This window comes from Calypte anna, chromosome 2 (assembly GCF_003957555.1).
Source record: "Calypte anna isolate BGI_N300 chromosome 2, bCalAnn1_v1.p, whole genome shotgun sequence".
In the NCBI taxonomy this organism is placed as follows: Eukaryota; Metazoa; Chordata; class Aves; order Apodiformes; family Trochilidae; genus Calypte; species Calypte anna.
In genome coordinates this window covers 34,216,242-34,654,720 of record NC_044245.1, presented here as the reverse complement: position 1 = coordinate 34,654,720, position 438,479 = coordinate 34,216,242, and the positions used below count along the sequence as shown (strand labels likewise).

The following is a 438,479-nucleotide window of genomic DNA, read 5'->3' as shown; positions in this document are numbered from 1 at the left end:
TAGCAGGAAGAAATAAAAAGCCATAGAGACCCAAGAGTTAGAATATGTTTTTGGTAAGCAAATGACTAAAAGTCACATTAAGTAAAACAAAAATCAGTCTGCATAACCAAACCTCATCTGCTACTGAGAACTTACATAATACACTTCTGACATCATGACTATATAAATTCCATGCTACTTTCACATGTGACACAGAGATTATATTACTAGTGCATGAAAAAACCTTTAGCTTCCGCCTCTTTTAATTTAGGATGAACTACTGCAGAGTGTATTATAAAATTAGACACACAAACCAAAACAATTACAGCAGTTTGACTTTTTATTACTTTTTACCCCAACAGACAAAAAAGGATTCATTTAATCAAAAGCTTATAGATGAACAAAATCATTTCTAGAAAGGGTATAGCTTTGCTTTTGCTCTTGTAACACAGGATGTATCATGAGTTTTATCTAAAGTGTGGCATCAGGCTTGTTGCATTTTGCTGCTGTGAAGCCACGGGTAAAATCCTGGCTTCACTGAAGTCAATACGAAAACTCCCATGGATTCAGTGGGGCCAGCACTTCATCCCATGTCTGCAATCAATCATTAAAATGTAGCAGGGTCCAATGAGTGACTACACTGGAAAAAAATTACAGCAAAATACTTGGAGCAGTTCACAAATATTTTGGAGACTTGAGACTCCAGCATTAATGTCTCTCCTAGTTACTCCTAGAAAACATTTACAAAACTTGTACTTGTATGTAGGTGAGTTCCAGATAGGATTTTTTGAAGCGTGTTCTACGTATTTGACATTTTAAAACATTGGTTTTAACTCTTTCTCAATGATACACTTGCTACTTTTGCAACTTTCTCTGTCACATTTTGGTGTTGTGGTGTTTTTGGTTTTTGGGGGGGGTTTGTTTGTTTTTGGGTTTTTGTGGGGTTTTGGTTGTTTTGTTGTTTGGGGGGTTTTTTTTGGAAAGGAGAAACATTCAAGTATCTTCACTTCCAAAACAGAGACATTCATAAATCTTTGACTATAATGCAAGCAAACAAGACAGAGAAATACTTGCAAGTCATGTATTTTAATTTTTCAATGCAGTAAGTTTGTCTCCAACTTCAGCATAGTAGTATGAAAGAAGAAATGACATGTGAAAGTGACAGAAAATTGAGAAGCAGGACAACGGACAGAGTACATGACATGAACTTTGATTTCCTCTTCTCCTCCCCCTCCTCTCACAAACCCAGCAGCACACTGTATGGTCCAAAGGTAGTTATGTTTGCAATTTAATAATTATGAGAAGCAAATTAAAAAGGCTGTCCAAGGTTTTTAAAACAGAAGGCAGATGAAGTTTGGCTAAAGCTCCAAGGAGAAGTTTTTTCTTACGTATTATACAAAATTACCAGTAAGACACTTATTCAGACATAGGTGAGCTGCAGTAAATATCAACACTAGCAACCAATTAACATTGTGTAAACAAACAAGAAATTCTAATTCAGACTTACCTGATACAGAATGATATGGTGAAATAGTTCTGTCTTTTGAAAGTGATGTATTTTATCTCTAAGAGTAATAATAAAAGTATATTTCCAGTATATTTGTCATCATAAAAGTATCACAGTGTCCTATTAATAAAGTACAAGGAAGCATGGGTGGATGGGGTGCTCTAAATGAGCAAATAACCTCACTAACTGCCATATGAACTTGGCACAGAGTACCCATCATCCCCACTTGTACAGCTGGAATGGACATACCAGACCTTGAAGAGAAATCAGAATGGGGAATAAAACAGTTTTTTATATTTCTCTGCTGCCAGAAAAGATGAATGCACTTAAATATCCAGGATGGATTACCTAGCTCCTTTAAGCAAACAGCACCACTAAAAATCATTCGGCTCTAGCAAGGTTGATTAGAAATGCCTTTAGGAAATGCAGGTGCATTGTGGAGAAAGAAAGAACTTGTTTTTCTGAAGCTGTAATTCTAAACCATTTCAAGTTTTGGTTTAGTAGCGAAGATAAAAAGCTAATGTCAGGAGAGAAAACTGACACAACTTTTGCCAGAAGATCCGATGACACTCAGCACAAGGTAGAAGGAAATAAACAGCTCTGTAAAGATCACAGGGTTAAAATGGAAATTAAATGGCCAGACAGCTATAGAACTGGTGCTCTTTAGGAAAAATACCTGGGAAAACACAGAAATGTAACAGTGTATTTGTGTACAGGACAGAAGAACGCAATTGCAACTGATTCAGACATCTGTTTGTGGGAAGCCCAAAGAGATGGCAAAAAGCCTGCTGGAAATGCAAGGGGAAAAAGACTTAGGCTGAAATCCTAGACTCGGGGATGTTCGCACAAGTTTTACTATTAATTGCTGAGTCAGTGTTTACACCCCAGTTTTTCACCCCTGGGGAGGATATCCAGGACACCCCAGGTAAGACGATCAGAGACGATGAAGCGCTGTGAGTTACTAAAATATACACAGAGATAAATGCTGTGGTCATGGATGACTCAGGAATGAAATTACAAAGAGAAAGTTTGTCTAGAAATCTGTTGCTTTTAAATGTTTCTAGAAGAGAAGGACTCCAGACTTGAGTTATTATAGAAAATGGAGCTGAATATTTCCAAAGGAGTTTAATTTCTTTTAGAAGCATTAGGCTTGAAAAGGGAGCAGAAAATAGCCAGGCAGACCTTGGGATGAGTTACGTGGGGACACTTTCAGGGATTCAGAGAAGAAACACAACTGATCAGAGCTTGTGCATAGATTTTCAGATACTTGGCTGTACCGAAGTCATGCTTGATCAAAGATGGCAAATGCTATCAGCTAACTATATTTTTGTTTACCATATTTAGAATATTTTGTACTTTGGCAGAGTGTGTTTAAAAAGCAGTATAAAACCCAAAATATGCTAAGTTGTCAAATTTGAGAGACATTCCTTGCATTGTAAAGATTACTGTAAGCTGAAGGAAAGGATCCTTAATTTTTTTTATTTAAAACAGCTCTTAAAAATTACTATCTCATCATGCAGATTTTTTTTTTAGTGCAGTAGGTTTTAAAAGTATCTATAGACTGTGCCTGCACAGACATAGCCTGTATGGGGTAATGCAAACTCTGAGCCAAGCCTACTCTTGGAGGTATTAAAACAACTGATTATACTGATGGAGTGAAGCCACCATTTTTATCTTACCTGAGATAAGGCACACAGGATATAAATTGCTGTTCTAAACTCAAGGGATAAAATTAAAAAAAAAAATTAAAAAGAAAAAAAAGGAAATAAATATTTTATTTTAAAGGTATGGCAGCAGTAAAGACTACAAGGGAAGATAAATTGTATTAGACACATTCTCTGTCCCTACAGAGATCTAGAAAGACACAGCAGGAGGGAGACCTCCATCAGGTTTGGGAGCTGCAGAACCAGCTGACACCACACAACTACCCATGGGGGTGCTGATGGCCCAGGGCACCATGGCAGAACCAGCTTCCCTTTTAAAGCAATAAATAAAACCTCTTAATCCCTTTATCCTACAGAGCACTCAAGGCACATTTGCCAAAGACAGCTAATAATAGCCCCCCAGCACCACTCCCACCCCTGTGGCTGGTGCTCCAAAAATTTCAGGTCCTGCACCCTGCAGGGAGGCACCACCAAAGCCTGGCAGCTATAACAGAATTAAAGTTTGGGAGTTTAAATATTTTTGGCCATAAATTGCTTCCCTTTATTTTTGGTGCTATCCCATGTGGCAAACATTAGCTGACATACACATCGGGAAACCAAGAGCCAGATCTGTAGCACTGAACTTTTGTCACAAAGGTTGTGCATAACCTTGACAGATCCTGCATTTCCATGACATGTTTCTCCTCCTGTTACTTCAGAGCTCGTGAGGCTCCAGATCAGAAGCAGTGCATGAGTTTCTCTACCTCTGCCATACCTGGAACTGAAGATGAAAACATGCAGAAGTTTATAAGTGCAGCTCAACATGAAGCTGACAGGAGTTTGCTTGTAGCCCCTGTTATACATGGATTGCTGGGATCCCTTTCAGTAAAATTTCTGGTGATGCATACGGGGGGTAAGATTTCACCCTCGAGTTGGAAGATGGGAATAGTCACTGACCCACCTCAGCTGCTGGCTTCAAGCACACAAGCCTCCAGGTAACAGTCTCATTCTCAGCTACTGATAGAGTGACAAAAGGCAGACTTTTCAGCTATGAAACATTAACTTTATTGTACTCTTTAGAGCAAAGCATAATTCCCAACTTTTTTATTAGCTTTCCTAAAATAATTTCCACAAAAACAGGAAGCAAAAATTAAATAAACAGGAGTCCTGGATATAAATGTCAAAGAAAACCACCTAAAGAAACCTGCTGTGAAGTGTACAGTAACACTGTGATTGGTATGTGGTGGTGGGTTTTACCCAGTACATGTAAATGAGCTCCCCTTTTAAGCCTACTACTTGCAACATCTTTTTATTGATATGTTCAGAAATGTCACTAACCAGCTAGCTAAAAGAACTGCTGTTTATAAACTAAAACGTTAATATTTGTATCAGAACCTCAACTACAGAAGTCAGAGTAGGTCTGTTGATTTCAGCAGTTATAACTACCATTTATGATAAATGGACTGAAGTTATAAAATAGCTTAAATTAGATAGCTTCCCAGAGTAGGTCTTACAGATTTCCCTTCATCTAGGACAGAGAACAATGGTAAAAACTTGAAAATATAAAATGCTCATTTTCCCTGTCATAAAGAAAATCTGCTGTGTTTTCAGCACACACTCCATCCAAGTGTTATTTCACAAATACAAAGTGTTCTAGAAGATCCCCCTCCAGTTTCTTCAATAAAGCTGTACAATGAACATGATTTATCACCAGGTTATTTGGGAATGTCTTTAATAGGTGCATCTTACCATTTTCAAGATACAGGTTAAGACTCAGGCTCTGCTTTATCTCTAGTGGTAACAAGTTCTGTAGCTCCAGGCCTTCTGTTAAGAATGCTTGTGCTGTTCCCCACAAGTTACATCACCCTGTTCATCCCAATTACATATGCTGTAGCTGATGTAGTGCTTTAATAATTTGTTTTATTTGTGCACTGATTAAAAATATCTAGATCAAACATTTAATGAAAAGCTCTCCAACATGACAGGTTTTCTGCTGAATGCAGCCATTTACAGCTCAAACTTTATAATAACCAGAGCAAGTGTTAGAAAAGTTGCTCATGCCAAATGCTCAGCAACTGACACATATAATCTTATATCTTTTCATTTAGACTTTTTAAATTAAAAAAAAAATAAAAATCTGAGCCCTAATTATATTGGCTGCAACTGTTCTGAAATGAATGGTGGCAGGAACTAATACTTGTTTATTTTCTTTCCTGACAAGTGCTCTGAATGAAAACAGTTTCTAGACATGATGGAATGACTTTTCGTATTACTCAGACACATTCAACGAAATAAGGTTTGAAGAAACTGGAGCTTGTTTTCTGCCTAACAATAGTGATTGAAAACACCCAGAGCTTTTCAGTATTTACACCATTTGGAAATGTTGGGCTAAAAAATACACAGGGAGGCTGAAAAGTCTCCAGCAAACAAGCTCTTGCCCCATGCTTTTTCATGTGAGTGAGATATTGCACCCATTCACCCAGGCTTATTCCAGTTTAATGAATTTCTCTTTTCAGTTTGATATTCTATTTCATTTTTAATTTACAGGTGCCACTTAAAGCAAACAGTCATATATCCAATTGGCAACATATTTATGTTCTTCACAACTGCAGGGCAAACTGGAGTTTTAAAATATACTACTCAATAACATAGGAAAGGCACATAAAACTTCATGTTTATTTCCATGTTGTAGAGCACTAACTAGGATCACTTTTTGCAAGCTGCTTAGCTCCCAGTACTTCAGTTAATTCAGCATTTCTAAGAGTAAGCTACCTAGTTTGGCTCTGGATTTATAATGAAGCTGTCCTAAAATTTTGTTATTGCTCTGCAGTAAGTAGTTTTAAAGAAATTAAGTATCAGTAAACATTATTTGAAAACTTGGTGAAGTGTCTGCTGAAAAATTTATCTGGTAATTAAAGTACAGTGATTGCGAATGCATGAAAACATGCTCAGAATACAGCTTTATTTTTAAAAAACTAAGTTATTAAGTACCTTTGTCTATATCCTTCCCTGACCCCTAATAACACAAGCATATTTTCTGATCCCAGGGAAACACTCAGGCTGTCAGTTGTGCTCCTGCTATCACAATAAAAAGCTGCTTGGCCTTTCACCTTACTTCTTATGTTCAAAATCTGCAAGATGCATAAGCTGCTACGCACACCCCCACTGGGTTTCCTTGCCAACGCTACCTATCTGCTCTAGAAATGAAATCCCACAGTCCATGTATCCACACAAATAACACCTCCAAGCAGCCTTTTTGAGAACTAACAACTAAAGTCACGTCCTTAACCCCAGTTTTGGGATGGGTAGGATGCACTGGCAACATTGCTCCTTGGTAAATCCAGGATGGTAACGCCGCGTGGCTGTATAACGAGGTGGGGGCAGGTTTACCACAGGGCTGGGGCACACTAAAGTTTCTTTAAACGAGGAAAAGCCGAGCACATGTGCGTGTGGCTCTGCCCTGCACCCCGAGCCATTCCTCATCGGAGGGCTCCCTCTAGAGGGTCCTGGCCTTGCTGCCGCCCGTCCGCCCAGCTCCGCACCGCACCGCATCGCATCGCTGCTCCCGCACCGTTTCTCGCCGCGTCCCCGCTCTCCTCCCACCCCTGTTCGCCCCGCACCGCCTCTTCCCGCACCCCTGCTCCCCCGCATCCCTCCTCTCCCCACGCCCCCACTCCCCGCAACCCTTCTTCCCCGCACACCTCACCGCCCCAACTCCAATCTGCCGGGTTTGAAGCTTCGGCTGCTGGGTGCTGCCCAGAGGCAAAGAAAAAGGAAGAGCAGATGTGATGGGGAGGAAGAAAGGAGAAGCTGAGGGAAAGCAAATTCCTTCAGTTGCCCACAGCGGTGCCAGCAGCACAGTTGGGCTGTTACGGAATTTACAACTGATACTGGTACAACCCGTGAAGGTGTCCAGATCGTTTGGAGTTCACAGAGTTTCAAAGAGAACAGTTACAGTATGTCGCATCGAGTTATTATAATACAGCTGGGCCCACAGGATGCATTTCAGAATAAGAGGACAAGTGGAAATCTTTAAGAGTGCCTTCCTACTCAGACCAATCTATGCTGCTATGAAAACTGCCCTGGATAAACCAGCCACTGAGGCAGAGTGCAAAAAATCTCATAAAGGTGGTCCAGAGACACACCTTTCTTTACATGTTCAACCCACCATGCTGAAGAAGCCCACTGCCTGTGGACATGCTTCTTCACCACCACCACAGAGATCAGCAGGTGGATTTCCAGAGCATAGAAAACTGAGAGCTGAATCTGGGGGAGCAGCTATTTCACAGTGACTTGTAATCATAGAATTGGCTGGGTTGGAAGGGACCTCAGAGATCATCGAGTCCAACCCTTGAACCACCGTTGCGGTTGCTAGACCATGGCACTGAGTGCCACATCCAGTCTCTTCTGAAATATCTCCAGGGATGGAGAATCCACTACTTCCCTGGGCAGCCCATTCCAATGCTTGATCACTCTCTCAGTAAAAAAATTCTTTCTAATATCTAACCTAAACTTCCCCTGGCACAACTTGAGACCATGCCCTCTTGTCTTGTTGAAAGTCTTCTGGCAAAAGAGACCAACCCCCACCTGGCTACACCCTCCTTTCAGGGAGTTGTAGAGAGCGATGAGGTCTCCCCTGAGCTGCCTCTTAATAAGCCCTTCTGCAGCAGTAATAAGAAATGGTTTAAGCTCAGGCCTTCAAGGATGAATGGCAGCAGCATTCCTGTTCCCTCACTCAGCATCTAGCTGATGAAAAAATTCCCTCATAGGCAATGTCCTGTCTGCTCTACTGGTGCTTGTGCTGTGTTCAGCACCACGGTGCCTCAGCACCTGCCAGGGGGAGCCTCATTCACTTGCTCCGACCTCTACTGCATGCATTTCTCTCATTTGTCCCAAACATACTTCACTTACACAGAACGCGTTTCCTCATCCATCACAAACCACAACACCTCTGTTTCAGATTGTTTCTGTGATTCTGCATTCACACTTAGTATAGTAGTACTTCAAATATTTGTACTAAAGGAACTGAAATATATTAATACTCAATTTCATAAATCATGTTCAAGCAACTGAAAAAATGTTCTGTAATAGCAACAGAACACAGCACAGGTCTCTACTACTTGTGTGGTAATTAATCCTCTGGAAGAGCACTACTCCCTCTACCAACCACCAAGAAGTCTGGATAAATGGCATAGATGAGCTTTGTGTAGGTTTCAGACATACATGATAGTGGAGATGAATCTCACCTGTAGTTTATATAATACTTGCAGTTAACTAATCCGTTTCATAAAATCATAGAATTTCAAGTAAGAAGGCAACATCACTTAGTATACAGCTCCTCTTGCAATGGAAAAGAACAAGGCAGGCAAACCCAGCTAGCATTAACTAAGTTGTATGTCTGCATGGAGGGGTGCAGAATCTGTCAAAGGATCCTAGCTCTGTCTTGGGACCTATTTATGCTGTGAGTTCAGCTTCTTACTAGGACGTACGGGCTTACGTAGAACAGAACACTGACGTGACCATGTGCCCTGTTTTGAACAGTTGTTCTACCACCCTACCCCACCCAAGAAGGGGAGTTGGGGAAAGGAAAGGAGACCTATGGGCTTCAATGAAAACAAATCTAACCAAATAATAATTATTACGAACTAATACCAACCCCAATGCTAACATAAGATGAAGAGTTATATTCATCTCCAGTTGATAGCCAGCTGCAAGCTGTGCATTTCCAGCAGTGGGGGCTGAATGCCCAGCACTGCAAGCACAACAGCTCCAGTGAGAATGTGATGGTCACAGAAAGCAGAGTAAGCCTCAGGTGTGATGCAGCCAACGAGACAGATGGGACCCTCTGGGAAAGGCGTCTATGATAAAAACCTCAAACATCCACACACACTTTCCAGTTTATAGTAAGGGTAAATTTTATGGTATGGAATACTTTGGTCTTGGCCAGCTGCCCTGTGCTACTCCCCTCCTAGCCCACTGCACCTTCGTGGTTCAAAACTGCCCTTGACCTTGGTCACTGCGGAAACCCACATACCAGAGCATCTCACCTCTTCTGTTCTCAGAGAATGGGACTCTGCATTTTTTCTGATTAGAGAAACTGCATTTTCAGACTTCTGTCCCAGCAAAGCTAGGATACTCCCTCCCCCAGAGGGAGCTGGGGCTGTTCAGCCTAAAGAAGAGGCGGCTCAGGGGAGACCTCATCGCTCTCTACAACTACCTGAAAGGAGGGTGTAGCCAGGTGGGGGTTGGTCTCTTTTGCCAGATGACTTTCAACAAGACAAGAGGGCATGGTCTCAAGTTGTGTCAGGGGAGGTTTAGGTTAGATATTAGAAAGAATTTCTTTACGGAGAGGGTGATCAGGCATTGGAATGGGCTGCCCAGGGAAGTAGTGGATTCTCCATCCCTGGAGATATTTAGAAAGAGACTGGATGTGGCACTCAGTGCCATGGTCTAGCAACCGCAACAGTGGTTCAAGGGTTGGACTTGATGATCTCTGAGGTCCCTTCCAACCCAGCCAATTCTATGATACTATGATTCTATGCTGCATCTCAATTTGGTCATCATTAAACCTAGAATCTGCCCTGTAACTGTAGTCTGTCTAGCGCAGACATTGAGATTTGGACCAAAATTGCTTTATTGAGTTTATGAAGCCAACTAACTTGGATCGATACAAAGCTGATCCTATGTGTAAGTACCAACACAGAATGCCACAGATGGTGGCACTCCAAAGACCATTTTAATAGCATTATTTAAAAAACAATCAAACAAACAAAATGACAAAACAAACAAAATCAAAAATAAACAGAAAAGCCTCAAAAATAAGCTTAAGTGGTCCTAACTTATTTTCTTTTCTGTGTTCAATTAAACAAGTGCAGTTATTTTATATTTATATATAAATGACATTTTTGTTATGCCAGAGTCTTATTATACGTTGTCCAGCTTCCAGAGAACAAAGGAGCATGTTTATAGAGCTCTTACCTATAATTAGTGTCACACAGTTAAACAAGGTACCTCTGTTTTATAGCTGCCAAAGCTGTCACAGTTTTTTCAGAATGATTTTCAGTGATGGACTACTTGAGCCACAGTTTCTTTAAAAAGTAGCATAAAAATGTGTTAGTAGTCTAGACCTGCTAGTCTAACCAACCATATCAGATGGCAGGCTCTGCCACAGTGCCAGAGCTCAGAAAATGCTTCCTCTATTATATTTCCACTTAATTATTCTTGTACTTTTCAATAAGTTCGTGTCATAAAATCATGGCATATAGTCGATTTGGATTAGCTTTAGCCTACCAGGTTATGACAGAGTTTCAGCCCAGTCATTAATCTGTCGTCATAAGTTTTGGAATTGTATAGATGTGAGAGCCAGCCATATTTAAATTGGGAAGGCAGGCTATTTTATGAGCCTACGGTTAATTAGAATTCCAATAAAAGTGACACATCCATTTGAGGGAGGTTTAATATGCTGAGTTTAACTTTTCTTTGAAACACCTTTCTCTTAAAGAGGAATGTCTGCAAAGAAAAGTAGTGTTTTCTCCAGACATAACAATCTTCTTGGCTTTTCCCAAGGAAATGTGGCTCCCAGGACAAAGGCCCCAGCTGGAAACTGCAGCTTAAGAGGAGACTGAGGAGGCTGTTGAACTACTTAGCTTGAGTCTGTTGCTTCCTTTTGGCTGCCTACGTACCTATGGATGCATCAGCAGTATAGAAGGTGAATTAAGCATCAGAGATAAATGTGACTAAGGTGCAATAGGTGCTACCAGTACTACTTCTGCTGTGTAAAGGATAGGATCTGGTGGTAGGTTACTCCATGACCCCACACATATTCTCCACTTCACATACCACCCCTTCCTGCCTCCCATGGATCTCAGAGAGCCCCTGGCCAATCCTGCTGCATCACTCATTCCCCAGGATGCTCCTTGTAGATGAAGCAGGGGGTAGAAGGTGCTATGGATGAGTTTGGATGGCAGATGTTCTTCTTCAAATGAAGATGTGGGTTGGTTTCTAACCTAGTCAACCACCCCCAGCCAAGAAGATGGGATTCTGAATCCACTGGGAGACAAAGAAACAGCCTCTGTTTCTCATCACCAGTCTATCAGCTCCCACAACACTTTCTTATTTTCCTGTCTGAGAAGAGACAAGGAAAATCTGGTCTCTGTCCAAGGATATGAATTCAATCAGAACCCATGCTTGAAAGGCCCGCACCAAACTTACCATCTAACTACTGGATCTTTAGTGCCTTGGATGGAAGCACACATTCTATCTGCATCACCAGACTCAGCCAGACTGATAAATTTTAATTCACATGAACCAAAGTTTAATGTTAATTTTATAGGTTACCGAAGTAACCTATAAAATTGATGCATTTTTAAATAATTCTAACAGGATGGATAACATTTGCTGCTTAATAGCAGCCAATATATTTTCCTATTTAAACATATTTTTATTATAAAAAAATAGGCCTGCTTAAAATTACATCTGATTTTATAACACCCTACATTAAGGCCAAGATTTAATATGTGAAAACTGTTTACGTACACTTTAAAAATATTCTGAATCAATGAGCTCTCCTTAAACTCCAATAAGATAAAAGGTGCTATTCTTTAGTTATACGCAGTTAAGGAAACTTTTGAGGTCAGCTCACCTTATAAATATGTTGCAAAGTCATGTACTCCATTAAATATTTACATTATTTTCAGCCTTTGCATTTGAGCAAGTTCTGATATTTACATTTCTCCTGACTGAGAGCACTTTCAGACCCTGGTTGTACATTAAAAAAGAGAAAGAAAAAAAAACATTGCCTGAAATTGCCCTGAGCTTTAGAGTTAGTTCTCAGGAGCGGGAAGAATCTTTATTTCATTTGCACTGCTGAGAAATGCATGAGACAGCTGGGGAAAAAAAAAAGAAGGAAGAAAACCAATTTCTCTGTTGAAATCATTGAGCTGAGTATAACCTTCATCAAAATCAGATCTCAGAGAAGAGGCACCCACTTTTCAAAGGCATGAAAAGACATGGAGGCTCCAGAGGGTGTGATTCCCATTGACTTAATCCCTCACTGATTGCCATGGAAGTGTCTGGGCACTGAGCTGCCTGGGCACTTTCAGAAATCCTTGCGGGCACAGATACTACTTTGCATCATGACACTCATGCACAGTGGTGGTGCCCAGACCTACTCTGTGATATCATAACAGCTTCTTTCACAAAGTCATTAGCTTTATTAATTTTACACACAAACCAATGTTTTCATAAGTTATCTTCTTTAGTCCATACTTTCTGCCAATCACTAAAATCAATAAATAATACGAGCTTTTAACCATTAACAACCAAGTTAAAATTCCCACCTAAATTAAGCTTGATAAAATCCCCAGCAAATAGGTAATGCTTTATTTGCCATCTTTTAAGAGAATCTGGCCAAATACTAAACTATTTAATTGCTTAAATAAATATTTCTAGATGTATTCTGTCCTTTTTGGCTAAAAAAAAGACAGATACCACATTGAGCATGAAGTGTTCATTTGTTTTAGTTGCTTTTCTAACCCATGAAAGTGTTCCTTTTATAGGAAAAAAGGGGGGGGGAAAAAAGCAGTACAAGTTTAAGCATCACTTTTTTAAAAACAGAAGCTTAGTGCTTCTATCATCATTAAAACTGGTGAATCAAGTTACCAAGTCTGGAATTCCTCTGATCAGCTCTGGTATGTATCTACATTTGAGTTTAAAGGGCCCTAACTTTCATTGGAAATAAAGAGGTGCTTTTAGGACACAATTCCTCTTACCTGGAAGTAGACATCTTAAATCATATGAGATGTACAGCATTATATATAGAATAGTGTAGTTCCACAGAAATGGACCTACAGTGATCATCAAGTCCAACTGTCTGACCACTTCAGGGCTGACCAAAATTTAAAGCATGTTATTATGGGCCTTATGCAACCACTTCTTAAACACTCACAGACTTGGGGCACCAACCACTTTTCCAGGAGGCCTATTCCAGTGTTTGACCACCCTCTCCGTAAAAAAATGCTTTCTGATTTCCAGACTGAGCATTAGCTTTGAGCCTTTCCCATGTGTCCTGGTTCTGGACCCCAGGCAGAAGAACCCAGCACCTCCATCTCCACTTGCCCTCCTCAGGAAGCTGTAGAAAGCCATGAGGTCACCCCTTGCAGAACATTCCTTCCAGCCCTTTCACCAGTTTTGTTGTCCTCCTCTGGATGCATTTAAGGACCTTCACATGCTTCTTAAATAGTGGGGCCCAGAACTGCACACAGTACTCCAGCTGAGGACATGCCAGTGCTAAATACAGCAGGATAATAATCTCTTTTAACCCACTGGTCATACAGTGTTTGATGCCCCCTAGGATGCAGTTTGTCCTCTAAGCTTTCAGGGCACAGTGATGCCTCCTTATTGAGCCTGCTGTCAACCAGCACCCCCAGATCCCTTTCTTTATGGCTGCTCTCCAGCCATTCCTCCCCCAGCTTATACTTGTGCCTGGCTTTACTCTGTCCCAGAAACCCACGTTTGTTCTTGTTAAATGTCATGCCATTGATGATTGCTCCAATCTGTCTAGAACCTTCTGCAAGGTCTCTCACTTGAACCCTTCGAGCTCTGCCCTTCAGCCTCGCCTCCTCTCCTCTCCTCTCCTCTCCTCTCCTCTCCTCTCCTCTCCTCTCCTCTCCTCTCCTCTCCTCTCCTCTCCTCTCCTCTCCTCTCCTCTCCTCTCCTCTCCTCTCCTCTCCTCTCCTCTCCTCTCCTCTCCTCTCCTCTCCTCTCTCCTTCCCAGACCAGTTCTGTCCCAGCATCCCTAGGAGGAAGGCCTTTGGGATGCTGGCCCTGAGGATGCTGCAAAGCAGACTGAGGGGGCTGTTCCTGACCTTGGTGGCCATGCAGTGGGTGCAGCTGCTGGGTGTCTCTGGCACATCCTCTGCCATTCACTCCCAAGGACAAAACCAGAGCTGTTGGTTTGCTTTAAGGTCATGACAGAAACTAGCCCTGCACCCTGAGGCTATTCCCATTAGCTGTGTACTCCCTGCATCAGAGCTAACATCCATGAGGCCATGAGGACAAGGGACTTAATCTGTCTGGACGAAACCCTTTTTATGAGGAAGTGGGGGTGATTTCAGCAGCTGCAGCCTAAAGGAAAGCAAAAGTGTAACCAGAGCCACAGGTTGGGATGGACGATGCCAAGAGACTGCCATGGAAATAATACAGACTTTGAAAAACAAGTGAGCAGAGGTTACACTGGTGTGGTGGAAAAGTTGGCTGTTTTCAGACCTAGAAAATTTGGATCGGTGCCCCAAACATAGCCAGGCAACATTGACTTCTAAACTGTAAAAATAGCCCATTGCTACTATCACCATCACACCACCTTGAATGACTAAAACCAAGCTGCACAGCTCCTCTGGGATGCCAGGCCCACAGGCTGTATTTATACAGGATAAGAACAAGTTTCAGCCATGGGGTAAAACTTTCATAGGTCATTGGTGACTTTCTGAGATATATATTGCCCATCTCATTTCTGGAAAGGTGTTCAGACTTTGTCAAAAACACTGCTAAATCTCATGTTTCTTTAGGATTTAGTATTTTTAGTACTGAAGGAGTAAGGAAGGTACTTTTCTTGTAATTTTATATGGTTTAAGCATACTTTTCTGGCCCCAAATGTTCCAAAATTTAGCCAGAATAAAGAAATAAATTTTACAAATATTTTGTTTTTAAACACACACATTCCATAGGTTGTATTTTTCTCCCCTGCACTGAACTGATACCTACCACAGCAACCTCTGCCACAAGTCTCCTAAAGATGCTCTAGCAGACATGCTCATTTTAGGCTGGCCTTCCTCACTTGCAGTAGTTAGTGAGTAACCTTCAGAAGACCACCTGAACCCTGGTTAATCAGCAGCATGCTGGGAAGAAGATTTCTCAAAGCCATCTCCATTAAAGAGTTGCATAGTTACACAGAAGATTGCACAGACTCCATCACCCAACAGATACACAAGTAATGAAAGAAGCAGAGTAAAGTTAGGTAAATACAGCTGTGGAGGAACAGTGGGGAGATAGTGACATGCTTTCAGCATTAAGGAGAGTAGATTTTACCTGCATTATCAGGCAAAAATGTTACAGCCTGAAGCACAACTTGCATTCTGACTTTCACTCCCAAACAAGTAAGAGACCACCACACACTGCAATGAAAACACCCAGGGGTGCCTTAATACTTGACAGGAAGATCCAGAAAACCTTCCTGCTCAGCCCTGCACACAAACATTCACCCTCTGATATTATACTATTCCTATATGTAGCTGTCCCCTTCTGCAGCCTGACCCAATAGCTTTAAATGTACATTTTTTGCTTGGGAAAAGAATGTTGTTCTAACCAGCTCTTTGTGCTGTTTGTCTTATTACTTTGTTACTACAATTGACTTGCTTGCAAAATGTAAGCCTCCTCAACCAGGTATAGGGACTTCTGACGTGTCAGGATACTTCTCCTCTTGTATAAAAACGTCAGGTGAGTTGTTCAGCTCTGCCCAGACCTCCCAGACCACCGCAATGAGGCTCTCTGTCTCTCCAAAAGCTTTACTGAGCATCAGACTCTATAAACTCTTATTAGCCCAGGGCTGTTCACTGAAGGAAATGACTGGTCCAACCTAAATAAACCCCAGCTGAGGAAGACCTACTCAGAGGAGCTTCGACAAGAGGAGGAAAGGGACAAGGGCTATCCACAGCTCATCCACATCATCTCCTCGGCTACCCCACCACGTGGGTGCCTCAGGTCATTACACAGGAGGTTTCGTCCCAAGTGATTAGGCAGCAGTGACACCTAATGCACAACCTGGTAATTCCTTTTAATGCAAAAACACTGCAGGCCCCTCTGCCTGCCCATTTCTAGAATCAGGGTGTACCCTCACTGACAGTTTGCAAGTTTCAGTGAGTTTCCAAGTGGCTGGTGGAGTCAAACCCACTGGCCCACTTCCTGAGCACTTGCTTATTCTTAAAGTCAGCAAAAGTTTTTTTGAAAAAGAGAAAAAATGCTTCTGCTGTATAAATCTGTATTTAGTGCTCTCCTCCTAAAACTTTTAATGCTTAATTTGAAATTGTGGTCACCTATATATGTCTTTTAAATTCAGATTTTAAAAATTACTGTTCAAATAATCATAATAAAGACGTACATACTTGCTGCTAAAGCTTTTTTTTAACAGATACCAAGTATTCAGTTGGAAGAGTTTTTTCCTTACAGCATGGATACAGAATATTTTAAGGGATCGACTCATGACTTACACAGGCTCTTTCACAGCTCCAAAGAGAACATCCTTCTCACTTCTATTTATTCAGATTTGCCAAGTTAATAAACTGATTTGGATTGGAATAGTAGGAAAATTTGTTTCCAGGCTATGAATAAAAAGTATAAGGGGCTTGGACACACTAGTTCTAAAATTCTGAAGCACCAAATGATCATGAACAGTAAGTCGACCATTTACTAGCAAAAATGTTTTTAAAAGATCAGTTTTAAATTAATCATACTTTTCTATTAATACAGCACATTCCACATACTTTTTTTTTTTTTTAGGTTAGATTGTTTTCAGAAAGCTGTTTTACTGCACTGCTACTTTCTATCCAAAGGCATTTCCACCCCATAGTGAATAAGAACAAGTATTCCAATAAATAAGTTATATCATCCACATAATAACATAATAACATTTAGGAATTCTTCTTAATTTTTAAAAGGCAAGTCCTATTTTCACCTATATATAAAAATAAAGCATCCTGCTCTTTAGCCAAAAGAAATATTGGATGAAGCATAAACACCATCTTTAATTGTAAGACAAAATATATTAATATTTACCTATCAAAACCCTAACTTTGTCAGGAAAAGAACTAAATTATACAAAGGCAAAACCAGATGAATGCTGCTTATTAAAATCATGGCCCTCTGAAGGTTAAAATCTTTTCTTTAAAACAATGAGATCTGTTTATTATAGCTGAGCTCCTTGGGAATAAAGATTTCTCTGGGCATTGCTATATCCGTTTCTGTGATTCTTTATACTTTAGTTTGGAATGTTGAAGGCTAGTGGTGATTTTGAAGGTTGATCATGATACAAGGTTTTCCTCCACTAAGAACTATTATGTAAACCTAGCTTGAATAAGCTACATAATTTTGCCAAATTATTCCTGAACATTAGCCAATAATCTGATTAAAGACAGTAAGAACTCACTTTTTACATTTAAAAAGTCTGTTTGGAGAAACTCCACTGGTCATTCAGTTTTCATTAACCTCCAAGTTAATAATTCACGTTCTGTACATTATATTACATTCTGTCTTCAGGCCAAATTCACCCCTGGTTTGTTCAGACTTGGGGAAAAGTCCCTCAGAATTACTATATTTTCTCAGAAACAAGTAAAACTAGAACAAAGAGGAGGAAAGCACTACATTGCAGGTCCTTTCCTTACACTGCTCCAAACCCCTCTGCTGCCGTGAGTCTCCTCTGGAAGGTAACATAGCAGCAGCTCACAGGTGAGGAGAATACTGCAAGAGGGAATTCAAAAACTAAGATGCAGAAGACAGCAGCCCGGAGCAGGAACTGCAGAAAATAGCTATCTTACCTAACGTGTACCCAAAGAATTACCAGCTATGCTGAGCTGAATTCTGCACATTGTTAGAGGCGCGATGATGATTCATAGAAAGATAATGCACTGAGCTATCTCCAGCCGAGTCCATAGCAGATCTTAACAGATGGGACAGATCTCCCAGCGTGCTCCCCTGCCAGCATCCATTACCTCTCTTGTAAATATGGAGCCAAAACATTACTCAGTGCGTGACCTGTCCATTCACAGAAGTCATATGCTCCTTTGAGAAGACCCAGGGAGTAGAAGCAGGAGGGAAGGCAGATTTTACGTAAGTGGGGTTTTTTTTTTAAATGCCGTCTACAGATTCCTCTGCCCTGAATCCCAAAATGTGTTGCTTCTGTGTTCCACTTCTTCACAGTGCAAGAAGTATGTGGCCTTAAAATTATGCTGGGCCTTTGGCAGAGTTAGAGATTCACTTATTCTCAACTACCTGTACAAATAAAACAGAAGCCCAAAGAGCTCCAAGATTATTTTGGAGAAAAATCTAAATATTTATATGTATCTCCAAAGTTTAACACTGGAATATTGTGCCTTATCGCCAAGGTTTCCTTGTACCCATAAGCATTGTCTCTTGCTGAAAAGCATTGAATGAGGGAACAGATCCATTGTCCATTCTAACTCATTTGAGTCAAGAGCAGGCTAATTCTGTCACTCTCTCTCTTTCTCTCTCTGTCTTTGAGCTTCATTAGTGGATACATTTCAGTAGAAAGCAAAAAAATACTGCCCTGATTTTTCTAATACAAGATAACTGACATCTAGGTGATTGATAGATCCTACACACTTCTTTGAAGAACTTTTAGAGACATGGTAGCCCCTCCACATAGAAAAACCCAAACAATTACTTGCTTATTTCTGTTGATGAAATCACAAAACCCCAAGACACAATTTCTGTGAAGAAAAGAAAACAAATAATCTTCAGCCACCATTTCTGAGAGCAGGCTAGATCTGAAAGGGATAACATATAGTTAGAGGCTTGCAGTTCTTTTCACTTGTCCGCTCCCTGACCAAACACTCAAAATCAAATGCATCCTTGTAATCTACTTATAAATGTTTCCAGACTTCCAGACAATCCAAAATTACATTCATACCCCGCTCTGTCAGAGTCATTGCATAGCATGGTCCCAAATGTGCTGATCTGCAGATACTTTTCATATTCAAATCTGAGCAATTTTGCATCGAATATTTCTTGCAGGTTTAATTTTAGAAAAATTACTGAAGCCTAATTGAGTGTAACAAAATCTAAAGTTAATTAATATGACCCAGCAAAGTGAAGTGCAAAAAGCCTGTATTGACATTCAAAGGCCTGGATATTCATTCCTTAGAATCCTTGCTTCCCATCAGCTTTTGCAATGTTTTAAAAAATAAGAGTAAGGCCAACAGACAAAAGTTGGAACTTTGGGGGTTTTCTAATAAGGTAATGTGTGAAACAAATTAATAGATGCTTATACACCTGGATGAAGTATTCATACACATGGTTGCCTTATGTTTCTGTGAAAGTACTGCTCTCCTGGGAGTCTATTTTACGGCCTTTTTGGTATCTGGCTATTGACAGGGGCAAGTCTGATTTACATTTTTAGTGCCAAAGACCTTAAGAAATCATAGATGAAAACAAAGTAGTATGTTTGATATTTACCAGCCATAAGAGATTTTCATCATGCTGCCTTTTTTTCCTAAAAAGGATGTAGTGTAATGCAGCACTCACAAAACTAAACCATCAAGAATAGTGTTCATTGGGAGTTTGTACTAGAAGTTAACTGATTTGGATCTAACAACATGATTATACAAAATACAAAAGGACGATGAGTTGCCAACATCATAAGATCATTGACAGAAATCAGAAAGTCAGTCACGAGCAGTTTTCAAAGATAGTCCCCATTCTTTAATTTAAAATTCCCAACTAAGGTACTAAAAAATTCTTAAAATTCTGTCCAAGTTCATCTTGGTAAACTGTCAAGGTAAACAGACAGTTTTTTTATTGGAAATTATTTTACTGTGGAAAGGTATATATACTTCGCAACAACCTTGTTTTACATACAGCTGAGTACTGGTCCTATCTTCATGAAAGTGAAGGAACAACTGACAGATCTTTTACTATGATAAGTCAGGCAAATATTCCTAAAGAAGACTTCACAAAATATGAGCATCTCTTGAGAAAGGAGCTCCACATCCCTCCAGACTCAGGTAGCTAGCCCAGAATATCTTTTCTCAGAATACACAGATGCAAACCAAAAATAAAACTTAAAAATATTTAAACAGGGACAGCCAATCAAAAACATCAGAGCTGCATAGCAGCTCTGCTGAGTCGGTTCTCACATGCTGAAAGAAGGACCCTATGTGCTACACAAGAACTGGCATGTTACCTGTTAATTAGCTGAGAATTTAGAGTGAAAGTGGATTTGCAGATCAATTCACGATGAGAGTAGGTGCACATCACCAAAGCTGTGGGAGCCCACGTGGCTGGGATTATCAGACCCGGGTGGATTAGCATGAGCAGAGTGGTTATGTGGAACACATGCTGCTTTTGGGCAGAGACTAGAAATGCCAATACATTGTACGCTTGCAGCCCAGAAAGGTCACTGTATCCTTGGCTGCATCAAGAGAAGTGTGGCCAGCAGGTCAAGGGAGGTGATTTTCCCCCTCCTCTCTGATCTTGTGAGACCCCACCTGGAGTATTGCATCCAGTTCTGGAGCCCCTGTTACAAGAAAGACATGGACGTGCTGGAGTGTGTCAAGAGAAGGGCCACGAGGATGATCAGAGGGCTGGAGCACCTCTCCTGTGAGGAAAGACTGAGAGAGTTGGGGTTATTCAGTCTGGTGAGGAGAAGGCTCTGAGGAGACCTTATTGTAGCCTTCCAGTATCACATTCAGAACATGTGTAGCTCTTCCCAGCTTCCTGGTTTTGTACGTTAAACACAAGAATTCTTCAGCTACTTTGCAACATGTGGACTGTCCACCTCTTGAGAAGGATGAGGGGATTTATCTTGGTATGTTGAGACAACTTGTGATTTTAGCTAGCCTCAGAGAAATGATATATCTGTTATGGGAAAAGTGTTCAGATGCAGGGCTGACTGAATAGGTGAAGGACAATAAAACAACAGAAACAGATTATCCCAACAATGAAAGGGGGGAAAAATCAACTCTAAGCTAGAAATGAAAAAAAGCCTTTCATTCACTAGTATGTCCATGTATTATCAAAAACTGTGTACTAACACATTAGCTCTTAGACAGCACATACCCCACAAAAAAACCACATAATAATAAAAAACAAGCTGTAGGAAGGTGGAACCCACTATATCATAAAATTTTTCTAATAACCAACAGAAGATCTGAGAAAGAGTCTGTTAAACCTAGAGAAACATTTTCTTGTGGCAAAAGTCATCTGAAGGCAGCAGTAGATACTCTAACTAGGGGTGAAGATCCAGGAATTCTCTAAAGAACCAGCCTGCTCTGGTTTTTTATCTGCAGGAAGATAAAGGGAAGCAGAAAAATGGGAGAACTGATTAATAAAGAAAAAACATCTAGTTTATAATGAATATTCTAATGATCACTTATTACTCACCTTCTTGCCTCCATGGAGCTATATCAGAAAGGGTCTGTATGAAACAAAAACAGGAAAGAAAGCCATGGATGGATGAGCAATCTTATGTTTAAGAAGAACAACAATGATACTGAAGAACAGCAGGAAAAAAAAACTTATTGGGAATATTCTCTCTCTGTAACATAGTCCTAGAGCAAAGTCCAAATAAAATAAAGTAGAATAAAAAGGCCCAGAGAGAAGAAGTTGTGGGGAAGAAGCAAATAACCACTGAGATAATTCTTGCTAGACAGAGGGAGCTAAGTAGAATTCATCAGCCTTTACAATGAAGTAAGATCTAAAAAGACAAGTGAAATTTATTGAGAAATAGCTGACTTCACCTTCTTTTTTCTGCAGATAGCTATAGATGGGTATATAATCATTTGTTGTGAATAGACAACACATTAACAAATGAGACCATAGACTTCTAAGTAAAGAGGACTTCTGATGCCAAATGCATCTGGGATGGTCATAGTGAGTGGGAAGCAGGAACATTGCTATTCAGTGACCCAGCCCTGCCATAGTGAGATGAAAAGAACATAGAATTCCTCCATCACTTCAGGAGCTGAGCCTGTTACCTGAAAGCTGGATTCCCAATGAAATAAAAGCTTAGTTTATAATTATGGCACGCATCGTGGATCAAGCAGGTGTCCAGATATGACCCACGCACTTTGAAAGCTTTGGTGCAGCTAACACATCACAGCCATTCAATAGCATCTTCAATAGACTGGTTTTCCAGCATAATCCTGTGTTTTCTTAACTTTTTGAAACCTTTGAATTTTGGGCTAATGCCCATCCTAGGGAGTAGTACTGCTAAAATAATAAATTTTAAAAAATGAAGCAGAAAGTCTGTGAAAACTTTCAAAGTGAAAAAAAAAAATAGTTTCATCATTAGACTGTATCGAATGCTCATGTTTTTAAACTCTGGCATTTAGAGTGATTCAGGCACTACTGCATTGCTGGTTTTAAGAAAGGATTAGATTTGCTTTTCATATAATATGATTATTGAATTATTACAAGCCAAACATAAATAAAAAGACTAAAATAAAAGATTCTGTAGGATCACCTAGAAAGGGAGAGGCTGGATAGATACATAGAGCCAGGAAAGCATGCACTGGTCTGTATTGGTATTAGGGGACTTCAAAACATCAGAGGGTGAAATAGCTTCCCTTATCTTAGCTAAGTGTGAATGCAGGCAACTAAATCTATGGCAGAGAAACAGAATGATTCCAGATGAATCTATTACTTCAGTAACAGAAATGAAAATGCATGTAGGCCTGGAGAAGGAACAGTTTTAACATGCTTTCTGTTAGCCCTAATACCTGTAACTGTTTGGAATTTCAGGAATCTCTTGGAATTTGTCTGGTGTCATAGAAAATTATTAACAGATAGACTAAATATGTATATATGCACATGGAGATAACATATTTGTATTTGTATTTGTGTCTGTATATCCATATATAGAAATTGCAGTCTACCTGTCTCATACATATTACACCTCATAAAAGTGTTTCTTGCTTACAATCCAGAGATAATAGAATCACAGAATCATACAAGGGGCAGGTTTGGAATGGACCTTAAAGATAATTTAGTTCCAACCACCCTGCCATGGGCAGGGACACCTCCCACTGGACCAGGCTGCTCCAAGCCCCATTCATCCTGTCCATGAACACAACCAGGGAGGGGGCAGCCACAGCATCCCTGGGCAACCTGCTCCAGTGTCTCACCACCCTCATAGTAAAGACACCTAATATCTAACCTAAATCTATCCTCTTCAACTTCTAAATCATTGCACTTCATCCTCTCACTACACACCCTTGCAAAAAGTCAAAGTCCTACCCCAGCTTTCTTGCAGGCCCCTCTTAGGTATTGGAAAGCTGCTATAAGGTCACCTCAGAGCCTCCTCTTCTCCAGGCTGAACAACCCCAATTTCCTCTCCTTGGCCTATTTTCACAGGGGAGGTGCTCTAGCCCTCCGAGCATTTTTGTGGCTCTCATCTGGACACAACCCAACAGCTAGAATAGGATCTGGGCTAATGGGGAGAAAGGAACTGGAACCTGCAGTTACAATATAGGACACACTGGAGACTGGAGACTGGAGTTTGTAATGCACAGAAACACAAAGGATGATTGCTCAGTATTTATACTCACAAAAAATGGTAACATCCTTTCTCCATTATAGAAATTGGTTGATCAGGACAAGATAAATCAAAGTTCTGTAGATCTGAGTCACTGGGAGCAGCTGGTGTTTAGCAGCCTATGTGTTAGATACCAAGGAAACCTTAAAAACAGGAAATATCAATAGCAACTCAAGAGAGTAGAACTGTTGAGAATTTGTGCTTTTCTGATTCATTCAATGATTTACAGATGTCCTCCAGAACCTATGGCCAAGTTATAAGAAACTAAGCAAGCCTAGTATTCAAATGAAGCTGACCCATCAATCATTAATATCAGATCCAAGCTGAAATGCTGCAGACTTTTTTCTGCCACATAAGAGTTTCTAAGGAGTTGTGTCTAAAACCCCGTTAGTTAAGGAAGTGGTAAAGCATCTGTTATTATTTTTAGAGTTTCACTAACTAATTGCAGTATAGTCAATCATCCAAATTTAGACCTGCAGCTAAAATCTCTTTGGCTGCTTTAGTGAAAATCTGAAATAGCTGACCTGGTCTGGGGGGAACTTGAACTGATTTCACTGTGACCAGAATTTGGCCCCTAAAAGCAGCAAGCACAGCTCCTTATCAGCCCAATTCAATCCCACACTGTTGGAAAGATCAGGCAATTTAATCTTACTTTTCCTTCAACAAATGTACAACAGTATTGAACAATTCAAAGGGCAACACCAAACACGTCCTGTATCAAGAAAAGTCTCACCATTAGCACTGAAGGAGCGTTGTTAATCATTAGATGATCTGAGTAAGTAAATACATACATAACAAAGGAGCTTGTTATTTCCTCCCCCCAAAAAAATGTTGATGACAAAATTCATGCTTAGGAGAGGGAATTGGTGTGTTACTTTAATATTAACCATTGGGAATAGAAATTTGCTCCAGGAATGCAATCTATTTACCAAGCTTTCAGCTGGATATAACTTGCTTCCCCCATATTCCAGGGAAAAAAAATTAAAATACTTTATCTGTTTTATTGTAGTTAGAGATATGTGGACATATGTGAAGATCTGCAAATCCAGGTGTCTTCTCTTCTTTCCCTTCCCCCACTGCAAGCAAATTTAAAAAAAAAAATAAAAAATCATTACTTTGTAATTAACAGCTACATGGGAAAGCAAGAACCTGAACATTTTAGTCTGCAAATGAGTTATTGCTGACCTAAACCAACCTTTATTTTAGTGTCTGAGAGAACAGTACACTGAATTAGAGCCTGCTACAGTACTACCACCCTCATACGTAACAGTGTTAGAAAATTTCTTAACCTACAGAGAATAAAACACTCTTCCTCTCCTGGAGTAAGTTCTTCCCAACAGCTCAGGAGGTTTATTGACTAGTTGTTGGGAGAAACATTAGAACTATTATGAAGCCTCTTAAGCAGTAAATAAAAGAACAATCAAGGAGTTTTGGAAAAGACCCCACCATCTGTGGGTAGACAGATTTAAAAAAAAACAAGTCCCTAAGGACTACTGGGTTCTAAAGTGACAGTTTTATTTAAAGAGAGGGACCCAGACATTGCTCTGGACAGCCAAGTCACTTCAATGCCCAGATAAGGTCAAAAAAAGCAAACAAAAGGTAAGAGGCCACAAAAAAGGAGGGGTGAGAAATGTTGCCACATGAATGATGCCATTATTTATATCAGGAGTTCATGCTCCTCTGCAAATCAGTTGGTATTACAAATGCTATCTCAATAAAGATACTGCAAATTTAGATGCAATTAAGAACTGGAAGTGGAAAAGGACATGAAGAAAGATCTCAAAGAAAAATAACTTGGAAATACTGGAGCTGTCTGCTTCAAAGACAAAACTAACTACAAGCTACCATAAGAAATTTCAGTCCTCTATTAAAAAAACAAAAAGTACAATCATTAATTTAACATTATACATAACTAAGCAGGTAATCAGTGAAAAAAACAAAAGGCTGTAAATGTAAAACTGCTTTAGTGGACTTTCCCTATGCACAATTCATCTGTAGAAGCTTCAGAAGCCAAATAGTCAAAAAAGGAAATGGAAAGACAAATGGAAGGCAAAAACATAGAAATATTTTAAAGCACGAATGCTTCATTGCTACTCAAAAGAACACAGCACAAGTTCCAATTCAAAACATTTTGAAGTCAACAGAATGCTTTTCCATTAGTCTTGAACTCGTATGAGCCTATTCTTATGAATTTCCATTATTTGTGAGAGAAACTATGAATCCCAACTATAAAAGAGTACAAATGTAGTTTATGTGTTTTTAGTACTTCAAAAGTACTTGTCTTGGTTTCTCCCTTGGGATAGGTAATGGAAATGGTATAAAAAGAAAAGTAATGAAAATGAAATTTAGGGATAAAATTTACCAGAAAAAGACGCAATATCAAATATCAGCATTCCCAAAATTGAATGCAGTTATGGAAAGTTGCCATCTGAAGAGCTGACTTGTTCACATCCATTACTCAGAAATCACTTCGAAGATGGCAGATGCCTAAATGTGTGATACTTAGTACTTCATAGAAACCTACAGTAGACGCAGACATGTAAGAAGTATTTCAGCTGTTTAAACAATCTGTTTTGCACAGAAAAGCTTTTGATCTTTTGGCTGGTAGTTTTCATGAAATATGGGGAAAGAACTTAAATTTAATAACACCATTAGTGAAAACAGTACTTGGAGGCACCTGAAACAAAAACATATTGCAAAAATGAATGCATACACACAGAGAAAAACTGGACTAGAAAATAAATGTAATAGTGAAACTCAATTTACATAGCAACTGAACCAAAACTTACACTATTTCAAATCCTTGCAGCGTTGTTTCCCGATGAGTTGGACGTGTGAAAACTCTTTATGAGAACTGGAATCTACAAGAACCTTAGTGACTAATAACAAAATAGATGTTCCTTTGTACTTGTAGTAAGCATCATGTGGGCCTTTACTGCAAGCACTGATAAGCCCAGAGAGCAAGGTGGGGAAAGAGAGCAGGTGGAACAAAAGAGCAAACAGCACAGAAACAGGAAATGGAAGAAAGTGAGAAGAAATGAAGGAGACAGCAACATAAGCAAAAGACATTTAAAAAGAGAAATTGATATAATACCTACAGATGAACAGACATTCTGTCTTGAACTCCATTTTTTTAAACCAGAGAGGAATTTCCATAGGCCATGGACCTTGTGCTGACCTTTACCAAAGGGCTGAGTTTCACCATGCTCTATAGCTACAAGGACTCTGAACTTTGCTTAATAAAATTTTGCAATCACACTAATTACTTTCTAAGTTTTTCACCAAGTATTGAAATATTTTTTGCTACACGAGCTGTTTTACAACCTTCTTTTCCTAACTTATTATTGAGAGGGAAAAAAAATGTAACCAAAGAAAGCAGTTCAAAAATACAAAGAACACACCCTCATTGAAAACTGGGCAAACAGATATAAATTAAGATTATGAGAAGGAAAGAAGTCTTGCACAGCATGTAAAATATGGGAAAAAAAATGCAAAGTGCCATGGAAACTAGGAGAAAACAAAAATATGACACAAGAAAAAACATAAGAAAAAACATTTCATGAGTGTCTAGAAATATGATTAATTCTGAAATCTACCAAAACCTGAGAGAATCCTTAATCTGGCTTCACGGGTTTTCCAGCTTGGTTTAGGAAAATGCTTTACAATGGATTTGTTGGCATTTAAAATACATTTTCAATCAGTGAAAGGCATACAGCCATAATCTTGTAGTTATGGAGGAATAAGAGCAAGCATCCTGAGCTGTAATTGGCAGCAGGTTGGTTACACCCAATGCCACCACCCCAACAAGAAGCAGAGCAGCTGGATGGGCAGGGGGAGCAGCCTCAGCCCTGGGCATGGGACACCTCCTTGGGGATGAGGATGGGCTGAGACTGAACCAGGATGTCCATCCATGGGTGGAGGTCACCATCAGTGGGGTCTGGGGCTCTGCAGGCCTCCTGAGGCTTTTTCAAGCCCCCAACAATGTCTTGAACAACAGTCTTGCTTCCCCTCAGTGTCTTTCCTGTCCTTTTTCCCCACCCCAGAAGAGAAGTGGTTGCCTTCCTAGTGTTTCAGACCAGGTTACCACTTTAGAGGAGAGAAGAGATGGTCCATGATCTTTGCAGAAGATGAACTCACGAGGAAGAGCCTCCAGGCTCATGAAACAAAACTGAAAGGATGTCCCAGAAGTAGAGATAAAAAGAGAAAGCTTTTTGTAAAGCCCCAAATCTGTCATCTCTCTAATGGAGTCCCCACTCAAAACATTACTAACTCCACCCAGTCTGTTCCCTCAGCAAAATCATAACACAAAATTTTGTAGCCCCTCCATGAACTGCCCTATGAAAACCCTAGTAACAGTTCCCAATCCCTGCTTCCCTCCCCCACTCTCCTTTACCTGCTCCAGAATTTCTCAGCCACCACTGCAAGACTGAGTCATTATGCTGCTGAGAAATTTTGAGCCAGCTCTGGGACCAGATCCAGCAGCAGCGCAGCTGCTCTCACACGATGCTGAACCTGAATCATTAAGTTCTGCCAGACATGAGCCACAAGGGTATCTCGGCACACAGATCCCCAGTGCTCCCACACTTGTCAGAGAGTTTATTAGCCCAGGCAAAGTGCCAGACCTTGGCAAACCCATGGGTCTGCAGGATGCAAAGCTTCAAGGTGTGTGAGCACTTCATGCTTTTCCAGGTTTTTTCGCTAATTGAGGTTAAACTGAATTTGCCAAAGGGGTGACTGATCTTGAGCTATTTTTCCCTTTTGGTTATTTTCTCTATCAACAAGTTGACTTAACTCAGCACCTATTATAATTCTTTCCCTAACTTGTTTGATTGCCAAACTCAAGGATTACCACTTAAAAGTTTTGTCTCAGTCTTTCCACCTGCTGCTCTGCTGCCTGGTTCAGTCATGCTGGTAGCCCCACTGACACCACCAGTTCAAACTGCTGCACTTACATGAGCAATCTGGTTGTTCAAAGATGATCTTGAGAGCCCCAAAGCAATCCATGCAATGGATCTAATGCTCCTTCTGTCAGCACAGTGATCATAGGCCACATGTACATTCTCCAACTACACTCCAAAAAAGTGAAGCCTGTGTAAGGTTAATCACTTGTGCAGGCATGATACAGTGAGTGCTTGGGTTACCAAGGTGCTGTGGTCCTCAATCCTTTTGTTCAATTTTTGCATCACCCCAGCCGTGTATTATTTGGAGTAATTTGATTGTAACACGCTTACATCCAAGAGAAAACATTGTAATCATCAGAAAATGAGTTGTCAGCTCGTTTTCAGAGTTTAATAGGAAAGGAGTCTTTAAATTCAGAGGAGAAACACAAAAGACGTTTTGCTTTCTCCCACAGATAGAAAAATTGAGGAAAAACTCAAAGTATGATCTGAAGTAACAAATAATAAATACAACAGAAATTATATACTCCTGTGTTATGAAGGAAGGGTTTACAAGCCATTAACCCGTAGAAAGACTACAAAAAACATGTATCTTTTTATTTTATGGACTAGGCTTAATTAGACAAAATATGGCTTACCTATAGGATTTCACTATGGATTCACAGATTGTATTTACCTTGAGTGTTGGAGGCTAAACTGACACATCTCTGAAGAAAGAGGCAATGAGGCAGCATGTCTACCTGGTGAAAGAATGAAAATGTACTGGATAATGGGGTTCATGTTTTAAAATTACTTTTGCAGTTACAGAACCTACATCCCGTTATCATTTCCAGAGCTTCCCCTTTGTGTTTCCACCAAAAGAATGCAGTAGAAAGTAACTAGCATTTCAGTCATAAAAACAGAATTCCTCTGTTCTCACTGTGGAAATGTTTTAGTAATATTACTTAATCACAATGGTAATTATTGTAATGAAATTCACATTGTAATGAGAGTCAACAGTTTGTCTAGAAATGTGATTTTACCACCCTTGAGTATTGAAATCTTTTGAAATTTCTTCTGTTGGTACCTTAAAAAAAATCCCAAGCCCTAACTGTTAGAAACTTAGTACTCTTTCTCTTACTTTTTATATTACATCTATCACTCTGGCATCCAAATACAAGACTTAAAATCTCTCTGCAGAGAACAGAACAGACACCTCATGAGTAGAGGAAGGGCAAGAACCACATAACCAAAAATGGCACCAGGGAAAGGTAGAATTTAAGGACAGCATGTCAGAAGACAGACCCCTCTTTGTTTTCCACCTGTATAATGAGCTTATAGAGTATTATAGAGTGGTTTAGCTTTACAGAGAAAAATTATTATGGAAACAGAGAAATTATTACCCTACTGATAACGAGACAGTGATAGGGAAAAAGCGTAAGAGCCCTTCTTTGTTAAGCTTGCATTGAATTTCAAGTTTTCATTTTTCTGCTCATGCCGAATATCCTGGAATCTCCTCTCACTTTCTCTCTCATTTTTACTGTTTACATTGAAATAAGCTGCTGCTGGCCATATTTTCAGACAAAACTAACTTTTCTATCTCAGGTTTTTCCTCAGCATTATACTTTGGAAGACTACTGACTATCACATGTGGAACAAAGTCCCAAATGTTTCACTGACCACCTTATATTCTCTGACTCACCCCCTAGCACCTGCCTTCCCTAAAACCAGTCCAATACTTCAAGATAATCCAGAAGGTAGCCTTTCCCAAACATTTCAGGGGAAACATATTAAAAACATTTTGCATGCCAGGGAATAAACAAATGTTAAAAAAGGAGGAAAAGTGACTACTAGAAAATGTGCTGAAAGTTGTATCTCTCAAAGAACCCTTGTGGCATCCTAATGTTTGGTGTTATAATCCAGATATCCACTTTTCAGTAGGACCATGCCATCTTCTGTGCAGTCATAAGAGGGAGCATTTTTTCATCTATATAAATAGTTGGTTCTTGGAACATAGGAGAAAATCACTACATACAATTATCATTAAATAAAATGATCCTTTTTTTTAAGTTAGTGTGTAACATAAATTAACACCCAATATTGTCAGAAAGCTACATAACATAGACTGGTAAAAAAAAGTGATTTCTTTCTGGAAAGGAAGAATGAAGATAAAAATTAGCAGGTAAGAGCATGGGTGCACTTTGTTTATTCTCTCTAGCAGTACTTCCATCTACCTCTGTCTAGTTAGCTGGAGTATTTGAGAAGTTTCTTATTCTCTTACTTAGCAGTCATGAAGACAGATGTATTTTCTTTTCAGCTAGGATTATCTAAGAGACAGCCCTGCTCTGTTTGACTTCCAGACACTGTGTAGAGTCACAAAGCAGCAGCATAGAAGCTTTCTTAACAGCACTCTCCCAAAACTGTTCCACAACAGTGACTTTCAAGAGAAAAAGAGGGTGTAATTCTAGTCTTCTCTCTATACTGAGGCTTGTAAAAGAGCAATTACTGAATGGAACAGCTGCTGGCTGAGAAAAGTAACTACAGAAAACCATATGATATGCTATCCATACAGACAGCAATCATTTTATTCCAGAGATTAATTCAAATTAAGATATGGTTCCCAGGACAGACATGAACTTGTGATCTAAAGGTGAAAAGCTTTGAAGCTTATAGAAATGATGCATGTTTGCTGCACAAGTAAGAAACAATACACTGAAGATGTCTCTGACTTCTGGAGGAAGGACCAAAAGTGTAGGAGCATTTTCTGAACAAATGCAAAATACAGTAAATAGGAATACACAATTCATCTGCTAAGCACATACTCCAGTTGTCTGATATTTTGTTATTAGCAGGTCACAGAGGAGATCCTGAACAAGTAATTGCAAATCCTTGAAACAGATTTATTTTTTAAAATAAGTTCTTTATATTTTATTTGTTGCAACTTGCTAATAAAAACAGTAATTCAAAAATTCCAAATATGTTTTTTTTTCCCTTACACATTCTGCTTTACAGCTAAAATGATGCAACAAATATTATTCCTGTATATAACAATTGTTGCTTTTCAGTCTCTGTCCAGTCTCTGAAATTTTGCAGTTGACTTCCTCCAGGCAATGTCTGCAAAAACCATGTTTCCATAACTCTGCATAAAATCAAAGTCAATGATAAAATGGAAAGTGGAGATGGAGGAGAAAGGAAGGAGAGCAGATCAAGCCTGCTAAACCATTGATTTATTAGCATATAATACTGAAAACCCTCCTTAAAAAACCTGGCCCACAAGGTCTGTTTTTGATAATTTTGCCTAGAAAAGAAAATTGACATATAGGGATACATTTTCAAAGCACCGCCCAAAGTTTTAACAACATGATTCCCATTGACATTAATGAGTCACATGGCTGAAATCCTGCACGGTGCTTTGAAAATATACCCTACAGCCTTTTAAGCCTGCTTTTGGGAAACTGGAGCACTTGGCTCCTAAGTAACCTTTCAGCTGCAAGCCTTGGTTACAACCACGAGCTCTGTTCTTCACCCGCTGAAGGTTTCCTCCCGTGCTGCATGAAGGCGGTGGTAGCAGAAGTGTTTTGTGGGTGTGTGTGGAGCCACTCTAGTGACAACCACACTCCTCTGTGACCAGGAGGGGGTGTGGGTAGGGAGAGGAATGTGGTCTGATGGCAGCTGCCATAATTGGAAACAGCTTCCAAAATGGTTTTAATTATGATGAGATTTGGCCTGGCATTTACGGCAGCCCAACTCAAGATTGCCCACGCCTCTGGCTTGAGCTATGCTCTCACTGCTGTAGTGTAAGAACCTCAGGTATCTCAACAGGTTCAAGAATTCTGATGGGTTTTTTCCTCTTTTCTCTACTAAATGATGCTTCAAGTGGGAAGCTTGCAGGAAAATGTGGTAATTAGATCATACCCCTTCACACAATCTTGCCAGCCTTATATCCTCTCTAGTGAGAAGGAAGTTTTCTCCCCTCCTCCTGAAAAAAAGGACAGATTTCTTTGAAAAGCTTAAAATCTTCAAATTAAGAAATTAAGAAAGTCATTAATAGTGCAAATCTATTTGCAATATGCTTTTGCTGATGATAATTAAACTGAACACTATTTATATCCTCTGAGACATAAGAAGAGGATCTTGCAAACCTTTGAAATGTTAGACCTGGGCAATCTGTAAACACTACAGAGGAATGTGGGTTTTGTTAAGCCTGAAAACATTTGGTTATGCAAAAGCTGTAGGTATTTCAGACATATAACAAAAGATGATGGAGTTAATGACTAAAAGGACGCAGACATTGGCTAAGTTCCATGGGCAAAGAGCATTTTTGGTGAGCTGTTTAGTTAGATGGCTTAGCAAACCAGCTGTGCAGAAAGGCAATATTCACTGTGTTGGACATGGGTGCTCTGAAAGGCACAGGATGGTTTAAGGCAAGAAATACAAATAGAGATTCTGATTTTTGTTGTATCTTCTTTCCAGCAGATGGCTTACCTGTGCTGTTCAGATATTAGAACACATTTTCTTTATTTAAAAATATAACATTAGCTTGCACAATTAATCATAGGGGGAAAAAAAAGCATTATGGAATCAACAGGCAACACTGATGACCTTTCTGTATGTGAACTATAAAATTGATACTTTGAAGATAGATTAATGTTGATATAATTATATAGTTGTGCATAGTTTAAGAATGCAGCATTCATCTTCCCCAGTACACATGAAGAAAGCAAAAAAAAAAGTAATTTATGCTCACTTCTAGTCCACAGGCAATGCAGCATAATGCAATTTAGCTTAGTTCTCTGTAGGCACATTACCTTGCATCTGCTGTGGTCTTGTAGAACAATCACTCCAACTCAGCTGGGGTTTGATAACAGGTTACCTTGGTCATACATTTGAGAAACTGGAGAATAAATTGCAAGGAGAAAATTGGAGAATAAATTGTGTGCACAATCAATCCTACTTCTTCGTCTTTCAGAATAATCTGCACATGTAAAATAATGACATCATTTTCACAGGACACCATCTTTTGCTCCTTGTAGTGCAAGAGTTAGCTCTCCCCATGAGAACTTGTTTCAATAAGTTCAGTATTTTTCCTCTTTTTTTATTTTTTTGGGTGAATCTGGTTTGTTTGTTTAATACATTTAGTGGCATACATCATGACACACAAGAAGATAACTTGAAGGTTATGTCATTACCAGGAGCCTTTTTTTAAAAAAAAAGAAAAAAAAAGACTACACTTTCTTTCTTTTTTTTTAAAAAGATTCTGTAATGCAATAATCAGATGGGTTTTTAGTTTATACATTGGCAACATCATTTTCCTCAACAAGCTGAAGTCAGCAGAATTCAAGGCAGACTAGGAGACCTGTGACATGACTTGGAACAATGTATGAATTTATTCCATTTAGCTGTTAATTACTGCCTTTCAGCAGAAGGCTTTTGCTTCCCAAAACACAGGACCTGACAGCATGAATGCTAAGTCTTCTCAGTGAAGAGTAAAACAGGTTAATTTGGGTCATCACCAGTGGAGAAGACCATCAAATTCCTACAAGTTTTGTTTCTGCTTTGCAGATAAGCTTCATTTTAGGCAACAGGGCCTGTCAGTTTTAATACAAACTTTAGAGCAGCACTGTGTTTAAGAATGACAACGCACAGATACATTTAATAAATAAATGACATTCTAGGATAACATTTTCTTTAAAATTTCTCTGAATTTTTTAATGCTTTGCCAAAACCTGGATGTGAAATATTTCCTTCTACTTTAAGATTTTTTTATTTAGTATTCTAGGGTGAGTTCCAAAAATAAACAAGAGAAAAGGAAAGAAAGAAAAAAAAAACTACTGCTGGCTTCAGTCTTATAAATGTAAGCACAAACAAACAAAAGAATCTGCTACTTTGCTTTACACGGAGGACACCACCACAAAACAGATTTTGCAAATAATTTGTTTTCATATTTTGAGAAGTGTCAAGGACTTCCCCTAAGTCTTAATTCTGTAAAAGTTCTACAGCTTTATGTAATAAGATGTTGCATTTAGATGTTTCAAACACATGCAAGAAAATATTCAGAATTATGGATATTCCTAAGATGGATCCATTCTGCCTATTTTGAAATAGCATAACAAACTTAACAAGCTGTTAAGAGCAACAGGGACATCTCACTACGTACTTGGGAAAGTGGAGAGAACAAGTACAGACTTTATCACCTGAAAGAAGTTGCAATGCATATTCCTGGTGAGCAATCTTTGTGCCCCTTTCCAGCAGTGTTAGCATATTACAGTATATTTTTCTCATTTCTAAAGTTCCCTGAACAACAACTAACCAATAGCAGAGGTGATCAAGAGAACTGGCCACTAAGTAAGGCCTCCCACTCTGGAATTTCATTAAAAATATTATGTCCAAGAATTAATACAAGGGTGGTGTTTACTGGATCTTTCAGCACAAGTCAAGTTACAGAATTAAGAATAGTTGCAAGTAATATCACAAAGCAAATAATGAAAACTCATAAAACTCTAGAGATGGCCAGTCCTGTAGTGAAATGAGGCAACCAGGTGCCACTCATTGCCAGGTAGTGAGCATGAGCTTGTGTCAAGCCCACCTGTGCCTGATTAGGACGGGCCCCCACTGCGCATGAGCAGGACCAAGGGTGCCAATAAAAGGTGAGTCTTGAAGCACAGGCTCAGCTCATTCCTAAGCATGCCTGCAGAGAGGTCAGTTGCTTCTCTCTGCGCTGTATTACCTTCATTGCGCCACCAGCGCTCATCGCCATCAGGGTGAGGCTCTGAGGAGTCTTGAACCCGCAGCCTACAGCATTGCTCAGGTTGTGTCATTATGTGCTTAGCCGGCGGCACCACTCAAGCCTCACCCTGAGGGTGATGAGCTCTAGTGGAGCAATGAAGGTAGCGCAGTGCTGAGAGAAGCAACTGACCTCTCTGTAGGCGTGCTCAGGAATAAGCTGATCCTGTGCTTCAAGACTCACCTTTTATTGGCCCCCTGGTCCTGCTCATGCGCAGTGGGGGCCTGCCCTAATCAGGCACAGGTGGGCTTGACACAAGCTCACGCCCACTACCTGGCAATTAGTGGCACCTGGTTGCCTCATTTCACTACACAGTCCCAAGCTTTATCTTGCTCTTCTAAAATCCTCAGAAAATGAAAATTTGTTGCTACATCTTTCCTGCAAGACACTGGCATTGACTACTCTGCAGTCCAAGCACTGGCTCATAGACCCCTTTACAAATCCTTGGGAAAAGGAAATCCCTGTGACTGCCAAACACCATCTCAGTGCAAAACGAACATCCAGCACATCACATGCTCAGAGCAACTACAGGAAGCCTGTGCAGGCTGACACCAATACAAACAGCTGTTCTGACTTAGATACATCCTTGCACACATCCTAAATCTAAGCATAGGCCTGAGCTTCTTCGTGAAGCTGAAATGTGTCAGACCTGGCAAATTTGCCACTGCTTTGGTTATTAGCTTCATATGAAACATTTCATTAAACATCTGTGCTCACCAGTCCTTCTAACAAAAGGTGCAGCCATGAGTGGACACCAGCTCATTCAGTTTGACCCAAGCCTGTCCAGCTCTGGGTCTGCTCTAAATCATTTGCAATACAAATGGTCTGCTCTAAAGTCAGACTTTTTTGTCATTGCCCATCTACCATAACCTGTGGCCCACCCAGATTTCTGTTCCTACCTAGACAACTGTTTTCAATGCCAAAGTTACAACATTATAAGGTATTAAATAACACATTTTACTTGCCTCAGGTGATGTATGACACTAATACAATTGAATCCCTCTTCTCATAAATAGTGGAAATAGAAACTTGTTACTTTTCTTCCTATGAGAGTTAACAACACATACCAAAGAATATCTGAACTGGTAAATAACCAGAACCTATTCAGAGGAGCATGCATTTTTGGTTCAGACTATAAACTATTTTCTTTCAATTAAAAGAGAAAACAGGCATTTAACTGTGAAGGTCCTGTCCGATTAGATGCAGATATCACTTAATGGGTATGATAAAACAAGAGTTATGTAACAAAACTCTGAGAAGACAGTGGTCATTGTCCACTGAGCATGGTTTCAAGGAAATGCAAACTATTAATTTTTCCTGAAATGCCAAATACAAAAAGAGTAATTTTCTTTGCCACATTAAATGATATCTAAATGCATTTCCCCACACTCCAAAGCACGGCTTCAGAGCTATACAAAAGGAAGGAGACTGAGCAAGAGCACACACGCAACCTGAGACACTTGAGAATGGTTTTCTTTTGGCTGGAATCCATCCCCTTCATGCAGAATGGAGTTCAGCAATATGTGTCATCCAATGCTTCACGCAACAGACTCATGAAACAACCTACTATCAGATGTAGACAAGAGGTGACTCCATAACTTTGACAACTGTTCCAAATCACAAGGAAGATCCAAGCCTCATTTGCTATGTAAGCACAAAATAAAAGACATTTCCTGCCACCAGAAGGTCACCATTTAAGTAGACAAGATAGGCAAAAACTTGGGCAAGGATAATATTTATGTTTCCCTAACACAGTTGGGAACTACAGCACTAAATGATGGAATCTATTGTAGTCCTAAAGTAATATTTGCATTACAATGTACACCAAGTCAAAACGTTGAAGTAGCTTACTTGGGTGGTGGCACATAATACATAATATTATGATGCACAACATTTAAATCACAAATGTTACCTACTGAATGTCTATTCACAGACTCCAAAGGATTATGGCAGTGCACTGAAGTTCATGCTGCCATTCTCAGCAGTTAAGACTGATGGAGGTTATTTAAAGCTACTCCACATAAATAGATCCAATTTGCAATTACACCTCTAGATAGAACTATACCTGTTCTCAGTAACTCCCTCAATAAAGAAAAAAAAAAATAAATATTAAAATAAAGCTAAGATCTGAACAAGGATATCTGAGTCCTGACAGTTTTCACAAGTCTGCCCTTACTCTCTAGGGTCGTCTGGGATCACAGGTTCATCCCAGTAGCTGCAAAACTCAGACTGCACTAATACCTCTGACTGTGGTGTAGGGGATGTAGGAAACACAAGAGCTCAACAGCGGGAGAAACTTTTTTCCTTTCCTCAACACTCAAGATAGAAACAGCTTCACTGCCAAGAAAGTCATACAACACATAAATGAATGCCCATATAATTTAGGCATTTTGTCCTACATTAGACTGACCTCTGGATTTACATGGCATTGAAATGGGAGGAAGGGAAGAACAACACAAATTAGCTTAGGTTGTCAGTGATCGTTCTGGGCTTGAGAACTTGTACTCTTTGGAGTTCAATGTTACTTCTAGATACATTTTTTTTAATACACTCCATAAAAATACATGCCTTTAAAAAATAAGCTTCCTACAAAAGAATCAAATCTCATGGCAGCTTGTTGATTAAACTTTGAGCTCTTTGGAACACCTGAGCAAACAAAGGCAGCAAATTTTCCAACATAAGTATAGGCAATTTTCTCCAGAATAACTGCTTCACTACATCATGTGATAAATTCTGCCTCTCCAGTGGTGGCAATGAAGGCATTTTCCTGTACATTCCAAGGCATGGCACCCAGAAGCAACCCTCTTTTGGACTTGAGGCCCCTGGCCTCCTCCTTGCTGGCACTCGAACAGAAAACATGCATTGTCTGAAACCTTGTTCTAAGGTAGCTTTAACTATTTTGTAGCACAGCCAATAAGTTGCAAGGTTCGGTAGTGACCCAGTCCACACAGGGAGGTTGCAACTAGATCATCTTTAAGGTCCCTTCCTACCCAAACCATTCTATAATTCTATGATTTTTTTCCTAACAGGGAATAAGGGGTCAGTATCCCCTGTCAGTATTTTGACAGCTTCTGAGATGTGACTATAGATGGATGAAACATTAGGATTCTGCAGATCTACATGAAGGGTGGAAATGTTACATTTCACATTCAGAATGCACAGAGATTCACGCTGGTGGCCAAAGGGTTAAAAGACAGATTAAATTTTGGTAAAGAATGAAAATATTTTTCCAGTCTTCCCCTCTCTGGATTTTAGTAAATTCAAATTCTCTCTGTTTTTCTTGCTTTACTTCTCCTAAAGTAAAACATACATTTTAAAAATCATACTTAAAGGATTTCTTAAATCAGATTTTCTTAAAATATGTAAAATAAGCTCTTCAAATATATTCAGTTCTTTAACTTAATTCATTTCTAATACCTATCCCCCTGAGGTAAGCCACTAACAAGCTTTACTTTTTCAGTCACACTTTTGTCAAAATTCCACATTAAGTCAACAGGAGACATCATCTGCTCAACATGTGGTTCAAAGAAGTCAACATGGATATCTCTAGTTATATTAAAAAAAGTTCTCCCAGAGGCAAGAGGCATCTTATTCCTTCTCTCCTTGCCTAAAAAGCTCTGGCAGAGAGCTCTTCAATCACCCTTCTAAAAACAGCTCTCCAAGGATGGGCATCCCTGCATCTGAACTCCTCTCCAGAGCCACTTCTGATCTGCTGTCCAGGTGGGCTGCATATTATCTGCTCGGTTTGCCTGCAAATGGTGCCTTGTGAATATTCTACATGCACACCTCACACCTGTCTCCTATTTGCTCTCACTTCTTATCATGACACCAAGTAGAGCGATGCAGCTTCCACCACAAGAGAGCAAGTGGCTCGGCCACACACATCACATGGGCTCTCCTGTTCACCAAGGGATGGCAAAATTCACCAAGGCCAAATTTTTATTTGTCCTTTACAAGACACTGGGGAATATTCAGTTTAGGTCACAAATGTTCAATGTTTGTGGCTGGAACTGCACATGGACAGCAGGGAGGGCTGCAAGTAGACCCAGAGGCACAGGGGCTGCATTGTGTCCTCCCTCTGTCTTTCCACAGGCACACAAATCATAGCAACAGCTTGTATTGTAGAAGATGTGACCAATTGTAGCAGAAATCTTCTTTCAGACATTTTTACAGAGAGGGAGGAAGGTCTGAGTCTGAGATGAATTCAGGTGGCAGGCTTAGATCATTTAAAATCAAAACTATATTTGATATTCAAGACCGGTCCATGGACTGACTTCATTGAAACAGCATCAGTTCCAGCTAGAGGTATGAGAAAGAGTGATCAGGCCACCGAAGATTTACATGCTTAATTTTGAAGGCTATTATTCTTCAGACATTTTGCACAGTCTGACTCTAATAGGTTGCAGTAAGCATATACAACCAAACAAGACCTCTGCATTGATTTTGCAAAGCTATTAAAAAGCACTAGTTTGTTTTTTCTAGAAATACTATGGTAAAGTGATTTAATAAGCAGTCACTTCAAGTAAATATACTGCTAAGAATCTTAGATCACACTTGCATTCAGCCAGGACCTATGCATACCTTTTTATGTTCTTGTAAATTCTCCTATGAAAAGGGAGTAGTTATTCAACTGTCTATGGTGCAGAAGGACAGAAGATAAATACAGTAAACCCAAAGACTTTCCAGGTAGAATTTCCTCCAATGGTTTTCAAATGGTGGCCAGTGATGCTCTTGTGCTTGGAACATCAGCTTATATTTTAATATTTCTGGGTGTAACTTAAGAAAAAGACCAATTGGGAACTACCCATGTTTAGATATGCAGCTCCAGTGATTTGAAGCTTATGCTGCTTCACCTGTGAGGTAATTCAGTGTCCCTGCTGACACTGAATGAAGCAAGATCTTTGTTTAGATAGGATTCTTTGTGGCCTCTACACAAATCTGTGTATTTTCCAAAATCTGTTCTTTTCTATAAATGAAACAATGCTGTGTGTTGATTCAGCATTTGTGAGTGATGTTGAAAGTTTCACCATGCTTCTTGTGATGGAAGAAAAGCTTTCCTTTATGAGCTGATGAATGAGGTGTGCAACATTGTGCTGGGATGTTTTCTGTTCAACCCCACTGAAGCATACACGAGTGGGTTTCAGAAAGCAGTATGGTGATTTAGTTTAATGGCAATGAGTTGCTGATGTGTTCCTTAAGGAAACTGAGGTGTGTCTACAGAAGCATATGCACTCCCAGCCCAACCTGTCTGAAGTGATCAGGCTGCTCAGGGATCACAGGACTCATGGGCAAAGGCAAAGGGAGGAAGATAATGGCTCTAAGACAGACATAGTGTGAATAGTTGTGTGAGATCATCTCCTTCATCCAAGTTGCTTTTTCTTCTTACTTAGCACTGAATTTAGTCCTTAGATGGCCTTTTCCTGACTGACTGTACTGCTAGGCAAAGACTGGCCAAGGGAGATCCACAAGAAAGAACTCAGGTCTTCTTAGGAAATGTGGAAAATAATTTGGAGTCAACCTAAGTGAAAGAGGTGTATCAGTTTTCCCCTACTGGACATGGTGGCACAAATTCAAACAGAGAAGGGGTGCATGTTTATAAAAATCAGGACATATTTGATGTGGCAATGCAGTTGCTATTACGCTACTTGTCTTTATCTATTCAAAATTGTGGCATTTACAGTGGTAAACATTAAAAATACAATACTCAATAGTGACCAATGTTTGTGGTGGCCCATAGTATTCAGAGAGGACAGAAGCTCCTTCAGAGGATCTGATGATTGGCAGCAATAATGCTTTCATTTATACTGCTTCTTTGTGTGACTGTAGCAGCTGGAGAAAGTCCTTGACTGGTGTTCTTCAGACTACAGACACCACAAGAGAGGAGCACGCTCGTATAAGGAGGGTTTTTTGCTGCATTGCCAATATGGCCCCGTTAAACTGTAAGAATTAAAATTGTTTGTAAAAAAATAAATGCCATTCTCATTCCTTTGCATGAGACAGATGTGTGCTGCTCCTCTTCCTCTCTCTGAAGGCAAGGCTTCCCAGTGATTCCTCTTGCAATAGGACAAGGAAAATTCTCCCTTTTCAATCTACTTTAGTCATGACCTGACCTCAACCTGATGGTGGAAGAACAGTGAAGAACAATCTGTGTTTGATTTCTCTGCTGAAACTGCTAGCATCCATGCTCCTCTTCAGGATGGCTTTTCCAAGGACACACCTGCACTCCAGAATTTACAAGACTAATGTTCTCTGCTATCCTTTAGTTTGCTCTTCCTTGTTTGGTAATTTTAGACTTCTCCTGGGGTCTTATTAACTTAGTCAAGTTAACCCAATGCAGCAAATACTGTATCCGTCTGTAGCTTAGGTGAACTCCAACAATGCTGGAAAGCAAAAGGAACATGGAAGAGGTGATGTTACCTGTGCAGATGAGACATGGATCTTTGAACACTGCTGGCCATGAATTTGCTTTGTGTTTTAAGCCACTAGGACCACAAGTGTTATTGCCAAAGGGTCTGCAACCAGCTTAACCTCTGAGCCTAGGGTATAAGGGGAGGCTTTTCATATCTCTCTTTAATATTCTGACCACCTGAAAAGAACAAACTAGCAACACTGTAACAGCTATGCCTTACTTAGCACTTCTCAATTGGACAAGAAGGATTGATAATACCATTTTAATGGATTGCCCACATTTTTAATGCACTCGTTAGAAGCCCTACTGCTTACCTTTTAAATCTCTGAACAGAAAGGGGAAACCAAATCACTACAGTAGTAGTGAAAAGAGCTACTGCAGAAATACAAACTCACTAACTTTGCAATTACATACTTCTGCATCTTCAAATACTGTTGTTTAAACATTGCCTTGTAAACAGCCTAACTTAACCACTACATTGCCAGTCTTCTGGAATTGTTTCAGAACCATCTGAATAGGTATCACAGAGTTGAGCTGAAAATATTAAATATCCTAATAACTTGATTTACCCATGCAGTGTAGGTCTAGAAGGTCCTGCTTTGTCCCTCCCAGTCTTGGACTGAGGAAGGAATGAGTAATTTAGGAGAACTGAAGTGTTATGAGGAAGTGGGATGGAAGAAGGATTTTTTAAAAAGTGCTGGGAGTTAGGAAATGTTTCAAAGAAATTGAAGCTAAAACAGTGATATATGGAAACCCTTTTGGTTTTCTTAGAGGCCATCCTTTTCATCAGCCTCGGTGCAAGGTAAGCTCAAACCACAAGCAAAAGGCTCAACTGATTGTCACACCAGGTATACAACTTGCTTTTCCTTAGCTACTAGAGTTACTTTTCATACTGTTAGAAATGACACAAAACTCTCAGAAAGCATATAGACTTTGTTCTTAGGCTGCCTGTCTTTTGATCACTTTCTTCAAAGTGTTTTTTATTAATGAGAAAAAAAAAAACTCCAAACAAAACCAAAACTGAAACAAAACAAAACAAAACAAACAAAAAAACCCTCAATCCCCCACAAACTACAGCTCATACTCTCCTGTTAGTAGTTAGCTTTGTTCGTTAGCTAATTAGTTAGCTATTTTTTAAACTTTTTGTTTTTTTATTTCCATCTAGTATTACAGCAATGTATAACACTGCATATGAGCATTGATGCAGTCCAGTTCCTTCTAAAACCAATCAGAGTTTTCAGTATTTGGTTAGCTTACAATTTCACATGAACAGGTATAAAGAACAGTACTTTACACAGATTAGATGCCAGCTAAATTTAAAGGTCTTCTGATGTAAACCACTGCAATCTTGCCAAGGTCAGTTATACTAATTTAGGCTATCAAATGACAGAGGCTTTAATATCATTATTAGTTCAAACAGATTAAAACTGACGTGCACTTCATCTAGTTTCAACTTTGCTGCTCTAGAATCACTCTAGCTTCACTCTGATATGTATAACATAAATGGGGTGGGTCTCCATAGTATCACACTCTGCTGCTTCTTCAAGTACCAACGAACTGCTACTCTTGCTATTGGTCAAGGTACTTGTGGCTTTCTTAACTTAAGGTCAGCTAAACTCCAAGTATTCTGGTTTAGACTGACTTCAAAACCAGGACTGCTTGTTTCCATACATATGCCTTCCTCCTGCTAAAGGCTCCTGCTAGAAGCAGATATCATTTCTGGAACAATCTAATGATTCTGCTCTATCAGTATCTGAAAAACCTAGCAGTGAGTAATGACACATGCCCACTAACTAAACATGACCATTCTGCACATCACAACCATCAGCTGCTTGTACCAGCAGTCAGAGAAGCAGCAGAAACATAAATCTAATCTATCTTAAACTATGACATTATGACACTACAATTGTGACATAATTTATGGCGTAAGGAACACAAGAGAACCATTTGCCACTTGCATTTTCCTAATAAAGATTAAGATTGCAGTTAAAAAACAAACCTGTGTTATGATAGCTCAAAAGCCTTTATTTATTCAATTTAAAAAAATATGTGTTCCGAGCACAATGCAGAACAATAAATTGCCATGCTTTATCATAGCTTTTTCTTTTTTTTTTTCCCCTCAGGTATTACCTAAAAATCCACAGCCTATACCTAGAATCTTGGCTTACTCCTCTGCAGCGCCTTAGGAAAAACTAACCTTTCAATAACTAAACTTAAGTGCTATATAATCTACATAACCAGAGGCCCAATGAACAGACTGCCATAGGACAGATTAAATGTTACTGCAATTCACCTTCACTTAATTAAAAAATTGCTACATTTCACAGAAGCCACATGAAGATTGTTGTCTGGAAAAAAAAAAATCAGGATAGATTTTCATGGTAGTAACTGCTGGCGTGTTTTTCACAGAAGTTACTAGAACTCTGTCCCTTCTACACAGAATTTAGCCCATAATTCTAATTATTACAGCAACATTTGGGTAGCATTACTCTTGCTGACCAAACTTATTCTCCCAAACTCAGCAGGCTACTAATATTCTGGTTAACTGTAAAACCTCTTTAGAAAAAATTTAGAATAACAACTATATCATCATATGGTTGGTATTCTACCAACTATACATCATGTATCATATCAACTATATATATGATGTAATGCCATCATACCAACTATATGTCATATTTTTTAGACATGGGACATAAAACTGGAGTTTTGTCCTAAAATAAACAGAAAAATCTTCTACTTATTTCAAAAGTTAAGTTACACAAGCTTTCAGAACAGATTGAAAACATTAGGTTATTTTCTTTTGGTTCCACCTATCCCCTAACTTCTGAGGAAAACAACTACATTTCAAATAACAATTAACTTCTGAGAGCCTGCTGGATCAGATATGTTTTTGGGTTTGTTTGCTTGTTCCACAGGTAGGACACTTCTTTCCCTACCCCAACACAATTCAAGAATCTGTCTGTAGATAGAATTAGCTGCACTTTACAGCTCACACCAAAGGAGCTCCATTTAGAAGGGTGCATCACCCTGATGCTGTCAGTTTATTTTTGCTTTTCGGGAGAAAGGCAAGAGTAATAATTATGTGCACTCCCTCTGGGTCTCAGCATACAACTCCTCACCCTGAACAATAAACAATCACAGCCAGCAGAAATCTATGATTTACTAAACGAAACTTGAACCATGGCAGTATATGTCTGCTAATGTTCATTCCAGTCCTTGTAAGGTCAGGCATCATATTCCAGGGAATTTTTTTTCACTTGGTTGACAAGAAATTGACTTGATTAATAGAGCAAGGGATACATGCAAATGCTATGAAATTATTTCTTCATTATTTCTCTAGTTTAAGAAGTTCTTCCATGTTAAATTACAAGCCAACACTCAAGTGGCCTGGGGAGTGAAAAAAAATGGTCTAAGTAAACTTTCTATTCCAACAAAGAAGAGATCCTACTCTTCTGTTATCAGACATACCCTTCTGAGATAAGCCTAGTAAAGCCAGAGTGGTTTTTAGTGTGCAACCAGCCTGTAGTGAAAGGTCTTCCAAGACTAATGGTGAAGTTTTAATTTTCAGTGGCTGTGAAAGTAGCAACTCAAACTGAGGACTTCTGAAAGGAAACAATTCTCTCTTCATTCAAGAGCCTGTTGTCCCAGGACTGTGCTAAAATAGCTGTACCTGGCCCTTGGTCACCGCTGGTTTTCATCCAGTAAACTTGAGCATGGGATGAGCACTTTCCTAGTGTTTGCAGCTCTCTATGTCATTTATACTCCAAGGCTTCCTGGAAACAGCTCCCTCAATTTTCAGAGCTCATATAGGCTTAGAAATGCCTGTGGGGTACTTTTATCAATGATATTTAGCTTTCCATGCTAAAGAATATAAAAATGCAGCAGCAGTCCATTCTTATTTCTCTCACTTTCTATGCTCAGTCCTGGGAAGTTATGACAATCCTTTTGCTTATTTCAGAACTGAACCTCCCATGCACACACTGAAAAAGTTGCATGAAGGTTGCTTTACATCCCTGTGGATATCAGAGGAGCTGTAAAGAATGAGAGGGGCTCATAGCACTGTGCCTGTTTTTTGTGGAACAGGGGGTTCAGAAGTCAATCACAATAAAACACTCCTGGAAACCAAAATATGGAACATCAAATTAGTTAACTTTAAGGATATAATTTGGCAGATTTTAGCACACACCTCAGCCATCCCTAGTCGTTTTGAAAAAGCTTGTACAATGAAGTATTTGGAAGAGAACTGCTGAGACCTTGTCCCTTCTGAAGAGCTGAGATCAACCTCTGGCTGCTTCCTGCTAGCCAGCTCCCCCACACATTTCAGCTGTACCATCCAGGGGGACAGAGCTGACAAATCTGAAAAAGATCAAAATAGCATAAAGGAATCAAATCCTTTATTTCTTCTTAGTGATCTGTATTCAGCACCAGATAGCACTACACTGGAAAGCACTTTCTTCCTCAAATACATCCTTTTGTTATGATGGCAGGACTTCAGATTTAGTAATTATTCCTTTAGAAGAAGAAAAGATAATTGGGAAGAAGGCACTTCTTCCCCCTTATCACTAACTGATACAATGAGCATCCCTGCATCACATGATACAAGCACACTCCACAAAGTCCTCCTCAAAGAGTTTGATTTGCAGAGCCACTCTTAAAAGGCATTTTTTAAACAACAGCCCTAAGGACATGAATAATATTAATCAATTGGATAAAGTGGTCATCAGGCTAAGAGTAAGAAAGGCTAAGAGGTCATTACATCTATTTCTTAGCTAAAGGCTCTATTTCAAATAGAAGGTGATAGGACTGCTGTGCATCTGCTGTGCATCTCTCTCTAATTCCCGTTTCACCTCTCTTGGACCTTCACCCCTCAAAACTCATTTGCCATCCCCCAAAAGAGGTTAATCAACTGAGAAACACCTTAAAGATCCACTTGGATTTTCTAGAAATAGGAGAAATTGCTTTCTCCTCAGAACAACTGGGAAAACTCACAAGAACTGACCGTATTGTTCATGACACTGGATGTCTTTCCAGGGCTGCAACTAATTCCCAGCCTCATTTAACATTAAAAATGGATTTCAGAATTACTCAGACTAGGAAAGTATGTCGTGAGGTGAAACCTGACTCATAAGCTCATCCCACTTTAGAGAACAGGAAATATAAAATACTCAAGGAGTCTCTGAAAAATGCAAAGTAAAAAGTGGAGAGATCAAAAAGGAAACCACAAGAGGGCAGATGGACTACATAATGGATGATGAAATTATTAAATACAGAAAGAAAAAAGGAAAGGTGTCCTATCTCTTAGGAGAAACCTCATCTGGGGAAAAAAATATTTTATGCAGCAGATGACAAGTTAGGAACATGAAGGGAATTGTACTTTTTCCAATTAAAAACCAAGGAATTTTTAGTATCTGAATAGTGTTATATCATTATAGAGATTTGGAGGTCCTCCAGTTATCCCTGGGAACAATTGACATATATACCTTTGCTCCCACACACTCTAGCCTCTCTGGAGGGACTGGTGAGCAAAGTGACAATTAAATCCTTGGCCTTGTGACAGACACTTTTAAATACACTCCAGCAATGAAATCAGAGCTCAAATGATAGGCCAAGTCTTTATTCATAGAAAGTCACAGGAACATAACCATTTGGAAGAAGACTATTTAGGAATGGGATTGGTTACTTGCAAGCATACGACATACGTGGCTGGGACCATATGCTTACAAAAACTTTCTTCACTTATGGACAACACCTTACTTCCATGGGGTAGCATTCACCTGTATTTACTTCACTCCTAGAGGGCTAGTCAAACACTGTACAATTTTTAACATCTCTTTTGCTTTTCTTAATGTCATTGATCTCTGTTTTAGGCTCTTTCAGATTTTGAATTCTCTACTAAACACTCAGCTTTGGAGCATGCTGCAGCAGGGATTGCACCAGTTGCTACCAGTACTTTGTTTAGGAAACTACTCTGGATCTGCAGCTTTCCCACTGAGACAATTTGGAAATTCTGAAGATTTCTTAAAATGGATCCAAGCTACGTTGCCAAATTGGGTGATACTGTGATGTGGAGAATAAAAAGTCGACTCTGTAACCAAAAGAGGTAGGTTGGGTGACTGCTTAGCTATTTCCAGGATCCTTTACTAGGAGAGCCTAAAACCATCAGCTTCCACTTCTATGAAATACAGATCGATCATCTTTCATTAAGTGTGGCTATGTTGTCCACATTAAAATATTACAAAAACTTTCCCATCACATTCCCTATCTGCTATGTGGCTTATTGTAAATGTATGAGTAATCTTTAAAACTTTGGATTTCAAAGGTTCTCTTTTTAAACATTCACTCTACTGTCTCTTTTATTCTTACACTTACTCTCCTTTTAATCTTAAAGACATACAATAAAAAAGAAACACATGCCTATGCTAAAGCTTCATTCCAAGTTCTGCTTTTATTCACAAGACTTTTCCGCTGACATCAGAGAGAGGGGATCCAATTCCAAAAGAGAAAGCAATGTTTTAGAAAAAGCCCATTTAGCCAGATTAAACCCTACATTTCATGCCATCAATTCACATTGCTACACAGATGATAATGTGAAGGTCGTGTGCTCTGAACTATACAAACATTCTCTGCATGGTACAGTTTATTGCAGCAACTGTGATAATACCAAATTCTGCAGACCAGTTATTTGGAACAGCTTGTACCTGCTTTAAAAATGGGCAGTATGCTCATCAGGAATGTGTGTTATATGCATATGTCTTTATATGTATATAGATCTAAAAATGAGACTCTAAACACTGTGGAAGCAGAAGGATGAGTTCTTCCCTGGCTTATAATGTTTAAGATCAAGAGTTTTCATTTTATTAGGAATATATTGACTTAATCAAGAGACAGCTTGGACACAGAAAACTTCAGACTATAAAACACCTTAGTCCTTTATAAAAAGATGCTTATACAATGTATTTCTAACATCACACACAAAAGCACAGCAACAGGTTGAATGAAGCCTTTACGGTATGGGTGATGGGACCTAAGAAATTTCAGCTGTCAGCTGCTTGTTCCAATCTAGCCTAGATAAGCATCATCAAACCACTTACTGCCCACAAATTATCTCACAATCCCTGTAAGATGAGCTCATTGTTAGCTCAGCCACTAGCAGGCATCTGACAAAATTACCACCGCACCTTATGTTTCTATTGTGAAGTTTCAGGTTAGCACTTCTAAATGAATTATCTTAGAGACAGTGTAAGATTTGAGATATATGCATGGAGCAATACAGAAAACACTGAACTGTTGGTTTCCACATTGATACAATCCATGCCAGAGGACCTGAAATTTCAGGGACTATCACAGTGGTATGCCTGGTGGAACTGATGAAAAAAAAGGCAGGTTAAATAAGCATATATTTTCTAGGGTAATGGAGGAGCTAGAGAACCTGAGATATGATCAGACTTCTTTCGATGCAGTCCAGAATACAGCTGGCTTTCTGGGCTGCAAGTATATATTGCTTTTCATCAACCAACATCCTGAAGTCTTTCTCCTCATGTCTGGTCTCAGTTCATTCTTCATCCACCCTGCATTTCTGCTTGGGATTGGCCTGACCTTGCAGGGTCCTTGCACTTGACCTTGTTGAACTTCATGCGATTTGCACGAGCCCATTTCTCGAGCCTGTTCATGTCCTTCTGGATGATCTGTGAAGTATCATCATGAAGGTGCTTTTCTGTGTTTTAGTCAAAGCATCGCCTAAGCTTCTTGAAAAAATTCTAGAACCATCTTTTGCAGCACTGCCATGGTTGTTTCATCCCACTTAACAACCAGACACTCGAAGTTTGGTTTGGTCTGCTTGCTTGCCTTGTTGCATGTACAGGAATACAGGTCAATAGTTTTGCAAGCCTCATAGTTCATCAGTAGTTAACAAACCATAGATTAAAAAGCATGGTACTTCAGCATAAACCTAATCCCATTATAGCCTTAATTTTGACTTTTAATGAATGATTTTGAAAGCTTAACATTTTAATGTTTCTTTGTATGTCGTCAGAGGTTTGACTATATAGTTTGTAGATGTCTGGGTTTGACCCCAAAACATCATTTCTTAAGCAACTTCACCTCTGAAGCAATTAGGGCAGCCATTTCCCCCAGATTCTTATTTATAGATAAATTAGTCTAATTTTATGCAATATGGTAGCTATCCACAGAGAGCATCTTCAAAAACAAAAGTACTGCTGCTTTCTTATAGTTTCCTATTGTTCCCTGCATTCATGGAATCATAAAATCATATAATTTCAAGTTCCTATAATTTTCTGTCTTTCTTTCTTTTTTTTTTACTATGGAAGACTTGTTTTCCTCAAGCAGAGGTGAGCTAAGAATGCATCACTATGATTCTGCACTGTCACTGACTTCAAGACTCCTTGAAGTCCTTCATTCATGGGGTTAAGAAATCTATCTCTGAGGGGAAGACTGTATCCCTTGACCCACTGATCAAAGAAAATCCTATGATTATAGGGAATTTCTTAATATGGAGGAAGCACCCATGCAAAATTTGGCTGAGAAAATCATTGTTATGGAATTTGTAGTGCAACTGCTTAGCAACCTACACCTCTTGAGTTCCATACAACTTTCCCACAAAAACCTTCAAGCAATGGTCATGGGACACACCGCCTCCTCCCTCACCATATATTAATATTAATTCTTATACCCTGTAAATTAAAGCCAGTATTTTGCATGTATTCAATCTTATATTTAATACACAAAGCTAGGGCAAATTACTTGTGACTACGACAAGACTAACTCATTTCAAGTTGAAAGTGTAACCCATAACAACCTTGCTCAGTGTTAAAAATGGTCTTTTCCTGCAATGTAACTTATAAATGAAGACTTTCAGGAATTAAAAATACCTTACAAAACATGTCATGCTTCTTTAAAAGTTCATTAATTATTACTTACACTGATTTGTGAAACAAAGTTAAAATTGAAGTGCACAGTCTCTCTTATCAGACAGTTTATATTCTTAATGTGTGAAAAAAAGGAAAAATAAGATGATGCAGATGATTCCTACAATTCTGAAGAAGGTTCAAGAAGAGCTAGAGCTGGACACAATTTAAATTTAACTCTGCTATTACACTGTTTGATTGTACCTAGGTTAGAAATTTTTCTATGGAAATTTTCTGGTTAGATTTCTATATTTATGTAGCCTTTTTTTTTTTTTAAATTACAGTGAGGCATATACTCAATACTTAATATACTATGAAGTGAATACAGAATATACTAGCTATTTGGGCTGGTAGTTTTATTATTTTATAAATTTTTTCATGTCACTGCATATATGCAATCCATCTCGTTAAGAATAACATGGAACACCTGATTATAACAAACCATTTACAGAAGAAAGAATTATTTCACAAGCTCTTGGTTATGTATCCATGGGGAAGATTTTGTAAACACACAAAAAAGGGCAAAGCTTGATTTAATAAACCTGTATGTCAAGAAAGCATAGAGAGAATCAGGTTAGCATTTACTTGTGGGTGTTACATGCTCAGTATTGCAAGTGAGGTACAATTTACTGATTTGAGTCAAGCCAGAACAACAAGATTACTTGACTCATTTGGTGCTTTCTGGTCCATCTAGGAGATATGATAGCTGGAGAAGCCAAAACAGAGACTTAACACCAAGTTTTGAACTCTCTGACATATTCAGCAGAGAGGCTCAAGTTCTGCAGGGATTAAACTATTCCCATAGAAGGTTCAGGCATGCTGTCGAGACAGCCAGTATAGGAAGATTAGTGCAACAGCTGTCCTGTAAACAAATAGAGGATAATATTTTCCAGGGATTTAATATCTTCACCAACACTTGTCAAGATGGACTTAGGCCCACAGAAAAACAGTTCTCTGTAACAACATATTTTTTCATATTTTTTTTTCCTCTGGACCATGCATAGATTTTTTCACCCAGGCAAGTTTGAGTTTGCAGTACCCCCTACTGTCTTTAATAAACCCACTCAATAATGGTTGTTCCTGTATTATCTGCTGTTTCCCCTCCAACACTGACTACGCTCAAGTTGTCTCACATTCATAGATGATATCACTCCATTTGCCTGATCTTTTCCCCTATCTCACAGGAAAAATGGACTATCTTCTCCAGCAGTAAAGCTCAAGGCTTTTTAAAGTGAAGATTAAGTTCGTAATGTGCAGTTTATTTGCAAATCCACAAAAAAGCAATGAAACGTTTCACAGAAAAATATATGGATCAGCAGTTATCTGCAAAACATGAGCCACAGACCTGGGGGCACATTGAAGCCCCAGAAAAAAGAATTAAAAATACCCCCAAACCCAAAACCAAACAAAAAACAGGGGGGAAAAAAAAAAAAAAAAAGAAAAAAGAAAAAACAAAACCAAAACAGAGCAAAGTAAAAAATTTAAGACCCTAAGAATCTCAAAATGTATCCTCACATTGAGGCTAAAACCTCCCATGGGCCTAGAATACTCTGGAAAGTTACATACTTTATTTACAGTAAATTACAGATTTTGCTTCAGTTATATTTTAATTCTGAGATGAAAAAATGAGGGAGGGATATGAAATGTAACATAACCACTTGTCACATGCTGAAGAATAGGGCCTTACTCAATACATTTATAGTCCTGTTTCCATACTACAGAAGCTCATTCAAAGATACTTATGCCACAAGAATCAGTCTTACCTTCTTTAGAAAATCTGCCAGGATTTTAGTTTAAACTGGTACTTGCAGCAAAAATATAAGTGGCAAGAATCTATGACTACAAGATGTTGAAACTGATATTCTTGGGCCATTTGCAACCCAAACTCCCATGGTTTCCAGGGGCTACAAGCATGAACAACACTTAAGGAATGTGAAGTATACTGAATGTACTATTTCAGCAGACATCTCAAATAAAATTCCATAGGCCAGCTTTTCCATTAGAAGGGAAGAAAAAAGATTTTTCTGAAGACAAACAGTACTTTGTGAAAGAATCCTTGCCCAAATAAGTTACAGGATGCCATCACCTGTCTCAGTAATAGACTAATAAAAGTTACTGTAGTAGTTGAAACTCATAATGAGACTTTAAAAATAAAAAACATATTTATAGAAATATTTTATTATTATTTGACATATAATACTGAAATATTATATATGTTGTATTGTTCATAATTTTTCCTGGATCAGCCTTAGTGTACAGAGAAAAATCACAATCTTCTTCATGGTTTCTGAGATTAAAAAAACAAAAAAAAAAAGAGGAGGTAGACATTACTGCCTAGTGATTCAGAATTTAGAATTTGCTTGGAACAGCATCATGAAAACTACAAAATCAAAAGCATAATTTAACTTGGAAGGAATCTCTGCCTCTCCTAATGCCCTCCAGAGAGCAGGTTTCTCCACGCTTTGTCTGGCCAAGTGCAGGCTCTCTCCAAGGACAGAGGTTGACCACCCTCCCTGGGCACCCCACCCTTATGGTGCAAAAGATTTTCCTTACATATAATTAGCATTTAGATTTGTGTCTGTTGTCACTTTTCCTGCACCCCTGTCACTGGAGCAACTCTGTCTTCTCTGCACCTGCACTAATCCACCATTAGGTGGATTGTGAGATCAGGTAGATGCCCTCTAAGCTTTCTCCAGGATGAAGTCTCACCCTGTACATCCTGTGCACCAGTCCCTGATTATCCTGGTGGCCCTCCACTGGATACACTGCAGTATCTCAGGGCCCTTATCCTGGAGAGTCCAAAACTCATAAGTAACAATTAAGGATATTAAATATTCTGTACTGCATATATACCACATAGGCATACATACACAAACATATATACAAAGAGGAAAGGCAATAATACGTTACATTCCAAAAGATCATTGTCTTTCGAATAGACTTTCATTTTTAGGCCCTCATTATTTTTACTGTAAATTTAAATTTAATTACATTTTGTTTTCATTTAAATAATTGAAGGGAAAAAACAGAAAAGTTGGTATCTCTGGGTCTTAAGCTGCAGACACATTTAATTCTGGGTGAAAAATCAGACACACTGTGGTTACTTCTACCTGTTGAAGGAAGCAAGGTAGAGGCCAAACTCTGAAAACCTCCAATTATATAAAAAAGCATTAAGTGTTTGGGAAATTAGCACTAACCACACCATTATTCCAGAACACAGGCAGCGAATGTTCATACAGTCAGCACACATAACAACTGAAACCAAAACACCCACCAATGTTCAGCAATGTGGGCTGGCAGTGACAAACTGGAGCATTCCCCTGAGGAGAGAAGGCCCTTTCTGAAGTTTACTTCCTTCTAAGATAAGATGACTTCTCACCTCTGTAAGCTGCAGATGAGGTCTGCCCAAAGAGTTTGCTTTCAATTTCGTGGTTAATGTACTTTCAGGAATTGCTATCCCAACTAAGAGGAGGAACTATTTTCTTAAATGATATAAATTACTTGGTGCAAAAAGTGGTGAGGACAGACTTTCCCTGGTCCAGGTTGGGCTGATTTCAGCTTGTGTTACATCAACTGCTTAAACCAAATAGAGACCAAGCTATTTCTAAATCTAATAAAAGGCCTTTGTAGAGATTTGCAACTGCATGGCCTAAGCAGTGCAGACTACATTTGTGTAAAAATTTACATAGTAGAATAAAAATAGAAGTTCCCCATTTTGCTCTAATTTTCTGCTTTTTTGTTCTGGTTTTTTTGCTATTGTCATTCAGCTTAGCAGTGAATTGGGATACTCTTAACACTGCCCTTATGGATTGCTCAATAAGCTTCTGGAGATTTTATTTGAGGACACATCTTTGTTCTTCTTTATCATCCGTCTATCCATTCATCCATCCATCCATCCATCCATCCATCCATCCCTTCCAATGATTTAAATGAAGCCAGAATAATATTGCAGGTATTTGCAGAGGTGCTTGAGAGAGTGCTATAGCCATTTTCTATAGGCAGAATTTTGACTTCTGTATGTGTTCATTAATTCACTTCTCTAATGTCTTTCTCTGATCATACTAGTAATCTAGCTTCCATTCACTTCAGCAGGAAAAGACTTCTAAGGAATATTGCACCTTGCCTGGGTACTCATAAATGCCTGTTGTTGTTCAGTGATTATAGAAAGATAGTTTGGACAAAGAAGTTGTACCAGAAGGCTTAAGTTAAATACTTTTTTAATTAAAAAAAAAAATAACAAACCAACAAAAACACCATAATGTACTTAGGTCAGTACAAATGCCTTGTTGAAAAAGAAAAGTTTTAGGTAATCTTAAATCTTTAGCTATATGAACTTTAAACACCAAAACAAACAAACAAACAAACAAAACCCAACACAAAACAAAACCAAACAAAAACCCCACAACAACAACAAAAAAGCAAAGCAAAACAAAAAGTGTCAACAAAAAAGCTTGTGCTAGAATGTTATTTTTAAGAAACCCATTAACATTTCTAAGTATACCAAGCCTGGCCAATTCCCCCCACCTAGTTTTATTTTCTGAGAAGGAAATATATTTGGAAGGAAGCACCTCTTCTCACTACTAAAATCGTACAGCTGTAACCAACTGCTTCATGAGCATGTAACCTGATTGCTTTTCTTTGGTTTGAGATGGTGTTCAAAGGAACAGCTTCAGCTGTAGATGAACTAAATTCCTGTTTGCAGAGATTAAGTAATTTTTTCTTCTTTTTTAAGGGTTTGGGATCTTGCAAAAGAATTTTTTAGGTACTAAAAGAAAAAAAATAGGTTTCCAGAGAGCAATGACTAAGTTGTGTTTTGTCTCAATTAGGCAACATATAAACCTGACTCAACAAAATAAATTTGTCTCATCTCATACAGATTTGTTAAATATTTTGTATTTTATAAGTTTTACCCCTATGCTTTTTGTTATATAGAACCATTGCATCATGGTTCATAGACTTGAAGGGATTCATCTGTGGCTGTTGAAGGAACTGGTGGATGAAGTTGCAAAGGCACTGTCCATCGTATTTGAGAAGCTATGGCAGTCTGGTGAAGTTCCCACTGATTGGAAAAATGAAGACATAATCCCCAATTTCGAAAAGGAAGAGGAGGAAGACCAGGAACTACATGCCAGTCAGTCTCACCTCTGTGCCTGGCAAGATGATGGAGCAGATCCTCCTAAAGGCTCTGCTAAGGCACATGGAAAATAGAGGTGACTGATGACAGTCAACATGGCTTCACCAAGGGCAAATACTGCCTTACACCTGGACTTGTGCAAAGTGCTCAACACTGTCCTGCATGACATTCTGGTAGCTAAAGTGGAACAAGATAGATATGATGGATGGACCACTCAGTGGATAAGTAGCTGGCTGGCAAGTTACACTCAGAGAGTTGTGGTCAATGGCTCAATGTCAAAATGGGCACTGGTCTTCAGAGTGGCATTCCTCAAGGGTTGGTACTTGGTGCTGTTTAACATCTTTGTCAGTGACATGGACAGAGGAATTGAGCACACCCTCAGCAAGTTTGCTGGTGATACTAAACTGTGAGGTGAGGTCAAAACGCAGGAGGGAAGGGATGCCATCCAGAGGAATACTGACAGGCTGGAGTGGTGGGCTTATGCAACCTGCATGAAGTTCAACAAGTGCATGGTTCTGCACCTGGGTGCAGAACTCCTTCTGCAGTGAAGGATATTCAAACAATTTGGATGAGCAACGCTGGACTGGACTTACTTAACCTGTCCAGCAAACTCAGATCTGCCAGTTATGATTATGCAGATGATGAGGTAAGAGTATAAAACTCCCCATTTCTTAAGCATGACAGGTCTGGCCTGATGACTCCAGAAATAGATTTAGAATGGAGCTTTCTATGAAGTAGACCTGTCACCTGAAAAGAGCTTGCAAAAGCACAAGTCTACTTTGTAAAATGAAGAGGGGCATTGGAGACATACTTAAGTAGATAATAATGGCATTTTTTAGGGAGAAATAGTCCCTAGATTCACTAAGGTCCTTCAGACAGGTCCTTAAAACTCACTATCATGTCAACGGCTCCCACTTGAACTTCAATGTGGTGAGTACAATAAAGGCCATTTTCTTCCCCCTGACCAAATTGCCTACATCTATTGTAGATCAATAAACTGCCCTTCATTCTGGTTTTGATTTGTCCTGACCTATAAGGGTGACACATTTACAGCAGTTAAATGCTGTCACCTAAACCAGCCTCCTGTGGTCCTCCAGAAATCATTCCTTTTTCTCTTATTAAAGGCCCACAAGACAGTAATTGTTTACGTTGAAATATGGAGAATTTGCAAGATGCAGGTATAAAAAGCTGGAAATAAGAGGTGAGACACTTCAGCATTCTGACAGAGCTTTACAAATACCTTATTAAAATATGATAAATCTATCCTCACTTATTTCACACCTTCCCTCACTAGGAGATCCTACCATCTAATGTAGAAGTATGTTAGCTTCTTTTGTTTCAAGTGAGATAACTAAATGACAAGGTGTTCTGAAGAGTGAGTAATGTCCAAGTTTGTTTCCAAATACTGCATTATGCATAGGTACTTCTGTTCATTTGTTTTTAAAGCAGAGCCATGACTTTCTAAGACTATGATGAGAAGGTTTTGTTTATGTAAAGCAGGAGCTTCTACAGCTGTTTACAGATCAAATTCTGCAAAATTCTGGATACCTAAAAGCACACTCAAGACAGTGGGTATATGCTAGTCAGGATACATACAAAATGAGTGAGGGTTTCAGATAATTAAGTATCTTGCAGCTTCCAATCCTTACACTTTGTTATGCAAATGAGGGCAAGGATAATTTTTGTGGAAACATGCAGTTTGTTTGTTTTTTTTTTTAAATGTAAGATTTATGATGTAATACACATTGAAAGGTATCAGAATAAAGCTTGAAGCCTTCTCAAGTATACATTCCTCTGCAGGAAATGAGGGAAACCTTTGAGTCTTCTTGGAATTACCTCCAGGGGGATTCATATTTTCTGTGATATGGAGTTGTATCCCTTGCCTAGAATGGCAGACTGCAAACACTTTATCCGTTGGAGTGTTAGATGCAGATTCTTGGTTACCTGTCCTATTCCATGTTTCCCTCAGTTAACAGTTCACGTAGTTTCTCTGCTATTTTTTCTCAGTGCTGTACTATTCATCTGTGATTTTCCTCACCTTGGTATTTTTCACAGAATAGTTTTAATATTCCATTTTAGTATTTCAGAGATTTTGCTCTTTTTATTCCTGTCCTTATCTGCTTCCAGTGATGCAATGTATTTATGCCTTTAACAGGTGATTTTAAGCAAATCATATGTAGCCATCTGTGGAGGGGAGCATCTCCTCAGAGGTCCTCAGCTGCTACTGGAGAACTGCATAAATTTTCACAAGTTGATACTTTTCTGTTCTTTTGTTCAGATTTGCGGAGGCCATATTCAGTCCTCATGATGTGTGTGATGATAACAGGCATGCTATCTGCATCTTCAATTTAAGCTGTTCTGAGAAAAACATGTTTATTTGACAAGCCACCCCTGGTGGTGATTGCAAGTGCTTTGCAATATTATTGCAGCTGAGCTTCTGGTAGTTTGTTCACTAGAAATCATTTGAGAGGTTTACTAAGATGGGGATTTCTTTCATTTGAAAACTGATCTTATTCTCAACTGTGGATCTCCATTCCAGCCAACAACTATCAAGCCTTCTGTTAACAAAGTTACCTGATTTTCTTTTCTTACAGACTGCAAACCATCCCTAGTGCTGTAAGTTAACTTCATGTCAAAGACTTCTTCTCCCTAATGTAGTTCCATAACCTGAGCAAGGCACATCTTTTAAGACAAGAAGAATTCCCTGTGTAATTGCCTGCTTGAACATCAGGGATTCTTCCACTCTATGATTTAGCAAGTGGATTTTTGCTGGATTTTTTCTGCCTCAGTGCAGAATTCTCCCTGACACCAGTATTCTTGGCTCAATGAAGAATTTTTAAACAGGAAAAACTCAGGCTAAACAGAAGATGGTCTGTTCTAATGTTTCGTGCTCTAAAATACACAGCTCCCTGTGACAGGGAGGTCCAGAAACAAAGGACCTGGATATCCCTAGGTAAATTTTGATGTGGGTCAGAGGAACAGGTGAAAAGGAAGGAAAACATGAGATGGCATTAAACTTCGCGGGACTTTTGTCCCTTGTCTTTGCACTCCAGATCACCGATGTAAGTTAGAGCTGCACTAAGATTGCTTTAAATCATCCTGTAACTATAGCATCCGAAGTGATCTTCAGGGTCAGAGGATAAGAGAGCCTGACATTCTGCCAGTCGTGATGACAGTTCAGCTCCAAACAAAGAAAACTAAGAAGTGTTCATAATTTAGAATTCATTTTTGTGAAAATCTCCATACCATCTGGAACAAATTTGCCTTTTTTAATTGACTTAATGAACCATTATGTCACTAGGTGCCATGAAATCTGGGTACAAGTTGGGCACTCTATTTAGGAAGTGAAACTGGAAGAGGAAAAAATTTCAGAATTATAGACTTCTGCATTTTTGAGATGCTGTCCAAACTATTAATCTGAAAGTTTCGCTCTACATGACGTAACTTTTTTAAAGAACAAGTTTACCTTTCACTGAGATAAACTTAAAAAATATGTTCTTTTTCTAGCCAGTTATTTTTAAAAGTATATGTTAATTATCTCCAGTTGTATGAGTGAAATGACATAAAAGGTTTTACTAAAAAGTATTACACTATAAACCATTGTAAGAATAGAGTAGGTTATTCAACACCTATGTAATTGCAGGTTCTTACAAGAGACCATTAAAATAGCTTGTATTTTACAATTCCAAGGCAGACTGGCACTAACAGTGATTTATGCTATAACATCATGTTAGATCCAAATTTCCTGAAGTAGTCAAAACAAGACAAGAAAAATCTTTTTTTCTCTAGGTTAAAGGTAACTGGAAATACTGAGGCAGCTTTGATCTGTTTATCTGAAGCTTTGTCCTCAAAACATGGAAGTCTCTCAGAAAGTTCAACTAAGCAGGATTTCTAGCTATTGTTTTGAGGCATCTGGAACTAGTGGGAAATACAGTACTTTCCCAGCTTAACATTTTGTTTTTCCATTGCACCCTGAAGCTACACAATGCACTGCCAAGAGAAAAGTAATTCAGTGGTATAAATTAAAAATAGGATTCTCGTGACACAAACTGCATAAATATGTTTTACTTGTATAATGATTTTGTGGCAGTGATAGGTCTCTGTTATGAAATCTTCCCAAATTGTGAGACATTTCTTACAAGGGCAGTATACAGAGGCAAGAAATAAAATTATTTGAAAAAAACTTAATTGAAAAATGAATCAATACTTTATTTTTTTTTAGGGTATGGTATTGCCAACTAATCATTTGTAATACTCAATTATCCTTGGTTTATTATTTCTTTAGAACAAACATAAGTATTTTCAAGTATTACTTCAATAAAATAAAAATCTCAACTGTAATAAGACTGTAACTTATTTAAGTTTCACTGATTCACACCATCCTTGTGCAAGAGTCAGAACAATGTTCTCTTTAATGCTCCACTGTTATAAATGTAGCTGAAAACAAGTAATCAAACTATGCTTTAAATAAGAATATTAGCTTTTCCTTACCATTTGATGGGGAAGTGTTGTCTTCTATAAGTCTTTTCACCCTCGAGGGCAGTAGCTACCAAGTTTTTAAAATTCAGACCTCTAGTATGAGTGGATGGTAGTAATCTATCTTCTCATAAGGCCCAGCAGTTACAGCAATTAATTACCACAATAAAATTACTAAGGTATTAGTAAAAATGGTTACTAAAAGGATCAGCAGTTAAAGATAATTGAAAGAGATTGAAGAGCCACACCATCTAAGCAGGTAAGGGATTTTACCAATCCAAGACCATAAACCATCAGTTTAAGGAACAAGTTAACTAAAATTTCCCTCAACTTCCTTTTTACTTTATCAAAATTAACTTAAAATGAGACACAAAGATACGAAGTTAATGAAGAAAAGCTGCACTCCTAATTTATGGATTTATAAGCTGGTAATCAGGTGATCTAGAAATATACTGAGTTAAACAGCCCACAGCCTTGTATAGAAGTGTGAAGAGCAGCACATCCTTCTTCTCACATGAAGTAGTCCAGCTCTCAGGTGTGCCTAAGAGTCTGACTAAGCAGAAATGATTATTGAACTAAGGGTCTTAGGAGCCTTCAAAATAGCTTCTTCAAGAACAAATAAAACAGGGCCTACTGGCCAGTTGAGCTTTTTCTCAGCTTCATTTATTTCAAATATACCTGAAGACAGCTATTATCACCTCTGAAATGAACCTGCTCAGCAATTAGCCCTGGTTTGACAAGTGACTTGGGTCTAATTCCCATTTATTTCTCTCACAGAAGAAAATGACAGGGGCAACTTCTGAGCACTTTCTCTTAGTTTGCCAGTTACATGGATACTGTAGTTCTCTACCTAAGTAAAGCTTGAATAAGAAAATTGCAGTTTGTAATATAGAACTTTTAAATATATTGCATTGGGTAAACTACTGATTTGAAGGAAAAAAAATCAAAGAAATTTGATAAAATTACTGCATCTCACGGATGCTTGAGGAAAGAACAATTACATGAGGAAAAGTACCTGTCTTTCTTCTGCAAATGCTACTTTTTATCAGGACATAATGTATTTTGTCTGTAATGAACCGATGGGAACATGACAACAACGGTGAGCTAGGGATGAGAAGAGTTAAGTTTGGGCACCATTCACTGTGTTTGTTCACAACTGTCTGTCATGAGCCTGGTCCTTTTTCCTGACACCAAAACCAGGGAAACAAGGCCCTTAACTATACTGAAAACCCTCCTGACTCTATGGAAGAAAAAATGTAACACGCAGGGAGCCTGTTCCAAGCGCTTAAATCATAGGGGGAAAAAAAATGAAGTGGTTTAACTATCCTAACTTCTAAGCAAGAGATCAAAGCTGAATCTCTACAAAATCAGGCCCTATACAGTATGAGCAGTAATTTCATAAGATGATACAGACCTGAATCCTTATCCTATATTAACAGGGTGTGTATACAAAAGGATACTAAATAACTCCTGATTTTCCAGCTCTTCTCAACTGCTGCAAGAGTTAAGCACCCTCCCCAGCTCCCAAAAATCCAGAGAATTTAGCAAACAATGAATGAAAAGAGACCTGCAGCTAACTGAACAAGGTCACGCATCAGAAAGCAATCATTACACTGTCTATTGCTAGCAGGTGGTTAAGCGTGAATGTTTATTACTTGACAGCTACAAAACTACTTTCTTAGTAGGTGATCAGTGTCCTTTGTTAATAGCTATTAAAAGTTATTAATACCAACCCAATGTCTGTCACAGTTTTTTTACAACAGCTAAACTGAATCACGGCATCTGCTGATCTTGATAGATCATCCACATGAAATTCTTACATTTAATAATTCAGATTAATCTTGATTTTCTGCCTTTGAGATTGTTTAAATTTGAAAATATTTACACTTTGCTTGTGACCAACACTGAGACACTGCTTGGTCATGTGCAAACAAAACCATAAAATTTATACAGTCCTGATATTGTTATCAGTGCTGAGGATACATGCTTACTGAAACCACTTCAGGTTGAAAAAGGCCTGTGTGTCTGACTGTACAAATAAGTCTCCAAAACTGTAACTTATTAGGGAAGATGCTTAACATTTTACTCCTCCTCCTCACCTGCTATTTTTTGCTTTATATCTTAATCCATATAGGCACTTGCACATACCTGATTTTGGAGCATTATTCACAAAAGCAGCTTGTGTGGCATAAGTTTCCAAGATCATGGGTCTTAAGCAGGAACAACTTTGCTGCATCAGCTCGTTGTGAGCAAATTGCTTCAACAGCATCAGAAAGACACTGGAGAAATGAGAACAGCGACTTGTGAAGAAGCCATGCTTGAAACAGGTGTAATAAATGACAGATGACCCATATCAATCCCCTCTGTATTACTCAAATGGAGTGCACATTTTAATGAAATGTGTAGCAGCAGTTCTCCAACCATCCATACTACAGGTTGTCCACAGTCAACCCTGAAAATGGACTGTGGACTACCATGTGTTACCATTTCTTTTTAAAGCATAAAACCTACAATATGGTTACAGTTCTGTGATACTCAAGACTCTCTCATGACTACACAAACTTCATTTACAAAATATAGCTCTATGTGTTGAAGAGACTGCTTCTTCACATGGTATTTTTCTAGATAGAAGTTTTGCAGTTGCTTTTCTTTCAGTATAAACTAAATGGAGCAGATTTGTACATCAAGAAAAATACCATTTGATGAGGGCAAGGCATCAGAAAAATAAAGTGAATGCATAAGAAAATTACTAAAATAGCCTGCAAAATAAGGGTGTTTTCTCACACTTAACGAGAGGTTCTCTGATATACAGGGACACTTGAAACTAGCTCTAAGATATTTCATGCTTCAAGCAAGTGGGTAAATATTCACCTTTCCATTCACTAACAATCTGATTACATGTTAAGGCTTTGCTATTCTTTGGGTCCCACAGCAATACTAAGAACATCCCCACCTGCTATACAGTTAACAAAACAGGCAACCACTTGCTTGTTCTTACACACACACTTAATTTTACATAGATGAAAAGAGCCTGGGACTGGTACGCAGCCCCAGCAGCGGAATCAGTGGTATCACTCATATCTGTAAAATTAAGAGAGATGTACACAGATTTGGAGGCTTTTTTTTAGTCATACTATTGCTCAAAAATCATCAGTGACATTGTAGAACCATATAAAACATGGAAAAAAAAACCCCAATAAAACAGAAGTGGAGGGGGGGAAGAGCCTGCCTGACAAGCAATTTTTTTTTCTCTTTTTAATTTTAAATAAAGCTGTCTGCGAATTGGAGCCTAGGGAGACCTTCATTAAAATCAATTAATCAGTCAGCCTCTCTGCTGAATAGCTTTCTGGAGACGAAAGGCCAAAACTGGGACTGGGAGCGAGGTGCGTGCGACTTCTGCTCACTTTGCCCTACGGCTGCGGCCTCGCACCCCTTCCACACCTAACCGGGAACGCTGCCGGTCGCCGGGCGAAGGGGAAGGGGAGAAAGGGCTGCAACCGGCAGCTCAGGAGGGACCGGAGCCCACCTGGAGGCCGGGAGACCTCGCTGCCATCGAGGCCTGGGCAGCCGCTGGGCGCGCAGGTGCCCCTGGCCTCCGGCTCCTCATCGGGCAGGTGAGGGCTGGGACTGGCGGCCTCTGCTCTCCTGAGGGAAGGAGCGACCGCCCCTCGGTTTAGCGACCTTGGCGGGGGCTGGTTGCTTCCCGCCGATGCGGCGGAGGGGACGTCCGCGTTAGAAGCCAACTCCCGGCGGCTGGGAGAGCCCCTCGGGGCGGGAGCCGCTTTCCCGGCCTCAGCACCTACCCTAGGAGCAGCTCCCCTCGCCCCAGCGGCCGCCACTGCAGCCCCCGACCCCGCGGCCGCCTGCGGGAGGCTGAAGGGGAAAGTTAGCGGCGGGGCGCGCCCTCCTCCCCTCCCCACCCCTGCCCGGTGCTGGACGGCAGCTTCCTCCGCCCCCGTGGCGTGGAGGCGCGGGTGTCCCTCGGCGGCAGCGGAGGGCGGCCCGGGTGCCCTGCTCCTCCCGCTGCCGGCGGCCGCCGCCGGGGCAGCACAGCTGTTACAGAGCCGCGCTGGTCCCTCCTCCCAGCTGCGGCTGCCTCATCTCCCCCCACCCAGCCCGTCCCTCCCCTCCGCCGCTCCCGACGCTGCTGCTGCTGCCGCCACCTCCTCCTCGTCCCCACCCCCACCCTCTCTCTCGCTCCCCATCTCTCTCCCTCTCCGTCCCGTTCCCCCCTTGCCCCCGCCTCTCCCCGCCCTGCCGCCGCCGGCCCTGGCAGAGCAGGCACCGCAGGGGGATCTCGATGTAACACCATGACAGGCATCGCCGCCGCCTCCTTCTTCTCCAACGCCTGCAGGTTCGGGGGCTGCGGGCTTCACTTCCCAACCCTGGCAGAGCTCATCGAGCACATCGAGGACAACCACATCGGTGAGTGCCCCGGCAGGGCCAGGGCAGGGGCCGCGGCCGGGGCAGGGTAGGGCAGGGCAGGGCGGGCGGCGGGGGCGCCCCGCGGCGGCGGGCGCGGGGGGCGTGGAGGCCGCGTGTGCGGCGGCGGCAGCGGGGCTAGGGGGGGGCACAAGGTGCAGCGGGAGCCGAGGCGCGGCGGCAGCCGCCTGTGGAGAGGGAGGTCGGTGGGCGAGGAGTGGCAGAAGAGGAGGTCCTGCGGGCGACGTGGAGGGCTCCACGGGGAGGCGGCGTGCGGCGCGGCGGCGGCATGGGTGGGTGCGGGGGAGGCGTGCAGCCCGCCGGCCCTGGCGAGGGGGAGTTAGTTTGCATTGGCAGGAGGGAGCGCAGAAGCCCAGAGGAGGCGGTGGAGTAGGGAGGAGGACGGGCACAGCACGCCGCCTGCTGCTTCCGCCCCGGCTCTGGCTGTCAGGGCTCCGGGGAGGGAGGGAGCCGCCGCCGCGGCAGCCATTCCGCTTCCTCCTCCTCCCGCCGCCGCCACTGCGTCCTGTCAGCGCTGTTGCTAGGTGTGGTGGGGAGGACGGGTCGCGCTCTGGCCGCACCGGCCGCCGCAGCGCGGGAGGCGCCTCTCCGCCGAGGGACGGCGTGCGGGAGGCCGGGGCCGGCGGCGCGGTGGGCGTGGAGGGAGGGCCTGGCGGCAGCGACGCGCGGACGAGAGGTCAACCAGCGGCGGCAGAGGGGACGGCCCGCGCCGCCGGTGCAGTCCCCGGGGCCGAGCGGGTGGGCTGCGCTGGGACCCGCTGCCGTTAAGCCACGGAGCCCCAGCCAGGCCGCGGAAGGCGGGCCGGGCAGCGCCGCGCAGGACCATCACCTGTGGGCACCTCCCGCGCCGCGCAACGGCCGCCGCCCCCCGCTCCCCCCGGCCGCCTGTCCCGCCAGGGGCGCGGGGGCGGGGACGCCGCCGGGCCTGCGGGGCGATGACTCGTCAGTGCCTTCCCGGTGAGGGCGCCTCATGGGCGGCGGGCGGGCGGGAGCGTGCGCAGGGGCCGCCGGGGCCGCCCCTCTGCAGGGCGGGCGGTGCCCAGGGGAGGAGGGGGCGGCGCGGCTCCCGGTCGGCCGCGGGCGCCAACTTTCCTTCTGCCCCCCTCCGCCGGGACCGGCCTCCCCGCTCCCGGCCGGGCCTGAGGCGTGTCGGCTCGGAGGGTCTGTCGGCCGTCGCCGCGCTGCCCTCCCCGGCTTCTGGCACAGCATCTCGTCCCTGCTCCGCGTACGGCCCCGCCACCGGGCTGCCGCCTCCACCCGCCTTTGCTCTTCGGCCTCGGCAGGTGTGCTGCCTTGGCTTCCAAGCTACTTCCCCTCTGAAACTTGTCGACTTTTCTCTTTTTCCCAATAAAATACCATGCTCCAACTGTCAAAAATCGACCTAGTTCTTTGAAACAGACCAAGTTTTAAAATGAGGGGGAAAATACCGAGTTTTAAGTGCAGAGGGTCCCGGGGCTCCCTGTGTGACACTGGTAGTATGAGGAAACAACATGCTTCTACAGTACGGTGGAACTAGCATGCATTTCAGTTTATTAAGTTTTAATAGACAGGCCTGAATACCTGAAAAAAAAAAATCACTGAAGCTTAAATTGCGAGAGTAACGTTACATTAATGTAATGTTATAGGTTAGGGAGATGAAAGGTGTGGTTCTCATAATTATCATGATGCTTAGTGTGAGGCAACAAAACCACATACCGCAAAACTCTGTAATTTATGACTTGTCAGGGTGCAAGCACACTGTTATGATATTGCTGGGGTTTTTTGGGGGGTTTGTTTTTTTTTTTTTTTAAATCTCACATTCTGATCTTTTCCTACACAGTATGCTACATTACACTCAGGAGAAACAGTTTCCCAAAATGAAAGTTCCTAGTTTGTGTGTACCACAAGTGGATTATCAGCCCCTGGGTGCTACAGCGCACAGGGTGTCAGGAAAGATACAGTCCAGCCCATGTGGTCTGTGGGCAGCAGGTTAATCCCTGATCAACATCTCTGAGACTTCACTATAGAGAGAGGAGAACTTTTGTCCTGAAATACTGTAATTTCTTAATTTTATATGCAATTCTATAGCCAATATTCATTACTTTTTCTTGTCTCAAAGTATTAGAGATTGAATGCACACAGAGCCAGTAGGTTGAGGGAGATCATCCCCCCCCTTAGAATACTGCATCCAGTTCTGGGCTCCCCAGTTCAAGAGGGACAAGGAACTACTAGGGAGAGTCCAGAGGAGGATGACAAAGATGACTGGGGGATTGGAGCATCTCTCTTATGAGGAAAAGCTGAGAGAGCTGGGACTTGTTAGCCTGGAGGAGAGAAGGCTAAGGGGAGACCTTAATAATGTCTACAATTAGCTAGAGAGTGGGTGCAAGGAACCTGGAGCCAGACTCTGCTTAGTAGTTCCCAGTGACAGGATGAGGGGTAAAGGGCACAAGATAGAACATAGGGAGTTTCATTTAAACATAAGAAAAAGGTTTTTTACTATGAGAGTGAAAAGGCCTTGGAACAGGCTGCCCAGGGAGGTTGTGGTGTCCTCATCTCTGGAGATACTCAAAACCTGCCTGGATACAGTCCTCTGTGATGTTCTTTAGGTGATCCTGCTTTAGTAGGAGGGTTCAACTGGGTGATCTCTAGAGGTCCCCTCCAACTGATAATTCTGTGACATATTTAACTAAGCATGTAATTTGCCAAGACTTGCAGGACACATCTGAAACTGCACATATGATGTCTGACAGTGTAAGGCTGCTCATGCTTCATCAAGTGTTTCACCTCAGTATGACAGCAGGTTAAACTTGACCTTGTGGATACAAGATGTGGGTATGTTATGATGCTCACCTATATCAAACAATGGAAAAATCAGTAGGGAGTTGCATCCCTGACACCGAGTATGAATGCTGGATCTCAGGTGGATGCTCAGCTTTATGGTTTGGTGCATGTGAGGTGCTCCTGGTGCAGTGTGAAGGATGAGAACCTGTGAAAACTCACCAGATAAACACCCAGCCAAAAGGTAATAAAGCTTTCTGAAGGCAGCAGGGAAATAAAGGAGTAAATGTCTGAATAGGAGCTTATGTTGGAGTTACCTTTTCAGTAAGTCTGATGAACAGCATCCATTTTTTTGCTGCCATACAGGTCTAGAAATGTGTGCTGAAATCTCTTGCTTTAAAAATTGACTGCAGTTTTTGGCACATAAAGTGGAGTAGCATGCAAAAACACATTGCTTTGGGCATTCTGTGTGTGGTGCAGAAGTAAAGAAAACTTGATTGAGTTATATGCCATTATTAGTTTAAACTGAAGTGGGCAGACAGTGTTACAGCGCAGATAAGCTGGATGCTGCAAACAGCTCTCTGTGGGAAGGCATTTATGGAATGGGCTCTCATTGGTCTGGCTGCTGCAGTCCTACTGCTCTGCCACATTTCATGGGATGGGTTAATAGTAATTCTCATAATAAGTGAAATGCAGGTAAGAATTTGGTAATTTTTCAGAGCTGTATTGTGTCTCTGAAAAAGTGAAAAAAAAAACCTAATTGAGGGATCTTTTTCTGGTAAACCTTGCAAATAAAGCTCAACTTAGTATAAGGCAAGGATGTTGTGGCATTCAGAGGTCTATATGTATGGCTTCTGAGGTTTCCTTACTTACAACACGAATAATCATGTGGTAATTAAACAATTTAGTGTGCAGTGGTTTGTATTTTTTTTCTCCTACATTTTAGTGGCCACCTGATAGATTACCAGTTACTTGAAAAGAATTCAAATGCAGATAACCTGGCAGAGTTGGATGAAGTATTCAGCTCTGAGGTTGCTACGTGCCCAACAGCAATCAGCTGCTTTCTGTGTTTTTGCATTTATGTATTGAAGACTTCTGAAGAGTTTGGCTAGCTCACAAGCACTACTCTGGGGTCTTTAGTGAGGCCCTACTGGTGCCCTTTGCAACACGACCCTGTTCTGCAGGTGGAAATCTTTAAGTCTGTAGCAGTACTATCAAACTGACTCTGTTCACATTGTCTGTGTCTCACAGCTGAAAATAGATATTGATTTAAAACTGTTGATTAGTGAGCGCTTCTCTGTAAGCCTTTTGTACCAGCATGTTGTCCGAGCAACCTGGAGTGCTGTTACCTTCTCTGCAAATGTGCTGAGGAGGGGGGGCTTCTAATCTATCTTGCTAGGCTGTCTCCCTGCACTTTGGTTTTGTCTGCTCTGATCCCTTGCAGGTAGTTTGGTTGACTTTTTTTGATGTCTTTTGTCTGGGAGTAAAAGGCCTCACTTACAGCTACTTGCCAGATTCACACTGTAGAATGAAATGGACTTAATCCAGTCAATTCCGAGTACTGTCAAGGGAGTATAGAAAAAAACCAACAACTCTGAAATGCTGAGTAGTCAGCTGTGGCAAAACAGCAAATTCTGTTGTGTTTCTGCAGTCCTGGTACTGTCTTCATTGGTGATTAGTGACCCTCTGGTTCTACAGAGCGTTTTTGAAATTATGTGTGAGTCTTAACTTGGTATGAATGTTCTTCTGGGGCATTTTCAGGTGTTCATAAAAGCCTGGAGAGTCACAAACTGGTTCTGGATTTTTCTGAGGGTTCCATCCGCTGTGATTTGATTTTCCATCAATCTGCCCCAATTTGAACTTCATCCTTTGGAGGAGGGGGTCAAGCAGATACCTGAAGCTAGTTTTTAATACAAAGTTTACTTTGATGCTGAAAAGCCAATATGTATGAACTGAATATTTCAATCAGATTTTAACAATGTTAGTGTATTTTGTTTGTTTGTTTGTTTTGCTTTGTATTTATAGTCAAAGACTGTTTTTCATGACATTTGCAGCTGAGGTTGTTGCTTGTATGAGCCTCTATTTTTTCCCTCGGTTTGTAGTAAGTACTGACATGCTGGACACACCTGTGTAGCTGTATAGCTGTTTTTAACAATGCTGCTTCTCCTGAGATCCATTGAGGAAAAAGATGTGAATTAAATGAGTGTTTGGACATACAGTGGTGGGTCTGAAGTGGTGGAAGAGTGGATAGGGAGAGAATGCATTGCACTGAAACTGCAAGAAGAACTTGAAAAGGGGAGGGGGAGGGGGAACGGGGCTGAGGACAAAGGCTGTCTGTATGACAGTCACACAAACCAAGATGATCTACTGTTGCTGAACACTTCATCATAACTTTGTAAGAAGTCCTGGGGTGTTGAATTGCTTCCTGTGAGGTATTTGTGTAGTACTGCAGTTGGAACTGGGAGCTGAGAGCTGTGATGCTTCTCATCAAAGTTGACTGGTGCCCAAATATTGGGATGACTCCTACAACAGAATAGTACTGGCAGTGGGGGTGGAGGCAGCTGCTTTCCCAAGTGATAGGATTACCAGGAAAAAGAAAACTTATTTGATAAAGGAGTAGCTGCAAAAGACAGACCAAAATCTTATATATAAATTACTCCCCATTTGGAAAGTTCAGCTCATATGGAGGGGCAAAGAGAACACTTCTGAAATTGGTGATTTTGGCATCTGCTGCCTTCAGTGGCTTCAATTCTTATTTAATATTAGGCAGTCAAGGGACCACATTTTGCAAGACATTCAGCTAGTTTGATAATCCATTGGCTGAATGCATGCAGTTTGCTTGAAGTTGGCCCTTTCAGTATTTTCTCAAAAATGCTAGTAAAGGTTGGGCTGTCCCCTCACTTTCATAGTAAAAGGTGTTGTGTTACAAGCTGGCTGTGTGAGCACATGCAGAAATAGCATTTGGTATTGCTGAAATGTTTGCATTGCTCCACTCTTGCGTTGCCCAAACTTTCCCCCAGCATACTGGGTAAAGTGCAATATGACATAGATGACAGCTTCTCTATTGGAGTTCAGAGTTTGCCATGTAAAACAAGCATAAGAAGATGCAGCCCTTTTATGTTGCTAGTGATGATGACGAGGGGCTGCACACTTCAGCATGTGTGGAAGGCCTAGCAAGCTTAAGTCTGTATGAAAGCTTTTTGTTCGCTTGAAGCTGAGCTCTTCAGAAGAGCATGAACGTCATCCAAGTGGTTAACTGTCATGTGGCTATTTTTTAGCATTTTGCTCTATGTGTAAATTAATGTTTGGAGTTGAGATGGGCTGTTTTGAAGACCTGGTAGAGCTTAACCCAAAGTTTTTTACACTGAGAGTGATGTAGGAGCCAGGTATGTGGGATGCTCTGTTGAGTGTCAGGAAACTGGAGGGCAGACTTGTGCTCAGTTGCCATGCTATGTAATGTGTGTAGTCTTGTGGCCTTGCAAAGTAAATGAACAATTATGTGTATTTACCTCAGCAGTACTAATTGTTCATAGAAAGTAACTAGAAAAAGCTAATTGTGGCTGTGGTGATTTTAGGTTCATTCTCTGCCCAGTTACTTCTGCAGCTGTAATTTTTGTGATTTATGGAAAATGCATTTCACTGTGATGTGGAAGGATGCATGTTCCAAAAGATTTTGCATATTCGCTTTGCAAGTTTGTGTGGTAAGGAAAGCTTTTCTGCTTCAGGGCGGCATTTCTATCATATAGTCTTTTGACTACCAGTTCTGATCAGCACTTTTTCCCCCACTCATAATCTTTAGCAGAGCAGGGGTTGGGGTTATTTTTCATTTCTAAGTCTAGTTTCCTTTACTCTTTGGGTTTGAATTTAAATAGTGATACAATGTAAGCGCAACTTTTGTAACAAATTCTAGGTTATATGAATCCTATGAAGGCAAATGGAGTTGCCATTAAACTTTTAGTTAAAACATGATTTTTGAAATTTTCACGATGTTCTTGTGTCTGAGGTTACCAGGTATACTGAGGCTAAAGGGTAAAGTGTCTTAAGGGCATAAAGTTTGAAAGATGTATTTTATGGGAGGGAAGGACTGAAAACAAACATCTGTGAACATCCTGCAAATTGATTTTTCCCTTTTAAGACTGAAGACCTCACATAAAGCCAGTAGGGATCTTGCCTTTTTTTTTTTCTGTTGGATTGAGTGGCTTTGGGTGAGGACAGTCAGAGGCAGGGATTGCTCCTCTTGTGCGCCAGCAGATCACAAAAATGCAAATCAGAAAATGAAAAACTGAAGGAACATCAGATAACTTGTAGCACTGGTGCAGGACATACTTACCTTTGGGGGGAAATTGGTGGTGATTATCATGTCTGCTCCTTACAGAGTGAGAGGAGATTTCCATAGCTCACTTGTGATCCTTATGAGAAATGTAAAATAATCAGGTATCTTCCTGTCAAATTCTCTTTTTGTCACTTCATTTCTTAGGGATTTGAAAAAAGCTAGAATAGTCTAATGAAAAATAATTTGAGGGAGAGGTGATACTAGAGGATGAAGAAACATACCTGTTCAATCTGGAGAAAATTGTAATTACCATTCCTTCCTCCTGTGTAATGTAATAAAAATGCAAACAAGTAATGAGAAATATTTTGTGTCAAGCTCCAGAAGACTGACACAAAAGAAATAGGCACTGGAGGCCAGCTGCTTCCAGTGTATTCTTTATGCTGCTCCTGAATGGGCGTTTTTTCCTCGTTATTTATAATTATTTTTCTCAAATAAGATGTGTGTTTCTCCGAGAACTTTATTTGTCTCTAGTAAGCACCACTAATTCAAAATTTAGATGATAAATATATCTAAGTAGCAGCTATGTACACTATGAGAAAAGCAAAGACAAAGACTTATATGTTAATTTGAAATTGAGGTAATCAGAGACTTTATTTGAAAAATTAACTATTTCACAACAACAAAAAGTCCTTAGTTTTTAGGGAATATCTCTATGAATAATTTCATAATTAAAATTAAACATGCCATCCCTGTCATTGTCTAATTCTGGCCTGAGACCTTAGCAAATACTTTGGGCCAGTCCATGTGGTTTATTAAACTTATCTTTAGGTACAAGAGGCTGGAGGAATATTCTGTTCTGTAGAAGAGAAGAATATTCTGGTTTATGGTTTAATGAATTTTTTTACTTTTAATTCTTGTGGGTTTTACCCTGAATTCTTAGGAGGCTGCTTTTCATCTTTGGGCCATGATAAGCAAAGGGAATAGATGTCTTCACCAAAGATCCTGATGACACTGTGGTGCTATTTGTGTCTGTGATGAGTGTCCAGGATGTAATACATTACTACTGTGCAATTTAGGATACTTTAATTAATTAAAGAATTAATTTAATTAAATACATGTGTTGGCAGTTCGGTTTTTTTGTGAAAAGCTGAGTGTTTTCATTCTGAAGTGTTGGCATTACTGAAGTTGCTCCAGCAAAATGTTGGGTTTTTTAAATTTAGGAAATATTTGGACACTTCTGAGACTCCCTTCTCTGTCCCACCCAGGACTACTTTGTCAAACTTCAGTAAGCTCTAAGAGTTTCTCTTCTGGAAATCATTTTTTTACAAACTTACTTTGACAGATAGTAAATAATCAGTGCATAAAAATAGAACTGCTTAATATCCAAGTATGCTGTGGAAAGTAGAAGTAGATGAAAAGTATCACTTCTTCGTCAGTGTGTGCTATAGTCACCATCTGACTTTTCTGGGAATTAACCCCAATGGAAGCAAGTGGAGCTGGAACACAGAAAGTCAGAGATACTAAATACATGAGATACAATTTCACTTGAGATTGGCAGGGGTACATGACTGTGAACTCAGCACCTTATGTAGTAGATAAGAGTGGCATTCAGTGAAGAACAGAACACTATATTGCTATTTTAATAATTAATTTTGATGTAGTCCTGCTGTGTGTTTTCATCAGCGTGTGTATTAGTGTTTATGGAAGTGACTTCAAAATACACTGAAAGGGCTCATGTAGATGTCAGATGCTTGCCTGCTTGCAGGTGAAAGCTGCATACCAACTTACTAGGTCTACCTTTGCTTTGTCTTCAGATCAAAGATTCAAGAGAGATTCAAGTAAGTTTAGTGACAAACTTGTAGGAAAACCCTGAAAGTTTATAGGTCTTCCTAGCAATCTGTTGGATGTGTTGCACCTTCTCTAACTTGATGTCAAGCAGCAGAGTGTCTGTTACCTTGCAAGCATCATTGATGGTTGTACTGGGCTAACTGGGTGATGTGAGAGCTTTTAAGGTCCCAGTTTTGATGCATAAAATAACAATGAACCACTCATATACAGTCTCTCTCTCAATCTGGGCCAGGGAGCTTTTCTTCATGTTTATTCTGTTAAACTCTTGGGATGCCTGCAGAGCCTTCCTACTGAAGCTTCAGGTCTTCATTATCTGATTTTTTTTTTTTTTTTTAATATAGTAGAAGGGAGGGGACAGGTAAGTGAAATTCTAAGGAAAACTCTATGTAACTGCTTTTCCCCATAAATTTATTTGGGCCATATTGTGAGAGTTTCCTGACTCTCTTAATTAAGAGTATGCTAGTATGCAGAAGATGGATTTGTGCAAAAAATCTCCACAGCATTGACAGTAAAGAAAGGGAAGAGGTTCAGGAGAATCTTGTTTTGTGTTCTTGGGCTGAGGTTTATTAATCCAGATGCTAAGTACCCTGGGTGTAGAGTAGCCCGGACAGTTCACAGCTCCATTGACAGTAACAGTCACTAAAAATTCCTTAGAACTACAAAGATACTTGTAGGGAAAAAGAAAGCTAAAAAGGTGTTTAAAATAAATTCCCATAGTTGAGCAGCCTTTCAGGGAGGAACTAGGATAATCTGGGGTCCTCTACTGTAGTTGTAAGTGCTCTATGCCCCTTGGGAAGGCACAGGCCAAGGCAGTGGTGTGATTTTAGAAAGGCAGAAGATAATGTTACTCAGTTGTTTTTTTTTTAATGCGTTTTAATTTCACAAGACTAAGCTAGGCAGTCTTCCTTTTCCCAGGCTCAGTATGAGCACGTGGCTATACTTTAGAAAAATTTTCTAGCCATGCTGACTTCTCACACAGTCCTAGCATAGATAACCATTGCATCTTCCTTACACCTCAGAAAATCTTTTAAATTGACTAACTACTCCTGAACTATCTAAATACTCTTATAAATGGGAGGTGCTGACACTGTAGCTGTATCAGCCCTCATGCTTTATCTTCAGCAGCCATGCTTAACAGTGGTTCCAGATTTTTAACTTGGTCGTAGGGCGGCCTTCCAGAGTTAGCTACCTGTACTTAATATCTTGTTCTTGTTTCAGCTATCCAGATTAACCCCTTTCTTGATGGCAAGTTGGGTTGGGTTTTTTTTGTGAGCTTGTGAAGAGCCTGTCTTCAGAACTGAGTGAAACCCCTATCTTTGTTGACAGTTACCTTGAGGCAATTACTAGGGCTCTCTTTAGACCAGATTCAGAGGGGAGATCGTCTGTGTTGGACACAGTGATCTGGAACATAGTTATATGCCAGGGAGTTTTAGTGGCTTGCTCAACCTGCTTCCACAGCCAGGGTAAATATCAAGAGCTTGTTCAGGTATGCGACAATAATTGGATGCCCAGGATAAGGATAAGGTACTTGTTGTGTTACCTTCTATGGATATTTTTGGCTGCATTCTTGTATTGTAATATTAAGTGCTTGGATTTTAATCTATTAAAAATGTAATTACTTTTGAACAATGCTTACCTAGTGAATTTTAGCTCTGGGGCAATTTTCATATCTCTTGAGTTTGAAATCATTAAGAGATGGGTGAGGAATTCTATCCCTGCTCTAGCTATACCTGAACTGTACATAAAATCTTATATTTTTAAATAGATAGAAGTAGAACATTAATTTATAAACCAGATGAATGTTCTGGAGATATATTGGGTTAATTGAGAGCTGACTTTTCCTTTTTCAAATACAAAAGTGCAGTTGCTGTGGCAGTATCACCCTCATTCTGTGTTATACCACTGACCTTAAACATGGTGGGTGTACAGCTACCGTGACCCCTTTTTTTCTTGCAAACAGCCCAGTGTGGAAGCCACAGGATCCCTTACTAAATGAAGGAATCATTTGCCTGATTCCTTCTTGCCTTCTTGCCTGACCCAGCCTATGTGGAACTCAGCATTTGTATTTGGAAAACAGATGCCCTTGCTCTGCTCCCCAAGCCCCAGCCCCTTAATACTAGAAAGAAGTGGAGTTTTGCTTGCAATTATGTGTCTGCTAGAGATACTTGGTACCTTATGAATTCAAGGTTATATAATAATAGATAATTTTGTAGTTGCTTGTTGGTGTGCATAAATATGGAAGTCATTCACTGACTGCCACTGAACTGCTTCATCCTGTAAAATCTTAGAACCTTCCATTCTTATGAATGCTGATTGTTCCAATTTATTAATTTTTGATGCTCTGTGGGTAGGTGTGGCTTAGGAACAGGATACTTACTCTTACGGATTCATAATCTCTAATAGTGTTGTGTGGCTAGAACTATGGCATAGAATTAAGTATGTAGTTTTCTTAAAAGTATTTTCAATTTCTGTGGTGTAGTAAGTTAATTATGCAGCCATTGTATTTCATTAGACTTGTTATATCTATAATTAGTAACAATAATTTACACTGATCTTTCTGCATGTGTACTTTTAAAATATTAACTGTAATTGAAGACCAATTGAAGAATGTTTCTTTCCAAAGCCTGCAGAGATGCAGGTGGTTAGGATAAAAAGTGAGAAATGAAGAGAGCCCACATACTTAGTTTGCTTTTAGCAAATTGACTCAAGATAGTAAACTGCAGAGGTAAGAGGAAAAACGAAAATTCCAGTACTTATATTTTGGGGGAGGGTAGTGGTATGGGATTAGTCATTCTTTAATGATTGAAAAAACAATATTCAAATCAGAGGAGTGGAATTGAAAGTTTTTTCTTGTGTGTGTTGACCTATGGAACAAAGATGAACCTTCACCTCTTTGTTCCGTTCTCTTGTAGCTTTACTTCCTAAATCAGGAAAAACCAACTCACCTCATCACATGCCACCTATTTCTTATCTGCCAAGCCTGACTGGTGGTAGAAGGAAAGGGATTATAAATTCCATACCTACCTGTCAGTGTCCGTGAAGGAAACTCTGCTCCAGCAGTGTTTAGCTTTTGATAAGCAGTTATGGTCAGCAGAGCGTTCTGATACAGGCACAAAGAGACCACAGGTTTTGGTTCCAAAGTGCCTCAAAGTGGTTTGTGCTTTGCATAGTAAGTACCCATGTAGAAAGGCATCCTGTGGTAGAGCTGGTAGGTACCTGGTTTAGGGTTTTTAGGGAAATCAGAAATCTCCTGCTCTTCTGTTGACTGCTTTAAAAAAAAATAATCTCTAGCCAATGCCTGTGCTCAGCTATTGTTGACCCCCCTGAATTCATTCTGTTCTTCCTCCTGTTGCTCCACAGGTGAGTGGTTTGTTGTCGAGCCTTTCTCTCTTTGTTACTACTGGTGTTCCTCTGTCCTGGAACCACTGAACCACTACATCCTGTAAAATCTCAAAGCCTTCCATTCTTATGAATGCTGATTGTTCTGGTTTATTTATTTTTGATGCTCTGTGGGGTAGGTGTGGTTTAGGAACAGAACACTTACACAGGCATAATAGTATGAGACACTGTTACTTGTATTGTTTAGGCCCCTGTGTTAGTACTTTAACCCTACAAACACAGAAGGTACCTTTCTCACCTGCACCACGTGTGTGATGTTTGTCTGTCTTCCACACTGAAGAACTAATGCTGAAACACCAAGTTTTGAATTTGAGGACACTCTGATCTGTGCATATTGTCTCTATTTTTTACTAATGTCTAATTTATTTTCCCTTATTTTCACTCCCTTCCAGAGAAAACAAGCAGAGTATAGCAAGCACTAAACGTGAACAAATCTGAACTTGAAGCAAAGCAAGGAAGGGAGTTTGTGAAAGACAAAGATTTAGTTTTTTTTAAATGAGCTGTTCAAGGGGAGGTTTTTGTTGATGTTCCTGAATGTTGAAATCTATGCAGAGTTACCTGCCAGAGTAGAAAATGTTATTGTCTTGCTAGTCAAAGACATCTGTAATTCACAAGCAAGTATACAAGTCACTCAACTTTCTCTTGGCTTATTTTGAGTGGTTATTTGGGGTTGTTCATGCAGTCAGCTTGAGTGGGACTCAGTACTCCTAGTAAACGCCAAAAGTATCCTTAGTACACTACCCCCACAGTCCTTATTTAATTTATCTTGAAAGCCCCTCTTGTCTGTGTTACTGAACACCTCATATTGGATCATTATACAGTACTGTAGCTGCCTTTTCAAGCTGTCTGAATTTCTCTTAGTATTTTGAATTTCCCTCCTCTGCAGGTGACCTATCGTTGTGCTGGGTTGTTTCTTTTTAATTTCATTTTCTGTAGCTCACACTTCTTAAGAGCAGCATTAATAATCTGGATATAGATTGTTCCCCTCCATGTTTTGACTTTGAAGCAGAACTTTATATATAGGCTTGAAATTTTTGGTTTGGCTTTGCTGTTCAGGATGCTGAGAAGCAAATGCTCAGTCCAGATGTCAGGTTCAAAGCACTTATTCTCAGCTACTGACTGTGTGCTGAAGCACTTCTGGTGAAGAAATAAGCAGTCTCCTTCTCAGATATGACATATTCTCTTCCTCTCCTTCCAAGAATACAGTAGACTTTCTCTTAAGGTCAATTTTAAAACCATCCTGTTTGGAGACATTGGATTTATTAAATAGGAGACATTGGATTCATTAAATATTGGGCTGGTGGCCTGGCCCTCCTAAACAAACTTTTTTTTTTTTTTTTTTTTTTTTTTTTTTTTTTTTTTAAATTTATGCCCTTTCCCCTTTCAGTCATTCCACAGCAGAACAGATCTCCTTTCAAGATCATAAAGGCCTTTCTTTCCTTCTGGGTGCCCTTTAGTTGCTTTCTATATTGTCGTCATGCGTAAGTGGCTTAGTTGAACTGATTTCTTAATTATAGCTTTTCTGGCAAGCAGTCTGCAGCTAATTTTGAAACTCATTTTGTGGACCTCCTCTCCTGACATGTAGACTAATTTACTTGCCATAAGCCTATTGCAGCTTCCCACATTTGAACCTCTCCAGAGGTTAAGCCATGACACATCTTCCATGATGACAGTTCTTAGAATTCTGTAGGCAGGGCTAGTGACATGCACTCAAGAAAGCAAGGTTGTTGGTTTGTTTTGGGTTTTGGGTATTTCTTTTGACTTCCTACAAAGAGCAGAACATGAGCATGAAGACCTTTACCAGAAGCTTACACTTTTGTGTTTGAGTAGATACAAATCTGATTTGGACTGCTTTTCAAGACAGACTTTTATCTCACAAGCATCTGAGACAGCAGATTGGCTGTCTCCAATTTTAAAGCAATGTACCAAGTGGAACTGCTTTGTGCTGTACATTTTGAGCCCCAAAGTGTCTTACAGCATGGCAAAGACCTGCTTTATCTGTCAGTATCCTTGCTGTGCAGTGGTCTCACAGTCCTCCTGGTTCCTTGCTCACTACTGGTTGATGCTGCAGTGCCATGGCTCCGCAGTAGGATGCAGAAAAGGATTCCTACAAAAAAAATCACCTGGTGTGTAATCATGTCCCAAGCAGTATGATTTTACCTGTGCAGAACTATACTGCCACTTCTAGTTGAGTGTCTGTCCACGTGTGATTGTCAAAACAGGAGCTTGCCTGTGTGGTATCTCTCAGAACTTCATCTGCTGGCTGACACTGAGATATGGGCCTCTTTTTAGGGATACCAAGGGGCAGCGATCGCTGGACTGTTGATCCCAGCACAACTGTGGTACTGCTCTTTGTAACGCTTTTGACTGTCATATATCCATAGGTACCCTCTGAGGTTTTTTTATTTGGAGAGGAGAGAACTAGTGATGTGAGGGATGGCAACGTATCATGGTTTATGCAGAATCCACAAGGTACTTTTCTATAGAGGCTGATACTTAGGAAGTGCTGAGCTCCTCAGTCTCAGAACTGATGGTCATTTGCCATGTCTCCTTTTGCTACAGAGTATGTTTTTAAAATTGGTGTGTTGTTTAGTTAAGTAATGCTCATTGATTGTTACCTGGAAAACCTGTGCTATGTACACTAACTAAACCAGGTTAAACATCTCTTCCTACTGACAGGTTAAGGGAAGAGAAGATGTGGTAGTGAGGGATGTAGAGTCAGCTCTATCCTCCCTTCTTAGATGCTGTTTCTGGAGATGGTGCAGGGGAGAACACAGAGCTCTTTCTGTGCTGTTGTACAGATTTGAGAACATTGCATTTCTAGTGACCTGATGAACCTGTCAATATAGTAGAAACTTGTTTAGCCATATTTTTGTTTCTATTGCTTAGAATGTGTTGTAATTTGAAAGACATCCAGTAACAGTGACATGACCTTATGAGAATGGCTTGAACAACACATTGGTGCAATGGGGACTTCAGCAATTAACTTGATTGGAGAAGGGTAGAGAAAAGCTTGTATGTTTGCCTGCCACAAAAATGTAGTGATAATGAGATATGTTGCTAAGTGTGTGTCTGTCAGTTGTGTTGAAGTACTCAGATAACCACAGTGATGGTCACAGTTTAAAGAATTAGATAAATGTTAGATAAACATGGATTGTGGGAGTTTTCTGAGAAGGAGTGAGTTCTTACATATTTGGTGATATGTGGGTCCTCATGTTCAGTGAATGTGTGCGTGTGGTTGACTGATTTTTATCAGTTCCAGTTATAAGGGAGCATCTTACATAGAGGTCTTCTGATGAGGAAGAAAGATTTTCAGATAAAAAAAGTCTTTTCCTGCTGATGTACACTTGTGGTGTCAACATAATGGTACTACTCTGAACTAGATACAGGAAAATGAAAACAGGGCTCCTTGTTTCCTGGGCGTATGGGGTAAGAGCACTGCACAGCACTCCATAGCTAGCTGTGAATACACGGCATTTGGGATTAGGTTGTCCTAATACCTGCTTTTCCTATAGCTGCTTTTCCCAAAGAACTGAACATATCAAAGATTACTTCAAAAAATCACCAGTGCCTCACCACTAAATAGGGATTTCTACATTGTTTCTGACTTCCAGTGTTTCTTTTGTGCACTCTCCTTTAAAGTTAGTTGATCTGGATCAAGGTTTTGGAGTCCTGTGTTTTTCTCTTTATTTCCTTCTGCTTTAGTTGATCTTAACACTGGTGAAAATCCTAATTCTCAGCTTTCCTGCATCTGACCATGTCACTGTAGCAGTGTGTTCGTTGTTCCCGATCTTACTCTGATTCATGAGCTTTCACCTTGATTTAGGTGAAATTTGGGAGAGGAGGAAGGGAAAATTTTATTATGAAAGAAAATGTTTGAGCTCCTCAGTAACAAAGTAAACGTACCTTGCACTTAAGCAGGAAAAGTGTTGGTGGTTAACAATGGTAGAATTATAGTTCAATTGATTGACTGTAATAACAAACATTAGTGTTTGGCAATGTGTCTTTTTCATTTAGAAGTGACTACAGGGATTACATGGCTCAGCAAACCATGGAGGAGGAGAACTAACCCAGGGAGGTGTAACCAGTTTTGGGCTGGAAGCAGGGCCGGGTCTTCTCCTTAGAGGAATTGTGAGATGTGTGGGCAGGAAGTATTTTGCACCTAGGTCATGAAGAGGTATTTGCATCTCTCAAAAAACAATGCTTTTGGATTATCCTTGATACTTTTAGGTTGCATATGGATGATTTCTCTGCTGAAAAGATCCCAGTGAGCAGCTCCTCAGGAGATGTAAGCTTATAAATGAGGCTTATACATAAATATATATGAAAAAGAACATGCATGTATGAAAGGTGTTTGCACTTCCTTCCTGTGCATGTGAATAGATCCTTTGTTTTGTTTTCAATAGAAAAGGGGATTCCAATTTCCCTTTCAAGGAGTCAAGATCACAGAATTCAAAATGAGTTTTACTCTAGAGAGAAGGTGTAATTTCTTTTTTTTTTTTCGTTTTCTAAACATCTTTACACTCTACTCTTGCAATGTTTTTCCTTGGCGCACAAATTTTTGCAGGTTTGATAACTATCTCCTTTGGTTACAAAGGAGAAAATATTAAGTGGTCCAAATATGTGGGCAGGTGAGGTGAACCATAAATATTTATCCCAGTAGCCACAAATTTTAATTTTTAAGTTTTGTGTTGTGTCTGTAAGCTTTAATTTCAGATCGGTGTCTGTGAGACCATTTCTGAATCTAAGGTTTATTAGGTGCTCCAAGATCTGAACTATTTTTATTAGCTGCTATATTTATATCTTGATGTCTTCTGAAATTTCTATTTTTGTACTTCTTTGCTATTTAATTTTTCTTTTTTTTTTTTTTCATTTTTCTAGTCTAAGTTTGGTTAGATCTTTTGATGTGGCAAATGTTGAACAACTTTACTGAACATCATTGACTACAATAGGGCTTAATGACTCTTAGGTGTTTTTACTCCATGACTTTGGCAATAATTCATTATGGTTTTGACTCTGACAACCAGAAGCTGCTGTAAGATGTGTATTACTAGTACTATAGCCTGGCTTGAAAAAAAAAAATCATACTCTAGAGGAGATGTTGAGTATGAGAGAGAAGTTACACAGCACATCAGTGCTGTGAAGACCCATCCGAGAGTGGTATCTCGTGAGTAAAGCTCCTGAGGCAGAGTAAGGAGGGGTGTGCTAAAGGCCCTGATGCAATTTCAGCAGGAATGGTGGCAAAAATGGCTGTAAGCTGGAGGTCAGTGATGAGAAGCTGTCAAGCTATGGGATCAGGCGTCCATTCTGTGCACTTGGACCAGGAGACCATGCCAAAAATTGCCCTAGGAGGGTGAAGGGGAGATGGAGACCTGAGATGTACAGCAAGGTGGTGTTTCTGACTCTAGTAATAGCGTTGTAGCTGTTGGAGGAGTACTTTATTGCTATTTTAATGATCTGGGTTTATGTTTGATTTTGTATTTAATAACAAGAGTGTGGTGCTGCCAGGTTGCCTTTGCAGAAAGAGAAACTGTAAGAAGAAAAAGAAGTGATGAATAAAATGGGAGCAGTCATTGGACAGAGGCTGTAAAGGAATTGCTCTTTCCTGCAGTTAACAAACCTTCTTCCTCTCTTCTGTTTTGTTATTTTATTTTTCACACCTCAGGTATCCATCCTCTCTGTTCTTTATAAATGTCAAGAATTGAACTAAATGGAGTCTCTGAGGCTGAGGTAAAAGATTTCATTTAGTAGTAAGAACAGATTAAAACAGCTGTGCGGAAGGATTCCCAAATGATCTGGCCTCACTCAGAAAGTAGTGTTAACTTGTGAAGTCACGGAGGATCAGAGTGGGTGCCGATGAGCAGCTTGTCCTTTAATGTCACTTTCCCCATCCCTGTACTCTTTCAGTGTGCTTCTCCTGCATTTACGTTTCTTTGTCGAAGACTGTGCTGTGATTCTTTTTCTCCAAAGGTGTTTGTGTAGCTGTGCTGGTGACAGGGTAGCTGGAAAGGAGTGTGCCTGTGAAATTAGGCTACATTTCAATTACTTACTGAAGTGCCTTACTCTTAAATCAGTTCATTTATAGCAACCACTTGCCATAAAAGATGCTATGGCAGAAACCATGGGCTATGGCCGTTCTGTAGTTTCTCTTTCTGTGACTCAAACCCATATTGTGGTTTGGCCCAAGGCCTCTTTGTGGAGTCTGACACTGTCATGAAGATGGCTCAGATTTATTTTCTCTTCCTCCTGGTTCCCCAGCCCACACCCACACAGCAGTGTGAATGGTGACTGTCTGGTCTTCTCCATCATGAGGCAGGGAAATGTTTCTAGGTCAGCATGCTGTTCTGCAGCAGCACAGACATTCACAGGTGTGTGGTTTTGGTTTGTTTGGGTTTGGTTTTCTTTTTAAATCTGGAGCCACTTGCCTGCAAGATAACAGATGAAAGTGTCTGCAAAGGTAATTTAAAACTGTGTGTGGTTATAACCAAGTTTTTATCTCAATCTGTGTTCATTCTTTTACCTCACAGGTCATGCAAAAGGTAAATTTTGCCCCTGCTATTAGAGGGGCTACAGGGAGAGTGGTGTTACCATGACTGTCCTCACCTCCCAGGTGACAGCAGGGTTTTGATTTGTTCTGTTGGCTGCAGATGCTTACAAGGAACTGCTTTATCTTATAATCATTAGGAGAGTTAGGAACTTGGGTTAGTGTTTTGCGGTCACTTGTTTTATTTTTCCTCCAGTCTTGTTTTTCTCCCTCCTCTGAGTTTGCCGCTCCCCATGCTTAGCCACTCTTGCATTGGTCTATCCTTAATCCTTTTGTGCCTCAGATTGTATTTTACTCTGATCAGGACTGAGTGAGGTCTTCTGGATCATCAAAATGCACAGGCTACAAGTTGTGTCTCATAGTCCTTTTTATAAGCTTTTTGTCTTTTGTTTTAAAACACATTCTGATGTGGCCTCCCATTAAGAACACAAAGTGTTAAAAACTAATTATATGTGATATTTACAAATCTTATTCAGATTTCCTGTCTGAATCTGGGCTAGCTCTTCTTGCTTTTCTTTTTATAATTTTCCACTTTTCTATTTTGGTGTCCATTTTACCACATTTTGTGCTCTTCTCTTTGCATATGAAACTCAGGGAGGAACAATTAACTTGACCAGATCTGGTCTTTTAAGTCTGTGATGAGTGATAATAAAACCTTTTTCAAATTAACTTTGACAACTGTCGTAGTTCTAAGTATACTGAATTGAATGCTGATACTCAATGTATATGAGAGGTGGCTATATGTACAGATATGGAATTCAGGTGTTTTATGAAGAATAAAACTTTTTTTTTTTTTTTTTCTGTGAAAGTTTAGCTGTCATTAATTTAAAAGATTTTCATTATCCTGAAATCAGGTACATCTACTACATCATGCAGTTTGAATAAGTGTGCTCTCAATTTTTAGCAGTGCCTGCAGCACCTCGCCTAAAGCTGAACAATTTCTTTTGAGACTTTCTCTGAGACTTTTTCTTTCTCTTAATCTGTCTGTACAGAAGTAATTGTTGGTTTGTGGTTCCCTGTCTTCATTCAACTAATTTCTGCTGATTTTTAAGTTTCAGTTGTTTAAAATCTTCATGTCTGGAACTTTCTTGGCAGCAATAGTCCATATGGTGTAGAGTAACTTTTTGTGCATGTATTGCTTTTGTTTTGTTTACATAGTTTTGTTCTGTAGCAAATGTTTCTCATGTTACTTACAAATATGCCTTTTCTCTGGGAACTTTCTATGCTGTGTTAGAGTCAATTATTTCAGTTTCCAACTGCAAGAATCCTGCTGGTTCAACTGCTACAGCTTTATCTGTTTCAGTCACTGTTGTGGGTATGTGTTCCTGAACAGTTGTGTCATGGTCTTGAGAGTCCAGTTAGCTGCTACATCTCACATTAATGGTCTTTAATTGCATAGTTGTCATATCTCATACGTGGATGGTATATTTAATAGTAAATCATGCAGTCAATGTAAGTAGTTCAGCTAGGGACCCAGCTAAAAACATTGTTTGGAAAAATCTGGTGGTTCTGTTGTCATCCATTCAGAGAGAGTCATAAGATCAAAGAGTTATTTTGCTGTGTGTTTAATTACAGTCCAATATGGTCAAATGAAGTTACTTTTTCAGTGCAGTGAATTTTTGGAACCCAGGGTGACTGACCTTTGCTTTCAGACTGTAGAAGTCGCTTTAAAAAATATATTAATAAAGAGAGAACAGTATTGGTTATCATGTGTATACATCATACTAAGAGGGTTTCTGGAAGTTTTCCAAATGAGTATAAAATTTAGTATCAGAAGATTTTCCCTGAAGGTTGCAGTACTCTGTATTTCTCCTAGCAGAAGCTGGATTTGGATTGAGCAGCAAAGGTGCAGCAGAAAGGTGAAGAATCAGTGAAAATCCAGAGCTCCTGCTGCTTCAGGCTTTGTTGAAGAAGAGCAGCTCATAGGTCATCAGAATGCATCTCCATGCATGAGCTATGTCTTTGAAACTGGACTTTTGGCTAATTGTTGTCTGGCTTATAGAAGAAGTCTGTGAGCAGTTGTGGAGCAGGCAGGAGTTGGCATGGGAAGGTATTTCTTTCATATGTCATCCTGGGTGTCACTTCCTTCTCAGCTCTTGGCCAAACCCAAAAATCACTTTCAGCTCTGTTCCAGACCCAAGATTTTGAGGTGGGGTTGCCTTTTTGAGAAGGGGATGAGTTGTGCTTAATATGGAGGTAAACATTTTTACTCTTTGTACCTTCTCAATACTCCTTTCTTGTTCTCATCTATTTCTCAGGAAGTCTTCTACTTCAGCTTTTAGGATCTGACATCACTGAAGTTTGCAGCCTAGGGCTACAGAGGGAGGGGATTATTTCCTTTCTGAAATACTTTAAGTAGCAACTCTAATCTGGGATAGAAAAGATAATCCTCAACAGGCTTGTAATAACTATATTAAAAACCGTGCAGTGGAGGAATGAAGTGCTTCTGCTTTTCTTTAAAAACAAAGCTCCACAAAACATCAGAAGATGGCTGATGTATGCTAAATTACCCATTTTTGCACTGATACAGCTGATGCTGTGCAAAGCCTGATCATGTAAATGTGCTGTGTCACAGGGAATTCTCCCTGCCCACTCAGGGGGTGTTGGAACTAGATGGTCTTTTAAGGTCCCTTCCACCCCAAATCATTCTGTGATTCTATCAAGGTACCTTCCTGCATCAGAATGGAAAATAAGATCTCACCCCATTGCCAAACACAAGCCTAATGTCTGCAGATGCAAATCTTTGGTTTAAGCCTAGTGTCCTTGAGAGGATTAAGAAGGAAGGGAGGTGTTTTCTAATAGAAAATATTCTCAGCTGAAGAGGTTAATTCTGAGTACTGGCTTGTCCTGAAGGTGCAGTGCACCTATTCTCAGGTTTGTGTTTCCTTCTGGCTAAGTAGCAGTGAGTCACCTATATAATGCGAATATTGTAAAATAGCGTAGCTTAATGCCCTTATTATGGAATAGTGCAACAAGAAGAAATGTTTTAACATCCCCCTTGAACATCCCTTTTATATCAATTTGAATATTCCCTTTCTATATGTTGTACACAAAAATAATTTGGCTTTGAGTGACTGCATATGCGACTAAGGTGTTTGAATCTCATAGCTGGTTAACTGTGCAAAGAAACTTTTTGACTTCGGTAGTAGTGTATGTTCATTCCCCCCCACACAACTCTTGTTTTATTCATGCAACAATTGCAGCTAAAAGAGGCAAGAAAATTTGCAAGCTGTCGGTGGCTAAACGGTATAAGCTTTGCTGTCTCCCCTGTGCTGTGTATTTTCCTGTAACTGACAAATTCTTTGAGAAATAAAACAGAATTTTTCACTGCATTGTATTTGCCAACAGCAGAAGGTATGGCATTCAGATGCAGCTCATGGGTTGCTCTTTTAAACTGCTGGAATTTTACATGCAGTCCAAAGGGCTTTGTATTTTTGTCTGGTTTGCTCTTAAACAAAGCTGGAGGGAAGGAGATGAAGGCAAAGGTGATTCTCTGTCCCATTTCTATTTCCTTCTGTCTTTACAGGGTTTGTAATAATGTTGCTGTGTACATGCAAATGGTGTTAATCAGGAGATTTTCCTATCAGCTTTGTCAACGTTTACATTCACTTTACACATTAAATTTGCATTTGAAAAGGGCTGTTATAATCAACATTTAAGGGATAACATAGTCAAATTTACATTTGATTGAGTAGAAATGTTAACTAATTTTAGCTGAGCTGTTGCTAGGAAACAAGCAAATGTTTTTAATTTTTTTTTTTCTTAATCCATACCATCTTTCTGTTCAATTGGGAATTCATCTGATAATGTAAGAACACCAGCACTCAAAATAGTGTAACTAATGTCTTTACTACATTTCTAGATGCTTAGTTTTCCTACTCATCAGAACTTAGGGTGAACTTTTGGAGAAATGTTGTTGGAAATTATCTAATAGACAGCCACAGCTACTTTCTGCATGTGTGATCATGGGTAAAATCAGCAGTTTGACTTGTTTAAAAACCACGTGTAAGTTCTAGATATTTTTATGGTAAGCTGTCTTTTTGGAAGTATACTAATGGATTTCCCTTTATCGGGGTTGATGTTTATAATGTCAGTCACCATTCACAGAACATCAAGCAGCTGTGCAAGAATTGAGCTGAGTTTTATGTGTGACTCCTTGGGGTTTGTGTAGTACACTGGTTTTGCCCTTATGCCACATGATCGTGTTGATAATTGCATTATTTTCATTCGTGTGGGCAAAACGAATCATAGCTGCAAAAGGAAATCTTCTGATTTGGGGTATGCTCTGGCCGTCAGTTGTGTGTCTCTTGGAACTTGCAGGACTCCACAGCTTGGCACTTCGCAGCAGTGTTCATCTGGCAAAAATGCTAATTCAAGGGAAGAATAGTTCCTATTCATATCAGTCCCAAAGCATTTCAAGTGCATTATCTGTGTGGCGCATATAAATGTGGCTATCCCCTGAAACTTGTTACAAGGCAATTGGAAGAATGTGGCTCCTTACAAGGCCAAACAGAGACTCTTGCCTCTCCACCCTGTCAAACCAGACAATACAATTTTGCAGTAAGTATCCTGTCCTCGTTTCCTATACCCCAAAGCCTTTTACAAGGCCATCAGACAGAGGCTGGTGGTACAGGGACTCTGTAGATGAAGATAGGAGGAGTGCTGCACAAGTCAGTGGCTATCGAGCATCCTTGGGCATCCAAACTTTTGCAAACCTGGGAAGAGGCTCAGCTTGATGTTATCCCTTTTTAATCCCTTCTGAAATCAGTGATAATGCTTATCTTTCTGCATTTATGGTCAAACGAAGTGCACAGATGGGCTTCTACCCTGTGCACAAACCTAAAAGGATTCTAATCTCGGTGTGAAGTGTAAACCTCACAGCTTTCTGGCTGGGGCTAGAAGCAGTACTGGCTTTAATCATATTGACAGTAGTTTTGGGGCTGCTGTTATTGTAACGCTGCATAAACAGTACAGGCATTCCAGATCCATGCTGCAGGAAAGACCACGGATTCCTTATATTTTTATGGTCTCCCAGTGGTATGGGCTGCATTCCTCAGATTCTGAGTAATCCATGCGTGTGCAAAATATGTATTATAAAATCTGATCAGGCAGGGCCTACTGTCACAGGGGAGCAGATGTGGGCTTTCTTCAGCTCTTGGCACCTGTTGCATTCCTTACTGGAAAATACCAATTAAAATAGCTTTTTTTTACTACTCATTTTATTTGCCTTGAAGAAGAAGAAAAAAAGGTAGCTCCCCCTACCCCCCAAAAAAAACAAGAAAAGAAAAAAAAATTGGTGTCTGTGGTGCAGTGTAGTTGAAAATGAAGCTCTGGCAATTAATTCTCATTTGCATACTCCTAATTTCACATGATGGTAGCTGTGAACACTCAGTTCTTCAGTGGCTTTTGGAGCCTCTGGTTCTGGGAAGAAAGGCATAGGAGCCATGGAGCTTGAGCCCACTACAGAGCAATGAAGAGCTGTATTTATGGAAGCAAATTGGGTTAACCTGGTGGAAGGAGGTACAGAAAGAACAAAGGAAGAGTGTGTCTGCACCTCAGTGTAATAGAAAGAGTTCTTGTTGGTACAACAGGAACAGGAAGAAAAAACCAAAACAAACAACATGCTTACATGCAAGCAAATCCTGGTAACTTTAAGATGCTTTACTCAGCTTTTTAAACAGTCTTGTTACATGCTCAGGCTGAGTACAGAAAAAATGACTGATCAAATTTGAATGGAGTATTGTGGACCTTACTGGGCAGGTTGTGTGTGTCCACAGGTGGGAGCTTGTGTGTCTCACACAATGAGTATCTCATTCATGCCTTCTAGCTCTCCAGGACTTAACTTCATTAGCTTTCTCAGGATGAAATATCTTGGTGGAGACAGTATACAACTTGCAGATGTCAATTAATATTAACACATTTTTAAAAATTTAATTTAATTTTTTTTTTACACTGACACAGCTTTAAGGTATGGAGAGAGTCTGAGGTTGAGTGCATAAGAATAGACAGGGGCTATCACTTAGCTGTGGTTGTTAACCATAACTACCCACTTAGCTGTGGTTAAGTATTACTTTACCTGACTTATTTTCTGAGGAACTTTAGTACCTTCTACTGATCCCATGCTTTGTTTGGAATTTTCAAATAGCACATACCTTTTGGGATACTGCTCATTTATGCTTCATCTACATTATGTAGTGCAGGATCACTGTGTACTGCTAGCTTGTGCTAACTGGATGCTTACTGGTTGCAAATAGTAGATAACTTCTGTAGTCTACTATTTTGTTTTTTTTCCCCTGTAATAGAGACTGCAATACAGAACAGGTGTGGGGCTTTGTTTTTTCCTGGAGAGTATTGTACTAGAGATTTTTAAACACAATTTTACAGGCATGAAGATGCACAAAAAGTTTTTATCTGACTAATTCTATGTAAGAAACTATTATTCTGGGTGTTGGATTGAATTTTTTGTCATTGTTGAGATTGTCCTTTGCTCATCTCGTTTCTGAGAAGAGGAAGATGGATGCACAAATGCAACCTGTGTCATACTCATCTTCTTTGCTAGGTCAGTAAACCTTTCTAGATTCTCTTTAAATAGGTAAACTTACTTGTTCACTTCTTAATTTGTATTATTCATAATAAAGTATCCTTGTTCAATTTATTATTTTTAAAAATTGATCTTTTCCTGGATCTACAAGCAGTCCTTATTCACTCACACATTTATTCAATTTTAACTTCATCTTCAAGAAGGAAGCTCAGGACTTGGTACATGTTTTCAGTTGTGTTGGTCCTCTGGTGGTTTACTGGCTGCATATTATTGCATGTAGAGGCATTCATTTTATTACTTGTTTATTTGTTTTAGCTTTAAAGAACTCCCCTAGTTATTACCCTATCTTAGGAATTAGCTATTATTGCTTATTGTTAAGTGATGCTACTGGATTTGCTTTCTCCCTGTGCTTGCTGTATAATTATTTTCATTGTGTTAAACTTCCAGATGCTTGTATGCACCTTCTTCATGGGAGTTTCGAGTTGATGGTGTTGTTGCTAGCTGCTGGAAGATAGAGGTTTACACCATTTTAGTAAGACTAATTTCTTCATGGGTATCCTTCTGCAGAACGAATAAAAGCACAGCAGCAGTGGATAACTAAAAGGGACTCCTAATACAATTGAAAATAAATTGCCTAGGGTCTTGAATGTTTACTGCAGTAGTCAGGTTTTTAAGAATAGTGACCTACAGGATTTATTACTACAGTACTTTATATGTGAGGGAAACATATATCTATATTTAAAAAATATTTATATCTATCTATATATATATTGTTCCTGACTATGCAATCTTTCTGTCTGATCAGTGCATTCCTTTGTTAGGCCTCTTTGTCGTAGGAAAGCACAACTTGCATAGCCCTAAAAGTAGTTATTCATCCTTGTTGGTGATGGATTAATTAATTGTTAACAGTAATTTAAATATATTGTGGAACTGGAAACAGCTTGAAATATCCAGCATTTTTTTGTTTGAATGGTTGCAACAGAGAAAGCATAGTGTAACAGGAAAGTAAAAGGATTTCCAAACTGCTTCCCCCAGAACCATTGCAGCTTAATGATTATAAAAGGCATAGTCTGCCCTTCCTAACTGCAGCGTGGTGACGTTTCTGTTTGAAATAGAAGTCTGTAAAATTCAACTCCATAGGTACTTCGGGGTACACAGAAGGACAAAAAAAAAAATTAAATCTCCATAAAACCTTAATGTGATTCTTGGTCAGAGCTGATCCTGCTAAAATTCTGATGTTTACTGGTAATACTACACAGAGGTTGTGTTTGGCCAAGGACTGCAATTTACAGAAGAAGAGGAAGGCTGATTATTGAAGGCAGGTATATTGGCTCCATCACAATGAAGAAGTTCCACATGTAGATGAGATGAGAAGAAAAGTTATATCAGTTTAGTGATGTTTAGTTGATAGTTTTTAATAATTTTCTTGGACTTCTTCTGACTGCAGCATATTCCTCAGAAGGCAGCACGAGTTCCTGAAAATGGTTGATAATTTGTAAGTAAAGGCAGAAGAGGGGCTAGGAAGAGGACTTTTTTTTCTCTCTCCTTCCTCTTTTTGTGATGTCACAAAATACTGTTCATTAGGTGATTGCTCTGTTCAAACATTGATGTGTTTTGGTGTTCTAAGGTATTATTTAAAAATTAGTTTTTTCCAGTTTCATTCAAATATATATTTTGCCAGCGTGCATTTTAATGCAGAGATGTGTGTGTTATGACATAACGTTGTGTTAAGTCAGCATTATTGCATTTCTTTCTTTGTAGGAGCTCTAATTATAAGCTGAACTTCTCTTGTTAGAGGAACAAAGAGGTTAGGCTGGTTGCTGAACTTGATTTTGCTAAGTCATTTATGTCATTCTCTTGCTGTATTGCCCGGAGACTGATTTTGGCAACCCTGGTATGAAAATTATTATTTCACAGTACTTTTACATCCAGTTCCTGCATGAGGCTGACTGAGGGCATACTGTAAAGGTGAAACACTCCACAGTGTGTGTGTCGGGGATACAAGAATTGTATTTTCATGCTACATAGCAGCCTTTTCAATTACTTGCTGTTTTGGGAACTCAGGCTGAGGGCTACTGCCTCTGGTCCCTCTGCCCTCAAGTAGCCACAAACTCTTTCCCCTTTGGGTTGGGTTTCAACTGTCTAAGGAGATAATCTGCTAAAGTCCCTGCTGTGCCATGCATATGAACTCTCCCAATGAAACAGAGCTAGCTGGAGCCTCAAGCTTCATAGAGAGTATCAGTCCTTTCAAAATATCCATCTTGTACTTTATGTTGTTACATCTGGACTCAAAACTTTGCATTATCCCTGAAAAAAACCTAGCCCATTAAAGAAGTTTAGCCAGGTCCCCCAAAGCTGGTGGTGGAGCTTGCTGGTCTGTCTCCTCTCTCCTGAGTTCCTGCATCTTCTGTGGGCAGCTGGACCTCTGTAACCTGGAAGTCATTGGCACAGATACCACTTACAGCCCCTTCTGATTAAACTGATGGCATCCAAGGATTCAGAGCTGGGAGATCATCTCCCTAGGTTTCTTAGTGCCTCTGAAAACCAGCTTCTTGCAAGGAAAGGACTTACTAAGCTGGTGCAGCATCCTGACCTGTGCTGTGCCTTGAAAGGGACCCCAAAACCCTAAGGCACTTACAAAATTGTGAACCCATGAAAACTGGCTGTAAGTCTTGTTATCTGGTGTGGGAGAGGTACTCTCAACTCCCTCTCTTTCACACCGAAACCACTGGCTCAACTTCAGGTTGGAAGGGACATGGGGAATACAGGTAGTCTAACCTCCTTTCCAAAGGGAAAGGTCAACACTGGGATCAGCTGAGGTTATTATGGTAGTATCCTGTAGCGGGAGGAGCCTTTCTTGCTCCTGGGGCTCAATGAGCTGCTGACTTCTCCATGCCTCGCACCAGAGTGAGCTTCCTCTCTGTGGGTGTGTGTCCCACCTTTATTGGCCCCCTGGTAATAGGGGGCCTGTCCTAATCAGGCACAGGTGGACTTACACCCACTCTTTGGCAGCTCGAGGCACCTGGTTTATCTTGTTTCTCTACAGTATCCAACTGAGGTTATTATGGTAGTATCGAAAGTCAAGTAGCTGTATAAACTGGCGGAGAGAATATTTTTACTGTATTGGACTTCTTGCCTTAAAGTGTATCCTCCAGTTCTCTCTACATGTGTACCTGGAACTGCCTTTCGCTGTTGATTCTGAATGCAGAAGCAAAATCCAGACCTGAGGAGTTCCTGAACTTTGAAAGCAGCCTTGTCAGCTATTGTCCTAAACTGCACAGTCTTCTTCAGGCTGGTGACAGCCTGGCACAAAATGTACTGACTTTTTGCTCTAGCAAATAAAGTTAATGTAATACAGCAGCACCTGCAGTTTCCTAAGGATTACTTACTTTAACAGGTTTTACATTTAGACTGAGAGGTGGGGTTTTTTGTTTGGTTTTGTTTTTTGTTTTGTTGGGGGGTTTTGTTTGTTGGGTTGGGGTTTTTTGCTTGTTTTTTTGTTTGTTGTTTGTTTGGGGTTTTTTCTGGTAGTATTTCATTCTGGTAGTATTCTCCCATCCTTTGGTGTTGTGTTTTGATTTTTGGGGGTGGGTATCAGTTTTATCAGTGGTTGTCATACCCATTGCAGTCCCAAAAGCAGCCAGGAGTGCAGTACCCTCTCCAGTCCCCATCACACCTGCAGACACTGGGCTGTCAAGGTGATGCTGTCTGTGGTATCTCTTGCTTCCTCCATCAAGCTTCTGAGGCGTTGAGCAACAAATCTTACCCTGCAGCACAAACTTGTCAATAAAACACTGCCCGTTAATGAGGAATCCTCAGTAATTATCACAAATAACAACCAAAGTGTAAAGTTTGTTAATTTTTTGTGACTTTGTTGCTGCTTTTATTCTGATCTTTCTGCACTCATCCAGGCTGTGCTGAGAGGCCACAGCAAACTGCACCTAGAACAATAGAGCTCTGCTTTACAGTCTGACTTCCAACAGCATATAAGCCTTTTTGTTGTTGTGTTTTTTTGTTGGGGGTGATGGTGAAGTTGTTTTGGTTGCCTAGGTTTTTTTGTGGCTTTTTGTATGTGGGTTTTTATTTTTACTCATCAGAATATTGCCAGTAGAAATCTGTTAGAAGAAAGGCAACTATACAAAAGAAAATTCTTAATTTCAAAATCTAGGAGATTCTCTTACTGCTTGCTGTGATTTCCTGGCTGCTGGGACTCATGGTCATACTGTAAATACCCAGTAAACTAAAATTGAATCATCTACTGTAAATCACTTAGTAAGACAGTACTGTCTTGCCCTTTTCTAGGTTTGTGATGGCACTACTGAAAAATGAGGAACTCCTTCAAATTACTGTTGGGATCTGAAACCCAGTCCCAGGCTATTTTCTCCAGTCTCTTCTCATTGTTCTCCATTGTTTTCTTCTGACCCTTCATACCCAGTGGGTAGCATGCAAAGCCGTGAGTCCAGCTGTGCTGGAAATGACATTTCAGTGTATTTGTGATCTCTTTAATTCTAGATGTGAAAAAATTGAGATCCCCTTCACTCTGGGGAGGTCAAGAGTCTGCCTTCCTTCCTGCCTTGATACCTGCCTGCTCGGTCAGTGAGATGTTTCAGGTAGAAAGACAGGTATTTTGCATCTTTTAAGTACAGTATCACACAAACTGTTGTTTTTGCAGCTCACATTGTTTACCCTGGGCTGGTAATAACACTGTTCTCTCCCCACAGCTGCCCCATCAGCAGCATAGGAACTTGAGGTGAGGAAGGGGATGGAAGTTAATCTTCTTACCAGAAAAACATGCTTGAAATAGACAGCTTTATGGGGGAAGAAGTTTGCCTTGCATTGTCTGCTCCTGACAGAAGTGGTGTCATGCCATGACTTGGTAGGGACTGAACTGAAATGTCACGACAGCAACCTGATGTTCTTGTGGCTGAGATCTTCACGTTCAGGTTGTTCTGGAGCTGTGTGAAATGCTCAGTCATCCCTTTGCACCCTGCTTTTGATTACCTGCATTGCTGTGCCTGGCTGTGCTGTGGTGAAGTTCAGAGCTTTTGAACATAAATGCTTAGTTCCTGTCTCTTTGATTTGATGGCATTATTGTTTTTCAACCTGAATATAGGTGAATACACTTGTTTGGTTGGGTTTAATTCTGTGTCGTCAAAGCCTAAATTTTACCTGGTATTTTGAGAAGAGTTGTTAGCTGGCAGTAAAAGCCTCACTTCATAACTTGATCCACATGAGCATTTATTTCCCGGCTGCCCAGGCCGTTTTGCCTTCCGCTGCTCTGCATGGAGACCCAACCTCTAACACCTGAGAAACACCCACCCGCCTGCCTCCTCGGTAAGTGGCCGCACTTCTGAGTAAAGCTCCTTGAAAACTGCATGCCGTGATTATCCGTGTGCCCCTCCACCTTCCCCGCTTCTCTCGCCTCCCATTCCCTTCCACACATCTCCCATCTGGGGGGTTTGGGCTGGGTTGGAGTCCTTCCCCTCTCCCCGAGGTTCGCTCTCCCCTCCCCGGCGCGGCCGGCGGGCGCCCCCCGGTGGCGGTCGAGGGCAGCGCCTCAGCTCCGTCCGCCGCCGCCCGGCCCGGCCCGGCCCGGTCCGGTCCGGTCCACTCCGGCTCCGCACTGGAGGCTCGTCTCCCTCCTGCCCGAGGCAGGTTGTTAAGTCAGCTTTGAACTGTTGTCGGTAATAATAGTTTGGTTTTCGGGTTTTCACGCTTGGCTGCGTAGCTACTGGTGCGGCAGGTGAAGAAAAACGTCTTTAAGGCACTGTGAGATTTATGCCCTTTGCTTTCCAAAAAAGAAAAAAAAAACAACAAAAAACCCTGTTTTTTACAAAGAGGGCACATGTAATTTTTTTGCTTCAGAATGCTTGTTACGTTTTGCTTTTGTCTTGATTTATTGCAGCGCCTGTGCTAGGTATAAATATTAAAACAATTTATCATAAATGGGGTGTTGTGAAGCTCACATCTGGTTTAGATTTTTTTTTTAAGCTAAACTTTCACTGTACAGTTCATAAACTACACACAGGTTTCAAATCCTTTTCTTTAAACTCAGTTCTTCCATTCTTTCATTGAGTGGACCAACTCTTGCAATATTTATTAGAGTATTTGTATGCTCTGTTGTGTCTTTAGTGTATATTTTTGGAGCTGAAATTTTAAGATTCCCCATCTTAAGCATAGGGGTAAAAATACACTTTAAAATGAGATTGCCAGGTCTCTTACAGCTTTCTGTCTGCTGTGGCTGTGATGCTGTTTCATGTGTAATGTTTCCCTGTTGGATACTCGGTCAGGAGGCCAAGTCATCAAGCACTGTGGTAGGGTTTATGTAGCTATGGCACTACCATAAAAACTGGCACTACCACCACACCTTTACCCCCAGATTCTTCAGTTACAATGAGAACATCTTAAGGAGAAAGAAGACATAATGTAGTTTTCCATCTTGCATCTGTTTAGTAGCTTAAAAGAAGTAAAGGCTCTGCTTTCCTTCTTCTCCCTTACAGGAAGAAATAGGCAATTGGATTGACAGTTCAGTGTGTTATAATGGGTTCTTCCTTAGATTTGAACTTCTGTAATAGAACAAGTGTTTCTGTCATGTGCTGTAATCCTGCTCTCTCATGAGAGATCCTGAGAAACCTCAGAAATGGCATATCAAAATTGTAAACCACAAAGCATAACCCCTAATATAGCCCTGGGGCAGACCTCTGTTTTCTGAATTGCATGGCACAACAGAGATCATAGAATAAAAGGGTATTTTGCCTTGGAGGGTTTTTCATTCTTTTTCCAAGCCAGTTCTAGTATTTACAGTATCTCTGTTCTCTGCAGATTTAATTGAGTCAATTAAGATTCTTAGGCTTGATTCCCTCAGGTGTAGGTTAAAATCTCTGATTTTTTATTTTTTTTTTTCTTTTTTTCTTTTTTTCTTTTTTTTTTTTTTTCCCTCCCTACCCCTTCTTTACCAGCTGCTGTTTCTTATTCTTGCCTGGTTATAGAGGAAGCAGATACCTGGGATCGTGGTACAGTTTGAAAAGCTCCCTCAATTGCAATGAGGTGATCTGCTGTATGTGCAAACATGATTAATGCCTGACTTGATTTGCCTTTATTTCTGCTTCCTTTTCTGCCTTTCACAGTGTTTCAGCTCTTTGAACTCTGTCTGTTAAAGTTTCTTTTTGCTATGTAGAAAACAGTTTCTGTGTTTTTCATTAGTCTTATCACCTTAAGTAGTTGCTGATTTCTTATGCCTTGCTGCAAGGACTGGAAGTGGATATACCATTATTTCAGCCTTTCCCATGTGCAGTTTTGTTCTTTATCAACACCATTAACAAAGAATGAAATTGGTAAATTCATGTGACTGTTGACCATTGCTGTTGAAGCAGCACACCTTTCTCAGCTCCCTCTTTTGTAGGCCATATAGGCCCTTTAGATATTTCTGCCCTCTGTTAGCAGTGTGGTGTCTCTCACCTCTTGCTTGGCTTCTCACTTTGCTTTTGGGCTCACCGAAAATACCAAGGTACACCCACAGAATGCATTTTCTTGCACCTTCAGGCATGTGCCAGGCTCCTTTTGGAAGTAAAGCTGTCAAAGATTTCACTTAAGTTACTCTGAGGATGTTTGATTGATGTCTGTGTCTTGGACATCAGCTGGGATGCTGCCAATGAGCATTTCCCTGGAAACTGAGGATAAGAAGTGGCACGGCTGTGGGTACCAGGAGTGTTTTCAGGCTGTGTACTTTCTCTTGTGCACTTTCTCTTCTCTGATGTGTCCTCTTCCTGTGGCACAAAGAACAGTGCTGTTCTTTGAGCTGTATTTTGCACATACCTTGGATTATTATATTTAAACTATTATTGTATGCCAGTCATGATAATTTAAATGTGTTCTCAGAACTCCATAGTTATTTGTTTAAGGAAGAAACAAATTGACATATGGTTTTCAAGAAAGTACTGCTCTAGGTATTAATGCTCATTTGGATTATCTAAGTAGACTGTTGATAACAAATTCACCTGGCAGTAATGTAACAGTGAAAGAATTTTGGTAAGAGTCTATCTCATGGCTTTAATCCCAAGAAGAGTGTCTTAAAGCAAACCTTGGTGGTGGTCTTTGTTTATCCAGTATAGGTCTAGGCAATAAAATAAAAGTCTGTTCTTGGAGCCTTGTTTTAGAGGCCAAGTTAATGCTTTATTTTCTGTTGCTCTGTCTTTGACTAAAGATTTGAGAATGGCTCACTCCTCCTTAATTTCTTGCATAGGCAAGATTAGCAAAGATACTTGGTTTGTTTCTGAATTGGCAAGAGGTGCAGGTGATAACCATTCTCCAAACAGGAAAAGGGAAGAGTCAGTGCTCAGAAGACCCCTGGATGTGGTTGCAGTATGTGTAAAAACTCCACGTTTGCCTTGTTCTGGCTTGGGGTCATCTTCTGTACAAACTTGAGCTAGACCTCAGACTTTGCTCAGGATTAGGTAGTGTTTTGGGACTTCCTTCCTGTCCACAACCTGGTACAGAAATTAGCCAATGTTCCCCCTTCCACTGTTAAATATTATTATAAATTACAGCTGTCAAAATGAGCCAGTATTTGTGGTGGACTTCTCCTTTTTAATAGTTTGGGATTTCCATGTGTCAAAACTGAGCTGCTAGAAATCTTCTTCCCCCACTTTATAATGAAGATTGGCAGAGCTTTACATCATATTTAAAAAACCCAAACAACAAATCCAAACCCATCACTTGATTTTGAGCAAGCAATAGACCTAAGTGTCTTTATGTGTGTGTCAGACAGCAAAGTCAGTACATTTTGTCTAAAGCTTGAATTTCTCTCAAAGGACCAAATTGGAGGGAGATGACTTCTGGGGAAGGAAGACAGCAAACAGCTTGGGTATACATGGGAATGCAAAACAGAAAGAGAAATATTTGCAGTGGGTTTTAATCCCAATAAAGTACTTGTTCTCCTGTGTGCAGACATTCATGTGTCATCAGTGACATGGGAATGGCTCAGGAGAGGTGAGGTTGGGTGGGTTCACCTGTATAGGGAGAGGGAGGAAGAGGTTCATGCCTGTACGATGTGGGTGCTTCTGACTGGTTTTGTTGGGGTGATGTCTCACATTGAGAAAAAAAAATTGCATGTTGCAACTGGTAGACAAGTAATATTGTGCTGTTCAGTGGGATTCTCCAGTCTGTCAGGTTGGTTTGCTTTAACATGACAAAATCTTATTAACTGATTCATTTGGAGTTTCTGTTGCATAAGGGAAGTTTCAGCTCTTTGAGGGCTGACCCCTTGTTCCAGTGAAATGAGTTGTGGAGTGAGAATTTCCTGGGCTTGGTAGTGCATTTGGGAAGCAGCAGTTTTAGCTCTGTTCAACTTGCTTTAGTAGATAATCCTGGCTTAGAGGCATAGATAAAACTGTCTGTATACAACTGTGATTTATGTTTAGGCTTCAGAGCCCAGTATTAGCCAGCTCTCTGTTTTTCCCCTGGGTGCAGTGGCTGTTTCAAGTCTGTAATTCTTATTTTAAAACAAACAAAACAAAACAAAAAATTCCAAGTAAAACCAAAAAAATCACTGCTGTCAAAATTTGCAGTGTGAAGGGGAAACTCCAGTGTGTTGATCTGCTCTGAGTGTCTTGCAAGCACTGATTACAGGACTTCTTAGTCCTAATACTTTTTCTGAAAGCATGTTATCAGCTGATCTTGAGCTTCATTAACATTTCTAGTATCTTGTCATCTTAATATTTAATAAGCTCTTCTAGTGGTATATTTTCACCATTTAAAACGTGCTTTATTAGGAATTTGGACTCTGTGAATAAAAGTTTGAGATCTTTCTATTACAGCCTTCCCACCCTACAGCCCAGTAGCTATCCATCTTGATTCTTTCAGAAACAAATTCTTTCTAGAGAGATATCCCCTGTCCACCATGTTGTTAATATTGCAGATTTTCTTTAGGTGGCATCTGACACGTGGACCAGTTTTGGCTTCCTTTATCCTGATTCCCATCAGCAATGATCTGCAGATTCTCTCAGTATCTCAGGCTCTGTATCCCTAACAAACATCAGCAGTAACTTGTGCAATAAAAACTTTAAAAAATGCATAGTAAGGGTCTAAGAACTAATGTAACAATGATGCTGCTAGGAGTTCATCTGCTTGTGATGATTTCTCAGTTACAAGAAACTTCAGACTTGCAACCTGGTCTTCAGGTTGTTCAGTAAGTGGAGATTTGAGTTTAAAATACTACTTGAGAATTTATATAGCACCGTGGTAAGATGCTAACTGAGGAACCAGCATACCCAAAATGATTTATTTTGGCTGCTGTGATGCTCATTATGTCTGGGCTGGGACAATCTCCTCTTTGCCCAGGCAGAGAGCTGTGGGAGTGTACTCTTGGGAGTTCCTTCTTTACTTTTTGTCCTCTTTCCTCCACTATGGTGTGTACCTGGATATCAGCAGAAGAACCTACTGCAGAGTTTCATTTGTGACTTAAATGCTACTGACTTTATTAACAAGACGTTTAGCTTTGTCAAAGCAATGAGAAATTTTGCTCTTTAGTAGTTGGACTTTGATCTTTCAGTAAGTCTGTAGTGATTGCCATTAATTATATTATTTTCCTTTATATCTTCACATAAAGAATGCTGCTTTAGTCACTGTTGGTGTCAGCTTAATACGATAATTGCATGTATTACCCTCCTTTAAATGTTTTATTTCAAAATTTTCTGAAACTGTTTTCTATGTTGTTTGAGTTGTTAAAAATAGATTTTATGAGCATATATTGAAAAAAAAGCTTGAGATGCCACTGTAGTCTGATTTGTTCCATGCCTCCAATGAATACAGCTGCTGTATTAGCATGTTAAGGTTTATCGGGGTTATTGCTGGGCCAGCAATTAAAAGAATGGCAGATGCTCTCTATTAACCCCTCTCACTTTCCAGAAAGGGAAGGGAATAAGGGATCAAGTCTTATGGGTTGGAAACCAAACTACAGAGCTTTAATGAAACAATAATGATGAAAAAGAAAATAAATATATACAAATATATGCAAAACCAACCTGGTTGGTGCTCCTTCCTCCCAAGAAACGCTGGGGAGGCTGCAGGGTGGCGCTGGGGAAGTCCTGGACTGGACTTCTGGACTCAGTGCCAGATGGGAACTGGATTAAGGAGCACATGGATAGGGATCAAAAGCAGAAGAACAGATGGAGTTCTCCAAGAACACCACCTGTGGATGAAGAGAGCTTCACCTTCATGTTCCCTCGGCTTTATACTGAGTATGTGTATGAGATGGTATGCTTGGCATGGTCAATTTTAAGTCAACTGTCCGGTCTGTTCCTCCCCTCAGGAGGGTTGCAGGTGTGGCCCCTTTTTCCTCCCTTTTGTTCCCAGCACAGAAGTTTAGCTGAACCAAGCAGTGGCCTTGATTTCTATGGGAGAAAGTATAAGCAAGAGCCTTTCTGCATACTCTTCCCCAGTAATAACTGTAAGTGTCAAGCATTATGAGTCCTAGAAGCAGGCACTGCCTGGAAAGCACACTGATAATTTCAGAAAGTGCAGCTACTTAGAAGAGAAAAGTAAATCTTGAGAAAAGTAAATTTTGAAAAGTAAAATTATTATAAGGAAAATTGGTTCTGTCCTGACTCAACCCAAGACACATTAACAAGTAGGATAGTTTCCAAAAGAAATTTCCTGAAGACTGCGTTGGAGAAGAATATTTCTAAAATGAGTTTCAGTAGCTTTTTAGCAGGGTTTCCACCTCACCATCTCTTGGTGATAGCCATGCACATTGATGGGAAAGCTCTCAGTTGGGTCTGGGTCACATGGGGAGTTCACTGTGCTCCCTAACTTCAGGTGTACTCCCTGATGCAGTGTGGTGTCCTGGTTTAAGCAGGAATTGTCAGTCACTCTGCAGTCCATGTGCTTCTGTCTGTGCTCAATACTTTCTTTCTTTCTAAATACTTTCTTTCTACTTCCTCACTTTGTATTAGGGATGGACATGAAAGCTTTGCAGTGTTTCATGTACAGCATTGGAGACCAAAGAGAACTGTTACTGGTTTTGTCAGCTTAAAGAAGCCGTAGTTTTAAAATCTGTTCGTGTTTCTAAATGCAGAATTATGAGGAGCCACGTGTCCTATTGGCAGAATCTTACTGTAGCTGTGGAAATAAAGCAGGTAGTCAAAAAACTTTCTCCTTTACCTGCCAAGAGGAATAAATGTTCTTTACACTGACATAGGTCCCTTCTGTATCTCCAGAAAGATACGTACTTGCAACTGTCTGAAAAGGCTTGAAGATAATTTATATTTCAACTAAATTAGGATAAATGTCTTTTTAATATATTTCTATTAACAGATGTTATATATGCATATTTAATGTATATTTAAGACCTGTGAAATGGCTTGGCTACTTCTAGCATCAGGTTTAAAAAAAGAAACTACAAAAATACTCATGGAATTCTATTACTAACAGCAAGACTGATTTCCTTGTCAGGGTTCAATGTTAAAGCATCCTTTAAAAAAACAACAGGCCTACACCAAACCCAAATAACTTCACCCCAAAAGACCAGCAGTTGTTTCAGTAAAGGGTTTTGGTTTCAGGTTTGCCTTGTTGCAATTTGAAAATTTTAAAATTCTACTACTTTCTTTTAAAGATTCTCTTTGAGGGATTTATAGTTCTCATTAAAAAAGAACAATCCTGTGAAAAGATACTGGGCATGTTCTTTTAAATCAGCAGCAAAATAAAAGAAAGGCTATACGAGTTTAAATATGGCTTTTTTTTGTTTTTTATTAGATTCTGTTTTGTCTAGGTTCAAAACATGGTTAGTTGCTGCTGTTTTGGTAATGATGAAGTATTATGAAAAGCTCATGATAAATTTTAAAGATAAAAGCTAATTTTAATTGCCATACTACCTCTTTACTGCCTTTTCCCATCTCCCTTTCTCCATTTTCTGTGATTTCTTTGGGATTTTTTGTTCCTAAATACTGTCAGAGATGATCAGGTGCTGTGGGTCAGGCAGATACCATACAAACCAGTAGAGGACTTAATATGCTAATGAGTAAATCCAGCCCCTCAACTTACACTTGCAGTTAGGAAAAAAATCCCAGGTTTCACTGGGAGTGTTGATTGCAATGAAAATCCTTTACTTTTCCATTGGCTTAAACTCAGTAGTCTTATCACAGTGGATTCCAAGTTCATCTCAATGCAGTACTTAATTTTTAAGCTGTAGAGCACAGCGAGCTGTGTTCTTCCAGCTTAGGATACGAAGGTCAGGTAGATGATTTTAGAACATGCACCCTGTCTAGGGAGGAGAAGCTCTGCAGGTAGTTAAGGTGTTTAAAGCAGCTGAAGAATTGATGCTCTTTCTTCCTCAGCTTGTGTCTTTACTCTTCAGAGTTGGTGTGTGGGAATGAAAATATCCATTTTCTTCCTAACCACTGAAGAAGTGTCCTAGATAAAATTCTACCATGTTTGTACTTCAGAGTGCCTTCTGTATGCTTCCAGCTAGTCTGTGAACAGCTTCATGTCCAAAGGCAAAATATTTCTCTTTTACAGGGGTGGAGGGGAACAACCCTGCAATATGCAAATACAAAGTTTTTGAGACAGAAATACTGCACAGCTATGTTTTGGGCTGTTTGGTATGAATTAGTGCAGTTTCAAAGACCAATAGAATCAGGAAGTATATAATAGTGTGTGTTAATGTAGCCAAGCAGACTTAGTCCATCCTTTTTTGGTATCAAAACCACCAGTGCTGTGAAGGACATGGCTTCTACGCAGCAAGTCCCCTGGGCACTCATGGGACCTTCCAGGCACGGATGTAGCTGATGCCTCTGTGACTTCATGACTCTTGCTGCCCTGGCTAGCGAGGTCACTGTGCTTGGCCACATCCACCACATACCTTGCAGTGCCTCCTCTGATAGGTGATGTCTTTTTTTTCCTTATTTTTGCTTTTATTCCATTGCACATAGTGCTCTTCATAGCAAAGCTACCTCAACTTTCAGGATAGAGCAGAAAAGGTCTTGGTGGTAAAGCTTTACAGTACAATCACATGGCTATCTTTTGTAATTACTTCTTGTAGGCTGATGTAGAATGAGAAACAATCTTGCCTGCTGTGGGTTTGTTTTGTTTTGTCGAGGCTTTTAAAAATTATTATTTATAAATTTGGGAAGACAGCATCCAGGTTTTTACTTTCTTAAAAGAGAAGAAAAACTGTGACACTCTTCCTCAAATACCTTAACAGTAATTTCTTTGAGGAGAGTAAAACATGTCATAAGAAAATGCTGATGCCAAGGAAGAGATAGTGCTGAAAGTGCAAGAGTTTGCTGGTCTTTCTGGTAGTCATCTTCTGAGCAATTGAGAATAATCTTGTCAGTTCTGAGCTTCTATATTTCGAGCTGCAGTTAAGTCAGTGAGACCTATTCTAATGAAATTCCTGCTCTAATGGTTGTAGGTATCATAGCATTCGCTTTATTTCCTTAAGTTTAAGATCACTGCTTGCAGCTCTGACTTGTGAGGGATTATTCTTTATATGAAATGTTGTACTATCTTCATGTGTAGCTTATAGCCTCAGCTTTTTGAGTGAGAAGAAAAGGAATTACTGTGCAGGGCTGCTTTCCCACGTATATTATTCCCATATATTATGCTGAAAAATCTCTTCCTGCACTTTATAGGAAAATGTGTCTCAATGAAGTATGACCGTGTCTCTTTGATCGTTGTCTTCCTCTTCAGGCTCTTGCACTGCTTAGCCTGGGTTGGTGGCCCCTGGATGTTGTGCCCTGCTGCACAGAAGGGAACCTTTTTGCATAGTGGCATGTTAAAAACATTCATTTTAGTGCCTGATGTGTTAAAACGTATGCACTCTAGTATGTAAATGATGTATTCTTGTATTTTGCTTTTTTTGTGTGTCTTTTAAGTGCCCCAACAAAGTTAACAGCTGTTTTGAAATTCGTTAATGATCACTGTAGAAAGTGATGGGTTTGGGGTTTTTTTCTTTTCCTTTTTCTTTTTCCTTTTTCCTTCCCTTATTAAAGTGCCTGGATGTTTACATTTATAAAATACAAATACAGTGACTGCAATTCATCTGACATTACCAGCAGTTTTATTGTCTGCTTTACAAAGATTTTGTCATGTTTTTGCTGTCTGGAATTCTGAAGAAACACTGAAATAATACAATTGAAAAGAATTACTGTAAGAGGAAGAATCATCATTTGAAAATACTGCATCTTTTCACTGAAAGGCATGAGGTATTTAATAGAAATACTTCTAGCAGTAATTGGAAGGTATGTTTCATGTTTCACCAGATGCACATAGGTTAGGACAGGAAAAGGAAGTACATTTTTGTTCAGTGTAGGAGAGATAACTTAATAAATTCAGTTCAGGTTGGGCAGTTTAATTATTCCCAAAATCTTAAATACCCATGCCCAGCACTTATACTGCTTCAAGTGCATATAATTAGTGATTAGAGAATCTTCAGGCATAACTAAATTTAGAAATATGATTCTTATTTAAATATTTGTTTGAGCCATAAGCTTAGCCTTCTGAAGTAATTTGAAACAACATTTAATAGTAAGTGGCTAATACCCCTGCTCCAGCATCAGTAGCAAAACTTGGCTTTATGTTGAAAAAAACCCAAACAAATGTCCAGGATAGCTGCAGAAAATTTTATATAGACAAGAAGGAAGTTGTGTTAGACCACATTTTTTTGTTTTGTTTTAAATGGTTGCTTTGAATGTTCACAGAATCCTTTAGGTTGGAAAAGACCCTTAACCATCTTAGAGCTGCCAAGCACCACTAAACCACATTCTTAAGCTCCACATCTACATGTCTTGTAAATACCACCAGCACCACTTCCCTGGGCAGCCTGTTTGACAACCTTTTCAGTGAAGAAATTTTTCCTGATACCCCATCTAAACCTTCACTGCTTTAACTTGGTGTTTTTTCCTCTTGTTCCATCACTTGTTACTTGGGAGACCAACACCCACCTCACTACAGCATCCTTTCTAGTAGTTGTAGAGAGTGTTAAGGTCTCCCCTCAGCCTTCTTTCCTCTAGACCAAACAACCCAAGTTCCCTCAGCCACTCCTTGCAAGATTTGTTCTCCAGACCCTTCACTGGCTTAATTGTCCTCCCTTACATGCATTCCTCAATGTCTCAGTGTAGTGAAGGAGCCAAAATATTCCTAACACCCCCTATTTGTTGGAAGGGGGGCAGAGGTTCCCAACAGGAAACTGAGCCCAGGCTTCATCTGTCTGGGTGTGTGTCAGGGGCACTTGGACTGACCTCCATCTGGCCTGCAGGCTCTGGGGACTGCAGGCCTCTGCATCCTCGTGCCCTTGACTTTAAGGATGGAAGTGCTGACATTGGCTTCTCCTGAGTTTCATCGTGGAGGTGCTCATTTTAGCACCACAGTGCTGAACTGATGCCTCCCTCCTGGGGAGCTGGAAGTGCTTCCACTGGGGAAATGGGCACCCAGGGCTGCTGAGCCACATCTGGATTCTTACCTGGAATTTGGCATGGATGTGCCTCTGTAGCTGAAAGGCAAAGCAAACCATAGAGAGCTCCGCTTAACTGAGTCTTCACAAACTATTTCAAAGGGTCTTCAGGAGAAGGAGTTTTGGTGATGTTTGTAATTTGGAGCTCAGGGCAGTTTCTTATTGTCCTTCTGTTTTGTTTCATAGGATTCTCTCATCATTGTGAGATTATTCTGTTGAAAGCATCCATCTGTCTGTATTGCTCAGTTAATTTATTCATTTCTCATTTTTTTTAAACAAAAAAATCTCAGCATGACTAGCACTGAATTAAAGCATTCTTAAATTTCTGTGGTTGAGGTTATGGGTGTTTATCAATCTTCTGGCTGGGAAGCAGTGTGTGTGTGCGTGGGGGGGTATTGCATTCTTTGTAGCTTCCAAAATCTAAAAGAAATATGGGACCTGGAGATTTGTGAACAGGTGGAAATATAATTCTGACCTTCCCTCATTGTATATTTTTATATTCCAGGATAATTTGCTGGATGCTCTTTTTTCAGGGAACAGTTGCGTTGTGGGTTTATATTTCCTTGTGGAATTTTGCTCAAGTGACGCCTCCTGCAGTTCAGCCCCTTTCCCACAGTTACGCTCCTTACATTAAATACGTGCATGTGTGATTATATGGAGGCCGCAGAGTTTTCGACGGGGGGGTTTATGACACCCGTGTTTAATTCCCCTGGCCAGGAGGGGCACGGTAGCTGTGGGTGCCGAGCTCTTCACTTGTGCGGGAGCAGCACCAGAGGGCAGTGCAAGGCAGCGGATCGCCCTGCTGCGGCTCTTCCCGCTCCTCAGCCTGCTTGCCTTTGGCTACCAGCTTTGCCGTCAGCCTTTAAAACGCTGAAAGCGACTCTGTTCCTTCAAGATGTTAATTAACTTTCCCTTGGAAATTGCAAGCCTGTCTGGATGCGGATACTGCCCATATTCCTAGATTTGAAGGAAGCTTCAAAAAATAATCTGTAATTAATTATTTAAAATCCCCTCTATTTACAGTCCGCCTTTCTTTATCACCTCAAAATATCATCCTGAGGCCACCGACAAAAATAGAGCTGGTAGGAAAAGACAGGTAATTACAGGAATACAGTATTGAAAGCCTTGAAAACACTGCCTCCAGTTTTATTTATGAACCAAGAAAATGTGTGGTGTGTTTGTCTGTAATCTTGTTTTCTCAAAGCATCGCAGTCACTTTTGAGAATCTTTACAACTGAGAATCATATTTTTTGCCTGTAATGTTTAAGACAACCTGGCCAAATTGAAGAATTAGTTAAGTAGTTGACAAAAATATCTGGAAACAGGTTCCTTTTATTTATAAAATTATTTCAAACTTTATGTATGAGATTTACCCAGTCTGACTAAGCAGTTAAATTTTAAAATGTGCAGAGTTTGGGTGGGGAGGGAGAGTTTTTTGGGTATATAACCACTTCTGTTACCAAACTGAGTTACCTGAAAACTAAATCTAATTGTTTTAAAATTGGATCCTATTTATAATTAAATATGTTTGCAGATTTTGGTAATTGTTCCTATTTTACTTGTGTGCCCAATACTAGATGACCTGCTTTTTGAATTACTTGATTTAGTTAAGCACGTTCAAAATTAAACTTGCAATGCTTTTGAGTGAAGAAATTCCAAGGTTTTACAGATACTAAGAAATCTGTTCCTGTTAATGCTCATGAAAGCAAAGGCTTTGGCGGTTTTTTTAGTGAGCTTTGGTTTAATATCCTGCTGTCTTTCTACCTACATTTTATGATGATGTTTGACTGTGTGTGGCACTCCAGTAATCCCTTGAAAGGCAAGGCAGTTTTAGGAAAGCGTGTGATTCTGAACAGTTTTCCATGTATTTAACTCCGTGCCTACCTGCTGCCCTTCCCAGGGCACTGCTGGCTTCTGGGAAAGCAGAGCAGGTCATTTTCTTTGAGCTCCCTGTACACCCATAGCTGCCTGCTGCACTGCTGTTTCATTTTGCCTGTAAAGTAATGCCTTCAAAAAAAGTAAAGTTACAATCTGAAATTAAACACAGAATAAAGTCATAGAATTTAAGGGTGGCATTTTTTACTTGGGACCTAGAATTATTCTTTTGTTCTGGTTTCAAAAAAATCATTAAATCCACCTTTCTTCCCCTAGGCTTAAATCTGTGCAAAAGCTACAGGATGAGCAGAAGTTGCAGTTGTGGCTAAATCCTGTCCATTTCAGTGATGCCTTCCCATGAATGATTTTCCATTTTCACAGATTCCCTAGGTTAAATTTGTGGCTTAAAAAGAGTTCAAAATACAAATCTGTTTATCAAAGAGCCTGTTGCTATGAACTTGGGGCAGTGGGAAGGAGAAAAACGTCTTGACAGTCACCTACCCACTGGTGTGATGCGTTCTTGGCATGGCCCCTTTGCTGTCAGTTTTGATGCAGAAATGGCTATAGTCAGTTAAACCTAAAGTTCTTCTTAAGCATCTTTTTGGCACAAGCCTCATTGAAGATGCCTGCCTGGGCAATAGGAATGGGGGAAGCTTGTGTTGATCCTGCTGGAGAATATTCTCCCAGTCACCTGCAAATTGTGGTTTGAAGGCCTTCCTGAGCCAAGGTGGCAACGCTTTATGGTTTACAAGTAGAAAATTAAAATTAACAAATACTGATGTGAGCATCTAAGAGGAACCCAGGTCTCCAGTCTGTCTTTTACAGAAGTAAAGCCTCATGTAAGAGAATGATTTCATAATACAGAGTAGACACTGGGGGCCATACAAGGCCTCAGGACTCATCTGTGAGGAACAGGATAGGCTTTTCTCTCCCTGAGCTCCCTCAGGTTGGTGGCTGTAGTGTTTCCTTCTTTGAAAATTCAACTTCAGCCTGAGTTGGAGTAAGATTCACACATGAAAACATGTTTGAGGGCAAGATGTCATGAACGTATACCTAAGTGTGCACGTGTACACACCTAAAATACTCTTGCAGGCTGACTGCAGTGGTGTCACCTCAGAAAGCCTTCTTCCTATGATCTGCACCAAGGGCAGTGGGAACTCTCTGCATGTTCTACATACACTTCAGTAAATGTACAGCTTTTATAATTTAGTGTCAACAGTGTTATGTCAGCTTGATTAAAAAAACCACAACTTTACAGGTAATTTCAAAAATATTACCAAGTTGTGGAAAATGCATTTAAAGCAGTCTGGACTTTCAGAGGCATGAAGGAGAGAGGATAACATGGCTGCATTTCAGTTCTTGTTCTGCATTTGTGTATAGATAAAGGCTTTGAAAACCAACCCAGATTTTCTGTTTTCAGACAAGTTTCACTTATGCCCAGCTAATCCTGTGACTGCATTGAAAACTCTGCAAGTTGATTTAATAGTTTCTTAGTTTTCCTATTGTACTGCTCTAGCAAGTTGAAAAATAAAGACATTGAGTTCAGTCAGTGAGTATATATGTGTGTGTGTGTCTCTCTCTCTCTCTCTCTCTAAGTAAAATACCCAAAACCTATGCAGGTTATCGGTCAGTAATAGTCAGACCACGGAACAGCTGAAAACATGGAAACAATTTCCTCCCTAATTTGGGCAGATTGGAATGCATCCTCAACATCCAAACGGAAATAGTAAAATTTAAAAACTTTTTATTAGTACCTAACCCAGCTGCACCTGGCTGGCCTAATTGCCTTCAACCTGGTCATTACTCAAAGGCATGAAGTTTAGCCACCAACAGCACTTATTAATGTATAATAGGAATTTACTTGTAAAACAGAATTATTGGAACGGTGTGATATCATAAAGACTGAGGTGCTGACATTTTAGATTGTTTTATATAGGGATGTTGAATTATAATTTAGGAGTTGGATATTCTCTGGGTGATTAATCATTCTTTGGTATAATTTTAGATGCCTGGTGGTTATGCACAGAATTAATGTTTGTAATGATGGGTTCATGAAGCAAACTTAAGTCAATAGGGTCACGTTTGGTTTCTGGATAATCTACTTCTCTTACGTTTTGCAAAAGGCTGGTGCAAAACCTAGAAATGCTGAGGCAGCAGATTAATGAAATGTTTCAGCAAGACAGCCCCTCACTGATTTCTGTAAAGATGTCAAAGCCTAAGCCCATAAAAGTGCCTGCAAATTCCCCTCCTCATATCGATGGTGTGAGAAACTGAATACATTAATTCTCTTGGACCTCAAACTTAGAATCTGTCAATATGATTTCAGTGATTGATGGTTACAGACTTTTACCTACCTCATAAATATAATGTGCCTTGATTACAGAGGCACTGCTAGTGCTGCTATAGTTAGTTATGTCAGCACTTCCATTGTAAACCCTGTTTCTTTAGGGGTTTATAACTCCATCATAAAAATTCACTCTGGGATGAAATTTATACCATCAGCTTCTAGACTGTAAGCAAGTCATTTAGAATACAGACACACTAAAAGAAAAATCAGTTGAACAAAGGGAAAAACCCCAGACTTGCTAATTTTTCATTTGTACGTGTTATTTCTGTAGCTGAGAAATTACTTTGGTTTTGAGATGAAAGGTTGCTACCTTTTGCTCCCTAGTGGAAATGCAGCTCCTTGTGGGTGTCTGTATGTAGCCACATACATACTTGTATATTCTTCTGTCATCAGTATTTTTAAAACATGGTATGTGTGCAGTAACTTTTTTTTTTGGATTATTGTAGTGTTAATACCTTGAACTTCTTATCCACAACATAAACCAACACTAAACACCAATTTATAGAAAAAATATAATTGCTGCAGCAGAGTGTGAAGGTCATGGTGAAAAGCATTAAAACATATTCTGTTAAATACAGGGATTTGGGCATGATTCTCACCTGGGCCAAGTTAACTTCAGTAAACATATATAGACTTCTAGCAAAGTATCACTGACCCCAGCTGTGATTTTTTTTTTAAAGGATTAATTTTTAAAAGCCTATTTTAAACAGGGTTTAATGTGTAATCTTAAAAACATAGAATTATTTTCATATCTTATTACTACCGTCTAGAAGTTTTACTGTAGTGTTTAGTGTTTCATGTCTCTAATGCAATAGAACAGACGTGGACAAGTTTCTATGCTGTCAGTGGTAAACAGCACTGTAAGATGTTAATTTTCTTAAATCACGGTAGAATTTTGAATGCTTTTTAAATTGTCTTTAATTCAATATGAAATGTTTTGGTTATTTGTGGTATAAAGTGCTTTTTATTGCTTTTATCCATTATGAAGCTAGCGTTTGGGTTTCAAAGAAAAATGAAAACAGGAAATGTAACATAACAGGATGGTGCTTCCATATTCAAACCTGATGATAAAGTAAATAATGATTAGACTTAAATATGGGAGACATCTTCCCAACAGGGATATATTTACCAGTACTGTAAATTTGGTCCATTACCATATAATTAGTTAACATGCCTTAAGTTTTATTAATCTTTTCTTACTGTGCATGCAACTGCTTTTCAGAGACTACTGAAAACAAGGAGAGCTTTATTTTCCCCCCCCCCCCATTCTTCCCCATTGCTGGTTAAAAGAAAATGAAGATGTCTAGCTAGCCATAATTTTTACGAATTAAAGGTAGAAATAGCTGAGCAGCAATCCATTAAAAGATATTTCTTTCTCTAAGTATCTTAATACCTTTAAAAAAATTCAGATGAGTCTGAGATGAGGGTAGTTTCTATGACTAAAATGTCCTGCTGCTTTAAAATACCACACCTTTTGATAACAAATTGAGTTCAGCCTTTTTTTGTTTTAAAGATCCGAGTTAACCTCAGCCAGATGCCTTCATTTCTTTTACTGACACTACCTCTCCGATTTGTTCACTGTTGGGTTTTTGGCATAGAATTCCTTGCATGACCATGATTTTTAGAAGTCTACAGGTTTTCCATTTGTAGTATGAATTGAAGCTGTGTAGGTTTGATTTTCTCCTCTCTCTCCATACCCATCTACAGTCTGCAAATAAAAAGACCAATCCTCCCCAAAAGCAGCTTGCATATATCAAAGAAGGAACCTGGAATCTTGAATAACTTTATTTATGAAAGAAGAGGGAGTGAGTGGGTGGTGGGACGCTAGCACTAAACCTTTTGAGGGCAGGCATCCGGCTCTCACAGTTTACTTGGCTGGTTGGATATCTTGAAAGCCTTAATTTAAAAGTCATCTTACAATCCCTTTTAATTGGCTCCAAAGTAAGTAGTTGAGCTTTTGGTCTGATAAGGTGGGTTTTGGCTCTATGTGTGCCATAAAATCAGCAAAAAGAGGGATCTGTTTAATACAACAATGATGCTGGCCTTTTTTGTTTCCAGGGTTTGCCCTAAACAGGATTTACCCCTTAAGGCAGCAGTAGCACACCATAAAAAGGCCATTCTTTTACTCCATAGCAGCCAGGCTTTAACTTTCTGGTTTTCAGTCTTCTTTTTTTAACAGGCAGCAATAACAAGACTTCCATAGGGTGGTTGCTATAAGTACTGTACATGCTGTCTTAAGATCAGAATGCTTCGCCTACAATGTTTTATTGCCTTTGCTTTATAAAGGCCTGGGAAAGAGAATGTAACAAACCTCAAGGTTCAGCTCGTGTTTCTGGAAACTTTTCTGGGTGGGGAAAGCTTGTAGATGGAATAAAGTCAGCCCGTTTTTGCTGACCTACACCTACAATATTGCTTTAAAGGACGTGTGCTTACAAATCCCGATAAATATCTGAAGTACTTTGTGTTGTAAAAAAAAAAAACAGTGAAAGCCAGAAAAATTGAAAACGTGGCATTAAATACTTCCACGCACCATTAACTCTGTTGCTATAGAAATGTCAGCCTTTCTTTGCTCCCACATATCTATTCATTAAATAGATGTGGTTTTTATCTGAGGATTCATTCCTGCTTCCCCAGGAACTCAAAATCCAGCGGAGACTATTTATTTGGAGAAGCTCGTTACTTTGTACCACCCCCTCAGTTGCTTTTATCATCTGTTTTTTACAAGGGTTTTTAAGTCTCCTCCTGACAAAGCTGTAGGTGATCTGCTTTGACAGGTAGCATGTAAAGCAGACACCCGCACACACACACACACAGCTGCATGGTTCATGTGTTCACTGTGTGTGATGTGAAATTTCATGCAAGTCCTATGGTGTTATAATATGCTTGTTTGCATAAAAAGATTGTTTTATGTTGCTCATCCAGCCAGATAGTAACAATTGTTCATTAGCTGTTCATTAAAATTCCATTGGTAAGCTCTTTGTCTAATAGCAAATTAACATGGTGAATTGTGTGGCTCTGAGAAGTCTGACTTGTCTGGAATTTCATATTTTTCTAACACAATAGCAGTGTGACAAGATTTCTGTAATGTTGATAGTTGGATGGACTGTCTTCAAATGCCTCTGAAGCACATTTGAAGGTGCAATCATACTCCTGAGGATAGGGAAACTTCTCCTACCGTGTAACCCCATGGTCGTCAGTACTCATGGTGCACAAGATAATGCTGATAAAAAGACAACAATTTCAAAGGAAAAAGGGATGATGGATTAGAAAGCAGTTCTGATCCAAGGTCACTTACTCTTCTAGTTGCTAAATAATTCTTAGAAATATTTAAGTTTTCTGGAAGTTACTTGGAACTCCTGTTGGTAAAAAATTTTCTTGGCTATCCCTCTGAAGTTTCAGCTGCTTGAGCTCCTGTCTTATGATGCCTGTTGCTCATTCATACGCAGTGTCTCATGGTTTTCATTTGTTCTGATTGATTCAGAAACTGTGTCAGAGAAAGTCTGTTTGACCTGAGAAAACTTATTGTCATGAAGTTCTTTGGAAGGGAAGGACTAGCAAGTCAAAAGTAGGACACTCAGACTGGTGCAGACAAAGCAATGCATCTTTTCCCTTCTCCAACAAAAATCAGTCCCAACTCTCCCTTCTGCCTTCCCTAATCCTCTTGAAGTATCAGTGTGTTTGCTTTCTTTGCACCTAAAAGTAGGAGTGATAATATTCATTCTATCAGTGTGAGCTATCTTGGAGGACTCTCTGGTATTTGCCAGGTTTTTGTGCTTATGTGGTGGAGTGTAAACTGAGCTTGCTCCTCAGAACAGAAGGATTTATTCGGTAGTCATACATGGGGTCTGAGAAAACTATGTAGCAGTCTGCATTTGTTGAAATAGGTCACTCTGAGAAGAGCTGTCTCTGGAGCTTCAGTTCTGTTTGGAACTTTTGGTACTTAAGATGGAGGAACTGCCCTCTAATGTAGCCCATGCTGCCTATTTTCTCCAGCTTGTTTAATGTCTCTAAAATGCCCTATGTAATTGAGGATGCCAGGAGCCTTAGCTACTTGGAGTAGTGGCTTCTCCTTCCTCCATAAGGCTCTTGTGTATATACTGATAACTCTGCAAGATACCAGAGGCAATGGTGCACCCGATTAGGGATCCAGTGCTTTTTCTCTCTTTCAGTCCCTCACCCCAGCATAACATAATTCTGTTGCAGTATCTAGCAACAAAATGGCCTGTCAAAATGTCTTCTGATGACACTTACCTTCAAAAAATTTTAGTGACATTTGGCATGCAGTGTTAACAGTGAGAACCTGAAGAGCATATCTGAAAGGTCATTTAGATATATAAGAACAATGTGTCAGAATCTAATGATCTTTCAGATGATTGTGAGGGCCTCAGAGAGTCTGTAGGAAGGTAATCTGGGTGCTAATGAACTTTACAAACTGTCCAGCTCTGCTGAGGTTGCTTTAATGCCCCAGTTAACTGGTGCATTTCTGTTAACTCTGAAATATGGATGTCACTTGAATGCTGACAAAATACAGGGGAGGGCTTTGGTAGCTTTTGAGGCCTTTATAGTTTTTGTGAAATCAAGGACTTTTTACAGCAGGTAGCTCCTTCATTAGCTTGATGGACTGTTCTGACATTCTTAAGAAAACTGTCCTTTTCCCCTCTCAAAAACTGTTCATATGCAGTAGATTCACCGTGACTTTTCAAGCTAGGTATTTTTTTGGAAGGCCTTGGGGTGTGGAATTCTCAGAGGCAGTAAAAGTATTAAATACTGATCATCTATCTTTTAAAAGGAGTGGGGATGTTTGTGTGAATACATACATGCATGTGTGCATTTTCCACATGAAAACTGACTTTTAGATCTTTCAGAACATGGAAAATATTTCAATGACTCTGAAGTGCACATACAGATTTTGAAGCTTATTTTACAGAAATACAGAATGGCTGAGGTTGGAAGGAACCTTTGGAGGTCATCTGGACCAACTCACCTGTTCAAGCAGGGTCACCTAGAGCAGGCTAACAAGGACCATGTCCAGATGGCTTTTGAATATCTGCAAGGATGGAGACTCCACAGCCTCCCTGGGCAACCTCTGCCAGTGCTGGGTGACCCTCCCAGTGTTTCCTGATTTTTCAGACAGAGCTTCTTGTGTTTTTGATTTTTTGCCTATTGGTCCTGCCACTGGGCACCACTGAAAAGAGCCTGGCTCTGTCCGCTTGGTACCCTCCCTTCAGGTATTTATACACATTGATGAGAGCCATCCTGAACCTTCTTTTCTCCAGGCTGAACAGTTCCAGCTCTTTCAGCCTTTCTGCACAGGAGAGATGTCCCAGTCCCCAAATCATTTCCATGGGCCTGTTAGACTCTCTCCAGTATGTCCATTTCTCTTTTGTACTGGTGAGCCCAGTGCCCCAGGTGTAGCCTCACCAGTGCTGAGCAGAGAGAAAGGACCTCTTCTTAGCACTGCTGGCAATATGTTATCTAATGCAGCTCAAGATATAATTTGCCTTCTTTGATGCTAGAGCACATGGCTGGCTCATGCTCAGCTTGGTTTCCACCAGGACCCTTAGGTTCTTTTCTGCCAAGATGCTTTCCAGCTGAGTGGCCCTCATCTCATATTGGTGCCTGGGGTTGTTCTTCTCCAGGTGCAGGACTTTGCATTTCTTGTTGAACTTCATGAGGTTAAAGATTCTGTGAATGACCTACATAAGTTTCATAATCTGAAAATAATTTCCAGGCGCAGCTATAAAATATGCTCTATTTGGCTTCATTTTAGTGTGTCCAAATGTTAAACCAGTTCAAACTTTTCAGTTTATCAAGGGGGTGAAGGGGAAGGTATGATCTACTTCTGTGTAAACTTTAGTTTTTAGCAAGTCAGAAATGTATGCTGTATTTTTTTTTCATGTGAGCAGTGCATCCAAAAATAAATCCCATAGGATCTGGCCATAAATGTTTGCTTTTAAACTGATATGGCTTAATGTTTTCCAGCAGAGTAGCTACACTATGGTGACTGTTTCCCTCTGGTTTCAGCATTTTTCTCAAAGAGCAGATTGCTGCTGATAAATTAATTTGCCACATTTAGTCACACATAAGTAAATGAAATACAGTTCTTCTCACCTCAAACTGGATTTTTTTGTACCATGGCTCTTTGTGTTTTCAAGTCCCTGAACCTTCTAAAAGCTGTGGCTAGCAACAAATAGTTGGCATAGGTCAGAGTGAGGATCAGAACAGTCTATTTCTTTTGCCCTACTGTTCCTCCTGAAGAAGGACATTCTGTTTGAATTTATTCAGAAGACTGCTAGATGCCACAGTAAAAATCGCTCTGTGTTCCTAAATGAACAGGCAGAGGTCTACAGGTTTTGTGATACTGTGGTGTCAAGGGGGTAGATGTGTCAAACAAGAAAAAATAGATGAAGTTTGATAAGTTTGTTGAAACTCCTCTAGATTTAATTGTTTTATGTTTCAGTCCGCTGTTGTCTTTTATTCTGTCATCATCATCATTCACAGGCTGAGGGCAAGAATGTTGCAGGTAGCTTGTGGTCTAAAGATGTGCTCAAAACCTAGTCTGAAGAAGAGCAGGTGGAAGAGCTGAAGCTGGATGTGAAAATGTGGCACTCGTGCTTTTTTCTAAAAAAGACGAGTGCTTTTTAAAAATTCAGAAGATGGAACACATCATTAAAAACGTATCAAACGAATTGGTATAACACTGCAAGAATTGGTTAATGTGTGTATTCAAGTATTGAGGCCCATAAGAATGTTCCTTGCAATTCTGAAGCGTGTTACTGTTCATGGCACTTTTAAGAGTCAAACATACTAGCTACTTTAATCTGAATAATAATTTAGAGTGTCAAAAGGGTAGTGTACCTTCTCAGCATTTCCATTTGGTATTATTTTACTCATTTAATAGTACTTTATAGTTCCCAACCTTACCTCAATTAGCTGCACTGACAGATGCTAGTTCAGCATTTTACCTCTAGCCAGTAGGGCTTTCTTTAGAATAAATGTCAGTAATTTTATGTTGCTAATTTGAGGTGATATACCTACATGTAAAATTACATTTTAACTTTCTTGTTATACTTGCAGAGAGAGATGGCAGCATAAAGAAATATAAGTGAATGTGCCTGAGAGATAGTTCAGGACTAGAGGTTCATTATGGAACTTTTATAGCTCATTTTGAGCTGAACTGCAGCTTTTGTTAACTCTTTCTTCCACTATCTATCTATTTCCCCTGACATGTCTTTCCTCGTGAGATTTCTTTTATATTAAAAATTATAATTTCATTAGGGTTTTTGAAGATCTTTAAATGCTGTTAAATGAAACTTCTTAATTACAGTCATTGCTCATTTAGTGAAGACTCGTTAGTACACTAAAAATTTTAATCTGAAAAATGTCAATATAAGTGGAAGTAAAATAAGGAAATGTGATGTTTCCTTAAAGTCAAGCTGTTCTTGAGAGGGACCTTAAGGAAGCTTGTCCCTATTAAGAGAAGGCAAGCAGAAGGAAAATATTTCTGATCAAACACAATAGTTATGACAGTACTAATGACTGATACCAGCAGATGCCATCAAGAAAAATATGTGCTTGGGATTGTTTGCTAATTCACCCCACAGCATAGAGGGGAAATTTTACAAGAATGCATAGTTGCAGTTTAAGATTAAAAGAAATTGCACTATTGACTAATACATAAGTTGTTTGGGATTCATTTTTAAAGAAGGTATATTTTTACTTGTACAACTATGTATTTCAGACTTTCTTGAGTGAGGTCTTTTTTTAGTAGTTCAAATTGTACTGCAGATTGTTTCAGTCAGTTAGTAAATTACACTTTTATCTATTTGGTATAGAAAAATACCACATGTGTGCCAGCTAATAACTTCATATGGGGCAGCAAATCTGGCTGTACATACAGATTGGAAAGTAAACCAGTAATTGCCAAGTAAGAGGAAATAGATGCTTTTTGCTGCAGTACAAAAGCCATTATACTGATTTTAAAAAAATCTCTCTTTTTCAACATACTCTTAACACCTAAATTGAAATTTACAAGGCACAAGTTTAGAACTGTTTTTACCATCATTTATAGTTTCTATGCCGTTGTGTAGTTGTTTTTCTGTAGTTTTGCTTTACTGTGTGGATATATGTTGATTATTGTGAAGTTATTTCAGTGTTTCAATTTCCAAAATAAAATAAAGGTAGTTTAATGCACTGTCTTCAGTCATTCTGTACTTGGGAAATCTATAAATTTACATAATGCTATAATTTTTTAATATTAGCCTGTGTGCTCCCCTGCTCCCCTAATTGATTTGATTTTTAACACTGGGGCAAGGGAGGCGGGGGAGACACATGACAAACAAGCGAGACAAGTTAACATAAAAAGTAGACACATTTTCAGTTCCTGTCACTTGTTACTGCTAAAGCTGAAATATGCCACCACTTTTGGGTGGAAAGAGAGGAATTACTAACAGTCATCTAACATAGAATGAAATTAAATGTGTCATTTTTAGTTATACCTAAGCATTTCTTCCAAAAAAAATTGTAGCGTTGTTTTTTAATTCCAAGCGAGTTACACAGATTTCTCCTTTTCTCTGCCTTGAACTTTTGGCCTTGCCCTCAAGAATATGGGTGGTATATGTTTTAAAACTGATATATTAATGTTGAATTTTTATTGTCACCGTTTCTGCTCGTGCGCCTTTCAAATCCTTCATTTGTTTGTTTCTGAACTTTGGATGTATCGTAAAAATGTCACCATTGTGGCTGAACATTAAGCACCTTCCCATTTTGCTTTGGGCCGTTGAAATAAATTTGGACCAGGTGCTCCTCTCATAACACAAGTCCTTGATGTGCCCTGATAGCGAGCTGGAGAGCGGAAGCTGTCAGCCTTCAGCTGGCCTGAAGAATGCAATTAGAGCCGTTTTAATACTGCTGAGGGACCCCATCCAGTCAAAGCTGTCTGAGTTAAGCCAAGTCTAGGATCCTAAACATGTACTCTAGGCACGTCAGCTTTGTCTTTTTAGTCAGAGCAGACCCATATGAGGGTGGTGTTTTGGTTTGGGGGTTTTTATCCTAGGAGATGTACTCCCCTTCCTTACCAACTCACTGTATTTTATCTGTTAGCTTTGTCTTTATGGCATGTTAATACTCCTGGTTCAAAGTATTTATTGTCAAATTAAGGCTTAAAATGCATTTTGAAATTGTCAGAGGTTCCTATGCCTTTACATTAACCACAGATTAGGTAAATTCATAAGCAGCTCATCATTAGGTTTTCCAGATTTGGTTGGTCAGGGAACATCATTCAAAATCAGAACACATGAAGTATGTAGAAAAAAACTTAAAAAGCAGGCACTACTACAATAAGTTACAATGTTTAGTGAAGCTACACTTAATTTCAGAACTGGATGTGATTCATTGTAAGCAAAAGGGCTGGAAAACCGGTGGCTCATCTTTTGGTTTTGTTTTTGCTTTTTTCTTTCTCCTTTGTTTAATTAGGATTTTCAGGTTTAGTTGTTGCTTCCTCGATTGCTCAGCGTTGGGGTTGACTTCACTGGAATTAATGCTTCCCTGAGGGATATTCCCCAGCTGGATGTTTCATTTGGTTCCCTGCTTTTCCTTTGTTGGTAAAGTTGTGGCTCAGTTGCCTGTTTTGAGCCTCACTAGGTTGCAAAGTAGAAAACAAAAGTTGGTAATGAAAACGAGTTTTTTGGTAAGCTCTATATGGGATAGTATTTTCCATGTTTTTGTTTTCAAGATCTACCTAGAAGAACAGAAAAGTAACAAGTGCCCAGTAACATCTCCCCAGTACATTCTAGTTTTTCAGATGAAGTTGGGGAAAGGAGAAGAAAGGGAACTTTTGTGTGGTATTTGACAGATCAAATTGTCCTATATCTTTTCCAAGGCTTGGTTCTTTATGTCATGAGTTGGAAAGGGAAGAACTTTGTGCTAACACATTTCAGAAATTTTTATGTACTTCAATGGAAACTAGAAAAAAGCCCAACTATTGCCTGCCTCTTAAAAGGCTTAAAGGAGGAATTACAGACTGGTTATCCTGATTTTGGTTCCTCAGAAGACACTAGGGCATTTAATTGAATAACAGAGAGAGTAACAATGAATTGTTGTGTTTGCTCTTGTCTAATGTCTGCTGCTTCTCCACAGGGAGCATCCCTTATTCCTTGTCTTGCCTGTGCTAATCCAATTCACACAGCTTCTTACAAGTGTGTTGCAGTGAGGACGGGAGAACTGTTAAGAGGAATGCCAAACTAGAAGGGAAACTCTCTCCAAGCAGTGATGGGCAGACTAGGTTCTGGAGATCTTGGTTCTGATGCTCATTTCTGGTTTCTTTTACAGTGCTGCAGGTGGGAGTTAGTACAGAGATCAGGTCAATAAACTCTTCTCTGCCATTAGTGCCTACTGCTGGTGACTAATTCTTGACCCTTTCAGTGGCATCTGGCCTTCCCCCCTTGGTATGAAATACAGAGCAGAGTCTGTGTTTCGCTGCTGTTAGTGGTGCTGGGAAGGCCAGTGCTGAATTGGTTACCAGTTTTGAGTCAACAAAGGAAGTGGGCCAGCCAAGCTCAGTCCCAGTTCCCAGAATAGCCCTCAGTGGGTCAGACCTGATGCTTTGTAAGAATCAGGTTGTCTTTTTGACAACCCTAAATGCATATTTGGACAAAAACTGACCACCTGAATTTTCAGTAAGAAAGAGTTTGATATGATGGAAATAGTTGGAGCCTGGTATCTTGTTTTTGGAAGTTATTCAAGCAAGTGCTAGTAGCCCTTTGGCAGATGAGTGAACTAGTTATCCACCTGAGATCACCCGTCATCTTCTTTTGTGACATCTTTTGACCAATTGTAACCAAGTTTGCTGTTGGGATGAAGATGCCAGAGAAGTGGTGTACCTATAACATTTTCTGGAGAAACATTCCTTTTATGCCCTCAAGGGATGGAAAGCCTATATGGTGACCTGACATCTTTTTTGTCATCTAGTTTGATGGAGAGGTGATGGGTGCTGTAAGCATAGGTAGGAAATAATGGTTTTAAATATCAAAGAATTAACTTCCCAAGCAGTGTTTCTCTCCATACTGATCCTGTGGTATTCATTTTCATTTCAGTCAAAATTTCTTCTGCCGCAGGAGATGTGTTTGTGGGAGGCTTCACACTGGAGATTGTGAAGCATGGTTTGCTTGTTTTTTGTTGCAGAGAACCTGTCCTTTTGTCCACCAATACAACTCAAGTCCATAGCCCACTTTTGTATCTTCTGGGTAAGGTGTTGACTGGCACAGTACCTAACAGGGGGCTGTCATAGCTGGAGAATTGTTGAAGCCAGCACACTGCCCACAGGCACAGGGCTTACCTAGAAAAAGTGTTATCAATCCTCCCTTAAAAAAATTTTAAAGGGGGAAAAAGTATGTATTAAAAGAATTTGATTAATTTTCAACAAGGATTATATTAAATCAGTTTCATTTCTGTGAAAGAAAATAAATACTTCCTGCATTTGACTTGACTCCAGTAATTACTGAATATTCTAAATATGCAAGAGCTATGTCCCATCTGTAATTAGAATTATTTGCTTTCCTGACACATTCAGGATGGTAAAGCTAATGATTCTACTGCAAATCTAAAGCAGGTTCTGCTCATAAATTATTTTCCTTCTCTGTTGCAAACCTGTCCTGGAAAGCCACCTGCCATTTGAGCATAGTTTTGTTATCACTTGCAAACACTTAAATCAGCCTTAAGTGCTGTCACTGCGAATAAGAATATTTTTAGTACAGGAGGGCACAAAAAGAGGACAGGAATTGCAGGAAAAATATTTGTGAGCAGCAGAGAAGTACAAGTAGCTTTTACAAGTCAAATTAGCAAGTTTTTTTCACACTCCAAAGCAAATAATGTTGGAGCTCTGCAAAGAAATATACTCAGGTTCTGCTGTCGTAACTATTAGCAGAAACTGCGTAACAGAGAAGTGGCTGCCAAACTCTGCTGCTTGTCTGATGCAGATGGGATGCAGTGGAAAGGAGTGAGGGTGTCAGAGGATGAACAAGCTGAGGTTGGAAAGCAGAAAGGCCCTTCCTGCTGAATATGATACGTGGTTTAGGGTAGTTGTTTGCCTAGCAGCAGTCAGGAGATGATGAATGCTGGTACAAGGTTTTACTCTCATACCAGGGATGGTTCCTGTCTGACACGCATGCCTGCATGTGAAATGGTTGACTATCCTCTCTTCAATCCCTTTGCTGAACTTGACAGTAGTTAATACAGTCTAAACAGTAGCTGTATTTTATGGAGGATATATAGGGAATAGCTTTATGTAACACTGAGCATTGCCTTTTCTGCAGTAGCAGAAAATCTGGCTATGCTTTGTGCTTTGTGCACAACAGAGCTTGGTAGTTCTGTGCTCTTGCTGCTGTACAGCTTGACTGACCAATCTGCAGAAGCAGATTGCAGAAGCAGATTGGTGTCTTGAAAATGTGGGGCTTATGAAGTGGTTATTTACCTATGGATGAACATATGCATGCACATATAGATGTATGTAAATATATCTATATATCTTGCCTATATGTGTGTGCATATACATACACAAATATGTGTATATATATCTCAATACACAGAACTTGCTGCCTAGTCAAAAGATAGTATGATACTCAGGCTTTCGTATCTACTGATAGATATGAGGCACTGAGATACAGAATGCAGCCAGCATAGCATTTAAGAACATGTTAATGTGAGATCACACTTGAAGCCTTTTGGCTTGTTGTCTTGATAAACAAGGAGCTTATTTCATTCATCAGGGCAAGTTAAGTGGCACACAGTCCCTTAGGCTTAATTTGGCATCTCAAAAACTAAAATAACCTCCTTCAGCTATGATGTACTGTGCACAACATAACCAAATGAAGCCAAATGAACCAAACGCTGCATTCAGAAAGCCTGGGTATAGATTGTGTCTTTGCGCTGTGAAGGTAGCTGCTGGTGTGTTTAAGGGATGGAATTCTGTAGTGATTTTTTTCCACAATACCTCCAGTAACTAACAGATAGTAACTTGGTAGCCACTGGAACATAGGATGAATTATCATATTCTGCATTTCTGAAGTAACCTCCTCAGAAACCTCTTTAAACAATGTGAATTCAAGAGTCAGAGAGTTCCAGCTTCTTGAAAGTGTCTGAGTCTCGAATTAAAATAATTTAAACTGTGGAGTCATGTCCTCTCTCTGGCAGCAGTTTGAATTTCTCCTGACTTTACCAAGGTATCACTGAACAGGATGGGTTAATAAACCAATTTAAATACTAAAGCTAGAGACATAGAAGCTTAAGTGTATAATGTTTTGCTTTTCACTTGGCATAGGGAGACTGTTAGCAAGAATGTGATTTATTGAATTTTCTATTTTCCTTCTTGTCATGTTCCATGCTAGAGGAGAATTAATGCTTCTCTGGCTAAACTGGGCAGGATCAGATGGAATTGGAGTGTTAGTTTAGAGGATGTCTCAATGGAAACAATATTTGATAGCTTGGATGGGTCAAAGACTTTCTGGAAAATGTTTTTTTTCCTAGTAGCTCTTTTAAGAATTTGAAAAGTAAATCAGATAATAGTATCAAATAATAGCTTTTCTGCAGAAAGGTACTGAAACATCATCAGTCAGTGCCTAGCAGTCTTCTTTGTGAAAGATCAGAGGGTTTAATGGTAAACAAGCTAGAATAAACAATGTAGATACCATAAAAAATTTATAGGAGATGAGTTAAAGAAATATTGGAATATTGACAAAGTGCTTATGTTAAGCTGTGCGGTGTTGAAAGATGTCACTCAAAAATTAAAAGCCATTAATTTTGTGGAAACTGTTGCGAAACCAGTTTGAAAAGTAAGAGTGAGAGAAGTACATTATTCATAACAAAGTTAACTCCAGTTACCAAAAGATAGATGTTAATTAAAGACATGCTCCTTTGTTGTTTGTTATAAAAATCTCTCAACTTCAGAGTCTTCAAAGTTATTTCAAAATATCAGGAAGTAGAAGGCTTGCCAAGATGCATTATACTGATAAAGACACTTGAAAGAAATTCAGAAGGAAAGATAACCTTCAAGGCAATAAAAAGCATGCACATTGGTGTAACTCCAAAAATAGATTGTATGAAGATAAGAACGTATAACGTCTTTCACAGACCTGTGTGGACATGTGGTTTTGTGGGAGAGCATTGGTATGTGATGTACAAGTGAATATTTCAAATTGCTGCAAAATACAATCTACCCTTTGCAAGAATATTTGGTAAACCACCTAGCAGATAATTAAATGGAAAAAGTGGAATTTATAGGTAGCTTTTACTTGGGGAGAAAGTTCTCCAACAGAAATGGAAAAGATGATTTTAAATGGTGAAATCTTTGCTAAAAAGATGGATACTTGCTGTCATAAGTAATCTGTATTGTAAAAGCATTAATTTACATATTAATTTGAAAAATATTCCTGGGAGGATAAATTAGGTCATTAGGAGCTTGGGTTTTCTTCTTTTGAGTGATTACAGCATCCTGAATGTTGCAGTTCCCTTTACTAATAAAGCAAAATCCTGTTGAACTGCTTAATTGTTACTTCACTGCATTGTGTCTCTTAGCTAAAATGAAACTGTGATAGTCAATTTGTTTTGATATTTAAACATTAACAATATGTATGCCAGCTGGCTTTGTCTGCTTCGGAATAGCTGGCTTCCACGGTTTCATCCATCTACTTACACCTCTTCAGATAGGAAGAAAGATACAATGATGGCTATGGACAGGAGATTTCTGCTTCTTTTAAGATGGTGTATTTATCCAGGTGAAGTTACAGGATTGCTTAGAATTTTCTTTTAAATCATGTGTGACTGTGGTGTTTGTTTTAGTATTTTGTAGCTGGTTAGCACTTAAACTTTGCCAGCATTGTACTGCAGTACCTGAATCTGTTGTTCGCCTTGGTAGTGCTACTGAACACACTGTTCCTTTGAAGGAATCACCTTTTACCTTGAAACTATAGCTTAAAATCTCTTGATGTTGCTTTGAAGTCTCCTGTTCATATATTGTCATGGGGGAAGCTGCCACACTGCTTGACAGTGACTGTGGAATAAAGGATTTGGGATTGGAGGGCTGCTTTTTCTTTGGTTTCAGTTTTACCCCCTAAATGAACATTTTTTTCCTGATTACTTTTGAGGCACTTTTTTGAGAACAATTCATAGTAGGCATAAAATTTCAGCACAGGCAATTTAAAATGCTGCATTTATTCTTGCCTGTTAACTCTCACAATTTAAACCCTAAGGAATATTTTAAGTGCTAGTCACAATTTCACAGGTAATAGGATCATAAATAAGCATCTATGTACAGATAAAGACTTCACAGAAGTTCAACCCTTGAAGGAAAGCCTACACTGCAGTTCTAAATTGCTGGATTTATCTCAATAACATGCAAAGTACTACAAAGAATATATACATACCACCTCCCATACAATTAGAGACAACTAACCTGTTGTGGTAGGATTTAGGATTGGAGAGCTGAGGTTAGAGGAATTGATATTATGGGGGAGGGGAATCTTGTAAAAGTGTTCTACTTTGGGTGATTTATTTTTTTTCCCCTTGAAGTGATAAAGACCCACGGTTCCCATGAGTTTCCTTCTAATCACTCTATAATCAAAATAGGATTTGACTTAAACACCTCTCGAAAGAAACGTGGTAAAGCTTTGCATACATTTTAACTCTGGTGTTGTTTGATCGTATACCTGTAAACTTTCACGTTCAACCTATTGGGGAAAGATAACTAAAGGGAGAAATAAATGTATGATGTTTTGGGGTTTTTTTGCCAAGCTTTGCATGATGAAAGTTGGCAAATTTTGGCTTGACTCAGCTTTGAAAGAATGAGCACCATGATTATTGATGCTCTACCTAACCAAAACTGAATCCAGAATTAATCTGAGAAGTACCAATGTGCCAGTTATTTTGTGCAGAAGAAATTAATTGCTCTGAACCAGGGAAAAAAAAAATACTATGAAGGAAGAGTAGGTCAAGGTAGATTTGCCTGACAGTCTAGTTTATACTTAAAGAGAAGGGGACAGAGGGTTGTAGGGTTTTTTTTGATGTTTTGCATAAGAGCTTCAAAAAGATCGTAAGAAACTAAAGAAGGCAAAAGATGCAGGGGAAGAGGTCATAGTTTTTGACTGTTGTCCATTTAACTTCAAAATGCTGTTAATTTTTGTATTTTTATATTAATAATTTATATTAATAATTTTATATTGCTTTCTGTCTATTGAGAAGTGAGTCTGTGTTTGGGGTTTTTTCCCCTTCATGACAAAATCACCATGGTAGAGACTAAATTTTAAACACTGAGTGCATGAGCTGGTAGTGCTGGTGGACTTACTCTAGTGAACTCTCCTAGAGACCAATAATACTTTCAAAATTATGCAAATGGAATGTCAAGGCCACCCTTCTGCTACAGGTATTTCTTACTTAGTGCTTAGTACTTTGTACAGTGCATGGTGGTGTAAATGCTGGAGTAACATAAGAGCAATTAAAAAGAGCTCATTTACTGAAAATAAATCAAATGTAGGTTTAACAAGTGCCACTGAAAGAAAGTTGTGATCTGAATTTGTCAGGCTGCTGTAAAATCTGGTTTTGGTTGTTCACACAAAAGTAATAGCAGAAATCAATGTTGCTCAGACTTTTTTCTAAATATTTAGGAACTGTCTGCAGAGCTGAAATTCCAAGTATATTTTCTTTGATTTTTTAAAAATGTATTTTAGGTGGATAGTATGAAATTAAATATATAGAATGCGTATATGGTTTGGTGAGATTTTTTTCTTTGTTTTGCTGCTAGCTGATAGACAAGCAAAAGGTACAGTTTTCTATATAGAGCCAGCCAACCAGAAGTAAATGTATTTAAGTAGCTAAAACACACAAAAATAAGTAGTTAAAACACACAAAAATAATTCTTCAAGTTTTCCTTGATATTATTTGATGAAGATACTTTTGATATTTTTTTTCTCTCTGGTTGTTTATTCTGTGTCTGTTATTTTATACACCACCCAAACTTAATCCTATTACTATTTTAAGTATGACTCTCTTTCCACTTGCAGTGTACTTCCACATATGCTATCTTGAGAGAAGAAATTTTTTCCTCTTATTCTGTTGGCTTGAGAGTCAAACATTTATAAGCATTTGCAACCATTTTTTAATAAATATTTCTAAATTATTCCTGCATGTATTTTTCATTCCCATTAGCAGAGGTAAATGACATATTTGATGACCTCAGTAATTTCATCGTGCTATTTTAATACTGTTTACAACTCCAATGGCTAAAAAGACCTTTGCAATTTCTAGGGATTTTTTTAATTGTTTTATATTTCACTTTTTTTTTTTTTTTTTTAATTTTACAGCAGCGTGATGGGTTACATATCTAAACCAATTATAATTTCTGTGTACATTAGGTACCTAATGTTCAAACTTGTAATATTTGTTGTAATCTTCAGTACTTCTAATGTTTCTCTGTAACAAATACTTACTTGAAATACTACCTTTAAGTGCAACTGCACCTGAGCCTTGCAAAACAGTACTATTTTATTCTCTCATTTTATTTCTCTCTTGAGCAGAGATGGCCAAATAGTTCAAATTCCTTCTGCATTTGACTGTGTCTGTAAATTCAGTGCAACTGCTCCTAGCTTTCTGCACTTTAGTCCTAGAAGGAAATTCCCTCCCTTCCTGGATACTGTCAGTCTGCAGATAGCTGTAATATCTGAAATTCCAAGCAAATCTGCCCCCTGTTGTGGGCCAGAGTGATGGGAGCTGTCATGTTCTTTCAAGACAGACTATTCCATGCACTTCTTTGATGATCTTTGTTGTAAGAGGAATAAAAAAGTGACCCCTTACACAAATCCTGAGAAGATCTACCTTCAAACTGTAGGTAATTAACAGCTATTTGTGGTCTGTGGACACTAATATTAGTGCTAACATCTACAGTGGGACAGGGTGTGGAACCCCATATTAATAGTACCTCATTAGAAGTTTCTTAGGTGCACTTTAGAGCTTTCTAGAATGCAGCATTGAAGTGGGAAGAAGGGAAGCATTAAACATGTCTACACTTGTGATTTAGGGTGAGTTTTACCCAAAGTAAATAAAGCATGCATGTCTTAGGATAATTCTCCAACTTGCAAGAAGCAGCATATTCCCTTCTTACAGAACACCTCTTTTAGACATGCAATACTATTTTAAACTGTACCCTGTGGGGTGGCTGTTTGGAATCTCCAAACTTTTAATGCTTTGAAGGCAAATTATATCTGGGACCAGAGAAAATAATATTTCACAGTAGAGGTCTCACTGTTGTTCATGTAGGCATTGAGCAAACAAAACTGTTTTTTGCTCTACATGTAAAATAATTATGAATACTTACTGTTTCTGTCTGCGTGTTCTAAATTTGGGCAGGATTTGCAAATTCTGATTTTTGACAGTTATTTTAATTGTTTCAGTAACCCCACCATACCTATTTGCTTTATACCCATACTGCTGAGATTTTCCTGACTTTAAGAGCTCTTCTTCCAGTCTTTCAGAATTGCTTCAGGAAGAAAAAATTGAATTAGAGCTTGAATCAATTTATTTACCTTCAAGTCACAGCATACATTAAGAACATATCTTGAACATACTACAAGTGATACTCCACATTTGGGTTTTATCTATGGTGGAAGACCCAGGGATTTAAACAGAGTAATCTTCTCATATTTTATAATACTCTGTTTTTATACACTGAGGAGTAATTAATTTCTTCTGTTCCACTGCAGTTGTTGGGTCTATTTTGAGGCATCGATACATTGATCAGAGTAAAGAGAAGCAATTAGGAATCTGAGTATCAGAATCACATCACTAGGAGAGTACTAGAATAGTGCCTTGGTTTTCACTTCAGAGTTAACACATGGGGGGTGAATTCCTTGTTCTGCAGAAGTCATTAGCAATCATTACAATGTTTTAATGGTAAGTGTACTTAATATTCAAAGACAAGTGAATGTCTGTTTCTATACAATATTTTATTCTAAAAAGCATGTTTTTAACTGGTGAAATCTCCCTTTTCCCATAGGAACTATAAAACTCTTATAATTTAGATAACTGTCTTACACTGAGTCGTCATTTTATGTTTGACATCAACAACTGTTGGCTATTTTCATATTAGTAGAGCTGCTCCAGATTCAGATGCTGATTTTTTAAAAATTAAAATTAAAAAGCAAATTCATAAAGAAATATGTTGCCTTTTGATTTCAAGTAGTGTCCTTATGTCATAGAATCATCATAGAATCATAGAATTGGCTGGGTTGTAAGGGACCTCAGAGATCATCAAGTCCAACCCTTGAACCACCATTGCGGTTGCTAGACCATGGCACTGAGTGCCACATCCAGTCATCCCACATCCAGGGAAGAGAATCCACTACTTCCCTGGGCAGCCCATTCCAATGCTTGATCACCCTCTCTGTAAAGAAATTCTTTCTAATATCCAACCTAAACTTCCCCTGGCACAACTTAAGACCATGCCCTCTTGTCTTGTTGAAAGTCGTCTGGCAAAAGAGACCAACCTAGTAAGGAGAACGTCCTAGTAAGGAGAACGTGCAGGAACATCCATTTAACTACTGTAGTGTTCTGTATGTCCTCATCTCCTCAGTTCCTTTTTTGTTTAACCTTTGTGTTTTATAGTAACAAAATTGATGCACTTGGATTACAAATTGCACTAAAATCTTCTTTGCTTGTGTTTTTTCAGTATATGGAAAGTCTTTCACAGTGATCAATATATTTAAGTTAAGGCATTTCCATCCAATAATTATTCTGTGAATTTTTTGGTATTGTCTAGCCAAGCTTGCTAAAATGCTTTCTAAAAGCTGTGTTCGATTTTTCACTAGAGATATCTTTTGATTATTTTTTAAAGTATGGTTTGCAGTAAAAGCAATCTCTTAAGAAACCTGTGCAAAATATAAAAATTTGTCTTTCATCATGGAATAAAAATTTAACTTATGGTAAACAATATTTGTGGTTAATTAATGTTGTATTCAATAAGTGATAATACTTTAAGCTACTATCTTTCCCAAGTCGACATTGTGATGGATGTGTAGTTTTGAGATATACATGGTAGCTAACTGTCAATTCCTGTTGATTTTATTGAGTCCTTGGAATTTAATTAGTGTTGTGCCCTTGAAAATGTCAACAAAAACCACTCGTATCCTCTACATGCTTTGCACATGAATATATGGCAGCACTTATACATAATGGTATGGTAATCCTGTGTATAAGAGTGGAGCATGTCTAATACCAGTGTAGTGATTTCTCTTTAAAACCTTTTTCATGATCTACATTTTGCCATAATTGATACTAGAACTGGAATTATTGTCTATGGTCCTGTATTTTTTAGAGTACTGAAAGTGGAAATCTACTTCGTATTAAAATATAACATTTCTGGAAACACAGGACAGGTATTTCTAGGATTACTTGCCAAATGAGGCTTTTATGTTTAATGCAGTGTAGTAAAAAATTCAGTGTGCCTGTATTTGCATACATTTTTATGAATTTAGACTTCCCTGGGGGGGAGATACAAGTGTTACATTCATTCAGCAGTGCCTAACCAGCATAAAGTCTAACCAGCTAGATGCTGCATATAACATCTTTCTCTTTGGATTTACTCCTGGGAAAAAATGGTTATTTTTTGTCAGAGCACACTCCTTCTACAGCTGGCCATGCATCCACCTACGCAAGTAAGGCAGACATCTCCATATGAGAGGAAGAGGTGGTGTAAGATGCCTAGATGCTATAAATTCACAGCTAATGTGATGTGATGTGATGTGATGTGATGGCTTGGGAAAGCTCAAGTCTATATTTTACTGTCATGGGGATGACCACAGATTCTCTTCTTCAGTCTGAATGAAAAAGATCTTAGATTTCCAAACCATTAAGGAGGTGCGTTGTTGAAATCCTACTGGGAGAAGTATCCATAGGACTGTTTTTAAGTGCTGAAGTGGTTGTGGTTAATATTATTTAATTACACAGTTCCTGGTGAGTTTTTCGTTTTGATTGGGTTGGGGTTTTTTGTTTGGTTTGGTTTGGTTTTATATCAGAAGCAATGAAGAGTACAGTATTAGGTGACATTTAAAGGTTTAATGAAACTAACTTGAATGTGGATTTGGAGTAATTTAAATTTCCAAGGCCTGTAATATGTGACCATTAGTAATCTCCCTAACAAGGTAGGTGTCTTACAGTGTTTACATGATTTACAGTATTGGTGTTAACCTTTGCACGATACCAAAAGTAAAGGTGATTTAGCAGCTTCTAGTTAGGTCGTTTCTTGTAAGTATGCATGAAATATTTCATATTCTATGACAGAGACTAGGGGGCTGAATCATATTTATCATTGGCAAATATTTCTCTCTTAAAAGGAGACCAGTAGTACCAGGAAAGAAAGTCTTGGCAAAACAATGTAAGTGGAAAATGAGATTCAAGGGAATATTGGTAATTTAGAAATTGATGTAAATCACCATATCCAAATACAGGTTCCTTACCCATAAACCTTATTGGTGCTCTGAACAAGATTAAAGGAGTCTACTAATTAAATTACCTATTTAGCAAGCGGGTTTTCAATATTAAATTACTCTTCCCTTTCTTTTCACTTTTCCTGGAGGTAAAATTTTAAAAGGTAGAACATTTTCATTTATGAACAGTTAAATTACTGTAGATTACTATTAAGGCTTGTTATTAGGCTAAGATTCATTTTTACTTGATGTTTAGTATTTAAGCACAAGAGATCTCTGATGGGGTACCTACTCTTTCTTGAGTGCCTGCCAAATCTTGTATGTCAGCATTCCTTCTGATCTTTTAATAGGGGTTAAAAGGAGAAAACTGAGGGTTTTATTGCAAGTGGAAAGTAGTTTGCAAGAGAGATACTTAGTTTTCTTTTAGTTATTATAATAATGGTAATGCATCAAATATAATTTTATTTTTATAGGAGTTTTTGTATTTTTTTTCCCACTGAAATATGGTAGAGTCTAGGAAGAGGGAATCCTCTGAATTTTTGTTAGATAATTGAATTCTGTAAAAATATTCTTTTGAAGTATACAAATGAATGTTGGACTGAGCTTCACAGTTCTCTGCGATGGCACGAAAGTAAAGAGTTTGGCACCTTTTAAAAACACCTTTGTTAGTGCTGGGGATGCGTTGTCTGGTATCTGCACCCAGGATGGTCCAGGAGCACCCAGGGCTGTTTGACCCATTTACTGGAATGTGCTGGGAAGCAGCCAGTGAACTGCAATGCAAATCTCCATGGCTTTTTCCTCTGCTTTCTGTTGTGGAAAAGTCCTGGGCAAATTAACAGGGCAAAGATCTATTTACTGAAAAATTATGCTGTCTTTTCTTAGTACTTAATTGCGACTCTAATCCCCTCAAGGATTTGTCATCTTTTTTAATCTATTAATACTATTTTTCCTTTCTATTACATTCTACTTCCAAATAACTTACTGTTTCATCTGCATTAAACCCATCAGGTTTGGGTGGTTTTGGTTGGTCTCCCCCTTCCTACCTATGGGAATTCAGATCAGTCTTCCATTGTACGATCCTGTCTATCTTCACTTCTCTTTATAGCTGCCTCAATGGTAGTACTGTCAGTGCCACCAGGAAGAAAAGCAGACTGCAAGTCTGCAGCTCTTCCTGAGAGTTATGGAAATCCATGATCTCTTTCGATGACCAAATGACCTGAAATGTGAGAGAGCTTAAGTCGTTTCTGCAAGTGCGTTTTTCTGTGAGACATAATAGCTATGCTTTGCCAATTCAAAATTCATCTTTTCAGGCAAAAAATTGGATTATGTTTTTGTAAGACTACCAGTGAATAGGGGATGAGAGTTCACAATGTGCTCTTGGAAAATGGTTACTCACAGCATCAAAATTTATGCAGAGTATGTCAAACATCAGGTTGTTGTCAAAACAGTGATTTAGAAACAAACAAAACCAAACAACCAAACAAAACAAAAAATAAACATATGCTTAACTTAAAGAAAGTGAGATAGTCTCCAATTGCCCACCCTGATGCTTTACATAATTTTTCCTCTTTTCCCTCTCTTTTCAGGTGAGGCAGGAAAAAAATAAACCAGAACTGCTGTTGTTTCCTAGAACTACGTATGTGTATTCCTCATTCTGGCCCATTTGACCTGAGAACAAGCATGTCAGGTTTCTGAGAATTCTCATGAGTATTTTGTTGTACCTTATTGATCAAAGTACTAATGCTGTAGAAAATAGCTCGGATTAAGTGATCCCTGGTTAAGCAGTTCAAGCTATCCATAAGAACTGTGTGTTTAAGAGGGCTGTAGTCTTCATAATAAGCCTGTTCAAAAATCCATTGATAGGATCCATTAATCCTACTAATGGCTGCCGTGAACTTTGCCAGTTCATTAGGTTTTAACACCCATACACTAAAATATTTCTGCATAAATCTCATGACCCCATTATTCCAATGAATATGCAGTTTAACGTGTAATACAAAATAAATTGGAATGTTGCTGTTTGATTTCAAGGGATAGGGGTATATATAGAAGTAGGAAGCAAACACTGAATAAAACCTTGGAAACACCTGTGGGGGGCAGCAGTGGCTCAGTTCATTCTGGAATGGGGCCATACGTAATCCCTTTAAGGACTGCCTTTGTGTCACTTATGAGTCTACAGAATACACTTTAATTTAAAATAAATAAATAAATAAATAAATAGCTGAACATAGAGCAGAGCAACACTGAGGTGTTTTGGCTCATGGGAGACCTTGTGTTTGGGATCCCTGGATGCTGCTTTGTGCTGGCTCAAGCAAGCAGGAATTGGGCATCTTCTGCATTTCACTGCAAGAAGCTGCTGGAATAGCTGCTATGCTGCCCTTCCTGCAGCTCTAGTGATGATCAAGTAATTTTGTTTTCAGTGGCAGCTGGGCTGCTTGAATCTGTGCTTGTATGTCTCCCTTTGTTGGTAGATGTCTAGGGAAGAGTAATTTGTCTGGATGGAGAAAAAGACACAATCTGTATAAAGTGTACAGATGATGTAATGTGGGTCAAACCCCTGCAAAAAGAGGTGTTGGAGATGTAATGTTGATTTTATGTGCCATAGTTGTTTTTTTTTTTTTGTTGGTTTGGGTTGGGTTGGGTTTTTGGGTGCAGTTCTCATTGTACAGAGTTGGAAGGAGGAGATGCCTAATTTTTAATACGAGCAGTTTACAACCCTTCACAGTTAAACAGTTTATAGGATTCTTGGTAACAAAAGGTGGTCTAATTATAGAGGAAAGGAAAACAATATAGTGAGGATATTTACAATGTGTGACCTATTTGAATTATGATCTTGTTAACTATGCAAAAATGACAAAAACCAGAACCATCCCAGTAAATTAAACATTTAGCCTTTCATTAATGAACTTTTAAATACAGAAGATACGGAGGAGGTTAATTTTTTTCCCTTCAACATCAAAAGAAGCTTGCACTTTGGGTGAACCTGTACTTGCTTAAGATTCAGTGTGCTAGACTTCAAACTGAAAAAAAAAATGACAATATTTTTTCTTTACAACTAGCCCACACTAGAGTGTTTAGTTTCTGCCAGTAAATCACATGCCAGGGTTTCTACTGCCCCTTTAAATCAATTGAAGGTGTGATTCTTTTCCCTGTGATTTTTGTTTAACTTCCCTTTTGTAGCTGATCTTAATTGTTCTTATTTGCAGGCTTTAAATGTTGATGGACTGTGTCATTTATAACCTTTTTCATTGCACAGTGACCTTCATGGGGAAATTTCATACATGTTTTCATTAGGCTTTGGTGGTGTTTTTGTTTTATGCATGTAAGTGAAACTGGCAATAAAAATTAGTACGCAGAAGTATGGCTTTCTAATTTGAAGCAACGTTATTATTGCACTATAGATAGAAACATTTCAAAATGTTTTGCAAACCTACACAGAAACTGTGCTAACACAGATTGCCAAATGTCCCCTGTGAAATGAGATTTCAGGGTTTTTTTCTGGACAACAGTAACTGTGAATTTTGCCCCTAGGAGAATGTTTTGCATCGTCTCAGTTGCAGTGTTTCTACCTATTGCATCTTCTCATTGCTGTGCTTGGGGGAAGAGTTGTACCCTGTACAAACTGAGATGCAAAGAAACCTCATGTCACCTCATAGAGGATTTATTCATTACCCTGTGAATATAACTGAGTTTCACCCAAGATACCCTGTCTCTGCCACAAAGCTGTTGCTGAACTAACAAGGTGACCAGGGAATAAAAAAAAGTGATGGAGAAAGGGGAGAAAGTAGAATTTTGCTACAGTGCAGTGTTATTAGTGTGTAATAAAGTTTAGATAGCTTTAGGTGTACTCAGCTGAAGTGTAATGACAGCCTACCTATTTCTTGTGGCCAGGCACAGGCTGCAGAAAGGTAGAACAAAGCAGAGTAAAGTAGATTTAACCCCCAGGGTGCTCACAACCATCTTCACAATAGCTCTTAGATTCAATTAGAAATTAGAGTCCAGAACTAACAGATTGCTCTGATTACTTTCATTAGCAGTGGTCAAAAAGACCATGTTTGTATGGTCTCACTTAGTTGCCTTAGTCAAGGTTGATCTGCCCTTTTCAAAAGGATAGGAGATAGGTAGGCATTGACAGTCCTTCTTTTTTTGTTGGGTTTTTTTTTTTTCTGGTCTCATACACTCCAGGCAATTTTTGAATCCCGGATTTCTGGCCTATGAAGCAGATCATCTGAAAGCTTTAGCACTTGAACTGGGACATTGACTCGTGCAACTTTGCCTGCTTTGCTGAAGGTTGTTAACATCAGCAACTCATCATCAACAAGATGACCGTCTTCCTCTCTTAGAAAGATGGAACTCAACAGATTTAAAGTTAGAAAAACGTGAATTTGGATTTAGTAAATTTATAGCTGTACAAGAACAGAACTTTCTCATCTTAAGTCCTTCCTTGTACTTTCTAGAAGCCTGTTCCATCCTTTTTGCCCCCTGTTTTGGCCAGAATGACATTAGCTGACTGTTCTCTTGGGTTTATCTTTTTTAAGAAGCAAGGCATATCATATGGTTTATTGCTCTTCCTTTTCTCCTTCCACTTTCAACTTTAAAATACATTAGCTGATTTCAACCAACCCTGATTAAAGAACAGAAATATCAGAGATGTATTGTTCCCTTAAACTGCATTTTAAAATTTAAATTTAAAAAAGTTCTACTGCTTAAAGGGATGGCTGCTTTCTTACGTATTAGACCTAATAACCCATGACAGTTATTTGGAAAAATGGATCAGAAAGTGATAGGTGTGTGTTCTTTGGTGGTATGTGAGATAAGTGATGAAAAGGCTGTGGTGTTTCCTGCTGAGTATAAATGCTGTCAGTAGTGCTGAGAGTGCACTTCTTAAAGGCAGCAAAATACTGTTGCATTGCCCATTGTTGCAGCATGACATGCAGAGTTCTTCTATTTTTACTTTGTTAGTAAGCAGACCTTTCTCCTATGGCTGTTGCTTCTAAACTTAATCAGAAGACATCTTTTAGGGCTAGAGGGAAAATAAACGATTTGCATGCTGATGATGCTTAAACTGGTATAATCTCCAACTTTATCTGTGCTTTAAAGGAAAACAGTTACTCTGTTCTGACACAGAGCAGGTTAGAGGGTAATATGAGAAAACTCTATTTGCTCTCTCAGCTCCCCCCATTCTCTCTATTCAGTAGCCCTGCTGTGTCCTGTTCTCCATTTTTCTGAGGGAAAGTGTGAGCATATGAAAATACGATGCTCTGGGGATACAGACAGTAGTACCAGCAGTTCAGCAAAGTTGAACTAACATACTTAGCTCATAATAGCATTTTCTTCTGTAGAAGAAAATGGTTCACTCTATCTGCCCTGTCATAAATTAAGGTAGTTTTGAATGGGATAGCTATAATTTATGAACTTTTTGAGGTTGGACAAATACAAGAAGTTTATCCTAGCTGTTTAGGATGGGCAGATTAAGGCCAAACCATGGTCTTCCACTTTTCATACTAATCCCAACTCACTGAATGGTCTTCTTCTTATCTTCCTTGTATTTTCTTTCATGTACTTTCTTTCAAAAAGTACATGAAACACAGCTTCATGCTGTGTTCTGCATAGAGAAGGTAATGATGAGGACTGCAGTTGCATTATATGACTTGTAAAAGTTAATTTCACTCCAGCTAAGAGACTTTACTATCTGTGGATTGTTGTCTCAAGACTCAGGATAATGACTTCAGTTGACAGACATGGAAATGGCTGTTAGTCGTTGTCCTGAACAGAACTGCCTAGACCCCAGGGCTGGATATTTTATTCACAGTAGCCAAAACCATAAAGGTTTACACCTTTATGGGAGTCAGATTTGTTCTCAATAGTTAATTTTAAAATTACTTAAAACTGTAGTACATACTGTAGATCTTAATGTGTTGCATGTTAAAGAAACAACATAGTTTTAAGTGTTCTCTGTGTTAGATTCCTAATTTAGAACATAAAGGAGTTTGCCTTAAGAGTTAGGTTGAATAATTAGCCTTCCAGGTAGTTTTATTTTAAACAGAATTGCCTTTGCTGTATCATACAGTTCTGGTGGTATGATACTAGCTGGAGTCCTAATGGAGAACCTTCATGGGATTCAAACTTTCATAGTGAGGTCTTGAGCTTAACCCCAAGATCTGAATTCTTGAACCGTTGGCATGACTGCTTTCCCAAAATGTTGATTAGGTATTAGACTTGGAAAGAAGAAAGCAGTGAAATACAACTTAATGATAATTCACTCTGCTGTTTCTTCATATCACAGTTTCATAGTTTCCCTAGTTCCTTGTCACAATAGTCTGCTAGAATAGACAAGAACTGAATTTTAAAACTTGAGTCACAATCCCTCTTCTTCCACAGCTTTCATCATTTATTTAAGTGTATGAAAAAGGGAGTGGTATTTTTCCTTAGTGTATTGCTCCTAAAGCTGAAGTGTGAAGCAAGAGAAGCAAGATGGAAAAAACCTGCTATGGCTTGTAGCATAAATTACCCTATAACCTTTCACTTGCTCTAGGTGTTCAGCTTCCCCCTTTCCCCAAGTCTATTTTGAAATTTTTCTCTTTGGTGTCTCAGCAACAATCTGGAGTCTTCCCATGTCATTCTCTAACCTAACACAGCTGGTAGCATGCCAAGGCTATTAGAAATCATATGCAGCTTCTTGACCTTGGCTGTGTGTCATGAGTGTTTGTCCCCCATCAGCAGTTTCACATTCCAGCTCCAAAAGGCTGAAATTATTACAAATTATTTGCAGCAAGTAGCAGTTTTGTCACTAGACAGTTGTCTTGTAATTACAAGAAGTAGATTGAGTGTATGAGGACAGCAAGAGAAAGTGACTGAAAACATTCAATTGCTGAAACAATTTCTCAAATTTGCTGTTGTTGAACATTCTGTTATGTTTGCCTTTAAAAACAAGAAGAGAGTGCATTTGCTGCATTTGCACCAGGAATGAAATGCCACTGTGTGTGTGTGTCTGTGTGCTTACCAATGGGGGCTTCCACTGTATGGCAGACATACTGAAAAGCATCCCTAGGATGGCAGTCATGCTGCTGCAAAGATGCTTAGGAAGCAAGAGTTGCTGTTTTTAAGGTATTGAATGCTACTCCTTTTGTCTTCATAGTTTTGTTACAGTATCACATCAGGGTCAAGTCTCCATGGATTCTACATTCTCTGCAAAGCTCATAGCTAGAGAAATGGATAAACCATGGAGGTGGCAACATGCTAAGCAATTTTTTTACTGTTTAATTTTTTTTCCCGAAATAAAATGTATTCACACGTTTCATTACAGTATATCTTACCCAGCCCTTCCTGAAAGATTACAGCTGTTGGTTCCTTTCTTAGGTTCACTAGGAACGAAAGTTAAAGACCACTCTATCTCCTTTGAAGTGCTTTTACATGTATTGACAGGTGTAGGCTACAATTCAACCATGGGTTTGAAATCTCAAAGATAATAAGTTTCCAGAAACTTTGTGCAAAATTTGAGAGTGGGGATGGGGATGTTCCTTCCTCTGCAGGGTAAGTGACAGGGAGAACTGCTGAGTTTCACTTTAGTAGTCAGTCGGTATTTATGGAGCTCAAACAGGGCTGATTATACCTGGCTAGTGACAGGCCTAGGGGTGTGTAGTTAAAGTAGTGGGATATCATGGAGGTCTGTGTGGGAACATGAGATTTTGGGGTCCGTGCATTGGAACTGGCAGGGAAGAGTCAGAGGACACTAGAAGTACTATTCTGGAAGGCAGGGTGGTCACTGGAGACAGAAGGTAAAAGTGACATGCAACAAATCCAGTGGAAACTCATTCAGTATTTCTTTGTGTTCATAATACAGTAAATTTTCTAAGCTGAGTTTTGGAATAAAGTTATGCTGGTTCAGGTCAGAGAAGTGTTATTCCAGAAAGATCATTCTAGAAGTAGTTATGGAGGTGCTTTTGAGAGGTGACAAATGAATGCATTATTTGTTCTTTGAAGCAAAAATTGTGGGATAGACTAGTGAATTTAAAGTGATATGAAATTCTTCTATTGAGGGACACAACTATGCTGCTCAGATTTGACAGAGTACTTGGAAACAAATCATTGTGCTCTTCTCACATAGTTGCTGGAGATCTGCAAAATCAGAGTACTGCTTATAGTCTTTCTTAAATCAGTAACAGAATGGCTGCTTTTTGATTTACAGTTCCCTGGTTCAAATTCCTGCAGAATCTCTAGATTACAAGTATCTTGTTGGAGTGATACTGTTTAATTAATGTTGTGTAAGATAATGTGCAAAACCAGTCTCTTGAACTGCTGGAATACAGTTACTGAAGATTTGAACCCATTAGGTTTAGCCCAGGTTTATGAGAGTTCTTGGGGGTAAGGAGCAGTTGTTCATATGAATGCATTTGTCATCTTCATAAAGTTCGTAATTACAACTGGCATTTCTTAGCCTGTTGATATTTGAAAAGAGAGATTATTTGTGACACTTGTAGCTGGAGAGTTCAGGGTAGGGGAATGTAAACCACTTTATTAGAACCTGCTGTGCTAATCGTTTTACTTTTGGGGAAAATACATTAATTTATTTATTTTTTAATATTTCCTTTCAAAATGTTAACTTTCACAGGAATGTTGGATGGCTTTAAACAAATGAATTTTAAAAATTGAGCTGTGATAATTACATCTTGAGCAGTGCAACAGGCTCCCCTGGGAAGCAGTTATGGCACCAAGCCTGCCTGAGTTCAAGAAGCATTTAGATGACGCTCTCAGACACATGGTGTGATTCTTGGGGTGACCTACACAGGGACAGGACTTGGACTTGATGAGCCTCATGGGTCCCTTCTAACTCAGCAGATTCTATGATTCTGTTTGGCTCTTGAGTACATGTATTTCAATTCAAAATGGCTACAAATTCAGTTCTTAACTTAGCTTTGCTTGCGGTAATAACTAAATCTTAGTCCTTCAGAACCTTTGTGCACCTGGTTTAAATACAAGTAGATTTCCTTTACTAGCCTTCCATAGAATTTAAATCTTATTAGACTTTTCTGAGACTTCCAAATGCAAAGTTCCCTTTTACCATCATTAATATAATTGCAACTGGGAATTTTACTGTATTGAGTGCTCCCTACATTGTTTTAATAGGCTTGGAGTATACGTTTGTTCTTCTTGAAATTCCATTTCAATTTCTAACTTCATTGGGCACCCGAAGACAAACTTAATAGCTGTGCAAGTCTCCTGAGCTGTGATCAAGCTGATATAAACATACTTGCTGGCTTTGAGTTTCAAACCAGACTGCTGTTGAAGAGTTTGTTTTTTAGCTGATAGCTTTGCTTCTATTTTTGTGCTTGTCATGGTAACAGGTATGAGACTACTTAGACTGGAAACGGAGACCTTACTCATCTGTTATCATATCTTTACTTCTGTAACATCTTCTCCAGGAAATGTTTGTATTATTCTATCCTGTGTTATGTAATACATCAGAATAAAATATATATATTTACTTAGTAGTGTAATGGTTGTTCTGTTACAACTAAACCTGAAAACACGAAGTGGTGTAATGCTAATGGACAATAGGAGGGGAGTGAGCAAAGTGTTCTGGGAATGAAAGGCATTTTTGTTGTTGCTCTCTCTTTTTGTGGCTTGTACTGCAGATGCCTAATTTGATTGCTCCTTTGACTGTCTTACCTTGAGTCCTCTTAATAATTGCCCTGGTGCACTTGGCAGACTTGAGGCCAATGTTTTGGAGAGAAATACTGGCAGGAAAGTTGCAGATCTTTGAGAATGCTACTGCTTTGGAAATCGAGATAATTTTAACCTTGGGCACCATATCATGAATTTATGTAATGATGTTCTTTTGTCGGAGATGAAAGCATAGTTCCTCTCTACATGTACTGAGACGTATCATGTTGTGTCTGTGATGTGGGTCCTAGCTCCATGAAATTACAACTGTGTGGTTTATAATGTGCATTTCTCTGTAATCTGCATAGAACAGATTATTTGGCGTCCCCTAAGAGTATTTTGTACAGATGGTGTATTATCACTGCATCGTGATTCTTAAAAATGAAGTCTTTTGAGTATCCTAAAAAGATTTTCTCATTCCTAAAAAGGAGGGTGGATGGTTCATAGAGTTGGTTGTGTTTGCACAGTGCTAAATTCTCAAAATCAAAATTTGAGGTATTAGTCTTAAAAAGATGCTCCATATAAAAAAAGACAGACTATTATAAAAAAACCCAGACTATTTCTTGCAGTATTATCTCTAAATTACTTTGGAGATGTGCTAATAAAGCACTTTCATATATAAAACTTAGAAAATATAGATACAAAATCACAACTGCAGATAATTTTTTTCCTCAATAGTCTTTTGCATTACACTGGAATTCAGAGTTTTGAGTGTAATTTTAAGATCTCTATAGGGGCTTAGCATGTGAACTGTAAAAGAAAACCAAATGCTAGGAATGTAAGGAAAGGGGGGGGGAGGAGGGGGAAAACAAAATCCAGGAAAAAAAATTACCAGCTGCATAGATGGTTTTTGTTAACACACCTCAGAATGTTGTCATTTATTCCCAGGAACATTATGCTTTCCTAAAGAAACTAGCATCTAGCTGGAAACTAGCATCCCTAGGTCTGTATCACAGATCTGCCTTTTGAAATGTAACAAAGAAAAGAACAATCTTCATCTCATTTTGCTGTGTTCATTAAAACAATTTTTAGCTCCAAATGGTTCAGCTCCATGTTGTCTCCTGATCTTGATGATGTATTCCCCTTAATCCTTCATCAAAAACACTATGCAGTCATCATGTTTAACACATCTAAAACATGCTGTGCCACCATGAAGATGTCCTTGTGAGTCATCTCCAATAAGTGCTGCTGCTTCGGTGCTTTCCAGTCTCCCAAACAAATGTCCAGTGCAAGCAGAGATTGCTGGAACATACCTATTCACTCTGTGTTCATAAAGGAACCACATAAACTGAAATGAGTTTTACCTATGTAGAAATAAGGCCTGTGTCATGTGGATGTGGAGCAGGACATGCATGGCAAGATGTCTAATGAGAATCTAATTGTGAAAATTCCAGATACGAACATTTCTGAAAAGAACATAAGCAATAGCAGTGAAAACACTTCATTCATCTAGGGTGTGTGCTCTTGTGACTTCCAGAGCTGTTTGTTTTCTGCCACTGGTAAGGCAATGCAAAGTGGGACCACTCCAGATACATTTGTCCTCTGGTTTTATGTGAAACCTGACTGTTGACAGAACGCATTTCCATCTTTGCAATGATTCATGAAACCCTGCAGGTCTCTTGTGAGAGCCTTAAGACAAACCATGTAAATTCAAAAATGGTTTCCTGGAAGACATCATAACCATTATTAAAATGTGTAAGGCCATGGCAGTTTAGGTAGCTGTGGCATGCTATTGTGAACCACACAGAGGGGTTGAATATATGGACTTTCTCACTTCCACAGAAATGGTTCTGTTGCATGGGAAGTGGAAAATGAGTAAAAAGGATGAAAGTGGGACAATACATAACGCTTTGCAAAAATCAAGCTGGTAAGTTCACACATTTTATGGGCATACTTGTGTATCTCAGTGCCTTTATTAGCCCGCTGTTGTCTCCGATTATAATTTCCTTTAGAATATCTTGTTGTGCTGCTTCTTCCTTGTTCCTTAATAATGACACGGTCTCATTTTCTTGCAGGTTCTCATCTCCTCCACCTTTCACGTTGCAGTCACTTAGCACAAATGTAAGCAGACAGAAAAATTTTAACTTTCATCTTAGTTGAAACATGGAGTGAATTCAGTATTAAGCTTGGTCTCAGAGGCACTGCCACTCTTGTCCTCTCTTAGTCACAGTGTGTTATGTATCAGAGGTCCTGTTTTTTGACTCATGAACTTTTCACAGAGCAAATTACCATTTATCTGAGGCTTTGTAGGGTACAGTTCCTGCACGCTTCATTTTATGCTGGCTGATAAACTCAGTAATGACAAATTAATTGCTTCCATTTTTGACTGCTTCACTGGAGAGGTTTGACCCCAGAGTCCTTTTGCATGACAGCAGTAATATTTTCAAAACTAAAATCTCTGCTCTGTTTCTATAGCTGTGGCCCAGTGCAGTCTACCTATTTTCCAGTATGGCAGCCACCTCAAGAGTTGAACTTTTACTACATTATTACCAATATGCTACGTGCTGCCTGGCTTAAAGTTTGTGGAAGGCAGTGCCTGTTTTCATAGAGCAGCCTACATCTGCCTGCCACTACTGCCCTGATTATTTCAGAGAGTGGGAGCATCTGATAAGAGCATTCTCTAACATCATCGTCTGTGTTCTGCTGCCAATGCTGTCACCGTGGCTTGACAGCTCAAAAGATGAATGTAATGTGTCACAAGAATTTTCAAAACAAATGTCTTCAGTCCAATTTATACTTAGGTCTTAACCAGTTAAGATTCAGTTCTGATATTATTTTCACTTTGGTATCTGTCTGTTTGAGTTATTTGATCTCTGGGCCTCCATTGTTTACCCTTTGATCAAGGATGTTATTCCTCAAAGGCAGTAAGATTAAGCTCTGTAAAGAAAGGTTTTAGGTTCAAGCCATTTGTTCTTCTAAGCTTATGCCACAGGCTATATCATATAAAACAAATCCATCTTAACACCTATCTAAAATACCTGGAAAATTGTTTTGTAAATGCCTGATCGTTCTTTTATCTCTTATTTTCATAGTTAATTTTGGGTTTGAATATTATTGCTTACTCTCTCACATCCTAGGAAGGAAACACATCTAAGACAGAAACAGTTTTCCATGCGACATGCAGAAACTTTCACTGTATGTAGCATGCTGTGTTGAACAGTTACATTCTTTCCAAACTTTTAATGGGGGAAGTATTTAAGAACAAAAGGGTTCTCCGTCATTTACTATGCAGTTTTGAGTTCATATGATGTACTCTGTGATTTCCAGAGGTCATGGGAAATGAAGGATAAAATCTTAGGCTTCATATGGCTTACTTTTATGAGTTAAATTTGGCTTTGCAAAATTTTTTAATTCAGAAAGCCTTTTTTCCCTCAGTGTTCATACCCTATGCTCCAGCTCTTGCAAACTGCTGCTGTACTTTTTGTTCCTGTCAAACATTTTGTCTGGTTTCTCTCTTGAGGTCTCAAAAAGACTTTTTGCTCACCTGAACAGGCAAGATGCTCTCTGTTCTTCCAGTATTTAAGAGTTCAAATGTCTGTTTTGTCTTCTGGTGACAGTACGTGTGCATTTGGCAAGTGAAATGCAAAACTGAATTTTGGTGTCGGAGACCATTTTTTGCAGGTATTCAGGTTTCTTCCAAAGATAAAAAAATGTTGCATAGCTTCTATAACGTCGGAGTCAGGAGAGAGACAGAGAAAGAACATATTAGAATGGGTAAAATAAACAGGAGTTATAGCAGTTCTCACACAGAGCAGTATTTTCACGTTCAGCTCAGAGCCAAATGCCAGTAGCTCATCGTGCATGAACCTGCAGGCAATGTGAGAGTGCAGCAATCACACTGAATGTACCAATTCCTGAAACTGGGAGTCCTCCCAGAAACAGTTGTGAGATGAGGCTGGAATGGAATGGGGGGCGGAATGCTGCTGATTATCCAATGGACTGAAAAGTTCCTTATGGCCCACTATTGCTAATAACATGGGAGAAGAGCTTCGTTGTTATTCACCATGGTAAGAGTTCAAGAATTTATCTCCACTGGGAATATGCAAGTCTTCTGGGACTGATGTTTTCAGGAGCTCTGTTTGTTTTAGTAGACTGACATTTTTAGCTTGCATATTTTATGCTTTTGAGGTACTTTTAGAAGTACATGCATTTTTTAGGATTATTTTTTAAATCAAAGTATGTAAATTAACTGTTAAAATACATGACTGAACTGTTAAAAGATTTTTTTTTTTTAAATTGAAGCAATGATTTTTGCAAAAACTGTATTTTTTGCTACTGATGTCTAACTGACTGGTTTAAGTGTGGTATATTAGAGTTAAGCACTTTCCTGAAGAACGTGCCATAATTTTGGAATAGTAGATGTGATCCAGTTGCTAGCTAATTCTCTCCATGCAGCCAAAAATCCTATTAAAATACTCTTTCCATATCATACTGATTTCATTTTTTGCCCCTTTATTTTCTTTTGTTGATTTCATTTTTTCATCCTTCTCCCATATATAGGTGGATAGTTGTAAATTCTGTTCTGTGGAACATTATTTGGGAAGCTTTAAAATCCCAGGGCTTGTATTAAAAGGTGGTCAGTTGATCCTGTTATTGCAGAAGGAGTAGTGCAGCTAATGGTACTGACAAAAATATCAAATGAGGTAAAAAAAAATGTGTTATCTAAGAACTTGGTGTCCTTTTGAAGTGAACTGATTCCTTTTGCCAGTTCTTCAAGGAGTGTTTCAGGTTGTGTGTTTTGTGGTAGCTGAAATTCTGAGTTTTGCAAAAAACAAATTCAGGGAGCAGTCAAAAAGTTAAAGAAAAGTTTGAAAAAGAAAAAAAAATGCTAATGGTGCTAGAGGCTGGCAGAAACTAAGCTGGGAAATTCTGAACTAAAAAGGTTTTAGTTTTCCCTTTCAAAGATTCTGTTAAATAGATAGGATGTAAAGTTATCTGGCAGGTTATTCTCTCCCCTGTTGTTTCAAAGTAAAGGAGAGGGGTTAAAGAAATACTTAACAGAAGAAAGAAAGATAGTACCTCCTTTTCTGTTCACTTTGTCAAAATGCTCATGTTTTCTCAGTAAGATTATTTTTTTATGACAGTTCCTTGTTCTATACATGTTCAACAGATAATTTATTTTAAAATACTAAGCCACCTGAGATCTGTAAAGAAATTGTGGTAAGACCTCAGAAAGAAGGTCTTCCTTCCATTTAAAAACTCTTCCTAATTATGTCCTTTCAATGTCTAAACCATCTGGACTGATGTTCCTGTGTTCCATGTCTGCTTTTGGACATGATTTTTGTTTGTAGTTCTAAACAAAAAAGTTCATTCAGATGATCTGTCTCTCTCTTTTGGAACAAGTTTTAGAATTTAACAGAAAGCAAAGCGTTCTTTCATTAATTACAACTGTTCAAATTTGGTCAGGTTATGGGTCTCTGAAAACTATTAATTGTTTTCATGTAGTAGATGTTTGTTAGAGATTGTAAAGATTCAAGGTTTCTAAAACTTTGAGTTGTCAAAGACTGTTTGTTGAAGAGGTTGAAAGAAGTTTTCTTACTAAAACTAAAATTTACTCTAAAAATAAAATAGCCAAACCACACAACTGCTTTCAGATGTGTATCTCATATTCCCAGGTATCAAGACAAAAATGGATGTAAACTTTTGTCTAATAGTTGGTTCTTCTGGTCCTTGGAATCTTTCTTCTGATCTTTTATACTTTTAAAGGAAAACGTATAGAAAATGACAGTATTTCTAGTTTGTGTGTGCCCCATGTAATAACTGTCAGGTCATCAGTTACAGCTGGTGGTTTTTTAACCTGTACAGCATCAGTCACTAGAAAAACAGCTCTTCACATAAGAGATCAGTTGTACAGAAGAAATACACAAATGAGTTGTGTATCTGTTCTGTCATGAAAACTATTCACATTTAACTGTGTGTACTACATAAGAAATAGTTTATATTCATTGCTTATCAGAGTTCTTAAAACTTTTGAGCAATAAACTAGTTGATTAAAAGAACAATCAGGAGTGCATTTTTCAAAGTCATCTAAATATCATCATACTTGATTCCTCTGGTTTTGCATTAAACTCATTGCTTGAAGGTATTTTTTAGTCACGCAATGTAAGAACATTTCAGGATTCTGTGGCAGACAAATGTTTGTAACATAAACCATGAATCTCTACGAACACACCCACACCACCCAATAAAAAATAAATGAAAACTGAAGGTTAGATGCAGTAACACCCATTACTTATGCAGACGTATCCATAACAACTAGTACTTACCTCAGTGCTTTCTGCTCAAGGATGATGAGCCTATATATACAGTTTTTTCTCACCAAGGCATACTGTATCCCCTGTGTTTTTATAAAGCACTGTAATTGGAAAGAATCTGACAGAAGCCTTCCAAGTCTTCCATCTTGGCAATGAATCTGGCTGCAAAGTGATTCTAGTTCTACAAAGCATTTGAAACTGTTTATCTCTCACTGCTGGTATTCATTGATTTGTTTGTATTTCTTCAGTGTCTCCTCTAGGCCCATAAAATTCTCTGCAGTGCTTCAGCTGACATGATGCCAAGAACATGCCAGTGAACTCAAACTGAGTGCTTCTATTAGATTTTCAGGGTGGTACTGGTGGCCTTGGGCATCATCCTCCCCACCCAGCCTGACCACCATTTTGGTGGCTTCAAGCACTTGTAGATCACTGAATGCTTGCATGCAGTGACTTCTGTTATATATACCTTGATTTGACAGGATAGTCTCTTGCATTTTCTCCTCAGTGTTGTACCTTACAGCTCAAGTTCTTTGTGTCTTTATTTACAGTGGCACACTATAAGGTATGACTGCCGTAATACTGCTGGTAATAATATAAGCAAATGGCATTTTGTTTTTATTGGAACTACAAAAAGAAGTGTATTTATGGCAAGATTTTTAAGTACAGTTACACTCATATCTCACAGTTTGTAAATACTCAGTTGTGCCAGCAAATACAATGTAGCATATGGAATCTCATTTTATTTTATCAAAATAGAAGGGTTGAGGGATAAATGAATAAATAAATAAGAGTAAGTTGAGCAAAGACATAAAGCTTGTCAGTACTGTTAAGTAGTCTGTGCCTGAGATGGAAACTTGTAGCCTTGGATTTTATCCAGTTTGCATAGGTAACACATGAGGGGAACTACAGCTACCACTGTGCTGTAGAAAAAGTAGTCTTCTTTTTGATAAATTAAATTATCAGCTGGAGATTAAGAGCCATATGACATCATATGAGAAAAGAAACTGATTAGCAATGACCTTTTTCATGCCTGTGTGAGGAAGAGCTAGTGTGTGGATTCCCCAGACCTCTAGTTAGCATGCTGATGCTTTTGACAAACAGCTCAAACTGTATCCCCATTCTTAACTTGATATGCATTAATAACTATGGGGAGATGAGATCTGGAGGTGTTTTCAGCCCAGGTCTTTGTCTTAATTTGATTCAAAAACATCACCTAGATTATAAAATGTAATCTTTTTAAGAAACAGAGTTAAAACCTTTTGTTAAAGAGATGCATTTTTTCCTCATGGGTCTTACTGGCTTGATCTGCTAATTAAATAGTTTATACAGGTCTTTTCCATCTCCTGTAATAGAAACTAAATTTGGAGCAGCTATTTTACAGCTGGCTAATGTTCTCAGGAAAGCCTCACTATTGCCTAATGCTGTTCAAAGGTGCATTGAAAAGAATTTATGATCTTAGTTCCTTTGCAGCAGCTGGAGTGCCTTTTAGTATTGCAAAACATACTGATTTATATTCTTAGCTGGTAGCTGCAGAAAGAAGGACATTTATTGCATGGAGGTGGAGAATGGACTATTGTCTTTCCAGCAGACACTACCTCAGGCTGCATCATGGCTGTAGTGCAGTCTGCCTCCTGTCATCCACCTCTGTCCTAGCCGACAGATGATTTAGACTGAGGGATGTTAGAGCCTGGTGTACCTTCCTGTGCCTTCCTTCTGCAGCCTGCTACACCAGATTTCTTTCTAAATCAGACTGCAATGGGTTGTTGGAGTACTTGGATCTCATCCTATATTGGAATGATAGGCCGGTTTGTGCCTTCAGACTTGGAAGCTGAAAAGTTTTTACCCTAATGATATAACAATTAAAAAACTTATATTTTGACTGCTCATTTTGAAATTCTGGTTACCACGGCAATACAGAGGACATTTTTTGAGAGTTTTCAGCTGCATACATTTCAGTGTTACTAAGTCTGGTGTTTTCCAAGTATAGAAAGAGGGTGGGAAGATAGAGCTAATTAGGAAAAGATGTAAACAATGCTAATTACCTCATCAAATTGGCAAGCTTGGCATCTGAGCTGATGCAGTGGAGAGCCTCTGGTAAAGAGCATCGGAAGCTTTTTATGGTTCAGCCAAATTGTAGGACTCTTGATACTCCCTTCAAAATAAAAACAAGAAAGCCTCAACCCCAGCATTTTACATTAGTACTTGGCATGGACAGATTTCAACTAGCAGTAAAAGCAATACTTTTGTTTGTTTGTTTTGATTTCATCTCCCTTCTCCTCCCCAGAAAGAAGAAAAGCAAAAGAAGAGTTATGAATGTTTCTGGCTTCAGGGGTGGTGCTGACATGGGAATCCATGAACAATATGCAGCTTTTTCTTTGTGCAGCTCTTCTAAGCATCATGTCTGCAGTTCATTGGCAGACAGACAGACAATGTCAGACTCCCACTGAGGTGGTTTGTTTAAGGTGTTTTATTTCCATACTTTAATTCATGCCACCTTCCCTGCAGTTTTCTGTCATAGAAGATATTTGTCTTCATTTTGACTAGGCTATTAGGTAGTCTACTGACTGTAGTGAAAAGCTTTAGAGCTAGAATAAATTATGAAGGAGTTACTAGGCATTTCTCTGCTTCTCACTACAAATCAATACCACTCTGTAGAGAAAAAGTGAGCACAATGACACTGCATTAAGGCATTAATATTAAAAGCTGCTAATATCTGACCTGAATAGAGAGGGAGATACTTCACTTAGCCTTAGCAGGTATTAATTATTTATGTTACTTATTCACTCCATGTTAGTCCTGAATACAAGGAGAGTTCAAAGCACCTTTAGCTAAGTATCTCAAATACTGCAAATATTGTCTTGATACAACAGACAAATGTCTGTTGAAGGTGGAGAAAGATTTTGTTGATGATTCTTTTATTAGTTTATTTAGAAAGAGCAACCCAAACAAGCTCTTTCCGCTGAATAAATACATTTTTAATAGGCCACAACCTTTTAACCAGGTGTGCAACTGAAACATTTTAAAGAGTTTGCTTAAACTTTTAAAGCTATTTCTTTGGCAGAAACAGACTACAAATGGGAAGCCAACTGCTGTTGAGTGTAGTAATGTACTTGAAAAAGCAATTTTCGAATGTTATATACAATTATTTATAAAATTATTATTGAATTAAGTTTTGACAGAGAACTATTATCTTTTATGTTGGAAATTTATTTCTATAGACTGGCAGTCTTCTTGGGCCAAATTACTTAAAGCTTTTTAGAGAATTCTTCTAAAGCCTTTTAAAAAAAAAACTCCCACGACAGTAAGTAGCAGCAGAGCTGAATAAACATTGAGCTAAATTAATCAGAATTTAAACTGTCCTTAAACTCTGTATCAGAACCTTTATTTACTAAGTGTCTCTATTTTATCATATCCCTTAAATAATCTTGATAACTGTATGATGTGCTTTTTATTTCATAATCAGCTGTTGATCAGAGGAGAAATGGACTAAAAAGAAAATTTATTACTGTAATAATGGATGCTATCAACTTATAATGGTTAATTGCTGTTTAGTAGCAAAAATAGTAGAATTTAGAAGGTACTAAACCATCACTTCAGGAAGCAATTTTTTTTTGGCAGCAATTGTAAAATTATCAGCTGGATTGTTTAGAAGTGAGATAGAAAGAAAGGTGTGTATATACTGTAGATATTTAAGTATCATGATCCTGAGGACCCCTTACTTAAGTTTTCAGCTTCACTGCTGTCCTTTCTCCCCTTCCAAGTTCTTCTTGATTCTAACTTTTTCAGTACAAATAATCAAAATAACTGATACTTTTGTGATTCTGAAGAATCCGGTTTTCAGATTTCTACAGACTTAAAAATACAGTAAATTTAACAGTTCTGAAACACAGTAGATGACCTTTTGAAGTCGTAGTGAGCTAGAAGTGAGGTATTGCTTGTCTGCATTCTTACAAGACACCAGAAATACACAAATTGAAAGGTCATGAATTTTCATGAGTGGATTTTATTCATACATACTTAAGTATAAGTAGAAATTTTTCTCTTGTAGGAAAACTTGTCTTCTGTATCTTTTCTCTTACCCTAACTTAATTAAAACAGATTTTTGACATATCGGTGCATTTACTAGGTTGCTTGAACCTCTTAGTTGTTCCTGAGCAGAAAATGAGTTTTTTCTGCTGAGAAGCTTTCCTTAGCTTGATTTGTATGAACCTGGAGCACCGCTTCCTCCTGCCAAAAGTGCGTCGCCCTTCTGTTGATTATTACATGAAACATTAAGGAAGTAGAGACACTTCAGCTTACATGAATGTCAGGCAAAACTGACTGTGAAGGCAAAAGAATTGAATGTAATGTTTTGTGAGCTTTTTAAGTGAATAGTCTTAATTGTAAATATGTTTGTGTTTGGGTTTTTTTTGTTGTTGTTATGGTAAAGCTAACTTCCTATGAATTGGTGTGACAGTTTGATTAATATTTCTATACTCAAATTCTATGTGAAAGCAAACGGTTTTAGAATTCTAAAGGAACTGGTGACTGCATTTCCTTTGTGTTCACACTGGGAAATTAATTTTTATTTATTGAACACACTATGGTTTTGATCAGGATAATAAAGTAAAAACAGAATATGTAAGAACATGCTTTGGCCTTCAAACATCTTACATTATTAAACTCATTGATTTACTTAAATCTCTACTTGGTGTCAATATTTTAAGGCTTATCTGAATTTGTTTTTAACTGATCATTCTTCCTCTTAGGTTTTTTTTCAAAGACATTACGACTTAGCTTAATTCAATCTGATTTGTGTTTCCTCCACATCAGAGCTATTGCAAGCAGAACAAGTACCTCAATACCTTTCCGTTTCGAAGAAATTACTGCAAAGAAATAGCTAAAGAGTGGCGATACCCTTTTTATTATTTGAACCAGTGGATATTTTAAGTTGTAACAGAAATGTTTTAACGGTACTGAGTGGCGGTAAGGGCCGAGGCCGAGGCTGCTGAGCACCGCTCTCCTCTGGGAAGCTGAACCCGCGTACCTGTCCCGTTCCTCAGGGAAGCCATTTTGTGATCCCCCTTTCAAAACCGACAGCCCGGGCTCACGGTGCGGGGCCCTTGTGCGGCCTTCGCAGCCTCCCGTCTTTCCGTGGCAGGTTCGCATGCTCAGGTTTCTTCGGTCGCTCCTTCTGACCACCGTTCCCCGACAAGAGCGATTCTTTTTTTCTTTTTTTTTTTTTTTTTCTTTTAATTATTACAACTGGTGTTAAACGTGGTGCTTATCACCCTCCCCATCACCACAAGGCGTAGAGTACCTGAGCGGCCTGCCAGAAGTGACAGGTGAAACACCGCGGTGTCTTACGAGGAGAAAACTCAAACGGTGAGAAGCGGATAGAAAACCCCTCCTCTTGCGGTCGCTGAAGCGACGTCTGTCAGACGGCAGCCGCCGGACTGCTCCGCACCTCAGCGGCGCCCGGGAAGGGAAATGGCGGCGGGCGAGTGGCGCTGCTGGCCCGGGGGCGCGGGGACCACCAGGGGGCGCGGGGAGGCCCCGGCTCTCCTCGGGGTCGCTGCCTCCGCCTTGACGGAGCCCGGGGGGTGGTTGGGTCCTGCCGCTCCGACCCGGTCTCTGCTGGCTGGGCAGGGCGGAGGACACTGTGCTCCGTTTCTGCGTTGAAGCGCACGGGAGGTTTGCAAAGTCTGTGGTAAATCCAGTGGGAAGCGATCCTTTTGTCAGAGCTGAATGCCTCGTTTCTCTCTAATCTTCTTCTAAGGACTCGTACGAGGCGTCCGTCAACCCTGGGAGGAGTGGCAGCCGCTGCCTGCTGCGGGAAGGGTTAGGGGTTAAAGGCGACTTGGTCTCCGAGAGTTACAGCTCTCCCCTGCTCCTGCCCTTGGGGATGGCACACCGGGGTGAGTCAAACCCCTGGAAATCTCCTCAAGGCTTCATTATGAGGAAGAAGTCACTTGGCTGCGTGGAAAACCTGAAGCTTCCTCACTGAAGGGAAGTGGCGCAGCATTCCCCGTGATAAAAGGTGTCCTCCCATCCCTCCACAAGGTTCAGGAACGATTGAGTGAGGGTAGAACCCCCGTTTTATCTTTTTTTGTTTGTTTGTTTGTTTGTTTTTATATCAGTTCAGACAGTAAATTAAGTCAAGGTGTGAGACTTCACATCGTCCCTGCCCTGGCAGCTCTTGGTCTCCAGGAGCTGGGTGTAGGTGTTGCTCTCTTCAGTGGAGGGCACCAATCCCCTTACCACACTTGGCTTCCAGTGGCTGGAAGCACTAAAACTCAGTAGGTGGTGAGTTTAGTGCGTTAAGTAATCTGGTTCACCTTACTCTAGTTCTCAAGATAATTTGAAATGCTCTTTTGAGAGTATGTTTAAGCATTTTCTGTATCAAAGGTACAGAAGTGCAGAAGATCTGCTCCAACGTTGGTACTCAAGGGCAGACAAAACAGTCTTATTGCTGAAGGCTTATGGTTAACGGGACTTTCAGAATTTCTCACGTAACAGTCCTTGGTATCCTAGTGGTTGAATATTAGATTTTTAATACATGGTGTTGTAGAAGAGATATATTAAGCCTTAATGAAAAGAATTGTAAGTTTGTTTGCAGAGAAGTTTATTTTTGCCTCACAGTAGTGCACAAATGTGAACCTAATATTTTCAGCGATGATGTCTTCCTCTTACAGAGATAAACCCTACCCTTCTGCTAGAAATAGACTGGGTATATGGCGTGTCTGAGTGGTGACAAATACGGAGCTATTCGTACTCTTGGATAAGGCACCACTGGTGGTGAAGATATTTCAAGTGAAATAGAGTTGTTTAAGACATAGTATGTCCAAATTGATTTTGGAAAGGACATTTCAGGAAATAAAGGTTATCTGAGCACTTGGTATTCTTATGCAGTCAGTTTCCGTCCTTGCTCCTCTAGCCTCTGGCCCCACCAGCCATGGCTGCCATCTTGAGCAGGGGGCTTCTCTTGAGTAATTCTAAGTAATGAGGCCATTTCCTTCTTCCTTACAAGAAATTGATTAGTTTTTTGCACTCCCTGTTCTTGTCAGCAGGAAGTGAAGGTGAGTACTGTGTGCAGTTTTGGGCAGCACAGTATAGAAAAGACATCAAGCTGTTGGAGAACATCCAAAGGAGAGCAACAAGGATGGTGAAGGGTCTAGAAAGAATGACTTATGAGGAGCAGCTGAGGTCACTTGACTTGTTCAGTTTGGAGAAATGGAGGCTGAGGGGTGACCTCATTGCAGTATGTGGCTTCCTCACAAGGGGAAGAGATGGGACTGGCAGTGATTTCTTTACTCCTGTGACTGAAGACAGGATTTGGCAAAATGGTAGGAAGCTAAATCAGGGGAGGTTTAGGTTAAATATTAAGAAAAGATTTTTCACCCAGAGGGCAGTTGAGCAGTGGAACAAGCTCACCAGGGAGGTGGTCACAGCACCAAGCCTGCCTGAGTTCAATAAACATTTGAATGATGCTGTGAGGCACCTGGTGTGACTCTGTCCCCCACAACAGGGACAGGAGTTGCTCTTGATGATCCTGAGGGCTCCCTTTAAACTTGGCATATTCTGTGATTTTGGTCTGTCTCCTACAAGACTGTTCAAAGTATTAGTCCAGAAGTTAAGCTTCTTACAGCAATTCTAATGACTCATAGGAAAAATATGTGTTGATGCCTTCTAAATACAACTCTGCCTCAAAAAGTAAACCAAAGAACCCAGCAACCACTGTTTGCAGAGGAGTGAAGACAGAGTAAATAGCTCACAGTAACAAGCTTTCCTTTCTGGTTCCTGGTAAAGATGGTGGTTTGATTTGTGAAATACTAGCATTGCTGCCTATAGTGGTTCATTTTAGTGTTTTCAGACAAATTTGGATGTAGCCTGTTTTCAGTGACACTTGAAAATTTACTGCCATGTTGATAGTCAGAAATGGAGATTTTCTGACACTGCAGATGAAATATGTGCCACTGTGGTTTAGCAGGCCATGGAACTGAGATATAATCGTATTATTTTAAGTCCCTGGTATCATTACTACTTTGGGAAATAAAACCTTCAAGCATCCAAACTGTCAAGATACATATTTTGAACTTTTATTTGAAGTAGTACTAGGCTTCATTTATTCTGGAATGTTTAGCCAGGTTTTCATTTATTAAAACTAGATGAGAAGAAGGGCTTGAGTATTTGAAAAGTAATAAGGCACAACACAAACCTGTAGATTTTCCATTTTTTTAAAAGGAAAATCAGCTGTTTTGAAATAACTGCTTGCTTCATGTAAAACTGTTTATCCTAAAATAAGGAGTTAAGTATCTACTCACCTTATGCTTGATTTGAAAAAGTATAGTCGTGACTTACGTAAAGGTGGCTCTTCTACTACTAATTAACCGGGTTTTGCCCAGGAAGTCTGAACCTACCAGTAAATTTGCCCTGGCTCTGCCCCAGTTATCATAGAAACCAACTAAACTCGACCCTCAATCAACCTATTGCCAGCTCCAAAAATTATTTCCTCATAATTTTTGGCAAAATACTGAATGCAGAATGAATGCTTGTCATTTCTCTTGTCAGCTTCCAGATGTAATGGATAATGATGTGTATGACCTCAGGGAGTGGAGAAATGTGGGAATTTTGGAAACAGAGGTTTTTGACTGAAAATCTGCATGCAGGGGCTGGCTCGGCATTGGAAAGCACCCTCCAGCCCTTTTTCTCCATTCTCTCCAGCCTGTCAGTGCTGGGAAGGAAAAACACTTTCCTGGCCTCCTACCCTGCTCACCCCTGGGTTGCATGGGGGGGGGGGTCATAGCTATGGTGGCAGAGTGTTTTTATTGGCCTCGTGTGTCATCTGGGGAGGTGACACAGCAATGTCATCGCGAGTTCTTTCGGTGTACTGGTGCTGTGTCCCCATTAGAGGGCTCTGCCAACATAGCTGTGGTGTTACCACTCTCACAGAGGACCACCGAGCATAGCTGAGACCCTACAAAAGTGCTTAAAAAGAGCATTACGCTGGTCGGTGTGTTTGAGGAGGATGCTGCATGCCAGGATGGTGATTTTGTCATTGTTTCAGAACAGAATAATGCCCCCTACATTACAGACTTAATTTTTCTAAATTAATGTGGAGCTTCTGATTCAGGTGAATTAAAGATGATTGCCTTTTCGCAATATAAGAGTTTTTAAAACTCTCAGACAAAAGTTTTGTAGGGTAATGAGGAATAAAAATATTCATTTCATTATTGAAATGGGTTCATTTTAAGGAGCACTAATAATACATGTTACGCCCTCTGTGCTTGAGTGTTAACTAAGAATGGACCTTTTATTTTATACTCTCCAGTGGCACCTCCTGATATTATTTGACTTGAATTAAATGTTGGAAAATGCAGTGAAAATAGTATTCTAAATTTTCTCTATCTCAAGCTTCATTAGGTATATTTGCACTTAAAAGGTGCACGCAAGATGTTACCATATCAAATCTGTAATACCAGAATATATCTCACAATTAAAAAAGTAAATCAGATTTCCCCCCCTCTAAAGGACCTTTCTAGCATGCTGTTAGTCTCCTGGTGATCTGATTTATTAATATTTTACCTAATAAAAGTAACCATTAACTATTGCATTTAGTTTCGGCAGTAATTGTATGTTTCAAATAAAAAACTAATTTAACATAAGAAGTTGAAAAGCATCACAGCACAAGTGTGCTTGCAGTTCACTACATCTGAAAGATCAGGAGGCACCTTTTTGACATTTGTAGTTCTGCAGCTAGTTACCAGGGATTGAGTTCCATTTGAATAGAAATTAAGAATCTGATTTACACCATTATTTTTTATATGCTTTGACATGAGCTACCAAGAGTCTAATGAGCATGTCTGCCATCACAGTGCACAGTAATATTCTCTTAATGAATTTATGCTTATACTCTCCTGCCCTGCTTCATAGCTGCAGCTGGAGTTTTGGGTGGCTTTTCAGAGGAGGAGGTGCATGGGAGATGTCTTAAAAACTGGTTTGTTGATCAGGTGCCATCCTTTCTACTGGAGGCAACCATAGGCTGAAGTGGATGTAGTTGATAGCATGTTGCTTAGCTGTACCAGAGCTCTGAGAAGGCACATGTGGATGAGGCAGTTCCTCTAATCAGCCTCGCTTCTAGAGGGACCAGGAAAGACCTCAGCTTGAATCTCTGAGCTGAGATAGGTTGCTTGTTGTGCTCCCATGCCAGAGAAAGAGTGTTTGGATGAAGGATGGTATACTGAAAGCTCACTCACCTTGTAGGGATGGGAAGGAAGGTGTGATGTTGTTCTTCTCATGCTGCATAGGACCTTCAAGGTTCCCATTGAGAATGCTTGCAGTATATGTTCCTTTCCTCCCTCCACCCCCCATCTTTTAAATAAAGAATTTCATAAATTCTGCACTTGGTTTATGGTACTGTAAATCGGTGTAAAGCTAAAAAGCAGCTCATAGGGCAGCCTTAGATAAGTTCTGGTCAACTGGGTTGCCTCACTGCAGAACAAAGGAAAAGATCCATTGCTTGGATCTGACCACTACCTTGAAGTGATTATAGTGTGTTTGATACTATCCAACCTCAAATTATTTTGAGGACAGAGAAATAGAAAACTCTTTTTATTTCTGACATGGGAAAGCTCTTAGTAAGATAGTAGATTAACTGTAATAAGGAATAGCAAAGTCATATTGTCAAATAAACACATTAAGGCATGACTTAAGTTGATCAAGTGTTTGGTTTGAGAGTTTCTGTCCTGTTCTTATTTTGTGTGTTGTATTATATTTATATATAATGTGTGGCACTGGGAAGTTACACTCTCATTTTTCACTTTAATTGCCAATTTGAAGACAGCATGACAGATCCAAAGGTTGCTTTCAGCAGCTGAGGAGCACTGTGGTCACTTACTAGTATGCAATAATTAACTTAATTGCAGAAATGAGAATGTTTTAAAGATTCGGGATCCATGATTAGACACCATTTCATATATAAAATACCTTATGTATGGTTATATCACAAGTTTTTTTTAATGAAAGATGCTTTTTTTAGAAGACTTGCAAATGTTTATGTCTACTTGCTTACTTGGTTTTTTAATTAAACCCTGAAAATGTCAAATGATCTACTCAGATGTATTTCCAAGCTACCATTTTAACCTGAAATCCTTTTAATAAGTATGCATTAAATTAGTACATGTGGAGCTCTAATCAGAACTCTATTTGGCTGGGCAAGGGCTTGGCCATTACTTCTAAGAGTTCTCAGTCTGAAATAATGGCAGCTTGCAAGAATGAAATAATAGTATTTAGTAATAGTGCTGCATAAAGAATATTCTCTTCCACTTGCTTATGTACAAATTGTTCTACTCTTCTGTTTGCTGTAAGAACAAAGCACAGATTGGTTTTTGTGTAGGCTATCTGAGATAGCATATGCTACTTTATCATCCATCAAGATACCATTTTCTCGTATAACTAAGCTCAGAATTAGTGTTATGAAGCAGTTTCCTGAGGGCTTGTGCAGCAGTGCAGCAGTGAATTGGATGTTGTTGATTACAGTGTTCTTGGAGGTTTTTGTGCTTGAATTTTCTGCAGACTGCTTTTGAACTTGTGTGACCCTGTCTTGCAGTGATGTTCTCCTGACTCCTTCTTACAGGTTCTGCAGTCTTAATACTCAGTGAAGGTAAAATGATGCAGCAGTGTCCCTGGGATCAGGGTGCATTTGCTGTGAAGATGCTGTTTTTACAACTCCACATTTTCTTCAGGAACCTTCATGAAGGCTGCCTTACTTCCCTGTATGGGTAACCTGTGTGAAGAAGCTAGAGTGTGCTAAACCAGGGTGTTAAGCTTTTTTTCTGAGGCAGCCTTCATTTAAATAAATCTTCTGTTTGGTACTTTCTTTTTGCTTACCAGTTGCCTACATGCCTGATACGTAATTTGCAGTTCTTCAGATAAATTCTAACTTTTGTGCTTGCACAGGCTTTAGAAGAAGTCTGCAGTAGTTTAAACTTTGCACTATGACCTGTAATGCCTCGCAGTGGTTTTGGACTCGGTTTTCCTGCTGCAGTAATGTAGCAATTTCAGTCTATCAGTTACTGAGTGGAAAGCACTGGTTTAAGCCACAGCAGAGTGCCAGTAGAGCCCTGTCACCCTGGTGGAGCTATCTTCAAGCCTGCCAAAGAGTACAGTTTTGTGACCTTCTTGTAATATTTATGTAGCCTGTGTCTTTTGGAGTTGGCTTTTTTCATGGTTTCATGTACTTACAAGCAATTTGACATGGGAAATAATCAGTTTGCAGCTAACTTGAGAATTTTTTGCAGGTTTGGGATAGACTATACAGGGAAAATTTTGTACTAAAAAAATATCCTGAGGCCTCTAGTGTTCACTGAAACTATGTAAGTTCAAATAAATAGTGTTTTCTTGCTTTTACTTGCCTTAATGTGGCTTTCTTAGTTGTCTCTTTAATGAGACCCTAACCTGGAAATGCGGAAGAGTTTGTTAAATAATCAGTTTCACTTGATTCAATAAGTCTATCTCTGTAGCATTTAACACCTTGATCTTGGAAAGAACTTATCATGTGTAAATATTAGTGTTCTTGAAGTCAGATAGGTTTAAACTCTTGCAGAATCATGGTACTTGTTTTCCATCCTTCTCTCTTCGAAGTGTAGAGCATCACGAGAGATGAGGGGAAAAACATTTCTATTAAAGAAACAATCAGTTAATGTCTGTACAGTCATAGTTGTCGGTGATCTTATCCTTTAGATTTATAAGAAGATCTAAACAACACTGCATTTGGAATTGAAATCATAGTGGCTTCCTTGTCATGAATGTTTTGCATGGGTAACTGTTTCCGATAATATTGAATGTATCTGTTTCTGTCTTTTTAAGTTACATCCACGTAAGAACAATGGTGGACCTTTCAGGAAGCCAACAGAAATGTTTACCTTGGCATCATTGGTGAATCAAGCTGGTTTCAAGGGAAGTTTAGGTTGAAATTAATCAGCTGTTCTGACTTCTATCAGGCAGTTTTCAAGGCCAAGTGAAATGCAAGACAGACACTGTGAAACTGGTTGTGAGTGAGCGGAACGTGTGTAGGGATGTTCCAACAAAGCCAGTTGAGAGTCTGGGGGATGTCTGCATTGGCAGTTCAGTCCACTGTGATGTTGCACCAATCTTGCTTAAATAGGTGAGATTAACCATAAACATATCAGAGTGACTTTAAAGATAGATCATACTGCAAGTCCTTGGTCTCTGTAAACGTGAGTTTTAGTGCTTCTAAAATCCTTTGTAGGGGCATTATTTTCATAACATTTGAGGCATTTTGTTAATTTTTTTTAATATTAAAAAGAAACAGAAATAACCATCTTGGGCTGGTGCTGAGGCCACGGGTTCAAGACTCCTCACAGCCTCACCCTAACGGTGATGAGCGCTAGTGGCGCAATGAAGGTAGCACAGTGCTGAGAGAAGCAACTGACCTCTCTGCAGGCATGCTCAGAAATGAGCTGAGCCTGTGAGTTTGAGCCTGTGAGTTTGAGCCTCACCTTTTATTGGCCCCCTGGTCCTGCTCATGCGCAGTGGGGGCCCACCCTAATCAGGCACAGGTGGGCTTAACACAAGCTCACGCCCACTACCTGGCAATTAGTGGCACCTGGTTGCCTCATTTCACTACAGGCTGGCAAGGGAAGTTTGTCTTTTTGCTTTTGTTTTGCAACTGTTTGGCTTAAGTAACAGCAAAGCTGGTAAAACACCTTTTTCAAGTCTACCTCTTTTTAAGATATGGACAACCTCCCTCTCCCCCTGAAATACAGTATTTGCAACATCAGTGGAATCTGTTGGTGGGTCGCAGCTACCAAAAAAGTTACTTCATTTATATGTGAACAGGGCTTCGCATGTCCTTCTTTTGGTACCTGGACTCTTGTCAATCTTGACCTCAGCTTCTTCCTGTTAAGTGGTGGAACAGTAGGGTAAAAGCAGCATTGGCCACTTTACATTCAAGGCAAAGAGTGGTTGAAATTTCCCCTCCTTTAAGTAATTATTTTTTCTTCTGAGACTATCTGTACCAATTTGCTTGTGGTAGGAACCTTTCCTAGTTCCTGTAAGAAAAAAGCTTGTGGTTGTGAAATAATGCCATTGAAATTTGTTAGGACTTTTCTGTGTGCCCCTTATACATTGAAAAGAGATTTTTCACAGTGATTTAAATGCAGGAAGTTCATGAAAGTGAAGTTCTCACATCAAGTTGCTTATGATAATTATCTTGTAGGGCAAAACTTTTTACTCTGCTATATAATAATGAAGATTTGGCTCATGATTGTGTGCAGAAATACTCATGTGCAACGATGCTATATAACTGATGAAGAGGATGCATATGCCTTTTCTATTATTTTCTCTCTTTACAATACTTCACCAAGTTGGGATTTTGCAGCGCCCTCAAGCTGCAAGTTATTTCAGCGTGGAGTAACGTGTTTTAGTGATTGCAACTTGGTTCAGCACTCAGTGATTAATTTTGTTGTAACACACTTCACAGAAATTGCCTGATTTCATCTGAGCAGTTCAAAGATGACACAATGAAATTTATGGTCTTAGCCTTAATTATATATTTATCCTACTTGTCTGGTTGCCTAGTGTTAAACAGGTTGTGGATGTGAGAAATCGGAAGTATCGAATCCTATGGATGAATGGTTGAGTAACTCCATCTCCCATACATTTAAGTCTCTAAGTAGTGATGTGGAGGGGATCTAGAACAAAACCCTGTGATAGTTTATATGAAATTCAAATACAACTTTTAAAATTTAATATTTTTAAATACTGCATTAAAGAAAAAACAAAACAACCAAGGTTTCCAAATAAGTTAAATAAGTGAACATAGAGAAAAAATCCACACAGCATTACAGAAAGTACATAGTGCTTTTTGCTTCCCACTGTGGAATGAAATCAGTGGAACATTATGCTTATGAGAAGAGACAAATAGTGAAGGCGTCTAATGTACAGTGGGTGGCAATTTGTTCTACCAGATTTAAAATGTTACAGCAAAACTAATGAAGTAGAGAGTCGTCCAGGCCATGTTAATTCAAGAAGTGAGGGTAGCTAATTAATACTAATTAACCACTCCCTTCAAAATCTGTAGTTGTTTTTGTGTGTCTGCTGTCTGGATATTTTTCTTACAAAGAGCTCAGATCAGTCCTAGGTTGCGCTGCTTAAATACTTTTCAAGAAAAGGATTTGTCATCTGTGAGTGTTTAATCCATTATAGGTGTCTGTTTGGAAACTATTTCGGCTACTTTTGGCTGACTGACCAGCCTATACATGTTTGAAGAAACATTGACTAAACATTTTACATTGTACAGGGCCATTTTTTGACACTGGCAACAGATTTTTTTTTTCTCCTCTGCTCCTCATTGGCTACTCAGATAGTTGAGGGTGTTGATTGACATATAACATTGTCCTCAGTGGAATAACAGGCACTTGGAGGCTGTGGCTTTAGGCAGCATGTGTGATGTTAGAGAGCAGTACTAATGTATATATAAATGTGTTTAGATGTGAGACAGGGTGCTGATAGTCCAGGCTTGGAGGCTCTGCATCAGGGAATACTAATACTTAATCTTATTGTACTTGTCTTTGCTCTCTTAAAAATATTTTTTTTAAAAGGCTAAGAAAAAAAATCATATTTACTGTCTTTTTATTCTAAACAAGCCTGGGATGGTTTTGGTCTTTTGTAGTTGTTAACCATAATGTTATCCTCTATATTATTATCCTCTATATATTCTCTATTATATCCTCTATATATCCTCTATTATATCCTCTCTATATTATCCTCTATTACTATAATGTAATCCTCTGTTCAAAGGTGTGCTAACATCAAGAAGGTGAATTGAGACTGTCTGATTGGAAGTAAGATACTAGAGTGGGGAGTCAGGGGCCACAGGCAAAGGGCAGTACAGGGTAAGAATTATATATACATTCAGTTCTGTGGTACAAGATTAAGCAAATAAGCATAGCTATCTTAAGGTGATTTTTAACTTGTTCTTTTGTCTGGCCTTTTTGAGGAGAGGAGTGGGCACCAAAGGCAGGAGAGAACATCAGGGTAGAGAGAAAGAGTAGAAAAAAGTGGGGTTAGGGCAGGAGAAAGGAAAGGCACTGACTGAGGTTGAGAAGATGATGATGAGGGAATGGAGGCAGGAAGGAACAGGCCAGTGGCATTTTAAGACTGAGAGAAAAGCTGTCAGTGCTAAGCAAAGTGAACCTGTGCCCTGGATAACAAGGTCTGAGGTGGGCAGGTCTGAGGTGGGTGCGTGAAGGTTACCAGTGCAGCCTTTGTGCCACTCCACCTGGGGCCACATGGATGCTGGCACCTGTGGCATAGCTTGGTCTCTGCTCCTTTCTGCTCTTCTGTGAGAGCCATGTGGTGGCCACAGCACAAGTTTTTCTGCTTTCTTTTTGTCTTCTGTTATTGTAGCTGGGAGAAGAGAAATAATATCCAGCAGTGTTATGTGTAGTTCCCACTAGAGAGCAGAAGTGAATGCAATATTCTCATGACCAGCAACCCAGCAGCTGGTTGCAACATGAATTAAAATGTGTCAAGCATTTTGAGTGCTAAATTCATACAAGGTTTTCTTGACTACTTCTTGCTTCTTTTTTTCTTTTTTTTTTCTTTTTTTTTTTTTTTCTGGAACTGAGACATACAACACAACTTAAAATCATGTCTGATACATGGAGGAGGAAAGGATAGATCCACTTATCAGACTGTGTGCAGTGTATTCCTTGTGTGTCAGACAACCTACCAAGAGACAGGACTCTGCTTTGTGCAGATGCCAGCAAGCAAAATTCTCTGTTTTGGTAATATACCCCTATAGTTGTTACTGGGCTTTTTTCTTTTTTGTCTTGGCATTTTCGTCTTCAGCTGATGTGATATTGAGCTGCTGGTGAGCAGTGGAAGGGTAGTAGACTCAATTCATTAGAGCTTTCCCTTGTCCCCTCTCACACAGATACATGTATCATTGATGTAAAGCAGCCCCAATTTTGTCTCCTTCAGTCACAGAAACTGTTGTTTATAGGTGGAGGTTAATCCCATTTAAGAACTGGATTAGCAGAGACGAAGGAATTTAACCACAGATGCCTAAACTTGAGGTGGGGCAGTTCTCTGATAGTCCTGCTTGGGATTAATGTTCTGCGGACATTCTGGATGGAGACAGTTTTCGTGGCAGGCTGTGCACCACCAAGGTGTAAATCTAATGGATTTTACCATGACAGCAGTTAGCCTGCTAAATGGCTGTGGGTTTTGTAGAAACAAAGGCAAGTAAAAGATCTTTGTGTGTTGCGTGAACCTAACTATGCCTCAGAGAAGTGAGTTGTAAAGATAACACGTTAAGATAGCTGATGCTTTGCTGTCTTTGGTTAGCTTAATACAGAGCAGAGTGTGGTGTGCTGGTAATTACTGCAGAATTTCCCCAGGCACCAGCAAGATCTGTTCCTTTTAAGGATAACAGGCTTGGGGTTACCAGTTGGATTGACACTTGTGCTTTAATCCCTCCACTCTGAACTTCCTTAAAGGTATTTATCTCTTTAGTGACATGTCAATAAAGGCATGTTAGGAAATCCCGGAGCCTGGGATTTTCAGGAGCAAACCTAGGAAGAAAGATTAGGATCAGTCTGAGCTTTGATGGGGTGGGACAGAGGATTCCCTGCTCACTGAATAAAGACATTATCTGCTTCAGGCAGTGGTGTGACATATGCACCTAGCTCAAGCCCAGTGCCCATTCAGTTCAGTTAAAAATCTTTAAGGCATTGCAGCAGAGACAGATTTCAAAAGAAATCTGGTTTTAAAAACAAAACAAAACCCACAAAAAACCACCAGAAAGAACAGATCAAGTCAAACAAAAGTGATTATCAAGATAATGAGCTTTTAAGGATTAACAATGCTGAAAGTAGTAGGAGGAAGCAAGAACAATCCAAATTCGGGGTTTTGCTCATGGTTCCTCTCTCCTCCCTCTCCTCCTACCCCCAATGCAAGAAGAGATGTTTCTCAGAAATAAAAAAATAGCAGCAGTGCTATGGAAGCCCATTTAGTAAACACAGTTTGTATTCTTTATAGTTAAAATAATAAATATAGTTAAAATAAAATGCACCCATAATTGCTTTTAAAGTAATGCATGAAATATTTTGTTAATGACTGTGTAGTAATCTGTACAGACATGATGCATGTTTTCAATTAGGAATTTTTGGATATTTTTTAATGGTCAACTACAAAAGGTGTATTTCTACAATGTACAGAATGGCTGTATTTGAAACCGCAATATGATTTATTTTCTGTACAAGAAAACTTCATAACTATGCACATACTCCTTTTGTTTGTTTGTTTCAGAAATTTAAAACAAGACTACTACTACTTTGTTAGAGGAAAGCAAAACTTAACTGAAAAGGACAATGAGAACAGTGATTGAAAACATTCATTTGAAAGAGAAAGCACTTGAGGGAATTGGTTTGTGTTTGCTTCAGGGTTCTTGGTGGTCAATACTCTGTTTGGCAAGCATTTGGATTCAAGAGCATTTCTGTGTGACTTCTCCGATTTGAGAGCTTCAGAAAATAAACTGCAGAGAAGGGAGAAAGCAAAACTCAGAGTTGCAGAAGAAAAGTATCATGTCCCAGCTGAAGAGATCTTACCACTCTTGAAACATCTCTAAATGTGTTAAACGTATTTCAAAGCAGCTACATAAAAAAAAAAAAAAAAAAAAAAAAAAAAAAAAAAAAAAAAAAGCTTGATCCTTTTAACGTTAAATAATGGAAAGCAGTGAAAACTAATATTTATGAGGGGGATTGTGAAAGCTTGTGTGACAGTTGGAAATTACATCACTGTTGATGTTTTAAATTCTTGTGTAAAGTAATGCAATGGTGTGTTTATGAATGAACAAACAAATGATTGTGCTGTGCTAAGCATGTGCTCTATGGATAAACTGGGTTGAGCTATTTTGTATCTGTTGTCTTCACTTATGTCACTTTGCAGTATACAGCCCCACATGTTTCAGTGTAAATATAGAAAACTCAGTTCAGTGTATGTATTTTTTATTCCAGATACAGACCCACGTGTATTAGAGAAACAAGAACTTCAGCAGCCAACCTATGTTGCTCTAAGTTACATTAACAGGTAAGTGCAGTTATTTTTCAATTATAACTGATCTTGGTTTGCACAAAATCTGTATATATGCATATGCCAAGATGATACACTTATGCATTCTCTCTATTTTGTTTCATGTTATATGACACTACGATAACACCTGATTTGAAAAGACATTTCAATTAAAATGTAACTAAAATTTTAATCACATCTACATAGGGCACAAGCAGCCCTTCAGCTGCATGGCTCTGATACTCTGAAGTTTCGGGCTTTTATGTTTAAGGTGTGTCTTGCACAAAACAAAATTATTTGTCTTTGCTTATTTTTCTGCTTTCTTGCACTCCACACAACTAAGTGGAGAAAGAAATTTGTTTTCGGTCATAAGTTACGTTTAACTGGCAATAGTCCAATATGTAAGAGAATTTTTTACCACAGTGTAAAATCTTTAAAATCTTTTAAAATCTTGCTTACTAGCTCTGTATAACCTAAAACTTGGAAAAATTAAGAAATTAAACCATTTTTTAAAGGATTTATCTAAACAACAAAGCCTTGGCTTTTCCCTTATTGACTGATGGCAGAACAGAAACCTCCAGAGTACACCAGCATGGAGGAATGGAAGAGGTTCTTGTGTTTCAGGCTTTGTTATGGTAAACAGCAGCCTGTGAGAGCTACTCCTTGCTTTCCCTTTCACCTAAAGGCATTACAGAAATCAATGGAGGTAGCTCAGATTGCTTTTCCTCTGGGAGGGAAGTGACCCCTTGAACATGCTGCATGTAAGGGAAAGATGTGAAGGGTTTGTGCAGTTCCAGTTCCCCCTTTTCAGTATGCTTGCCACAGTGTACTGTGGTTGAATGTTAGTTGCATTTTGAAAATGCATTTTTCAATATTCTAAATGGGATTGTGTTTTATAGATGGGACACCTTTTGTGTATTTGCTGGCTAGGGGATGAGATACAAATTTACAATTCTGTAAGATTAACCCAAAATTTAATTAAAGATAGACTGAACTGATTGAAACCCTCATAGGTGATACAAAACATAAAAATTTTCTTTCCAATTCTAGTTCATGTTAAAAAACCAAAAAAACCAAAACCAAACAAAACCAACCAAATAAAAAACCCCAACATTTTTTCAAACACAGAATCTACCGTTTTGCTTTGTATGATATTTGCTGTAGAAAAGGGGTGTCAGGGGAGAAGGGAGAGAGGGCAGGGATGACAACTTTGAGGTATGTTAGTAAGAAGGGGTGTTCACTTGGTGAAATGACTAAACTTTCTCCACTGCATGAGACTACGATGATTAAGAATAGGTGGTACTGACATGATTTCCTACTTGGCAAGTTACTCCTGCTCTTCCTGGAGACAGTTCTACCCTTTAAAACATTTTGAAATTAACCAGGACCCTTTTAAGCACTTATTTCTGTTGATCTCATTTAATGCATAAAAGTGGTTTTCTTTTTTCTTTTTTTTTTCCCCACCATGTAGGGTTGGTATGTTGTTACATATATAGGGATGCTTCTCTCTTTCCATTATGTACTTGGGTGTTTTCTCTTGTTGCTTCTGTGATAATTTTATTTAATGTCAGGGAGAGAGATTTTTTTTTCTTTTTAATTAGGGAAAAGTTATCCTAAGAGTTTTTAAAATAGTTTGGAAGTAACGCTTCATCCAGATTAGATTATTTTGATAATTTTTTAAACTGAGTTCTTAGTGCCTGAGGCAGTCTTAGTTACTCACTACACATTTTGTTGTAACTTTCTTACCCTTTCAATTCTTAGAAGTAATTCTGCAGAAATGAATTGAGTTGTTCTTATAGTAAAACCCAATCTGAATTGACTCTTATTTAAACCAGCTGCTATTTAATTGCTTTTTTAATTGTATTTTAATTTTTTCCAAAGTGCTGATGTCTTTCATTGAACCACCTGCTCTGTGCAGCTCAAGCTCTTGAGGGAGCAGCAATATCCATTACACTACGAGACATGCCTTTTTATTTCCCATTACATATGCCAGAGCTGAGTTCTGCTTTGTTGTCCCAGGCTATGAACTCAGATTTTGTAGCCTAATACATGTCATAAACATGTTGCATACTGTTAGATATCAAACACCAGATACTGCTGCACTTTTTTTAAACCCATGCTTTTATGGCTTCCAAGTGGAACTGAACTTAGCTTGGTTCCTGCTGTGAGTTCCAGACCTTAAAACAATACTTCTCTGTAGGTTTGTATATTCAATATGTTCTATGTGGGCCATACGTTCTCATGGAGCCTGGGAAAATAGAGACTTCTGATTCTCAGGGACTGCCAAAATTATATGATAAGATGTACACTTAATATATGTTGTGGTAGAAAGATTAAGTGGGTGTGCTTTATGCGCTGCTCATTGCTATGGTGTATGGTGGCCACTATAAGCTGAAACCATAAATCTGGGTTGTCTGGTGTGATAGCTGGGAGGGTAAAGCAGATAGTAAAGACAGAAGGGTCCAGGAGTCTTTGTTTGCAATCTAAAACATAGTCTTGTTGCCATTTACCTTCTAGCCCAGGTTTTCTCAGGCATATTAATACATAATATTGTATTATTGTGCCTCTAAGTTCAGAAACAATGTTCAGATTGTCAGCACCTGAATCTATACGGCTCCATCTCTTTCTCTGCTGGAGATTTACTGCCATTACAGCCTTCAGTAACGACACACAGATGCAGTTTCCATAGTGTGTGATCTTCATGTAGACAGATAAGGTGCCTTTGAAAACCAGTGGACAAAATATAAATTTTAAGTTATAATGGTTTAATATTGCCACATCAAACACTTGAACTGGGCACTGACCGAGTTGCTGCAAATCCTTTGCTCAGACAAAGTTTCGTGTAGCCTTAATGCACTCCTCAGTATTGATGATTGTTCCCTACTTAATTTCCATTTGCTTTCTTAGAAGTCAAAATTAGAGTCAGTAAAGCAAAATACTGCCAAAGCAGATGTAGTTCATCTGCTTCCATCATATAAATATGAGAGTGGTTTGTCTGCAAGGAGTTCAATGGTGCCTCTACCTAAATGGGATACTGGCTGTGATCTGTCAGAATAGTTGCAACTAAGCACTTGGTCCAACATCCTCCAGTACTTTCTTAGAGGTATTTCTTTTGTATGTGGGTCAGGACACCTTTGTATTTTGTATCGCATTGAAATGCAGCAGTTAGTTTCAATATTTAGTATTGCTTATACTACTACTTAAATACAGTATTTATAACTTTAAGTTAATTAACATGACTAGATTTTCCTTCGTGTTTACTGGAACATATATAATACTGTTTGTGCCTGAGCCCATTATTCTGGGACTTTGGCACCAATGGTTTTCAAGTTTGCAGTACTTCTGTGGAATGCACAGCCCTAGCATAACTGCATACTGTCAAGGTTTTTAGGTTTGTGCAGCCTAATTTACACATTCTAAAATTTGTTTAATATGGATACTGCTTGTTGCCTGTGAAAGCACCTGTTGTGGGAGCAGGTTTTGTTGATTTTTTTTATTTTTTTTTTTAAGCAAACCAAACATCTCATGATTATTAGGTCAAGTGAGAAGACAACAAAAGCATACAAGTAATTCTTCTGGCTAAGAACCTGATACTAAAATGCTAAAACTAAAAAGCTTTTCTTTCAAGACTAAGTGAATAAAAATCCCTTGCAATTAAGTTTTAAAAGAGGTGTTTCAGCTTTGAGATGGTACACACCAGAAGTAGGAAGAAGGCGTAATTAATTTATTGGAGTAAATTCCTTTTACTTTGAAAACAGGAGCTAGGAGAGTCATAGTAATTTGTACTATTGAAGCATATTTCACGAATAGAACAACTGAATGTGCATTTAATACTGTTTCTATAAGATAAATTGTCCCTAGGTACAGAAATTAAAAACTTTCATGATGTTGGAGGAAAAGGGAAACTAGAATGCACCTTCAATTGAAATTAAGCTGTCTTAATTATACAGTATTTCTACTGCAAATCACATAATAGCTGTATCAGGAAACCTTGAAAGCAAAGACTAGTGTCATCTTGAAATCTCTAATTAGCTACCAAAATAATTTTCACTATATATTACTCGTAGGGGTATTTTTAACAGTGGTTTTCTATCAATAATTGAGATCATACAAGAGAGGTCATGCAATAAAATAGGATTGATCCTGCAAGCAGTTGCAGCACACTGTGGCAATCGTTTCAGTGTTGCCTGTGGGCAATCTGTTGTAATAGGCTGTCAATATAAAGTTTAATCTTGTGTTCAACTGGGAGCATAAATCAAGCCTATGATAAAACTGAACAGCATTTCTGGATAAAGAGTCCAAGATTGCCCTTGCACTTCTCTGAGCCAGGCCTAATATTTTTGTCCCCTCCAGATTTTATTTTTAACAAACAAGATTTTGCTTCACTGTCACCATTATAAATCCCTGTAGGCTGCAGGCTTCTCTTCCCATTTCCTTTTTCTCTCAATGGGCACTGATTTCTTGAGAAGCAATTTCCCAACTTTGTTTCCTTTTTTAACACTACTAGAAGTAAAATCAATCATTTCTGTGAGCATATGCATTTGTGAAAGGAATTAATTACATACAAAGTTCAAGCCACTGCCGACTGCCCTGGTGTCTTGTCCCGCTCACTGGTTCTGGTTATACTGCTATTACCTTTTTTTCCAGGAGTAAAATTAACAGCCAACACCATAGAATTTAATGATAATTTCAAAGTTATTTTTAGAAGTGGTAAATCTTTAGGTAGTAATATATTTAGTATGCACTATTTTACTAATATAAAACCAAGAATAATGTTTTGGATTTGGAGACAATGCCCTTTGAATTAGATCCACATCATTTCTTAGAGTATCCAGGCCACGTGATACTAGTCCTTTGGGTTTTTTGGGTTTATTTGTTTTTTAAAGGTGTTATGCTCAGTGCTGAGTATCACTATAAGCTGCTTCTTACTCCTTTCTATACAGCAGGGTCCCTGCAGCCACTGGCCTCTTCTTACCATATCTATTCTTTATCGCTGAGGCCACCTTCTGTTGTGTGTTTAGTGCGTTTCCTCTTACAATTATAGAATTATAATAATACAGTTGATTCTGTGCGTGCATTTAGTTCTAACAGTTAAATGTGCTTTCAGTAAGTAGAGGCATTTATGTTAAAGCTACCTAGCAGCATCTGCTGCTTTGGCAACAAATTGCACTTTTTCCTGTGGTTCTGCTGTAACACATTTTTAACAGGTTGAGCTAACTGCAGTAGTTAAATAAGAAGCCAATGAAATACTGTAGCCTCTCAGATGTCATACCAAATAACGGGATGTGCCACGGAAAAGATCTATAGAACATTTTCCCAGCAACAGTGCAAGTCCTGTTGCTTTTAATTTATTTATTTTAAGTAACTAAAAGAAAAACAACTTACAAGCAAATAGTGGAGGCAAAAAAAACTTTTCCATTTCAGGAATCTAGTGGAGATCAGTTTTTCTGCACAGGAAAATTGGAGCCAATGAATCCCAGGTTACTCCACCACCTGTTCAAACTTAGTACATTTTATAGTGTCTAGTACTATAGTTCTTGCCCTTTATCTTCAAATCTAACTTTCCCATTCTGTAATATGATACTGTCTTATTTAAATTAGGTTTAATGACTGTAAAGATGCAGTTATTGGACTATTGATTCTCATCCCATTGAAGGTACATGCCTGTGCTTCGAGTAGCTGTTGGATTGAATGCGTGTGGCAGAATAGTGAAACAAAGGGATCAAAGTAACATGTCAATTGCCAGATAATGTTTTTCTATCTGAGCTTGTTTTTAGGTTTGCAGTGACCAAGTAGATCATGGTTTTTTTATTCATGTATCTATATCTTTATGTTCTGCTATTTGACTTGTTCAAGAGATGGAACAAGACAGACTTCAGATTATAATTCAAACAAGATGTGCAGAAATGAATGTTCATTAGCATAAAGAGAATACCTTTTGGTTTGGAAGGATTTGTACAGTTGGCTTTGGTTTCTCTTTCTCTTTTTATCAGCTTCAAGCTAAGTAAAACTGAAGATTTATATAATGTACAGCTCTTTTACTTCATGTCATCAGTAAAGATCAAAAAGCAGACCAGCATTTTAAAGAAAAGACCTAATGCCATGCACTGAAATAAAAATTACACTATTAATTAAAAAGCATAGTACATGGAAAGATTGTATTGTAATTGTGGGGTTGGATTTTGTTTTTAACTGAGAGGCAATTAGGTTTCTTCTGGCAATACTCACATAGAAGACTCAGGGACAGAAAAAATCCATCTTTTGAGTCTCAAGTAAAAGAAGCATTGCCGAGTCAGCATCATTCCTTGCAAGCATGCATATACACACCTCTGTGTCTATAGTTTAGTGAGCAAATACTTGAGCTGTCAGTATAAATCTTCAAAGCTTTCGGGATTCTTGTCTTTATTGGTATTTCTTCCATCTTTCATCAATGTGGCATGCCAGAATTGGTGAAAAAAATAATCTTGGCTTTCTGGCACTGTTTTTTGTCTTGTCTGGTCCAGTTTTAATTCTGCATATATTTTCCATTCACTCTTGCACAGGTCACTTCATTTTGGGGATGGAGGGGAGAAATTCTTCAGTTTCTCTTGTTTTGTAAAGGAGGGTATTTCTTTTCTGTTCAAATTTGACCATAACCAGTAGTGGTGTTTTCAGAAGGACTGTGTGGTTGCTATATGAAAAAAAATCAGATTTTTATTTCATTGTAATCTATGGAGGGTAACAGCTCTCTCAGTATCTGTATCAGTATCAATATCAGTATCTATTGCACGATAGCACAGTGAGGTCCTTATTCTTGTTAGGCGCTGATAATAACATACGTTGATCCTTTGTTACAGTTATTTAACATACTCACAAAGCTATTCAAAAAAGCACACTAATGTTCTAGTTTAATATCCTCCGTAGAAATCAGAATTTGCGGAAACTCCATTATGCTTTGATTCCAGAGTGAAGGATGAGCAAAAATTTTACATTTATGCCTTAGTTTTCTTTCAAGTCCTGTAGCAGAACGTGTAGAGGCATGGCCTGAGCATGCGTCCACAGCCCCATGTTTGAGGCACTCAGGTGCTAATTATGAGGTGGGAGGCGTGAGCTTGTGTCAAGCCCACCTGTGTTAAGACCCTGCCCCCACCCAATTAGTGTTTGCCTCAGCTGTGCATGAGCAGGATTGGGAGGCCAATAAAAGGTGAGCTTCCCAGCACACCCTCAGCTCACTCTGGGGCAGCCAGAGTGGGGCAGCTCAGACCAGCTGAGTCTGGAGCAGAAGCCCCGAGTGAGGCTAGCTGGGTCTGAAGGCAGCAAAACCAGAGCACTGACTGTGCACCTTGGTGAGAACACCTCTTTGACTTTGAAGCGCCGTACCCCAAGAAAGGTTCACCTGTCTGCACCCATCTACATTGTGCAATCTTAGATAAAATGCCTCAAAACAGTGTCTGTTCTTTCTATCTTTACCGCTCAAAGAAACAGCTGCTCTGTGCACCGAATTACTTCCTGTCCTGGTAAGTTTTTTAATGTAAATCACCATCAACAACAGCAACAAAACATTACACGCAGGAGAGAAAATAACAGGCAGAGTAGATGACTTTCTAGGAAAGGTCCTTGCTGTCCATATTTTGCTAAAAGCTTGTTGTGACTATCTTGAATTGCATGTGGTGACTTACATACTGGCAGATTTACCATCCCTGGAATCCAGAGCCAGCCCACCCCAGCTGCTGCTAATATTCACTGTCTGTGGCCTGTTTTTTCTAAAACCTAAGTTTTATTTCTCACCAGTCTTCTGTAAAAAAGTAGTTCTGCTTCGTTTTCTAATGTTACTGATCCTATTTTTTTATAATAATATTTCATGGTAATGCTACCCATTTTGATTTGTTGCTGAAATGCTTGTATAGGATAACCTACAGTGAGAGTAAAAATTAGAGTATCAAATCTATTAGTTCAAAATGCAAGTTATTGCGTTATTTTTTTGCCCCATATTAGCTTTTTCTTATGTTAATACATTGCACGTACTTCATTTCCTCACAGTAATGAATATTTAATTGATTTGTAATTTATTAAAATGTAACTGAAATACATTCTGGAATAATTTCTGAATTGTCTACAAACACTTGATGTTTCCTTCCCTTCTCTCTCACTCTATATATCCAGGTAAGGACTCTAGCACATCATTTGTGAACTCTTGTTAGTATAGTGAGGGGCAAGGACTGTGAGCTTAAAGGCCATTTAACAAAAAAAAGTTGCAACACAGAGTGTCTTTGGATCTTGCTTTTGGCATTTAGAAGTAAGGCTGCAGTTTGGAGGTTGCACACCAAGGCTGTCCAGCCTATATAGCCTAGTCCAGAGACTGAAGTGCAGATGAGAGAATATTCTTAGTGCTGGAGAACTGGGCTTGCCAGGAAAGAATATTGATGTCATCCTGCTATGTAAAGTCTACTGAAATGTGTTAGTCTCAGTCTTAATTTTCATTAAATATTTTTTGCGGTTGAATTGACCTCTCAATTTGACTTTAAGCCAGTGAGAAAGTCTGTATATCCTGCAAGGAGGCATTAATTATCCCACCACTTCCTCTGCAATACTCCAGTGTCCCAAGAAATTGAGGCCAGGTGGAGAGCCAGATGGAGTTGGCTTCTTCCTTTGTGTTCCTAGTGAGGCCAGGGGTGAGTTCAGCAGGTTTTGCAGTCCATCAGCAAAATGCTTTTGGAAGATGGTTCTCCAAGATCTGTGCCTGGAATAACTCAGGTTGTGAGAGTCACCAAGCACTTTCAGTGCAGAGCTGGGAGGAAACCATGTTGAGCACTGGAATCCCTGTTTCCTGCTTGTGCTTCATGCTGTGGAAGAGCAAACCAAAATGAAGGTTAAACCAGAAGTCAAATCAAAGCAACAGGTAGATAAAAATCATGAGAATAACAGAGAATAATGAGGAGGTATATATCATGACAAGCTTTTAGTTTAACTGCCTTGATTGTGAGCAAGTATTATATAGCAAAAAAATGTTTAATATGATCAAGACAGAATAAGCAAAGGTTGCTGTGTAAGTGAATTTTATTTGGGTTTCAGTTTTCCTTTGGAGCTGCTCTTATAAACTTGCAAAGTGTTATTAGTGTTAAGAGGAAGAAGCCCTGGCACGTTGCCTCTGAAAATTATTTTTTCTGGTTATTTTTGCTAAGATAGTATGGTATCATATAATCAGAAAATGATTTTTCAACCGTCTAGAGAGATAAATGCGTAACCATGGCACTGCCTTTTTGGTTGTTTGAATGCAAAAACAGGAGAGATTGCTCTGATCTTGTTCTTGGATTTTTCTGAAACTTCTGTTCACACCTCAGAAAGTGAAGACATTTTACAAAACTGTGGAAGTGAGAATTTGCACAATGAAGTAGAAATAAAACCCTGTAACTGGTGTGTATATATGGGCTACTTCTGACACAAAGCTGCTTGCTTGTGAATACAGATGGACAGTTACATACCTCTGACTTCTGAAAGTCTAATTCTAAAATCTAATCTACAGCTCTGGCACTGCCAGCTGTACCCACATGGAGAGGTATTTCAGTGAGACCTGCCTCATTGTTGTAAATCTGCATGACATCCCATGTTAAACTCATTCTCCTGTAAAAGTGTGAACTTCCATTTTCTGCATACCCTTATTTCTTCAGCATCTGATGCTCTGGTACACTGCAAGGAATAGTGAACATTTTGAGTAATTCTCCTCTGACTTTTTTTTAATGCTGTTAGACTGAGGTTATGGAATCTGGTGGGTTTGATGTGGTTTTTGCTGTTGTTCTTCCAGCTTCTCCATGTAATCTTTCCCAGACCTTTCTTAATGTGTCAGGTGTTAACCCATATTTCTAATTAAGCTTTCATAGTGAGGCCTGCAGCCTCAAGGTTCACTTTGTAGCTTCCTTCTGCTCCTCCTTTCTTTGCTCTTCCTACTGCCCCCAACCTCTTCAGGCTTCTGCCACTGTCTGTTATGTTCCCCTCTGTTGATGGCTGGCAGTGTGTTGGCCTTGAGGAGAGTGCATAATCTTGGTGGATCATTATAAGCTGATGAAGGTGCAGAAGAAACAGATTGTTCCATAGTTGCATATGACTGACATTTCATATTTGCCGCCATCAGTGTTGCAGATTGACTGTGTGCCTTGAATCAGTAACTTTTCTCAAGAACACTTGAGATGGGAATAGGTTTGGTTTATTTATTGTGGATAGGAAGACCATTCCTACTAACATCCAGTTCACACATAGCTCCTGTGGTGGTAGTGGTGTATTCCTTGACAATTTGTGGTAGTAAGTTCCCCTGCTGTTACACACAATATAAAGCAATTTCTACAAAACCAGAGGTGGTTCAACCACCAGAGTGGTTTTGTTCCCTGCACTAACTTCCAAAGTAAAACACTTAATAAAAGGTTAAAAACACCCAACCCAAAACATCTTCAAGGTCAGTCTGTGTATTTATGTGTGACTTCCTTTTCTACTGTGTGTTATTTCATTTGCTCATTTACCATTTCTAAAAGGTCAATATTTACCAAAAGTTGTTTAGCAGTTTAAACCAGGTCAGTTGAGCAATGCCACTTGCAAGAGGTAGCTGAAGATTTTTCTCTATATAGAGAATTATCATGGTTGATGCAGACTTTACAACCACAGAACTTAAATGTAAGAGTCTGTTTTGAGTATTTCCAGTAGTGAAACATTGAGATTACGCTTTTAAGGAGATCTTTGGGATCTGACCAACTACAGAAATACTATGTTACCTCTGTTTAGATCCTAGAAATGCCCTGAATTTGCACCCAGTGCTGTAAAACAACTCTAATAAAAAGAAAACCAAGAATGGTACTGTTTTCAATAATAAAAATACCTCTTGCTAAATGTACTTCTCATATTCTGCTAAATAAACTTTAAAAATGACATTTTTGTGAGGGATTGCATATACATAAAGGGAAGTACTTACATTTCCTGTTCCCATTAATTTTGCCATGAAAAATGTAACCCTTTATTTTTCATAGTTTTTCTACTGAATTCTTTTTCACAGTTCTTGTAATTATGCACCCAGAGGTTGCCCTTTGTTGTTGCTCAATGTAAAAAGCTGGGAAAAGGGTTTGTAGAAACCTGTTGTGCACTTATATAAAATGAATATATTTCTCCTTGTGCTCGTATAAGAAACATACAATCAATAGGTAACAACTCCTCATTTTTCTTTTAATGCTTCCTGTAGTACAACCACATTTATTCATATTGGCACCTAAGGTCCTGTGCACGTAATTGGTCATTTGCAGCATACATTTCAAGGGTCTGAGAAATACTGCTGATTAGTTTTGATTTTGCCCATCTGGTTCAGTTAAAATACTGCTGTTAAAATACAGTTAAAATCAGCAAAGCTAGGCTGGAAATTGTAGATAGTGCCATTGCTCTGCGGTAAAGCAGTGTACATCCCTCACAGTCATAGTGATACCCTGTGGGACTTAGGACCAGTGAGGGCCCTTGACTGAACAGTACATTGATTTCAAGTGTATCCACCTTAAAATCTCTTGTAGAAAACCTCCTGACAGTTTCTAATTGACTTATTTTACAAATCACATCTGCATAAATGAAGACTTAACTTCAGTCATCTCAGCAGCATGTTGCTTGTGAGAGATTAAAGTTGACTATCTTCCTACATGACCTGGACCTTTAATATTATGAAACATACTTTGTCTTTAAAATATTTTTGTACAGTGATTAAATCCTTCCCAGAACTGAATGTAACACAGATTTTGTTTTGTGTCAGACTACAAAATTAACAATATTTTGCTTACATGATACACAATGTGAAATAACAATCCTATGTCCTTTCCCAGAGGTATAGTAACTTGGGATTTTTAAATTTTAATATGATGAAGTAAGGAAACATTGCCAGTAGTACAGGCTTTATAGGAAAAGAAGTCATGTATTTTAATGAGCTAGGCAATTAAGTTTATTTTGGCATTGTATTCATGTGATCCATAAAAGATGTTCAGTTTCCTCATTTTTATTTTCCTTTTCCTTCTGTACCTCCGTGACAGTATATGCAGGCAGAAAATACTGCTTCAGTGGAGTTTCGGCTTAGTTATTTCACATCCTGAACATCTAAAAAGCATGCTGGGGGGGGGTGTGCATGTGTTGTGATGAAAAGGCTTACAGTTTCATAGTAAATGGTTATGATAGGGCAAGAAAAGAACTAAGGCACAGAGGTATTCTATCCACTTTTCTTGAAATGGTTTCTTGGCAAAAACTGTAATGAAGTAGAAGTCCATTAACCATGAACAATTTTTGATTTGTAGCAGCAGTAATTGTATGCATACTGCTTGTTAATGCATGTTCTCACATATGGTATAAAACTAAAACATTACTATCTCAAGAGTTCTTAATTTTTGCTGATGTCCTCATTTTGTTTGAGACATTGTTTATTGGGGCAGCATGTAGGGCACAGGGAAACTTTCACGATGAAACCTGAAACTGGATGAAACAAACCTGAAGGTTGGATCGAGTTCACAAGAACATTTGCTGAGGTTTCTTAAGTCTGGGTTGAATTTGCAGCCAATCTGTGCTCACTTACTGTGCATTGAAAGAACCACAAGAGATGTATTGGTTGCATATGGTTTCAGCCTTCAGTCATTTCACACTACTGGTGACTTCAGTCAAAACTGGACATAGCTTGCTCAGACTCCAGTGGAGTGAACTGAGACCTGTGTAAAGTGATTTAAAAAGTCAGATACAGCAAGTGGTTTGACAGTATCATCAGGTAAAGGAGACAGAATGCAAGTGACTATTGTGCTTCCAAAAAAACAAAGAGGAAAGGCAGGCACAGGCATGATTTCCCATCACACTTAAGAAGCTCCCACTTGGTCATTATTGGATGGGACTCTACATGCAAGATGGGGATTTTGTTGACAGGGAAGAGAGGGCAAGGCAAGGCTGATGAGCAGAGGTGAGGATAGGTTCCCCTTGTGGGTAACAAGCATGGGATTTTTGTGGAGGATTTCTTCCAGAGAGGGCGAAAAGCGAGACAAATTTTAATTGTGGGATATGAGTGTTTGAAGGTGAGTAAAAGACTGAACCAGCTAAGTTACAGGATGATTGAAAAGAGAAGTCAAGGGAGGGATACACAAACTGAGTCCAGGAAGCATCCTTCATTGTGATGGATGGGGGTCAGTGTCTCATCTTGGCAGTTAAGAGAAGGGAGGCACTAAATTTTTCATGAGAGGGTTATTTCTGGGTCCTGATGAAAAGATATGAAAGCTTTCTAATTTGAATCTTCTCTAGTACATATAATCTGGGAGAACCTTGTTTCCTCATCCTCAGAAGATACTTGCCAACACTGGTGCTTGCAGCTCTGCCCTCTGAGCACTGACTCAGAAGTCACATGAAGAATATTAGAATATCTAGGACTTGGTATTGTTCTTTTGAAGTAATGCCGCTGACAAGTAATTCTCTTTTTATCTCTCTGTCAACAATGCCAAAACCAAATTCGCGAGCACTTGAAGCTGCTGCTTTAGTTCCAAAATATGTGGAAATGTATTCAGCAAAAGAAAAAATAATAAATAAGAAGTGATCTTTCAAAACGTATGTAGAAAGCCTGGTTTCTGAACCCACCATACTTGATGCCATTCAGAGTTGTGGAATGTGCTGGCTGTTTTTCACTAAGCTTAACAGTAGAGTGTAAGTCTTAAAAGCTAGATTAATTAATCTAATCTTCATCTAATAAGTTTTTGGCTGGGCAAGAAAGGCCCAAATGAGTGCTCTAGGTACTGATGGAAAGCTACAGCTTTCCGTGCTCTAGGTACTGATGGAAAGCTACAGCTTTCCATGCTCTCTTGAGCAGTGCTCAGCTGCTACATGCTCTCTGGTAGTGCAACCTTGGAGTAGCCTTGGCATGTACAAGTTTAGAGAAAGCAGATTTCCTTTATTTTTGCTGGTCATAAGCAATTTGTTTTCTGTCCGTATAACCTAATGGGAAACTCTCTATGGCCTTGTGTTTGGCTCTCTGACTTGCCTTGCAGTACTTCCCACAACTGCTGGTTCATACTTGGGAAATTCACTAAACACCTATGAGAAATTAAATACCTTGCTATAATGTAGTGGGATCAAAGGAAGTTGTAAAGAACAACATAAGGTAGAACCAATTCTAGGAGGAACCCAGATATCCAATAAACCACCCAAATTAAATCTTAAGTCTTCCAGTTATGTCTCTTCAGCTCCCATCTCCCTGTGGATACTGCGTGCTACTGGCAAAGTCTGTGGAGCTGAAATTGGGATCCTGTGGTAGCTGTGACAGAGAATGATATCTGCAGGGACAAATGGTACCAGTCTTGAACAGTGGGCCTTCAGATGGGTCTGTGTGCTTAATTTGTAACTGAAGTTTTTCTGCTTTTAACAACTAGTCCACAGTATCTGAACTATAACCCCAGTTTTCAAATGACGCTGAGGAGTTGGTTAGACAATTCCATTTGCATTCACTTTTCTATATCAAGCCTTAAAAACTGTATTTGTAGAAAGAAGGCATACTGGCAAGACTTCAATGTGACAGCAGCAGTTCACAGAAAGCAGTGTTTTCATGGTCATATCTGTGACACAGCTTTGAAGAGAAGAAAACTGGATAGTCCCTGAGGAGCAATTCAGCCAAAGCATCTCAGAGTTGTAAGAACTGACCAGCATTAGCCTTGTAGTTCTTGATGCCTCACTGTGTATTTGTTCTCTCCTTTTCCCCCTCCTGATTTCCTGTGAAAACAAAATTACTGCAACTCAGATTGTGCCTGTTGCAGGTAGTCAACAATTTCAAATGAAATTACTGCAACTCAGATCGTTCCTGTGTTGTCTTTTCCCCTGAAAAACTTTGGAGCATTTCTTTGGAGCATTGTTTCTCAGTATCTTGAAGCAATAGGAACAGAGCTGATGACTTAGATTGAATTTTCTGAGATGCTGTGAGATTTAAGAAGTGTCACGTAGGTTAAGAGGTGGTGATAGGATATCAAAGACTCACTGCAGTATAGAGGAGCATAGGATCTCACCAGATAGGAGGGAAGAATGAAAGGAGAACAAAATGGGGTCTACAAGGCGTTCATATTCCCCTTTAACCCCTGTTCATGCCTTATGACTTTGAGACTAAAAATATGTATTTTTCAAACACTGCTAGGGGAGTTGCAGAGGAAGAAAGGTATTTTGGATGAAATGCCTTCTGTTGTACCTCTTTTGTTGAAGACTGTTTTAATTGCTGTTAACAAAGAGAAAATCACTGACAGTAGCCAAGTTAAGATGAATGTACACTTTCAATTTTTCTGTTTATCTCATGTGGGGAGGAAATGGGAAATGTTTTCTGTGGGAATTAAGAGGATGGGAATAATAAATATTTCCAGCATGTAAAATACCTAAATGTGTTTTTCTTTAAATACTGTCCGTGTTAATGTTACTGCTCTTTCCTGGCATTATTTGACTTTTGGGAAAACTGTTAGCAAAGGTATGAAGCTGCAAGTCAAGATGTACAGGTTCTGTTCCCCATCCCATCAGTTATCTGCTTTGCAGTCTGAAGTAAGTCGTTCTGCCCCTATATCACTTCCTCATCTGACTGATGCTTTGGCTGACTGTTGACAGATTCCTTCATGTCTATGATAAAAAGTACTTTATATCAGACAGGTGGTGTTGTCAACTGCATCTCTCCAGTTGGTGTCTGTTCCTGCAGCATATTGAGAATTACTGTTAATAAGCTAATCAAATACAAGTATGTTAATTTAATTTCAATGAAACAGATGTTACTTTAAATTCCACGATACGTAACACACCGATTAGTTTTTTCAAGACTGGACACGATGGGCAACTTAATGTAAATTAAATTCAGAAATTTCCACTAACATAAGTGGAAAGACTGCTCTGATTTAGAAAGGTTTGATTAGTTTTTCTGCCCTCAGTTGTTCATTTTCCTACACATTTTTTCTGCTTTGGTAATCTGGTTTAAACAAGAAATAAAACAATCAAGGTGCTCCATCAAGGGTTGCTTTCCAGTAAGAGCCTGCACAGAAACAAACAGGACTAACAGCTGTGTGAAAATGTATATGCTGGGAGACTTCTTTCAAATTCTTTGTGCTTGGCAGTCATATAATAGCTTAGATCTGTTAGCTCCCTGAATTTGCCATTTGTCAGATAATATGCAAAACAATTTATGAACTTGAATGTGTTGTATGTATAGAATAATACTAAAATTAGGCTCTGTAAGCTTCAAAAATTATATTCCAAGAAAACACCAAAATTAGTTTGCAGTCCCTTCTCATCTTTAAATTTCATGTTTTTAATAGTGATTGGTAAAAAGCCCACACCTCAAAGTATTATTGTCCACACTTAATATATTGTCCTTATTTCTGCGGAATTAGTGAGCTTGAAATCCTACTGACAGGAGAATATTTTAGTCCAGATGGCCTCAGCTTTTTGTAATTTACCTTTTAATGTATGGCTTGCCAGCTGGGACAACTTTGCATTGGGTGAAATTTGCATAGCCATCAGATATTTGTTACATGCCTGGAAAGAAAAGTGGGAGCAAGTTCTGGTTTATGCTAATGCTTTGCTATCACCACATGCTACCACTAAAGCAGCAAAAAAGAATTACACTTTTCATTTGTTTTCAGCAGTTAAATTATGAGTCTCTGCCTTATAAATATTAGATATTTTTCCATGAGCTCTTTAGTACTGATGAAGCAGGCAGTGCTTTAATCATGAAATTGTTTCACCTTGTTAAAATACTGCCATTCTTGTTGAACAAATTGTTATAAAATACTGAATACATGCACCAGGCATTTCCAGACTTCAAATAAATTTTCAGACAAAATAAACTAAAACATTATGGGAATTCACTTTTTAATGCTTGTTTTTACTCTAGTTCTATTTTTGTTACGGTAGTTTTAAAAGATTAAAAATTACTGGTTCTAAAATAGTGCCATACTATTCTTGTAAATGTCCCAATAACAACAATAATTAATATCCTCCCATTTGCATTTTAAGCCACTCCATTTCCCTAGTCATCTATTACTTGGATGTAAAAAATCATTTCTAGTGAAAACTTGGCACAAAATACCCAAATTCCATACTTTTTACCAGATGTAAAAATAAAAGTGAATTAATTCCTCTTTTTTTTTTTTCCACCAATTAAGGGACTCAATAAAGTATGAGTTAAATTTGGTCATTGTTTTGATAAATTGTTTTCAATTTCAGAAGTTCAGAATAGCTCTGGTTTAAAAAGAAGAAAAAATTAAAATAAAAATTGCAGAAGAGAGGTAGAGAGGAAGGGGGAGATTTGCCTCACGATTGTCAATGCCATGTAAGTTGCTGCCTTCCAGTATACTGAGCAACCTCAGCTCCTTGGTGATTTCAGAGGAACACTTGCTTCGGACAAGGCACTGTAAGAAAACAGTCACCATCTCCATTTGGCCACCACTTTGGATGGGTTTGGTCACAGATTGTGGTAGGCCACTAATGAGATCTGTCTCAAAATACTTCCCAGTGGTTAATTCAGCCCAGGGGCCTTGTCAGAGGTGTCATTGCTTCAGTCTTCCCTGAAAAAGATTATAACTGCTTCTCACCTACACTAATTTCTTATAAAGACCCTGCTTTGCCCAACTCAAACTTAATACAAAAGCCTGTAGTTTCCCATTGATCTGTCTAGAAAGAAACTTCTTTGAGCCCGAGGTGAAATTTCTGGATGTTGAGAGACCTAGTGAATGATAGATTGAAAAATTATAGCCGATGAGCTGCAAGTTATATTCTGGCTCTAATTTTAATTTTTGCTGGGTAGGAAGTTGATAAATTTTGAGAATCTTTGGAAGGTAGCAGAAGTGTTTCTTTCTTCGGGTTAGTGGTCACAAAAAGCCCACCAGTGTTCCAGCCAGAGCCCTGTCCTCTAACACTGGGAATGTGTGGGTGGTTGTTTCATACAGAGCTGAGGGGCAGTTGTCGCTGGAATGATCAAAGTCTTTTGTGACTGTCCTTGTTTTATAGCAATGAATCATCTCTAGTTAGAAAAGCATCCTCTTTAAGCCTGACTGGAGTTCATGCAAATGGCTCAACTGCATCTCTTATCAGGGGAATTGCAGTTGTGGCAGATTTCTGTCCACAAGGGCTTGCTTGCCTAAGGCATAGATGTGGAGTACACTGTCTTCTCATCAATGAATGTGCATTGCCACCTCTTGAAGAGGCTAAGACAGAGTGGCACAGTAATGAGCAGACCAGGTTTGAAGCTTACTGCCAGTTCTTTTTTACCAGCATAGATTTTTGTAACACTTTGGCTTTGTTCCAAACCGAGTTGAGGTTTCAGGTATGTCTTTGAAAGTGATATATTTTCAAAGCCATAAATGTGCAGAGAGGTACCCTTGTGCATCTGGAGAAGGATCAGGGAGGGAAGGGAACAGTGTCAATGTGTATAACTGGAAGCACATTCCCCCTGGGAAATAAAAGGTGCTCCTCCATTCAAGTCCCTGTTGCTTGTGCTGACAAAGGAAAAGATGCTTGTCCTCAGTGGCTTGTCTGCTTCATGCCTTGCATGAAGGAGGACACAGGTCTACTAAGACTGTATTACATTGACACAGTTCTGGCAAGCATAAAATACTCATTAGGTGAAGTCATACTGAGCCTGAAGAAGAAGGAAGGAAAAAAGTCAACCTACCCTTATCCTAAATGCGTGTATATTGGCATACAGGAATAGACATTTAAAATTTATCACAGGAGTGAGAGTACTTTGCAAGGCAGTGCCCCTTCAGAATGACAAAAGAACAAGCGTGTTTTGTAACTTGAAACTCAGGATTCCTTCCCATTTCTGTCTCTAGTGGTTAGAGTTCTTCACTGTTGCTAGATTACAAGTCTACAGGGACTTTTAAAACTACTTATTCAGACTTTAATGTTTTGAATATACAAGAGTTAGTTGCATTAAGCTGTAGCTTGGAAAAAAAACTGAAACCAATTTTATAGCATTTTTAAAATAACTTTATTAAAGGATAGCATAAAAGATCACAGTTTCTCTATTTTTACAGCTCTGCTTTCAAACGATAATAAAGCTACTACACAGGACATGTATTAGGCTGGTGATTAATGTGTCTGTGTGTTACAGCTCCGAATGCTCTAAAACATACTTTATATTGGAATGAATGAAAATGTCACATAATGAAACCACAGAGGAGGAGTACAGTGCTAAGAAAATAATGTACACTGGTCTCTCACTAGGTAACATTTTACATGTAGCAGAGTTGGATAAACTTTTTTTTTTTCCTTCCATATGGTAATCCTAAAGTACTTAACATCAAAGAGGAGCTCTGTTTTGATAGTGTAATTGATAGAGCCTGGGTAATCCTATTACCCAGACCTCAGCAGGAAGCTGGGGCTCTTCACTTACAAATACAGTGGAAGTTTTAACATAGTTTTTCTAGGACTATTCTTTAATCACAGATATCTGTATTTCAGGTCATGGAGTTTTATCACTCCTTTGTTGGCACTGCAGAAGTATGGCACTGCACAGACTCTTCCAGATCTGTCCCCACGAGTGCTACAGAGGGGATGGTAATGGCTTCACTGAACCTACTGGCTGCCACCATAATCAATGCAGCACAAACCACAAGCAGCCTTTGTTGCTGCTGTGATGGTTCCTTTTGTGCTTATTGATGGCCAGAATCCCCAGTTGCTTTTCTGAAAAGTTTCTACCTCACCATAGTATTATTCTATCCTGGATAGAAGACTTTGCAGTGGTTTCTGCCACCCAAGAAACCTTCTGGGATCAATGGTGTGGTTGCAAGGGGGCAATATCTTTTAGAAGAAAGTAGACCCTTTAGTGGAAGCCAAGTTTAAAATTGTTTGGGACTGCTTGATACAGATTTTTTAAAAGTACACCAAGCTCTGCTGCTGCTGCAGAGGGACTCCACCAGCTGTGGCTTTTTCCAGATCTCCAGGGAAGTGCTGCAGAGAGCAGAACATTGCGAAAGGAAAGCCTGTGGCTTTAGAAGCAGCGAGTTGGAGAAACTGGATACCTTCCTGTCATTCTCTAGATGATGTCCTGTACTTGGCAGACATGAAGACTGTGTGTGAGAATTGGATCTATCCAGATCTGTCCTCACAAGTGCTACAGAGGGGATAGAAATGGCTTCACTGAACCTGATGGCTGCCATTGTAATAAATGCAGCACAAGCCAGGAGCAGCCTTTGTTGCTGCTGTGATGGTTCCTTTTGTGCTCATTGATCACCAGAATCTCCAGTTGCTTTTCTGGAAAACTGGAGATTGCTGCTTCATGGCTGTGGTTATTTTCTTTGAAAGGAGAAAGTTGATACTTGCAGAGGTCTAAGATCTCTTCCATTATCAGTTCTTCGCTAGCAGGTTATTGTTCCTAAAAACCTTACTGCAGTAATGTGTGTGGTAGCAGTGCTGTGCTTAAAATAAACGAGGGCTTTGGAGTATAGATGCCCAGTTGTCTGTCCCATGTGCCTAGCTGCTAAAACACCACAAGTTACAGTGTTGGCCACCAAGTAGTCAATTGCAAACTAATCCTAGGTTCACTTTTTTTTTTTTGGTAGTGTGCCTCTTGAGAGTTTGCTCTAAGAAACCTTGCCAGCTTATGTCTTCTGTGAAATTTATTTCAATTACAGATACAACCACTAAGTGTTTTAATAAGGATATCACTAATAGTTAAAAAAACCACGAAGGATTAAGGGCCATATGTTCTCCAAGGCATCTGATTTTAACAACTGCAACATTTTGCTATAAAACCTTTCTTCCTTTTTTTTTCTTTTTTTTTCTTTTTTTTTTTTTTTTGTGTGTGTGGTTGTTTTTGGTTGTTGCTTTTGGGTTTGTTTGGGGTTTTTTTTGTTGTTGTTGTTTTGGTTTTTGTTTGGTTTGGGGTTTTTTTGTTTGTTTGTTGGTTTGTTGGTATGGTTTGGTTTTGGGTGTGTAGCCACCCTGTCCCTTGGCAGGAGCATGATCATATGCAGCAGATCTACAGGCAAGGGTGTGTGGTCTTCCAGCAGTATGGGAGGAGCTGGGTCAAAGGCAAACTTTTATATATGCACTGTGCTACCGAGGGAAAAGGAAGCAATAAACCAGAGAGGATTGCCTTCCTTCACTATTGGCTCTTCTGGTTTCCCCTTCTGCAGCTGAGGAATCCCCCTCCCATCTCTGCTTCTCATGTAAGAGCACAGATGCAACACTAGAAAGCCATCGGAGCAGTGCTGATAGGGCTGAAGTCTAAATGAAGGACCTCCAACACTGTAGATTTTGTTGCCTGGAATGTATTCTGTGGAATACAAACCACGTTGGATGTATGCAGTATATTGTGTATGAAAAATAACTCAAGCAGAAAGGGTAACGGCCTAATATTTTCTGGATAGATCTGCACTTCTGGATGCCAAACATGATTACAGTAATCTCATTAAAGGAGTAAAAATTGGAACCTGATTTGAACATAGTCTTACAGTAGGAATATTTTAAGTGATGCAGCTACAGCTTGCTGCACAAATTCTGCTCTTCACGGTGTGTGGATGTGAATTAAGCATTTTCGTTATTCCTTTTGAATGTGTGTAAGCACAAGAAAAATGGGAATCTGTCTAGCCTGATCTTTGGTGCTAAACTTTCAGACTGAAGACTTTCAGCAAGATTGAGAAAGTTGCCTAGATACATGACTTTTGTCAGAAGGCAAAATGATAGGGATCTTTCAATCTGCATTTAGTTTCACCTCTTTCAAGTGGGATGGTTGTGCCAGTGCATATGGAAAACAGCTAGTAGTTCATCGAGGGAGGCCATGAGACAACCATTAAAGAGCCATGAAGAGCATTTTATTTATAGGGAAACAAAGAGTGCTTTTAAAGGATGACCAGATTAAATGCAGCCTGAAAGAAAATCAGACCTTGTGAAGCACTTGATTTCAATATTTGCTGCGCTAATTTGACATACTATTGGCACAAAGATCAGGTTGTTGCACTGAACTCACTTATGAAAGAAGAAATAATGCCGTGCTGAAATACTGTCTTTCAAAGGTTTTTATTATTTCTTTTTCCAAAATCATTTGATTTATTTCAATCCATTTGCAGCTGGAATTGCAATCTCCTTGCTTCATTTCAGAGAACCAGTGCATCTGAACCACATATCCTTTCTGCTGTGAGACTGTTTCAGAGGATATGTTATTGGAAGAATGTTGCACAACTTGGTACAGACATTTGAATTTGTTCCATCTTCTTGATTTAAAAGCTGACACAATCCTCACAAATTTTTTATATCTAGTGAGATATACTAATTTCTCAGCATTTGGAATAACTTAACTGAGTGAAGAACTTAACTTATTAAATAATGAGCAAAATTAGGCAGTGTATTAGTTTTACTTCATGTATGCATGCTGGTTGTCAGTCCATTATGATCTTAAATCCTGCAGTAGCTGGCACTGTGTTTTGTGGGCTTAAAATTGAATAATGAAAGGACAACACAGACTGAGAAGGCAGTTGCATTAATGAGAACTGTTTTGAACATGGAGACAATCACAAAAATGTAGCAAAGGGCTTTACTTGTGTGTCAGGGTCGTTTATTAAGCCCACATTTCAGTTAAAGTATTCAGTGTCCAGCTTCTGGCTTTTTTTTTTTTTTTAATCTCATGTGCTTCATAGTTTTTCTGTCTGTCCTGTAAAATTTCTTTTTCTCATGATTTACTTCTTTCTCATTCATTTGAGTGAGAAAAGAGTCCATCCAAAGAGTTCATCAGTCTTTCATTTTCTTCAAGAAGATACAAATTTTATCCACTTGAGAGTAGCAAATGCATATTGGGAACTGACTGAACCAGAGACATTCTTTTTCCTCTTATTTTTTCTTCTCTGTGATACACACATCTCTTGCAGGAGCTGATGACATGGGAGTGCCGGTTGTCAGAGTCACGTAAGAATATCTTCCCAAAACGCAGCACATTGTCATAGTTTAGCTCTTTCTAGCAGTGTTTAAACATCCATATCCTTGGTAACCAGACTGTAGGAGTTGTAGCTCAGCGTGCATTCTCCAAATCTCAAATTGCATGCAATTGAGAAAATCCTAAGTAGTTTCAGTGGCCAAGTTGTGCTTTCAGAAATAAACTGTATTACGATGTAAATATGCATCAGCTTCTTAAATGACAGGGTTTTGATTGATACTGTGTCCTGCAGAGCCTGATGCTTTTGTCAACTGCAGCCAGCCAGAAGGTAGCTGGAATGAAGTGACTAGTGCCAAAATCAGAGCAGCCTTTTCCAATTTCAAATCTCTAGTGCAACATCTGTGGGTGTGTTGTAAACTTCTTGGATGATATTCTGGTATAGTAGTCCCTGAGAAGCTCAGAGGGAGGAGGAAGATTGAACTATGCTAGACAATTTTCAACTTGTTTCTCTCTTGGCCTTACTTATTAGCCTTATGTATGTATAACATTTTAATGGAGGCACTGCAAGATGTGAGTTTGCAGAGTGGTTCTGTAGAAATACCTGTTTGCATGGGCAGAAGTATGTTGCAGTATCCTAATGCTATTAGATAGTATTTGTGGGTGAAAGGGTTACTTGGTTTTAATTTTTTTTTTGTACTTACCTGTGTTCTTTTTGTCTGCCTCAATAATGTGTCCTGGAGTCTGAATCCAGTTCTCACTTGATGAGTTTCTAAGTTCTCTTTATGGTTTTGAGGATGGTAATGCAATGGGGGGGAGTTCTGTTTGGTTTCTCAGGGGCATCTCAGTTTTGTCAGTTATTCCTTCCTGACACTAGTACTTGAGAGAGAGAGAGAGAGAGATACGTGTGTGTGTATATATATATTTTATATGCATGTTTTAAAAGTATATAAATTGTTTCATGAGTCTTTTTAAAAACAAATGATGGGCATCATACTGAAGAAGAAAAACAAAGGATAGAAACTCTCCTCCTGTGGGTCGAAATTGTGTTCCTATCTCTTTCTGATGTGAAATAAATGCCTAACCCTACCAGTTTGGATGACCTGTAGGGTCCGTTAGCAGGGGAAGTCAATAAAATGCATCACAATTAACACTGTCTTGTTGATCTCCCACGGTCTGGAACTGTAGTGGATAATTGTCTAGTAGTGGGAGTTTTGCCATGACTAGCTTTATCATTTTGTCAGTTTGCTAATAAAAGGTCACCAAGGGTACAGAGCATCTGAGATTTACATATGGCAGATAAGAAAGCGTTCTGGGGAGCCTGCTTCAGAGTGGGGCTTTGGAGTTTGTTGCAATTGACACCCATGCTGTGATTCCTGAATTGACAAGAAGCGCTATTACTAGGTGGATCTGCTGAGATAATTAGGATTCAGGGCTGCATTTTTAATCTGACTTGAGTCAGATAATTTATCACAGCAGTAGCAAGCTGTCAGGGTCACACAATAAATACTGATTATGGAAGAATAAAGATTAAGTGCGACCTTGCAAAAAAATTAGGCCAAGTAATACTTAATAAACATTTTATTTCAATATTTACCATGTAATTTCATGTAATATTGGCAAAAAGATCATGTCTCTAAAATGAGCTTATTTATGGGAAGAGATAATGCTGCACAGGAGTGCTTGTACTCAGTATGTGTTTAAATTTTAAATTTCATTCCTAATTGATTGCAAAGAAATATTAATTTTGAAAAGCTGATTTAGCATGACTGTTCCATTCCTATCACCACCATAGTATTCTGACACATTAAAAAGAGGAATACTCTATCCTGAAGGCAGATCTAATTTGTTAGCATTAGTAAGATACTGGACTTCTAATTTAACACAGCTCTTGTTTTTTAGTCACACATGGACAGTTTATGGCACTTTCATTTAATTAAAGAAACCCATTTATTAAAATATGCAACTTTGAAAATGTTTTTGAAAGCCATTTACAAACCAGTAGATTAAGGATTCAGCATTATCAAATTCACCTAAAGCTTCTTAAGGATACAAAATCAAATTAGAACATAGCATTTATGAACATACTATGTTTTCTTGAAAAAGGCTAGTGCAAAAATTAATAGCTACACATTGTATTCAAAAGGAAATTTCAAGATACGCTGAAATGCAGTAGCTACCTATAAAATATGGAATAATATAAAATCCCCCTTTAACAATACAAAGCACTTTTAGAAGGCATTTTTAGGTGATGTGTGCTATTGCATTCCTTTTCTTCTGTAAGAACTTACTATTTGTCTCTGTAAGAAATCATTAAATAAGTAGTTTGTTATTACTGAAATGTCTGCAACCAAATATTGAAACTCTGCTCGGATGAAAAGGTGTGTTTTGCCTTGCATTTTTGAGTCCTTTTTTATTTAATTTGTGGCATTGACTGTTTAATGTAAAATGGCTGATATTTTCACTTTTTGGCTGGCAATGTTTGTCATTAGCAAATTATTTATTATTAACAATTATAACAACAAAATTATAATTAACAAATTATATTATTATTATTTATTATTATTTCAGTTCTGGAAGTAGAGTTTGTGGTCTTTTTTTTTTTTTTTTTTTTTTTAGTGTTAGGACTTCAGTAATCAGCTGTTTAAGGAGAGCAATAGTTACTCTGAAATTTCCTCAGGTAAGTTTGAGAGAATGAAGCATGGGTGAATATATTATAAAATCTTAGGAATATATACATTTAAGGGTAACTGTAGGAAATGTGTCTTGTAGAAATGTTTCCAGTCTGGAAAGTAAGTAGATAATTTCCAATTACTAAAAGTCTTTAATAAACTTTGAGTATGTATTGTCTTTTAAATGCATATGTGTGGCTATTTTTTCAAGACATATTCTTCCTTTGTCATAGGAGAGAGCAAAGGAGGTGTCTGTATTACTGTGTGAAAACACAGCTTTTGGATAAGGAACTGCAAATTCCTAAGTATCTACTCTAAGGCATAGTTAGAAGTAATGAAACCACTGAATTTTGCTTGATGCATCAATAGCAAAGTATCTTGTGGAGAATAAAAAACTCAAATTTCTCTTTCGTGGTGCAGGTCTCTATTATGGCAGGCACCTCTGTGCCACTGACTCATATCATAGAAAGCTTTAGTATCTAATATTTTAAAACTCCTTTTTATAACCAGTGAACAACTTCACCCTTTTGTGTTATTAGGACTGCCAGGAAGACATTCCCATAATGATGATGACAACAATTGTTATTATTTAAGATTATTTTTTAGCTAATTAACTGGCCTGTTGCCCCACTTGAGTAAAAGGCAGCACAAAGTGTGCACTACTGTAGCATTCAGCTTTTTCTTACGGGAACAACACACTGTGTTTGAGAGAGACTGTAATGCTTGGGCCACAGGATATTAAAGCTAAAACTGAGGCCAAGCAGGAGAGCAGAGCACTGTGTTTACCACAGCATGTAAATGGTTACGATTGCCATCGGGCATTGAGTGCTGAGGACCACTAACCAAAGGCACAGCTTTTATGGACCCAACAGTCTACCCTGCCTGAGTCTGGGGTAGAGTTTTCAAATTAACATTGTTGATGTATTGTTAATTTTGTGTTAATAATGTAAACAAATCCTGGGGAGGTGTGAGCTTAAATTCTGCACAGTGAAAGAGCTGTGTTTGCAGGCAGGTTGGGAATCACATCTGCTCAGAGGGCATTATTTAGGAATTTGGTTTCAAATAGTTCCTTTCATAGTCTAGGTACAAGGGAGAGTGTCTGGAGTTGTGCCTGGAATAAAATAGGAAAAAGAAAGGAGGCCACTCCCTGGAAGCCTGGCAGCTCTGCACCCTGCAAAACCAGGGCTGCTGTTTCCTGGGTGCCTATCTGAAAGGATAAAGGGGGGCAGGCAGAGATGGGTGCTGAGTGCCTGGGGAATGAAGAGAGTGCTTTAGGTTGGGCTTGCTTGGTCTACATGTCTTTCTCTTGGACATCTTTTTAAGTATCCTCTCTCCCCATCCACCCAGCTACTAGAGCTATCATCTGCTCCCCATGGCCCGTAACTTGCATGGTGTTGTGTTCAGTTGCACCTACCTTGGTGTGCCAGTGGTGTAGCCAAATACCCTCAGTGACTTTGCTTTCTGCATTCAGCCATCTCCTCTGCAGGAGCTGTTTCTGACAAGATGAGGTTTTGCATCTGATAAGCTGAGCAACGCGCATAACCTCTCCTGTACAAATACTGTCAGAAGATGTTGTATCAACCTCCCTTTTCATTATGATTATCTGTTAGTAATAATATAACTCTTGCATTAGCAGAACTCTCTGGAACAGGTTTCATCATTTACATGCATGTTTCTCAGAAAGGTTGCTTATTTTTGGTAGTGTCTTGTTAATTTACAAGACAAGGAAAGAAAATGGTCGGAGGAAGAGGTAACATTTGTCTGTCTTTGTTAGTGGTCTCACAATGATCAACTGATGATGTCTTAAACTTACACGATACTATATGCTATGACAAATTAATTCCTCAAAAAATAATCAGAGAAAAAATAAAAGTGACTCAAGCATTCATGTGTTCCTCAGCAGGACTTTAATCGTATTACTGAACAGTTCAGTCATCCTACAGTATAGCAGTTGATGTAAATGTGCAAGTCACAGAAGACCAAATGTAGTGTGTTGGGAGAGCTATTTCCAATGGAAGTAAGGTGAGATCAGTGCTGTTTCAGTGACCATTGGGACTCATTTAGGGTGGGGTGTAAGGCAGCAAGGTATACAGAAGGTAATAAAGTCATGTGTCAGAGAAGATTGGATCTCCTTAAAAACCCAAACAAGGCTAGGAGAGAACAGCTTAGTCTTTGTAAATGTTACATGAAAAATAAACGAGCAGAGAAAGGAACTATTTGAAGTAAATAATAATGTAGTTAGCAGAACAAATGGTTATGAATTTACTAATGGATCTACTGAGGCTGGAAGCCAGAAGAAAGTTCTTCCCTTTTAAGAGCTGTAGTGACCTTGATACTTCAGTTACTTTAGAAAATAGAAATTCTGCATCTGGGGGCATTTGTGTGCTCCAAAAGTGTTACCATCAATAACTAGGCTAGATTATTTGTCACAATATTTCACAAGAGAGTTGAAAAGCTCTCTTGCCCATCTTGTATTTGAAATGCAATATCACTTAATTTTAGAGTGGAAAAAACAGGAGTATAAATGTATTTAGGAGTATAAATGTGTTCAACAGTTGAACCCCACACCCTTTGATTCCTACAGAACTGTGAGCTGTATGCAAATCAAAAATGTGAATAAAAATGTATCAAGGTTAGGTTAGCCAACACTCAAGCTATGAAGAAATACCACGCTACATGTTATAATGCACGTTACAGCTGTATAAATGTGAGTTAGGAATTTGTAACATCTTGGATTACTTTTGCACTGTCTTAAATGGGCCTTAGGTGGTGCTGTTGCATTTTTTGCTTTTGGCTGTTGCTTGTTCAAGAGCTTCAATCATTTTTATTCTGCTTTGCTGATTCCTAGATCATAGTAGAAAACTAGGAGTAGCTGGCTACACCAGTATTTGTAAAATTTACCAAGGTGAAACACTAAAATGTAACCACTGGTAGGGTACACTTAATTTCCTAATTTGAAAAACTTTAGCACCTTTATGTAAGAACTAAGTAATACTGAACTGTGCTCATAGCATAGGGCATAACTTGTTCTACGTGTATTATTTTCTCTAACGGTGTATAAATGTGAGTTTAAAAATAAAGACACAAGAGTGAGTAAAACCTCGCAGAAATTAAGCTCAACATGTGGGATTGATGCTGTAAGTTCACAAGTCTTTCAACTTTCCATATGGCTAATTAAAAAAGAAAAAAGTGGCTGAATTTTAGGAAAGAAATGTGTATGTCACATTGGCAACTTGCAGAGTGCCTCCTCTTTTAAAGGACCTATGCCTGAGTTTTACATCCAATTTCCTGCCCTTATCTTCCTTATGCCAGCTCACAGTGTGGTTCATGGGGAAACAGTTTGCTTTTTTTTCCCTTTTTCTTTTTTTCACAACATAAAAAAAAAATTCCCATGAAGGTTTTTTCCACTACAACTGCTACCCTTTATGTTGTGCAGCCTGCCAAGCTTGCCAGAACTCAGCAGGTAGCCCACATGGTATGCATGTCTGTGTGAGAACGCTCCCCTGATGTGGACAAGATGTTGGTTGTAAAATGAAGCCAACATCTTGTCCACAAGTGTGCAAAAAAATATCCTCAATCTGGACAGACATGTTTTTGTAGGCTGAATGCATTGATTGTACAAATTCAAAGACTAAACCTTTTAAAACAGGGAAAAATAATTACATAGTTACTGTACCAATAATGCTAACAGTGGTAGTAAATTGCAGATGTATTTGTTAATCTGAGACCATTTGGTTAGACTTTTACTGCCCTTCTATTTACAGTAATTCTTTTGGCATCTGTAACTTCAGGGGGGTTGTTGCTCCTATTTCAGTCTCTACAACCTGAGCAACTAATGTCAGTTCTAGATTGTGGGCTAGCAAAGAGCAATACAGGAACTGAGAGGAGAGATGCTGTCAGTTTAGTCTGTTCGGAACTCCCTTCAAGCTGGATTTTTTTTCATTTGTCCTTAAACTCTGCATGAGGAGCAAGTGAAAGAGTGATGTATAGGCAGGGAGGGATAGCAGTGATGGATAAACTTAAACTAGACTCCCTTACTCCAGACTCTGACAGAAATGCCTGAGGCAAAGTTGGTTGCGTAACCAAAACAAACCCAAAAAAATGCTTCAGGGTTATTCACTGGAACTGTGTATGCCTCATATTTTCCAAACTAAAACTGTGAAAATATCCTGATTAGTTTTAAACTTGGTAGTATTAAAGCTAGGGGGGTTTTTATTGGAGCAAACAAAAAAATTGGCACAAAACTTAAACTGTGGTGTTAGTACTTATCATAGTAGAAGTATGAAAAAGGACAGTATTTGGTTTAGTTTTCACTTTGATCTTCTCAGTTTAGGTTTGTGGTTTAAGCTCTTTTAAGGTATCAGATTTTGAGTGCTTATATAAGTTGCAGGTGTTCTGAATTGCCTAGGTCTGTTTAAAACTGTAGGTTTTCTCCAATACATGTTAAGGATTTTTTTTCTCAGCAATTTAAAACATCACACTATTACATTACAACCTAAAGGTGCACATAGTGATTTATCTTCACTTTAGCCCAATACCACAATTCCTGCTGAGCTCTGCTGCTCACTTACTGAGTCCATTAGGGAGGAAAACCAGGGTGCACGCTTTGCTTTCAAGGATGCCTTTCCCTATGACCTGATACTATAAGTTTAGCTTAGCTGCTTCTGTTTCTCTCATCTGCTCTTCCAGAGTCTGTTAGGGGTTGGGACACCTGGAATCCAGAGCGTTTCCTGCTCTAGTTTGGGTGTTCTGCAGAAATAACCTTGGAGCTGCAGTTGCTCACTTTAGACACCCACTTAAAGTTAGTGAAATATTGGGATGCTGAGCATACCTGGTACTTTCCAGTAATATTGATGCATGATATTTCAATTGGGTTGGTTTTGTTTTGATGCCTGTTTTAAATTTATTTTATTTTATTTCAATAAAAGTTCTTCGAATTTTACCTGGCAAAGTGCATATTGCATATTCTCCATTTGCTTCCATTATTGAGTAAAAGCCCATGTAGCTTTAGGCTTTCTACATGCATTTACCTAGCAGGTGCATACATTGGTTGTTCATTTTGGGGTTGTTTTGGCAAAATGGTCAGCAGCTTTGAAAGAATGTCTGGCTGTATCAAATTTGCACATTAATACCTAATGCATGTTTGAGCATGGTGTTCCACACAACGTATCTAGATCATCAAGTTGATGTGTACCTGGCTGAAATAGCTTCTGGTTTGTGATGGTTCATTTGGATTTGAAATTTCAGTTTTCCAATATTTAAAAATTGAATGTTACCATAGCTTTCTAGTGGGAAGACAAGATTAGGTAGAAATTCTATTTTAAACAAAACAACAGCAACAACAACAAAAAAGAAAAGAACCCTTATTTCTAATATATAATTTTTTATATATGTGGGGATTTTCTTATTAATAGTTCATGCTCTGTTTCAGGGAGACTTTTTTTTTCATTCCTCGTAGACATCTTTTTTGATGCATTAATACACATGAGTGTCTTGAAAAATTACTGTGTACTAGTGTTCAGTATGCAAGAAAAAATTGGTGTGTGTAAAACTCCTTCCTGATCATGCATGACATTGCCCAGTTTATGAGGTCTCGTGACCAAAGAGTAATCTTTTTTTAAAGAATGTAATTAGTTTTGGCAGGTAGGTATTTTTAAAATACATCACTTAAACTTTCTTCTGCTCAGATTCTACTGCAGACTGTATTCTATGCCCATTCTCATGGTAGAAAGGACTTTTTCATTTTTCTTCATAAATGTCAATTCTGAAGTTTAATTTCAGTCCATTACAGGTGAACATGGCTCATAATTTATGTGTTACACTGACAGACTACAAATAATAATGTCTCTTGGAAGAATAAGTCAGAAAATTACCCAGCATATTAATTACAATTGTCAAACAATGACTGGTCATAAATTTAATATCAAAGACCTAGACTTCTTACAAAAGTATCTTAAATGCTCCATTAAAATATTTGTCCTTGAAATCGTGTATTAGGTAGTATTTATTGAATCATTTTGAGTTGGTTTTGTTTTTACTTTGAGAACATTCTTTAAATAACAAATTGGTAGAAAAAGTTGGGGAGCTCTTATCATTTAGTTATCTAACCTGCATAAGAATTCTGCACCTACATGTTAATAATACATCATTAAAGGTAGTTGCTGGTTATTTAATAACCTCTTCAGAAGCACCTGAAAAGCTTTACAAGTCAGAGAAAAGGGCAGCATCCTCCATGGTAATGTGTAGATGTGATGTGTGGTGTGGCTAAGCCTCAGCCTTCTGTCTCCTGGTGCTTCCAAATTCTCAAGCTGTAAACTGCACATTTTTGAAGAGCAGCACCATGTGCCCTGCTAGAGGAGCAATGGGTGCTTGGTTATCCTACATACCTGCTTGGCTTCAAGACCATACAAGTTCAGCTTCTGAAAGAAAGATTCCAGTTGGCCTTATCTGTCTAGTGTAGACCCTTTGATTTTGCTCCATCACTGAGAAAGTGCATGGTAGGGGATTCCAGTGTGGTCTTGAACCTCACCCAGGAGTCTTTCCCACCTCACCCATACCTTATAAGTGGAAGTCATGTGGGTTTAAACTTTTCCCTTCTTGCTGTGGGTTGGAATTTGCCTGCTGCTGTATCTGCACTGTTTGCTCCATGTAGTTGGAGTGACAGCCAAAGCCTGGCTTAAGTGCAAACCCCAGCCCATCCTCAGAATGTTTCCTGGGGGTACTGGCTGAGATGAGTGGGAGTTTCAGGCTCAATACCAAGAGTCAGGGGTTTACATGAGGATTTCCAAGTGACTAGCAGTTTGTAGAACCCAAATGTCTTTGCATGGGCCTCATTTTCAGAGAACATTGCAGCTATTGAAAGTCAGTGGGATACAGTGAATATTTAGAGATTTGTCTGAGGTTTCAGTCATGGCTGAAACAGCTACAGGCACTGTGAAAGTGGATCTGGGCCGAAGTGTGGAGGGAAATGGGTCACAGAGGAGAATGAAGACGAGGAGGGGAACGCAGAAGACACAGGAGCTGGTGTTTATTGCAGGAGTAAGTTGAAGGAAGTGGTTTGCGTGTCCTCAGGAAATCCAGCTTCATTAGTTCTTTACATAACTTTTTACTTTAAGCTGGATGGGTCAGGAACTCAGAATTGGGGAATGACGTGGTAACAAACAGCTCTTAGGTTTTTTCACAGTTGAAGTCCTTTCCCTTTTCTCCAGTGTATCTCAGAAATTGCTCCCATGATGTACATCCAGGCCAATGTATGAATTAGTATATGGGAACAGGGAATGGAAAGATTTGTCATGCAAAAAAATTTGAAGGATATTTGGAGAGAGTCTGGGATGAAACAAGTCAGTCTGAAGTTGTCATCGCTTTCGTTTGGCATAAGTCAGTGTTGCTGCAGAAAGGGATGATTGCCTCTCCCTGTTTGGGATGCCTGTTCCCTTTGTGTGCTGTCTGGGTACATCTGATGTGGTTTTGGTTGGGTGAGCTTTCACTTGGACCAGGCCCACGTTCCAACTTGCCCACAAGCACGCAAACACTTCTGCTGTGAAGAGACAGTGATGAGAACAGGCAGGTTGGTGTGGAAAGAAAGGTGGAACCGTGCTCCTTGCCTGAGAGCAGTGGGGAGTTACTCCAGGCAGGGGGGGTGTGAAACCAGCACCTCCACAGAGACAGAGTCAGAGGCTGGGTCCAGGGAGGTCTGGTGAAGAGCAATAATCAGCAATAGTGTTTTCAAGGATTTCTCAGAAGCATTAAAAAAAACATGTTGTGTCGCTGCAATTATTTATTTTTCCATAATTATTTTTCAATAATTATTCAGTAATTACAGTATCATTGGCTTCTGACATTTATTGATAACATAATAATGGGCCTTTGTCCCTCTCTTGCCTTTTTTTTTTTTTTTTCCCCTTGGTTTTTTACTGGGTCCTGTTATCATAGAATCATAGAATACGACAAATTGGAAAGGACCCATCAGGATCAAGTCCAACTCCTGTCCCCAGGTGTAGGGCACCTTCAGAATACACCATGTGTGTGAGAGCATCACCCAAATGCTTCTTGAACTTAGGTAGGCTCGGTGTTGTGACCACTTCCCTAGGGAGCTTGTTCCATTGCTCAACTGCCCTCTGGGTGAAAAACCTTTTCCTAGTATTTAACCTAAACCTCCTCTGATTCAGCTTCCTACAATTTCCTTGACTCCTGTCTTCAGTCACAGGAATGAAGAAATCACTGCCAGTCCCATCTCTTCCCCTCTTGAGGAAGCCACATACTGCAATGAGGTCACCCCTCAGCCTCCTTTTCTCCAAACTGAACAATCCAAGTGACCTCAGCTGCTCCCCATAAGTCATTCTTTCCAGACCCTTCACCATCCTTGTTGCTCTCCTTTGGATGCTCCCCAATAGCTTGATGTCTTTTCTACACTGTGCTGCCCAGAACTGCACACAGTGAGGCTGAAGGTGAGGCTGTACCAGTGCAGGGTAGAGTGGGACCATCACCTCCCTTGACCAACTGTGCCTGATGCACCCCAAGACACGGATGGCCCTCCTGGCTGCCAGGGCACACTGCTGGCTCATGTTCAGTTTGTTATCAACCAGGACCCCCAGGGCCCTCTCTGCCATACTCCTCTTCAGCCACTCATTACCCAGTCTCTACTTGACACCAGGGTTGCCCCATCCTAGGTGCAGAATTCAGCATTTGCCCTTGTTTAAACTTCATGTGGTTGGTGATTGCTCACCTCTCTAACCTGTCAAGGTCTCTCTGCAGTGCCTGCCTGCCCTTGAGGCTGTCCTCCCAGTTTTGTGTCATCCACAAACTTGCTTAAAATTCCTTCCAGTCCTGCATCCAAGTCATTGGTGAAGATGTTGAAGAGGTCTGGGCCAAGGATGGAGCCCTGCAGGACCCCTCTAGTGACTGGTCACCAGCCTGATGTTACCCATTCGCTGTCACTCTTGGTGCTTGACCTGCAAGCCAGTTGCTCACCCATTGTATAGCATGGTTGTCCAGCTGTATGCTGGATGTTTTGTTCAGGAGGATACTACTAGAGACAGTATCAAAAGCTTTCCTGAAATCCAGAAATATTACATCCACTGGCTTCCTTTGATCAGCTGGATGTGTTACCTTTTCATAAAAGTAAATTTGACAAGCAGGACTTTCCCCTCATGAAGTCATGCTGGCTATGACCAATGATTCCACTGTCCCCCAGGTGTTTTTCAATACCTCTCAGCATAATCTTCTCCATAATTTTACCAGGTGCTGAAGTTAGACTGACTGGCCTGTAGTTTCCAGTGTCCTCCTTCTTGAATATTGGAACAACCTTAGCCAGCTTTCAGTCAACTGGGATCTCCAGATTGTCAGGACCTCCCAAAGAGAGAGCACTGCTTTTAGGTTTAGGACCACTACACCTAGGAGTACAAGACAATATTAAAAGACACTCCTTGCTCTGGTAGCTAAGCACCTCATGTAAACCACAGAGCTGAGGGGAGTGTGAGAACTGGATAAAAGGCACTCAAAACATCCATCTAGCATTACCAGCACGTGTTAGACTGAGACCTTTTAGTTTTTACTGAGATCAGGTAGTTTGAAATAGGTTATGTCCAGAAAAAATCTGCAGGTGTTACCTGTTACCTGGATCCAAGGCATACTTGACAATGAGGCTGACTTCAGAAAAGATAAACATATTAAATTCAGTATTAGCTTTGAAATGCGGGCAAATAGACTTAGCTTTGACATATCTGGAATCTCAAAACGCATTATGGAGAAGTGCTTCATGGTTTTTAATGCCACTAACCAAAATACAAAGACTGAATTTCAGTAAAACGATACAAGCAGAATACTTATTTCAATTAATGCTACTCATTTCTAAACCCATATGAGATGCTGGCCATGGTACAGATGTCTGTCTTCTATTCCTGATAACACACCAAGTTACTCAGATATTGGACACCATCCTCATCCAGGAGAGATTTCTTTTGGCCTGGTGCTTTCCAAGGGAACAGCCCCATCTTACAGGACAATGCATCTGCAGGGAACAAGTTGGGACCTCATGTTTAAAAAAATCTCATTAGTGCTGGCTGCTTCATTATGACAAAAAGAGCAGGTCTGTCAGATTGGAGGGAGCAGTGAAGTCCTCGATTTCCACAATTTATCTTTCTATAAAGACAGAGTTACAGTCCAAGAACAGTTTACAAGGTCATGTAATTTTGCAATTTTCTTTCTGAAGAATCATTGGCTTTGGCCAATGATAAAGATGCTGAAGAATGAAAAACAGTTAAAATTAACATTGCATAAAAGCAGCTTGGTTTGATACGTTGTTTTTCAGATTTACCCTTGATGCACAAAAGCTGTTCAGAGAGTTGTGGGGTCAGTACATGTTTTTATTGTGCTCTTGAGAGATGAAAATGAGGATGGCAACAGTCTGAGGCTGTGCTCTTAACCTTTCCTGTGTTGCTCTCCTATGCACGCTGATGAGGGAGTTTACATAAGAAATGTGTAACTTGACCTGTAAACCTGTGTCTTCTTATTTTCTCTAAAAGTACCCTGGGGGGATCTTTAAATATAAACAGTTCTGGTTTTTTAAAATCAGTTTTGGTTTCGCCAGCCCACTTGCTTGGGCAACAGTGAGAGCCCTACCATGTTTTTGGGTAAGTGGGGGACTATGTGAACAAGTGGAGAAGGAACTTGGAATCTGAAAATGTCTATACCACTGCCTACGTCCAGATACAATTTATAACAACGTATCATTAAGTAATCATTAAGTAAGTCCTGAAAGGGTAAAAGTAGAACAGGAGGTCCCTTTGCATTCTTCACAGAAATCTGTTGTTAACTGTGGTCTTCTGCATGGAAATAGCTGAGGAGTTCTAGACAGGAAGCTCAATACTTGAGAGCCACATAAAATTTCTTGTAGATTTCTTGTAGAGGATTAGACAAAATTGTACTAAGAACAGCTTCTGTTAGAATTGGTTTATTTCTCATTAGAATCTAAATTGCAAAGGATTGTCAGCCATCATCTTGAAGTAGGTTTGACAAAAGACATATTCTGCAACCTTTGAAATCTAATAAAATCATTAATATGCCACGATTCAAGATTTCTATAAAGGTTAAGGAAAAAAATGGCTAAACCTAAATAAAATGTTATTGTGTGTTTATTCTAGACTTAAGCCATGTTAGCAATTATATTTTCACTTCATTGTTCAGCAGTTGCAAATGTACCAAAAAATATTGGCAGAAGACTGTTGCTTAAATGGAAACAGATAGCCTTAAACTTAGGAAAGACCTGAAGAAAAGCTATTTAACTGTTAAATATATAAATTATCCCGTTGAGCTTAGATAAATAAAATACTTTCAGATTCTGTTAGAACCTTGCAATGAAATACATTATTTTAAGGACTGCAGAAACTTGTCATACAATGCAAGTTGTGACTTGAAGGCCAAAAAAGGCAGTAAGTTTGTTGCCATTGAAGGTGGTGAGTTGTTTGGTGTAGACTATGTCTTCTTGACTTAGAGGTGAATAGCAGCAGTGGGTTTCTGAGGAGCCGGAGGAAACCTAGAACTGTATAAATAAATGAGGAAAATGTATGTTTTTATGAAGGCAGTGCATAAGTACACAGACATGTATGTTGGACTACACCCAGAAAATCAACGGAATGGGTTATTTCTGAAAATAATTAATAAGATAATATGCAAGTAATTGCAGAGGTTGGTTGGGGTTGCTTGTTTTAATATGGTTTTACCCTGCCATATTTCTACAGCACAGTTGAAGCATTCCCTGGTTGAGCAGACTCCTAAACAAGTAGGAAAGGAGCATTTCAATGCTTTTTTTATGTTGCAGTTTCACCTGTAAGTAAATAAAATAGAAACTGGTTGTGTTTTAAATATCAACAGAGGTTTCTTCCAGCACACATGGAAGTTAGTTGCATCATTCTTTCAATTGGCATCTCTCACACCCTAAGAGATGTGCCCCTGTTTCACTGGTGTATCTGAGAAGACACTCACAATTTCCCAGATTCATCCTAACTTTTATATTGAATTTCAAACTATTCTTTCCTCTTCCCTAACCCCACCCTCCCACTTCACTCATCAGAGTCCAACATGTCCTGGTTTTAATTATTTAATGTTTCTATATATTTATTTTTTTTTTAAAAGGATGGTGAGATAGTATCTTATGAACCCAGAAGTGATGATTACCTCAACAAAGAAACCATTTGTGGGCTCTTTCATCAGTTCCTGGATCATGATGATGATAGAGGAATGGGAAAAGTACATTTTGATTCAGCTGTTTATTCCCACATGTAGTTACTAGTTTCTTAGTGATGTTCGTTTCCTTGACTAAGAATTGAAAAACCAAGAAAAACAATGGTGAAATAGCCAGAATATTTGATAGCACTTTTTTCTAAAGTGAAAATTAATTACATGTAGAGAGCTAAATCTTTATGATTCTTTGTGCAGATTGTCTTGATTATCCCTTTTTTTTTAATTTTTCATTTTTAAAAAGGGGAACAAAACCACAGAAGCAACTATTCTTTATGTTTTTTAAAAGCCTGGGTTTTAGACATCAGAACATCTCTTGTTTAGCTATTACAACATGGTGACATACTCTTGTGATTACATCACTGAACCACCATGTGAAGACAACTCTAGTATTGATGTTATGTATCCTTTATGGTCTGCAATTTAGCATTTTGGAATAAAAAGCTTATACTCTGTCTTCTGTGCAAGAGGAAGCTCTTTCAAATTTTTCCGAAGTGCAAACATGTGGCCTTGTCTTTTACAGTTACATATGTACTTTTTCCTAAGTATGTGATAGCAGGAAAATAGTTTCTACTTCTGACCTCATGGGATAAGCTGTGTTCAAGCAACACATAGCTTAGAGGCCAACTCTTTAGAGTGGTGACACTAGCTGCTTGTCTAATACATACTTCACCTGAAAAATTTACTCGAGAGGTTCAGATTTCTCTTTCCTACCTTACCTCTTCTTTGTAATTTCCCTGGTAAAATGACTCAGTTATCTGGTAGTTTACATTGAAAAGGTGTTTCCAGAAACTAGGGAAGTCTGAACTTACTCTCTCATTAATCAGTGTAGAAGAAAAATGTTTCCTTTCTCTCTGCATCAAGGGCAGTATCAGTGAACTGGAGTAAACCAGCAAGATTAGGTGAGTGAAGTACAGTGGACTGGAAAGGTAGATTAGGAAGTTTATATATATTGCGTGGAAATGAAGGTATTGTTGGGGACTTGGAAAGATCTTGATCTATTTGATCTTTGTATCTAGTGCATGGAAGTTTGTCCCTACCACACAACAGTCATTTCCTGCTCATCTGAGGGAGTAGCAGCTCTCCCAAATGGCTCTAGAGAAACAGTCTCAACTAAAAGCTGTGAACAGGTCTCTGATAGTTACCTGTATCAAGGTTTACAATGTTTTTAATAGCACAAGATGGATCCTTATGGTTATGTAGCCCTACTTCAGGCTTAATATAGGCAAGGGAGTTCCCTCACCACTTCTACAAAGAAGTTATACTTTTCTGCTTCATAAGTGAGTATAGCCCAAATTCAGTAATTTGTGATTTGAAGTAGAACGTAAATTTTAGAAAAACATCCAGTACTGAAGCCAACAGACAAACTTGGTTTCATTTGGTAAATCTTCCCGACTGAAAGCTACACTGTGGGTTGTTTGTTTTTTTTAATTTTGAAGTCAGAGTATTTCCAGCTCCCATCCATTAAATAATATCCTTCTGTTTATTTAAATGTAAGGGCCTTTATATATGCTTATAATTCACAGTGAATGGATCATTAATTTATTCTTGGAAAAGTTAAGAGCTTTTTAAGATGTACATCTAAAATAAATTTTCAGGCTTCATTCTGTGGCTGTTGTGTTTGCGTGCTCTGGAGAAGACTCCTTTTTTTAATGGGTAAAAATTATGAAGAGTTATTTTCCAATATCAAACTTGCTGCGATAGCCAAAGGCTTTAGACAAGTAAACTACTGCATCAACTCTTGGAAAGGAAATCAGCAGAACATGTCTATCTGGTTTAGCACCAGATTTTGGCAGAGAGGCAGCATTCTCAATAGTAAACCAATTAATACAGATAATAATGTTTAGCTTGCATGAATTTTGAGATTGTCACCAGCTAATGGTAGATATTAATCTATTGGTAAAACTGAGTCTTGAGCTCTCTGTTCTGTTTTTTTTTTTAATTTTCTATTTTTATTTTTTTTTTTATTATTTTTGTTTCGTTGACTTGAATGGATTTTTAATGTGATAATGGCCAGATTGTTTTTGATAGCCTGATGTAATGGCTGACTGAACTGTTCTGTTTCTTCCATTAGCTCTCATCTGCTCATCACTGCCAGTATTACTCTGAGTAGCTTCCCTCCTCCATTCCTATATTAGTTGTGTGGATTGAGGGACAGGAGAGTTTAGTGTTCAAGGGTTTGGGTTACTTTCTGTCACAGTTTGCTTTAATTTTATGGTTTTTTTGTGTTCATATTTCTGCCATTAAATCATTACACCGGTGTGGTTTTCTTCTGCTATACTGAAGATACTAACATTTTATTTTTCTTAATACCTGTCCTCTCCCATGTGTGAATGAGGAAAGCATTGGCACTGTTGAAATTACACTCTGGCGCATGAGTGAGCAACAATACCTCTGGGGGATGGGGGAGCAGTCTGTAGATGTTGCTGGGACCCAAACCACATAAACTGTGATAGCTCCTATGCACCTCCCATTCTCTTGGAAGTCTGGGGTGCTGAGGCATGGGGTGCTGAAGTGCTTCTCCAGTTGTGCAATGTCAGATCAGACTAAGCAGGAGTGATGCTCCCCTCCAGTTGGGAAGTTAATGGGGAGAAGCAAATGATCACGATCTAGAGAGAGTTTTCTCAGTGAGTTCAGAGGTATACATGGACACACTGTCATTTTTAAGTAGAGAACTGGGGCAATGTCTCGCTCATCTTGACAATTTAGGGTCAGAGGTATGAGACTGGCTGTTTGGCTATCTATTTATTTCTTAATACAGAGCTTCCATTGTGGTCGTTGAAATTTAACCAATCCTATTTCTCTGTTATCATGAGACTGCTATAAGTGAAACACCCACCTTAACTACTCCTAACTTCTCTACCCTGCCCAATCCTGTACATTTTGTCTTGTCCTGTCAGGTTGCTGCTCGCTGTTTTGAGTCACTGCAGACAAGAATGTGAACACCCTCAGTAACAAGTCCTTCTGTGGTAGCACTCCCATCTTCTGCTACTTACCTTGGCTCCCACTCAAGTGCTGCAGTGATCTTGAGGGTTTCATTGCACTGTGTGCAGAATTGGAGCAGCACTGAAGTTTGCTGGTGTTTGTATTCGATTTTGCAAGTTGCTGAACACTTCATGGCAAACGTTCTCAATCACTCCAGTGTCAGTGAGAGATGAGGATAATCACGGTGCTGAGCAGCTCCATCAAGTTGCTGCTTTGTCACCCCTGAACACAGATCAGCCTAAGGGCAGGACTTAACTTCTGGGGTAGGAAGGTGTTAACATTTGGTGCTAAGTTTCTGTTTTTACCACAAATGCACCTTTTTCGATATTTTTTTACTTTTCATTTTGGTAGACTACAGTGGTTTACAATAATTTACAGCAACAGCAAATCAAAATATTACAACTATTTAGTCTTTTGACATAGGTAGGATAAAGAATACTCCAGCTCAGGACTGTGTTCAGCACTACCCCACTTCATTTAATCTGAAAAATATCAGAGTTATCAAAGTAAGGTCAACTATTTGACAGCTTTACAGTGATTACTCCACAGCTATTGAAAAATTCACTGAGTCTGTTTTTAAGGGGCAAATAGGGCTTTCAGACAATACCTAAATCAATGTTACATTTTTTGTTTGCATTTAAATTAATATCTTCAATTACTCTTATTTTCATAGTAGTCATTGAAATGTATATTTTATTAAATCATATCGTGCTTTTAAAAAATCCAGAACATTTATTAGCATTCCCTTTAAAAAAAGATATGAACCCCACATAATAGGATTTTGTTATTCTCTCAACTGTGCAGAACAACGGACATGTCGGGATAGAGAAGAATTTTAAGTATTGTAGTTGAAAATACGTAAGCATTCAAATACAATCCAAAGACAAAAATACTATAAAGATAATTTCAGAATTCTTCCCTGAACAAATAGAGGCATCAAGGGACAAGCCCACCTGAATGTCCCAGAAAAATCCTGGTAGCTTAAAAAGTTCTTGATTAAAATTTGTTGCAAAGAAATGTTCCTATATTGTTTAGACATGCTGAGAGTTTATTATGAAAGAGTTGCAATTCAAGTAAAAATTTGCTTTTATGAATGAAACACTTATAAAATTAGTTTGGACAGAAAAAAGGACAAAAGCATTGAAGAAAAAAAAATTATTAAAGAAAGACAGTTCAATACACAACGTTTGCATCTGCAAGTGTTAAAACAAAAAAATAATCTTTCCTTCTTTGAAATGTTTCTTTGTCCCCACCTACTTGTAAAAGGCTGATTAGAACTGTCTTTCAGAGTTTCTAGGAAGTCAGCTCCAATCAAAATTGTTAAATATTTATGATCGTTGTATTTTGTAATTTGTAGAAAATAGGTTTTAGAAATCCATTCCAAACCATGATCTGAGTTCTGTCTGATCCCATTAACAGAACAACCTTTAGAATTGTTTTGTTCTATAAATAGACATGGGGAAAAAAAGAAAAAAAATTCAAAGGCCTTGACTTAGGAACAGATAAAATCTATTTGAGGACTTGAATTATATTATTTGTAGATTCAAAGCTCTTGCTAAAAGACTTGCAAGAAACAAAGCATTTTGCTGCTGCACTATACTGAGTGTCTTAAGTTTTTTACCATAGATGTTGATCAATTAATGAAAAGCACTAGGGGAGCTATTACTGACTTAGGCTGACAGCAGTCCATAGGTTGCTTTCCAGGCCTGTTGGTTGTTAAGATGCCTCCTCTGGTTCTTGACAAAGGTTTTGGGGAAAAAAACAAAGGACATGTATCTCTCCAGTCTCTCAGTTTTTAGTGGGTGGTTTATGGGATAGAAATATGCCAAAGCAGACTTTGAGGATGGGCAGGGGAGTCGAGTAGTATAATGTATCTATAGCCTCAGTGAATGCAATTTTTAAAAGTCCTCCTATATCCAAAGACAGTACTATGCCAATATGTCAAGTGAAGTTTGTGAAATACTTGTGACAAAAAAGAAGCTATTTTGTTGTCTGTCTTTCAACTCTCTGTCTACAGAATATTGCTGATGTGAGAGGACTGCTCCTCACCAAGAGGTCCCTTGGCCCAGGTCAGGGTTTTAGGTGAAACGAGATGCTGAGAAATATCCCCATGAAGGTTCATACCTGATTCTTGGGGCAGAAGGAGGAGCAAACCCTGGCCTTGTGCCCTTTGAGCAGAACAGTGGTTCTCCAGTATAGCAGTTCAGCAGACCAGAGTCAACCAACACTCTGTATTTTCTCAGACCATAATGCAAAATTTTACCCTCTGGCTTCTAATGAACTGCTGCTTAATATAATTTTGTAGACCATGAAGGGACCACTAAGCATACGGTTGTGGGAACCACTGTGCTAAGTTAGAAGGCAAGAAGGTTTCATGTCCCTGTAGTTGGTCAGGTCAGCTCAGCTATTAAACATGGCTGCTGTTTGCACAGTTTTGGTGTGGTTTAGGCTCTACATAGGTTGAGCAGAAGTTTGCATTTAAAGCATTTTATTAGCTTTTTGCAAGTAGTTGAAATGAAACAGGAATTTGAATATGCATTGGAAGATACCATAAAGAATGGAGGTAAGTGGTAGTGGTGTTTGGAGGCTGATTCTGAATTTCCCATATTCCCTCTGTTAGCCAGCCTTTCCAGAAGCAGAAAGGGATGCAGGGGAAAGTTTTGCATGCATGGGGATCATGCCTCATTATTGGCAACCTCAGGAATTCAAAAATCATGTCAGACCTGATCACAGTTCATTACGGTATTTCAAAATCTGAGTAAAATTTCTGTTTTCTTGCTTTCTGATTTGTTAGCTTTTAAGGTGTTCTCAAAGTCTGTTTGCAAACTTCTGTAGAGTTTAAGCCACGTTAAAAAATTTAAAACTCTGGCAACTGGAGCGTACTTTGTATAAATAGTGTGGTCCTCTTTTCAAAACATTCTTTCATCAGGGCCTATCTTAGAGGACCATCAGGAATCACACAAACTGATAATTCGTTTATGTCTGCTGAATATTAAATTCAGATGAGTGCATATAATAATTTATATGTGTATATATTTATGAACACATTTACAAACAACAACATAGTGCTACTTAAATTCAGGAAATGGGTTCTTCATCCGGGCAGAAGACCTAAACCAGGCAGAGGTGTGAAACTGAGAAGGCTGAGATCAAAATAACCCTAAGTCAGAAGGGCATTATATTATATATAGTGCACAGAGTATGCACGTCACTTGGGTGTAGCAGAATTATTGGAGAGCAAAGAAGAGATGCAAGTATGGATTGATAATGTATGTAAACACAATTGGAATGAAAAGAGAGAAGGTAGAGCTCTGATCTTGTCCAGAAGAGTTGTAAGTGGAAATTAGGAAGGCGAATGTATTAAACAAAATCTGTGGAGATTCATTAAAGAAAGCTCACTGTTAATTACCTTCCCTTTATGTATTCATACAGCACCAAAACTGAGAAAGATAAAGGAAATGGATAAAATATATCTTTGCACACAAAATTACTTAAAAGTAACACAGAATATTCCAGTCCCTAGATGCCAGCTGGAGTTTGAGTGCTGAGGTAGATACTGCTCTAAGGAGCACCATATGCTCACGTCCTGTAAGCATATGTATTTTATCACTGATAATGTACAAGGATGCATTTTGTATTGTTGAAAGTAAGAAGGGAATACCAGTGCTTCTAGATTCCTCTAGAGGATGGGAGAGGTCGGGTGGTTTTGCTGTTCCTGTTACAACAGGTGCTGCTGGATATGTTTCTGAAGGTGAAGTATGTAAAGATTTTAGTTTCTTTTTTCTCATGACTGTTACAGACAGTTTTATGGAGCTACATGAGGCCAGATTATCTAAAGCACTCTTGAGGTGTCCAAATCTTCGGTGGTATTTTTGTGGCATGCAAGCTAGTAGAGTCTAGGAGCCATGGGGCAAGGGGGCTGTTGGGATTATCCTGGGCCACCATGTACCCTTTCCTTGCCTCACCTGGCTGGCTTTGTAAAGGGAAGGAGCAGCCAAGGGAACTGGGGTTGTTTCATCTGGAGAAAAGGAGACTGAGGGGAGGCCGTATTGCTCTCTGCAACTATCTGAAAGGGGCTTTTGTACCCAGGTGGGATTCGGTCTCATCTCCCAAGTAGCAAGCAACAGAACATAGAAGCATCAGCCCCACGCTGTACTAAGGGAGGTTTAGATTGGTGATTAGGAAAAAATTCTGTACTGAAAGTTGTCAGGCGATAGAACAGACTGCCCAGGGAAGTGGAGTCACCATCTATGGAGGGATTTAAATGACTTGTAGGTGAGGTGCTTAGGGACATGGTTTAGTGGTGGACTTGGCAGTGCTCGGTTAACGACTCAAACTGATGACCTTAAAGGCCTCTTCCAAGACAATTCTGTGATTCCATAAATGACGGCTCAAAAAGGCGTGATCTTCGTGGGGTATCTCGAATTCCGTAGCCCTGTTTCCGCACTGCCTTGACAATACTTTCCCGCCTCACTGTCGCCCTCAGCCCTTCCCGGACTTTTCTGGAAGGGGTGGCTATGGTGTAAATTGGGGAGGGCGGTGAGGGGAGGCCGGGAGATGAGGCGAGGCGGGGCGGGACGATGAAGGAAGGGGCGTTGGGTCGGGTCGGGCCGGGCCGGCCGGGCGGTGTCGGGGCGGCCGCGCTTCGTGTGGCGCCTGCAGAGGGCTCTGTGAGACCGCGTTTCCCCCAGTGCAAAGTGCAGTCGGCGGCGGGAGCTGGGGGGAAGGGAGGTCGGGGTTAATGCTTCCAACAGTCTGGTCTTAGTCTGGTAAACAGGCTAGGAATTGTGGGCTAAGTCCTTTTCCTCAGGCTTTGCACCAAGGCTGAGATCAGATGACTCAGTCCGGACTCATTATTTTAATAGCCTACAGCTAGTTCACATAGCAGCGGGAGTCCACAAAAAAGGCATTTAATTGTTGAAACTCAAACTGGTACATTGTAACTGCAGATTATGGTATTCAGATTTAAGTGATTCAAGTAATTTATAAAGCTTTTGCACAAGCAAAGTGAAAGCTAAAATACTGATATTGTAATAAAAAGTAAATAAAACATACTTTTGTACATTAAGACCCAATTAAGGAGCATGATTTCACTTAACAAACTTAAAAACAGGCAGGTGATATTTGCCAACTTTGCCAACATTCCTACAGCTGTGTTTTACATTAGGAAATTAATTAGTCATTTATACTTTTTTCCACTTGCAAACCTTTCTCTATTACACCATCTATTTTCTCTTCAGTCATTGTGTTACGGTGCGTTTGTAATCTCACTTAGCAGCCTGCATTGCAACCTTGGGTTGTTTTGTTGAGTTTTTTTCCCCCCTTACCTAAATGAAAAAACAACTTTCTGCAATAACGCCGGCGAAGCAGATCAAACAGCGCTGAAGGAACTTCCCTGCTGTCAGCCTGAGAGGCAGCGCATTGTTAGTTATTCAGATGTCAGTCCTTTTCTTCCGCATCCTAGCAGGGTTTCGGTGGTTTCATCAGATCACTCCGAGCTGGAGGTGGGAGGGAGGCTGCCGGCGAGGGGATGGTTTCTGTTAGACCCAGCGAAACCGGGGGGTGTACTGCTATGTGCCTGGGTCTGGTGCAGCAGCACACCCTGAGACTAACGGGGACAAAATCTCCAAGTGCGAATCGGTGTTCTGCTTTTACACCTCACAGATGAACAATGGAACCTTATTCTTGATTCTTAGGTACTTCCCCCCTCCTCCCAAACTACTAATACAGTGATTCGGTAATGAACTGTTAACTTTGTCAGTCATTTGTTCCTCCAGGCAAATCAGTTTGAAGGGTAGGAAGGTGCATTTTTAAAATAGCACGTAATTACAGCAATGAGAGGTTGTTCTTCCTTTTGTATGAAAGAGCAAAAACACAAGTGATGGTTATCTTACTTTTCCACTTTCCCCTGTCTACCTTCACCTGAATTTTCTTGCCTTTTACGGGAGGAATCTTTGGTATCAGCTGGTTTATGGATGTATGAGTCATTGCAGCAGAGTCAGAAGGATTGGGAATGTTCAATTTACCATTTTAGTGAGGCTGGATTGTTTGTAAATTGCTATCGCCCTTCCAAACAACTCAATGATGCCTGAAAATTTAGTTTATTAAGACCAGACATTTCACATTCCTAATGTTAAGATTGCTGCAACTTTGCCATCGTAAATTTTACCCCACCCACTCCTCTGAATACAGATTTATAGATCAGTTTTTAAAAGTGCTTCTCTATCTGAATCTTCAGTTACATTTAAAATTGAGAGAGCATCTTTTTAGCTGAATACTCTTCAGTAATGGGGGGGATCATATTCTGTGTCAGTGTTATCGCAGACATTTAGAATTTCTTTAAAAATAAAATCAGTAAATGCATTGTAATTTACTTCAGTTTTGTGTTTGAAAGAAAAGCAATAGCTGTAAGTTTTAATTTTGTTTATTACGTAGTGTATTACTACAGTTTCTTTTTACTATATTTTTGTTGAATGGGTATTCTGGATTGCTTCTTCTGTCAGTGTTGCTGGAGGAGCCACTGCAGACAGTACGTGATACACTTCCGAGTGACTAAAAAATGTGTTCATTAATGTGTTATGTGTTTTTCTGTGTGAAATACTAAAGATTGGATTATTTCTGCCGATTAGACATTTTAGACATCCTTAATAAGCAATGCTTTGTGATAATATCTATTTTTAAATTTTTGCTTGATTAATCTGTCTTTCGGTGTTGACTTGAATTCTCAGAACTCGGTATGAAATGACACAAGAATACCCGGACTTAAATGGAACATTGCAGGAATAAAATATCTGACATTTCAGCTCCCTGCTTCTTAAAGCTAAAAGTCCTTGAGGCATCAATAAAACCAAGCCAAGTCCAACAGTAAAAGTTCGTGTCATGTGTACACAGATCTGTTTCTATGTAGGGCTGACTGAAGTAAATTGTTTTTACATAAATAGTTATAATAAGCTCTTCAAGACAGAGGGTGGACCAGTAATGGAAAAAAATACGATATTTTAGGTTAAGCACATCTGAAAGTAAAAAGTCCTACTGGAACTAGGCAATTTGACAATACTGGAGCCTGTGCAGGGAGCCAGAGCAGGGCTGGTACACTACTTAGTCACACGTAAGAACTATTTTGAGATTCAAGTCAAACTTGGGAGATACAGACCCCTTATTTTTATTCTATGAGCAGTTTAATTCCATGTTCTCCAAGGAGACTGGAAATTTATTAAAGCTTGCAATTTCTATAAATAAAAAGGCAAATACAATTTAACTCCCTCACACTTTACTCCCACTAAAATAAAAGCTAAATTTTTACTCTGCCTGCAAGACTTTTGCACTTCATTCATGTGATACTACAGAGTATTCTAGTAAATCATAAAATGTGAAGTAACAATATTAAAAATATTTAAATTGAATAATTGATAGGTTAAATTAGTTACTGAAAAAATTCCATCAGTGTTCTTTCATGTGAGACAGTCTATAGTCAGTAATTTCATACCAAAAAAAGTAATTCCGGGGTTTTGGATATGTGGCACAAATTTAAAAACTCTCAATGAGCATTTTTAAATTATGTGTCTTAAAAAATACTTTGAATGTACAAATACTGCTCTGTATTTCATGTTACTGATATCTGCTAAGATTCTTATTTTGGTCTCTGTAATGTTTTATGGGGATGTGACATTACATTATTCTTGTATAGTAACAACGATGTGAACTGAAAGGTAAGGATTCGGGAAGTTATAGTCAGCAATTAATTAAGCAATAATCCACACAGTATCTGGTTTTTTCGTTAATGGCCGAGGCCAAAGCCACGGCTCTGATAAATGTTCTAATAACCCTGTTAGTAAGTGCAGGGAGGATGATTTCTGAGTTGATGACTGCTACGTTACACTAAAGGCAGGAGTTTACTGTGGCAGTAAGTGTGTGTGTTTTCCATGATCTAAATGTTCCTTTTTTGCCAGTGGCAAAACTCTGGAAGTAGTTTGATAAAAAATAAGTTGCTGTCGAGGTAAACCACAGCATAGTGAGTACTTTGGTCAGATGTGCTTGAGAGGGTTATCACAACTTTTTAAACTCTTTTTTATTTGTAATAGAGGTGACAAAACCATTCCAAACACTGGTTGTCTTCCTGATAATTACATCCTCAAAATATCTCTTGCTTAACTGTTGCCTCTTACTCCATGGAAATTACAGAATTTTGAAGTTGCAGATAAGTTATAGCTCCTTTCAAAAGCTCACTTAAATTCTACAAATTATGGTAGAAAAACTGGAGATGGAGTGGAAAGGCAAAGGAAGAGAACTAGCAAAAACTCTGATGCTTTACTCTGATGCTGTTGCTCTCTTAAGTTGATTTCGGTGAGCTCTAATTTTGATCCTTTGAAACACAGAAATGCCATTTGTTTAAAAATGGCAGAAAGATGATGTGGGTTTCTCCTTGAGTCCCCCTCATCAGTCCAGGGGATAAGTAATGAATTTTCATTATCAATAAAATACCTAAATTAAGACTTAATATGTCCTGATTGCATTACTGTTCTATTATTACCTATCCAGTATGCATTTTCCCTGCCAATTAAAAAAAAACCAAACAAAAAAAAAAACCAACCCACTTCTGGATTTTGCATTTGCTGAATGACCTATGCAAATTTGAGAAAGAAAAGGCCAAAATACTATATTGTTTAAAAAAACCAAACAAACAAAAACAAAACCCCAATTAAAACCTAAAACAAAAAAAAATTATTTTCCTCTTTTGAAGATTCAGAGCAGAACATGCATTTCTAAGTAAAAATCTATTTTTGTGGTGGGGGGGAACATACAATACTGATTAAATGTTTCTAGCTTTTCAAAATGTAAATTAAAGATGACTTTGCTCCATGAAAAGTAAATACAGTACAGTAAGTCTAAGCATAGTACTGAGAGAGTGAAGGAGAAGAAAAAAAAAACAACAGAATAAAAAGAACTATTTTCTGTACAGAAAATATTGAAATAAATACATTAAATCCCTTATCAATGTGTAACATACTAAGTAAATGTGAAGCAGGTAGGTATCCAGTGTATAGGATTTGTGTTAATCTAAATATGAAAGATAATTCATGCTGATGTTTTTGTCTGTATGTTCCTGAAATCAAGAGAGATACTCAGTTCATTCCAGTACTTCTAAAACTGCTTGTATTGATCAACAGTGAATAAACATAAATGTTTCACTGTAAGCAAGTTTGTGGTTTGGTAATTGCTGCTTTATTTTTATTCCATTTGACTGATAATAGATTATATGGCATATCACTGTCCGTTTGCTCTATTTACATATGTTTAAATATGAAATTACTCAGTCTTTTGAACCAATTTTCCATGCAAGAAGCACAAAATATCTACTTGGGTGGATATTTTATTGTCTTACTGTATCTTTTAAGAATGTGTGAAGAGCAGGCAATTAAACACACTGAGTTCTTGCTCACATTGAACAGATCTCTTAAGGTTGCAGCCTTGAGTCTACTGATAGCAATGAGCATGACTGCATGTTGTATTTGAGGTTTTTTCAGCAACAAGTCAGAAATGCAATGCAAAAACTTTTAATTTTTTTTTAAGGCACATGTGCATTCTAATAATGTCTGCTATATCCGGTGAAAATGAACATTTTCAGGAAAATGTGGTTCACTGTAGATGAGTTTGTGGTGATAATATTTTTACATCTTGAGAAAACAGGTTCAGTAATGGAAATTAAAGTACTGGCAATAATTTAATCCCAAGACTAATGATAGAGAAATCTGATTCTGCCCTGCGTCTCTAAGGTGCTCATCAGTGTGTTTTAACTACTGTGTTTAGGACATAGGAAAAACTTTCAGTAGATAAATCTGAATGAGACTGATACTTCAAATGAATACTGAATTTCTTTGTAAGGCTTAATCTCGTGAATGAACATGTTGAAGTCCAACTTGGATGAGTGTTGTTTCTACAGAATGTATTGGGCTGAAGCTGTTCTTTCAGAAATTTAAATGCCCTTTAATAATTAGTTTGATTTGGTTAGGACAGGTTTGGGTGAATAATTGAGTGGGGATTATTATTTTTGTGCTGTCTCTTTCCCATTTTTGGTATTTTTTTGTGAAATCAGAAAAGACAAGCAAAAGAGAGTTAAAGCATATATTCTAGCACTATGCAAATACTCTGTAATCTAAATAGTGGGGAGGAACATGTGTGATTATGCACACATTTTATTTGGGCTATTTCACACTGACGTTTCTATTTAGGGTTTGCTAAAATTGTAATGGAAGATCTCTAAAGAAAAAAAAAATGCTTGATAGCTTCTGTGAAGCAAGAGAGGTTTGTACAGAGCTGCAGAATACTTGTTTCCCTCACACTACAAAGAATGGTATGTGAAAGTGCTCAAGGCTGTTCATCAAATAATTTCAGTTAATGGATGGTATGAAACTTGCTCATATATTTCTTTCCTCATTATCACATAAATAGTGTGGCAAGGCATTACTGGGGACGTGGATTGTCTTTGGTTGGCCTAGTTTTGTGAAGTTCAACTGAGAAAAGCCTTTCATCCTTCCCGGGAGACCAGACAGCCTATGGCTGACCTCCCCCCCCATTTAATTTCACCAGATTTCTCCTTAACCCAGTAATATTTCAAATTAACAGTTGCCTCCTTTTCCCAGCAATATCTAAACCAAACTATGTTGCTTTATCTTTACTTTCTAAAACAGCAAAGGGTTTGGAGGGTGGTTCCTGACTAAGAGGTTCACTAGTGTGTTTCAGGGTCCTCAGAGTCCCACCGTACTGAAATGGGATTCTCCCACTCCATCAAAGCAGATGTCTTCTCAAATTTTAAAATACTGTGGATCTGGAGATGCTTTCTGTCCTAGCCTTTTTTTTTTTCCCCCTAACCACTGCTAATGTGATGAGGAAGACCAGGAGTTTAAATTACCATCCCCACCTCCTGTGCTGATTAAGAGCAGCATAAACATCTTGAGACAAAAGTGGGAAAAGATTGAGGGGAAAAGCAGATATAACCAGTACCTTGTTCTGATACATGTAAAGAATAGCAGAATTAATGTGGGGGTTTCAATATGTGGTTAAGCCAGTATGTGCCTCATCTGTCAAGTAAGTTTGACCACTTTTGATAAAGTCTGCTGAAATACAAGTGATGGAAGCACAGAAGCATGATGTCTCATGTTCTGGGAAAGGTGGTTGGCTTTTTCCAGTACAGCTTAACCAAATGAGACAAATGTGAATATAAGCTGAATGTTATTATCAATGTTTTTCCATAATTGTGTGATAACGAGGAGTGGTTAGAACTGATTCTGTTCTGCTACCTTTTCCCATTGTGGCCTTGTCAGCAGTGAGGCATTTGGCCAAGGTATAGGTGTTATTGTCAGTTTTTTTAAGCTGATGTGCAACTGGGGAACGTTGTTGAGCAGTCCTGGGCTTGAACATCTCCACCATGGCAGTCTGCTTGTTTTGCAAGCTCAGGATGATTGTCCTCCCCTCTGTAGTGTTGAGTATGCAGAAGCTGGATAATGAGAGATGTGTGATTGCATCATCACATTTGTTTGCATGTTTTAGATCATGAGGAAACCAAATGTAGCAAAGAGTATTCAGATCCCACAGGGTAGCTCTGATTTACCTTCTTCACTGTCTGTGGACATAAAAACAGGACTAACCTTCCATCTGCAAGCTGTAACAGCGAGGAAGAGGAGGGAAGGGGGTGTGCTATCTTGATGACCATTATGAAGAAGATGATTCTGAAGGGCAAAGGTTTTGGTTTTTTCCTTTTAAGTGAGATCTCAACTAAAAATTATCAGTTTATTTGCAGCTCTCTTATAGCACTACCCTTACCCTCTGTCTGGGTGTATGAGTCCTGACCACTTAAAACTGTCCTAGCATTGTGTGTAGTAAGAGTATTATGATTAACTGTGACATCATCATGTGAGTCATACTGGGATATGATCCTGAAACAGCCAGTACCCACCAACAGCTCACCAGAACTTCTGGGAAATTGTGTTATACTGATGTTCATTCTTGAATCCAAAGCCTTTGGACGCAATAGGACTTCTAAACATTGCAAAGGTTTGATTTGAAAAGGCTTTTTTTTTTTTTTTAAAGTTACATTGCCTTTTGGTTTTTTCTCTGTGATTTTTTATGTTGGTAACAACAGCTAATGCTGTTTGTATTATATTGCCACCTATATGGAATGTTGTGCAACACTTTCCATTATAAGAGTGTTTCAGTTGCTTATTATGTTGCCAACATTTGGCTGTTTAGGCTGAAATTTTCCATGCTGGGTGTCTCCTTCAGGCTGAATTTCTTGGGAAAGTTTCAATAAAAATAGTTGAACCATTCCAGGGAATGAGAGGAGGGGGAAATACTATATTTTGCTCATGTTTATTAAAGTTACTGTAAGCACTTGATTCAGGAATCATTGCACCTACGTGTTTTGGAGCAGGGAGTTGAATTATTAGGAAGGGGAAAAGGCAAGGAAAACAAAAATGAGGCTAGAGTAAAGTTTCTTTCTACTAAGGAATGGGCTCCTCCATGATGTTATGAACTATCTGCAAGAAAGCAAACTCTAGGCTTGTCAAAACAGGGTCAATGAATGACTGAGAACTCAATGATTCTCCTTGTTCCACTGTGCCTACATGGTGCATTGGATTTGGAGAGAGAGGCTTATGAGGTGTAAACACAATCCTGTGTAACAGGCAAGATGACTAAAACCTGTGTGGTGGTAGAACTATGGAAAGGCAGGATTATGGAGTTAAGAATAAGACCTGAAAATAGCAGAGGTGCATTTGCTCGGAAAGGGGATGGAATTGAAGATGGTCAGACAGACTATTAAGCAAGGGGGTGGGGATTTAACCTAAGTGGTCTTACAGCAGCCTTTGTTAGTTCCAGTTCATTTTCTGTTTCCCACACATCTTGTGCATGTCAGTGAGGCAGGGAAATTGTATGCAATCATGTAATTTAGAGACCAGTGTTCAACTTTAATTCCAGTGTGTTTTATTTCTGAGCACTTGATGCTGCAGCCATGATGTAATTTCAACATGAAAATTAAAGCCTTAGTTGGAAATGTCATTCCATACCCATTATTAAAACACTTATATGTAAGCTTTGAAGAACAAACCATGGTTAGGCACAAGTATAATACCACATTCCAATTTAAAATACTGAAAAAGGCTTTACTTTAATGCATTTAGACAAGTTTACTTTTCAAAACCATTGCTCTGCTAGTGCTTCACTGAACATTTATGAGGCTGTTTGGATCTGAAAAGGTTGATTCCATATTTGAGATATTGGGAACTGAACTTCTCAACAGACTCTGCCTTCTATTTCTCTCAGCTTCATGGTGTAGACAACAAATCACGTTTTGGAATATACCCAACACATTTAGCCCAAATGTGAGTGACTTAACAGGACAGGGAGAATTTTCAACTATAACTTCAAATTTTCCTTATTTTTATGGACTTGAACCAGACTGGTTATACCTCCATATTATTTTAACACTGTTATTTGTGGCTGAGTTTATTAAATAGCAGTGTTCACACTGCTGCTTTTAATATCTCGCACTTGAGGTTATCTTCCAAGTTTTTGAGGATTTATAACGTTGCCATAGCATTTTTCTTAAGAAATAAGGATTCCCATCTAGATGCAAGCATACCTTACAGTATGGATTTTTAAAATAGTGACTTAGACGTTTCCTAGTTAGAGGAAAGGAAGTGTCTATTGAATTCCCATTTTATTAAAATCCTTTTACTTGTTTTTTTTTCTTGAATGAAATTTCAATTTCTATTTGCAGATTGTTCTGTCAATAATATCTGCACCCTTGTTTAAACAAAGGAAATTTAAAAGTGAACTGTTACTATGGATATCTGCTCTTAAATATTAAGTCCATAAAAATGTCATATCTGGGTTTGACATGATATATTGTCTCTGTTCAAAGAAGATAAGTTGTAATGTCATATACCTGTTTATTAATGTCTGGATTGTGTGTTGGTGTTACATATCATGGCAAAGATACACTTCGTAATGCCTTCACAATGTGGTTGGACAGGATACATCTTTATTGCTCTAATGGTACTTAAAATCTTATGCCACAAGGTTTTGAGGCTGTGTTAGAGTACACAAATTTCTTTTGAAAAAGAGCTGAGTTTTTATATATCTGGGCCAATTTTTTCTTTCATATTCGGCAAAGATGCCTAAGCCCCCCCCCCCCCTTTTTTTTTTTCATATGATTTCCTAGTGTTCCACAAGAGCTGTTTATTCTCAGAGGTCTCTTCATAAGTTCAGTCAGGTCTAGACTCAGGGCCAGTAGAATCTACCCAGTTTCTACCCAAGCATTCTGTGTGTTTGGAACAGTCACAAAATGTTGGGTTTCTACAGATCCTAAATGAATTTAGTGATTCATGTTAAGTTAAACATAGTTTGAGGCCCCCAGAAGAAACTGGAATGTCCTACAGCACCATGTTGAAGATGCTGTGTCAGACACTATGCATTGCTGTGAGACCCAGCCTGATCTGATGGTCTTGTTCAGTACAGTTGCTATGATACAGTGGTCTGCAGAATCAGCTTGTCCAGCCAGCCTGTGGCCTGATGCTTCGTATGATGGCAGGAATTGTGAACCAGATGACATGTGTGGCAGTATTCACTCTGCTGCTCTTCTTCGGGAGCTAAAGGTGGATCACAGTCCTCTGTTGGATTTTGGATGTATGTCAGGAGCTGTTTCCGTGTCCTCTCACACGCTAAGGAATATCAAGTCACACGACAGGCAGTTTGGTCACTCAGCAAATACAGCTGTCGTGCTACAGGATACTTGGTGGAGTGATGGGTTGACCCCAAATACCAGCCAGATACCCACATGGCTGCTTGCTCTCTCAGCCCCATACCTCCCACCCCCACAGGATGGGGGAGAATATAGGAGGAGCAGAAGCAAGCAGCCTTGTGGGCTGAAATAAAGGGAATTGCTTTGCAAGTATTGTCATGGGAAAAATAGACTCTACCTGGGGAGTTTAACTTGTCTTGTGTCCAGCTAGCATAAATACTTCATTATTGATTTGGGTACTGGCTATTGAGAAACAAAATAAAAACCCCAGACACTTCTGGGGAAGAAGCCACCTTGCCTTCTCCTTGCCCAGGCTCACTTCATTCCAGACTTTTCTCCTGCCCTGCTACTGCTGCAGCCACACAGTCCCTTCAGTGAGACAATGAGGCATGTGGGGGTTGGGTCAGGTTTTCTGTTTCTCCCTGCCACCCGTTTTTGTCACTCTTGGCCTGTGCTCTTATGTTGGTCACCCAAAGACTGTAGTGCCTCTGGGGGTGTACCTGGTCTCCACCATGCAGGGTCTTCTACTCCTCTGACTTGGTTATTCTCCCATTCCCTCTGCTGCTTCCTTACCCTCTTCCCCTCCATTATTTTCTGCCACTCCTCAAATAGTTTTTGTTGAAGTGCCACTGCCATCACTGATGGGCTCAGCTGTGTTATGTCTCAGGTGGGTCCATTTTGGAGCTGTCTGAAGCCATCTGTGTCAGGCACAGCATAGACCCTGACCTCTTCTCAGCCTGCAGCCACCCTCCACTGCCAAACCTTGCCATCCACAACCAGAAGAACAACTCAGAATCGTCACTGTTGCCTTCATGGACTTCTCTGTGGGAGCCTTGAGCAACCTGATCTCTAGTGGTAGGTGTCCCTGCCTACAGCAGGGAGATTGCAGGAACTAAATGATCCTTAAAGTACCTTCCAGCCCAAGCCATTCTATGAATTTATGATCCTGTGGCTGCTTTGGTTACCGAGTCAGTCTCCTTCTCTTTCCTAGGCTCCTCTGAGAAGAGTGCGACTACTGAAACAAAGCCAGGTCACCCTTGCTTAATCCAATACAAACAATTGCTGGTAACTTTTGTCATTCTGTTTCCGTACTGGTTCACAAATACGAGTTTTTGGGTCACAGCTGGCTGTGAGGCAAGAGCAGCATACTGACTTGTGCTGAATTCTCACTTCTCTGAATGTGCCTTTCAAGGTTTGCCAAGGTTGCAAGAGCTCATTATGTAAAGCTTTTGTCCTGGCTAAAACGTGTTTTGCTCTAACCCCTGGTCAGACAAATGTGTAACTTAACTTCATGTTCTATATTGTGTTGTATGGTTCAATGACAGGTGTAGTTTGTACTGTAGCATGAACAGCAGAGAACTATACAGACAAGGCGATTTTCTTGTCTCTTAGGAATCGTGTAAGATAGCACTTTATGCAGTGGAGAGGGAAGACAAAAGATTAAAATACTGCTTGAATGCTAAGTGCATGTGTTCTGGGTAGCAGGAGTCCCACTGGGGGGGAACCCCCATCCTTTCAAGTGAGGGTTAATATGGATGCCAGCAGTGATGCTTTAAATGTCAGCATAATCCAGTATCAGGTGTTCTGGCATAACTCTGTGTAAGCACTTGGAATAAAAGTGTTGGTTTTGGTTTTTTTTTTTTCTCACTTCAATTGTTCTTTTTTTTTGGAAGGAATCCAAATATAAGTGGAAAAAAGCTATTTTTATTCCACATAAGATATCCCACACAAAAGGTTGCACTGTTGGAGTTACAGCAGTACTGGTGCACACCTTGTGTTGTGCTGGTAGAATTCCCTCTCAGCATCCGACAGAGATGAACCTTGAGTTGCCTTAGATCATCAGCAACATGTATCAAAGCTCTACAGAGAAACCTTTTTTAGCTTTCAAGGGTTGGAAGCTCTTGTTTTAGGAATTGCAGTTTAATTGGGTGTCTTTTGTGTTGGGTAATATTGTCTAAAACCTGTAGTAATAGGTGTGATAATCCTGAATTGGAAATTATGTGCATGTTGCAGAGGAACTTGTCATGGCTCAGTTTGAAGATCCATTTGGTCCCTTTGGGTGAGAAATTCTGATTTTATCTTTACCTAGTGTGCTTGTGTTCAGTGTTTTAAGCCTCTCAACTTTGATTGTCATTCTAGATTTATGACTGATGCAGCTCGACGTGAGCAGGAGTCTCTGAAGAAAAAGATTCAGCCAAAGCTTTCTTTGACGTTGTCAAGCACAGTGTCCCGTGGGAATGTATCTACTCCACCTCGCCACAGCAGTGGAAGCCTTACTCCTCCAGTTACCCCTCCAATCACTCCCTCCTCTTCATTTCGCAGTAGTACTCCTACAGGTAAGCACCTGCTGTTTGGTTTATCCCAAATAAATAAGCAGTTTTGCTTTGTGGCATTTGGAGAACAATAGACATACTGAGAAATTGAGAAATAAAACCCCTAAAAAATAAAACAGAAGAGCATTGGGTTCATTTTTATTTGCATTTGGTTTGCAATCTCTAAAATATGTATGGGCATTTGATTCCAAACTCTTTGCTAAAGCTGAGAAGGACATTAATTTTAAAAATCTCAGCTAAAATTATTACACAAAGAAATTAATCTTACCAGAAATACCAAATGTACAAAAGACCACTGATGTATCAGTAGGAGAGCTCTGCATATGGTACAGTGTTAGTTTAAGATACAAGTAAAAGTAAGGAGTTTTCTCCCTGCTCCTTTCCTCTTCCTTTTTTTTCCCTTTTCTTCCTTTTTGTGAGTGAAGGGGGCATGGGGCGGGTTGAATTCCTAGATAAATGAGTGGATAGGGAGTAGTGTTCAGCTGCTGTCATAATGCAGACATGACTGTATTTACGAAAGTCCAAAAAAAGTCATGTTTGAAAAAAGAGATCTGTGGTTTCTTAAAAAACATGTATTCTGGTAGTTTTCCCAGGTATAAAATTCCTGGGAATTTTTTTGCATTAATTAGAAAAACTGAAAATTGCTTTCTGTGCTGAAGTAAGATCCCTTGGCATGTTGGTCTGGTTTACATTAGGTAGAGTTCTTGTCAGATTATTCTAATAATGCTTCAGAAAAAATATCAATATTTCCTTCTAAAAAGCTAAATACATATAATGCATATATTCTGTCTGTAATAAATAGGCTCAACATACTCTTCTTAATAGGAAATCACATGAGCATCCCTGCTTTGTTAAACTGCTATGCTGTGTGTTTTAGATCAGCTATTTAATGTTTTAATATGAATGATTAAATGGAAAAGTTATAGTGGTTCTTGTGACACTCTGTCTGGAAGTTCTGAAATTAATTACTTGTTCAGTGTGTCCCTGGATATATAAAAGCAAAGCATGTTGAGAACATCTAAACTGTGAAGTCCCAATGTAATACAGAAAATTCTAAAAGTAAGAATTTCTTAATTATCTCCTGTTTGAAACAAACTGATTCATTTCCTTGACATCCTACAGATGTCAAGGAATTTCTGCCTTCTTTTGTTTTACTTTTTGTACAGCTCCTCCTGGGAAGGGAAATTCATTATGAGGTCAAGTAGTATAACTTTGCACATCTGTCAGAAACACTGGTTAATGATGTGCTCTTTGAAACCTGTTCCATTGAATACCAAAGGAAAAAACCCATTCTCTGTCTACTGAAACACTTCTATTATTTATACATTTTTTTAAATTTTTAAGTTACTCAGGGTGTTGTTTTACCTGTAGCTAGGAGAATCAGCTTGTTATGGCTAGAAGAGTTCCTGGGAGTCCTGCCTGCCAGGTTATAAATAATACCAGTGTCCACTTTCTGCACGTTCTGTTCCAAGTTACCCTTGGAGCCCTGTTTCAAGGTTAGAGTTTTTAATAGCCTGGGACAAAACCCCCAGTATTCTTTCTTGAAGATGATACTATTATTATTATTATTATTATTACTGCTACTATTATTATTATTATTAACTATCAATTAAGTTGCATTTCAGCAGCCTTGCTCCAAAATTTCTATTTTTGTCACCTTAAAAGTTTTTATGGACCTAATATAAGCACAGAGATTTTTCTGGTAACCACGGGATTTTTCAAGGGGTTTCCTTGATGTGGGATTTTGTTCTCTGTTATTATTATAACTTACAAAGATGAGGTGCTCTTGAGTCCTGCAGCAGCTGGGTTTCTGTTTCTGTCAGTACAGTGCCTGCAGAGGGAGCCTAGGAAGCCAGCAGACTAATTTTAGATAGCCAGCTCACATGTCTGTTATTGGCTGATGTGAATCTTTTTCTCTCAAGTGTATGTATATATGGCAGTTGACAAGCAAGGTGATAAAACCAAGGATAGTTAGGCAAGATCTGTTTCAGGGAAACAATTTAGAGCATGTAAATCGTCCTGCATTTCAGCCTTGCAGTGCCTACACAACTTCCAAGCCCTACAGGCATACCCTCCACTGCATCCAGTGAGAATGAAGACTATTGCTGTATTCCTTCTGTGTGATCCTGTTTGATTTGCACTCCGAGCAAACTCTTGTTAACTCATCTTTGAATACAGGTAAACATGTATGTTGTGATTTTTCCTTAGGTTGCCTGAAAGGGCATCATCTGTGTTGATGTTAAGTACTTGTTATAATCCAAATATAATTGTTGTCCTCATTCTACTTCAGACATACACTTTGTCAAAAATAAAATGGGATTGCTCTGACCCAGCTATTAATGAAGCATTCAGAATGGCAGTTTCTCTTTTATTATCTTCATCTCCATTGTTCAATACGTTGTTTTATGGTACAAAACATCAGCAGTGTGCCTGGCATTACCATTACTGCACAAGGTGTGACTCCAAGATGGTGCCAGTTAAGATGCCAGCAAGAAAGCACACCTTACAGGCTCATGAAATGACATACAGATATGCATGTCTGTCAGCAGAGGTTCTGTCCTTCACAGCTGTTTGCCATTCTTGCTTAAGGTAGAAATCAGGAAGCTCACTGTCTTTTGGGTCCCATTTTCCATGTAGTGTCCTCCCTATAGGTGTGATGCTTGTCTTGGCTTCGCTAGGTGTGGTAGTCTTCTTTAAGATGAAGCCAGCAGCTGCCTGAATCCCAGTCACCTCTGCTGACATCCTTACAGCTAAGTCCTGCCATTTACTGATGGTTGTTAAACTACTGTTGTAATTTTTCAGCAAAGTGTAATTTCATATAATGATCTTTCAGCCATGTATTGATCAAAACTGAACTCACTTAGCTTGTGAAATTTGATAAGAAACAGTTCAAGGTGGTTTGGCTGCAGAGAATGTTTGTTAACTTTTGCAGTAAAAATCTCTGCCAAAAGACTACAGGCCAAATTCACAGAGTTGAGCAGCTTCCAAGCTGACACACATACATGCTGCAAATGTTGCATGCATATGTGTAGCACCTTCTTCTGTGTAAATGACATTATCCCTGTAGAAGCAGAAATATTCATCAAAGAAGTGTGCTCTTTCAGGCTCTTCTCATGTAATGAGGCAGACTTGTATTTATCTGCAGACTCTGTGTCTGTTAATCTCCTGAAATGTCCCACTTGTAGTTCTGGTGGGAAGTAGAAATGCAGCAGTTAATTTTCTATACCTCCCCTCTGTTCCCTCAGGGGTGAGTGGCATGTGCTCTTTGCTTACATTTTTTTTTTCCCCCTCTCCTAACTAGAAAGCTAACAAGTTTTCTCTTCTTCTTAAGACCTGCATCCTCTAATGATTGAAGAAAGTTCACTTTAAAAATTTGTTCCAGTTTTTGTTTTAACAATAGTGTCTCCCAGGAGACTCTGTTTAGTGGGCTTAAATGTTCTTGTTAGAGTTTGCAGGCAGCATTTAGCAAAAGAAATGGCTTCCATCAGCAAACCAAGCTCCTTAGGGTGATGGGTAAATGTAGCTAAGTAGCACCAGCACATAGCTTATTTTGGAAAGACATTAACAATCTGAAAACATTGAAATATCTCTTTATTTAAGGAGCTCTCAATTAAGTCACAAAAACTTATGTTGCTTTTATTTTTAAATGTCAATTTTAAACCCACAAAACTAATGAAGTCTAGTTATGGCTAAAAATGAGGCTGACATTGCATCTTTAACATACGCTGTTAATTTTTTTAATGTTTTTATACATCTGTGTGGCTCACAGATGAAATTTCTACCCATAACTTCCTGACTTTCAAATGTAAGGCAGAGCATTGACTCCTTTGAAAACTATGATATCTCTTCATACTGAAAAGCTTTAAAAAAGATTCAGTGATGGTAACTCACTGGTAATTCATCATCAAAATAACCTGGTCCCAGTTTTAGTTACAAAAATAATCCATAGTAATGAGTTTCAAACTCAATAAATAAGCAAATAAATAAATAAAGCCACTTTTTAATTGAAGGAGTGCCAAAAAGTCATCTGAAATCACTGTTTTGTATTTTTCTTCCATATTTACGACATTTTTTTTCTTTTCCGTTTATTTTTAAATTATTATTATTAAACGATTCCAGGTCTGGGATAGTAAATTTCAGCCTGGAGTGAATTTTTTGCTTTCTTATAAATTCTAAAGCAAGAATTTAATACTACCAACTGGCTTTTTAATGGCTCAACCCTAAGTCTTGTCCACCCCCCCAAAAAAGCTGAAGTATTTTTAAATGTTGTAATTAGCATTGCATTTTGCTCTGAAGAATCTGGCTCTCAGACCTCCTTTCCTGTTTATTTTGACTTTAATAGATTACAAGTTATAACATTTATGCTGTTTCAAGAGGTTTATAGACCTACTTACTGCCTGATGGTGTTGGGCAGCGGATGGCAGCCAGTCCTGGCAGCAAACACTGAGGATGCTGTGGTTGGCTGGAATAGCCGTGGCTGTCTGTCAGTCCCTCCACTTGTGAAGGAGATGAAAGACTCAAGTTTTCATGGGTGGTCATAGCTGACCCCATGAGAGAACTGGCAAGTCCTGTTTTGATTTGCAACTGTCATTTAAGTAGGTGATTAACTATTGGTTTATCTTACTAATTAGGATAAATGCCTTTCTAGGGAGTCATATTTGTGTAGTCATTTTTGATTGACTGCATTTGAAAGATTTTACCTTCCCTTAGCATGGCAAACTTCCTTGAAATTTCCACTAGTCCAATCACAATATTTACAAAAGTCACCCTATATCAATTTTTTTCAATTTCTTTCCAGTAAAACATGAAAGTAATAATTTTAATTTGTAGTAAAAACTACTTCGTAGGACTTGCCTTAACCCTCAAGGAATCTAAGATCTTAACAGTGATACTGTAATCAAATATACCTAAAAATGCAGTACAGCAATATTTTAAGACTTAAAATGATGACTGAGGCTTTCAAGTTAGTACTATTGATGTAGAAACCATTACATTTACCATCTGAGGATACTATTTGAATGATGATTTAGTAGCTTTATAGTAGGGTTTTTTTAGATGTATAGAGCATATTCTTTAACTGAAATCAAGATTGCTTTGTAGCTGTGTCAGTAATCCTAAACGCTGCACTGTTCCAGCCGCTTAGAACATATGTGATATGGGGCACTTTTCCTAAGAAATCATACTAGTGGTGTACCATGATTTTATGTATGTGATTTAAAGACAAAAAGTGAAATTCAGTATATTTTCAATCAAAAAAATGTTCACCTAGTGTGCCTTTTCAGAGCCTGGTGTAATTAAAAATACTTATGTATGACTGCATTCTTAAATACTGACACTAATTTTTAAGATATATTTGTGTTTATTGTAGGTTTAGTTAACAAACTGCATGAAGGAGCATCTTGTCCTACTTACATCATTAGGGAATGTCTTTCACTATAAGAATAGTTTATATATAAACTTATTTTTCAATAAAATAATAGATTCTTACAACTTGGACTATTAATATTATATTCAGCTGGATTTTGTTCACGATTCAAATGTAACAACTAGCAAAACAGTGACTAAGAAATTACAGCTTCCTTCTTGTGTTAATGAGTGTTCTTTCTACTATGAAATAATTTAGGGCTTCATTGTTCCCTCTGTGGGTGACTAATTTACAGGGGAGGAAAGTCTGTGTATTACAACTAAAGCTCTCCTTTCTCTCCCTGCCAAAGGCAGTTGAGACTCAAAAATTAATCCTGAAGGATCCACCTTGCTTCTGGTTCATTAAGGACTAGTCTGGTGTTGGAACAGCTTGAGTTTTTCCCAATAAACCATATTATCTCAAGTAATTTTTTCTCAGTGATATGAGATATCATTTCTAGAATTCTGCAGTTATAGTATTTGCTTTCATGGATAACTCATGAAGGAATCCCAAGGGCTGCTTTTTGAATCTGTTCCCTTTTCCAAGAATGCAGAAGTTGAGAGAAAACCACCCATTGTTTGCTGGTAATAGCAATCAAAAACACAATAGTAACCAGCCATTGGAATTGGACATTGAAATAAAGTAACAGACATGCTGGAAACTAATATGGTTTAGATTCTAAATGTGTGTTTAATTTCTGTTACTTTAAGTTGTTCAAAAAAATGTGTTGTCTTGTTCTAATGCAAAAGCTCATTCCTCTTCGTAGGTATCAAAGCAGCTAACATTTCAGTACAGTTTCCATATGTTACACTTTCAACAATGAAGTAATCATATGGCACGGACAGCTGTTATGCAGAGTGCTATAACAGAACATTAAACAGAATCCAGCAAGAAAAAGAGGCCTGCTCAGCTAACCTACTTCATAAGTTTAAAGTGGACAGTAGAAATGTAAAATAACAGGGGTGAACCCTCCTCCCCCTAAATAATTTGAGGACTGAGAGGAGCATTTAGGTGCTCAACAGTTCTTGGCTTATGAATGTGTTATTAGTATGTAGCCAAATCAATCTGAATCTGTAGCAGAACTGCTGTTTATATCAGGATCTCTTTGTTTTCTGTCAGCAGGTGGCAGTTCTGAACTCCATGTTAGGTTGAATAAGAGTACGCTGTGAACTATATAAATCCACTATTAATTTGATAACCTGCAGCAGCTTTTTCTTTGGGCAGTGCAGTATGGCTAAAGAGAGCTTGCACTGTTGTGATGGTTATCTTTTTTTAAGGATAGAGAACTGCAAAATATTCTTCAACTAAGATTTTTTAAAGTTTTGAAATCAGACTTGGGAGTCAGGACAAGTTAGTGGGAACAAGTACACATTGATGGCTTTTTTGAAAATCATGCTACAAATTCAGGTCATGTGCACTTAAGCCCATGATTGATGTTAAGCACCTCATACTCACTGAGGAGGCGAATGCCTGACTTTTAACACATAACAAGTGTTTTGTCAGACTGAAATGAAGTATTCTGCACTTGAGGAGTTGCAAGCTCAAAAATTTATGTATGCACAAAAGCCTAACTTCAGCCATTCATTTAAAAAACTCTTCACCTGTGTTAGTGTGTTGTAAGTGCTCAGGCTTAATTACACCTTATGTTAATGTAGTGTAGTGTCATGCAGATGCATTTGAAAAAATAATGAAAAGTAGAAATATGAGTTCAAATCCCAGGGTTCTTGTATTAAATCATTGCAGAGAAGTGGACTGAGAGTGCTACATTTTTGTGTGCTTGACTTATGGGGTGTCTAGCATAGTAAAGCACGAATCAACCAAGTTCAACTGCAGCTAGAAAAAACACACTTTCAGATGTCTGAGGAACCATCTCATTAGTTGTTCAGATTCACAGAAGTTTCTGCTTGGTTAATTGCCTGTTCAGAGACTGAAGAATTGTATGCTGTTTTTATTAAAATGAGATATATAGACCCACTCTTGTGTAAACAGTGTGGGCAAATAACTACGCCATACTTCACAAAATGAAGACCAAATTCTGTTCTCCAGCACAATGGAAATTTGTCTGAAGGCATTCAGTGTTTCAGGCCTGCAAGGTTCAATCAAATGTATGATAAAATACCTTGAGGCAGCTGTATTGTGGTCTGCGGCAAAACTTCTCTCTGAGGGAGTTCACTAGTGCCAGGTTTTCACATTTCTGCACAGATGATGAAAGATAACTTTCTTTATAATTACTGGAGCCAGAATGGTTCCATCTAATTGCAGGTTTGGGGGCCTGTATTAATCCTGCACACTAATTAATCTCTACGCATGTTTGCCCAGGATTTAGTAGTCTGAGGCGCCTAGTCTAGCAGAGCCTTATGGGTGTTCTTGTAAAAAATAAATACATAAATAATAATTTGAAAAATAATGAACGGCATTGTGCAAAACAGTTGATCAACATATGACTTAACTATTATATATGTGTGTGCTTAGACAGGGTATGAGATTTTACCATGCACTTCTGGCTTAGGTCGTGACGTGACTGAGCATGAATAATAAGTAAAACCTGTGGTAGTTTCCAGTTTCTGCCTTAAGGAATAAAGCCATAGTAGGAGGTTTCCAATAACAATGAAAAATAATAAGTAAAGGTGCAATTATTTCCTATAGGGTTTTTCGTAGCACAGGTGGGATTAGTTCCCAACAACAGCTAAAAGATGTTGTTTTTTCAGAGCTAGATTCCACATTCCCCTTCTAGGGAGCCAGTTTTAACCTTTTACATATTGAACTTTCTTCCAAAATCGCTGCTCATCACTGTGCTTGGCTAAGAGCCTCAGAAATGGGTATCTTTTTTCTAGCAGTCCTCTGCTGTTAGGTGGCTATCTGGGTTCATTAGAGAGGGAAGGGCATGTATTACATTGAAAAAATGTAATTTTTTCTGAAAAAATTATTACTGAAAAAAAGGTGACCAAAAAAATTACATTTCTTAAATGTTCTGAAACTTAAGCTTGGAGGATCTGTAGAGCAAAGATGATCTGGTATTGCAGGCACAGCAACAGTGCCTCTGTCGCATTGTGGAGCGTGACTGTGTGGCAAGTAATAATAACAAGTAACGTGTAGCTTCAAATTATCATGAGGACAAAGAACATTATCTTAGTCAAACCTGCACGATTTGGTGGCTCAGTGATTTCCAGGTACAGCTAGATTGTATGGGAGTAACTGTATCCTGATAGACCAAAGTGGATGTAGTGTTTTCTAATGAGGGACCTTGGTCAGACTGCTGTTAACTCTTGTTGCACCAGTTTTCTTCTTATATTTTTGTGAAATTCTGATAAACCAATGTCAATAAGTAAAAGTAACTTACACAAACAGATTAATTTCACATATTTAACGTACTGTTATCTGCCGAACCAGATACGCAGCAAGATCCTGTAGGAGCTCAGAGAGGGCAGTAGCACCAAGGTGTTGCTGAGGGTTGAGTCAAGAAGGGGAAGTGGAATAGATATGCAGAAAGAAAAAAGGAGAGAGATTTTTGCCTAAGAAATCTAAAAGGGACAAATGCTTACAGACAGAAGTTTTCTACTTATACTATTTAATTTTAATCTTTGATCTGTCAAAGAATATTGTGATATTTCTCCTTTATATCATTTTTTTACATGCCACTTATTGCAGTCTAGCAATGTGATTTACCAGGGTGCCTGCTCTGCAGTTTGGCTGGATCAAAAAAAAAATGGTGAGAGCTGCCCCAGGTCTGATGGCTGTTTCTTTTTCAAGGAAGGCCATGGTGTCCTTTTTTTCCCTGTCTCCTGGGCAAAACTGTAGTCTTTTAAGGACCCCAGCCCCCACTGGCCTTACAAGAGTTACCTGCCTTGTTTTACATTGGGTTTGAGACTCCTCATAGGCCACCTCTTTCAGTGCAGATGAACCAAGGGAGAGAGGAGAATGCCAAGTATTTGAAAAGAGCATAGGGCCCTAATCCCATGATTTTGGTTCTTTCAAGGTCCTCTAGCTTTGGAGTACTTCTCTAGCACTGTACTAGATAAGACAATACAACCCATCAAAATAGTAATTTTTCAGAGGTTTGGGATTCCCAACTGATCTCACGATGTAAACTTGTAACACTGGAGCAAAACGATGAGGATTCTGTAACTAACCATGATAACCCTCCCTGCTTAGTCCTTTTTTACTCTTAACACTTAAGTATAAAAAGGCCTGTCCTACACTGACAAAATTATTTTAAGTGGTTCTTTTAAAATTGAAATTACTTTTGAAGTTAAAAGGCCATTTGTAAGTATAGGTAGAAGAAAATAAGACAGGTAAAAATAGCTGATTGGAGAAAACAGGGCTCTGCTTTTAGGGGAAAATGCATGAAGGCTTTAAAAAAAAATCACATCTTTTTTTTTAATTTTCCTCTGAACTTCGCTGGTTTTCTTCCTCTTTCTGCTTTATGGGTGCATTTCCCTTATAATCCTGTTAAATTTCTCATTAGCTTTTTTACTTGGCAGTAAGAATGTGTTGAGCCAATTTGCTATAAAAATATGGTCTGAGAAGATTGACTCATTTGTCAGATTTTGTGCTTTTCTGAATCTTATTTATATCATCCCTTGCACAGCATCTAGCTTTACATGTAACCTCCTGTTTCTTGTACTCTGTTGTCCCAGCCTCTTCAGAACATTCTTGTTGATACAGACATAAATTGCACCAGGAACTGTAAAGCTACTGTGCTTCAGAATTGTATTGTAGTTGCACATACCTGTAATTAATTGTATGGGAATTTTCACAGTGCTCTCCCCAAGGAGCAATTTCATTGAAAAGTAACTGAGTTGTCTAGACTATAGCAACTCATAAAATCATCACTAGTTTTGGGGTTTGAGCTACAAAGCAGCAATAGAAACATGACTTGTAGATTTAAAGTACTTCCAAGCACAGGAACTGTTTTATAATCCCCATTGTAGTAGTCTAACCTGACAAACCATTTTTAACAGGGTTAAGAACAGAAAATGTGCATTGAGCTTAAGATCATCTCTCTGTTAATTTGCGACAGGGTTTTTTTGTGTAAAAACGCACCCACTGTACATGGACCCTTCTTCCCCCAAATGTGTTAAAAAAATGCACATTTTGTAGAAAGCACATTGTGCTTGCTTTTCACAGCTTGTGGTGTAACTGGTTTAATGTAGGAATAGCGTGACACTCAAAAAGTAACTTCAGTGGCTCTGGGTAACAGTTGACAGCATTCATGTTTGTGTGTTAATACTGCAAGGGCCAATTGGTGGAAGGTTTTATTTATTTATTCATTTATTTATTTACTGCTTAACTTTATGGGTGAGCATTCTGCTAATTGCCTTGAGAATTACCAACTGAAAGCACAAATGTTTTTCAGAAAGTTGGAAACTGAAGTTAGGCACATGGAACTTTTCCTTGGTTCTTGAAATCATGCCTATGTAGAAGGACATAGATATAGCTAGATATTGATATACAGACATAGATACAAAAGATACTCAAAGGTTGCACGGGATTTAGGTGAACCATCCTGCTACTGAGAACTGAAAAAATTTTTCTAGTACTAATGCTGTGAATGTCTGCATACTGAAAACAGCTGCAGTTTTCAAGAATTTTGTTCAGTGCCTAGCAGAAAAAAAAAAAAAAAACATACTTAGGCCAGCACTTCAGTTTGCTGTAGAAGGTGAAACTTCAGCAAATGTTTGAGTTTTCCTTCCACTGTAGCCAAAGCAAATCCGAAGTAGAAAAAACCCGAGGGCTTTTCATAAACTGTTTCACATTCGATGACTTAAAACACAGAGAGGTTTATTTCACAGGGGAAATGGTGTATTATGAGTCAGTGTTAGGCAGTACATGATCATCAAAATAATGTAAAATTCTAGGAAAACCAGGATGTTTTAGCTCTCATGTATTGCCAGGTGAGCTATGAAACATTTGCTGACCCTTTGAGTACGTACTCGTTTATCTTTTTAGTGCCTTTTTTGTGTCCTGGAAAGTGGAAGACACCTCTCTAATTCCTGCTGAAGATGAAGCCTGGTGCTTTGTCCATGCATAGGCTAGGCATAGGCTCCTTCTTGTAAGGTTTTTCCATATATAGTCAGAGAGCATCACTCATGGCAATTTCTCAGCACTTCTGCCTCTAATGCCAAGTGATACAAGATGCCAAGGAGCAATGGAAAATAACTTGAAAAGTACTTTGTTTCAGCTTCAGCACAGTGATATGTCATCCGAAACAACGCACACCTGCTAACGTGTTTTGGACACCTGATTAAAACAGTGACAGCTGTGAACAAAATTTTGTGACAGCATACCAGGCACAGTGCATATTTTATTTTATCAGAATCTTTGTTTCTAAAGAAAAAGAGACACAATTCAGCACTGAATGTGTTCTTACATTTATGTGTTAAAAATGGAGTTCTTTCTTAGAAACCTGAAACAGGTTATTAGAAACAGGTCATTCTTGTGTATTCTGCGTGTAGGCAGGATGACAAAAGCCTTGATTCTGGCTCGGTAATGAATAAGCATTTTAGTCCATACTGGTAGTTCCAAGTATTGCCATTAGGGCTATCTTTCAAACTACACTGATGGAGTTTCATAGATCTAGATGGTCTGAGCATTTAGATGCAGGTAGAGAGAAGCATTAAGTACATTTCTGTGCAAAATAAATCCTCCCGCCCTGCAGTACATCAAAGTGGCAAATCTGTCATTGCCTCCCTTGTTGCTGGTCAGGGGTCTGGAACCCTCCTGGCGCTCATAAGCATGAAATTCCCTTGGCTGCTGGAAGAACCCTGAGCTGCCCTGGGTGCCTGCAGCTCTGCTGCACCCTGGTGCTCCATGGGCAGCCTGACCCAGGATTTCCTTGGCTTAATTCAGCCCATTCACACGTGAGAGTCTAAGTTCTGGCCCAGGAGCATCTTGGAAAGCCCTGTGGAGCTGAATCTCTTCCTTCTGCCTGTTCAGTGATTGCAATTCCTTGGACTGGAGCCTGGGTGTAGCTCAGAGCATCCTTGCTGGGATTTTGTTCCAAGGAAGGTGAAGTGCACAGCAGCCGGGGTGGGTAAGGACTGTGCAGTTTTATGGTCTGTGCTGCAAGTGCCTGAATAGCTTTTGTACAGCTGTAAAGCATGTTTAACCCAATGTTATAAAACACGTCTCAAATGTATTTTCATAGCTTCATAAACTGTAGTTCACTTATGTAGGTACTTTTTAATGTAATCCTTTATCTTAAACATGAAATTGTTTCCTGATAGTTTGTTCTTTTTCCTTTTTTATGGAAAAAGGGAAAAGAATAGAAAATAAAAACTGCCTTTTTGTTACATGAATCAAGAGAGTCCTTAAGTACAGTAATAGTGCCCTAAACTTGTATTTTTTGAATTTTGAACCTCAGAATACAGGCCTAGCAACTAAAAAGCCAAAATCACATTAATTATGACTGTTCTTCGCTGTGGTTTTTGCAGTATAAGTTTGGAACAGATGTTTGGGGGGAAGGGTAGGGAGAGGAAGGATGGATTGTTTCTTTTTCTCAGCCCCAACTGGTTTTAATTCTTTCTTGAACATTTCGAGAATATCTTTAAACATTTGCCAGAGTTCAATTAACATCCTGTGACTAAAGGTGGAAAATGTCCTTACTTTGTTTTTCCTCAAACATATACCTGCTCTTACTGCTGATGCTAAAGCCAAAGAAAGAAAGGATTCCAGCTGGCATAGGTTTTATTACTGTTACATTAATTTGCAGGTTAAGCCTTCAGTTGGGAGGGGTCTGCTGAATTGATTTATTTATTTACTTTTTTAATTTTCATTATTTTGAAAAAGTGCTGCGTAAAACAGTGCTATTTAATTACAGGAAGGTTATGTCTTTTTTAGTGCTCATTTAACAGCTTATTCTTGTTCACATGAAGTTGTAGAAATCTAGTTTTAAAATATGTTTAAAGCAGAGATTGTGTTCTTGGGTTTATCATGTTTTTCCTGTACTAAGTATAAACAGAAGATTGTACATTATTGAAAGCCCTTTTTTGTGGAAAACAGGATTGGGAAAAAAAGTTTATGTAAGAATGCAAAATAACTTCCCGAGACTACTGGCGCAGTGTGACCATAAAACCTCAACAGCACATTGTGCAGTGACATTGTAACAATTTGCTTTAGCACCTCTGCAGTGTTCTCAAAGTCCTGTTCTACAAAACACATGCTGTGGTATCAGTTGACTGTTTTTTCCAGAATCAGTTCTTTACATGCATGTTTTTGTGATTAGTTGCTGTTTTGCAAGTAATTGGAAGTGGGGAATTTTTTTTTTTCCTGTTTAGCTTATTACATGTATGTTTTATTTGCGTGCATTAATACTTTCAATAAGTTGTAACATATCTGCTTAGTCACTTTATAATCTCTGGATTTTGATTTTCTGTGCTTTAGTTTTAAAGGCTGTTCTTTGAAACAGTTGTATCAAGATACAAAATGGCACATTTTTGCTCCCGGGGCCAGACAGCATCCAGCTGCTCCACCAGCCCCCAGATCAGCTCTGAAGGACTACTGCTTTTTAACCTGAGTGTTATAAATTCTGTTTCTCTCATAATCTAAAATGTTGAGCAGATTTCCTATGTAGGTAGTTCCCAATTTTACTGTCAGTGGATAATATGTAATACTAATGTCATGCTAGTACTTTAGTAAAAACCTTTGTGTTTATTTCGTACCTTTTATCATTTTAGCTTAACTTCCAGGATTTCAGGGTCATTCCTCCTGTAGGCTAGCTCAGCTGAAATAATTCTATAGCAAAATACAGTATATTCGGTTCTGTGTTTTACCTATAAACTTTATTTCCTTTTATGACAGCGTAACCCACCTAGTTGATCAAGGGAAGCCAAGGGACATAATATTTCTGGACTCCAGGAAAACTGTCTCTTGTAATATTCTGGATGAACTGTCCCGTGACACTTTATGTCCTCTCTGTGCGAGGCAGAGAGGGCCCTGGGGGTCCTCGTTGATAACAAACTGAACATGAGCCAGCAGTGTGCCCTGGCAGCCAGGAGGGCCATCCGTGTCCTGGGGTGCATCAGGCACAGTTGGTCAAGGCAGGTGATGGTCCCACTCTACCCTGCACTGGTACAGCCTCACCTTCAGCCTCACTGTGTGCAGTTCTGGGCAGCACAGTGTAGAAAAGACATCAAGCTATTGGGGAGCATCCAAAGGAGAGCAACAAGGATGGTGAAGGGTCTGGAAAGAATGACTTATGGGGAGCAGCTGAGGTCACTTGGATTGTTCAGTTTGGAGAAATGGAGGCTGAGGGGTGACCTCATTGCAGTATGTGGCTTCCTCAAGAGGGGAAGAGATGGGACTGGCAGTGATTTCTTCACTCCTGTGACTGAAGACAGGAGTCAAGGAAATTGTAGGAAGCTGAATCAGGGGAGGTTTAGGCTAAATATTAAGAAAAGATTTTTCACACAGAGGGCAATTGAGCAGTGAGAACAAGCTCCACAGAGAAGTGGTCACAGCACCAAGCCTGAGTTTAAGAAGCATTTGAATGATGCTCTGAGGCACCTGGTGTAACTCTGGGGGTGTCCTACATGGGGACAGGAGTTGGACTTGATCCTGATGGGTCCCTTCCAACTCATCTGATTCTGTGATTCTATATACATATATCCTTGCTTGCATAAATGTTCCCTTTTTCAGTGTGGCTGACTCTGCTAGCTGTAAGCTGCTCTTCAGATGATGTAAACAAACAAGAAATAGATTAATTTTTTTTTTTCTAGCTTATTTTCTCTGCTGCTCTTAAGTTCCTTGTGCATAAGAGTAATGTTAAAAAGTGTTTGAATGCATAGTCACATCATTACAGGAGGTACAGTTTTGAAATTCCTTGGTGCTTATTCTCTGACACTTGCTTCAGCCAGAGACAATAGAAAACTACATCTTCCGAGTAGTAACAGTTCCTGAACAGAACAGCTCATTATTTAGTGCTTGATACTTGATCTGAACTAGGAGAGGACTGGAAGGAATGGTGGTTTCTCCAGAAGGCATTTTTTCTGGCCAAATACTGCTCAGACTAGTGTGATGAGGAAGAGTAGGATGCTGCCAGCAGTGCCAGCTGAAATGCAAGGCAGAGGGACCTGCTTCTGGCACGGGTGTGTGTGAGGAACCCACTGCTGGGCTGCCAGAGGCCAGCAGGACAAATCCTACACTGCTCCCCCTGCTCTGCACAAGGCCAACTAAATAATAACTTGTAAGTGTTACTTTTGTGGCCATGCAGAGGGGTGGAGGTCTCTGCCAGCTTTGGCAAGTGCCCATTTGACACCATAACCATCTCAAGCAGCTCCCTCGAGTGACAGCAGAGCTGCCAAACATGAAGTTGGCTTTGTGAACATATTTGCCTCTCCCAGGAGGCAGGTATTTACTTCTTCACAGGTATTTACTGGGATGAGAGAGAAAACTTCTAACTGCATGTGCTTGCACATGTTGGCTGAAGAAAGGCTCCAGCCTTCACCCTGGTGAACCTAGTGCTCGCTTTTTGTAGGTGCTTAATGCAAACACTGGAATTCCACTTGCAGTCTACAGTAGCTGTGTCTGTAAGAACCACACTGCTTAAACTGCCTGGGTTTTCTCCAGCTGTATTACATACGTGTTTGCATCGTTTGTGGACATGAGTGAGGAAAGTGGTTTTGAAAATACAAGAAATTAATCTGAACAGACTTTTCACAATGGGTGAAAACCACTTTCTGAATTCTGAGTCCCCTTCTCCTTTTACCCCCAAAACAGACAAGCAAGCAAAGGAAAGCCCCTGGCTTACTCTGTCCAGATTCAGTGTCTGAAATTTGTTGTCTGAGTTTGCAGAACAAATGCATTTTGCCACCCACCCCAGCTCACAATTAGAGAGTCCTGCTACAGCGTCTAGTCTAAAAATTTGCATAGCAGTCGTGGCACATGACAAAACAGTCATTTAACTGTTTTGTACTAATTGTTCTATGCATTTATTTCCTGTGCTTTATATAAAGGAAGAATATTTCATTTAAAATTACTTAATATGTCATTGGATCAGCAATGAGTATCAGATGTGGAATGTTCTTCCTGCTGGTGAACTCAGGGGATGGTGTACACCCATGGGCACAGAGAGAAGAAGCTGGACAAATTCATAAATATGCTTTAGTTAGACCAAAATTCACATAATATTAATAAATCACCTCTCTTTTTTTTTTCAAGGAAGCTGTCACAATATATAGGAATGCAAACTTCTTAACATAAGTGCTCTCATAAAACTGCTTCTGTGAAATACAAACTCCAAGTCCCTTATGGGACAAAGTGTAAAGCTGAAATTTTATGAGAGATCATTGGAATTACCATGAACTTTTGGTGACATTAGCAGTGTTGGTTCTCACTGCAGTAAGCTATTTGCTTATAATTATTCATTGTATACTTAAATGTATGCTTTCTGGTCACAAAATTAATTGGCAAGGATGCTTTGGGTTTGTTTTTCTTCATGGGAGGAGAAAGGAAGAAATAGTAATGTTCTTGATCAAAGGTCAAGATAGAGTGTGTTCATTGTAGCAGCACACACAGCTTGTGCTGGTTTTCATCATCTTTTTCTTTTTTATATTTCAAGGCACAGTATCGAGGCCTTTAGATTTGAAAAGTGACATAGCTACAAATGATGTACACGTGCTAGAACCAAGATTCATTCAAAGCTGAGGGGAAAAAATCCCCTGTAAATCTCATGGTGGAATCAATTCACTCACACAAAAGGCAGAATTTATCTTGGTTACAGTGTTGTGAATACCAAATAAACCACAAAAACATAAAAGATAAGGCTCCAGATTTTCAGCAGTGTAGCTGGGATATTGTCTACCGCAGAATGTCAAGTGATTAACTCTTTGCAAAATGTTTGAGCTATTTAGATTACTGACTTTATCTCCTGGAAAAAAAGTAGTAGATTGGCATTCAAAAGGTGACATCTTTGCTGTAGACTTAAGCAATGTTCTTGCTGATTTCAGTAGTAAACTAATTGGAAAAAAAGCAGAGCAAGTCTTTATGGTATAACTTTTTAATCACACGGCAAAGATTTGTAATTATAACTGCTTCTTATGCCTGTGTTTACTTTTGGCATATAAACTGCTGTGATTCAGACAGGCTTCTTGCTTGTGATAAGTTATTTAAATACAGCATAAAAATGAAAAGAGTAGTTATTTGCCAGAATACTTTGTGACCATGTATGTTTTCTGTCCTTTCATAACCAGTGATTTTATGTAATACCTGTCTCTGATAATGTCAATACAATGCCAGCTGTGCCTCCTGGTGTCCACCTCAAGTCCATCTCTACCAGTGATGTCCACCTCCTGTTTGAGGAGCACTGTCTTTGTCTGAACATGGAAAATTCCAGGGGGCAGGGGGAAAGGGAATTCATTCCTTGTGTTTTTGTTTTGTTTCCTTTTGTAATCTGTTGGGGGCAGCACAGATGAAGTGCTCCTTTTGGCAGGGACACTGAAGAGAGGAGAGGGGAAATGACTTTGTGGTCCAAGACTGAGGGGAATATTGCATGTGGGGGCAGGCACAATACTTGGAAGATGTTACTGAGTATCATTTGGATGATAAAACATTGGGTGTAGGTTAGACTGAGAACTGTGTAGGGTCTCTGACTGAAAGCCAGATTATGAAACTGGATATGGCAAAGAGCAAGGAGCTAGCTAGCAAAGAGCCACAGAAGAAGCATTGCCAGAGGTGGAGAAGAAAGTTTTGTTGCTATTGTGGACCTCCTGTTTAGTTACAATAATAATACTGTGTATTTGTACACAACCTCACTGAAAGCACACGGTTCTGTCAACCTTTCCCCTTCATCTTAGGGGGACTCTTTATCTTAGAGAAACGTATGCTGCTGACTTTTGGGGAAGTTTCTTTGCAGTTCAGACTTCTGAAGTCTGATTCAGATGTTTTTCCTTTGAGTGCTGCATGACAAGAAATAGTAAGGGCATTAGCACACGTGCTACAGAAACAGCCCTGCTCCATCCCCCAGAAGGGCAGCGTGCCCCAGCAGAGAGTCCTGTTTTCCACGTGCATGGCAACGTCCAAGGGGGGATCAGCAAGCCAGCTCAGCTCTCTTGGAGCTCTCCTAAGAGTTACTGCAAACACTCATCCAAGTCACGCAGTTGTTACACCCTGGAACAGGCCATAGGTTAGATGCAAAGGTGCTTTTTTTTTTTTTTTTCTCCCTTTTATAAAGTAAATATTTGCAAATATTATTGCGAAACATCAACTGAGTTTAAAAAAAAAAAAAAAAAGCACGGAAGCTGTATCTCAATCAAAGTGCAGTGCTGCACACATCCCCTTCATCACTGCTGGTGCCCTGGCAAGCAGCCCAAAGGTTCATGTTGCAGCCCCTACACCTGATGTGTTGCTGAGAGCCAGGGACTCCTGCTCACCATGGGAACAGCTTTGCAAAGCCACCATACTTGGCCTTACAGTACTTAATTAAAATACCTCATCTAGGGGCTGTTTATTACAGCAACGCCAATCTGTGTGTTTGTGCCTTTTGGTTTCTTCTTTCTTGCTTTCTTTTTTCCCCCCCCCCCTCTCTGATGTTGCCTGTAATCAGTGAGGCACCGTGTGGGTTGCTGCTCTCAAGACAGTGACAACTGAGGAAATTAAATTCTGAGGCAGAATCAGTTAAAAGGCTGACTAAATCAGTATTGTTTTTTCTATGGCAACTGAAACAACATAATTATTTAAAGTATAAATCTTTATTGCTAATTAATTTTTTCAAGACAGTAAGTTTTCTTCCAGTTTGTTTATACCAAGGCTCTCTTAAATATATTTTGGGGGGAGGGGGGGTTTGATTTTTTTTCTTTTTTAAGAGTACAGCAATTGAGTTCTGTAGGACACTGTTAAATAAAAGCAGTGATAGCCTCTGGAGTTCCAGCTTTATATAAAGCAGTATGTCTTTTTAAGGTACTTTGCACTACTGGTATAACTGTTTTGTGCAAGAAGAAATAGCTACTTATATGTTTATTCATATCTGAAAAAGCTTGAGCATTTGCTTATACTATAAAAAACTTTTGACTCTTCTAGACAAAAACACTGCGTGTTTTTCAGGTCAGCTAATTAAGAAAAAACCATAAGGATGGTCTGATCTCACAGATGTTCATGCACAAGTTTTGGTCTCTTCTGTCTTTCTCCTTCAGCAAGTCTGCTTACAAGTGAAGTGCAGGCCAAAGTTGTTACAGAATTGGGTCTTGCTGTACAGTTCTTAGAAAAATTTAAAGGATGCTCCAGTGAAAGGACAGGAAACCCTATGGAAGTGTATAATGGCAATGATTGCTTCTTCTTCCCACTGCTGTATCTTTTCCCTTATATACCATATTGCATATTAAGTTTTATAGAGTTCTGATTGTTTCTTTATAAAAGCATGCTCCTTGTTATCACTAGAAGTAGCAAAATCCTTAGTAGCTGTTGTACAGTCTCAGATTATGTTTCTTTGGGAGGAGAAAATCCTGTTTGGGGGGAAATAGCTCCTTCTTAAGGGGGCTTACAAGGGAAGTGGTTATAATGGCAGGAATTGTTGGTATCAGTGTTCAGAATTGTGTATTTTCTCATCCTAAGAGTGGATGTGTGTATTTACAATAGAGTTTTCTGTTGCATTTGCTTTTTTTAAAAAAAACAAAACAAAACAAAAAACCAAACCAAACACTGAGCTTAAAAGTTTGAAAGGAACAGCTTGAGGAATTTTTTCCATCAAGATACAATCAAGGGCAGGAAATCGTAGAAGCAGAGTTGTGGTTTTGCCTCCATTTTTTTTATTAGTTAATTAAACTATAACAACTCTTAACTTCATTTTAGGTTAACTGTTGCTGGAGTTCAGGAATATTTTAAGAGGTCAATAATGCTTTCTTTGGCGTTGGCTCATTCAGTGTGGGATAAGGAGTTGCAGTCAGCAGGGCAGAGTTTTCCAGATGTGCTGCAGAGCGTGTGTGCATGTGCTCATGTCCACGGTTGGTGGTGGTGGGAAACCATCCATCTTTCCTCATCTGCCCACCACCCTCTATGGATGAAAACCACGGAAAGATACATGGACAGCCTGACATCTGTAAAGGAGCTTACAGTACCTGGTTAAAGCTCAGGAGTTTTTTTTTTTACTTGCAGCTACCATGCGACATGCATTTTAACTCATGCTGAGTCGGAGTGAGAGCATGGGGGGGAAATCCAAAAGGCAAAATTTGGGACCATAGGTGTGGTTTTAGTTTCACCAGAAGAAAAGCAAACAAACCCAAAGACCCTATTGTATCTTAGAACATGGGTTTTCTCTGTGAGGTCGGACTGTTTCTTTTTTAAAGTGCCGTGAGGCATCTGTCTGCGTTTTCTTCTTGGAGTGTAGAGCTGCTTAAGAGGCGTGCACTTACAGGGCACATGAGGGAAGCAAATAGAGCCATGCAAGTGTCACATAACTGTCTTTAATAACGGGAGCTATTCCAGCACTCGGAGCCAAATCGTCTTTCAGCAGAAAGGATAAAATTTAGCAGAGCTGGGAAAGGGAAAGAAGAAAGGGGAGGGGAAACACAGCACCACCTCCTGCTGACACCACAGAAGTTTCCCTCAGCTTTCCCTCTCGCTCCCTCTGAGCATATATTTTCTTTTTAATCAGCTGGGGCTCTTTCCTCCCCTGCTTTTTTCGTTTTTTCTTTTTTTAATAGTTGGAATTCTACTTTCCTTATTTCTCTTGTTTCACATTTAACTTCTTCAGAGAATTTCATTAATAGTTACTGCAATTAAAAATAATAAATAAACTCAGCACCAGCTGCTCAGATGGCTGTCATACCATATCTGGAACATAATGCGGTCTGTTCAGAGCAGCCACACAATGCAATTTATCCCCACACCTGAGGGAATGAATTTCACAACTATAATTGCTACAATATAATTCTTATTAATGTTGTGCTATAATTCCTATTAATTCCAAAGGGCTAGTAAATGCATTAGGACTTGTCAACATATTATTTTACACTGTTTATGATCTGTAGAATTACGCTCTTCAGTATTGTATTGCATAAAGAAAAGCCTTAAAATTAGCTTTAATTGCAGAGGGGAAAAAAAACCACATATTCCGTTCAGGCACTGGGAAAGACGGAAGAATCCTGGTGTTTGAGAAGTAATGAAACTGCATTTTAAAAGCAGTCCTTTGAACTTTCTGTGCCACACAGTTAACAGTTTATGAAGATGTATTAATAATTCCTGTCCTGGTTATTAGAAAAAGAACCAGTGGTGTCTTTATGAAGGAATAAATATCTGTAAGAAAGATAGATTTAGAAAATTAAAAATAACTGTCTTCCACCAAAGACAAAAGTAGGGAAATTACAAGTCACTGTAACTGATGTAATAAATGCTGAATGCGTTATCTTGCTGTGCGCTTATTTATTCTTGTTTTATCTCACTACCCTGCTTTTCTAGGTAGTGAATATGATGAGGAGGAAGTAGACTATGAAGAATCAGACAGTGATGAGTCCTGGACTACAGAAAGTGCTATCAGCTCTGAAGCTATCCTTAGTTCAATGTGCATGAATGGAGGGGATGAGAAACCTTTTGCCTGTCCTGTTCCTGGATGTAAAAAAAGATATAAGGTAAGCAGTAGTGCAGACCTACTGTGTTCCCCTCTGGTATAGTGGAGGAGGGGAAGCCTCTAAAATCAGTTTGCACTTTGCTCATTTAGTAGACACTTACCACATTTATTTTTGTGGTATTTTAGCAGAGTATGTATTTTATTCACTGACTAGCAGCCAAGTTACCAGTTCTACAAAGGATGTGGGCTTTTGCATCCCTGTCTGTCAAGAGACACTACAAATAGGGACTCTTGCTTTTCACATTTTAACTAGCTTTCTAGTATTTAGACAAATCAACTGTAGAATGCAGAAGGTACTACCACCAAAATAATTTCTTGGGTTCCTTTCAGAGACATTAAATAGAAGCTTCTGCCCATCAGTGCCAGAAGGAATTTCCTCTGTGCAACTGCTAGAAATACTGCTTCTCCTTTAGTGACACTGTGCCCAGTGCACTTTTCTTGGTAAGGTTGATGTGCAAAAGGTGGTGGTTAATGTTTTGCAAGTCAGGGGTCACCTCAGCCTCAGAGAAATTCTGGTGTCGCTCTGTCCTGGGTCCAAGTCCCCATCACCTGTCTGCGCAGCGGTCGGTGTGCCTGGCCCCTAGTGCAAGGCTGACATCCCTCTCTGTGACATGCTGGGAAACAATTCCTCCACCATCACCCTTTTTAATTACTCTCCACCATGAGAATTTTTTGTCTGTGTATAAGAGTGAAACACCTCTAACTGAACCTTGAGCTGACTGGTACAGAACATGCTGTGATGTTGTGAGGACAGTTGCTTCACATGAACTGGAGAGACAGATAAAATTGTATTGAACAGCTTAGACTTTACTATACCAGACCATTTCAGTGTGATATTCTGCATTCACTGACACTTAGGAACATAAATAGCATATTGGCACAGTTCCTTTAAATCACTTTTTGAAGTTTTTTCATGAATTACTGAAAATTCAGTCACTGACCTATACTCTAGAAAAAAGCAGTGGTGGTTGGGTTAGTTTTTTTCTAGTTTTATTTTATGGCTTCTCTTTTACATAACTGAAAAATAGGTTCTTCAAAGAGAACAGAATTATGAAAGAGAAATACATGAAGACCAGTAACATTTAAAGATAAAACAGTTGTGACAAGAATGAATAAACTGAGCATGAAACCACAGTGTGGACAAAAAGGTGTTTCAGTGATGCTGCAGCTGTTGTGGACTTCAGCAGCTCCCAGAGCAGCAAATCACAAGACTCAGATCCACATACAGGTCAGTTAATGCAGACAATACTGAAAACATGAGCAAGAAAACAGTGTGCTCATTTCCTTGTGACATACAAACCTTCTTTTGCAAAGATTACCCTGGACTATGTAATGGTTATTGTCCTCTTCAGTTACAGGAAAAACTGAATGTCATCTCCAGGGGCAGTGCAGAAGGAAAGATGTTTTCAGACTATTTGCAAGTGTTACTTTGCAAATGTACGCACATTATCCAGATTAATACTTTTCTTGTGTGTGTAGAAGCTGTGCCAGATGCAGGGCATAGTATAAAAGCTAAATCCCCAGCTCAGGAAGCAAACAAGCCATGGTGATTGTTAGAAGTCACTGTGCCCACAGGGCATCTATGCATTGCAGAAAACACTCACTTAATGGCAAAGGCTGGAAGGAGAACCCTGTAATTTGCTATATCCTGTCTGTTCTCTGTTTGACTGCCAGCCCTCTGTCTTTTTATTGCCCAAATAAGCAAGCTGTTTCTGCCTGCTTCTGCTATCTCACTACCTTCATCTCAAATGCGTGAGGACTGTCTAAGGGATATCTTGTATACCATTAATGTTAGAACAGTCAGACAGGGAACAAGTTAATGACCCTCAGAGAGGCTGACAGGGGGAGAGCAGCAGCAAATAAAAAGTACCATATTTTCCTTAGAAACTCACCTCTGCTTAGTCCTGATAGGAAAATGCATTTCCTTCAACTCTGCCTCACCTCATTTCTCTTTTCTGTGGGCTCTGTTTCCTCCCTTTTTTCTTCTCAGCCTACATTTTTTTCTTTTTACATTTTTATCTTTATTTCCTTCCTTTTAGCTTTGTGTCAGCTGTGTTTCTTATTTCCTCTTCATCTTCCTTCTGTTTAAACCACCACCACCACCCCCCCTCTGATGAATTATTTGTGGAGTCTGGGTAGGGAGTCCTGTGATCAAAGCACTGGGATTTTCTGGTGGGTACTGGATAATCACAGTCAGGGTTGTAAAACAATTATAGTGCTCCAAACAGGAACAGGGACATGCACATACAGTAATTGCCAGGCTCACTTTACGGCTGAGAAAGGATGCATTCCTTTAGGGAGCAAGGAGGAAAAGAGGATATACACAGCTTTCTTTTGTCTGGCCATAGGTGACGTACGTTTGAGAAGCAGAAATGTTATTTTTAGATGTGTTATTTGTGTTACAGTACTGCTTAAAGGACCCAGTAGGGATGGGGCTCCTTTTTGCAAACAATGTACAAGGATAAAAGATGGCCTCTGCACTGAAAAGTCATTATGGAAAGGTAAATAAGATCAGAATGAGTACAACAAATACTCCCAAGGAATGGGCTGGAGGGAACAATGGAAACTGTAAGAGAACATGTTTATACACAAGCCCAGATGAGTATCAGAAGACCCGACTGGCCTCCTGCCTGGCTGCTATCTCTTGGCAGTTTCCCAGGGGCAGTGCAGTAGAAGTGAGTCATAAACACTTATTTGTTCTTCAGGAGCTTTATTTTTTTAAGAAATAAATCTGCTTGCTGATATGTGTTGGTACTCTATATAGTATGGCACAGATTTTCTTGAGGAGACAAAAACTGGGGGGGAAAGAACTTTTTTTTTTAATGTTACCTAGATTTTTCTGTGGGATAGGCAGAAACAGCTGCATGAACCTGGAGCACACTGACTTCAAGATGCTTAAAACACAAGCTTGAGCTCAAATTCTTCTCTAGTCATGGTTACTGACCTAAAGAACAAGTTACAAGCATTTTATAGTTTGTCATTTAGGGATTTTTTTTTTCTTTATATGGTTTGTATTTGATGCCTTAAGTTAGATTTTTAGAAAATACTTTGCATGATTCAATGAACCCGAAGATCTTTGCCTTGTTTCTATGGAGTTCTCCCTCACCAGAGTTTGGGTTTATGTCCACATTTAGATGCCCTATCTAGAAGTGTGTTTGTATTCAATAGTTAATGTGCTTTGCAAAATGCCACCTGTAGGAGCTGAAGTGTGGGTTTATGAAGGTGGCTGGATTTATTCAGTACTGCTGAATGTGCCAGTTACTTGATCTCTAGCTCTGGAGAAGGACATTCAAAATGTGTGTATGATGTAGATAAACTTATTCAGGCAACTTGCAGAGATCAAATGAAATTGGACACAGAAGTAGATTGGAAAAAAAGCACCACAAATAATGGGTATGTACCATTATTGAGAAAACCCTAGAATATTTGTCATAATTTTTCTAGTAGATGCAGAACTGATAATAAAAGAATAATATATTTCTGCATACAGACATTTATGCACAATGGCTTTTTGGCCTTGGGCAAGAGGAGAAGTGGTACCTTCCAAGGATTTGGGTTTCTCTTTCTGCTGGGTAATGAATGGGATGAGGGTCTTAGGCCTGTTGAGTGGGAGGAATTCCCAGAAAGGCTGGTCTGAGAGCAGTGAGACTGAGTAAGCTTCAGGAGGGAAAATAATGAAGTGATAGAGGGAAAGAAAGGAATTACCATGAAAGGAAGGAGCAAGCCAGAACTTGCAAGTTGAGAAAAGAGGAACTGGATCCACAAAGAAAGCTTCTGGAGGAACAGCCAGGAGATAAAAGACCAGATACACAACTGCCCAAGTCTGAAACAAGAAATCCTCCCAAACCATCTTTGACAATTCTTTTTCTCCTTGAAGGAGGTGAGAAGCTCTCTGCAGTGCAGTGGCTTCACGAGTTCTGCCATGCAAGGGGCCCTTCCCAGCAAGTGTCCTTGTGTCCATGTGAACCAGGTGCCAGCCTAAACTGCTCTATCTCCTCCTCATCTGGTCCCAAGTTAATAATTGTTTCCTCCCATTTAAGATTTGAGAGTGTCCTTCTACACTGCCATCTTCTTCCTCAATCATTTGTGAGAGTAAATAATGAGCAACCTAAGTAACCAGAGCAATAAAAGTGAAGTATGAGTTTGGCAATGGGTTTAGCTGTACCTCAACAAACAGCCTAGACACACAACAAAGTGTTTACATTACAGCAGTAGAAAAAAAGTGCTGGGAGTCGACTGCAATTCTAACAACAGTATTCTTTTAAATGGGAGTAGAGGTCAAATTGTGTGTTACACTACCTCTGCGTGGTTTACCATTTTCCAAAACTTCCACAGCTCAATTCATTCCACGTAGCTTTCTGGTTTAGCATTTCCTTAAATTTTTCTGCCTGAAAGTATTTTTTCCCTTTCATCAAAGCACACCATATACTAGAAGCTGAGTTGATCAATAAATCTGTGTCAAGAGAAGAGCACCATTGGCATGGAACGCTGAGGATACCTGTGGGTGCAGAGTTATGGCATCTGTAGCAATTTATTCTAGAATTTTTAGAAGTGATTTCTTGCAGAAATTAAAATTCTAAAAAACTTTCTCTAGTTTCTAAAATACATATGGGGTTTGGGGATAGCTTTCTTTTTAAAAATTTCACTGTAGTAGCCACAGTTTAGCAGATCACCCCCAGATTTTCTCTTCTTGGAAGGCTCAGAGAGTACTTAGGTGTTGAAAGATGCCTCATGACAGTCTTCATGCCATCCTTTGACATTCCTGGCCCCTCATTCCAGTGGTCCTGCTGGTGCTGAAGGCCGTAACTATGTGCAAAACCATCTAAAAGATGCCTCAGGATCTCAGATAACTTGCAGGGAATTCACTTGACTGCTCTTGAGGATGATTTGTAGCTTTGATGTGCTCTTGTCTGTCTGGGCAGTAAAGCATTCTGTCTCCTCTGAATAATTTTCACCCAGAAGTAACCTGCAGTAAAGGCTCTTACTGGTATGTCTGGTTTGTACTGGAGACAGAAGGTTCTTATCTCCCATGTGACAGCTCTGCAAGAACTGTCCAGTATTCTGAAGAACACAAAGGACAATCTGGGGCTGGACTTGCATCTTCAAGTGGGGGTTCAGTGCCTAGGTGCCTCTAGAGGAGTAAAGCATGAATTTATGGGCAGAGCAGTTTCTTGGAGCCTTGCACCATACACTTTTTCCAGGGTGGATATTTTAGGCTGTGTAAGTTTTTCTTTCTAAAAGATTTCCACGAATGAATCTCTGCAGACACCCAGGCTGCCCTAGAACACTTCTTGAGCAGCAGAGGCTCCACGGGGTGTGACAAGTTCTGACCAGAACAGTATCACGCTCGACTTTACGACTGAAATCAGAGAACTGTTTTTGCTTAAAGATTAAAAATACATTTCTGCCGTGGCACAGTTAACATGTCATAAATAAGGACCAGCATTTCATGTTGTAAGGTGAGAACACTGGAGCTATCTGGGGGACTGGGCAGTTTCCATTGCAATTCCACTCCTCCCTGCTTCCCCGAGGGGAGCTCTCTAAGTTCCCTGTGCTTCTCTTGCTGCTGTCAGCTGAGGATGGAGGAGGGCAGCACACAGGACTCTGTCTGTCTGTCTCTCTGTCTGTTTCAGGAGCAGGACTTAACACTTGAGATTCTGACTCAGAAGAGGTTGGGGGAGGAGGAAGAGAGCAGGAAGTGTTGGCAAGGAAGTGGTATTAAAGATGTTGCTAACCTTGTGCCTTTTTGGGGTTTGCCTTCTGCTGTATCTGAAGTTTTAAGAGTTGTAGTTCTCTTCTGTTTACTGAAGGCTTTTTCTTTTTCCTTTGTATTTTTTGTTTTGTTGTTGGTTTTTTTTAAAGAAATTGACTTTATCTAATTGCTGTGAGTTCCAGACTGGAGCTTCCACTTACGGTAAACTATGTCTTTATAACACTGAACTTGCTGCTTTGAAAAGAGCCAGGGGGACTTTTGTAATTCCAGGCAGTGGTTCAGCGAAGACAAAATTCCTGAAACTTCTAATTTAGTGGGTTATTTAACATCCAGGCTGTCAATTGATTTGGGCTTTTTGAAAATATTTTTTTAAAACCCTGAGAATAGGTATCAGGAAACTAATTTAGAGACAACACAGTAAAGCCTTGGAGCTGTACCTGTATTGTAAATTGTCTTGGTGTCTTGCTTCCTCCTAGGGGAAGCTCTAATGAAAGACAATTTGCCTTTCCTTGTTTATCCAGAATCCCAGCTCTTCTAGTGGAAGCAGATAAAGACACTCCAAAAAGATGAATCCTAGGTAAAGCTAAGTACATGCTAGCCAAGACCTCAAGACCTTCTCCCACTTTTGCTGGAAGGGTGTGAGAAGGAGAGGGGTATGATTTTGGTTTAGGTTTAGTAAGGTTCTTGATTAATCTATCAGAAGTCTTGGTTGTTCCCTGACTTTGCCAGTGTAAGGGGAAGTTTGTTGTGGTGCTGGTTTTTGTTTTTCCTCCCCAAACTACAGTGGAAATCAGTTTTCTAGTTTTAGTTCGTAGAATATTCCCAAACAATAGCTATTGAGAAGATGGCTTCTTTGGATTATTTTCTAACTGCCCTTGTGTAACTCTTTAAGTTAAGTGTTCCCTGCAGTTAATTCTTTGGAGACAATGTGTAAACTATCAGAATTTGCTGGTGCCTAAAGACATATCTAGAAACAATGACACCAAACGGAACAAACACGCCATGGGGGGGAGCTTCATTTTTTTGAAAAAGTGTGACTTAAGTCTTCATGCCAATTCTTTGTTTGCTTGTAAGTGAACCTCTGAATAAAATTTGTCAATGCCATAGGAAAAAAATGTCAGGAAGCAAAGAACATCAGTGTGTGAGCCCACGAAATGGGATTTTTTTTTATAGTGCCATACGTTGGGAGATGATAGATAAAAATAAGAATTACCCAAGCAGGTAAGTTTCACACATTAGAACTGAAGATTATTCCTCTTGCCCCACCTCTGATCATGAAAGCCCAACACTCGCACAACACCTGGTGGGAGTTCCTGGCTCTTAATGTGATTTGGCCTGTAACCTTTATCACTTCCCAGTTTTTGACAGGAACCCAAGCCATGGCAGGGCTTGGCCACTGACGTTTTCCTTTCTCACTCCAGAATGTGAACGGTATCAAGTACCACGCCAAGAACGGGCACAGGACGCAAATCCGCGTACGCAAACCCTTCAAGTGTCGCTGTGGGAAGAGTTACAAGACAGCTCAGGGCCTGCGGCACCACACAATCAATTTCCACCCCCCCGTGTCTGCTGAGATTATCAGGAAGATGCAGCAATAACATGCTGGTCACAAATGTGCCAAGAAACCCTCACCAGCAGTTGCTGATTTTGAGAACAGCCACCTTTTTCAGGGGAAGCATTCAGCAACCCTTTAAAAAAAAAAAAAAAGGAAATGCATGCTTTAAAATTTTCTGTAATTTTGGAATGATGTTATCTTTGTAGAGTTAATGATTTTGTACATTTGCACATGTAATCATCATACCCATTTTCGTTACTATGAGATAAGGTGCTATAAAAGCTATAGGTTCTTCAGAACATTTTTCTCCGAAACAAAACAAAAAAACCTGGGGGGGGGGCGTTGCATATTTAGTTGTACTGAAGTGTTGAACAGGAGTGAGAGGAGAGCTTGGCACTGACATCCTTTCAAGATTGTAACGTGATGAAGACTTTCAATGCATCTGTCAATGTGTGTGCAAAACCAAAACAATACCATCCTCGTCAAACTAGAGTTAACATGCCTTACATAATGGAGTTATCAGTGGAGTAGCAAGTCTTTTAGGTAATGGAAATATAAATAAGAAAGAATGTTTAACATAATATGCTAAAAATATTTTCATACTTAAATAACATACATAAAAAGGTGTGCTTGCTGTATTTTATATTATCTTGCAAATCTTTTTTTTTTTTCCCTCTTGAAATGCTGAAAATCTTGCCATTCGAACTAGTAAACAATCATCTTAGTGTTAGAAATTACCTTTTTTTTTTTTTTTGTACAAGATGTCATATGATGTTCATGCCCATCAAACTTTTGAGGACCAATATCCCAGTCCAACTAAATATTTACCCCTGAACTATCTGTTAGAAAGACACTTGGAAATACTTAAGTGCAAATTTGTGTGTGTGTGAGAAACAATTATCTTCATCTCCGATGAAGTTTTAAAGCACTTTGTAGTTCTCTATTGCCAACAGATTTAATGTTTTTATGTGTTGCCAATTCTTGCAGCTACTGCACACGCATGTGCCTGTGGTTGCAAATAAAAATTAAAAATTCTACACATGGTTTAAGGAGGTCCATTATTTGTGCTAAGGGAGTTTCTATTGCCTCTCCCTCATGTTCATTGTATTTTGAGATTTTTTTCTTTGCTCATTTTTTTGGTCGTTTCCTTCTCATTGTAGGTCACTGCATTCCATTTGGAAGTGTCTGTTTAGCTTTACAGTTAGTTTTGCAGAAATACAACATATGAGCCTTACTGAAGATTTTTTAAGTGCTTCTTGCAGCAGGTTGTCAGAGACCGACTTCAAAGCCAACGTGGGAGCACTTCATGTCTGGACCATTCCTGAACATCCCTTGCTTACCTCCTGCCTTGACTCGGCTTCTCTCCCAAGTGCTGTTCCTGGAGGTGAGCTGGCAGGGAGGGATGAGGGGCACCCCCTGCCTTGCCCCAGCCCCCAAATACTTTTTTACACAGTGGAGGGTTAGAGGAGCTCACTGCCTTCAACTCTGTGATCACCTGTGCTTTGTTGTGTCAAAAAAAAAAAAAAAAAAAAAAGCAAACCTCCAAAGCAAGCTCAGGTAAAGCAGGAATGAGCTTTCCCTCCATTTCCTCCCCACCCCTCCCAAAGCTTTAAAGAAAACCTTGGTGAGGATGACAATTTTACCTATTTTTTTCCAACAGAGTAAAATTCTCACCAATTACAACACACAGCTCTGCTGTCCCAGTGCATAATAAGCATTTCAGACAGGACATCACCGTTTCAAACCTGAGGGAGGTGGCTGCCCTTGCACCCTGCAGTGCTGCCAGCCAGGGGTAAGGGATGATCCAGACACGGAGAGCTCCTGGCACACACCAGGCCCAGGTGGCTGCTTCCCACCTTCTGCAGTTTTGGCAACAGATGTGGCCAACAAATAAGGTTTGGCTCTGCTCCTAGTGCAAGAAACCACAGGCTGGGTAAGTTTGTTTGACAGCTAAACAGTTGTAAAACGTCATTGTTGCATGTAAATTCCTTTCAACTACAAGAAAGAAAAGAAAAAAAAAGGAAAAAAAAAAGAAAAATCCAGTTTCTATTTACCTATTAATTGTGACAGTATTATTAAACAGGTAAAGATGGGACTATTTTGTTATACTGTGTATAGTGAATGTATTGTACTGTGTCTGTGAAAAGTGTGCTTTAAATTATATTTTCATATGTTTTGTTGGGGACAAAGTACTTTAAGTTTGAAAGTGACAGAGGTTTGTTTTAGAACTGAAGGCAACTTAAAAAGTTAATTCCTGTCAAGAAAGCTGCTTATAAATGTAAATCAAATCACATTTAAAATAAACTGCCTCTGACCTAAAAAAGCCTGCTCTTCACTCCTTACCAACCTCAAGAGTCACGTTCTTGGGCTGCAGGTAGTCTTTCGTTTGTGTGTTTTATTTTGGTATCATCAGACTCAGCATTCAATACCCACCTGAAGCAACATCAGCTACTACTCCATTAATGCATAAAGTTACACAACATCCTGCAGCCTGGAGACGAAAAAAATAATGGAATATTTTGAATTAATCAGTCAAGAGGACTTCACAGACTGGTTCCTTCCAACCCCTAAGACTTTGTGAGTCTTTAATAACAGGATAACCAATAATATTTTGATTTTATAGCCTGCTGTAATTTTTTCATATGCTGATGAGTTGCAGTAAGAAAAAATAAAAATGACAAATTATTCTTTCAGTACTTCTGGGGGTTACAAGCAGAGGCTTGATGGGGAGTAGCTGCTACTCAAAATGCCGCAATTCATCAGCGTGGTGCAACCTGCAATAAATCCTGCATTGAGCAGGATATTGCACGTGTTCAGGAGAGAGGTGCAGATGAGATGTTCCTCAAAACCTTTATCCCCGAGTCTCTCAAAGAGCAGCAGCAGATGTGGTGTCTTTGTCATCCAGAGCCAAAGCACCACTGACTGTGACTGCATAAAGCTGAAATGAATCAGGTTGATTTCAAAACGAGCAGCAGGGAACGAAAGGACCAGTGGAGTCCATGAATAATTTTGCTTTTAATGTAACAAGGCTACTGTACAACAAGTGGAAAGCAAATTTACTTAATACAGTTAAAGTAAATATAAAATGTATGGATATACACACGTGTTTTTACTTACTGGAAAAGAAATACATGAAGTTAAAATGCAGAAGGTTATAAAAGCTGTAAGCCAAAAGGAACACAATTCACTGTTGTGAAAATATAACAATATTTTCTACTGAATGCAATTGCAACATAATGGCAATGATTTGTTTATTTTTATTTTTTTTTTAAGAATTGCTTTTAGGCCTTTAAGCACAAGTTTTTTTCAACTCAAAAATACTGCCTGAAGGTGTAACATACTTAATTTAACATCCCTTAAGGCAAAGATTCTAGATGTAAAATTGAAGGATTTGCCATTACTTTTGTTGCATGCACCTACACTTCAGAAATGGACTAGAAAACTATATTTTTGATAGGGTAAGTAACATAACTTTCTTATTTAACTGTTACTCGAAAAAACTACACAAATTTGCTAAGAGAAACATCTGTTTATTATACTTTTAATCATGCCTCAGTTGTTATGGTGCTTTGGTGGTGTTTTTAGGTAGCTGAAGAGCATCACGAGGAAGCCGGTCTCATTTATCCTGAGGCGAAGTCATTCCCGTGCCCTTACAAACTCCACTAAGTGGGGGAATAAACAGCTACCTACACAACACGGTGGGGTGGTTGTGGGGGGTTTTTTTCCTATTATAATGTTAGGTAGAGAGAGAAGAAAACCCAATAGCAGCTTACAGCCACGACTTATCACTGCTCCCGTTACGTTAGGTTTTAATCAGAAGTTTTGCACTGTTACAGAAAAGCTGCACTCTTTCTGTTCCGTAGGTGAACTACTCAAAGTGGTGGTGGGGTTTTTAAGCTATGCTGCAAAATGAACTATTTCAATCAAAATTTAACACATTCTGGTCAAAGTGAGTCTGAACGTGCCTCTCGAAGCCCTGCTGGTCGTAGTCAGGCGGGAACTGCTCGCTGCACATGGGACAAACCTTCCAGTGGCTCTCTACGTGCTCCTCAAATTTGCTCTGATCGTAGTTGGGTGGAAACATCACATCACAAAGAGGGCACTTCTTGTGCACATCAAAGCTTCATCAGGAGTGGGAGAGAAAGGGAACGGGAAACTGCTATTTAATCCATTATTTAAAAAAAAAAAACCAAAAAAACAAAGAAAAAAAGCCCCACACACCAAAACCAAAAAAACCCCACACCAAACCTAGAAGTAGGATCCTGTAGGAGCTTTACTACAAACTTAAATTTGAGCAGGCTTTGCATCTTAAGCATGTGTACAGTTAATTGAAATGTCTTCGCTGGAAGCGGTCAATACAGTTTTAACAGAGTTTTAACAGAATTTTAAAAGTAGTTTTAACAGAGGAGTTCCAAAATAATCTGACATTTCAAAAGCTACAAAAATTTGACATCATTCCAGCTGCCACTGACTACAAATCTACTGAGTGTCTTAATGGCCAAACAATAATTTCATGGGAAACCACTCTCGCCGCTCATAAATGCTCTCTTAGCAAACACAGGGCTTTATAAAAGCTTTAAACTTAGGTTCACAATTAGGTTGGAGAGAGGGGGAAAAAAGAATTTACCCATTCATTTACTGAAGAAATCATTCCCATTCTGTCAAAATAATGTATAACAAATACTCTACCCATTCTCACAGCATATACTCTGACAGTTCTAAACCAAACATTCAATGAACACACCTGATAGTTCTTCATATCCACACACCTTTGAGTAAAAAAGTCCAGTTATCTCGAAACCTATTCCTGCCAGTAAAGACCAATAAAAGAACATTTACCTGGCATCAAAGCAGAAACCTGTTCCACGTTCATGCAAGAGAAGGCTTGGAGGATCAGGAGCAGAAGGTGCAGTGTTATCCTATTAAAAAGAAAGTATTTTAAGAATACCCACTAAGACCAGCATGGGCTTTTCTCCCTCCAAATGCATTTTTGTTATCAACCATAAGCACGGGTGAATTAATTACCTTGTATTTTATAATCACAGCATATGTTCTACTTTAGGGTAAAAAAGGGAGAATCAATCAATCATAGAACGGTTTGGGTTGGAAGGGACCTTAAAGATGATCAGGCCCCAACCCCCCTGCAGAGGCAGGGACACTTCCCACTAAACCCCACCTGCCTTTTGGCCACGTAACCAGAGCAGAAACGTGTGCCAGTCCTGCCAAGAGGAGCAGAATCGTGTGCCAGTCCTGCCAAGAGGGTAACTAAGGAAATGGAGGTCACCTCCCCACTAATGCCTGGGGGCTAGGTCAGAACAGACAATCTGTATCTCAATATATACATATCACAAATGTATAAAGATATAAAGAGAGATATAAATCACAAATGAATTCTAGACAATATAATGTCAGGCCAGATGTTAGAAACCTCTCGATTTATATTTCAGTAAGAGGAAAAACGATATTGATTTTGATTCACAGGTTTGTCTCCCAGCCATCAGTTACGAGTGATCTCCCCCAGCCAGGCACACCCCACTCTCTGAGGCCACTGTCAGGCTCAGCAGCTCAACCAAGGCTCCCACCATCTCCCAGCCCTGCTCCCCCTTCCTGACCACCAAGAGCACATCAGGAGCAGCAGCAGGCACTGCTGAGGGACAGACAAGCAGGTTTGCCTCAGAGCTTCAACCAGGTCAGGAAGGCAGTTCTGTCTCCAGGGGATATGCTGCTCCTCACTCCTCACCAAAGGGAAAAAAATATTAAAAATCTGCTTGCACTGGGAAGTTCTCAAGCAGAAAAATAAATACCTACAGTAAATGGATTCTCAGAGCGCCCTTCTGACAAGCCAGGGGTCAGAGTGCAGATGTTTTGCAGTTTTTTGGGTTGTTTTTTCTTATTCTGTGATGATGTTATTATGAATTAAGATTTAAATAAGCACAGTGATGTAAGCAAACACAGTCAGGGGAAGAAAAAAAACACTCAAGGAAAAAAAATTGGAAGGAGGAAGAAAGATTAGAACTGTGTCTGTAAACCTGTTCATTATGCAATTACATAATTCAGCACAAAATCCACTCAAGGTTAAGACAAAAGGTAAATTCTGCAAGATTTTTAAAACTCCAACTCCTAAATCATTCCCCTTCTCATCCCAAAGATGCCTTACATGCAAGAATTATCAATTATTTACCTGATTAATGTGCAAGGGACCATATATTACAGGCTGTATGTTTCACACACATAACAAATATGCGCACTTGCATTTTATTTGGGGGGCTTTGTCCTTATGAAGAGTTAAGGAAAACAGGAGAGGATGAGAAGATTCCCTCAATATTTCCTTCCCCTGACAACAGCTGTTTAGTTTCAACCATTTAACATTTCCATTAAGCAGCTAGTGGGGCTTGCTGTGGCAGATGCTGACAACAGGCACATTACCCTAACTTGCTTTGCACCTGCAGTAAAATGGGCATATGGGTTTTAAAATATAATTTGTTCCTTTTGTTACAAGACAGGATGTATGCATGAAAGAAGAAAAACTTCTTAAAGTACCCTCATGCTGCAATGTTACAGCTCATGTTGTGCCAAAACCCTAAGAATGTTTGCTGAATAGCAGAGTGTAAGCAGACCAGAATTTATCTGGGAAAATGAAAGCACATCTTCCCTCAAAAAAGAAAAAAAATAGTAAACAGTTCTGCTACAAACACAGGTTTATTTAACAAATCCTTAGAAAAAAACTCTTGTAATTCTTTACTGTTTGTCACTCAGTGACTTCTTGAAAACTGAAAATGTTTGTCACAGCACTTATTAATGCTTGGTTACCAATGATAAGGAAGATGATGCACTTCTCAAGTGAAAGGGCTCTTTGGACTCAAAGTCCTTGAAAAAGCTTTGTTTAGGAGAGATTAACAGACCCAATGACTCATCCATAAGTTAGTCTTTAAAATTAAAACTATTAATTTGAGTTGAGTAAGGAGTCAAGATTCGCCAGTGCTAAGTATTAATTTGGTATATAAGGGCATTAAACAAAACTACTGGCTAACACATAGATGGGTCTCTTTTCCCATTCAAAACTGTTCACAATTCAAGCATTCAGAAAAACCTAACTTTTAGAAAGGGTCTTTATGAAGATCTGAAAGCAGCTGCTGACCTGAATGCCCAACTGTACCACAACACATAACTCACCATTCCTGAAGTAATCCATCCCCCCTACAAGTGCCAGAAATTTTAGTTTCCCCATCAGAAAAGGAAACTTGCCAGTCTTCATGCAGACATTGATCTTCCAACCCTAACTCTCCCATAATTCTATGATATTACACAAAAATTAAAATGGACAGACTGACAAATGAAATTATGTTCATGTAAAACAATACTCAAGTAGAAGTGGTCTCACCAGCACCCTCCATCCCTTCATATCACCTACGTCAGCAGAAACAGACACTTCAGCATCAGTGTGGCCCCTATCTGTATTTCTGCTCTGCTACAACAGTCCATGGAAAACTAAAGATTTTAATTAGCACCAAAATGCAAATGGATTTATATGAAGGTTTGCCATTTTAAAAAATTAGCACTGCCTGTCCACCTTATATAAAATTTAAATAGGTTGGGTGGGGTTTATTTAGTTTGGTTTGGAGGGGTTTTTCACATTATTTAATTGAGCTATTTCAGGTATTTTTTCATCATTTTGTCCCTCTACCTTTTTGGAAAAAAAAAAAACCAACAACAAAACCATTTTTGTTACTGATAGTCACCTGGTTAGATAAAATTATTTACAGTTTTCTCATTCCTTTCAGCTTCTGGCAAGTGTGATACTCTGCCAGGTACAAATGCAAGCATTCCTGATTTGAAAAATGATGATGATGATTATTATTTCCTCTACAAGGGCACACTGCACTATCCTGCACTGCTGTCTTGTAGGCACTGGCTTCAACAAAAGGCAGGAGCAAGTACTGACAGTTTTAAAAGAGGCTTTTCTGACCATATCAGAATGCCAGTTGCTAAATGAGTACTGATATCAGGCTGCTAAGATATGAAAAGCCTGACTCCAGTGTACTTTTTGTCTTAGCCAATTATACAAGAGACAGAGCAATTCTTACCCTTTTTGCTACAAATAACTTAAAACAGGAATTCAAATCTATACTGAGCATACCTCTAAGTGCATATTACAGAGATTGCTGTATAATCTAAGAGTGGTCAACCAGTAGCAATGAGAACTTTACCTTTCTCTGAAAGTATTTCCCAGCCACGTTTACTACACATTACACAAAACAGCACACAATCATCAGTAACTAAAAATTCTCATGCACTGCCCTGGCCTAAGCTGGAACTTCCGAAAAATGCCAAAAATGTCCCATAGTATTGGCTTCTGACAGCTTCCTATTTCTGTCATTTCAGAGGGGCAAAATTCCTAGAGAGTTCCCTGTAAGAAAGGGAACTGTAGAGAGAGATGATGAATCTTGCCCATCTTTGTTCACAATCAGCGCCCAGTTTCTTCCAGTTTGTATAACCAATGACCCAATCTTTATAAGAATAAAGATACTACACACACTTCTCAACCTGAGAAAAAACAGTCCCTGTCCCACGGTAAAACAAACCATCCCCTAAAGACTCAAAAGCCAAAATGAGAAGGCTCAGTTGAAGCTGTTTGACAGAAAGAGTTTGACAATAATTTCTGTCACGCCAGGACTCACCGGCTCAGTCTCTGCTGTATCTTAAGCACAACCATCACCTTATACTGAAGACTCCATGGCTGAGTCACCCAAGTTATCTGGATGTGAGCCCACAGTCCATATTTTGAGACAGGGACTGTTTAATCTGTCCTTCATGTAGACCCAGAGCCAGCTTTCTTGCACTGCAGACAGATGACCAGGGACATGGCTCCACATCTTTAGTCCAAGACCTCTACAGTGCCCTGCAGTGATCCAACACAGTTGCTAATATAGCCTCAGCTCCTTAAAAAAAACTGTGGTTATTCAGCAGAACAGATGCCAGGCCTTCTGAATCCAGAAATTTGGATGTCTAGGTTAACAAATTACAAAGGATGCTTTTAATAACATGACTTAACTGTCACTACTGACTGAAACTCTGACTCTGTAACTATGGCAATGAGTTCCACAGATTATCTGAATCATAAAGATAAATATGTTTCAACAACGCATGGTAAAAAGGAGTTTGCCACTAAAAGAGGAAGAAAGGGAAGCCAAAAACAGTCAGAAACAAGTACAACTCACCTAGTTTTCCCAAAACTAACCACTTTTGTCTCAAGTAGTAAGCACTGCATTCACAATTACAATAGCTCATGTAATTAGTTCAAAGACTGCCAAACAGAAATTAGAAACAGTTGTGTGACACTGTCCAAAAGTCAGACTTGAACAATCCCTGTGATTTGTAGAGATAATTTTGACACACAACAGTGAGCAAAGTGATACCCACCTTAAGCATTAAACAACTAATGAACAGCCACACAATGGCACATATTGCAGGTGAACTAGAAAGAAGAGAACCTACATTTTCTTTCTGCAGTTCAGCTCTGCTGTGTGAGTGAGATCAAACTCTCTCACTGAATCTCTCTCTCTGCAAGCAATCTGGTCCCTGAAGATCTTTCTGGATACCAACTCCTCCTTCTATGTCTCTCCTATACAAAATATAGCTACACCAGGGTAAGGTCAGGCTAAGACAGTGTATTGAGTTTTGGGGGGTTATTTTGCTCAAAAAAAGTCCATCTTGGATTAATCTCAAAAAATATTCTGGCCTGATTGTCATTGCCAGAAGTTACACCCCTCACCCCCCCAAATTTACTGTGACTAACAACACTGTTTAAGGGTCTCAGGATAGTTATTCTGGGCTTCCTGCCAACTGTAATCAGGACTGCATTTCTAAAACTCACACTTTACTATTAAAAACATATATGTGTGTTGTTTATGGATCTCTCCCATATATACCTGCTTTTAGAAATTATTTGCTCCAAATTAGTGCATTTTTGGCTAATTATGGGAGCATGAGCAAGTGGAAAATTAGCACTGAGTAGATGGTTAAGCAGGAACTTGTAGCAAGTCAACTATTCTACACAAAACCACCACTTCATGCATGCTCATCTGTTATGATTAACAGCAACAATCTCTCCCCAAAACCACGCTTTAATTGGCCTAAGAGTTCCAAAAGCCAAAGCTATGAAGAATTCCAGAAAGTGTCTAAGTCAATAAAAACCTGATGTTTCCTCACGTCAACTGAATACATGGAAGTGCCTATTTCCAGGGAAAAAAGTTTTGAGAGAAAACATCAAACAAAAATGCATTTGTAGATGTATCCTTACTTGGTCTACAATTTAGAGCAACTGAAGACAGTAAAAGCAGCACAAGTTTTGGTATAGCAGGAGTATCACCATCACTTGATCTTACACTGCTACTCAAGATAACATCCAATAACAAAAATGTTTTCACTGAGAAGTCAGAAGTAGGAAAGTAGGGAGAGGAGAAGCCTACTTGGGGTGGAAGCAAACAGCATTCACCTCGGGAATGTGGGAACTGAGCTCAGGTCACGTTGGCAGCAACTGCCCCAGCAGAATGATCTGAGTCATGGGCAGGAGAATTCTAACTTCCCAGTAGGAAAGGCAAGATTATTTTGAAAAGGGATACAAAGACAGCAGCTGTACTCCACAGAACTGAAAATCAAATCATGAGCTGCAGATACAGAAGCATCCCCAAGAAAATAATTCATACACAACTTTAGCATGAAAATAATCCCCTTAAAGTGAGCACAGGGTGCCTGTGATGTCGTTCCTTCCACAAATGGGAATGGTACACACTCCAGCACCCATCCAGTATTATAAGTCTATGCAAAAACTCTTCCTCACCAGGCCAAATGTGCTCTTAAAGAGCACACAGAACTTCTGACAGCAGAATGAGAAAGCAGCAGAGTCAGCAGGCACCCTTCTTTCCTATCCCCAACCTAAAAGATAGCTGCATCATTTTGTGCCACACCTCCCCTCTATTAAGATACCTGAAAGACTCCTATCTCCTTGGGATAGGTAGAAAGGTCAACCAGGGCTGTCTCACCGTGATTTCTAAAAGGACACGTGATGGCAGCCACATGACAACAGGCTGACAGGTTTTCTTCATGGGGAAAGGAAAGGGAGAAAGACCTTTTTGTTGATGTAGAAAACTAACGAGCAATTTACAATTCTAATGACACAAAACTCAAACATGCTCTTCATATATTGCAGACAAGGTACCACAAATTAGGCTTTTCTAGTACAAGAAAATACAGTCTGTATTTGGAAGGAGCAAGTGACTGATTCTCATTTGAAAGCAGAAAAATAAAGATATAAATTGTTTGATTTATAGGCACCTTCTCTCCAGCTGAACTTTATTTAAGCCTGTTACATTCCATCTCATTACAAAAATCCAAGCTGTGTCAGCAAATGAGCACACGACTCTAGCACTGTTTCCCTTGGGTTTGCAAGAGGGCAAAGCAAATAGATCAGAAAGAACACCCTGCTAATTAAACGGAGGCAGATGACTAAAGAAGAGAAGAGCTTGTCATGTGTAATACCTACGTCAGGAACAATCAGATTAAATATGCAAAATGTGAAGTAAAGGTGGGCAACAGCATTAAGCTCACATTCGAGATCTCAAACAGGCTGCAAAAGTTCTGACAGTTTCTCTAATTATTCACAGTAATGGACACTGGGGGCAAAAGGTAGGAGGGAGAAATACATTTTTCTCCATTATAGGTGCTGAGCACCAGGGCTAAAATCATGCCTGTCTGAACACTGATCAGTTTCTGCAAAGGTTAATAGCAATTAAATGTGGCAAACTAGAATAAATGAGAAACAGGTCATGATACCACTGTACTTGCAAAGAGCACAATACTTTGCAGAAAGGTATTTCTTGTTTAATATTTTTGAAGGTGCAAGAGTACTTAGCATAAGAAAGAGTAATAATCCTGTTCCTACTGAAGCAAGGTATACAGTCCAGTTTATATCAGCAGTCTGTTTAATAAAGGCATTTTTTATACTCAAATGTGCAAGTTAACTGTACTGAAAAGCTAACCAGTTTCCACTTAAAATGTAAAACCCTAAAAATAAACCAATGAGAGTCACTGATGACACCTGCCATTTAATCTCTTTTAGATAATAGCTCACTACATCTTCCAAATATAAGTCTAACAAAGACCAACAATTAACATGGATATGAGTAAATGCAGATTTTCAGAAAACTAAAGTTTAATGTATTAGAATGAAGTATCTAATATGACCCATATTTTCATTCAATATGTACCTAAAAACACTGGTATCAGAATCCTTTAAATTTGTTTTTGTTCTGTTACAGTTATTCAGTGTTACTAGACACAAGTTATAAAATGCATAAGATGTGGTCACATTTTGAGCCCTCATTCTACCACTCAGGAGAGAGAAAAAATCAGAATAAGTTGAGATTACTTGGCTTTTTCTGTTTTAATATTTCAGATGATTAAGAAGCTACTCTCAAATGACTCTACCAAAATGAGCTGTCAGTAATTGCAGACTAGGGGAACAAGTATATCATCATCATCAATTGATGTGCAGAGCTGCCTCTTCAAAAAGTCATCTAAAACATTGTTCAGAGAAAAGAAAAATAAATTCTGATTTATATAACAATAAGTCAGGCTTCTCAGATACTGAAAACCTACATGCAACTCTTGATTATACTCATTAATAATATATCAAGGAAAAAAATAATTTAAAAAGTAACTTGCATTGCTATCCTCAGGATCTTCCAAGCCATCAGGCCGACTAAGGTTGCGTGAAGGCTGACTACACACCACATCATCTTCCAGCTCCCAAAAGGAAGTTCTAACAGGTGGTCTCTGGATCTCATCAGGATTAAAAGCACCATCTGCTCCATCTGAAGAAAAATTAATTAGAGCACTTTTGTTGAGTAGAGTTGGTATTTTGAGACTACAGATGTGCTACCTTGCATTTAAAAATCAAGATTTAAATATATTTTCAGTTTAGGTAATGTAAAACAATAGAAACTACCTTTTCAAAAGATCTTTCCTTATAACTTTGTTTACCTTATTGATTCTCACCAGTAAAATAAAGGCACTTCAATAAATTTTCATTAACCAATGAAGGCTCTGTACACCAGTATAAAGACTGTTGGTACTTAAGCTACACTAAACAAGCCATTAAAGCCAACAAGCCACTTTTTAAACATTGAGAGGGAAATTATGTTGGACAGGGGTGGGCATAATTTCCTTACCTCTTCTTTCCTGAATTGCATAAGGGTTTCCATATTGCAATACTGGTAATCTGCTGGGCACTGCAGGAACTGGTCCATTTTCCTCCGAATACGGGTTGCGGAAATGTAATATTTGCTGTGAAACCTGTCCTTCCATCACCCTTCCAGCTTGGTTTCCTGGGGTCCTGCCAGGTTCCTAAATAAAGTTTCAAATGTAATTATGTGTGGAGTCCTAGCAAAGTTTAAAAATTTTATTAAACATTTATACTCTTAAGAATAAAATGTATCTGCTAATCTTCCCACTGTATTTTTTCATCTTGCTCTAGTACCAAATATACCATACATAACAAAAATACTCAATGAAGAAAATATAATGAAAACATTTAAATGAACTTGTCTCTCTTGTTTTGTCACTTAATTCAAATTACACAGAGAAGTATTCATTTTCCCCTGAAGACTGAATTTAAACTTAAAACCAAGACTTTGGGTTTTGCTAATCTGGACAATGAGCAATTTAAATACATCAGAAGTAAAACGTTGTAGTTATTAAAAGGAACAACCTTATTTTTCTCAAAAAAAAAAGGCAAGCTTCAGCTGAAACACCATAAAAATGACAGTACAAAATCAAGTAGCAAAAACTACTCTGGAAACAAAACACCACTCAAATGAAAAGAAAAAATAATCTCCATTTTACATTTACAAAGAAAATACCATTTCTGCTGAACTAAGGAAGTAAAATATCTTCCTGTAGGTATGATATAAACCCATGCTAGTGTTATTTTAGATTTATTGACTAGATTGCATCTATGATGGAAATTGTTAGGGTTAAAAGTTTTAGAGAGCATGTAATTTTTACCCAATAAAAAGCAAGAAAGAGTATCAGTGACATTAAGGTTTTCCTTTTTAAAATTCCTCAAAATTCCTCAAAGCAAAATCCCTCAAGTGTTAATTTACAAAATTTAACAGGACTCCTGGCAATACCTTCTCACTGGTGAGGAGTTCAAACTGTGATGCCAGTTCCTTTATTCGTCTCTCTTTTTCTGCCAGCTGAACCTATATGAAAAGAAGTTTGTAATGGGTTCGTGTATTAGTGAACAGAAACAATTTCCCACCCTGCTTTATTGTAAAAACAAAGTTCAGTGATTTTGTCTTTCAGGTGGAAATGATTTTGTCTACTACAGTTAGGTGCAAAATGTAGTACTGCTACAAATCAAAACCAGCAATTCTCCCTAAGTTTATCTGCTGGATAACAGGACTGGATGTCAGTTTTCAGAGAACAGTTGTGGAATGATAAAACACTAGGTTGAAGACCAGTAGTGTCAGTAATTCTAATGGCAGGAGGGACACCACTGCCCAGAAACAGCTGCAGGTCTGCGAGCCTCCTCTCATTTCTAAGGAATGTTGGCAAGCATTTCAGTGATTTATTTCATTCACTTCTCTACAGCTCTTATGTCCCACCACAGAACCAAGAAAGCCAAAACCTCCTCTTACCTCGAAGACACTAAACTTGTTTCACAAACATCTACCTCATGTCTCTGCTGGGTGCTCTGGCAGGAGATGCAACTGACACATGACAAAATGCCAGGCTTCCTCCTTGCTTCAAATAAATAACCTTTCCCTGCAAATAATTTCTCTCTACAAAGGGCTTTTTTATTTCAGTTCTGGTTCCACAGGGAACCCACTTGATTTTCTAACATACAAGCTGAATACTCTGCACAGTTAGGTATCCAGTCCTGAAGTTCCCTCTAGTCATTCAGTTCATTGGGCGTAGCAACTGGGAAGAAAAGCTCTTTTCAACCCCTACCTGGCACCCTCCTGAATGATAACAAGTCTTGAATTGCAGTCAAAATGCTTTCAACTTACAAACCCATTATTTATTACTCCTGCTGTTCAGAAGTTAAAAACAAATTTAATTTACACTAAAATATGCACAGCAAGTAATCACTGCTAATTAACAAAATTAAATAAACTGGAAACAGTTATACATTTTATAAAATTGAAATCAGAGCTTTGAAATGTGTAAAAAAGGGCCAGCAATGCCTACACAGAATGCTGAAATGAGCTGTAGAGTATTTCAATATTTTATAAAGAAAAAGTGCTGCAATTTCTCCTCCTGTAATAGAAATTAAATATTACTTAGAAGCTTCTCTAAATCCACAGCCACTTGGGAATATATCTAGCAGATCTGCCTTATTTTAAAGGAAGCATTACAAAACTGTTGTTTCTACAAGTGCAAAAAAGAATTTCTATTTACACCAGAAGTACATTCAGTGGGGTTTTTTCCCCACTGTTAAAACTTTTCATTGCATGAACCACTAGAAATTAGCAACTATAACAAGATACTACTCATTACCATAAACTCTGTAACTTACCTTATACTGATCCTCCATTGCTGCTAGCTGTAACTTCATACCCTCATTGATTTTCACTTGTTCTTTCCACTTCAGCTCCAGTTTAGCTAGTTCATCAGCGTAAGCACTGCATTTCATCTTCTCATCCTGTAGTAGTTTATACCACGGCATGAAATATTTACAATATTAAGAGATCAGCCCTCCCACCCACAAGAATGACACTGTGTAACTCCCAAGTCTTAGATCAAAACCATTTACAAATGGCTTCCCCAGGAAATCAAGCCTGGCTCAAGACTTCAATGAGGACAGGACCATTGAACACTGTATAAATGATGTTTAACACATACTGTTTCTTTCTTGAGCTTTCAACAAGCTGGTATTCCTCTTTAGCTTCCAAGTTACAAGTTTCTTTGTATCCTAATACTAGGCTGTGATTATGATTACTCTTTCAAGTGTCTAACTTCCATACAAAGCCTCTTCCCAGGTAACTTTTACAACCTAAATATCTTTCATCCAGAAGGTCAAAGGCAAAGCTTTCCTCAAGCACCACTATTTAAGAAGTACCCAGCAGCAGCTAACACAGGCAGCATAGAGAGCTCAGCAAGCAAAGTTACATGACAGTTGTTATATTTGAGAGAGGACATTAAAGTAAAACAATCTCAACACGACAAACACAAGAAACAGGATGGTAAGCTGAGTTCATAGCAGTTTGTGAATGTATTCTGATGAGTTGACAATAAACCATGTTGAAGTAAAGAAAAATTCCAGGTTTTTAATTCTGATTTCAATTCTGTTCTGACTTCATAATGTTGATTACTGCTATTCCTATTAGGAAGCTGAACATGAGCCAGCAATGTGCCCAGGTGGCCAAGAAGGCCAATGGCATCCTGGCATGTATCAGAAACAGCGTGGCCAGCAGGTCCAAGGAGGTGATTCTGCCCCTGTACTCAGTGCTGGTGAGGCCACACCTCACGTACTGTGTCAGTTCTGAGCCCCTCAGTTCAAGAAGGATATTGAGGTCCTCGAACAGGTCCAAAGGAGGGCAACCAGGCTGGTGAAGGGACTCGAACACAGATCCTATGAGGAGAGGCTGAGGGAGCTGGGGCTGTTCAGCCTGAAGAAGAGGAGGCTCAGGGGAGACCTCATTGCTCTCTACAACTACCTGAAAGGAGGATGGAGCCAGGCGGGGGTTGGTCTCTTTTCCCAGGCAACTCTCAGTAAGACAAGAGGGCATGGTCTTAAATTGTGCCGGGGGAAGTTCAGATTGGATATTAGAAAGAATTTTTTCACGGAAAGGGTGATCAGACATTGGAACGGGCTGCCTGGGGAGGTGGTGGACTCTTCATCCCTGGAGACATTTAAAAAGCGACTCAATATGGCACTCAGTGCCATAGTCTAGTGACTGTGGCAGTTGATCAAGGGTTGGACTCGATCTCTGAGGTCCCTTCCAACCCAGCCTATTCTATGATTCTTTTTAATTCTCAAGGAACAAGCAAACAAGTGAACAGAGACTACACCCAGAAAGCATTTCTTAAACAATTCTACAAAATCATCATGGATACATTCCAACTTTTTAAATAAGTATCAAGGCAGAACTGACAGGTATTAATATTTGAAGGGCTTTACTAGTTGGCTACAGTGCTACTGCTGCCAGGTTTGGTCCATAGAATGACATAACTGCCTTTGTGTATGCCTGAGCCCAAGTCAGGGGGAAACACCCATCAAAACACTGTAAAAGCCCAGGACAGTCAGATTTGGAAGAGTTTGACCTGAACAGCATATTAGATAAACATTGCTATACTTGTTCCAGATACAGGCTGGCTTACTGCAGCACACAGTATTTGATAAATGCAATAACAGGTAAAAGATAAGAAAAAAAAATGTACCCGTAACTTCAAGTACAGAAGTAGTAGTAGTAGTGTTGTTTGTTTTACTACATCTGGGTTTTCCTGAGAGATCCTTGTCTGGACTTTCTAACACCACAGGTAACCAAGAGCTGACTTAATAAATAGGTGCCTTCTAATGTGAAGATTTCTACCATATTCACAGTGTCTCACACAAGCAAGCAAGGCAACTCAGCTGAGCAGGCTTTGTGCCTTTAAGACTTAGCACCTATAGCTACTTTCTGTTTAGCTTTCCAAAGAAGCTATTTACTTACTGCCAACATTTGCTTGCATTTCTTATACTTCTCTGTTTTCTCAGCAATTTCCTTATTCATTTCACGTACTTGCTCCTTTACCATGAATTCCGAAACTATGTCTGATGAAATGGGGCTAACTGTAAACAGGGAAGAAAAAAGCAAGAATATTGATTTTTATTTTTTTGTTTCATAGATAAAGTCTGTGTAAGGGAGATTACAGGCCAAATTTGAAAGTGCATTAAGATCAGAGAACATGTTATTCAAACAGATACTTAATGAGAGACAGTGAGTATCATGTGGCTAGTGATACATAAGATCAGTAGCCATACCGGCATGCCTGTGTTCAGTTCTTCCACTCTAAGACATCCATAAATACACACATACATACTGCAAAGTCAACATAAAATAATAATAATAAAAAAAAGACATCTCTCCCCTTAACTGCCAAAAAAGTAAATATTAGAATATATGTTATGATATCATGCTAGAAATTTTATTCTTCCATAAAAGCATTAAGTGCCTCAGCAATCTACTTCATGATTCATGTACATATTACTGAGCTGCTGGGATTTTGTTTTAGGAAGCATTTGCGTTTACTTAAGAAAGAAGGAAACTGACTGAAATTACACCCTATAGTCTCTACAGATAGAAAGAACATAAATCAAAGTAACACAAATTAAATTAGCCAGCACTTACTGGCATTTATCAATTTAAATTTATGTTTAGTATATGACTGTGCTTTAGAAGATTAAAATTTTCATGAACTATTAAGTTCTTACAAAACTAACCTACTTAAATATTTTCTAATAAACCAATACTGCCTATAAATCATGAGAAAAGTCTATAGACTTGACCTTGCCATCCCATAATCAGAGCTTCTCAGTGGATTTGATTTTACAGTAAAATGCTACAGTTGATAGCCATTATAACAACAGGACTGTAAAATTACCACACTATTGTACACAATTGTCAAATTTGGGGAGGATTTTTTTTTTAATTAATTATTAGCTAGGCAAAACCAACTCTGTGCTAACTATGAAGCAGAAATTCAAGAGTTTGGTCCTACTGACAAAAAATACCAACTGAACTGTTTTGAAAAGATGCACGAAGTTATTTATGAATGTTACCACTTGAAAAAAGACACGAGATTTTTTTGAATTAATTTTTACATTTTTCATCATTACTTTAAGATACAACAAGCCCACCTATTTTATACTACAAATATTAGTATGGACTACCTCACATAGACAACACTTTCAAGCTGATACAAAGAGACAAAACTTAAGCTGTTGATACCTGGAGATGCAGGTAATTTTTTGTCTGTAACAACCGCAGTAGCTGTCGCAGTGTTAGATGCATCTGTCAGTTTCTGTTGATGCCCTGCAATTTTCTTTGTGAAAAGAAATTTTGGTTTGGTATTTAATTAAATGAAAGCCAAAGCACAAAGTAACATGTATCTTGCACTATCATTCATTCCAAAATCAATCTAGAGAGAACTGCTGATTAAAACAGGAGGTAATAAAAAATACACAAACAGATTCAATTCTACTAACACTGAAACCGCCTCAGACTATGATTTCTATAATCTTACATTATAAAGCATTTTTCCCCAGAAACTATAATTTCTATATTCTCTAGAATATGCTATTTTTCTCATTAGTTACAGTTAAATTCATCAACTTAAAACTACTATTCCATTAGAAAACTGAGTCTGTATTACTAATGAGTGCTGGACTTCTGATGTCAAAGTACCAAAATCTGGTATTTGTTATCAGATATACGACATAGCTAAAAATGTGGAAGATGTTTAAGGAAAAACCACAGGTGTTCTGATTGACACCTCATTCACCATTGACCTTCTGGATGAGAAGATAACTTAAGTTATCTGTGCATCAAAGCTGGGTAACAACACCAGTTCTGTGGATAGGAGAAATGCTTAAGTTTCTATTATAATGCTTATAATAGAAATGCTTAATTTTTCTTAAAAATTCACATTTTGTTGCTCTTACACCTTTTTTTCCCATCTGAGCTCCTCTCCAACTCAGTCACTAATTTTCACATTCAAAAGAACTCTGCTCTAAAATCAGTTTGAAAGTTGCTAAAAGGTTCTGTTACTAGGTGGCATAAGGCTCACATCAGCATTGCAAACACCCCATTTATTTATGGAACAAAGCTTACAAGAATAGTAAGAATACAAAATACATATGGAACACAACTATGTACTGTCTTGTGGAAACTCTCTCTTCAATTCACTTCTAAATCCTCCTCCAAGTTCTCCCATTTCCTTCACTTTAAACTTGGGGTTATTTTGGTGGTGGTGAACAGAGGATTTTTCCCAGCAGCTTTGGTTTCAAAACTCTTCCTTGAACACTGTTATCCTTACAGATTCCTGCAAACCTTGTCAGCTTTCTACATGCACCAGTTAACTATAAATCCTAAGTTTGGTTTCAATAATTATCTAAAAAGAATCACAGAAGTATTTTAGCTTTATGAATGAAAATGGTAAACTAAAGAGCCATTGCTTACTGCTTGTTTTGATTCCTTTTTAAAGCAGTTTTTTTCCAGACGGAAGTTAAATGCTTGCTAAAAGGTTACAAGAAGTGCAGTTTCTCCTATTTTACTTACTGACTGTTCTGTAAACTTGTTTACTTGTTTTTGAAGCTTTTGACATTCTTTGAATTTTTCCTTGTAATGGTCAGCAGCCATTTGCAGGCGAAGCTTCAGATCTTCAACTTCTCTGCGTAGTTCCTGCTCTACCGCGTTTGAAGTTTCCTTTAACAAAAATGAGAAACTGTTCTCCCTTTTGTTCAGATAAAAAGCCTTTTCTCAACTGAAGAAAGCCTCGTGTGAATACAGAAGGTGTTCCTACTTCTTGGGGGAAGGGAAGGAAAGGAACAGAGGAGTAGAGCATAGACAGAGCATCTGCTTTGAATGAAGTTCAGCAGAGGACATATCAAAGGACTAAACAGGCAGTGGTATAATAGCAGGAACAGGTAAGGAAGACTCTTATTCTATGGGCTAATTAACACATAGGAAAATTCTGCATGTATATCCAAAGCCTGAATATCTTCCAGAAAGTGTTCTAGCTATGCTACAGATAAGCAGAAGCCATTACAAATTCCTTTAACTCAACATTAAACCATGGTATATAGTGCTACCTTCCCCTCCTGTTTTGCCCGTAAAAAATTACTCTCAAGGGAAAACAATTCTACATAAAAGAAGTTTGACTCTGTTCTCTAACAACTGAGGAAAAACTGCAGTGCTTCAGACTTTGTCTTGATAGTTTTTCATTGGTTGTGGCCTTATGATGCCTGCTTTATTTACAGTAAAACAATTGACTTATGATGTAAAAAAAAAAAAAACATAACACCATCTCTGATGCCCAGATGGGTGATAGAAGCCCCATCCATGGAAACATTCAAGGCTGGGTTGGAGAGAGTTATGAACAAATTTCTAGATGAAAATGTTCCTGCTCACTGCAGGGGGGATGGATTAGATGGCTTCTAGAGTCCCCTTCCAACCTGAAACATTCTATGATTCTATGATGATTAAATATAGCCACATGGTCAAAATGGACAGACCCCAATTGTTTTCATCACCCAGTGTTTCTACTAGAAAGAGGTTCAGCTGAGCTGTAATGCTGATACATGAGCTAAGCAAACTACATTTGCCAGCTGGATATGTCATAATCAGATTATTTCTGGTAATTTGAGTTATTCAGATGATATGCTATTTCTTTCAGGATGCATTTCAAAGACTGTATATAATTGAAGTCCTTAGAAAAAAAATTAGTCTTTAACATTGTGAATAGAGTAGTTCTTTTGAGGATTGTACTTCATATTTACTGCACTACTTTACTGTTCAGATAAACATTTTTTTCAAAGTGCTATATCATTATATTAATCCCAGTAGTGAATTAATCCAATACAGCTGAAGTCACAAACATACAGAACAAAGCTCACTTAAATCAGAATGATGAATTATCCAAGATTATCCAAGATAGTCAAGACAGTCTTCCATTACATTAATATTTTTATACCCATAAATACTAAAGTAAATTAACACAAGTATTGGAAAGACTCAGAAGAATCAAGAAGAAATCCATCAATGAGCAAAGAACATTATAAAAAATAAATTCTATCAATTTTCTTATCCAAATGAATGCTACTGTGTATCACAGAAAAGACTTAAAGGTTTGAGAGGATTCCATTTCATATAGATAAATACTCTATTATTCTGTGGACATAATTTGGGAGTGGAAGGTAGTTGCAGTATCAGAATCTACCTTTCTTACCAATCTCCCTTATCAGCTAACATGCACTTGATGTAAGCTGGTACCTGGAGTGCTGAGAGAGAATTTGCTAATAATTTGCACTAATCATCCAGAAACATATTTCATTCCCCAGTTTCAGCAGAGCTAGCTCTGATAGGCTTTGTAAATACAGATAAAGGTCAGTTCTGACAATTTACCTGTTCATTTTTCAATGCAGTGGTTTTTTTAAGTTCAGCTAAAGCATCAGCAAGCTGCTTTTTCAATTTTTCATTTTCCAGACGTGCACTGTGAAGATCTGACATGGTCTTATCTCGCACATTCACTGCATCGCTCAGCTCTTTCGACATGAGCACAGCTTCCTGTTTGCTGGCCTGAATCTGATCTTCAGCTTTCCGAAGCTGCTCTTTTAGAACACTTGCATCCTCCTGAGAAAGAGGAGAGAGGGAAGAGAAGTCATTGTTCTTTAATCCAAATCTTAAATAAATGTTGGTATAGTGACTAGAAACATCTGACAGAAAAATCAAGGTCTTCCAGTATCTTTAGCAAAATCACTAAACCAAGAACTTAGTAAACCAATATCATTCTCCCCATTTGCTAACAATGGTATATGAAAATATTTCACTGTGACATAAAGGCAAATGTAATTATTATTTTATCTAGACAGATTTTTTTATATTTTCAGTTTTAGTTTTCAGCATAAGCCAAAAAATGTCTTTGTATTCCAGAACATCTTTGTTCTTATCACCATAGAGCACGTAAAAGCTAGATGATGCAGATGCTTTCATCTTGTGTAGCCTGTCAGTGTTCTTGCAGAAAAAGCAATAGAGATCTCAGAAGACTAGAAATTGTGTTAAAGTAGCATGTATGTAAAGTTTCAGTGGAAAAGTAGTGTTGTTAAGACTGGAAATAGCAGGAGGATGAACATAACAGTCTGTATGGTTTTAAGATACAGCTTATCCTGTTTTAGTCTTTTGACTGCTCTGCCATTTTATTTTTGAACATAACTCCCAGTCAATTCCACCATTACCCATCAAACTCAAGATCCCAGGACAGAGCAGTCTCAGTGCACAGAAACTGCATTCCTTCTGGATGAAATGAAACAGGAAGATGTACATCAGGAACAAACATCTAATGAGTATTCTATCCATGGTACCACACTAGGAGTAGTCTGAAAGTAAATCCTCCTGGGCCACAGTACCAGGTCTTCAACAGTTTCATTCTTGTACTGTACCATGCTACTTGATAATCACAACGCTACCACACTGTGTAGCAAAAATCACCTCTTCCTTAAAAAATACTGCTGGCACTCTTAATGCTGAGTTCTCAGTAAATTTACTCCATTTATGCAGTATCTTACAATTTCCTAAAGCTTTACATCATTATGCCTTGACAGTACATTCACCTAACAAGTCCTTCATCACATCTTTCAAACTATTTTTTCCTCCATCACTCTCTGCAGTTTCAACATACTTCTGTTCTTAATTTTTTCTTCAATCTCCTTCCCTTTTCATGACAGGGATGTTTCATGACAGTTAAAAACAACTCAGAGGTGCATGCCACTTTTACTGGTGCATCTTTACTGAACTCAAAAACTATTTTTCACACACAGTTCACCATCTCAACAAGCTCCTTATGTACAAAACTGAGATCAAATTCATCCTTTTGCTCATTCTCTGCATCTACTAGCAACACAATAATCCTCTTGCTTCTCAGGCTAGTGATATCTTCAACTTCTTCCTTTCTCACATCAAACACATACAACCTTAGATATATTTATTTTAAACCAGGCCAATTATATTAGTAATGCTTACCTTGTTTGATGAGGAGAGCAAAAAAGCTTTCTTCATGTTTTCTTTTTCAGCTATCAATAGTTGCAATCTGCCAACCTCCTCTTTATAATACGATATCATGTTTTCTTTGTTTGCATCCAAATTCTTAAATGTCTGGACTTCTTTGACTAGCTTGGTGTTTTCTATTTCTGTATTCTTCAAGTGTATCTGTAATAATGGTAAAAAATGTCAAACTCTTCTTCCACGTTATGAAAGCTATTGTTCAGCTGTCCATTTAAGTATTCACTAAATTCTAACTTATCTCCGAGGCAGATTAGAACAGGTAAAGGAAAAAAGTAAACATTTGATAATATCATTGCCCTTCAATACCAACTTTCTGGATGGAATTCTTTCATCTCAAGCATGTAACCAAAAGCTTAACTCTGCAGTTAGAAGCTAAGGTGACAATTTCTGCCTACAACAAATTAAGCTATTCAGAATTCATTCCACCCTTCACAGATGCTGACAACTGAAAGACAAGCAAAAAGAAAATTATTTGAAGAAAAGTGAAGAGAAATTGAACTTCTAGTACTATCTACTTGCAGTCATCTAGGCAAACAGGACTCCATCACCAATACCAGTTTCCCAAAACAACAATCTACATGATCAACACTCAAAACATATTTTAAGATATCAAATTCATCATATTATGCCTAATAAGGGGCAACTGTTGCACTCAGTTGTTGTCCACTCAAGGACTAGATTTGTGTTGCTGAGTTACAAATGGATTCCATGATTGTGAAAGATGTTTTGAGACTTTATGACTTCTGGTGTGTATTTAATATTCTCTGCCATAAAGACATTTCCTATGAACAAAAATAATCTTTTAAATACACTTAGTTCATACAAGTGAAGGATTCAATTATTCTAGCACACAAGACTTTTTTACTTTTTTTTGATGGGGCACTGTATTTTATTTTAAATATGGGTATCTTTATACCAATAAAAGAAATCAGCCATGCTAGACAAACCCAATGCAATGTAGATGCTACTAAAGCTTCTCAGAGTTATGCACAAGACTCAAAAATAGGGATTAAAAAACAGTCTGGAGAGAGAATATAGAAGAATAAATAGTAATTTTCTTATTAAATAGCTGATGCAGTGTATTACTAAAGAACTTCCTCACTAGCATCTATTAATTTTTGTCAGTACTCCAATATTTTAACAAATTGATGATCCATTCTCCTTCTTAGAGATCTTGTTATATTATGGGATGAATTCAGATGCAATTTTCCTCATTCATTATGAGAACCTCTATAACCATCTTAAACATCTGTTCACAGAAGCTATCCTTTTCTTTTTGTCCTTTACCAACTCAATTTATCTGACTGCTCCATAAAACATTATCTTTATTCCAAACCACTTCATTTCAGTGTATACAGGTACAAGGAATAAAATTACCTTATAGAGTTCCTTTTCATCCTTTTCTTTCTTTAATACACATTCAAGTTGCTCCTTCTCAAGCATCACTTTCTTCAGTTTGTCCTTCAGGCTAAAATATTGACAAATTAATAGTAAAGAAATATTAATACAGAAAAACAATGCACTCATTAAAAATTTTAGTGTAAAAAAATTCCTATGGAAAGAAACAATAAAATTGGGTAGGTAACAAAATTACTAAATACCTGTCTAGCTCAGTTTCTTTTGCAATGGCTTTCTGAGTAACAGTCATGATATCCTCTTCAAGCTGGAGAACTTTTGAAGCAGACTCCTCACTCCTCTTTTTCAAATCATCAATTTCAGTTTTAAGAGCTTCTGACGCTTGAATATTACTCTTTAAAAAAATGCAAATAGATGTCATTTAAGAATGTGTATCTTCAGAACTACAACATGGTATTTGAATTAATGCTAAAATATGGTCAATGTGTTTCTTCTCTTTCTTAAGATGTTCAACAAGCCCATTTCAAGTACATCAATAGATAGGAATTGAACATTTAAAACCATACTAAGCTTGCTATGTGCAGCTCATATATTAATAATGATTCAATATGGAGTTTGTTTTGGCACAAACACTCCATTACACAGAGTCTACCAAAGACTCAAGAGTAAAGGACAAACAAAGATACATTTATCTTTTGGCCACCTCCTTTCTGCAAACTAACCATCAACTGTTTAGCTTAAAAACAAAGAGCCTCTATTTTCTTTGTACTCTTCCAAGTGAAAAGGAGGGCTTCCATTTGAACAGACACTTGACCCCTGAAGCAAGTCAGAGTAAAAACAACTGCAGGCAGAAGAAAAAAATTATTAGCTCCTGATGAAGAGTTGGTTACTACATTACATTCTTCCAGCTAGAACACGTGGAAGGTCTCACAAAGCTCATGGACATTCATGAAACAATTGCAGGATTTATGTCTTCGAGATATGGAAGCTGGGCCAGAGGGTGATGACAACACCCAAAACAGTTGTCTGAAAATTGACAGATGGGAAGCCACTTCCACATACCACATTAATTATCTAATTACAATTAGATATCCATACCATTCTATGGCAGTTGCCAGCCAAACATCATCTCCACCACAGCAAAATGGAGATTTAAAGTCACATCATCTTGATTAACTCAGGAAAACAATTCTTCTCAGTACAAAACTAGTTTCTTGAGAAAATAAATTAATAACCCTAAAGCAGAACATACATACCGAGATAATACACTACTATTACTGGTATCAAAATTCAGTAAAGCTCAGCTTAATATCAACCATGTCAGTGGCATGAATCAAAGTGTAAACAAGGTCAAGACAGACTGACCAAGATGCCTGACTAAATCATGACTTAGTGTTGGTGCTGATACTGAGGTACAAGTTGTCTTTCTGCTCTACATTTGGAAGATTAAAGCACTAGTTCATCTATTTATTTCTAAACAAAGCTTAATGTTCTGAAGCAACAAGACTGTACTGTTACATCAAGAGAAACACAGTTCTCCTGGCCAGTTTCCAACTTAACTAACAGGTTTTTAAGTACAATAAAATATAATGAGGACTGGTTTTACTCATTAATTGTCAAAATACACTGTTTGCAAGTGTAATTAAGCTCTGATTTTACAAGTACCTAAACAGAAGTTTGGGCAGTATAATTTTTTTTCTTCTTTCTTTTTTGGAGGGGGGGGGGTGGGTAGGGAGATTTGAATTGTGAGAGGTGGCAAATGCAACTCATAACTCAATCACTTCCTAAACACTATAGCAGCACATAAAGTAGATTTTTATTTTTGTTATATATGCTACAAATAAAGGACTAATACATTACAACTATTAAAAAACTAAATGGCTATATTATATTCTTTAATGTAAGAAAGAATATCAAGGCATCACGAATGTACCATCTTTTTGAAAACAACACTGGAGAAGATTACCCACAGTTCTCATAAGGCCTTTATTTTTGAAGAGCTATCAGTTTCCTGCAACCAAAAATATACGTACCTGGTGAGATGAAGGCAGGAAATTTTAATTAAAGTCAGTACTTCAAGTAAAAGTTGCTGCATAAACCAGCAGCAACAACAACAAGGCACACTGTAACAGTTTGTCCTTCCCTGGTGCAGTGGAGACTAATTACTTGAGCCTGTTTTGAAAGTCTAGTACAGTAAAAAGTCTATTTCAATGTATATCTGTGTTTTCTCTAAACACCACTTCGGTATAACTGTAACTGTTGTAATTCAAGTACCTTCAAAAGAATTTAATCTGATACATTATATACACAAACTGTACAAACAGTTCAAACAGGCTGCCAAAGGTAACATATTTTAAAAGGAATTAATAGCCTAAAAAAAAAAAAATTCTTCCACAAACAGCATTACAATTGATGCTGCTTTGCTAGTTATTCTAAAGGGACATGGTATTAAAACGTAAAAGTTCCATACTTAACAGATTCTCACCTAATAAACTTGTTTAGATACAACTGAAGCCTACAGTTTTGAAAGAAAAAAAGGATTAATTTTTAGAGACGACTCGTTATTTTACAGAATTCTTAGCAATTGAATTTAGATGCTGCACTCCTAGCCCCATACACTCTGGTTACAGCAGTTTCAGAGCCTGTAAAATTTAAAATGAGTGCTCTTACACTGTTTTACAGGTAAAAGTTGACTCTCGTTTAGGAGGGGTCTAAAGGAGAAGAATTTAGTAAATACATCTATTAAATGTACAACATCTATTACAAAAAAAGGTAATTACTTTCTGTAATTATTGTTCACTTACTTTCTGATTTATCCAGTACATCAAATATAGCTTTTCTTCTGCTTTTTTGACAGAAAGAAAAGCACAACAATACCATGAATCTTTTTAATGAAATGGTTTTAAAACACCCAGCAATTCTAAGGTGGCTGTGTTTTTTTTAATCTTGATTGTATTTTTTAAACCAGTTACAAATACAGCTTCCCTCAACACCCCCTCCCTAGGGTTGCAACAGCCTTTTGGGTGGAAGGGGGGAAAGTAAACTGCATTGCAAGGATCAGAATAAGCAGTGAGTAATTACTTAAATCAGTTTCACAAATTCTGACAACTACTAGGAGTCTTACTTGTGAAATGCAAAAAAAAAATTGTCATTGTCAAGTGAATTTATCATCCCCTGAATAAAAAAAAAAAAAAAATTAAACCAAATCCATCTCTCTGACATCAGATTTTCACATATGCAGCATACATTAAAAATAATCACACAAACTGATTCGGATTTAAAGAGGCACTGAAAAAACACTTGAGCCACTTACTTTTACATACCAGATACTTGAGGTATTACACTTCATAACAGTGTTTTGTCACTACCTCAGAGAAACTCTCCTTATAAAATGGCAATCAAAAGCCAACTTGAATTTATCTGACATTTCAATAAAACTCTCCAATTAATAAAGCTAGAACTTGTCATCTGACTGTTGATTTAGATGGATGTCCTATTAAAAGTCCCCATTAGATAGATGAATTAGCCCACTTTTAGAAGTTATATGGTAAACTAAACTTTCAAAAAGCATGAAAAAACAAGTTTATCAGGTCAGTAAATTCACTTCTGCTTTTTAAGCTAATTTTATACCAGAAACACTATTCAAATGTTTATGGCATCAAAGAATTAAAACGAAATCCACAAATTTGTTGCTTCTGACTCAAGCTAAAACATTTATGGAAACCAAAGCCACACGACTCAGGCCTGTCACCACTGTAACACTGAAGAAATCAGCTCAGAAAAAAATCTCATCCCACTAGAGGGAGACAAATGATTGCAAAAGCACCATTTGCAAGCTCTGCTGTCTACCAAAGAGCACAAAACCTATCTGAACAAAACTGCAACGTTGCAGTGCCAGAAGAGAGACTGATGAAAGACTGACAACAACAACTACTGCCTATTGCTCTTGTTCAGCACAGTAATATTAAATATTAAAACAATAGACATGTAAGTTTTCTGCTGCCAGAAGGCTTGCACAGTTTAAGTAAAAAAAAAACCTGGAACACAAAGACCAAAAATCATGTGTTTTTGTTTTCAAAAGTATAGTTTTATATATTCCAAATGTATAAGAGAGATTAGAAATATTAGTATTTTTTAGATAAAAAAACACACTCAGTACCAGCAAACAGGTTCTCAGGAGGAAACCAAAGGGAAAGTTGAAATGTTGAAAGTAATGTCAAAATGTTCTGATGACCATTTATCATATGTCATCTTCTTCAGTAAAATAATCATAGTGAGTAATTACATCATTATTTTAACAGTGTTACATTAGTATTGTTGCAAGATGAATATACAGCATGATCCTAAATAACAGCATGCTACTACCAGGGAACAAAGGAACATTCTGCAGTACTATGTTGCAAACGAATACTGTTTTCCTGCAACTGGAAATACAGCTCTTTACTAAAGAGAAAATTAGTCCAAAGGCATATGAACAAACATGAATAACAAGGGCAATTTAAATGAACTGTGTTTTAACAAATCATTTTCATATTATGAACCATCATTAAGCCAATTTCTATTTGTTACATTGCACTACAGTAAGAAAACTTCATGTACTGTGACCCCTATCACACCATCCACATTCTGTTCAATTCAGTGATAAAAATAAGGTAGTTTAATAATAATGTATTTGATAAAAATACAAACATACGAGCCTAGACAGTCACAGTGTTTGCTCCGAAGAAACTACAGTATTGTTTTTTAAGTGGCAGATTAGAAAGTATTTTGTAGAAAGCAGTTCATAAGTACAGAGCTTGCCTTATCACAACACAAATAGAAATAAATAGTAGTTGCCAACACATTAGCAGCATAAAAAGCTCTGCACTCAATTAAAATCAAATGCATGTGCCTAGAGATGTATCCACTTCCTCTGCTCAAGCAATTGCTGCTATTTAAATACAGCGCTTGTACTATTGTGGTTTTTTAGTGGGTTCTTTGGACACCCACTCTGTGCACTGCTTTATGGAAGTACTTGCAAAAAGGAAAAGAATTAATATACTGCTAAGAGACTGCACATCAGTTAAATGTAGCCTAGCTTTATTTTTAAGAGAAATAAAGATTTCTACCACATATAGTTTCCTTTTAAACTACAAAGGTAATGATACGTGATGTTTACAAGTTATGTTTTCTTACATGGGCTATTTTGTTTCATTACTTTTTTTTTCTTTAGCCTAATACGCTCTGAAGTATATTAAAAGTTTTTAATAGAACTCTAAATAGTTAAACCTTTACCTTAGTTAAACCTTAAACACAAAAAAAATTAAATTCATCAGTTTCCATTTTTATCTATTTATATATCACAAGTTGGCAGCATAACTAAAAACCCACCCACCACTATCTGACAAAATAACACTAGGAGTAAAAGAAGATTAAAAAATGTACAGAATTACTTAGTTAAAACACTCATTTGAGACTTTAAAAGACCAAAAAACACAAGAACAAAAACAAAACAACAACATCAACAAGTCAAACCAAAAGAGCTTATCCTAAACACACAGGAAGATTATGCAGTTAAATAAAGATATATTTTGATTACTGAGCATTTCAAGGTTACCCCTTGTAGTCTTAGATATATAAAAACCAAGTTAATGTATTGTTTAGGTTTATCACCATTAACAGTTATTCACATGACAGTAAGCTGACTATTATCTGGGGGCTTTGGGGGGGGGGAGTGGGTTTTGGAGAATTTGTTCTGGTGACTGGTTAGATGGGGTAGTGTTTTGAGAGGGTTTTTTTGTTATTTCTTTCTAAACCAACTACAGTAAAAATAAAACCAAGGTGCTGTAATACAACTAAGTGCCAGATAACTGCTGCTCAGGAACCTTTAAATCAATCCATCAGCAAAGATGTCATGCAATCCCTTGACTCACTGCTGTATTTCATGTATTGGGGTATGGAACGAAGGAAAGCAAAATGGGAAGTAGTCATATTTACAACTGGAAAGTTTAGAAAAAGTCAAATATAAATTGTTGTTTATTAAACCTTCCAATTATGAAAATGGTAACTTATTGCATCCGAGTTAGTAAATGCCTGTTTCGTTTTCAAGAGTAACACTGGATTTATGCTCTTCTTCTGTATATAAACAAAGAGAGGAGCCTCAACTCAGATTTTTTTTAAAGTGAAAAACAGATCATGGAACATAAAAGATGTTAAATAAGACATTGTCAAAGACTGAAGAGACAAAAAAATAATGGCACAAGTTAGAGAACTTCTATATTATTCCTGATAGGTTAAGAGTTGCATTACTCAGATTAGACATCTACTTACAGCTCAGGTAAGTTTAAGTGAGAAGTTCTGCACATTGCATCAATCACTTGAACAAAATAAAAGGCAGTAACAAGCCAAACCCAAAACATTCCTGAAACTGAACTCCAATTGCTCAAGATCAGTATATGAAAGGTGAAAGTATTTTGGTTACAGAAATTCACAGAAAAGTGTGAGAAAGTAAAGACATTTTTGTTCCTACACAGTCTCACTGTATCTTTGCTGGACAGCCATCAAAATCCCATTTGACCAATTTTCCTAAATTGGCATTCTAAAGCCAACATTAATTAGAACTGATAATTTACTTTCAAACATTTTATCACTGAGAACCTCAAATAACAATGCAAATGACTCATTCAGACTTATCCATCAAATTTAGGATTCTGCAAAACCATAAAATGCATATTTCTAAATATTTAACTCATCTCACTGATTTAATTTCTCCTGTATATTCAAAATTAGGATGATTCTTTTATAGGGGAAAAAATTCCTCTAAAAAGGACCTTATACTTTCCTTTTTTTCTTACCCGACCTTCTAGTCCATTTCACCATGACTGCTCAAAAGTAAACTACCAAGTTTGAACAGTTTCAAATTCCCCCAACAAATTCCTTTCTATTAAAGGTGTATCATGCAGAACTGTTGACATATACATACTACTACTTAGAAATAGCCTATTAACTGCTGTCCACAGCTAAATTATATAGGCTTCATTACTTCAAATTTGTCCATGTCACCACCTCCCTCCCACCTGTTTTTAATCTTATCCTAAGAGTAGTTTTTAAAAAAGCAGAAGCCTAAAAATAGATTAAATCCATGGGGGTTTTGTGCCTTTTTTAATAATATTACATTTCCTCCTTACCATATATAGAGTTCTAAATTAAGCTTCTTTTGGTTTAGGCTAGATTTGTATTTTCATTTTCAATTAACACTGGAAATTATTTTTTAGATTAGTACTTCAATTTCTTTTTAAAATCTTCAGGCCTTTGTGAACCCTTTTAGATAAATAACTAGTTACTTCTCACTACTGCCTCTGTTAAGTCTTGATCTTCAGTTTTAATACCATATCTTTTTTAACATTTTCAATCCCGTGAGTTCTATGTGCTTATCCCTTAATAGTTTTTTGAAAAGCCTCCCTCCATTTGAAGTTAATGTAATCAAACTTTAAACTATCAACTACTTTCCACTATTAATTCTGCAGTTAAATGTCAAACATCTGGTAACAGTTGTCATCGATTATCTTACCAAGCCTGGTACCAAAAGCCTTAAATATTTTAACCATTTTACGACATAAAAGGAATAGTGGCAGGAGGTTAATAGGAACAGACCTGTGCTAGCATAAATGTCTATCTAACTGCTGGGGGGTTTTGATAGCTGATTTTCACCCAGTTTAACTGGTTCTTGAAAAAGGAAGATTACAGACATTATGAGTCAGCTTTAATCAGTTCAACAACTAACCTTTTGCTCTGTTTGCAGTTGGTCATATCTCTGCTTTTCATGGCTAAGTTCTTTTTCCAGTCTTTCAACTTGATCTCTGAGTTGTGTCGTTTCCTTTTCCAGAACAGAAGTTACCTTTAATAGCTCTTCTTTTTCTTTTATTATTTTTTCAATTTTAAACTGTAAAAACAAAAACATTCCTTTTTTGTAATTTTCCTCCCTTTCATTCCTATCAGGTAAGTGGGTAACAAACTACCCCAATGTCTGAGCAGAACCACAAAATGTATGTCCTCTGGCTAGGTTATTTTTCAGTTTTCCCCTTATTCCCAGATTTCACAAGTTTCATTGCTTTAACTGAGTAAAACTACATTACCACTAGACAGCCCACTTTGCAGTGTCTTGATTTATACTCAAGTTTCCCTGCCGTAAGTGAAGTGCCTTTACTGTTCCCAAGTGACAGCAACTATGGAGGAGCTAATTACAATGATGACAGCTTGGTGAAAAAATGAGTGCTGAGTATAGAGAGACACACACACTCCAATGCAATGCAATGTTTGAAGAGCTTCAGAAAAAGAAAAAAAACAAAAAACAAAAAAACCCCTACAAAATAAAAATTAACACACATAGCCAAAAGGACTGGACAGACTTTTAGTAGGGCCTGAAACACTATGACAAGGGGTGATGGCTTTAAAATAAAGAAGTTCAAGTTCAAACTATAAGGAAGAAGTTTTTTATGATGAGGCTGGTGAAATACTGGCACAGGTTGCCCAGAGAGGTGGTAGATGTTCCATCCTCTGGAAACATTCAAGGTCAGGTTGGACAGGGCTCTGAGCAACCTGATTTAGTTGAAGATTTCTCTTTCTCATTGCAGGAGAGTTGGAATAGATGACCTTTGAAGGTCCCTTCCAGCTCAAACCGTACTGTGATTCTACGATGTAAAATAATCAAAAAGGTTTGAATAAATATTTTCAGTACTATGAGTACATATCTGAAAAACAAAGCTATCCCAGATATCTCTCTCCAATCCCTGAATTTTGAATGCTGTAATTTGCAATATATGCATGCATGTGCCTAGACACAACTGACAAAAGATAAATCATCTGATGGCAAGGTAAGGATGCTATACTGAGCAATTTTCTAATAAGCAACTCTTACCAATCAAGTTGGTTAGGGTTTGGTGTTGGTGGGTTTTGATTGGTTTGGTGGTTTGTTTTTTTGTTGTTGTTGTTGTTTGGGGGATTTTAAGTAGTTTCCAGCCTACAAAATATCAACAAGCAAATGGAAACGTCTAGACTCTGGATGTAGGCATGCAGGTCTAATCACATCCATCTTAGAACATGACACACAAAGTACCAATTTAATTAAAACAAGAGCTATTCTAACATACTTAGGCACCTGCTAATTATTCAGCTTGTGCACAAATAGATGTATACTTATTTCTTCATTTTCTTTACAACAAGCACCATTTCTCACAAAGGATATCTGCTCCCTTCTGATTAGTTAAGAGAGTACAGATGTGAGCAAAGGGCAACCATCTAGTATCTTATGGTTTTCTAGTCAATATCATACCTGTAACCAATTTAAAATCTTTACTCATTTAGCCTGCAAATGTTCTGAACTCCAATCAAATACTGGAGTACAAGCCAGAAACCTATACAGTAAACATACATAGGGAGGTTTTTTCCTTCCTGGTTTGTTCTTCAATACTACATCCTATGAATGTATGTATATGCAAAATTAAAAAAAAATAAAACAACATTTTAAGAATTATTGAATCAAACCTCTAGAAGTCCAGCCTTTGTGGTCACCACTAACATATCAGAGTTTCCTTCATCTTCCATGGTGAGCAATTCTTCAACAGGAGAAGAGGTACGGAACTGGAAAGGTGTGCTGGCTCCACGGATTTCTCCTTTATGAGTCACATAACAGAACTGGTAAAACTCTCCATCATCATTTGGTAGATAATACCCTATCAAAGACAAAAGCAGATTTGAAGAAACATTCTACACTTCTACGTGGAAATACATACTATGTAGTACACTACTATGTAGTCTACACTCCATGTGGAAATAGATTATCAGACCAGCTTACGAGTTTTGTGGTCATTACCTCAGCAGCAAACTCATCCTAGTCAGCATCTGTCATCTGTTAACAGTTTCTCCTACCTTTTGACACAAAAGCCTAAAGCTGTATAAGGTAATAGGTGCTTTGTGTACACATCACATAACATACATTAGGTAATAGCTGCTGTTTATATACTTACGAAACAGACAAAATCATTAGCATTAAGATGCCCTGAAGCTGGATTAGGACTACATTATTATCTAACTGTTGCACAACCACAGAGCAAAAGAGTGATTTTTTTTTTTTTTTTTTTTTTTTTGCCTTGGAATACCTTTATGATCACAGACAACAAAGAAAGACAGAATGATATGGAATGACAAGTCATCTGCAATTTTACCAGGTACAGTTTTTGGAATTTTTTTGTGTAATAATCATAATATAATTTTGCTATTTTTAAATGCTGATGCACAAGAAGGCTCTGAACGGATGACACAATGTTAACAAGCTGCAAGCAGGGGGTGAGGGGGAGGGGGTTTAAAAAGAGATTATTTTTCAAAATTTAAAAAAAAATTATTCTACAGTATGGAAGAATAAAACATCTTTTTTGTAGCTATGTAATACTGCATACTGCTAGCAAATTATTTCAGAAGATTCTGGCTATCAGACTGAACTGTTGCCAAACAGAGCTTCGAAACCAGTCTCTTACCATGACCTGGATTCACAAAGTAATATCTGGGGATAGTAAAATCATTCCCAGAACTAAGGAGATTTTTACCTTTATTAGTAAATGCAAGAAATCGCATCTTACCCAGCTGAATGGTAAGAAAACCAATTGGTTTTATTCAGAACACTTAGTTATCAGATATCCTAGTCACCTTGAGTAGAATTCTAGCACAGTTAATCTTTACTCAACGTTCCAACCCAGCTGTTGATGTCACCAATTTCTGTTCCTATTTCACTACAATTCAATATGCTCCCTTTCTAATTTTATCCTTAATTTCTATTCACCAACTTTTATCCCAGACTCCTGGAAGACTTTTTTCTCTAAACTCCTTTTCCTACAAATGGCAAAACATTACATATAGACACCACTTGTATCAGGCACTCCATGTTTCCATTACTCTTAAACTTTATGAAATGCTGCTTAGGGTATAGTATCTTAATTTCAAAACTTAGGATGCTTTTGGACCTGACTCACTTTCCCATACAGCACTGCAGTTCAGTTAACCTGATTCAATATTTAAATAATGTGACCCAATGGAAACACTGATTCAGAACAATCTATTCTGCACCAGCAGCAAGTTTTAATATTGGTTCAGAGCCTTTTTTATTGTGTCTAACAAGATAAGACGGAGGTATGAGAAAGAACTGGAAACTCATCCAAGCTATGACTATTTGCAGCTACCATTTGCAGCTTTAACAAGACACAAGCGTAACACAGCAGTCATTCAACTACTATTTTTCTCTATATTCTAAGCAATAAATGCACATATTAAGACAAAAGCCAACTCTGGGAAGTAAAAAAGAAGGTATGATGATACATAAAACTTAAAGCACACTGAAAAGCATTTAACAAGCTTAATAGAGGTGCTCTTTTTACATGCAATTTGAATACAAGGGAATGTTTTACATTTATTATGTTCTGTGGCAAGACGTTCTGCACATTGCTTTACCCAAGAATCATCTCTGTCTCCATTTTGAATCTGTCACTCAACTTACATCAATGGGTCCTACTTTTTTAAAAATGAACAACATATAATCCCCTCACGCCATGGGTAGCTGATTTTAGACACATCCACCACTTCCTGTTATATCCCTTTCCCAGGATGAAAAACATGGCAGAAGGAAGTTCTGAAGGTCACCAAATCCAACCTTCCACTCAAGGGACTGCTGTCATCTCCAGTCTGAGACTTCTGTGGCTTGTGCCTAGTCAAGCGTGTGGATTTCCCATCCTCCCAAAACAGACACACTTGTTCAAGTTCTGCATTACTCCCCTTTGGTAAAAAGTTCTTCCTAATGTTAAGACGTAAACCTCTTAGCCCAAAATCCATGGCCATTGTGACTTTTTTATATTTAATGATAAAAGTGTGCCTCTGTCATCTTTATAACTCCACACCTCTACAAAGAAGTTATTTCTTCATTTTTATCTTTGTTGCTGGGCTTTGTTCATTTGATTTAGTAGAATTTGTGGGGGGATTGGGAAGGGTAGGGAGAGGATCTGATATCCACAAAATGTCAAAAACACAGTTATTCTACAGATTTGTAAAGTGTTGATACGTTTTCTGGTTTGTTCTTCAATGTCTTCCTTCAACCTTCAGCCATTTTCATAAATTCCTCACCACCAAAAAGGTCCTTTGTATCTATGAAAACTCTGAGCTTCCACCAAACTGTAATGTATGATATTCATTCTTTGACAAGAATCACTTTACACTGTGAATAGTTAAAGTGCAGAGACTGAAGGTAATATAAAGATGCAGTGCACTTACAGATACCAATATTAAAAAACCCTGATGATGATTAAACAAAGCCATTTTCTGTATTTGTACAGTTTTTAGCAGGGCTTCTCTTTCTATCAGTAATGAATATTGCCTATTACTATGTAAAAACTCAGTAAGTTACATACTTTCTCTAACAATTTCCCTTCATATCTAGAATAAGACTAAACTACACACAGTGAAATATGAACAATTCTCCATTTTGTTTGTGAAAGTCTGGAACTGTTATACAACCCTCAGCATTGTAATGAACATAAGTATTTTAAGTAGGTGGGACAATACAGGTAGATATTGTTTCATACTCACCTTGAAAAGTCAGCACACAGTTAACAGTTGATCCTTCCACATAATTTTCTGGCATAGGTGACCAAAGAAATGTGTAATAATCTCTTGCAGTACTCCAACCGACCTAAAATAAAATAAACGACCAAAAGAAAAAAAAAAAAAAAAAAGAAAGAGAAAGCATTAAGCAGAAGAATTTGTTATACAGGTAAAATGCCATGGTTTGTCCTTCGCAACATATTACAATATGAATATTTCTGCTTCAACATGCAATAAAAAGACAGTACATGTTTACAAATCAGGAATATTTTAACAAGCATGTCAAAGGTTTAGCATGAAATTTATTAAGCTTGTTACCTAAGGCAATAAATGGGACTAAGGCAATAAAAGGGTCTATATAACCTAAAATACCAGCCAGGTTTCACTATACTTTAAAACTACTATTCGGTACATTCATTTTTTTTCTATGAAGATACACATTACTATACTAAAAAGACAAGAGAGATAAATTTTGAAGTTTATAGTGAGATTTTCTTCACATAAGTTCCACCAACACTGACTATTTTATGTCCACAATCCAACATGTTCATCAGAAAACAAAAAAGGGAAAGAAAAAACAGCTTACACACTTCTACTGAAAACCCCAAATTTGACAAGGGTAAACCAGCACTTTTTGGACAACTCCTGAAATGCTGAAGGCCAGCATTTCACTGGAATGCTAACACTTCTATGCATACATGTTATGTCTGAAAAAATTGCACAAAAATCTAAGTCAGTCTTCCCACTAGCTTCATTTAACATCTGCTTTCCAACTTTTCAGAAGAGTCCATTTCTCTACAAATTTATTAACTCAGATTTTTTTTTGCTGAACCTGCTTTAGCCTCTGAAAAGTATACCATTTCTTGCTGCCTTAAAATAAAAAAGCATACAGCTTTTTAAATGTAGTTCTCAATAAAAAGTCCTCATCTAGTTCTTTATAATTTCAGAATAGAAACTGAATTGTCTAGAATACTGTATCAATATAGAACTGAAGTAATATTTTCATTCTACTCTTAGTTTTATTACTGTTCAAGAAAACCAAACAAATACCTACGAAAACAGAGGAAGTAAAATTCAGTGAATATAAAACCAAATATCATTCCCCTAGATCAACTCAGATTCTGATTCCTTTTTGCTCTGGAATGTGGCATTTTTAATGTTTTTTTTTTTCTTTTAGATATCATCTTTTGGTCAGTAAATTTAATAACCTGTTCAGAAACTAAAAGTTATTTTTATAAATACTGTAACAATAATCCACATAACCATTTTTTAAGGTTATTTGAAACTTCAGTCATGCTGACACAAACAGAAATAGTAGTTATACAGAAAACAAATTATGGCTGGCCTGTTTTTCTGCAGGTGCCATGTTTGCAAGTGAGACTCTATTCTGTGGGTTACTGGCAAAGAGGGAACTGTGACACATCAAGACCGAGTGAGTGATGTACTGGGAAGTTTACCACACGTGTACTTTCTCCAGCAATTCCCCCAGTTTCCTGTCATCCATCAACTGCTTCCCCTACCATAGCTTCCCATCTTACACCACTATGATCCTGAGACTCCAGCTATTGTGTAACAGGGCACACACAAGTTTTCAGCAGGCATGGACTATCCCATGGCTCTTTTCAGTGCTCAGGATTTCAAAAGATGAGGGTCTTCCCCGCTACACTTTGCTCACGTCAAAACATGACAATGCAGAGAAGGAAATGTGAACAAACCTCTTCTTTTTCAGTTGTATACATTTAGAAAGAGGAAGTTCGTATATTCTGCAGCAAAGCAAGTTAACTTAGTAACATTATTCAACATCTTTCCTACTTAACAATGACTACCATTATCTTCCAGAGGATTATTTCTTAGGTTTTGCTCCTTGTTTCTGTCATTTAAGTCTGGATATGCTGGGAGGAAAACAAAAGTACTGGATGCCTTAGGTCTGGGATCCAGATCTTTAAAAAGATACCTATCAACAGACTGTAATTACATCTTTATTTTAGCATTTTATCTTTTGATAATATTCTCTTTAATAAGCCTAGTATGAAGTACACGGTGGTACAGAAATACAAAATACTACTACACAGTCATCTTCTCTGTGGCAATAGATTATATAATCACAGATATCGGGCTATAAACACCCATTAGATAGCTCAGCAATTATTTAAATGTGACTTTTGACAAAGCACATTTCTTTCAGCTCAGAAGGAAAACCAACAGTCACCTAAAAAAAATTAAAAAGTTAAAACTATATAAAAAAAATTTAAGATTGCTTAAAGAAATGTAAATAAAAATCAAGGTAAGCAAGAACTACTGGTAAAGGCTCCAGAGGAAATAAACAAAAAATGAAACTGACAATGAGAAATTTGGGAATACTTAGTAAATAGCCCCATGTCAATTGTATATCAAAAACAGAACAGTGTAGCTCTGGAAGCAAAATGAACAAGAATCCTCACCATCATTAGGAATACCAGCTTAGAAAAAATATTGTCATTCTAATGAAAGAAATCAGAAAAGCTAGATTGCTTCTCTGACTGCTGACCAAAACAGCAAAACTCAGTAAAATTAATACAGACCATCTTCCAAGTTAGTCTCCAGATGAGAAGAGTCCAGATCCTCCAAAAGGACCTATTTGTTGTTAAAACCCTGCCTGAATGACACTGACAGAAGAAAACCTGCTATTTAAGGCAAATGTACACCTAGGGTGATTTTGCTGACTTTTTTGTTGCTTCTTTGTTGCTGTTATCCTAATTAAAAAGAGACTACTACAGCAACTGGCCCCTACAATTCTGCTTGGGACATAAAAAAAAAGGACAAGTTGAAGCTTTTCTCATAAACTTAAGAATCTGTGCTTTGTGCATGTTCCCAGCAGTAGTGCAGGATTCAAGAAATTGGATGATTCCAAAGGTAGGTGTTGTTAAATAGAATCAGCATGGGGCAAACAGCATCAATCAGTAGTGTACTTCTGAAAAAAAAATAATAAAACCAAGGGAACTTTTATAAAAAATAAATTTACTTATTGCAAATGCAGTTTTAAGAAACTGAATATTGCAGTTACTTAAATGAAACTTTTCTGTGAAAGCTTTGGAGGCAGAAAAACCTGAGCACAGACTAAGAGCTCCCTGGACAGCAGATTCCTTAAAATTTCATACCTCAAAAACTCAAAGGTGACTTTTAAGTTAAAAGTAGCTAAATTCATCCTGGTCTTTTTCAGAAATCTTTTCTCTAGAGAATGATGGTCAAGCAGTAGATAAAGGTTACCCTGCCACCTCACAAAACTTTTTGCAGGTTTTGATGCTCCAGTTCGTGGGGCCATGGAACCCCTGGGACCCCACAGTGCTGCTGAAATAGCAGCAACACAGAATCTACTCTGGAAAAAAACAACCAAACAAAACCAACCAGTCTATTTTGTTTATTTATATCTCCAAGCTTATCCATGCTGGAGTCTCCAGGAAAGCTGCAAAACAGAAGAAAATTTTCAAACACATTTTTATGTTAGACTTGGAAATTACTCAAGTAGGAGCAGAGAAGTTCTCCAATATTTGAAAAGCTCAAGGCATGAAAATAGAAAGAAGCAAGGCTGCTTCTTTAGTTTGTGTCTAGATTCTCTGGTGGCCTACTGAAACATGAATGCATGTTAATAAGTGCAACTATTATTTGAATACTATTTAAATAATCCATAGAGTTTCTATCCCAAATTTGTCCATTAGCCTTTCCTTTTTCACATCACTGAAATTCAGTTGCTTCAAAGTTTAAAACAAACAAAACCCTGAGAATTTTACAGCACAGGAGAAAATGGAAATAAGTGGTTAAGTATTTAATTCACTAGAATCTTGCACTACTATTTCTATTAAAAAAAATTAGAAAATGGAAAAACAATACCATAGGCACAATGCAACATAAACAAGAGAAAACAAAGAGCAAAGACTTTTATTGTTACCAGAGAAAAATCTTCCAGCCTATAAGAACAAGAATTTGACCATTTCAACTGCCAGAAGAGCTGATATGACTAACAGTGAGCACATGTATTCATGAAAACAGCACAGAAAACACACAAATGTTTTGTAACAGTCACAAATTTAATTTCCATAAATTTAATTTCCATATTTGAATTTCACTACTGAATACAGCTATTGAGAGAAATTAAATCCATTACAAAAATATATTTAAAATCAAGACTTCAGTTCTAGCATTCCCTTTTTGTTTCCTTCAATTACTAAGCTCTAAAAATTTGTATCTAACTCTGCTCAAGCAGCAAGCATGTTTATTTTACTTTGTTACTTAAGAGCTGTTAAAAACAACAAAATGAGGGGAAAGAGGTGGAAATCCACATTTAATTCCCGTTTAGTCCCCACATGAAGTTAGTTCTATTTTGCAACGAAGACTATTTTCTGACTTACTTATATGTGAAACCAAAGATTAAAAAAAACACAGTACTTTTATTAGAATGCTAAAATGGTATACAAAGAACCCAGATACAAACACTCATATATGTGCTTTTTTCCTTTTTAATTTACACCGTTAACCTGAAGAGCATTTGACAAAAAAAAAAAAAAAAAAAAAAAAAACCCACACCAAAAAAACCACCACACAAAAAACACTCACAGAAAAACCCTCATGTGAGACTTTCAAAATGAAAGCAACTCAAGAGAAAAAGTATCTGGATCAAAACTACAGACTTTGTTGTACAAAAACTCAGTTGGAATTCCTTTCATGAAAATAACTTCACATATAAAACACACCAAATAAAAAGTATTGTCAATTGCTACCATAAAACCAAGTTCCAGAGAGCTAAAGCTGAAACAAATGCACACTAGTACTTTCTTACCACAAGAAACCTTAAATAAGTGAGAAATTTCAATGGGACACGCTGTGAAACTTTCTGTGAGCCAGGAGGAGTACAAGAGGCACAGTTTACTGGTCCAATTTAAAACCTTGGCATGGGTAATGGCAGACATTACAATACCCACATTCAAGCACACAAACATTACAAATTACACAAGAACTCCAGCACAAAACCTTCCAAAGTTCAGAGGAGAATGACTTGCACAAAACTTGTTTTGAACTCTGAACTCAAGTTCATCATCAGATGCATTGACTGGTCATGCTGATACCAGGACTTTTTAAGGAATTCACTGAAAACTATGAAAACATTTTGCTCCAAGTTAAAAACTCAAAAACATTTATGTCCTTATTTCTGACACATACACAAAAAGAGCAAATTAGACTTAGATAATGCAACTTCCATAACTAACAGGAAAAAAATAATAATCCATGTTCTAGCCAGAATTAGCAAAATTAGCAACAATATCTCTGCTACCCTAACCTGGTATTTAACACATTCTCTTACGTTCTACATTTCTCTACATTTAGTTCCCACAACCACTACTCAGAAACCCATTTTGAAATTAGAAAGCTATGTATAAATTCCAACGCTTGCTTTCCAGAGGTTAACCTACAGACCAGTATTTTAGAAACCAAATTCAACTTTCACCTTCTCAATTAATTTTTAAACCAAAACCCCATGACTAAACATCATATATCCTACAAATATGTCATATCCTGATTATGTTATCATGTAGAAACAATGTGTTACTCAAACAACCCTCACTTTATTTATCCACTCTCCATAACTGGCCATTACATAGTGATCTATTTCTATTTCCTAGTTTCCAGCAAAGAGGCTTACCTCAGTTTAGGACACCATAAACTACTCTTTAATTATAGAGACCAACTCTAGTTGTGTGGAAATGTTGAAATCTGTGAACAGTGAAGATACCTAACACCAAGTATTCTGCTATTTGGCTGGGCAGGTAAGGACAAGTAAAGTGTCTGCAGTAGCCACAGAAGACACGTTCTGCTTCTACTAGTAAATAGGTATGTAGTTGTCATGAAGGTTTTTTCCTCTTCTGTGCTGCCCCACACAATCCTCTTCTTACTGAAATGCCACACAGTGTGATTAGCTCCCCGTATTAACATTTCACCCACAGTACACTTCCAAGGAAATTAGCTGACTAGAATAATGGGGGGGAAGAAGGGTGGGAGCACGATTTGTGTGCCTGTCTGCATGCTAATAATGAGTTAAACATATTACTGAGGAAAAATAACATTTTATTTCACTGTATCTCCCGTATTCATCGTAGAAAGAATGTGAGATTTTCTAAGAAAACTCTGCCTTACAACTGCACATTGCTTGTAGTTTAAAAATTATTTCAAACTTCATTTTTTATTTGAGTTTCAGATGAACGTGGAAAATAAACACTTTTCCATTTGACTATTTTGTTCTATTTCTTTCCTATTATAAAGCTTTGATAAAGTCCATCAACGCTATGTTGAGTGAGAGTGCTACTTTACACCACTAGAAAGAGAGCTCATTTGGCATCTTCTTCCCTTGCCTCAGAAAGCTGTTGGGGAAATGGAAGAACAGGAGTGTTCATTCTGCTGCATTATGAGTGTCCTGCCTAACTATACAACCCACATACTAACATCAGCAGACCCAGGCAGCAAACCCAGGACAGACTTGTATAGCAGAACCAACTTGGGCATAACCAGTAAGCCTTTATTGTAAATACCTAACATAACACAATTTAAAAGGAAAAAAACAAAACAAAACACAAGCACACACAAAACTCAGAGTATAAATTATGACCTTCTTGTAATTCAGAAGGTAAATTAAGTAGTTTAGAAAGTAATTTGGCAAAGTATCCTAAGTACTGGAAGAAGAAAATAAATTACCTCTGAGCAAAATTACAGACAGTAGATAAGGTTTTGGACATGTGTTATACAGTAAAATTATTACAGATGACAGTAAGTCAGCAGCCTTTGCATATTCCATATGACAGGAATCAACTATTTTGACCCCAGCCACAGAAAGCACAAGTGTCTAAGCAAAATGCAATCGGACCCAGTATCCTACAAAGTGACTTCTTCACAGCTGGCTTGGTTTGTGCCATAACCCAGAGTTCAAGAAACACTACTTGAAAGTCACAGTAGTGACTTTAACAGTCTGCAAAAGCCAGTTAATTCTTCTAAGCCAATTAACAGATAGAAAAAATAAAATATCTGGGGGCAATAAAGTTTGTATCAGGCTAAATTACTGATACTCTTCTAACACTGACAAGCCACTGAAGTGACATACTTTTGAGTGCAGGTATCATAGTATTTGGATGCCGATTCTGAAAACATAAAGTTGTACAGAAAACACCAGAATACAAACATGACAAAAAATACTTAGCGAAGCATTAAGTTGATTTTAGTAACATTAAGGCATAGACATCTAAAAATAAGTAAGCAATGAAGTCAAAGCTACAACTTTGGGGTTTTTTTAGTATGTTTGCAATCACTTTATATCACATGCAACTTTGATTTACTTCGAGTCACATAAGACTTTACTTTAGATGTGACCTTGCTGCTCACTCCAAGAAAAAAATTTGTTTTACAGCAGGAGCCCTGAAGCTGAACATTTGGGACAGAAGATAGCTGCACGTAGTCTAGACTATGAAAGGCTGCCTGGGCTCTCTCATGCCCAGACATGAAGATGTACATCTCTGCTGAATGTTACAAACACATAGAGGCAATTTTTTAGCTTGGGCTATTGAGAACATATGGTATTTGTTGCAGTATCAAGGTATTATCAGGATACTAAGCTATTATCATCTCTCTTTGGTTGTATTTCTATCTCACAGTTCAGAGGAACATGTCAAAATGACATTGACAGAGTGCCTAGACCAGAGGATCAACTTTCTCTCTTATTAAGTATAAATCAAAATAAATATAGAAACAATATGACCTCTAAAAGAAAACCTGGTACATATGAAAATGACTGTCTAAGGAAATGTTATGACAGATCAAAGAGTAACAAAGCTAGTTCACTTTAGAAGATAAGCATGAAGATGTATTAAAAATGGGTAGGTAGAGTTTAAGTGAAATACTCATCTGCCATCACATTGAATGGAAACTATAAATTAGCATAATCTTTTACTTCAAAACTGTAACCAGCTACTGACCATTTTGCAATGCCAATTCTGTCTCTGACTACACAAACCTACCATAGCAAGTATTTTTAGAAAATCAGTGACACTTGGAATTAAACAACAAAATTTCTTGTCAAAGGTTAACATCAGGTAAACCCAGATTATCATTCTCTTCATGCAGTATAGAAACCATGAACAGCATAGCAATGATGTTTCTTTAAAAAAATTATCTCAAGACACATATTTCTGAGGCAGGTAAATAAGAAACCAATGAAATCACTAATTTGCAGATGTATCAATTTCTAAAACATTCTGAATTCTAGTAATTCTATTCCCAGCTACTTTAACAGGACATACCATCATATGCCTGTATGTATTATGCCCCGCTGTGCAGTGATGATTCCATGCTAGAAAAATTCTATTTCAGTATGCATGAGATCAGTAACACATCCAGCTGTTGCATTATACTTCATAACATGATCTGTAGATATAGAAGTAACTGGTATCTTAAAAAAAAAAAATCTATGACAAAATCACACTATTCAATTGACTCTCATAAGTTGTTCAGTGATTTGCAGTCCAATGGAGAATAAACAACCCAGAGTACCAAACAAAAATATATCTCTATTGTCTTCACACAACACAACCACCAACCTAGGAAAACCAATTTCTCTAGCATTCCATTAAATCCACTGTTAAATTCTGTTACAGAGGTTTTTTACCACAGAAAATTCTGACATTTGCTACAAATCAGTACACCAAAAAGACAGAAATTAAGTTTCTGAATACAGGTACTGCACTGATGCACAAACAGTAGCTCAGGTGTGACCTCCTAAATACTGAGCAACCTTTCTGTGCAAGCAGGGATCTCTTGTGTTCCATTAAGGTGCTATGATCTTCTCAATCTTGATTATTCTACTTTTACTATACGTTAAGTTACCAGAACATCAGACTACCATTAAGTTGTGGATGTTAAAAATGCGGATATTAAGAACGAAAAAAATGTTCTTTTGTTCTCCAGGGGCACACTGAGGTAGCCAATAAAAAAAGCATGTCTATAATTCAATATCCCAGAAGAAAATAGCAATGTAGATTACTTAGAAGAATACACCAACTAGAACAGAGGATCAAAAAAGTTTTGCTGGAATGGTTAATTAAACACATGGCAAGACCAAAGTCATTAGCTTAACATAAGAAAGATTACCTGCTGATGCAGCAGGTCTTTCCAGCACATTGGCCTCAGCAGAAATGAATCTTCAAAAACCCAGAAAGGATTGGAATACACTCCACAAACACCCACACCTTTAACAGTACTCTCTTGAAGCACTATCTTTATTGTGCCCATAACATTCTTTGCTTGTGGCTCTGAAATGTATATTAAACCTGCCTCCTTTGTATACTGAACATCTGTCCATCCTACTTGCACACATATGTCCTGGACATAGGGGTAAGCACTTCTTCTAAAAGCCAAGTAGCCTTTTCAAACACTTCTGCAAGTCTGGACATTATGTATTAATAATGCAAAAAATATCACTTGGCCATATGATTATTTCACTTTATTGTGCAATAGTCACGAGATGCAGACTTCCCCATCCGGAGATTAAGACCACCTACCAGACAGACCATTTTTGCAAGCAGATGTAGTGCACATATTAATTATTTTTCATTTCAAAGGTTCAGATTTGGATTACCCCAGGGCATCTCCAGATTTCAATTAATCAGAGAGAAGCAGAGAACTAAAAGAGGGCAGTGGTCTTGGACCATTCTGGAAGAACGTACATTCTTCTACAAAATCTATCAAGAATGATAAGCCTTCTCTCCTTTAACTCCACACTAAGAATCCTCAGGTTCTTCTGCACAGAAAAAGCTGCATGAAGAGCTACACAGGCTCACAATGTCCATGCCAAGTACCAGCCTAGTATTTACCAGTAAAACTGTCTTTTCATTTGTTGTTGTTCAGCAGGAAACAAAGGCATAACTGATCAAGGTCTTTTGGCACTTGATTACAGATGAGCATCCTAGATGCCACAAAAGCAAAGAGAAATATCAGCAAAAAAAGACAACAGACTTGAAGACTGAATCAAAACTTGGTCTTAAGCCCAAGTATGAGACAAGGAAAAAAAATAAAGCTGAATATCTACAGAAGAAAAAAAATGCTGCATATTCGCTATGCTAAAGGGTAACATTTTCTTTATTGTACTTCCTGCTCCCTCCAAGTTTTGCCAAAGGCTCAATTCCAAAACTAGTGTATGCTTTCAGATACACCTAGTTTGTAAGAAAATTGGTAAATCTGGAATAATTCTCCTTTATGCAACCTGACCCTTTCAGCTTATGAACACTGGGTCTGCATTTTTCTCAATGATACAACACTGTTTTTCTAGGAACACTTACAAATCTACCATCACCACAAAATGCCTTATGCTCAGCATTACAGAGGTTCAACATTTAATTACCCAAATCACGCTGGGAACAAAAAAAAATACATTTAATCTACAGCATATGCAGAGGAGTTGGTATAATTTGTTAAGTTTTAGAAAAACTGTCACTAGGTTGCCAGTTTAGTTGTCATAATGCCGTATGTCACAAATCTCCACCTCGGGTTGGAAGTTCCAGACCTGCTATACCTCCCAACCAGACTTTTTTGATGCCTCCAACAGAGGACAGGGAGGCAGTACTTTATCTTTCCTTGGCTCCTTATTTTAAGTTGCTTTGTAAAATATTATTGAGAAGAGGCTACCTGTAAAAAAACAGCTGCAAACATGAACTTGCTGTGGTGCCTTTCACTGAAGCTATTACCTTTCCGTCATACAAAACACAAGCCATTACTCAGTGACAGAAGTATAATACTCACTAGACAAAGAAAACTGGAAATACTGCTATAGAGGTAGTCTAACAAGTGAAAAATAAATTATACTAGGTGGAAAAGAGCAATATAATGAAGAGCAGAGTGATGTTATATAACAACTAATCAATAATCATGACAAGACACACAGAAAAAAGATCTTCATTGCAATTTACTATGAAGGCTTCTATGAAGGATTCCATTTCTGACACCACTTTTTCAGAGAAGCTGCACAACACTAATGGCAACTGTAAGAATCACAATTCAAAAGTATATGAAATAAAAAGAGCCCACTAGACACAGGGGGCATACTACAGAAACACTTAAAAAGCTCAGAAGCTAGAATGGCAAACCACACCCTTAAAAGCTTATCTTCAGCACAGAACTCAGTATTCAAAAAAGAAGCTTCAATTTTCATTCCACATTAAGAAGCCAAGCCAATAAAGTAGGCGTAGTCCTTCTCCCACACACCTTCCTATTCCACTTGTTTTCATCACAATGATGCCAGCGCAGTTGCCCATTGCATCACACAGTGATTAAGCTGAAGAAAAAGTTGTGAAACAGAATACAACTGAAGAGCAGTTGTGAAACAATGTGGTAAAAGCTGGGGGAGGACGAGCTGTATTTCTCTGGCAGGTCACTTCTCTGATTTGTTTCACTGTGCAGCTGCACAAACAGCTGGACCAGGATAACCAACAGAATAATATAAGGATACAAATAACCACTATTCACTCAAGACATCATCACTGCTGAAGAAATGTACATGGACGTGCAACCTAAACTAAAAAAGTTCACTTAGAAAAGCACCTATAGATTTTGTGAATTTCAGTAAAAAAACTTCCTAGCTAACCAGTTGAGTAAAAACAGAAAAATACAAGTGAAGCCACAGCTTACTGAAGTGGAACACAAGTCAGCATTAGAACCAAAACCAACACAATAATCACACGGGGGAGGGCAAAATCAATATTACTTCATAGTTATTTTATATGCTAATCTGAAATTGAAGGTTTTCTTGGTTGAGTTTTTTTTGTTTTAAACCAGGTGCCTTTTCCTTCTGTTCGGTATTTACTCTTATAATGCAGCAGTTTCTGTCCAATTCCAAGCAAAGGCTAAATGATACTAACTTCAACAGGCTTGTTTTCTAAGCAGTTTATTCATCTGGGATAGCCAAGGTGGACTTCCATTCCCCCTATGTTAACAGTCAGTGAATAGACTTCAAGTTCTCTCACAGAAGCTCTCACTTTCCTTTCACTGAATGCCAAAAAAGAAGGCCGCTAATTACTGCTCTCATAATTAGCCAAGGTTTCGTTTATTTTTTTTTTAATGCTGAAAAAAAATCACTTTACTAGACATGCAGCACATCACTCACATCCCTCTCTTATTTGAGAAAGGTAAATAATAAAACCTCTACCATGTTCAAACCATCTCTAGGTGGTTTTTTGATTGTCCAGGAAGAATCAGTTCTCTTTTTTATACAGACATACACTCATTTATACACTCAGATCACAGTACAGTACAACTTCTGGCTATTATCTATCCCATGACAACAGCATTTTCAGTCTTACAGTTTTGAAGTTTCACAGTTTTACTGTAAACATTACTTATACACATATCTATTTGTAGCCACAAACACACCTGGAAAACTGGCTCCGTTTAACTCACTGTACAATACACCAAGACATTCTATTCACAATACTCAGTATAAGCTGACAGTCACAAAAATAAAACAAGTTTCATCCTTTTCCCCATCTCGCAGTGCTTCTTTCCCTTGTGTTGCTGAGAGGCAGATGATCTGGAAATACAACAGGGGAATTCCACTTCAAAAAAATCCAGTCCCAAAATTTTGCTCTTAAACTCAATTTATACCCTGGTTTGATTTATCATGCAACGTGTTTCACATAAAGGAGAGAAACTACAAGAAAATAAGCCACCCTACATAAAAGGAGATGTTTCTTTCAGCAGCAGTACTACCTTATGCCAGCTCAACATGTTCTTCAAATGACTGCCAAAGCAGAATAAAAATTCATACCTCAACAGTTTACAAAATCAAGATGAAACCAAAGCCACTCGTATACAGCATATCATGCTGTCACATGCTGTACTTCACTCTTTTTTTTCATAAGTATTTTTAGACTCCTGTCTGATTGTCTCCCTCATTTAAATCACCAGAGCCACATTTGCTTCTGTTAAAATTAAAATAATAATTTCAAAATGCTTGTGTGTAATATAAACAGCACCTTCTTTAAGGTTGTCACAACCATTTTTTTTTAAGTTTCATTAATGTTGATAAACCAAACAATCGTGTGCTCAGATAAACTGAAGCAAGGTTGTCAAAGCTTTGCAAGTAATCAAGATAGATATATACACGTTTTTAGAAACCTCCTATTAGAGAAGTGTGCCTGTTTGTAAGTAAATGTCTCCGTCGCACAACTTAGTGACACATAACATTAAAAATGCTTCTACTTTCTTATAGAGAAAAGTACTCCTATTTGACAGGAGAGCCTTTGAATAAAGAAACAATCCATTGGTGACTCACAGATTACAGTGAAGTCAAGCATTTCCATTCTTAAAAACAGTGGACAGTTCCAAGCAAAGTGTCAAGTACTGAGCTAGTCTGTTATCTTTCTCCCTTCCCCACTGCCAAAGCACTTAACTATTCAAGAAAGGAATTGAAGTATCATCTACTAGGAACAATACTGACAAAGAAACACACACACAACCCATACAGGAGTAGATGTAAGAATTAATCAGTTTCTAATCCCATAACTGAACCTTCATTAACTTCTAATAAATCCAAATAAATCAGATCACTAACATGAGGCAACTTAGACCCCTTCCCCATTTTTCAAGGGTTTGTTCTGAACAATTTTAGTTATCTACACTGCTGCTGTTCTGACAACAAAAATGAGTCAGGGCTGTGGGTCAGAATATCCCCAGGTTTGTTTTTCTTCATTCAACACACATTTCATGTTTACTCTGGCTCGCATTCTTCATACAGTCCTGTTCACAACATCACTCTGTGCCCAGATTAATCTCCTCAAACCATCTCTCATTAAATTCTGCAACACACCATCATATCACACCATCGCTTTACTCCAACAGACTTCAAACATACTCATTCCTCTAGATTTGATCTCCAGTTTGATCTGCAATACAAACCTCACATTATAATACCAGGATCCAATACATCATTTAAGTGGGAGAGCTTTTACTTTTGTTTGATTTTAAAATTATTTTTTATCTGGTCAGAGAGAAAACAGTAAACATTCAAGAGATAGTAACTGAACAGGCTTCACTTACCTTGAAAATACCAACCCAGTCTTTCTGATGAGGATGGATAAACTGGGTCAGAGTGTAGTGACACTCAAGATGTGTGTTTGGAAGATAACTTTTTGCCACATTTTGAAAAATCACATGAGCAAAGTTGGAAGTCTGCAAAGCACTAGCTGAAGATGGAACTTCCTGGAAGGATGACATGATTGATCTGTAAAAAAATGGCAGAAGTTGCTACTTCAATGTAGTGGAAAGATACTAAAGTTTAAAAAATTAATCTATTTGAAATACACAAGACAGAAATCTAATAACCAGTTTCTCTGTTCTGAAAACAGATAGCTATAGACCACGTCCACCATCAGCATCACTCCAAAACAATCACCTCTCAGAATAAAAGAGCACTCATTTCAGTGATGACATCAAGATGAAGAGAAAGCAGTTGCTTAGCTGACTGCATCGAGTATTGTATCTCAGATACAGTGGCAAAAACCGGGAAATAAAGGCAGTAGTGCGAAAACAAAGCACTAACTTTATGAAATATTCTTACTGGTTTTGAATGAGTCAGGGAAGGAGAAACAAAGCTCCATGCTTCCCTACCTTAAACTTTCACAGCTTTAAATGCTTTCACAGCATTCCTACATGTGAAGTTCTGCATTGCGTCTCAGTAAGTGTAAAAGTTCCATTTTAAGACATTTTTTAAAAACACGAAAGCTCCTCCAAACAGCAGCATTTTGTTTAGGTTTGTTTTTTTCTTCTTTGAAAGAGTCCTCTTCCCTCTCTTTATCAGTCTGTGGGCATCTTTTACTGTTCTCACTGTAACACTCCCAGCCCTGCATGTTTAGCTTCATTACCATGAACAATGGACTTCATTGATGGTGGGACACTTAGGGATGCATGCAGCTTAACAGATTAACACTAATCAGTTGGACTGCAATGGCTTTTAATCATGCTTTCAATTCACCACCACATTTAGCACACATAGTGATAAAAATTACAGCAAGGCAAAATGTTTCATGAGCAGAATGACCATATCACTTCCTTAGATCCAGCAATATTTGCCAAAATTTTAAGACGGGCAACTGAGAAGTTTCAAGTGTTTGATTTCAAAAATACAATCATAAGTTTGTCAAAACAATGCCTATTAGGCAGATTTGTCCCTTATATGTCTGACACATTTCTAGAAAGTTGAGCCATCCTATTCTCACATTTGCTATTAAAAGTCATTTTATAGTGGCCAAGCAAATTCACATCTTGAATGACGTAACTGAACAGTGCAAGACATAATATATTATTTTCATTGAAGATGCATGTGGAAATCAAACCTCAAAAGCCATGGGCCACTGCAAGCCACAAGAACATTAAACATCAAGGGCAGTCAATTCTTTTAAAGATTATTTTCACCAGTTAAATTGTAAGTAGCAAAGAGCTCAAGTTTCTGAAAATGAAATGTGCTCTGATGTAAACATTTATTCATCATTCAACACAAGGTAAACAGGCATTTTTTTAGGCTTAAGCCCTCAACGTTTTAAGCTTATTGCTATCCAATTTAGTGCAACACATGAAGTACATAAGGGCAGCCATGACATTATTCTGATGTATTGTTGCAGAATGTTGCCGAATGCTCCCAAAAAGGTAGGGAGTGTGACCCCTTTCCCATGCCCAGCCCCATGTTTGAGGGGCCAATGAGATCGGCCCATATTTCTATGCTACCTGCACCAGGGATTCACCTGTCTATAGGTAAACACACCAGGTGTCCAATAATACGTTATATTGTTGTGTGGTGGCAGGGGTGTGGTCACAGAAACACTATATAAGTAAAAGTTACTGCGCAATAAAGTTGAAGCTTGTTTATCAACCATATTGGTTGAATTAGTTTTCCCTCACCATTCTCCGACAATGTATCAGTTGTTAAATAAAAAGCAGTCTGTACCCTGAACAACACAACAAGACAAAATGCCAAGCTTGTGAAGATGAGCAGATATGACAGACAGGAAGTTATACAAGCAAGAAATTGATCAAGATTGCGATCAAGATAGCTTTTGAAAGACAACAGGGTACACATAAATCCTGTTATCTAGCTCTGGAGTCTCAAAAAGCATAGGAAATGTTATGGGATAGTAAAACCATGAAAACCACCACACTTCTCAAAACACAAGATTGCATTCAAGACACGTCTTGAATTCACTCTATCAATAAATGGCATAGAGCAGCAGTTTCTACAATTCTAAAAGAAAGAGAACAGCCTTAATTTTTGTCAAGCACAAACTCATTCATTTTTAGTAACTCAGCAGCACCTGAAGTCAAGCAATACTGATATGAAACAGACTGTTTCGATTTTCATTACCCATGATAAGTAAAAACGAGCAAGCACAGCAATAATAAAAAAGTAAAATTCAAAATTTTTTCTTGAAATAGGTCTGCTTTTAAAATAGGAAGTTTATTTTAAGCACTTATTTTAAAAAACACGCACAAAAAAAAAAAAAAAAAAACAACCAAACACCAGATATTTATTTCAGCATAATGGTTGCCAGTTACCACAGCCGAGTACTAGCCTAAAGAAACCAGTCAACGGAGGCTGGTTTCCAAGCCCAAGGCAGAACTGTTTATAAATCTGAACTTGTGCAGACCAGCAAAGTCATCTGGGATTACTCTTCCCCAGCAGGAAAATCCCCGGAGCTTAGGTGAAGCTGAGATCTACTTACAGTTCAAGGATAAATTAGAGGATGCTGGGTGCTTGCTTATTTAGCTCACAGCTACCGGCTCGGAAAGAGGGGAGGTGAAGGAGGAAGAACTACGCTTAGACTTCCCGACTGGTGTGACCAAGCGATTCCCTCGGGGAGGCTGAACGACGCGTTTGCTTTTACGGAACGAAAATGACGGGAGGAGGACAAGCTCGTCAGGCAGGAAAAACAAACGCATGACGAGCCGCACCGCCCCAGCCAGCTCCTCCCGGAGTCCTCCAGCTGCGGTCCCGGCCGCACCTGACACCCATCAGCCCTGCCTTCCCCCGCTGCTCCCAGCCGGCCTGCGTCTCGCCGCCTCCTGTCCCTTCCCCCGGCTCCAGCAGCAGCCGGGGCGGCCTCACCTACCCGCAGCGGATCACCTTTGCTCCGGGCCTTCGCAGTGCGCCCGCCGCCCCTCACAGCACGGCCGCCGCTCCCCTCTTTCGCCGCTCCCGACTGCTACCGGCCTGAGACAGCTGGGAGGGGAGGGGGAAGGGGGGGGACAGGAAGGGCCCGGCTTCCCAGTGGCGCAGAACCGAGACCCGCGACCTAACTGCCCTGCCCGCCACAGCGGCTGCCGGAGGCCGGCAGCAAAGAAGCTGCCAGAGCTGCTTGTCCCTCCCAGCCAGGCCCCGGAGAGCCCCTTACCTAGACAGGCGCGGAGGGCGCCGGGGACATCACCACGGGACCTCCGCCATCACCGCCTCACAGCTCCGCCCCCGTCGCGTCACTTCCAGACCCGGCCCTGCCCGCGGGGGAACAGGACGATTGGAGCCGGAGCCGGCGCTGCTGTGGGGGAGTGGGCAGGAGAGCTGGGGGAAAGCCCGCCCGCCTGAGGCCACTGAGGCCTTCGGGCTCTCTCACACGGCTTGGGCAGAGCGAAAGGGCTGTGTCAGGGATGTGTTGCCTGCCACTGCGGAACCGTGCGGCTTTTAACTCCATGAAGTGCACCTGCTCCCGATCACAGATCCCTCCCTTCTTGTTCGTTGCCGCAACATTACCTGTCATCCCTTGCTTTGTAATACTTCAAAAACGCTGGTGAACTTCCACCTCATCAGTTACCCCCATGAGTTACCCTCAGCCTTTCCTGCTCTCCTGCAGCTGACGTAGGGGTGAGGTAAGAGTGACCGTGAACACTTGCACGCAGTCCTGCTTGCGTGACCTGGTAGATGTCCGTGGAAGTATATTACCTCATAAATACACTTGAGTCTACATGAGTTTCAAAGTCGAGTCCCACAGAGTCGAGTCCCGAAGTCGATTACCCACAGAGTAGGGGGACAGAGTAACAACAAGCAGTGGTGAGCCATGGGTATGCAGGACTTCTCCAACTTCTCCCAACATCTGCCAGTATCACACACTCTCCTTAACATCACCTTTACCTCTTTGCTGCTACTGCTTCTTACATGTTTTCACCTGTATTCTCAATAAACAGCTTATGTAGAGAGGCAGTGTTGCAATTAGAATTAATAGTACCCTATAGAATATTATAAAACTAATTAATAGAGTTATTGACTTAGCTTTTGGAGAATTTCACCAGCTTTTTCATGGCCAGTCCTAACAGAAGTGAAACTAAGCTGTACCATAGAAACAGACCTTTTATATAACTCGCATTATTAGTTGTATTTGCTTCTGTTTCTCACTTACTGTTTCTGAAAACAATCTTACGCCTCCAGGTGTATCACAGATTATTAAGTAATCCCTTGGTTTGTATATACAATTAATAACCTCATGTCATCCGTATATTACATTTTCCAATTTATTGCTGGAAAGCAATAAATTCCCTGCATTGCGCTGGTAGATCATTTTAGAAGACACAAGTGTTTGTGCAGCACTTTCTTCTTTTAAGACCAGATCAATTTTTGTAGCAGAAAATGAAACTGGTACATTAATCAGAAAAACAATAAATATTTCCAAGAAGGTGGGGAGAGCTATTTCTTATCTCTGTGCTCCATTTCTTCTCTTTGCTGCTCTTTGCTCTGTGTGACCTGATAAAAAGAGCTGCCTAAGAGTCACAAGAAGCTCTTCTCATGTGGGCTGGGAAGAACCTGGGGTTTACAGTCACTAGCTGAGTAGTATCAGTGTTGGTGAGACTAACAAGTAGTTTTGCTTTCATTTAACACCATTATAATGCTGGTTTATGGGAATACAATGAGAAGCTTGAAATAAAGATGTTCTCTGGCAGCTGACAGTTTTTACAGTGAATGCTTGGAAAAACTTTCATAATTTTAAAAAATATACCCAATTCTGAGTATTTTAAGAAATTTGAGGTATTTCTATGCTTAAGTCATAACCATTCATTCAGTCAAGAATTAGTTATGGTTAGTCATAGTTTAGGATAAAGTTACTGTTTCTATTGCTGAATCCCTATGTAAGAGATAACTTACTTATGCTGGTAGTCACATCTACATTGTAAATATTAGAACAAATCAATCAAGAATATTTTCTTGTACTTATGCCCACAACAATCAGGAAAAAATGCATTTTTAAGCACTATACATTAACCACATACACATAGTGGTTGTAATATATAATATAAAAATTTTCTTCAATTATTTAAATAAATGTATAATTTTATAAACAGTCACGTGTGTATTTGAATCCTCAGTTTAGATGCAAATCTTAATCTCTAACATTTATAGCTACTCTACAGAAAGACAGTGCAGGGCTTTTTCTCATATTTTATATTGCACCTTTGAGAAATTATGGACTGGACCAAAATGGAAAAGTTGTGCACTATGATCCCAAGATTAAAAATCAATGTACTTGTACAAACAAGGATTTGGATCAAGAGAAATGTGATTGGAAATGTTAAAACGTGCGCTTGCTCTGAGAATTAATTGTTTAGTGCCTTAATCAGTCTGAATTTTCTGGGAAGGGATCATGAGATTGTATCTCCTGAAATTCATCCATAGGACACAACCATTTTTGAAAACTTGCTCTTGAGTAGACAAAAAAACCCACTATTTTTCTGTCTTAGTCTGCATTATCTGAAAAATACTTAAAATCATAAAATAAAAAAGAATTTTTATCAGCATTTCTAGTGGATCACTAACACTAGTACATTAATTCACTTGGAAAAGCTTATTGCAGGTATAATGCTAATAATCCCATCTTCTTCTGACTTGATTTTCACCTTGCCAACCCCACTTATTTCAGTAATGGAAGACTGTTTTCATAAACCAGTATTGTACTCAAAGCATGTACAACCAGTGTTTAGACAATATTTGGGTATTTTTTAAAGGAAAAAAATGTGAATGTCCCGTATCCTTTTGATTCAGTTTTTCCCATATATGTCACCGAATCAAAACCATGGAAATTGGGAAGGACTTCCAGATAAATTTGAAGGAGAGCATGTCACTCAGGGCTTTGTCTGGCAACCTTTTATATGTCTCTAAGGCTGGAGATTCCACCATCACTTAGAGGACCTTTTCCATTGGTTGAAAACACTCAATGTAAAAAAAAAAAATTCTTTATATCAAATTACAGTTTTCCATGTTCCAGTTTTGCCTCTTGCTTCTTGTCCTTTCACTGTGCACCTCTTAAAAGAGTTCAGTTCCATCTTTTCTAGGCACTGATAACTACTGGTTGTAGATAACAATAGGGTCTTCTTGTAGCTTTCTCTTCTAAAGGCTGAAAATAATTAGTTCTCTCTCTTTTTGTGTCTATCTGTACAATTCCAAAGAACACGTCTTGTTTTGTTGGTGAAAAACATTTCACCAGGGTGTTTATTTGGAAATAAAAGGCTAGCAGAGCCCTTTTCTTAGCATCTCAATTTCTTAAGTGTGTAGACATAAGGACAAAACCACCATGGTAAAGAAAGGTTGTGGTTTTGATAGAAATATTAAATAAGGCAAAAATGTATGTGAATGCAGAAAATTGATTTGAACAGTACTGGATTCAAAAGAAGTTTGGGACATAAAAATCCCTGTGCTTTGTAATTATACTGGGACTTAATTTGCCAGTGTGAGAAAAGCCTCTTTCAGGTATGAGATGAATGAGGAATAAAAACTGTAAGGGGAACCCAGACCTGGGAAGAGGAGTGGATCCAGACACACCTAAGCTCCTCTCTGAGAAGGAGACTAGAAAGCAAGGGGGTCCAGTCCAAATCTCCTTTGGTTGTCAACTGGGTTGGGTCGCAGGTTGTGATAGGTCCCCATCCCTTTAATCTTGGGTCTATTTGAACTTCTATGCAGATTCAGAGCCTAACATTTTTTCTGTTTACTTTCTGTGTTACAGCCTGAACTAAAGCCACAATGAGTTTTGGATTCAGCCTTGAATTATTCCCCTGAGGCCCATCTTTGCTTTGTATAAGTGACAGAAAAATTGTATATCTCTAGCTTTTATTACTAGAGAAAGGTACTTTATGTTGTGGATATTCAGTCTATTGGCATGACATGATATTGATGAGGTGTGGCAAGGAAACACTTCATTTCTAATGATTCGATTTCATTTTGATTTGACTCCTATTTCAACACTCCAAACTTTCAGAAGTATGAGCCACGTGAGATGTAAAATATATGTATCGATGTCACTAATCAGAAGCTCTTCCTGGTCATGTTGTAAATCACACTTAATCAACTTCTTTAAGATCATGTTACAGAAAGCCATTAACTATACTCTTAAAACAGTTAAATAGTTATAAATAATGTTTTATATTATGGCTGACAACACTGAATTGCAGAGCATTTAAGGAAATCTAATCACAGGGCATGCAAACTTTGCCTTCCAGCACGATGGCAGAGCACAACTGTGGAACATATTAGAAATCACATACTATTGCTGACATTTCCTATTAAGGAGAAAGACTCTCTCTGTACATTTTGGATTTCTTTTCCAACACTTAATTGCAGCTGATGAAGAAAAGCTATTCAAAAGCTGCCAGGATTTTTAAATCTGTAAGAGTGAGATTGATGAAATTTGTGTGTTTTCCCAAAAGAGTATAGGTGAGAGCAGACACGTAAATTTTGTATGTGTGTGCATGTTCATGTGTCACAGAGAGGAGAGAGCAAGAGCTTACTCCTAAGGTGTGAGACTTGGCAGCCCCGCACTGTACAATGGACACAAGAAACCCCATGTCTGTAAATGACCACATTTGAATTGCTGTTATTTCACTGTTGGGTTACTGTATTGTTAAAGTGAAAAGGAATGTTTTTAATAAATGCAAATAATGAATTAAATGCTTGCACATACTGAGGCTTTACTCTCTGGTGTGTAATTAATATATGTGCACTGGAGACCCAGGTCTGGGGGAGTGTTTCATTTCTTATTTATGATGTTTGCAAGGTTTTGGGGTTTTTTTCCTTCTAGCATGCCACTTACTGGCATGCACAGAACTGCATGTAAATGACCACTGAGTAGGTGTCACTTAAATCTTAGCAGATATAGAACAGGTAAATACCTTAGCAGATATAGAAAGCAGGTTTCTATGCTTTGGTATATTTACTGTTTCTCCCAGCCTTTTATCTTTGCTATCTGAAGGTAACTGGAAGTTCCCAAATGACCAACATTTTGTTTTCAGAGGCAGGAAAACTGCGTGTGGCAGGAAACAAACAAGCAATGAGATTTCAAAGTTCTTGTATCACAGAACACAGCACTTAACCCTGAGAGACTGAAAACAGAAAAGGCACTTTCCACAGCTACCTACTGCATGCTTCTTGTACTCCCTCCAGGGTCCTCCTCCAGCACTGTCTGCTACAACGCACAGAAGTGTCTGCCTGTGTACTGATTCAGCAAGAAGCTTGGCAGCCTTCCTATTTTCTCATAACAGTATATATTTTTCTCAAAGGATCTAAAGATGTCTAAGACCCCATACTATTACTGTCTCCTGCTCCCCTGTCCTCGCTCTACCAGTTCTTGTGCCACCACTGCTTTACTCGTTTTTCTCCCTCCTCCGCTCCCTGAGCTGCTGCATCTGTGGAATCACATGCCTGGTGCTGCTCCACAACTGATGGAGGAGCTGGTGCTCCCACTTGGCTTGGCCCCAAGGAAGAGGGCTCTGAGGTGATGCAGAACACTTGTGAGAGGTTTTGCCTGACCTGAGAGTCGAGATAGAGAGCGACTCACTCTGCTTCTCCCCATAACCCCACATTCGCAGAGGTGTCTAAACCTCTTATGTTGCTATTTGTATGGAAAACTTGGTCAGCAGGTCCTGAGCTGAGGCTCTTACCTTCTGCTGCTGCTGGAGTTCTGAAATTCCTACAATATGAGTTCTTAAATTTTATGCAAAACAATAACCATATGGTGCCATATATTACATACAAATAAATCACTAGGAAGCACAGGGCTAAAATTAAAATTTGTCTTTCATTCATGCCCCTGATTATTATTTATTCTGTCTACTAACATTGTACAGAGTAGAATGGTAGATTTACAGTGCAAAATTACACACAGAAAGTAAAGCAGTCTTCCTGATTTTATCAGCACCATTTAGAAATGCAAACTGTATTTTTACCACACATATCCTATTATTTTTTTTTTTTTTCAAACTTGTACATTTTCTTATTCCACAAATTAATTTTTATAAGGAATATTGGAAAAAGGCGGTGCTTATATTTCTACAACTTGCTACCTGAAAAAGCATATTTAATAAATGTCTCTCCCTTTTGCTGATACATATTTTTCATTATAATGTAGCAAAGTTAGCAATGCTGTCCAAAGTGTGGTGGCATGTTGTTGTGTTTAGGAACAGGAATCTTTCAATCAAGATAGAATTTACATTACTAATATGTGTCACAACTCTTAACTCATTTAATAACACAGTAATGCCAGAGCCCTGACACATGGCTTTAGTTCACTACATGGCAAAGGATCTGCTGGGCCTGTAATAAGAGTTTGGTACACAAACACCATGGTTAGAACCTGTTTTTGCTACGTGTGTTTCAGTTATCTTTACGGGACTTGTGTCAGTGAGCAGCACTTGGTCTCTGTATCTGCATAGTCTGAATATACCTTTTTTGTGCTGAAGGAGACTTTTTAAGGCTTTATGAAACTGCCTGTTTAAATGCTAACACTGAGACCTGACTGAGCTTGTCAACAGCATCTGTTACTAATGCTGCCTGTAAGCTTTCCCTTAAAATTGGGTGATAGTGGTGCATGAGTCTGAAAAACCCAAGTTATCAAAACAGTTTTCAAGAATTTTACCCATAATAAACCACATACTTATCTTTATTTGTTTATTTGAGTGTTCCCAGAACCCAGGCATTTTTCTCCCCATTAGAAGAGACGTCAAAAGCAAATTCAATCTGTAGTTCTCTCCTTCCCAGACCCTTGTTGGCTTGCTGTCCTCATTCTGCTGTTGACTGCCAAGGGAGAGTTCATTGGCTGAATATTCTTCCGAGTCCTTTTCCACATTCAGATATAGTTAGCCTTAGTTTTTGTTGTATTAATCACAGGGTTGCTGGGGCCAAATCAGCTCATTTGTCAATGGGAATTTGCACAAACTTCCAAGTGGGATGAATTTTTTCCCCACAAAAGAGAAGATCTTACAAGTTGCAACCATTGGATGTCTAACATTGCCCAGATTTGCCATTTACATATTGCTTTTTGATCATTTTACACTTGATGTTTCACTTAGAAATCATTTATATCACAACTGTACTTGGCCCTTGTTATTATTAGGTAGCATGAAATACACTCAGTGATGGCATGAAAGTTATTTCCAATAGGGCTTATGAAGAACAGCTGAGCAAGTATGACCTCCTGCCCTCAAAGTGTTTGTTTACTGGGAACTATATTCCAGTTCTCTACATTTAATCTGTCTTGGACCAAGCTGACATTCCCCTGCTAGATTTATTGTATCTCTAGAGGCTATTACAAACACAACATTGTCACTGCTTATCTAATAAAATTATAATAGGATTATATTACTCTAGTGATAATGATGCATTTATGTTCATTTTATATAGTAACAAACCAAAATATGATTTCACGTTCAGTGAGGATAATGTGTTATTAGGGGGAAAAAAACAAAAAGTATTTTTCTTTCAAACAAACCAGTCATGGAAAATATTTTTTTTTTCTATTATATTTGCAAATCAAAGCTTCAGTTGTGTACATGAGCAGGCATACTATGTCAGTTTTACATAAATAATAATAATGAGGAAGTCTGAGTCTCTGGTCTTCCTAAATCAACAGCTGTAGATTTTGGAAATTTATGGTGTTTTTTCTTGTCTGACTTTACCTAGAAATTGACAGACAGGCAAAACAGAGCAGATATGCATTTCAATTATATTTAGTTATATTCAAGACGTCCACAGTAAATTGATTTGTTATTAATGGTATTGTTTTATTTATTTAGTAGTAGTAGATTTTAAATCATAGCCAAGGTTTAGTTCAGTAGTGTGTGTCTTACGGGTAGACTCTTAAATGTATTTCTCAACTAGATTTAACTGGTTGCTTCCAGTGTAATAAACATCTATCTGTGTTCTGTGTACTGTATGCTCTTAATACATCTCCCAGCTGAGACAACGGAAGTCAAATTACTTTTAAACTTCAGTGAGCTGTACATTAGCAAAAGGTTTAAAGGTTTATCTGTTCTTATTTTAGGAAAGAAAATTATTGTTATTGCATCTCTCTTTTCCTTTTTTTTTTCTTTTTTTTTTTAATCTTTTTGTTTGGTTGGTTTTGGTGACCAACACCCTAGTGACTCTGCTCTACTGGAATTCATATCATACAGTTAGCACAGATGAAGTATGAATAATTTTTTTTAAGAACTAGCAGCATATTCCTTCTATAAAACACAGTTATCAGATAATTTCCTTAGCCATTTTTCACTGCAGTTTACTATTACTTTTCTTAAGTACTGTTACTTAAAGCATATCTATAAAAATACTCTGCATTTGGGAAAGGCATTAATATTTAAAACAAAAGTAAAAATAAACAAGCTTTCCCATAGATATGCACACTTCCTCATGAAATTATAGTGCTAGACTTAACCTAAATGTGTGGTTTGTGTTTAAAACTCTTAAATGTTACATAAAGTGTAGTCATCTTAAATAATCAATAGAGCAAAATGGACATTTGCCAAAATAAAAATTCTGCAACTAATTGCCTTCTGTCAGTATACATTCCAAATCATCCAAAAGAAGCTGGTTCTTTTGTGTTGAATTATGCTTCTTAAGTAGAAAGTGTCTTTGTCAAAAAGTTGATTAATTGCTGTCTTGATCTGCAGTAGGTTATGTACCTGGGTACTAATACTTCTAGCAAGCCAGTGATGAGGAATATCCTCAAATATTCTCACCTTACTCATCTGAGGGCCTTATGTTGCTTCCTCTAAAATCAGGGAAACACTTTCTGAGTCTCAACAGAAGCAAGATCACCTCCCATTTTGGCAAAGCCAAGACTTTACCAAGGAGCATGTGATGCAAAGAAAAGGTTTCTGAAGCAATGTACTTCACTTCACACTCTTGTGTAAGGACTGAGTTAGTGCCAGGATCCTCTTTCTATATCATAAGGAATTTATTTCAGGATTTTATCAGAGTAATGTGAGGCTACTGCTTTTAGACTGATATACATATGTTTGTTGGAAAAATTGTAACTATTTTTTCTGTATTTTATGTGTTTGTATCTTTTCCTGGGCAACAATTACTCAATCCTTACTTGAGCCCCTTAAGTCAGAAATCTGCTTACCATGGAGCTCTTTCCACATTTGTTCTCCATGGTGCCATACCATGCTTATTTTCTTTCCCTATGTCAGTGCCCCATAGCTGGCTGAAGGGCAACTGATTGCTTCATGCAATCCCCACACCAGTTAGTATGTACTATGTGGCAGTGCATTGCAGTCAGAAGTCAGAATAAAAGAATCATGTCTGAGACCAAATATTTATCATATGTAGCAATATTTCTTTTGGAATTTGTTCCCTTCTTCCTCTGCTTTCGCAAAAACTAAACCTGAACCAAACTCATCCTCTTTTTTTGTATTTCTGTGTCATGTGAAATAGGCATGTAAAAATAAGGTATTGCACACAAACACCACAGAGTCACAGAATGGGTGAGGTTGGCAGGGACCTCTGGAGGTCATCTTGTCCACTCAAGCAGGGCCACCTACAGCCAGATGCCCAGGGCAATGTCCAGATGGCTTTTGAGCAACTCCGAAGAGGGAGATTCTACAACCTCTATGGGTAATTTATTCCAGTACTCAATTACCCTCACAGTAAAAAAGCATTTCCTTATCAATCCCAGTTCTTTTGGGCTGAATCCACATGCAGACAATCAACAGATTCTAAATCGGTTAAAATAATGGGAAACATATTTTTCAGTTAAAACACAAAAATGAAACCAACTCCAAATTGCTGTGGGATGCTATACAGGCCCTGTCACAGTTTGATGCTGGGCCGGTAATTAACAAATGACAGATGCTCTCTATTAACTCCTCTATTTCCCCCAAAAGGGAAAGGAGAGAGAGTAAGGGAGAGAGACTTAAGAGTTGGAAACCAAACTACATAGCTTTAATGAAACAGTAGTGATGAAAAAAAAAAAATAATGAAATATATATAAATATGTACAAAACCACTTCTGTGCTCCCCAGGACAGATCCTTACACATACAATTTTTTTAATGCTGGCTCCCCAAATGAAAAAGCTCTATATTTTTAATGGCCCAACCTATCTGCAGTCACCCACATACAACATCTCACTTGTGAAAGATGGTAGTGATGGAATTTGCTCATAACCAGAACTGCAGCACATTCCTTTTAGCAAAATGCTGTGACAGAAATACTTTTTAATTTCCACAGCACTTTCCAACTAATTTCATCTAGATAAAGTATCTCTATTGTGTTTTATTCAGGTGAGATATCAAAGAGAACTTGAAAGAGCCTAATCATCTTAATGAGATTTATCAGGCATACAAAGGAGCAAAAACTGAAGTGTTTAGTTGAAATTGGTATCAACTAGTACAAATAGCTATGCACTGCTGTAAGCTCCCCTTTCTAATACAGAGCTGGTGTCCCAGCAAGATACAACTGCTTTCCAAGATGTAGTACAAATGCTTCTGGCAAAACAGGTAGTAAGTGTTCATACCATAGCAAAGTTTCCCTGTTCCACCAGGGCACTACATTTGCACAGAAGCCTGGAATTTACTTCCCCTTAAGCATATGCAATATGCAGAATATCACACATATTCACTTCATGGTTGATTACTAAATAATATAATGCTGCAGAATATATCATGCAATTCAGCAAGAAACAAAGCAGTTCAGATTACACAAGGGTGTTTTGTTTTGGTTTGTTTTTTTCTGTAGGCAAAAATAACCACTTACATTGCTGCTTAAACATTCCAGTTAGTTATCTACTCCAGTGCACACAGCCAGGAAATGAATGCTGCCCTGAGAATCCCAACTTGAATATTTGCAAGCATGAAGTATGCTATGTTATGATGGTCTCAAGGTCCCTGTAGCCCAATATTTCATCTCCAGCAGTGACCAGTCAGAGAGGAAATATGAAGAGATATTTCTCTGGAATGCTCTCCCAGCTCCAACTATGTGCAGCTCAGGGATTCCTCAGCAGCCTCACTGCACTTTTATTACATTTTACAAACATTCGGAAAGCTCTCCAATGCAGAGAGGCAAATGCAACAAATGCAAGATTAAAGATTATAACGAGGAATAAAACACTGTAGGCTTGGCTGCCAATACATTTAAAATCAAGTCTCAAATGTGCTGTTGCATCTATTGTAATTTCTTTTGGCTACAGTAAGCAGTATTAATGTCAAATTTAAATGTCACTCTGCAACGAAGATCCCATTTTATAGGTGTTATATGCCTGTAATTTTTGCTAAATTCAGTGAAAATTTGGCTTAGTTATCAACCCAAACTTTAAAAGACCATGTCTTGAAGAGGAAATCTCCCTAAAGCAGTGAAAAACTTTTTAAAAGTTTACTACTAATATAATTATCCTGTATCAATGGAGTTAAAGTCAGGGGTAGGCTCTAATAGTACATCTAACTCCCTATAGCATAGTATGGCAGTGTATTTATTTCCTTTTTCCTTCTGCTTTCAGACATTCCATATTAAAGTAAAAAAAAATCCTTAAGTTTAAGAAAATGCAAATTGTCAAAAATGTACTTCAAATATTCTGTATTTATAGAGGGACTTAGGGACTTTTAATTCCTTTTTTGTTTGTTTGTTGTTTTGGTTTGGTTTGGTTTGTTTCTCCTTATATGAGACTTTTAAAGCAAACTAAGATGGCCAGAGTTTCAGCAGTAGGAATAAAAAGAGTAGCCTTCTTTACATTATTTTATGTTTATTTACATACATATTTTTGATGTTTCCTTACATAATCTGGAACTTAGTGGACACAATGTACCAAGAGGTAGCAAACTAGCTACCTACTGTAGTACATCAGTGCTGCTGCTTTCTGTATTTCGAGTGCTGCAATAAATTCTCCTCTTTTAACATTCATGTTACAATGTCACAAGGGTTAAGGAGCACACCTAAGGTCTACACCTATTCCTTACAGTGTGAGAAAATAAATTTCAGTCATTTGAACACAAAGATGTAGACTTTCAAAGTCACTAAGCATTCATTATGTAACGATGTAAGTAAACATACACAAGTTTTTTATTATCTAAGAACTGGGATACAGGGATCCAGGCCCACACAGTCCAAAGGTACTGTATCTTTTTCTCCAGGTTTCTCAGACCCTGCAGGAACATGCCAGCAGCACCCTACAAGTTAGATGCTATGGTAACTGTGCATTAATGGTAGGAAGGCAATAAGGATGAATGAACATAGTAATAATGGTAAGGGGTCTGACATGGTTATATGATAATACGAGACAAGAAAGTTGCATTTTCTTCCCTTTTTCTCTCACTGTTGCTTTGCATGACACGAGGAACCTCATTTCTCCTCCCATGACCAAGAATTTGGTTTTATATTACCAATACCCAGCACTTCAGGAGCTGATTGAAGAGCTTTCTGTTCCACTCATTGATTCCATCTTGGACAATTCAGTCCTTCCAGGGTGAGGACCAACATGTATCAGCACAAGCAATAGTTGGGGCAGGCTGTAAAACAGATGAGTGAGAGGATGTGGGTTAACAACAGTTATTTCAGCACATTTGAGAGGGACATAAATTGTAATGTAAGGATGGGCATGAGCAGCAGGGACAACATTTTTAAAATCCTGCTCATTTTACAGGTCCAGTATAGATGACCTGTGGAGAGACATTTTATATTAACCCTTATATCATAGAAAACTGTTAAAAAAAGCAATTGAACTGACCAGATTGATTTGGGGCCTCCAGGTATACCCAGGTTTAAGGATCAACAATGACTTAAATGGGTCTGGCAGCTAAAAGATTAGTTCTCAATATGACATTTATATTATTTTTTTATAAAGCACTATAGGATTTACCAATGAGAACAGATAAGTACTAGTTATATGTTTACTACTTGTCATAGTAAACTTGTCATACTGTTATTCTCATATATATTTTTTATGCTGCTCTTTCTGCTGTGTCGTACAGAACGAACTCTTTACTTGTGCTTCATAGCAAGTTTTCCTAAAGAAAATAGTTCCTTCCTGACATAATCAGTCAGATATTTTGAGGTCACATTTCATGCCTAAATCATAAGGTTGGCATTACTGCTTTTAAGATACAATACACCATTGATAGAACAAAACTTTAAAGCCAATTAGAGGCTGGCAATCTTCCTACCATTGGCAAAGGCACACTTGTTAACAGTTCCCCTCTGTGGTATGTTTGCAGTGTAATCACCGATTTCTGGAAAGCTTTTTTGGCACTTCAGGATATTTTAAAATATCTAATGAATTAATTTTTATAGACAATTTTAGACTTTACTCACATTACTTTAAAGCATTTTACTTTAAAAAGTTGGGGTTGTATGCACTCAAATGACGTATGTATCCCTGTTTCTAATACAAGGAAAAAATAATTTGTAGAACCAAGGTATACAAATAATAGTTTACTTGCATTTTAACTTGTTAACAATTTCAGAAATCACCACATACAAATCTTTATGAAACACTATCTTACTATGTGTGAGTAAGGAGATACTGTTGCTTTGTTGGAAAAAAGAAACAGAGCATTTCCATCCTGGGTTTTAATATAAGTAAAAGCTTTCATGGCTATTTACTTTGAAAGTATTTTGAAGTTAACAAAGCTTTTTGCTTTGTGTGGAAAGAATGTGATTTGTCTGGCAAAGAAATAGGAAACACACAACCCAAAATTAACTAGGAAGGCTTAATTTAGAGTGAGATAAACTTTTCCGAAAGGCAAAATTATTTTTAACAAAATGAGCTAACTTTACTATAAGCCTACTAAAAGTTCAAACATCACTAGAGGGCATTTTGGAGGAAATAAAAACCACAACACCACCATTAATTTCATTTTTCTCCCTTCTCCTGCAAGTGCTCTGCAGTATGGCAGCCCTGCACCATCTGGTCCTGCAAATGTTTCCTTCTCAAACAGGCTACCTTAGAAGTACTGAACAACTAATATCAGTTCTATTAGTGTTCACTACATGAGCAGAGGTTCCAATCTAATCTAGTATCAGGTATTTAATCTGTCTGCAAAAGCATATTCCATACAAAAGCAATGTAAAAACTATAGTATGATAACAGTGGACATATCTGTAATGGTAGAGCTTATTAATAGATGTTTTGACAAAGTAAAATAAGGCTAAGGCTACTACACTTTTATAAATAGGTCTCTCCTTCTTCCAGCTTTTAATGCTTTGCTTGGAATTGATTGTAGTGTATTTTTATTATGCTGGTACAAAGTGAAAATCTCCTCATACACCTTATAGACAAAGAGTGCTTTATTTATACCCACACAAATAAAACACTCTTAGACATTATAAAGGTCTAGAGAAAGATGCATCTGTGTAGATAAATTTCCATCTTGTAATGAGAGTTAGAAATCTGAATGCTAGGACCGCACTTCACTTGACTCACCTATCTGTTCTTAATCCCTCAAAAAAACCCAAATTAATTGCTTTTCTAACTCACTTGAGACTTGAAAAGAGGCTACAGCTATCTGGAAAAGTGTTGACGTCCCTGAAAATGTAACACAGTGAAGAATCAGTCTGGAAGCAAAAAAGAAAAAAAATCCCTGTCTTCAAAGTTCTACGTGTAAAATCCAGGTTTTAATGACTTCTGAAGACCTTATTTGGTCTACAACTCAGTACAGATTTCTGCCAGCAGAGCTACATTGATGCGGAATCACACCTCTTCTCATCCGAATAAAAGCTGTGCTCAAGATGGTTTTCAAACTTGCCACCACTGAGGAGAAAAGTAAACATAACTCAGTAGCTTCATTCACTTGGCAGACTTCAAATGGCATGGTGGAAGTGACAAGTGAGCTTATGAAAATATTGGTATATATGAGTCTCTGGGGCTTCAGATGTTTTGCAAAGTGCTAGTAAATTTAAGGGTGTCTGGGTTTGTGTGTCTTAGCTGCAGAGATCTTTTTTGATTCTCAAGTAGTACTCAGTGCTCAGCTGTGAGGCAATGAAAGAAGCAACTGGGTGGAAGTATGAGATCGAGATCAGCTTATTCAGTGCCAGAGTAAAGCTGCTATATAACCAAGCCCTCTTCACTGCCCACAAAATTCCTTTATATTCAGTTGGGTTAACTGTGTATCATCCATTGCTTTATAGCGGCAATTATACAAAAATATGTGGTACTGATAGACAGGCCTAGCTTATCGAGCCTATCCTTTCTGTTCTAACAATGCTGAGTGAATAGCTGACTTTGAGACACCCAAGATCTATTCATGGTGACAACATTCTCCCAGAACTCTGTAAATGATACTACATAACAGCTAGAAGAAAAAGCTTTGACCTAGCAAGACTAAGACTAAAGACTAAGACTAGCACTACCTAAGGACTGAGGGAGTACCCAGCATTCCTGCATAACAAATTAAGTTGCTATCAGGCAATTAACTATTTTGTTGATGAGAGAGAAACAGAACAGGACTGGAGCTGAAGCCTTCCTCTGAGGAGGCAGCATTCACCCATCTCCAGCCTTTCCTCCCTCAGGACCTCTGCCCCTGTACTCAGCCCTGGTGAGGCCACACCTTGAGTACTGTGTCCAGTTCTGGGCCCCTCAGTTTAGGAAGGATATAGAGGTCCTGGAGCGGGTCCAAAGGAGGGCAACTAAGCTGGTGAAGGGACTTAAGCACATATCCTATGAAGAGAGGCTGAGGGAGCTGGGTCTGTTCAGCCTGGAGAAGAGGAGGCTCATCAAGGAGACCTCATCACTCTCTACAACTCCCTGAAAGGAGGGTGTAGCCAGGTCGGGGTTGGTCTCTTTTCCCAGGCAACTCTCAGCAAGACAAGAGGACACGGTCTTAAGTTGTGCCGGGGGAGGTTTAGGTTAGACGTTAGAAAGAATTTCTTTACCGAGAGGGTGATCAGACATTGGAATGGGCTGCCCAGGGAAGTAGTGGATTCTCCATCCCTGGAGATATTTAAAAAGAGACTGGATGTGGCACTTAGTGTCATGGTCTGGTAACTGCAATGGTAGTGGATCAAGGGTTGGACTTGATGATCTCTGAGGTCCCTTCCAACCCAGTCGATTCTATGATTCTATGACCTGGCCTCTTCCCTCACACCCCTGAAGCTCTCCCCAGACTGCCAGCTTGGATGCTTCATGCTGGGGGAGCAGCAAGGGTCTTAATAGTTTGTTCAAACACAAATCTCATCAGTGCTGATGAACTCTCTGCCAGGCTCTCTGAGCAGGATGAAGCCTCTCATTTGCCATCAGACTGGGTGATGTCAAAAAAGACAGGTCAGCATCACTGATGGAAGGAAGAATATTTTCCGAACTTGTATCTTGACGTGAAGAACAGCTGAATGGAAGATGCTAATGTCTTTCGCTCTAGGCACTAAGTAAAACATATAATAGAAAACAATGACTAATTAAACTTACTCTGAACTCACCCCACGAACATACTGAAACACCCTTCCTCAGGCTGGAAGGACCCCTGCTCACAAGAGAACTATTTATCCAGTCATGTCGACGAATTACATCGGTACACTTAAAGATAAGGTTTTGGGTTTTATTTTGTTTGTTGTGGTTCGGGTTTTTTTGGTGTATATAAGAAACCCTATGTTATAGGGAAGGTGTGGTACCACCTAGCACCCCTTTCTGCACAGAATAAAGAAATACATTGTGCGTGGATTGCGTTACCGCACACCGGGTAAACGAGCCCCGTTTGGGGACAACACAGGCAAAAACGGTACAAAGCGGCCTTTTCCCTCAGCTCAGAGGTTGCCATGCTGAGGGTACCTCTGCCCTCAGAGGGCAGGGGCCGTCCAGGGGCCCCATGCCGGGCCCCGCCTTCCCGCCCTCTCGCACCAAAAAAACAGCGGTGCCTCCGTTCCCCCCCTCAGCCAAGCGGCCCTCCCGGCAGCGAAGCAGCAAACGGAGATCACAGCAGGCAAACAGGGCTGGAAGGAAACCTCTCCCCCGGAAGAGCGGCGGGCAGCAGAACCCGGTTACCCACCTCCCCGCTGCCCCAATAAGGTGCCCCGGCGCCTGCCCGGCCCCCGCCCCGCCCCGCTCGGCGCTCCGGGCTCAGGGAGCGGGGCCACCCTCACCCATCAGGGGGCGGTGGGCGGGGCCGTCCGGCAGCGGGGAGGAGATTCTGCGCGTTGATTGGCTGTGTCCTACCAGGAGGCGGCTGCGATTGGCTGCCGCGGCTGCCGCTCGCAGGGCGCGGACGGTGTGGTGCCGGGGCGGGTGGCCGCTGGCCGGAGGTCACTCGGCGCCGGGGTGCAGCATGGCCGCGGCTGTGGCGTTCGGGGGACCCGCGGGATGGTGGCGTTGGCACAGGCGGGGCCGTGCCGCCGGCGCGGCGATGGGTAAGGAGCTGCCCCTCCCATCGGTTCTGACCGCCGGGCGGGGAAGGGGAAGGGAAAGGCTGGGCCTTCCCCGGGGGTTCGGCTGGGGAGCGCTGCTCCCGCGCTGCCCGTAGCGGCCCTGGGCCCGACGGGCCCGGCCCCACGCCTGGTAGGCCCCGGAGCCGCCCCGCTGTGAGGGACACCGCTAGGGAGCAGTGGGGATGGGGGGGGTCGTCGCTGGCTTGGAGCGGTCCCGGTCCGCGTTGTTGGAGGCCGTACGGGAGCTCCGGATTAGCTCAATAAATGTTTTCACTGTTTTGCTTGAAAGAGCATGTCTGGAAATTACCAGAGCCTCAGCAAGTGCTTCCTGTAGCACCGGTGACAGGTACCTGTCACCTCGATTTGGGCAGCTAAACCCTTGCAGTCATCGTATCTGACTGTTTTCCTGAAACTGAGGGTGAATCAGAGGCATTTCCTCCTGTTCCAGCTCTGCACTCTGCACTCACTCGCACCTACACTTGGTTCAGGGGTGGTGGAAGGAGCAAACACCTTCAAATGTTCTCTTGGTGCCAGTGAACAAGAAAGGTACCTGCAGAACTGGAGCCAAAACCTTTTCCCTTTTCCGACTTGGAAATGATGCTGCTGTTTCCAAGTTGCTGAAGTAAATAATTGAAAATACACCTTCAATGGTCTTTTCAGTGTCATTTTGGTAGCAGTATGTTGTTCATGTATGTTACCCTATAGTTTGGCTCCAAACAGACAAAAAAAGGGAAGGCTTTTCAAGTAGTCAACTGGAAGAAATATATTATTATAAAATGCTTTATGATTCTGCATTCTTGACACTTAGCAGAGGGTTTCAGGAATTACTTAACTACTTTTAAGTAAGGAACTTCTTAAAATTTGCAATTCCCCTTTAAGCCTCATTTAAACTGATCAATGAAAAGTGTCTGACACTTAATTTTGAAATCAGTGTTCAGTGTTATTTTTGCTTGACTGTCTCTCTTCTGCTAATGTTTGATTTTTCTTTTTTCATAGTTGCAGCTCTGGTGTTGTGCAAAGTAATATCTCAGGTGCAGCAGTCATATTGATCACATGCTAGTAAAGTTAAATACAGGAGATCTGCCTGTGTATTTAGTACCTTTTATGATACCACAAATGAAAGCAGTAGCTTGCAATGTATTTTGAACTTTCTGGCAATGTAGCTGTCAGATATTTCCATAAGAGCTTTGAAATCCTCTGTCAGTATTTCCGTGGTCGCATTTAATACAGAGAGGATGGAAGGGATCTCATTTCATGTTGTGAAAAGCAAGCCAAACCACTACACTGACACTTAAAAAGTTGAAAAATATGGTTTGTCTTTGCCTGAAGACCAGGAAACTGTGACTAGTCTAAGGAGTAATTGTGACTCTCTCAAAAAACTTTAATGGGACAGAATTTCACTCACAGTGTTTAAGCTCTGATTTAGTAGTGACTGCGCTGAAAGTCATGTTGAATCTGAGAAGTGTTTATGGGATGAAGCTCTAAGCATTAAGCCTTCTTAACTGCTAAGCTATACTACTTAGTGTTATATGTTGAGGTTTCCCCAACTGTAATGCGTTTATTACGTTTGCCACCCATTTCTTTAGTTTTGAGTAGCCTAAAAATTTTCTTTTGAATAGTGTGAAATCAGTTGTCATTCTGAGTGAAATGCCATCCTGGTGAAGGAACTGCCAGCTCTGAGGGCTGTCCACCACCACAGCTTGGTTAGCAAGTGGGCTGTCTTCATTCACTTATCAAAAGTTCCTTCTTTACTTAGTCAGCTGCTCTTTGCAGATGGCACAGACCATGATGGATTGTTTCTTCTGTGTGTTTATACCAGAAGCTGTTAAAGCATCTATGAAGAAAATAGCCGAGGGCAGATTTTGGAGGAGCACCTTGGGTATGTATGTCTGTGTATTAGCAAGTGGGGAAGAGACCACATAGTCTTGTGATCTGCAGCTGGCAGTCTTCTGGCAAAGGTGCTTCATGAAAAGTGTGTATTTGACCTTACTTTAAAAATACATTTCTGATGGATGGGGAGGAATCCTTCCTGAGAATTACTAGGGAGGATGAAGGCAGTGTTAATCAGGTATCATGGCTGAGAAAGGGAAGATTTTCTGGTGAATGAAGATTAATTAGCTGAGGGAGATGATCATCAAAGAAGACAGTTCCTTGTTACAAAATGAAGATATTCTTACAAATAGTTTTGGATGAGTAGTAGAGGCCTATTCAGTTGATAGTCCAATAATACTTTGTTGTTGCAGGAGCTGTGTTTGAACTGTCATATGATTCCATACTCTGGCGCATTAATTCATAAGAAAGGCTAATGTCAGAAAGACCTTTTGCTCCAAAATCCAGCACATCACTTGATTAAGGGATCAGGTGTACACTTGATACTCTTTTCAGATGACAGTTACATGCAGCATGTTTTTGTCTTTGCTGTACTAGCAAAAGTTTAATAAGGTATAACTACAGGTACAAAAAATGACTTAAGAAAACTTTTGACTGTTTCAAGAGAGCATGTCTGTTTTTTACCAGCAGACTTTTACAGAGGCAAGGAAAAGCGAGTGAGATGTTTCCAATGTAAAGCTGCCCCAATGTAGATTCTTGTAATCTTCTTAAATTATGATTTTGGCAGAGTGCAGTTATCAAAATTGTTGCATAATGTGTAAAAGCCCTGTGACCCTGGGGCAATTTAAATTCCATTGGCAAAAGCTTCTAGAAGCAGAAAGACCTGATTCTGTATATATACATCTGGCTGTTCTGACTTCTGTGTTTCTCCAGCTAGTTCCCTCCAGGATCTAGTTCAGTGAAGGTTTTATAAATTTCCATAAAGAAGTCTGCACAGAACACAGAAGCTCTCTCTGATCCCTTTTCTCAAAGCAGGAAAGAGAAAAGGGGTGGTGTCCTCTCTTGTACCAGAACTTAAGATGCTAATTCAGTGGCAAAAATGCTTCATTTAATGGCTAAAATTGAATTGTCATCATGCTTCCCCCTCCTTGTCAAGCTACTTCACATGCAACTGTACTTTCTTGTGAAGTCCTGAGAAAAACCAGCAACTTCAGTAATAAAGCTTCCTTCCCATGCTCCTGTTAAATCTCACCTACTGGACTGGAAAAAAGAGCTCAAGATTCACTGATCCAGAGAGATCAAGAATATTTATGTGACTTGTAACCATGCTGGTTAGGAAATTCATATGGGACAGGAATATGTGGGCTGATAGCCTTTGTGCCAGATTTATTGGTTTCACTTGACTGTGGAGCTAGGGATTTCATCCCACGAGCTAGACATTTTGGTGAACATGGTGCAAAAATGGTTTTATAAAGCCAAAAAGTAAGTAATATCATTGAGATTACAGTTTGAGAGTTACTGTTTTTTCAGGCCTGTTCTTGGCCAGTTAGGTTGTGCTGTACAAGCACACTGGACCTTTTCCACCTCTACCCTCGGTGGTCCTACCCAGCTATTCATTCCTCTTTTTTGAGTAAAAAGAATTGTCCTCTGAGCTGTGTATTATTATAGTGTCTGTGCAGTCTAGTGTTTGCAGTGAATTTAGGACACACTGGAGCTCAAACTCTTAATAGCAACTGTGAGAGTCATTACTTTGGGAGGTAGTGTAAAATGAAATTTAAACATCTGAAATTACCTGAATTTGTGTCTGTCATTGTTGGGGTTAAAAAGAAAATTGCTTTCAGTGTCCTTATCTAGAAGCTTGAAAAGACAAGTTTTAGGTCATTGACAGACCAGGTATTCTAAGGACAGAATTGCAATCTGTGAATTTCTAAATTTACTTTCTTAATGGATGTATTTTGTTCAAGAAGAGGCCTTTAGAGAGTCATAAACTCTGGTTGATTTTTTAAAATTAAATTATTCTAAAGATAAAATTCTTGTGAAATTTCAGATCAGGTTAAGTGTTTCTATTGCAAGCTGACTTTTCAAGGCAAAAAAATGTATTATCTGTAAGCCCCCAGTTTGGCAAAATGGTCATAAATTGCATGAATGTCCTCATGAGCAGAAGCTTCCTAAGGACAGGGCTCTGTGGGCACACATTTGCTCAAGAGAATAATAAAGAATTTCCTGGGAAGAGCCTAGATTCTTTGGAGTCACTGTACTGGTTTTGTTCACAATTAAACTGATCTATAGATTAACCTATGTTGCTGGTTCTGTTCCCACAGAAGGAGAATCAGTTTCAAATGGTATCAGAGATTATCTTAAAAGTAGCTTCTATTGCTCTCACTTCTGATGTTCCCTACTCTTGTCAGAAGCTGAACGTGGACTGGGCATTTTTCCAGCCATTTGACTGCAGCAGATTGCTGCAGATTTTATTGCTGAATTAAAATGGACTCAATACCCCAAGGACAGTTTCTGCAAGTGCTTATGCAATTGATGAGATTAGCTAACTGTACGTGTATGTGGTTTTGCAGAATATCAATCCTTAGACATGTGAATTACAGTTACTTCAAAACTGAGCCTGTGCCATGTATCAAGAGGTAAGCAGTGCCTAGATATTCAAGCTGGACACCATTTTTCACGATAGCACCTGTGGAGTTTCATCCAATATGAAGATGTGAAAAACTGTGTTCCTCAGTTCAGGAAACATGTCTTAAGTACTCATGGAAGTGTGATCCTAAAAGCAGTTGATTCAAATTTACATATAATCACCTCAATTAGGTGTGTCTGTGAGCTAATTTAATTAGTCCTGTAAAGTAGTTTTCTTATATTTGAATACCTGGGGATTTGTATGTTTTTCAAATTGCTCATTGTTTGTTGTTGTGTCATGTAGAGTGCCTATTTTAACACTGGGCTGTGAGAAGTAAAACCAAACTAAGAACTCAGAAACTGAGCCAGGAACTGGACTGTTTCTCTGATAGTTCCTGTGGACTTGAATATATTCAAATCTGCACAGAATGGAAAATGGTCCCTAATTCATGAACTAAGACAAGAGAAAATCAACAGAGACAGACAAAAGGGGAAATAACAGAGAACAGTGATACAAATACTAATAATACTAGCAGTCAGAATATTGCCTTGTATTACAAGCTGTTGCTGTTTCTTCTGGGGATAATGCAAAATGAAGACTTGTAAGGAAGGCCTTACAGTAGAACAGTGAGTTAGCTTCATGGATATTTACACTATGAAGAGCTTAAAGTCTTAAAGAAGTAATAGAAATGCTTGTTGGCAATCGACCTCCCACTGCAGTCTGATTACCAGTTGATGTTTTAATAGTAAAATGTGATGACAGCCGTGAAAAGTTGTCAAAGCAAAGCAGTCATGTGTGACATGGTAGAGAAAAGTAAGGCAGGGTGGAGAGGAGTGATAGAAAGTAGTACGGGCAAAATGTCCTCCTCAATTTGCAGTATTTCCATGAGGATCAAGACAAGGTTATGTCTGTTAAGTTGAGGCAGGTGTCCAGGTTCTGAAGTAGCTGAGATCTCAGATATGATGAAGGAGGAATCAGTGTGATTTCAGCATATCACGGATGTGTCTTCTAGGCTGTAGGTATGACTGACAAGCTGTACTGGATCTATGTGGCAAGGGTTTGGTAGGAGGTAGGCTACAGGGTTGGCCTCTCTGAGAATCTGCTAGAAGCTTCCTCCATGTCCAGTAGAGCCCTTGGCAGCTGTCTCCAAGATGTACCTGCTGTTGGTCAGGCCAGTCAGCAATGGTGCTGGTGCCTCTGTGACAGTATATTTAGGGAGGGCGGCAAAAATCAAGCCGTGTAATTGCAGCTGGAGAAAGGAGTGAGAACAGCTCTGTGGACCCCAAGGTCAGGGAAGAAGGAAGGGGGAGAATGTGGTCAGGAACCAGAGCAGAGATTCCTCTGCAGCCCATGGTGACACAGGATGTCCCCTGCTGCCCAGTGAGGTTAGTGGTGGAGCAGATACCCACCTGTAGCCCCTGGAGGACCCGATACAGGGGCAGATGGATGTCCAAACAAGGCTGTGACCCTGTTGGAAGCTTGTTCTGGAGCAGGCTTGTGGCAGGACCTGTGGATTCATAGCAAGAGAGGAGCCCATGCTGGAACATGTTTGCAGGACTTGTGATCCTTTGTGGGACCCATACTGGAGCAAGTCTGTTCCTGGAGGATGTCAGCCCTTGGAAAGGACCCATGTTAGAGCAGTTTGTGAAGAGCTGTCTTCAGTGGAGGGAACCCCATGCTGGACCAGGGGAAGAGTGTGAGAAGGAAGTAGGAGTGCTAGAGACAACATGTGATAAACTGACCCCAATCCTCATTCCCCATCCCCTGTGCCACTCTGGGGGAGGAGATTGAGAAATCAGGAGTGAAGTTGAGCTCAGGAAGAAGAGTAAGGTGAGGGAAAAGTGTTTTAAGATTTTTTTTTTTTAAATTTCTGATTATCCTACTAACCTATTATGATTTGACTGGTAATAAATGAATTTTCCTCAAGTCTGTTTTGCCCCATGATGGCAATTAGTGAATGATCTGGCTTTGTCTTTATCTCAACCCAAGAGCCTTTTGTTACATTTTCTCTCCACTGTCCAGCTGAAAAGGGGAATGGTAGAGCAGCTTTGGTGGGCACCTGGCATCCAGCCTGGGTCAGCCCATCACACAGCCATCATGCTGATGTCAGCACTGATATAGAAAAAAGTTGTCAAGAAAGTTTTCTGAAGATTTTAAGGAGATTTCTTGATGTTTAGCTTGGGGTTCTTGTTAGATGTTTATGAGATGGTGTGAGAAGAGATGAGGATAAAATTGAAGAGTCTGCAAGAAGGAACCTAGACATATTATCCAAATTTATGCTTATGATGAGATTACTTGGAACTCATAGAAACAAAAATGACAGGTTTGGAAACAGGGCTAACTTTAAAGCTAGATCAGTTTGCTCAGGGTGCTCCATGGTAGCTCCAAGAATGGAGGTTCCACCACTTCTCTACATCCTGTTCCAGTACAGAACCTTTCTTCTCATCAGGGATGCTTTCTTATTTCTAACCAGAATTTCCCGTCCTGCAGCTTTTGGCCATTGTTCAGCGTCATATTGTTGTGTCTCCACCTCTAGTGGAGAACTGCAATCAGCCTTTGCTTCTCCAGGCTAAGCAAAGACAGGTCCCTTAGCCTCTGCTCACATGCCATATTCTCCACCACCCCAGTCATCTTAATTAATGTATGCTGGGCTATCTGAACTTTAACCACATCTGCTGTGTACTGTGATGCATAATCACCTCTTTCTTTGGTGTGTTGGGTATGTGCTTGCTTATGTAGGGCAGTATGTAATCAATCTCTTTGCTGCAAGGATGCAGTGCTGCCTCACGCTCACCTTGTTGTCTGTGGAGATCCATAGGTCCTTTTCTGCAGAACTGTAACTTTCCTTGCCCATCCATAGCCTGCAATGATATCTCCTGCCCCAAGAACAGGACACTGTGTCTTTGTTGGAACTTCCTGAGGCCTATTTCTGCTGGAGAAATGGTAGTCCTGCCCTGCAGTTTTTTAGCTATTCCCCCCAAGTTTGGTGTCATACATAATCTTCCTGTGGGTGATTATGTCCTCTCATCAGAGTCATTGATGAAATTTTAAAGCAGCAGTGGCCCCAGTACTAACTCATGAGGAGCATCAAGCATTACTGACTTTTGGTGGTTTTTGAACCACTGGCCTCTGTTGCTTACGTTCAGTGTCCAGACAATATTTCTTTCATCAGGCAGTCTTGCAGTCCAGTCCAGTGCATATGTTTCACATTTGGCTTCTAGAGGAAGCTGTTCGGAAAGCTTTACTGAAGTCAAGACAAATAATATCCACTGGTGTTAAGGGGCAGAGAAAGAAAGGTGCTGAAAAACAGGACTTGAACCTCCACTGGAAGCTGGAAGCTTTGGGAAAGCAAAAGGAGTAATTTTAGATTAGAGTAAGTGAGGTATTGGGGAAGGCTGACTCATAGAAACTATGAGAAGGAAGGACACAAAGATGATTACTATGGCTGGTTATGGTGTTTTAGACTCTTCGTTAATTTGTCTTCTAGATTTGACACCTAGCACTTGTTAAAAAAAAGCAATATGCTCTTTTCCTGACTTATCTCAGTTGGCACTAAGCATTTTCCCAGTGCAGTTTTCTTTTAAATTGTGCTACTTCTCTAGCTATGTAATTGCTTCAGGCATCTGTGGAAAATGTCTTATACCAAAGTTCTCTCAACAAACTTGATTTATTAAATGTGGCACTTCCAAAATAGTGCTGCAGATGAAAGAGCATGACCATTGCTGGCTAAGAAGGAGCTTAAAGTCAGAAGACTTTAAAATGATTAATCAAGTGTTATTGGCCTAGAGAGGATTCTTTGCTAAGCATTGAGACCTCTTAGAGTCTAGATCCAGCTTAGGCACATTTTCTGTATGTGCACTTCAGAGCTACAGTAGTTCTGTAGTTATCCCTGTTTCTGGCTGCTTAGTTGCCACATGCCTTAATGTTTATTCTGCATAACCTTTTCCTTTGCTGTAAAGGATAAATTATTTTATATAATCAGCAAAGAAATCCAAGCACTGCCCTTGGAATAGGAGTGTTTAAAGTGATGGGACAGTGGTTGCAGCAGATGGATGCCTGTCATGCAACTTACCTTCCAGCGTTTGATACACCTGCAGTGCTACTTAGAGTCCAGTATTTGATACTTGCTATCTACTTGTAAAAAGTGTAGTGTTTACTGTATATTTTAGATTATGCTTTATAGTTCTGTCTTGATGGTACAGTAAGTGGAATACTGTGGTTATTCCTTCAAATAATTAATAATTAAAAAAAAACTTATACTCTAATTTGTTCTAGTTTTCGGTGTTTGCTTTTAGTGCAAGTGATTATGTGACTCAAAGAACTGACAATGATTTATTATTGAGACTTTTAGATGGGTGTTTTATATCTGCGTGCAGGATCAGAAAAGTCCATTTTTCATCTGTGAGGGGCTGTATAAAATACAGTGTCAGCCTCACTCCCTTTCAGGTGCTAAATCCCAGAGCTAAATCCCAGAGCTGCAGCCAAAGGTGCAAATAAGGAGTCTGTAAAATATATATAAAATTTGATTTTTGCATTTCCAGTGTAGTATTTAGGCACATATGAAAACAGTGACATGCCTGCATATTTTAAATCTGTTCTTGAGCTCCTCTTGGGCTGAAACTCAGACCTGAGCTTTCAGGGATGTTGCTCAAATTTGGTTATTACTGTACTTATTGAAACACACTTTCTTAATAAAAGTAATTTTCTTTCCTATGTAAAAATTCATTCAGGGATGGTATTTGTGGCCCAATGTGAGCTATAATCTGCAGTTTGAATTATGTGGAGTAGGAATCACGTTTCTGCCTTTTTCAGAATTTTAATTTAAGTTGTCTGAACTGGTGCAAACAGATTTGCATTCTAGCTTTTGTTACATCATTGTTATGCATTACTCTAAAATGCAAATGTGTTGATATTTATTGTTTTGAAATCAGTGTGTTTTAGGGCAATGGCTTCCAAAACCCCAGTTGGATTCATTGGGCTGGGTAACATGGGAAATCCAATGGCAAAAAACCTGGTAAAACATGGATATCCAGTTATTACATATGATGTGTTCCCAGAAGCTTGCAAAGAATTTCAAGACTTGGGTGCTCAGGTATAGTAACTAACTTTCTTTATTCCAATAATAACTTCATGCATTGAATAGTTTTTGCATGCAGTGTTTTTAAAATAATCTTTTTTTTTTTCTTGATTAAGATCTCTGTTGGAACTAAAACAGCTTAGTGAACAGAAATCTGAATCTGGGAGGTTTTGCTTGGAGCAAAGTCCTGCTCCTACCCTAAGTTATTTTCATGCTGTTAGCCAGGATTGCTGCCTAGGACTTTTCTAGCTGTTGGAGGTTTTTTCCCTTTTATGACATAGCCTGTTCTTTCACCTCCTTCTTTCCCCTGCTTCCTCCTCCCCCAGGTCTAGATGGCCAGTGGGCTGCTTTTCATCTGCTTCCTACTTTGACCTTTTCAGGTTAGATGACCCTAGTTAAAAATTCCTGCTGGCATAGCTATAAGGGTTATAGGGACATATGAGCTTTCCTGCTGCTTCAAGGTGCAGTCCTCAGGGGCAGGGGAGAAATCTAATTATTTAAGTGCTTATTCTCTTAGAGGTGAGGAAGGTTATGGTGAGAGAAGAGGAAGGAATGAAAAGGAAAAAGGAGGGAAGGAAATTGATCACATTAAGGAGGTTTACCTTCCTGCCATGTACCCTGTAAAATCTTGGCCCTGTTCCAGTCAGGGCTATTGCTTCTGTTGGTCTGTTAATACACCCAGAAGCCCATTCAGTCTCTCAGGTGGTTGGGACTGTGTTTTCTAAGTGTCTGAATTGTATTCAAATGTTTTTGATGTACTTCAAAGCTACAGTAGTTTAGATAGTTGTGGCTGGATGGATAGGTGCATAAAACACCTAAACAAAAGAGTATGTTCAAATATGGAGAAACCAATGCAAAAATAATGCTCTGATATAACAGTGTAAAGGATAGGAGGAAAATTTCCAGAGGTGGCAAGGAAATGGGAGGTAGGTCTGGACAGAGGAATTGTATGACTTGAAAGTCTGAAGTGTTGGAGCTAATTGCAGCTGTTGTAATGTATGATGTAATGAGGTAACATCAAGACTCCCAAAAGATAAAATGATAACATGCACCTGTTGATAATTAATTGCAGTTCTCCCAAATAATTGTAGAATCTTGGCCTTAAGTGGGAAAGTAAACTTTTCAGATTGTTTTCGTGGCTACTGTTTTTATTCTGTTAAAGCAGCTGAGACCCTCAGGCATGAGTCAGACCTGTCTGGAGTAAGAGGCTGGGCAAATGGAGAGAAAGTCTGTTTTGAACAATTAGTTTTATCTTTAGTTCATGTTCTGCAATGGGATTTCTTTACTGTGACTGGCTGTTTGGATAGCTTATTGCCATAGTAATAGAATCCCTGGCACCCACTGCAAAACTTAACATGTGATAGTAAAGGTGAACAGTAATGCTTTAGAAAATAAAGCCAGAACTATGTTTGAAGATTGTAAATCTCTAAAAGAATACACGGGTAGGCTTAATTTCAAATAAAACACATTTAAAGAAAATATATGAACAATACTTCCTCTTCTTGATCTGTAGGTGTAAATCCTACTCCAACATTTTTTTTCAAGACTTGGAAACTTGTGGGTCCAGGGGGCCTTGTAGAAACTACAGTAGCAAGAACATTGGGCTCTAAGGGCTGCTTTCCCTTTGGTCTGGCTGGTAGAGTAAAAGTAATAGGAGCATTACAGAGGTGAAAAGATTCCCCCCAAGAGACAGTAAATGTTGTCAGATGTCCATTGTTTAAAGTCAGTGCTACTACAAAGGCGGATAAAGGATGAGAGATGTTTGATCAGAAGGCTGCATATTCTGTGACTCCACTTTCTTTAGCCTCAGAAATAAAGAGCTGGGAGGTAGTATAGATCAGGAGGCAGCTACCTACCTGCTGAGAGGGAATAGTAAGGGGGAAACTGGCTGAGCAGGTGCATTGGGGTGAAACGTGGAGAAAGTTGCAAGGCTACAAATAACGAAGGATACTGAGCAGTATTATGAGCAAGTAAGCTGCCTCCACTCTACTGTGCCTTTCTCCTGCCTCACAGTTACCACTTATTTACACAGCAGAGTTTATATATTTCACACAGTTACTTTGCTTCAGTTTAGATATCTTCGAATTGTATCCCAAGTCTTGAACTCTCAGAGTGTTACTGAAGTCATCCGATGCTAATAGAGTATAGAAACAGAGATTTCTTAGTGGTGCTAAGTGAGAGTGGCATATTAGGCAACTAAAATTATTAAATTACTTATTGTAAATATAAAGAGGAAAATAAGGAAGTATTTTGGAACAAATATAAGCAGATGTATATATTGAAGGGCATAGACCAGTGACCAGTAGGAAGAAAAGTCCCTTCTATACAGTTGCATACTGCAAAAGTTTGCTTGATATAGCAAGTATCAGAACACATACAGAACTTGCTGGGCTGCTGCTCTGAGTATACTGGTCTATGTTAGTACTCAGCAATTACTATTTGGTATGTTTTTTAAAGTTACACATGATTCTTAATCATATCAAATGCTTAATGTTTCTTAATAGCTTTCAAATAATCCAACTTCATTTCTGAGACAGGAAGTCCCAAATAAAAAAGTTCTATATATTGCCTGTTGAACCAGATAGGTGGCTTTCCTCTGTGATTACTAATCATACAGCACCAGAAAGCCAAGAATGGCAATTCCCACTTTAATTCTCACTTTTTTTGCTACTTCCTCTCTCCTCCAGTAATAATACACTTTGGGACTGAACCGAACCAGATATACTCAGAACTAAAGGCAAAGGTGTCACTCCTATATAAAGAGCTAGGCTCTCCAGTCTCCAGGGAAGCAAGTAATAAAATTAACTAATCAGCTATGGAAGCTTTTCTGCTTATAATTGGTTCATTTATTCCTCTTAACCTTTGTTCTTTGCACTAGAGTGTGTTTCCTTTTATAACTGTGTTACACCAGATGGTTTGTGTAGTATTAACTTACTCCTTCCAAACAAAAACCTACATTTCTAAGTCCCATCTATGCCAATTTCTTTATTTATTTTTTTTTTTTTGAGGGAGCTTTGCTCAGTGGATACAGGCTTCTCTTCTTTTACTTACTTTATAGTAAGTAAAACAGAAATCAACAAGTTTATCATGCTGTATCCCAGAAATCCTTCAGGATATTGTTCAGCATTCCTTACAAAAATGTCTATACCTTGCTTTCTTTGATGCTGAGACCTTATAAAAGCATTCTGTATATAAAATAATATATTTATATGCGCTTTTATTATCAAAACCAACAAAAATTATGACAAATACGCCTAGTTAAAAATAGATAAGGAATGGTGAAACACTGAGGTCCACAAATTGTTGATTTGTCTAAATTATGGAAAGGAACCAATATTTGAGGTACTGTTAAGCTAGAATTTCTTTAGCCCTAAAGCCACATGATACGGAAATTCTAATTTGTTCACACTGACTAATAAATGCATACAAAATTTTTGTTTAAGACATTTCTTGAAGTTTAAAACCTCAAGGCATATATCTAGCAGAACTGACCATTGTAATGGTAAGGTTTCCCTGCATCATTCAGCAACCATAAATGAAAAATAAGAGATATGAGTGCTGTCAACAAACAAAACCGTCCTGCTCATCTTCCTTCCTGATTGAAACCAAATTCCTTTCAATAAAACTATCTGGAATGAGTAAATTCAGATTTGATCCATGTGGTCTGAAGATAAAAGAAAAAGCTGTAGGTTTTGTACCCTTACATCAATTTTTTAAAGAAATTAAAACCGGTATTGAACAAAAATATTAGTGGCAAATGCCCTCTGGGTAAAACTCTGGGTTCTTTGAATTTATGGGGAAGACTCCATACTTCAGCAGTCATTGTTTCGCTTGCTGTGTATGCATCTTAAATATAGTGCTTCCCTCTGAGAATTAGCTGGTAAAAGGTAAAGTTAGGCATGTCTGTTTTGAAACTTATTCAGACGTTTTTGGTGAAGCATTCTTGAGCTGATAATTTTCTTTTTTGAAAATGTCAGCCATAATATTGTGGGAATCATCAGTCAGTGTACCTGACTTTTTTTTTTGAGGTTGAGGCTCAGAGGTGCATTAAACCTTTTATTCTTTTTTATTTGTTCCTCCTCTCCTCCAGTGCTTTATAGAAGCTAAGGAAAAAAGTGAGAATTTTGTTGTCCTTAGTGTTGTCCCTCCTTAGAAATATTATAGAGTGATATTTTGTACAGATGCATGGTTTATGCAATACATGGAAGGTTAACGAATGGTTGATGGGATGCAAGCGTTCCCATTAATGGATGTTCTGGAGGAAACTGTGACATGGCATCCTTTAATTTTATTTTTTTATTATTATTTTTCAGTTGCTGGATCCAAATAATTCACATTTCCATTAGGAGGGCAGTGTTTGTTTTGAGTTTTAATTTTTTAATGAGCTTAGTTGTGACCAATGACCTGCAACTACTCAGGCTGATACGTAATCTGATACACAAACTCAGAAAGCATGTCTGACATTTCTTTTTCATTAAATATAAGCTTATATAATGATACTTTTTTTTTTTTTCCTTTAAAAGGTAACAGATTCCCCAGCAGATGTAGCAGAAAGAGCAGACAGAATTATTACCATGTTGCCTTCTAGTCCCAATGCGATAGAAGCTTACACAGGAGCAAATGGAATTTTGAAGTAAGAATTTGCTGTAGTCTGGAAAATTCCCACTTCTACTCAAGGCTGTTACACAGTCTGTCAAATGATTGCAGTTACTGTAACTCTTACTGTGCCTTCAGGGCACTTGACTTTATGTTCTCTGTTTTGTCACTATTGATATTTCTAATTATGTGAGTTTTCTTAAGCTGTGCTTGATTTTGAATGGCTTTTGGCTGAAGTCTTTATTTTATTTTCAGTAGAATAATTATTTATGTGAATTTGAGACAACATTACTACTACCTACATTCTCTGTTGCATTTCTGTTTTACCTTAATGTGATATACTACAGACAAGTATAACTAAAATATATGCTGGCAACAAATATTTGCTCATGTACTTTTTTCTTTAACTTGAGATGCTATAACATTCTGAAGAGATGCCGTTGTGTCTCATAATTCTAAAGTGCATTAATAGCTTTCTACTCCTATTATGTGCTTATTACAAAATAAAGTATCTGAAGGGTCTGTTTAATCTGAAACATGTTTTTTAACTTTTATGGGAGGATTTCCACTAAGCCTAAAATCCATAGTTTGCAGAATTCTAACACTTCTGAGTTGTTGGACTTGCCAAATTAAAAAATAAATAGTATTTATTTAAAAGGAGCTTCTGGCCACGTGTACTTCTAGAAGGCTAAGGCTAGTGAATACCTAGTGAATATGTAGGGCCTTACTGGTATCCAGGTTAATAATGTAAAGGAAGAAACATACAGCAAACGAACAGTAAGTCATCTAAAACCAGTGATAACCTTTTTGGTTTTTGATTGTAGGCAATATTAAGATGCAGTGATTAGAAATTAAATAGAGGAGAGGGATTTTCTGTTCTTCCAATGCAGAAAATAATAGTTGCTTCCTTCCTTTGCTGTTCGTAGTTTAATTCCTCACAAATCACGACTGAGCAGATCTAAGTATCCCAGCTTAGACCCTTCAGGTAAGAAGGGTAATTGGATCAGTCCCACAAAGCTGGATAAACAGTTGTGGGAGAACTGTATCCAGGATGGCAATGCTTTGAAGACCAGTTGGCAGTACTGACTTGTATAATGCAGCCAGTTAACCTTCTTATTAATTAGATGTGGAATATACAGTGGGAAACAGAGGATGTGGGAAACAAAGTCTTGTGCTGCTGCAGTTTCTCAGCCTCAGTATTTAAAAGAAGGATGTATAATTTGGCCATATTGATTAATTGTCACTCTGAGTGACCTGGTGCTCAGTGGCAGTTTTAACTTAGATAATTTTCTGATGCTTTTCAACCTTTATGGAAGAAAGCATTGATGCTCTGGAGTGTTGCAGGGTTAACTTACTCCTCTCAGTGTGTTACCAAGGAGTCTGTGCCACAGCTTCTTGTTTTGAACAAAAGGGGATATGATGCAGTGCTGTATCTGCCACACTGGTCTTCATTTTCAGACTAACTGCAGCAGCTCATCCCTTCAGTGAAAAACTTCTGTGTATGTGGCACTATTTGAGTCTAGAGCTACAGTGGGGTCCACAACTGAATGTGTGAATCAAGAGGCCATTTTCAGCTATCTAGGTAATTCAATTCAGTGAAATTTGCTGTACTGCCAGCAGCATGCAAAGTGCATCAAGGCTCTTCATCTGTCATGTGTAGCTATTAAATTACCTTTTTATGACTGAAAAATTGTGTTGTTTGATTTTATGGTGTTTGCTCATACAGTGGATATTAAATCACTGTGCAACTGAATGGAAAGAGGGACAAAGGTATAATAAATTTTTTATTGTTGAGGGCATTAAAAGAACTAATAGCTTTTTTAGAAACATGTATGCAACTTCTTGTGTTCTACAGTTTGGGTTATAATTCTTCTGCCTAAGGTTCCTAGCTATCAGTGGAAAAACTCAGCGTTTTTCTTCATGCTTTGTTTTAAATCTGCAGTAGGCTTTTGTGATGTTAGTTATGAACTTTATGTAGAATAAATTATAACAATGATTAAAAATTCAATCAGGCTATTCCAATAATAACTTAAGATATTTTGTGTGTGTATAAATATATGTATATATGTGTGTGTTCTATATATGAAATTTTATCCTGTATCAACATTTAGTTCAGCTGTTTAGAATGCATCTGAGATTATCTGTATATGATATACTACTCAACCTTGCATGATGACAGTTTTTTTTTTAGTGTGCCTTTTTTATATATTGTTAATAGTACTGTTTAGGAAGAACCTCCTGTTTTGTATTTGTGTTTTATTGTGTTTTGAGTCGTTCAAAATTGTGCTGTTTACCTTCTCAGGAAGCTATATACTGAGTGAATCTTGCTCAATAGAGTTTAAAACTTTGTGTTCATTAGCATGCCAAAAAGTTACTGTATTTATCATACTGAGGAAGGACAGTGCCATGGTAATAGCTGCAGATGTCTTGTGCAACAAATACTTAATAATTTTTTTTTTAACTTTAGGAAAGTGAAGAAAGGCTCATTGCTAATAGATTCCAGTACTATAGACCCTGCAGTTTCAAAAGAATTAGCCAAAGCAGTTGAAAAAATGGGAGCTGTTTTCATGGATGCCCCAGTTTCTGGAGGTAAGTCTCCATTAAGTTTACCTCATACTGGACATGTCTGTTTGCTGTCTCAGCCACCAATGTGTACCCTTGTTTGTACATACTGATTTTCTTTTCTATACGTATTCTTTTTTTTGTTCCATTACATTACCAAAATGCATGTTATTTTAGGAATTTAAATATAATTATGGCAAAATGGGGTTTTGTTACACCTGAAGACACTGAGCCTTCACATGATATGTTACAGTGGTCCTTTTCATTTTACTTCTTTCAGGAAGTTATGTTTTTATGCAAGTAATCACATCTCATAAGTCTCCATCCATTTGTTTCTGTTAGGGAAAGACTGGTTACCATTAAGCAGTTATGCTACTCCATTAAAAAGGAGAGGGGGAAGGGAGGAAGATGGGATTTCCTTGTCAAGAGAAAACCAAAGCCCTTCTCTGATTTCTTACAGTTGAAGAATGTAGGTGATAATTATTAATTCTTGAAGTTCTAGCTATTGAATTTTGGGAGTGTTTAATCTCTTGTAAAGAATAATATAGCACAGGGAAGTCTTTAATTTTGTTGTCAGAGTATAGCAGAAGCATTAAATTAAGATTTTGAACACAACACCAAAGCTAATTTTTACTGTCATTGAGTTGTTTAAAACCCATCTTTTCAACTGAAAACTGAAAACTGAGGATTTGGGTACAGATTAGCAGCCAAAATTTTTATCCAAATGCTAATTTGAACAGAAAGTAGGAAGGCCTGAGTAGGTGATATTAAAGAATATAATGGGGAAGAAAAGATTTTTGGTTCCCAGTGAAAATTTTAGTCTTTGTTTTATAAAGTTAGATTGCTTGTCACTCTGGGAATAAAAAGCGTGGAAAAAAGTATGTTGTGGATGGATTATGTATCTATCTGGCCCTTTTATAAACACAGCATGGCCTTCCATCTATCAGTTGGGTGAATATGACATGTTTTATGTGGTTCTCCCACTGTCGTGCCCCCAAATACGTGGTTTACCTGGGGGAATTATTTACCTGTTGGAAATGTCTGTAATTTTTACCAATAATTTTTTTGCTTTAACACTGACTATACCATAGATACAAAGAGAGAAAAAAAGGAAAATTTGATTCCAAAACAACCATAGCTGTTCTGAGGGGTTTGTTTCTTTTAGAAAATGGTAGTGCCAAAATTAGGTTAGTATGATAACATACAATTCACTAGTCTGAATACAAATGGCTTTTTTAGGTGTTAGTTATTTATCTGAATACAAATTATTTGGTGCTTAGTGTCAGTTACAGACTGAGTGATAGATATGCTGGAGGAAAGAATTGATACTTAACTTTCTAGTACATAATGTGTTTGTGAATGCTAAGAAGTGCTCTGTACAAATAATTTTTAAAGTGGGCGGTTGCTAGAAATATGGTAAAGTTAAAAGTGTGTTAGAAATAGATTTAATGTTGTGCTTTGCTCTTTCTGTCTTTCAAAGCTTATCAAGTCATCATAGAATGGTTTGGGTTGGAAGGGGCCTTAAAGATCATTTGGTTCCAACCCCCCTGCATGGGCAGGGGCACCTCCCACTAGACCAGGCTGCTCAAAGCCCCATCCAACTGGGCCCTGAACACTTCCAGGGGGGGGGAAGCCACAGCTTCCCTGGGCAACCTGTTCCAGTTTCTCATCACCTTCTATTTAAAAAGTGTCCTCCTAATGTCTAACCTAACTCTCCCTTTTCAAGTTTGAAACCATTTCCCCTTGTCCTGTCACTACACACCCATATAAAAAGCACTAACACAGCTTTCTTGTAGGCCTCCATCAGACATTGGAAGGTTGCCTTAAGATCACCCTAGAGCCTCCTTTGCTCCATGCTGAACAACCCCAACTTTTTTCCTGGCTTCACAGGGGAGGTGCTCCCAGCCATCTGGTCATTTTAGTGGCTCTCCTCAGTACACAGCTCCATCCCAGGAACTCTGTGTCCTTCTTATGCTGGGGACTCCAGAACTGGACACAGTGCTCCAGGTGGGGTCTCACAGGAGCAGAGCAGAGGGGGACAATCACCTCCCTTGAGCAGCTCTCTGCTTCTTTTGATGCAGCCCAGGACCTGGTTGGCTTTCTGAGCTGCAAAAGCACATTGATGGCTCATGTTGAGCTTCTGTTCTGCCACCACCCCCAAGTCCTTCTCCTCAGGGCTTTCCACAACCCTTTCTTCTCCCAACCTGTATTCATGCATGGAATTGCCTTGACCCAGGAGCAGAACCTTGCACATAGCGTTGTTGAACTTCATGCAGTTTGCATGGGCCCACTTCTCAAGCCTGTCAAGGTGCCTCTGGATGGCATCCTTCCCTCTAGTGTGTTGGCTTCACCACACAGTTTGGTGTCATCAGCAAACTTGCTGAAGGTGCATTTGATTCCACTGTCCATGTCACCAACAAACATGTTAAACAGCGCTGGTCCCAAGTATCAATCCTTGAGGAACACCACTTGTTATACATCTCCATTTGGACACTGAGCCCCTGATCACAGCTCTTTGGGTGCAACCAGCCAGCCAGTTCCTTATCCAACAAGTGGTCCATCCATTGAATCCTTATAGTTCCAGCTTAGAGATAAGAATGTTGTGTGGGACAGTGTCAAATGCTTTGCACAGATTCAGGTGGGTTTGGGGGCATTTTTTGTAAGTCCTGATTGCATTGTTGGCCTTTGGACAGAACACTAAATGGAGAAGTATGCTCAGCTGTCTAAAAATTGGCAGGCGTTATTCTGTTGCTGTGAAATGATAGCAATAGACTTGGCAGGAGTGTGAGGGAGGATGTTTGTGGGGTGCAGTGAGGAGGAAGAGAAAGCAGCATGCCTGAACTGTCCTCTTTGGATCTGTTTACTAGTTCTTATTGGCAGGCAATTCTGCTTGTGTTTTTAGGTATTTGGGTGTTGCCTGTTGGACATTAATGTTGACCTGCACTGTGAACAAGTTATTTCACTAAGTAATATTTTGAAAATTGATTGGTGTATAAACTTTACAAAGAAATAGCGATCATTTTAATCCTGTCTTGACCCTGTAAAAGAAATATCTTAAGGCCTAGCATTAGTGCCAGATTTTTAGTGGTTTATTTGCAACTTTGAAAGATTCTTTCCCTTGATCTTTTTCAGATGGGCCTGTGTGCCAGTGTAGTAGCGCCATCTTCTTCATATGACTGGCTTACAGCATGTACTTGAAATTACAGTCAGCAGTCATTAAGGAGATAGTGATGGACATTGACTTACTATAGTATTATTTTGTATTAACTTACTTCAGAAAATACTTCTCATCCCAGTAGTTGCGTGCAGATTATGTTGCTAATACTGTCTAGACACAGCAATCGCTTTATCCTGGGATTAGAATCTCTTGCAGGTCCACATGAGAAAGTTGTGTCACAGTCCCAGTGCTGTCCTTGTTTATTTAATTAATTTAATATTTTTTTAGTTCTAGTGGAGTAAATTTGTCTTTTTGTGGAGACTGAATTCTGCATCTCTGTATATATCAAAGGCTTTTAAAGCACATTTTATCACAGAAGCATATTTAAAACTGACTTCTGTTGGTATTTAAGACACTACTGGTGGAGTAAGGGATCTATATTCAGCCTTTATGAATTGTGTCAAGTTTGTCCTCACTGTTTTCACTGAAATATGATACAGTTGAAGCCCAGAGCAAACTTTACTAGCAGTCTGATACTGCTGCAACATTTATCTCTTTTTAATTTAGCGTACAAAATATGGATTGTCTAAAGTACAGTGGGTAAAATGTGGGATTTTAAAATTTCTGATGTGATGCTTACTTCATTTTAAGTATGTGTAAAGATACTACCTTTTCAACTTCTTTTCCTTTCCATGGATTCTTGAAATTGTATCTCTTCTGCTCAAAATATGCTGTACTGCATTCTGCTGGAACTTCTCAAAAACTTGTGTCCTGGTTTGGGCCAGGATAAAGGTGGTTTTCTGTTTCTGTACTTTTGCTTTTAGCTAAGTCCCTTGTAAGTAGTTGCACTTGCTGAAATTAACAGCAAGTTTCTCAGACAGTGTATGTGCTTCTAGGACTGATAACACTTGATGTTTATAGTTACTGCTAGAGACTGGTATGCAGGCCAAGGACACTGCTTTCCTCAGCTCTGAGGAAAATATTTTACTGTCCAGGAGGACACAGAGGCCCCACCTGAGCCCTCCTTTGGGGAGGAACAGACAAGATAGATGCCAGAATTGACCAAACAGAGTATTCCATCCCATATACGTCACACTCACTATAAATTTGAGGCATCACGTGGGCCGAGCCAGATCTTTTCCTGTTTCCCTTCCTTCACCTGGCATCCTGGAAGGATCCTGTCTGTTCATCTGCCTGTGGTCCTGATCCGTGCCAGCCCATATCTGTGTGTTCCTGCCTCCAGTTCCCGACTGCTGCCGACTCCAGGAGTCCAGCCTGGACTTTCCCAGGGCTGCCCTACAGCCTCGGTGGTGACGTGAGAGTTATTGGGGGAAAGGGGGGAGGAATGTGGTTTCCATTTTCCTGTATATTTGTATATATTTAGTAATTTTACCTATTTATCACTACTGTTTTATTAAAGTTGTGTAGTTTAGTTTCCAACCCATAAGTCTCTCTCCCTTATTCTCTCTCCTTTCTTCATTGAGGGGAGAGAGAGATTAAAGAGAGCGTCTGTTATTCGGTTTAATTGCCGGGTCAGTGTTAAACCGTGACAACTTGTGACAGCTTAATTTGTTTTTTCCGGTTTTGAAGTTACAAATAGCCTATTTTCATGTCTTTCATAATTATGAGTCTTTAGGTCCAGTAGCAGATCTTTCCTCTATCTGTCTATTTTAGCCAAGATAGTCATTAATAAAAAAGCCAGACTGCTGATTGTTAGTAAGAGCTGTGATGCAGAGAACTGTATTCATGCTTAAACTCTAATAAGCATTAAAATATAAGATTGTTTTGTAGGAGCTGTGGGCTGGAGATGATTTTAAAAAGTTGGTTTTTCTATTCCAGCTGTCATTTCAAACTGTTTCCTCCTACAGTACTAGTCATAAGCTCCAGCTAACTGTTAAGTGATGGAAAGAATATTAGTAGTAACACTGACAAGTTGAGATTTCAGCTCTCTGGTAACTGAGCAAAATATGAGTCCTGAAGAGTGAGTATACTCTATATAACCGTATTTGTACTTAACATGGAGCAAAGAAAAAGACTGTTTAGAAGTATTTTGAAGATCTTCTCTTTGATTTCTTTTCAAAGAGCAAGATATATCATGGTTCCAGCCTTTTTAAAAAACAAAGCAAAACAAAACAAAACTAAACAACAGAGAGGTGAATGTATTCCAATGTCATGATCAGACTGATAGCAGAGATTAAATAGGCCAGACAGGATAACTAACAGAGTAACTGGTGAGTATGTTTCTCTGACTTGAACACTGAAGTTTTAGTGAAATATGTTTTCCAAGGGAAGAAGAGGAAAGGGCCTTGCAGAAGACTTTGTGCACAGTAACACTTGCAAAGATGGTTTGAAAGATGTTTTAAGATTAGACTAAATGGTAAAACTCAACTTGTTCAAATGTTGCATCTCTTAGCTTGTAAATTCTATTGGAATAAGAAAGCATCATGAATATGTTTGCCAGAATAAAGGGGGTTAATAGACTTCTTTTCTGTTGGAGAGCCTTTGTAGAGCTGGATTTCCTAGGCTGCATCTGCTTTGTTTCTTTATGAATTTTTTGAGAAATGCAGTCATATGACTTTATGGGTGTGGAAGAGCTGGTTGGTTAATTCAAAATCATTTAATTTGAGAGACCTTGAAAATGTTACACATTGGCAAAATGTGTGACACTGGGGAGGTGGGAAGTGTAGACTCTGTGCAGAAATCAAGATCTTGGCAGCAGGAGCTGAATGCTTATGGATGTCCTGACTTGGCAAGGGTGTTTTTCTTCTTTGTGTCTGTGATGCTTTTTACTTTATTTTATGGAGAATGCAGCAGTTAGCAGAAAGCAAGGGAAGAATAAACAGATTTTTTTTAAAGCATCATCTAAAAATTTTCATTGAGGTGGATGTGATTGTTCCTACAACAACTAAAAGGGTGAAATGGACATTTTTATTAAAGTATAGTGTATATTTTGGCTATAAAACTGTGTGTAGTCTGGCCAACTAGTGACCAGTGTGTAGGGAAACATATCTGTCTCCATTTATTCAAAGGTGTAAAGATGAGTTATTCAGGCTGGCCAAATGGGATATAACCAGGAATAATAGGCTGGAAATTATTAAGGAAGAAAAATGCATGCTGTGTCTACCAGGAAAAACTTCCTAACAGCGTTGTTCATACACTGTGGATTAATTTTCCAAAGGGGGTGGTTGAAGCCAAATATCTCAGCATGCTTTAAACTGTACTGGGCACAGTACTAGGAACTATTCTGTAGGGAAAAATCTTTAACTGGCAGGAGGATGCCTACATGATCTAATAGGTCTTTTCCATCTTTAATGTCTACAGTTCTGTTGTGTTCTCACACATGGTGTTCAAAAACAGTTAATGGCAAACTCTCCAGATGGAAGTTAAAAATCCCTGTGGCACTCTTTTTGAAAAAGAGTAAGGGATAACTGCAGAATTTGAGCCAACATTCCTTTTCTCGGTAAAACTGGTTCTAATATCCATGGCTGTATGTGAGTTGTTACCACATTCCTAATCGCTGCTCTGTTTGTGGTTACTTTAATGCTAATATCTTGCTCATCCTGTCAAATCTTCTGAGATACACAGAGTAAGAAAGAGTAAGATGACATTTCAGCCTTTCATAAGTCCCAGGCAATAAAACTTAATTTTTTAAAATTTTGATTGCTTCTTCTAGGCAACTTGTAAAGTTAAGGAGTTGCAGGTGGTGTTTGGAAATATCTCTGGAATGGGTTGATGACTTTGAAGCTTTCTGCAAAGTTTGTTTTGGTTTTAAATGTTCATAGGCTTCTTTTTCTCTCTTTTTGCTCTTAAGACTGAGCCACTTGTTAAAAGTGTGTATTTTTCACTCAGTCAGAAATCTTAGCATGACTTCTGTGCCTGGGGCAGCAGAAATGGTGAGCACCAGAACTTAATAACCCCTTGACTTCTTCCAAGTCCTAATCCTGTACTATGGTAGGAGTTGAGGGTCCCCATCTTGGCACCAAGCCCCACACCGTGGTGCTCCAGACCAGCAAGTGCAAACTGGAAAGCACAGGACAGAGGAGAACTGTGAGTACACTGTTCCTGCACAGCAGCCTTCAGTGTGAGGACAGTCCTCACCACCTACAAACCTTGGAGGTGCCAGTGGAGAAAATGCAACTTATTCTGAATAGTAATGTAAAGCGGTTGTACTGCAATTCAGTGTTGCCTTAAATAGACTTTTTGACTCTGTGGGTGCAGTTTCTGTTGTTTAAAAAAAAAACAAAAAAAAGGCCAAGCAAACCTGAGTTACTGAAGTGTATTATGCCACTGCAGACTTAGAATTATGTGGCATTTTTTTGTCTCTTAATCAGTAAGGGAGATCCTCTAGACACAGAAGAAAAACACTTAACATCCTAAATACCTGAAACAAAGTCTTACGACAAATTTCTGCTAACTAGTCTGTGTTGAAGAAGACTCCTTTGTAGGCAGAGTCAATTCAACAATTTTAAAGGAGTGGAAAAAAAAGACAAAAAACCCAAATGGGGAAACTTTGCAGGCAGGGACAACTTCCCTTGTTTTGTAGTGCAGGTCTTTGAATGCAGAGTGTTTGATCCCCTAAATGGTTGAATCCAGGATCAGGAGGAATGAAAGATGATCTTTTGTTGATCCCCATCTATATGCTGCAAGCAGTCTGGGTTATTTGAGTTTCCTTTTTAAAGTCGTGGTGGTTTGGGCAAGGATGGGGATATATGTGTGACCGTGTTATCTGATAATCTGAAGCCATTCTAAATCACTGGTTCATTGCAGGAACTTCTTTTGTAGTGGAGGGCAACTTTATGTTTTGACAAGTCTCTGTGCTAATAAAAAAGACAAGATTCTAGCAGAAATATCCCATCTATGCTTTATACAAATACCTGAAAGTTAACACCATGTTTACAGTGCTTACTGGGGTATTGCTTACTGTGAAACAATTCAATATCCTAAGTTTTTGTCCTTAGCAGGACTGCTCCTGGTTAATCCACAGAGAGCACACTGATACATTGTGATTTCCTAATTCTTCCTCCTACAAACACATCTTAAAAAATCCAGGTTGTATGTGATTAAATAAAGCTATTGGCCCACCACTTCAGTGTACTGAAATGCAGAGGACAGACATGCAGTTCCAGAGCTGAAGAAAGGTTTTTGAACTACAGTTCTCTTAATGCCATACAGTTTTTACCTGAAGAAAGTTTTTACTTACAAAAACTAAGTTACTTACAGCCCTGTATTTCACCTGCAGATTTAGTCCTTTAAACTTAGTTATCATTTTCATTCCTACAGTTTCCCTGGGACAATGTGTGGAATTTCTGGGACCTTAGCTTTAACCTTTATCTTCTCAAAAGAGGAGTTAAAGGGTAGCTTGACAGGAACAGAGTAATGCATAGAAATGTTACCCTTATGCTGACCCTTCAGTTTCTTTTCCTGGTTCTGTAAGCAGTTGTATTTTAATTATTCTGTATTGTGGAAGAATGCTAAAGTTGTTTGCATGCAATAAAATGAGGGGGAGAGGGGAGTGTGAAACACTGTGTAACACTTTGTTAAAACCTTTACATATTTCAAATAAAACCACATCATGATTTGATAGCATCGCCTTATGTTGCTTGGCTATTGGTAGTGTCTTTTTAATGTGCAGTTTAGAACACTGACAACAATACTAATTTGTCATGTAATTATTATTGGTTTGCTGTATTTTATGAGTTGCAAACTGTGTAAGAACCTAGTTACTAAATAGTTTAATCATATGCAGTCAGAAACAATATATTTTGGGGGTCATTTTGTATTCAGTCTCCATTTTTTTTGCCTTCTGAGACAGTATGGTGTGGCTTTTAGCTTATCTGCCAATGGGAGTACAAGAGGAAGTCACACTGACTTTTAGCTCTGTCTGAGGAGTGTACCACTTGTCTTTCATTTGTGTTAGATTTCTTGGTTTTGCTTAAAGTCATGCCTTTTCAGAAATCAATATAAAAGTAACTTGTAGATAATCTGTACAGGTACATCATAGAATGGCGAGGGTTGGAAGGGACCTTAATGACTATACATAGTAAGCTCTTCAAGCTTAGTTGATTTCTGAAGTCAATCATTTTCCCCATTAAGCTTTTCACCAGAATTGCTACAATTGCTAGTGGTTTGAAAGCAGTTACTTTAGGAGCAGCTAGATGTTTTTTGTCTTGAATGAAGCATTTTATGCTGAATATGCTGGAAGAATAGAGATATTTTTCTCTCTTAAAAATTGGAGAGCAGTTGGAGAAAGGATTTTTTTTATTATTTTTATATTATCAGCATGTGAAACATTGTGATAATAGAGCTCTAGTTAGAATAAATGAGGATTGTATATACCTTCCTTGTTTCTGCAGATACTCATCTTAGAATTTATATTAATGGGGAGTTAGGGGTGAAGCTGATGCAGTGGGAAGGTTTTGTAGCAGGAGTGCTAAATGAGAAGCTGATGTGAATTTGGCAAGAAACAACATATCCTGAGATGGAGCATCCTCTTAGCAGCCTTGGCCTGAATCCTGGCTGCCTCTGAAGGCTCCTACCCTGCCTGAGATGGAAGTTCCTGCAGAGAGCACTATGGAGGCATCATATCTTACTGCCTCGATGTATCATGCTAAGGCATGGAGCCTGGCTGCTGTGAAACAGTACAATAAATGCCTCTCAGGGCCAAAATGAACATTTACATGATCACCTAAATGCATCATTCCTGTGCTAAACCAAACTGGACTATACAAAGGCATTTCTGATAGCAATACAGTGACTGGTATGTATAATAAAGAAGACAGTGATTAATCTCTTACTGTTTGGTCCCTGGAACTTTTTTCCCACTATATGAGTGTACTTAGCAATTTTTACACTAAATGTGACTATGTGCATTTACTTAGTATGTTGTTTTCCTTCATAGACAATTATACCAATCTTGAATGGAGCTTTTTTTCCGTAACTGGGTTAAAGGGTTCTTAGATGATTGAAACAGTAGGCAGCAAAGCTTGTTAAGGAGTTTTTATTTTACAAGCCCTCAAGAATTCAGAATATGGCTTGCTTACCCCTTTTTAAAGTCCAAACTTCCCTTATAGACTGTCTCCATTTCAGAGCCAGCATCAAATTCTATGCTATACTTGTCTAAAAATCCAAACATGCACTCTTGGCCATTACTGTTTACTGAATCAGAACCCTACTGTTTCCACTTGCACTGTATCTAATTTATTGTAAGTGACCACAAAACCTAAAATTATTTATATGTTGGCATCTAACAGCTGTACTATAGTTAAGGATCTGTTGGCATTTCCATTATAAACCTTCTCTTTGAGAGGTTTATAACTTGGCGGTTTTAGTTTTGCTTCAGGCTCAAAAGTGCCATTTTCATCCAAGCACAAATTCTTCTACAGAATTTAATTTAAATCAGTTTGGCCATTATTTATTTTAGAGTGTGTATGTTGGGGAGTGGAAGGGAACACAGTATTTAATTTTGGTTTCAGAAGCTTTTTGGTCAGACTATATAATGAAAGAAAAATGGTGCTTTTTATTTTATTTTGCAGGTACTTAACCCTTCCTTGGGTGTGTAAAAGTTACTAAACCCATGCTTTTTCTTCTTGCTCCCAGTGCTCACATGTCACACGTTCACTCCCACCCACCTGTCTTGCCTGCCCATACCCAGTGACATGCTTTAAGGAAGCATCCCCCAGCTTCTGGCAGTGAAAGGTTTTTTGGGAGTGGATGTAATAACATACAGTGGATGCTCTGTTGAGAGGCCTGAAGCCAACCAGTCCAACCGAGGAACAGATGGAGCTTAATTGGAAAAAGACAGGCTGAGTGCAGTTGTCAGTCAAATGTAGCCCTATGTGGTTAAAAGTGGCATTTCCTATGGCTCTGCCATTTCTTGTGGGATGTGTGTAAATTACTGCTTGGGTGCAGTAATCCTTGGAATCTGAAAGTGGCGTGAGTTGTCATTTTCCCTTGCTCCTGAATGCTGAACCACAGAGGAATTCCAACTCTTTTTTAGTCATAAATCCTTGCCATAGTACTGCATTATTGTGCTAATCAAGTTCTTGCCATACAAATAATACAAATCTATAATGTTTCAGTACTAATCCTAGTAGCACAGTACCAGTGTTCTGTTACATTATGGTTAAGAATACAAAGAAGGGAAATTATGAACAGAGGTAGAGGCTTTTATTAGACCAAATAACATAGCTGAAAATGGAAAGCAAGTTTCTGAGTCAGTTCTTTCATCACATTACGCAAGAAGCACTGAAGTACAATAGCTTTTTTTTTTTCCCTTTGCTACTGAATTGCAAGAAAAAGCTGCTTGATGGGAAACAAAGTGGGGAGAGGTTATGCAGTTTGGCAACTTCTGGTGTACTCATCATTTTGGGGTCTTCTTTTTCCAGGTATGTCATGCAGATTACCGATTGGAAAAAGAAGTAATAAAACTGTTTTGTTGCATTCTGTCTTCTGTTTTATTAACAAGAGAGAGGAAGGAAGTACATGGGCAATTAATGATGGTGGCAGATACCAACAGCTTATTGAACCATAGTGCATTAGATTCCATTGAGGCATTTGAAAGTCTCCGTCTTGCTTTGCCCCCACAATTCCAGAGGTTAATGGATTCATAGATCAAACATTCCAAATCTTGTAAGTTTTAGAGACAACTAATTTTAAATTTTCTTAGTGTATTTTTAGTTTGTTGGCATTAATATTTAAAAGCACTGAAGGCTAAAACTTCAGTATATATTGAAACCTGCTATTTTCATCTCTGGACTCTAGAAACAGAAGCTTGCAGAAACAGCAAATGTCACAAGACAGATGATTAGTTCACACTATCAGAACTTCAGTTTTAGTAACATGTAGTACTTGTACCCCTTTATTGCTAAGGATTAAGAAATTTAAACTGTATGCTGTCATAGAAAAGAAAATCACTAGAAGTACCTTAACAGAGCACATCTATAAACCTCTAATTTTGTGTACAGAACTAAATCATCAACATAAGTCCATCCATTTCAATGGGAATTCAGTGCCAGTTGAAGAAGTGTGTCCTCAGTGTTTTAAGTGTCTGTGGGGTGATCTGTCTGTCTTATTCTACTCAGTTACTATCTTTGAAACTAGGGTTTCAAATCAGTGTGTAGACCTAACATCTTGGGTGTGATTTGGCTGGACTTTCTGTGCAGCTGTAACCTAATGGTTTTAATTACTTGGAAATATCCCCTTACAATGAAGCACAGGAGATTTATTATTTGGTATCACTTATGTTAAAGGATTTATTTTTTGCTATTTGTAGTAACAACAAGAAGCTTAAGAGCAGCCTTGTTGGCTGCAGTGATCATGAAATTGTGGAATTCAGGATCCTTAGGAAAGAAGGAGGGTGTAAAGCAAGCTCGCTACCCTGGACTTCAGGAGAGCAAACTTTGACCTCTTCAAAGATCTGTTTGGTAGGATGCCATGGGATAAAGCCCTGGAGGGGAGAGGAGCCCAGGAAAGATGATCAGTATTCAAGGATCACCTCCTCCAAGCCCAGGAGCAATGCATCCCAATAAAAAAGCAGGCAGATGAGAGTTCCAGGAGTCTGGCATAGATGAACAAGTTGCTCCTGGACACACTTAGATGTAAAATGAAAGTCTACAGAGAGTGGAAGCAATGACAGGCAGCCTTGGAGGAGTGCAAAGTAGTTGTCTGAGCAGACAGAGACCAGATTAGGAAAGCTGAAGGCCAGATAGAATTAAATCTGGCTGGAGATATCAAGCATAAGAAGAAAAGCTTCTACAGGTGGATCAGTGATAAAAGGAAGACTAGAGAAAATGCAGGCCCTCTCCAGAAGGAAACAGGAGACCTGGTCACATGGCATATGGAGAAGGCTGAGGTACTCAGTGCCTTTCACCTCAGTCTTCACTGGAAAGGGCTCTGGTCACACTAGCCAAGTTGCAGAAGGCAAAGACAGGGACTGGAATAAGGAAGATCATCTGCCCACTGTAGGCAAAGAGCAGGTTCAAGACCATCTGAAGAACCTGAAAGTGCACAAATCCATGGGACCTGATGAGATCCATTTGCTGATTGAACTGGTAGATGATGTTGCAAAACTGATTTCCATATTTGAGCAATCCCATGCAGAAAAGCAGGCAGGACAGGGAATGGAATGAGAACAGCCCTGAAGAAAAGGGCTTGAGGGTTGGTTAATAAGAAGCTCAACGTGAGTCAGCAGTGTGCACTTGCAGCCCAGAAAGCCAACTGCAGCCTGGGCTGCAGCAAAAGGAGCATGGTCAAGGAACATGGTTCTCCCCCTATACTCTGCTCTTCTGAGACCTCATATGGAGTACTGTGTCCAGTTTTAGAGCCCCCAGCACAAGAAGGATATGGAGCTGCTGGAATGAGTAGAGAGGTCATCAGAGGGCTGGAGCACTTTCTATGAAGACAGGCTGAGAGAGTTAGAACTGTTCAGCCTGGAGAAAAGAAGGCTCTGGGGAGACCTTATAGTGGCCTTTCAGTACCTGAAGGGGCCTACAGGAAAGCTGGAGAGGGACTTTTTATAAGGGCATATTGTGATAGGGGCAATGGATTTAAACTGGAAAAGGGTAGAATAACTGCTGCCTGTTCTAAAATATAAGAGGTTGTAAGAGAATAACTTATGTTGTTATAGCACAATAAGGTCATATAACTCTACATGAATTAATGTTTTAATTATTAACAGTTAATATTTGAATTTTTTTTTTCTCCTTTCTCTTCACATTGCCTCCATGTACAGCTGTTGGCAGCAATTTCTCAGTATGAGCTTCCTAACAGAGATGTTGCAGAATTAGTTTTATGGACTTCTTTCTTGCTTTCACTGGTTTTGTAGTGTATTTTACATTTCATGTAGAAAAGTAAATAAGGATTTAATTGCAGTTCTTCACTCAATGCCAATTAAGATACTGGGCATACAGTTGTCATAAAGGTTTCTTTTGTCTGCATTGCAATGACCTTAACTTGACCTAAAATGACTATTTTCTGTGGGGATTGCAATGACTCAGGCTCTGAAAGATTCTTATCTGTCACTTGGTGGTTGCTGCATGTCTGTGTGTGATTTACATGACACCACAGTGTCTGTACTATCAGTTCCTAACAAAGACAGAAAAACTAGTTCCAGATATGTTAATACAATTTGCATTAAACTGCTTCCATATACACAGTGGAGCAGCAGACATTGCATTATTCTTTTTAAATAATATGCTGGAAATGCAGTAGGTTTAAGATAACTGTTTCATTACAAATCCATTCAAAATACTAATCATAATTCATGTTCCCTCATTCTTTCCACATTTAGGGGTGTTACCTGGGTTTAGAATAGCCAGCCCGTCTCAAACACTGTCCGCATTTTTAAAGGAATAAGAAATCTTGGCAGACGCTGGAACAATTAATTGGCTTTTTCAGCCAAGTCAGGTTAGGAAAGTATTTTGCAAGGAGGGCAACTGGTGGGAGGAGAATACAACCTTCTGGTTTCAAGTTTGAGTTCTCTTAACCCTTTAGGAATGGTAGTCTGGCTTCTTGCTAAGCATAGTTCTTCATCTCTGACATATGTGAAGTTTATTTCTTAAGTGAAAATATTCTAAACTAATAATATCCAGGACAAATATGGTTTATTAAGCATATTTATTATGCCTAAGGTGAGGTATAAAGTGCTGAATATAGGTCATGATGGATTTAAAAATATCTGAGGTGAAATAAGCATTAGAATTTGTATGAAGAACTCTTTAACTTCCTCCTAATATAAACTTTAGAACAGAAGAAGGAAGATGGCATCTGAGGCACAGGACGATTCCTGTTAGAATAAAATATTTCAGTGTTGGGCTTGCTGACTCCATTCAACACCTTGGCTTCATCACAGATGCATAGTTGATATTTAATTCCCACCTCCATAGGTTTGCTTATTTTATTTCTAAAACCAGAACAAGTATTAAACACCAAATTTTAATTGCATGTGTGTCCTTCCATTCCTAAAATGTCTTGTTTGAAGTATTGGTAATGCTGTGCAGTCTGCTTTTTCACAATTCTGTTTACCTTTTGGTGCTAATGAATCAATTTATTACAAAGAATTTTCAATGCTTCTTTTTAACAGTTGGGTGCTCTTGTTCAGAAGACTTTTTGTTTGTTTGTTTCAGTTGTCCTTTATGGAGTAAACTACTAGTAGTTTAGACTGGAAACTGTAAAGTTAAACTTTTTGGAATGGTTACTGCTCCGAGTGGGAATATAAACCATATTGAACAAAATTTATTTAGCCTATTAAAAAGTCAGCCTAAAACTACATTTAATTAGTTTACACTATTACATCACTTCTAGTGGGGAGTAGAACTTAAGCAGAGTAAAAGGAGCTCTATCAGGTGAGGCTGACTGTGGCCCATATGGGGCTTTAAGATAATGATGAGTTTAAATTTCCTCTTAGAGCTAAGTGAGAATAAAACTGGAGGCAATAAATAGTCTTGGCCAAAGCCATTAAATGAAAAAGCTGGGAATTCTCCAGCTCTTGACTTAAATTGTTTGTTTATCAGCTGGCGCCTAGTCTGGAGTCAAGAGCTGGAGATTTCTATCTGTGACAGAACTTTGAAACTCTTGCAGGACACTTTCATTTTAACTTAAGGTAACTTGAGTTTATAGCTTTGGCTTTAAAGATTACTAATGATTTACTCATTTCCTTACCATTTAACCAGAGAGGACTTTTTCCCAGGAAGGGATCTGTGTTTATTTAGGGCCTTTGTCTGCGGAGGGATTAAAAGGCAGCCCACCAGCATTGTGAACTTGATGGTAATAAAAGGTCACCAACACACACCATAAAAACGTTCTTACTATGGAATTAATTATACAGTGTAATTTTACAAAGCTTTTCGGTAACCCTCTTTTTAGACTTTTGCTGTATTTGACTTTTTCCTCAAGTGGATGAAAATTCATATTTTGGCATTAATTATGTGAATTAGACTCTGTATGTGTACAGCTGTTTACAGTATAATATACTCATCGGCAAGTTCAACTGAAAACAATTGTAAAAGTCCAGCTGATGCTAGATCTGGACTTACCAACTTTTAAACTGCACACTTGGAGCAACAGAAAGAAAAAAAGACTTGTTAGCTAAGAAATTAAATTAATTTGGCATTGTTAACATGTTTGGAATTTTTACAGAATGTTGAATATTTCCAAGGCATTAAGCCCTGGTCAAACAAAATCCTGTTATTTTTTCCAAGCCACCAGGTGGCATTGCAGCCCAGACTGCTCAAAATAGGCAGTTGATAATTTATAAAAAGATTTGTACAGGAGGCACTTCTCCTCTCCACACAATCAATTTTCTCTAACTTTTAGAGCTTAATTTAGAATATATGATAATGGTGATTAATATTCAAACAAAGATTAAAAAGTAGAGTTAAGAAATTGGGAGTTTTTTTCTTCCTCTTTTGCCTTAAAAAGATGTCCTTAATCTTTTTCTGATTACCATCTAATCCAAACTGGTTTATAAATGGACAAAAGAAAGCACATGCTATTGAAAAATAGCTTGAAAATCATATTTCACCAGTTAACTAAATTATTAAAGAGCAAGTAATATTTGTCATGTAGCCAGTTTGACAAATTTGATACAGTAATTGTTTGATGAATTTAATACAATAATAGAGTTAAAAACATAATAAATCTCTAGTTTGAGAAAGGGGAGATTTTTTTGCTCAGTTTTGTATTATCTGAATGTGTACTTTTATTCTTTTCCCTGAAATTGATGATTTAAAGTATTACTGAAGTGATTTATCTGCAGCATTCCTAAGTGCCAGTCCTCTTTTGCCTCTTTTTCTTAGGCCATTTAATGGGCATAACCTGTTTTAAGAATTAAATATGTTTTCAAAGAAAGTCTCTTTGACCTCCTACCCTGTGGAAGTCCTAGCATACATGTTTTGCTGTAGTCTGAGTATCTGAGCTGCAGCATGACTGAAATGCTAGAAACTCAAGATACTAAGGAAATAAGAAAAAAAAAAAAGTGAGAATTTAGGTAATGCTTTCAGCAAATCGTACTTAAAAATTGATTTCTTCACTTAGAAAAGTAGTAGTAGAATATAGGTATTTGAGGCTTTTAACCCTAGGTATTAAACTTTTAAACTTGATACAACAGCCTGCCTTTAAGCTTTGTTGTATACTGATATTGCTACTTACTTAACATCAAAAAGCTGTGGTAGTTTGCCTTTATAGATTGCGCCTGTGTTCTGGAATTGCCTCCTGCTGTCCTTGAACTGTTTCTTAGTTTAACGTGTTAGATTTTCTCATCAAAGCTTTTAAGCACAATGTTTAGTTAACACTTGTTCTATCAAATCTGGTACAGTAGGCTGGTTTGGAATAAAACTGTTCTTTTCATTATCAGACACGATGGCTTGATAGGCCTCTTTCCCAGCACATCACAGGGTTTTTTTTGTGTAATGATATGCACATGCAGATTTTACATTGCATGTAATCTTTATGTTTGCCCAGTTTGCAGTCATTGCTCTAGGACTACAGTAAATGACTGTTTTTTGCCAGGATTCCAAAAGTACACTGGCCTCATTAAAAATAATGGTTGCAGAGAAAAGAATCTCTGCAAGTTGGAGCCCTTTGCTTATAGACCTGTTTAACCACACCACAGTTTTGGTTCCCTGCCTGCTGGTTCAGTTCAGTGTGACACCAGTGCTGTTGAGAGCTGTTGTGGGATTCTCAGCACAGAGGTGAAAAGCAAATATGTCTGGATAAAGGAAAAAAAATAGATTAATAGTATTCATTTAAGATCTGATGCATTGCTTGAGATAGATAGGTAAAAATTGAGGAGTGGGGGAAGAAAGGAGGAGAACAAAGTAGTAAAGTGCTATTTAATGACTTCAGAAAACAGAATTCTCTTTGACTTTGCATTTGATATAATATGTAGATGTATACATATTGTGTCAAAACCATGTCGTGTTGTGTATTGCTTTGTCCATTTTTCAGTGGTTTGAGAAACACATTTTAAAAAATAGAAAATTTAATAGTGAAGTGTATACTGGGAATGTTTAATTACTATAATCAGTTACAGGTACAGCCATTTTAGACTAGCTGGATTTTATAGTATTTGTATACTTACCGCTTTAAACTTTACAAGAGTTATTTCCTTCATGGACACTTCTGATTTTTTTTTTATTCCTTCTGTTTGTTAATGCTTTTGGCTTGGGTCAGTAAAAATGGAAATGCTTAAATATGCAGCATGTGGTCTGTAATAAATGTGAAAAGTGTTTGACTGCATTATTGTTAAAAGTTTTTTGGTTTTTTTTTTAAAGATGCATCTATACATCCACAGAGGATGTGGCTATGCATATGGTTTTTTGTATTTTTTGTAGTTGATTTTCCTAGTAATACTTTAAAGGTACATGAAATTTCAGAAAGTACAGACAGGCATTTTCTTATGGGGAAAAAAGAGATCTCTGCATATTCCCAAGGACTCTCAAATTTGTAGCAGATGTACTGAAATCCCACAACTGAAATAAAACAAAATCCAATATTTAAAAAAAATTATTATTTAAACAACACACTAGTTAGTGGCAAAGTAAAGGTACCACATGAATGGTAAAGACAAAACTCCTAACTTCTGGTTTATACTCTGTGGAGGTAAATGTAGAGGAAGAAATGAAAGCTGCTTCTGAAAAAAACACCCCCAAGCTTTTAAAACAGATGCTCAGGACCACTGGTTTCACTGTTTTCTAGGATTAAGGAATTACCATTTTGTAAACTGGGTGTAAAAGAGTTGAGTAAAGAGATTATAAAAAAAACACCCCAGAAGTCCTGGGCAGTTGCAGAATGGAAATCTGCAGAATCTGCTTTAGAATCAGAATTCACAGCTGGCATATTTTGGGTAGTGGAGCAGGGCTGAGTTCAGAACAGCATCTTCAGGAGGTGTAGTAGCTTTTCAAACATCAGTCCCGTTACTCGTTTTGAAAGTCTTTCTTGCATAGTTACAGTTTCCTGTACCTTTGCTCAGGGCTGTGCCTGACCCAATAAAGTGTGGTGAGATGTCCCTGCCAGGGCACTGAGTATCTCTATTAAGAAATGCTGTTCCCTGTGAAGCAAGTGGTTGCAGTGATGAACAGTGAGGGGAGTATGGCTATTGGAGTGTAAACTACTCAAGGGCAAGTGGAATACAATCCTAATTCTTTCATGATCTTCTTGTGACCTGCTTCTCTTAAGAAGAAAGAGGGAAGAGAAGGTGTCAGAGAAAATCTTTTATGTTTGTGTTGTCTGTTTTAGATTATTACTCTCTTGAAAAAACTAAAGAAAATACCCAGTAGAGCACCAGACAACAGATTTTCTCTCTGGAAAAGCATGTATTTCTGTCCTTTACTGGTCAGTACTGTTGGATTTTTTTGTTTCTTAAAAGATAAAACCTTTTAAATAAGGTGACAGCCAGTAAGCTGAGAAAAATGGGTCTTGAAATTTTAAGTACGTCATTGTTTGTTCCTAATTTGACTGGTTTTAATTACTTCAGAAATAATATTTCAAGTAAGCAACAGCATACATAAGCTATTTAAGGTTCTCACATATGTACTATTTACTTTTAAAGTGCTAGTAGATACGACATGCTAAATAACATGCGTGTGTACATTAATATCCATGTTCTTTAATCTTACAGTGCCCTAGCTTACATATCAGAAATGACCCAATAAAACGAACAACAAAAAGTGTAAAATTTCCTTACAACAACAAAAAACTAAAATAACCATTTTATAATGCCAATGAGGTAGCAGACTGCGTGCATTATTGGGTAATAAGATATTCTCTGATGTGTTTACTGCATTCAGCCTTCCACACAAATATGTATTGAAGCCATAGAATGACAGTAATTGTAGTACCGTACTCCTTACCTTCTTGATGGATTATTCCTGTTGCATTAATGCTTATCTAGTGAAACAATTCTTGTTGGTACTATAAAAATTTTATAGAAAGAAAAACTGATAGATTTTCAGTTTGTTAGCGACTTAATTATGTTTGTGAACTCAAATTTTTTTGAGTCTGTAAAGTCATCTAATGGTTAAAAGTTGCAACACTACACTGACTCACAAGATTCTGATAACTTTGAAATTATTTTTATAAAATAGCATATTTATTATATCTATAATGTATAGTACTATAGGAATCTCAGATTAATCAGATTAGACAGTGGAAAAAATAATTGTTACAACTTTTTTGCAAATGTCAGTTCCACACAGTGTGTTGAATGTGGGTGGCTGTCTTCTAAACACAGACGCGAAGTGTTGTGTCAACACTTTGCCTGCTTCAGTAGTGTCAGTTTTAAAAAATTTTAGATAAAAATAAATTATTTTTTTACTTTTAAAAGAGGGTTTTTACCCATATTGCTAACCTATACAAAACTTGTTCTAGTTCTGATGGTTTTAAAGAAAAATTAGCCAGCATAATACAAGTTGTATCTGTTACATTAGATGAAACTATGCTTTGTCACACAATTAGATTTTATTATGTAATACTTGACAGTCTTCCTTACATTGTTGAAGGCTGACTGACCTGACTGTTTTATCTGTCTGTGTTCATCTGTTAGCTTTGGTTTTCTTTGGAGTGACACATTCATGTCCTGTCTTATGAAAATAACTTCTATCCTTTAAAGAAAAATAGAGTTAACAGTAAGAGTAGAAGTAATCAGTACACTATCCAGGGTATGCATGAGGAGCAACAGAGAGCTGTATATATTGAATTATGGTGAACTACTGAACAATGTGGTTTTTTTCTACTGACAGGCCAATTTGAATGACTGAGGGCATGGATGTGAAGGAAAGTGAGGATGGAAAGGTATGTGCTTCCCAGTAAAAACTGGCAGGCAAGTAAGGTGTTGGAAACTGTTTCATAGGAAGAATGTTCTCTAAAGGCAGGAAATCAAATGGCAAGGAAAAGTAAGACTACCCTAGAAGTCTTAGCTTAGCCTAAAATTTTCTCATAACATTTCTTGGAGAACTGAGGGTGCTTGACTTTTTGGGGGGATTTTTTTTTTTTTTTTAAAGTCAGAGCAGCATACAGAAGATGCTGCTTTGCTTCACTGGTATTTTTTTTCATGTAGTCTCTGAAGCATGCAGCTCTCCTAAGCAAGTGGACTCTTATGAATGTCAAAGTACAAAATGTTTTAATGAGTATTGGGAGGAGACAGTGACACTGCTGGACTATGGACTGACCAAGAAAAAGCTGAAGTGTCATCCATGTAGATAAGACAGATCCAGAGTAACTAAGTGGAAGCAGGAAAGGACCACAGGGAAGAGAGGAGACTGTATGTATTAGCATGCTGGCCTGGAACATTCTTTACTGTTGAACTAAGAAGCACCAGAGATTTATGTCTGTCTCCAAAATGAAGAATGAGGAGCTCTTATGTTTTTCTCTTGTGGGAGGAGTTTGTCTGAATGAGAACATTATATTATCAAGGAATAGCTTCATTAAAGTTAAGCTTGCTTTGGCTAATGGAGAAGCTGTAGACCTATCTTTCCAAAGTCTGCAGCCTTCAGGAAACTGCTGGCATATTTAGTCAATCACTTCTTTGGGTGCTTCTGTGAAAATGGAAAATGACGATATGATTAGGACATCTGTAGTAAACCCATGGCAAAGCAGTTGTTAAGTAGTTTTTTATTGTCTGATCATATGTAATCTTTTTGTTAGAGGTGAGTTATTTTATTATAGTGAAAAAAGCTTCTATTCTTCTTTGATTAAGGTTTTTTTGTGTGTGTGTGTGCTAGCCTTAATAAGTCCTGGGAATTCCTTAAGAGTGGAAGCTTAATAATTATCTCTGCTGCCAAAGAGCTAATCTAGTTGATGCTTGGTTTTGCAATGTCTAATGTCAAGGTTCTATACCAGTAATTAGTACCAACACTTCCCACATACTGAATTTATTGCACTGTGACCACATTTTTTACATACGTTGAGGGATACTTCAGTAACCCTCTTAACATGAGGATATTAAGAAATATGCTGTTATCTCTCCCTAGAAATTTAGTTTACTGCATTTTTGGTTTTTTTGCTTTGTGGAAGCAAGTTTAATGAAATCAAATTGTGTTTTTCTGTAATGCCTTTCACCTAATTATACATAATATTTAAAAGAAGGGGCCTAGCCAATGTAATGTGGAAATGCAGAATAACTTCTGTTGAAGACCCTCTTGGCTGTTAGCAGACAGTACGTGGTCAGATAAAGCAAGAACATTGTCCTGGAATCCTGCCAGAATGCAAATAAGCTGTTGGTATTGAATCTTTGACCTTAAGGTATTCTAGGAATAGATAAACTACTTCTTATCATGAACTGTTGCATATGACAAAAATTGGGGGTTATTTTAAATGCTACCTGGGAGCACTTCTAATAGGGTCTCAGAAATTAATTTCTGTTAATTTCTCAGAAATTAATTTCTGTTAATTTCTGACTGTGCTAGAGTGAAAATATTACAAGAACCTATTCTGGAAAATGCCTGCCTGAAGCACTGCCTGTAGCATGTACGTATTAGCAGTCTTACCAGTGGTACCATTGTATTTTGCCAGAGGTCAGACAGTGAAGCCCTTTTCTGGCTGTGAGCAATACATGAGCCATAAATCCTTAGAACTGAATGTCAGTGTTATAGGCTGTGATCCTCTGTCCAAACGGTATATTTCCTCATTTCAAGCTCCCTTAGTTTATATGGGTTCATTTTTATTTTTATGTAGGAAAAACCACACAATTTTTTTTTTAGGTCAGAAAGCATTGTAGTTAGTAGGTGACTTCATATTCTTTTCCTTTCCTTTTTTCCCACAGGTCTGAAATCCATAATGTGAGAGTAACCACTCTACAGTTTCCATAGCTTGTGTACATACATCTGCTGTTGGTAGATGAATACAGTAGATGGTATTTGTTGAAGGCTGTATTTATTGATGGAAGGGAATGTCTCTTGGATAGCTACATCTACAGTTAGGAACATCTCTAGAAAAAAATTGTGAAGACTAGGAAATCAACTTACATCAGTGAGGAACTAATGCAGTGGGGTACTGTTGAGAAAGGAATGGGCATGTTTGCTCACAGTGTTCTATGCTACTTCACAATTTTCCAAGTGTGATTGGGTGTTAGAGCTTCTGCATTGTGCTGTGTGGTGATTTTTTCTGTGGTTCTGCTGGACCTTGTTCTTTGTTTGCCACCACCTCAATGTAAAATGTGGGAATTCAGGCCTGCTTTTAGTCTGCACTGTGTTATTACATTGTGTGCAAAGCCCAGAAGACTGGCAGACTTCTGGCTAGCCCCCTTCTGTGTGTATGTTCTGCTGCCCAAGATTTGGCCAGATTTGGTAGCTCTGATACCCTGCTTGTCTCTCCTACTGCATTCATACCTTGGAGTGCAGGTTCTTCAGATCATTTCCATATTTTGATGTTTATAGATACTTGTTGCTGTTGCATTTATTTTCAGTCAGCTATTTTTTATTTGAGCACCAATTCTGGTTTGCGTTATTTTAACTTTGAGAAAGCTGAGTGATTGTCAAGAATAAATACAAATAAATGTAGTTCTGAGCTTCCCTTCATGTATTCCTGGTGCTTCATTCTGTGCTGTTTCATTTGCTTTCCTACAGATCATTAATACTATTTGAGTGAGAGCTCTAGAGAATTACATTTGCATTTTATATAAATGTTAAGTGCCTTATTATTCACTGAAAAGGGGAAGGAGTAGCAAGAGAAGGGTGGAACTCATGGGCACCTCCAGCTCCAGAGTTCAAGTACAGATCATAGAGATGTTTTTTCATATCTTGTGATGAAAAGTGTTAGTATCTGTCTTGTTTGATGACAGTACAGCTTGTTCTCAAGGGAAATAATCTCCCCTCAGATCTGTAGGGAGGAGCCTTTATGCCTTTTCAGCTTAATATAGTCAGTGCTATGCATAGATACGGAGGATATTACTGTAGGAGTTTCTAGTAAAGAAAACTTTGCTTTAGGGGTTTGAAACTCTTGCTGGAGAAGTACTGCCTGGGTGAATGTTGTGACTCACTGGGGTGATGATCTGAAGAAATACTTCAATTCATTCTTGCAGACATTGCCTGAAGTTCTGGTACTTGAGGTTTTTGTAGTGAAATGAGGCAATCAGGTGTGGCTAATTATGAGGTGGGAGGCATGAGCTTGTGTTAAGCCCACCTTTGCCTAATTAGGGCTGACCCCAGCTGCGCATGAGCAGGACTGGGCGGCCAATAAAAGGTGAGCTTCAGAGTGCATGCTCAGTTCACTCTCGAGCAGCCAGAGGAGGAGGTGGTCAGCTGAGTCTGGAGCAGAACCACAGAACAAGGCTAGCGAAGTCTAAAGGCAGTAAGATTGGAGCACTGTTTGACTTTGAAGCGCTGTGCCCCAAGAAAGGTTCATCTGCTACAGGTTTTGCAGCATTTTCAGAGTACCCAGAGCACAAGAACCCGTCTTTATGCACATCATACAGGTTTACTGTGGGAGCTTAGGTGACTTTACCAAAGTTCATCTACGCCCTTCTCTAGTGGCTGGGAAGATGTTTATAGAAATGCTCCTGTGGTTACATTTTTGGCAGTGGCTCTACCTTATCACCTAGACCAGCACTATCAACTGTAAGTCATTAAACACGAAAGAAATTGATTCAGTAGGCAGATTTGGAATGTTGCTTTCAAGAATGAAGGGAAATTAGGTATTCAGAAAATGTCCATTTCCATTTTCATCTCTGTCCATTCTAGGAGTGCAGGAGACCCTTCATTCTAACTGTTGTTAATTCTCTTGCATTTGCTGTAATGATTAGAGTACCCAATGTGGCTTTAGGCTTCCAGTCCAGACCAGCTATTCTTTTGGATACCTCAGGGAATACAGGTAGTGCAGAAGCTGAATTGACATAAACAGGATGACAGAATGGCAGGACAAAAGGGAGGATGTGGCTACTCTAGTGAAAAGGGTGGTATCAGACCACCACTGCAGTAGAGGTTTGGGGAGAATTGCAGGAGGCTGACAAAAGGTTTATTGCATGGTACCCAAAGCTATCACCCACAGTGTGTGTGTTCAGCAGAACTTGAAAAAGGAGTCTATTGAGCAGCAAGAAATTTCATACAGTGCCTCCTGCTTGGAAACTAAGATGTGCCTGCTGCAGGATTGAATTTTGCTTGGAAAATGATGCAGGAGTCTCTACCCTGCAGTGGAAGCAGGCAGAATAGGAAAACTGTAACAAGTGAAAAAGCAAATTGCAAAGAAGCCACTCAAGGGGCCAAAAGGAAGCTTTCTTTATCTAGAAAGACTGAAAATTGTGTCCAGGAAGTTCCTGCCTGTCTTCTACAAGATTAAATTCTCTGACCCACCATCCTTTTTTGGTTTTTTTCCTGCTGTGTTATCTTATCGGTGGTACAGCTATTGCTTTGATGGTTTGATTTTGCGTGTCTCTTGACCTCTTTAATGATAGCCTCCTGTTGGCCTTAACCAGGTGGCCATATGGCATCATCTTCACTTCCTTCAGTGAAGTGTTTTAAGGCAAAGTGCTCTCCTTCCAGACAAGAAAAACTTGCTGTGGTATAAGTCTCTCTCCTTTGGTTTTCTGTTTGTGACTTGGGTCTCCTGGGTCTCATTGTCACTCTGTACGGTCTTTCTCCCAGTCTTCTAATAGAAAATCTTCGTCAGGCCAACTTTGTAGTTTGCCATCATCTTTTATTCTTGATATTGTAGGGTTTTATGCATGTTTCTCTTCTCACTCCTAGGTTTTGTAGCTCAAAACTTCTTTTCCATCAAAGTTCAGTAGCAGATGCTGGGAGCAATGGAGAAACTGGGAGTTTCCTTTGCTGTGGCTTGTCAGGGCTGGGAAACACAGTGATAGTGGCTTCACTTAAATCTTCCTACATAACACTGTCTGTTAAATAGTTGAAAAACAAATGTCACATAACAGCCTATTTCACTAGCACAGCCTTTCAGAGGAAAGTGTGACTTGTAGTTTTTGCTCAAACAACAAAAATAAATTCTAAATCCAAATTTACCTTTTAGTTAGCATATTTTTTCATATGAGAACTCAGACACTGAAGGAATTGTTGTTCCCAAGAACGTGACTGAAATTGAAAAGTTGTGCTTATATTTAGCATCAGCTTCATGACTGTGTGACTGTCAGAAATTGCACTTATGTGTCGAACTGTGTTGTACTGCATAAATGCCTGACTTAGCTGGAAAAAGGAGCAGCAACTTTGTGTTGCTCTTGTACATTTGGAGTATGTGCGCTAACGTGTTTTGTAGTTGGCTTGTTTGACTGACATGGAGTGTAGATTGGACTGGAGACATGTTCAAAACAGGAATCTAGAGACAGTAACACAAGGTTAAAAACTGGAAAATAATTCAGTATTATTATCGAGTTTTTATTAGCCAGTCTTGGTAGTAATTAAATGTAAAATCAAGAGGCAGAGCTGAAAGAAGTGAAAAGTTTGTGTATGGAGTAAACTTGTCTATTTGTTTCCCAGACTTCCTTTTACAAAGTAATAAAGAATCAGTGGTGGTGCAATATGGTCATGTCAAAATGTATACAAGTAAAAGTTTGGGACAAAAATAAGTCAAGTTCAGAGTTTCATCAGGCAGATCTGCATCAGTAGACTGCATTATAATTAAATACTCATTATTGTAATACAGTCTTAATCCTCAGAACAATTTGTAGTGATATACGTGTAGTAAATATTCTTGTACTTCTGTGTTTTAGTCTTTTTAAATGTTCTTTTTGTGCAGGTGGAATATCAGGTAGAAGTAAATGTTAAATTTTATGGTGAAAAATAGGGTGAAAAAAATCTCTGCCTGGATGTTCACATAATGATAAAGGAGGGAGAAACTCCTGATTTTTTTGCATATTAAAGATTTGTATGTTTTTTTGGAGGAAGCCATTGGAAAATATTTGTTTTCTTAGCTGCACTAGGTAACTTTTGTCCATCTGCCTCTGTCAGACCATGTCTGCAATTACTATTTTTTCTTTTCAGAGTCTGAAGTCCACATTTTGCATTTGGAAAGTTTTGTGAAATGTTGGGAAGTGTTTATTATTTATTCTTTTGCTTGGATCACATGTGTTAAAATATTGCATTAACTATATTTTGGGTTTTAGTGCAAGGTGGAGGGATGCTTGCTATATGGAAATAATGGCTCCCATCTGTTTTGGAATAAATTACTTGTCATAGTGTCTTTACAAGGTGAACACTTGTCATAGATACCCTTCTGTTTCTGCCTTGATTATATTTCTGGCTTGGCCACTTCAGTTTTCAGAGAACTTGAAAATTGCTGAAGTATGACCTTATAGACTCCATTGCTATTGTCACGTACATAAAGGAAGGGTTTTCATGGAAGCATTCAGCACTCTGCTCATAATGAGCTGAGACAGGGAACATGAGTGTTCCTACTTTGTTATCTTCTAACTTTGGCTTGTATTTTGATAGGAAGGGATAAAATGTTGTAAAAGCAGACAAGCTCAATTTTTGAACCAAATTAATACTGAAAGAATTGCATTCAGGTCCACAGGTATATTCTCATTTGATGTCTGCTTGCAATATCTGTGCATACATTTGGTCTACTCAATTCCTTTATGAGAACAAGCCCTGAGAAAGGAGCACGGTGGTTGCAGGGAATGTGGCAGAGGTACCCAACAGGTACCCAACAGCTGCCGTCAAAAGGATCCCAGTGCCATGTGGAAGCCACCTCCAGAGCAAAGGATCTCTTCTGTCTCAGTAGTATTCCAGTGAACCCAGGAAAAACCCTGACTGCCATCAGTTAGTGACTGGATGCAACACTCTGGGTTGCCATAGTGAATCATTGCAGAAGGAGAGAACCAAGCATTTTCTGGCAGACCAGATGAGTGGAAGCTCTTGCAAGACATGAAGGTTGCTCTTCTTAACCCTTTAAAATGCCCTGTATTCAGCAGCAATGGCCCTAAGTGAACTGATTCTAACCTAGTGAGAGATGTGACTAATTTCTCAGAGATCTGTCTCTGCTTTTAGAACAGGAAAACTACAGCTATCTTCTTCCTTTCTGTTCTGCATGTTTCACTACTCCCTACTGCTCTGTGAATCTAGAAATACTATGGGTGGTAGAGTTCCTTCCCACCCTGTCACAGTTTAACACTGGGGCAGCAATTAAAAGAATGACAGATGCTCTCTATTAACATCTCTCCCTTCTCTGAAAGGGAAAGGAGAGAGAATAAGGGAGAGAGATTTATAGGTTGGAAACTAAACTACACAGCTTTAATGAAGCAGCAATGATGAAAAAGAAAATAATGAAAAATGTACAAATATATGTAAAACCAATATCACTCTCCCATCCAGTAATGCTCACATCACCACCAAGGCTGCAGGGCAGCCCCAGGGAAGTCCTGGGCTGGGCTCCTGGAGTCAGATGGTAACGGGACTCAAGAACTCATAGGTTCAGGAACGCATAGATCAGGGTCAGTCAGGGACAGAGTCCTGCCAGGACACTGGCCATGGTTGAAGAGAGCTTGACCTTTATGATCCATCAGATTTATACAGAGTATGAGGTGTATGGGATGGAATACTTCATTTGGCCAGTTTTGGTTACCTGTCTAGTCACCTCCTCCTTGCAGAGGGGTCATTGGTGAGATCTCTCTTCCTTCCTTTCATTTCCAGAGTATAAGATGTTTAACAGAACCAAGCAGTGACCTTGGTTTCTATAGGAATAAGTATAAGCAAGAGCCTTTCTGCATACCATTCTCCAGCAGTAACTATAAACGTTGAGCAGTATCAGTCCTAGCAGCAGACACTGACTGAAGAACACGCTGTTAATTTCAGCAAGTGCATTCACTTAGAAGAGACTTAACTGAAATGTAAAATTACTAGAAAGAAAATTGGTTCTGTCCTGGCTCAAACCAAGACACACTCCCACAGTTTCGTATCTGTGTTGTGAACTGGTTATCTGGAGAAAAAAAACCAAAGTTATATCTTTTACAAGTCCTTCAAAATTATTTTGGTCACTTGAAGACCAAGGTACACTGGCTTTTTGGGGGATGTGATGGCAAAAGGAAATTCAATTAAATTGTGAGATAACAGATCAACATATGTGATCAAGCAGCATAGAGGCAAATACTGTACAATGTTGATAAATATGAATTGGTACTCACTAAGGAGAAAACACATGATAAACTCTTCATTTCTGCCCAATTTTGAATTATCTGAATGCACTTACAACATGTCCTTTTTTTAAATCCACTCACTGTATATCCTTGCATGCTAATTAATGAAAGCTTCTGTTTAGTATGGATCAGCATACAAAATAAATAAGTATAAGAGTATTTTAGAATCGAGTCTTAAAAAACAGTATTAAAATGTAAATCTGGCATAGGAATGACTGGTATGCCACATAGCTTTATGGCTGACGTATTCTGGTTGTCCTGCTCTCAGAAGCATGCAGCTAAAATGGGGCAACTTTCAGACTGTTGCAGTGGAATTTAGAACAAAGGAAAAGGATGAAAATTGGAATAGTCTCATTTTAAAAATTAAGCCTCCAAAAGGAGGTAGTGGTGGAAGCTTAGGCTGGCACAGTTTTCTCTGTTTTCTTTCAATGTGTGAGGATACAGGGACATTCAACTGAATTCTAGGACAACAAACAAAAAAACAGCACTCAGTATTTTTCTAATGCAGTGCAGTATTAATCTATGAAATGAATGCACTGACGTAAGTTATTGTTTAGGGCAGAAGGTTATTAGGATTAAAATAAAGAATTCATTTTGTATATACATCTACCAAGAACACCCAGAGCTTCATTAGGCATGATTAAACATAAATCTAGGAGGCAAATACATTTTCATACTTGACTGCATCAGGATTCTAGGAAGTTACAGAGGTTAAGAATAAATAATTTTCATGTTATTCTTATGTAGGCTTTCAGCTTTTCATATTGAAAAAAAGTATCCCCTGACTTTTCTAAACTTTGGAATTTTTGAATGTATATCTTTGGGAGAATAAGTTGTTCAACCAGTTTTAATGAGAACCTTGAGCCATGTGAGCTTTAGAGCTGTGAAGAATCCTGCATAAAGCAGGAATGAAACTTGCTGCAAGAATAACGTGGACAGACTTTCTGGTTTCTGATTATGAGCGTGGATGTCAATTCTACAACTAAGGAATACAGAAGGTGAAATGACTAGTTGATGTAGTTAGGGTGACAAACTGGGTAACACAAAAAAGTGAAATCCTGTCATCTTGAAGGTACTTCTCAGGTGTTTGAGTTAGCTGACATGGGATTTTTCTATTTTTGTTGAATTACTCATGTTTGAATTATCTGTCCATGTCGGAACATGGGTCAGTACTTAACTGCTACTTAAGTAGATGGTTATTGCTGCAGCAGCCCTGCTGGTTGGACAAATCACCAGTGTGCTCGACAAAATGAGAAATCTTGCTTTTCATTACCTGTACCCCTGCTTTAAAGAAAATACCTCAAGCACAAGTTCTTTAGCTTCCATTTACATAGTTGTATCTTAAATTGTAATAAATAAACATTAATGTTACGTAACTAGAGAAAAATAGCTTGACTCTGACAGGAATATTTGCATTGTTACAGAAATTTTGCAGCAAAGTTGACTTGTTTTTGTCATACACTAATAGCCTGAGGCTTTTGTCATCAGAGCTGTCCATATTGTCTTGTCTGGAAGATGTCATTCAGGATCACTTCAATAAAACAGAACTTTCCCAGAGTACTAATTTAGTCCTGAATAGGGGTACTGTGTTTTTTGTGGGTAGAAAATAGAATGAAACTAATTTTTTATTTGTTATTCTCTTAGACTATCCTAGTCTCCCATTTAAGGAAAAAAAAAAACAATTCTCATGCTGCCTCTTTAGGAAGGAGAGGATGGGGAAAAGGATGTTTCATGCTCATCCTTTGGTTGATTTTCACAAGAATATATTTGGCTTCATTAGGGCTGAGGCTACTTCAAAAGCAATGGCCCTAAATCAAAACCAGATGTGCCAATAGCATGCATTTCCATTATGCTTTTCTTTTGCTCTTTTTCCTCTCTACCCACTCCCAATTCAGCAAAAATAATTTTGTTTGTGAATGGTAATCTTTCTGACTTTTTTGGGTTGTTGTCAGGATCCTTCAGTAAGACTTAAGTTTTTGCTTAAGTTACCTTGCTTAATTGCATTTGGATACATTTATAAAAATGGAGTAAATGTGAGGCTGTTTCAAAATCATTTTTTCTGTCTCAAACACTTTTGTTCTGAATTTAAACATCCATATTCTGGTCTACTTACTTCCTTTATCAATTGCTCTGTTTTGCATATACATCTTTCCATCCCCTTCCTACTATTTTTCAATCTTAGACAGTTTTAGTCAGCTGTGTTCCTCCCCATCACTAATACTTTTCTCTTTCACAGCACAGATTCACTTATATTTGACCTTTGTTTCTGCTTTCCAAGAAATTGCATGTGTCCTAAGTGCTGCAGACATTTAATCTAGATTTGTTTATGAATCTTTCATAGCATTGGTAAAACAGTAGTCCATGACCCAGTTATCTCAGGCCTTGGCAAATTGTGTATTTAAAATAGTGCCTTGGCTTCTCCTGAGCCTTTGTCTCCTTACTGTTATCTTTCACCTGAAGTCTTCATTTCTTGCAGTCTGCTGTAAATGTGTTCCAGGAATCCTTTTCCTGGTTTCTGATCTCTGTCTGCATCACATATCTCCCCCTTTCAAGACTTAACACAGCAATCTCTCTCTCTCAAATGTATCTGTCTCCCCATCTCCTTTACTCATGCCAAGCATTCTGCCAGCAAATTGTGCTGTGCCATTTTTCCAGTTTCTCCCAAAGCTTGGCTCATACCTCCCTTCAGAACAGCTCAGGTTCCTAGGCATTAATCAACTCATAGTCTTATGATTACATCTTAATATTTTTCCCCCACAGCCTTCCAACACTGATTATTTTAAATTTGTTTAGCAGTCATTTTTGAAGACAAGATCTTTTGAGGGTGAAAGATAACGTTTTGAAGTAAATCTCCTCCAATCTTTTTCTTTTCACCAAAGCTCACCGTTGAAAGGATTTGAAATGATAAAACAACACTTGTAAAGACAACTTTATTCCTGTGGAGGGAAGGAGGACGAGGTTAGAGAGACTCATTTTAATTTCTTATCGTTTGCTGTGAAACCTGGATTGGTTTTAAAGCACACTGCATAATGATCTAGCTAAGTAACCATGCTGTAGCCTTGTACTCCATATAGTTGCTTTTTTTTTTTTTTTGCTGTAGAAATCCTCTCCGGTATTCGTGTTCACTAATAGTGTTTCTTTTGCTTGGTGTCATCTTGAAAAACACAGGTATTTAAAATTTAGTTTATATCCTAGGTACAGATACTTAGACTAGCTTGTAACTAAGCTAAGGTTTCTTCCATCAGCTTTTGAGTAACTTTTCAGAATGAAAGCATGCAATTTCACAGTGATGTTTTTTGCAGACACTTTTATTTATGTACTCAGTAAATCAACAATACAACGCTTCACTTTTCCTTTCTAGATATTCACCAAATTTTTTTATAATACATTATTGCAGGTACATAACATAAAATCTTTCATATCTCTGCATTAGGGAAAACTATAGCTTAGATCACATCTTAATTAGGTTCCCTCAATAAATATGTGGAAGAAGTAGGTGGTTATTTCTGCAACAGCCCTGCTAGTTGAACAAACCTTAACATCAGTGTGCTCAAAAAAATTCAAAATCTTTCTTTTCATTAACTGTACCCCTGTGTTAAAGCAAATACCTCAAGCATAATTCACTTCTGTCCCGAATATTGTTTCATGTTTATTTGTTTGCTTTTTAAGATACTCACCGCATAAGCTGAAATTCTGTCAAAGTTTTACAATTCCTGTTTCTAGTGGTAAATTATGTAGGCAGTGTGGTTTTAACTTATGTTTGATTAGATGCTGTATGTTTTTAAATTAATTTCTCTCTAAGCTCTTTGCAAGGAATAGTAACCCACTGCAGAGAGGTTACAGTACTATGGACTCTGTCTGTTCTGCCTTAATGATACAAGGGAATAGTTGAGCAAGAATAAATGAGGTACTTTTGGTGAGTAAAAATGTGAGCTGACTGTCAGTGTGAGATTGGTTCTAGGAGCAGTTAGCCAGCAGTAATAGGGCACACTTGAGTAATTGAATTTGCATAACAAGGCTTGCTGAAGAGATCTGACAGGCCCAGAGATTTGTCTGGCTGGAGATCTCCAGATGGACGTGACCACACAGCAGCTGGGTGGCACGTTTCTCAGCATGGTCAGCAACACCCAGACTGTCAGCTGGCCCTGCGATTGCAAAGCCCTGGCAGGCCAGCTGGTGGCTTCTGACAGCCAGTGGCCCCGTTAGAGGATCTTTTCATTCTGCCTGTCAGGGTACAGGACCTGCAGGGACCAGTGGTAAGACGTAACAAGTCACCAGTGAGAGTTGTTAAGATGCTTCAGAAACCTGCTTCTTTCTGTTAAGTAGTTTCTGTTTTACCGCTGAGAGTGAACCTTCCAAAAGCTTTTTCCATCCTTTAATAAGGACAGGACAAACCTGTTCTCCAGCGTTTTGTTTGGAAATCTACAACTTGGTGTTAGTCACTACATGTTTAGCTTCAATACCAATATTTCTGCACCTAACCAAGCACACCCAGTTGGTGACAGAAATGCGTTTTTATGTGCTTAATAAAGGAGTGGAGCTTTTGCCCCCTGTGTCCCTTCCATGGGTATTAATGTTGCTGTATTCTAGATTTAACATTTTCAGTTAAGAGGAGAAGTTTATGGAAATACACTATAAAGGAAAACATTAGTAACAATTGAGGCAACAACTATTTTACTTGTTTAGTGCACACGAATATTCTGTATAGGTAAGAGAAGGGTATGCATAATACTAGAAATTTCCTCTGTCATCCTCTGAGAAAATATTAAAGTAATTAGGACTATCCCTCTGTTACTGAAAGTTGCTTGGTCCTAAACATCCCAGGTGAGCCCCAATCACTAAGCATTAAACTGGTGGATGTAAACTCTTAAACTCTGTCCGTCCTAGAAAACTTGTGAAAATTCTTGTTCACTAGGAGTTTAGAATCCAGGTGCTTTCACTGCCAAAACAGTAATAAAACCACAAACAAGAGCTCATCCATTTATTTTATCAATCCTCATTGATGTTACTCCTCCCTTTTTACAAGGTGACATAGTCAAAACAGCCAGGTACCCGCTCTCTAGTGTACAGCCTACTGATTCGGGCGGTCCCTTTTCTGTTATCTGCAAACCCCCACAAACTGAGAGAACTAAGAATAATTTTTAGTTGGATGTACTAACCCCTGGGCATCCTAATTTCTTAAGGATCTTCTTGCTTCATTGAGTTTATTAATTTTCTTTCTTTTAGGAAGGCTAGAGCAGAGAGCTATTTTCCAATGTTCTCCAAACATCAGTGTCTGGATTGTTTCTATGAGGTGGTCATCCATAGACTTAAATGAAATCAGTAGCACTAACTTTTACCTTTTTTTTGAAAAATTTTGTGACAAAGCGGAACAATAGTCCCTTCCTTCTTAATTGTGTTCTCTTTCTGGCAAGTAGTATTCAGCTTTTGTAAACTTGACCAGTCAATTCTGTCAGCAGTTTTCTGCCTTCTTCACTTGATTACTCCTATGACTTGTGATTTGGACTTGTCACAATCCTATCATCCACCTCTGAAAGCACAGGTACCTGTAACAGTCATGAATAAATCCACAGTAGCCATGGTCTGGTACCACTCTCAAGTCAGGGCAGACTGGCTATAGGCTCTACCCTACCCACTTCATAATTTGAAGGTGGCACAGAGACTCTGATAAGACTCTTTATCTAATTTAATTGTTCATATATCTGTAGGTGAGCTGGGATTCCTTACCTGGATCTAGCATTAGTCAGGCTGGAGTCTTTTTTTTTTTTTGTGAAGGAAGATGTTGTACCTGGCTGGGAATACATGATAGCAGCAAAGGCCTTGTGCACAGAGGACTATGTAATTGTGAGAGCAGTGTGAAACAGCCTCATGAAGCATCCCATTCATCCAGTGTTTGAGTCAGCTCTAGCAACACTAATTTAATGCTAGATTTAACAGGCTGGTACCCCTCTGGCACTGTCTGGAACAAGCTGTATGATGCCCTGTTGTAATTTATCTGTTAAATCTCTCTTGTTCTGTTGCAGGATGTATGAATTCCGTTTTGTCTCAAGAAGAGATAGGTTAGGCTGTTAAAGTAAGATGAAAAACTTCACAATTAGAAGGGACAGATGGGTTTCTTTTTTTCAAGAGCATTTTGATATTACCTCAAAGACTGTCCAGAGAGAGTTATCTCTTTTAAAAACCTCAATGTGAATGGAGAATGGATAAGATAAATTGTCAAAGTAAAGACCACTTTGATTGTGTTATAGGCTTTAGACATTTTAACAAGTATCTTATTGACTCTAATTAATGCTTATCATGAAATAAGTAATTTACAAAAAGTTTCACTGTGAGTGAAATGGAGTAGTGCCATTGAACTTATCAGTTAATTTTTATATCCATCAAAGAAAGCTGAAATAATAAGTTACAAATTTTATTGAGTCCTGTGATGCTGCAACATAAGACTCAAAAGACTTAGCTTGTAGAATGGGAACCTCGAAGCATTTCTGCTCCAACAGCAATAGCAACTGAGCAAATCACTGGTTTGTGTCCATCAGACTGAAAAATAGGCACGTAGACAAAACTGTCTTCCCTTGTCACTCTGAATTTTTGTTACATATCGTGTTTTGGGATTGGGAAATACATTAGGATTGATGCGTATATAATCCCTGTAAATCCATATGCTAAATAAGGAGAAACCTTTCAAGTGCACTTTTATCTAATTCTGGAAATTCCCTTTTTAGGACACAGAACTATCATTTACAATTTTTTGCATTAAATACAGTATTATTGATTAATATCATTGATCGACCATTCTCTCCTGGCACAATAGTGCAGATCTCTAATCAAAACATTGAAAAGCTACCTCAGGAAGGGAGACTTGGCAACATTTGGAGATGTTTATGTTGAATTCTAGCTAACCCTTGACACCATGTAAAAATAGCTTTTTTTTCAAATTAAGTGCTGTATCTTTTGCCCCCTGTAGGTGATTCCAATCCTTTTCTCTTTTGTGTGTATGTTCATTGCACAAAGAAAGTGAGAAGTTGTACTTGTGATAAAAATGCAGAGACTGCACAGAGTGAAGCAAAGCTGTCTGAAAAACTGTACTCTACACACAGCAAAAGGAATTGTTGAAATGCCAAAGTGCACCTTACTTGTTTAGCCAAAAGTCATTAAGATGCTGGTATGTCAAATGTTGTAGGAGGTATAATTACCCTGATAAGAGCATAATGTTAGGCTGTCTTTAGCAGATCTGATCACTGTCTGAGTATACTCTCTGCCAATTTTAGTGATTTTTTTTTGTGTGGACGCTGTACTTTTATGCCTGTTTCTCAGTAGCTGGTTCAGGCATTTAATTTTATATATACTTTTAAATATTCAAATTTGGAGAAGTTATTTATTTAAAATTATACAGAAAAAAATGCACTTCGAAAATTTCTGAATAAACAGCTCTCTTCCCTCTTCCTTCTTCCCCTTGCTCTACAGAAAAAGGGAGATGCAGGTGTCATCAAAGCCCCTATTTGAGTTTTCTCAAATAGAGAGCACAGATTGACTTCCTTCTGAGACTTTGCATATTTAGCCAAAAAAGTTTACATGAAGTACTATATTTTCATCGTAAAGCCCACAATGAACTGCAGTATGTTGATGTATAAGGGAGCCATACTTTGTGTACATGATCCCCCCCATTAACCTAAGAGAAGACACACGATAAGAGATTTAGGAGAACTTTGCTGTTTGAGAGTGTTTTTTAGCACTAACTCTGTGTTTTGAAATAAATTGCTGTAGTTCACTTACCCTTCCCAGTTTGCTTATCATTCTTTATGTATGAAAGCCCAGATATCTGACTGGGCTACATCTGGGGGCAAAAAAAACCCCAACAAACCAGCAATGCTTGCTAATTACAGAGAAATGCAGAAAGTTTGCAGGGTAACCTCTTAAAAACCTTATTTTCTGTGTTTATATCACGCAAGTGCTGTTCTTTTTTTATCTACATTCTTGTACAATTAAAAGTTAATTTGAAGCTGTAATGTTATTTCCTTATGAAGGAAGATGTATTATTGTTCTCTTTTCCTTTAAGAACTTTTAAATACATACTTTAAAAATTGTCCTAGCCACTGTTTTTTTCTTTTACTAAAATTTCGGAATTATCTTGTTCATTTTATATTTTGCTATAAACCAAGTAGAAAACATGCCAAATTGCACTGTTTATTCCAGGTTCCTGCATCCTCACCATTTTTTGTGAGTGGGGAGGAAAAATTGCATGCATGCCAAAATATTCCAAAGAATACCTGAAAACAGTAAGATTTGGGTTGCTCTCTGACTCTTCCTTCAATATTAGCAATACTTACAGCTCTTCAGTGCGTAAGATTCAGTGTATTTCTAGTGCAATCTCATTTTTCTAAGTAAAAATTTTGAAATAGAAAATGAATGTAGCTTAAGATGAGAAAATTGTTTATCCTCAAGAATGACTGTTTCTTTCCTTCACTCTAGAGCTGATAGTGTGACAAAAGTGGTTAAATAAAATGGATTGAAATACGCAGGGTTTGGAGAATGGATTTCTTTGGTTGTCATCTGCCTGCTTAAGGCAAGAATGGCAAGGTCCCATTTATCTCAGGTTCATCAGTGCTGTCTTTCATGTTGCCACAGTTGTAGTAAGCCATCCTTAAGATGCTTTGGGAATCAGTTTGGCCAGCATTAGAATCCTGGTTAAACTGTTATTTAATATATGTTGTATCTTTGACACCCTGTTTGCAGAATTTGCCACATTCAGACCTTAGTCTGAATGGAGTTCCTTGTTGCTGGACTTTGGTTGGGTCAAGGAGCTGTTTGGACAGGCAATGCGCAATTCTGCATTCCTTTGTTCCTCTTCTGCTCCAGGAGGCAAAACTGATGAAATGGGGTTTACTTAAACTGAAAAAAAAAAACCTGACTCTGGCAAACAGAGTCCCCAGAAGGGCTTGTAGAATGAGTAAACAGTGAGGAAACACAAGAAGAAGCTTTAAGGGTTATGTAACTTAGTGAGAAAATAAGGTGCATTCTCACCTCAAGAACTGAAGGTGAAATAATCTGCAATAGCATAAGAGAGCACCGTGATGATGAAGGTGGAAATTGCAGAATGAAAAGGATTTGGGGCATCCCAAATAGCAGACGGGTGTTCAGTTTGTGCTTGATGGAGACCTAAGCACAACCTCCTTGTTTTAACACTTTTTACTAATAGGTCTGACGTTTTGCAGACACCATGCCATGGCTGTGCTACGATATGGCAACCCCCTCTCTTCCTCTTTAAGTTCTCTCTTTAAGAGAGAACCATTCTCTTTTTAAGAGAATGGGTGCAGAAGAGGTTTTAAACTGCTCTCAGGTTCAGACATGCTGCAGCTTTTAGTATTTTCAGCTATGTAGGACAGGCTTTGCAGAACAGGCCAACACTTACTAGTCAACTGGCATATAAGAACTGTTTGGTTTCTGAATGGAAAAGCAAAGCTTAAACATATGTCTTTGTTGGCAGCATGAATTACTTTCCCATGTAAGCATCCAGAATTCCTTTATTCCTTCTTTACATTTCCAGCAGAGCTCTGAATTGGGAATTCAGACACCAGGGTTCATGTTTTGTCCAAGATTTAGTCAAGTCAGTTTGAGATGTTCTTTTCTTGGCTGTCAGCAGTTATAAGTCAGTACTTGGAGTGAGCATTCTTGTCTCGCCCACGGTCATTCCATTCATATGTGGGCAGTTTTGGGGACTTCATTTAGTTATTTTCCAGTCACTTGTCCTGAAAATCCCTTAACCCTCTCAGTGCCAGGTGAAAATGATACAAAGTGAGTTGTGAAAACAGTTACAGTTTTAATTTTAAAAGTAACTGCAGCAGTTTTCACCTATTTTGCAGTACTGTGTTTTAACAATAAACTATAATAGGCATAGAATCCTGAAAAGATGACTTTACAGCTCTTCATTTTTTTATCAGACTCATATCTAGGTTGAAGTCAAAAGAAATGTGGAGAAGATAATGCAAAATTGTGCTAACCTCATTGTCACTGTCAAAGGGCATATTTGTTCTTGCTTTCCTGGTTTATTCTCTGCAGATAATTGATAAATTTATAAAAATTTTGTTGAGTGAAGCTGTATCATCATACTGAATTAGAAAAGGAAAAATCTTCACTGTAAATGTAAAAAAATATGTTTTTTTTTCCCCTTACATTAATTATTATAACACACAAGTTTCTAATCTTGAAGTGTATTTATCTTACCAAGCTGAGGTAGCTTTCATCTATGAGCTAAGTGGCCATCAGTCATGCAAACTGTTCCCTATTTACAGATTGGTATTTTTTATTGCCTGTTGACCTTAGAAAAGCAAGAACAATCTCTGATCATTTCCTGATATGAATTGACAGTAGCAAGTCCTACACTGACATACTCTATTTTTTCCTTATTTGTATCAACCTGGGGTTTGTATTTGGACAGCCATTTTGAAATATTTCCCTGTACATCAAAATAATAGGTCCTAATGAATTGCTTCTTGTTTGACCAGACAAAAGGCATTAAAAAAAAAATAAATTGTGGCTTAGTAAGTTTAAAATAAACAGTACATCAAAATGAAGTAGATTTTCTCTTAACAGCTTTGCTTGATCAGGTATTTATATTCTGTGTATGGGTTTATTATATATTAAATTCTGACAATAAGGTAGCTTTTCTTCTCTGAGGTCAGTAGTGTTCAGATTAATCAGGCTGACATTTCATGCCGGTGGGTCATGAACTGTTGATAATAGCATTAAATGGTGATTCACTTGCTGCGGGGAGCACAGCTCATTATCCAGTCACTATATTAAATCATTGCTACAAACAGCTAGAATCCTCTCTGTGTGCATGCATGCATCTGCACACACACACAAGAAAATAGGGGTGGGGATCTCTATCCTGTAACTATTCATTTCTCTGTTCATAGCAATTCTTAAAGCTGTGTCTAGCACACAAGGATGACTTTTCTCCATTTGGGTGACTGGAATACTTATCTCAGAAAAATCTCTGTGTATGAAACAGGACTATATGGTTTATTTTCTGGCTTCCCTCTGATAAAGAGACATAGTTTTGATAGCCAGTTCTGTGTTAGACAAAAGCAAAGAAATATACATGCGGGTTATTTCTAAAATATTAATATTGGAAAAAGGACAAAATGCAAAATGAAAACAACTGAAGTCCAAATTGCTTGTATTCATTGAGTATGGATTTTTATTGAATATTGTGTTTTGAGGGCTTCTATATTAGTTTCAGATGTGCTACTTCCTGCTAAACACATTCATACTAAAAAAAAAAAAGAAAAAAAAAAAGAAAAAAAAAAAAAGAATTAGCCACTGTCCTACTGCAAGAAAAAGTGTATCTATCATAATGGAAAAAATTAAAATAGAAGACTGTCTACATAGCCTAACAGTGGATTCATTGTATTCAATGAGAGGAAATTCCACCCTCTAATGCTTAGAAGTTTTTCTAGTTAAATGCAAGTCTTACTTACATTTAGGGTGCATACTTTAAAAGTGAAATTTCAATTAAAAGTATTGCAAGGCAATACAACTTGAGCAATTAATATGAAATGTTGAGATTTTTTTTCCTACTTGGAGCAGAGAACTGGGGACTTTGCTCCCTCCCTGTCCTCTGCCCCCTCCATCTGAGCCAGTGTAATTTGTTTTAGTGCAAAAGTGACTGTTGTTCAAAGGCAAAGCTTAGAGGCACTTCACTTTAAATAACAAAGGCTTAGAAGTGGGTTTTTCTTTATCTATTTTTTCTAGAAGACATCGTGTTTAATCGGTGTGGAAATATTAATTAGCATCAGAACTGTGTTAACCTCAGTATTAACTTTAAAACTTGAGAATCTGGGGTTGTTTTTTTCACATCTAGGTACTTTTTTATACTTTTCTATAAATGGTTATAAAAAGGGAAACCTTTTTCCGAATTAATTAGCCCAATATATACCTTAACAGAAGTAAAAAAGAAATTATGAAGGGAAACATTTTAAATTCCTCAAATTACCATTTATTTATTTACTTATTTATTTATTTATAGGTTAAATAGCAGCTAAAGCCGCCAAGAGAAACAAGACAACATGAAAAAACTGTAGGCCACTAGAGGTCACTGTTTGGTAATCAACTTCTAATGAACCAGAACTGTCAGGAAGGCCAATAAATTACACTGTGGATTTTTCTAATTATGAATTCCTATTTAATCATTCAATGACAAGTTAACTGTGGCAGCGGTTCTATGTACTTTGCATACACAGTTATGTTAATGTACTATTATATTTCTTAGGATGGAGGTCCTCCATCATTAGAGCAGTTCATTACCAGAGACTCTCTTATCTAATCATAATTACTGATTATGAGAAATAATTAACTTTGTTACCCTCTTGATTCTGTTCATAGGCAAAATGCACTCTTTCTATCTTCCTTTTTTTTTTTCTTTTTTTTTTTTTTTTCATGGAAGGCCATGGCAAGTATTGATTATAGATACCTTTATATTAAAGAAAAAAGAGTTACTTGGGTTTTGTGGAAAATTGCTTAAGTTGTAGTGTTGGAATAGTTACAGTTAATGGGGAAAAAAAGAGGTACACAAATTATTTTATAGAAAGTCTCCATAAGTAGTCATTCAGTACTGTTAAATGTGAATATGTGCTTTGTTTCATGAAAGTGCAGCTTTTGGACCATGTAAAGATTTGTAAATTTAAACCATATGATTTCATATTTGCTCATCCTGAAACAATAAAAGTAATAATAAAAATAGTATCTCTTTAAAAAATATTTCCATACCAAACTTAGAATTAGTTGATACATAAAGAAGTATGACTTCTAATTAAATTACAAAGGGTTTGAACTCATTGGATAAGAACCATCAAGTACGTTTGAGAACACTGAAAAGTACATTGCATTTTAGGCTGGAAGGCAGTGCCAGATCTACTTCTGTAAAAGAGATGTGCTATCTGTTTTGCAGAGGAGTAATAATAGAATTCTGAGCAGAGGATCCATAAACAGGAAATAGAACTGGGAAAGAAAGGCCTTGTAACAAAAGGATTCCAAATGGACACTCTGTATCTTTCCAGTTCAGGATGCTTTTCTAGCAGTTGTTGTCATCTTGCATTATTATACTTCTTTGCCTCTTCTGTGCTGAATAAAAACTTTGAGAATTAACTGAATATGCTGAAACTGGGCAGCAGAAAATGCTTCATTACTTTATGGATATAGAGTTAGGCATACTTAACAATAAGCATATATTTTAAGGGAGAAGCTGAAAGATGGAGGGCATGGGCTGTTTACTGTATCCAGAGTCGTGATTCAGTGCCAAAGGCCTTGCAGAGTGGACTGACATATCTGAAGCAGTGCACTCTGATGGTGGTTTACATTATCAAAAAAATTCTTGGGCTTATGCCACTGATGACACCTTAAGGGACAAGGTTTTAATTCAGAAATGTTTAGTGCAGTCTTCAGTCCTGTTTGTTAAGCATTTCCTTCAGAAACAGGTAAAATTAAAACGCACAGTTGGGCAACTCTCCAGCAGAAAATGCTGGAGATGGATTTATTTTAAAATTACCTGCCTGACACTTCTTTTTGGCCGTGCGATGTGATTTGATTTTAATTCTTTTCAAATGCTGTGAATGTAAATATAGAATCATAGAATTACACAGGCTGGAAAAGACCTTCAAGATCATTGAGTCCAATCTCATCCTAACCCTGTTACCCTGTTTCTGATGTGTCCCTACTGCTTGCAGTTCCCATATGACAATGCTACATCTTCAGCTCTTCAATAAATCAGAAATTCTTAGGAATAGGTGCACTATGTTGTTCCACCCCATTTTAATGCCTTTTGTTTTCTTTATCTATGTTTACCATGTTTTTATTTTCCTATATAAGGGGAAGTGACTGAAGGATGCATCAACAGAAATTTACCTGCATGACTTTAGGCTTTTGAAGCTGTCTTTCTAAGAAATAAACCTTCTGTTGAGCAGAACACTTGAACCAGTTCCTGTTGAGTCATTCAGTTTAAATGCGTATTTTGTTGTGATTTTTTATATTTTTTTAGTAATATGCTTAATGCCTTCATTATTCATCAAAAAAATCAAACCAAGCTGGAGTGTTTTGTTGGTTTTGGGTGCCTGTGTGAGGGTAATATGGTGAAGCAAATCATAAAGGGCTCAAGTGTTTCAATTGTTTGGTTGGTTTTTTTATATTGTTACATTTGTACTAATACTGAAGAAATGTGTAAACAGTAATATTAAAAATTCCTGGTTTATTCTTCCTTTGAAGAAGGTTCATGGTTTTCTGGCGTAATAAAAGGCTTTCAGCTTTTACATATCTATTCCACAATGCTGTGTAGGCATACTTATGTTTTGCTGTGGAGTTAAGGTAAGTATGCCTGATTATTTCATACTTTCCAGCCAGGGACTGGAGTCCCTAGCAAAATCTGCAAATGTGGTGGTGTACAGCTAACTGGTTTTTGTAATTTTTCAGAGTTCAGCAAGGTTGGTCACATGTCTGGTTTTGTTGGTCATGAATTGCTCAGTCAAATCAGATGAAAAGCTGCAATGCCAAGATGGAGTGTTGGTTCTGTTTGTTGCTTGTGCTGTCTCGCACAAATCTTAAGCTTTTGGGAGTTTGATGATGTTCTTCATTTTGCTGTTGTTTGTGGATTCTAGTTAGTGAAGACAAAACTGCTTTTCTGGGATTTTACCTTCTCTTTTTCTAAGGGGACATTATAAATGTTTATCTTTTTGAGCTTTTTTTCCTCTAGTCCCACCACAGCCTATTTTCTGGTTGCTGATCATCTGCATAGAGGGGAAGCTTCTGAAGCTGTGGTGTTGTGGTGACCTCGGTGGGTGTTAAATATGCATCTCTGTCACCTTTCTAATGCCAGACAAAAATTATACTTTGCTTTTTATAGTATATGATTGAGATGAAATATGAATCAAAGCCTCATCCAGGCAAGATTGTGCTAAAGCCTCTCTGCTGAATCTTAGTTGTGTGGTGGGTTAACAGTGGCCCACGCAGTTGAAAAGCTGTGTTCATGTTTTAGGACTTCCCCTAAGAGTCCAGAAATTTGGTACTGGGCAAGAAGATGAAGTTTTGTTTGTTTTTTTCTCTTGTATTATACTAATCTTGTATTTGATGCTGTGCTTCACATAGAATCTAGCAATGGTTAACCAGGTAGCTGAGTGCTGTGTGCTTTACATTTGGACTGTCCTGAAATCTGCTTTGAAACTTGGATATTTTGGATACATGGAATATGCTGCTCCCGTTCTTCACTGGCTGTCCAGCCTTCTTGCTAGTTCTTAGATAAAAAATTAAATACATGGTTTGAACTGTGCCAAGCTCTATGTAGTTAGTTTTGCTGGTCTACAGCTGCAGATACCTGCAACTGTTGTTAAGTTTTAGTATTTCTGTATAGATCTGCAACTACAAATGAGATTTAGAACATAGATCTAAGTATTACAGATGAGTAAAGAGGAGCTAAATCATATGCTTCAGCAAGAACACCTAAGGGCTTTTTCTGTTGTCTGGAACTTTTTATAGTGAAGTACAGGCATGAAATGAGAGAGATTAATGGCATGAACTACTGTTTTAAAATGTTTTTGAAACAGTATTTTGAGTATTAAAAATAAGCAAATAATTTAAGCAGTCATATTTTATTTCCTTTCGTGTTTAAATGCTGTTAACCACTTGGTTAACTTTTCAGGTGCTTTGATATTTCTCTTAGACATTGCAACGACTGAAAATAAATGTAATGTTTTTAAAAAGCCTGCTGCAGACAGAAAGATCTCATCTCGCCTTTCAGCTTGTACTTCTGTTGCAGAAGTAAAAGTTTATTTTGTGTGAATTTGCCTTTTGCAACTTACTTTCTTTGGCTAATCCTTTTGGAGGCATTGGTTGCTACTTAATACCATCTCATAAAATTTTCCTGGTGAATTCCCTTCATTTTAAGCTGCCTTAACAGCTTCTACTCAGTTTTTGCATGATTTATTGAGAGGGCATAGTCTTTTCTGTGTTTTGGCATCATTCTTTAATACATCTAAATCAGATTGAAGATTTTTATTCCAGCATTCACAGCCAAGTTCAAGTACTGATCTCTGTAGAATTCCACTCAGGGCTTCCCTTAAAACCATCCAGCTTCTCGTTACCATTTTGCCTATTTTGCTTAATAGGTTCTTTATCCTTCTATCTACAGTGCCTTCTACCTTCAGTTTCTGATTATATTTACAAGTTTTTTTTCCTGTACCCAAAAGGGATATCTGCTGCTATCATAACACACGTACATGCCTATTGTTTATAAGCTTGTATCCTCATGATTCATGTAAATCCCCAACCATGTTCTCCTTGAGGCCCCCCAAGGATCTTTGCATGTACAGCAACGTTTCTCTGATTGCCATGTGGGAGTAGAAAGCTTGGTGCTGTCTTTTGTCTTCAGACAGCTCCTAGCAAAATAGAGACCCGACCATGACAGCTAAGGAAGTGCTAAAAAAAAGCTGTTAAAGCATTCTCTAGCTGAATCTTCTGCCTTCATATTGTTCTAGGAGGAAAAAATCTGTTTAATTATTCCTTCTCATGCTGGGCTATCCAGAACAGGTAGCATATTGCACACCTCTCTTGCATCTTTCTTTCAGTCTCTGCTATTGCTAGGAAAACAGCTACATGGAGCATTAATGCTGATGCACACAGTCTGATCCACTCGTCTTCATTCTTGCTTGTGCTTGTGGGAGGCAGGGGTGGAGGAGGAGGAGGGAATTATTATTCTGCTGCTGACACAGGGAGAATGAGAGTGGCTTGATGCAACAGAAGATTATGTTCCCTGAGGATAAACAAACAGAAGGAGATAAATTAGGAGAGAGGATAATCCTGTTAATATGTGCATTCCTTAATTCAGATTGTTTTTTTGAAAACATATGGTTTCATAGAGATTAGATATTAATTTAGTACCTGTAAACCACCTCTAAAAGTTTACCTTTTATATTGTGGAGTAACGCTTTGAGTTGGCATTTGAGATGCGCAGTTTTGCCCAAAACCAGGAACTGTAGGTCATGATATGAATATCGTGTGAGGGAAAAATAATACTATGCACATCGCTACCTCTTCCTCAATTAAAAAAAAAAATAAACTTTTGTTCTTCAGACTTCTACATAATACTGTTTATTAGGAAGCCAGTGTAGCTTATTCCTTGCAGTCTTCTGTTGCTTTTTCAGCAGAAGCTGGGCCATTGTGATATTTATCTGAATTCAAACAAGGCTAATTAAAAGAGCTGCTGACAGTTGTTGTGATCTGACTTTGACTGGAGCTTGATGGTCATTATGGGTAAATAATGAACCAGGTCTGCAAATGTAGCAGCTGCCAACTTGGGATAGAACAGCTATTGCGTCCAATTTAAGGATCTATCGACCGCTTCCCTTCTCCCTGCAGATCTTCTTTCTAGCAGAAAACTAATGTTTTCTGCTGCTTTGTTTTGTGGTTTCAGCTATTTCTGATATAGTCTATAATTTCCTCTTAAATATTTAACCTAGTTCATTATTAGCTTTCAGAGATAACAGCTTTTCCGTTGGGCTTTCTTTGCATTTTTATTTTGTTTTGGTTTGTGGTTGGTTTGGGTTTTTTTGCAGTTTGTTTTTATGTACATTGTAACTGTTTAAATAATGATGATAATGTGTATTTAATTTGCCTGTTGCTGCAGAATAAAAATCCACTAGGCTTTTTCCTCTGCACAGCCATGATTTAACAAATTGTGTAATTGGACTGTGCTGTAAAAGAGATACTTTCACATCCTTAAGTGTGCTTTTGTCTGGAGAAATGTTGAGTGCTCGTGGTACTGACCTGGATGTCCATTTCCATTTTTGTTCAAACACCACTAGTTTATGAGGTATGGTGATGCAAAACTCTATCAGAAGAGAGAAACAGCAATGAGTTTCATTAAGGTACATTTCCAAGTACGTTCTCACTTCATCATGATTGCCTTGTCCCATTAGCAAGCAGGGATGGCTGTATTAAAGGGAAAACGGCAAGTTTTACGAATAGAATAATTAAACTTTCTTCGAGAATCCCTGACGTTATAAATGCAGTGGAGGCATGCATTTAGAGCCACCAAAGAATTTTATATATCTAAGAACTTAGCACATCTACCCCACGCTTGCTCAGCTGCCATTAGGAAAGGCAGCGAGCATTATGTACAAAGTACAAAGGCGCTTGTGCATAGAGCATAATGCAGCAGAACTGGGGATCTTGCTGGGAAGAAATGATCCCAAGCGTGCCCCTCAAAGACAAGTCTTGCTTTGAGATATAATGATGAAAAATTGCCCATTTATTTGTGTCTTTGCGTTTCAGCAAAAACTAAACTTTGACTCGTTGCCTGTGTTGCTGCCGCAGGGCTTTTGTGCACATATGTGTGCGTGCACGGGTGTTGCTGTTCTTGCTCTGGAAAGGCCAGCGATACGTTAACAAGGGGTTATGTTATGCTGGTTTATGTTAAACCAGATCACCCCCTAACATGTGCGGAGCCATTCATCTGTGTCACCAAAACCCAGGAGAACATCTGACATGGACTTTGGAACAGGAACAGTGATCACTTACAAATCAAACATGGCACGCTCTAAACCGATTGTGCACGGCAATCTTTTTGAGAAAGGACAACTAATTGAACATGATAAAGTGTAAAGTTAATTAACACCCTTAAATTTGTTGATTACTTTCACGGGATTATATTGTTCGTTGAGGAGCAGCTTTCCATCCCAGCTGTCGCCTTTTTAGCGAATGTCCCTGGTAAACAATAGAGACACCATAACGAGTCGTAAATGGTCCCTGTGACAGCAGCCCCTTGTGAGGCTGCATCTGTAGAAAATGATTAGAACAATTGCATTTTAAAGACGGCTCACATTGCAGCCCGGTCCCATCGGCCCTCTTCTTTATCTCTGCTGATGGCAGACTGGTTAAAACATTTAAGTTCTTTTGAGCAAATTAAGTGATTTACTGTGTTTTAGTTATACAGCAGCAGAATAGCTTCATAGGTCTAGCTCTGATGCAGATTTTTATAAGAGGGAGAAACACCAGCCCTTTGAGGTGTGTTGTGTCACAGAGGTTTTTTCCTGACACTGTTCTATTTACTTGTTCCCTGGAAATAGATTGAGAATAGCAGATACTGTCTATGAGGCAAGTAGAAAAAAAATCATCTCCTGCACTCTGAGTTAGAGTCTCTGAGTGATTAGTTTAAATTTACAGTATGATTTAAAATATTCTGCTTTTATTTTTGGTAAGGATTTGCCTGTTTTGCCTATATATGTCTTTTAATTTGTTTTGGATTTATATTCGTAGCAAAACAATAGCAACCTTTTCAGATAATCTTTCATTGTGTATCCTGGTTTAACTTTTTGCAAGTTACAAAGGACACAGTATTTCATGTGAGCTGGAAGGTACCTAAAAAGAACAGCATAATTATTTTAAAACACACATACACAAGATGTACCGATGCAGGCTCTCAAGTTTAGCTTACCTGAAATAGAGTAAACATGACAAGAAACTACTTGTTTAAGGTAACGACAGTCACTTAAGCTGCATTTTTGCAAGAATACTGGAATAAAGGACCAGTGTTTCCTTGCAGTTCCTGAAAGTTAACAGGCAAACCCTCAACTCTTAGGTTTGTGAGTATGATGCTCTAAAGCAAGACCGAGGATTAAAACGCTAGCACTGTTCTTGTTTATTTTTTCAATCCAGTTTCGATCACAAAATTAGTAGCTAAAATTGCACTATGGACTCCCACTGAACAGGAAATTACAAAATAGATGAGTTTTGCCTAAATTTCTTGATGTTACGGCCCTCATCTTTGACCTGTCCTTTGGAGTCTCTGAAGCAGCTATATTCACAGTGGTTAAGTTTTTCTTCTCAACTTTGTCAGAAACAATTTTTTTTATCTGCAACTGCAATGCAACAATGGGTTAAGTATTTTGTCACAGGGAATATGCTTGGGTGCTCTTTGTTTTCAGCAGTGGAACTGTTTTCGGCATCACTGCTGTGATGGTGCTATACTGCAAAGCTTTATAATATCACTTCTTTCTAACTCATCTGCACTCTGCTTTTTTCTCTGTAATAAAACTGAAACAAAAAAAGATACTTTCACTTAGTATCTTCACACTGATTTTTTTTTTTTTTAAATTATATTCTTCTAATAAGCAAACTGGTTGAAACCAAAACATTTTTCTGATGTAGCTACAGAGGTAAGACTTTTTTTTTAAACTGGAAATAACAATGGCAAATTGCAACACTTCTTCCAAGATGTTGAATGCTCTTGTCACGAGCAACAAAAAATTAGTGTGGAAGGACAGGGTGTCTTCTGAACTAGGCTACCTGGAGAAGAAAAGTTGAGACCGTCTCCAAACTCTCCCATGACAGCTGTGATCAGTTGTTGTTGTTGTTATATGGGGGCTTCTAAGCTTCCATTCACATTTCCATCTAAAATTCTGAAATCTTGATGCTCTGCACCAGGTTCACTGAGCAATCCATTAGTAATCAAAGTGAGAAGCATATGCATTTAACTAATCCTTGCCCCACAAATAACTCAGCCAGATGCCACAGGATGCTTTGAAGAGCAGTTCTTAATGTACATCTTCTGATAAAGGACTTTAACATTTCAGATTTTCATTCAAAGCCTTCTATTACCTGAATGAGAAACTCATCTTCAACTGTGTATTCCATACTGTGGTTCTACTATAAAATTTCTCACCCTGCTTTCTCACAGATTATTTTTTTTTTTGCATGCCACTTCACTAGCCAGATCTGTTAGCATATTTATCCACAAACCTTTTCCTGACAGTTTATAGCGCTGGGATGGTTTCATGACCTAATGACTTGGAGCTGAGCTACTCTGGGATCTGGTATGACCTACTTAAAGGATTCTTCACAGAGGTGTGTGTGGGTTGTCCTAGAGAAACCCAGTGTAGTGCTGCAGCCATGGGATCCTGAAATTTTGCTTTGCAGCACAAGAAATCTTATACATGCTAATCACAAACACAGTTTCTTCAGGGACATTTCCTGAGGATGAGAAGAGGCTTTTTATATTTTAGAAAGAACAAGTAGGTTATGAAGAATGTTTCACCCTAGTCAGCAGTGGTACATAGAGCACTATCTTAGGTGGTAGGAGTTCTTTAAAAAAATCAAATAATTAAAAGTAATCATTAGGGTTTAAAAGTTACATTAGCTGCTCTCCTTTCTCTCTTGCTCTCTTTAGTGTTGTTAGAGGCTGATAATACTTTACTGGCCTGTACTGTTGGTATGTAATCTGTGATTGTGCATTCTTCTCTAATTATTTTTTATTTCTATTTTAAGCTGAAGGAGTTCTTGTACTCCTAGATTTCCTGTAATTTTTTAATTATTTTTTAATTGCCAGTGTTATAGATTTGTTGTGTTGCTTATTTAATTCTGATAAAATAGCTGATAGTTGGCAAGGACCATAGCTGATAAATCTAACCATGAAGTAGACAGGTTTTCTGTTTTTAAAAAGAGAATTTTCCAAGCCTTCTACATTATACAGCAAATTGCTCTTTTTTTTCTACTTAACTAATTTATTTTTTCTACTTGAAATGTAAGTGTTTGAACAAGTGAGAGAGTGCAGCTGTCAGAAGATTAACCAGCTGAAAACTATTGTCAGCATTAATTTTGCTCTAATAAATGACTCTCTGAAGCTATTTAGCAGTCTGTAATCTAGATACAAGGCTATTGACCTATGATGGATAGTACTGGATTTTGTTTGTAAGCTTTGACTTAAATTGTCTACTTAATTTGCTGCAGGTCAGATCACAGGATTCAGTGGTAAAGGCCATTATGTGGTTTGAATAAAAATAGCTAGAGGAACAGAATTAAAATCTTTGTGTTTATTAATGTAACAATCTTTGTGGTCATGTACATAGTAAATTGGTCACCAAGAAGATGACAGTGACATATTTGTGCTAGCTGTAAATCTAGGCTTTACTCTTAGCTTAGTTCTTGTGAGTTTTCCTGGGAGGAGCTGTTCAAGTGAGATGAAGGATCGGCTTCAAATAGGGTGGCTCTCAACCTGAGCTGGAAGATCTTTACCACCCTGTACCACTGTGGGTCTGAGTTCTTCTGGATGTTCCAGTTGCTCTGGACTTGCTAAAGAAACAAATTTACTGGAATGACTCCAGCTAAGGGCCATGAAGATGATGAAGTGACTGGAGCATCTTTCTTATGAGGGGAGACTGAGAGAGCGGAGGTGGTTTAGCACAAAGGGAAGACTTGGAGGGATTGGGGAGGATCTTGTCAATTTGTATGAAAACCTGATGGGAGAAAGTGGAGGGAGTCAAACTCTTCTCAGTAGTGCTCAGTGACAGGACGTGAGGCAATGAGCATAAATGAAAGCACATGAAATTCCATCTGAAACATAATAAAACACTTTTTACTCTTAGGGTAGTAAAACACTTGAAAAGGGTACCTATAGAAGCTGTGGGGTCTCTATCTTTGGAGACATTCAGAAGCCAACTGGACACAGCACTGGGCAACCTGCACCAGCTGATCTTGCTCAGGCAGAGGAGTGCAACTTTGTGATCCTGGCGTCCCTTCCAGCCCCAACAATTCTCTGATTTTAGGTTGATTAACCAATTCCATCAGTGTAAGCCTCTTCCTGCTCTTGTCTTATTTTCACATAATTGGTAGATACATACTATTTTTGAGGCCTTGATCTGTCGGTGTTGTCTGAAATTATTCTATGAATTCAAAAGATGGTGCAGGTTGGAAGGCAGAATGAGGGAGATAAATGTTTGGCAGATACAGGGAGGGGTATTTGTAGACATAAACACACAGAGACAGTACATCAATTGAAATTTTGATGGAAAAGCTAACTAAAATTCCTCAGTGAGGAGCTGCATGTTTGCTGTCCTTGATATCAGAAAGGAAGTTCAATACTGACCATTCTTTAATTGTGGTACATCACTTACATAGATTTAGGGCTTTAAGGTGGAAGAAGCTCTGATTAGCCTGCTGTGGTTGCCCACTTCATCAGAACTTTTTGTGCACAAGCCTGTTTTACATGATGGCTTGGCTTTGTTTCTATTTCTTTTATTTCTTATTGCATAATTTCATTTAGCAATGGGGAATGAGGAAATCAGAAATGTCCTGTGTAAGTGGGATATATTTCTAACAGAATAGTATTTTTGCTGTTTGAGGCTAGATTGCAGGGTTTGTTAAGCTTTTTAGGAGTGCATTTTTGTCACTACATAACACCTAGCTCAGGGAAGGCAGTTCCAGTTACACTCTGAAAACTATTTCAATAGAAATATTTATTAATGTGTGTTTTGGTAGCTAAGTGTTGACAACTGTGAACCACACCTAGAGAGGATCCTAACTTACTGTAGAAAGAGAGCAGTCTGCCATGTGGAAGAAGAACAAACTTTCTTTTAGATACGCTGTAAGAACACTGTACCTAATTAACCACGTTTAATTTTAAAATAGGTCGTTATCTGCAGCTTTACATCCTAGCAGGCCAAAGCTTGAAAACTTATAATGGTTGTGCTTCTTGCTGAAGTGAAAAATAGTGAGAAAGCTTTGTGTGTTCATCAGTTTGGAACACATTTTTCTAACTGTTCTATGCATTAAATGTTGGGGATGAGCAGATTAAGGATGTATGAGTAATTCATAGAAAATTAGGCTTCTTTTAAAGAATAGAGTATTTCATGGAAGTGATAAATACCACGTATACTGATTTTGTGCTTAGGAACTGTATAATCAAAGAACTATGGTGTGTGCTTACTGACCTGTGGTAAAAACAGGAGTAAAGCTAGGAACAGAGTATTTGTGTATGTCTGAATAATTTTCACATTGCTTTTTACATAATTCTTTACACAATTGCATGTGTGCTAAGTTTATGTGTAGGAAACTAACTCAAAGTTTCTCAAGTTAGAGTAGACTTTTGCTTCAGATTAGAAGCATAATAAACAGAGATTCACAAGGCTTGGTTTTATGTGCATGTATCTTTTAGGTGTTCAATTACTTGAATATCAAGAAGCACTGATAAAAATCAGCCTAGGTTTAGAAAAGCTGGCAAGTGCAGGTAATTTTGAGCAATTGTTTGTAAGTGCTCATACGCAAGGAGCAGTTTGACAAAACAGAAATCTTATTTGATAATTCATATGCAGTGAATTTTGTGAGGTGCAAAGTTGCAGGAAGAGTTGTTCCTTCATATGAAACTATGAAGAATAACAGTGCCAGTTTCTAGTAAGCCTTGTGAATTGTTTATCCACCAGTATGTCTGAAAGATAAGGTGGCTTTATCTTAATGAAATGTTTGAGAATTAAGATATCTGATCCTAAAAGTACTGAGACTATAGCAAGACTTACATAGACTTTGAGAATTTCATCATAAGTGAAGTATCAAGCACGTATATTTTACATCATCAGACCCTTACCGATAAGATAATTTATTTCATTGTTTTTTTTTTAAAATGCAGTGTTGTCTTGATTCAGGTGTTGGAGCTGCTCGAGCTGGAAACCTTACTTTCATGGTAGGTGGAGCGGAACAAGAATTTGATGCTGCCAAAGAGTTGCTGACGTGCATGGGTTCTAATGTGATCTACTGTGGAGAGGTTGGAACTGGACAGGTAAAGCTTCCTGAGGAATTACTAGTTATCTTAGTCTTATTTTAGATGCTATTTTTCTTTAATGATACCTACTCTTTTGTTCCAGAACTAGATGTATGACCATATATCTTTGCAGTTGTTTGCTTATTTACTTGTCTCGAACCATGAGTCTAAAATAACCTCATGGCATTCTTCTCCATGGTATTGTATAGCTTAGCATCAAAACATCTGACCTGGTGCTTCTCCATATTGGCTTGTCAAGATTATATTTCTTAGAGGACAGAGATGTTAATTTTATTTCTTCTAAATTTAGATTTACTGAATGTTCTGAAGGACAGAGTCCCTTCTTAATACTAACTGAGCTACTGTGCTAAGAAAAAAAGAGTATTTCCTAATCTGTGAAGCAACCAAAGAGCAGCTTTCACTGACTCAGTGTTGTAGATCTGTTCCTCCTGATGCTATCTTTAGACGAAAGCTGTCAGAACATAGTCATCACACTGTACCAGACCTAGTTAAAGAAGATCAGTGCATGTTAGGTCTATGAAAATACAGGAACTGATTGACACTTTATCTTATTTTCAGGCTGCAAAGATCTGCAACAACATGCTTTTGGCAATCAGCATGATTGGAACTGCTGAAGCTATGAATCTTGGAATCAGGTTTGTTTGATTTTTGCATTGAAGTTTTTTTCTGTATTAGCAGTTTTTGTGGTTTATGGTTGACTTTCACTGAGATGATGGTTAGGTGGCTTAGATAAACTTTTGCTAGAAATTCCCATTTAAAGCCATTAAGTTGCTGAAGGGATTATTTAACTAAGGTAGGGCTCTTCAGAACAGGAATATGCTCATGCATAGGCTATGTAAATTGTTGTATTCTGCATCTGAAGTTAAGAATTTATTTGTTCTGCTGTAGTGCAATGCACATTAATGTTTGTCTTGCATTATAAACATGCAGAGGTAATGTAGAGGTAACTTTCTGTTTGTATTCTAAGCTAATGCATAGTGTATTCAGAGTATTATAGCCCCATATGGCTATTGTTGCCTTTGTTTACTTAGTTAAATTGTTCCAAAACATATGGTAAAGTAAAACTTGTAGCACAGTGTGTATATCAAATTAAGAAAAAAGCATAAAATAGAGCATCTACCTTCCTGATCAGCTTTACTACTGCAGTTTGTCCTGATTGCCAGAACTCCTACTTAGTCAAAAAGTTGGAGAGTGCTCCCCTCAACTCTTGCCAATGCTAGGAGTACCCTTTATTTTCAAGCAGGTGATACATCTGACTTGTAAGTGCCAGCATATTCAAACAACATAATTTTTACCTTTCCAGTTGTATCTATTTATTTTGCTGTGATCTTTGGGATTTTGTTTTGTCTTCTAATAGAGTGCATGCAAGTACCAGTTCAGTGTCGCAGTATTTGAACCTAGCTAAATTTTCTTAGCCAGATATAAATAATTTGCAAGTTCATACACAGAGAAGCCCTGTGTTTGAAGAGATTATCTTGCAATTGTGTATCTTTTACAGGCTTTTCATGAATTATTTATCTGCACAGTTGCAGCCTTAAAACTGACCTGCTAAAACTGCAGATACTGCAGATACTTATCAACTGGTCTTTAGACTGTGTGCTCATGTAGATTTGGTACATTATAAAAACAAGAGGGCATCAAATGCTTAAATAAATAAAAAAGAATGCCTACATGGGCACACATACACGAGGCAATGTAATGGATTCACATTTCCTCTTAATTACCATATCAAGATGCAGTTGTTTTATTGAATTGCCCTTGTCTCAGATGTTAGACTATCTTGACCTATTAAGTTGTCATGTTGTAATTGAGATGAAAGAGGAATTTGCTTTGCATCAGTGCTAATTGGTTTATCAATATCCTGTACCATTTACATTTTAAAATTGAGAGTCTGTAAGATACTGAAGCATGTCTGCATCAAGCCATAATAAAAACAGTACCATTGTGTGTAACTATTGTAATCCAGTGTAGTGTAAAGCTTTCATCAGGTTCTGCTTAAAGTCATGGTTCACTTAATAAAGTACATGCAAGTGATTTTTTTCATTGTATTTTTACCTACATTTGTAAGAATTAGTAGAGTTGAAATTGAAGAGAAAGTAAAATGAAGAGGTTTGGGAGACAGATATTCTGGCCGTCTAAGCCCCATGCAGAACAAGTTGATGTCTGCAGCTTTAGAATTTTCGTTTTTCATTTTAACCTTCTCCGGCTTAAATTCTGGCTAAACTTGTATTCAGTATTTGTAAGTGAAAATTCAGTGTGAAAGGGGCAATTTACAAACCTTCCTACCCTACAATCATGATAATCAAGATGGAACTGTTTTTATTGTAGAAGAAATGTGCTGATGGTAACTTGAATTATACAGGGAGCAGAATCTCATTTAGTCCAAAACTGCACAAGGTTGAAGACACAGGCAATAATTTAAAGCCTTATGAAGTAATTTAGAACCTTTGCATTGATTTTAATGTTCTGTAATTTAAATCCTGGAGAAGATGACTCGTGCACAGAGTAACAGCTTTTCACTTTTGGTGTGTACAGTTTTCTAATGTACAAATTAACAGTTAGAATTCTAATTATTAAAAGTTTTGCTATATCAATAAATTTATTAGGTTGTTGGAGGTTTTTTTTCAAATCTAGAATTCACACAATAGTGTGGCTGCCTGGTCTAGATAATGTAGGAAGCTGAGTTTGATTTATTAGGTATTACCTACTAATGGTAAAGGATGCTGAAAATCTAAAGAATTTGTAACTAGAATTGTGGAGCTTAGACATTTTCTTAACTGTTAGATAGAATATAAAACTTCTTTGTGTTATACATTGTGTATGTCTGCTACACCGTTCAAATCTTTATTTTTAGGGACCTTGGATAATTAATTATTGAAAATCTTGATGCGTGAACTACAGTAACTGGAAAGTCGTATTACAGCACCTTCCAGAAACCAGAATTTGCTGTGAACTTAAGTCTTTAGAGCAGTGTGGTATTGTTTCTATTAATAAACCACTTCTTACCTGGATTTTTCATAAATCATGCAGCCTAAGTTTTCCTTTTCTGAAGCAGAGTTGCTGTTTTCTTAATTTCATCTATTGATTTTATATTTGAAATTGTAGTATTCTTCCAAACTTAAACATAAGTAGCAAATAGAATTAGGTGAGTAGGAAGGAAAACGATATTAATGAGCAAAAATTCCACAATAAACTCCCAGAAAAACCAGCAATGTTGTTATGTGATTTTTGCATTTATATTCCACTTTTCTGTTTTACTCTAACATAATTTTCATTTACTAATCTGCTAGTGAAGATGTCCATTTTCTCTGGAAGTGATTTGGTTTAGATTCCATAACTAATTTGAAAAAAGAAATCCATCCTGAGCTCAGAGTACTTAAATGCTTGTTTTATTTCTTTCTTTTTTTTTTTTTTTTCTTCCCCCATTAATTTCCTGATGCTTTATGAATGTTGCTACTGGAAGTTAGAAAGTGTGGCAGATATTCTGGAAGTGAATGAACCATTTCATTTCTATTTTCTTGTTTTTTCCTGTCATGACAGTGCAACTTCTCTATGGAGAAATCTTTAATAGCTTCTGCTATTTTATGGGAAATGTGCGTATTGCAGAACACTTTAGTGTCTTACTGTGGCAAACCAACACATAAGAATACATGTAAACTTCAAAATGAGAAATAAAAACATTAAGTGATTCTGTCCACAGCCAGAGACTTGTTTTCTTTTTTTGCTGATGGTTTCAGTGCCAGTAACTTTATTTCACTGAGCTCGGAGTGCCAGTGTAACAATGTCTAATACTGGCTAAATAAAGCTGAGAAATGAAATACTGATAATACCTGGTTTGTGTTTAGGCCAGGTGAAAGTTGTTGCCTGTCAGGCAGTTTGATTTACTTTCAGGAACTGTCTGCACAGGCTCGGGGAATGGCTTGTGTGCTAACACGGGATGCAGCAAGGCTGGGCAATAAGGTTGGCGTGTAAGAAACTAGGAGAGCAGTAAGGGGTCTGTGGCAATAACCTCAGTGCAGGATCACTTTTGTACTTCTAGCAACTGAGAAAGTCGTCTCTAAGGGACTGTTGTGGCACCCAGATTTCAGTCAAAAGCTCCAAACAGAGCTCCTATTAATTTTACTGTATATAGATTTGTGCCTGGTTGCTTTTTTAGGTATATAAAATGGAAAGACAGTAAAAGAACTTTACCCTCTGACATCAAGTCCAAGCATAGTTTCAGTCTCTAGATGAGGTTATTGTGGGCACCCCTGGGCTGTAGATGGAAGACAAGAGCAGAAAGAGAAGAGTGTGTGCTACAGGCTGAGGGATGATTAACCCTGGGCACACCCCCACTGCAAATTTTAGAGAGTGCCTTGATAAGAAATTCCTCCAAGAGCACCGTGGCTCTGCTGTCTTCAGCATGGGGCTATACCTAATTCTTGTGAGTGTTAGTAGTGACACCTAAAAGCACTTCCCTTGTCTAAAACACCAACGGCAAAGTAATTTTTAGCTGTGGTTAAAGGTCCCAAAGATCTGCTAGAATATTTGCAACTTCATATGGTATTTATCCAAAGCACCTTGAGATGGAAAACTCTCAACAGTTAAGCTACTTCAGCTGTTACATCTTGAAATGAGACCAGGACATATCTTTCTTATTAGATGCCATTCCAGTTTTTCTGTCTGTTCCAGTCTGAACTCTCAGAGGAGTGTGTGAAAAGTAAGTTGTTTTATCATGGCTCAGCAAAACTTAAGCTTTGAGCGGTGTCTCAAAAGGATCCCATTTTAACCATTTCTTTTTGGTATGTGTGTCCATTCCTGAATTCCTGCTGTTCAGCTCATTAGGAGTGTTATTGAAGAAGCAATGATTTGGGGGAAGGAATTGGTTTTGCTCTAATATAAATACAGTTAATACCTAGACTTCTTTTCTGCTTGTAAGGGAGAAGAGCATTTTGGTAATTGTAAATTCACACGCACATGCACAAGCTCTTGCCACGTCCAATGGCGAGTTGTTATGGGGACTGGCAGACTGTCATCATTTTGATAGCTTGAGCAGTATATCTCTTGAACAGCACTGGAGCTCTTATGCAGAGAGTATCATATGTTCCCAGCCAATTTACAGGGAAACAGCAATAACATTTTATCATGGTTGAGAGCCCAGTAGCTGCTTCCTATTAAACTTGCCCTTTCAGATACCTGTCTTGGATTAATTTGTTGATTTCAAATGGAAACTCAGTCTTCTCCACTGAAGCGTGACTTCCTGGGATAGACTCTCACTGAATGACAATTACTGTATATTCTAGCTGGTTTCAGACCATTACAAGCTTTGGGCACAGTGGAAGACAGAGGACTTCTTCAGTAACTGATTTTAATATATGTCTAATTTTAACTGTCAGTTATATATGCACCAGTGGATGAATCCTCAGAAAGATGAAATGCAAAGCACTTCTAACTTGCTCTTATTAATGATACACTTGCTGCAAAGGAGGGAAAAAAAAATAGGTTCAGGTCTCCTGAAGAGAATCTGCATGATGTTTAAGAGCAACGAAGTTTGAAGAAGCACGGATTTAAACTGACATTATTTTCCTTTTTCTTTTCCTGTAGCAAAAATATGCCTGATCTACTGCAGACAATATTTTACATGTCTGTATAATACACATATATCTTCTAAAGTATACTTTCACAGAGAGGTAGTTGGAACACTGTGAGAACACTGTTTTTGAGGAGGGTTATATGCATTTTCAAATAATAAGCTCTCTGTCTTGTGACACGCTCGCAGCTATAATTATGGGCCTCTGCAGGCAGCTAGATAGAGCAAAAGCAGGCCCTGCATTGCTAAAAATACTGATCTGGATGTAACAATGATAAGGAAGCAAACAAGCCAAGAGATTTGTTTTGGCCAAAAAACCTACCTCTGTGTACTTGAAGTCTCAGGAAGTGTCTGCTCCCAGCGTGGTGGGGTTTTTTTGAATGACAAAAATTAACACAGTTATTCAGAATGGTTCTTAATGAAGACTGTGATGCACTGTACAAGATAAAAATACAGTTAAAATACTGTGAAAACAGATTGGTGCTGGGAAATATTTTTTAACTTTTTTTTTTTTTTTTTTTTTTTTTAAAGATAAATGACTGTTGAGAGCATTCAGTTGAGTCAGACAGCTCTGAAAAATGGGGAAAATAAAGCCTGATTCCACTCAGGCCAGCAGGAGCCTTCACATTGAATTCCAGGGGCTGCTGCATCAAGTTATAGCAGTAATGCTAAAAAGCTACATTTGGGGTACAGAAAGTGATCTTGCTTTGCAATTGGAGAGCAGAGTGAGACACACGCTGTTATGGGAACAAGAACCATGCTGTGTAGCCCACTGTCTTAAATGTAGCTTTTCAAATCCAAAATGCCTACTTGAATAAATAGAAATAAATTTCAGCACCTATTCCATTAGTGCTAAGCTTTTTTCATCAACAAGTCAGTTGAGTGGTACAGTGCCTGGTAGCGGTGTTAGGACCACCATGTCTGTGGAGATCTGCAAAAAGGTTGTGGTGTAAGACCTAATGTAGAGTGCTGAGTTCTATAAAACAAAACTTTAAAAAATGTTTCGTGCAACCCTTTTAAAATTTCCTTTTCCCATCTTGGATTGTTTATGGAGATAATTCCTTTGATTTCTTTTTTTTTTCATGAGCACAACTGAACATTTGTACAAGGCCAGATAAGCTGCTGCTGCTGCTGCTTGTCATTGGTATAAATGCAATTGGTGTAGAATGACATCAGCAAAAATGTGAATTTATAAGAGGGTTAATTTCCTATAATGTTGAATAGCCTTCAGGGTCTACATGGAGCAGCAGTTGATACCATCAGCTTGGTCATAGAACAAATGATGTTTCTACTTGGACAAGCTTTGCTTTACCAGGATCAGCAACCTTATCAACAGTTGACCCAGAACAATAATGTATGTTTGCAAATAGATAAATGTCACAGTGAGAGGCAGACTTGCCTTATAAGTAGCAGTATATACAGAAGATTTAATATAGTAGCAACACAAAGAATATACAGAGGTATACAATAGCAGTATTTTTTGAAAACTGTAGCACTTTAATTCAAATTTTTACATCGGTATCATTTGCATTATCTTGCTTACATCAAAAGCATTCACATACAAACACATCACACAAGTACTTTCATGCTGCCATACCTGCTTGTGGATTTTTTGCTTTGTTCAGCTTTGGAGAATATAATTTTGATATAAAGAACACAAGTATGTGACCTAGTAGATAGCAGAACAGAGAATGCTTTAGAGTAAGTGAAATATGAGGGAAGTGCTCTCCTCAGAGAGCCTTTATTTTGCTTGTGCTTTTGAAATTGCGAGGTGAGGGGGATTTGCTTAGTGAAAAAGAAAAAAAGTTCTGAAAACCTATTGCTTAAATGGTGGATTGATGCTCTTTAATTTAAGATACGACATCCCTACCCCCAGTATCAATACTCTGTCATTTTTTGTGACTTAAAATAAAGGGAGAGAAATGATGGTAGGGTCCTAAGATATAAAACGAGTCACCCATGTCTTGTGCATTTTGACATTAACACTTCTCTTCCTTGACCTTTGACAGATTAGGCCTTGACCCAAAGCTGCTGGCCAAAATCCTAAATATGAGCTCAGGTCGCTGTTGGTCAAGCGACACGTACAACCCTGTTCCTGGAGTGATGGAAGGAGTCCCATCTGCTAATAATTATCAAGGAGGCTTTGGAACAACACTCATGGCTAAGGTACATAACATTGCATGTAAAGTATGTACAGTTGCTTCTCTCTGGGCTTCTATCAAACATTCTTCTCAGGGAAAATTTATGATTATGGGGGAACTCAACCTTTTACTGTAGCTCTGAATTAATGAATTGTTTAGGGTGGGTTTTTTCCTTTAGCCTCCAGCCTCTTTCTAGCCACTATTGCTGCTGAGCCACTCCATGAGATGATATGCATTCTTTATGAAGTCTGCCTTAATCTGGCAGTCACTATGGACTGTTGTGTATGGCAAGCATTGGCCAAATCATGTAAGACCTCTTGCATGTCTGCTTTAGAATTTAGCTGCTTAAACTAGAGAGCAGTTTGGGGAAATCCAGGTGACCTGATCAGCTGTAAATAATGGCATAAGCACCTAAGATTTTGGGCCCAATTTCTTCAGATACCTTAAACTTTGCTACAGGACGTGCCCTCTAGCATCCCATTCCTTGCTGAGCCAACTGCTTATGTGCTTGTCTTTCTGCCTAAGGCCATTTGGAATGCAGAAAGGAGACAGGTTTCAACACACACTCCCACAGACCAATTTTCTGCAGGGATCTGTCAGCTCTCCTGAGCTGCCCTTTGTTGGTGGCAGAAGTAGGGCTTCTTAGGAGTAATAACCTAGTAATCTAAATTACTTGTCCACTAAGTGGGAGATCTGGGTTTTAGGTCCTTCTCAGCACCAGGAGTTGAAATCTACAGCTGTCCCATCCCAGGAGAGTGCACTTAACTGCCATGCCCTTGGCTTTTCTAGGAAAAGCACTGTCCTGAGTCATTCTGTGGTCAGGAAAACAAAGCATTTAGAGGCCAGAGGAAAGTAGGGAAGGAGGTCTGAGCCCTGCATCCAACTGATGAAGACACACAGTTGGACAAAAGAGCTGTGGACCTCTGACACTTGAACTACATCTGCATTTAGCAATGATTGCTTAAGATAAATTATAAAACCAGCCCTGGAAGAGATCTGTTGTCTTAAGTATGTAAGTGCAAGAAATAATTTCACACAATGTTAGTTTCATAGGGTTACTATCTTTAGGGAAGTAATTTGAATTCATACAGGACAGGTTTTAGACATACCAGTTTATGAGTGCTTCCAATTGGTTAGGTGTTCTGGCCCTTTTCATCTCTTTCACTCGTAGTGGAAATTAAGCACTTAAAACTAAAAGAAGCATTCTCAGAGCTGGTGATAAACCATATCACACAAATCTCTACAGTGAGGTAGTTACTGTACATAATACCTGCCTACTGGTACTGTTCCTGTCATTTTGCAGTTGATTTATGTCAATTGGTGCATGTGCACAGCCAATGGAATTAGCCAGATGCTGTTGAGAGTGGGTCTAAGAGAATATATTCCTCTCATGCCTCTTGAGCAATGCTATGTTACTCTATGGACAGATTACTTGAATGAGTAATAGCCAAGACAACAGATCATGTTCAGAGTATTTGCTGCAGTAGTGACCTCTTTTAAGACACTGTGAAAAGGCTTTTCCTACTTTACATTTCATCCTGGTATGTGTCATATTATGTAATTTGTGAATTGTTTGTGATGGGGACTTTATTTCTGGGGAGTAGAGAGCATGCTTTTGCCACTTAAGAAAAAAGAAAAGTTATATTCAAAGGAGAAAAAGGTAGGTACAACCCTGTGGCTGAAAAGAATGAGAAAACAATGAGGGTATCTAAGCATGACTCTGGAACTCGGTCACTAAACACAGTTGCCAAACTTCAAGTTATGAGTTACACATCAGGTATGGCAGAAGTCAAAGGCTTTCTTAAAAACATTTTTTCAGCAATTGATGTTAAATAGTCGGGACAGAAAAGTTTATCAGACACCTCCGAAAAGCTCTTCACTCTTGAAATCTGATATTGAAACATAGAATTTAGTCAGCTTAATGTAAAACCTGATCAAAAGGTTTTGCATTTTAAAAATCTAGTTTACTTCTCCTTGCTGTCTTTGTGCCCAAGACATTGCAGGCCAGAAATTCTGTCTTTCATTCACAGCACAATTGCTAATTAAATGTCGTCTTTGAAGCCTGAGAAGAGCCAGATTTATATCATGCTATCCTTGACTCATGTCAAGACAGCCTTTGAGCTTTATTCTGAGTGGCAGTTTCATTTACATCAACTGCAAAATGCATGTAAGGAACCAGGTATTTCCAAAGTGAGCATTGGAAGCAAATTCTGAAAGAGAATCTGTTTCCCCATTCCAACCTGAAAAAAAAAGTGGTTAGAATAGTTGGTACAGGAGACTTTTGGAAGATGCTGTCAGTTCCAAAAGAGTATGAGAAGAGCCATAAACTGTGGTCTGATTTTTACTTTTGCAAAAAGGTCAGCAAAGCACGGATTTCTTTCAGAGCTGTTTTGTACTATTTCACTCAAGAAATCAGCCTCAAGAGAAAAGGTACAAAATACTTCACAACCTGAAGATAAAGATAAGCTTTACTTAAATTTTGCCATTTTTTTCCTTCAAAGCTCTAATTTATAGAATGGTATTTAAAAAGCCAAAACAACCTTCCTGCTCTTTGGAGTCAGGAGTCCTTGTCCATTTAATTATTGAGATGTTGCCCAATATTTTAACCACCATGGAGCCAGAATTTCACTATTGAAGTGAGTGGACCTGCTGCATGAAATTGCATTGGTGCTAGCAGTCTATTTAGAATTTTCAGGGATTGCTTCTGTGAATGCTTCTTCAGAAAGAACTAGTTTATGATCACCATTACCAATAGTGAGCACTTTCACTAGTTTGGAATCAGTCTAGCCATTCTATTATTTCAGGACATGATTTTAAGCTTCTGTCATTCAAATGGATAACATGGCAACAGTTTCCACAAAGCAAGTTTAGAACAGGCTGGGAATATGCCCTGGAATATCTTATTGTAAGGGAGGTCAAAGTAACTGTTCCTAGATTTGTCAGGTCATCAGTCTTTCAACAGAATGGACAGGAAGGACTGAACTGCCCTGAAGAATATTTTGGATCCTGTGACATCGAGTACGTATGTTTTCCCCATTTTCCTAGATCTTGAAGTCATTCAAAGGTAATAGGAAGAGTAACTATAATTCTGATTTGTATCCGAATGACCTTTAATAGAGCCGATTTACAGATTGAAGTGACATTTAGAGAGTAGAGTAAGATCTTGAAATTCCTTGTGCTAATTCCAATCCAGACACACTGAAAGTAAAGACCTGTCTTGTAAGTCATCCCTGAGAAGCCAAAGGTGCTCTCAGCAATACTACGGTCTCTCACCTCTTCTGTATCAAGGATTTGTTATTTCAAAAAGCATAAAACCATAGCAAATGCTATAAAGCACCATAGTCCTGGATGGACAGAAATTCCAGGCACTTCCTAGTAACACTTGAGAGGTTCTTTTGCAACTTGAAATATGGACCACAAAAATGACTTCTCTAGCAAGACCTTATCAAGGCAACCTTGAGTGCAGATATTACATTCTGACATAACTAAGAGATCTGTTTATATCTATCCATGTCCTTGTTAGCTTTTCCTGCTTTGATTGGTTTCATATCTGATTCAGTTTAGAATTCTAAGGCATCATCCAGCCTAGCTTGTCATTTCTGTCCAGCATGCTGCTGCAGCTCACTGTTTCTAGCTCACTATGGTTAGTCACAGTACCTGGTACTTTGAGTTCTCTCCTATTTATTTCAGATTATAGCTATAGTTGACCAAAGACTCTTGGAGGACAGGTTTCAAATTCATCATTTTTGCAACCTCGTCTCCTGTTTTTTGCCCCAAATTCAGTGGTTAAAAATGCAGTGGAATTATTCTCTGTTATCCCTTTATCTTCAGTCATTAAAGAAAACTGAGTTGTAGCAGGCCCAGAACAGCCTCCTGAGGAATTCTTCAGTACATCCATCCAGTTAGGTTGCAAATAATTCGTATTCACAAAGTGGACTATGCCTCTCATTTTGCTATTGACTGGTCACAATTTTGTTGTTATTCAAATCCCTCCTGCTTGACTTTTTAACCTTTTTTTAGAAAGAAATATATCCTTTTGCCCAAACAAGAAAATGATATCGTTAGGACCTTTGTGAAATGCTTAAGTGAATACCCAGGGAAGTTTTATTTTTGGAGATAACAAGACAAAGTGAGAAAAGAAAATTTTGAGTCTTGCTACTTGGGAGAAGTGATCTAGAATCTTGAAATTCCTCCCATCTGGAAGGAGGTCACATCTCTTGCAAAGTTTGGGGTTTTTCTGTTGAGTAACACTGGTTTACTGTTTAAAGCTGAAAAACTAAACAAGGCTCCCTTCTTCCAGGACTGAAATTTTATGGCTGGAGTATTGTATTTGTTGGCAGTAGAGTTCTCTTCACAATAGAAGCCAAATAACCTATAATATGTACACAGTTAATTATATCCTTGTTGTTTCTCCTCTGACTTTTTCTCTTTTTCTTTCCTTCTGTTGTTCCTCTCTGCCCTCTTCCTCTCTCTTTTCCCTTCCCACAGGATCTTGGCTTGGCCCAGATTTCTGCCACCAACACAAAGACACCAGTACCTCTGGGATCCCAGGCACATCAGATCTACAGGATGATGTGTGCAAAAGGTTATTCCCTGAAAGACTTCTCAGCTGTGTTCCAGTTTTTACGTGAGGAGGAAGCCTTGTGAGCTGTCCTTTGGAAATGGACACAATAACAAAACACATTTTTTTTATCCTTATAATTTGTTTGAGAGATATGTGGGTTCTGTGCATCTTGATCCCATGCAGACTCATTGTCTTTGGTTGTCTAGATCACAACAACCTCCAGGGTCTTTTGATAGTTCTGGAAAAAGCAAATCAGAGAAGGGGAGGAGCAGGAAGGAAGGACTGTTTGGCAATTAGCCAGACTGTGTTTTCTTTCTTTTATTTTTTTCTTTTTTTTTTTCTTTTTTTTTTCCTCTAGATGCAATAAATAAATATTTTTTTATAAGACATTTTACTGTTTGCATATAAAATAACTTTCATTGTGGCTACTGACTTAGTTGACTCTTGAATAGTAAGAGAATGTTATATAGTGATTTTATGATATGTAGTAATCTATTAAAATTAAAAATCAATACTTTATGGAAAAAGGGAAGATTTGTTCGATGGAAAAACACAGCTTGAAATTGATTTTTTTTTTCCTTGGACATTCTAGCCTTGAGTTATTCAGTAGTGACTTTTTCTTGGGATCCAGGTTGCAGATTATGTTTATAGGCACGTGTTTCTAAGTGGAAAGCTGTTACAGCATGTTCACCCGATCGACTTAGTTAAAATAACATGTGTGTTCCTCTTGTAAAGATCCATTACTGTATTTTGCTAACCCAATTTTATATTTTCTTGTATTCTCTCACACATTTTCAGGCCTCAAGAACAGCACTTACTTATCAGAAGTTCTAATGAAGTGTACATTTGTTTTAGGTATTTACTGAAGTATTTTAAATCTAAACAAACTCCCTTATTTTGAAGAGAAATAAAAATCTATACTGGTAAAGACTCACTGTATGATATTTGCTTGTTGCTTTGATGCACTCTTGCACACACAATTAACCAAAAAATTTACTAACTGGTCTTATTTTTTATTTTTCTTGGTTTTCTACAGATTATCTTGGAAAACCAAAATTGTCAAGACATCTTGTTCTTAAATGCAGATAGTAATGTATATGAATATATATTACCTTAACCATTCACCACCTCCTTTATCTTGTAAAGTTACAAGCACACACTTGGCTTTATGAATATAAATACACGTGTTGATTTCACTAGAAATACTCGTGTTCAGGCTTATTTGCAGGCTCTAGGCTTAATGGTCAATTATGCATTGACATTCCTATTTTGAGAATATATGCAAACCTGGGTAACAAAATTGTGTGCTTGAATTAGCTGAAGTCTCTGAATAATCTTTTGAGAACTTGGACATTATATTTTAGCACATGAGTAACATTACACAAAAGTTGTTAAGCAGCACTGGTTGATCTGTTCTCCTTTCAGTTTTCTGTGAAAACCATTTTACATCCTAGGTTATTCAGGGATTTGGGGCTCATTAGTATTATTTAGGAGTGTACAACTACTGGGAGCAATCTTATTTTTTTAAAAAAAGTTGTTTGTTTCTCTTTTGATAAAACAGGGTTGCATTTATTCAGAAATTACACACTAAAGTATCTGCAGCAAAAACTATTAAAATTGCAAGGTCGACCACTCAGGTGCTGGAAAACGCAGAAAGATGTAGCCAGAGTTGCAGATGTGTGGTTTGACCTTTGGTAACAAGATCTCATACTACAGCATTTTTTCCTGTGAGACTCCTGCTCAAAGGATGGATCTGAGTCTCATAATGAATTTGGGGTCAAGTAGTGAAGGATGTTTTTGCCTGTAGGATCCTTATTTGTTTGACAGTTTTATAATGGATAAGGAATGGTACGAGAATCCTGGTAAAGTTTGTCTCCTCTGTATTTGACTTGGAAATCTGGCTCACATCAGGCAGTCTGCTGAGAGATGCTTCCTTCTACTTCCACCCCAGCCTGTAGCACTGTTTGCTGTGAATGTGCTTGCCAGTACTCTGGATTTACTGGTAACCCTTGCAGGTTCCTGCAGCCTGGGCTTGCAGGAAGTCACAGTCATTTATTCTCTGAAGCCATTGTATGCACACATGAATGTTGGGAGCCAAAAGGAAAGAGAATATGCTCAATGAGACACACTCCTTGAAGCCTTTAGCTTTTTGAAATCATAAAGTCTCTGTTAAAGATGCGGAAACTTCATAGTTATTTTTATGTCTATCCCAAAGACTTGTAGCTTTGGCTTCCTGGTGTTCACTTCTCCTCCCCCACAGCCTCTGATGGTATTGTAAACTCCTGCTCCAAAGCATAGGGTGCTCAAGTTGGAATTAGGTCTGCCAGAAAGCTATTTTGGCAAAGCAACAAAATGTTCTGTGGTCTCTTGCTTGGAGGAGCCAATTTTGGCTGAAATTAAAAACAAAACAAAACAAACAAACAAACAAAAAGAATCAAAACCCCAACTTCAGGGCAAACAGCCAGCATGTAAAATTTTAGAACAAGCAGTTAGTCTGGCAAAGTGAGAAAAAGCATTTTAAATAAGTCTTATTATGGAAAATGCCTTGAAACCTTTAATGGTGTCCAATACCTGAAGCCTGTAATACAATTTATATTAGAATGTAGGGGGTTTTTTCCTAGTTGTACAGAGGAATATTACTGGAATATTACACGTAATGGTGATAGTTTTCGTACTAGCTCTGGCTCTTTGGCATGTGCATATGTATATAACCTATCTTCTGCTTTGCACAAGGTATTATTTTGGTCTATGGAGATTAAGCAGTTCTTGAAACTATTGTCACTGCCAGAAACAGGTGTTGAAAACTGTAATTTGTTGCATTGAACAGAAAGATTGTAAAATTGGTTGAATTTCTACACTAATTACCTCCCAGTACATACACACAAATTAGGTGCAACAAATTAACTGCATATTTTGTAAATGTCCCAAAGGGAAAACTTTGAATGTTAAAATAGCCCTCCCATAATGCTTACTTTGGAAACTCACCTATATCAAATGCATTTATTGACTAACAGGAAAACATTGACAACCAATAAAAGTAGTGATGGTTAAAAAAAAAAAATTCTAAGCAGCCTTCTCTCATTTCTGATTCAGTATAACCAGTCTTAAGCAACTATTTTTGGTGGTCGTTTAACAGAGGAGGCCTTCTATTAAAACTGCTGAGTACTATATTGCTTTAGCTTTATTTATGGCTCTTACAAGCCTCAGGAGGAAGAGGAGGTATTCTGACCAAGTAAAAGTATTATACGTGATATTCTGGCTCTGCTTTAATCAGTGGGAATTTTGCCATTAAGTACAATACTGCCAAGATTTCACAGCGTGTTTCTCACGTGACTCCAGTGCAGATGTGGCCAAGATGCAGCTCTGGAGGAGCTCAAGCACATCACTCAGGCAAGGACTGTGCCACGTTACTGGCACCAGGATTATGAGGTGTTGGGATGGTGGCTGTGAGAGGACAGAGCCATCAGGAGCTGCTGAAGTTGATATTGCCAGTGTCCATCCCAGCCTTGTCTCACAGGGGGTGAAAGAGATGCTGAGGTCAGTGGGATAGCTGCTGTGCCTTCCTGCCTGAGGGCAGCTACCCATCTTTTCAGCTGTTTAAATCTTACAGTTCTTTGACACAAAGAGATTTATTACATAGTTTATGGAAGAGTAAGACTGGGGCCACCCCTGGAGCAAGGAGAAGGGCTACCATCACACAGGATTTATGCTATAGATGCCTTCCTGTGTTTTCAGTCCACCAGCAAGACCACAGCTACCCAGGAGCAACTCTGAGGGCACTGACTTCATTGATAATGATACCTCTTGTTTTTTATTTGTCTTGACATCATCATCATGATCATTGCCCTCTCCCCCTTCATATAAAACCAGTTGTAATTCAGCTTTTTTCAAGAGCAGCTGAGAATATTGCCTGGGTTTACAAGCTTGTGTAATCTTTTATCCAGTTTAGAAACCTGTGTTGTACGTTCTTGGTGCACAACATGTAGAGCTATGGTACTCTGTGATTTTTTAGTCTTGAGGTTTGATAGGACCCCCTTAAAGTTAGGGGACTTAAAAAGGGAAAGCCTTTTATTGAATTATCAAATTCTTAGAACTCTTACTGCAAGCCTTGCAAAATTGAGAAATTGTGTTTCAGTAGTAGTAGAAGTTTAGTTCAATTTCAACAAAGTGGAATGAGTATTACTTTTTCAAAGCCTGAATTTGCAATAATTAGGATGTCCTGGCCTTTCTTTGCACCAGCAAAATGGATGTATGGTCCTCAAAAGGCTGCTGGTGTTTTTGCCAATACCGTTGCGTTTTATATATGATTTTTCACAACCTGTCCTGCTGGCTGGCACAGTTACAGATATGGGTTTTTAAGTAAAAATAATAGCAACAGTTACAAAGTTTTCTTAGGTGGACAGAAAATGAGTATTTTCATGGTTGTTATGTTCAGTAGATGTATGACATAGAACTAGGTGGTGGGAGTGAGGTTTTGTGGGGTTTTTTGTTTGTTTTGGCATTCATCATGGGTTGTGAGCACTTGAGGTAAACTTAAGTGGATAAATCTTTCAAAGCATGTCTAGGAGTAATAACTGCTTATAATAATTACTGTCTAATTAAAAATCAGATGTCTCTTTATGCATTTACACCCAATGCTTCCTTTTGACCTTGACTCTGAGATGAGATCTGGATTTTCAGTTGTGGTCAGAGATAACTCAATCTGTTTCTTCATTGAGTTCTATCAAGCCTCCATTAGTGATGACAATGTTCTGCTAGTTAAAGTAAGTGCTATGTATGGAGATAATAAATGTGCTAACATACGTTTTATGAAGTTCACTGATTTAAAAAAGACTTGAAGCACAGGACAAAACTAACTGAGATACAACTGATTAAAAGATAAGCTGAAATGCAGCTACCATGGAAAGAAATGCAAATAGTGTTACAGTATGTTTCGGTCCTTACAGTATTTTTAGAAGAGAAATGTATTGCATTTTGTCTTTTTGAAATTCAAAGGAGAAAACAGAGAAGAAAACCAAAAGTAATAGCCTTCAAATGTGGTCAGACATAAGCTCTGGCCAGAACAAAGTGTTGCTGCTGTCTGTCTTCCAGTTTGAGCCACATGATTGATCTGTCTTGGATTTATGCAGGTGACTTACAGCTGTAGGTGGGGGAAGCAAGGGATGTGGAAAGTAAGGTAAAGAATACTGCTTCAAAACTCTCAGCTTCCACCTACTTCGTTCTGTGTGCCTGCCTTCTTCTAAACGATTTAATGGTGTTAACTGGGCTGTAATCACTGACTGTGGCTATACCTGAGCCATCTGTAAGCTAGCTTGCCTGCCTGTCTGCAGCCCTCCAGCTCAGAGGCTTTCCTGGGAAGCTGGGGAAGTTGGGGCAGCAGTACTGTGTAGGGTGTTTCCAATACCTGAACTTTCCAATACTGACTGACTGTAGTCGGTCATTTTTGGTCTCTAGTCATCATGCATGTTATTCTATGGCTGTAGAGCCTGGAAGCTTTCAGTGGGCAGTATCTAGTAGACATGCTGGATGTTGTAGCTATTATCTGTTTTACAGCATCAGCTTGGCCTGTGCCCTGTTTTTTCTTCCTGTGTTTGTACCATGCCTAGGACAAGTCCCCTTGGTGCCGTGTAATTGTGTCAGGCAGCTGTCAGTCTGCAGCCCACAAAAAAGGCTGTCACTCACTCCTGGGTGATTGAAGCCTGAGTTTCAGACACGTGGGTTTAAGACATGCTTGGCTTCCTCTGCATTTCTACATACAAGTATTTGGTACAAGCTCTACTTTGTTTTAACCTACCTATTGCACCGCATCAAGAACCCAGTTTGTCAGGAGGGTATTTTTTTCCTGAATTTGACTGCTTAAGTGCTTCATTCGCTGTTCATGCTCAAAAATAGCCAATTTCTGATCCTTGCCAAGAGAAGGACAGAAAATCATTGCAAAGTAAATAGACATCAGTTGGTCTCAGGACCTAATACCAGCATGTTACTCTCACTGTAAGGCTCTTGGGTCCTGTCCCCACCTCCCATTGCTGTGACTTTTCTCCTTGCTTGTCCCTGGATTGATAACTGTATTAGCTTATGTGGTGCAGATGCAAATAAGGTCTGTCTTTAGTAAAAAGAGGAAAAGTGAGCAGTGTCTTTATGCTGTGTGACTTGCTAGGCCTATCAGGGGAAGGTGGTTCCATGTAAAACAGATGAGGGAACCTCAGTCCTCTCTCTCTGGTGCTATGATAAAGATGGAGACACCGAATCCACAAATATCTTTAGATACCATCACTGAAGTCACAGCAGCAGAATGCAGTTCCTGTCTCTCATCACATCACCCAGCTCTGCTGTCTGAGCAATAAACATCACACCAGCCTCTCCAAACCCTCCCTGGGGCTGCTTGTGGCTCTAGTTTTGGCAGCTTTGTCTGCCTTGGCCCGCTCTGCCTGGAATCTGCTTCTGTGCTTCCTCCTGAAAATTCCTCTTCCAGTGGTGCTGTGCCTGAGCTAACTGTGTGTAACTTCAGTGTGCCTGCAAATAAGATGTTAGGTCTTACTTGCTTTCCATGTGCTCCCAGTAGTGCCAGAAAGCACATAATGAATGTGTCTCCCTTGTTTCTTCCAGACTCAATAAGTAAACGGAGCTATAAACAGTAAGCCAAAAGGATGGGGATGGAAGGCATTTATGGGGTAATAGGAATTTGTTCATTGAACTGGTTGTTGTGCTACTTCATGACTGTGGTATCTCAGCTTTTCCTGAGAGCAGGAGTGTTTCTTTTCATATGAAGAGGAGCCAAAACTGGCTCTTGTCCCTGACGTGAGCTGTCATTTGGAAACCAACTCACTGTTTACATTTTCAGTGAAGAATGAAAAATAGCCCTTTTCCTGTATGAAAACATAGCTGGTTTGCTTTGTTGTTTGGGTGAAAAAACCCATTTTCCACAAATAGATGTTCTAATGTGTTTGCTAGTATTTTACTTCCTTCTCCATCTATGTAACAGCCTGCATATTATAGGCTACATATAACATCTAAAAATCACATTCAGGAATCTATATGAATCTTAGCTCTTAAGGTAACCCTGCCATGGTGCTGTTAATAACACGTTGCAAACAAGAAAGTAGTAAGTGGAAATAATGCACTCATTTAGAAGTAATAAATCCTTTGATCTTTCTTTGAAGCAAGGGTATATGCTTAAACTACCAATTCAGGGACAACCAGATGCCCATAAAGAATGGTTCTTTGCTTTGATAGAAAATCACTGAGGCCTGCCCAGCAGCTCTGGTCTGTAAACAGATTAGTTAAGTGCTCATCAGCTCTGATTTGCATAGGACAGTCTTTGCACACAAACCCTGCTTCCAGCCTTAATGAGCTATTTACTTGCAGGAAAGCTACTGGGTTCCTTTTAGTTAGAAGTCTGGGTAGAAAACTGCTTTGTGAGAAGGGGCAGAATCCTGATTTGGAAATAGTTCCTCTCCTCTTCCTAGATGTTAATAGGCAACTGGTGACTGGCAGTCTGGTGTGTTTGCTGAGCCTTTTTAGTGCCAGGGAGTGGGAATTAAATAAATAGCTCATACTTGGAAATTTGGAAAAAAGTTACTTCTGTCTTCTCATTGGTGGCTTTCATCCTCAGCTGGGTAAGGAGCACGGATGGACAGAGGATTGGGAGCCAGACGCTTGCGTTCAGCAAAGCTGAAGCATTCACTAAAGAGCTGCGAAATATTAATCACTTTTGGATAGAATCATAGAATCATAGAATTGGCTGGGTTGGAAGGGACCTCAGAGATCATCGAGTCGAACCCTTTTACCACCGTTGCGGTTTCTAGACCATGGCACTGAGTGCCACATCCAGTCTCTTTTTAAATAGCTCCAGGGACGGAGAATCCACTACTTCCCATGCCTCCTGGATGCTTCTGGTTTGTGTGCAGAAACTGCATGCAGCCTGCAAATTTGGCACACACATTTTTTTCCCCTGTTTAAACTTCTGCTCCACACAGTTACATTTGCCGAATACAAAGGGAGGGCAGGCTCAGCCTAGTGGCAGATGGCAAGATTCACCCCAGAGTATAGAAGTATAGAAGAGCTACAGTCCTTCAGTGTCTTCTCCATTTTAAAGTGCATTACTTCTCAGCTGATTTCAGCCTAGCCAATGGTTTGATAATTCTTCTGAGTCGCGAAAGAAGCAAAACTGCAACTTTTTCTGAAGAGGTGACAAAAATATCAAAAGGGAGGAAACAAAATACCCACAAACTGTTGCTGAAGCCCCTGTGAACAGTTTCGGTGCAAACCTGCTGCAGCTGGGAAGGTCTTAAAAATGATAGACTAGATTCTTCCAATAGTAATGATCCCACAGAGTTTGGGGTGATAGGTATACAAATAAGGGTGTAATGTAGGTATGTGTTTTAAAAGAAAACCCCACTGTAGACATAGGGAAGTTAATAACATAGTTCTGCCTCACCCTACTATCAGTAGTAAATGTTACAAATCTGTTTTTTCACTGCTCACACCATTTATAGTTTGTGTTCCTTTTTGCTTGAAAAGTTACTGGTTTTGTACCTGAAAACACAGGGTGGAAGGCTAGGCTGAGGAAAACACATTTTCAAGGGCAGGCTAAATGTAGTTAGGAAGTCTTTCCTGTAAATCCCTGTTTGGTTTTCATTTATTTATATCATCAGCCAGATGCTCACTTTTCACTTAGGCTATGATAAGAATATTATCCAAACACTTCCTCAGAAACCCAAAACTACATTATTACAGGGCACTCAGCATCAGCCCATCAGCCTTCGGTCTTTGAAGGCTTGTGTTCAGCCCCTCAGTTTTATTGTGCCAAGATTCAAATATGGGAATGCTAGAGGAAATTAATTACCAGTAAATTTAGAACAAAGGACAGAACCTGCAATTTCACAGCATGTAAAACACCTTTTGGAATTCTTTGCTCTCTTTTTGGAAGCCAGTGTGTCCAATTTTTGGAATTATTTTAAAGGGCTTGATAAAATACATAGCTATCCAACAAGCCATAGTAAAATTTGATGCTTAGGGATATAAATAGCAGGCAGAAAGTAATTTTGCCTCTAGCCACTTTACACCAGGTCTATTCAGTGTGCATTGCAAAGTGGAGTGGGGCTTGCTTGCTTTTCTCATGCCCTGGGTGCTGAGTGTGGCTGCAAGCAAAGACTTGGATCAACAACTTGGATCAGTGGAACAACATGATCCAAGGTTGGACATCCCCTCTCCTGTGCCCAGCCCCTGAGCTCTGCAGCTGTCTCCAGCCTCCTCACTGTCCAGCCCAAATCCCATCAGACACCAGATTCCAACAGGGGAGGCAGCAGTCTCAGGGACCTGTAGGGCTTCATACAACAGCTGTCCCACATGTCCAGGATGACCCAAGCACCCGCATTTTTTTCAGCTTTCTGGAACCTTCTTTGCTTCATGTCATCTCCAAGGAGGAAAAATAAAAAATCTTCAGTTTGCTCTCTATAAACCTGACCTTCCTTTATTGATGATTTAGATGAGGGGATTGAGTCCATCATCAGCAAATTCGCAGATGACACTAAGCTGGGGGGGAGTGTGGATCAGCCGGAAGGCAGGAGTGCTCTGCAGAGGGACCTGGACAGACTGGAGAGTTGGGCTGATTCCAATGGGATGAGGTTCAACACAGCCAAGTGCCAGGTCCTGCACTTTGGCCACAGCAACCCCATGGGGAGCTCCAGGATGGGGACAGAGTGGCTGAGAGCAGCCAGGCAGAAAGGGACCTGGGAGTCTGGATTGACAGGAAGCTGAACATGAGCCAGCAGTGTGCCCAGGTGGCCAAGAAGGCCAATGGCATCCTGGCCTGTATCAGGAACAGCGTGGCCAGCAGTAATTCTGGCCAAGGAAGTAATTCTGCCCCTGTACTCAGCCCTGGTGAGGCCACACCTCGAGTACTGTGTCCAGTTCTGGGCCCCTCAGTTCAGGAAGGAGATTGAGGTCCTGGAGTGGGTCCAAAGGAGGGTAACCAGGCTGGTGAAGGGACTCGAGCACAGATCCTATGAGGAGAGGCTGAGAGAGCTGGGGCTGTTCAACCTGGAGAAGAGGAGGCTCAGAGGAGACCTCATCACTCTCTACAACTCCCTGAAAGGAGGGTGTAGCCAGGTGGGGATTGGTCTCTTTTCCCAGGCAACGCTCAGCAAGACAAGAGGGCATGGACTTAAGTTGTGCCAGGGGAGATTTATGTTGGACATTAGAAAGAATTTCTTTACTGAGAGGGTGATCAGACGTTGGAATGGGCTGCCCAGTGAAGTAGTGGATTCTCCATCCCTGAAGATATTTAAAAAGAGACTGGATGTGTCACTCAGTGCCATGGTCTGGGAACTGCAGCAGTAGTGGATCAAGGGTTGGACTCGATGATCTCTGAGGTCCCTTCCAACCCAGCCAATTCTATGATTCTACTGTAAAGAAGCTCTTGGTCCTTATTTCTCCCTCTCTGACAGTTCTCCTTTGCTTGTTGCCTCCACAACATCATATGATCTCCTTGCTTCTCGCATCACAACACCCATGTCTTTGTTCCAGAACACCATCCACAGAGACACATCATTCTCATCCCTAAAAGCAGATGCTACACATGCCATGTGGTTAGTTTGAAGAGTGGGAACAGACAAAATTCAAGACATTAAGCAGGTTGGATTTTACATTATCACAGTCACTCTTGTTTTCAAGTCTTGTACCTTGCTCCTGCTCCCTAGACTGGCTTTTTAACTAAATGGGCATCAAGTGTCCTCTCACTTCTCCTTCAAAACCAGCTGCATTGATACCACCTCTAAGGCTGAGTCCAAACCAGGGATGTAATCTAGAGCAGGAACCTGCCCTACAGCCTATTTTCTGACCGTCTGCATTTACCATGTTTGGATTTACATCGCAAACCAATCCCAGAAGATTCAAGAAGGTTTTCTTTCAGATAGAGCAGAATGGTGCTCCAAGTCTGCCTTGGGCACTCTGACCTCCTCATGGGCCTTCTGTGCACAGGGCCAGAGCAGCTCATCTGGAGAGAACTCCAGACATAAATCACATGCAGTGTGAACACTGGCTCCTCAATATAACTCTGTAGCTTTCCAGATTTGCTCCTACTCTCCTGCTGATTTAGACAGATCCTGTATGTCCTTTCAGAGAAGCAGTTTTTTCACTGGAGCTGTAAACCTCTCTTTGCTTTCTTAGCATTTGAAAGCCATCTATGCCACATCAGATAAATGTGATACTGCACACCTGAGCATTCTAGCAGTGTGGACTGGACCCTCCGCTTACTGACAATTCTTTGACATCCAAGCACATTCATAGAATTATGTGAGGATTCTCTTTACATCATCTGAAGTGAGATCTACCCTGAAATCTATATTCTGTTCAGTGAAATACCATCTCTGTGACCATATTCTGCATACAGTAACCACTTACTCTGGGAAGCACACTGGTACTGGCTTAAACATAAATTGGTTTTCTAATATAGGAGTTGGAACACTCAGCTTTGTATTCTTACAGAGCTCACCAGGTCAGTGCTGCAGAAACAATATATATTAACTTGATTTAAGAAGTCTGCTCTATGGGGGCTTGATTTTATTACTCTGGATTTTAAAAGTTTTCAAAATTCATTTGAATTAATGAAAAATGTATTTTAACAACATAATGGCTGACAACTTTGCTAATTGTAAGGAATTCCTTTGATGGTGAGCTACAAAGTCCTCAGTAGCCCTGGTAGGCATGAGAGGCTTCCAACCCATTAGTCTCCTCTTTATTTTATTTATTTTATTTGAAAGCTTCCCTTCGTAAAACTCACAAAGGAAGAATAGGAAACAGTCATCACTGTGGAGGTGACTTTTCCACTTCCTTCTCTCTCATGTGGTTGTTAACAGTAATTTACAGTTGCTCAGTTACATTGAGAAGGCTGTGATCTTTCTACCTAAAGTAATAAAAATCAGTGTGTAGGTCTTATTAATTTACTGCATGCCATAAAGGCTAACAAATTGTACTGTACTAAAAGAATATTGCTGAAGTATTTACTAAAAAGCATATGATATTGCAAGTAATTCTCCTTCCCATTGACTCACCTCTATGGGAAAAATTGTCATAGCATTAGGTTCATTGGCTGTACTCTATGGCAGACCTGAGAAGTGTTGTATTTTTGTGAATGTGAAGGAGAAAAACTGCTATGGATACTTTTGATGCACGTGCACATCTTTCTTTCCTTCTTTGACTTGAGTTGTGTCTCTTGGATATGATTCTTCTTATCCAAGAGCAACTTAGCAACTTAAAAACTTTGAGTATTTCTGGAGGCAGTGGAAATTTTGTCATTTATTTCAGGAGGACAGGACTTTTTCTTCCACATAGGTAGCTGTTTTGGAGCAATTCTAACTGGAATGCAGCTCTTCAAGTTACAAAAACTTCAGATATTTTATAAAAATCATTTCATATCATTAGACAAAATAATTTTGGAAGAAATAGTGAAAATTAAGAGTGTAGCTGATTCTGAATTGTATTACTGTATCAGAGAATCTCTCAAATTGACCAGAGGGACAAACCATCAGGACTTGAAAGTTGAGCGAAGAAGATCAAAGATTTGTTGAGAGATCAATAAATTTGTTGTTGAAAAGTAGTAAAATACTAAATAGCTAGAAGTCATGAATTACAGGGTTACTGTTAAGAACTTTTCTATTTAACATTTTCATAAATGAAAAGGTAAGCAAGAACAACCTCTAGTTGAAATTTGCACTGCTATGCTGAGCAGCAGTCCATTATTGCTCTGGTACGTGGAAGAATCACACAATCCTGGAATGGTTGAGGTTGGAAAGTACCTCTGGAGGTCATCTGATCCAACCCCACTGCTTAGTCAGACCCCCTAGAAACTGTTGCTCAGGACCATGTCCAGGTAGCTTCTGAATATCTCCAAGGATGAAGATTCTACAGCCTCCCTGGGCAACCTGTGCCTGTGCTCAGTCACCCCCACAGGAAACAAATCTTTCTTGAAGTTCAGACAGAACCTCCAGTGTTCCATTTTTGTGCCCATTGCCTCTTGTGCTATCACTGGGAACCACTGAAAAGAGCCCAGAAGCTCCATTCTCTTTGCACCTCCTCCCTTCGGGTATTCCTATACATTGATAAGATCCCCGCTCCAAGCTGAGCAGTCCCACCTTGCTCAGCCTTTCCTCACAGGACACAGGCTCCAGTCTCATCATCCTAATGGCCCTTTGATGAACTCTTTCCAGGATCCTTTTTGTCCAGTAAAAAAAAGCACATGTTAGCATAATCCCTGAGGGCAGATCTTCCCTGGGGATTGAGAGGGACCAAGCCCTGGTTCCCTGTGCATCCTCTACCAAGGTGACAACAACACCCAAGAGTGTTGGACTGCGATGGGATGTCTTCATGCTCCTCTACCATGTGGTGAGGTTAGAAACCTGTGGCTTAACAGCAATGTTCTGCCCACAAAGGGACCACTTCACAACTGGAGACATCTCCAAGTCCACAGTGAAAGACTAAAGTATTATTTCTAAAATAAGACTTTCTTGTTCTATTCATGTTATGAGAACCAGCAAAAAACAGGCTCAAGACAGATCTGTGCTGCTGGCTCAGTCAGTCATGTAAAAGAAGCCACCATGAAAATAGTTGCAGTCAACATTTTTTCTTGCAGTCAACACAGTGGCTTTTCACTATTGAGTTAATGCTTTTCACTGTAGGAAAGAGCTTATGTCTGACACAGTGCTGGGTGCTATGGATTTGTCTGTTTTCCTTTGTTGGGTGGCCCTGTGAGTCTTGTGAGTCATAATCAAGGTGAAAATCAAACTTTGCCAGGACACCCTGAGTGCAGTGGCAAAGTCCTATTTGAAGGCTTTGCTGCTACTGAACAGAAGTATATATTTAGAATTCAACTGGCAATAATTTAATTTGCTGTAACTTGATGAAGTATGATGATTTTGTGCATGGCAGCCTAAACATGCCATTGATCTAGGCTGAACTTCCATCCCTAATTTGAGATAACAAATAGCAAGGTGATCACAAACTGGCAATGAACAGAAAGAAAATTTGAATTGACTGGGTAGGCTATTTGCTGTGAAATATTCACTAAACTCTATAAATAACATTTGGTTTCTATCCAGAGAAGGAATGATTTACTTCACTGAACAGGTAAAATAGAATAAATAACAAGACCCTAATGCATGGGAATCAAGTGAGAAATAGTGAGAGATGTGACCTTTGGAGAAATGTTCAATTTTGTTTGTCACTCTTTGGAAATAACACAATGTACCTAACCAGAGGTAAGAGCCAGGAAGCAGAAATGTCACTGTTTTCTGTTACTACCTTAATTTGGAATGCAGGTTTTTTAACAGATCCAATATATTTTAATAGATTGCTTGTTTTCTTTGAGCATTCATTCATAGAGGTTTTGTATGTGGGATCACAAATGAGTGTGTACCTCTATCCCCTGCTTTATAGCTTGTCACTGCCCAGTATTCCTGTGTGTGTCTACTGGTTTTTTTAAACTATCTCTGAGCCTTTAGTAAGCTGATGAGCTGGTTTTATATTTTGTTTCTTCTGATTTAGATCAAAAGGATGACTTGCAAGTGAGCCCCTAGCAATACACTTGATATGCTTCCAAAACATATCAAGTGGTGGGTGACAAATCTAATTTTTATTCCACTGTTAGTCTGCATGCTCAATATGTAGCACTTTCCCAGAGTCTTTACTAGAGACTTTGTGCTCAAAAAAATTCCAATCTCTGTTCTCATAGAGACCCTCCTCAAAAAGAGCCCCTGGCTTCCCCCTCTTCAGTTACCATCTACCTTTAAGGAGGGGACATGCTGTGTATTGACATGCAAAACCAAGCCCCAAAGAAGTCACCTGCTGTGTCTGACAATTTCTCTACCACATAGCTTTTAAATTAGAGTAAACATGAGATTTTGGGGCAATCTGCTGATTTACACTTCAATGTCTTAATGCTCCTCCTTAGCACTGGTGATATCCCAGTGTTACTTTTAGGCTTAGGTGGCTAGCTTGATATTTAGAGATATGCGCACATGAGAAAGCTGGATGGGATCTTCCAGGAGTGTTTTGGCACATGGTCTATGTTAGTGGTACTGCTAAAAACTACATCTTGGAAAGCACTCATCACATGCATGTGCTGTCGTGGGTAAAGATGTGCTCAGGACATCTACAGTGTGACAGATTACTCCAGCAGAAGGATAATGTTACTGCTAAAGCATCAGCACCTACTCTGGAGCTTCTGCCAGTGCCAGTCATCCAGAGGCACCTCTCTCCTCCACCCTGCCTGGCCTAACTGTGCCAGCAGCATCCTCCTGCACAAATGAAGTCTTGGTGTATGGAAAATGCACCTGAAGGGCAATGCTCAGCAAGCACGAGTCAGATGGCTTTCCAAAGAGAAGAAACGATGAGGAGGGGACAGAGAAGTCACACACACCTACACAGGCAGAACATGGCCAAGACTGGCCAGCCCTTTAGTCCAGTAGGGATGCAAGTTCCAGTTCCCTACCAGCCTTGGACATTGAAGCCCATAAAATTCAAGTGAAAGAAATAAAAGTGCTGTTTGCTGACAGGGACAGTAATTAATTATCAAACAGTTCAGAAGGAAACATGACAAATTCATCTTTGGGAATGCTTTAAACAGATCCTAGCTCAGTCACCCAGCTACTAAGTTTCACAGGCAGGCTCATTACAGGCTACATGACAGCGTATTTGGACCTTTGTCATCTTTGTATTCAAGATTAAACAGAGTCTCTGGCCTTGTAAGGATGCAGTAATTACTGCTCAATACATTTGTTCTTTAGGATTTGGAGTGGGGGTGTCAGCTTTTTGTACTAATGATTTGAGGTACTGATGCCCAGTGATCGCTAAATGTGAGATTCAAGTGTACTCTTGCTGGATTTTGGCATGCACTGCTATGTTGTAGCAATAAAAGTTATTTCTGAGTCCATCATCTCAGTGGTGTCAAGAAGTGAAGTTCTTACTGACATGAATTATACTCTCTGCTCTTTCTCCAGTTCTTCCTTCCTCCTGGTTTAGACTCAACAGTACTTGTGGAGAGGAAATCTTTAAAATTTCAAATTTTGCACCTCCTGGAAATATGGCTGTTAATAAATCATAGAATCATTTAGGTTGGAAAAGACCTTTAAGATCAAGTTCAACCATTAACCTAACACTACCCTAAGCCATGTCCCTAAGAGCCATGTCGAAAAGACAAGTCTTTTGAATAACTGCAAGGATGTCGAGTACACCACCTTGCTTGGCAGCCTGTTCAATGCTTGATAACCCTTTGCTGTGATATCTGAGCTTCATGTGAAATATCTCTCTCTGTAAGAACAAAAAAAAAAGCATCAGGGCAGTTCTGACCACATCGCTCTGCCTCCTGTCATAGACATCAGTAAGTGATGGATGTGGAGAGAAGAGTGTGACAACAAAGGACACCATCCATTTTCTCCTCTGCCCTCTTGATATTTTGTACACATTTCTCTAGTTTTCTCCTGGTCTTATCCTGTGAATTGAGGTCACCTCTCATGACTTCATGAAAGATATATTTGAGCTGGAAGCTGCAGAGAAAGGTGGTACTCAGTGGTAACCACTGGGTTAAGATGGGCTTCCCTTGGGGACAAATGCCACAAAAGAAGTGGTCACATAAATTGTACTGGGGGTAACATGATTGTTACTATTTCAAGTTTTGCTATCAGGGAAATTGTTTGTTCTTAATCTTAAATGTCTTCAGACTCTTTAAATGTTGAATTTCCTTTTAAAAGCCCAGTGGGGGAGCTCAAATGCACAATCAATCCTTGTGTTTTGCTGGTCTCAGTTTTCAGATGGGGTTTCCAAATTTTAAAAGAGCTGCTTCTTTCATTTTCTCCCTATACCTGTTAAGTAAGAAGTGATCAAAGTTGGAGTGGAGAAAAAGTTGAGAAATTCCATTGGTGGCTATCTGGCTATCTTTTATCAAGTCTAGAATTGTGGTTGCTATTTAACATTAAAGTCAATTAATTTAAAAAAGAAAAAAAGCATCATGGAATTGTACTTGCTTTCATGAACCATGTTGTTGCCAGTAAAGGGCCTTATCCTCACTCAGGATCCATTCCTAACTATAGGACAGGCATCCTTTGAGCATGGAAATGTATGTTACAATGTTTTCCTATTTAATTGCTCTGATTCCATTTAGAGAGGAGGTATGGATACTAGGAAGTGCCTTCAAAGCCAGTAGAAAAGGTTTGTTATGGGATGGTGAGGAGGCTGTTTTCTCACTGGGATCTTCAAAAAGCCAAGATTTGTAAAGCTTTCAAGATGACTGGGAACAGGATTGACTTCTTGTTAAATCAGATAGGGACCTAATTAGAGATTTATGAAAGCAACAAAGCACCCTGCAGCAGGCAGTTTCCCTGCAGGGAGAAAACTCACTGAAACATGAGGGTAAGGGTAATAGTAGCTACTAACAAGAAAGAAAGAATAAAAGAAAATTAAAAAATTAAAAAACAAACAAACAAAAAAACCCAAACAAGCAAAAAAACCCAACGTACCTTTTAACTCTTTTAAACCCTCAAGCAATTGAACATAACTGGCCAGGGTTTAAAGGAGATAGCCTGACTTACCTGATATGAAGACAGGAGACACAACTCTGTTGCCAAAGGCCATGGGGGAGGGCTGAAAACAAGACTGAAGTGGTCAGCAGATGAGCAGATAATTCATCCCCTCCAAGTAGGGGGATGAATTAGCCTTACACTTGCTAAACTCAGGATAACAAATCTGCCTAAAGTCTTGCTTCCTCATTGGGAAAATAACCTTTGAATGGATCTCTGGAGCAAGAGAAAGAGATCAAGGAAAATGTGTCAATTTGGGATAATAAAGGAAGCAGAAGGGCCATAAATAGAGCAGATATGCATCCCTAGGCAGAAGCCACCTTTTTTTTTCTTTTAGCAATTGACAGTGGCCCTTAGGGTGTTGTTACACATGATGGGTTTTCAGACTTGGTACTGCATTTCTTCTTATTGCCATTTGCATAATATATGACCCTTTGCTTTTGTTATATGAAACAATCTTGTGATAGAAATGTGAACACATGGGGGAAAATCATCCACACTCCATCTGGCATGGATTTGAAACAGATATTTTTCTGGACTTGTTTTTACATGGAATACAGAGACCAACCTGAAAATTAGATTTTGTGTTCTGTTGCAGCCCGTAAGAGGCTAAAGTCTGGAAACTGAGAAAGCTTCAGGCCAGGAAGCTGAACACCTTCCCTTAGAAACATTCTCTCACAGAAACTGGCACTGATAGCTCAGAAACTTTTCTGTGCTCAGCCTGAGTTGGGCAGTCTGGCTTGGGAGACCTTCTTTTGCACTTTCTGGGTGCAAAAATGCTAGCCCTTGTTTGCATGGGTAAAATTATTTTACTGCATTGCAGCACCAAAAATAATGTCTTGAATATTTCTTTAGTGGGAAATAATAAAAAATGAAAGTTACTGAAAAGTCATTTGCCACGAAGCATGATAAGCTCACTTATCTAGCACTGCAGAGGTGACAGAGATCATGGCTATGTGTGATATTCTAGATTAAACCAAATCTTTCACTGTTTTCCCTAAAAAATGTTGCATATATCAGTAGTGCTTGCCTGCTTAAGTAATAAGCATGCTCTGCTAGTTTAATTTTCATAAACTTGATTGATTAAAATGTTGACTTTACTACCATAGCTTTTATACCCTCATCTAATCAAACTTCATGTTTATTATTTCAATTCTACACATTTTAGTAATTGGATTGTGTACCTTAATAGTAGAGCAAAGCTTTGCATAGTTTACTAAGGAAAAAGCTGACTCGATACTGTTTCTTCTATTTTAGTGCAGTATTCTTAATTTTTCTGGGCCAAGGTTCAGAAATTACTTTACAGGAAAAGTGTATGATAAGGCGGAAGGGAATTAAATGAGACTCAATTAATTAGCCCTTTTGCATCCCAGTATTGCTCCTCCCTATCACTTGGGACTCTTATGCAGCTGCCCTAGCCTGATGTAGTAGCAATGGTCATAGCTTTCCAGATTCATTCAAGTGGTCTCTATTTCTATCTTATGACCCTCTACTTGGAAAATAAAAATGGCTGAGTTCAAAACTTGCAACAAATACTCAGTTTTGTCTGCTCCTTCCTCTTTCTTACCATATCCACAACAATATTTTTTCTCTATTTCCCTTAATTTCACTTAAAAAAAAATTAAAATAACATTAGCAATTTGGAGAGCCAAATTCAAGACCTCTGATGGAAATTAGAGGTGTTATCTAGTGTGACATGTAAAACGTGAGACATCACCACTCGCTACTCAGTCTTGAAAAAACTATTCTTTAGCTTTGCCAATATCAACCCTTACCCACTGAAACATATTTTGGCCTTGTTTTCTGGTGTCTTCATCTTCCCTAACAACAAATCTTTTTTTAACCTTTTGCTCTTACTTGTATAGATATAAACAGTATCAATATTGCAAGGATTGTTTTGCATCTCTGCATATTTTTTAAAGACTGGTAACTTTTAAAGGTCAAGGACCTAAGAATGAGTTTTATCACAATGTGAAAAGACAATTTTAGTTAATGTTATCAAAGTATTCAGGTGGATTCAGAATTATATTTTTTTTTGCTGAGGAACCCTGTGAAAAACAGCCTCTGCGAATGTTACCGGATGAATCTAGGATTTCTGGAGATAATTTAGGTACCATTTAAAATGTATATTCTTTTTAATTTATATTACCAGAGGGGCTGTTGTGTTTATTTTTAAAATGGATTGTGTGATCAATAAGTGAATTAATGTAACTCATTGATTAATTTTTATGTGTTAATACATAGAGGGAAATTTGTCTTCTATGCCTCAGTGCTATGTTTTAAGCGAGTTCCTTTATGTGGTTGTTATAAACAAGATGATAACTGAAAGTAGATTGGACAGATTCATTGTGCTTTCAAGTGTAGATTACGTGGCAAGTATTTCTTCTCTGATATTGTTGCCCCCTTTACCACCTTTTCTTTAACTTTCCAGCATAGCCATATTGGTTGGAGTGGATTTGTGGCCAACAAGGACCTCAGCAGAAGGTTCCAAGGAATATGTCGGTGCAGAAGTGAGTGGTATCCATGATTTAGTGGGTGGGAATCTCTGGAGCTGAAACTGAATTGCCAACCCAGACTGGAGTTTCAGAGACTTTCATGAAAGACTTCTGGTTTGCATCCTCTCCTAGTCTGCTATAAGGTATTGCATAAAGTGTCATATTTTAGAAATGGATTAAGAGATCCTTTTTTATGGTTTCTAAAGCACTTTAGGATTTGGGGGATTAAAAAATTCTGTATAAATATAAGTTATTATAATAATAAAATTAAAATACTATCTTCTTCACCTTTCAAACAGCAGCACATCACCTCTAAAAAGAACAGAACCAGCTCAAGGTTTCTTTAGCATGTAAACTCAGTAGCTGTTGGCCAGATGTTGTTCAAGATCATCTTTAGATCAAGGTTTAGGTTTCAAGTTAAAGTCTACACACTGGCTGAGTTTCAGATTCTGGTTTTAATGGAAGGCAAATCCCATAAGGGTCTTCAGCAAGATTTCATCTCAGCATCGTGAAAATTTCACAAAATCACCTGTTCCCCTGAGATTCTCAGATTTGCCCTCATCATTAAAAAGAATCCTTCTCCTTAGGCTGTGAAAGGCAGGAGAGTGCAGGGACTGGATCTGAGTCTTTGAATATGACTTAGGTTTAAGACCTGAATGGCAAGGGTTCATGTCTGGAAATCTCGCTGGGGCTCGGTTCTAATGCCAGACGTATAAATAGGTTTGGAAAAAGAGAGGAAGTGCTATAGAATATCATGTAGCTTTGCTGCTCCATATTCAGCATAACTCTGCAAGTCTTCAGTGGTCATTTTTAAGAGCCACTTGGAAGGCAAAACTGTGTAGGTACCTAGGCATCACTTAGACTTAAATCTAAACTCTCCGCGCATCATGTACTAAGAATCTCAGTTAATACTTTGGGAACCCATGGAAAAACAAGCCTTTAACCCATCACTTTCCAACTATGCAATAATCACTTTTGCTGAGTTCTTCTCTTTGCAGAGGTCAGCACATTTCTGTCACACAGGCAGTACTTGTCTGGGCAATATAGTAGTAGATTGACATTATCTGTAATCATGGCATGAAACAGTCTGTATGTTTCAAGTCTGCCTTTGCCTCATCTCCTTCATTTGCTCTAGGATCTGTGGCTGATGAATTTAGTTTTGGGACATAATGGGAGTACTTGCTAAGTGGCAATTGTAAATGGGACTCTGTCCATGTGGGTGTGTCAAAGAAAATTTCCCTCCAGAAGTTAAAGACTGTGGGGTGGAAAAAATTCATTTGAAGAGGACTTAGATGCACCATAGACTATATCTGTGCAAAGCAGACATGGCAGAAATATTTGGCTATATGAAAACACAGTTGACTACTAGCCATCAGCTACAGGGATCAGCTTAGGAAGAAATACTGTCCAACAAAATAATGGAGTATGAAATCTGAAAGCTCATACAAATGAACTTTTCAATTAGGCAGAGGTGACTGTAAAACAGGAATTCTGTTCTGGAAAAAAAATCCCAGTGTTTGACATTTGCTTTCGTCTTATGATGCAGTGAAGCCTCAAACTCAACTAGTTTGAAAGGAAAGAAAACAATTCCAGCTCAGAAGATCCAGCATTTCAAGAGCTGAGGAAAACATAGGAAATGTGAGTGTCCTGGAATTTGACCCTGTGTATTCACAACTTAAGTTGGTTCCCTCTGACCAGTCATTCCACCCTGGATCCTCCAAATCTTTGTAATAGATATCTAAATTACATCTTTTCACATAATGTTTTTATGGATGGACCTCCATTTTTCCATTAAAAATACTCTAAAACATTTTTTACCTGCTCTTAGTTTCATTTTCATGAATAGGTGAGTAGGTGCAAAGGATGTTCCTCTTTGGAGGGTAGGACAATATTATGTAGGAGAGGCTGGTAGTAATAGACCAAAAGTAATATAGCTCATTAAATATGCAACCTAATTTGTGTCTTCCTGCTGACAAAATCATGAACTCACTAAAGACAATAAAAACTTTCCTGGATGATGCATCAGGCACTTGGTAGACTGTTAAAGCTACAACTTTCAACATTGTGTCTGATGCATAATAGGTCTTGGAATATTTACATGACCTTTACTGTGTAGCTGGTGCCAAGGAGAGTGTTTAGGCTGAGAACATCACAAGACTGGGACCAGGAATATCAAAATATATGCATGTACTTTAAGTTGTTCCAGGAGAGGAAATTCACTTTCATTGAAGTACTGTAAGTTGATCTAAGTGAGTTTTCAGATGTAATGAACTTTATCACTTTGATCCCCGTGAAGAATCCATCTGAGTCAGAGCCAGAAAACCATGTAAATCTGACACTGCAATGGGAACGTTTGTTTAAAATGAGTAACACATCTTCATAGCTTTTCTGATAGCTAAAATAAACTTTATGCAGTGCAGTCCTCAAAGCTCGTTGAAAAATGAATGGATAAAACATGTTTAACTCAGAAGTCAGCTATTCAGTTAGGTCGCTTCTTTCTTTTTGATTCAATATAATAAAAATGTAAATCCTCTGGAGAGTCATTGTACCAAACTGACTGGGTTTGTTACGGTAAAACGTATTATTGTAAAGAACTGGTTTCATACAGATAATGGTCATCACAACAGAAACTGAAGCAGAAATTCAGATGCTTGTTATGTTCTGCTAGTCCTGCCAATGGTTACTTGGAAATCTGCAATCAAATAGAAAGATGAGAAATGCTGCAAAAAGTTCTTTCCTACCAGTGTTTTAGGCAAACAATTAAAAACGTGTATTATCAAATAAAGCTTATGCTGCTTCTTTCCATCTATACTTTCTATTAATATATCAAAACAAGTCCCTAGAAACTGCAGATTTGGGTAATATATTCTAATAGTCAAGAATATGTTTAGCATATTTATTTCAGAATATTTAAATGTCCATCATTTTATCCCAAGTTCTTCATGAAATGAGAAAATTTGAAGCTCAATGCACTCATAATGGTCATCACAGCTACACAGCCCTCAGTGAGAGACATCTGCAGCCCATTTCCCTGCAGGCTGTCAGCTGGTATATTATCAATTAGCCAGCAGACTGACCAAACACATCTGTGCAATGTTTTGCCTGAAGATTGCTGAATCACATTGCCTGGTACTCTTAAAAGGGTGATGACTAAGTGTATTAGAAAGGGTGAGATGGTAGTCAAGTGAATACAGGATAAAAACTGCTCCCTGTTGTGGAAAAGACCAGTTTTCAAACTGTTGGTTAAATGCATTTGTGATCTTTCCTGTATTGGCTTATGTTGAATTTTCTGTGCTATGAATTCAAGCAGCACCACAAGAATCCTGCGGTCCCAATCCTTACATGGAGGTAACTTAGAGAAACCTAATATGTAAATACATTTTTGAAGGTAAAGAATTAAGAGATTATGGTTTCTGGAATAATCTGTGTTAATCATTCGTGAAATAACTCAGTGAACTGAGTCAGTTCTATAGCTAATGTTCAATAAAAGTTGAAGAGTTGAGTGAAAACTGGCATAAGGAAAATGTGAAAACTTGAATCAGAAACACCCCCTTGTGCAAGAGGCTGTGAGAGAAATGTCGGCAACAAAATTCTGAGTGATTATTTTGGCTCAATGGTATATGAACCTTGCTGCATGCCATCATTTATGATTTCTTACAGGGAATGTGATGCTGGCATAGCAAGCAACAGCAGCTGAGGTGAGTGGCTGGCTGACAAACCAATTTGAGATAATGATAAGCACAGCAATGATGAGAGGATATGCAGAGGTGAGACTTCCCCGCATCTTAACTCCAGAAACATTGATTAATGAGTTCATTGTAAGCCCCTTGCTTTTGCAAAATCTCTCGATAAGATGAAGTATGAGCAGATAAGTAACAGAAGAGGGCAGTGAAACAAGACAGAAAAGAGACTTATCTTTCAGCTGAGATGGGAATGATTTGTGGAAGGGCTAATTTCAGGCCAAAAATATAATGAATAATAGAGAGTACTTCTGTAAAGAGAACATTAGCTCTAAAACTGCAGGGACAATTTCTAATAATAACACAAGAAAAATCAAGAAGAAAGCATCCTAAATTTGTATTTACTTTTTTTTTTTAAAAGACATAGAATCAAAACCATCAATGCATGTAGGCAAGAAGCTGATAAAATGGCATCCTCCATAATCTGAATTTACTTCTTATCCAAAATGAAAATAAAACTCGGGAAAATATATTTTGATTTCTCCATCTCTTATATATGGTATGTAAATTAGCTACAGTCCTGTCCTTTTTGTTTTTGAGGAATTCAGATTTTTCAGGTCCTTGGCCACCACTGAGCCTTCTTCAGACGGGAGCAGAGCCAGGCACAGGAAGGATCAAGCTCCCAGTGTGACTGTGGGGATATCACTTGGCTCATGAAGAGACCTGAGCACCGTTTTTGCAGAATTTGTCTGCTGGGTTCAAAAAGTTTTACTGGGCGATAGCTCTTGGACTGTCTTTCCCTTATGTTACTTTCCTGGCTTGACTGACAAGAATTATGTCCTCCCTGATCTGGTCAAAGTCAGAGCAGAAAGACAAACACCCCAGGTCACCACAACTGAAGCAGCGGGGGACATGTGCAGATGTAGAATGTCACCCATCTGGTTCAGCCTGCTGTTAAAAGTTTAAATGCCAATACTTTTAGGTGAGAGCTTCAAGGACTTGAATGCCCGTGTTCTTCCAAGTCCTTTAAGGATCTCTAAAAGGACTCAGAGCTCCTTTTGCTGTGCCTACCCAGCCAGACAGAGCAGGGCAGCAGCAGAGGCGGGTGGTTATCCATGCTCTTTAATTGCTAGCACGCTCCCAGGAGCAGCTCTGGCTCTGCTGATTGCTGTTCTTCCAGACAACACACAGACACGCTTCAGGGGACAACATGTGCCAGGGACCATTCCCAGCAGGCAATTTTGACTCAAATACCCTGGTTTGAGGGGGTGGGGAAGGGAAAGAAGAGGCTATGGTATGTAGAGCTGAGCCATGCTGTGCTGCCTGGCCTCGGGGCCAGAGTATGGTCCCTGGTTATTTTACTTACTAGACATTTCCTGTGTGTCTCGGTTCTCTGTCTGTCCAAGAGCAATAGCAGCACTTCCCTGCTTTGCAAAAAAAACAGAGTGCCTTTTTAATGTGCTAGAGGAATAGGTGCTATTTTAAGTGTTTGCCAGACACCAATCCAATATTCTTGCTGTCTACTGGGAAAGTGGATGCACAGTAAGAATTCTTTACCCTGAAATCAAGATTCTGACTGACTTTCCATCTGCCATGATGTCCAAAGGTGTAGCTGATTGAATTTGCTGTTTATGTTTGTGGGACAAATGGTGATAGCCTTTGTGCAAAGTTCAAGCTTGCAACTGAATTGGAGTGGAAGGCAAGAAGTGCTGAGCTTCATTGCTCTGCTTGTTGAGTTTCTTTCTCTCTGGGCAATGTAAAAAGGCAACTGTCTTGTTTTTCCTTTTCCATGGCCAGGGCCAAAGAATGCAGGAAAATTAGCCAAGAGCAGAAAAAAAAAATGGAGCTTTGCTATAGCTTCAGGGATCCAGGAGACTTGCCTTTCTCATCAGAGGGAGAGCTACCAGACTGATATACTATTTTCCATCAATCAAGTCAGCAAAGCCAGGCAGAGCACTTCCTTTGACATCAATGCAGTGGTGACAGTTGTAGAGTTAATGCATTCCTTCTTAATGGAATACCATAAATCTAGGTTCAATGCTGCCAAAATAATGGCCGCAGTTCTCACTGGAGAAGTCAGCTCTCACCCTGCATTCTCATGGGTTTAAAACAGTTTTGTTATAGGGCTAATAGTAATTATTTTTTTTTATTAATAAGGATCTCTAAGACGCTTCACAGGGATGGTGTACCTGTTCAAAGCAATGTTATTGCCTCCTTGTTGAGCATATGATAGCCTTTTAATTATTTCACCATATTTAACAGCTTCAGAAGAATTATATTTCTGGTTTGAATCCATAAATTTAGAAAGGAGCATTTTATAGTTTTTCAGGAAGATATTTGAATTGTGTCAGAGATTTCCTAAAACAACCACTGCTTCTTTCAGGTTTAGTGTCTTATTTATAAGCAAAACGTCAGGCAGAATGCAAATGTGACAGTAGAACAGAGTACTGATATGGGAAGAAAAAGATCCACTGATTCACCAGCTGTATTATATTTGAGTGTTGAGGGGGAAAAAACCCAGTATGCCTGGCTGGTCAGTAAGTCATCAGATCAGGTTTAGAATTGCCTTGGAGGTTCAAATGGGAATCAGAAAACCTCTCTGCAATATCAGATTGCTGTTTTAGGGATGTGGGGGGGGAAAGGACAAGGAGGGGATAGCTAATATCCCAGTGGCCTGTGGATGAAGCAACAGTGGGTGCAAAGTCTGTGTTTCAGGCAAAAGCCCTGACACTGCCTGCAGCATGGCATCTACTGAATGTTTCCCTCACTGTATCTTGATCCTCTTATGCCTCTTCCTCCTCTCCTTCAAGAATTTGCTCAGCCCCCAAGGGTGTATTGAGATTCTCTAACTTGCTGGAGTTAAGCAGCTTTATAGCACTATTCAGGCTCAAGGCTTTACCTCTCACAAGTTTACTTCGTTCTGCAGGGATCATAAAGCACCTTTCAAATTACCAGCCAGTACTGCTGGTGCACAGCAGAAACCATTGACTGTGCAAAGTCCATGCACTGTAGGATTTGACTTAAGTGTAGCAATGCTTTCAAACCCTTTTCACGTGGGACTCTGGAGAAAGATGGCCCAAAGGACAAGGGATGCCAAGGGGAAGGAGATGGACAGGGGTAACCTATCCATCTCCCAAGGGCAAGCACAAGTGACCCCCCCCCAAGGGAGAGAAACAGCACCCCTGTCTTCCTACCTACAGGAGAGAACCACCAATGCACAGATGGTGATGGCAGTAATGCCCTAATGCTGCCCTCCCTCTAAAGGAAATGAAAATTATTGCCCATATTTTACACTGGCCTATTAAGTTTGGTGTGCAATTTAAGCATCCACAAGCTATCATATGAAAATCTCAGCTTCAGTTTTGTTTGTAGATCTAGATGCTCATTTACTAAGAAAATCTGCAGGATACAAATAAAATGTAAACAGAAGGTAGCCTAGGGGGTCCAAGCTCTGAAGGCATGTAGTGTGTTGATTCAGATTTTGGAAGGGATTTCTTGTTTATTAAACCAGCCACTTGAATTTAATGAGGAAGCAAAGGCTTGGTCTTGGTGTATCTAAATCATAAACATTTGACTTGCATCTAGTTCTCAAACAGAGCCGAGAGTGAAAGTAGGTCAGACTTGGAGAGGGACAGCAGGACCTACATGCTGTGGGTCAGGTGAAAATTGTTCATGTTTGGCTCAGATCATAGGGCACGAATAGAGGAAGAGTGATGCTGGTTCCAGTTGCAAACACTGTGGTCCAGATATAGGTAGGTTTGCCTTTGGTCCAGAGCTGTGAGGCCATACTAGCAAAGGAGCAACACACATCAGTTTGCTCGTGGGACTGTGCTGATGAGGAGAGGCTGAGGGAGCTGGGGCTGTTCAGCCTGAAGACGAGGAGGCTCAGGGGAGACCTCATCGCTCTCTACAACTCCCTGAAAGGAGGGTGTAGCCAGGTGGGGGTTGGTCTCTTTTCCCAGACGACTTTCAACAAGACAAGAGGGCATGGTCTTAAGTTGTGCCAGGGGAGGTTTATGTTGGACATTAGAAAGAATTTCTTTACGGAGAGAGTGATCAGGCATTGGAATGGGCTGCCCAGGGAAGTAGTGGATTCTCCATCCCTGGAGATATTTAAAAAGAGGCTGGATGTGACACTCAGTGCCATGGTCTAGCAACCGCAACGGTGGTTCAAGGGTTGGACTCGATGATCTCTGAGGTCCCTTCCAACCCAGCCAGTTCTATGATTCTATGATGTGTTTGGCTTCTGGGCCAGGCAGGTTTGCATCTGTCCAACGGAGTGCAGGGGCTCATCCAGGCAGTGCACTAACTCTGATCCCATGGCCATTCCCCAGCAGAACCATAAATTAAACACGTGTGCCTTCACTGCTTTCTAAAACATACTGGATGTTAATAAGGAGAATAATTTGCAGTGGCTTGACTATTACCTTTTTTTTTTTTTTTTTTTAAGCTTGTAGCTAATGCATGAAGGCATTTCTGAGCTTAGTTATGCCAATGACCTATTGTCACGTCAGCTATTGCAAACTGCATGTACTCAAACAAAAAATTGATGGTGTTCCTTTTTTATTGGACTGAAAAAAACCCAAGTGGGCAAGCTTTCAAGAATCACAGTCAGAGTACAGTATGTCTGCATTTAATTATGGGGTTGGAGCAATTAACACTTGGGCTCTGCTTTGTTCTGTACTCCATGGCTGGTTGTTGAGAAAATACAATTCTCAAAAGCTTGCCATTTAAAATGTATTTAGCCTACTTTTAGTTAGTGTGGAGGGGTTTACATGCAACTGCTTAGGGCTGTGAAGGTTGGATTAGGCCTCAGGAGAGGCTGGCTCAATCCAAAGTGGTCTTTGTGACAGTGGAAAAAGTCTGAATTTGTGCTGGTATCTCACTGGCCTGCTGGAAAGTAATTCCTTGCTGTAAGGCAGAGACCCCGTTAGCTGTACAGTGCTCACAATGTGGGCTGCTCAAAATATGTCAGTTCTTTCTCAGGTTTTATTCTTACTAGACGTGACTAGCACGATTTACATCAGTTTTATTCTTGGATAACCAAAGACCCTTAAGCATTACACAGCATGCAGTGTATATAGCCTTGCCCCTCGTTCAGGAATTCTTTTAAACACCTAAGTCTGACCTAATTCAAAACAATATTTCTCAAGCATGTACTAGATTAAAACATATGCTTCACACCCATTGAAGTAAAAAAAAAAAAGATACTAAAGACCTCCTTTTTTATGATTTCCCCTCACAAGTTCACCTTGCAACACTTTCTTAATTGCAAAACAATTTTTCCTTGAACTTCTGTGCCTCAGTCTGCTGTACAGTGACCTAAAGAACAGTACATACACATGCAGAAATTAACTGGTCCCTAAGGAGCACTCTTGCACTGGAGAGTGAAGTAGGAGAAGGCATATTTTCAAATAGTTA

The 438,479-nt window shown here is 38.7% G+C and overlaps 3 protein-coding genes across 7 annotated transcripts; 2 read left to right on the top strand and 1 right to left on the bottom strand.

Annotated features, from left to right (window-relative positions):
• Nucleotides 1–64,191: 64,191 nt before the first annotated feature.
• JAZF1 (JAZF zinc finger 1) lies at nt 64,192–256,091 on the top strand. The gene is made up of 5 exons (XM_030446371.1): nt 64,192–64,481; nt 166,934–167,006; nt 224,662–224,858; nt 246,646–246,815; nt 253,949–256,091. Exons 1-5 carry the CDS (start codon nt 64,367–64,369, stop codon nt 254,123–254,125), a joined length of 732 nt encoding a protein of 243 aa, XP_030302231.1. The 5' UTR covers nt 64,192–64,366; the 3' UTR covers nt 254,126–256,091.
• Nucleotides 256,092–257,077: 986 nt separating this feature from the next.
• TAX1BP1 (Tax1 binding protein 1) lies at nt 257,078–309,471 on the bottom strand. Of its 4 annotated transcripts, none has more exons than XM_030444289.1 (18): nt 309,329–309,471; nt 305,985–306,168; nt 291,870–291,972; nt 288,786–288,973; nt 287,026–287,184; nt 279,509–279,657; nt 279,285–279,375; nt 277,866–278,051; nt 276,252–276,479; nt 274,407–274,553; nt 273,078–273,171; nt 271,800–271,918; nt 269,663–269,788; nt 268,272–268,343; nt 267,312–267,486; nt 266,806–266,954; nt 258,922–259,001; nt 257,078–258,203 (listed from the first exon to the last, which is right to left on the bottom strand). In XM_030444289.1, the coding sequence occupies exons 2-18, from the start codon at nt 306,159–306,161 to the stop codon at nt 258,002–258,004; spliced, it is 2,445 nt and encodes an 814-aa protein (XP_030300149.1). In that variant the 5' UTR covers nt 306,162–306,168; nt 309,329–309,471; the 3' UTR covers nt 257,078–258,001. The 4 variants fall into 4 exon arrangements, with proteins under 4 accessions (XP_030300149.1, XP_030300148.1, XP_030300150.1 ...); XM_030444288.1 differs by lacking the exon at nt 309,329–309,471 and adding an exon at nt 309,043–309,131 and having other exon boundaries at nt 257,814–258,203; nt 258,922–259,003; nt 266,805–266,954; XM_030444290.1 differs by lacking the exon at nt 277,866–278,051 and having other exon boundaries at nt 257,814–258,203; nt 258,922–259,003; nt 266,805–266,954; nt 309,329–309,470.
• Nucleotides 309,472–326,335: 16,864 nt separating this feature from the next.
• HIBADH (3-hydroxyisobutyrate dehydrogenase) lies at nt 326,336–410,244 on the top strand. 2 transcript variants are annotated; one of them, XM_030445603.1, is made up of 8 exons: nt 326,336–326,507; nt 335,913–336,073; nt 340,582–340,691; nt 343,122–343,243; nt 396,903–397,036; nt 397,598–397,674; nt 404,618–404,774; nt 409,238–410,244. In XM_030445603.1, the coding sequence occupies exons 1-8, from the start codon at nt 326,426–326,428 to the stop codon at nt 409,394–409,396; spliced, it is 1,002 nt and encodes a 333-aa protein (XP_030301463.1). In that variant the 5' UTR covers nt 326,336–326,425; the 3' UTR covers nt 409,397–410,244. The 2 variants fall into 2 exon arrangements, with proteins under 2 accessions (XP_030301463.1, XP_030301464.1); XM_030445604.1 differs by lacking the exon at nt 326,336–326,507 and adding an exon at nt 328,381–328,404.
• Nucleotides 410,245–438,479: the final 28,235 nt, after the last annotated feature.

What these genes read in the sequence shown, in the direction of transcription:
- JAZF1 (XM_030446371.1), top strand. Translation starts at nt 64,367, where the DNA reads ATGACAGGCATCGCCGCCGCCTCCTTCTTCTCCAACGCCTGCAGGTTC. An exon ending in CATCGAGGACAACCACATCG is followed by an intron (nt 64,482 to 166,933) that starts GTGAGTGCCCCG and finishes TTTTTATTCCAG; the next exon opens with ATACAGACCCACGTGTATTA. An exon ending in TCGCAGTAGTACTCCTACAG is followed by an intron (nt 224,859 to 246,645) that starts GTAAGCACCTGC and finishes CTGCTTTTCTAG; the next exon opens with GTAGTGAATATGATGAGGAG.
- TAX1BP1 (XM_030444288.1), bottom strand. Translation starts at nt 306,161, where the DNA reads ATGTCATCCTTCCAGGAAGTTCCATCTTCAGCTAGTGCTTTGCAGACT. An exon ending in AACTGCAAACAGAGCAAAAG is followed by an intron (nt 279,658 to 287,025) that starts GTTAGTTGTTGA and finishes ATTTTTTTAAAG; the next exon opens with AGTAATATTCAAGCGTCAGA. An exon ending in CAATGGAGGATCAGTATAAG is followed by an intron (nt 268,344 to 269,662) that starts GTAAGTTACAGA and finishes CTTTTCATATAG; the next exon opens with GTTCAGCTGGCAGAAAAAGA.
- HIBADH (XM_030445603.1), top strand. Translation starts at nt 326,426, where the DNA reads ATGGCCGCGGCTGTGGCGTTCGGGGGACCCGCGGGATGGTGGCGTTGG. An exon ending in GGATGCCCCAGTTTCTGGAG is followed by an intron (nt 343,244 to 396,902) that starts GTAAGTCTCCAT and finishes GTCTTGATTCAG; the next exon opens with GTGTTGGAGCTGCTCGAGCT. An exon ending in GAACAACACTCATGGCTAAG is followed by an intron (nt 404,775 to 409,237) that starts GTACATAACATT and finishes CCCTTCCCACAG; the next exon opens with GATCTTGGCTTGGCCCAGAT.